We start from the raw sequence: 469082 nt of genomic DNA on the forward strand, positions 1-469082 counted from the left end.
AAGAGCCTCGAGGCCCAGAAAGATAATTGCCCCAGGGGTGAGGCCACTGTAGAGAGTCCCTGCTAGGGCAATGTCTAGTGGAGTCATGGCAGCAGGGTCACCCTAGACCTCAGACTGGTGGAGCCACAGGCATGTGACTGCAACCCAGGACAGTTGCTGCACTGGCTTCTCCCAGCAAAGCCATGGGGGCAGGGCCATCAGAGTTTCAGGAGCCCAAACCCTACCCCAGTGTGTCTTGAAAGTGGGACATGGGGTCCAAGAAGATTATTTTGAGGCCTAAGAATTTAATGTTTGCCCAGTTGCGTTTTGGACTTACCAGGACCTGTTACTCCTTTCTTCCTTCCCATTGCTCTCTTTTAGAATAGCAATGTTTATCCTTTGGCCGATTCACCATTGTATTTTAAAAGCACATGACTTGATTTCACAGGCTCGCAGCTGGAGGGGAATTGCCTCTGAATGAATCCCACCTTGAATTTCATCAATATCTAGTTGAGATAATATCCAGAAGAGACTTAAGACTTTAAAGTTGATGCTAGAAAAGATTAAGATTTTGGAGCTATCGGCATGGAATAAATGTATTTTGCATGTGAGAAGGACATGAATTTGAGGGGGCAGGGGCAGAATGTTTGTGTCTCCCCAGAATTCATAGGTTAAAACTTAATCCCCAGTGCCGTATGTTAGGGGTGGGGAGGGCATCTGGGAATTGATTAGGTAATGAGGGCTCTATCCTCATAAATGGGATTAGTGCCCTTACTGAAAAAACAAAACAAAACAAAACAGAAAAGTTTGAGAGAGCTTGTTTGTCTTTTTTACCATGTGAGAACCCAGAAGATGCCCTCTATGAGGAATGGGTCCTCAACAGACACCAAATCTGCTAGCAGCTTGATCTTGAGCTTCCTAGCCCCCAGAACTGTGAGCCATAATTACTGCTGCTGCTGCTGTTGTTGTCATTGTTGTCTGAGACGGAGTCTCACTCTGTCGCCAGGCTGGAGTGGAGTGGTGCAATCTCAGCTCACTGCAACCTCCACCTCTGAGGTTCAAGCAATTCTCCTGCCTCAGCCTCCTGAGTAGCTGGGATTATAGGTGCCCAACACCATGACCAGCTAATTTTTGTATTTTTAGTAGAGATGGGGTTTCACCATGTTGGCCAGGCTGGTCTTGAACTCCTGACCTCAAGTGATCCGCCTGCCTCAGCCTCCCAACGTGCTGGGATTACAGGCATGAGCCACTGCACCTGGCCCGTGAGCCATAATTTTAAAATAAACTACCCAGATTAAGGTATTTTATTATAGCAGCCTGAATGAACTAAGACACTGCAAAGTAGTTGAACAAGGGACCCTGGCCAAGATGGTAGCCTGGAGGAACAAGGTGACTACAACAGAGAGGCAACTGCTAGAAGCCAAGAGCTGGCAGGGGTAGTTGTAAAGCTACTAGCCAGAGGAGGCATGACCCAAGTCAAGGAACTTGCAGCCAAAATTCCCAATGAGGGAATCAGCAAGGAACCCACAAGAGCACCCCATGGAAGAAATCTGCTAGTATTTGACGTTGGCCACATTCAGAGGCCCCAACTCCAGATGACAACTGTACCAGGCTAATAAGTCTTTTTTTCTGTTCACTTAGGTTGCCCCTCCTCCTCCAACCCCAGAGAAACCAGAGACAACTAGCAACGGGAGAGCAAGGAGCAGCAATAATGAGGCATAGACCACATCTCATTCTCCACTGTGGATTCCCAACATGAAGCATATTTTTAAAGAAAGTGGGATGGAGGAGAGGATGGGGCAAGGGAGAGAGCTTTAAAGAAAGTAAGATATTGAAGTTTTAACATTAGACTAGACTGGAATTTTTGTTACCTGAAAAGAAAATGAGTCTAATTCTGTAATACTTAAGGCTGACCAGAAAGACTCTGAGACCAGAGAATTCCTCCAGAGACAGGGAAAGATAATCAAAACCACAGAGTTCTCTGGGTGATACAATTTTTTCTTCTTTTTGCTTATTTGCATTTTCTGATTTTTCTCTAATGATATTTGTTGTTTAAAAATTTTCTTTTTGTTACTGCTTTTTTAAAGAAGGTACTATATTTAGTTCAACAAACAACAGACTTCATGGTTTACATGGCATTTGGGGTGATTTTTGAAGGCTGTTGATTTTGGCAGGCAGCGGCAGCAGCATAGGGAGAAAAGTGCTTCTGTTGGTGGAGGAAGATGAGGCTCAGGACATGTTTGTATAAAAGGTTGTATTAGTCAGGGTTCTCCAGAGAGACAAAACCAACAGGATAGATAGATGATTGATTGATAGAGGATAGGTAGATAGATAGATAGGATTTGTTAAGTAAACTGGCTCACACAATTGTGGAGGCTGGAAAGTCCCAAGACAGGCTTTCTGCAAGTTGGAGACCCTGGGATGCTGATAGCGTGGCTCCAGCCAAGTCTGAAGGCCTCAGAACCTGGGAAGCCAGTGGTGTAACTCTCAGTCTGAGGCTGAAGGCCTGAAAACCCAGGAAGCCACTGGTGTAAGTCTTAGAGTCCAAAGTCCAGGGAACCTGGAATTCTTGTCCAAGTATGGGAGAGGAAGGGTGCATACCAGCTCCACCGGGTAGACTGGCATATTTGCCTTTTCTGTTTTTGTTCTTTCCAGGGCCCCAGCAGATTGGATGGTGCTTACCCACACCGAGGGTGGATCTTCCTCCACTACTCCACTCAGATGCCGTCTAAAATTAACCATCACATTTGTTTAGGCTTATTGCAAATGTAGGGAACAGTGACAGATGAAACCAGAGGTAGCACTGTAGTTAGGCACTTTTGTACACAAGTAAACAGACATGCCCAGGTTAACAGGTAATGGAAGGCTTCTGCTAAGGACGGACATGCAGAGAAACCCAGAAAAAGCTGACCAACCAAGCCTCAGAAAAAGGGGACAATGAAGAGTGGCCTTGTATCAAAGGAGGCTCTAGAAACCTAAAAGGTAGGAGTCGGGCTCCTCAATTTGGGCCTTCATCTTTAACATGATCCAGCTACTCTCTGCATGCCTGCTTTATTCTTTTTTTGAGACAGGGTCTCACTCTGTTGCCCAGATTGGAGTGCAGTGGCACGATCTTGGCTCACTGAAGCCTCTGCCTCCCGGGTTCAAGTGACTTTCATGCCTCAGCCACTCAAGCAGCTGGGATTACAGGCATGCATCACCGCGCCTGGCTACTTTTTTTTGTAGTTTTAATAGACATGCGGTTTTGCCACGTTGGCCAGGCTGGTCTCGAACTCCTGAACTCAAGCAATCTTCCTGCTTGGGCTTCGCAAAGTGTTGGGATTACAGGCGTGAGCCATTGCATCTGGCCAAGCCTGCTTTATTCTACACTATCCCAGCTGGCATCTTCTTTCCCTCTTCTCCATCTATTGGCATTCTTTCAAGGTCAGCCAGCTCGCACTGCTATCTGCCTCACTCAAGAAAGTGATTGGCCCAACTTGTTGTTTGATATCAGTCTGGCAACATCATAGAGGCTGGCTGCCCTTGGGTTCAACTAGCTGGGGCTGAAAATATCAATAGAGTCCTATGTGTACTGAGGGTGGGGAGGAGGCTTAGAACAGGAAAGTACAGCCAGGTGCAGGGGCATTTCCACCTAACAAAGGGTTGTGGGCGTATTTAGCCTTAGCTGTTGCTATGGTCTGAAGATGTCCTCCAAAATTCATGTGTTGGAAACTTAATCCCCCATGCAACAGTGTTGGACGATGGAGCTTTATGGGAAAAACCTTCATGACCGGACTGATGCCGCCACAGAAAGGACTTTCAAGAGGGGGTTCACCCCTTTCTTGTGAGGATGCACCAAGAAAGCCCTTGCCAGATGCCAGTAGCTTGATCTTAGACTTTCCAGCCTCCAGAACTATGAGAAATAAACTTCTGTTCTTTATACATTACCCAGTGTCAGGTGTTGTTACAGCAGCACAAAACGGACTAAGACAACCGTGCAGTGCATGTAAGAAATGGGCCGAAATGTGAAGAGCCTTAAATTCCAGAGTAAGAGAATCTATACTTAGTAACAGTGACTTTGGAAGTCACACTCTCTCCTCCTGCTTTGTCTGATTTGCATGGTGGCATTTGGATATGCAACCAAGGCGTTCTTTCCTTCCTATAATTAAAAGAGGGCAGCAACCTCAGCAGGGAGCTTTCACACAGCCTAGGGGTAGATCTCAAGTAGAAGATAAGAGGATTATCTGTGAAAACTCCCTAGTGCTCAGCAGTAACATCTTTAATTGGCTCCCCAACAGTTAAAACTACACTATACAAGGATACAATATCCACTCAGGGTGTACCCTCATGCAAATGAGTGTAAAACTGCCTTGGCAAAAATTCTAACAATGAGAAAATTAGGACAGTGAGAGTCCTGATCTAATCGACTCCATCTTGCTTCTGACCTCCAAGCTGTCCTGGTTTATTCCCGGGCATAGGCCGAACTAACTTTGGGAAGAATTTAGTTTATAGTTTAACTTTGAAAGAAAGATGATAACAGCCCTTTCCTGAAACAAGCCTCCCTTCTTGCCTAGGGACCAGTCTGCCTTTGTAGGGACTAATAAATTAGCTACAAGATTAGAAATTATAGTTTAGGAGTCACCGCAGCCAAGGCTGCATGATTCTGGAACCTCCCCAAATTGTTCCTGGGGATAAAATCACTGTTGTAAAACATAAGATCAGTGCTTGAGATATTCTGCAGACCCTGTGTTCTGAAGCACCACAGGGTCGAGCCTGTGATGAGCTGGTAATCTGGCTCAACCAGTTCTGTGATCCCACCTAGGAACAGAAGACACCAAGAAAAACCCACTTGACCCCCTACAATTTCATCTCTGATCCAACCAATCAGCACTCCTCACTTCCCAACCCCCTACCCACCAAATTATCCTTAAAAACTTCAATCCCAGAATTTTGGGGGATACTGATTTGGGTAATAAAACTCAGGTCTTCCATATAGCCAGCTCTGTGTGAATTAAAAATTCTTTTTTTTTGAGACGGAGTCTCGCTGGAGTGCAGTGGCACTATCTTGGCTCACTGCAAGCTCTGCCTCCCGGGTTCACGCCATTCTCCTGCCTCAGCCTCCCGAGTAGCTTGGATTACAGGTGCCTGCCACCATGCCCGGCTAATTTTTTGTATTTTTAATAGAGACGGGGTTTCACTGTGTTAGCCAAGATGGTCTCGATCTCCTGACCTCATGATCCACCCGCCTCAGCCTCCCAAAGTGCTAGGATTACAGGCGTGAGCCACCGCGCCAGGCCTAAAAATTCTTTATTGCAGTTCTCCTATCTTAATAAATTGGCTCTGTCTGGGCAGCAGGCAAGGAGAACCCATTGGGTGGTTACAAGAGTGCGCCCAGGTTCAGAGGCTAAGTGCTTACAAATGCTTCTTGCTGCTGAAAAGTGAAAAGGACAAAAAGACAATAGGTATTATTTAGTGAAGGTGAAAAAATTTAAGAGCTGGCTGTTTGAGTAGGTTAAGTGGCCAAATTTGATAAATAAGGAAGATATAAATGTTCCCATGCTTGGGCCAATTTTCCTTGTGAAATTCTTAAAGACAGGAAGGCATAAACTACTCCTTTCACCATCATAACAAATTGTGACTATTACAACATACACAATCACAAGTACATGGCAAACTCTAAAAACTATGTTATTAGTGATTTGTATTCATTCAGTAGATACCTATTGAACATATACCATATAGTACAGTTGGTAATAAAGGTAGGACGGGTTGTCAATGGGTGTTTAATACATAGTGATAAGCTATATTCAATTAAAAAAACCTTCAATTTGATTTCTTACGAAGTATACAGCTCTCCTAACTTCGAATTCTCCCTTTGAAAGCAAGCGTTCATTGTTTGAAATAGCTCTGTCTGTCCCTACTACTGTTTACTGACATTTTCTACATTTTAGCATCAGACCAAGTTTTAGAAATTTTTATAACTTGATTATCTTCTCCTTCCACCAAGCTGCCAAATGACTTGTTTATTTTGCCTCTCAGTTTGTCCAGATAAAGTTTATGGCTCACACAAATCTAGCCAGGTACATACCAGTAACTCCAAAGGGGGAAAGAGGTGAGTAAAAAAAGAAAAGCTGGAAGTCTTTTAATGTTAACATTTTATTTAAACCAGTACAAGCACCATGCTTAACAAAAGACTGTCCAAAATAAACATGCAATATGAACTAGCAGAGACTGAAACCACAGCTTAAGGAGTTGTGTCAGTTGTTGGTTTTGTTAAACGATGACAGAGAACTGTTAAAATTCACAAGACTAAACCATTAATGTTTCAAGCCTCCTGAATGAGATTATCTTGGACCATCTAAATCAGTGGGAACTGCCCTGGCATGTTAATGATCTCAAACAATATTCAAGTAATTATATTTATATGAATTATAATCCAAAAAGCAATAAAATACAATTTCTATCACAAGTTTACTGTATATGAGCACTGATTTGAAATGTCAAATGGCATAATAAAAACAAATTTCTCAAGAATATTCAGCTTGGGAGCATTGGTTTTAAGCGGTCTAGAAGATTACTACATTCTTCCAGAAATACAAAATAAGATTTGTCCAGAAATGTTTGAAACACATCCTCACAAAAGTTGTAATGGCTCAAACTCTATAAATTCCAGTATTATCAGTCTATTGAACAAATAGGGAAAGCAACCATAGTAAGAATACTTGAATTGATAGAATATGAGTTACTCTCTACTTCCACCAAATATCAGCATTTAAACTCTTATGAAAATATCTATTCATCACTAGTCCACATATGGATTAATGACATTGCTCAGGTTTTAAAAGCAGTCCAAACATTTTTTAAGTACACCTTCCTTAATATCTATATGGGTTGGGGGGAACAGCCAAATTTAATTTGGCAATAAACTCCCCTAACTGGAAATTTTTAGCTAAAGTGTCAGACAAGGATACAGTTTATGGCTACATTTGACTCCTGAAAATAGGAGATAAAAAAGGAGGGAAAAGTGCTGACACACATTTTGCCACACAGATTATTTAGTAATGACAGTAAAAAATTTAGCAACACACACTTAAACAAGAGTATGTTTAACTGCACTAGGCATTTAGTAAACTTTTAGAACTAGACAATTTGAACATTTTAGAAGTCAATTAAACAAAAACAGTCAACCAACTTTTTTCCTAATATAATTGCGTCAATACCAGAACAAAGTGATCACTATTCAAAACTCAGACATTTTGGAATTTCAGCATAGTAACCTGAGAAGTTTTCTTCGTATGTATTTTTGTTGTCATGGAAACCACACTAAATAATACTGTGATTACCAGTTGGTTCTATTTTGACATTAGATGCTATGCAGAACTTATGCAGGGCCAAAAATTTCAAAACTAACACTGACTTAGAAGACCACGAAGGAGGATCCCAGGAAAAAAGTTGCTGCTAAAAAGGACTCAGATTTAAGGCTGAATGGGAATGGTTGTACCAGAAAGATAACGGAATGTAAAAACTGGAATTATGAAATCTGGAGTTATTATTTGGGAAATGGCAGAAAAAAAGACAGTAAATACGAAACATACTTGAAAAGAACAATGCAAAATTTAGTAAGATGAAAGGGAAATCTATATAAATGTTTGAGAACATTTTAGAGCACGGGATTTGTAAATTTCCCCATAGGACAGATGGAATAAAAATGTCCTACTGATCCTCTAACCTCAATCTGTTGTCTTGCCAAAAACATGTTATTAATTAGGAGTCAGACAAGCTCAAAAAAGCATGGTTTATCACAGCTCTTTGCTCCTGTTAAAGACAGTAGCGGAACTAAGAGTGCTAACGTATGGCAGGTCAATATTATCTGACATTATGGAGGACCTCCAAATTTAAAAATAAGCAAAACTAAAACATGCAAGACAAAATAAGGAACTTCATTAAAAAATACATTCTTGCAGCACTAGTTTCTCTTACTGCTGCAAAACAGGTGAAACAAAACCTCATTTCCTTCATTCAAAAACATTAAAAACACTCTCCACTCACTTGGATTACATGTGCATTCCTACAGAATTATATGCATGTTATTCTCCAATATCAAAATACCTGTTTAAAGAATTTTTAAACTTCCTGGGTGAGTTTTCTCTTCTCTCTGGAAATTGGAATAAAGAATCTTTTCCCTCCAAGAACCAAAACAAACACCTACTCTAGCACTTCCTCATCTCCAACTTTCTATTGCTTCCTGACTTCTAAATTAGTGAAGCCAAACAGTGTTGGGAACAGAAGATGTTCTATTCAATATCGCAAAAATTCCAACTATCTTTACTTCTCACAGAAACCTCAAAAATAAAATGCAAAGAACATATGAATGGAAAACATGCCAAAATTTAAATTTTGCTAGTTTTGAGATGACTAAGATATTCTTAATATAAGAATACACTCACCAAGTTTGGTTAGTTTTTAGAGTCTCTAGACCTATTATCAAATTAATGTTCAATGGTTACTTATGTATTTGTTTTTACAAGTATGCCAAATATCAGAATCCTCGCTTTATGCCAAGAGTACCATCATCTAACAAGACTGGTTTAGTTAACTATTCAGGCATCCAGTTCAGAATATCTTCTGACATTTAGGATATAAGATGTGATTGCTATTGAAGTGTTAATGTTATTAACTATGGCCAAAGTTTTAAGATAATTTTTTCCTATGGCACAAAACTAACCACAAGTATACCCAAAATTATAACTCTCGACTGCCATATATTCACCAATGCAAGCAGATAGTTGGAATTTTTAAAATATGAAGTTGATTTTATTACAAATTTCAGATATACACATTAGAAAATTATTTTATTTGGACCCTTTAAAAAAGTATTAATTTCACCAAATGTGGAATACTGGCAGTGTAAAAGTCTTAAACTAACTTTAAAGCTAACAAATCAAAGGCACAGTATTAACACATTTAAAATAATTAGTGTTCACAGGACATTGAGGTGCTTTATAAATAAAGTGTTATTAACCTAGATTCAAAACTGTCTAGAAATGACATAAAAGGAATGAAGCCCTTGATTATTACAACCCACCAATTTCTAAGACTAAGATGCTATAAGGAGAAAAGCTAACAGTCATAATTCTATCATAAAATCTAACTCCCGACCTTAAAAATGAGTGACTGATGAACATAGTTTCTAGACTTGATTAAAAAGATACAGGAAACCAAAGAAGATACAGAATTCATCAATGTACTTGTAATACAGGTTACACTAAATTATTCATGGCTCAATACTGGGTCACTCAAGTCTTTGACCCCAAATGAATTTCAATGATTTGACAAGTGATAATACGCTATTTTCATAAATAAACTGCTAATATCCAGTATTTGTCAAAAGGAGGCAACTGTTGTCTCTCACAATCTAATATATCCACTTTCCAATGGTGTCTGTAAATAGTAACAAATTCCGAACCATAAGTTATAGAAATTAGTCACAAGAGTGCAAAAAGTCCCTGGAGAAAAGTAGTCCACCTAACAATTACCAATATAAGGAAACACTTTACAAAGTTTCATTACTATGAAGATGATTTCCTCTTTGTTCAAATTTTGCACAAATGAAGAATTTTTCTTTACTGCAGGAAACAAACTGTAAGTAACAGTGCATTTTTAGGCATAAATAAGTATTTATGTCTGATTCCAGTATGGTCAGGTTAATACATAAATACTTTAGAAACACAGAAGTTCACATTAGTGAAAAAATCCAAGTTTCTCACGTAACCATTCTTCAGTTAGGTCTTCGGTATTTCTTATTTCAAATACCTTTAAAAAAAAAAAAAACTTGGGTCATACTTTGACACTCCAAAAAAAAAGTCAAATATTTGAATTTTTTAAAATATATTTGAGTATTATACACCAAACTATTTTTGGTTATATATTTGAGTATTAAATACCAAATTCTGCTTCCTTTCATATTGTTCATGACTTAACCTGTGTAAATGAGATATACCTTTTAGGTAGAACTTCACTTCTTTTAAATGCTAAGTACTCAGTTACCAAAGTACAGCAATCAAGACAACATGAAACCAAAACTCTCCCAAAAGCACAAATCTACAAATAGTCTAAAAGAGCAGTTCTGTAAATCTTATCTCCTAGAAGACATCCCAAGTAAACACAACTAAAATCAATCTAGTTAGGAACTGAGGAACATACGCTGGTCTTCCAGAGTCTGAATGTCAAATGGAAATATCAGAGGGAGATGGAGATCAGCCACAAATCTCCAGCAAGAATCTGAATCAGGCCCAGAAAGCATAACGGCTATAGAAAAGCAATGTATTACAGCAGAAAGGATAGGATTTGGAGCCAGATGTGAATCCTAAGTCCTAGACAGAGCTAAATCCTAGCTCTGTCTAAATTTACTGTTATGCAACCCTGAGCAAGTCATTCATCCACTGGGTCTGTTTTCCTATCTACAGAATATCTCACAGGGCTGTTGTAAGGATTCAATGAGATTATCTGTAAAAGTAACTGGTAAACTGTAATGTCTCAACTTCAGCACTGTAGGGCATCCCCAGGATTAGAACAGACTTGAGGCCGTTAACAGCTCCTTCTTAACCACCCAAACCGTTAGAGCAACTCCAGTGTCCCTGTGTTACAAATCAGGAAAAAGTAATGTCTATAAAGCAGTGGTAACAATCACATGGGCTAAGGGGAAACAGCAGAGGGCACTTAAAGGCATTCCAGAGTTGATTATTAAGCACCCAAGGGGAAAATACTGATGCTGTTCTTAAAATAAAACTTGAAAGGAAATACTGTCTAACACAGTTTTGGCAATATAATATCCTATTTCAAAACCTTAAGTGCATATACTTTTTCAATTCAAACTAATATGTGGAAGTTAAATAAAGTTTGAGAGCCAAGTACCTCTTACCTTTAACTTTCAAAAATACCATAAAATAGGGACATGTTAAATCTTAAAGCAAGTTCTCATATAAAACAGAATGTTCTAACTTTATTAATATTCTTAACAATTTTATATTTGGAAACAATACAATTAACTGCATAATACTGAATTCCAGCACAGAACTCGGTTCATTTTAGACTATGGTAAAGGGTTCAGAGAAACTTCAATGCTGACCCTTATCTATTAGAAATTACCTTATGGCAGATAAACTAACTCTCAATAGATTTAATAGTTACAGTGGCTTTCTAACACTGCCTATATTTTGAATGTGATTTCTTCCAATCAACTTATTCAAAAAATACACTTTGGTTCAAACGCTTCTATCTCATTCTATTTCCAGTTAACAAAAAGCTTTGGCTAACTTACTAATCTGGTCTAAATAACCTTCACCTGCATAAAAAATACTCCTTTAGACTATTTTAGCTATTGCTTTATAGTCTAAAGGAAAATATTGTCTCAACAAGTCAGTCAAATATAAATACCACCTTGGTTAGTTCAGCTGTCTGGACTAGCTTATTCTTACTTCCAGCATACATCATCTGTTGTTCAGGCTTACATCCTGGAAAAGAGAGATTAGTGTAGAAATGAGACACAGATTTTGAGAAAGGTATGGGTTATCATTATTTTTATTTTTTAAAATGACACATTTAGGATTTCCTTTGCTATTGAGTTTACAGAATATATATGGGTTGTATTTTGAGTCTTACATTGCACACTGCCTACAGAAAGAGACAGTTAAGTTATAAATAAACAAGAACAAGTCTACAGGTTGGCAAAAATAAAGATTCTAGACATTTGTAGATCCTGACTTTTAGAGCCTTGCAAACAATTAAAAACTTTCTGCACTATCTTAACTTTGACACTAAATATCAAGATCAATTTTATGGATGACTAAAATACACAAGGTTTTGGGATGGTAGTGGACCAGTAGGGCAGGGAGATCTGCTCTGATAAAAGTTTCACTCTGCCGATATATTAAGTTAAAAATATACTGCAGTATATTTTGAGTGGGAAGTAAATTATACAAATTATGAAGTTTGGAGAATAGCTCAGTGAATGCAGTTTTTATTGCAGGCCTGAACAGTGGTGATAGAAGTTCTGGTGATAATGAATTCCTTAAATACCAGTAACCCATTTTAATACCCAATGTAAATTACTCTAGGACCATTCTCAAGATTATAAGCATATCACTGTTAACTACTATTTAAAAGAAACACAAATATATGCAATTATATGTGAAGTTCACATTTTTATATGATTAAAATATAAAAAGAAAATACTTCTGCTATATTAGAATGTCATCACGTTTCAAAATCCTTAAAATACATGTATGATTTGAGTCAACAATTACACGTCTAGAAATTTATCCTAAGAAAATAAGTTCTAAGAGATGATGCTTCATTCTTTCTAGGGATGCATGCACACAGGCACATGGACACACATAGACACAGACCCTCCTCAATTTAGGTTATTCAACAATGTTCATCTTTAAAAACAGCAGAAAATTTGTCTAGTATAAAATGGCTTAATTGGATCTAAGCCAAATATGTGTTATTTAAAGAAATTCACTTACCAACAGGACTGGAGAAAATAAAGCACAGAGGATATGAAACTCTTCCATCATCATGTTGATATTTATAACTATACACAATGAAGGTTTTTCTCAAGTTAAAGAAACTAAAGTTACTGCTCTCAGACAGGTATTTACCAACACCTGGGGAGCTACTGAGCTGCAAGTTTCTGTCCTATTCTTTTAGGCCACACCTTCATTATTATCTTTCCACAAAATTAAATGGGTTCCAAGGATAAGTTATAAAATCACATAATCTCTCAAAAAATTTAACTTTTTAAAGTACAAGTTTAATACAGATTATTTTCTCAATTTTTATTGTACACGTTATAATAAAGGAAATAGTTTTAAAAAGAAAATTATTCATCCCACGAATAAACCAACTTTTCATTTTTCTTAGTCTAGTATATGCACACATATTTTAATTTGGCTGTCATCATGACACAGAAGGATACTTTTAGATGTTTAACAAATGAGCTCACAAACAGGTCTGACCACTAAAGAAAATAAATCTTTTAAAGCACTAAGAAAAGGATATCGAGGTTGTCGTTCAGGTAGTTCATCTTTAAGTTCATCTGGTGAAATGCCCTGGCACCACAGAGAAAAGCAACTTTTAAACATTTTCTTACCCATAAGTCCTTAAGAGATACACCAAGCACCCATTCTACTAACAGTTATAAATTTATTACCACATGCTACAAAATAAAATTTTATCTTACTAAATTATACATAAACTCAGGTTACTAAATTCTCAATCCAATCAAAGCCTCCTTCTGCCCACTTGGTTTCATTCCATTTATTAAGTAAATATGGGGCTGGGAGGCACAGATTCTATGCTTATGTCCCAGCTGTCAGGAAATACTGAATGACATAAGCCAGTATCTTAGCGGAAAGAAACAATGTCTGATTTCAGAAAAAAGAATTGAATTCTTTTTACTCTAGTTACTTAATTTGACAAACCAGATATTTAAATTGTAGGGTTTCAGGTTTTAAGTACTAGTCAAGCAACTTAGAAGCAAGTTACAAAGTTGACTCACTTCTTACTCAGTATATGACCCCAACTTATACCACTTATTACACTGGACTTCACTAATGCTTTTAAACAAGGTAGTTAAATTAGCAATATCACAAACTACACAATTAGCACATGCTTTTATGCATAATGAGCATGTATTTAAAGGAGGTTCAAGATTCGTTTTAGAAGCATATGTAACTAATATAGCATCTTTTGAGAAATAATAATTACTTAACTATAAAATTGTATTTAGTTCATTGAACAAACCTCAAGCTCCTCATCCAGTACCACCAGGCGTTTATCCTTGTCAATCTTCACTAAAATAAAAATCAAGTATGAGTAAGCTGGGATTCTAATGTGACCCTGATCTGCCCAACCCACACAATCTCAGCCTTTTTTTTCGGACATCTAAAATTAAAACATCAAGAAACAGAAGCATATAACTAATTCACAGTTTTAGTTTACGGTTTATTAGCTAGCTTTGCTTTTCAAGCTGTCAGCTTTTAAAAGCTTTTACCCATAATTCCCAGTACCTAATTTGCTTATTTAGAACTTGCTGTTAATTTCTTACATTTCCTGTGTATATGAAAGAACTTTGTAACTCAAATCCAACTTCTAGATAATAAGAAAAAGCCTGAAAGGGTAACTGTAACTGATTGGTCTATATGCAACATGGTCAGAACTGCAAGGGAAAAAGTGCCTGATCGGGGATCAAAATAGAGAAACCTCAAAATTCCTGGCTTCTCCAAGGTCAGGATTTCATGGCACGGTATCATTATTCTAAGAAAGTGAATAACCAAATAGAAGTGATATCTACATTCAAATATATCTAATGTAATCCAAAGCTAAATCAAAATAAGTTTAGATACTCTATGCCTCTATCCTTTCCTGTTAGTCTGGCAAAGTTGACCATGTTTGGTTTTGCACCAATTTGATAGTAAATCTTGTGAGATATAATGTAATCTCAAATAGTTTCAGCTTTTGCAGTAAATGGCACTAACACACATTTTCACTTTTATTTTTTTTTCACTTTTAAGAACCATATGTCGACATTGCAGTATTTATTTATAATGAAATCAGAATTCATGACAAGTTGTCATGACCTCTGATTAAATCACATCTGCCAGATGCATCTCTGTTAAGCATGGTCTCTAGAGTTTTACATTTTCACCCCCTCATCCTTTCCTCATCTTTCTAAATCACTACCTACATATTAAATACTGCCTATGAATACAAGGGAAATCTGCATAATGTCAGATATAGCTCACAGTGGGAGGAGCAATATGCAAATCACTTTTTCCATTTTCAGAAGATAGTGCCAGTGCCACTTAAAAGTACTCTTCCTGAAACCAGAGTTCAAATCTACAACTGGAATAATGCCCAAAGTCACTATGTACACAATGCTGAACTTTGTCATTTTAGGTGTAGGCAAAGGTTTCTATTTGAGGATGAATGGCCAGGCTATTTTTAGTCCCCCAAGAAGGATGGGTTGGATGGGTCACTGCAGATGGGAATCCTCATTACCCAAGGACCAAGACGACCGCCTTCTCCAGAGCTGTACAGGCAGCTGATAAAAGGACTATGGGGGAGGTGGGACAATCCACCTCTGTTCTGTGACATTAGAATTAGCTGTTACTTATTTTTTAAAGTGATCTAAAGGTGGTGGTGGGGAAATGAAACAGAGGAAGTAACATTGCTTTCCAACGGTTCAGTTCATTCAATGTAGCTACAAGATTAAAAACAAATTAAGACCATGTAACTTTGAGGCAATCACTTTTAGCTTACTTATAATAGCAGCGTTGTTCGTTTCTTTGCGAAAACGAAACTTTCTCAGCTTTTCCACTAAATCTTCGGCAACATCACAAACAACCAAAGACTCACTCTATAAAAGAAAAAAAACACACATAAAATGCCATGACTTCAATATATGTACATGTTAAAGTTATGAAACCTAATACCTTTATAATGCATACTGACATTCACAAATGTCAATTAAGTGAAAGCATTAAATACATGAACACTTAAAAGAACTTTAAAATCAACCAACCTTTGGATCTACATTGCTTAATCCTACAAATTTGTTCATCTCATATATGTAAGGTATATTTTAACTTTCTCTTTGGCTAATGAATGTCTCAAAAACCACACACATAATAATGTGCAATGTCATCAGAACTGGAGAGGAAGGGAAGAATATGGGGAAAGTCAAGAATCACTGTCTGCTGTTAGAAAGGGAGTCAAGCATACTATTTTTACACAGTGAAGGAAGAACAAGAAAATAATCTGATTATACTTAGAATTAATAAATTATTTTTTGTCCTCACAATTACAGGGGAAAAAAAATATAAGCAACAAAAGTGTTAAAAACCCCATAAGAGTAAAGACCAATAATATTTTATATTATAATTAAATGATTATAGAGATATAAAAAGGAGCTACTAAGAATGTGCAAAAGAAATAAAAGCAGAGACAAAAAGAAACATTGCGATTGATACCACAGAAATACAAAGAATCATTAGAGACTATTATGAACACTATAACAAAATGGAAAACCTGGAAGCAATGGATAAATTCTTGGACACACACAATCTACCAAGACTCAACCATGAAGAAATAGAAAACCTGAACAAACCAATAATGAGTAATGAGACTGAAACAGTAATAAAGTCTCCCATCAAAGAAAAACTCAGGATCTGAGGGCTTCACTGCTGAATTCTACCAAAGATTTAAAACACCACTTCTACTCAAACTATTCAAAAAAATTGAAGGGGAGAACATACCTCCAAGCTCATTCTACAAGAACAGCATTACCCTGATACCACAACCAGACAAGTATACAACAACAAAAAAAAACTATAGGTCAATATGCTTGATGAACATAGATGCAAAAATCCTTAACAAAATACTAGAAAACCAGATGCAACAACACATTAAAAAGATCATTCACCGTGATCAAGTGGGATTATCCCAGGGATGTAAGAATGGTTCAACATGGGCAAATCAATAAATGTGATACATTACATTAACAGAATAACAAAAATCGTATCATTTCAAGAGATGCTGAAAAAACATTTGATAAAATTCAACATCCTTTCATGATAAAAACCCTCAACAAATTGGGTATAGAAAGAACACACCTCAAAACAATAAAGGCCATATATGACAAACCCACAGCTGACAGCATACTAAATGGGGAAAAACTGAAAGCCTTTACTCTAAGTTCTGGAGTAAAACAAGGATGCCCAATTGTACCACTTTTATTCAACATAGTACTGGGAGTCCTAGCCAGAGCAGTTAGGGAAGAGAAAGAAATAAAAGACATCCAAGTTAGAAAAAAAGAAGTCAAATTATCCTTGTTTATGACAACATGATCTTATATTTAGAAAAAGCTAAAGACTCCATTAAAAAAAAAACTATTAGAACTGATAAATGATTTCAGTAAAGTTTAGGATACAAAATCAACATACAAAAATCAGTAGCATTTATATACAACAACAGGAAACAATCTGAAAAAGAAATCAAGAAAGCAATCTCACTTACAATAGCTATAAAAAATTTAGGAATAAATTTAACCAAAGAAGTGACAGATCTCTACAATGAAAATTATAAAACACAGATGAAAGAAATTGAAGAGAACATACAAAAATGGAAAGATTCCAAGCTCATGGATTACAAGACATAATATTGTTAAAATGTCCATACTAACCCAAAGTGATCTACAGATTCAATGCAATCCCCATCAAAATACCAATGACATTCTTAAAAGCAAGAGAGAAAAGATCCTAAAATTTGTAAGGAGCCACAAAAGACTGTGAATAGCCAAAGCAACCCTCAGCAAAAAGAACAAAGCAGTACTTCAAAATATACTACAAAACAATAGTTACCAAAACAGCATGATCCTGGCATAAAACCACACACACAGGCCAATGAAACAGAATAGAGAACCCAGAAGTAAATCTACACATTTATAGCCAACTCATTTTGGACAATGATGCCAAAAACATACACTGGGGAAAGGACACTCTCTCCAATAAATGGTGCTGGGAAAACCAGATAGCTATATGCAGAATAAAACCAGACCCCGGGCCGGGCACAGTGGCTCACGCCTGTAATCCCAGCACTTTGGGAGGCCGAGGCGGGCGGATCATGAGGTCAGGAGTTCGAGACCAGCCTGGCTAACATGGTGAAACCCCGTCTCTACTAAAAATACAAAAATTAGCTGGGCGTGGTGGCAAGCGTCTGTAATCCCAGCTACTCGGGAGGCTGAGGCAGGAGAATCGCTTGAACCCGGGAGGCTGAGGTTGCAGTGAGCCGAGATTGCACCACTGCACTCTAGCCTGGCGACAGAGCGAGACTCCATCTCAAAAACAAAAACAAAAAAACAAAAACAAACAGACCCCAACTCTCAGCATATACAAAAATCAAATCAAAATGGATTAAAGACTTAAATGTAAGATCTGAAACTATACAACCACTAGAAGAAAACACTGGGCAATTGCTTCAGGACATTGGTCTGGGCAAAGATTTTTTTGAGTAAGACCTCAAAAGCACAGACAACTAAAGCAAAATAGACAAATGAGATCATATCAAGCTAAAAAGCTTCTGAGAGGAAAGAAAACAACGAGTGAAGAGACAACCTACAGAATGGGAGAAAATATCTGCAAATTCTCCACTCAACAAAGGATTAATAATCAGAATATACAAGGATCTCAAACAACTCAATAGCAAAAAATTCCCATTTAGTCCTAATAATAGTTAACATGTATCAGACCCTATGAGAGAAACACTGTTATATCCTTTACATAGATTTCCTTTTATGTTCAAAACAATCTCACGAAACAGATACTATTATTACTCCCATTTTGCAAGAAACTAAGGTTTAGAGAGGTTAAGTATCTTTCCCCAATTACATAGCTAGTGGAGCCAGGATTCAACCCAGGCAGCCTATCTTAACTCACTCTCTTAACCACTACAAAGGAGGTGGTGACAGATTGGATATTGGGGGTGGGGGTGGGGTGTGAGTAAGCAAAAAAAAGGGTTACCAGATATACTAGGCTTCTGGCTGGTATAACAGATTGTCTTGTATAACAGACAGAAGACTAGGTTTGAGGAGAAAGGGCATGAGTTCTACTTTGGACAAACTGAGGTGGCTTTGAGGAGACCAAGTGGAGGAAAAGCTTCCCAGGGGAATGGTAACTAAATATTGAAATATTAATATATAGATCTGGGGTCAGGCGCGGTAGCTCACGTCTGTAATCTCAACACTTTGGGAGGCCGGGGCAGGTGGATCACTTGAGGTCAGGAGATCGAGACCATCCTGGCTAACATGGTGAAACCCCGTCTCTACTAAAAATACAAAATTAGGGCCGGGCGCGGTGGCTCACGCCTGTAATCCCAGCACTTTGGGAGGCCGAGGCAGGTGGATCACGAGGTCAGGAGATCGAGACCATCCTGGCTAACACGGTGAAACCCCGTCTGTACTAAAAATACAAAAACAAAATTAGCCGGGTGTGGTGGCGGGAGCCTGTAGTCCCAGCTACTCGGGAGGCTGAGGCGGGAGAACGAACGGCGTGAACCAGGGAGGCGGAGCTTGCAGTGAGCGGAGATCGCGCCACTGCACTCCAACCAACGCGACAGAGCGAGACTCCATCTCAAAACAAACAAACAAAAAAACAAAATTAGCCGGGCGTGGTGGCACATGCCTGTAATCCCAGCTACTTGGGAGGCTGAGGCAGGAGAACTGCTTGAACCTGGGAGGCGGAGGTTGCAATGGGCCGAGATCCCGCCATTGCACTCCAGCCTGGGCCACAAGAGTGAAACTCCGACTCAAAGAAAAAAAAGTACATACAGATCTGGATTGGATCTCAGAAGCAAGGTCTTCTGAGCTGTAAATTCACAAGTCATCTGAATATAGATGGTAACTGAAGCCATAGTTTAGGATGAAGAATACAGAATGGAAAATGAAGGATTAGGATGAAACCTGGGACTCCTTCGAGCATTGTCCAGGGAAAGGAGAATAGTCTGAAAGGGAAACAGATGGACCAATAGGAGAAGTAGGAGGAGCTCTGTATCCCAGAAGCCAAAGGGGAAGAATGAAGGAAGAGAATGCTTCAAAAACAAGAGAGTATAACACTCTGGAATGCAGCTAAAAGGTCAGAGAAGACGAAAACTGAAAAGAATCCATTCGATTCAGTGACCATGACAAGATCTATTCGATGAAAGTGGGCTGAGAATTGAGTGGATGGTCACAGAGAGCAGTGTTTTGTTGTTTCTAATGAAATTTACCCATATTTTAAAACCTAATGGGATGGATCCAAAAGATCCTTGATGGCGATTTATTTAATTTTCCACTTTATTTTTATGCTTGGGGTCCATCCCATGTAAGAACAGAAGCCACAGCCCCCAGAACCAACAAAACTAAAGTTATTGACAATTACTTTAAGGCCCAGTGCCAAAGCTTTGGGTCGAAAGGTTTCCAACTGCCATAGGAAAGCAAAGATAAGGAGAAATCCTCTGTAGGAAGCTAGGGAAAGGAGCAGAGAGAAAGAAGCTAAGGTGAGGCCGAGAGAATTCAATCGGAATTCGAGTCCTCCCCCAAAACGCCGCCAGGTGGAAGATGCTCGGGGCCCACCAACCCCTGGAACCTGGCCACGGCCCTGGCAGGGAAAGCAGGAATTGAGGGAGCCCTCCGATGGGGCAGACCCCTTTCCCTCCAACCTACAGCTCAGAAGCTGAAGCCCTCCAACCAGAAGGACCTGGCGTGGGGCCTCCCCAACCCCCCTGCTCGTGGCCGCACCCTAGTCCCATGGCCCGCTGGGCGGGTCCACCCCGGGCCCAGCTGGAAGATGCTGCCCTGAGGCGTGGTGGCGGCGGCAGAGGCCAAGTACTCTAGCTATGGGCACTGGCCAGCTGCTGGGAGCGGAAGCGGCCGCCGAGCCCTCCTGGGCGCTGCCCGCCGCCGCCGGCTCCGGAAACCGGGAAAACCCGGCTGGCCGGCTCGCCCAGCCCTCCGGCCCCCGCCCTCCCAGCGGCAACTCACCATTTTCCTTCCGGCCGTCAGCGGCCTGTCGCCTACACTCGGGCGCCTTTAAGAATGGCACGGCGGCCGCCTCCCTTCCTGCCCCGGCGCCTGGCCCAGTCGCCCCCACCTATCAACGCGGCCTCAGCGGGCCGGCACGTGATGGCGGACGGCAAAAGGCGCGGCTCAAAATTAGACAGAATGCGATCGCCTGATTTTTTTTTTTTTTTTTTTTTTTTTTTTTTTCTTTTCCCTGCTCCCTCTAGAGGAGGACGCTCTGCCTGGCTGCAAGTGAGAAACAAACCCAAGGTGCATACTTAAAAGTCATGCCAGTTCTCCGGACCTTTTTCGCAGTCTTCAAGCTCTGAGAGCATGTTAATGGTGACATCAATGTTTTCAATGGTAAATGTGTGTACTGACCGCAGCCTACCTTCCAAATTTGATCTCCCTCAAATCTAGGCACACCTCCTTTCCTCCCACCCTCTCCAGAACCCCACTTCTGACCACGGCTGCCTTCCAGGACTTGGTTAATCAATCTCTCTCTCTCTCTCTCTCTCTTTCTCTCTCTCTCCCTCCCCCTTTCCCTCTCTCTCTTACACACATTTCTTCTCTCTCACACACACACACATTTCTTCTCTCTTCTCTCACACACACACATTTCTTCTCTCTCTCTCTCGTCTCGCTCTGTTGCCCAGGCTGGAATGCAGTAGCACGATTATAGCTCACAGCAGCCTCAAACTCCTGGGTTCAAGCAATCCTCCTACCTCAGCCTCCCCAGTAGCTGGGACTACAGCCGTGTGCCACCACACACCCGGCTAATTTTTAAATTTTTTTGTAGAGATAGAGTCTCCCTATATTGCCCAAGCTGGTCTTGAACTCCTGGCCACAAACAGTCTTCCTGTGTGCCTCCCAAAGCGCTGGGATCACAGGCGTCAGCCACCATGCCCAGCCTCTTTTCTCCATACAAGTTATTTATTGAAGTATGAATGAATGATGATTGGTGTTTCAATGAGCACTCTTATGGGCCACTGCCTAAGTAAACATCAAGAAGTCTCTGTACCAGATGCAGACTTAGTGGAACAAGTCCAGTTTTGAATGCATGAAGAAAGTGGTTTGGGAGAAGTAAAGTTTAGGCTCTAGGATTCAACAGGTACCTTCAATAAAACAAACTGCCTGGGGCAGTACCTCATTTTGTTATGACCATGGGTTCTTGGTCTCTCAATGCAAATTGACCTGAGGCCAAAAGAGTTTCTCCAGGCAAGGCTTCATTGGAGCTTATGCCGGAGCATAAGGGAGGCAGCATAAGAGAATGAGAGAATTCCCTGACTGACTCTCCTAAAAGAGCACAACAAATTAGGGGTAGTTTATGCAGGTCAGCATTATCTGTTTGCCAGGGTTGTCTTGAGTAATGGGCCACCCAATGGTCTGGTTTGCGGCAACAAGGCTGTGAATCAATTGTTCAACATTCCTCTCCAAGGTGGGACACTCTCAACCTTGGTTATCTCCTAAGGCCAGTCATTGGAATTCTTTAAATAAAAGGACTATTAGCAGTAAGGTAGTGGTGTGGGTTTGTCATGAGTGGAAATGCATGAAAAAAATGCTCTAGTGTGGGTGAGCTGAAGCCAAGCCCCATTTCTACTGTTTTTCATTTCCCCTTATAAGATTTTACCTTCCTTATTCTTAAGGAGAAAGGGCCAAAGATCTTATCTTCTAAAGCTACTTCCTGCTGAACAGGGTTGTCATCCCTGCTTAACCCCGGGGGGCATGGAAATCTCTCACCGACTGTTCTACAGACTTGAAGGGACTTGGAATAGTTGAAGCCTGGAAGACATAAACTTTAACAACTGTACCCCTATTGAATATAACAAATAATTATTTTAAAAGCCAAATAGCACCCAGTGATAACTAATAAAATGCTTAAGCTCAGTTTAATAATGATTGTAGGAAGAGATTAGATGCCATTTGGAATCTAAGTGAATAGTCTCCTGTTGTCTGAAATATAAGGCAACAGACTTTTAATAAGAGGCATTTCTATGGAAACAGAAGAAAAACAAACGTTAATGGTTGGTATAATCTATCCAGATGTTAGACTCAAAGCATCTTTAGTTACAGAGGAGGAAGGCAGTGGCAATGTGACATGTTCTTCTTGCTTGTATCACAAGAAATAAGCTTCAGCTTGCAGGGCCTCAGAAAAAAAGGTAGTAGGAATTCTATTGAGTATAAGTCAGAAAAATGGGAGAAAAATTTGAAAACATTATTTTGGAGACTTGTAGCCCAGAAAGGTTTTAAGATCAAATCCAAATTGTAGAAAATAATATTTTATTTTTATTTATTTTTTGAGACAGAGTCTCACTCTGTCGCCCAGACTGGAGTGCAGTGGCTTGATCTCAGTTCACTGCAGCCTCCACTTCCCATGTTCAAGCGACTCTCATGCCTCAGCCTCCCAAGTAGCTGGGACTACAGGTGTATGCCACCATACCTGTCTAATTTTTTTTGTATTTTTAGTAGAGAAGGGGTTTCACCATGTTGGCCAGGTTGATCTTGAACTCCTGACCTTAGTGATCTGCCCACCTCAGCCTCCCAAAGTGCTGGGATTAGACGCATGAGCCACCACACCCAGCAGAAAATAATATTTTAAAAATACTCAAACACAACAGACAAGACTAGAGTCTACCAGCAGGTGTATTATAATATTTCTCTCTCCAGTCTCTCATTTTTATCAGAGACGAATCAAGGTAGGACCAATTTGTAAAATAAGTTTTAGTTTTATTATACTTGGCCTTATTATGTGTATAAAGTGCAGCAAGAATAATTATCTTTTAAATTGGCTTTGTTGGAACTTTTTCCATAAGGAATCTCAGATGAGACTTTTTAAAGCCTTGAGCAGGCTGGGCTGCAAATACCTGTATAAACTGGGTGAATTCCTCTCCTCTGGACATCCCAGGATAACTTGGAGCTTCTGGGCCTGTTAGAAAGTGACATTCTTGGATGAGTGCAGTGGCTCACACTTGTAATCCCAGCACTTTGGGAGGCCAAGGCGGGCAGATCACTTGAGCCCAGGAATTCGAGACCAGCATGGGCAACATGGTGAAACCCTGTCTCTACAAAAATTACAAAAAAATAGTGGGGCATGGTGGTGTGCACCTGTGGTCCCAGATACTCAGGAGGCTGAAGTGGGAGAATTGCATAAGCCTGGGAGGTGGAGGTTGCAGTGACTGGGTGACAGAGTAAGACCCTGTCTCAAAATAAATAAATATAATAAAAAATAAAAAGAAAGTGACATTCTGTACATACCACAGATTGGGAACTCTGTATAGGGACTGCATAGACTATGAGGCCAGTTTTCCTAAAGGACTCTTATGGGCTCTATAAGTCAACTTTGATTCCCTAGTCTATTTATATTTGAAAGCATGTCATTTCAGTGAAAGCCTTGGTAAAATAACCAGTGTTTCCAATTGTGTTCTGTTATCAAAGAAACAGATTCTTATTGCAATTATGCAAATAATTATGCAAATAACTGTATTGCCATAAGTTAAGAATACTCAGGAATAGTTTCCAAATTCTGGAGAAGTCAGATAGAAAGAAATATGCTCGGGCGTGGTGGCAGGCACCCATAGTCCCAGCTACTGGGGAGGCTGAGGCAGGAGAATGGTGTGAACCTGGGAGGTGGGGCTTGCAGTGAGCAGAGATTGTGCCACTGCACTCCAGCCTGGGTGACAGAGCGATACTCCATCTCAAAAAAAAAAAAAAAAAAAGAAATATGCTTCAATTTTTGTTCACAGGATTATACCTTACTCAATTGTTAAAAGCCGTAAAAAGCTCAAAAGAAAAAAAAAGTTTTCTTGACTCCAAAAATCAAAAGGATCAGCAACAGTTCAAGCAAAAAGTCATAAAATGATTGTTTTAATCTTTTATTAGTTCAGTCCACGTAATTAACTTCTGCTCTTGATATTTGACACCTTAGCTCTCCAAGAGAGCCCTGGAAGTTTTTCCCTCTATTCTAATGACCCACTCTCCAAAGTGATCAGAGAACTATATTTAAGAGTATCCAGTCTTATAGCTGATTATAAACTGCCTTTTGAAAAGGATCAAAACAAAATAACAGACCAAGTGAGGTGGCTCAAGCCTGTAGTTCCAGCACTTTGGGAGGCCAAGACCAGAAGAAAGAATTCGACTGAGGGGCAGAGACAGAAGTAGAAACCGAGGCAAGTTTCAGAGCAGGAGTGAAATTTTATTAAAAAGCTTTAGAACAGTGAGGAAAGAAAAGAAAAGAAGGTAGGTACAACTTGGAAGAAGGCCAAGCAGTGTTCAACCTTGATCCTAGGGCCTTTACAGGCTGGCTCCTTTCCCACGATTCTTCCCTTAGGGTGGGCTGCCTACACCCACAGTGTCCCCCTTACCCCTGGGAAGTGCGCACACACGGTTTGCTTAGGATGTTGTGTACATGCCCATCTGAGGCTTTCTTCCCTTTTCCGGGGGAGTCCCCCCTCCTCCCAAAGTAATACTCTTAACATTTTGTCTCTTTTTTTTTTTTTTTTTTTGAGATGGAGTCTGGCTCTGTCGCCAGGCAGAAGTGCAGTGGCGCCATCTCAGGTCACTGCAACCTCCGACTGCCTGGTTCAAATGATTCTTCTGCCTCAGCCTCCCGAGTAGCTGGGATTACAGGCGTGAGCTACCGTGCCTGGCCGCCATTCTGTCTCTTAATGGGCGTGCCTAGGAAGTTGTTTCTCCCTGGCACCCGCATTCGGTTAACACTTTAGTGGAACAGGTGGGGACCATTAGGAAATAGTCTCTCCCTGGCATCAGCTCCCAATTTATCACTTTTAAGAGGCAATGTGATAATTGTCAAACCATCACTCCAAGTTCCTAGTGGGTGGGGGAGAGCCCTCTCCTGCCCCACCCATGCCTGTCTAACTACCTGTAGCGAGAGGAGTTCATGACTTTAAACATCTAGTAAAGACAGTATCATGACTTTAAAGCATCTAGTAAAGACAGTATCTGACCTGCCTAATTTAGATCAAATACCTAAATTTTGAAGATGTTTTATTAATAATTTGTAAAACTGTACCAAAGATTACTAAAATAATGTGGACTAAAATCCATTAAAGCTTTTTTTTGACCAAATATTTTATTTAAGCACTGAATTTTCTTCAAGCCAATTGATGAGAGCTCTTTTATATAAACATTACACACACTGCATATAAGCACAGACACAGACAGGCAGAAGCAGGTCTGGTAGGGTTATACATTTTTCATTTGCCAGGTAAGTTTTTCTTTCCCATTTTAGACTATCAGTGTCTTGATTACCTGTTTTCTGCCTTAAACAGTTGTCAGCTAGGCAACTCTAAATTTGCATTTTTCAAAAGACAACTCAGGTAAACAAGATACAGAATTCACATTTTACTCAAACCAAGAAAAAATGGCCTGACTAAAAGTTAAGATGGCCAGGAAAAGCAGACATTCTTACACATCAAGATTTCCTTAAAGATGTAAATTTTTAAAGTTGGATTACTGGATTTAGAGTGGAGCCTTTTAAGGAACAGGGCCCAGAAAGCATGCAGTTTCTAAGACCTAATAGGTCTTAGACCTATTAGGGCACAGATGAAAGGCAGAACAGAACCCCAGAAGCCAAGGAGCTCATTTTTATACCAAATTTTAGGTTCTCAAAAAGAAGAAACCACTACAGGATGCGACAGTGTAATGCTTTCACAATGTATTTCATTGTTTTTTGTTTTGTTTTGTTTTGTTTTGTTTGTTTGTTTGTTTTGAGACAAAATCTCCCTCTGTTGCCCAGGCTGGAGTGCAGCGGCGCAGTCTTGGCTCACTGCAACCTCCACCTCCCAGGTTCAAGTGGTTCTCCTGCCTCAGCCTCCCTAGTAACTGGGATTACAGGCTCATGCCACCATGCTCGGCTAATTTTTTTGTATTTTTAGTAGAGGCGGGGTTTCACCATGTTGGCTAGGCTGGTCAACTCCTGACCTCAAGTGATCCGCCCACCTCGGCCTCCCAAAGTGTTGGGATTACAGGCCTGAGCCACCGTGCCCGGCCCACAGTGTATTTCATTGTAAGGACATTTTCTGAAGCTGCTGGATAACCAAATGCCTATCAGCGAGCTCTGTAATCAGCCCATCTCACATTTCATACTTTCCAGGTGCACAAGAGCCTGTTTTTCTCATCTAAATGTGCAAAGAAAGGAGTATTACCTTGTAATAATAACTGTTCACTGTAAGCAACTGTCATTAGCCATCCCTAAAAGTGTATTTCCTACCTAGCTATTACATACAAAAGCTAAAAGTTTTCTCACAAAGCAAAATAATTTTTGATGTCCCCAAAAGTAAAACAGGTCAGGTAACACAATGCAAAACAGAGCAAAGCCTTCGATTTTAAAAGGAAACTGTCTGCTTACAATTCTTGGGGTTCCACGAGGACAACAAAATTTTCTCCCAAAACAGGGTCGGTGGCACCTCCCATGTTTCTCCCAAGAAGTCCCAGGCTGTCAGAAATTACCTTAGGTCATCTCTTGTGGACGTACAGGGTGGCAAGAAGACAGAAGTAAATGGAGAAATGATTCAGTCAACTGAGAAGGAAAAAAACACTTTTTTTCCCCCAAAAAACAAGACCTAAGAAGAGAAAAAAGCCTAAAAGCCTTATAAAATTAGTTGACTTTTAACCATAGAACTCTTAAAAACAAAACAAAACAAAAAACTTGGCTAGATGTGGTGGCTGATGCCTGTAATCCCAGCACTTTGGGAAGCCCAGGCGGGCAGATCACTTGAGCCCAGGAGTTGGAGACCAGCCTGGCCAACATGGTAACACCCTGTCTCTACTAAAAATACAAAAATTAGCTGGACATGGTGGCATGCACCTTTAGTCCCAGCTACTTAGGAAAATGAGGCAGAAGAATCACTTGAACCTTGGAGGCTTAGGTTGCAGTGAGCCGAGATCATGCCATTGCACTCCGGCCTGGGTGACAGAGTGAGACTCTGTCTCAAAAAAAAAAAAAAAAAAAGCCAGAGGTGTCAGCTGTTTGTCCCAGATAACAAAAGATTTTAAAATATAAGTATACTTTTTGAGAAGGAGTCTCTCACTCTGTTGCCCAGGCTGGAGTGCAGTGGCGTGATCTTGGTTCACTGCAATCTCTGCCTCCTGGGCTCAAGCGATTCTCCTGCCTCAGTTTCTGAGTAGCTGGGATTATAGGTGCACGTCACCACGCCCAGCTAAGTTTTTGTATTTTTGTAGAGATGGGGTTTCGCCATGTTGGTCAGGCTGGTCTGGAACTCCTGGCCTCAAGTGATCCACCCACCTCGGCCTCCCAAAGTGCTGGGATTACAGGCATGAGCCACCATGCCCGGTCACCTCTGTCTTTTAAACCTTTCATATATATGTATATGTCCCCCACCCCCTACTCCCCCTTCTCCAGTCCCTGCAAAGGTATTTTCCCTAGTGAAACCAATAAGCCTTAACTAAAGCTATGACTTAACCACGAGTGTATGAGGTGTCTTCAAAGAGATGTCAAGTGGTTTTTACATGATTTAGAATCTCCCCAAAGGTAGCTTAGAGAAAGGAAAATTCAAGACAGAAAGTCAGAAGTTGTTTATGGAGGGGAAAAGAATCAATAAATAGCAAAGATCACACAAATAACAAACCAGAAAAGATTAATTCCCTGGGAATATGAACCCAGGCAGCCCCTAGTGAAGGGGGAAAGCCCTAGCTACTGAGCTAACGCATGGGGTTGTTACCATGCTCTTCTCTGAAGGAGACTAGAGCAGTCATTTTCAAGCCTACACAGGATTTTAACTGCTTGACACAATTTTTTTTTTTTTTTTTTTTTTTTTTTTTGGGAGAGAGTCTTGCTCTGTCCCCCAGGCTAGAGTCCAGTGGTGCGATCTTGGCTCACTGCAAGCTCCGCCTCCTGGGTTCACGCCATTTTCGCCTCAGCCTCAGCCTCCCAAGTAGTTGGGACTACAGGCGCCCGCCACCACGCCCAGCTAATATTTTTGTATTTTTTAGTAGAGACGGGGTTTCACCGTGTTAGTCAGGATGGTCTCAATCTCCTGACCTCATGATCCGTCCCCCTCGGCCTTCCAAAGTGCTAGGATTACAGGCACAAGCCACCACGCCTGGCCACTGCTTGACATGATTTTTAAGGCTAATCATGACATTATTATACATTCTTCTTTTAATTTAAATCTTTTTGAAAAATTGTTAAGAATACGCGATCTCTAAAGTTCTTTTTCTCTTAATGGTGTACTCAGTTCTGATAGACACTCAATTCAAAAGCCTTTTAGAGCCCAGATGGTAATCTTTCAGGTTTTGTTTTTTTTTTTTTTTTAACTATATAAGCTAAAGGTATTTCTAGAGAGATGGTAAAGGAGGCATCTTCATGGTCCCCAAGAATTAACTCTCAGAAATGAGCTTAAAATAGCAAAAGATGACAAAAGCCCCATAGGGATGGGACATCTTAAGACAAAACTCACCCCAGGCCTTGACACCTTCGGACCAAGAGTGTGCTGACTCATCTCAACCTCCTGGTCCTTTCAGACTGGCCTCCTGATATGAACCTGATAATTCCTGCCCTCTGGATGGAAGAGACCACGAGAGAGTATCCCCATATGGTAACAAGGTCATGCTCCTAAGGACATAAAACAAGATGAGAGGGAAACCTCATCCACTTTTTGTTCAGGGATCCACAGCAAAGTTTGTAACTAACCAGTTTGCCAGGCTGCTGAAAGCAGCAGGCTTTTATAAGTCCTAAGCCTGCGTTCTATCCTGTGGTATGCTTCTCCTTGATAGAATTACATAGAAAGACAAATTCACAGCTCAAAGTACACCAGATTCACTACAATCTAAAACTTGTCACACAAATCCCTGTTCCCATTAATTAAAACCTTGCAGAGGAGACAAACAATGATTTTCACTATTCACTTAACTGGTTTGCACAGAGAGAGGGAGGCCAGAAGCCTGGCTAGTAAGTAATCCTTACCCTTTTACAGGCATGCCAGAGGTTTGGGTTATCTTTCTCTGAATGGCTCAGGTGACCCTGCTCTCTGTGCCATACCTGTGGGGGCCAAGATGCCTACAAAAGAAAATCATCTTTTCTGTTTTATGGAACCATAGGCGAAAGCCTCTCAAATTTAAATTTATGAAGTTAAGTTTACTTATCTCTATAGTTGCAGGTTAACCATTTGAACTCTGAACTTTTCCTGTTATGCAGAGAACCAATACTGGCAGTCGCACCCAGGCATCCCTGGTGCCTTCCTGAAGACTAGATGGGCGTCCCCAGCACTGTGTCTCAGGCAGTCTCCCCAAACCGACAGGACTATACATTTGTACAGACAGAAACTCTAAAAGATTACAGGCCTAGGGAAGTGACATAATGAGGGGTTTCAAATAGTTACAGGATCAAAGTTCAGGGTGCCAGAGAGGGAGAGAGGAAAAGAGAGAGAGAGAATTTTTTTCTTGGGATTTGAGCCAACAACAACTTAGGCCAGGGAGGGATGTGACCTGTCCCAATGCCGGCTGAGTTAATCAGACCTGGATAGTCAACTGTTTTCATCCTTCCTGCATGGGTGGCTATTCAGGTGACCCAGACCAGTAAACTAGGGAGGCTGTTTCAACCCGTCCCTCATAGATGTCTATTCAAGCAACCCAAACCAGTAAGGATTAGGAGAGGAGAGGCAAAGCGCCCTGAGTGACAGAAAAGATAGGAAGAGGAAAGGAGACAGAGGGAGGAAAGGGAAGGGAGAAAGGCATCGTCTGTGTGGGGAAGGTGAGGAGTTCCAGGAGGCTGGAGAAAGACTCACCCATTGCGGTGACACTGAATCAAAACTTCAGGCAGCTGCTTGTCAGCCATAAAGGGATCTTTTCCAGCAGTCCCGTCACCTCACAAGTCACCCTCTCAGATAGAGAAAGGCTCTCCACGTCCTGTGATCTTGGATGAGTCCCCAAAGAATATGTTACTGACCACGAGTTTTGGGGCTCTCAATGCAGTAGGAATTGACATGAGGCCAAAATAGTTTCCCCAGACAAGGCTTCATTGGAGTTTATGTCCAGGCATAATGGAGGCAGCACGAGACAGACAGAGAATTCCCTGACTCAACCTCTGAAAAGAGCTGGTGGGGCTTTTTTATTAGGCAATATTAAATACATTTATATAGCCTATCTCCAATTAATTTGCCTTTTGTCAGTTGATTTTTCAGCAAAACTTCAGAGGGCAAAGGGGAAGTTTCCTCTTGGCTCAAACACCCTTTTCCTTCTGTTTTTGTTTTTTTTTTAATGTTTTCCAGGCCAGGCACGGTGGCTCACACCTGTAATCCCAGCACTTTGGGAGGCCGAGGCAGGCGGATCACGAGGTCAGGAGATCAAGACCATCCTGGCTAACACGGTGAAACCCCATCTCTACTAAAAATACAAAAAATTAGCCAGGCGCAGTGGCAGGTGCCTGTAGTCTCCGCTACTGTGGAGACTAAGGCAGGAAAATGGCATGAACCCGGGAGGCGGAGCTTGCAGTGAGCCGAGATTGCGCCACTGCACTCCAGCCTGGGGGACAGAGCAAGACTCCGTCTCAAAAAAAAAACAGAAGTTTTCCAAACAGTATAAGCTATAAAATGGCTGGTCTCATACAGACCCAAAACAGGCTGCAGAGACTGATGTATTCACAATGAGGCCAAATTGATGAAAATGTGATTTAGTATATGAGAGGAGTGAAATGAATATAGACTATTTGCACTCAGTCTATAGAATATATTTAATCAGAAAAACATATTTTTATTTACAATGAGGTTTGGGAATGCCATTCTGGCTTGGGTTATTGTAGGGTAAGGAGCAAGTTCCAGAATGTTTTCCAGCACTTTTCTGCCATGGAAATAGCCCTAGCTCACCTCTGTAACAAACACAAGAATCCATCAGTATTAAGCCATGTCGAGTTCACCAAAATGTGCTTTATCTCACGAAAAGATTTGACGTAAGACAAGATCAGGGTAGAAAGAAAAGGAGTATTCTAATTAAAAACTGGGGAAAGATCAGAATTAGATTAATCATTTCCGGCTTGAACTTTTCTAAGTTCTTCATTCTCTGAATTAGCAGCCTTGCTGGTATGTTTGTATTGTCAACCTAAAATAATGTAAAAGATCAGGATCCAGTTAAGAGTTTATTCGAGTGCAAGGTATGAGGGTAACAGACTGTCCATGGGCACACAGACACCGAAGAATGGTGAGTAGTTCTCCTATGTGGGGAAAGTGAAGATTGTTTGCCTAGGCAAAAATTGACATGCTGAACAGAATTATAACATGTTCCATAAAAAGGGTAACATACAGACATAAGATTTGATTGGCTACTACTGATTACTCTCTAAAGGGGTTCCTTCACATTCTATTGGAAAGAGGTAAAAATCACAAAGGTGTCTATCTCCAACGTCATTTAGTCTAGGTTTGAATGAAGAATAGGGATTCTGGTCAATGTATAACAACTCAACACAAAGGTCAGGAAGCAACAGTCACGCACTAAAGAAGAAAAACAGCTGTGTTATGTGACTCAGTTTCCAGGGCTGAGCTTTTCTTTTTGGCATAATAAATTTGGAAAGTCCTGAAATTTTATTTTCTTTTCACAATTTTCTTTACATATTCCCACACATTCATTAGTTCAACAAATAGTTTTTTTGTTTTGTTTTGTTTTGCTTTGTTTTGTTTTTGTTTTGTTTTGAGACAAGGTCTGGCTTTGTTGCCCAGGCTGGAGTGCAGTGGCGTGATCTCAGCTCACTGCAACCTTCGCCTCCTAGACTCAAGTGATCCTCCCACCTCAGCCTCCTGAGTAGCTGAGATTATAGGCATATGCCACCACTCCCAGCTAATTTTTTTGTATTTTTAGTAGAGACAGGGTTTCACCATGTTGCTCAGGCTGGTCTCGAACTTGTGAGCCCAAGTGATCCACCTGCCTTGGCCTCCCAAAGTGCTGGGATTGCAGGCATGAGCCACCGTGCCCAGCCAACAAATAGTTTTTGAGGGCCTATTATGTATCCTTCCTGGATGCTAAGGTCCAAAGCCCTTTTCTCCTGGAAGTAACATTCTAGTGGAAATGAGGAAGTGACAGACAAGAGCGTAGTAAGCAATATTGTATGTTAGAAGGTGATTAGTGCTATGGGAGAAAAAATAGGAAAAGGGAGGTTGGGAGTGCAAAGAAGGAGGGATTTGCTATTTTAAATAGGATAGTTGTAGTCCTCACCAGGAAGGTCATGTCTGAGCAAATATTTGAAACTGAGAATAAAAAAGGGGGGACTGGGTGCGATGGCTCATGCCTGTAATCCCAGCACTTAGGGAGGCCAAGGCAGCAGGATCCCTTGAGTCCAGGTGTTTGAGATCAGCCTGGGCAACATTGTTAGACTCTGTCTCTACAAAAAAAACGAACAAAATTATCTCAGCATGGTGGTGTGTGGCTGTAGTTCCAGCTACTCAGAAGGCTGAGGTGGGAGGACTGCTTGACCCCAGGAGGTCGAGGCTGCTTGCAGTAAGCCAAGACTGTGCCACTGCACTCCAGCCTGAGTGACAGAGAAAGACCATGTCTCGAAAAAAAAAAAAAAAAAAAAGAGAGAGAGAGAGATTTTGAAACTGTGGGAATTAGCCATGTGGATATCTGGAGGAACATCCTATGCAGAGGGAACTGCACTGCCAAGGCCATAAGACAGAAGCGTGTATGTTGTTTTAGGGAACAAGAAGATAGTCAAATGACTGGAGCAGAATGAGCTGGGGGTGAGTTGTAGGAGGACATGAGGTCATATTGGGATTGGAGGGCTGGATCACGTAGAGCCTCCTTAAGTGATCACAAGGACTTTGTCCACCCTAGGGTTATGGGGATGGCTGAACACACCCCACCTGACACTGGACAGGTGAGATCAACAGCAGTTTATTGGTCTTATATACTTCCAGCAAAGGGGAAGAGGACACAGCATGGCCCAAGGGTGCTGCACTTGGGAACGGAATGAACAATCAGGAGCTGTGGAACCAGGCTTTGTAGTGAGTGGGATACTCAAGAGGGTGGGATACTCCAAAGGAGTTCAGGGAATGCCACCCCCAAATATGATGCTTTGGTATGCAGATTACTTTGAACTGAGGACACGTGGGGAACAAGAGTTGCAGGCAGAGGCTTTCTCGAAGCATCCTCCAATCTGCCTGAAGATGAATCCTCCAAAAGGAATTCGATTGTCAAGAATCCCCTTTCTGGGAATCTTATTAACCATATCAACCAGGGAAGATGAACTTGGATTGCAGTGGAGGAGACTAGAGGTTGACCCATGCCCAGACAGACTATCACCTATGTTTTTGAAGGCTGCTTTAAGACAACTTTTTTTACCCAAGGGACTTTTTATCTGTATAACAAGACAACATTTATTCAGCAAAATTTCCTCTCCTCGCTTTTCCATAACTTATATCATTATCACCCCTCAGAAGCCCCGAGTCACTGTTCCTTTCTGTAGCTCAGGATGCTATATAAGCTTCAATCATCTGACTCTTCTTCGAGTCTCATATTTTGTGGGATTCTCATGCGTACATCCATTATTAATTATGGCTTTTCTCTTGTTAATCTGTTGCATGTCAATTTAATTTGAGGCCAGCCAAAGAACCTAGAAGGGTAAAGGGAAGCTATTTTTCCCTCCTCTACAGCTCTTTGGTTCCTGCAGTAGGAAGTGATGGGCTTGTTTAAATAATCCTGTGGGCTGGCAGGGAACTGAAACCCACTACTCAGGGATAAGCAGACACCGTGCCTGGTACTCCTGATAAGGAGGGCTGTTTGGCTAGGGGACTTTATCCATGGGAGCGGAGTGGAGAAAGGAACTTGAGGTTAAGCCTTTCCCAATTTCACCAGATGTCAAGACAGCACATAATATTAGATCCTAACTTCAGGGCTTGCACCACAGGAAGTCAAAACTTGTAGAATGACTAGAATGACACCCAAATTTTCTAGTTCTTTTTTTTCTCCTTTACTGTCTGACTCTGACCTAAGCAGGCTGAATCAAAGAAGCTGACTCAGAAAGCAAAGTAGAGACTTTGAAAACTGAGCTGCCCTTCTGTATCTTGATTGTGATTACAGTTACATGACCTCTATACATCTGTGAAAACTCATAGATCTGTACACTAAACATGGTGAACATTACTGTATATAAATAAAAAATTAAATTAAATTTTAAATAAGTTTTTTTCTTTCTTTTTTTCTTTTTTTTTTTTTTTTTTAGACGGAGTCTTGCTCTGTCACCCAGGCTGGAGTGCAGTGATGCGATCTCAGTTCACTGCAACCTCTACCTCCCGGGTTCAAATGATTCTCCTGCCTCAGCCTGCTGAGTAGCTGGGATCACAGGCACACACCACCATTCCCGGATAATTTTTGTATTTTTAGTAGAGACGGGGTTTCACCATATTGTCCTGGCTGGTCTCGAACTCCTGACCTCGTGATCTGCCCACCTCGGCCTCCCAAAGGGCTGTGATTACAGGCATGAGCCACTATGCCCGGCCTTAAATAAGTATTTTTTAAAAAGAAAAAGACTAGACTGTGGAGAGCAGAGACAGAAGAAGGACACTATTCAGGAGGCTACTGTGGTAACCCCGGAAAAGACATGGCCTGGACCAAGGTGGAAACAGTGATTTGGTGCGAAGTGCCCAGGGCCAATAGAATTTTCTGTACCAGGGTTTCTCAACCTCAGCAATATTGACATTGGATAATTGGATACATTTTTTGTTGTGAGTAGGCTGCACTGTGCATTGTAGGATGTTTAGCAGCATTCCTGGCCTCTACCCACTAGAGGCCAGTAGCAACTTCCTAGTTGTGACAAACAAAAATGTCTCCAGACATTGCCAAATGTTGAAGTGGTAGGGAGGAACACTCCGAGTTGAGAATCACTGTTCTAGATGAATGTCCTAAGCTTTGGGCCACAGACTAAATACCACATTAATCATCAGTGTCAGCTCAGTTGGAGCAGGCTTCAGGTAGCCTCCTACCACTTAGTATGTACAGACAACAGAAGCCCAGCATCTGAAACCATGAGAGTTTCAGGAACTTGGAAGTTCAATGGGCTATAAAGAGTTAAGCTGTTAGGTTCTGCCAAACTACTATAAGATTTTTCACAATTCCTGTTATCTATGATGTCATATCAAAATTGCACATTCAGTTCCATTTGCCAGTTTCTCATGTTTGAAACTCAAATTTAGGACCCTTATTATTTATATTCCTACCTATTTATATTTCCAAATTGAGATCTGACCTTCTGACCTTCCAGGAAAGAATGTGGACTATAGAAAGACAATATGAATGAAAGGGTTGGCAGCTCCAAGGCAAATAACATAAGGGAGATTATAACTTTCAAAAACATGTTAATATTTTTGCATTTCTTGGCCAGGCTCGGTGGCTCACACCTTTAATCCCAGCACTTTGGGAGGCCAAGGCGAATGGATCACCTGAGGTCAGGAGTTTGAGACCAGCCTGGCCAACATGGTGAAACTCCACCTCAACTAAAAATACAAAAATTAGCTGAACGTGGTAGCTTGCACCTGTAGTCCCAGCTACTTGGGAGGCTGAGGAAGGAGAATCGCTTGAACCTGGGAGGCGGAGGTTGTGGTGAGCCAAGATCATACCACTGCACTCCAGCCTGGGTGACAGAGTGAGACTCCGTCTCAAAATATATATATATATTTTTTGCATTTCTCTTATGGGACCTTCTCCTTGGTCAGTCAGAAGCATCTATCAGCATCAAAGGATAAATAGAACTGTGATGTCAGAAATTAAAAAGAAAAAGCTAGGCTGGGTGCGGTGGTTCGTGACTGTAATCCCAGCACTTTGGGAGACCGGGGCGGGCAGATCACAAGGTTAGGAGATCGAGACCAGCCTGGTCAATATGGTGAAACCCCGTCTCCACTAAAAATACAAAAATTATCTGGATGTGGTGGTGGGCACCTGTAATCCCAGCTACTTGGGAGGCTGAGGGAGGAGAATCACTTGAACCCAGGAGGCAGAGGTTGCAGTGAGCTGAGATCATGCCACTGCACTCCAGCCTGGGCGACAGAGCAAGACTCTGTCTCAAAAAAAAAAAAAAAAAAAAAAGCAGCTTTTGACTTCTAAAATAAGATGTTTGAATCTCAAGAAACACAGTCATCTTGAAAAAGCCTGACACTACCAAGAAATAAAGGCTTTATAAACTTTTAAAGTTCAGTTAACATTTCAAAATCAAGACCTTGGCAACAGTAAGAGTGGTATTTAATGTATGCCATACGGCAGGGAAAGTGAGGCTATGACATAAGGAAAGTACCTGCCAAGTAGGAGGGTAGGAAAGTCTTCTGCTTGTGATCTGCTGGAGTGTGGAGAGGAGAAAGGGCTAGAGCAGGTGCAGCATCATATCCACCCGTTCTGGCTTCCGCCTTGTTCCGTGAAAAGGCCATAAAAAGCTGAAGGAGCAGAGAAACCAAAGAAGGAGGCAGACAAATCCAGTTTGTTGGTTTTATGTGATTTATTAGGGAAACTTACAGACAGAAATGTTGTCTTGGGCAGCCGCAAGACAATTAGATCTTCGCACTACAACACCCCAGACCCAGGGCTTATATCTTGGGAAAAGAGCATATGTGCTCTGGAAGGAATGTGTAGGTGGCTATGGGTGTCAGAGGAGAGCCTATGATTTCTGTAACAACAAGGGTTGTTTTGGAGGAAACTTAAAATGAATAGATGTTCCTGTTAGAGAAACCCCTGCTTTTCAGGCCTCTGGTTTAATAATGCATGAACAGAGGGACTCCATCTTGAGTGAGTAACTAAGCACTCACAAGGCTTATAAGGTTAATACTTCTGGTCGAAAATAGTCACATCTCAAGCTGACCACCACTTATAAATGCAGAGTATTTATAACCATACAGAGCATCTCCCACCAAGCCTTCAGAATGCCCAGATGTCCTAAGAGTGCAGCCCACTTTGCTTAAAGATACCATTAACTAAGAGGCTTGGGTTGAAGGATTGATTAATGGTCACCTGTAACACCAATAGCCCCTACCTTTAGTGAGCACATCTGCATGTTCCAAGTTTAATATTGCTCCTTTTAGTTTCTTATAAGTATAGAGGCACTAAAAAAGAATGGAATGTTCCTTCTCCTGCTGAAGACTCCTACTTTGTAACAGAGTAGTTTCCAATAAACTTGCTTATTTCACTGTTCTCTCTGACTCGCCTCAAAATCTTTCCTACACGAGATCCAAGAACCTGCTCTTAGGGTCTGCATCGGGACCATCTTTTCCAGCGATGTTTCTACATAAAGAGTAAGTAATCCCAGCACTTTGAGAGGCAGTGGCAGGAGAATCACTTGAGCTCAGAATGTTGAGGCTGCAGTGAGCTGTGATCATGCCACTGTATTCCAGCCTGGGTGAAAGAGCAAGACCCTGTCTCAAAAATTAAAATAAAATAAAGACAGTTTTGTCCCCACATCCCTCCAGGCTGGAATCTCAGGGAAGCAGGTGGTTGTAGCGGAAGCACCCAAATAGGTGGGGTATTGGGGCTGGGTGCAGTGGCTCACGCCTGTAATCCCAGCACTTTGGGAGGCCAAGGCGGGCAGATCACTGAGGTCAGTAGTTTAAGACTAGCCTGGTCAATGTGGTGAAACCCCGTTTCTACTAAAAATACAAAAATTAGCCAGGCATGATGGCGGGTGCCTGTAGTCCCAGCTACTCGGGAGGCTGAGGCAGGAGAATCTCTTGAACCCAGAAGGTGGAGGTTGCAGTGAGCCAAGATTGCTCCACTGCACGCCAGCCTGGGCGACAGAATGAGACTCTGTCTCCAAAAAAAAAAAAAAAAAAAAATTAAAAAACAAATAGGTGGGGTACTGGAGAAACTGAAGAGATCGGAGCTGGTAGTCCACTTTCCCTCTAGGAAAGGAGGAGAGGCCTTACATTTGGCTTGCTTCACACCACCTTCACCATGGTGCTAGAGCAATGGCATTCAGTGGCAGAGGTAGCCTGATTGGGCATCCTGAGATAACTGCTGCTTCTCAGTAGCCTGCATGTGACATATGTGAGAATCTACATGTTTACATATTGCCCCAGTAAGTAACATTGGAGATGGTAAGCAGTCTGGTGAGCTAGTGGAGCTAAGGAGCCATAGCTTATGAGGGTTTTACAACCAGAGGTAAATGGCTGGAACCCTGGATCTCCGCAGTGAGGGCTGGCCTGGTACCACAAAAAGCCAGATGAAACCCGCTTCCCCTTAGTGAGGACCTACAGGTGTCATGCAGAGCTGAGGTCTCATTTTCCTGACCTCCACCATCAGGTCATATGAACACCTTGTACAATCAGATACTGTCTTGGGAAGAATCAAGAGAAGAGAGAGGAGAGACTAAACATTTTCCTAAAGGAGACCAGCTTCCTAAAAGGTGCAATTAAACTTGAAGAGTCTAAGATACTTTTTTTTTTTTTTTTTTTTTGCCGGAATCTTATTCTGTCGCCCAGGCTGGAGTGCAGTGACACAATTTCAGCCCACTGCAACCTCCACCTCCCGGGTTCAAGCAATTCTCCTGCCTCAGCCTCCTGAGTAGCTGGGATTACAGGTGCCCGCCATCATGCTGGGCTAATTTTTGTATTTTTAGTAGAGATGGGGTTTTGCCATGTTGGCCAGGCTGGTCTCAAACTCCTGACCTCAGTTATCTGCCCACCTCAGCCTCTCAAAGTGCTGGGATTACAGACGTGAGCCACCATGCCCGGCCTAAGATACTTTTTATTGATAAATTTAAGCTCACATTGTCTTCTCTTTTTACCCCGTCTAATAGTAGGGTGGGGCTTCTTTCTTTTTCTTCTTTTTTGAGACAGGTTCTTGCTTTGCTTTTTTTTTTTTTTTTTTTGAGACAGCGTCTTGCTGTGTCACCCAGGCTGGAGTGTAGCGGCACAATCGTGGCTCACTGCAGCCTCAACCTCCCTTGCTCAAGCAATCCTTCTGCCTCGCCCAGTTAATTTTTTAATTTTTTGTAGAGACAGGGTCCCACTATGTCGCTGACGCTGGTCTCAATTCCTGGGCTCAAGCCATCTCCCTGCCTTGGTCTCCCAAAGTGCTGGCCTTGGTCTTCCAAAGTGCTGGCATTACAGGCATGAGCCACCATGCTGGGTCTAGGGTGGGGTTTCAAGCTAAACTAGATCAGTTATAGATAATAAAGAACAGTCATTCTTCCTGTTCATCTGAGAGTCAAACTTTTTTTTAAAAAACTCTAATATAGATACTTTGTGCTTCCAAGTAATCTCATGGAGAAAAGCTTATTTCATTTATTTATTAATTCAGTAATATGACTACCCGACATATACTAGGTACCGGTGGCACAAACATCAATTATGTGTCATTCCTGTGCTCAGAGAGCTGGGTTCCTAGCAGGCTAAATACACTAGTGAGCAGGTGCTCACACCAGAAATAAGAGGGCTCCCATACAGTTACATACTGGGTGCTTTGGGAGAGGCATCTCCCCAAGGGTTTGGAAGCATCCAGGAAGGCTTGCTGGAGAAGGGAGCCTTTCAGATTGGCCAATATTTTTGTTAAGTGACAATATCAAATGATGGCAAAACTGTGGATGAAAAACTGGGAATACAAATTGGTACATTTCTGGAGAGCAGTGTTTTTACAAAATCTTTAAAATGTACATTTTTTAAAACCATAGTTCCACCTCTAGTAATTTATCCTAAGGAAATACTTTAGCTGTAGGGATGTTCATTGCAGTGTTATTTATAGCAATGAAAAATTCTCCAACAGTTGAGGGCTGATTAAAGTATATATTTTCACAAATCAGATATATAGTAATTAAAAATTGTGTTGTAGAAGCAAGCTTCTCAAACAGTGCTGCTCCAGAGACTACGTGCTCATTTGCCAAGGAATATGTGAGGCCATAGGACAAACTTAGTTCATCTTTCTCAACACGAATTTTACTGGTGATTTAGGAGTGTGACAGAGGCTACTAGTTAACTATCCCAATGTCCATTCTCTTTCCTCCTCAGTAACAAAACTCTTGATTTGTACCAGGGTGTGTTGCTGCTCACGAATAATAAGACTACATATCCCCATTCTCTGATGTGGCTAGATGTGGCTTTAGGAGTAAATGCAAACCAACGAGGTGTCAATGAACTGTTATGAAAGACTTTCAGGGAGGCCACCTTGATGGAGCTGACTCACAGGGTTGAGACAAGGGAGTGACCATTTAGCTACTTTCAGTAATTTTTAAAAAGCTTCTGTGTGATTTAAAAAGTTTTTTAAAAATTATTCTTAAAGTGGAAACAAATACAGTTTCAAATGTTTGGCTAATTCTAATTTGAGGAGTACAAGAAGAGGAGAAAAGGAGGGGGATGTGGGAGGAAGCGGATGCTTTATTTCTAAGAGAATCTTGGATAAGCAATGCTGATTTTCCTCTATGATTAAGTCCAATCTGAAAAGGCTGACAAGTCTCGTATAAATTGCTTGTGGTAGAGACTCCTTTTTTTGTGTTTTCACTGTGCTTATGGTTATTTCATTTTGTAGAATCCAAGATGCCCGCCCTCCTCCTCCTCCTCCTCCACCCTCTCCCAAATTTGCCTAAGATATAATAGGCAGGGTTTCAGGATTTAGAAACGATGCACGTAGATTTCAGACTGCGCCTCTCTCTGACATCAGAAAACCTACATTGCCTAAGGCTGGCACAGAGTTGGCCCCAAAGTCTACTTAGAATTTGCCGGCGGAACAGCAATGACCACTGGGCCACAGCGCTTAAGACGCCCGCTGGGTACCAATCCTGGGAGTCGGGGGCGGTGCGAGTCGGGCCCCCCCCATCCCAGGTCTGCGTAGCCAATAGCTCGGGACGGGAGCGGGAGGGGCGTGGCGTGTCCGGCAGGGGGCGCCGTGATTGGCACGCCAGCTCCCGCTGTCCGCGAGGCTGCCCTAAAGTCTAGCTCATGAGAACCCCAGGCAAGTGCGGACCTACAAAGTTTGTCCGCTCCGGGGCACTGTAGTGGCTTTTACCCTGGCCGGGCGGGCGGGGCTCAGCCGGGCTGGGCTGGGCTCCGCGGCTGGAGCCGGGCTCTACCCAGAGCAAGACCCTGATGGCTGCGGTGTTTCTGGTAACGCTTTATGAATACTCGCCGCTTTTCTACATCGCGGTGGTCTTTACCTGCTTCATCGTGACCACCGGCCTGGTATTGGGATGGTAAGTGTCCCAGGGGTGAGAGACGAAGGGGCGGATACCGCCAGAGTGGGGTCGCGACGAGCAGCAGGGGGCACCGGAGCCGGAGGGCCGCGGGCCGGAGGACGTCGGGGATTCGGTGTCCCCGGGTGCCTAGAACTCCGACTTTCTCTGGGAGGAAAACAAGGTGGACGCTGCACCTGCGTCACTGCCCTGCATCACCGTTTGGTCCGTGTCGCTGGGGCATCTTGGGGTGGTACCGCATTGGGGTGTTTTACTCAGCTTTGTTTCTAGGCGATAAAGCAGCCAGGAAGGGCTTGGGCTTGGGCTTGGTGTTGGGAGAAAGTGCTTCTCTAGTAGGCTTCTGTCCCGGATTCGGGCCTACTGTGTGTCCTGGATGAGTTAGTCACCTGTGCTACAGTGCACAGACTGGACAGTAAGCGAGGTTAACAGTTGTGATTCTGACCTGAATGGAGCCCTTAGCCTCAGATCTTTCAGAGTAACTTGTAACTGAACTGTTACCGTTTGAGAATTTAATGGTTTCTGTATACATTCCACACCTTTTGAAGTAATATTTAGTCGATAGAATTGTAAAATCATAATTTTAGAGCTGGAAGAGACCTTAGAAATATGTAACACCGAGGGTAGGACAGTTGCCTATTGGAGACAAGGAGAATGGTCTGTTAGATAACCGCTGAGCAATTCTTCTAGCCTAGAGGTTCAATTTCTCTCTTGAGGAGATGCTATTGTATCATGTTTAGACAAGCCTTGTAAATAACGAGTTGAAACCGTGTAACTAGCCCACAACAGTTTTTCTAGGCTGCAGCCTCCAAAATCCCTTTGAGATGATAATAGTTACAAAAAGATCAAACAGCAGTTCTAAGTGGATAACAGCCATGGTCTGAAGAGGTCAGAGGGGACTCTGTTGAAGAGGGACATGAGCTGGATTTTGGAGAATGAGCATTTTGAAAAATAAATGGAGTTAAATGTATATAGTAGGGAAGAAAAAGCATCTCAGAGAAGACAGCATGAGCATAGGGGCAGAGAACATGTTAGTGAATAAAGAAGGCTACGTAAAACGAGTTTTAAAATAGCCTTTGGTCACATATATGTGATTGCCTTAAAGAACACGGGCCCTTGTCGGTTTCTGAAAATATATGCCATCTTTAGGAAGTGACAAAAGTTTTAACCTGTCCACACTGCTCCTCACCCTACCAGCAATAGAGCATAGAATTCCTTGCCTTGTATGTGGGTGAGGATTGGAAATACAAATTCCTTATTTGTGGGGGTAAGATTGGAAAACAAAGACCAATCTTACACAATTGGTTATTCTTGACCCATCAGATTTTATTGCTAATGTTCATTACACAAAAGTTTGTAATTGGAATGAGGAAGGTGTTGCCCATGTGAGAAAAGCAGTCTTAACACAAGATTTTTAAATGACTATAATGTTAGTGTTATTCTCTTAATGAAGCATAATTTTCCTCCACTAAGGAAAATAGTAACTAGTTGATAATTGCCTTATGTGCTTTAATTTTTATTTTAAATAGGCCAACTAATTAGATATCTTAGATATCAATCTTTAGTATTGGGAAGAGGGTAGTCAGGAGCCTCATGTTTGTAGTGGTTAACAGACAGACTTTGGAGTCAGTCAGACATAGGTTCAAATCCTGGCTCTGCCAGCTTTAAGACTTGGTTTGAAAATTTAATAATTGCCAAATCACCCCATTTAGGTAAGACTTTTTACAAGAGTGGAAGCCCATGTAATTATAGAACGTTTGGAAGTCTGGGCTAAGCACTGCTGAGGCCACAAGACCATGTAAATCCAGTCACTTCCATCCTAATTTAGGCCTAACCAGTCATCTTGTGCCTAACCCAACCATTCTCTCCATCCGAGTTAGTTTTGCCCACGTAGATAAACTTTTTACTATGTTTATTTGCAAACTTAAGCCAAGGCCATGTATTTATTGACTAGAAATGATGAAAACTTGGACACCATCTAAATCGCATAAAAACATCTTTCTAATAGTACCAATAGTACCCCAGTCAGAAGGGTAAACTAGTTAATACGCATGTTTTTCACCCTTGTCATTGTTTTGTTTTGTTTTAACCTCCCATAATACCATCTCTACTGTTCATGTGTTTTCTGTCATGGTTTTTCCCTTGGTACTTCTCTGAGTTTTTCACTATTTGCTTCTTTCCACTGTTTGCCATGTCTGCCTGCACTGTGTGGGAGTGGAGAAAAAACAGGAGCATATGATTATTGGAATCCCAATAGCAATAGCAAAGAAGCATGCAACTGGAAATATAGTATTTTTCTTTCACCATGTGGTGGTTTCTGTGATCTCTGATAGCTTTCTGCAGGCACTGAGCACAAAGAAGCCCAAAAGTCCATTTACATCCTTTAACAGTTTCAAATAATCAGGGACCATGACTCCAGTAGCTATTCCCGGCCTCCTCTTGACCACAGTTTATTAAGCTGTTGACCTCAACTTCATACCACCCTCTGCTTTGTGAATCTAGGGCAGAACTCTAAACTACATTTCTTCTTTGCAAGCTGACTGCCCATTGGGCTTTGCCAACAAGGGAGGGAGACTGGAAAGCTGGAAGAGGATGAAGGGACTTGCTGCTTCCTGTTGATTCCTTTTCTTGTCTGTCACTTGCCACAATAGTGCCTCACTCTGGCATTAATAGTTGGTCCCACTTGTTCCAGTTTATGCTTTCCTACTCTGCTAGAATCAGCCTTATGCACTTCCTTAAAGATACCAGTATCCTTTCCTCAGATCTGAGTCCTGAGCTCCATAGAGTCTCTCCTCCACATTTCTAAACTATAGTAAATTCTCTTTATTCTCTTTTCTCTGTTCCCTTGTCCTAGGAGTGATAGCTGCTTCCTGCTGTTACTACTTCTTATCACATAAGTAGGACTCAGTGTCCTCTTTTTGCCTTTTCAGTTCTTCAACATATGGTTAACATTTTTCATATGAAAATTTCTCTTGATGTTGATGCTGACAACTTTAAAAATCAAGTCCAATCTCTCTGTTAAAATAACGGATGCATTTTCAGACTCCTGCCTGGACCCTGACTGATAAAGAAATTGTCACTAAGAATGGGATCCTGGTGAGAAAACTTTCAAAGATAGAATTTGGGGGCATCGGTTTGGTAATTTCTTTAGCTCTTTGCCAATGGGAAATAATCTAGTAACCCACAACATGTAGTGGCATCACAATCAAATTGATACATTTGGTTGATTGTGATAAAATTATTTCTGAAGCTGTGTGCTGGAGGACCAAGTGGCTAAAGCGCTTGACTGTTAATGGCAGTAATGATGACTACAGGGACTGAGGGAGAAGTGAGAAGTGAGATAGGTGCTTCTTTGTTCACTGGAGCACTGACAGAAAGCAAATGACAAACTCAGGTCTTCAAAGCGTTAGATCGGTCAAGTCTTAGAGAATCAAAAAGTTTCCATGGTTCTAAAGCACTTCATTTTGTGTAGCCACGGAAAGACTTGCTAAAAATTGGACACAGTTTTATGTTATGTTATGTTATGTTATGTTATGTTATGTTATGTTATGTTATGTAATGTTATGTTATGTTATGTTATTTTTGAGACAGAGTCTTGCTCTGTTGTCCGAGCTGGAGTGCAGTGGCATGATTTTGGCTCACTGCCTATAATTCCAGCACTTTGGGAGGCTGAGGCAGGAAGACTGTTTGAGCCCAGAAGTTCAAGACCAACATGGGAAATATGGCAAAACTCGGTCTCTACAAAAAATAGAAAAATTAGCCAGGCATGGTGGCAGGTGCCTGAACACAGTTTTAACTGCGATAGTAATAGAATTACCTAGCCTTTGTCAGTGTCTCATTTAGAATATTGTTTGGAAAGAAGTAGAACCCTGAGACTTGGAATGGGGACATCTAGGTAGACATGGACAGAGCTGAGAATCTTGAAAAAAACTCCAGTCACTCTGAGCCTCCATTGTTGACAGAAGCTGCTTACTTTTGAAAATTAGCCTTCTCTTGCTTGAAGATCCTGTAATAACCTCACCTAGGGTAGTTTCTTTGCAAAGGGCTATCCACACTTAAGAGCTACCTCTATTATCTTGTCATGAGGCCCAGATCTCTGCATGTTGCCTAGTATAGGGACAAAATCTGATCTGACTAGAAATAGTCTGTCCTTGAAAAGAATTGCAAAATTTTGCTAATTTATATCTGTGGAATCCTGAGGAATATATGTGAGGATGGATTGTAAGCCGGAGAATAGAATGTAACACTAGATCAGATCATATTTATTCATCTGGGTATATTCTCAAGAAATTCTGCATCTAAAGCGTTAACTCATACTTGTTTGTTTGATGGAAACTTGGACTCATTGGTGGCCTGTATTTTATAACGTTGAGATTTCTGTTGTTGTTGTTTTTAAACATTTAGGTTCAGAGGTACATGTGAAGGTTTGTTACATAGGTAAACTCGTGTCATGGGTTTGTTGTACAGATTATTTCATCACCCAGGTATTAATCCCAGTACTCAATAGTTATCTTTTCTGCTCCTGTTCTTCCTCCTAACTTCCACCCTCAGGTGGATCCCAGTATCTGTTGTTCCCTTCTTTGGGCTCATGAGTTCTCATCATTTAGCTCCCACTTATAAGTGAGAACATGCTGTATTTGGTCTTCTCTTCCAGGAGATGGAACAGAAATGTTGAGTGCCTTCTAATTTCCTTGTAAGTACTGCTTTATCAGCATTCCCCCACATTTTGACACATATGTCTTCATTTTTATTCAGGTCATAATTTAAAATAATTTCCCTTTTGATTTTTTTCTTGACCTCTAAGTTATTTAGAAGTTTGTTATTGAGTTTCCAAATATTTGGAAATTTTAAAGATATCTCTGTTACTGATTTATAATTTGATTCCATTGTGGTTAGCATACTTTTTATGATTTGACATCTTGTAAATTTATTGAGACTTGTTTTATAATCCAAATATATTCTCTCTTTGGTAAATGTCCTAATGCACTTAAAAATAATATATATTCTGCTATTATTGGGTGAGTTTTTTGTTTTTTTTTTTTTTTTTGAGACAGAGTCTCGCTCTGTCACCAGGCTGGAGTGCAGTGGTATGATCTCGGCTCACTGCAACCTCCGCCTCCTGGATTCAAGCAATTCTCCTGCCTCAGCCTCCAGAGTAGCTGGGACTACAGGTGTGCACTACCATGCCCAACTAATTTTTTTTTTTAATTTTTAGTAGAGATGGGGTTTCATCATGTTGGCCAGGATGGTCTCGATCGCTTGACCTCATGATCTGCCCGCGATGACCTCCCGAAGTGCTGGGATTACAGGTGTGAGTCACCGCGCCCGGCCGGGTGAGATGTTTTATAAGTGTCAATTAAGTCAAATTGGTTGATAGTGTTATTCAAGTTTTTGATGTCCTTACTGATTTTCTATATATTGGAGCTATCAGTTATTGAAGTTGTGGGGAGTATTAGAATTTCTGACTATAATTGTGGATTTATCTATTTCTCTTGGCAGTTGTATCAGTTTTTGCTTTATATTTTGAAGTTCTATTAATAGGTACATAAACATTTAGGATTATTTTGTGTGCATGATGAATTGACCCTTATATCACTATGAAATGGACCTCTTTGATCCTGGTAATAGTCTTTGCTCTGAGATCTACTTTGTCTGGTATTAATGTAGCTACTTCAGCTTTCTTTTGATTAGTGTTAGCATATACATCTTTTTTTCATCCTTTTACTTGTAAACTCTTTTTGTCTTTTTATTTAAAGTGGGTTTCTTGTATGCACCATATAGCTAGGTCTTATGTTTTTATCCAATCTGATAATCTTTGCCTTTTAACTAGGGAGTTTAAAACATTTACATTTAATGTGATTATTGATATTGTTAGATTTAATTCCACCATCTTGCTATTCGTTTTTTGTTTGTTTTGTCTGTTCTTTGTTTCTTTTCCCCTCTTTTATTTTACTAGTCTGTTTTTTGTTTCTTTTTCCCCTTTGTTCAGCCATCATTTACATTAGTTAAATAATTTATGTGATTCCATTTTATCTCCTTTGTTGGTTTATTAGCAATAACTTTTTTTAGTGGTTGCTTGAAAGTTTATAATGTATCTCTAACTTATCACCATCTACCTTCAGGTAATATTTTAAAGAGATATAAGAAAAGCATTATAATTCCTCACGTAGTTACCATTTCACTGCTATTTATTTCTTTGTATCAATCCAGATTTTTATTTGGTATCATTTTTCTTCTTCCCAAGGCATACTTTAATTTTTCTTGTTGTGCAAGTCTGTTGGTGATGAATTCTTTTAGCTTTTGTTATGTTTGAAAAAGTCTTTATTTTGCTTTGGAAAAATATAGGTATAGAATTCTAGATTGACAAGATTTTTTTCCTGTTAGTTCTTTAAAGATATTCTGCCTTCCATTGCTTCTTATTAATATTAAAAAGCTACTGACATTCTTATCTTTGTTCCTCTATGTGTAGTATATCTTTTTTTCCTTTTCTTTGGCTACCGTAGCATATCTTCTTTCTTTTTCTTAGGATTTTCTCTATATTACTGGTTTTAAGCAATTTGATTATTATGTGCCTTAGGTAATTTTCCTTGTTTCTTGTGCTTGGAGCTCATTGAGATTCTTGGGTCTGTAGGTTTTTATAGTTTTCAACATGTTGGGGAAGGTTTTCGCCATTATGTGTTCAAATACTTTATCTGTCCTCTGCAAACTTCAGTGATATGTTAAGACTTCAGTTACATGGCTGACTAAAAGTTGGCTTACTGATGCTTTTTGTTGTTGTTGTTGTTCAGTCTTTTTCCTTTCTGTGTTTCAATTTCAGTACTTTCTGTTATGTTGTCTTCAAGATTACTAATCTTTTATTGTGCAATACCTAATCTGCTGTTAATCTCATCCACTATATTTTTTATCTAAAACATTATCTTTTTCATCTCTAAATATTGATTTGGGCCTTTTAAATATCTTCCATGCCTCTATATCATATGTGCAGTCATTACTTTTCTTCTGAAACATATGGAATATAGTCCTAGGAGCTATTTTTATATCCTTGTCTACTAATTCAAGTATCTGTATGATTTCTGGATCTATTTCTATAGAGTTTTGCTCCTCATTGTGGGTACTGTTTTCCTGCTCTTTGCATGCCTGTTAATGTTTTTTTATCAGATGCTATACTTTGTGAATTTTACCTTACTAGGTGCTGGATATTTTTGTATTCCTCTAAATATTCTTGAGCTTTATTCTGGGTCACTGTTAAGTTACTCAGAAATAGTTTAGTCTGTTAGAGGCTTGCTTTTCAGCTTTGTTAGGCAGGACCAGAGCAGTCTTACCCAACTCTTTTATAAAATCAGAGTCATCAAAAGTGAATTTTTATTTCATTTGTTAATTTTATTGGTTATCTTTCAGTGTTAGACTTGTGTGTTTTGAAACTTTAGTTTTCAACCTAAATTTTAGTGGAAGATTCGTTTTGTTTTGTTACTTTTCTCCCTTTGTTATCACCCTCACTGTTTATCCACTTTGCAATTATTATTATTATTATTATTTTTAGTTGAGTATTTTATTTTATTTTTTCCTTCAACTTTTAAGTTCTGGGGTACATGTGCAGGATGTGCAGGTTTGTTACATAGGTAAATGTGTGCCATGGTGGTTAGCTGCACAGATCAACCATTCACCTTGATATTAAGCCCAGCATCCATTAGCTATTCTTGATGCTCTCCCTCCCCCAGCTCCCACCCTGATGGGCCCCAGTCTGTGTTGTTTCCCCTCCATGTGTCCATGTGTTCTCACTGTCTGCTCCCACTTACAAGTGAGAATATGCAATGTTTGATTTTCTGTTCTTGCATTAGTTTGCTGAGGATAATGGCTTCCAGCTTGACGCATTTTCCTGCAAAGGACATGACCTTGTTCCTTTTTATGGCTGCATAGTATTCTGTGGTGCATATGTACCACATTTTCTTCATCCAGTCTATCACTAATGGGCATTTGGGTTGATTCCATGTCTTTGCTATTGTGACTAGTGCTGAAATTAATATATGCATGCATGTATCTTTATAATAGAATGATTTATATTCCTTTGGGTATATACTCAGTAATAGGATTGCTGGGTCAAATGGTATTTCTGCCTCTAGATTTTTGAGGAATTGCCATACTGTCTTCCACAATAGTTGAACTAATTTATATTCCCACCAACAGTGCAAAAGTGTTTCTTTTAGGCCAGGCGCAGTGGCTCATGCCTGTAATCCTAGCACTTTGGGAGGCCGAGGTGGGCAGATCACCTGAGGTCGGGAGCTTGAGACCAGCCTGACCAACATGGAGAAATCCCGTCTCTACTAAAAATACAAAAAAAAATTAGCCAGGCGTGGTGGTGCATGCCTGGAATCCCAGCTACTTGGGAGGCTGAGGCAGGAGAATCACTTGAACCCAGGAGGTGGAGGTTGCGGTGAGCTGAGATCATGCCATTGCAGTCCAGCCTGGGCAACAAGAGCGAAACTCCATCTCAAAAAAAAAAAAGAAAAAAAAAAGTGTTTCTTTTTCTCCACAACTTTGCCAAGATCTGTTGTTTCTGGATTTTTTTAATAATTGCCATTATGACTGGCGTGAAATGGTATCTCATTGTGGTTTTGATTTGCATTTCTCTAATGATCAGTGATGTTGAGCTGTTTTTCACATGTTTGTTGGCTGCATGAATGTCTTTTAAGAAGTGTCTGTTCATGTGGTTTGCCTACTTTTTAATGGGGTTGTTTTTTTCTTGTAAATTTGTTTAAGTTCCTTGTAGACTCTGGATATTAGACCTTTGTCAGATGGATAGATTGCAAAAACATTTTATATTCATTTATACCCAGATTCCTAGACCTCCAGACCAGGACTAGGTTTTTGTTGTTTTGTTTTGTTTTGTTTTGTTTTGTTTGGGACGGAGTTTCACTCTTGTTGCCCAGGCTGGAGTACAATGGCATGATCTCGGCTCTCTGCAACCTCTGCCTCCTGGGTTCAAGCAATTCTCCTGCCTCAGCCTCCCAAGTAGCTGGGATTACAGGCATGCACCACCATGCCCAGCTAATTTTTTTTGTATTTTTAGTAGAGACGGGGTTTCTCCATGTTGTTCAAGCTGGTCTTGAACTCCCGACCTCGGGTGATCTGCCCACCTTGGCCTCCCAAAATGTTGGGATCACAGGCGTGAGCTACTGTGCCTGGCCTTTTTTTTTTGAGACAGAATCTCTCTGTGTTGCCCAGGCTGGAGTGCAGTGGCACAATCTCTGCTTACTGCAGTCTTGACCTCCCAGGCTCAAGCGATCCTTCCACCTCAGCCTCTTAAGTAGCTGGGACCACAGGTGTACACCACCATGCCCAACTAATTTTCCATTTTTTTTTTTTTTTTTTTGTAGAGATGGGGTCTCGCTATTGTTGCCCAGACTGGTGTCGAACTCCTGGGCTCAAGCATTCCTCCCTCCTCAGCCTCCCAAAGTTCTGGGATTATGGGCAGGAGCCAGTGCACCCAGCCTAGGACCAAGTCTTATAACGACAGTTCTGCGTATTTTTGTATTGACCTAATCCAGCTCCTGGTTCCAAGTTATAAACCTGGCTCTGGCCCTTGTCTGGAGAAGACAGCCTATGCTGGTCTCCTTAGTACATGAAGGCTTGGTTGCCACTGTCTGCTGCCAGACTGAGAACCATGAAACCATGGCATAGCCTTACTCATTACTTTGTTTCTTTGCTTTTTTTGGATCCATAAAGGTATTTGTTCCCAGCATTTTATTATAAAAATTTTCAAACATACAGAATACTAGAAAGAATTACACAGTGAACACACATCTGCCCATCACTTAGATTCTACAATCAGCATTTTACTGTAATTTCTCTATTACATATCTGTCCACATTAATCCACTCTTTTATCCATACATTGGTCTATCTTATTTCACGATGCCCTTCAAAGTGAGTTGTACTCTTCACCTGTAAGTTCTAAAACATTACATATTACTGATTAGAGTTCAGTGTTTGTTTTCGTTTATAGTTTTTTGAAGTAACATTTACATATAAGATACACAAATCTTATTTTTTATTTATTTATTTTTTTTGAGATGGAGTCTTGCTCTGTCGCTCAGGCTGGAGTGCAATGGCGCGATCTTGGCTCACTGCAAGCTCAGACTCCCAGGTTCACGCCATTCTCCTGCTTCAGCCTCCCGAGTAGCTGGGACTGCAGGCGCCCACCACCACGCCTGGCTAATTTGTGTGTGTGTGTGTATGTGTGTGTGTGTGTATTTTTAGTAGAGACGGGATTTCACTGTGTTAATCAGGACGGTCTCGATCTCCTGGCCTCATGATCCATCCGCCTCGGCCTCCCAAAGTGCTGGGATTACAGGTGTGAGCCACCGCACCCGGCCAAGATGTACAAATCTTAAGTGTACCATTTACCAAGTGTTATCAAACACATCATCTATACAGCTTAAGCCTCTGTCAAGATACTGAACGTTACCGTCAATTTTCTTATGCTCTTTCCCAGTCAGTCCTACTCCTGTACTTCCGGAAGCAACCATTGTTCTCATTTTTATTTCTACCATAAATTTGTTGTGCCTGCTCTAGAATTTTATATTAGAGAAGGATACAGCATTTATTCTTTTGTGTAAGGCTTCTTTTGCATAGCACGATGTTTCTGAAATTTATCCATTTGATTGTAGTAATAAGTTGTTCCTTTTCACTGCTGAATACTTCTATTCTTTTCTTTAAATATACCACAGTTTGTTTACTCATTTCAGCGGAGTCTTTCTTTTTTCTTAAAGCATATGGGACTCAGGTATCTGTGGGGTCTTTTTAATTTTTCTTTTTCTTTTTTATCTATCACTGATATGTATTTGGAGAGAAGGGAGTGCATCAAATAGGCTCCTAACTGTGCCGTCTTTAACTAAAATTTCCTAGTTTAACTGGTGTGTATTAATTTTAGATTATTTTATGTAAATTGAGTAAAGTAGCTGTTTTTTAATTTTATTGGGAATTGAATTTAGCCCCTTTCATTTTCCTTTTAATTCTGTTCCATGGGCATTGTCAGAGTTTACATTTTTACATGAAATTTAAAAGTAGAAGATATATAAATGAAGAGCTATAGTTGGTGTTTTAAAAGTTCCATTGTCCTGGCTGGGTATGGTGGCTCACGCCTGTAATCCCAGCACTTTGGGAGGCTGAGGTGGGCGGATCACCTAAGGTCAGGAGTTCGAGACCAGCCTGGTCAATATGGTGAAACCCCGTCTCTACTAAAAATACAAAAATTACCTGGGCATGGTGGCACATGCCTGTAATCTCAGCTACTTGGGAGGCTGAGGCAGGAGAATTGCTTTAACCCGGGAGGCAGAGGTTATAGTGAGCCAAGATCACGCCATTGCACTCCAGCCTGGGCAACAAGAATGAAACTCCATCTCAAAAAAAAAAAAAGTTCCGTTGTCCCATAAATCATATTAGTCTGCCTCTTTTTTCTTTTGAGAGACGAAATCTTGCTCTGTTGCCCAGGCTGGAGTCCAGTGGCACGATCTCGGCTCACTGCAACCTCTGCCTTCCGGGTTCAAGCCAGTCTCCTGCCTCAGCTTCCCAAGTAGCTGGGTCTACAGGTCCACGCCACCATGCCCAGCTAATTTTTGTATTTTTATTAATGACAGGGTTTCACTATGTTTTGGCCAGGCTGGTCTCGAACTCCTGACCTCAAGTGATCCTCCCACCTTGGCCTCCCAAAGTGCTGGGATTACAGGCATGAGCCACCACACCCGGCCAATAGTCTGCCTCTTGAATATATATTTCTTTTTCACATTTAAAAAAATTCAATAAGTTCATCATGTGTTTGCTGTTAAATTAAGTATAATTTATCTATAATCTCCATACTCCTTTGGTGTTATCAACAGTATTAACAATAGAACTCTTTGTTTTCAAGAATGTGTTGATTCAGCCAGCTGAACAATACCTAGTCCTTCCTTGATATCTGAGGGGGATTGATTCTAGGATACCCACCCCCCATATTCTAGGATGCTTAAGTCCCTTATATAACATTACATAGTATTTGCATATAACCTACACACGTCCTTCTGTACACTTCAAATTATCTCTAGATTACTTACACCTAATGTAAATGCTGTGTAAACAGTTGTTATACTGTATTGGTTTTGAATTTGTAGTATTTTTTATTGTTATTTTTTATTCTTCCCCCTCGTCCCCAAATATTTTTGATGTGCACTTGGTTCATACAGAGGGCCAACTGTTTTGCAGTTCTGTGGGATCTCTAAAATAACGTAAATTGAGAAATTTAACCTCTTTCTGACACTTAATGCTAAAAGGAATCGCTAATGAAGCACAACAGATTTTACACATAACATAAAGTTTCAACATTTGTTAAAATAATATTTTATTTTTTACCTTTTTTTAGGTTTGGTTGGGATGTTCCAGTAATTCTGAGAAATTCAGAAGAGACCCAGTTCAGCACAAGAGTTTTCAAAAAGCAAATGAGACAAGTCAAGAATCCTTTTGGCTTAGAGATCACTAATCCATCTTCAGCTTCAATTACAAGTTGGTGGCTGTTTTCCAAAGATTTTCTCTCATTGTTTGCCCTCTTTTTTTAGCCCTTTTATTTTCTTTCTCTATTTCTTTCCCTTCATTAGACTTTTAACAAACATTTGTTGGGCAACTATGTTGTTCCAGGTGCTGTACTGTATATGACAGATACAAAGATTAAGAAGTTACAAACTTTACTCCTGAAGAATTTATCACCTAGTAAACAGAGGTAGATGTGTATACAAAGGAGTAGAATGAAGTATTACAGGTGTTAATAGTGAAGTCTCTTAGGACACTATGCCATTTTTATTGGTCTGTAGTAAAGTGAGAAATGATGTGTTATGTCTAAATACAGTTAACGTAAGGTTGCTAACCTTTTGAGGAACAATTGCCTTTTTATTTTTTTTGAGACAGATTCTTACTCTGTCATCCAGGCTGGAGTGCAATGGCACAATCTCGGCTCACTACAGCCTCCACCTCCCGGGTTCAAGCGATTCTCCTGCCTCAGCCTCCCAAGTCACTGAGATTACAGGCATGCACCACCACACCTGGCTAATTTTTGTTTTTTTAGTAGAGACAGTGTTTCACCATGTTGACCAGGCTGGTCTCAAACTCCTGACCTCAGATGATCCACCCACCTCAGCCTCCCAAAGTGCTGGGATTACAGGTGTGAGCCACTGCGCGCGGCCAGAATGATTGTCATTTAATCTGAAACTATGGTATTTTGGTATAAATTATTTTGATATAACATGTTCTTTTGTAGATGGTAGGTAATAGATGGCAGTTGTTTGCTTTTGTACTTGCTTGGAAAAATAAGTTGTCTGCAGGACCATATAGGAACCATTAGAATTGTAAAGAAAGAGATGCTTAAATTTGTTAAGGTGAAGAGGCATATTCAGGAAAGCCTTCATAAAAAAGAATATGCTGAGTCTCTCTTACTTTTTTTTTCTTTATTCCTTCCTCCTTTTTTTTTTTTGAGTAGAATCTTGGAAGATAGGTGTTTACTTCGTGGATGAGAAATGGAGTGATACATTAAAGAAACAGTAGTTATGGCTAAAGCATAGGATGGGACAGGTAACAGAGGAGTCTAAGAAGACTCAGGTTCTTCCTATGGGTCCTCCATAGCCAGATCCTGTTAGAAAAATGAGGAGTACAGAAAGAATAGCAAGTTTCCAAAGAAAGGCAATGAATTCAATTTTGAACTTTTGGACTTTGAAATTCTTTCGTGACAGTTCAATAGAAATAAAGAGTAGGCAGTCCTAGATACAGTTCTGTAGCTTTTTTTCTGGGCCGAGACCCTGTCCCTTCTATACTTGCTTACATTTCTGGTTTCTTGAAAACAAATAAGCCAGATCTTTCTCTGCTTTTCATCCTAGTCTAGCTACTGCCGTATTTCTCTTCTTCCCCTCACAGCCAGCTTCTTAGAAGCTGTTTGCATTTTCCTTCTCTTAGCCTGCTTCATTTTTACTCCTCAGTGCAGTGCAGTCTGACTTTTCCCTGTATCCCTTTACTGAAATGGCTTTCTCTGAGGTCACTAATTACGACTTCTGCCCTGCACTTTTGACCCCCAGCAGTCATCAAATCCAGTGGGAGCCTTTCAGGGCTGAGTTAATGCTCTCTCTCTAGTATTTTACAGAGTTGACCTTCATTTGCAACGTCCTGCTCCCTTGCGTCTATGGACCATTCTTGTCTATTCATCTTTCCTGCCTCTAACTCTCAGAATCTAATAACTGGTCAGAAATCAGTTTACTTAGTCAAATAGATCATCAGGCTTAAGTAAATCTTGATTTGTAAGGAAAAATATATGTTTTTTTTTTTTTTTTTCGAGACAGGCTCTTGCTCTTCCACCCAGGCTGGAATGCAGTAGTATGATCATACCTCACTGCAGCCCCAATACCCTGGGCTCAAGTGGTCCTCCTGCCTCAGCCCCCTGAGTAGCTGGGACTACAGGTGTGCATGACCGTGCCTGGCTAAATAAAAAAAAAAATGTTTTTTGTGGAGATGGGGTCTTGCTGTGTTGCCCAGGCTGGTCTCAAACTTCTGGCCTCAAGCAGTCCTTCTGCCCCAGGCTCACAAAGTGCTGGGATTACAGGCGTGACCCACTGTTCTTGGCCCCAAAAAGTACAAAATTTCTTATTCATCCTCTTTAGCTGTAAATACTATTACCCTATGAATTGATGGAAACTAGGATCTCGGCCACTCCCCTCCCCGCTCCTTCCCTATAATAGATAACAGTTCATTCTGATATTTTTTACTTGAGAAAACCAAATTTTGAGATATGACACAGATAAAACTAATTTGTTTAAAAGATAGTAGGTTGTGCATGCCTGATTAAAGTGTACACCCAGCTACCAGCTACTCGGGAGGATGAGGTGGGAGGATTGCTTGAGTCCAGGAGGTCGAGGTTGCAGTAAGCCGTGATCACACCACTTCACTTCAGCCTGGGTGACAGAGTGAGACTCTGTCTCAAAAAATAAAATAAAAAATCAAGTGTACAGCATAGTGGTGGTTCAATAACCTCCCACCTCTGTGGCCATAGGCTAGAACCTGCTACAATGTCACATCTGGCTCTTGAGCAGGACCCGCAATGAAAAACCTACCAGCTGCAAGGCCTTCCTTCCTGCAGTACAGTTCCACAGGTCTGAAAATACACTGAAAAACTAAGAAGAGCTGATACATTGTGAGCAAAACACAGGGCACTTGTGAGGCAGAAAGTGTGAGGAAATCCATCAATCTGCTTTTCAGGCAGAAATAGTCACAAATAGAACCAGCCTTGCGAATGTTTGAGGCAAATGAAAAGATAGCCAGTAAGTAGCCCTCTTAGCTATGCCTGCACACTAGTTGCTAACCAACAGTAGTATTACTGAAGTCATGAAAAATTATTTAAATGTGTGGATGTACAGCATGAATACTGAAATATTTTAATTTTTAAAATACCGATGCATATCATTTATTATCTTTCTCCTATGGGGAAATAGAAGGATTTTGATAGGAGTTATACTCAACAGAGTAAAATTCATTTGTTTAAACTGTGGAAAAGTGGGTATCATTAAAGATGTCTATACAGAACATTAAAATAATATTGTAACAATATTTGTGACATTTAAAAAAGTTATTTCATTTGATGTGTAGATAGTTTAAAAATCTTTTTTTCACCACTGTACCCAAACTGCCTGACATATAGCAGAAGAGGGTGAATAATCTAGAGACCTGATTTAACTTGAAAATAAACCAGAGGCTGCACGTGGTGGCTCATGCTTGTAATCCCAGTACTCTGGGAGGCTGAGACGGGCGGATCCTTGAGTCCAGGAGTTCAAGACCAGCCTGGCCAACATGGCGAAACCTCATCTCTACTAAAAATACAAAAATTAGCTGGGCGTGGTGGCACATGCCTGTTAGTGCCGGCTACTCAGGAGGCTTAGGCTGGAGGATTGCTTAAGTCTGGGAGGTTGAGGCTGCAGTGAGCTGAGATCATGCCACTGCACTCCAGCCTGGGCAACAGAGTGAGACCCTGTCTCAAAAAACAAAAACAAAAAAACACACATGCTTTTTATTTATATTTAAGATTTTTTTTTTTTTTTTTTTTTTTGAGACGGAGTCTCGCTCTGTCGCCCAGGCTAGAGTGCAGTGGTGCAATCTTGGCTCACTGCAACGTCTGCCTCCCAGGTTCAAGCAATTCTCCTCCCTTAGCCTCCTGAGTAGCAGGGACTACAGGTGCATGCCACCATGCCCAGCTAATTTTTTGTATTTTTAGTAGAGACAGGGTTTCACCGTGTTATCCAGGATGGTCTCAATCTCTTGACCTCATGATCTGCCCACCTCGGCCTCCCAAAGTGCTGGGATTACAAGTGTGAGCCACTGCGCCCTGGCCATATTTTAAAATTTATAATTAAAAAAAAAAGAAAACCAGAGAATCGATTTTAATCTGAGTCATTTAGTTCTGTTTACTAGGGGTGGGTTGCTGGGATTTTTTTGTTGTTGTTATTATGTAATGATATATTTGGATTTGCGTTTCCATGTCTCCAATATAGAGTCTTTAATGAAATTGAAAGTTAGATACTCAGTGTATATAAGTTGAGTTGAATTAATTTGATTCAGGAATTCTGCTTTTTGTAAATAGCTTCCTTATATTTTAGCTTATTCACTCTGGTAAGAGCTAACATTAAAGCAAAAGGGTTAGAAAAAAACACAATGTACATGGCATGTTTGGAGGCGTTTGTGAACCTCCATTCTCTACAACCTAAAACTTTCATCTCCCAATACTCTGGCTTTATTATCCTCATGAATGGTCTCCTTGTTTTATTACTGCTTCTCTCACAGGGATCCTTCCTCAAGAAGGTTTGTGGCTTTTCCGCCCCATCATTTCTCCCTTTTTAGTGGCTTAGCATATTTTCTACAGTCCTTATTTTTTTCACTTTTTTGCAAGGCTGTCTCTTACACTCCGCTTTATTTGCTTGTTATAGATAGTCTGGGTAAGGACAGTTTGAGAGATACCACACCCATGTGCTTCACTTATTTTGATTCTGAATTTTCTTACAGCTACGTCCCAATTCTGTTAATGCTATTGATCTAAAGTGATGTCATGTGTGTACTGAGTTTTAGAAGGCAAAAAAATACATAAAAATTGAAACTCTTTGCAAAAAAAAAAGTGGAAAAGGTAAAGGGAGAATAGTTTTGATGGGGGTACTGACACTGTCTTCAGATAGTGGAAATCATTACATTCTCCCCTCAGTTTATGTAATGGACAAGTTTGTAAAAGATTATAGAGATATACCTAATGCTAAATGACGAGTTAATGGGTGCAGGACACCAACATGGCACATGTATACATATGTAGCAAACCTGCACATTGTGCACATGTACCCTAAAACTTAAAGTATAATAATAATAACATTAAAAAAAGAGATTATGGAGAGTATAATTTTATAGATTCTGTAGTTTTTTTAAATTAATTTTAGAGACATTTTAAGATCTGATTAATCTCCAGTTGTCAAAGGTCTCTGACACTCTTCCCATTTTAGTTAAGTATACAAAGTCTATAAACGAGTCTCTTAAGTAGCTCTGAATCTTTGGGGCTCTGGCTTTTTTTTTCTTTTTACAAAGCAAATAAACAGGGTAGTTTTATATGTTCTGTAAGCTGTAAGTTGAGTTTTAAAAGGCTTATCCTTCCATTGTTCTTTTTTTTTTTTTCTTTTTTTGAAACAGGGTCTCACTCTGTCATCCAGGTGGAAATGTAGTGGTGTGATCATGGCTGACTGCAGCCGTGATCCTCCTACCTCAGCCTTCCAAGAAGTTAGGACCACGGGTGCGTGCCACCATGCCCAGCTAATTTTTGTGTGTTTTGTAGAGACATGGTTTTGCCACGTTGGCCCAGGCTGGTCTCAAACTCCTGGCTCAAGTGATCTGCACATCTTGGCCTCCCAAAGTGCTGGAATTACAGGCATGAAACACCACACCCAGCCTGTTCTTCTTTAATGTAAACAAACACATATATGGGTATCCATTCTTGTGAGATAAACAGTAGCATATATATTTAATTTTCTCTACCTTGCTTTTTTTTCATTTACTAATATATTCTGAAGATCATTTCATAATAGTGTGTGCAGATACTCTGATATACCTCAATTCTTTTTTTTTTTTTTTTTTTTTTAAGAGACAGAGTCTCACTGTGTCAGCCAGGTTGTAGTGCAGTGGCACGATCTCGGCTCACTGTAACCTCCGCCTTCCTATTCACTTTTAATAGCTTCTTAGTACTTTATTGTAGAGTACTATATTTATTCATTTAATCCGCATTGATGAACATTTGGGTTTATTCCAGCATTTTGCTATGATAACTAGTGCTATAATGAGTAGCCTTATACATATATCTTTTCACATTTTTGCTAGTAATACAATAATAAATAATCATTTTGTGTTTCTTGTTTTTTCTTTTTCAATGTTTTAAAATATGCATTTTCTATTTTTTCCTTTCGTATCTACCTCCAGCTTTTTTCTTCTGCCTCATGTTATGTGGTTCTACAGTGACAAAGGGAAAAATATGTGTGATTTTGTATGTGTGTGTATATGTGTGTATATGTATTTGTGTATGTATAAATAAAATGTTTTCCTTCAGCTATTTAATATCAAATGGAATTTTTCATTCTTGAGTTAATACCTGATGATTGGAATCATAAAAATTTGAAATCAAAGCCTGCTCCAATTAACCTATGCAAAGTTCCTACCAATTAAAATTTTTCCTTAAGTATGATTAGAAATGGCCATGTATCAATGCTACTCAGACTCTCAGACTGTGTGTACATACTACTAAATACTGAGAGTAAAATTGGAAAAATCAGTTTTTGGTATCCTGTGGAGCATCTGCTTGTATTTGTGTATCTTCTTCTAACATATACTCTTGATCACATTTTAAAAAATAGGTAATATATCAATCAGAATTCTTATTAGCAAGCAACAGAAACAACTTCAATAAAAGGATATTGGGTAGCTTACAGAATTGCTGGCAGGTTTGGAGAGCCAAAATCAGATGCCAAGGCTGTTGAGCCAGGAACAATGACCAAAACCAGGCCCTTTTTATCTAGTCAGTGTATCAGTGCCAAGGAGTACTACACGTTACAGTTTGCGCTGCTACAGTTTGCACCCCCAGCAGTATGAAAGGCTGGATGTTGCTACCCTTGAATGTGATATTGCTACAAATACCACTAGGAGGGGGAAATCACATAGGTGACACAAAGTAAGTCCTATACAAGTGTTAAATAAAACTGTATAATTTCACATCTACTTACAATTTGTATATCCATTTAATCAGGTCTACTCAAATTGTTATATCTTCTTAAGTTGAAAGTGAACAACTGAATTAAGATACCACTATTAAACTCTTTATGTTTTGGAATCCCCACTCTTTTCCTCAGGATATTTTGCATATTACATGGGACATTAAGTCTGTGACAAGCCTGTATGTTAATGTTGTCAATGTATACATTAATGTTAGTAAAGCTCAGTTTCTTTTTAATATTTTTCTTACAACAGCGATCATGTTGTGGAGCCTATAGGTTGTACATATCCCCTTTAGAGGACAGCTGTATTCTGCTGCACTGTTTCTTGTCGTTAGGATCATATACACTATGAGAGTGGTAGGTTATCAATAGTGAACTGTATTTTAGTTTTAAAAATCTAGATGGGAAATGTCTTAGAGTCGCCAAAAAAGAAAATTAACAGTTTCTAAGCTTTAATAGATAAATAGTAAGAAATAGTTTTTTGATAGCTCTCAAAAAATGTGTAGACATTGAGCTTTTATATCTCTTGTTACAGAGGCCAGTTCCTTCGTTTATAGGAGGCATACCCTTTAACAAGTTCTTTTAACTGCCATCATCCTGGCCAGCATCCAAAAGGAAGCTTTTGTTACTCACCCTGTATGATTGTATTAGAAGTTACATTAAATCACTTTCATTCTTTCTCCTTTGTTTTTTACAGCTGGCATAACCTTGACAACAGATTGCCTTGAAGATAGCCTCCTTACATGCTACTGGGGGTGCAGTGTTCAAAAATTATATGAAGCTCTGCAGAAGCATGTTTATTGCTTCAGAATAAGCACTCCCCAAGCATTAGAAGATGCTCTGTATAGTGAATATCTCTATCAGGAACAGTATTTGTATCCTTTCGTCTGATATACCCATTAGCACTGAAAATTAGACTTCTTATGGATAAAGTGTTGCTAACTTATTGATCATTCTTGGTATACTAGAAGCATGTTTATTGCTTCAGAATAAGCACTCCTCAAGCATTAGAAGATGCTCTGTGGAGTGAATATCTCTATCAGGAACAGTATTTGTATCCTTTCATCTGATATACCCATTAGCACTGAAAATTAGACTTCTTATGGATAAAGTGTTGCTAACTTATTGATCATTTTTGGTATACTAGAAGCATGTTTATTGCTTCAGAATAAGCACTCCCCAAGCATTAGAAGATGCTCTGTGGAGTGAATATCTCTATCAGGAACAGTATTTGTATCCTTTCATCTGATATACCCATTAGCACTGAAAATTAGACTTCTTACGGATAAAGTGTTGCTAACTTATTGATCATTTTTGGTATACTAGAAGCATGTTTATTGCTTCAGAATAAGCACTCCTCAAGCATTAGAAGATGCTCTGTGGAGTGAATGTCTCTATCAGGAACAGTATTTGTATCCTTTTATCTGATATACCCATTAGCACTGAAAATTAGACTTCTTATGGATAAAGTGTTGCTAACTTATTGATCATTTTTGGTGTATTTTTGTTCTTATGGTTATAGTGGCAATTTACCTTTACATTTTCAAAAAGTATTAAAAAGGATAGCAAAGAAGAAATATATTGCCAGTTACCAAGAGATACTAAAATTGAAGACTTTGGTACAGTACCCAGATCTCGCTATCCATTGGTAGCGCTATTGACCTTAGCTGATGAGGATGACCGGGAAATTTATGATATTGTAAGTAATTGAAAATTTTGAAAGCATTACCTTTAAGTGATTTGAATGGTGGTTCTTCATTATTTGATAAATAGAAAAAGTTTTATTTTAATTTCTGAGGATGTGCATTTGGCCTACAACAACTATATACCTATTTGGTTTTTATATGTGAAACAGTACCTTCAGATTATGACTCATTTCTTGCCTTATGGGTCACAGTAATATGACTTTATTTGGAAAATAAAAGATATATAATGGTTGAATTAAGTTAGTTTCATCATTAACACCTATTTGGTTGTATACACCTATTTAGTTTTTATATGTGTAACAGTACCTTCAGAGTATGACTCATTTTTTGCCTTATGGATCACAGTAATATGACTTTATTTGGGAAATAAAAGATATATAATGGTTGAATTAAGTTAATTTCATCATTCTGTATTCTGTCATATTTGCTGTATAGAAACAGTCTGTTGGGAAGCATGTTTATTCTGAACATGTTTAGCAGTGAATAAATAAGCACAATAATGATCGAAAGTGCTCAATTTTAAGATAGTATCCACTCTTTTTTTGCCTGCTTGCAGTCACCTTGTTTCCATCAAAGTCCCTGCTGCACCTATATCTTATATGTCTGGTCCCTGTATTTTCAGTAATTATAATAATCTCCTTTCCTCATTATGTGCTAATTATTTTTTCAGTCTGATAGTTGATTCCTATTAGGAAGTTAAAAGTATCTTAGAGATCTAAGAGGACTGAAACTTTGACAATCATCTGAGTATAATAGAAACTTAGACATGAAATAAACTTTTGATGAAATTGTATCATGGTAAAAATGTCCTTACACACAATTGACTACTTTTCTGAAGTATTTAATATAGATTATTCATTAATAAACATATGGTAACATTGTTTTGTGATATTCGTAATATGCAAAGTACGTTCACAAACATGAACTTATTTTTTTCTTCTAACAACCTGGTTTCTTAGGACAGGGCAAATATTCTCCTTTCACAGACTGAAACAGAGTCAAGAAAAATCCCAGTCATTCAGGCAGTAAGAGATGGAACAAGAGCTTGACTCTGAGCTTTTTGTGTGTGTTTGTTTGTTTTTGTTTTTTGAGTTTATTTTTTTTAGCAGGAATATCTTCCTGCAACAAGTGTACATTGAGCTTTGGAAGGTAAAGACTCTTTGGGAAATCTAGACCCTTCTTACTCATTTGCAGTTAAGCACCTAGGTTTTTGGTTTTTAATATTTTCAAACTGAAGTTCCATTGAGCTGAGGTCAGCTTATTTTTTCCAAGTCATGGGGAGCAGAGGGGAAGGAAATGGGGATATGTAGGTCACTAGAGACAAAGTTACAGATACATAAAATGAACAGGTCTAGAGATCTAATGTACAGCATAAAGACTATAGTTAATGTGGTATTGCTTTTGGGATTTTTGGTGCTCTTGCCACATGCAAAAAAAGTGGAAGTAACTGTGTAAGATGATGCGTAATTTGCATTATAATAGTAACCATTTCACTAGGTATATATATATCAAAACATCCTGTTGTACACCTTAAATATATACAATAAAAATACAAAATACAAAAGTCATACCAGCAGTAGTGTATTTCCAGAACCTAGTACAGTGCCTAGGATATAATAGGGGTTCAATAAAGATTTGATAAGTAAAAAAAAAAAAAAAAAGTCATACTAGACAATGTTAATGAGCCTCATAGAGCTTGACAGCGAAACACCTTAGCTGTACATCCCATGCACCTTAGCGTGCATGAGAGGCCTTCTGGCTTCCTCCCTCCTTTCTCTCAGTTTCAGTTAGAGATAAATAAAACCTGTTAAATTGGTGTCTCCTATTTCTAGCTTCTTTGTTCTTGACCCTGTGTACTTGGGCAAGGAAGCCCTTCTGCCCCCACTGTGTGCCCCATCTCTGCTGAGTTTCTTGGGTTCTGTTCTCCTTTTTCCTTTGGTTCAGCACAAAAGGATCAGATCGCAGTCATTTTCCCTCCCAGCTTCCCCATTGCATTCCTTTTCCCTTCACTGATAGTGCTCTCTAGGTGCTCAGGGTCTTTTTTTTTTTCTAACTTTCTTCCCCTGTCCAAACAGGGAGTGATTGTGTATCTGTGTGGTAAAATATATATATTTTATATATAAAGTTTACCATTTTAACCATTTTTGTGTGTGTGTTTTCAGTTCAGTGGCCTTTTAGGCCAGAGAAGAGTTTGCTCTCAGGTCCCTGATCACACTGGATGAAGACTGTGTGGCCCAGCTGTAGTTGTGGGAGGCTTGTTCCCATAGGGAAGCCTGAGTGTCTCCCAAGGGTTAACAGCCATCTTCTCTTGTGCTTTGTGTATGTCTCTGTGTCTGGGTCCTTTTGAATGTCTTTTATTCTCATCTGTGGGCTCCCTCCTTTTTTCCTGTTAATCCTTGCTTCTCGTCTTATTTCTTAGATTGGGGGTAATATTGGCACTCAAATATATTTATTAGTGTATTTTGTATTAATGTTCTCTGTTTATAATTTTAAAAGCAAATGGACCATTTCCTATTTCTTTTTCATATGTGTTTTTTCAGTATTGTATGTGCGTGTCAGGGACTATATTTTTTTAAAAAATTTATTAATAAAATCATTTTTATTTTAACAGCAAAGAATTATATTTAGGTAGTACAGTTAGGAACCACTTTGTTGTTTTAGATTAAAAAAAGGAAAGCAGGAATTGTTACTACAAAATTTTGACTTTAAAATTTTTTCATTTTTAGTTAATTACATTGGCTTTTTTTCAGTATTATTCAAATAATACATTTGTGGCAGGAAAAAAAATTAGAAAGTGTAGATAAGCCAAAAGGAGAGAAGTATAATAATCTGTATTCTATCATCCAAAAATAATCACTGTGAATATTTGTCTGTATCTTTCCAAATCTTTATATATGTAATTAAAAAAGGGATAAAATTATACATTTTATACTATTTTGTGACCTGCTTTCACTTAGTAGTATATTCAAACATTTTTTCCATATCAAATATTTACCCACAACTACATATATAACTAGTATGATAATAGCTTCAGAGACTTTTAATATTAAATCAAATGACAAAATTGGTTTTTTTTTTGTTTTTTGAGACAGAATCTCGCTCTGTCGCCCAGGCTGGTGTGCAGTGGCACAATCTCAGCTCACTGTAGCCTCTGCTTCCTGGGTTCAAGCAATTCTCCTGCCTCAGCCTCCCGAGTAGCTGGGACTACAGGCACGCACCACCACGCCCAGTTAATTTTTGTATTTTTAGTAGAGATGGTGTTTCACCATGTTGGCCAGGTTGGTCTTGAACTCCTGACCTCGTGATCGACCCGCCTCGGCCTCCCAAAGTGCTGGGGTTACAGGTGTGAGCCACTGCTCCCAGAGGACAAAATTGTTAGTATGAAGTGATAACTACTATTTTCTACTAACCCCATCATTTTGATTTAGTATTAAAAGCCTCTGGTGCCATTACTAAATTAATAAATCTTTATAAACTTGTAAAGAATATTGTGTTTTTGCAACTAATGTAGGGTTTTAAAACTTTTTATTTGTACATAATTTCAAAAAGTTGCAAAAATAAAAAAGTAAAAGATCACCCATATACCCTGCACCTGGATCTCCTATTGTTAGCATTTCTGTCCTTTGCATTATTGTTCTCCCATTTATGTATGTATGTGTGTATTGATTGATTGGTTGAGATAGGATCTTGCTCTATCACCAGGCTGGAATATAGTGGCACAGTCATGGCTCACTGCAGCCTCAACTTCCTGAGCTCAAGTGATCCTTCTGCCTCAGCCTCCTGAGTAACCGGGCCAACAGGAATGTACCACTGTGCCCAGCTAAGTTAAAAAAAATTTTTTTCTAAAGACAGGATCTTACTGTGTTGCCCTGGCTGGTCTCAAACTCCTGAGCTCAAGCAGTACTCCCACTGTGATCTCCCAAAGGGCTGAGATTACAGGCGTGAGCCACCACACCCAGCCTACCCATATGTTTATACATACACATATATATGATCGTATATATATTTTAAATCAATGATTTGAGAATAAGTTGCATACGTGATGATTCTTTACCCCTAAATGCTTCAGTGTGTATTTCCTAAAAATAAGGATGCTTTCTTATATAACCACAGTATAGTCATCTGCTTTATAAATTTAACATTGATACAGTATTTTATCCAATTCACAACCAATTTTCTTCTCCAGTTCAGGTTCTAGTCTAGAGCCAGATTTTGTATTTGTCATGGATCTTTAGCTTCCTTTAGCCTGGAACATTTCCATACTCTGTCTTTTATGACATGAGCATTTTTGAAGGGTATAGTCACACACACACACACACACACACACACACACACACTTTTTGTAAATTAAAACATTCTCATTTTGTTTGTCTGATTTTTCTTATGATCAGATCAAAGTTTTACATCTGCAGCCAGTGAGCTGCCCGGGTGATGTGTCCTTTTCAGAGTGCCACCTCTAGAAGCATGCAATGTTCTTTTCTCTAATTGGTCATGTTAATTTTGATCTCTTAGTCAAGGTGTTATCTAATTTCTCCACTCTTCTGTTTTTTTCTCCCCCTTGATCTGTGAGGAGGCACTGTAAGATCATGTAAATATCCTGCTTTTTATTAAAAAAAATTTTTTTGTCCTAGATTTAACATCCATTGATGATTCTTGCCAGATTTCATCTTTACTGTGATGGTTGCAAAATTATTATTTTCCAACTGCAGCCCTCCCTCCAGTCGGTTCTTGGCATTCTACAACAAGCAAGAGACTTCCTGTCTCTCCCATTTGTTTGTTTGCTTATCTGTTGTCTCTATGGCCTCATGAATTTTTCCCCCAGTGTTTTATAATTCATGGCTGAATTTAATTATTTTGACGCTCAAACTGCCATTTCCCTGCTTCCTGCCAAGACTGAGGGTTTGTAGTCAAACTGTGCCCACAGATTACTTGGATTAGTTCTCTCAAAAGTCAGAAAACCATATAAAGAAATATACTCATGTTGTTTTCTTCCGTATCCCTTCCACGCCATTCCCACACACCCCAGTCTTTAGAGATAGTTGTTGTTTTCTGATTTTTCCTCCCTGTTTTTTATTTTCTCTTTTTTCTTACACAAAAGATAGCACATACTCTATGCTACATATGCTGTTTTGTACTTTGCTCTTTTTCATTTCAGAAAATCTGGAAATCACTGCACACCAGTTTGCAGAGATTGTCTTCACTTTTTTTTTTTTTAATAGCTGCATGGCACTGCACTGTGTGTATGCTGTGCATATTCCATAGTTATTCTGCCAGTCTCCTGTGCTTGGACATTCAGGTGGTTTCCAGTATTCTGCAGTAACAAATAATCTTATGCTGAATAATTCATATATACATATCTTAATATTGTTGGAATTGTATGGTTGAAGTGTAAATGCATGTTGTTTTGTTAGATATTGCCATTGGAATTGTACCTTTTTGGAAAAAAACATTTCCACCAACAATATATGAGAGTGTATTTCCACAGAGTGTATTGACAAGCTTCTGGATTTTTGTTACTTTGATGAGTGAATAATGGTGCAGTATTAATTTTAATTAAACATCTTTTAATATGGTCAAGGCTCATGTTTATATCTTTTTATGAATTGTCCGTTCATGTCTTTTGCCCATTTTTCTATAGGATTTTGGCCATTTTTCTTCAGTTTTTAAAAGTTCTTCATAAATTAGGAATATTAACCTTTAATTTGTGACACACCTTGTGAATATTTATTCTAGTTTGTCATGTGTTTTGACTTTGTTTATGGTGCTTTTTATCATGTATATTTTTAATTCTTATATAGTCAAGTGTATTTCCTCTGGGTTTTGAGTTGTAGTTAATGTCTTTCCTTACACTGAGACTAAAATGGAATTTGTTGATTTTCTTCTAGTACTTGTACAGTTTTATTTTTTACATTTAGATCTCTTATGTTTCTGGAGTTGATTCTTATGTATGGTATGAGGAATGCATCTAATTATATATTTTTCCAATAGCTATCCAATTGTCCCAATACTGTTTATTAAAAAAACTCTTTGGTGATTTGACATCACACCTTTATTATATTTTTGTACATAATTACGTCTGTTTCTGGACTGTTTATCCTGTTTCATCCATCTGTCTATTCATGTGCCAGTACCATACTGTTTTAATTTTAAAGGCTTTGTAGTCTGTTTTATTATCTGATGGGGCTAGTCGCCCTCATAACTCTCTCTTTTCAGTATTTTTCTAGCTGTTCTTTTGTGTTCATTTTTCTATATGAGAATTTTAGAGTCAATGCATGTAGCTCTCTAAGCAAAAGTGTTTTCTCTGGTCCCTTTACATCCAAGTTTCTTAAAAGACTGTTTAATACTGATTTTAATTCCTCTCCATTTCCTTCTTTAGTCCTCTCAAAGATTCCTTTGTCCATTGTGATAGCATTAAATTTGTAAATTTGAGTACAATTAAAATAACTCTGCCAAAAATATGTCAGTAACTGATTCCTCTGCAGTGATTATGATTTAATCAGATTGACGTAAATTTTCTAATTTATCAGCCTTTTATTTTTGAGAAGCATTTTTCTTTTTTTTTGGCAGAAGACAGTGTCTAGAAGCAGTTGAAAAGCATTTTTCATATATTTGTGAAATAATATAAAGATTTTAAGTACTGACCAGTGTTCAATTTTTATTTTAGATTTCCATGGTGTCAGTGATTCATATTCCTGATAGGACTTATAAACTATCCTGCAGAATATTGTATCAATATTTACTCTTGGCTCAAGGTCAATTTCATGATCTTAAGGTAAGCCGTACTCTGTAGTCTTATCTCTGTCTCTTTTGTTTACAGAGTTTCAAAGAATGGCCATTTATGGAAAGGTGATTATATTTTTCAGTTAATAATTACAGAAGATAACTAACTGTTCTTTGCAATTGAATTTGCTAGCTCATAAATTTTAAGCCGCTTCTTATGACCCCCAATTTTAAAGAGTAATTGTTATTTATAATAATCTTTAAATTTATTTCTTTGATTTTCAGCAACTTTTCATGTCTGCAAATAATAATTTCACTCCCTCCAACAATTCCTCTTCAGAAGAAAAAAACACAGACAGAAGTTTGTTGGAAAAGGTGGGACTCTCTGAAAGTGAAGTTGAGCCATCGGAAGAGAACAGCAAGGACTGTGTTGTTTGCCAGAATGGGACTGTGAACTGGGTACTCTTACCATGCAGACACACATGCCTGTGTGATGGCTGTGTGAAGTATTTTCAGCAGTGCCCAATGTGCAGGCAGTTTGTTCAGGAATCTTTTGCACTTTGCAGTCAAAAAGAGCAAGATAAAGACAAACCGAAGACTCTTTGAAGACATCGTAACACTGAAAAGTACACTTTCTACTAAAGATGCAGAAATTGATGATCTTGGAATTCATCATAACATGGAATCTACAGTACTGACCATCAATGAAAATTATATTTTAACTTCATATTTGTATGGTACTTGGATGATAAAAATTAATTATTCCTTTCTGCTTAGTGAATGAATACTGGAATCCATCTGTGTTGATACATAAAAATTCATTCAACTCTTGAAAAGAATCTAAGAGTTTGGCCTTTTATTAGCTAGATTTCCTCTCATGTTAATTAGAAAAATCATTCTGAAAGGCAATCCATTGAAAATTTGAGGAGGTTAAATTCTTAAGATCACTAAATGTTTTACCTTTGATGTAATCGGAGTGCAATTAAGAAAAAACTTAATTCTACTTAAAGTAATTGTGTGTTCCCTAGTTTATACAAAGGAGTTGGAATGAGCTTCTTTAGATCTTTTCCTGAAATAACAGCTTTTATAAATATCCATCTGTTTGGTTTCTAATGTCCCTTATTATAGTTACGTAAATACAGGTCATAGTTTTAAATATAGGTTCTTAAATCATAAATACAAGATATAATTCTTGACTGTTCTCCGTGTATTATAAAATGATACTCATCTATAGGAGGCAGATATATAAAATTCGGATAATAAGATTTTTTGGATAATTAAATTTATTAAATTGATAGTCAAGTGTGATTAGATTAGCAGAATGTGATCTCCAGGGAAGATCTGTGAGACCTTTAATGCCTTACCTTAGATTTCTGCCTGCACAGCAAATCCATCCAGAACTGAGGTGGGAGGTGGAGGTTATAGAGCTAGAAAAATCACTAAAAGAAACAAATAACTATTTTTTTCTAGTGTATTTTTATTCCAAATAAACCCTGTATTCTTCTGAATAGTAAATTACTTTATTCATCCATTGTTCTGTCTGTAAGAATTTTGAAACTTGGTAGGCAGAAAGACCCCACCCTTTTCTCTTTCCAAGATAACTAAAAGAAAAAGGTAAATCAGAGCTTTCCATGTTTTCAGTGAGAATTATCATAACTCACCAAGAAAGCAGATCATGGCAAATAAACTGTGACCTTCAGGGAGATTTTTCAAGCCCCTTTTTGTCCTGTTTGTATTAAGAATAATGCCTTACCTTTGTATCTGCATTTTTATATAATTCCATTCCAACCAGGTATAGCACTCTGAAGAAGACATTATCTATTCTCCATTATATAAACCAAATCAAACTTTCATCTACATTCACTAGCTATGTAATAAATACCTTCTAGGAGCCAGATACTTGTTGAGAGTCTGGGCTACAAAGAATCAGGCAAGACTCCTGATGTCAGGTATTTGAGCATAAAAAGAGCATTGATGGCTAATTAGAACCCCCCGACTTGCCACTCCCCCGCCCCGCCCCGAAGTTCCTAAGACTCTGTTCCAACCCTGCCACTGGAAGCAGGGTAGTCCAAAGCTGCAGTCCCTGCTGCCCTTAAGCTGCAGTCCCTGCTGCCCTTAACTAGCAGTATAACAATCTTGAAAAATCTGTCATGTAAATTGGGGGAATATTCAGACTCCATCCTAGCTCTGCTGCCTCTCTATAGATCTCTTTGTACCTTAACTGTCCTAGACACTTAGTTGGTTTCTCATCAGAAGCAGACTCCACCAAGCCTGCATTCTTATTCCATGTTTCATAACTTCGTTTGTAGTAAAATATACATATATAAAACTTACCATTTTAACCATTTTTAAGTGTAAAATTAGTTGACATTAATTACATTCACATTGTTTTGCAACATTCACCAGTATCCATCTCCAGAATTTTTCATCATCCCAAACTGAAACCCCATGCCCATTAAACAATAACTACCCATTCTCCCTCCCGCCAGCCTCTGGCAACCACCATTCTATTTTCTGTCCCTATAAATTTGACTATTCTAGGTACTTCATGTAAGTGGAATCATACAATATCCTTTTGTGTCTGTCTAAACTTCCTATTTCTTAAACATTCATCCATGTCAGCTTACATCAGAATTTCATTCCTTTTAAGGCTGAATAATATTCCACTGGATGTGAATGCCACATTTTGTTTATCTATTTATCCATCGTTTTCATAACTTAAAGATAACTTGCCTTTAGTTCTTGTTGCAGCTGAAGTAATTGTAAATATGAAGAATTTGGTAGGTTGTCAAGTAAAAACAAGTACACTGATTCCTAGGGGCTTGTGTCAGAATTTGTCAGTAGATGTGAGTAGTGACATTTTGTGAGAACAACTATAAATTTATTTCAATGGATTATTAGATAAAATATTTGCTTTATATAGATGCTATTTTTCAAAACTAGCAGCTTTTGGAACCAGGGCAACATCTAAGCAGACTTGACAGGTGAGTAGCCACCTCCTCTTTCAGTGACCCTTTCTTCCCAACTTAATGGAGCCCATTGCAAAGCCATATAGTTTAATTGCACCAGGCTTCTCAACAATTCTTTAGTTTAATGGACTCCCTACTGAACTCCCAAATAGTTATTTCAGACCTCTCCTACTTTTTTCAAGTTCTGTATCCCACCACTATTATATCACCCTCGGTAAAGAACCTTCGAGATGTAGTATGGTGTGGAGGTTATGATGGACCCCAAAGTCAGATAACTTGATTTTAATTCCAGCTCTGTCACTTAATGGCTAGTTGCCTTGGAGAAGTTACTTAACCTCACTCTGCCTCAGTTTCCTTATCTATAAAGTAATGATAATAGAACCTGCCCACAGGCAGTTGAGAGGATTACACCCATGAATATGTGTAAAGTGCTTACACTTGTGACCTCCATAGTAAGCCCCATGTAAGATTGGTTCTACTGTCATTTCTTTGCTTAGATGTTCAAAATCGGTAGACTTTTTTTTTTCTCTTCCCGAAGAGATGTATTATATCTCCTTTTGAGGCTAACACTTTACTTATTGTGTTGATTTCATCCCTGCTTGCCCCCGAACTCATTTGATTACTCATTCAATAACTAAACAAATAATTATTGAGTGTCAAAGATATTATACATCTTTGGTCATTGGGGATACAGGAATGAATAAAGTAGGCAAAACTCCTTTCCTTCATGGAGCTTACATTCTAGTAAAGACAGAAAGAGACCAATTAGTAAAAGTTAGAGGATCAGGTGGAAGTAAGTGCTGTGGAGGAGATCAAAGCTGGGATGGGTAGGTAGGGAATGTGAGGGACACAGACTGAGTTACACTGTATTTGAAGGCCTCTTTAGGAATTTTGGTGGAGACCTGAAGGGGGCCAGGGAGTAAGCCAGTTTGCAGTGAAGAGGTCTTAATGACTGCAAGGCTGGGAGTTGGAGTTTACTGAGATGGGGATGATTGGAAAAAGAGCAAGTTTGGAGGAAAAGAACAACTGTGTTTTTGTTAAGTTTTAGATGCCAGTTAGAAGTCAAGTAGAAATGTCAAATAAGCAGGTGAATATACTAATCTAGAGTTCAGAAAAGAGGTCCAGGCTGAAGATATAAATTTGAGGGTCATTAGCATGGTATTTAAAGCCAAAAGACCACGTGAGAGCGCCAAGGGAGTGAGCATAGGAATAGAAGAGGCCCCTGGTTTGACACTTGGGATACTCCAACATTCAGGGAGATTAGGGAAGAACCCATAGACTGAGGAGTAGACAGTGAGATAGGAGGAAAACTGGTGGAAGAGTGTTCTTTACACGGATCTATTTCTTAACAGAATTGAATGGGTAAAACAACCACCATTTTATTATGCTCAGAGATTCTGTGGTCAGGTATTGGCACAGGCTGTGGCACAGATAGGCTTGCCTGGAGCCTTATTTGGGAAGACTTGAATGGCTAGTGGGGTAACCCAAAGGCCTGAAGGCTAGAATTATCCGAAGGCTTCTTTACTCAGGTATTTGGTGCCTGGGCTGTGATGATGTAAAAGCTGGGCTGAGCTAGGACAACACATGGCCTTTACATGTGGCTTGGGTTTTGTGACAGTCTGGTGGCTTTAGGGTAGTCAGACTTTTTTAACGGAGGCTCAGGGCTCTAAGATCAAGTGTTTGTGGTGAACAAAACAAAAGCTGCATGGCCGTTTTTGTCTTTTTTAAAAACAGCTTTGTGGAGATCTAATTTACATACCATACAATTCCCCCTTGCAAACTGTACCATTCCGTAGTTTTAATGTGCTCACAGAATTTTATAATCATCACCACAATCAATTTTGAACATTTTTATTACCCCCAAAAGAAACCCTATGCCTATTAGCAGTCATCCCCAATCCCTCCATCCTCCCAGCCCTAGGCAAGCACTGACTTTGTCTTTATAGATTTGTCTGTTCTGGACAGTTCATGGAATGGAATCAAATGTAGAATCATAAATTGAATCACACAATATAAGATTTTTGTGACTGGTTTCTTTTAGCGTGTTTTCAAGGTTCATCCATGTTGTAGTGTGAATCGGTATTTTATTCCTTTTTATTGCTGGATGAGACTTCATTGTGTAGCTATACCATATTGTGTTTATCCAGTCAGCATTTGATGGGCTTTTGGTGTTTTCCACTTTGGGGCCATTATGAATAATGCTATGAAGATTTAGGTACAAGTTTTGGTAGAGATATATGTTTTCATTTCTCTGGGTATATACTGTGGGGAAGGAAAAACTTTTAATCTATTTCTTAGATTCAGTCATTGGAGGCCTGCAAATTAAATTGACAAATGAAAGATTAGCAAAAGAAAAGACATTTTAATCACATACAGACAGGAGTTCACAATGGAATGTGACTCAGGGATGATTATTTGGGGCTTATATGCAGTCGTAATAGGGGAAGGCAAGAGGGAGAAAGACACTTGGGGGAAAACAATGACTTTCAGGAAAGATAAATGGGCCCTTAGGAGACTACATGGAAGAAATGATAGATAGTTTTCATAACAAACGTCTATTTAGGTGTGATATGGAGACATCTTATCTCTGGTGATAATAGTTAATCTTCCCTGGTTGTTCTTGAGATGGGGATTTATGATGTTTCGGTTATTTTGACTTCTTTTGGGAGACTCTCCTTTTAGGTAGAAAAGAGATTTCAGGAACTCAAATATCTTCTGCTTAAAATAATTTTTATGTCACAGCGGCTTATTCCAGACCTATTCAATACCTACAAGTGAAATTACTGGCTCATATGGAAACTCTTATGTTGAAGCTTTTGAGGAACTTCCCAATTGTTTTCCAAAGCAGCTGTACCATTTTACATTCTTACTGGCAATGTATGAGGGTTCCAGTTTCTCCACGTCCTCCCCAACACTTGTTATTATCTTTTAATTATAGCTTTCCTATCCTAGTGGGATAAGATACCTTTACCACCTCACTTCACACTTGAATACCCTTGAAGTGGTATAATTGTGGTGTATTTTTTTTTAATTTTATTATTATTATACTTTAAGTTTTAGGGTACATGTAAATTGTGGTTAGAAAAAACACACATAACAGAAGTTACCATCTTACTCACTTTTAAGCATACAGTTCAGTAGTGTATTCACATTCTCGTGCAATAGATCTTCAGAACTTTTTCATCTTGCCAAACTAAAATCCTGTATCGATTAACGCCCCATTTCTCCCTCCCCCAGCCCCTGACAACCACCATTTTATGGTATAACTGTGATTTTGACTTGCGTTTCCCTGATGGTTAATTATACTGAACATCTTTTCATGTTTTTATTAACCGTTTGTATATCTAGTTAGTTCTTTAACCTTTTGTTTTTCAGACAGAGTCTGGCTCTGTCACCCAGGCTGGAGTGCAGTGGCGCGATCTCGGCTCACTGCAAGCTCCGCCTCCCGGGTTCACGCCATTCTCCTGCCTCAGCCTCTCGAGTAGCTGGGACTACAGGCGCCCGCCACCACACCCAGCTAATTTTTTGTATTTTTAGTAGAGACGGAGTTTCACCGTGTTAGCCAGGATGGTCTGGATCTCCTGACCTCATGATCCGCCCACCTCGACCTCCCAAAGTGCTGGGATTACAGGCATGAGCCACCACGCCCGGCCAACCCATTTTTAAATTAGGTTGTAACAGTTCTCTATTATTGAATTGTAAGAGTTCTTTATATATACTAGACACAAGTCCCTTTTGGTACATGATCTACAAATATTTTTCTCCCATTCTGTGAGCTATCTTTTCACTTTCTTGATAGTGTCCTTTGAAGCACAAAAGTTTTCAATTTTGATGAAATCCAACTTATCTATTGTTTCTTTTGTTACTTGTGTTTTGGGTGTCATATCTAAGAAGGCTTTGCCTAACTCAAGGTCACAAAATTTACACCTATATTTTTTATAAGGGTTTTATAGTCTTAGCTTTTACATTTTGATCAATTTTGAGTTAATTTTTATATTCGGTGTGATAAAGTGAATTCCGCTTCATTCTTTAACATTTGGTTATCTAGTTATCCCAGTACTGTCTGTTGAAAAGACTACTGTTTCTTTATTGAATTGTCTTGGTACCCTTGTTGAATCGACTATAAATTTGAAGGTTTATTTCTGGACTCTGAATTCTATTCTATTGATCTATATGGCTATGTTTATGCTAGTACTGTAGTTTCTCACTTATAGAAGCTTTGTGGTAAGTTTCAAAATTGGTAAGCAAAAGTCCTCCAACTTTGTTCTTTTTAAAGATTGTTTTGGCTATGCTGGGTCCCTTGAATTTTAGTATGAATTTTAGGATCAGCTTGTCAACATCCGCAAAAAAAAAAAAAAAGCCTACTGGGATTTTGATAGCAATTACACTGAACCTTTAGATCAATTTGGGGAATATTGCCATATTAACAATATTAAGTCTTCCAATCTATGAATATGGGATTTTTTTTGTTTATTTAGGTCTTTAATTTTTTAAAATAATATTTTAAAGTTTTCAGAGTGTAAGTTGTACTCGTTTTATTAAATTTATTTCAAAGCATTTTATTCTTTTTGATGCTATTGTAAATAGAATTGTTTTAATTTCATTTTCAAATTATTCATTACTGGCATATAGAAATAACTTGATTTTTGATTATTGATTTTTGGATATTGATATTGTACTCTTCAAATTTTAGAACTTGTTTATTAGTTTTAATAGTTTTTTAGTAGATTCCTTAGACTTACATACAAGATCATGTCATATGCAAGCAGAAGTAATTTTACTTTTTCCTTTCCAGTTTGAATGCCTTTTATTTGTTTTTCTTGCCTAATTTGCCTGGATAGAACTTCCTGTCTAACCCTTTCCTCCTAGTCTCCATTACCCTTATATGTCATTTACACATGTCAATGTTGAATTGACATGGGCAGAGTGGACATCCTTGCCTTGTGCCTGATCTTAGGGGGCATGTCCTTTAATGAGCCACCCTGGGAAGTCACATAGTATCATTTCTATTGTACCCTGTTAGTCAAGCAGTCACAAGCCCATGCAGATTCAAGGAAAGCAGACACAGACTCCACCTCTTGATCGAAGAAGTACAAATGAATTTTCACCCATATTTTAAAGCCACTACTATTTAGTTTCTTAGACACCAAGTGAATAATGTATTTCAGAGAGGAGAGAGTGATCTATGTCAAATGATACCATTAGATTATGTGAGATATGAGAATTGGCCATTGGATTCAGCAATGCAGAGGTCACGTGTGGCCTGGATAAGCCCAATTTTGGTTATGTCTGTGGTGAAAACCCATTTGGAATGAAGTCAAGTGAGTATGGGCAGAGAGGAATGGGAAGCAGCAAATAGAATCAACTCTTTTGGGAATTTTGTTATAAGGAGAAACACAGAAATAGTGTGGTAACTGTCAATATGGGTTTACCAGTGTTTAGTTTTAAGATGAGAGAAAACAGCATGTTTGAATGCCCATGAAAACAAATCAGTGGAGGGGAAAAAATGATAATGCTGAGATACTAGGAGTAATTGCAGGAGTGATGTCTTTGAGAGAACAAAAGAACACTAGCATATCTCCTATCTCTTGTATCTTCAGTCTAACTTATTTCCTTCTGCCTCATATTATGCTAGATATTACCAGTACTAAAGAACTCCCCCACCCCAGCCCTGTTTCTCATTCCACCCTATTACTCCTATTTAGCTTCCATCCTGTTACTATTTCTCTTAGTTCCAGACATCTTGAGAAAGTCTACAACAATGATTCCCCAGTGCTGCTACTTAGCAGAATCACAACTCAGATCTTAGACATATTGAGTCAGAAGTTCCCCAGATAATGCTAATACTACTAAGTCTGGGACCCTCTGAACCCTACACTATGGTCATTTTTGTTTTCTTGTTTCTTATTCACGATTAATTATGCCTCCTCTTTTATATTCTGATTATTGACTTAAACTGATTTCCCAAGGGTGCCCATTAAGCTCCTGTTTACCCCATGCCATGACCTTTCCTTGCTCCTCATTCTTCATGGCCCCGCTTTGAAGGATTCTACACATAACTAGTTTTCTCCTCCTAGAAAGTTACTTGTCCTGGCTTCTGAGTCACCATGTTCCATTGCATTTCAATGGTGCTTAAGAACTGCTTTTAGGGGAGAGGTAAAAATGCAGACCCCCAGATCTATCTCTCTTAAAATACTGATTTAATAGGTCTAGGATCTGGCCCAGGAATCACCTCTCTAACAAGCCTTCAGACGATTCTTTTTTTTTTTTTTTTTTAGATGGAGTTTCACTCTTGTTGCCCAGGCTGGAGTGCAATGGCGCGATCTCGGCTCACCGCAACCACCACCTCCCAGGTTCAAGCGATTCTCCTGCCTCAGCCTCCCGAGTAGAGTAGCTGGGATTACAGGCATGCACCACCATGCCAGCTAATTTTTTATTTTTAGTAAAGATGGGGTTTGTCCATGTTGGTCAGGCTGATCTCGAACTCCCGACCTCAGGTGATCTACCCACCTCAGCCTCCCAAAGTGCTGGGATTACAGGTGTGAGCCACTGCCTGAAGCAGGTGGTCCACAGATATCACTGCCATGAACTGCATCTTTCCCTAGGTCTCTACAGGCCCTATGCATCATTCATGGGACCAATGTCTTGTTAAGCACCATTTCCGCGGTGTATCTGGCAGTGCATGGAATAGACACTGAGGAGTCAAGCATAGACCTGCTATTATCAAAGAGTGCACCATCTATGCTCTCTCTTATTTATTGCAATCAGCCCTTACTTCTAGACTGATTCTTCTCAAATCAATTTTTCTATTTTTGGTCTTTCTGCTGAGTTTGAAACTTTCATTGCTAAGTGGCTAATGGATGTTTCCACTCATGTTTCCCACAGGCCCCTCCACCATGTCCAAGTAGAACACATCTTCCTACAAAAACTGTTTCTCTCTCACTTTCCCCTCCTGAGTTAGCGACATTGCTATCTTCCCAGAATCCCACATTCCCCTTCTTCTGGCCCCTCGTCTCTCCCCCAATATTCGATCAGTCAGCAAATCTTGATTCCACTCCTGTATTATTAGTTTCTGTGTCTGTCCCCTTTCCCTGCCTGCTAAACCTGACTTACTCCACACTCCTAGTCTCCATTACACCTTCCTCAGCCTGGTTCTTTAAAGGTAGGTGTACCTCAATGCTCAGTCCTGAGCAATCTCTTCTTACCACCCATCCTTTGGCTGATTCCATCCATTCCCATGTTGGCAATTCCTAAACTCTCTATCTTCAGGCTAGAACTTTCTTTTGAACCCTAGACCCATGTATCTCCACTCTGTCTCATAGGTTCATCAACCTCAACATGTCCAAAGCTCAACTCAGCATGTTCCCCATAACTCTGTTTTGCTTCCTGAGTTCCTCATCTTGATGAATGATACCATCCCCAACCTTGTTGGCCAAACCAGAAACATGGCCATCATTTCTTATCACTCCTGTTTTGTACCCTCTTCTAAATATCTTTCAAATCTTGTCTTTACCCCTGCCTCTCTTCCCACCTCCATGCTAGGCTTCTCACTACCACCATTAGATGACTTTGTAGCCATCTCCTAACAGTCTCTTTGCCTCCTGTTTGAGTCCTCCCATCATACCCATTCATTCTCCACATCCAACCAGGTAGCTCTTTATAAAAAACTAATCAAGTTACTTCTGATTAAAACCCTTCAATGACTCCCATTTACTGTCAGGAGAAAAGTTTAAATCTTATCAAGCCCCTTCCTGATTTTGCCTCTGTTTATGTTTGCAGCCTTGTTACCTCTGTTTTCCCCTTTCACACTCCCCACTCCAGCTAGCCTGTACCATTTCCATGTCCCATAACATACCACGGTTTTTATTTGTTTTTTTCTTTTTTTTAGAGACAGGGTCTAGCTCTGTCACCCAGGCTGGAGTGCAGTGTCGTGGTCATGGCTCACTGCAGCCTCGAATTCCTGGGCTCAAGTGATCATTCTGCCTCAGCCTCTTGAGTAGCTAGGACTACAGGCATATGCTACCATGCCTGGCTTTTTTTTTTTTTTTTTTTTTTGAGACAGATCTCACTTTATTGCCTAGGCTGGAGTGCAATGGCGCAATCTTGGTTCACTGCAAGCTCTGCCTCCCGGGTTCAAGCAATTTTGCTGCCTTGGCCTCCCGAGTAGCTGGAATTACAGGCACATACTACCATGCCCGGCTAATTTTTGTATTTTTAGTAGAGACGGGGTTTCACCATGTTAGCCAGGTTGGTCTTGAACTCCTGACCTCAGGTGATCCACATGCCTTGGCCTCCCAAAGTTCTGGGATTACACACGTGAGCTACCACACCCGGCCACCTGGCTTTTTTAATTTTTTTTTTTTTTCAGTAGAGAGAGAGTCTCGCTATGCTGCCCAGGATGGTCTTAGACTCCTGGCCTCAAGTGATCCTCCTGCCTTGGCCTCCCTAAGTGCTGGGATTATAGGCTTGAGCCACTGTGCCTGGCCAACATAACATGCTTAAGCCCATCTTAGCATTTATCACATTGTGTGTTATTTGCTTGTTTACTTCTCTCTGTCTCTCAGTAGACTAGAAACTACTTAGGACAGGAGCTGACTTGTTTCTCCAAGTATTCCCATTGCTTTGTACAGAGTTTACCATTTAACAAATACTTGTGAAATGAATAAATGTATCTTAAAAGTATTGAGGAATCACTGCAGTAATTTTAAATATAGCAATATAATCAGATTTGTATTTTTAAAATATCAGTATGGGAAGTGGTTTGAAGTGTAACAGTCTACAAAGTGATGTGTGGGAAAAGTATTAGAACTCATATTTATTTTTAGCTACATAGAAAATTAAATTTTACTAATATTCGATTAGCATTAGGACATGTCAATCGCTTATCAATAAATGTACAAATTTGGAGGATAGTTTAGTGTTTGAATTGGGGGGATACTTAGAAATAAATATACAAATTTGGAGGATAATTTAGTGTTTGAATTGGGGGATAGTAGAGGTAGGAAAATTAGGATCAAGATGCCACTATAGTAATACAGTTGAGGAACAGTAAGGGCCGAAGGACTTGATTTTTGATAATGGACAGGAGTGGCTTAGGGTAATTCTTACGCTTCTGACTTGGGTAAGGTGAATGATAACAGTCAGTGAATCTCGGAGCACATGTACACTTTTTCTGTTGGAGTGTTGCTCCCTGGAGGCAAGACTGTCTTAGTCATGTTTGTGCCTCTCTCCTGAGAACACCATTTATTCATTCAAGCACTTATTAGTTCATTCAGAAAATACTTAGAAGGTCTACTTTGAATGAGCTGCTGTCCTTGGTGCTAGAGAGAGGATGAACAAGATACTAGAGGTCCTGGCCCTCGAGCAACTCACATGGATGGGTAAGGGTGAGGGGAGACTAACAATAAACAGTAAGCAAAAAATATCATGAAGGCGCCATGAAGGAAACAGACAAGTTAGGGAGTAGTTGTAGATAGGAGAGTGTCAGGGAAGGTATCTCTGAAAAGCCTTCAGTTGAGCTCAGCCCTCAGGGTTAACAGAAACCCAGCTTTGTCAAGAGGCTGTCTGTAGCATTTTGGGTGGAAGGAACATGAAGTACAGTGGCCCAAAGTGGGAAAGAACTTGAGGTGTTAGAGGAACAGAAAAGAGGCCTGTGTGACTGGAACTGAATAAACAAGGAGGAGCAACACGGATGGAGTTGGAGAGAGTACAGGCCTTACTGGCTGTGGGTAGGAGTCGACATTGTCTTCTATGCAGTGGGAAGACATCAGAGTTGAAGCTGGGAAGTGAACTTTTCTGAGTTGCACTTTTAAAAGACTGAGGAAGAAACGTATTTGGAGGAATCAAGTATTCAGTTTCAGACATTTTAAATGTGAGATGCAATGTTAAGCCTACCTTGTTTATTTAACTAGTTGAACCTCCAGGCATTTAATTTCTTCTGTGTTTATCATAGCTAGGTCCTCTAGAATTCTGCAGATATGTACCAGGCATAAGACTGAGTTAATGAGTCAGATTAGGAGGAGGAGGGGGAACAGCCATCATATGTTTTCTCTGCTCTGAGCACTTTGTATTTGTGCCAGTAGTGCAGCTCCAAACCCACCTGTCAGCCCCAAACCCACCCTTCTATACTTTGCTTAGTAATGCTGGGACTAGGCCTCTGCAAACCACATGTATGCTTTCCCAGGTGCTCCCATGAGGCTTTGCAAATCAGAGCAATGGAGGGAGACTGGAAGACAGATAGGAGGAAGAAGGGATTTGCTCTTTCCTGTTTGTTTCCCATGAGCTTCCTGTTTGCTTCTCATTCCTGTGAGCATCACCCCAGCCTCACTTCTGTACCTTGACAGTAGTGGTTGATTCCAGGAGCAGCAGTTGAATCCAGGTTGCAGTTTTTCCAACATTTTCCAAACCTGCCTCCTCACCCCCACCCAGGACCCAGCTCCAGGCCCAGCAGCACCCCCTTCTCAGAGATTTCAGTGTTTCAGATCTGTCGGGCTCCTCTAAACTTCTACATTTTTGTAATTCCAACTTCACTTTGTTTCCCCAGCTCTGTGGATGGTAGCCGTTTCCTGCAATTGCTACTAGTGTTATACCTTAGTGTTTTCCTGTTGATTTTTCAGTTAACAACTCTTTGTGTTAATCTCTGATAAAATAATTGGTGTGTTTTTTGTCTCCTGGCTGGATTTCAATCAATATAATTAGATATTATCTCCTATAATTCTGGCACAATTTCCTAAAGTAGACAGAAAATTGAAACCAAATAAGGTTAAATAATTATCTCATATTACAAAGCTACAAAGTGGCAGAGTTGGGATTTGAATCCAGTTTTGTTTTGCCTGAAGCTTGTGCTCTAAAAACTAGTCACCTTCCTACACTGCCTGAAAAATACATGGTTTTTAAACATCAAACTGTAGGTACAATTTCCAAATTATTTCATCATTTTTATTGCTTTTCTATAACCTATTATCAGCCTCAGCATTTCCCAAAATATATCCCAAGTGACAACAGTACTACAAGAAGACCTGTGAAATGTAGATTCTGTACTCAAGTCAGCTTAAGAACGGTCACACAGTGTACTCTTCGGAAGACTCACGACAAACATTAGCATAAGAAAGGCTCCGAGAAATCTTGGAATAAAATTTAAATTTGCATTCAGTCAGTTTCTTATAAATGTCCTGACTGGGAACATCCCAAGGATGTGGAAATGGGGAGTTAAACAATATCAAATCTCATGTGTCTCTTGCAACAGTAGTGCCTGGTTAGGAGAAACCTGATGGTGCCAGCTATTGTGGGATGCTCTCATCATACAGAAGTTGCTTTTAAAAAAATCTCGGGGAAGGGGATTCTGGTCTTTGTTTAGGTTATAAAAACATGATCTCAGATTGGTACTTGTTTGCATTTAAACTATTTCAACCTGTGGATACATTTCTATTTCACCTTCAGTTGAAAAAGATGTAAGCAATTCTTGGATCAATAACCAAGGTAAGAATAGGTATTTGATGACTTCCAGTATAAGCAACTTTTATTTTGTTTCTCTCCTGTCAGCCTGGGAGCAGGTTATCTCTGCACAAGATCTGAAGTCCCACTTTTGTAATCCTGACCTGTATAAATCCTCTAAATAGGAGTGGTTTTGCAATGCTTATATTTAACTTTCTGAATGTATTTACTTGAAAATTTATCTATGATACTTTATAAGACTTTCTACTGTAAAAAAAAAAAACCTATAATTAATACTTCACACATTTGCTTATTTTTAAAAAGTGAGAACCCATCTGCATTTCTGTTTGAAATTGTGGTTGATTTTATATTTACATTGTATTTGAATAACTGTATCAGTTAATTGGTTTGAGTTATTTTGATTATTTAAATTTTGATTTAAAAATCAGTAAAAAATACAGGGTCCCTGACTAAAGTAAGTCCAAAAAGTTAGTTAACCCCTGTCATCTGACTCCATTCCAGAGAAAGCTGCCTCAAAAGTTTTCTTCATGGAATATTACTCTACCTTAAAAAGGACTGAAGTACTCCCTGCAGCCAGACACTGGTTATTACTGCATGGAGGTGAACATGTCTTCATTTACTTAATTGAGTTTATTGAGTGTCTTCTATGTGCCACTCACTGGGCCAAGTGCTAGAGACAACAACAGTAACAACAACGAAAGGAGCCAGGTGTGGTGGCTCACACCTATAATCCCAGCTACTTAGGATGCTGAGGTGGGAGAATTACTTGAGTCCAGGAGTTGATTCCAGCCTGGGCAACACAGTGAGAATCCATCTCTTTAAAAAAGGAAAAAAAAAAAAAAAAAAAGATGGCCAGGCACAGTGGCTCACACCTGTCATCCCAGAACTTCGGGAGGCTAAGGTGGGAGGATTTCTTGAGGCCAGGAGTTTGAGACAGCCTGGGCAACATAGTGAGACCCCGTCTCTACAAAAAATAAAAATAAAAAAATTAGCCGAGTGTAGTAGTATGCACCTGTAGTCCCAGTTACTTGGGAGGCTGAGGTGGGAGGATCGCTTGAGCCAGGGAGGTCGAGGCTGCAGTGAACCATGATTGTACCACTGCACTCCTGTCTGGGTGACAGAGCAAGACCTTGTCTCAAAAAATAAGAAAAAGAAATGAGGTACTGATACATGTTATGACATAGATGAACCTTGAAGACTTTATGAGAAGTGAAATAAGAAGCCAGTCGCAAAATAACAAGTATTATATTTCACTTACATGAGGTACCTAGAGCATTCAAATTAATAGAGACAGAAAGTAGAATGATGGTTGTCAGGGGCTGGGAGGAGGGAGAATGGGGAGTTACTGCTTAACAGATATAGAGTTTCAGTTTGGGATGATGAAAAAGTTCTGGAAGTGAATTGTAGTGATGATTGTACAACATTGTGAATGTACTTAATGCCACTGGAATGTATATTTAAGAATGGCAAAAAGGGTAAGTTTCATGTTATGTGTATTTGAGCACAATGAAACATGTATTTTTCTTCATGGATTCAGCATGCTTGTCCAATTCACATTCCAATGTGACTCCTAAAGAATAAGAATCACAGTTGCTCGGGGCTGGGCAGGGTAGCTCATGCTTGTAATCCCAGCACTTTGGGAGGCCAAGGCAGATGGATCACCTGAGGTCAGGAGTTCAAGACCAGACTGACCAACACAGTGAAACCCTGTCTCTACTAAAAATACAAAATTAGTTGGGCCTGGGGGCGCACATCTGTAATCCCAGCTACACGGGAGGCTGAGGCAGGAGAATCACTTGAATCCGGGAGGCGGAGGGTGCAGTGAGCTGAGATCATGCCATTGCACTCCAGCCTGGGCAAAAAGAGTGAAACTCCATCTAAAAAAAAATAAAAAAAAAATCACAATTGTTCATGGCCTTTGGGTACTGGCATTCTATTTACTTAAAATCGGGTTCAAGGAGTCTTTTTTTCTGGAAAAATTCTCTAAATTGAGAAAGTGAAGACAATTTGAAAACTATCCTCAAAATAGTAAGAACTTTAGTGAAACATGAAAACGGATTCTCCAAGGGTCCCAAAGTTTCCCCTGAGGCTCACTCTGGCCTGGCTTCTCCTGTGCCGGCCAGCAGCTATGGTTTGGGTTTGGATTATCAGGCCATGGCCCCACTAGTGTAAAAAGGTGCTAGAGAATCAGAAAATTGGTGCAGGCAATTACTACTCTGCCCCGGGCTAACAGAATGCTGACTTTCTGTTTGAATGTGTGCCCCTGCCAAAGCCAAGATATTTCTGAGCTCCTTATGATGAGATCTGAACTCAAGTTTAGTCTCCCTAAGCCACAGTTCCTAGGCCTTCCCAGCTTGCCTTTCACTGTTGCTATCTTAGCAGACCTGACTCCTGATTTAGCCTTCCCACATGCCATCTGTCACCAGTTCTGCAGTTCCTTCCTCCTCTCTCTCTCTTCATCCCCTTGAATCCTGATTCTAGCCCTGGCAATCCTCTCATAGGCCTTATGACATGGCTTTGAGAGACCATGTCTTCGAAGAGTGAATAAAGCATCTCTCTGTGTGAGGCAGAGCCACACTGCACATTAGCCAAATCAACACACTCAAATTTGTGTCAAACAAAAAGGAAAATTAATGCTTATTAAGTACCTACTATGTCCCAAGTAATGTGCCAGTTATTTTCAAACCTCTTAACAAGCTTAAGAGGGCAGGCATTACAATTATTTATTTATTTATTTATTTTTTAGACGGAGTCTCACTTTGTTGCCCAGGCTGGGGTGCAGTGGCGTGATCTCAGCTCACTGCAAGCTCCGCCTCCCAGGTTCACGCCATTCTCCTGCCTCAGCCTCCCTAGTAGCTGGGACAACAGGAGCCCGCCACCATGCCAGGCTAATTTTTGTTGTATTTTTAGTACAGACGGGGTTTCACCGTGTTAGCCAGGATGGTCTCGATTTCCTGACCTCGTGATCCGCCTGCCTCAGCCTCCCAAAGTGCTGGGATTACAGGCGTGAGCCACTGTGACCGGCCAATTATTTAATATTTTTAATATAGACACCACTTTCCCACAGCTGGGCCCACTTTTCAGGAAACATGCTAGATCTTAGTGGCAAATATAGAGGCAGAGATCTAGCTGATGATGCCACCTGGGCCTGCTTCCAATTGGTCTTCTTATTTCCTTAATTCTGGGCACTTCTGTTCAGTCACCCACACTTTTACTAGTCAATTCCTTCTCCACATCCAGATCCGAATAACCTGTGCTCACTTGCAAACTCTCACTTGTCAACGGTTCTGTACCTGTCCTGAATCGAGTCCAGAGAATCACCTGTGCTGGTCTCCTTCTAAGAAAGAAATGGTCTCCCTGCCTGCTGGCCATGTTTCTAGTTCCCCTGAATTCCATTCCTCCCAGATTACTGCCTAGTCATCTGCCCTTTGGAAGGTAGACTTTGCATTAAAATTCATTTTACATTAGACTGTCTGATATCACACCTGGTAACCCTAAGAATCCTCCAGATCCTTTAAAATATGCAATTAAGAGTGAAATCTACACTTTTGGTCACTTTTTATTTGAACATATAAAATGCACTTTTGTCGCTCAGAACAGCCTTTAAACAGTGCAGTTTTCTCATAATGGCAGCCAGCAGGGGACAGGCCTTTACCATTTAAAGAGCACCAGGCACTGTTAGGCACTTCACATGTTCTTCCCTTCAAGTATCCCAGCAACCCTATAGGTGAGTAGTAATATCCCCATCTTACAGATGGTGAAATAGATTAAGTAACTGTCCGCAGTTGCACAGCTGCTCAGATCACATTTGAAATACCTTGTCTAGTTCCTAGAGTCACTGTAAGCCAAGGGATAAGTTAGTTCAGGAAGGTTTTCAAACTAGCAGATGCCAAGAAGAGATAGACATGCAAGCCATTTATTGGGGGAAATACCTGTGAACGTTGAATGAGAGAGCAAAAACAGGTTGGGAGAGCCATCAGACAAGGACGCAGGTATGGTATATGTAAAAGGAGAGAGGGGGAGAATGATTGGGTAGCACTACAGCACCATTCTGAGAAAGTCTCTGCTAAGTGGATGGGGTGTTCCTCCTTTGATGCTCTTGGAGGAATCTCACATCGGTCAGGGATGGCCCAGCCCTAGTACGCATGCTGTGCTCCGTCACTGGCTAAAGGCAGCCCAAAGGAGGCATGGCCTTGACATGAAAACTATGGTTAACCCAAAGGGCAGCAGCTGGAGCTGGCTACCACCCAGTGGCAGACTCTCTGGGAGGAGAGCTGAGCAGTGCACCTCCATGCCACAGAGAGAACAAAAATTTAAAGAAAGCATAGGCTGGGCACAGTGGCTCATGCCCGTAATCCCAGCACTTTGGGAGGCCGAGGTGGGCGGATCGCTTGAGCTCAGCAGTTTGAGACCAGCTGGACAACATGGCAAAACCCTTCTCTACAAAAAAAGAAAAAAAAAAAAAAAGTTAGGCAGGCATGGTGGTGTATGTGCCCGTGGTTCCAGCTACTCTGGCGGCTGAGGTGGGAAGACAGCATTGAGCCTGGGAGGTTGACGCAACAGTGAGCTGTGATTGCACCACTGCATTCCAACCTGAGTGACAGCGAGACTCTGTCTTCTCAAAAAAGCAATGGCCAATTCAGCATCATCTAAATAGTCACACGGAGGATGTGAGACCAGTGGCTTCAGCATCATCTAAATAGTCAATACAGATGGATGTGAGACCAGTGGCTTTCAGTATTCTGAATGTCACAAGTCAGAAAGACCAGAAGACCAGTTAAAGTCACCAAGGTTTTATTTTTATTTTTCCAAGTAAGGACATTAAACAGTTAAATACCACTTATCATCACCACAATGTAATAGAAGATACTTTAATACTTCCCAAAACAGGAAGAGCAGAATCTTAGCATAAAGTCCTTTAAGTTGAATAGATTTAGAACAATGAAAAAGCATTGTTCTTACTAGTCTTGTTTTGCTGCAGTTTAGGTAAAAACACCCTCATGAGCTGGGTACCAGTCCATGGACTGGGTCTCAAAACTGTTCAAGGGCATTTAATTATAGGATGGGGATAGACCTGGGCTCTTCTAAGATATTTTCCAGCCCTGAGACTCATTCATTCAATTCATAAGTATATACTGTGCACTTCTACATGACAGGTCCTATGAACATATTGAGGATCCTAGGAATAAATAAGGTGCTTGTAATAAGGGTGTAAAATCTGGTAAGGGGAGAAAGATAATAAGGAGATAAGCGAATGAATAAGCAACATCATTTCTGTTTGTGGTAAGTGCTCCCATAAGGAAGGGGCCACCACTTTAGATAGTGTGGTCTAAAAAGCCTTCTTTAAGCAGGTGGCATTTGAGCTAAAACCTGAGGGAGTCAGCTTTTTGAGGCTCTGGGTGAGGAGTAGGAGAGACACAATTCTCCAGGAATATCAGTGGAAAGGCCTGGAGAAGGGAATGAGCTGGATGCGCCTGAGGAACTGAATGCAGGCCAGGGTGGGGGCCGGGGGCCCTGTAGCCGGCTAGGGAGGCAAGGCGTGTTCCTAGTGTCCAGCTCAGAACCCACTCTACTGCTCCAAAAACCTGACTTCGCCAACAGACACTTCTCTTCGTCTAAATATGCCGTAGAAGTCCAAAGGACAGTAGAGTGTGAAATTGCTTGGAAAGAAAGGGATGTCTGGGTATTTTCCCAGAAATCCCCAAAGGGACACATTTACCTTAGCAAATTCGCCAGGGTCCTCCTTTGTGCAGAGGGAAAAAAAAAGGATCAGGCCAATTAGGACATCTTTCAGGAGCTGACATACATTCAGCAAGCTTATGAGATTGTTGCATGCATCCAACATGAAAGAGAATTAATTTACAGCGAGAATTCTACTGAGGGCACCCAAATCTTGCACACGCCTGCCAGCACATTTTCTTCCTGTAAGTACTCCATATGGGATGACATCTTCTAATCAGGCTTTTGGGATTGGAATATGGGGACTAGGATGCCTTAAAGATGGGCCCAACGTGGTGGCTGGCGCCTGTAATCCCAGCCACTCTGGAGGCTGAGGCAGAGAATTGCTTGAACCCGAGAGGCGGAGGTTGTAGTGAGCTAAGATCGCGCCACCACACTCTAGGCTGGGCGACAAAGTGAGACTCCATCTCAAAAAAAAAAAAAAAAGATGGGCCTGAGTGGCACCGAGATGACTGGGATGCTGTCTTTCATCTAGAGAGGGCTTGTGTGGACACTGAATGGGCATTCCCTTTTCACTCCATCTGTTTGTAGCTGCCCCTGTTGCTTCTCTGGGCCATTCTTTCAGATGGCTTTGCATAATTGTGCTCTGATGTTTCCCAAGTTGTCTGATGTCAAGAATCACCAGGGTCTCTTGATAAAAATACAGACCTCCATGCCCACTCCCAGAAGATTCTGTTTAGGAGGATTTTGTGAGGTCTGCAAATATGAGTGACTTCCATGAGCAGTCCAGGTGATTCTTATCAAGTGTATTTAGGAAACTCTGCATTCACTTTTCATTTTTTAATTTCATTTATTTATTTATTTTATTTTTTGAGACAGAGTCTGGCTCTGTCACCCAGGCTGGAGTGCAATGGTGCAATCTCAGCTCACTGCAACCTCTGCCCCAAGGGTTCACGTGATCCTCCCACCTAAGCCTCCCAAGTAGCTGGGATTACAGGCGTGTGCCACCATGCCCAGCTAATTTTTGTATTTTTAATAGAGACAAGGTTTTGCTATGTTGGCCAGGCTGGTCTCGGACTCCTGACCTCAAGTGATCTGCCCATTTTGGCCTCCCAAAGTGTTGGGATTACAGGCGTGAGCCACCGCACTCGGCCTGCATTCAGTTTTTAAACAGTGTTTTCTAAACTTGCTGAATCATACAATTGCCTAGAACATTTGCTGCATATTGCAGATGCTCAGCCCCAGCCCAAGTGAATCAAAATCACCAAGCCAGGGGCCTGGGAATCTGTATGTTTAGTGAATGCTCAAGGTGCATCTTGTAACAAAGAGGTTTGGTAAACACTGTAATTGAGACTCACCTGGAACCTTTAGAAATATCCATTCACTGTAACTGCAGAGTAACTCAGGGATCTGATTTTTTTTTTTTTTTTTTTGAGTCAGAGTCTCGCTCTACCACCCAGGCTGGAGTGCAGTGGTATGCTCAGGGCTCACTGCAGCCTTGACTTCCCAGGCTCAAGCCAGTCTTCTGCCTCAGCCCCCAAAGTAGCTGGGACTACAGGCATGCACCACCATGCCCAGCTAAAATTTTTTTTTGAATTTTAATAGAGATGAGAGCTCACTATTGCCCAGGCTGGTCTTGAACTCCTGAGCTCAAGCAATCCTCCCTCCTCCGCCTCCCAAAGTGTTGGGATTGCAGGTGTGAGCCACCATGCCCAGCAGGGATCTGCATTTTTAATAAGAGCCCAGGTGATTGTGATGCTCAAGTTTCGTGAACCCCTTTGAGAAACACTGCATTAAACTCTGATGTTGCTACAATTCATGTCTTTGTTCTTAATGCCAAAGCACTGACAGTATTTACTAAGAACGTGCACATCCCCTTGTGTTTGCAAATGTTGTTCACAACCCTCTGTGTCTGTGTTTTAAAACTTTCTACTTAACTCTGTTTTTTAACTTTCTATTAAGAAAAATCTCAAACACACAGAAAATTTAAAATAATAGTTCAGGGCAGGTGTGGTGGCTCATGCCTGTAATCCCAGTACTTTGGGAGGCTGAGGTGGGATGATCACTGGAGGTGAGGAGTTCGAGACCAGCCTGGCCAACTTGGTGAAACCCTGTCTCTACTAAAAATACAAAAATGAGCCAAGCATGGTGGCAGGCACCTGTAATCCCAGCTACTTGGGAAGCTGAGGCAGGAGAATCGCTTGAACCCAGGAGGTGGAAGTTGCAGTGAGCCAAGATCACACCATTGCACTCTAGCCTGGGTGACAGAGTGAGACTCTGTCTCAAAAAACCAAAACAAAACAAAAAAATAATAATAGTTCAATGTAGACCTATTATACTCACCACCTGATGCAACATTTGCCACATTTATCTATGTGTTTATGTATGTGTTTTTTGCTGAATTATTTATAAGTAAGTTGCAAACATCTTGACCACTTACCCAGACACCTCAGCATGATCATCTTTTTAAAAATGAAATGAAACGGTACTCTGCTTCATAACCACAATACCATGGTCACACCTAACAAAACTAATAATCATTCCCCAATATCAGCTAATTTCCAGCTTATGTTCAATATTTCCCCAATTATCCCCCAAATGTCTTTTATAGCTATTTTTTCAAACCTCAATGGATGAAGGGTCATACATTGCTTATGACCGTCGTGTGCCCTATGTCTCTTTTAATCTGGAGCAGTCCTGCCATTTTTTTCCAGGCCAGTTATCTTGGAGAATGTCTCTCTTTCTGGATTTGTCTGATTGTTTCATTATGGGGTTGCATTACCCTTAAACAAAAAAACATAATGCTGTGTGTGTGTGTGTGTCCTCCTCCCATTCCATACAAATATATATATGTGTGTGTGTATGTATATATATATATATATATATATATATATATAAAACATATATACAAAGTTTATATATATATACACAGAGAGAGAGAGAGACAGGTTTTCTCCTTCCCACCCAACATGCTCTCTTTTTTCCTCTCAATCACAGCTAATAATACTATATATTGAATACTTGCTACATGCCTGGTACTGTTTTAAGAAATCAAGTGTATTATTTGTTTACTCCTCATAATAACAACGAGGTAGGTTTGTTATCAGTAACACTAAACCATAGAGTGGGAGTGGCGTGAGAAAGGTCACAGGGCTGGTAAATGATGGAGCACTAGGCTTGAAGACTCAGGACTCTTGCTCTAGAGCCAGCCTTCTTAAACCACAAAAATACAATTATACTAAAGACACTTTTAAAACGTATCTTTCTAGGCCAATACATGTAAACTCGAATCATTCCTTTTTATCTCCAATAATTTATTATAAACATTTTCAAACATACAGAAAATTTGGAAGAATTAAACAGTGAGCACCTATATCCTCACCACCTATATACTACAATTAACATTTTGCTGTATTTGTTTTTTATCACGTTATCTATTTCTCTATCCATCAGTCTATTATATTTTGATGCATTTTACTCAAGTATAACTTTTTTTTTTTTTTTTGACACGGAGTCTTGCTCTGTCGCCCAGGCTGGAGTGCAGTGATGCAATCTCGCAATCTCGGCTCACTGCAACCTCTGCCTCCTGGGTTCAAGCGATTCTCCTGCCTCAGCCTCCCGAGTAGCTGGGATTACAGGTGCTCGCCACCACGCCCGGCTAATTTTTGTATTTTTAGTAGAGACAGGGTTTCACCATGTTGGCCAGGCTGGTCTCAAACTCCTGACCTCATGATCCACCCACCTTGACCTCCCAAAGTGCTGGGATTACAGGTGAAGTAGAACTTATTTTAAAAAATAAGTGCATAAGGCTGGGTGAGGTGGCTCACGCTTATAATCTCAGCACTTTGAGAGGATCGCTTGAGCCCAGGAGTTTTGAGACCAGCCTGAGCAACATAGTGAACCCTGTCTCTAAAATATATATATATTTTTTAAAAAGGGCATAAAGTTCGCAGTATGGCAGTTTAATACTTTATTTGCTCATTGCCCTGCAGATAGATATTCTAGCATTTTGCTATTACAAACTGCTAAAATTAACATTTTTGTATTTATACTTATATTTTAGTATACTTTATCTTATAGCAATGGTGCTTTTACTTCAGTGGGGTAGAGTCCTAAAAATTGCATTCTCAGGTAATCTGAAAAAGGATACATAATAGCTCATTCAGTAGATGCGGTTACTGGAGGATCACTTTCCACTAGCGTACAGCAAAGTCTGGGAAGACCTGCATTTCCTTCCCTTGTTTTACTTATAACTGCTAGAAGAAATATGAACTTAAGATACACGAACACGGAGTCCTCAGGATGCTTTCTTGATACAAACAATATCTAGATATCCTGGTCCCCATAGGGTGTCCTAAATGTTTAAAATTTTGCCTATCTGTGTTGAAACTATTTATCCAATGAACACCAGCTCAAAAGGCAACAGAGCCACAGTGTCTTCCTTAATTTTCTAGCAGAATTGCTACCTCTTCTTATCTCTCTCAACACTGTGTTGCCTCCCCTCAGACCCACTTCACATTGTACGTTTTTGTGAAGTGTGGGTGTGTGCACGCACGTGCCAAGAACATAATTTATGCTACACACTGGAGGTTGAAGAGAGCATGGTTCTTCTTCTACCTTTGTCTCTTCTAATTGCCTAGCACAGTGATTTATACTCAACAAATACTTTCTGTGAATGAATCAGTGAATGAAATGTAGAAGAGACGTGCAGAAGGGCAGACAGTGGCCGAATCCTGGAGTCTTTGTATGCCAGCCCAAATAGTCTGGAATGTATTCAGTGTCTATTCAGAAACCACAGAAAATGTCTGAGCTAGAGAGTGGAGAGATCAGAAGTGAGGAAGGGAGACCCACTACTGAGTCTAGGATAAGACCTAGGTAGGAAGTGATACAGGCTCAAACAATTCTTGGGAGTTATAGACCTAAATTTTATAGTAGAGTTTCTTTAGTTTCTTTTAAAATTAAGTTTTAGACAGTAGGCCTGAACTCACGTAGTGTTTTGGTTTTAGTTTTCTTACTCACAGTAGAAAAGTTAGAAAATATGGAGAAACAAGACAACAATACTCAGAAATCCTATCATGCAGAGAAGATCACCATTAGTTACCATTTTGGTGTAAATCTTTTCACACATTTTCCTATGGCATATATATGCATTTAAAATGTGTAATGAATATATGAAATTTTATTTATATATTTTCTTGCTATATAATATAATCATATATATGTTTGCTATATGGGCTTTTGTGTTAGATAAAAAATACCAAATGTCTTAATATTTTATCTTGAGGACTTGGCCCAGAACAAGTATTCAATATATATTTATCAAATGATTAAATGAATGGCAATTATCCATTGTCATTTACCTTTATGTAGAGATTTTAATACTTTTGCTCATTTATAAAGCAAATAATTAAAGCTTACAGCTCTGTTTTTATATCTAATGCATTTCTTTTGTTTTAGATTATTCTAGAAGAAATATAAATTTAAAATAAACATGAAATCTCTGGGATTTCTTATTTATGCAAATAATACCCAGGCATCCTCTTAAACAGTGATTTATAAATATGTCAATGATTTATCTAGAATTAGTAATCTTTGGAACATCTGAACATTTTAATTATTTGATCAAAAGTATTATTCACTCAGAAAACAATTTCTTCCCTTCCCAGATTCTAAGGAGGAGAAAAGCAAAATAATGTTGGGAATGTTAATTCATGATAATCTGATCTGTGTTTTATTCATATAAAGTATCTCTTGGTTAGTACCCCATCGTGTATTCAGTGCCTGTACTTGGTACTCAGAATACTCAGGGTACTTATTGCCTAACCCAGTGCCTGGCACAAGGTGACACAATAAGTATTTTTCAAATGAATAAATAGGAATACAGTGAACATAGACATAGTAATATCTCTTCTAATGAAAGGATATTTTCATTCATTTTTCAAGTGATGTGACTATATAGTAAGTGTTAGGCACTTCTTATTTATCAATAATACTGGGTCCAGGTTGACATAGGAAAAATCCACACTTAATACAATACCTTATATTTAATGAATGTATTTTTTTTTTCCTTTAGAGTGATGACTTCACTCTGGGGAAGAGTGAGGCCACATCCCTGGGTTTTATTTATACTCCCTTTCCTTTGCCCAGAGGAAAGGAATTGTTAACACACAAATACAAGAGTACTGACAGCTCATGTCATGCTCAACTTTATATGTCTTAGAGTGTCCTGAACAGTAAGAATTCAAAAATGAGATAAATCAATGTCTTTTCCTAGGTCAAAGGCTGGTGTAAGAACTACACTTTTCCAGTAGATGGCAGTATTTTCATTCACCAGCTTAAGTTTTGTTTTTTTTTTTTGTTGTTTTGTTTTTAGTTTTACTATACCTTTAGTAAGCTGCAGGTGAAAATACATGTTAATGAAATTTCTGGTTTTTTCACTTTCTTTTAAAAAAAATTCACTCTTGGGAGCTTCCAAAAGCCCTAGAACGACATCTGCTTTGCCTACAATTTATAGCAAGGTATATACCGAAGTAGACCATACTCTCTAATCCTCCCTATTTCCTGATATAAGTTATTACTAAGAATTAGCTAATTCATAGTAATCTCTTGGAGAAAATCTATCAAGCCTTTCTGCCTCTACAGTAACAAAACAAAACAAAAATAAAACACTGACTTCAGGTTTCCTGTTTTCTAAATAGGGCAAAATATTCATTAAATTAAGCGGATACCTCACCTGTCTGGTTAATAATTAACTTTTAAAAAATCCACATTTTTGCAGCTCGACCTCGACAAGACCTTTCAAAAACCCTAACAGATGGTTAGGTGCTATCACGTGTCTGAAACGAACTATACGCTGCAGAAACTAAATTTGAGGAGGAAGGGAAGAAAGCATTTAAATTCCAGGGACATATGCCGGAGTTGGAAAACAAAAGTGTTAATTAGTGGAATAATATCTCAGATACTTTCTCTTCAAAACAGTGGATTAGCAGGAGTAGGAAAGGCTGGGTCTGAAACACGCGTTTCACTGCCTTCTCAGAATTACTCCCGTATAAACAAAGCCTCAAGTTGCTGGAGGGAGCAGTGTTTCCTCTGAAATCACGGAGATAGCCCAGATTTAGTCATCCAGTCCTTCTTGCGAATATTCAACCCATATCAGGAGGTACAGAGGTTTTTAGGGTTTAGGGTATTTTTAACCAAACCTTTACTTTCAAGACTAGCAGAGGCACTTTCGCAGCCCACCCTGCGCCACTCAGCCTCTGCGCTGCGCCCTCCTCGCCTCTCGCGCGGCAAGGACCTGAAGCCCCGGTGTGGCCGCGGCCCTGCGCACTCTCCAGATCCAGGTGAAGGTTGCGAGGCCTGGCGACGCCTAAGCGCTGACAGGTGGCCTCGCCCCGCCTCTTTGTCGCCCAGGGCGGCGCTCGCCTCCGCTCCAGGCCAGAAGCCGCAGCCCGCGCGCCAGGCACAGCTCCCCCGACCGGTCTCAGGAGTTCGGCCACCTCCCCGGGGAAGAGTGGGACTCAGCCAGGCGCCGGGCCGGCCTCTAGGAGCCTGCGCCAGAGCAAAGGGCATCCGGCACCCGACCCGGGCCAGGCCCTTGGACTAGGGCGGCACGGAACCTAGCGCCTGGGCAGGTCCAACCCTGCGCACTGCCCCTCAGCCTCGTGAACCCTTCGCCTCCACGACCCCCGGAACCCATCCCAGCAAGTGCGGCAGTGACCTCGGGTCTCACCGCCCGGGGGCCAAACACCTCGGCCACCCCGGGGCCCCAGAAGGGCCGAGGGTCAGCCGAGCGGACGAACCACATTCCCAAGGACAAGCAGCGGGTGGCAGCACCGCCCCCGCCCGAGCGCCCTCGGGTCCCTTTCTGCCGGGGCTCCAGTGGCTTGAGTGTCCCGACCCCTCCAGAACACGCAGGCGGCCGCAGGAAGAAATTCACCCGGACCCGTCCTCTTCCCCGAACTTCTTCGTTCCTCTCGGAGGTTCCTTCTACCCGACCCCTCTGCGCCACCAGCTCCTCCCACTCCGCTCCCCTCCCCTTTTTCTGGTCCCCACTTAGGAATCCGTCCCCCCGCCCTGCGCCGGGTCCGGGGTTCCTCCCCCCGGCTCCCCCCGCGTGCCGTCGCCGCCGCCCGGGTTCCTCTCCCCCCGCTCGGGCGCTCCCTGCCAAGCCCATGATGTAATGGTGTATGTTAATCAGTAGCATGTGGGGAGCTCCGGCTCGGGCGGCTCAGTCCTCCGCGAGCCGACACTGGAGGCAGCAGCAGCGGCGGCTGCAGCGGCCCCGACTCGAAGCACCGCACTCTCCCCGCGCCGCCCGCCCCGACGGCATGGCCCGCGGCCGGCGCTCCGGGCGCCCCCAACCCCGCTGAGAGCCGCCGCGGCCCCGGACCCGCGCAAGGGCCCCCGAGCCGCCGGGATGAGCCGCGCCGAGGTGAGCGCTCCCTCCCTACGGCCCTCGGCGGGGGACCCGCGGGTCACTGGGGGTCCCCTCCCCGGGGGCTTCCCCCTCCGCCCGAGAAGTTCTGGGAGCCGGAAGCAGCGTGTTGTTGGAAGCTAGCGGCTCCTTGAAGGCTGAGTCGCTGGGTTCTCCTCCCCGCCGGCGGCGGCCACGAGAACCGGGATGGGACTGGGGGAACCCCCGCAGCCGAACTTTCTTTGCTGTCGTTGGGGGGCGTGTGCCTGCGGCGCCGATCCGCATTCCCCGCGGGGCCGCCCCGCTGGCCGAAGGGAGCAGCGCTGCGGACCCCGGCCGTCCCCTCGCGGGGCGTGTGCCCAGCGCTGTGCCGCCCTCGGCCTGCGACGCGCGGGCGAGGCTCCGGGCCGGACAGACCAGCCCGTAGGCGGCGGCGGCAGGATGCCTGCCACACACGCGCGCACACACACACGCACACGCGCGCGCACAGTGACCGCTCCGGCCGGAGCAGGCCCAGGGAGACCTCCCGGGTGGGCTGGTGCGGCGCGGCGCGGGGGAGCCGGGGCTCTGGGTTGCGCCGCCGCCCGCTGGGCGCGGAGCTTTGGGTGGAGAGAGTTTATTTTTGTCTCGAGCTGCTGCCGCGGCTGCTCACGGCCTAAATCCAGAGGGGCGCCTGGCGGTGGAGATGCTGGCTGTTGCTGTAGATGGAGCTGCAGCCGCTCGGCTGCTTCTCTGGGAGGAGGAGGAGGAGTAAGAGGAGGAGGAAGGAACTCGGGCTGCCGCTGCCTCCGCCTCTGCTTTGCATTAGCTCCCACCCCCACCCCCGCGCCCCTTCGCAGCCGCATTGCAAGTTTTCTGCGCGGGGAAGATCTGTTGCTGGTGCTGGCGTTCTTAAGCACGGCGCCCGAGGCCACCCCAGGCGGGCCGTGAGGGGAGCACCAGCCGTTGGCAGCGGCAGCAACAGGAAGCCGCGGGGTCTCCTCCCGCACCTGGGAAGCAGGCTTCTCGCTGTTACCCGGTGGGGAATAGCCCATCTCCCACATCGGGTGCGGAGGGGGCGGAGGGGGCGGCTGGATTTCGGCGAACCCAACCTTCCGCGGGACGCCCCCTCCCCTGGCCCCAGCACCCTCTGATGCCCTCGTCCCCCCAGGGCGCGCTCCTCCGCTAGCCGAGGTCTCACTGCAGCTCTTTCTCTCCTTCCAGTGGTGATCGCCGCTCGGGAATGCGGGCGTGAAGGGTCCGAGTTGCCGCCCAGCGGGGAGGAGACCCCAGGACGCCGGAAATCACCATCCCAAAGCTGCAAGAAGGGGGGAGAAAGCATTCTTCATTCAGTTGTGTGCCTTGTGGGGGATTTTTAAAAAGTCGTTTTTTTTTTTAAAGAAACATTTCCGTGCTACTGTCTGTCATCGTCTCTGGGGAAATCAGCCAGAACCACCGGAACGTAACTGAAACCAGACAAGAGAGGCAGGAGCCCAGGCAGTACCTGCAGCGTCCGGGCACCAGAGCCACCTTGGAACAGGAACGCGTCTCCGGCCGCGGGGCTGCGGCTCCGCCAAACTTTGGGGCGGGCGGGGCGGGCTGGGGCGCCCAGGGGGCTCTGTAGACCGAGGGCGGCCCCCTAACCATGATGTTTCGCGACCAGGTCGGGGTGCTGGCGGGCTGGTTTAAGGGCTGGAACGAGTGCGAGCAGACTGTTGCGCTGCTGTCGCTGCTCAAGCGCGTGAGCCAGACCCAGGCCCGCTTCCTCCAGCTCTGCCTGGAGCACTCGCTGGCCGACTGCGCCGAGCTGCACGTCCTCGAACGCGAGGCCAACAGCCCCGGTAAGTGTGCGGCGGCCGCCGCCGCCGTCCCGCCTGCCCAACCCCCGCTCCTCCCTCCGCTTCTCTGCCTCGGGCCAGGCCGAGGCCAGTCCCTGCCAGCCGCGCCGGGACCTGGACGGCGTGGCCCCGAGGCCCTCGGAATCCACCCCCTCCGGGTGTCCCCCCACTACCGCCCCCCACCTACTTACCTCCGCCGGCCGCTTTGGGATTTTGCCCACTGTGAACTCCGTCAGCCCTTTCCGTGTGGTAGCTACGGTAGCATGAATGATTGATTTTTCTCTCATGCAGTTTCCTGGGAAATAAGTAAGTCAGGTCACGTAGAGTCTGGATTTTCTGGGTGTGTGTGTTTTTTCCTTCCTCCTCCTTCTTTTGGGCAACGTGGCTCGCTGGATTTCAGCAACACATGATAGATGCCCGGGACTGCCCTTCAGAAGCCAAGCTTGGATAAGGCTGTGTGAGGAGTACATGAAAATCCAATTTTATTATTCATTTTTCCCCACAGATATTCTGGTTTTAGAGCTTCGTCTTCAGAATAATATGCAGGTGACGCTAGAGACTAGTAAAATGACATTTGCAGCATATATATATATATATATATATATATATATATATATATATATATATATATAATGCGGTTAAGCTTACTGCTCGTGACATTATCCATATTGATACGGATCTTGTAGAAAAAAAGGGTCTTGGAGAAAGGACAGGCATGAAGTGGGTTACTTAATGCTTTTCGTTAGGAAACTTTACTGAATAGAACAGAATCGTTTCATATTACCCTGCTAGTATTTACAGACACCTCAACTAGTATGGAAAGTGAATATAGTCGAAAGGTCCAGCAGTTTCCTATTTGCTAGCGTGGGTGGTGACAGACTGAAATTATATCCTGGAGGGTAGGAGGAGGCTGGGGGATGGGGGGAAAGTCTGATGGTTGTGATTTTGGATAGGGGGAAATTCTTTAGTTCATGCTGCTGCAGGAGGGTGAACAGAGTCCCCAGTGTTTATGCAGAGAAAAGAATGCAGGGTCCTCTTCCAGCTGTTCCATGTTGGAGCTGCGAGCCTGCAAAGCTCAGCAGAGGTCTGGGCTGCCATTTGATGACAAGGTCCAGTCCAGGGCAGTGGGGCCTGGGAGACACTAAAGTGAGTGTGCCTTCAGAGCAGCAAGAAGCGAGCCGGCCTACTCATTCCTCCTCCCTAGTATGGTGTGCACGATGGTGAAAACACTAGAATGGGATGCTTCCATATATAGAATCATAGGGTGGAAGTGACCGCTGGAAATCTTCACAGTTCTTTTCCTGACCAGACAGGACTGCACCCGAAAGATCCTGCATGGCCAAGTATGGAGGGCCACATTGAGGGAGATTCCATTGAGCCCGAGCCTCCCAGCTCACACCAGGACTCACTGGGGTGGCGATGACAGGGCCCCCTTTGGTTGAGCTCCACGTTTATAAATAGCTGGAGGGCCAGCCTCCTTCACTGGGGTGTGGAAGCATAATTGGGTAACTGATGATCCACCCTCTTTGCTTCCTTCCTTAATTTCAGCGGGAAGCCTGGTTTACCTGCTCGGTTTTACTTTCTCAGGTTTGACAAACAAGGTTATATAAACTTTTGCATTTTATAGATTGCAGAGGATTTACGCAGAGTCATTTAGGTTGAATGCTTGATTTCAGTGCTGGTAGGGACTGTTCAAACTCATCTTTAGGTTATTCAAATGTTGGAGCAGCACTTTTTCCCTTTGAGTAATGGAGATGACTTTTCCCAATAGAGCAGCCACCAGGTTAGTAAGTAAAACAGTTAAATGTTAAAATAAGGTGGCCTAATTTTAAAAATCTCATAATTTAAAAAATTGAACTGTGAATTTTTTGAAGTCACTTGGCATTTTTTTTCCCTTAAGACATGTTTGGCCATACTTATTTGTATAAGATACCCACCTGTTCATGCTGCTAAATGATGTAGATATACAAAATATAGAACCATTGTGTAAGATAGGAACTGGTCTCCAGTTTCTGGATTAATCCTTCGCCTAGACGTTTTGCCTGCATGGAAATCTTTGCAGTTGTTTTGTTGTGTGGCCAGGACAGAAATTTCTTAGGAGGTCATGTGATGATTTGGTTTACTTTCGGAGTGTGGGGATCATAAAGAGCATCAGGAGTTGTCATAGCATACCTGAGTCTGTAGTGTGGCTCTCTGCATATCCGGAAACTAGCCAAGAACCAGGAAGGGGGCAAAAAGTCCACTTCGCAACCAGAGTAGATAGCATGAAAGTCCAAGAGAATATTTCAGGCCCTCTCTCAGAATGTACTTGCTCTTATTCTAGACACAATCCTAACATTTAAAAAATTTGACAAATAATCCGTAGTGTATTGGGGGTAACACATTTAGAATGGGGTGAGGGACTGCTGTAATCAGTAGTAAAAAGTGACCCCTGACAGCCTGACAACTTGGAAAGAGACAGAAAAACTGTAACTTTAGACAAGAATTGGGGCAGAAACTTTGAAGGCTTGGGAATATTAGGGTGGGAACCCTCAATTGACCTTGTAGGCACCACTCTATAATAACATAAACAAATAATTGCTATTTACTGTTGTTAACGGTGAACTATGGAAATAATACATTTTTAGATACACTCTTTAAGAAGAGAAGGAAATGTTCAATATACTTTGGAAATGTTTACACCCAGAATAATTAACCTCTGAGCTGTTTTGATGTGTAAGGCTCTTACCAATTCAGAAAACTAGGCTGTGCAGAATGACTCATTCATTGGATTGCTGAGATTTCCTGTACCGAAGTCATCTTGTATCACTTTATTTTGTAATCATCAATTTAAAAAACCCTCACATTTTGTCTAGTGTTTAGAGATTTTAAAACTTGGTAAATGGGAACCAAATTCATATATGGGACTCGATCTCAGTATAATAAAAAAAAATTACTAGTAATAGTATGAATATATCTCTCGTTTTATGCAGGACTGATTTTAAATAGTGAGATATCCTGCGCATTAAACATGATTTATTTGAGATTTGTGGGATGTAATTTGGTGCTTTCATTCTCTTAAATTTATTGAGAATCTAGTGATTCACTGGTTCATCCTTTGCCTCAGGCTCATGGTCATTGGAGATTCCAAGAAATGATTGAATCAGTCCCTATGGATTTATTTGTATGTGTTTTTCTTTTAACAGATATGGTCATGATCAGTTCTCTAGTACAGTCTTGTTCCCAGGATCCTTATAACCTTAGATAAGTCTCTTCAGCTACTGCTCCAGTTGAACATTGAGACTTCTGGCCAGTCTCAGTTCCAGGACTAGCAGGTCATTTGATACCTACAAGTAGCAAAAATGCAACCCACTGACTTTACCTGAAGTTTCCAAAAGAAAAATAGACTTTGTGGCATTGTTTATTTATGGCTTTTGTCACTTGGACTTGAAATATATTTTTCATAGAGATTTATAAGTTAATCCACAAAAACGTAACCCACAAAATATACACTATTTGTGTATGTTTGTGGTAAGTAAATGACAATAAATTCCTATACTTATAGTTAAATACAAGAGAAAAGGGTATCCAAAATGGTGATGTTTGAGACAAAAAAATAATTGTGGAGCTTGAAGACTCTCTCTCAGAATGTAATTACTCTTATTCTAGACACAATTCTAACTTTTTTAAAAAAATTGATAATCCATAGTGTATTGGAGGTAACATATTTAGAATGGGATGAGGGGCTGTCACCCTCACCCCATATTTGTGTAAACTTGCTGTCATTAGAGGGTGGGTATGTTGGTTCCATGATTTTTATGGTTTTGGTTTCTGTAGTACAAGTATGCCATCCTCCACCCTGCGTTACTTTTTAAGGTTACAAATGGCATAAAAAGAAAGCAGCAGAAGAGGTTTTCCTGATGATATGGATAAGATCTTGTTTGTAGTTTTTTCATTCATTTATTCATTCCACAAACATTTTCTGACTGCCTGCTATTTTCCTGACCCAGTGTTATGCAATGGAAATGTAAAGGTAACTTAACTCTAGTCCAGTGCCTAGTACAGATAGATACTCTTAGTGTGGGGTAAATGACTAATATAATATCATAGGTGTTGAAGCATAGATATGGGGATAAAAAGTATGAGGAGAGGCCTACTGGGAGCATTGTGAACCTAGCCACTTATTGCCTGGGGAATCAGGGAAGACTTCCCTGAGGAGGAGATACATTTGAGCTGAGTCCTGAGGGGCGAATAGGAGTTGGTTCAATATTTTAATATAAAAAGATTGTAAAGAGGGGTCAAGAAGGTATCTCCCATGCAGAAGATAGTGTTATCCCCTTTAATGTATGGGCCTACATGCATGATCCTCTGAGAGGCATGAGTGGAAGAGCCAGTTTAGTTCAGACAGTTTCCATTTTGGCCACATGGTGGCATTATCTTCTAAGGGCAGCTTGGTTGCTGTCCGCATTGGCATATGCAGGAGAAGGAAGGATGGAAATAGAGAAAAAAGTATTCTCCAGGTGCCCATCTATTTATAGTCATAGGAGGGCATAAGTTGTAGAAGATTTTTAGAGTACAGATTTTTAAATCAGCCTGGGCTAGTTAAATAATTTCTAAGCCTCAGTTTTCTTATCTGAGAAATGATGATTATAAAACCTTGTTATTGTCCGGAAGTTACTTGTTAATGATCCAGCAAGGATCTATTCTATCCCTCAGGTTTAAATTTGCCTTTAATTAATATAGAATTGATATGAATAATATTTTTCTAAATGATCAGAAATCTTTTCATTTAAAGGATTATGAAGAAGAGATTGAGGATGACTTGGAACCCTAAAAAGATATAAGTCTACTGGGACCCACCTTCTATGTTTTAGCTTTGTTTTTTCACTCTGTCTCCTAAAAATATGCAGCCCTGACCCAGTTTTCCCAAATAACTTATCAACACTTTTTCCTTCAGTTGGTGAATGTGAAAAGAAGAAATCATTTTGCTGAATGAAATATTTAGGGGCTTTATATATGAAGCACTTTTCACTTAGGGTTTTGTAATTTTCTTTGGGTCAGTCTGGGATGACCCTGCAGTTTACTGCTGCTTGTAAGTTGTAGCAGGTCACATATATTTGTACTCTTTGTTGTGAATAATTTGGGTTTGGTTGTATCGCCTGGGCACTCACGGCCTTCAACAATTGAGTATATGCTATAAACAGGCCCCATCAAAGCAAGTAAAAGGCAGAGAAACTTCACAACAGTCAAATTGACTTGTTTTTGTTTAAATAAACAAACGAGGACACAAGATGAGGGTTGAAGGGCTGAAAGTAACTGAAAACTTCCCAGACAGTCCTACAGAAGTCTAATTCTAGAGAGAATTGACAACACCAGAGAAGAGGGAAAATATTGCTTCTCCTTGACCCAAGGAGAAATTTGGAGGTTTTCATCTGTGGGTGAAGTGCTTTGTGTAACTCATTTGCTAGGAAAGGTATGGTGCTCGTAGAAATCTTTTCTTTTCCTTTTTAAAATATACAATCACTACTTTGAGATTTTAGTATGTTCCTTCCTTTTCATCTCTCCTGATCATTCCTTCCAAGGCCTCACTGAGCTCATCCAATTCACATAGATTAAGATGCAGAAGCAGACATCTCTTCTGAGCTATTTTTGCTTCCATTGAAGCTGCCTGAGGCAGGATTTTCCCAAAGAAAGCAGAACTTTTAGAACAGGGGCCTAGAGTCGAGGCTTGGGCCTTGCTCTGCTGCCTACATCCCAAGAGCCAGCTTGGAATTCAGAGTACCTGCCTGCTTTTATGTAGGAACATGGGATTCCCTGGAACCCGGAAGCTCATTCTATTGTTTTGTTCCCATTCCACATATCAACATTTTAAAACAGCTTTCTTGTCTTAGTTTACTAGGAAAAAGCAATCAAATGATTCAGTGGTTTCTTTTACACAGTAGATAATACAGTGCCATTGTAATGGTACCTGACAAAGTGTATTTGGTAAGAAAGTGGGACTGAGTTCCTTGGCACATATAAATTTACCAAATACCCCAGCAGAGAGCCCAGGGCCCTGTCAAAAGCTGAAATACACATTACTCCTCTCAAGTAGCTTACACTCGAGTTGCAGAGCTGAAACAAACATAAGAAAATATGTCATAATTCGATCATACACAGTTGCTAAGTGCTGTGGTTCTGATTAGAGAACAAAACTGAAATTGAGTGAAAGGAGAGAACAGCGTGGATTGGGCAGTCTGAGAAGCTGAATGGAAGAAGTAAACTTGACTGTGTCACATGAAATAAGTGCTTTTAGGGCTTATGAGATTCTTGCTGTTGTAGTACCTCAAATGCCAGTTTCATCAAGAAAACCACACATGCAGGGAACTCTGTGCATGTGCCATGGAAGGGGCAGGCTTCCTGGGCCTTTGAAGGATGAATGTGAATAGGGTAGAGAGAGGAGAGCATGAGGGATATTCACCGTCATAAGTGATTGCTTGGTGAGTGGAGAATCAATCCCAACACTCTATGATTTCCAGTATATTTAAAGATACGAAAATGGAACATCTGGTCACCTAGTATTTTCATCCCGCTTAAGTATGCATAACATTGTAAGACTTAGTAATAGTTCTCTTGGCTCCTCCTAGTAGGATATTTTTGTAGGATGCTTTGACTCTAACTAGCGTTGAGCAATAACATCTGAAACAGTTAGAGGAAAAGATAAAGTGTCGTAGACCAGTTCTCAAAATTTAGTTGCACGCAGATCACTTTGGAATCTTGTACTGAAAACCTGAAAACTCTGATTGAAGAGGCCTGGGGAGGTGGAGCTGAACTCCTGGGATTGTAGTAGGCTCCCAGGTGATGTTGATGCTGCGTATCTGCGGACCATACTTTGAGGGTAGACTGTTAGAAATGAAAGGTGCAGAAATGAAAGAGACTGTTAGAAAGGAAAGAGGCAATTTGGTGCAGTAGCTTTCAAGTTTTACGGCTATGTGTCAGAAGATTTTTGTTTGCAAGTGAGAACTTAGATGAAGGTTTATGGGAAGTGAATGTCCCCCCAACCCCCTACTCCCCAAACCTAAGTGTCCTAGGAGAGCAGTTTGGAAATCTGTGACCAAGGGCAGTGGTCTTTCTCAGGCTCTGAGAAAAGACATTGGTCGACAAAGCTATGGCCAGCAGATCTGGGATCAGAATCTGACTCTCCTCAGTCCGATGCTCTTTCTCCTGTCTCAACCCCTATCAAATGGCAGTAACCTGTTAGAGCCCTTGCTTAGGGCTGGGTTTTAAACTGGCCCAGGTGGTTTCCTATAATAAGATGGGGACCACTTATCTTTTGCCCACTGAACTTGCTGATATGAGGAAGGTCATTTTCTGAGTCTCTCTACAGTTTTCTGTTGGCTTCACATGCAGAGCAAAGCAAATCTTTCTTAGCTCTGGCGGTGGGACCTCTTTGGAAGGCAGGGGGAGGAGACAGACAGGACAAGGTGGACACTGTAGTCAGTCTTAAGTAGTAATGTACAAAAGTGCATGCTAAGTGTCTACAGGCACTTTGAGGTCACTTTGCCCTGGAAAATCCCCATGGATTGCTTTAGTCAGAGAGTATGCTAGTAGTGCAGGTGTGTTTCATATGATGGAATTATTGACTTAAAAATCTTTTCAAGTTTTACTTACGCATGTAAGCACTGAAATACTGACGCTTTTTAGTTTGGTAGTGTGGTCACTCATTAAATTATTTGAGCATTTTATATACTGCTCTCAGCAATAATTCTCTCACCGGCTCTTTGAACTACCTCTCACAGCCTGCACTGAGTTTGGGTTTGAAGAAGGCCGGAGAATTTCCCCGAGCTTTTTGAATATGCTGAAATTTCCAGGCACTCTAGCGATCAGTGTCTTATGGAAAATGAGGCTCCAGGAAAGATTTCTTTCTTTCTTTCTTTTTTTTTTTTTTTTTTTTTTTTTTTTTTTTTTTTTGCTGATGCTATGGGCTGTAAAGTTGAGCTGGAAAGAGCAGGAATGTTCATTCCAGAGACTGGATGGGAGAGTTCTCTTCCCCCTACTTCCCCAGAGCACTCCCATAAAGTGCAGTCACTGGAATTTCTGAAGCAGTTTATCCTGATCTGTCATAGAATCCAAGCGTCTGTGTGTGCAGCATAAATACATACACAACATTGACTTTCATTGTATACATTTCTATCTGTGTATGTGCACCAAACATGTGATTTAAACACAGTTAAAATGCATGAGTAAAATGTCAATGCTGAACCAGTTTTGAAATTTTGAAGAGTGGTAAATGAATGGGAGAAACAAACTGTCTGACTTCAGAACCACTCCATGTGCCTCAAGATAAATAAACTTGTCTCCGTTTGAAAAAGGAAAAAGGAGGGAGAAACCAGGTTTTGCACATTGTAGGCATCTGAGAGGTTAATATTGGGCCTGTGCAAGATACCAGAAGAATATTTAAAACATGATCTATGAGCGTATGGATGAAGAAATAGGAACCAGCATGGTTTTGCTGTGAGTGGGAGGATGGACCGTGGAGAACTAATGCCATTTCCTATCTGATGGGGCAGTGGGAAAGGGGGGAGATAGCATTTGCTGAGAGACTTCTGTGTTCCAGGCAGATCACAGGGAATCCCATATCTAAGTTTCAGCATAGCCTTTGACAAAACCTCTTATTTCCTGATGAATTAATGGAGAAATAGCAGCAGGTGAGAATCTAGTTGTGTGGCTTTAGCGTGGTTTCAGTGACTGTTACAGGCCTGTCTCCAGCCACTGTCTGCCTAAAGGGAGATCTCTGGTGCTGTACATTGAAGCTCACATGTTGGACATTATCACTAGTGTCGATGGAATGTGACTTAGCCTGGGGTCCCCAAGAAGGCAGAGCCTGAGGCAAGGGCTGGTGTGCGGGTGGCTTATTTTGGGCACTGATCCCAGGCAACAGGAGAAGGGGCTACAAAGAGAGAAACAAGGAAGGAGGAAGAGCCAACACAAGCCTGCATTATCAAGCTGGTCACTGCTGTGGGCAGTGGGGGCTTAATCCCACAGGGATCCTCTGAGGAGCCACATAGAATGTGCTTGGGAAGTGGCTGAAGGACAGATGAGGTAGGCATGTATCCATTATTCCCCTCTCCCTTGGCCAAGTGTTGCCCCAGGGTACTGAGTCCCTGTACTTTCAGGTTTGTACGTGTTTCTGCAGGTGTCTCAAAGACGCCCCAAGGCAGAATGCTAGAAAGACATGGTACAGCCAAGGCAGGGTGCTGTCAGGTTATACCTGTGTGAAGCTGGGGGCCACAGCAAGGGCTGCAGTGTTATCCAAGCTAAGAAGGTGTTTGTAAAGTCTATGGATGAACCTAGAAGGATAGCTCATGGCTTGATGACAGAATCATGATCAAAATATTTGAATGTAACCAGATGACATATAAAGCATTAAAGTGTAGCCCCTACATTGGCATCCCCTAAACCTAAGCTAGAGAAGGCATAGTGCTTCAATAGCATGCATAAAAAGGGACTCTGGCTTTTAGCACACTTACAACTTCATATGAATAATGTCACAATGTGGTTGCGCCCAAAGCCACTAAACTCTGTAATACAGTCATTGTACTCAGAACAAGTCTGTGCTACCAGTCGCACTCTCCCTGGAGTCCAGGAGGCAGTTCTGGGTACACACTCGGAGGGAGATGGACAAATCAGGATGTGGCCAGAGAAGACAGAATGGCGGGGGGGCACTCGAAAGCCAGGGTGAACTGAGAAGAAGATGAGCAGAGAGCTGTCACTGCTTACTCAGAAAGCTGGCTTGGAGTTGAAGGGTTAAATTCTCCGTCCATGTAGAGGGCAGTGAGTGGAAGCTGCTGTTCATTTAGCTCAGAGTAGAGAAAAACTTTATGATGATTAGGGCTGCCCAAACAATGCAGTGGCCTGGGCTTCATCAGATTTGGACGAGCCTTTAGCATCAAGCAGAATAATCCTTTCGAGTAAGACTGGCTCCTGTTTATTGAGCACCTGCTCTGTGCCAGTTGTTTGCATAACATGACCTCATTTATTCTTCTCAATAACCCTATGAGATGAGGTAGGAACTGCCATTATTCCATTTGTCAGGGAGGAAACAAGCACTCTGGCTTCGGAACCACCCCACATGCCTCTCCACTGTAGGAATTTAGTGTCTATTTGCTTAGGAAAGAAGCTCTGATTTCTTGGATGACTTCCAAAGTCCCTTCTGACCTTAAGATTCTATGATTTCTATGAATCAGGAATGAAGATAGGAACACAAAACTATTGAGAGCAGAGGAGAAAGAGAGAGAGAGAGACAAGATGAGTAAATGAATGAATGAGTGAATAAATAAGGGTGGTTTTAAAAGTTTTCTTGGTGGGCGCACTGGCTCATGCCTGTAATCCCAGCACTTTGGTAGGCTGAAGCGGGCGGATCACTTGAGGTCAGGAGTTCAAGACCAGCTTGGCCAACGTGGCGAAACCCCATCTCTAACAAAAATACAAAAAATTAGCTGGGCGTGGTTGTGTGTGCCTGTAGTCCCAACTACTCGGGAGGCTGAGGCAGGAGAATTGCTTGAACCGAGGAGGCGGAGGTTGCAGTAAGCCGAGATCGCACCACTGCACTCCAGCCTGGGTGACAGAGCGAGACTCCATCTTAAAAAAATAAAAAATAAAAATAAAAGTCTTCTTGATTTCCAGTGTATTCCTCCTGCACTTTTTGGCCTGTTTGGACCACAGATTTGTGGCTTTTTATGAAATACACCTGTAGATTAATTTTCAGTTTTTTTATGGTAGTAGACAGTCAAAGGCTAGATCACTGTGATGAGTAGGGCTTCCACATTTAAGAAAAAGCTGTAATGAAGTGAATTGAATCTTGCTTCTTTTGGGTCACCCAAAAGCAGTGATAAGTGCTGAGTGTGTTAGGCACTTATTAACAAAAGTAACTCAGAATTGCTGTCTAAACCTCCATATCTTTTTTCTTCTCTCCGTGTAGTTCTAAAAATGACCATATGATATTCCTTGAATGGTAAGAGCGTCTATTCTTCTTAGCATGTTCTGTGTGTCACACACTGTGCAGACAGCAACATACACACACAAACACTATCTCCTGTTATTGAATGGATGAATGATACAAAGAAGCAGAACGAGTGGTTGTGAAAATTAAATGCCGTATATTTCAATAATTAGATAATGGGCTGACCTCTCAGAGTCAAGCACACTGTAAGTGCTTAATCCCTGGTTTCTAAGTTATATGAATCCCACAAAGTAGATACTATCTCCATTTTCCAGATGAGGAAACTTAGGTTTAGAGTGGTTGGAAATGTGCCTAAGGTCACCAGCATCTTTCTGATCCCAAAACCTATGTTGAATCCTTGCTATTGCATGAATGCTGAAGATAGATTCCAGTTCTTAGGTAAATGAAAATGTTGGCAATTGAACAAAAAACATGTATTTTTAATGGTAGTTTTAATAATTCACAGTAACATTGTATATGTTTCATCTTGGAAAAATTCTTTTCAGCTTGTCCATTTAAATATTCCTCTTACTTATGACATTTTAACTCTCCATAGCTTGGTATGGCTTAGCTTTGTTTTTCCACTGGCTTTAAAAAAATGAAGTGAAAGGCATTGATTTAAACATCTCTCTTCCTTTAAGGAAGACTCATGGAATGGATGCTTCTGTGGCCTCTGCATGAATGGGCTGGGCTTGAGGAGGGAAACAGGCCCTGCACACTGCAGAAAGGAAAGCCTAAGGAATGTGTTACATAATTGCTCATGACGTCCTTGACTTTGACAAACTAGGAAGTGATGTGCTGGGTCAGGATCTCCATAGGATCTGCAGTTGGTCAAAGTACCAGTCTGAGGGCTGTAAATTAAAATGAGCTCTCCTGTTGTTTGTAAGTGGTGGAAATTTTCAGAACATTAGTTTAGGAAAATATGTTACAGTTGGTATAAGAGTGAGTTGTATTTATTTCATTTACTAGCAACATGCAATTAAGGAAGTAGAAGAGACCTTACATACTGCAGCCCCTTTGTTGAAGACCTGAGAAGACTGAGGTGTACTGGGGTCCACTAAGGGCACCTGTTAGTAGGGGAAGAGCTGGTGTTAGATCCAGTCGCTTCCCGACTTTGACCTAGACTTTGGTATCACAACTTTCTCATGGCCGACTTGGCTGCCACAGTGAATGACTTCTTGTGCTGGAAATGAGAGAGGCTCTATTTACCTGAATTTCAAAGACTACATTCATTAAAATGGTCCCCTCAAAGTCATTTCCAGACTCCCCCACCCCTTTCTGTTTCTTTACTCACAATAAAGCACAGTTTGTTTGGATTGGAAAGTGATTAGCCCTCGTATTTTGAAATTGCAGAGTGTTATAGTGTAGGAAGCATGTTATAATCACTGTTCCAGCAATGTCTTCTTGGTTTATGCAGAATCTGACTTGGCTACTCTGGAGTTGCCCTAAACCCTAGTGGAGCACTGGGTGTCCTTCATGACTGCCCACTACCTGTGGGGAGAAATTTCATTCATTCGTTGGTTAAACAGTTCCTTACTGGGTGTTAATGTGTATGGTGGTGTGGACCAACCAGGAGTCTCCTTGTCTACGACAGCTCTTCCTGAGGGTCTTCCCCAGTCTCTTAGGGCTTGCTGGTGCCCTGCTGATACCTTTGTATAGCACTAGTCTCAAGGTACTGGTGTTGTTCACTATCTGATTACCCTGTGCCTTAGTCACTTTTATCCTCCAGTGCCTAATAGTGTGTCTAGCACATAGGTGATCTCAGAACGTTTTCGTTGAAAGAGCGGATGAATGAATTTAAAGAAATTTAACTGACATCCGTAATCCACAAGGGGTTTACCATCTAGGTTGTGAGATAAATCTAAGTGCATACAGATTGATTAACAAAACAGGTCAAGATGAGAATCCTCACGCTGTTACCAAGATACATGTGATAAAGGCCAGAGGAAATAGATGCTGGTTTCCCCTCAGACCCTTACAGAAGACCTGGGTTAGGGTCTTGGTGTCATCACATAAAGTATGTTACCTTGTAAAAATTATTTAAGCTCTCTGAGCCTCAGTTTCCTCATCTGTGAAATGGAGTTACCACTACAGAAATCACAAGGCTATTACCAGGATTGTGGATGTGTAAAAGTACTTTGTAAACTGTATCGTATTATACAAAAGCAGAGCGACATTATTCTCAAAGTACCAGTTGAAACAATGGGATACAAATTCAGGAATGTGGGTTTTAAAAGGTTCAGGAAAAGATGACCATGGTTTCTTTTTCAGAGCTTTTGCACTGTTAGCAAGAGCTGAAATAAACACATGGTTCTCTTGGTGAACACCAGGCCCCTCTGGGCCTGAACTAAGGCTTGGATCCGATGATCCAATTCAATTGGGACTTTAAGCCTTGTGGCCCTGATTTCCACAGGCTGGACTGTCTATAACGTCAAAGTTAAGTTTGTATTCACTTTCATCCTTTTCATTGATTAGATCATTAAATGTACTCTCTTCAAGTATGAAGGACTCAGGTGTCCATGCTAAAGAATTTCTTTTGGAGAAAGCCACATAAAGTGTTGTATTGTGACCTCTGTATCCCTGCCTGTAAAGATTCCAGTATGAGTGGTCATGCAGCCATTCAAAGCATGCCACAGGGATTCTATACCTATTTTGATAGTATGGATTATTTAAAAATTTCTGATAATTTTTTAAAATTCTGTTTTTAAAGAGGTAAACCTAGATAAAAATTACTAAACTTAAACCCATTCAGTGCAAAACCTTTGAGTATTTTTGGTATACCTCAGCTAAACAAGAAAATAATTATGCTTTGCTTTTTGTTCTATAATATTATTTCCACTTTTACCTTTCACTGAACAAGCGTTCGTTGGAAAAAGAGAAGGCTTTCTTGTCATTGTTCTTTGTTGTTATTATTTTAACAAAGCCTCCCTATTTTCACATTTTCTTTTTGTGGCAGAATGAGCTGTGTTAGCACATTTTGCAGATTATTGTGGTATTTGCAGATGATCTGAGCACAGTTAAAATATTGAAATTCTGAGCTATAATGTCAAACTTGAGCCTCATGTGTGATTCTGATATTAAGCTGCTGGTGGGTTATATGGGAATAATTGTGGCATATGTATGTTTAGTTCACAACATTTTAGATAGGAATAATTTGGACAAGAATTGCTGCTGCTGTTTTTTTTTTAATTTTATTTTTTATTTTTAAAGACTTTCCTACCTTCTCATTGAGAGAGAGAAAGATGCCCAGAGTTAAAATAGGAGGTGCTTGGGTATTTTGTTGAACTTCACAAGTTAAACTGGCGAATGGCGTCCATCAGCTGTTATTCAGTCCTTGAACAGAGCAGATATGTTTGTGCGAGGACAAAGAAGATGCCTCAAAGACAAAGAAGAAGATGCCTCGTCGTCCCCTGAGCTCCCACACGGCATCTGCACATCACCAGCTCAGCATTTAGCACACTGGATTGACACTGCCATGTTAGGTGAGGTGACGGCATGCCCTAGAGTGAAGGAATCTACAGCAATATGATAGCTAAATGCCACATGAAGTTCTGGATTGGATCCTGGATTGGGAAAAAACATGGCTCTAAAGGGCAGTATTGGGACAATTGGTGAAATTTAAATGTAGTCTATGTATTAGGGGATAATGCTGTTATCAATTATACATTTCCTTCTGTTATAATTGTACCTTGGTCACACCAGGAAATGTCCTTATTAGGAGACGCATGCAGAAGTCTTTTAGGGATGAGGACTTACTGCAGCTTATTCTCAAATGTTTATATATAAGGTGACAAAAATTAAGAATTGGTCAATCTTGGTGAAAAGTTTATGAGAGTAAAGTGTGCTGCTAATTTAACTTTTGTATAGCTTAAAAGATGTTTTTTTTCTTTTTTGAGACAGAGTCTCTCTTTGTCACCAGGCTGGAGTGCAGTGGCGCAATCTCGGCCCACTGCAACCTCCGCCTCCTGGGTTCAAGTGATTCCCCTGCCTCAGCCTCCCGAGTAGCTGGGGCTACAGGCGTGTGCTACCATGCCTGGCTAATTTTTTGTATTTTAGTAGAGACGGGATAAAAAGATAAATTTTTTACCTTTTAAGAAATCCTGCACTGGAACATTGGCTCCAGGAGGAAGGGGCTGTGCTTTATCTCCCTCACGTAGGGTTGCCAAAGAAATTACAGGAACCCCAGCTAAATTTGAACTGCGAATGGGGCATACTTATACCACATATACTAGAAAGTTATTCATGGTGTATTTGCAATTCAAATGTAACTAGGGGTCCTATAGTTGTATTTGCTGAGTCTGGCAACCTTGTCCTGAATTAGCAGTGCCCCGAGAAGCAGCAGGGTGGCCTGTAGGAGGTGTTCATCTGTTATGTGGAATGAATGGTGCCTCTTCAGAATTCTGTTGTGCAGTCTTCTATTAGAGAAAACCCTTTTTATCTGAGCATGGAGTTGGGACATTACCTGTAGTTGGATATGATCTCCTTATCCTTCTCCCTTTGATTGATCTTTTTCTTTGAGCTGATTTGAGCTTTCTTCTTTTCTCTGTAGTTGGCGGAATCAGCTCAGTTACATTTTTTACTAAGTTACCCACATTCTGACACTCCTTGACAGTTTTAAGATCTTCTTCTAACACACTTGAATAGAATGGATACTGGAATCTATTTTGACAGCTGTTGAAAATCTATTCTGTTGTTACAGGAGGTTAAGGAGGTTATTTGTAACACTGGGATTATTTAATGAACCTTTTGAAAAGGTGTGCAGACTGTTCAGGCAAATAGTATTTTTTAGAATTTAAATGATTTTGGTTTTCACAGTTAAATTATCAAATGTAATGCTTTTAAGAATTATACACCTAGTAATATTTTTCATTAATTTTCTCCACCAGTGTAGTAATAGTACATTACAATGTTCTCAATTACCGGTGCCTTCTAAAATGCAGGTGTAGAGTCTTTAAATACAGCTAGTCTATTGCCAGCTGTCCCATAGATAACCTTCTCTTTAAAAGTGACCTTTGAGCAATTTCATAAAGAATAAATATTTCTAGTTTTTTGTTGCTGAACTGCTAAAAGATGGTTCTATACATGTAACAGGTGGCTTTAGTTGGGTTGCTTTCACTGAAATTTGATTCAAATAAAGCATTGCATTATTTTACCTTTGGAATTATAATTATGTGCCAGACTGACTTCATTTTTGGCACACTGCATTTCAGTGTTGAGGTTTGGGTTGAGGATGGAGTGTCTTGCATGTGCAGGAGTAGGAGAGCTTTGCAGATAAGACATAGCAGCTGAGGCATAAAACATCAGCGTCTTTTTTATGCATCAGAGGAATTTCTATCAGAGGAGTTGCTGTTCTACTAGGCTTTAGATTTAGGGACAACTGTTCAGATTAACCCCTTAGACTTGAATTTTCTTTGATCTCAAATCCAAAGCATTAAAGAAGACTCTGTCAAGTTAACCATCAGTACAGTGCTTAACACACAGTAGGCACACAAAATAAAATTTGTTCAATGGAATAAACTAGACAATTATGTTTGGGTTATTATTTAATATTAAATGTGATTTAATTACTTGAAATAGACGATCTTTCAGTTCCTGCCCTTTACCGCATTGCTTGGCAACACAATTGTTAACATGTTTTCTGATTAAAATAAATGTTCTTACCTAAGTTTATGCTAGATTATAGCATAAAGATTTAGAAGCATTAAATGGATGAAATAGAATTTGACACGTAGGCTATTTCTGAGAAATCTATTTTATTAAGTATACTTTCTCTTGTGCCTGAAAAAATTTATCAAATTGTCCAAATCAGGTTCTAGCAAAGCAGGTAGAAGAGTTTTTAAAAAGACAATGTTCTTAGAAGAATTATATTTCTATTGTAGAAAGATTTAAAAAAGAAAAAGTTACATAAATAACACCTATAATCCTATTTTTCATTTTGTTGGCTATATTTAGTGTCTTCTACCATACACAAATTTTTCTTACACAAATATACAAAATTAGGTCCATTTGACATACTGTACAGTGGTATGTATCTCTACATATATGCCATTTGGTGAAAAAAATATCTAAACTGCCTTTTAAACTTAAACTGTCATTAATATTTTAATGCACCATCATAAACTCTTTTATGACAGTATTTTAAATGACCGTGTAGCATTCTATAGTATGGCTGTGCCATAATTTATTAAACCAAACCCTTACACTTGGACATTTAGGTTATTTCCAGTTTCTTACAATGCTGTGGTAAACATCCTTTAAAGCACAGATTTGACCTCAGGTTATATGCCTGTAAGTGTAGTTTCTGGATCACGCTTCTTTAAAAATTAGCATATGTAATATGTTAACCATGACATCATTCTTTTTAAAAATTTTTTAAATTTTTTTATTTCAGTAGGTTTTTGGGGAACAAATGGTATTTGGTCACATGAATAAGTTCTTTAGTGGTGATTTCTGAGATTTTGGTGTACCCATCACCTGAGCAGTGCACACTTCACCCAGTGAGTACTCTTTTATCCCTCACCATCCCCACTCCTTCCCCCGAGTCCCCAAAGTCCATTATATCATTCTTATGTCTTTGCATTCACATAGCGTAACTCCCACATATGAGTGAGAACATAGGATGTTTGGTTTTCCATTCCTGCATTACTTCACGTAGAATAATAGTCTCCAGTTCCATCCAGGTTGCTACAAATGCCATTATTTAGTTCATTTTCATGGCTGAGTAGTATTTCATGACGTATATATCACATTTTCTTTATTCACTCATTGATAGATGAGCATTTGGGCTCGTTCCATATTTTTGCCATTGCAAATTGTGCTGCTACAAACATGCGTGTGCAAGTATCTTTTTCCTATAATGACTTCTTTTTCTCTGGGTAGATACCTACCCAGAGATTGCCAGATCAAATGGTAGATCTACTTTTCGTTCTTTAAGGCACCTGAACACTGTTTTTCATAGTGATTGTACTAGTTTACATTCCCACCGACAGTGTAAAAGTGTTCCCTTTTCACCACATCCCCGCCAATATCTGTTTTTATTTTTTTATTATGGCCATTCTTGCAGGAGTGAGATGGTATCGCATTGTGGTTTTGCTTTGCACTTCCCTGGTAATTAGTGATGTTGAGCATTTTTCCATATGCTTGTTGGCCATTTGTATATCTTCTTTTGAGAATTCATGTCCTTAGCCCACTTTTTGATGGGATTGTTTGTTTTCTTCTTGCTGAGTTGTTTGAATTCTTTATAGATTCTGCAAATTAGTCCTTTGTTGGATGTATAGATTGTGAAAATTTTCTCCCACTCTGTGGGTTATCTGTTTACTCTGCTGATTATTTCTTTTGCTGTGCAGAAGCTTTTTAGTTTAATTAAGTCCCATCTATTTATCTTTGTTTTTGCTGCATTTGCTTTTGGGTTCTTGATCATGACGTCTTTACCTAAGCCAATATCTAGAAGGGTTTTTCCAATGTTATCTTCTAGAATTTTTATGGTTTCACGTCTTATATTTGTCTTTGATCCATCTTGAGTTGATTTTTGTATAAGGTGAGAGATGAGGATCCAGTTTCGTTTTTCTACATGTGGCTTGCCAATTATCCCAGCACCATTTGTTGAATAGGGTGTCCTTTTCCCACTTTTTGTTTTTGTTTGCTTTGTCGAAGATCAGTTGGCTGTAAGTATTTGGCTTTATTTCTGGGTTCTCTATTTTGTTCCATTGGTCTAGTGCCTATTTTTATACCAGTACCATGCTGTTTTTGTGACTATGGCCTTGTAGTATAGTTTGAAGTCAGGTAATGTGATTCCTCCAGATTTGTGATTCTTTTTGCTTAGTTTTGCTTTGGCTATGTGGGCTCTTTTTTGGTTCCATATGAATTTTTGGATTTTTTTTCTGATTCTGTGAAGAACGATGGTGGTATTTTGATGGGAATTGCATTGAATTTATAGATTGCTTTTGGCAGTATGGTCATTTTCATAATATTGATTCTACCTATCCATGAGAATGGGATGTGTTTCCATTTGTTTGCATCATCTATGATTTCTTTCAGCAGTGTTTTGTAGTTTTCCTTATAGGGATCTTTCATGTCCTTGGTTAGGTATATTCCTAAGCATTTTATTTTGTTTGCAGCTATTGTGAAAGGGGTTGAGTTCTCGATTTGATTCTCAGCTTGATTGCTGTTGGTGTATAGCAGAACTACTGATCTGTGTACATTAATTTTGTATCTTGAAACTTTGCTGAATTCATTTACTAGTTCTAGGAGCTTTTTGGATGAGTCTTTAGGGTTTTCTAGGTATACAATCATATCATCAGCAAACAGTGACAGTTTGACTTCCTCTTTACTGATTTTGATGCCCTGATGTCTTTCTCTTGTTTGATTGCTCCAGCTGGGACTTCCAGTACTATGTTGAATAGAAGTGGTGAAAGTGGGTATCCTCGTCATGTTCCAGTTCTCAAGGGGAATGCTTCAGCTTTTCTCCATTCAGTATAATGTTGGCTGTGGCTTCTATGCCAATTTTGCTGAGGGTTTTAATCATAAAGGGATGCTGGATTTTGTCAAATGCTGTTTCTGCATCTATTGAGATGATCATGTGATTTTTGTTTTTAATTCTGCTTATGTGGTATATCACATTTATGGACTTACATATGTTAAATCATCCCTGCATCCCTGATATGAAACCCGCTTGATTATGGTAGATTATCTTTTTGATATGCTGTTGGATTTGGTTCGCTAGTATTTTGTTGAGGATTTTTGCGTCTATGTTCATCAGGGATATTGGTCTGTAGTTTTCTTTTTTTGTTATGCCTTTCCCTGGTTTTAGTATTAGGGTGATACTGGCTTCATAGAATGATTAGGGAGGATTCCCTCTTTCTCTATCTTTTGGAATAGTGTCAATAGGATTGGTACCAATTCTTTGAATGCCTGATAGAATTCAGCTGTGAACCTGTCTCGTCCTGGACTTTTTTTTTGTTGGCAATTTTTAAAATTACCATTTCAATCTCGCTGCTTGTTATTGGTCTGTTCAGAGATTCTGTGTCTTCCTGGTTTAATCTAGGAGGGTTGTATGTTTCCAGGAATTTATCTGTCTCCTCTAGGTTTTCTAGTTTAAGCCTGTAAAGGTGTTCATAACCTTGAATAGTCTTTTATTATTTCTGTGGTATCAGTTGTATTATCTCCTGTTTCATTTCTAATTGAGCTTATTTGGATCCTCTCTCTTCTTGGTTAATCTCGCTAATGGTCTATCAATTTTATTTATCTTTTCAAAGAACCAGCTTTTTGTTTCATTTATCTTTTGTATTTTTTTTTTGTTGTTGTTTTAATTTTATTTAGTTCTGCTCTGATATTTGTTATTTCTTTTTTTCTGCTGGGTTTGGGTTTGGATTGTTCTTGTTTCTCCAGTTCCATGAGGTGTGCCCTTAGATTGTCCATTTGTGCTCTTTCAGACTTTTTGATGTAGGCATTTAATGCTAACCATGACATCCTTCTGAAAGATTGGGCCAATGAGTGCTCCTGTGAACATTTAAGTATTTTTTTTGTACACTCTTTTCTACAATGGATATTGTTAAAAACAAACAAAAGAAACCCTTGTTGATTGAAGAGGCTGTCATTATTTTCAGATACATTTCTTTGGTGATACTTTTTCATATATTTATGGTCTAGTAGTTTTTATTTTTTCTTCTGTCTCCTTTTCCATGAGAACATTTGTTTTTTCTTATTAATTTATTAGCACTCTTTGTCATATATATGGATTTCCCCCCATTTTGTATATTTGATGTTTGGAAGTTTACATTTTTATGCAGTCTATTGACAGGAAAAGGATTTTTAAGAGCAAATGATGTTTCTATTAGAAGTGTATTTTCTTCCCTTGGATGGTATTGTTAAGTTTAACAGAAGGAAGGAAGAGGAACTGCTCAATTTTAGTTTAATCCTCTCAGAAGAGTTTTAAGTTATTAAAATGTATACAACGTATATATTAAGAATTATAACATTTTCGTACTTGCATTGTCTGTTTAAACAGTATATCAAAGAGCTCAAATTAGCACCCTTATCTTAGAAAGTTTTACATTTGGATTTTGGTCTATTTTATTTCAACTTAAGACACATTAGAGGTGGGACAAGAGTTACAATGGATAAACGATTCATTGTGGGTGAAATTTTCTGAAGATGGAGTAATTTACACGCTCATCTATCAGGAATGACTGGAGATGAGGATGGAAACAGTGACTGCCATGGGTTATTCAAAGATGATAGTTCTCTGATTCACAGACACCTACTGGGTCAAAAAGCCTCATGTTTTTACTCCCATGAGTCTAAATTTTATGGCCATGTGTGGTATAGATATTTTGGTTGGATTTTCCATGTTGATTTTTTTTGGACCATTCTGCCTCAAGTTTATGTTAGCAATATAAGTAGCAAGACTCAACTATGAGCAAAATTATGTAATAAGCCTATTGATATTAACATCCACTAGAGCCAGTGATTCTCTGTGTGGGAAGCACGTATGTCTTTTGGGGAGGGAAAAAGGTGGCTTGTGTTATTCACTCATTCATTCATTCACTAATTTTTATTTTGTGCCTATTCGGAACATGTTTTTCAAAAGAACATATACTGTGTTAGAGGTTGAGAGTCCAGCTGTATACAAGACACAGTCCCTTCCCTAGTTTGAAAGCAAAGTCCATTGCCCTGATTTATCTTGCATGATTTGTTAATCATGATATCTTTACTTTAATTTTCATATAAGGCAGGAGTTCCCTCTGATCGACTGCCTCAATGTCTGCATGGTTTACTTCACATCCTTCAGGTCTCTGCTTATATGTCTCCTTCTCAGAAAAGCCTTCCCAACCATCTCTCTAAACCTCTTGCCCTGAATTATTTTATTCATGCTGTTTATTACCACATGGCATATTACATTACATATCTGTTTATCATCCAAACCGTATGCTAGAACGTAAGGTCCATGAGATGAGGGTGCTGTCGATTTTGTTGACTGCTTTTTCTCTAGCATAAAAAAATAGTTTGTGGGATATAGCAGGCACACAATAAATATTTGTTGAATGAGTTAATTCACTGAATATTTGCATGCTTGTGATGTGTCTGGCACTGTCAATGGTGAAAAGTGCTATAAGAAAAATAAAGCAGGGGAAAGGACAGAAAGTTCTCATGGTTCACGCCTGTAACCCCAGCATTTTGGGAGGCCAACATAGGAGGATTGCTTGAGCCCAGGAGTTCAAGACCAGCCTGGGCAAAATCGTGAGACTTCATCTCTACGGAAAACAAAACAAAATTTGCTGGGCATGGTGGTGTGTGCCTGTAGCCGCAGCTACTTGAGAGGCTGAGGTGGGAGGATCGCCTGAGCCCAGGAGGTCGAGGCTGCAGTGAGCCAAGATTGTGCCACTGAACTCCAGCCTGAGTGACAGAGTGAGGCCCTGTCTCAAAAAATAAATGGAATATTTAAGAAGAGCCTAGGTTATAAAAGGTGGGAAGATGCTGTGTAGGCAGCTTTATCTTCCCTTTTCTCTTTCCTGAGTGTCTTTGAATCCCTCCCTCTCCTCTCCTCTCTTCTCCTCTCCTAGCTGGTGGTAGTCTCTCTGTCAGCTGTGCTGAGTCCTTCTAGGGAGTGACATTGCATTCTTTTCATGACCTTCCCATGAGTGGCATAAAAACCCAGATGTGCTCCACACATGAGCTGTGTATTCCCCAGACTACCAGGTAGCATGCTTTCCAGCACCTAGCTTTTTTCAGAAGTAGCCAAAGGCCACCTTAGGGTTTGAGAAATAGTCAAATGTTAGTAAATGTTCAAGGGTGCTTTTATTATAGTTTTCTTTTTCTGCTTTAATAATCACATAATACTGAAGCTTAGTTTTCTGAGAGCTGCATCATAGAGGAATTTAAAAGTTTTTAAAATCAGAGTTTCTTATCTCAGACTTTTCCCCTCAATTGCTGAAGCAGCTTGTCACTCAAGCCTTCCAAGATCTTGGTCATCGTCTCTCAGAGGTAGCATGCAAAGAGGATGAATGAGGGGCTATTTTTCTGGCTGTCACCGTGATTGGCTTTTAGCACAGAATGATAGGGGTACGTCGTGCGATACATGAGATAGTTGTCCACAAGAGAAGCTGTCCTGCCCAGAATGATGGTGGTGCCCCTAGTGAGAAATGCTGACTCTAGCTCTATCCCTGGGGTTCTCAGCAAGGGTATTCCTAGCCTCTAGGGGTACTTTAGAAATTTGTGGATGTATTCGTGGTTTTCACAGTATTAGGGGGTGGTTTGCCATTGGCATTTAGTGGGTGGTGCCAAGGGTGCTAGAAATCAGGCAATGTACAGGGCAATTGCTCCACATCCCATTTGACTTTCAAATGCCTGCCAGGCAACAGAGAAATAAAAAATTTATTGGTAGTCATCAGAGCCTAAATGATCTCTATAAGCAAAAGGTATTTTTTGCACAATTTAAATGGAGGGAATCCTGTATTTTGTTTTTTTTTTTTTGTTTTGTTTTTTTTGAGACTTTACCAGGAGTTGTTTCCCATGTTGGCATCATTACTTGTGGTTTTGAAATTGGCGTATCAGTCAGCATGTGTAGCTGCCCCATTCATGGTGATTGTAGCCTAGGGGCAAGAAGCTGACTACCTCATTGTGTTTTCTACAGCTCCTGTGCCTGGACATTTACATAGTGTAGTGTATATTGTATCATTATAAGTTCTTTCCCTTTTATTTCTCCTTTATATTGCAACTAGGTCATAGCATTGATTTATTAAAATTATATGCAGATTAGGTTATATTGTCTGTGATTTCTCATTTCAGGATTGCAGAGGGGGCCTGGAGTCTGATGGGGTTGAAAGCCTTCTCTCTAACCTAGTTTTGCAGCCATATGTCTCACCACTCTTCTCCATGAGCCCTGTTTCAGTCAAAGTGACTTGCTTTGTGTGCCTTTTTCCCTTTTCCTCCATGTGTGCGTGCCTTAAGCTTAAACTGCCCTTCCTCCTCAAAGCTCCCCCCTCTTCCCCCTCCCCATGTGCATCCCACCCATCCGTCAGAGCCCTGTTCCCTGGCAGCTGAGCGAGGTCATCGTTTATTCTTCCTTGACCACCATAGCTCTGTGACTTTCTATTTTTTTGAACTACCCTAGCAATTGTAAGAACTCCTTCAACACTTATCTACATTCTGGTAGCATTGAGTACCTTATGTTTAAGTTGTCTCCTCAAATGGTTTGTAAGCTCCTTTCCTGTGGTAAACTTGTCTTAGTCTTCTTTTCATCCCATGCAGTGTCTACAAACACTTTGCATCTGGCAAGCTCACACACATGCTACACTTTCTTCTCCTCTTTCCTTCCCCAAATATGTATCCTTTCCTGTCTATCATTTTGCTTATTACCGAAGTGAAACATTTGCATTGTTAACACATTTTTTTTCTTTTTTTGTTTTTTGATACCAAGTCTCGCTCTGTCGCCCAGGCTGGAGTGCAGTGGTGCGATCTCGGCTCACTGCAAGCTCTGCCTCCCGGGTTCACGCCATTCTCCTGCCTCAGCCTCCCAAGTAGCTGGGACTACAGGTGGCCGCTACCACGCCTGGCTAATTTTTTGTATTTTTAGTAGAGATGGGGTTTCACCATGTTAGCCAGGATGGTCTCGATCTCCTGACCTCGTGATCCCCCTGTCTTGGCCTCCCAAAGTGCTGGGATTACAGGCGTGAGCCACCGCACCCGGCCATTGTTAACACATTTTTAAATACAGAGAAGTAAAAGAAGAAAATCATCATCATTGATCCTGCCACCCAGAGCCACGCATTGCCTCTTATTTTAGAACATTTCCTTCTAGGCCGTCATCTTTATGTTTATGCGTGTTTTTAACAATGTAGGAATCAAGTACTTTATACAGTTTGTATTTTGCTTTTCCTTCACATTTCATTTAATGTTATATTATGAGCATTTTCCAATGTCACTAAATAGTCTTAGAAAACATGTTTTATGGAAAATTTTAGACATAGAAAAAATAGAATGATATAATAAACCCCTAAATACCCAACATTCAGCTTCAGTAATTATCAGCATTCTGCCATTCTGAATGTGCTATTTGTAATGGATGCATGCCATTCATTGTTTGGATAATATATATGTTATTTAACCATTTCTCTGTTACTGAAAATTTAGATGATTTCTAGTTTTCTATAATTATAGATGCTTATGTTTTTGTTCTTCTGGTCACAATTACTATTCTTCCTTCCTGGAGAACCTAATTAATTTCTTCATCATTAAGTAATTCTTGATTACTATTAGTTTCGTATTCTGGGGTTTTTATTGTATTTCATATCTGTGGCTGGTTTATTTGTCATTTTCTTTTCTCCATCCATCAACTATTTCTTGTGTTAGCCAGAATGGGTCTCAGTGAATTACAACAACAGGTTTTTCTATTCATTTTTTAGATAAAACTGAAAACTGGCAATGTAAGAAGATGATATTTACTTTCTAGGTGATTTAGGGGCAAATACAAGAAGGAAAGAGGAGATGATTTCAGGAGAAATGAAATCCTGTAAATTATCATCTTTACCCTATGGAAAATGATTTTACAAATGCTTAGTTTCGCTTAATTTTGATTGAAAAATGGCCCCCCTCTAAAGGCTGGAATAGTCACTAAGCTAAAAGTGCACTTGAAACCAATATGTATGAGTGTTTTCCTCAAGCTGATTTAAATGTATATTTTGATAAGTATATTTGGTATTAAAAACACCCAGCAGCTCCTCTTTTAAGGAGGTGCATTCTCAGGCAGTGGGGAGAGATGGTCTTCTTAGGTCTGGCCAGGAGAGAGGCATGGGAGGATGAGCCAAGTGGGGGAGAATCAGAGCGGTGGTATTACTGGTGCCTTGTGAAAAGGAAGGAAGGAGTGCTGTTGTCCTAGTTCTGATGGGATTTCTTCTGTAGTATTTGTTGAAATTTTCAGACCAGATCATATACAGGAAGATGACTCATGTGCCTACCTACCTACTCTAAGAAAATGTCTTTGTTTCTTCTGTTGCAGAAGTAAAACATGATTGCTATTAAAAAAAAAGTACATTTTCATAAATTTATAATAGAGGTAGATAACATAGAAAGTAAAAGTCTTCCATAACCACAGACCTCCCCACTAAATGAACACTGTTAACAGCTCTGTTTATGCTCTTCTTGGTTTTCTTTCTGCCTATTAAGTGTATATTATCTGCATAAGGTACAGAACGAAAATGCCACTCTTTGGCTGAGTGTGATAGCTTATGCCTGTAATTGCAGCACTTTGGGAGGTCAAGGTAGGAGGATTGCTTGAGCCCAGGAGATCAAGGCTGCAGTGAGCCATGATCATGCCACTACACTCCAGTCTGGGTGACAGCATGAGACTGTCTCAAAAAAAAAAAGCTACTTTTAAAATTGCAAGTGTTAATTAGATAATCAGAGCATGTTCAGACCTTTGAAGTATACAGACCACATGCAGTTTCTCCTGGCTAGAAGTAAGATGATAAGTACAAACAGCAGGACAGAACTTGTTGGATATGGAAATTGTAGTGGAAGGGAAAGCTTAAGAAAAGGGAGGTGTAAAAGCCCAAATTTTTATTAGTATTCAGAGGTTAAATTTTTATCACTGAATCAGATTTAATTGGTGGTTGTACTTTTTCCCTTGGGAACACATTAAAACAGTCACTACTACAAGATGACTAAATCATGAATGAATTTAAAATATTAAACTAGTCTCAGACATACTAACATATCAGCAACTTATTGGTGCATAATTTTTGCATTGGAATTTAAGTGACGGAAATATGCATGGCTGACATTAACACTTTTTTCTTTTGATTTTGGAGCCACTTCAAATAATACATCTTACAAGGTCTATTTCCAGTTTAGGGCCAACCATGAATGATTAATTATATTGCTACCCTAACAGGACTTTAAATAATGAAGACAATGACATTTTTGCAATGTGAAATCCCATTTTATTCATTCATTGAAAAAATACCTACTCTGTGCCATGAATATTAAGAGTACAAACTTATAAAACTTGCCCCTGTCGTTCTTTGGTGTGTCGCAAATGCTTTTCCATTCATCTGGAATACCTTCCTCTCTTCCATCTGACGACATCTCTCTCAGCTTTCATTTCCCAACACAAAGGTCACTTCTCAGGTATAGCCATTTTAGTTCACTCTACAGACTGTCTTAGCAAATCTCAGTGATTTTCTTCTCACATTTGAGCACATCTTCACTAGAGTTTTATCTTACTATCTTATAAGTATACAATCACATACATGTTGAATTCCTTGAGGTCAGAGTCCTCTTATCTTCATAGCGGCAGAGTCAAAATGGGTACAGGGCTGGTGCCATATATATATATGTATACATGTGTTTATTTATATATATATTATTATAATATATAAAAAATATATACTGTATGTATATATATGTTGAATAAATGATTAAACGAACTAAAAAAATCTAGTAAGGCAGACTAATGTCCTTACACTCCTAACTACAATACAAGGAACCAAGGAACAGCCTTCGGAGGGGAGGAGGTTCACTCTAGTGTCCCTCTTAATGCAGATTTTTAGTTTACGATACTTAGATATTTAGATACTTGGATTAAGCAGGGTACTAAAAGTGTTGAATGGGGTTAACTGAGAGGAAAAGCTTCAATATAACATATTTAAGTGACAGTTCTCATTCAAAAATTGTGAAAAATTATTAACATTCTTATGTGGGCATTTTAGGAAAGTGTAAGAAAAAGATCTTTGTCCCATGGAGCATACATGATTTCCAAATTGTATTTTTAATGGGATGATACTAGTTTTTTGCTTTTCATTTTAACTGTTCCAGAGTGGGACTGATAGTCTAAGGATCTTAGTAATTCAGAACTGTGATTTGGAAATTAGAGTTCATGAAAGATTCAAGAAATAGTATCTTTTCAACCTAGAAAAAATAGAATTGAAGTGGCCTCACTAGTGGATCTCTTCCTCTGTGGAATTAGACTCCCAGGTCTGGTAGAGAAGGATCTTGGTCTTGTCAATTTAGTGTGGTAACTAGATAATGGTATGTGGCGTGGGAAGAGTACCCGTCAGGTCCTGGCAGGAAAGAGGTGGTATTCTCAAAGGAGGTAATTGAGGAGACCTAAATAATGGAGCTACTAACAAAGATGTAGGCAGGATTCAGGGAAATCAACACGAGTTGGCAAAGCATACCAGAAATAACAACAGAAGAACGCCATCACCACTCCTAGTCCTAAAGAAACAAGGAAAGGGGCCGGGCGCAGTGGCTCATGCCTGTAATCCCAGCACTTTGAGAGGCCGAGGCAGGTGGATCACCTGAGGTCAGGAGTTCGAGACCAGCCTGCCCAACATGGTGAAACCCTGTCTCTACTAAAAATACAAAAATTAGCCAGGCATGGTGGTGCGTGCCTGTAATCCCAGCTACTCGGGAAGCTGAGGCAGGGGAATCGCTTGAACCTGGGAGGCACAGGTTACAGTGAGCCGAGATCATGCCACTGCACTCTAGCCTGGGTGATATAGTGAGACTGCGTCTCAAAAAAAAGAAAACAAGGAAAGAACTATAGGAAGGGCCTTCTCTCCTAGGAGCTGACGCCTTAGGCAGAAGATCACAGCCACTGACAAAGCACTCTGCCAGGGAGGGAGCCGACGGGGAGATGCCCCAGCCTTTCTCTCCTCAGGGTCCTGCTGGCAATCCCATTGGAGGACCCAAATGAACCCCAGGGAACCACGAGATGTAGTCTGAAGGGGCAGCCTCCCAGGGCACACATCAGGGTGAGAAGGGTGGAGAGTGGTTCTTGGTGGGGGAGGGGGTAAATGCAGAATATCCAGCCGGGAGAGAAAAGCTTCAGGTTCTGAAAGGTAGCCTTCTCTGTTCATAGCCTTCCTGAGGATTCTGTTGCTTGTAGCCAGACCTCTAAATCAGATCTTATGAAAGGGAGCCCCATGCAGAAGTGTTTTGTTTCATGCCCATTGCATTTTATTGAAAAAGAAAACAAACAAAACACCATATATCTGTATTAGCTTTGGGGAGTGACACCTCAAAATCTGAGTTTCTTTTTTTTTTTTTTTGAAAAATGGAAGATTTGGCAGCACCAAATATGCATTCCTATGTGGGTACAATCTGCTTAGCGTGTAGGAGCTGTCCTGTTAGGTAGGCATGCTTCAGTTTGCCTCAATCCCCACATCTCTCTATCTCTCTGTTGTGGTCTTTTTCTTTTTCTTTTCTTTTTTCTTTTTTTTTGAGATGGAGTTTTGCTCTTATTGCCTAGGCTGGAGTGCAATGGCATGATCTCGGCTCACCACAACCTCTGCCTCCCGGGTTCAAGTGATTCTCTTGCCTCAGCCTCCTGAGTAGCTGGGATTACAGGCATGCGCCACCACACTTGGCTAATTTTGTATTTTTTGGTAGAGACAGGGTTTCTCCATGTTGGTCAGGCTGGTCTTGAACTCCTGATCTCAGGTGATCGCCCACCTTGGCCTTCCAAAGTGCTGGGATTACAGTGTGAGCCACCGCACCCGGCCTTTCCTTCTATCTTTTTTTTTTTTTTTTTTTTTTTGAGACAGAGTTTCACCCTGTTGCCCAGGCTGGAGTGCAGTGGCATGATCATGGCTCACTGCAGCCTCGACCTCCCAGGTTCAAGCGATCCTCCCATTTCAGCCTCCAGAGTAGCTGGGACTATAGGCATATGCCACCATGCCTGGCTAATTTTTGTATTTTTTTAATAGAGACAGGATTTTGCCATATTGCCCAGGTCTCGAACTCCTGGGCTCAAGCAAACTGCCCGCCTCAGTCTTCCAAAATGCTGGGATTACAGGCATGAGCCATCACACTGGCCCCCTGTTGTGGTCTTAAGCACACATTGCTTCTGCCTGGTCCTGATAGACATCTGAGTTTATAATCCTTGGTCTCCATAAAGCAGTTTAGAGAAGGAAGGACAGATGAGTCATGCTAATTTAGAAAGAGAGTGAGTTCTGTCTTGGAAGATGCACTTCTCTACAAAGGGAAGAAAGAGACAGGGAGACTAATCTTGTTGGGGACACAGTCTGAGCATTTGTTAGACTAACTAGAAGGTTTTACATAGATAAATAATGTGAAAACTGAGACACAAACACGGTTAACATGGTTCTGATTAAATATCTAGAAAATGACACAGTCAGCGTTCAAACTTAGGCAGTGTGTTTGTGGGTCCTTGCGTAACATAGCTGTTATGTTATACTGTCCACCAAGCTAATCCCATATTGCCCTGGCCTTCTAAATCTTTTTCCTCTACAAATATATACATGTAGTTACATGCAAATACACAATGAGGTAATACTGTATGCATCCTATTTTATAATTGGCTGCCTTTATCTTAATAATAAAAGCAAGCATCACATTTTTAATAACTGTGTAATAGCTAATCCTATGAACACATCATACTTGGTAGATATTATTATGATTAAAGAATTTAGTTTTGTCCCAACTTTTCACTATTATAACATATTGTAATGCACTTCTTTTGTACACATATTTTAAAACACTCATTGGACTCTTCCTTAGGAAAAAGTAGATTTGCTGTGTCAAAAGTTACTATTCCTCTCTCTCACCCCTTTTAAAAATTGCTGTATTTTTCTGGTTTTAAAGGAAACATAAGCTCACAGCAAAAAACAAAAGTCAGAAAATAAAGACAAAGAAAACAAAATAGACAATCTGTTATTTAGTGGTATAAACACCACTATCGGGAACGTGTGTTATTTACATTTCTGTTCCCTCTCCCCTCCCCTCCCCTCCCCTTCCATCCACTCTCTTGTACAGGGTCTCACTCTGTCGCCCAGGCTGGAGTACAGTGGTGTGATTTCAGCTCACTGCAGCCTCAGTCTACCAGGTTCAAGTGATCCTCCTACCTCAGCCTCCTAAGTAGCTGGGATTACAGGCATGTACCACCACACCCAACTAATTTTTGTATTTTTGTAGAGACATGGTGTCACCATGTTGCCCAGGCTGGTCTTGAACTCCTGGGCTCAAGCGATCCTCCCACCTCGGCCTCCCAAAGTGCTAGGATTACAGGCATGAGCCAGTGCACCTGGCCCTGTCCTTATTTCTTTAGCAAAAATTTCCCAAGAGAAGAATTGCTGGGATAATGCACATTTAAATTTTTGATAGACATTCCCAAATATTATACCTGTTTTTGAGACCTTTAATTCCTGTTGTCAAATTGCCCTATATATGGAGTAATAAACACGATTTAAAGAAATGAGGACTAAAAAAAGATTATATATAACCCAACATAAAGGCAACCTCTTAGGCGTTGACAGAAACTGACAACTTTTTATCTGTGGGTGCGATCCATTATAAGTAACCTGAGCACCTTATTTTTTCTTTTTAAACTCTAGGTAGGATACCCGAGGTCCACAAATTTTTCATAAGAAATATTTTTTCTCTGCCCTATGAGATTTTAAAAAATATTATACTGCTTCAATTGCATCAAAAGAAATGGACCCTAATATCTATGATGAAGGATTTGGAGTTAGAAGACCTGAGTTTCAATTTTGGCATGGCTGTTTGTCTAGCTCTGTGATCTTGGACAGGTCAATTGACTTGTCTTAATCTTCTCATCCATTTAGTGGAGACAGCACCACTATTCACAGGACTATTGTCAGAATTACGAGACAATAGCATAGGTGAAAATATAAAGTACTTTGTAAACTAAAATGTTACACGGATAAGCTGATATCATTGGTAGCAAGAGCAACACTATTCCGAAGTTTTTGTGGTGTAGTTCCCTCTGATTATTCTTCATATTACAGGTCAATCAATTGGGTAGACATCCTCTTAAACCTCTGTTCCTCTTTTCTTCTTAAAACACTGAGATCTCTTCATCTGAAATAAAAATTTCGAGAGAGTTTATAGATTTGTAGTCTTGGATCCTGGAGAGAAGAGACATGTATTCCTGTATACACCCAGATCATTAATCCTACTTTTAATTCTACTCCAAACCTTGTACCACATCATTTCCTACTGCCAGGCTGGAGTGAGTAATGACAACCTTTTGGCAGATCAAATTTCAGTTTTAGAATTCAGGAAGCAAAGCTGTGTCCTGGCCTTTCTTTCTTCTTTTTAAATTATAGCTAAATGTCCTTTTCTGTTTGGGGGCAAGTTACATGCCTGGTTCTGCCAGAGCAAACGAAAACCAGGCACCTTCTCCTGAGCATGTCACTGTCATAAACCCAGGCAGTCTGGTGAGGCAGCTGCTTAAGAAATAATATTCCACCATTAACTGCCCCACCCCTGAAATTAGCATCTTTGGAAGGCATTATCCAAGGTTTTGTTGTTGTTACTGTTTTTGTTTTTCTATTTATTCCTAAAACAAATCTTCATTAAGTTCATCCAGTGCTTCCATTGACCCAGCTGCTTGGAATTCAGTGAACTGTCAACAGAATATAATTTCTTTCAGAATTTGTTATTCTACTGGAACTACACTGCAGTGTCTTTGTGATTGAGTTAGCCACCAGATAACCTTTGCCCTCAATTTTCTAGACTAAAATTGTTTTCTTTGTTGTCCAGAACTTTGAGTTGCCATCTCCCAAGTAACTGTTTAGGATGGAAAACATATTGAGAGCTTGCTATTGAAAAATAATATGAGTCTTGTTGGTAGGATCCATTGTTGAAGGTGAAAGCCCCTTTACTAGGAGGCTGGATCCTTTGATTTTCTGACAGAACATTGGCCAACAGTACTGACACAGTACATTGAAATGTTCACCAACAACCTTAATCCTTTCTTGGGGAAGATAATCTGCAGGGCGGGTTAGTCATGAATTACTCCAGGTTCTCCAAGAGCTAGCATTTTATCGTATTAGCACCAGCAAACAGCATGCTTAGACTACATCAGCTCAGCTATGCATAGCTATGCCTTTAGTGAGCTGCATTTCAGTATCTGGGTTTTGGCTTCTACCAACAATTAGAGGGAGAAATGGCCATCTGGCTTCAGCTGAAATTGCCATTCCTTGTTTCTTAGAGTATTTCATGGAGGGGACTATGCCATAAATTCCTCTTCGAGCTCAGCAGTAGAAAATGGATGGTCCCTCCTGACGAATCCATCTGCTTCCACATTTCAATTTCATTTATGAAATTGAGAATTCATAACCTATCCTGTTTCCTTTTTAGCTTTGGTTTCCTAAAGCTTGAAGCCAAAATTAGTGCTTCATTACAATAACTCTCATCTCTGTTTCCTGGTAGTTGCCTCCCCTTTCTTCCATGTGGATTAGCTCTTTTTTTCTTTATTTCAACTATCCTGCTCTTGTGATTATTTTGAGCCATTTTAAATCCATTATGGAAGTAGGTAGAGTCCAGATTATAAATAAAATGGTATCACTTATATTATTGTCACAGTCACATTATTGGTTCATCTTTGGTGTTAGTCTCCTGCTTCCTTCTGAACTTCTCCTTTGTCCTTTTTGATTCATTCATATTGGGTGGGGATGAAAAACAAGAATGAGTCTCAACAGAAACCCAGCGACATTTTAAAGCCTAAAGTTTTGATGCCTATTGTACAAATATTTTTATCTTCATGTAAATCAAAGGGCCATCACCTGGCTTAGGAATGGCAGGATTAGAGTAATTAGTGGAATTTGTTGCGGTTAAACAGTGGACTCCATAGCCAGGGCCTCCCGTGGAGGCTCCAATGTTGGAATTTATAAAGTGTGTTTTATTTGAATCTTGTGTCTGTGTGTAAAGAATTGCTGTTTTAGGCAGAAACCAAGGCTGATGACTTGGAGAGAATACTCTAACCCCTCAGACACTCTTACATCACTATCCTAAGAACTAATAATGGGTATTAGAGTTGTAAAACTACAGTCTGGCTAGACTGACTTAAAGACTTTGGGGTGAGTTGATGGTGCTAAGTCCTTAGAGAAAGAAGAAAACTCCGAAGGCATCTGGCAACCATGTTGGAGAGAAAATTGAGGGAAGCAATGTAGAAACAAAGGAGAAAGCAGGACAGAAACAGCAGGGTCCTGGGATCCGCCTGGTACCAGAGACTTCTTTTTTTCTCTCACTTGGGCTAGACCCAGAGACAGGCTTCTGGTTTAGAAGAGGAATGTGGGACTGGCTGGCCATGGATTAGATAACTGTGGAATCAATGCCCTTTTACTTGGGACATCTTTCCAAGTCTGGATTATTTCCTTAGGATTAACTGGGAAATCACTGTACAAAGAAGAAGCATATCAATAGACTGCTTCCTTATTTTCAACCCAGAATAATGCATTTTTCCATTGCTAGAGGACTGCTTTAAAATACACACACACACACACACACACACACACACACACACACACACACACACACACGAAACACCAGGATAGCACAGACAGTGGCTTTCAGGGATGAAGATACTTCCTTTCCTGTCTGTTCTAGTCTCTTCTGGTTGCGTGGAACAGAAACTAGTACAAGCTAGCTTAAGGAGATGAAGCTTTATTGCAAGAATATAAAATGTTCTTGTGGGAATGACATGAGTAGCCCCATGGACAGAAACCTTCTCAGCCCTGTTGGGGCTAGAATTGGGAAGCTTTGGAGACTTAAGACATTCACCTTCGGGACATCACACACCGGGGCCTGTTGTGGGGTGGGGGGAGTGGGGAGGGATAGCATTAGGAGATATACCTAATGTAAATGATGAGTTAATGGGTGCAGCACACCAACACGGCACATGTATACATATGTAACAAACCTGCACGTTGTGCACATGTACCCTAGAACTTAAAGTATAATTAAAAAAAAAAAAGACATTCGCCTTCTTACATTCTCTCTCAGTTCATGCCTGTCAGGCTAAATGTCTGGATCCTTGTTACTTCAAGTGCACACTGGGGACCAGTATCAAGGACATCACCTGAGATCTTCTTGGAAATGCAGCTTCTCAGGTCACACTGCAGACCTACTGAATCCCAGCCTACCTTTTAACAGAACCCCCTGGTGATTTGTTTGCACATTAGAGTTTGAGGAACACTGGTGTAGGTTTCTGGTTACTCATAGAGTTGTTCCCCTTACTCAGGTGCCCACCCCAGTGGTGGATGGGGGAGCGAGGCGGACCATGTGACTTGGCATGAACACACTGGGGCCACAAGATGCACATCTGATACATAATCTAAGACTGTTGGGTTTTCCTTTAGCTCATAGCATTTCCATCAAGGGTATTGGTAGTCTCCAGTTGCTGAGACAAAGTGAATAGAGAATCTCATGATTTATTTAAAAACAAAACTATTTTAATATGTCCCCATTTTATTTATATCTTACTTTTTATTAGCCCAAAGATAATTAAACCCGAAAATACTGTAGACTCTGTATAATTTAGGCAGTTTTATGAATATGGATTTTAACTCTGACCTAAATGAGCTGTCTAGTGACTCAACAATAGCTACCTCTTGCTTCAAGATAGTAGGAACTGATCAGCTTATAAAGCTGATGCTGCCCAGTTCTGTTCTGAGTCCAGTGTGCATAGCTCTGGCTCCCACCATGCCCGTTAGCCTGTGAAATTGATTTTTTTAAATGGTTGTACAGGCATTTGGCCTATAGCCAAAGAAATGATTGAGCAAGTGAGTCCTGTTTCTGTATTGCTCTATGAATAAGTAGTTAGACCATTCAAGACTGCTGTACATGAGTCATTCATTCCCAGGGACACTTATAGTTCTTTTACATTTGGTGCATTCAGCATCCTAGAAGGCCTTTTCTTTAAAAAAAAAAAAAAGAACTTTTGTATTTCCATTATTTTATTTGTTTGTTTGTTTGTTTATTTGTTTATTTGTTTATTTATTTATTTTGAGATGGAGTCCTCGCTCTGTCTCCAGGCTGGAGTGCAGTGGCACGATCTTGGCTGACTGCAACCTCTGCCTCCCGGGTTCAAGCGATTTTCCTGCCTCAGCCTCCCGAGTAGCTGGGACTACAGGTGTGTGCCACCATGCCCGGCTAATTTTTGTATTTTTAGTAGAGACGGGGTTTCTCCACGTTGGCCAGGATGGTCTTGAGCTCTTGACCTCATGATCCACCCACCTCGGCCTCCCAAAGTGCTGGGATTACAGGCGTGAGCCACCATGCTTGGCCCCATTATTTTATTGTATCCTTAATTCCCTTAGCTCACCCTTGCTGAGCATAGTTGTCTGTGGTAGAATTAGCCATTGGCTCCTTGCTTGCTCTTCCAGTTTGTGGTGTTTCAAGGTGCTGGAATCCACCACCAAGAATGGTGGCTTCCCACAATGCCTTTTAACAAGAATGTGTCTCTTCAATGCACGTTGTAACTTTCTCTTTGAATTTATTGAAGAACCACAAATTAAGTCTGTGTCTTTATTGAAGCAATTCAGGTGATGGGAAGAGGCTCTTGAATCAAGAAAGAAAGGAAGAACCAGGAGTGGTGATATTAGGTAAGGGGAGATTTAGGATCACTCTTCCGCAATACAAAATGAACTTCCTGTGCTAAGAAAACTTACAGCCCTGAATAAGGAGTTGATGGCATGTCTATGCAACGTACAATTTTATTCCTGGGACGTCGTTGGAAAACCATTATATTAGATGATCTTCAATCTTTTGTAGTTCTGAAAATTTATGAACGCTTATACATGTTGCTTATAAATCCTAAATGAAAAAAGGGCTCCCTGTCTTAAATTTATGTTCTATCTAATATGCACTTTTAAAGTTTGAGTTTTTATTGCACTTCTGATCTTTTTAAAATTATAAAACCTATCATACATACAAAAGAGTATATAACACTTATTAATATGTATAGTTAAAGATTAATAAGATGAATGCCCCTGTGCCTACCACCCAGCCTAAAAAACAGAACATTACCAGTGTCTTTGAAGCTGTCTCTGTTAATGTGCATTTCTAGACTGCTTTAACTTATTGGATTTGTGCATTGCAGTGTTTTATTTGTGAGCAGTTATATCAGTGAATACCAAGTGAGAGTGGCTCAGCCATTTTTACCTTATGCTCAAACTCCTTTCAGATTTCCAATCTGTCTGATATTGGATTTAAGAACAGTTAAATCTTACTGCTTGGAAACTGATCTTTAACAAGCTAGTTTTCCTGCTTTAAAATAATAGTGTTGTTCGTGATGTTAATTTCCCTGTTTCACTTGACAATTACAGCGGGGGTAGCTTCCCTGAGCACAGGATGAGGATCAGTCAGCTTGAGTATCTGGTACAGAAGGCAAGCTCCCTGTGCACCAAAAATCTACTCAGGCCCTGGAGAAAGCAAAAAAAAAACCCAGCAGAGCATAATTAATGGAAACTATCTTTAAGTCATCAACATTAAATGTGATTGAGGTAGCAGTATTTCCTGGGTGCATGATTGGGGCATTGAAGTACTACACTTTGATTTCTGATGTGAATTATTTGTTGCCATCTGAAGTTCCAAAGAGCCAAGATTGGATGTACATATTTTTAAAAATATGTGCTTTGGTGAAAAGCAAAGTTTTGGAAGGGTAGAAAACTTTCAGTAGCCACCAAATTGTGTTATTTTAAAATGAGCAGGGAAACCTCACAGGGATGAGAATACCTAAACTGACAATTCTCAGGAGGCCCTGTCAAAATGCCCATCCTGCTAAAGGTTTGAGTTCATGGCCAAAGGCATTGTTTTTTTATAAATATAATTTTAATGGCTATAATAATTTCTGTATTGCTCCATTGTTTGGTATGTAACTATTGTAATTAATGTTGTCATAAACATATTTGTGTGTAAAACTGTATTTTCTTAAAACATTGGGGCATTAAACATGCCTATATATATATATATGTATATATATAAACATGCCCATATATATGTATGACTTAAAAAATTATTTTACGGAATGATCACTTTCCATTACAGACATTTTGAGGAACTCATATATTTACAACATGCTTGCTAAATAGTCAACATTTATCCTTATTCCTCTGACTGCCCTGGTAGAGACAGACTGGAGCCTAACTTAGAATAAAACAATAATCAACCTATTTCAACAGGTGTTTATTAGGTGCCCATTTTTACCTTCAGGTTGTTCTAAGTACTAGGAAAGTGAGGAAGTTGCAAAAAGAAGCTTAATGTGCAGCCCCGCCTTTTAGAAAATATGAAGCATGTCATTTCTGTTACAAGGAAAAGAGCTCATTCCTCTATGTCTTACTTCTGGGCTGTGTGTGTGTGTGTGTGTGTGTGTGTGTGCGTGCACGTGCACGTGCACGTGTGCGCTCATTTCTGCAATGCTACTTCCTTGCCATGGGCCTGCCTCATCTGGTTTCCAATAAGAAGAGTTCCAGATTGGGGAGCACCCTGCCATCCTGATTGGCCATCACAGATTCGTATGGCATTGATGTTTACAAGCTGTTTGCAAAGTGTTGCTTGGTGCTGCCTAATCTGTGGCATGTGCCTGCTTCCGACACGTCCTTTGTGGGAGGCAGAGCTGAGATTGGGTGGCGGGGGGAGGAGTTTGCCCCTGCACTGTCAGGCTGCACTTGAGGCTGCAGGCCACTTGTCTGAGGCAGGCACAGTAACCTCGGGAAGATGAAGGGCACAGGGGCCCTGTTTGGTCTCCATGTTCTAGAAATCATCACCAGGTCTCACCATGTTCATTCAGCACCTTTCTTTGGGGTTTTCTAGGAAATAACTCTATATACTGTCCATTTCAAAGATTTAGTTTTCAAAGTCCAATGAGATTTAGTGACTCAGAGAATTCTTAATTTAGCAAGCTACATGGTATGTGGCAGTTAAAAGTATTTTATACCCCCCTCCTTTAGTTTGGTGGCTGAAAAGAATCTACAGATTGCCTGTCTTATTCACTGTGGAAATTTTGTGGTCAACACATATTCACTTATTTGCCAACATGGTCTTCAGTGCTCCCTTTGGAGGGAAGATCTTCACTGGGCTGTGTCCTGGCTCTTGGTTGGTGAGGAGGTGGAGTTTGGAGAGCAGGGTGCAGCCTGCCAGTGGAGATTCTCAGGGAGTGGACTCACCAGAGCTGGGATTACCACTGGACTCGGAACATGAGGCCTTGGCCGAACGTGGCATAAAGGAGAGACAGGAGTTCAGTGCTTTCAAGGTTATCAGGTTGGAAAGCAGTGGCAGGGAGGGAAATAGGGAATACAGCTGAGGTCAGAGAATGGAGCAGAAGAGCATGGGCTGTGTCATTCCCATGGAGGGAGGGCGTTCCTGATGCGTTGCTGGGGAGAGATGGGAACGTAGCCCTCTGAGGAATGAAGTTCCTCATGTGAGATCGTGGCAGGTAGATTTGGTTTTCATTTTAAAATGGGAATTAAGGCTGTGAGGAGACAGGAATGTATTGGAAAATGCCTCTAGTCAGGAGATAGTAAGAAGTATACAGGATGGAAAGGGAGTCAAAAATTAGGAAAAGTGGCACTTTGAGAGGCTGAAGAAGGTGGATCACTTGAGGTCAGGAGTTCAAGGTCTCATTTTTTTTTTTTTTTTTAGACGGAGTCTTGCTCTGTCGCCCAGGCTGGAGTGCAGTGGCACGATCTCTGCTCACTGCAAGCTCCGCCTCCTGGGTTCATGCCATTCTCCTGCCTCAGCCTCCTGAGTAGTTGGGACTACAGGCGCCCGCCACCATGCCCGGCTAATTTTTCTATTTTTAGTAGAGACAGGGTTTCACCGTGTTAGCCAGGATGGTCTCGATCTCCTGACCTTGTGATCCGCCCGCCTCGGCCTCCCAAAGTGCTGGGATTACAGGCGTGAGCCACCGCGCCCGGCCTCAAGGTCTTATTTTAATGGCTATAATAATTTCTGTATTGCTTCATTGTTTGGTATTTGACTATTATATATGGGCAACATGGTGAAACCCCATCTCTACTAAAAATAGAAAAATTAGCCAGGCATGGTGGTGCAAACCTCTAATCCCCGCTACTCGGGAGGCTGAGGCAGGAGAATCACTTGAACCCGGGAGGCAGAGGTTGCAATGAGCCCAGGTCACACCAGTACACTCCAGCTTGGGTGACAGAGCAAGACTCCGTCTCAAAAAAAAAAAAAAAAAAAAATTGGAAAAGTAACATGCCATGCCAGGAAAGGAGGACCCTCAGCCACTAGTGTCGAGAGGACAGAAGCGAAGAGAGCAAACCATTTGGACTAAGAAGGCCTGAATTTGAGTCCTGGGCTTTGCCACCTACTTTATGGCCTTAGCTGAGTTACTGAAGCTTTTTGGACTTGAATTTCCTACCTTCATGTTGGGGATGATCATAATATTTTCCATACCTGGCCCAGTTGTAAGTGGATCAGGGAGATGGTGTACTGGAAAGCACTTGGTGCTCTGTGGTGTCCTGTACAAAACATAGAAAATCTGCCTCCAGTCTCTGTCTCAGTCCAGGTCCTCACCTGTCATAATAACAATTACTTTTTGTTATATACTGCCTAATTGGAAAGATTCCTGTTGCATATATGTTCTTAATCGTATGCTCTCACATATGTATTGAAAGGAAATGGGGCATAAATAACAGAAAATAGCTTGCCTCTGTATCGCCCCGGGAAATATTGGAAAATGCCATGCTAAGCCCAATAACAGCAGGGAGTATGCCACTTTTGTCTAATACTGGACATGCTGTGCTGGCACATAGTAGGTTATTGAGTTTGATATTTCGGTGAATGAAGGTCTTGCCAAATTCTTTGAGCAATGGATTTTGCATTTACACTAGCTGGAGAAAGGGAGTTACATTCAGAGCAGCCCAACTGTGTATTTTTAGTGGAAGAAGAAGGCTCTTTCTTAGGTAAGAATATAAAAAGAATCGTAGATATAGAGGTGGAAGGGACAAAAGAAGAAGCAATAGCATGGTCTCCATACTAATCCCACTTTAAAGGTGAGGGCGTGGAGAAACCATAGCTGGACAGTTAGCAACGGAAGACAGCTATGAGTCCAGACCTTTTGAGATGATGTTAAAGTCACTTAACAAGAATAAGTAAAAGGCGCTTTTCACATGTCAGAATGTTTTTTCTTGAAAATTAATGAAGGCAAATGTTCATTTTATTCCTGGTAACTAACAGCCTCTCAGAGATGTGTATGTCCTAATCTCCAGAACCTGTGAAAATGTTATGTTACATGGAGTAGGGGGATTTAGGTTGCAGATGAAATTCGTTCTTGGTTGAGTTTAAAATAGGAAGATTATCCCAGATTATTGTAGTGGGCTCAATGTAATCACAGCGCCTTTATAAGTGGAAGTTGGAGGAGGAAGAGTCAATGAGAGAGACGTGATGTGAGAAATACTCAGCCAGCCACTGCTGACTTCAAAGATGGAGAAAGGGGCTATGAGCCAAGGAATGCAGGCAGCCTGAAGAGGTTGGAAGAGGCAAGGAAAGAGATTCTCCCCTAGAGCCTCCCGAAGATGTGAAGCCCTGCTGACACTTTGATCTTAGTCCAGTGAGACCCATTTCAGACTTCTGACCTTCAGAACTGTAAGATAATAAAAGTGTGTTATTTTAAGCCACTAAATTTGTGGTAATCTGTTACAGCAGCCAATTGGAAAAGAATACAATTCCAGCATAGCCTGCTCCTGATGGTCACCTTGTGAAGAATAATGTACTGTTTGGCATTCAGATGCTTTAATGGAGGGCTAATTTATGACGTCTGGAAAGGAAGGTAAATTTAACAAGACAAGTTTGAAAGAAATAGCTGTAATTGACGAGTGCATCATTACAGGTTCCTCTTGGCCACGCTGCCCTTTTTTCTCTGCCACACAATTTCTCTGAGTGGACCCTTCTTGACTGTCGAAAAAAGTAATTAAGTCCTTTATGAGTCAGACTGACAGCAAAAGTTAGCAATCTTGTTACAGTATTAAAACTTGCTTACAGGACCAAAGACTTTATTTGGTCTTTGAAATAAAAGTAAAATCACCATCTCTTTGTGGGTTTCTTTTCACAATGAGGCATTGATTTGCTTTTGGAGAGATGGGAGCCCATTATGATTTTACTTTTTTTGTTGGCGCTGCTGATATTAAATCAGCGTACCTCAGGTGATGAGGTTATATATGCCGTGTTTTTAACTTTCATCTGCTTAGTGAATTCCTTTTGTCTTTTGATCTCTCTCAGCAACCTAGTTTTTGTTTTTAATTTTAGATATGACCCTGCTTTTCCAGAACTAGATCACTTTCATTCTGTTTTGAATACTTAATAAAAGTTCCCAAAATGAACACGAGTTTTCGTAGCCTTTTGTTTTCCAAACAAGCGAGGGCTCATTTCTTCCAATTAGAATGAAACTAAAATGCGACCAAGTCAGCATTTTCATTGGAAATGTCAAGAATGTATTTCTACAAAAATATAAACTGAACTTTACCATGTAAAGAAGGAACAAAGTCATCTGTCGAAAAGCAACTCCAGGCCCCGGAGCTCACAGAGTGCCCATTATAGTCGTCCCAGAAAAGCGTTTTCTTTACCAGAGACCTTACCAGCTAGCTCAGCCTGGCACCGCAATGGGCTGACACCAGCTCTTACTATTCTCTTTGCTCGGGGTCTGAAAAGTATTTTTTGGCACATATCTCTGATCTTTGGTTCTCTGCCTCTACAACTGGGGGTTGCTTATGACTAAATGTTTTCTGTGATAAAGTTAATTTCTGAAGCTTTTAATTTTTTATGAGCCAAGTCACCTGTAACACTAACTCACTGTTGATAAAGTCTCGCTACTATAAAGTCCGTGCTGAGTTTTTTAAAAAGTCAGACAGTTCAGTTCTCCTGTGAAATAGCAGATAGTCAATGATATAATCATTTGAATCTGACACATTCTTACAATAGCTCAGCTCCAGTGCATTTTTTAGGGGTGAGTGTGGAAAAAATAAGCTATGAAAAGCACTCATAGCCAGATGGAAAAAGAGAAGGTTTTGGTTTTCTCTCTCTCAACAGCCAATATGCCCAAATCTGTAGAATTAAAATAAAAAGCTGTTAGGACCCATGATAGGCTTACATTTTTTTCTGAGGTTTCACCTAATGATGATAGTGATCAAAATCCTGCATGATCATCATTAGAGTTTATAGCATGTTTAATTTGTGCATTAAAAATCACATTAATTGTGATTACTCAAGGCTATATATAATAATGACACAGAAATATTGTACTTTAGTTTATAAAAGGAAGCCTTTGAATCTTGGCTGGGCTTATGTGTCCTAAAGAGAAAAAAAAACCTAAAAAATTCAAAGATTAGTTAATGAAGAAGAATTAATGTTAATAATGTCATAGCTCTCTCCCCTTTTAATCCATAAAGCCCTGTTTATTAATAGCAACAGCAATAACAAGAATGAGCATATTCCCTCTTTCCCCCACCAGTGGCCTTCACAGCTTGACAGAGCGCTTCATTCTGCTGAATGAGCAACACTCAGGACACCAGTGGCCTTCCGAGTGGGCAGAAATTCCTTGGGCAGCTCCAGATCCCAGCAAACCACTTAATCAGCCTTTACATAAAAATCGTAGCCTAGAGAAGGCATTTGAGGAAACTCTTCCTTATGCTAGCCTTTTCCCCTCCATTGTGGCCTCTGGAATCAGTAAGGTTAAAAAGAGAACCTGACATACTAGACTGTTTCTATCAAACACTGAGTTTGACAGAAAATAAGCCAGTTGGGGCCAGGCGCAGTGGCTCATGCCTGTAATCCCAGCACTTTGGGAGGCCGAGGTGGGCAGATGACTTGAGGTCAAGAGTTCGAGACCAGCCTGGATAACATGGTGAAACCCCATCTCTACTAAAAATACAAAAATAAGCTGGGCTTGGTGGCAAATGCCTGTAATCCCAGCTACTCAGGAGGCTGAGGCATGAGAATCACTTGAACCCGGGAGGTGGAGGTTGCAGTCAGATGAGATTGCGCCACTGCATTTCAGCCTGGGTGACAGAGTGAGACTCTGTCTAAAAAAAAAAAAAAAGAAAAAAGAAAAGAAGCCAGTAATAACTGTTGTCATTGCTAATGATTACCAGAGATAGATCTACTCAAACTGCAGATAGAAATCCTCTGATCATGCCGTCACCCTGATTGACACCAGAGCCGCACAGTTATTTACTGAAGGGAGCCAGATGGGCAGTGATGGGGGCCTTGCACCACTGGAATGGAGCTTCTGTTTGTTTCTGAATTGCATTTATTTACTGCAGTGGATTTGAGTTGCTACTTTAAAAGCTGGTTGTTGATGTTTGGAAAATAACAACTAAAAATTTACATGGAGAAAAAGTTTTTTTTCAAAGAAAAGCCTTTCCATTTTGGTTTAAGTTGTATATAGTTAGCCAGTTTCTTCTACTTTTTTGCTTTCCTTCAGTCTGTCCCTTAATGTTCTTATTTTTATGATAAGATACCATCATTTTTATATTCACTTGAATATGATAGACTAATCTACATATGTCTCCAAGTCTTCTTTGAGTCATTAGAAGCTCTTTCCTGCTTGATAGAGTTTGGGCTATTATTAATTTGATTTCTTATTTTAAAATCTCATCTTTTTTTGAATGTGAATGTCTTCATTTCCCCTAATGCCTGTTCAGTCAACTCTAATTTCTGTTTCTTGAATCTAGGGTCATCTTCATTAGTTTAATTACTGTAGAAGCCTGTTTCCTAAATGTGCTAATAGCATGAAAATGACTTATTTCCATGTTCTCTGTTGTGCTATGCTAAGAAACAGGCAAAAAGAAAAATTTGTACAAGAAGACTGAAAAACATCTGTTTTTTTCAAATGACCCATTCAAAGCAGTTGCACCCACCCTCATCCATCTGCGTGCTAGGATTTGGGTATAAGGGGCTAAAATTGGCATAGAAGATGGGGTGGGAAGACTACCCGAGGCAGTCAGTAGCAGAAAGAGCTGCATTCCTCAGAGAAAGTGAAAGCCGGCCGGGCATGGTGGCTCACGCCTGTAATCCCAGCACTTTGGGAGGCTGAGGCAGATGGATTACGAGGTCAAGAGATCAAGACCATCCTGGCCAACATGGTGAAACCCTGTCTCTACTAAAAATACAAAAATTAGCTGGGCATGGTGGCATGCACCTGTAGTCCCAGCTACTCGGGAGGCTGAGGCAGGAGAATGGCTTGAACCTGGGAGGCGGAGGTTGCAGTGAGTTGAGATCACGCCACTGCACTCCAGCCTGGTGACAGAGCGAGACTCCATCAAGAAAGAAAAAGAGAGAGAGAGAAAGGAAGGAAGGAAGGAAGGAAGAGGGAAAGGGAAAAGGAAGGAAGAGAAGGAAGGAAAGGGAAGGAAAGGAAAGAAAAGAAAGTGAAGCCAAGGAGAGCAGAGATGCTCACTGATTCTGACAACAATAGAAATGCATGCAGGATCAGAAGGCTTGGTGCAGGGGCCGGGTGGAGACCAGAGGGAGGTGGGAGCAGGTTAGGGTGAAATGAAGCAGGTAGCAGGTATCACCTCTACTGGTAAGTAGGTTCATTGTGTGTGATATGCCAGGCTGGTTTAAAGGGCTAGGGCTGGTTATGAACAGTCCTGATGTAATAAAAATATCTTTACAATTCACCCAAGGGTTCTCACCTATTGTTGAAAAAGTTACCTTCTCTGAGATGTTTGAGCCATTATGGTGCAACCTCTATTCCAAAACTCCAGCTAAGGCCATTTCTCTGCACTCCTGACTTATAGTGTCTGTCTTCCAGTTCCCAGGACGTGAAGTTAGAAGATGGGATGAATGATATGTTTGCATTTGATCTTTCTTCTATCCCTTCTTTGCAAGATTATTTCACCTTGTTCCTTAAGTTTCACATGGTATTGCTTTTACTCCATCGATTACACATCATAAGACAATTTGTATCTTTAAAGTGAAGTTCTCAAAGTGTGGTAGGGACTCAAAGGTCCCTAAGGTCCTTTCAGAGGATCTGCAAGGTCAAACCCGTTTTCACAATAACGCTAAGACATTGTTTGCTCTTTTTTGCTCGTGTTACCTCACGAGTGTACAGAGTACAAATTCACCCGTAAGATTTTAGATTCCATGTCGCAAGTAACCTTTAAGAAACGACCAGTTGTCAAGTTTTAGTGTCCGTCAAAGAACATCAACAATTGTCTAAGAAGGCTATTGAAATACTGCTTCCTTTTCCATCTACATTTCTGTGAGCCTGGATTTTCTTTATATACTTTAAAGAGCATATCCTAACAGATTGAATGCAGAAGGAGATATGAGAATCTAGCTGACTGCAATTAACAGATACATGAAAGAGTTTTGTAAAAATTTAAAAACTGTGGCTCTTCTCACAAAGTTTTTTTCTGGAAAAGATAATTTTTTTCATAAAACATGTAATTTATGTTAACATATAATGGGGTTATTGTTATTTTAAAATAAATTAATGAATACATATTTTTTAAGTTTCTTGGTTTTGTAATATGGTTCATCTCAGTTATAATCCACATAAACAAAACTCTTTGGTGTTATCAGTAATTTTTAAGAGTGTAAATGGGTCTAAAGACTAAAAAGTTTGAGGACCATGGCTTTAAAGTAAGCATTTGTTTGGATACTGGAAAAATTCTGTTTGTTTAATGACACGAATGCATACCATAAACTTGGGTATTAATAACAAAAGGGACTTTTAAGAGCACTTATCTGGGCCTCTTCTTTCTTCTGTGCCAGTGGTCGGCACCTTTCCCTCCTCTTTCTATAAACGTGAGAAACATTTAAATACTATCTATTTTGTTTTCATAAAGTGTTTCAGGTTGCCTATAATAGTTTAATAAAAGCAAGTGGTTTTGCCCTTTTTTGCCTCAGGAATGCAAAGCCTTACAACAAAAATTTCATTGATTCTCAGTTATTTATAAAATAAAGGCCAAAGTACCCACTTCCTGAGAGGAAGACTGGAGAAACCCACTGTTTTCTCCCGATTTAGAGAGAGACCTGTGACATGGGAAGTGGCTCTGTGATTGTCTAATGAAGTCCTCAAGTCAGAGGGGAGACCAGGATGGGACCTGGTTCTTTTGAGTTCAGCTCAATCATCTCAAAATGTGCCATTCTTACTGCACCATCTTTCTTTGGTAGTATGCCCAGTGTGTGTTTAATTAAGATTAACTAACAAAAGGGTGGTCAGATGCCATGTATCTAGTGAAGAGGAGATGGCTGAGAAGTTGAGTCCTGGCACCTTCTCTTGGCTTCTGACAAGTTCACCTGGAACCTTGGAAAGTTGCCCAGCCTCCCTGGCACTCTTGGTCATCTGTCAATGAAGACTGACCCACCTGGAGAGGTGGGATGCAGCTTTATAATTTACATGGCAATTTTTGGCTGCTTTACCTCATTTAATTCTCACACAGCAAACCTCTTAAAGTAAGTAGGGCAGATGTCATTACTTCCATTTTGCAGTTGAGGAAATACCTGAGATTATGTGATCAGTAAGTGATGACACTTAATTCTATTCCTTTTCCTAACAATACAAAACCTCTGCCAATGTTTACATGAACCACGTCTCTTGGTCCATGAAAAATACATGTTCAGAGCACAGGAGATGTATTTGACTCCTCAAGTTGCAACTCTGAATTATTTCACACGGAAATACCTGTGGTCCTTTAGAATTGATGGCACTGTAAGTACTATGTTTCAGGAACATCCTGGGCTAAGCAGATGTTTGTGGATTGACATAGGTCCCTGATCACCTCTTATAGCATGATTTCTTAAAAGGGTGTTCCAGGTTCCACACAACCTATTTATAAATGAACTTTTAGAACACAAGTCATTCTGTTGTTGTGTTTATTCTTTTTATTTTGTTAAATGAACCGCATTTACTCAATGTTCTCTATTTTAATGTTTACCATTTTTATTTAGTGACTTTCTTGAAATAGATGGTATTACTAATATTTTAAGCATTAAAATATTACTTAAAGTGAGAGCACGGGCTCTAAAAATATAATATTTAAAAATGCTTTACTCCATTATTTTAATACGTATAGGGACCCTCCCCTCCCCCCCGATAGAAGACAGATTTAATTATAAAATAGAAGTGAGTGGGAAAAATTCTCTTATCAGAAATTTCCTATGTAAAAATAAAAGTTTGCTGTATTCCATCCCCTTTCAGGTAAAATTTACTTGTATTTATAAGTAGCTATCTAATATATGGTGTATCCCATGTGACTCTATAAAATCACACACTATTTCTAGAGAAGATAACTGCAGGCAAATAGCTTCCTCTATTTAAGTTTCATCTCAAGAATGGAAACATAAACCTTCCCATAGGAAAGATTATAAATTGCCTTGCTCCCTCTGCTCATGCACATTTTATACCTGTCTTTATTGTTCTCTTTAAAACTATTCAGCGTTAACCCCACACTTTCTTATATTCTAGGGGGAAATACCTTTCTATAACTATTGAATTATGGGACAATGCCTATTTTTTTTCTTTTTGATTCTTTAGAAGTTCTTAAAACTTTCAAAAACAGACACATCTGCAGAAAAGATCACATACTAATACACTACTCTTATTTGCCTTTTTCATTGCATTAGAAGCCTATTCTGCCAGTGAGGACTTCGTATCATTGTATGTAGCTGTGTGTGTCTTGATGGTTGTGTCCATCAGTGCTCTTTAAAGCATGGGAACGTGGGAAGGCTCCCTCCTGGTTGAGGCCCCAAGCTGGCAAGGTGATATCCCACATAATCCCAAACAAATTGTTCTATCTTTAGATAAGCAGATATAGTCATAATTACCATTATTGGCTCACTCCATTACTTAATAATATGGAACCCAATAGTTGTGAATTCCTTTGGTTAAGCTATGTTTCCATAGAATTAAACTTATTGATTTATTAATAATTATTTTGTTTGGACAATTTAAAGTCTTTTAATGCCTATCTGGTCACCAACCTTGTAGTTTTTATTTTCACTCCAATTTTCTGAAGTAGCAATGTACGTAACAGGAATTCTGAATTTAAAGACATGGAAAATTCCATTTAATGAGGTACTAATGAAGAAATACTGTCCTTTAATTACAAAATAAGAATTTTGAATATGACCTAGTGAAAGCTGAAGAAGCCTGGACCTCAAATTATTTCCAGCCAATTTACCTTTGAGGGTAAAATTTATTCTTGTTTTACTTATGTATCAAACAATTTATTCAAACCCTGATGAATTACAAATATACAAATATATATTTAAAAACCATGGGATTTTTAAAGGCTTCAAAATTAAATATTTAATTGTGTGGTGATGTTTAAATATAGTAATATTCTTTACAATTCTATGAGAATAAAGGAGGGAAGATGGAAGGCTCATTCATTTCCTTGAAATAATGTATTCGTAGGATAAAATATGGTATTTCTTTCTTAACTGTATATGGAAGGATTGTGATTCCCCAAATACACTGGACTCTTTCAACAAAAGTAAATATAACTGTGCATTAAAACATACAAATGATCAACAAACTATATTACAAGAACATGCATATGTGAATTCCTATTAATATTGAAAGCACTGAACCATTTTCTTCACTCAAAGTTCAGGGTAGGTTTGCTAGAATTCTGTAAGAAAGAATCTGTAAGGAGAGAATCTTTCCCTTTTTTTTTCAGAGAAAAGTGGGGGAGCAAGGAAGACATTTTAAGTTGGCCAGGTCCCTAGTGGCTTCACATTTTTGTCTTCTTTGAAATTGAGAAAATGAACAAATGTCTTGTATTCCGTGTACTGATATTGCATGCAGTCAGTTTGATGAGTCATTAGATTTCATGATTAATTTTAAGAAATCTTTCGACCTCTTCCTCCATTGGAGTTCTCACTGCCACTACTCACACTACAGAATTAGTACTCAGGCCCTACTGATGACAACTTTAAAGTGCACCTGGATCACCATTTAACAGGTGTTCCCACAACAATTCATTTCTCTGCACTCATAACCATGCCTAGCTTGTGAATTTCTTGAAAGTTGGGTGCCTTATTTTAGCCGTGATATAAATTGTTTTCACAACTTTATTGATAACTACACTGGTTGGAAAAAAACTCAAAGCCTTCCTGACATCGAAATAGATGATGCCTTTTAGGCCTGGCCCTGAGTTATTGGAGAAGATTAGTATGATATAATTTGATCTTTAAGAAGCCATTCTATTTATTACCATGTTTTTTCCCGAAGGAGTTTGCAATTGATTGTGCCCAAAATTATCAATATTTTGGTGACAAACTTTGTAAGAATAAAATATTAAATACTCTCAACTTGAGTAAGATGGCTTCTGGTGCAACTCAGATTAAAATTGGCATGGAGCTATATGGTATTGCTGATGTACTTTATTTCCAGTGGTGTGCTGGAGCCGCCTCCCACCAGCTCCCGTGAGCTGATCATGCACAGCTTTTTCCAACTATGCTTTCACCTTGGTAGTCTGAAATCAGCCATGTTAGGAGTATTTACACCAAGGAAATTGGCATATGCTACAAATCCATCCCTCTGCCCCATGAGAACCAGTTGTTAAAATATTTACTACTGCTTAAAAACCAAGAGATAATAAATTTACAGTTCTTAGATTTTTCAGCAGTATCTACTGAGAAGCAATCACAAAGGAAATATCAGGTAAGGTCTTTGACTTTGAGAAATCACAGGTTTAGCCAAACCATCTCCATCTAAGCATTTATCAAATTTCTCTTTAAACTTGAAAATCAACTGAAGAATTTAAGTCAAGTTTAGAATAGATAAATATGTCTTTGAGTATATTTTACAATGTCTGTTTGATTTAGTAGATCCTTCTGGGGACAGGTCTTTCTAGAGTTTGGAGAGTTACCAAGTTACTAAGGTGTATTTCCTCAGGGCTGCTTCTTGCTTGTTCTCAGAGAAGTTGGCCAATCACTGACAAAATGCATTTCTTTTCCCCCTTTTCCTGTCGTTTGTTTTATTTTTAAGCTAGCACTTGTATTTTGGAAAAATTATTTACTCAAAGATATCTTGGGCAGGAAAGAAAAATGTTTTACTTCAGTTATTTATTGGATCTCTATAAAGCAATATGATTTCTCCTAAGGCTAACTATATAGTAGGACTAGCATCATAAAAAAGTCATGTCTTTAAAAATGCCAAAAATTTGATTTTTTGTATAGAAAGAAAAAAAGAGCCCCTTTATTAATCAAATATATGTCCCTTTAAAAATGTTTTGAGGGTAAATTTATAGAATCATTTCCAATGTGTAGACAACTGCCATCAAATGCATTCTTAACAATGATTTAAAATAGAATGAACTGTAAGTGGGAAAATTGCTAAGGATGATAATCTCCTGATACAACTAATAGGTAATTATTTTAAGTCAAAATGTTAATTCATCAAAATCAGTTTCTTAATTCAGATATGGTTGTTATCAAGACTTTGAAAATGATAACTTTCTTTTCATCCTATCCAAAATTCTATTTAAAATTCTTTAATCCCTCGGGGTAGGAGGAGTAATCTTGAGCTCTTGCCTTCTCATCTACATTTTTCTTTTCTGACTGTGTCTATATGCTGTAACTTAGTGCTCAGCCCATTTCACATAGCAGGTGTTTTTTCCCTATGTAACATATTCTTAGAGGGAATGACTATAACAAGTTTAACCAAGGGCATGTTAAGAAATTGGGGAGGGGACTGTGCCTTGGCTAGGGATAACCTTTTTTGTTTTAATCATTTTTTTTAATTTAATTTTTTAAACTTTTAAGTTCAGGGGTACATGTGCAGGTTTTGTTATATAGGCCTTGTGCCCACTAGTTATTTTTCCTGATCCTCCCACCCTCTCCACTCTGATAGGTCCCAGTGTCTGTTGTTCCCCTCTATGTGTCCAAGTGTTCTCATCATGTAGCTCCCACTGGTAAGTGAGAACATGCGGTATTTGGTTTCTGTTCCTGCTTTCGTTTGCTAAGGATGATGGCCTCCAGCTCCATCCATGTTCCTGCGAAGGACATGATCTTGTTCTTTTTTATGGCTGCATAGTATTTCATGGTGTATATGTACTCAGCCTATTTTGTTTTAACTGAAAGACAAAAACAGGGTCAGGTAAGTCAGTTAATTTTTTAAAGTATTGTTTATTTTCCTTTGGACTTGAAAGACTTTTTTTTTCTTTTTTTTAATTGATCTCAGGGGAACTTCTATCATCTAGATGACCTTAAATTTAGCATTTCTTCTACCAGTCATCCAACTAAAACTGATGGCTACTCTTGGGTGGGTGTTACGTACATTCTAGGCCTGTGTGAGCCTTATATACATTATTTCATGAGGTTGGCATTATTATAACCCTTACTTTTTAGATGTTGAAACAGAAGGCTTGGGAATTTAACTACCTTGCCCCAGGTCTCACAGTTAGCAGCCGCTGAGCCAAAACCCATCTGCAAAGGGGGCCTAGTGTCAGTAACCCCCTCATAGGGTTGTTTTGAGGATTAAAAGAAAAAGCAAACAGAAAACTGTCCATAACAGTGCCTCCAACAAAAATAAGCACCATGTTGGAGCATCATCATCATCATCATCATCATCATTATCAAAACTAGGTCAGTAGGATCCCCACAGCAATGCTGGTAAGGCCTGCATAAAATGCCAAGTGAACAGAATAGTTGTGGCATTCCTTCCCGCTCACATGGCTGTAGACCCAGAAGATCTCCAAATGAGGCAAATGATAATAAATGCCACAGATTTATATGGCTCTGGCTCTGCCTTGTCAGGTTAAGAACAGCTTCTCGTGGTATAGGGCAGAGTGTTTTAGGCTGTTTTTAGGTCTGAGATCTTTATTTTAAAATTGAAATTAAACCAGGCAGGAAAGAAGTCGTAAGGGACATGTGTTTGAAACTGTGGTGTTTTCTGAGCAAACTTGTCTGTAATTTAAAATTGAACCTAGAAAAAAATCATTGCTCCATTCATTTATTTATTTATTTTAGAGACAGAGTCTCACTTTGTCTGCCAGGTTGGAGTGCAGTAGCACAATCATAGCTCACTGTAAACTTGAACTCCTGGGTTCAAGCCATCCTCCTGCCTCAGCCTCCCAAATAGCTGGGACTGCAGGTACACACCACCATGCTGGCTGATTTTAAAATTCTTTTGTAGAGATGAAACATTTTTTTGTCTTGCTGTGTTGCTTGGGCTGGTCTCTCAAACTCCTGGCCTCAAGTGAGCCTCCATCCTTGGCCTCCTAAAGTTCTGGGATTATAGGCATGAGAGCCACTGACATTTGCTTTTGAGCAGGTGGAGAAAGGAGACAGGAAGGGCTGACATCTTAGGGCTGTTTGGTAGGCACGACCTTTAAGGCGAAGGTTTTGTGCATTTCAACTCCCTGATTTCCTTTCCAACTTTTCAAATAGCAACTCTTGAATTCAAACATGACAATCAGAGAGTAGTCTTCCCTCACTGGCACTCACCACAGACAGCCCAGATGTCACAAAGCAAGACCCTCCTGGTTAAAAATGCCTGAAGACCACTCTCTATGTGTTTGTTCTCAGAACATATTTTGTTTGTTTTGTTTTGTGTTTTGAGACAGGGTCTCGCTGTGTCCCCCAGGCTGGAGTGCAGTGGCATGATCTCAGCTCACTGCGACCTCCATCCGCTAGGCTGAAGTGATTCTCCCACCTCAGCTTCCTGCGTAGCTGGGACTATAGGCGGGCACCACCATGCCCAAATAATTTTTTTTTTTTTTTTGGTATTTTTAGTAGAGACAGGGTCTCACCATGTTGCCCAGGCTAGTCTCGAACTTCTGGGCTCAAGCTATCCACCCGCCTCAGCTTCCCACAGTGCTGGGATTATAGCCGTGAGCCACTGTGCCCAGCTCAAAACGCATTTTTGATGTACATAAGCATTCCCATATTCTAGACCAGATTCTTTCTTTACTGGTCTCCTTTACCCAAAGAAAATAAATCTATCCCCTAATATTTACAGGACATTGATGCTTTCTTATGCATTATCTGAGAGATAAAAGGCAAAATCTTCTGGTTTTGTAAGTGTGTCCAAGTTCAACTAGACTCATATCTGTTAATGCCAGCAAAGCAGGAGGGGGGAGTGTTTTGGGGAGAAACAACTCATCTTTTAAAAATATCCTTACTCATTGTGTATTGTATTTTGTGTTACTCATATTATATGAAATTTAGGACTAGAATAATAAACATTTTTCTCTAGAGCAAATGAAGTATTTTGCTGATTTTTCATGTATAAAAATGTCCTACCTACACACAGTCTTGATGATTTTCACTCAAGAAATGAATTTTCTTGAATGGGAATATTTTGTGGTAGGGACACCAGGATAAGTCTTGTTAATGGGGAGAAAAGCATTTTTCTTTATATTAATGTTATATTTTGTATAAATTAGAAATTAATCATTTAGAGTTTGTTACATCAACTTTGATGTTTTACTGGAAAGCAGTGGTTATAAATGTCTGTCTTCCATTTGTGTTCTTAATACGTGGTCATTCTTAGAGAAAACTCTTCTCAGATAACCAGGCAACGAATGGAGGGACTGTTCAGGGCCTATCTAGGGAAGCAGGATGTAGGATTATGATGGGCCTCAGAGGCAGGCGTGTGATGTTATCTTCAAATGAGCTTATACATAAAGTTGTGCTTTGTGTTAAAGGCACTGACTTGATAAATGTGAACATTTAAAATATGTCACATTTGGGTAATTCTGCTTTGGCACTGAAGAACTTTGAAAAAATAGAAATAGCCCAGGCCTCCGTAGAAAGAGCTTTGTTGATTTGTTCCTGAGTGTGAAGAGCAGTGATTTGGGCTGAGAGAGGACTCCTGCCCCTGGATAAGCATCTGGGCCTGTGGGTCACAACTGTGGCTCCCCTAGGAATCCTCCTGGAGCTTTGACATCACTAATTTCTGGTTTCAGCCCTCATGGTTCTGATTTGACTGGTCTGTCGTGCAGCGTAGGCGTGGGGAGTTTTGCTCCTCAAAGGGTGTCTGTGCATCAGCAGCACTGGTGGCATCACCTGGGAGGTGTTAGATACACAGATTCTCAGGCCCCACCCTAGCCCTGCTGAATCAGAACCTGCATTTCAACAAGAACCCCAGGTATACATGTTAAAGTCTGAGAAGCACTTTTTACAGCCATCTTAGGCCGATCGGTCTGAATGTCACCTGAAAATGAAAGTGTTCTAGGATTGGTTGTTTTCCGTCACCTCCACTAGACTGTCAGCCCTGTGAGGGCAGGACCTGTTTGGTTTAACACTCTTCTCCCAGCTCCCATGAGTGCACCAGCCCTGCCGGGGCTTGTGTGGGTTCTGCCAGTGTATCCCCCAGGGACTCTCCTTGCCCTGTTCCCACATCAGGCCAGCCCTCTTTCTTCTGAGACCCTGATGGCCTTGCTGCTTTGTGGTCCCATGAGGCATCTCTGCTGGTCTGCCCATCTATACCTGGTATTGCTCCTATGTTTTTGCTCTCAGAGGGCCATCTTATTGCTCCCACTTCCAGCTTCTCAATAGGGCCTCAGTGTAATCTTCATGAACTTTCCAAATTGTTTTTAGTCTCACAAAGCCCACTTCCATTCATTAAAGACCCTGAGCAGGTTGGAGAGCATTTATAGTCACAGCTGAGTCTGTGAATATAACCAACAACTGTGATGACCCCTCTGTTAATAAATAACTTGGACATCAGCAAAAAAAAAAAAAAAAAAAAAAAAAAAAAAGCAGGGGGAGGAAAGGTATAAAAGATTATTCCAAAGTATTAATTGTTGGCCACTGGAAAAATAATGGCTAATTCTGTTGGTAGAAATAAAGAAGCCAAGGTAGGGATCAGTTGGGGAGGGTGGGGACAAGGATATGCCTAATTTGCACTTGCTGAATTCGAGGGAAGGATAGGTATCCATGTAGAAATGTTCTGAACATAGCTGGGGGATAACAACATGGGAGGTCCCAGTTATTACTGCAAAACCTCTTTTAGAGTCTCTTGACCTAGAATGTTATCATTCTTTCCATTCTTCCTGAAACATTAGAAGGAAATGGACTATGGCTGCCCAGGGCCCCTTCTCCTCTAACTTAACCAGGAAGAAAAGAGAAGAATGGTTCTGTTTTCATAAGTTAGTGTGAGGGGACAATCTAACAGACAGTATCTGAGAGGAACTGGTTTGATTTCATCCACTCTTATTTAATTCCTTTTTTTTTTCTTTTTGAGATGGAGTCTCACTCTTGCTCAGGCTGGAGTGCGGTGGCGCGATCTTGGCTCACTGCAAACTCCGCCTCCCGGGTTCTAGCGATTCACTTGTCTCAGCCTCCCGAGTAGCTGGAGCACAGGCGCCTGCCACCGCGCCCGTCTAATTTTTGTATTTTTAGTAGAGACAGGGTTTCACCATGTTGGCCAGGCTGGTCTCGAATTCCTGACCTTGTGATCCACCCACCTTGGCCTCCCAAAGTGCTGGGATTACAGGCGCAAGCCACCGCGCCCGGCCCACTCTTATTTAATTTCTATTATGCCCTCTCCGGTCACGTGATAACTTACATGCCAGTGTGCGATGTGGGAAAGAAAAAGAAGGCATCAGACATCACGGAAGGGCTCTGTATATTTCTCTTTCGGAACCACCTCCATTGACCCTTATTACACAAACCCTGACTGAGCCAAGGAGCCCAAACAGTGCAGATCTAAGAACTTTCGAAGACTACCTGCCCTGACAGCTATTTCAATGCTAGCGGGGAATTTCAGCAACAACCAATTTAACTGAGCACAAATGATGTGCTGACTGAAGTTTGGTAAAAAGCATGTAGTTGAGATTCAAAAGTAAATGCTGTCTCCTCTCTGAGTTGCTTGTGATTGTTAATAGACTGAAAACTGACCAAATTGGCAAGAAAGCAAATAGTTTTACTTATATGGCTATACAATTATCCTCAATTACTAAATTCAGTTGGTGAGCACCATAATTACTTTGTAATATAAAGGGCAACCTGGGGAGAAGAGATTTTTTTTTTTGTTGTTTGGAGGTAAGTGGCCATAAATAACTAAATCAGAAAGGATACAGCACGGATATACAGTTTTTGTTGTTGTTGTTGTTTTTAAGTATCAGAAAAATAAATACAACCTTTCAGGATGCTTTGCAAATGTAGGGATTTTGTCACTAATAGAAGTCTTTGAAATACATATCTGGAATGACAGCAATAGTCAGTCAGTGTGTGCTTCAGGATGAATTTATGACCTGAATTTGGTTTCCCATGCTTTCTTTAACACTGTGCTACTATGGCAAAGTTATCATTTCTTTTTTTTAACACCTAACCATTTTTCTGGTGGATGGCTTCCTATGTCCCCCTCCCCCCAGCTCTTTCCCCACAGCCCATAAAAGGTTTTCAGGAGATTAGGCAATCCCCAAAACTGCCAATGATAGTATTTTGCTAATTCTATAAATATTTCTGTAGACTTCACTCCAGTGAGACATAATTTCAGCAGTTGGAGTAATGGGCTTTCCTGCTGTTGCGTGCATTCAGATCGAAAGCTCTCTGACTTGCTGCGCAATTACTCCTATGTTTCTGCATTTCTGCTTCGTGACATTCTGTCATTAGTCTTCCCTGCACCAGGGTGTGAGGTTGTAGGGAATGGAATGTAAACATTGTCATTCTGAGATGAGCTGCCCGAAAGTTCAGCAGTGAAAATAGCAAGAATAAGTTTCCTTCCAGAACCTGGCAAAGCCATTTTGATTTGTTTGTGAACCCAGGTGGGGCTTGTTTATTGACAAACTGTGATTCTTCAGATCACCAGGTGATGTTTACAAAATGTAATGTTAAATCCCTCCATACCTCTTTAAAAATGTGTCCCCATATTTGCAAGTTTCTCAGAGAAAGGGCCACATAGTTAAGCAGCTGCTGGTTTGAAATGTAAAGTACTTAGAAAGTACCTAAGGAAAAGAGCTTTATAATAAATTTTTTAATCAAAATTTTGAACTCACCTTGTGCAGCTTTGCTCACGGGGCATGTTCAGCTCATGACTAATGGTCACTCTTACTTGACTTTGCCTATTTTCTTCCCTACTTCATTTCCCCCATGCATTGTACCTTTAAATTGTCCCGCTCTAATTTGGTATCTCTTGACTTCTGCTTCAAACTTTTAGTTGTTTCCGAAGCATGCTAAGCAAAGTCTGTGTTTAGCTCCTGACCGAGGCTTGGTGTTGACTGTGGGACATACTTACAGAATAGCAGCTCTACTGCTAGGTGTGTGTGTGTGTGTGTGTGTGTGTGTGTGTGTGTGTGTGTGTGCGCGCGCGCGCGCGCGAGTGCGCACATGTGCATGCATGAGGGACAGAAAGAGACATCTTGTTTTTTTTTAGACTCTAGCTTCCAGGAGGTCAGGAAAAATAGTGGCTCTAGTTTAATTAACATCCTGTTTTAGCACCAGTTACAGGGTCATTACCACAGTAAATGTTAGATGTTAGACTTTATCTCTTCTCCATCAGAATTTCACTTTCCACAGGATACTGTATTTCTTTCAGGCTAATCTATATTTTAATGGCTTCTAAATTGTCAATTGAGATGGTAATTAGTTCTAATTTAGTGATAATGCTGTGAACATGGAGTAAGAAGCTAATTGACATGGCATGCTACCAACTAGAATTTTATGAACTAAAACTTCTTATCTCTTGCACAACAGTGAGTGTTCTCATTATAAAGGTGCCATTCAGGAAGGGAGAGTGGCTTTGCCCACAGGTGTTCGGTACCTTGTGGATACGTTGCTGATTGCTAGGTGATGGCCAACTTTGACTTTCCAAGTCGAACGGGTCTCCCTTAAACCTGCTTTTGGAAACTTGTACTAAAAACCCCTCCTATATGCATATTTAGTTAGGACATGTTTGTTTCCAGTTGCGTTTGTTTTTCCTACTAGATATAAGGAATTCCTATGGAGGCTGAGGGATATACAAGCAGGAGAACAGCAATTCTCTGTTCAACACATCTGGATTCTGGTAGAATAGCAATACATTCACTGAAAAGTTCTTAATAGTTTACAGAAGACTTGCACATATGTGACTTCATTTGATCTCATAATTGAAGTCAGGGCAGGCATTATTATACCCATTTTAGAGCTGAAGAAACAGAAGTTCAGGGAAGTTAAATAGTTTGTCCGTGATTATTTGACTGGGTAAGTGGGAGAGCCAAGCCAAGGACTGGAGTCTTCTGACTCTTGCTTCAGGGTTTTTCTCCCAATTACATCTTATTTCTCTGACCTGTTCATCCATATAATCTTATTCTGTAATTCTAAGCAATTGCTATTTCCTTAAAAATTCGGAAAAATTACATAACTATAACTCAACTAACTCATTACCTTTTTACATCCAACCCCCAGACTCTGGAATTAAATTTTCCTTCAGTACTTACCCTACCCTAGCTCAAGCTCAGAAAAACTGTCTTGGAAAAAGAGGTAAAAAGGACAGAAAGTAAAGAGAATCAGATTGAGGGGTGCTTCTGACTTTTTTTTTAAAGAAATTTTGTCATACAACTCCCCTAAGATGTGAGTCCTAAGGTTAACCAGAGTAGTTTTTCAAAGACGCAGCTTGTCCGTTACATTTGCTGCTCCGTGGCTGATCCTGTCCTGGACTAGCCTACCAGAACGTTCTTTAGCCCATTCATTAGATGATCTAGCTCCTGAATATCTAGCACACAGACAGTCTTAATCCCTGATTTGTGTTTGTGTATGTGTTTGACTCTGATTTGCCTTTCAGATAGATTCCTTAGAAGCTCTACCAGAATGTGGACAGGAAAACAGTGGTGTGAGACCCTAACAAGTCAGCTCAGCTTTTTGTCAGCGGCTGTTACTGCCTGGGCAGGGTAGAAGTCATTGTTGAAGATGAGGTCTTTCGGTTACCAGGCAGTTTTTTACATCCTTCCTTGCCCTCCTCCTGCTCCTTTAAACCAGTGGGAGATGAGAAAGCCGAAGCTTTATCTGTGTCTCTCTGTTAGTTTATTTGTAAACTGCAGGTCAAAAAGTAATATTATGTATAAAATCCAGACTAGACAATTGCTCGTTTCATGCAGAGAGGGTTTTAAAGGAAATCAGCTGACTTCCTGACTTGCTGAATGAAGTGTGAGTTTTAGTTTCTGTCCTGTTAGGAAATGACATGTGAATAGAGTTCTTGTATAAGCAGGCTTTTATTTTTGTCAATGGTTGGAAATTTGGGAAAAAGAGAAGAGAGGTCTGTTTATTTTAGCATATCAAGATTCATTTCTGTGGCACACACGCAGAAATGGGTATTTCTGAGTCTTGGTGGTCTCGGGCCTTGAAATTCCATTTCCTCTCCTCTCCTTCTCCCAGAGTTGTTGGATTGCCATAGCAACATGACTCCTCCCCCACAACCCTGTAAGAGTAACTGGTTACAGATTTAGCAGCAAGTCAGGCCGAGATCAAAATCCAAATATAGGGCCCTGATCACAGAAGGTGGGAGGACTGAGGCCGAAGACTGCTCTGTGTCCCTTCCTGGGGCTGCATGTGAAGTGACAGGCGCTTTGCCCGGACGGTCTAGGTGGTGCTGCTTGGAGACTCCGCCGGCCTTCATGAGCATCACTGCCATGTCACAGAGGGGTCTGCACCAAGGAAGGGAATTGAATAATGGCATGGATGAAGAATATTTACTGCAGCAGTATAACTCTGCATCAGATGAAATTGCTGATGCTCTGAAAGTCAAGCATGAGACTATTGGGGAAGCAGCTATGGAAATAGGCCTTCAGTAGGTGCTATAAAAATAAAGCATGCTCTGTCCCCAAGAATGCTTCCTAGGGGAGTCTTTGGGATGCTGAAAATGGTGATAATCATATCAACAATTGCTCATGTTGATTGAGTACTTAGTGTGTACCAGGCATTGTACTAAGTACTTGATAACTCATTTAATCCTCCTAACAACCGTTTGACCTATGTGCTGCTATTTTACAGATAAGGAAACTGAGGCACTGGGAAGTTAATGAACTGCCTCAAAGTTATGTAGCTTGTAAGTGGCTGAGCTGGGATTTGAACCTCTACAGTGTGGCTCCTTAATCCAGGTTCTTCATTCTCATAGTATTGTCTCTAATGGATCTGTATGGGCTCATAAATAGGGTGTTCAAGGAACCTTAACTGTAGTTTTGGTTTTTTTTTAAACACAAATATTGTTACAGGTTGAATTGTGTCCTGCCTCCCCCAGAATGTCAAAGTTCTAACCTCCAGTAGTTATGAATGTGACCTTCTTTGGAAATAGGGTCTTTGCAGATGTAGACAAGTTAAAATGAAGTTATGACGTGATGGTGGGCCCTAATCCAATGTGACTGGGTATCCCTATAAGAAGCCGACAATGCCATATGAAGAGAGACACACAGGAAGAGCACCAGGTATTAATAATCACAGAGGCAGAGATTAGAGTGAGGCAGCTGCAAGCCAAGCAATGCCCAGGATTGACGGCCACCACCAGAAGCTTGGAAGAGGCAACGACAGATTCTACTTAGTGTCTCAGGGAGAGCATGGCCCTGCTGACACATCTTGATTTCAGACAACCTGATTTGTTTTCAGAACTGTGAGAATAAATTTCTGTTGTTTTAAGTTACCCAGTTTGTGGTATTTTACAGTCATCCTAGGAAGCTAATACAAATATGTTTTTATTGTACCAGATTCAATCAGTAAGCCCCAGTATGGCATACAGAGTGATACATGAATATTTCGTTTTATCTGTCCCTTCCCATCTTATTGGTAACTGCTAATGACAGTTTATCTCCTTTCTATGCATGTATATTTATGTTAGTTTTTATATAATGAACCTATATTATATTCATTTTCTGCTATTCTTTTTTTTCTTTAAAGCTTACTGGTATATTCTGGAGATCTCTAAGTATTTGGCTTAAAAATTTTTTTTTCAATTGCGGTAAAATACAGTTTATCAACTTGGCCATTTTTAAGTGTACAGTTCAGTGGTATGAAGTGCATTCACATTGTTATGCAGCCATTACCACCATCCATCTTTAGAACTCTTTTAATCTTGCAAAAATGAAACTGTGTGTGTATATTAAACAATCACGCCCCATTACTTCCTTCCCCTGGCACCCACTGTTCTATTTTCTGTCTGTATGAATTTGACTCTTCTAGATACCTCATATAAGTGGAATCATACAGGACTTATCCCTTTGTGTCTGGTTTATTTCATTAGCATAATGTCCTCAAGCATCATCATGTTGTAGCATGTGTCAGAATCTTCTTCCTTTTGGAGGTTGAATAATATTCCATTGTATGTATATATGTCATTTTGTTTACCCACTCATCTATCAGTGGACACTTGGGTTGCTTCCACCCTTTGGCTATTGTGAATAATGCTGCTATGAACAGGGGTTTACAAAGATCTCTTTGAAATCCTACTTTCAATTATTTTGGGTATATATCGAGAAGTGGAATTGCTGGATCATATGGTGATTCTATTTTTAATATTTTGAGGAACTGCCATACTGTTTTCCATAGCAGCTGCATCATTTTACATTCCCACTAGCAATGCACAAGGGTTCCAATTTCTCCATATCCTTGCCAACCCTTGTTATTTTCTGTCTTGTTTTTTAATAGTAGCCATCCCAATGAATATGAGATGATATTGCATTGTGGTTTTAATTTGCATTTCCCGAATGATGGGTGATGTTGGCCATCGTCCCATGTGCTTATTAGCCATTTGTATATCTTCTTTGGAGAAATGTTCATTCAGGTCCTTTCCCAATTTTTAAAATCAGATTGTATTTTGTTGTTGCATTGTAGGAGTTCTTTATATATTCTGAGTATTAACCCCTTATCAGATATACGTATGAGTCTTTAGCTTTTAAGCTGTTGTTTCTCTCTGCACCAGCTGAGAATGCTTTGGTGGTGGTGGTCATGGGGATATTGTATTCTCATTATCAGGCTTCTAGTGATAGGTTGTATCAAGGGGTATTTCACTATGGTGAGTTTTCTAACAGAGGAAGCAACATGTATTAGTCAGGGTTCTCCAGAGAAAAAGAGCCAATAGGATGTGTGTATGCATATATGTGTATATTTTATAATAAATATAATGTAACTACATATTTATAATTACATAGCTATATTTATTACACATATAATAAATCTTGTATTTTATATGTGTGTGTGTGTGTGTGTGTGTGTGTGTGTGTGTGTGTGTGTGTGTGATGAGAAATCGGCTCACATGTGTATGAAGGCTGACAAGAGCTGCAGGCAGAGCCAGCAGGCTGGAGGTCCAGGAGAGCTGATGGTGTAGTTCCAGTCCAAGGGCTGATGGGCTCAAAACATGGGAAAAGCTGATGTTTCCATTTGAGTCCAAAGCAGGAAAAGGCTAATGTCCCAGTTCAAGGGCAGCCAAGCAGGAGGAATTCTCCCTTACTCAAGGGAGGATCAGCCTTTCTGTTCTGTTCAGGCCTTCAGCTGATTGGGTAAGGCCCACCCACATTATGGATGGCACCCTGCTTTACTCAGGCCACTGATATAAATGTTAATCTCATCCCAAAACACCCATATAAAAACGTTCAGAATAACATATGGCCAAATATCTGGGCACCTCATAGCTCAGTAAAGTTGACACATAAAACTAACAATCACACAGCACTAACAAATGATGCTGTCCTCCTCTGCCTCTGCTAATTAGTTTGAAGATGAAGAACATTCTCAGGGTCTTCATTTTCCTATAGGTTTTGTGGCTCAAGTCTGTTATTGAGCTCATTCCTTTTCATGTGAAGGTATAACAAGACAAAGCAACTTTGGAGGGCTCCAGGTGGTCATTTCTAGGGCAGATGTTTCCCTTAGAATGATGTGGCCTCAAAGAAGGAGTTTTCCTTTTACTGAATCAATAATAATTTTTATAATCCCAAATTACTTAAATAATAACTGAAACTTTGTACATGTCCATGTAGCTTCTCTAAATCTCTCCTGCTTTTTAAGGCTTGAGCTGTTTTCTTTTTCTTTCATAACCTCACTGCTTCTTGCCCACTATCAGCATTTTTCTGACCCTGTATAAGCCTAAGTGAAATCCCTTGGGACATACATAGCTTCTTTATACTAAGAAACTTAAGTGTTGGTCTAAAGTATTAACAATTTTTGTGCATTTTTGGTAAAGAAAGTTCCTACAGTTTTACTCTCTGTCTCACCCCTAGATTTTTGGGCACTACCGTTCATTCATTCAGAGTTACTATACACCAGGTAGGGTGCTAAATGCTGGGGGTATGGCACTGAACTGTACACACAGAGTCCCTGCCCTCCTGGAGCTTACATTCTAGTGGGGTCTAGTGAGCTTACAAAGCTAGTACAATAAACATGCATTGCCTTCCCCACACTACCACAGCCCCACTACAAAGAAAAACCAAAGCATTTTAGAGGATGACTATAGTAGAGTCAAGATGAACATGCACTAATAAACAAACCACTTACTATTAGATATACAAAAAAAATGCAAACGATTATACGGTAATGATTTGGCTGTACCCTTTTTCCTTTTGGAAATCTCAATCTGGTAATCTGTTTGTTTTTCATTATTAATTTGAATAGTCAGTATGTGCATGTTTGTGCATACATGACAAAAACCAAAAGGCACAAAAGAATACACAGTAAAATGTAAATCTCCTACCCCTGCCCTGGCCACCTATAGTTTCCCTTTCCAGAGTAGCCACTGTTTTTACATAATTTCCCACTGTTCCTTATAGGTCTTTGCATAGAAGTATGCAAACATACACATTTGTGTTCTTAAAAACACCCCAAAACTCCAACAGGTTAAGCTCTACCCATTTGTTCTACACTTCACTTTTTTTTTCACTTAACAGCATGTCTTGATGATCAGCCCATACCAGTATGTATATAATGCATCATTCCTTTTGCTGGCTGCATGGTATTCCACCACAGGAATGTGTACTGGCAGGCAGTATTGCATAGAGACCAAGAACCTGTGGTCTGAATCCTCAATTTACCACTTATTAGCTATGCATCTTGGGTAAGTTACTTAAGCTCACTCTGTTTTAACTTTCTTATCTAAAATAGGACGTATAACAGTACTTAACTCATAAGGTTGTTGTTAGGCACGTAGAAAGTACCTAATGTATTTTATCTGTCACTATGTATAGTAATTTATTTAAGGAGACCCTATTGAAGGATAGTGAAGTTTTTGTCAACATTTTGCTTTTAGAAGCATCACAGCAATGAATAGTCCTGTAATATATATCATTTCACACATGTACAAGTTTATATTTAGAATAAATTCTTAGAAGTAGAATAGCTGGATCAAACAGCTAGGTATGTGATTTAGGTTCTGATGGAAACTGCCAGCTGGCTGTCTGAAGAGGTTATACCAACCTACAGTCCTAACCATAATGTATAAGGGTGGGCATGAGGAGTGGAGGCAGGGGAGCTATTTTAGTTTGGGTGGTCAAGGATGTGACGTTGGGATTAAATCCTAGATGATGAAACCGAGCCAGCCACGTAAGATCTGGGATCACAACAGCTGGGGCTATGCTCCACAGCAGAAATGGCCCTGCTGTGTTCAAGGACTGGAAAGCAGGCCAGTTTGGCTGGAGACTGGTGAGTGAGGAGGAGACTGCAGGGCTGTGAGTAGACAGGAAGGCAGGATTCATATAGACCCGATTTAGGATTGTGTTCTAGGTGCAATGGAAGCCATTAGGGGGTCTGAACATTGTAAGATCACTCTGGATGTGGGGTCGTGAGTAGTTGGGGACAAGTAGAGGGAGACAGGGAGATTAGTTAGGAGCTAATGCCATGCCAGTCAGCCATGTCAGAGAGTGGGGTGCCTGGTGCCTAGGGGGTAGTGGGGATGGAGGAGGTGGAGCCTGCTGGTTTTGCTGACAGATACAAAGGATGGGGAGGGGGCAGGAGGAGTCAGGGAGAGATAGGACTCAAGGACTATGTGCCCTCCTGGCTCTGTCATTTACTAGAGGTATGACCTTGGGCAATAATCTCTTCTCTCTCTGCTTTACTATCCTTTATAAAATGAGGAGAGTAATTTCACATTTTCATATGGTGGTTATGAATATATCACTTAACATATGTAAAATGCTTGGTACCTGCTAAACAAATATCAGCTTTTATTAGGTATTGAGATGGGGAAGATTGGAAGTGTTGGAGGGGGGATCTTCTTGTCTGTCTTATTACTGTGTCCTCAGCATTTGGAACAGTATTTGGCACATAATAGATAGTCACTAAATATTGTTGAATAAAATTATGTATATTCAGCTGGGTGCGGTGGCTCACGCCTGTAATTCCAGCACAGGTGGGCAGATCATCTGAGGTCAGGAGTTCGAGACCAGCCTGGCCAAGATGGTGAAACCCTGTCTGTACTAAAAATACAAAAATCAGCCAGGGATGGTGGTGTATGCCTGTAATCCCAGCTACTCGGGAGGCTGAGGCAGGAAAATTGCTTGAACCTGGGAGGCAGAGGTTGCAGTGAGCCCAGATCATGCCGCTGCACTCCAGCCCGGGCGACAGAGCAAGACTCCATCTCGGGGGGGTGGGGGGAGGGGGGAAGTACTGTTGAATAAAATGAATGAATGAATAGAAATAGGACCCATTGGAAGGGGAATGGGATTGGGTGATTGATAAGGAAAGCTTTACATTATCTGTATCAGCGGTCCCCCACCTTTTTGGCACCAGGGACTGGTTTCATGGAAGACAAAGTTTCCACGGGCCAGGGTAGTGGGGACAGGGATGGGGGTTGGTCATAAGGAGTGTGCAACCTAGATCCCTTGCATGCACAGTTCACAATAGGGTCTGCGCTTCTATGAGAATCTAATACCATGCTGCTTTGACAGGAGGCAGAGCTCAGGTGGTAATGGTCGCCCGCCGCTCACCTCATGCTGTGTGGCCTGGTTCCTAACAGGCTGTGGACCAGTACCGGTCTGTGTCCCAGGGGTTGGGGACCCTCTATCTATCTATCTATCTGTCTGTCTGTCTGTCTGTCTGTCTGTCTGTCTGTCTGTCTATCTATCTATCTATCTATCCATCCACCTGTGAAATAGTGTGAATATACTGACACGTTATTTATATAGTTAAAAATAAATTCTAAAAATATACTAACATAGTAATAAACTTAGCAGTGTCAGCAAGACTTTTAAGTTAAAATGTGTCTTTGGGTCTGATTCCCAGAACCATGAGCCAAGAACTAAAGTTTGGGGATCTGCAGATCTTGGTCACTGTATCCTGCTATGCATTCAGGGCTCATCAGTTACATCATTTTGAACCCAGGAACTTGTTTTTCAAGAACATTTGTAGATAAAAGTGAGTCTCATTTCTTAATAGTTCACAAATCACTTTTATAATTAAGAGCAGTGCCTTTAAGACATAATCTCAAAACTTATCCAGCTGGGCGCTGTGGCTCACACTTGTAATCCCACCACTTTGGGAGGCTGAGGCGGGTGGATCACTTGAGGACAGGAGTTCAAGACCAGCCTGGCCAACATGGTGAAACACCGTCTCTACTAAAAATACAAAAAAATTAGCTGGGCATGGTGGCAGGCACCTGTAATCTCAGCTACTCAGGAGGCTGAGGCAGGAGAATCACTCAAACCCAGGAGGCGGAGGTTGCAGTGAGCTGAGATCACGCCATTGCAATCCAGCCTGGACAACAAGAATGAAACTCCATCTCAAATAATAATAATAATAAAATAAAATAAAAAATTATCCAACAGGCCAGGTGCAATCGCTCACGTCCGTAATCCCAACACTTTGGGAGGCCGAGGTGGGCAGATCATCTGTGGTCAGGCGTTCGAGACCAGCCTGGCCAACATGACAAAACCATCTCTACTAAAAATACAAAAATTAGCTGGGTGTGGTGGCTCATACCTGTAATCCCAGCTACTTGGGAGGCTGAGGCAAGAGAATCACTTGAACCCAGGAGGTGGAGTTTGCAGTGAGCCGAGATTGCACCACTGCACTCCAGCGACAGAGCAAGACTCCATCTCAAAAAAAAAAAAGAAAAGAAAAAATTAGCCAATGAATGAGAAAAATAACATCAGCACTGCAAATTAAACCACCAGGACTTGAAATTTCAGTGATCCTATTTTTGCATACCACAGCCCAGCATTCATTTATTCAATCCAGAAATAGTTATCAAGCAACTGCTATGTGCCAGACACAGGTCTAGACACTTGGGATACGTTGAATAACAAAACAAAGATCCTTTCCCTCGTGGAGCTTACATTCTAATGGGAGGATGTGGGGAGACAGACAATGAGAAGCAATACGTAGCGTAAGGTAAGTAAATCACAGAGTATGTTAGATAAGTCTTGTGGAAAAAATGAAAAGTCAGGCAAGCTATGGTTGCTTGGAGTTTTGCCAAGAGTTGTGATTTTATATAGTGTGGTGTGAGCCTCAGCTAGAAGGTGGCATTTGAACAGAGATGTTAGGGAGGGAAGGCAGTTTGCATTTGCATTTGAGGGGAAGGTTGTTTCATGCACTGGGAACGGCCATTACAAAAGCCCTTAGGTTGGGATGTACGAGGAGGCTGGTGTGACTGGAGAGGAGTGATCAAGAGGAAGGGTGGTGGGAGGCGAAACCCCAAGAGGTAAGTGGTGGTGGGGGAGTCGTGCACTGGGAATCATGCAGGGCCTTGTAGGCTAAGTGTAAGCCCTTTGGCTTCCACACTCAGAATGAATTTTGGAGACATCGCAGGTTTTGAGCAGAAAAGTGGCATGCTCTGACTTATACTTTAAAAAGAGAACTCTGGCTTCTATGTTGAGAATAAACTTTAGGAGGGCAGATGTGGAAAGCAGGAAGACCTGTTGGAAGGCTGGTAGAGTAAGAGATGATGGCGGCTCACACTTGGCTGACAGCAGTGTAACTGGTGAAAGTGGTCGTGCTCTGAATATATTTTGGGTACATCTTGAAGGTGGATTTCCTGACAACAGAATTTCCTGGCAGATTGGATATAGGGTGAGAGAGAAAGAGAGGAGTCAGGAATTATCCTAAGCTTTTTGACCTGGGCAACTGAAAAGATGGAGATGCCATCACAGAGATGGGGAGGGCATTGGGCTTGGCAGGAAAGCTCAGGAATTTGGTTAAGAACATGCTGAAATTGAGATATTGATTATACCTCCAAGTCCCATTGTTGAATAGGCGGTTGGATATATAAGTCTGGAATTTAAAAGAGACCGATCAAGGGGGCGAGATATACATTTGGGAGTTTACTTTAAATACCAACTATATGGCATGGAACTGCATGAGCTCACCAGGGGAGTGACGGTAAATAAAGAGGAGACCACAGACTAAGAACTGAGTCATTTCAACATTAAGAGGCAAGAAGAGGCCAGGCCTGGTAGCTCACGCCTGTAATCCCAGCACTTTGGGAAGCAGAGGTGGGTGGATCACCTGAGGTCAGGAGTTCGAGACCAGCCTGGCCAACATGATGAAACCTCGTCTCTACTAAAAATACAAAAGTTAGTTGGGCATGGTGGCGGACACCTGTAATCCCAGCTACTTGGGTGGCTGTCGCAGGAGGATTGCTTGAACCCGGGAGGTGGAGGTTTCAGTGAGCTGAGACTGCGTCATTGCACTCCAGCCTGGGCAACAAGAGCGAAACTCCATCTCAAAAAAAAAAAAAAAAAAAAAAGAGGCAAGAAGAAGAGTAGGAATTAGCAGAAGAGATGAGAAGGAGATGCCAGTGAGGTTGGCAGAAAGCCAGGAGAGGGTGGAGCTCTAGAAGCCAGGTGAAGAAGGAGTGTTAAGAAGGAGAAAGTGTCCAAAGCATCTGAGAGGCCAAGCAAGAAGAGTCCGACCTCTTTCCACCTGGAGAAGAGACCTGGGAGTCCGCACCATGTGTCAGCACAGGGAATAGTGAGAAAGAGCCTCGTGGACACAGAGCTTGCCAACAGCAGCCCCAGAAGAAAAGGAAAGCATCTTCTTCCATCAGTTCTGGCCTCACAAGACAGAGAGGAATGAGCAGGGGTGGAAGGTAGCTTTGTAAGTGACACAGTGATGTACCTCTGACCCTATTTTGATACTAGTTACATTAAATCAGTCCTAAATGGCCTTTTGGAATCCCCAGTTGATGAAATTTATTTCTCCTTTGTTTCATGTGCCACTCAGGATCTCTTGAATTCGTGAAATTTTTATTAAGAAAGCCTCATACACCAATAAACAACGTGTGCACAGACTCCATAGCCTCTCTGCTAACACATTGCTCTTGTATATCAGGAAGGTCTCCAGCATCAAAGTGAGTCAGTTATTGCACAGAGTCCCAACCTTGCCAGCTTTTTGCCAAATGGTCACCATCCTGTACATCCTTCCTTCCTGGAAGTGATAGAAATCTCTATGGCTATTTTTGCTACAAGGAGATTATGGCACAGCATATGGAGTCCTTACTCTCCAGGGGCAAAAGAAAAGTCTTGTCTTTGCTTAAGCAAGTCACACAGTAGATGCCACAGGCTTAGGGCAACTGTGTGTCTGCATGATTCATGGGGGACTGCACGGGGGAGCCGCAGCACACGGAGCAGCTGGTCTTAGCAGCATACTAACCTGATGTTTCCCATAAACGTTGCGCATGGAATTTCCCCCATTTGTCATGCTGAGTTGGCTCTGTCAATCCTATACAAATCCCTGCGTGCATTAATATTTCCTTGAGCCAGAGCAAAGGAATTCTAGAATATTGGCATTCTGAGGGTGAATAGTGATGGATATAGTAAACTTTTAGCATTATGGATATTGTCATCTTAAACAAAATAAACATGAAAGAAAAAGAGAAGTTATGATAAATTATCAGAGGCTGTTTGTTAAATTCCCTGATTTAAAAGCATCTTCCTCTATAAGTCCTCGGTTTAAAAACAAGAATCAACAAGGAACAAGATTTGTCTATAAGTAAAACCGTTTCTGTTGCTATTTTTTGAACAACAAGAGACATTTCTCTAGGAGATTAAGCCAGTCGTTTATCATGTTGTTTCAGGGAAGAGTATACTCTGAGTTATAATGTAATACCCAGACTAATTTATCTCATCATGGAAACTATTTACAATAATTTCTGGCCTAGCTAGAAATTGAAAAGTTCATTTTATTACCTGAATTCAATGTATACCGATGTTCTAAGAGAGTGGACATTCGGCAGTTAGTGCTATTTTAAATGGTGTTGTTGAAGAGAGTTTACTGCCTAAATTAAACAGGTTGGTTTTGCTTCTTGGCATTTATTATTTTTTTGAAATCTGACCAAGTTTAGGTTTATTAACCTTAGGGCACAGAAACTCATTTGTCTCACTAGATGCCTGAGCAAGGTTGGCATGCTAGAGAGAAAGGACATGGTTTAGCAGATCCATGGACCATGCCATTTGGTACTTATTGACCCCAGCAAATTACTTTAATCCCTCCAAGCTTCTATTTCTTCATCTCTATTGTGGGGAAAATAACCTGCATCACAGAGTTATGTCAGAATCCATAAAATATTATATGTAAAGTTCTGAGCACAGTGCCTGTTGCGTGGGGGCACGAAATAACCGGCAGCTGTTATTGTTGCTGCTGCTGCTGTTGTTACAATCTCCTCTAGCCTGCAGTCATGGAGATGTAAGAAACATGGTGGCTGAGCCTGGTGAAGTTTCTCAGCGTCTCTGTTTCTTGCATGTGTCTCACACCCTTGTCTAAAATGCCTTGCTCTCATCTAACCCAGAGTTCTCTCTCAACTAAGGCAGCAGGGTTGGCGTGAGGGGGGCAAAGGAGGGAGGAGGAAGGCAACCAGCCTCACAAGTGGGGGCCACTCCTCACAGCCACGAGCAGCTGGGCCACATGCAGCACTGGCAGCCCAGGTGGCCTGTTACGGCGGGCAGTACTTCCCTTTGCCTCCCTTCGGAATCTGTCAGCACTTTTATGTGGAGTCTTCATCCCATGTTCAGCCCTGGGGTTTTAAGGTGTTTCTCCTTTGCTTTGGGATTTCAAACATGGCAGCTCATAGCACTGTACTGTCATTTCTCCTGGATGCTAGGGATGCCTGCTACTTGCCTACCTCGAGCAGATGTTCTGAATGTCAAGTCAGCATTGCTTGAAACACACACACACACACACACACACACGTACACACCACTGTTACTAGTTCTGCTATGTCTGGCTCATAGACAAGGATGTAAAGAAGCAGTCTAACATTCTGCCATTGACAAACTACTCCTTTTTAAAATGCCAAATTCTTGTAATTCTGCTTATTTTCAATAGGCTATGTCTGGCCAAAATGTCTGCTTGAATTGGCTAATTAAACCAAAATATCTATGTTTGATAAAAAAAAAAATAGCCTTGGGATTTTGTTTGCAGTGTACCCTCAAATCACCATCTGCAAGTCTGTTACTCCAAGCAAGTCAGGGAAGAGTAGCTTCTGTTGGCCCTCCCCCGAAGAAACAAAACCAAACCTACAACCAGGCCTTTACTCTTTCCCCAGAAATGGTTTTCCCTCTTCCTTCATCTCCCAGCGCCCTCGTGTCTCTCTCTCAACAGTACCTGGAAGTTTCGTGCTATGAGATTTTTATGTTTTACTCTGGGTTTGTAAATCCGTTTCATAACTGTAAAGATCTGTAGCTTATCTCTAAAATCTCTTATCTGTGTTTGGGATATAAGAGGTCCCTATTGACACAGAATCAATTATTTATTGATTTAGAAGAAGAAAAATGCAGAGTCGCAGAGACATTGTCAGGATTTATAGATCTCATTTTGGTTGATGGGACTCACTGCGGGGGAAACCTGTGCTGAGTGGAAAGGGCTCCTTTTCCAAATTTATGCTATTCTGGTTCGATTCTGGAGAAGCCGGCAGTTTTGTTTGCAGACTTTCTGGTTTTCATTAGCAGTCTGGTGGTAACAGCTAGCTTTAGCTGCTTCTTCCTGTCACTGCTCACGGGAATGGCGCTGAATGCTCGGAGGTGGCACGAGGCTTTGGGGATGGCAGCAGCTTCATCAGCATGCCCTCACCCCAGCCCTCAATTGTCACAGCAGCAGGTCCTGCCTCCGAGAATGAGAACATTGCTGATTAGTGTGCCTGGTGCACTGGGCAGGCCGTGGGGAGAGAGAATGCTATGGTATATCTCCACTGATTTCCCAACAATTACATTCTCCCTGCTTCCTACTGGCCTTCCCCTTACACACAGGCTGCATCTTGTCTTCCATTATCAAGAGTTTCCTTTTGGTCTTTCACACTAGGAGTTCACAGGTTTCTTCTCAGTGTCTGTAACTTCATTCCACCTCCTGCTCTTGAGCTTCACCTCTCTCCAATTCACCCTTTCAGTCCTGCTCAATAAAAGCTCGGCTGTTCCTCCTTAATGCCTTTATCCTCTCATTCAGCAGTCTGTTGAAAACTGTGCACTCAGAGGGAATTCCACTTAATGATGACTTGAACTCTCTAGGCTTTAACTTGTTTTCTCATCTGTAAAATGGGGATAATGGTATTACACACCTCTCAGGGCTATTGTCAGGTAAAACAAGATAATACATATAAAGTGCTCAGATTAATGCCAGATACATAGTTATCAGTAAAGGCATTATCATCAGTTTCTTCTTCATCACCAACATCTCTAGGCATACTCTGGGTCTATAAGCAGGGACCACCTGTACTTTTGGTGCTATGAGTATATGTTTAGCCCTACAGATCACAACCTAGTCTTATTTGAAACTCATTTAATGTGATGCCAATTTCCTGTCCTATCTTAATTCTAGATTCTCAAAGAATAGTCTCTTTGTCTCTTTTTTTCTTTACTGCTTCACTACACTCGTGCGTTCACTACATTAAAGTTTACAAAGCAGTATTAAAAATCTTGTTGCATTTAGTCCACATAGTGGCATATGAGACATGGAGCATTTTACATATGATAGCATTGCAGACCCAGAGAGTACATATTTTGCTTAAGACAACCCACCATTAAGAGGCAAACCCAATATTCACACTCAAGTCTTCTGACTCCAAGTCCAGTATAGTTTTTTTCTATGTGGAACAATTTTTCTGTGGAGAATCAGTGACCTTTAATTTTCTACACAGGCTTTTATCAAGAAGTCAGTAAGTTTATTGTTGTTGTTGTTGTTTTTTGAGATAGAGTCTCGCTCTGTCACCCAGGCTTGAGTACAGTGGTGCAATCTTGGGTCACTGCAACCTCCTCCTCCTGGGTTCAAGCAATTCTCCTACCTTAGCCTCCTGAGTAGTTGGGATTACAGGTGCACACCACCACGCCCAGCTAATTTTTGTATTTTTAGTAGAGAAAGGGTTTCACCATGTTGGCCAGGCTGGTCTTGAACTCCTGACCTCAAGTGATCCACCCGTCTCGGCCTCCCAAAGTGCTGGGATTACAGGCGTGAGCCACTACACCTGGCCAGAAGTCAGTAAGTTTTAAGTTCTTGGAAGGTAGATATTAGTTCTAAGTCTCTCACTAAGATGCTTATGTCTAGTCATGTATCAGCATGATGGCTTGAACTGATTTACTGGATTTCTTTCCTGGCATCTCACTAAGGGCAGGGGACTAAGGTCATGATAATGTGGAGGAGGCTTTCTCTAGGCTGGGAAAGTAGTCCTAGGGGAGCACAGACTACTTTGTTGACTGAAGGGGACTTTGTTCAATGAAGAGTTACAGTGTATACTCTGGGAATTGGTGGTGGGTAGAGGAGACACAAAAGTGGAAGCTGGTGTTACAAACCCGACATAAACTGCTGCTCTCAAGTTGGTCTGGCATCGGCTCTCCATAGAATTCTTTTGAATTCATCCTTCCCTGTAACTTCTTGTCCCTGACTCTGCCCTCAAATCTCCAGGCAAATCCTTGCCTTTCAATGTGGTTTGGATAGCAATGGGCACTGAGTTCATCTATCCATTCATGTACTGATTTGTGGAGATTCATTCAGTACCAGCTATGTGCCTGGTACTGTGTTCATCACTGAGATAACAGGAATGAAAGATCCCGTTGAGTGGATGATCCAGCTTCCTGGTATCAGGTTGAGGGGACTGGGAGAAGCAGAAGGGATGGAGAGTCGGACGAAGAGAAAAGCGTTCTTAGTCAAGAGGAAGCGAGTCTGCTGTAACCCAACCTGCAGACCCTGCATGCGTGAACATGGTGTGATCAGCCTGTGAACATTCATAAACACTGAGAGCTGCGTTACACAGTGTCACTGGTTCACCAGAACCTCTGGATGACAGAGAGCTCAGCAGTGAGCCCAATATGTGGGGTAATGGTGCTTGGAAAGCCCTGGACTGTGAGGGAAACAACCTCCCTTTCCCCAAAGGTCTCAAGGCAACTTGCTGATTCAGCTCCGTCTTTGCTTCCTCTAATATTTGGATAGAAAAGCAGATACTCAATAAGAATAAAGAGTTGAATCAACAAGGCAGGAGGGGGAAAGTCTTTAAGACAACAGGCAAGGGCCAGGGAGTTAGAACCTGGCTTCAAGCACGCCATCTGCTGTTTACTCAATTCACTTCTCTTTAAAACATCTAGGTTTGAAAAAGAACTCTAAGGGGGACAGAAAAGCATACACCTTTCCAAATGGTCTTCCCCGATATGGAGCTCACTGAGTAGCCTCATGATGAGCCTAACTCAATACAAACAAACTGCCTGTGAAGCTTCTCCTCCACCCAGTTGTTGGTGAAAGCAAATGCATACCTCCCATCTTTGATGCTTAGGTTTCAAAAATCCAAAGCTGTTCTTTTGACTTTGTCACTAAACCAGACATTGGCAAATGTCAGTCCTTTTATGGAAGTACCAGCCTTGAGCTAGGAGGTCTCCTAGGCCCGGAGATCCTCAGCAGCCCACTGTCAATAGGTGGTTGTTATCAGTTCCAGTAAACATTTTTAAATATCCTGGAAATGCCTCAACAGTGGACCTAGATATTTCCCTTTCAGCCGGTAGGCAAGAGTCGGTATGCTCTTTGAAGTTTTGCGGTGTTATAAGACACTCAAGAAAAATGTGTGGTAAAGTATTCTAGGTATGTTTAAATTGTCAGTTATTGCTTATTCTGTTTGTGCCTTCAAAGAATGTTTTTGTTAAGGAAGTCACAGGGATTTGACTTACTTCTCCCTGACTGAAGAGAATAGTGGAAGACTGCCTCCAGATTTGAAAAGAAATTAGTCACAGGTTTTTTTTGTGTGCTTTCAGCCTGGAGAACAGACGCCTTTCCACCAAAGAAAGAAGAAAAGAGGGGCTCTAATGTAGGGCAGGTGGGAGAGAAGGGCTTCACACTGGGCGGGGAAGACTGTAGGTCCAGGAGGGACTCGGTAGAACAAATGCTTATTGCGGACAGCTGGGAGAAGCAGTCAAAGGTCATTTGGGTGATCTGGAAGTTTCAGGGCAAACCACTGGGAAGGCCTCTCTTGACTACCGGCTGTGATTCAGGGTAAGCTAAAAACAAAGTCTACCTTTTGTTTAGGAAACTTTGCCATTTTCCAGCATTTTCACACACATTTCTTGAATCTGAGCATCTCAGCCCTTACTGCTAAGGAGAATGGGACAGAGAGGTGTATCTTGTCTAAGGTTACTAACTTGTGGTAAATGCAAATCTTCTCAAAGATGGGCACTTCTAATCAAATTTGGGGGTTAAATACCATACTTCTAATAGATTTAAAATAGAAATTAGGTTCTAAATTGCACCTAGTTTATTAATTTAAATGTTGACGGGTAATAGCTAACTATTATTGGGCACTTGTTACGTACCAGGCACCTGGCTATGTACTTGACAGAAATTCGTTCATTTCACCTTCACAACACTAGTAAGTAGGTAGATGTTTTTAATCGCCACAGTGCAGGTGAGAAAAGAAGACATAAAGAGGCTACATGCAATTAGTCACACAGTAATTAGAGGAGTCAGATTCAGGTAGAAAGTCCCAAGTCCAAGACCCTTCCATCACTGCCTCTGTGTGGAACCTCTGCATGGCCCTCGGTAAGGGAAGGGTTTAATTCTAGTGTTCAGCTTTAATTCTAATGGAGTTATGTTTTTGTAAAACCTGTAGTAAGTTAGTATGATTCAGATCTTAAACACATGAGTGGTGTTGCAGGACATGTGACAGGCAACATGATATGATTTTTTTAAAAAGCATAAATTGAGAAGTCAAAGGACTGAGGGCAAGTCTTGCCTTCAGTATCAGTAAATTGGATGGTGTGGGAAAATCTCTTAATCTCTCTGGGCCTCCGTTTCTTCATTTGCAATGTGGCTAACTTCTACCACTACCAGATGAGAATCTACTGGTATCTGGTGATAGTGTACTCAAACTGTTAAAAAAATAGTTATCTGAAATGGCGACCTGAAGTTCTTAAGTGACATTCAGTGTGATGTGTACCAAAGGTTGATGGTGTAATAATATGGATTTATTATTTTTAAGTTAATTTATTTCTAACTGGTGTAGTTTTAAAAATTATACAAAATATGTATGAAAATAAATTTGAATAGGACCCAAGGACTTAAAGTGAAAAAGGTAAAGTTTGGACAGTCACAGTGGCTCACACCTACAATCCCAGGACTTTGGGAGGTTGAGGCAGGAGGACTGCTTGAGCCGAGGAGTTTGAAACCAGCCTGGCAATATGGTAAGATCCTATCGCTACAGAAAACTACTTTTTAAAAGTAGTCTTACTTCTCTGCCATGCCTATCCCTATCCCACTGTTCAGACATAACTACTGTTAAGGTTTCTTCTTTCAGAAATTGGAGCCATATATAACTATGCAATATCTTTTACATTAATTTACGAAAGACTCTGCTCGTTTCTCTAAATTATCTTAATTACAAAAATATGTGACTCTAAGTCTTGCTTAAAAAATACTTCAAAGCCTGTTTTTTTAAAAAGCATAAGACCTTAAATTTATGCATATTGAATTTTATTTCCTTCCACTAAAATATGAATAAGGCACTCTGCTGGAGAATATATTTGAATTGTGAAAATATAACTGTCAACATTATGGAAGCATCAAAGTATTAAAATAAGCTTTCATTTTGTTTTGGATCTTTTAAAACATGACAACAAAAGTCATTTAAGGCATTGTTGCTTATAAGTCATTTTGTGTGATTATTCATGCGATCCAGAATACTTCTCTGTTTCCCTCTGAGTTTTGACTGTTAAGAAATGTTATGTCTTGAAAAACATCTGAAGAGGGTTGCCTGTATCTTTCCTTGCCGTTTTTTATATAGTCAGTGGGAATTTGTTACATAATTCTGTGATTCTTTTGCTTCGCAAAATTATTCTTTTTTCAAATAAGGAAGTGTTAGAGGCTTTCCTAAACTAACTGCAATACTCCATCTTTTATGTGGTTATTTCATCTCTCATTGTAGATCAATAACTCTTCCTATGGAGGCCAAGTAAATTAAACCATATGGTTTTGGGCCAGGAGTTTTCTTTGTGATCGACAAAATGAATAATTAGGGTTCGCTTTCTCCACATGGCCCAGGTTTGTCACAGAGGCCCTACTTCCTAGGCGCTGCTGAACATTATGTGATTCCATTAATTGTCATATCAGAGAATTGAGTTATAGTGAGGAAGGCTGAGTCCATATTATGTGTCAGTGCAAATGAGAGCCAGTTGAAGCTTTCTCAGTACTACCTAAGAAGAGGCCTAATGGCTTCTCTGTGGAAGCTGCCCCCAAACAGAGGGCATAAATGCAGCCCAGGTGTACTTCCCGTGCTCTGGCACCAGAACATCTGTAGGAATTGTTCAAACACATTGGTGGGCCCCGCCCTCAGAGTTTGTGATGCAGTAGATTGGGAGACCCAAGCATTTGCAAGTTCCCACGTGATACTGCTGCCATTGATCCAGGGTGCACACGTTAAGAACCACTGGCCTAGCACATTTAGAAGCCGTAGCAAGAGAAGAATGGATGGCCAGTTAGGCAGAATTAATGTACTGGCTTTGGCTTTTGAGTCCATATAGCCACCTCTGAATTTCAGCTACTGGAGGTAGGGAGAAAGAGCTCATGCTCCAAATGTGTGGACTGTTTGTGCCTATTTCATCAGTTCACTGGGAGAATGGGCCTGTAAGCACTTAATGCAAAATAATGCCTACATGTGCTTTGAATTAGAACTCTTCTTCTTGTTTTGTTTTTCAAATTTTTAAAAAGACTAGTATGATTAGTTGTATCCTGCCCGTTTAACCACTTTCACATTTCACTTTTAAAATGAAATCACCCTGCTTGCATTTAACTAATGGAAACTTATTCAACCTGCCAAACAAGGTTCCACTATCCCTGAGACAAATTTTCCAAAGGGCTGGAAACTCAATGCAGCTTTTATACAAGAAACAGAATGGAAATGTTCGAATTTATGTTACTTTGACACATATTTTCCAAGGTTTGATATTTAAGTAATATCTATTACATTGTATCTGAAGGCATTCATTTGACTCTATAAGACAAGTACTTAACATTTGGGATACCTTTTCATCTTGCTTTTAACTTCCACAAGTATTATTTAAGTTTATCTTGTTTATAATAATTTTAAATGTTTGATACGTTATTATCATCATCAACTAATATTAATGAGTGGTCATTATGAACCAACCATTGCTAATTGATTTGCAGGTGTCATCACGTTTAATCATCACTTCTCTGTAAGGAGGATAGTTACCATTTTCTCTCTTTTACCAATACTTAAACTGAGGATGATAAGGGATTAAATAATTGTCCCAGGTCCCCGGCTAGTAAGTGGCAGAACAGTTCTAGGCCTGGGTAACTCCAAAGCCTAACTGCTTCCCCACTATGTTATCACCCTTATGAAAACACACTTTTTAAAGAGCTTTCTGTGCTTGGCACCATTCAATATTGGTTCTGCCCCTAAAACCATTCAATCTAAAATAGTCAACATGTTAAGTACATTGACTATATGCTCATGCATAACAGCTGAGCAGAATAAATATTTACTCTGCGTAGAAGAGAAGTTTTATGAAAGGGAAGTCATGTTTATGTGGGATAGGGAGACGGGTGTGTAATATACCTTTTCCTTAAAATTAGGGTGGATCTCAGGGAGGAATATTTTAGGACCTCCTTAAAATTGAAACATGAGGTCTTAGTAAAAAATCAGGTTCAAAGGGCTGATTGGGTATGGAATTTACTCTCATAGATTTTGTTGTGGGAATTGAATAGGTTTGCCAGAGGGGATAGGTTCTGTACTATCCAGTAGAACTTCCTGAGCCCTACAGCTGCGCTGTTGATAAAAGTGTTGGGTTGTATAAAATGTTGAGTTGATAAATGTATGGGGGATAAATGCATAAAAGTGGAATGCCCTACAGCTGCACTGTTCAGTAGGGTGGCCACCAGCCACATGTGGCCCTTGAGCACTTAAAATGTGCTTAGTGCAGCTGAAGAACTGGATTTTTAATTAATTGCAATAGCCACATGTGGACAGTGGAAGACAATAGGAGGATTAAGTGGGAGGGGAATGGAGGCTGACTCCCTGGCACCTGTACATGGATATAGACAGAAACTTTTGTGAGACTTCTGGAAGGATACTTGTTATAGCAATAGGAGGAAACTAAGGGCAGCTGGAAGAGGTGTGGGGTTTCAGTGAGGAGATGACCAGGACAGGCACAGGACTCTGAATAGAGGCAGGAGGAGGAAAGGGCAGATTGAGACTTCAGTGCTGGGGAACACGGGAGGATTTGGCAGCCAACTTATTGTGGGTTGAAGTACAGTGAAGGTTGGCAGCTACTTCAAGGCTTCCAGCCTAGTGATGGGGGAACAGCTCCTTTTTGCATTGTCTAATTTGTGCTGGCATAGGAATATCTAGCTTGAGACACCTTGTAGACAGAATGTGTATCCTGAGGCTGTATCAGAGAAGCAGGTTGGTAGATGGATCAATTTAATGTTTGCAGAGTGGTAGTATTTAATTCATGTGCACAGATGATATTCAGAGTTGTGTGTTTGAAAAATAGTAGAGTCAGTGTGACTGGAATGGATTGAACAAGGCAGAGTGTGGTAGGAAATGAAGTTGGAGAGGTAACCTTGTAGGCTCTGGGGCTACCAGGAGCTGTGTGGGTCGTGTAAAACTTTGGGTTATGTTCTAGATGTGATGGGAAGTCTCTGGAAGAGTTGAGAAGGAGAATGAAGGCGCTTCATTGACCCTTGAAAATGACCACTCTGAATGCGGCACAGAGAGTAATGAAAGAGTAAGTGAGGAGGTGGGGGTTCATTTAGGTTGTTTCAGTACACCAGGTGGGAGAGGCGGTGGCTCAGACAGGATAGCAGTGGCAGCTGTGGAGACAAGTGGTTGGATTCTGGATAAATTGTGAAGGCAGAGTCGCCTGGATTTGTTGTTGAATGAGATGTGTGGTGTGAGAGAAAGAGGGGAGTTGAGGATGATTCCAAAGTTTTGTCCTGAGCAACTGAGTGGTATCATTGACTGAGATGGGAACACTGAATGAGTACCAGGTTTCCAAACAAGATAAAGTTTTGGACATAAGCTAGACATGCCCGTTAGATGTCCTAGTGAGGCTGTCGAGTAGGATTTGAACATGTGATCCTGGAGCTGTCTCATGATTTGGTGAGTTGTGACTTATTTTTAAAGGAAGATTTTTAAAGGAAGGAAGGAGCCAGAAGAGGAAGAGAAGCTAAATGACAAAAGTATTCAAGAGTGAGACAGAGGTTTTAGGGAGTGGGAAGTTGCAAGATCCTGTTGTGGAATGGAGGAGTTGACCCAGGAGAGAAACACGCCATTCTGCTTATACTGTCGTTGAAGCTGCAAAGCTATCTTTCGAAGGGATGTGCATCGTGTGGGGTGGTGATCACTGGAAAGAATCCCACACTTAGAGGCTTTGGGAACAAGAAGGAGAGAAGGAGTGGGCCACAGAGTATTTGAGGTTTAGTACCTGACGACATAGCAACTGGGTAGAAGTCAAGCTATAGGATGACTTTGTCGTGTCGCAAGTCAATTGGTGCCTGCTCCTTGTGCATGAATGTATTTTGGGGCCATTTAATAAAAATTGCATGCCTTGGGGTTGAATAACACAGTGGGAAGTGTTGACTGAAATTGTTTTTGCAAGCAGGCATAAGTGTCAGAATTTAAGAGAATTGTATGCTGTAAAAAGATTATTTTAGAAGGAGGAACTTTTTCTAATTTTTCTCATTTGCCTGTAAGTATTTGTCACACAATCATTTGCCTGCTTTTATAAATGTGGGATTTCTATTTACATGTCATATTTCATATTTTCCCATTAAAATGGCACATCTTGGGTTTATTTGGCATTTGTTCTTAGTCTACTTAGACTTTTAGGCATTGGAATGTTTACTTTTAAAAAAACAAGATTTTCTGTTATTGTTACTGACTTATGATATACCACTAGGGCAAGATAAGGGCTTTTGAAGAACCGTAAGGGAATACATATTCCAGAGCGTATTTTCTTGAATTCCACTTACCTCCTCTAATTCACTGATCCTTACCTGCCAAAGTCAACAGAAAGAAAGTGAATGAAAAGAAATTAAATTGATCAGACTCACAACTTGTTGGCAATTCTGATAAAAGACTTGAGATAGAGGATTTACATATTGTTGATAAACCTTTACATCATTTATTGACTCATAGTCCCCTCTGTTTCTGAACCTGCATGAGTAACCAATAGTTGCTTAAATAGATAAAATTAGAATTCTTTCCATGGGATTCCTTTCTGTTTATAGGATAGGATCCCCATGTTATTGGCTAGTGATTTTTCCTTTCTTGCATTTGTTGGAATGGCCCATTGTTGAAGATCAACAGGCATTAATCAGTAGTGAATCAGTCTTGCCTCCTTGTCATCTTGTTATAGCAGCTCCTGCGACTGGACTGTGGTCATGCCTCGTGGGTTGGCAGTAGGGAACAGGACTTCCTTCAGACACTCGTGCTTAAGCAGCTGTTTCTCTTTCTCCAGAAAACACTGGTTTCCCCAGCCCCCAACTGGTTCTTCCCTGCTGAGAAGCCAAAATATGCCAAAGTCACTGCTAGACCAGTTCCATCCCGTGATAGTGCAAATGACTCCAGTGCCTTTCCCTCCCACCCAGATTTTCCCAACATAAGCTTTTCTCCTCTTTGTCAAGAGCTTATTCTGTCATCTTGTTTCCCTTTCCCTATAAATAATCTATTTTTTCCCACCAGACTCACGGAACAGAGGCGTGCCCCACGTTGTATGCTTGCACTGAGCATTCTTTCAGCGTTCTTTACTTGCTTGACCTTTTAGTTATTTTCTTTCATCCCTACCGAGGTCTCCAAACTGAGGTCGTGAAAGGTCAGAGTTTTAAAAATATATATCAACTGAATGCTTTTCTTCAGAAAACTGAGCACCTCACTTTCTGGATATTCGCAGAGGTTCCCTGGTCTGCAGTGACCCTTGCCACACATTTCTTCACTATTTTCACTTCATGGTTTAGATGCCCTGGTGATAGTGAGGAACTGTAAATAAGCACGGTCTGAAAGTGTCAGGAGGAGCTCAGATGATCCTGAGCTCTTTGGTCTTTCTCTTGGTTTAGAATTCCTCAAGACCTATTGTAGTGACTTCTTTTACTCGACTCAGAATTCCAGGGCTTTGGTGCTCCTTAAGTCTCAGAAGAAACGCATGGTTATGGTGTCTGTCAACTTGCTGTTTATTGAAATACCTTTTATTGTAATGCACCAAGTAAAGACGAGGTGATGTGGGCACTAACTTAATGATATTACACAAACACACTTAATTGCACTTAGGGAGTTCAGCATGACATTAGTGATTTCATACAGTGAATAAGTCTCTTCTCTTTTGTTTGACAAGTTTTGTTGTCATTTAACAGATTTGCTTCATGGGAGGTAAACTTATACTTTCTAAGGATGAATGAGTGCTTTGCAACTAATGGGTCATATGTTGGAATTTAAACATATTAAAGAGTTAATTCATTTCAAGAACTTACTAGTAAATATGCACTACCCACAAGAGATTTTTAGAATAACCTCTTTTGAATGATTAATATTTATATGTAATCATGTGCATATTTTATTTGAGATTTTCAGGGTATAAATGTCGATGCAATTTCCTTTAATAAAGGAATGATATATATGAGCCAAAGTAGTGATGTATTCATCATAGATAACGTCTCACTGATTTCCATTTGCCCCCGAAGGCATCCCAAATTTGGAAGGGCCATTGTTGTTTCATCATAGACTCCTTGGCCATGACTCTTATATAGACATCTGAGGAAATGCTGTGGCAAGTTTCTTGTACCTACTTTGGTAATTGTAAACCATCCAGGACCGTATCCTTTAGGTTTAATTTATCTTGCTCCTCTTTGCCCCTCTTTTCCAAGGGAGGGTTTAGAAGATGAATTATACTCAAGAGTTAGTGTTTCTCCAGAAGATCAGACCACAAGTTGTAGAAAGCACACCAGAACTTTGCACTTCTGCCCTTTATCTTAATTCCTAGCCCATGCTTAAGCCTTTTAGGATCTATCTACATCCACCTCACATAACCATCTAGAATTCTCCCAAAATCTTGTTTCAGTAGCCTGGGAATCATGGCAGTTATATCTGCATTTGTGTGTTTCCTGGCCATATAGTAAAAATGGCAAAAGAGATTTATATGGTCAAATCCCTAGCCTTTCCATTCCTTTGCTTTATAAATGAATAACAGTGATCTAAAAGCGAAAGAATGTAGCTAACCAGTGTCATTTGGGATCTTCTGAAGTAGTACGGAAACTCCACATTCTTCAGACCAACTTGCGGCATGCCAGCACATTCCTCTCCGATGAGGTGGAGGAATACTGGTGGCTGGCCTGGGACTTGTAGGACTGGGGCGGGGAGCTGCTGTTTAAAAATACATTTAATTATATTCCTTCTCTGCAGTAACATTGATACCATTTTTAGCCCATTACAAATACTGTGATTTTCATTTAAATCACGTCCATTATCTTATTGACCTAGTTTTTATTTTGTAATCAAAATGTTCTATTTCTGGATAGCCTCACCCAGAATCTTTTTTTTTTTAAAGGTTACAGACCCTTTGTGCAGTTTTTTCCTTTCGTATCTGCGTACAGATGGGCTGCATCTGTGTTCACACAGCAGAAAATGGTACTATATTGTTCCCTTTAAGAGTGTGGGTTTTCTCTACTTAATCTCGGACTCTTCATGGAGACACAGCTGGCAAGATGCCACGAGACCTCGCATTTGGTAACTGTTTTGGTGAATGGATATTGGGAGAGTTAAGTAATCCTATTTCTATTCGAAATGAGAATCCTGATTCTCTTCTTCCATTTTTGCTCTTTCTCTGTTCGTCTGCTAGTTCCCTCTGTGAGCCTTCTCTTTCCTCCCCGCCTCTCCAGCCGTCCACTATGAACCTCACGTAGCCCTGTCTTCATTCATGCCCTCTCGGGTGCTCCCTGCTGCTTGTAAGATCCCACTTATTTCTGGCCTTTGCTTTTTCTACATTTCTTTCTCTCCTGTTTCCTTCTTTCCCTCTTACCTTCTCTTCCTTGCTGTCAGCCATGTATTTCTGCACTCTGGTTGGAAGCTCACCCTGCAAAGAACACCCCGGAGGTGTTTCCAGGGCTCAGCTGTTTTTCACTCATGTCTAGGCAGGGCCTTGAGGCCCCTGAGGAACTTTCAACTTTGCCCTCAAGACTTCCTCTTAATATTATTATTATTATTATTATTATTATTATTATTATTATTATTATTATTATTTGAGGCAGAGTCTCGCCCTGTCACCCAGGGTGGAGTGCAGTGGCGTGATGATCTCTGCTCACTGCAACCTCCATCTCCCGGGTTCAAGCAATTCTTCTGCCTCAGCCTCCTGAGTAGCTGGGATTACAGGTGTGCGCCCTGACGCCCAGATAATTTTTGTATTTTTAGTAGAGACAGGATTTCACGATGTTGGCCAGGCTGGTCTTGAACTCCTGACCTCAAGTGATCCACCCACCTTGACCTCCCAAAGTGCTGGGACTACACACATGAGCCACCGTGCCTAGCCTCTCAATATTGTTTTTCACTGTCCTTCTTGACACATGAAAATAGGCTGTGCTTCTCTTGAGGCAATAATTGGATCAGAATTTTAGGATTTTTGCATGACCAGCCATTTTATTTTGTAGGCGAGGAAGCAGAAGACCTGAGAATGACTTCCCCTAAGATTCTGAGGCAATGGAGTGGCAGGACCAAGTCAGCCACCCCATCTTCCCCTTCCCACTATGTGGTTCTCCTCTTACTGCCCTCTGTCTTAGCCGGGGAATCTTACAGATGTTGCATCTGGTGCTTCCTGGTGTTCATTTCTTCCAACCACCATTTGCCCTTGCAAATACCATTCGGTATGAAAGTATTTTAGAGCAACTGAGTCTTCAGTGTGTCACTTTATTGCCAAAAGAAGACACAAACGATGGAGTACAATGGTAGGAGTCTCCGGCTGGGTTCTCAGGGATTTTCTCAGGAATTATGTTTTGCTCCAAGTCGTTTCAGTTGACGTATTCATTCCTCAGAACCGGTAGATGACTATGACATATAATACCCAAGCTTGAGCTCTTTCCTGTCTAACTGGAGTCTCCCTTTTAATCAGGAAACCACATTTAAAGCTGTGTCCTGAACTCTGCCCAGCATGTCAGCTTGGCCAGGAAGGACAGGGAATTCCTACTGGTAGTAGCCACTGGGGACTGAGGGAGTCACGGGAGGTCAGATGGGAGCTTAGCAAGAAAGACAGCAGCAGCACAGGGTACATTCAGGCTGCTAGGATTGTCTTTTTGTTTGCGAAACTCCCTCCCTGGTTGAGGTCAGGAAAAACCTAGGATAGCAACCCCCTGGGCCGGTGACCCCACACTAGGATTTTGTGATCTAACCATTTAAAAAAAATTGTTTTTAATTGAGGAGGTTTAACATAGTGTTTAGCTTTGATCTTGAGAAGTAAGGATATTAAAAACAGCAATGTTGAGATTGTCATGTAATGTTACAGTCCTTTCATGAAAGAACAGGCACTTCAGAATCAGAAGTAGGAAGAATAAAATCTCAGAATGAAGGCTAGTCCTCTATTCTGTACACACGTAGCTTCAGGAAAAACTTGTACTGTGTTATCCAGATATTTCCTATTTAGCCACAGGTCAGCAAAAATTCTATCACAGAAGCAGTGTTGGTCTGTGATACTTGGGAACCACCAGCCTTCACTCCATGGTTGGTGCATCCCTGCCCCTGTTTCCAGGAGCAGTGTGCATGAGGAAGATGGCGTAATGACAGCACATCAGTGCCTGGCTCATATGTCATCAGTGCTCAGGAAATTGAGTTGATTTTTATTCTCTTAGATAGTCCATATAGCAGAGACATAAATTAGGCTGGATGACCATTTCAGGTTGGATTTCAAGGGACACCGCTCTTCCTTGGCTTTTTTCATCGGAGACTAGGATCTTAGCCTCAGCTTTGCAGATCTGAAGCTGGATTTTTATCATGTATTTTATGGATGACCTGGAAATACTTACACGTCCAAGCTCACAGGAGGCTACCCCATAAACAAAAATATCAGCTCATTATTTTGCGGATGAAAGATAGGCTTTTTCAGAGACCACATTGATGGATCAGTCTGCCTCCCAGTCATATGTCCTTCCCACAGCTGGAGGTAGGGAGTGGATGCTAGGGTGGCAATTACGGCACACACTTTCCTTGAGGAACACAGAATCAGTGCAATGGCAGTTGGTTGACTGAGTTTATTCCAGTCAAGTTAAGGAAGAGCCCATTCTACTTCATTGACATTGTTTTCTCTTTGTTGAGAGACATTAAAACATAGTGGTTAAGAATATAGATCCAGGAGCCGGGCGCAGTGGCTCACGCCTGTAATCCCAGCACTTTGGGAGGCTGAGGCAGGCGGATCACCTGAGGTCGGGAGTTCGAGACCAGCCCGACCAACATGGAAAAACCCCGTCTCTACTAAAAATACAAAAAAAAAAATTAGCCGGGCATGGTGGCGCATACCTGTAATCTCAGCTACTCGGGAGGCTGAGGCAGGAGAATCCCTTGAATCTGGGAGGTGGAGGTTGTGATGAGCCAAGATCATGCCATTGCACTCCAGCCTGGGCAATAAGAGCGAAATTCAGTCTCAAAAAACAAAAACAAACAAACAAACAAAAAGAATATAGATCGGGAGTCAGAATGCTTGTGTACAAATTCAAGCCTTGCTTCTTACTACTTTTGTGGTATTGGGCAACTTATTTCACCACCATTTTATCATCTGTAAATGGGGATAATAATATTTGCCTCATAGGTTTGTTTTGGTGAGGAACAACTTAAGTTTTGGTGAGGAACAAACATAGGTTTGTTTTGGTGAGGAAAGGAGTTAATACATGGAAAGTGCTTAAAATAGTGTTTGGCATATAATAAATGGCAATAAATATTAAATATTAACATGTAATGTTAAATAATACTTAATATTATTACTAATATTACCAAGGAAGCTAGTTTTGTGGTGGACGTGGAAAAACGAACACAAATCAGACAGGCAGAATTGGTTAGAGTCTTACCCTTTAACTTTCCTTACTGTAGAATTCACTCTCCACTAACCTATGGTTTCCATTTGTTATTCTTCATTGTTTCAGTGGATTTTCCAACTGTGTCACTCTGTCTAGATTGTTCTTTAATGATTACATTTAGAGTTGACTATTCCTTGTTGACATATGGAGAGACGCTTTGATCTGAAACCATCAAAGGCTTCTCTCTCCATGTCACATCTTTGGAGAGGCTTCTGGTCATGGTATGTGGACCCATGTCAGCTTCTCTTTCTAGGTCACCACCTTTTTTGGCCTTTACCCCTTGAGTTTGAACTTTGACTTATTTAGTAGTGGCAAGAGAAGCCCCATGGCTCTTGATATACCAAGTACCAACCTGTCTGCCAGATACTGAAAGATGCCGAGATACTTACACAGTTGTTCTTTAAAATAATAAGCTGCACAAATAATAGTAAAGCTGATTCTGAAACTAGTTTTTTTGTTTGTTTGATTGTATGTTTTTTGAGATGGAGTCTCACTGTGTTGCCCAGGCTGGAGGGCAGTGGCGCGATCTCGGCTCACTGCAAGCTCCATCTCCTGGGTTTACGCCATTCTCCTGCCTCAGCCTCCCAAGTAGCTGGGACTACAGGTGCCCGCCACCATGCCCAGCTAATTTTTTGTATTTTTAGTGGAGACAGGATGGTCTCGATCTCCTGACCTTGTGATCCACCCGCTTTGGCCTCTCAAAGTGCTGGGATTACAGGCGTGAGCCATGAAACAAGCTTTTTATGTGATTTCTCATATTTTGCCAAACCAATAGGGCAAAGAAACCACTGACATGATTTTTTTTTTTTAATTTCTCCTCTCCCACCCCGCCGGAGAAACTAAACAACTATTTTACAGTGGAAGCCAATAGCAAATTGACTGGTATTCAGGATGCCTTTTGTAGAAGGCATGCATTCCATCTTATCTGTAGATATGTCTAACACCTGTAATATGATCATTTTTCAATTTCCTCACTAAACTCACAGTGATAAATTACAGTTAATATTGGCCATTAAAATATTCTACTGTAAAATATTCCAGGTACCTTGGCCACTGAAGCAAATTAATCCATCTACCACCTATCTGTGACATAATGAGAAATTTAAAATGATAATCAGCTGAAACTTTCCTTCTGTAAGTAACACTGTCAATTCCTACATCGAAGAATTTTTTCTTAAAGCTCTATTGCCTTCCCATCTCTTCAAGGACAGGTGTTTATTCCTTGACTCCTATATCACTTTCCACTCCAGCTAGAATTAACGATGTAATTGGGCTGTTTACTTATTTTTTTTGTTCATCGCCAGATGAGAAGTCAGAGGGTTCTCCCACCAGATGCTAAGTTTCTGAGAAGAGAAGAGGTAGTAGGCTAGAAGCACTGACTGTTTCCAGCTTTGCAGTCAAGGTTTTCTACTAAAGAGTATTGCATCCTGTTGTCAAGACTGTGTTGGGTTTTCTGCTTAAGGCATGGACATCTCTCTGGTCTTCTGCAGTGATGTGGTCCATGTAAAATGACCAGCAGTCTCCTTTCTAGGGGTCAGCTGTGCTGTGTAAGTGGAAATTAAGATTTTCATATAGGGACCGTCCACATCAGCCAATGAAGAGCCACTCACCCTTCCACTAATCCTCTGGAGGTGAGACTGTCCTATTTGGGGTCTACTTTGCATTTGTTGGGCCTGGATAGTCTAAAGACTACTTGTTTGTGAGATCCCATCTATCCCAGGATCTGAGGCTCTGTAGGTGTGAAAATATCTTTAACAGCCACAGAGCAGCTCAACTTTAGGTTCTAGGACCTTGTAGTCAAGAATGTTCATGAATTGAACTCCACGAAGTAGATGTTAGAGAAGTTTTAAAAGAGAATGTGGCCGGCCGTGGTGGCTGACGCCTGTAATTCCAGCACTTTGGGAAAGTCGAGGCAGGCAGATCACTTGAGGTCAGGACTTTGAGACCAGCCTGGCCAACATGGCGAAACCCCGTCACCACAAAAAAATATAAAAATTAGCCAGGTGTGGTGTCAGGTGCCCATAATCCCAGCTACTCGGGAGGCTGAGACATGAGAATTGCTTGAACCCAGGAGGTGGAGGTTGCATTGAGCCAAGATCGTGCCAGCACACTCCAGCCTGGGTGACAGAGCACAACTGTGTCTCAAAAAATAAAAAGAGCATGTAACTATTTGGCTTTCCAAATAATTGTGTAAGGCCAAGGTATCAGACCACCCAGACCTCCTCACACTGGCTCAGTGACCCCCTTGTAAGACAGGTGCTGTGCTATATTCTCCTGCAGGGCCTCAGCCAGCCTCAAAATTTTGACCTTCTTTTCTGAACAAATGACCACTGAGTCCCACCTCTAGCTAGGCCCCCATCCTAAGCATGGGACCCGTATGTCCAAAAGCTTGTCTGACATCCTGCTCCAAGTAGCCAGCTGGCCTCATCACAGTCAACTTGTGCAACAGGAGCCTCTTCCTTACCCAGCCACTGTCATTGACTTCTCTGTGCCACTGGGATATTCCCACAGTCACTCTGGCTGAGCACCTTGGAACTTCTCCGAATACCGTGTCCACTGAGTCTCCAAATGAGGGTCATTCCATCTCCCCAGTGTTCCTCCAAGCCTCTCTACTCATTTCCCATCCTAACGTCCTTACTCTTCACCCTCTTGCATAGCCTCGTATTACTATTGTCACTCATTAGAAGTCAGGCTGAGGATTCGAGCATGCCCGTGGCTGGGCACCTTTTCCACGCTTTGTGGGGGGCAGAAGAATCAGGGCCAGGCTTGTGCTTAGGCAGGATAACCTGGCCAAGTAACCTGGCCTCTCTGAGATTCAGTTTGCACACCTGTAAATCAAGAATGCCTGGCTCACAGGGCCCTTGAGGGCTTGATGTCATAAGGAAGAAATCAGGCAAGGAAGGAAATAGACAAAACCTGGAATCCAGTACTATATCCTGTTTCTGACTGCTAGTAATATTAAAAGGATATGTGTTTTCTTGGTCCCTTACAGAGGTTTCCCCAGCCTTTTTTTATGCCCAGACACAGGCTAACATTTGTTGAAGACACTAGGGTTACCCAGCTATCCTGGGTCTTGCTCGGCTGCTTGAGGACTGATGAGATCAAAATCTCTATGGGTGTGGAATGCATTTGAAATACATCATAGTTGGGGACTCAGTCTCACAGTTCCTGAGCAATATGCCATCTTCCCTTGGTGGTATCCATTCATTCTTATCAGAGCTCTGTGTGTGTGTGTGCGTGCGCACGCACACACATGTCCGTCTGTCTCTCTTTTTGGTTTGTTTGGTTTCGCAGTGTGGGTTTTTTGTTTTTGGTTTCTGAGGGATTTTGATTATTTGTTGCTCTTACATAACCTTCTTTTACCTGGACAATGAATAATCAGTCATCAAATGACTCCTCATCCTGTGTCTCATTCTTCAGCAAATATTTACTGTGGTTATTCTACGTGATGCTTTGGGGGAACAAAGGTAGATGAATATGTCTCCTCCCCAACCTCAGGTGCTGATAGTCATGAGGTATAATGTGAAACCTAAAAATGAGGGGGAAGAGCCAAGGAGCCCAGCTGTTGGAGTGTGGGGTAACCCTGAACTCTGGAAATTTAGTTTGGAAACTACTTGTGCTGCAACATTACCTGGCCAACCTCAGAACCCTGTACAATAGCACACCCAGAGACAGAGTTTTGGTGGCCTATGGCCTGATGTCCTCACTGTGGGTCATGGGGGCTTGGTGCTGGGTGGCGAGGGAGAAGTCAAACAGGCCTTTTGATTAGCCGAGCATGGTGGCGCATGCCTGTAATCCCAGCTACTCAGGAGGCTGAGGCAGGAAAATTGCGTGAACCCGGGAGGCGGAGGTTGCAGTGAGCCGAGATCGCCCCACTGCACTCTAGCTTGGCAACAGAGCGAGACTCCGTCTCAGAAAAAAAAAAAAAAGGGCCTTTTGTCAATCATCATTCTCTTGTTTCAGGGGTTTGGTGTATCTAATCTCCCAGACATCAATGATACCTAAAGTCTTCTTTCTACGGTGCTGTGTTGTTCACAACTTGCCTTATTTCCTTTCATCCTCATAGGAACATGGGAAGTAGGCATTATTTTTATTTTCTCCATATTTTAATTGAGGAAACCAAGAATCCTCTGAGAAGCTAGGTAGGGTAGCTTGTCCCAGAGAGTAATGGGCCAGGGACATAAGCCAGCCCAGGCAGTTGTCACTCAACCATCCGCTTCTCTGGAGGTCCATTTGCCCCAGCATAAAGTTTTGTCACAAAGTCACTTCAGTGTGCAAAGAGAAAGTTTCCCCTAATACTGATGGGACACTTATCCCCTTGTGGGGAGCAGGAGTCCAAGGAGCTTTGAGTTTCCAGAAGAGGAGGATGACAGGTCAGGAAAGACTGGAGACAGACTTTCTTGATGCTACCAGTGGTGAAGAATCCAGTCATCACAACTCATTTGCCAGCTTGGCTGACTTTGACATTTGCTGTGCTCTGGATGGAAGGACTGGAGAAGACATCAACTTGAAAGTTTAAAAAAAAAGAGAGAGACTGTCTAGAATCTGATTATGTGTTTTAACAGCAGCCCCCTTGAACCACATTTACACAGCTATTTTACAAAGTGAGATCCGTGCATAATTTTCCACCAACAACTTTGGATGGCTTCCATTAGACTTGGTATCCAAGCATATCCCTCCAGTCCTGTCAGCCACAGAATTGTTTGCCTGTTAACATCTGAATTTCTGTGTGTAATCATTGCATTGAGAGCTCAGGGAAGCCAGTTAATCATACACTATTCAGGCATCTTTTTAGTTCTCTGGAGGGTTTTTCCACCTATGGACTTGATCAGTGAAGTCCTGTTTCATGAATGGTGTGAACATAATAGAGTGAAAGGCACTGCGGACTTTAAGTCAGAACACCGAAGTTCTTGACCTCGGGCAAATCACTTGTTTTTTCCAAGCCTCAATTTCCTTATCTGTCAAGCAAGATCATAAAGTAGCTTTAAGAATTTTAGAAGTGCTTTATAAATAGAAAAGTGTGATTCAAATCTCATCTTTTGGTCCACATGCATTTTTATATCTAGGACAATGATATAACTTTACTTACCTTGACTTATTAGATTAACATAATACAGAACAAAAATTCTTTTTCATACCTATATTTTAGATACATAATGTGGATTCTATAGATTTCTTTGATGCCTTTTTATTCCCAAAGAGTTCGAAGCTGTGCCCCTGGTATGCCTGCTGTATTTATAAGTCTGTGATTGGTTAGTCAGTTGGTTAGAACAGAGGGCTAATTAGCAGATTAAAGCAAGCCCCTAAAGTAGACCCTTGAGGAATCTGCTATTCCAGAGTCTCCTATTCTGTGAAGATAGTTCCCGTCCTAGTTAATGCCAGCATTTGGATCTGTGGTCTGTGCATTAACCTCAATCCTTATCGAACCTTCTAGTGTGGGTCATGGATTCCTTCTTTGTGCATGCAAGTTGGCTTTGTGACTATTCCACAGTCACAGATCACACCCAGAGATTCAGCCGACTATTCCCGGATATCTGATGTTTGTTGCAAAAAGGTTAGTGGGAGCGTGTGGATGACTTGCCCCAAACCCATCCCCACTACTGGAGAAACACCTCTACATGGCCTGAAGCATCTCTGTTCTGAGGACAGCCCTTTACATTAACAATTGTTTACCAGGTGCCGAATGCTTATCATCTGAGAGAGCAGAACTCACAGGTGTGCAGGCTAGGTAACAGGAATATATGCTTGAAAGCAGTGCTTTATCCACTATCTGGAAAAAAAAAAATATGTTGAGCAGGTATTGAGATTGGCAGCCGCCATTCACACAAAGAAGAGCCAAGAGCAAGGGGCTGGGAGCCAGAGAAGGTGATCAGATTTGGCAGGTAGAGGTGACTCTCAGACACAGGGACACTCAGGGCCTTTTTACTGCAGCTACATGTGGGAGCTCTCACCTGAAGTTCTTCAAACATGTCTCTCTCTGGAAGGGGTTTTGATCGCTTAGTTACAGATGGAAAACTCCAGCATAGTTAAGGTAGATGACCTAGTCAGCCCAGAGATCAATGGCAGATTGAAATAACACCTGTGGATATTTTGCTCCATTTAGATGAGACTTGAAGGGATAGAGGTCCACAGGGAGCTGAGATTGAGGCTGTGCCTTTCTCTTGTTTCACATTAAAGAGTGTATGATTATTGTACTTATTGGCAGAGAGACTCCTACTGGATGGGACACTTATTTTTTTTTTTTTTCATTTTTTTTTTCCTGAGACGGAGTCTTGCTTTGTTGCCCAGGCTGGAGTGCAGTGGCACTATCTCAGCTCACTGCAACCTCCACCTCCCAGGTTCAAGCGATTCTCATGCCTCAGCCTCCCAAGTAACTGGGACTACAGGTGCATGCCCCCACACCTGGGTAACTTTTGTATTTTTTTTTTAGTAGAGACAGGGTTTCACCATGTTGACCAAGCTGTTCTTGAACTCCTGACCTCAAGTGATCTACTTGCCTCCGCCTCCCAAAGTGCTGGGATTACTTCCTGAGCCACTGCACCCAGCCTGAGTGGGACACTTATTGATGTCTTACATCCGTCACAAGGGAGGGTCCTTGTGGCCACCTTTGGCTCCCTCAGCACAGGGTGTGGGGCTGCTATGGCCCTGCGATTCCTACACGGTCTGCACACCCCACGTTGACCCCCAGAGAGGTCTTGGACACCAAAGGGGATGCCCTGGGAAGTTCTGCCAGGGTTTCCTGTGCTGCTGGGCTGCTCCCTGCACTGGGCAGTAAACCAAAGGTCACAGACTCTGCAGACGTACAGCCTTTGTTGCACAGTGGAAGTCCCAGACCACAGGGGTCCAAGTTAATTAATCACACTGGGGAAACTACTCCATTGAAGTTGGACATAACAGGATGAGAGAGAAGTGACTGAAACTGATTAAGAATGGGCTTAACTGAAGAGCTAAGCTGCCTCAAATCCTTCATGGAAGTTGACAGGATGTAAATAATAAATTATAAATAAACAAAATGTAAGAGCTAAATAAAGTTCCATTAAATATACCATCCCTCACAGATGCAAATGTTTCAAGGTGGAATTAGCTAACTTGTGCTTGACATTGAGAGCGGATCCAACCTCAGATACTTTTCATCCAAGTATTTTTATCCAAGCCCTATAGAGTAGCAATAATGAGTAAAATGATAGACCGCGGTCTAAAGTACTGAACCAAGGCAACTAAGCTGATTTTTCAACCCAGCCTGAACTTGAGGGATTAAAGTTTTTTAGTCAAAAGATCTTAAGACACAACGTGAACCTTCGCACCACATGAAGCATGAGTTCCGTCAGGTAAGTATACATTCTTCCTTATAATTTTTCTCTACTTAGCTTGACTACTTTTTTTTCTGTCCTATTTGTAGCATTGTACTGCACCTTAGGAGGGGATTTATCCAATAGTCAGTGAGACAAAAACTGAGCAAACAAAATTACTCTTCCAATCCCTAGAAAGGCAGCAGGTTAGAGACTGTTAGGTCTCACGTGGTCATTTTTTCCCCTACATTATTGGAATAGATAATTAGCTCTTTCTTTGGTTGAACCTAGGGGAGGTACTGTGGGAGCTCACTTAATCCATCTGCCAGTTAACATGTTCTCTCTCTTCCCTGTGAATGAGCGCACCAACCTCTATCTATGGCAGTCAGTTAATGGGCTGCTCTCCAGTGAGCCATCCCACCCATCCCATCAGCTCAGTTGGGGGCCTGTTGAGAGTATGTGCTCCCAAACCTAAGTATGCCAGTTGTACTTATTCTAAGACATGTAGCTAAGTAACGTTTAAACAAATGAAATATGAGTGGGAGAAGGAGAGCTGTCTCGAAAATTATATTGTTGCCTTGAAAAGACTTGTTAATGATGAATTTGCTAAAAAATAAATTGAGGCCAAATTAAATACAAACAAGATAACTCTAAAAGATTGAGGAGAAAGTCAAAAATCTAGGCAGATTCTGTGGTCAGATGGCTTTTCAGTTGCCTTTGGGTTTTTTTTCTCTTCTTTAAAGAAAGAGAACCTGAAAATCATAGCAAATTTCCTGGTTTATACAGGAAAGATAATTAGGAATTCCAGACAGTGGACCCATCTTCAAAGATAAGGCATGGCCCCTGTACTTCTACCAAGTTTGAGATGAGTATACACTTATAGTTTGGATTAAGGATGTCTTTTGTAGGGGCGGCAGCCGGCTGCGTTGTATAAAGTATACCTGTCTAATGAGCATATAAAGATGCTGTCACTCAACAGGTTACCAGAGAACTGAGCCAGGCTGAGGAGCGCGCAGACACACATCGCCCTTGACATGCTCATCGGGACACAGACCAATTGAGGGAAACTGGGCAGAACCATCTTTACACTTTCTCACAAATGCACTTCCTCCCTCTCTCCCCACTTCCTTCTCTTCCTCCTGTCCCCCACCCCCTCTCTTCTTCTCTCTCCTTCTTACTCCCTAAGCAATGTAGTTGAGTTCAAAGAACTTAATGCTCCTATGATGTGACTCTGAAATAAACAGGGAGAAACCATTTGGAGTTGACCAACAGAGTATATTTCAAAGTACTTGTTCCATGGAAGATCTGATCTTTGGCTTTAAAAAGTTTTAAATATGTTTAATTATGTGAATCCAACACACACACACACACACACACACACACACACACACACACTTCCTTAAAATAATAAGCTTTAATTTTTTAAAGTGTGACTTAACATTAGATAGTTCAGGAAAACACTTATTTCTCCTAAAGTGAGATCAGGTTGTAGTGAAACAAATCTTATTTGAAGTGTCCTAAAATACAGTGTGTTTTAAGTTGTTTTCTGTTCTCTTTGGTCCAAAAACATTTTGCAAAGACCTTCCTCTGTCTCTGTGTCGTGTCTAGATTCTATAGTGGAGCACAAACAACTGCAGGAAAAAATGTGAGAGTGCCTGTAGATACTGGAACATGTTAACAGAGGTATTTGAGAACCCTCAGGAAGAATAACATTTTACAGTGAGGTGATTGTTATCTTTAACAATAAAAGCCATATGAATGTGCTATAATTAAGGCTAATGTGGAATGCTTAAAATCATAAAACAGGTATGATCATTGGATTCCTATTCACCCAGGGAATGCAGATCCCAAAGATAAGTATGCCGGAACATGAACTTTGTGAGAAAACAGGAATCCACCCACCTCCAATAAACAAGAGACTGTCCTTCATTTCAGTTATAGCTCTTCAGGGTTTAATTTGGATAGATGTGAGGTGTTTTATTCTAGAGCATAAACTAGATGCTTCTTTCAAGTTAATGGGGAGCAACTGATGGCTACTGGATTAACTAGAAAAGAAATGTTCCTCTCTGCAGTTCTGGACAATACCACAATTTAATGACATTTTACCTGAGTGGACTTTTAAGAAGGATAGATTTGTCTTTTGCCTGTCAGGGCATAGATCCAAATTCAGAGCAGATGGTGGGAAAGATGAATGGCCACAGAGATCTCCAGGTAGAATTGGTTGGATTTCCTCAATCCTCATTAATTCCTGATTGATAGTCATCCATCTCCATCTTCTCTAACCATCCCTAATGAACCCTGATTTCTGAGGATTTTCTGGGTCTAGAATAACTAAAATGTGCTGACTTAAACCCAGAACAGATAAGATAACTACCTGCCTGATGTTTCAGGCTTTTGAAAGAAAGGGGCTTGTCTCAACCTGAAACCCCATTTTCCTTACGTTTAGCAATAATACAGTCATGGATTTTCTGTTCTGATAATAAAGAGACACAAATGGGCAGGATGTGAACCCCAAAGCTCAGGGAGAGTGTTTAAGAGACAAATTGCTTCTATGTTGTTCAGGTAAAACCTAGTAAAAGAGAGACTTTTTGGTTCTTAGATTGTCTGGCAAGAGACTCTAAGCCATCCTTGACCAAGCAGGACTGACAGGGTGTCACCCCAGCTATGGGAATGAGGCATAAGAAGAAGCACATGATTGTGGGGAAATCCCAGAAGTGTTCTGGGCCACTGAGGTGAAGAGAGGGCCCCAAGATCAGTGGAAGGAGGGACCCAGAGGAAGTACTGGATATAGCAAAGCTACATGGATTTAAAACAATGCCTGTGTGGGCGTCTTGATTAGTGGCCTGATATTCCTCATTACTTCCATATTAGGGCAGGCTTAGTGACATACAGTTGTCCCTCCATATACACCAGGGTATTGGCTCTGGGACCCCCTGGATACCCATATCCATACATACTGAAGTGCTTCAGTTGGCCCTGCAGAACCCACCTATAGGAAAAGTCGGCCCTCCATATGTGTGGATTTCATGTCCTGCAAACACGGTATTTTCAATCTGTGTTTGGTTGAATAAATCCGAGTATAAGTGGCCCTGCGCATTTCAAACCCTTGTTCAAGAGTCAACTGTAATTGTTTTTGCTTATCCTGGCCATTCTCCTGCTAACCAATTTATATTATTATTTTGATTATAATTGTATTAGCTCCCATTCTGAGCCAGATGCCATCAGCTTATAAATAGCATGTATTGTCAGAGACACTTAACTGAGAAGACAAATGATTCCCATTTAGGATGGGAATTTTTGTGCAATTGACAGGGAGCATTAACCCTTTGATTACCATAAGCCTATAGACACATAGGTACCCCCAAATGTTGGAGGAATGGCACAAGCTAGCAAACCAAACACTGTCAAATCATGGGAGCTTAAGACCCTGGAAGAAAGTGCCCAGGAGATGGACTCTTAGTTTTAAGAAAAGTTAAATAAGTGTAACATTTTTGGTGGTCCTTTTCTTCACTTGAGCAGAATGACAATATTTTACTAGTCCACCAAGAAAGAAATCGAGATTTAAACCAACTTCTCACCTTTTGTGCAAGGCCTAACCTCAGTAGCTATTAAAAATAAATGGGATTTAAATAGATGCAGAAGCACCTATTTAATTTTTAATTTCACGCTCTTGTATTTTGCAGAGCAATTTTAGGTCAGCTTGTGAGGGCTGGTTGAGGGGAAAACAGCCCTAAGAGACAGCTGGGAGAGAAACAGGTTTTCAAGTGCAAGACAAAGTCGTTAGCTCAGGGTTCAGCTGTTACCAACTCTGCAAGTGACCTCAGCTCAATATCCTTATCTTGAAAATGGAAATGATAATGCTTACTGTGTCTTTATGAGATGTGATGGTATCCATGATTGGTGGCTTTGAGCTGAAAGTTTGAGGGTGGAACTTCTCTTTTCTTCCCTAGGGGTCTCCATGTTTGTAGGTCAAAGTTCCAGGTACAGGGAAGGCATTGGCTTTGCTCTGTCCTGTGTCTGTGCCTTTGTTACACATGGTGACCAGGACAGTCAGCCACAGTGTCCAGTTACCCTGGGTCATCTCATTGAAGAGCCAAGGAGAGGCAAATGTCATTCTTCCACATCCTGCTATTCACCTGGGATCACCAGCCTCTCTGTTGCCTTCTCCCTGTCACCCAGGGCGAGTGACTTGTGGGGACGGCTCTGTGGAACCCTTCTCTCTCTTGCTGTCATGTGCAATTTGTTTCACCAGTAACTCAGGTGGATAGTAATTTTTCAATCACAGCTTATCTCACACCCTTTACTTTATTTTCTGGGTCCTGCTTACTGAGTCTTTACCACACACCATGCATTCATGCTTAGCCTTTGCTTATGTTGTCTTCTTTTTAAATGGAGAGAACTGTGGACAAGAGAGGTTACGTGAGCGCCCCAGACTGGACAGCTGTTCAGTGGTGGGCCTGCCTGCCTCGGGAGCCCTGAGGGCCTCACCCTCTGTTTCTCATGCCTTCCTGGCACAGTTGTCTTCCAGCTGTTCTCTCCACCCCGGCCCTCCCGCAGGCTGCCACCAGATGCATCTCCACACACTGCCGTTCTGATCGGATTTCCGCCTCAAAAACTGCCCATTGTTTTATAACACACCAGCCCTCTACAAGTTGACCTTGTGAGTTTTTGTCCCTCCTGCTTTCCCAAAACCAGTTCTCAGATACAGCCCCATGTTCTGTGGCCTAGTTCCTACATACAACTTGTGCCTTTGCACAGTACCTTTCCTCTACTTGAAACAGCCTCTCTTCACCTCCATCTCCCAATCTCCAAGCCATCCTCGAGGGCCGAGCACAAATTCTGGGTCTCTGATGCCTTCTAGGACTGGCCCAACTCGAAGCCATTTCTCTCCCCTTGGAGTTTAGGGGGTACTTATCATAGAATCGCTCAGATGGCATGATATGTGAGGCCTGGCAGTGAACTTATTTTCTATTTGTCAAGATCCCCTAAAAGGATCTTGGAGTTTACAGGTGAGAAAGCCACAGAGGGGTTAATGACAGTATTGGGACCAGCGTCCAGTTTCCCCAAATGCCAGACTGGTGATTTTTTCTACTGTAGCTTTCTATCTCTGTCCTTACTTGGGCAAAGACTACATCCTGTCTGTATTTATTTGTATTAGCTAGTGGATATTCAATAAACATTTGTAGAAACCAAGGAAAAGAAAGAAGATAGGAAGGAAAAAAAATGCTAGTTAACACCTATGTGGCACTTACTGTTTTAATTTAATCCCCCTTCTGGTTTTCTTCCTATAACATCCTTATGACATAGATACTATTCTCATCATCTCTATTTTACAGGTGAGGAGACCGAGGCAAGAGAGGTTAAGTAACTTGCCTAAAGTCACAAAGCTGGTGAGTGACACAGTTGGGTGTGAAGCCAGGGAGTCTGACTCCTGAGTCCATGTTCTTCTCTCTCCACCATATCACTCTGCAGGGTCAAGAAGGAATGACAGACAGGGAACTCTGAAATGTTCACAAAGAAGGCTGAACCTCCAATCAGTGCCCGAGGCCATAGAGCAGAGGACATTTAGGTTAGGCTACCATGCTTTATCTTCCTTTAATTTAAATTGAGGAGAAATACCACCATTAAGCCATTCGTGGGAGAAGGAGGCGCAGCCACAGGGCTGTGGAGTCAGTAGCTACAGCTTGGATCATCATGAAGCTCTCTGAACCCTTGACCCACATTTTCTCCCTTACATCCTACTCATTAGAGGAGACACAGCTAAGGTACTGTTCAGTGGTTCACATGCCCCAGCCTGGAGCCCGTTAGAGAAGGGGAAGCTGCTGCTGTCCTCCTTGGAGGCTCTCCCTGAGCACCTGCTTTCCACGGAATGCTCAGGAAAGAAAAAAGTCACAGGGTTGAAATGTGTACCGAATGTGTCAAGTTTGGCTGAAACAAGCTGATAAAGAATATTTAAGGAGAGCTTTATTTTTAGAAGCAACGCTTCTTTCTTTTTTTTTTTTTTTTTTTTTTAGAGAGAGACAGGATCGCACTCTGTTGCCCAGGCTGGCTGGAGTGCAGTGGTGCGATCATCGCTCACTGCAGCCCTGAACTCCTAGGCTCAAGCAGTCCTCCTGCCTCAGCCTCCCAAGTAGCTAGGACCACAGGCGTGCACCACTACGCCCGGCTAGCACTCCTTTCTTTAGTCCACTGTTGGTGTTGGTTTTTAACTAGGCCCCCACTAGGTATTGCTGTTCCTGCCTATAATTAGCACCTCTTTTCTCTCACACACAGAAAAGTCTGTCTTAAACATATTGTGAGCTTCAGAGCATGTTAAAGAAAGTTGTCTGTCGCTTAGTAGCATGGAAAGATGACGTTGCCAGCATGCAGGGAACGCTTTGCACCAAGAATCCCGGAGTGAATCGAATAATATTCCAGATTCTATGAATCAGAGCTGAATCATGTTTAAGTGTATGCTGCGTTTTGAGGGATTCCCTTCTGCCCCCCCAGCCCCCTGGGGTGAAAAGCACTGCTTTTCCTGTGTAAAGAAAAAACGTTCACACCCAGACCAGTGAAATGTTTTTGTGGCCACGTTGTGAACGCACTGAGTGTTTGTTGTGGCCCAACTAAGACAACTTTATAGATTAATGAAGAGTGATGTATCCTTTCTTCCGAACAGAACATTTAGTTCTCGCTCTGCCTGTCTGACCCCAAGCAAGTCTGTCTGGCCCCATCCCTCATTCCCCGCCCCCATCTGCACCACCCTCTTGTAAATCTCTTAGTACATTTTTGTGATCGCCGTCCAGTCTGTTCCTAGGCATTAAGGACTCTCTGAGCTTTGTGAAAGTAGGTTACCGTTCATCTGGTTTCTTGGAAGAAATGTGCATGTGTAAGGGTAGCTTTTCACATAAAAGACCAAAACCACGAAATCCAGGAAGCCAAGAATGAATGGGCCCAGGTGACTTGCCTTTCTTAACTCTTACAGAAAGCGAAGCTCCTTCAGGGCTAAGAAAGGCATTGCTGTGTAGAGGACGGAGCCAGACGAAGCCTGGGGGAGGCAGAACTGGGTTCAAGCCTCAGCATTATGTTTTACCAGCTTTTGACCTCGGCCAAATGACTTAACTTTTCTGAATCACAATTCCCATCTGTAAAATAAGGATAATAAAGCCTGGCTTGTAGGCTTATTGAAAGAATTACAAATATAGGATATAAAGTGCCTAGCACGTGGTATGTGATTGATGGTAGCTGTTGTTATTGCTGCAATTGTTGTCTTCATATCATTGTTACCACCTCTACAAGTAGCTCTTGTATGTGGAGGGAACAGAGGAGAACTTAACTGCTGTTGCCTCCCATGCTCATAAGACATAGCTTTGACCTTCAAGACTACCTGCATTCCTTACCAATAGCAGCTAAAATTGCTCCTAAAACAACAAAAGTAAATATAAACATTGCAGCCACATAGAGATGAACACAAAGAAGGAAGTGTTCCTCATTCCAGCAGGAGATCCCTTAGCTGAGTGAATTCTTTTTCCCCTCCTTCCACCGATAAATATTGACAGGCACCCACCGAGGATGTGCAGAGCTCAGGCGTGGCTGAGGGGACCCAAGTTGAATCAGACATGGATTCTGTCTTCAAGAAGCTTACCATCTGCCAGGAAAGATGAAAAATGAAAGATAAGTGTGGCGAAAGTGAGGCAGAAAATGGTTAGATCGTAAGAGAAAGATCACTGAAGGGCTCTGGAACTTGGAAGGAAAAAGTAATTTTAGCTGGAGTTGGGACATGGGAGTTTTATGGAAGAGGCAGCCCAGCCCAGCAGCATCACTGTTAGGGACACAGATTCTGGGGTTTGAACCTTGGCTTTACTACTTATTTGTTGTGGCTTCTTGTGCAAGCTAGGTCCCATCTCCATGCTTCTGCTTCCTCATCTTTGAAATCTGGATAATAATAGTACCTAGGGGTGTTGTAAGGATTAAGTGAGATATGGAAAGTGCTTAGAACAGCACCTAGTGAGTGCAATGGGAGTGATTGTTAAATGAGTTTGTCAAAGGACAGGTATAGATTTGGCCTTCAAGGAGAGGTGGGCAGTGTTTGTCCAGGAGGAAGCACAGCCAAGGCAGAGGCTGGGCTGAGTGAGGCACAGGGTTAGAGAAGGTGAGAGGTGCAGAGGGCAGCTTGGGACAAGTGTCAGGCCTAGAATCTTGGACTTTACTGAACACGTGGAACGAACTCAGTCTTCCAGAATTCTGTAGTGGGTGTGTGTGAAGCCTGAATCTGAACCTGTCTCAGAGTAGGTTTCTACATCTCAGTGCCAGTGAATGTGGCAATGAACCAGCTGCCAGCAGGCATGAAATCAAAGCTTGGATTATCAGGGCTCAACGCATAGGCCTGAATTGACACCTCAGGGAAGAGGTGCGACAGGGCCCTAGCAGGAAGCTGAACTTTGGGGCAAGAGAAGGGGTGGTGCTGCAGAGGCATTGGGGTGGGGGCAGGAATGGAGAGTAGTGTTAGGGGGAGATTGGGAGATGGGGAGAAGGAAAATGTCACACCATTACCCCCATCTACTGCTTCCTTTTCTGTTTATAGTGTTTTTTTTTTTTTTTTTTTCTTCAGGGTATAGTCAGCCATTCTGCTTTGGAATTTGTTTTTGTTTTTAATTTAAATTTATTTTTTTTTGAGATGGGGTCTTGCCTTGTTGCCCAGGCTGGACTGGAACCCCTGGGTTCAAGCGATTCTCCCACTTCAGCTTTTGGAGTAGCTGGGAGTACGGGCATATGCCACCACATCCAGCTGTTTTTTTTGTGTTTTTTTCCCTCTTTTAAATTTTTTCGAGCCTTGGGATGCCTGTCAGCCACTTAAATGCAGTCATCTTTACTCTTCCTAAGCGCAGAAGGGTGTACGAGGGTGGAGGGAAGGTGGGAAGATTAAAACCAACCGTGGGAGACTATTTTCAGTCATCTGCAGACGTCTCACTTTGTCATGATGTGGAATCTGTCACTCTCTGCCTCCTCTTCTACCTATCTATAGCTGGAATTCCGTAAGACTTCAGAAAAGGCTGACTAAGGTTCACAGGGCCCCTGAGAGGGTGCCCTGTCATCCTGGGATTTGTTTTCCAAATTAAAAATTGGAGGATTTGAACACTAGGTTTGATCTGCTTTTAACTTTAGCTGCATAAAGGTTATCATGAATTTTTTTTAAATCTAACTTATTAGACAAGAATAGTATTATTTTTTAAGGGTTATAAGGATGTAGGGCAATTTCTAAGACCACATGTAAGTCATTTAAAATTCTTTTTGGTACAAGGTAGCATGTAAATAAGTCTATGTATGTACTAAATCAAGATCAATTACCATAAAATGTCTGTCTGTAACATGGGAACAATGAAATGATGAAGTGCAACTGTAAAGTAATTTGTTGCTCTGAAACCAGCTATGCATCTTCCCACGAAGTGACTAAGAGTGAAATATCACCGTGTTAACAGTTAGGAGAGTGATTTTCTGGCCCAAGATACATTTTGCCGGCATTAGAGACTCACCGGAAGAGATCTTGAATGATCTCCAGAGAGGTACCTGGGACCCTTTCTCGAAGGTTACCTTGCAGGCTTGGAAGGTAGACAAGCATATTTGTAAATGATGGGAAGTATTTGCTGATTTGGGCTTTAAAGGAATTTACTTTCATATTCCTCCAGTGGCTCTTTTCCAGAGCACTATAATCCATGCTTGGAAACTATTCTTTATCCATCATATCCTTGCTGAAGAGTAAAGTTTGCCCCACAGCTGTCTGACAGCCAAGTCACCCCAATTTCAATGGGAGCAGCACATGTTTGTCCAGAGCTAGAATTTGGCTCTTTCACGCTCAGGCCTAAAGGGCCTGTTTAATATATTATGTAAGAAAGAATGAGATCATATAAATAGTCCTGGCTCCTACCTTGCACCAAAAGTCATCCTTATTTGGTGCTTCCAAAGTTAGAAAACAATACAGGCAATAAAAACATTCTCAGGATCATGAATAAATAATGGCTACCTTGTACTCAACCATGGGTTTTGTGACGGCAGCGTCAGCATAGCGGGCTGCCTGCTGCTTTTAGCACTGGAAATTTGGACTGGTTTCATTTAACCTCTCAGCTGCTTAGAAGGAACACTCTGGAAGTCCACTGAATTCTCACCTGCTTTCGGGATGCCCAGGCATCACTGGGACAAAGCTGTCTACCGAAGCCCTGGGTCCTGTGGGCAGGGGTGGGAGGGCTCTGCAGCCCTTAGGAGGGAGCAGCAGCCCAGCCCCAGCAGGCCATCTACAGGGCCTTAGGCAGCTGAGTCTAAGAAGAGAGAGCCTAGCACTTCTTCCGGTCATCTTATTGACTGAGCTGAAGGGAGATCAAATTTCGGTCTTCTGTCTGTGTAAATAGTAATGGCTATCGCTCTTAAACTTCAGACCTCAGCTCATGGATCTGGATTGGTTTATTTTTGAGAGCTGAACTCTGGAGGCCACTCTTCCCTACTTTCTGAAGCGTTTGATGCCTCTATCTGAGCATGGAACCTACTCTGAGTCATCAGACGCCACGCTTAGGGCACATAGAATTAAGTCGGGGGAGTGATGAAAATTCATTCACTTCTCTCCTCTGGGACCTAAATCCATTTTAGCATTCCACTTGAATCCAACAAGGAATGCCAAAATATTAAAGTGTGGCATTCTCATTCTTTTCTCTGGAAAGAAGTGTTTATGCAAAGGAGGCCTAGGTCCCTGCAGAGTCGGCAAGAAGCCTGGCAAGAGGTTTGTCTCATTTAAGCAGTAAATATATTCAGTGGCAGCAGAGATACTGCCAAGTAAGTTTATTCCATTTTTAGGGAGGGAAGGGCAGGAGTTTTGCTGCTCCTTTAAGTTGCTTTTTGCTTTTAAATTTTTTGCATGAGGTTCTCTAAAAAAGTAAGACTGTAAAAGCAGCTTGTTCAAAACTTGACCTCTTCGGCATGCCCAAGAATTTGTGAAACAAAAGAGAAGGCAATGGATAATTGATTCTGTTCTCTAAAGGCCCTTCTGACACTGGTCAGGTACTGGTGTGGTTTCTACTGGTGTAGAAACTGGTGTAGATACTGGTGTAGATACTGGTGTGGTTTCTACTGGTGTGGTTTCTACCATGCAGGCGTTTAGTCTCTGCCAGCAGGAGGACACAGATGGTGTCTACCTTTCTACAGATGTCTTTAAATGTCAAAGACATGAGAAGAGAATCTATTGACATTCTTATCATTGTGACAATGTGGTAGATCCCTTAGCATTACCTATGCCCTAAATGATACTCAAATAAGTGGGCTAGGGAAAGATTTTATTTTATTTTTGAGACAGGGTCTCACTCTGTCACCCAGGCTGTAGTGCAGTGGCATGATCACGGCTCACAGCAGCCTCAACCTCCTGGAAATCAAGTGATCCTCCCACCTCAGCCTCTTGAGTACTGGGAATATTAGGCCCGTGCCATGATGCCCAGCGAATTTTGAAATTTATTTTTTGTAGAGATGAGGTCTCACTGTGTTGCCCAGGCTGCTCTCGAGCTCCCAGGTTCAAACGATCGTCCCACCTCAGTCTTCCAAAGTGCTGGGATTACAGGTGTGAGCCACTGTGGTTGGCTCAGTAGGGAGAGATTTTAAAAGAAAGCAGAAGGCCAGGCATGGTGGCTCGCGCCTGTAATCCAAGCACTTTGGGAGGCTGAGGCGGGTGGATCACCTGAGGTCAGGAGTTCGAGACCAGCTTGGCCAACCTGGTGAAACCCCGTCTCTACTAAAAATATAAAAATTAGCCGGGCGTGGTGGCGGGCGCCTGTAATCCCAGTTACTCAGGAGGCTGAGGCAGGAGAATCACTTGAACCTAGGAGGTGGAGGTTGCAGTGAGCCGAGATTGTGCCATTGCACTCTAGCCTGGGCAACAAGAGTGAAACTCCGTCTCCAAAAAAAAAAAAAAAAAAAAGGCAGAGAATCCCCTACCATGGAGAGCAGCTTATTTTATGACCAACAAGTCACAGAACCTTTGAAATTTTTGCTTGAGAGTCAAACTTTAAACTTATTCCTTAGCTATGCTTTAGGTCTGACTAAGCAATAGTGTAAGGACATGAGAAACAATGTTGCAGCAGGGGAGAGCTTCAAAGTCTTTACTTTGTTACTAAATGTGAGATTTAGGAACTGTGTGATTTAATTGAAGTGATTGCTTCTGGTAGAATTCAATAGAGTTGTCATATCAAATTAAGTTTTATCGAGTTTCACCAGATAGGGATATTCACTAGCCTGAATACCAACACAGTATGTGCTCACCACATTTTTGAAAGTGAGGCGAGAGTCACCCTGCAGTACAAATGAGCTTGCCATAATTGGCCTGTTTTAATACTCTGTGGTTATGGGGACATCAGAGCTCCCATGAACAAGTGAGAGGTTTGTTAGGAAGATCTCACGGTAGAGAGTCCTTGCTCGTGAGGTTTGGAAAACTCAGTTCTTCAGTCAGTGTCTTGCACAGGCACAAACCTTAGCCTAAATATAGAAGGCTAAAAAAGAATCCTTCCACGGGAGGGCTCCCTTAAATTAGCTCAGTTAATCTATTCATCTGTGTGTGCTGACTCGTGCCTAAACATTAGAGGCCAAATCCAAAAAAAGAAAAAGCAAGGCCGCGACTCAATACTAAGAAAGATGGAGAACAACTGAGTATGATCCTGTACAAAGGAGCCCCTGAATACCACAGCAGCTCCATGTTCGATCTGAGATGTACTGGCTCCTGACAGTCACCCTAACTACTTCACCTCTCATTTTGGTATTAAAAGTGCCTTTGGCGTATTCAGATATCTCCATTTTTCATGGTTGTACTCAGTTTTCAAATCATCCTATGGTATTGGTTTCAAACAAGATCAGAAGTTCTAAAAAGATGTTAACCATTTTATGCTTTTAGTACTTTCCTTTCTTTTCTTTTTTCTTTTCTTTTCTTTGAGACAGAGTCTTGCTCTATCACCCAGGCTGGAGTGCAGTGGCACAATCTTGCTTGGCTCACTGTAACCTCCGCCTCCCAAGTTCAAGCGATTCTCCTGCCTCAGTCTCCTGAGTAGCTGGGGCTACAGGCACGAGCCACCACACCCAGCTAATTTTTTTTTTTTTATTTCTAGTAAAGACAGGGTTTCACCATGTTGGCAAGGCTGGTCTCAAACTCCTGACCTCAGGTGTTCCACCCGCCTCAGCCTCCCAGAGTGCTGGGATTACAGGCGTGAACCACTGTGCCTATTCTGCTTTTAGTTCTTTCAGTATATTTCCACCTTGCCAGGAAATTGCTAGCCTTCTAATATTGCTGATTTCTTTATTTAGTAGGTGGTCCAGGATGACAATGCTTTAGGCCTTCATCTCATAAACACAGTAAGCAATTCTCAAGAACGTGTAGGGTTAAAGAGATTTGGACTCCAATTTCCAAAACCGAAATGGCAGCAGGGAACATGACAGGATGCAGAAGAGATCCTCGCAGTCTAGAGCCTTGCATTATGCATTTTGCTTCCCACTGAAGCCAGAGATCCATTTTTATAGTCAGGTTTGTTGTTCCTGCTGAAACACGGCACATGCTCTGCCTGAATTCTGGCCATGTGTTTCCGTCGTTTAGTTATCTAACTTGTTATCTCCTGACTTCCCATTTCTCTGTGAAAGTCAGGTGGTGTAAGACACCCAAAGAAGAAAATCAGGAAAGGAGAAGGTGTTTGGAAGTGGTTCAGAGGTAGTGTTCTCTGTGTTAAGGGGGCTGTGGGACTGTCCTTGAAAAGCTATTTTTGATCCTAGCAGTTTTACTACACTTTGTAATGTTTGGGCAACCAAATTGGTCATGGTGTTAGAATCCTTATAATTGGGTGGATCTATGTTATTTTGCTATCTTCAGAGAAATGAATTTTATGAATATTTCTGTTTTAAAAGAACAAAACAGCAGCAAAAACCAATCCCTATTACCCTAACTCCTCCACGCACATAGTATTCTAATGTGGTTTATTCCTGAAACTGACTCATTCAGCTTTCTCCTGGAAGTTGTCAGAATGTACGCCTGGTTAATGGAGAAAATCAGTGCACTGCCCAGGCTGCACAATGCCATGACTCATTCCTGGCATTTCAGAGGCTTTGTAATGGAAATCGTAGTTCCAAGCTACGGTTCTTACCAAGTGGATATGTGAATGTTAATGAAACAAAGCAAAAGTCTCCGAGGATCCTGCATAACTCTCACCATAGATGTGGTGTTTGCTTGATGAAATGAAGATTTTTGTGGGGCAGATTGTTCCTCTCCATAACCCACACATTCTCGAATACCACAATATTGTTTTAATTAGTCTTATAAAACATAGTAAAATATTTGGCTTTGAAGAAAGAGGAACATTCTCTCCTATGTTGGAATTGTTTGGTTAAAAGGGCATTTTTTTCTATTGAATTAGTCTTTTGGGGTTTACACTAGTATCTGAATCCTTTCTAAATAGCTTCTAATGTTCTTCAGCAATTTGCATTCATTCATTCTGTCTGTCTGTCTATCAATCGTAAAGGAAAAGAAATATCTTTCTTTCCCAACACTAGGTTCGTGGCTGAGGCTCCTACAACAAAAGACAGATTTTAACAAGAGAAAAGCATACAAATTAATTCAAATATAAGTTTTGCATGACATGGGAGGCTTCAGAAAAGAAGACCCAAAGAAACAGAGAAATCTGCATATTTTATGCTTAGGTTTGATAAAGAATGCACAGTTGTGCAGAAGTATGATTGGGGGACAAAAGGATGTGATCTAATGGTAATAAACTTAAGGGAGTTTAGCAAGGCCTGTTTGTTCAGATTCTTCTTGGCATCTCTGTGTCGTTAAAAATAAGGATGTTCCTTTCCTCCAGGTACAGGGAGGGTACCTCTAGAATGAAGGTTTTATGACCTGCCTCAGGGGAGAAGGGAGGAGAATTTAAAAGTGACCTTCCTAATTCTGCTGTTTTCTCTAATACCAATGTGTCGTATTTTGGGCAGTCACCATTTGTGTGTGTGTGTGTGTGTGTGTGTGTGTGTGTGTGTGTGTGTGTGTGTGTGTGTGTGTGTGTGTGTGTGTGTGTGTGTGTGTAGGTCAGGTGGGGAGGGGTATGGAATATATGATCTTTTTTTTTTTTTTTTGAGACGGAGTCTCGCTCTTTCGCCCAGGCCGGAGTGCAGCGGCGCGATCACGGCTCACTGCAAGCTCCGCCTCCCGGGTTCACGCCATTCTCCTGCCTCAGCCTCCTGAGTAGCTGGGACTACAGGCGCCCGCCATCGCTTCCGGCTAATTTTTTGCATTTTTAGTAGAGACGGGGTTTCACCGTGTTAGCCAGGATGGTCTCGATCTCCTGACCTCGTGATCCGCCCGCCTCGGCCTCCCAAAGTGCTGGGATTACAGGCGTGAGCCACCGCGCCCGGCCTGATCTTTAGGGAAAGCATGGATAATTGAAACCCTGCATAATCCCAGCCTTTTATGCTACCTTCTTGTGGACTCGATCTTGTCTCCAAACTTCATTCAAATGCCATTCCTCTTTCTCTGTGCTATGTAAGGTTTAAAAATAGTAAATAGCCAAGAGATAGCAGGGAGAAGTGGGGGAAACAAGGAAGACAGACAGTTTGAACACTTATGTTTTATTGACTCGGATTTGGATTTTGTTTATGACAGACTAGTAGGACTTTGGGGAAACTCGCAGATAAGCTGGGTTTTTTTCTATCATTTTTGGAGATTATAGCAGGAGGTCAAATATTTAAAGTTGTTTTGGGTGATTCTAATGTGTCTACAATGCATTGGACCAGGAATATTCTGGAGCTGCTAGAAAGCAGACATTTAGAAGCAAGAGAAGAGCATGAGCAGTATCCCTTATCACTTAGCCACTTGATTCTGATCCTGGCTTCTCTAACAATAGCTCCTTGCTATGTGCTCTTAAAACACAAGTGCTAATATTATGAGAAATGAATTATATGAAAAACAGTCTAGTCTTTTCTAAAAATGCCAAAAATACCAATCTGCAACCAAGAACGTGTAAGCATGTTCTCCCCTTTCCAGATGATGCGGGATGCCAGGCAAAGACCAAGTTTCCATGGCTACCCTGAGGCCTGCATGGAAGTGGAGGCCTTAGTTTATAGGAGTGAAGGTCTTTAAATGAGGGCATCCAAAGTGAATGCCTATCATTATCCCAGTACTAAGTCTTTAGATGCACAAACCATTGTTTTCCATGTCATCCTTTGGAAGTGGCGGGTGATGGAAGACCATTTTGTGTATTTTTAATAGGAGGAAACTGAGGCACAAGAGATTACATTCCCAGAGCTAGAACCAAGTGCTGTGTCCCTGAGGTCCTGTCTGCAATTGGGAGACAACTCTGAACTGACCCCTTTTGCATTCCTGGTCTCTGCACAGTAACTCTTCCCTCTGCTCATCAAATCCATTTCAGAATGTGTATACAGTAATACTTCTGTTTGAAAGTCTTCAAGATTTGACAAGAGGATTCTGTCTGGGCCTAAGATAGGACATGATGGGATAGTGACCTCGAGGATTTGGAAGCCAAATGATCGTGGACAGGTGTGTGCATCAAGAAAAGATGGAGCATGTGTGCTCACAGTCCTACCGGGGCCACACTCCCTTATCTTCAGATCATGGGTGGCTCATGCCCAATTCCCCCCACCATTTATTCCCTTGTTGTGTCTGTTGGAAAAATCTCACAGGCTTGCCTGAGGTCACTACATTTTTCTTTATACAGAAATCTTTTCTTAGGCTTCATGTAGTTGTAGACTAAGAACTATATAAGTGAAAATTAACAGTATTGGTTTTAATACAATTGCCAGATTTTCTATTTGAAAAAAGTCACTGCTCAGAAAATAAAAATTATTAAAACAACCCATGGTGAATTGGGCCTGAATTGCCACTCATTTTTTAACACATCTGCAGTGGAGTTGCTTCTTACCAATGTGGTGTAATTTTCAGGTCTGTTACTGAAAGACAGATTGAGTATGTTTCTGGACTGTGAGTAGATGATGTTTAGGGTTGCAATATGGGTATTGGGGCTATTCTTTTCCTGTGTCATTACTTTTTGATAGGTTTGTTTTAAGAGAAAATTAATGAAATTGAAGTTACTTAAGTTTGGCCGTATTTGTTAAATATCCTTTTCTGAGAAATTGAAAAGTGACTATTAGTTGAAACAAGATCAAGAAACTTCCAGCATATTTCAGCACATTCCTCAGTTTATAATGTTAAGGTTTTAAGAAAGCTTAAAGAAACCAGCATCACTGGTAGTTAAGCGGTTTATATTTTTACTGTATTTTCTTCAGAAGCTTGTTGCCATGTAGAGTAAAAGAAACCTCATGTTAATCTTTTCAGAGGACACTGCCAGTAAGAGTGTTGTTATTGTTAGATAATCATAATGGTATGTTCTGGAGTCTCTTCTCCCCTCACTCGACACACCCGATTCACTCCCACCCTGCCAGCGGAGCCAGAGAGAGAAGAATAAAGCAGGATCTTATTTGCTTTCAGAATTTGATTCTGTATTGCTTTGGAGACATGCTGGGATTTGTTCTTAAACTATTATTAAATTTCTAATGTCCGTCAAGGTTTAGATTCCTTTGTAAGAGAACCAAGAACGTAAGTGAAACTGTAAGGCTTCGCTGTGCAGACCTTTCTTCCAGCAAGCATCAGCTTAACCTCAGCAGTGAACCGATGGGGGACCAGCTGTTGGGCTGGGAACCAGGAGTAAGGCTGCAGAAAGACCCCCCCTCCAGCCCCCCAGCCCCCCAACCCCCCAACCGTGTGTCACTTCACCACGATGAGCCTCAGTTTCCTCACCACAGTCCCACTTGTCTTGCATTTGAGATGTGATAATGTTTAGAAAGAGATCTTGCCCACTTTTGAAAAAAGTACTCCACAGATGATAGATACTAATCAGACATGAAAGCAGAGATTAAATAGGTAAATGTGATTGTGTGTGTGTGTATTGATCATTATGCTCATGAGACACTGATTATTTTACTTTATTTATTTTTCTTTTTGGAGATGCGGACTCGCTCTGTTACCCAGGCTGGAGTATAGTGGCATGATCATGGCTCATAGCAGCCTTGAACTCCCTGACTCAAGCAATTCTACCACCTTGGCCTCCTGAGTAACTGGGACTACAGGCATGCACTACTATGCCCAGCTAATTTTTAAAAATCTTCTATAGAGATGGTATCTCCCTATGTTACCCAGGCTGGTCTCAAACTCCTGGGTTTAAGTGATCCTCCCACTTTGGCCTCCTAAAGTACTGGGATTACAGGTGTGAGCCACCACGCCCTGCCTTTTAGAAAACTTTTTTATTTTAATTAGTTTTTTGATGGAGCCCCAAATGAAAAATATGCAGGGAGATGAGTTTAGCAGGGCTTAAGTTCAAACAAAGTAAGAATTGGAACTCTCCCAAAAGATAAGCGGTTTAAGTAAGCTGTGACAGACCACTGCTCTGGAGGATGGAAAGATTTATGACTGCCGCAATATCCCACTTTAGGAGGAAATGCAGAGCCATTGAAGACAGACCACAAAATAATTATGCTGTCATAACATGCAGTACCTGGGTCTAGGACTGGCCTTACAGAGTGTTAAGGATGAATATTATGAACATGTGCCTGAGGTAGGTATTTCATTAGTGTGTGACTCAGGAATCTCCGGATCCCTGTTCTTATCCCACAATGTTTGGGGTTGTGGCCTTTAATGTTTGGGATTGTGGGGAGTCTGCTGTGTGCACAGAAGAATCTTGAGGTATGAGTTTATAGGGGAAGAGTCCATACGTCACATTCCCCTGACTCAAAAAGCAACAGAAGTAGCCAGAACTTGCTCAGTTCCATGTCGGCCTCCTGTCTCTTCTGTTTGATTCCATTTTCACTCCTCTGAGGCCTTTCTATCTTCCCTGAGCCATGCCTGTGTAGGAGGCAGCCACAGAATAATAAGCAGGTTTCCCTGTGGCTGTTGAACACTGGTACCAATGGTAGCCACGTGACAAACACACCACCCCATCTGGGTCCCAAACTCTCAACCAGTGCCCCTCTTTGCACACATCCCATTGAAGGCTCATTTTGTGAATCTGACATTTCCCAGTTCCTGATAACCCTGTTGATAATAATGGTTGCTAATCCTTGTCCATACTGTATTTGAAGCATTTACTTATGCATACCTCAGCTTGTTCCAAAAAGTATTCAAGAGGGGAGTTTCTGAGCACATAATCAAGTCTCCAAGGTGTTCGCTCTGGATCTGCACTCTGACTATGGCTGTGTCCTCAAAACAGTAAAAAGATAATGCAGTGGAAGATGAACATGTACCAAATTAAAGCGTAAAAGGAAATAGAGGCCAAATTCCTACACTATCAACATAGGCCAGCCCTGTTTTTCAGACATTCAGTGACTTATGCAATGCTGTATGTAATAGGCCTGCTGAAAGAAAGGAAATGAATGAACAAGGATAAACATGGGTTTTGGTATTGCTGGTACCTGAATAACCAACCCTGTGTTCCCTGCAGCCAGCATATTGTCCTCTCCCATTGCTGGCTGCCGTGCAGTGCTTCCGTCATGTGCTGCTGGAGGGGGCCCTCCCTGGGAAGCTGAGTGCCCCAAGGGTACCCTGCCTGGGTCTTGAGGGACAGAGTGTGTACTGACACTCTGGGCTTCATGGGCTTGGACTCCATTATATACACGTCTGCAAGATACCAAAGGAGGGCCACCATCTCTCAGTCATCTCCTTTCCAGGTACCCCTGAAGGGGATGAAATAGGGAGTGGCATTGGATCTCAGGACGATCCTTATAGGGATGGCTGAAAATACAGGTGCGAGCCTTTGTGAGGCAGGATAGAGTCTGAGGCACAGGACCATGCCAGGTTAGTGAGAGTCTCCCAGAAGACCCAAGTGGATGGCAGTGATGTCTGGAGCCCAAGGCAGTCACATAGGATTTCTAAGATCATGACTAAAAGGGATAGTTCCAAGAAAGATTGAGGAAAAATGCTGGTCATGAGATCAGGAATCCAGAATGACTTTTTTTCTATCAGATCTATAACCATCCACGATACTTCATGGAGAATCACTCCTGAGCTTGATGTATTCCTGCATCACAACCTGTACCACACAAACTCATCCCCTTCCTGGCAGAGCTCTGAGTATACTCCTCTGTCTCCATAGTTTGGATCAGAAAATGTAGATTCCTTCCTGAGGACCGCCTGTCTCATGAAGGAGGAGGAGAAGGTGGCACAGGAGTCTTTTTAAAAGGATTTTAAGGTGATCATTTGAGCCATAAAGAAACCAAGTTTTTATTCTTCAAGGCAAAAGGCTTTTTCAAGCCAGGTGATGAAAGTCTAAATTGCTCTACACAGAAGAACAGGAGGCACGTCTCCAGATAGATCCAGGTGGGCACAGTCTTAGTGAGGGGTAGATATATGAGATCATCCGTATGGGATCCCAGAAGCCAAAAGACTCACAGGAAAGGGAGTTTTCAAACCCCATCATTTCAAACTCCCAGCAAAATATTGCCATAGAAAAGAGTTTTCCAAAGTCAATCCATTACTGGCTCAGATATTAATAGAAAATCAGGAGTCAAGAAAAGGAAGAAGGTAGAGATTTTAAAGTCAGGCCTGGTTTTAATTTATTTGTGGTTATTCTAACTAGTAAGTGAAACACACTGCCTGTCTGGTGCCCTGTCCCAGGCATAAATTGCTCACCCATCAGAAAGGAATTAATTTTTTTCAAGGGTGCTACCTTAAAGCCATTAGTTTAGCAAATTAACTGATATTCCTAGAAAAGCTCCTTGCTTGTGCCAATAAATATTTACCGAGTTAGTGACACCTCTAACAGCACCCCCAAATCGCTGGGCCACTTCCAAAGGGGGAGCAGCTTACTTTCAGGAAATGGATTACTCACTTGTGGAATGAGACCAACACCCAGGCTACTCAGTTTCAACACACTTTAAAATGCAAAAGGGAACTTTCCTGCCTCAAGCTTTCAAACCTTTTCCAGATGGACCGAGGCGGGTGAGCCCATTGTGGTGCCCAACAGGCCTGGCTTAGGCTGGGGCTGCACACATCTAGCTGTGCCTCCCATCCCTGCCCTGCACACCGTACCATGAAGGGGGTTACAGACTTCCAGTGGGTTGCTGATAAGAGGCATCCCTGAGGGCCTGCCCTGTTTCCATTGGCCAGACACCCCCGCCCCCCCCCCCAACCAGAAACGGGAAACCTATGGAAAGGGCTCAGCTGGGTGCCGCCCCCTCCCCCAGATGCTGTTGTTAGTTTCACTTCTCAGCTGCAGCTGCCCACAGCTGTCTGGGGATGGAGCAGCAGCAAGGTAGTAGGGTGGTGGCATCTTTTTATTCTTCCAGACCTGGGCCTTTGGCCTGGTAGCCAGAGTGGGCAGGCAGCAGGCCTGCTCTGTGCAGCGTTTGACTTGGGGGTTAAGCCGGGTGCCTCAGGGCGGGACCTGGAAGGAGAAGCTGAGCGCAGTCCACCATTCAGTTCTGGGTACCAGGTTTTCAAAGAGGCATTAAGTGTAGCCAGAGGAGGGTGGCCAGGAAGCTGCAGGGGCCTGGAAATCATACCACCTAAAGATTGTTAGAAAAAACTGGAGACTGTTAGCCTGAAAAAGATTTAGGTGAATGGCTGTCTTCCCCTGAAGGGAGAGTAGATTTATCTTTTTGTATTTTTTTATCATAACATAAAATCTGCCATTTTAATCATTTTTAAATATACAGTCCTGTGGCATTAATTATATTCACAATGTTGTGTGACCATCACAGCTATCAATTTCTAGAACTTTATCATCATCCCAAACAGAAACTCTGTTCCCATTAAACAATAACTCCCCATTCTTCCTGCCCCCCCCCCCAGCTCCTGGCAGCCACCATTCTGCTTTCTGACTACTCAAGAGACCTCATACAAGTGGAGTCATACAGCATTTGTCCTTTTGTGTCTAGCTTAATTAACTTAGCACAGTGTCCTTGAGGTCCATCTATGTTATAGCATGCACTGGAATTTCCTTCCTTGTTGAGGCTGAAGAGGATTCCATTGGATGTATATTCCGCATGTTGTTTACCTATTCATCTGTTGATGGACATTTGGGTTGCTTCCACCTTATGACTTGTGAATAATGCTACTGTGAACATTGGTACGCTAGTACTTGTTCGTAGATTTTTTTTCTTTGTGGTTTCAGAAAAACTGATCTTAGCCAAATGGTTAGAAGTTGCAGAGAAGCTGATTGTGGCTTTAGTAACCCCAGCTCTCTTCAGTGGTGGAAAGGCTCCCCATGGTTGGGAGTGGTGTGTGGTAAGAACACTTACAACCAGAACAGAGAGAACCAGAAAATCTCTGAGGTCCCTTCCATCTCCAGAATTCCATGATTTTCAGGCAGATTGAGGTATGCATCCGAAGGGTAACATCTGGAGAAAAAGGAAGTGGTGTCAGATCAGCTTCAGTTTCCTGAGGAAGAAAAGAGGGAATTGGGATGTTAAATTATCTACCAGTCAGGAGAGGTTACTTGCTAAACTATCTCTGGCCTGGACTTGACAACAGAAAGTGATGCTCCTGTGAAGCTCATACAAAGGTCCTATGTAGTCTCAGGGAGATCTTTCTAAGCTCCAGCGAAAGCTTTCTTGTACTCTAGCTTCCTGGGGGATAGGGTGGTGAGTCCAGCTTTCTCAGCACAAATCCCTCATGTCTGCCTAGAAAGAAGGGATGCCTTTAGAGGACCTGAGCCCTGTCTCCATGCAGGTTATTCTGAATGTGGGTGAGGGAGTGGGTGAGGATGGGGAGTGCTGGGTTGGGAAGTTTCAGGAGTGAATATCAGCTGAGGTGGGGATGCCCTGGCTCCCAACACAATTAGCTTCATTCTGCTACAGTTGGGGGTTTTCTTATCATTAGTCGGGAAGGCCTAGCCAGAGAATTCCAGTATTCCAGAGCAAGTTTAATTGTGGGTGATTTCATTCTGCCCTTTTTATGTCGCAGCCAGGGGCTTGCGTCATATAACAGTGAATTCAGGGAGATTTTTATTTGCATGTGAATCATAGCTTTTCCAGCTGAATGTCACTTACTTGGAATTTTTGTCTGATTTTGTTTTTGTTTTTGTCTCTTGGTGTTTTTCCATCGGGCTCTTTGGCTAACCAGAAAAAAAAAAAATAGAGGAAGGGCTCAATCTGACTGAAACAGGGTTTGAGTTGGCAACTCAAAAGGAGAGTATTATGAATGTGAAAAAAAGAAAACGGATGCTTTATTTTGCTTTGAGGGAGGGACCGAAGCCAAGTCAAATTGAGAGCTCTAATTTGGGAATAGTGTTATTACAGGTCATTGGGAGTTGGTTACGCGCTAAATTGGGAGGCCAGTCACATGAGGAGGCAGCAGAGGCAGATCACATGGGGGACAGTTGGGGCCCTTTTATAATGAAATTTTGTTTTATTTACTACACAGTTGAAATGTACTTATGTCATTTTGAGAAACCAAGTCACCTTATTGGCTGGGAGTTGCTCCCTGCCCTGGCCCATCAGTTGTTTGATAAATAAGCCAGTTCTTCCAATCTTTGTGCTTTCCGGGGCTTGATTTTGGCAGTGGGATCTGTGCAGTGATTCATGGAGCTGACCCTGTGATAGGGGTTATACATCTGCCCTTCCCCTGACTGACTCCAAGGGGCTTGATCTCTTCTCCTCCAAAGGCTCTACCCATTTTAGACCTCAAGGTCAAGACATACAGAAAACTTCTAACATTATATAAAGAAGTGATGACCTTTGTTTTTTAGATTATCTTCCATTTTCTCAGCACTGTTCCTCTTAATGTCATCTTGCAAAATAAGAAAGAGAAAAGATGGATCCTGCCCCTCCATGGGCAGTTATGAACCAAGTATTTCTTCTTACCTCAAAACTGCAGACTTTGGATGTTCTTGGCATCTCGGGGAGGACCAGGAAGGGTGGTGTGTGGTCAGCTGCTGATTTTCCTTGAAGAATCAAAGTTGGCATTCTTGGTGTCCACAGCCCTGATTAGTTAGCTGTGTTTGAAATAAAAACAAACAAAAAAAGGCAGCCAAAAAACAATATCTAGAATTCAGTTAATTCATTCCCACTGCAAACAAGTTGTGCTCATGCTCCTAAATGGGGTATGTTACTAAGCCGGTGACACAGAGCATCTGGGCCGGCGATGCTTGTGATCGAGGTTAGGAATAGAAGGTGTGTGGAAACTTTCTATAAAAGGCAGCCAGGTCCCCTGGACAAGGGGTCAGGAAGCTTCAGCACTGTTCACGGTGGCACCAGGGCATTACTGCATGATTTGGGGCAAGTGTCTCTGCGCCTTGGTGTCCCCTAAGTGCCGTATTGATTTGGGGGAATGGGAGGGTAAGGGCCTCAAGAAATGTTTGAGATGTAAAATGTTAAATGTTTGAGATGTGACATGTAAGATAAGTGGAGGGAGCGTGATGTCACAGGAGCTCAAATCAGGGCCACGTGTCCCTGAATGGGGCTGGGCTGCTGTCCCTTCTCAGGCATCACCCTCTGTGGCTGATGCCTCTGACATCATAATACCCAGCCAGACACTCAATAATGATGAGCTGTGCCCAGTGGACACCTGAGGAGGGAAGAAAAGGAGAAGGACAAAGTGGAGAGGGAGGAGATGGAGCAATCTCTTATGTGATCATTCCATCAACTCACAAATTTTTCACCTAACACCTGGTTCAACTGTAATGTGCTCAGCTCCGTATAACCTGGACAGCAGCTGTGCCCTCACCCCTAAACTCAGCAAAATATTATGGTCCTCTAATCAAGAGAATTTTGCTCCTGTTACTGCATGTCTTGTGGGTTCATCGTCAGACCAGTGAGTTGATACCAAACTTCACCAAACGGTTCTCCGGAGCAACCGTTTAGAGGTAACGTACTGGCTCTCACGCCCAGGCTTCTCTGGGCTTCTGCAGACTCATCTCAACTCTCCTCCTTGGAGCAGCACATAACTGGGGATTGTGTGGGGGTGGTTTGTGAGGGTGTGAGCCTGTGGTAAAGATGCTTTAAAACTGAAATTCTCACCTTCGTTTGATTCATGAGCCAGCACAGGCTTGGCCAGACTTTGTTTATTCTTATGGCACTCTTCAAACCCAAACGGGCCAAATCGTGGCTTCCCTGTCTATCCTTAGATGCAGCGATTGCTGCTTTTAACTGGGTAGGTTGCTATGAATAGAAAACTTGAGAGATCAGCCCTGTCTTAGAAATATTATGACATTTTGCTTATTTATTGTTGACTTAAAAAAAAATCCAACAACTTCCTCTAAAAATAGGTCCTTGCCACTCTTTCAACTGCTTCCTCCTAGCCTTTCTCCTGGTAAGAAATCATGGTTCCCACCTGGTTTCACATCAGCCTTACTCGATCCTCCAAATGCTATCAATTGGAGGCCATGATTTTCTTGGGTTCTCAAATGTGAACCTGGATCAAAATCATCAGGGGGCTGGTTAAACACAGTTTTTGATTCAGTAGATCTATAGAGAGGGTCCCAGAAGTCGTAATTCTTTTTTTTTTTTTTTTTGAGGCGGAGTTTTGCTCCTGTTTTCCAGGTTAGAGTCCAATGGCACAATCTTGGCTCACTGCAAACTCCTTCTCCCGAGTTCAAGCGATTCTTCTGCCTCAACTTCCCGAGTAGCTGGGATTAAAGGCGCCCGCCACCATGCCTGGCTAATTTTTGTATTTTTAGTAGAGACAGGATTTCACCACGTTGGCCAGGCTGGTCTCAAACTCCTGACCTACAGGTGATCCACCCACCTCAGCCTCCCAAAGTGCTGGGATTACAGGCATGAGCCACCGCGCCCGGCCCAGAGGTTGTATTTCTAACAATTTTCCAGGCATGCCCCTCCTCCATACTTTGTGAACCAGTGCCTTAGGGCTTTGGGTCTCCTCCTGTCCCCATCCTGTAGGAGAGAGCCCCATGGAGCATGATCCTGGTCCCTTAGATTGGTGGTGAGCAGCTAACAACCACATAGTACTCACCATGGGCCAGATGATGGTCCCATGCTTTACAAAGATTAAGTAACTCAAACATCACCAATCTTAGGAGGTAGCCCATTTTCCAGATGGAGGAACTGAAGCACAGAGTGGTTAAGTGAATTGCCCAAGTTCACACAGCTCATTCAATGGAAGCTCAGACAACATGGCTAGCATCTGTGCTCTCATTCCCCACGCCATATTATCATTCTGTTTTCCCCAAGTCACTTAGAGCACCTGATACTCCTACAGTTCTTAAGAGTGAATACCTTAGAAAGGAGCCGCCAAGACAACTGAACCCATCTTAGGCGCTAACAACCAGCATCTTGGGCTCCGATTGTCCAGGTGACTTGACTACCCTACCTGTGTCTGTGACTGAGTAGAGGCAAGAGGAGGGGGCTCTTAGCAGAAATACATTGGACATGTGACCTGGTGAAGGCCAAGGGAGGGGTGTTGATGTGAAGACGCTGGGGACATCATCTGTGAAGACAGGCCAGCCCTCCCCTTCTGCTGGAGCCTCAGTGTCCCCTCACCATTCTGCGCTGGTCCAGAGATTTCCTGCTATTGATACTTATCAGAGACACAAAGCTGAGGAGGAACAGATGTGCCATGTCATCAGCCATAATAGAAAAAGTGCATGAATCTTTTTTGGACCAGGTTGGTCTAGCAAGGCTGTGTGATCAGCACTAACCTGGGTGAGGGAGTAGGAGACACAGAAGTGGATGGACTGTCCCCACCCACAAGGAGGGGTGAAGTGGGGGGGGTGTTATACAGATATGCAAGTCACTGAGCTCAATTGTGGTAGAGAAAAGGCAATGAGGGCCCAAATGGGTAAATGGCATTTGGGGAGAGAGGTGGATTCTTAAACTACATCACAGATGATGATAGGAGCAGGAGGGGGAGGGTTCAGATGTGTCCAAGACATATCTACAGCAGAGAGTATGTAATGATAAATAATAGTGATCTCTTTTGAGATTCAAACAGCCAGAGGTTAAGTCTCCACTGGTATAGTGATAATAGACTAAGCTCTTTTTTTTTTTCTGCCAAATAATGTGTTGAGTCCTGGCTGGAGGGCCTAGGAGTACTTTAGAAGATGGATTCTACTCCTTACAGTGTTGCCTGTTGGTTCTAGAAATGGAGCCCTTCTCCAAGTATTTCTCTACCCCATTGGTCTGATTCTCCCCAAGTTATTTGTGTTACAGACACTTCTATGGGTACAAAACTTTCCCTTTGGCTATCTCTGATACCACAAATGTCATTGAAAAGGACAGATCCTAGCACTAGGCCATATACATTGATAGGAACCAAAGACAGATATCTGATAGATTAATAAATACAACCACTTCCAAAGGTGATGGTATGAAGCTAGATTCAAACAACACAGTAGGCCAGTGCTGTCACTCCCAGCTCAGAACCATTGTGGCTAGAAGTTAGCTTTGTCTTTCTCCTCACTGAGCCATGTGTCTCAGACCCTGGGGTAGAGTTGAGGGAGGGCAGACAATGGTTAGTTTCCAAACTCCCTGGACATAGGGGCCCCTTGCTGCCTTCTGCCTTCCTCCATAGAGTTTAGAAGGTTTGTTTCCAGGAAGGAGCTCCTTCCTGCCAGGTTTGTCCTCTCTCCAGCTTCTCAGCAGTGCAGGGTGCTTACAACACAGCCCACAGGCCTGCCTGCACTGGGCTGTGTGGGTCTGTAGACAAGGTTCTCAACTCTGCCTCTGCGTCTGCTCCTCTCCGTCCTACTGGGCCTTTCTGCTCCCCCTTACCTTTCCCTGCCTGAGCCCTCTCACTGTTTTTGTGCCTGCCTTTGTTGTAGAATTCTAGATGGCAGCATGCTTGCAACTTGGGAAGGATGAGGCCCTTGTCTGGAGACATTATCCCTATGAGCTCTGAGGTCTTGTCTCCTTCTGTAGCATCCCCACCAATGTGGCCAAAGCCAAGGGCCCTCATCTGATCAGTCCTCCTGATTCTGGTCCAGCCACTGAGCCCTAGGTCTACTCAATTTCATGGCAGGATACCCAGAAGGAGGGAAATGGCCTCAGCCATTCTCATTCCTATTTAGAGAAGTGCATTCTTCACCATCATCCTTCCTACCTTTTCTTCTTACCCACTGCCCAAGGACTTCAGCAATGAAAAAGTAGCTTCCCTTCTCAAAAAAAAAAAAAAAAAAAAAAAAAATCTGAAAAATCTTATTCTGATTGCATCAATAGACCTACTAACCTGAAAATGAGTTTGGTGCACAAGTAACAGGTGAAAATCAGCAGCCTTTTACTGCTTACTGTTGCAGAAATTCCCAGCATTGGCTGGCGGCTGGAGGGGAAGCAGGAAGGGAGGTGTGCCTCTAGCTCCCTCTACAGGGCTGTGCCCCAGGAGGACAGGAGAGCCAGGCTGAATATGTTCCAGGGTCACCCAACTCTGTCCTTGTACAGTTAGCCAGGCCTTTCTTTCCAAAAAGAGTATCAGTTAATTTGTGACTATGGACTCGAATATCCTGCCTCCACAAAATTGTTCATTCTGTCCCCCATTGGATGACTTGTACGTGTATTTCATATTTCATACCTAAATGAGTGATACATACATTTTACTATCAACATTGCTAACATGCATATTTTGGGAATATCTACATGCTGTTCCTTGGTGACAATATTTACATGGTTACACACCACACCACAGGGCTCTTACATTCACACTTACACTTTGGATCCCATCTCTTGAGTTGGGAAATTTTGTCTATAAGTTGTTGAGCAACTTCCTCGTTATTTTAGAAAGCGTGGGACCCAGTGACTTCACAGTTCACAGTCATGTAAAGATATAGAATGGCTCCCTGGTGTCAGGGGTGGGATGTGTGCACTCCAGCCCTTCCCAGACTTCCTGAGGTGTATAAACCTGTTGTGTGGCATGGCTGTTGTTCCGTTTGCTCCACTGAATTAAGCATGAACTATTCTTTTGTGATTCAGTCTGTTTATACTCCTCCCAAGATACTCCTCTGTTGACTGTCTGGACATTGCCAAGGATGCTGGCCTTGGAGTTCTTTGTAAAATATTATTGCAGTTAGGTTACGTGGACAATGCCGTGCTCCTTTTGGGACTCTCATGTCTAGAGCCTCTTGTGCAACAGGGGCTAAATCTAAGTGTAGAAGCAGAAAGCACACTTTTCTCCTTTGCAAGGTCAGCATGAGGATTGCTAATTCATTATTTTAAGGTACTATTGGAGTGTCACTCTGTGGTGTGTGGGGTTTTGGCAGTGGTGGTCTGGAGTGTGAGGGCGGCGCTGAAGATTAGAGAGTGGGAAAGCTTCCTGTGTTTAGAACACTTCCAGCCTCTCCTCTGAGGGGTTTTTGGTGTAAAAAACTAGTCGAGTGTGGTTTACAAGAATGTGTCTTGTGTTTGTCGAGTGAGGTAACATTTTTTTCATCTCTAATTTATATAACTCTTAGGAGACCCATTCCTATGAGGCCTTATTGAAACAATCACTTAGTGCCCCCCCCCGCAAAAAAATCAGACATATAACAGTCTTAACCCTGTTGACATTGTTTTTCTTTCCTTCTTCAACAGATGTTTGCAAGAGTTGTATTAAATATATTTCATTCTGCTGTCTCAGCCTCTCAAATCCTTTTCACGAAGATTACTTTAATGGGTGTCAGTTACAATCACAAAAAGCACCCATTTTGCTTTTGTTTTCTAGCAAAAAACAATGGGGAAACTTTCCATCTTAAACAGAATATTGAAAAGGGGGGGGTAGTAAAGACTTTGAAAATTGAGCTAATCATTTTATTTTCCTCTTTTCCATGTTCCTGTTTTTATTTGATGTTAAAGCTAAAAATAATCAGAATACAACAAAGTTGAATGAGAAAGGGGCAACTGAACAGTTTGTGTGTGACAGTTGGTACCTACTATTGTTTATAGGTCGTCTATTCTATCTTAAGCCTTCCATTTAAAGGAAACTTCTAGGAAATACCTAACATTTTGAAGAAATCCAAACGACTATTAAAACACTATCAAACAAAAGGCCATAATTAGCTGGGCGCAGTGCCTCATGCCTGTAATCCTAGTACTTTGGGAGGCTGAGGCAGGAGGATCATTTGAAACTAACCTGAGCAACAAAGCAAGACTCCATCTCTACAAAAAATACAAAAATTAGCCAGATGTGGTAGTAGATGGCTGTAGTCCGAGCTGCTTAGGATGTTGAGGTGGGAGGAAGGCTTGAGGCTAAGAGGTTGAGGTTGCAGTGAGCTGTGATTGTGCCACTGCTCTCTAGCCTGGGCAACAGAGCAAGACCCTGTCTCAAAAAAAAACTGTAATTAAGAAGGAACTATTAATGCATGAAAAAATGGAGACACCCTCATTACCCTCATGGAGCTTGCATTCTAATGGAGAGGGGCCAGAAATAAGCATACTGTACAGCAGGTCACATGGTGGTAAGCGCTATGGAAAAAACAAAGCATGACCTGGGAATAAGGGAGTGTAAGGTGAGAGAGTGGGGTGGGCAATTTAAAATAGTGTAGACAGATAAGATCTCATTAGGAAGGTGACATTTGAGCAAAGACAGAGCTGAGAGAGGCTAAACATGGGTGTGGGGGAAACGTGTTCCAGGCAGAGGAAGCAGCAAGTGTGAAGGTTCTGAGGCAGGCACGCGGCTGATATGTTGAAGGAACATCACAGCAGCCAGGATGGACTGAAACAGGAGAGGGTCAGTAGTAAGGGTGGAGGCTAGATCATAGAGGGACTAACAGGCCATCATAAGGACTTTGGCTTTTACTCTGAGATGGGAAGCCATTGACATGTTTGATCAGGGGAGTGACATGACTTACCTTCTAGTTTTAAAAGATCCTTCTTTTAGAAATGATTGTTATGGTTGATAAGAGACTACTGGAGAGGGTGGGGATATGCAGAAACATGGTGAGGGGTAGTCACATTCCAGATGTATTTTGAAGATTCAGCCCATAGGATTTATGGAGAGGTTAGATGCAGGATATGAGAGAAAGGAGTCAAGGATACTCCAAGGTTTTGACCTGAGCAATTGGAAAGATGGAAAGCCATCTGCTGAGATAGGAAAGAGGAGCAAAGAAGCAGATGTGGTGAGAGTGAGAGCAAGAGTTGGGTTGTGGACATGTTGACTTTGAGATCATCTGAGTGAGCATGGAGAGGGTGCAGTTGGAGTGTGAATCTGGGGCTCAGGGGAGAAACCTGGGCTGGAAATACAAACGTGGAGTTGTCTGCATACTCATGGGCCAGAGGTCAGAACCGAGGCAGGTGGCTGGGGGAGCTGGCCTGGTTTTTGTGCCCTCTGGGAATGGCCAGCCTCAGACCTCCTGACTGGTCATGGCCAGGAGGTCAGAAATCTGAAGGTGAATCCTAACCCTAACTTGAGTCCTTGGCTGAGATCTCAGGACTACTTCCCAGCTGGCCTGGGTCCTCAAGGAGTAAAGGAGCAGTCCTGGAGCACCCAGCTGTGCCGGTACCTGGGGAAAAAGTAACTACAGATGGAAAGTCTCCATGGAAGAAATGACCAGATCTCTACTCTGGAAAGGTAAAGGGCTCATTGGAAGTATCTGCTAGGGCAAGAGGTACCTGGTTCTTGCCTTTTGAGGATGGTCAGATGCCTTTGAATGACCAGCACCTGATGACCTTCTGCTGTCAGAAAAGACTGGAATGGTCATAATGGTCTATACAGTCCACTACATAGATGCCTGCCTTTTCTAGTGAATCCAAGGGACAGTAGCATTTTGAAGTGATCTTTACCAAGTAACCAAAAGCTCTCTGTATTCATTAACTATTGCTGTGTAACAAACTACCCTAAAACTTAATGACTTAACATAACAACAAGTTATCTCAGTTTTCTGAGGGTCAGCAATTTAGAACAGCCTGGCTGGGAAGCTCTGCCTTAAGGTCTCCAACAAAGCTGTAGTCAAGAAATAAACTAGACCTGGAGGAGCCACTTCCAAGCTCACTCACATGGCTGGCAAGTTGATTCTGGCTGTTGGCAGGAGGCCTGAACTCCTCCCCATACAGGTCTCTCCCTGGGATGCCTGAGCATCTTCATAATTGGTGTGACTGGCTTCCCCCAGAACAAGTGAACCAAGACAGCAAGGTAGAAGCTGCAATGCTTTTTATGACCTAAGGTCAGAACGCCTCCACTGCACACTCTTGGTCACATAGACCAGCTCTCATTCAGTGTGGGAGAAAAGCACATAGGTGAATACCAGTAGTCTAGGATCAATGGAGGCCACCCTGGAAGCCCGCAATCACCTTCCTTGAAAATAGGGGGAGGGTTAGGGCCGGGCACGGTGGCTCACGCCTGTAATCCCAGCACTTTGGGAGGCCAAGGCAGGTGGATCATGAGGTCAGGAGTTCAAGACCAGCCTAGCCAACATGGTGAAACCCCATCTCTACTAAAAATACAAAAATTAGCCAGGCGTGGTGGCGCATGCCTGTAATCCCAGCTACTTGGGAGGCTGAATCAGGAGAATCGCTTGAACCCAGGAGGCGGAGGTTACAGTGAGCCAAGACCATGCCACTGTGCTCCAGCCTGGTGACGGAGTGAGACTCCATCTCAGAAAAAAAAAAAAAAAAAAAAGAAAAAGAAAATAGGGGGAGGGTTTATATCTTTTCAATCCTTTGTACCTTTTCAAAACACTACTTGCAGCTGTAAGGGCTCATAACTCCAGACTGGGTTCCCCATCACAACTGGTCTAATCCATACCACTAGCAGGGCTCCCACCAAATTATGGGGATTCTTCTCTGGTCACCTCTAGCTCAAGAGGGTACCTTGGGAGACAAACTCAAGTGCAGGTGCCAACACAAGAATCCCACCATTTGCCATGTTGGTATTTTTGCCCTGATTTTTCAGGTGCCCTGGGCTGAAAAATATCTCTACAAATAAATACATGGTGTGTGTGGTTATCCACTTTTGAGTTGTGCAGAGTTGCACTATATTTAGAAGCTTTTAGTACATGATGTGTCTAGGATTGACTTTGTAACATTCTTCCAAGGAGTCTTTGACCATGTAAAACCCACCAATATTCCTGCCTTTTAGCACATTTATTTCACCAGTACTTCTTCTGTGTGTGCATTTAATTCCTAGCCATTTCTTGCATGAGCAAATTGCCTAAATGCGCTTGTGAGAAACCCTTTTATGGCAAACGTTATTAAACTGAAAACAAGGGTATAATAAAATAGCAATTTAAGAGTAATTTACTAACAACTAGAGCCCTTAAGCATTGACATACCATTGTGTAGCAATAATACCAGACTTGGTATTTAAACACACTCTTTGTCACTCCAAAAATCATTGGGACAGTTTCCTAATCCTCATGGTCTTTAATTATAGCTCTTCTAATTTTTTTTACTACTCCTATGTCACTGGTTTACAAATTATAAATCATTAACTTTTATCCACATTAAACATCCATGTAATAGAACTGTTACATCTCTGCTCCTTATACAGAGAAATAACAAAGAAAATATTCAGAAAACATAGTAGAGGTGAGCTGACATCATCAAACCTTGAAGTTCTTGCACTTAAGTTTTCCACTGTGTCCTGAATCAGGTGATATTGGGGTGAGTAATGGTAGAGACTGGATCTCAGAAGTGATCAATTAATTGAAAATTCTGAGGATTCCTGCATCTTCCCCAGGGAGGAGAATTTGTCAAATGCAAATCTCAGCAAAGATTCTTTGCTCTCTGGAAGATAGTGTGGATGCCACAGAGGCCAGTGGGCAGTTGGACAGGACCTAGCCAGTGTGACCAAGTCCCTGCATGTAGGGTCTGGCTTCCGTTTGAAGGTAGAGATGTTCACGCTTGTCAGCACCCTGGGGATACTCTCCTGAAAGACTGACTCATGCTAACTAGAAAGCAGGGAGGTAGACACTGCAATGCTGGCTGGTTAATTTGCCACGAGGAGCCATCATCAGAGAGACCAGACGTACTCCAAGTCCATATAATCAGCACACATTGTCCTTGTCGGCAGGCCTCCACAGGAAGCCAAATCATAATCAGAAATTATGTATTAAGTTGCCCTGACAAATCATTATCACAGATTTTGGAAATACCTCAAGTCTCTATGATCAGTTCATTCTCTCCTTGAGGGTAGCTGGGGAGCTAAATCATGGTCCAAAGGTTGTTTTGTGAGTGGATAATCAGGACGGGGGCGCTGAGGAAGGGAAATGTTTAGTGGCAACGGGAACTTCATGGGTCCATGCCAGAATGGGAATGGCTTTGCCAGAAAGACTGATGTATTCAAAACCAAGTGGCTAAAACTTCCTTTTACCTAGAGGGACAGTTGGATAGTGTATTAATTAACTTAGCAGCTTAAAACAATAAACATGTTACACAGTTTCTGTGGGTCAGAAATATGAGAGATTCTGGCTTAGGATTCCTCAAAATGGTATGTGGGCTGCAGTTGTCCAAAGGCTTATCTGGGCTAGGAGATCTGCTTCCAAGATGGTTCCCTCATATGGCTGGCAACTTGGTGCTAGGTATTGGCACGAGGCCTCGGTTCCTCACTACAAGGACCTCCCCATTGGGTTGCTTGCATGATGTCACAACATGGCAGCTGGCTTTCCCCAGAGTGAGTACTCGGAGACAGCAAGGGGAGGCCATAATGCCTTTTATAACCTAATCCATAAAGTCACATACCGCCATTTCCCCTACATTCTATTTACTGAAAGTGACTCACTGAATCCAACCTGCACTCAGAAGGAAGGGAATTAGGCTCCACCTTTCAAAGAGGTGTGTCAAATAAATAGTTAACATATTTTAAACCACAATAGGTATAACTTACATTGTCTCTGTAACTCCTTTTTATTATACTTCTGTTGCTCACCAACTGTGATTATCCATGTACTCTATTAATACATTTATATAATGTTTATAACTATTACATATTTGTATGCATTTATATGTAATTCTGTATCATATAACTATAGAACATCTAATTATGTTATAAATATCAATATATTTGGCTTATGGCCACGCTGTTGTAGCAGGACAGCCATTATGTATCTAATATCAAATTTGCCTACCTCCATTCTGCCACTTCACTAGCAGGGGGCTGGGGGCAAGTAACTTGGCCCATTTGTGCCCCTGTGCCTTCATCTGTAAAAGAAGGCTAGTAATAGGACCTACCTCATAAGCTTCTTGGGAGGATTAAGTGAGTAATTAAATGCACAGGGCTTAGAAGAGTGCCTGGCACTTCGAAAACATTCAATACTGTTGGCTCTCAGCAGTGGCAGCTGGAGTAGTAGCAGAAATAGTTTGATCCAGTAGGTGTAGTTAGCCCTCAGAGAGCAATCTGATTTCTGTGTTCCCAGTGGTAGTAAACAAAAGCAATACTTGTCTTCCTGGTCCCACCATCCAAGCCCTGTCCTGAGGATAAAGGGACCGGGGCCAGCGGCCTCTCGTTTTCCTTCCTCTTTGCTATGCTTGTTCCTCCTCTGAATCCCAGGTTAATCCACAGCAGAGAGCGGTTACATGGAGATAACATGTTTCGTTTGTACTATGACTCCTATTTATGTTTTGTTTTTGTTGCTGATTTTTTTTTTTTTTAGGTTGACCTTTTGTGGAAGGGTAGAATGTCCAATCAGGGAAATGACCTAGCAGAAAGCTAGGGAGTTCCTCAGCCTCATGAATTTTTTATTAGAAGTCATTCCTAATTTTTATCTTTAAATGTACATTTTCAAGGATGTACACTAGCCACCTCTGATTACAGTAGGCTTACAGCATAACCCCTTTTGCTTCTTGGCCCCTTTTGCTTCTTTTCAGTGCCTCTTGGGCTTAATGAATAGATTTTATCTTCATGCTAAGCACATTCATCATTTAAAACATGCCTGGTATTTGCTGAAGATGAATTGAGGAGAAAGTTAGAATTGGAATTTTCTTTGCCTCTCAGCGCTACTTTAAAAGGGAGGCTATACCTAGTGGAATGTGTGAGAGTTGTCTTGTGTCAGGTGGCAATTAGCTAAATATAGAGTCAGGGAGCTGGGAGGGACTTGCTGAGGTCATCTGTGCCCTCCTGCCAGCCTTCCCCATCTGAATGTCTCCAGCCCTGTGCTCAGCAGCTCAGTAGTCACCAGCCACATAAGGCTTCTAAGCTCTTCAGCTGTGGCTGATCCAAGTTGAGATGTACTGTCCATGATAAAAAATACATTGGCATTTTAAGACTTTTAAAAGATTTTTAAGACTTAATTCAAAAAAAGGAAAAATGGCTCATTAATGATAATGGATAATGAAGTGATAATTTGATTATTTAAATAAAATATATCATTAAAATGTACATTACCTGTTTATTCTGTCTCTTCTTTAATATGGCTACTAGAAAGTTTAGAATACCATATATGGCTTATATTTTATTACTGTTGGACAGTGCTCCTCAAGATCGTCTCACTCTGTTACTGAATAACATTCAGACCCCAGGGCAGAGATTCTAAAGCCTTCCTTGGTGATTCTGAGTCTTTCATTATTCTGGCAATTCTGTTCTTCTCCACGTCCTATCTTAATCTCTCCTGCTTCGGTTTGGAGACTTCTACAAGTAGTTGACTCTTTGGCATCTCCTTATGAAATCCCACTTGAAGTGAGTCAAGCATCTCTTCATATTGTTGTAAGCACAGTAAACCCATTTTCTTTTCACCTTTTGACTTTCTACCTCCTTGATCATTTTTAGTGACTTCTCTTGGGTCATCTCTGGTTTCTCTATATTTTGTTTTTTAAAACTTGGCATCCCAAACCACCCACATTGCTCTAACATGATTCCAGCTATGCAGAGACAAGCTGAAGGAATTACCTCCATCATCAAGTACTTGACCAGCCCTTTTGCTACTTTACGTTATTTAATCCCACAGCACATGGAGGGGCAGATGCTATTTGGGGCTCAGAGAAGGTATTTGGGGCTCAGAGAAGTTAAGTAACTTACCAAGGTTCTACCACAAATTAAATGGCATGTCTGGGATTTGTGTCCAGCTTTGCCTGACTCCAAAGCTCATGCTCTTTCATTATATACCATGCCTCTTTTTTTGCTGGTATTTTTCTTGAAATATTCTTTCCCATAGTCTTGAGAAGCATTGCAGCACAGGCTGATGCATTTGTAGCTTATGGTCAACAGTGATAACTGGGCTTGTTTTGTTATGTTTGCACCTAGCTGGAATTGCTAAGCCCTTCTGCTAAATTCCAGAAACCCCTTCCAACCTTCTAGATATGGCATAAAAACCAGCAGGACTGTCCAGCCCTAGCCCTTGTAGGGTCATCAGTGGGCCAGTGTTGAGATCTCCAGGTGTCAGGAATGACTTCCCTGAAAATGAGCTTTCTTTCCTCTGGCCCAGAGCCTGTGAATAACTGTCAATCCCAAGACAGGCTATTTCTCAAAGGCTAATCAGTGAGAGGGGATGGAAAGGATCCTTCTGAGTGTGTTAAAAACAGATCTTCCCAGAGCTTGAAACTTGAGGACATTATGCTCAGTGAAGTAAGGCAGTCACAAAAGGACAAACACTGTATGATTCTACTTCTCTGTGGTACCTAGAGTAGTTAGAGTTTCAGTTTGAGAAGATGAAAGGGTTCTAGAGATGGATGGTAGTGATAGTTGCACACCACTGTGAAACGGTGAATTTTTTTTTTTTTTTTTTTTTTGAGACCAGGTCTCCTCTGTCACCCAAGCCCCAGGGTACAGTGGTGCAATCACAGCTCACTGCAGCCTCGACCTCTGAAGCTCAAGCAATCCTCCCACCTCAGCGTCTGGAGTAGCTGGATCTACAGGCATATACCATCACACATGGCTATTTCTTTTTTAATTATCTGTAGAGATGAGGTCTCATTATGTTGCCTAAGTTGGTCTCTAACTCCTGGGCTCAAGCCATCCTCCTGGCTCAGCCTCCCAAAGTGCTGGGATTATAGGCATAAGCCACCACCCCCAGCCTGTGAATGTTCCTAATGCCACTGAACATCCACTTAAATATGATTAAAATGATCAATGTTATGTGTATTTTACCACAATAAAAACAAGCTGATCTCTACATAAAGCAAAACAGCAATTAGAGGTGTCTCAGGAGCCAAGTCTTCGGTCCATTGCATATTCTAGCTTTGAGCCCATAGTCACTCTGAGTTAGCTTCTCATGAGAAAGGTGCAGTCTTACTGCACAGAGATGAGGGGAGCTCTTTTTTTCCCTGACAAATTTCTCCATCTAGGAAGTTTTTCCAATTTCACACAAATGCCTTTACCAGGATTTAAATCACTTTCAACAGATGTCTGGGGGAGGTGAAGCAGCCTCACCCCCAGGACTCTGGAATGGGACCTTTGTTCATACTCACTTTTCTATGGAGAGCTTCTTAGTCTTAGCCCCCTGTCTATCAGGGGGTAGGCTAGACCTTTCTCAGAAAGAAAACAGAGCTGCACATTGTATTTGATTGTACCAAAGTAGTTGTAGCTTTTTTGGAAACACGAATGAGAATTTGATTGAGTACTCAATATCTAAGAATGTTTGATCTGTGTTTCATTGGAGCCTCTGGCCCTTGAAAACCTGGGGTCAGTTAACCAATCTGATTCACAGGCTCTTTTGAGAAAATATAGCCAGACTATGTAGATTGGGACCCTAATCCATAAAAATTCTCTTTAGAGTATCTGTTTAGAGTCACTGTGGGTGTATTTGCTTATTTGCCGTGTATATTTCCCTTTTCAGGAATCATTAACCAATGGCAACAGGAATCCAAGGATAAAGTGATTTCCCTCCTGTTAACTCATCTGCCTTTGCTGAAGCCAGGAAACCTCGACGCGAAAGTAGAATATATGAAACTGCTGCCCAAAATCCTGGCTCACTCTATTGAACACAACCAGCACATTGAGGAGAGCAGGCAGCTGCTGTCCTATGCTTTGATACATCCAGCCACTTCGTTAGAAGACCGTAGTGCTTTAGCCATGTGGCTGAATCACTTGGAGGACCGCACGTCGACCAGCTTTGGTGGCCAGAACCGAGGCCGCTCAGACTCTGTGGATTATGGACAGACACACTACTATCACCAAAGACAGAACTCTGATGACAAGCTCAATGGGTGGCAGAACTCTCGGGATTCTGGGATTTGCATCAATGCCTCCAACTGGCAGGACAAAAGCATGGGGTGTGAGAATGGCCATGTGCCCCTCTACTCCTCCTCATCTGTCCCCACCACAATCAATACGATTGGAACCAGCACAAGTACAAGTAAGTTCCCCGGAATCCCTTTAACGTAGTCTGGTTTGGCGATTTGCTGTGTATGTGGCATGTCCTGCTGACAGTGTCTGCTCCATGCACCCTGTGACCCTGGGAGAGAAGGACTGATTGGAATTGGCTGTGGGAAAGGTCCTTTGGACCCCATATTTGTTGCTCTTTGACTCTGCAAAGATGAAAATACTTGGGAAGGTAAAAGTGACTGATGGTCCAAATTTGGGTTATAAACAGACCAAAAATAAATAGACAATAAATGAAAGAAGGAAACTTGCCGTTTCCACAATCAGAAATGCATTTCACCCATGTCTTTCACCCTGGGGTTTTGGATTTGCTGAGACACTGAGTTACTGTGTGATTCTCTAAACCTAATTCTAACCCATGGTTAACCAGGCAGCCTCATGGGCTTTGTGCTTTCTCTTTATTTTTTTTTTCCTCTTTCTTTCTCTTTATTTATTTATTTTTTCTTAAATTTCACCCTGGAATGTTTCCTCCCTTTGCATTTTCTGGTTTTAATCCCCAATTGTTGGGGCACTTTTTTCCTGACCAGTGGGAGCAGGTTTGCTAACTGAGAATGCTGCTGTGTGCTGTGGCCTGGTGAGAATGCCATGGACTTCTCTCGCTCAGTCCAACACCTTAGGAGAGGTGGGTCAGGAACTGCTTTGTGCGTGGGGAGAGCGGAGGACAGCCCTCTGCTCTTTTGACCACTAAAGCAAAGTATTGCACCCTCAGCTGGGCACTGGGGCTGGGAGTCCTCTCTGTGTCTCCCCACTGAGGCTGAGCAAAGTGACAAACACACCATTGGTGTCTGTATAAAGTAGCGGTGTGGAAGTGCACCCTGTCTTCAAACAGCGTTCCTTAATGCTAGTTTGCACCTGTCCATGAATGCAGTGGCAGTGCCAAGATAACTTTCTTGAAGGAATGCTTTTGCAATTAGACCTCGTGTGCCTGTCTTCATGCAGGAACCCCCAGTTAAAAGATATGAGAGGATTAATAATTGGGGTGCCGGCACAGAGACTCAGGCCTGTGATCCCACCACTTTGGGAGGCCTAGGCGGGCAGATCACTTGAGGTCAGGAATTCAAGACCAGCCTGGCCAACATGGTGAAACTCTATCTCTACCAAAAAATACAAAAATTAGCCGGACATGGTGGTGTATGCCTGTAATCCCAGCTACTCGGGAGGCTGAGGTTAAGGAATCACTTGAACCCAAGAGGCAGAGGTTGCAGTGAGATGAGATTGTGCCATTGCACTTCAGCCTGGGCAATAGCATGAGTCTCAGAAGAGAAAAAAAAAAGAAAAAGAATTGGCAGTGATGCCTTCTTGGCATCTGTTCCTACTTGGATCTTTGGTTACCAGGACTCTTTAAATGGCTTTCTCAAATAGGTAGGATTGTTGAGTTACAGCTACATGAACTGAAACAGTACCTCAGTGGAATAACCAAGCAAACACTGAAGATACTGCATTGATATTGCTACAACATGGGATTTTTTTAAATTCTTTTTTCTGCTTTTCCATTTAGATATGGTTAACTTGCACATTATGGGAATTAGGTGATTACTGCATCTTAATTTATTATATAAGAGGTTCTGATGACACTGTCTTTCACAGACTATAATCCAGCAGGAACAGTTTACTCGTCTCTGTATGATAAGGAGTGATGACATGCAGGCAGATGACAGTCTCTTGGTCTAAGTTTCCTGCATCAGCAACAGAATCTAGTAATTGTTACAAAACTCTTGAATAGCTGGGAGAGATGCAAACTCTAAGCTGCCTGCCCTCTTAAAACTTGGTCTTTTGTATTTTAAACAGTTGAGTTTTATGTCATTTGTCTCAAAATTAGTCTTGGGTCATTATATATTTCTATCTACTGATTTATACATTCAGGATCAGGTCTTGACATTTAGTACATTTAAGATGGTTATCAGGTTGTAGTCATCAAGCACCTATTTCTGGCTGTGGCCACCCAGCCAGACCCATAGAGGGTAGAAAATTTGTAGATGACTGTCATGGCCTTACTGACCTCTGAACCCCTATGTAATACTTGAGTGAAAAGGACTTGGAGGCTTAACCAGATGACTAGCTGACATACCTCTGGAAGAAGGCAGGCATCGGAGCCCTCTTCCAGAGCATCAGAGAAGATCAAAGAGCTCAGATCTCCCCTCCAGAAAGTTTCATTCAAACACTCATGACCATATCAACACTTATATGTCAATAATATCTCTTTAAGAAAATGCGAATGTCATTGCTGTACTCCTCTGTGTTGCCTATGGTGGTTCAATTGTGTGAGTCAAAACTCCAAGCCTTTGGGTCACTTGTTCACTCATGCCTCTATCAATAAACCCTGAGCACCTGGGAGGCAGCCTGACAGAGGGAAGAACAAGGACTTTGGCATCAACGCCTCCTAGGTCCAAATCCCAGACAGGCAATTTGCTAACTACAGCTTGGCCAAGTAATTTAACCTCTCTGATCAAGGTGCCCACTTGTAAAACTGGAACATTCACAATATCTACCTTTGAGGGCTGTAGTGAAGGTAAATAAGATTATGTAAATGCCCAGCCTGGTTGCAGCAGCAACAGTAAGCACTCCAGGGGTACCTGTTAGATGAATAAATGAAAGAAACTGGGAAAGACGGTGAGGAGCTAAGTGTTAACACTGATATGCAGAGTCTTTGCCCTCATTTTCAGTTCTGATGGGCGCCTGACATAAGCACCTTACCCTGAGCCCAGAGCCATGCGCAGTATTCTAAGGGGCCTTGAATATGCTGTGATTTTTGGCCATTCCACTGCAATAGAAATTGGGTTGGACTTAAGGCTTCTTCTACTGCACTGAAGAGCTACACTTCTTACCTCTTTCAAAGTGGAAAAACAATCTGCGTAAGACAATATGATGTTAAAAACAAATCAATTAGTACTACACATTTTCAAATTATCAGCCACGTTAATGATGTTGAATAAAAGGTAACCAGAAGGCCAGCCACCTCCTTAGTTTTTGTTTTTGTTTTTGTTTTTGTTTTTAACCTTGGTTTATTCCACTGCTATTTTATTGCTCAGTCATTGTGCCTTCAACAGAATGCCTTAGCATTCGTGGCTTCCTCCCTGTATGGATTCCCAATCATTCAACTACCCCGCAAATGCTTCCTGTCCATCTTCTGTGTGCCTAGCACTGCGTGTAAGTCCATGGGAAATACCAGGAAGCTGAAGACCCTGTTAACACTTCCAGGGAGCCTGTAATTGGAGAGATATGATATATGAATCAGTATCACAATTAAAAATTAAATATTCCTTTTTGCTGGACTTATCATCCATAGAAATTTCATATAACAATTCATGAGTTATATAAAAGTGCAGTAAAATAATACTCTAAGAGCTGCCACAAGGCATATAGGATGAAGTGCCAGTTGAATGTAGGCCTATCCTGTAAGTGCTGTGAATGTACAGAATGGAGAGATCCTTGTGAACTGGAGGGTCAAGAAAGCCTTTGGGCCAGGTACAGTGGCTCATGCCTGTAATCCCAACACTTTGGGAGGCCAACGTGGGAGGATTGCTTGAGGCCAGAAATTCAAGAACAGTCTGAACAACATAGCTAGACCCCATCTCTTCAAAAAAAGAAAAAAAATTAGTCTGATGAGGTGGCTGAAGTGAGCTGTGATCGTGTCACTGCACTCCAGCCTGGGTGACAGAGCAAGACTTAGTCTCAAAAAAAAAAAAAAAAGAAGAAGAAGAAGAAAGAAAAAAAAGACCGGGCATTGGTGGCTCACACCTGTAATCCCAGCACTTTGGGAGGCCAAGGTGGGCAGATCACTTGAGGTCAGGAGTTCAAGACCAGCCTGGCCAACATGGTGAAACCCTATCTCTACTAAACATACAAAAACTAGCTGGGCATGGTGGTGCATGCCTGTAATCCCAGCTACGCAGAAGGTTGAGGCAGGAGAATTGCTTGAACCTGGGAGACAGAGGTTGTAGTGAGCCGAGGTGGTGCCACTGTACTCCAGCCTGGGTGACAGAGCAAGACTCTGTCTCAAAAAAAAAAAAGAAAGAAAGAAAGAAAAAAACCAGGAAAGAAAAAGCAAGCTTTTGCAGGGGAAATGGAAAGTGAGCTAAGATGGAAAGAGGAAGGAGAGTCTGGAGGGGAGGGGGCCCCTGGGTAGGAATACGCACTGAGAGCAAAGGGACGGGGGTCACAGTGTGCAGGCAAGATGGAGGACAGTGAAGAGGAAGAACAGGCTCATGAAGGGAGAGGTAGTGAAGGCAGGTGGTAAAAGTAGGCTGAGGGAACTGCCCCGAAGAGGCCAAGCATTGACACCCTAGGCATAGGAGTGACATGCTGTATTGGGGAAATGGATTATGAGCAAACCAGATGAGTGGCATCTGACAAGTGCAGAGTCAGCAAGTTTCAAAGTTTTGAAGTAATAAAAGTATCATTAGGATAGGAGCACGTATGGAGCAGAAGGAATGGATACTAGAAATGTTCCTAGGTGGAATTATTAGGATTGGGATTCAGTATTGATATGGACATACTTTTTTTTTTTTTTTTTTTGAGACAGGCTCTTGCTATGTTGCCCAGGCTGGAGTACAGTAGTGTGATCATGGCTCACAGCAGCATCAACCTCCTGGACTCAAGCAATCCTCCCACCTCAGCCTCTTGAGTATCTGGGACCACAGGCATGCACCACCACACCCAGATAATTTTTGTATTTTTTGTGGAGACAGGGTCTCCCTGTGTTGCCCAGGCTGGTCTCAAACTCCTGGGCTCAAATAATCCTCCTGCGTAAGCCTCCCAAAGTGCTGGGATTATAGATATGAGCCACCACACCCAGCCTGACATACATTATTGATTTACTCATTTTTTCATTCACCTAGAAAATGTTTATTGAGTGCCTACTGTTGTGTCTTCCCTGCTCAAGGCACTTGAGATGTATCAGTGGATAAGACAAAGCTGCCTTCCCTTGGGGCACTGGCAGTCTAGTGTGTACAAATTGTAGTATATAAATAAAGTATATGTGTGGTAGAAGATGATAGGTGATGTGGAAATAAGAACAAGGGTAGGATCAGGCCTATGTAATGAGGTGACTAGACCATGAAACAGGGTGGTCAGGGTAGACCCCTTTGAGAAAGTGGGGTGTGAGCAGAGAGTTGAAGGAGTGGAAGTTAGCCAAGTGGGCATCTGGAGCAAAGAGTATTCCAAGCAGAGATAAAGCTGGAGCAAAGATCCCAAGACAAAACAGTGCCTGACTTGCTAGGGGGAAAAACAGGAAGGCAGACTTGCTAGGGGAAAAAGCAAGAAGGCTGGTGTCTGAAAGGGATTGAACGAGGTAGACAGTGGTCGGAGAGGCTGGAGACAGAATGGGCATTGTAGGTCATTGCAAGGACTTGGACTTTTGCTGTCAATAAACCAGAAAGCTATTGGAGGATTTCCAACAGAAAAGTGACATGATCCAACTCACATTTTAAAAGGTTCTCTTTGGCTGCTGTCTTAAGAATAGATAGGGCAAGGACAGAAACAGGAAAACCAGTTAAGAGTCTGTTGCAGTAATCAGGCAAGAGAAGATGGCTCAAACCAGGATGGCTACAGTAGAAGGGTGAGAAGAAGTCAGGCTCTAGATATATTTTGAAAATAGAACCAACAGGATTTCCTGACAGAATAAATGAAGGGTTTGAAGGAGAGGATTGAAGGAGGACTCCAGTGCTTTTTGCCTAGGCAACTGGGTGTTGCTATCAGTTGAGACAGGGAAAGTCTTTATCAGGTAGAGTAGGATTTGGAGTAAGCTCGGGAGTTCAGTGTCATATACGATGAGTTTGGCATGTCTGTTGGAGATACTGAGTAGGTAGTGGGATATATGAGTGTGCAGTTTGGGAGAGAGAAGTGGTCTAAAATAGACATTTGGGAGTTAGCAGCACATGGGTGGTATTTAATGCTAGGACTAAATGAAATTGCCAGAGACTGGCAGAGAGAAAAGGCAGAGACTGTAGATAAAGAAGGCCAAGGCCCCCAGGCCTGGGCACCTCAACCTGAAAGCTGGAGAAAAGCAGGGGAAGTAGTAAAAGAAACTAAGGAGAAACCCTTGAGGTTGGAGAAAACTCAAGTGTGTGTGCCTTACAAAGCACATGAAGAAAATGTTTCCAGGAGAGAAGAGTGATCAACTGAGTAAAATGTTACAGATAGGTTAATGAGATGAAGACCAAGGATTGACCACTGGATTTATCAAAGAGGGATAACAGAGGTAAAACTGAGAGCACTTAGCACATGGTAGGTAATTAAGGGATGAAAAAAGTTAATGACTCCAAAGAGATTGGAGGTAAGAGGGAGACAAACTGGCCACATGCTAGATTTTGGATGTATGTTTATGTTGAGATGTTGGAGCACTGAGATGGAGAAAAGTGATGTTTAGAAGGCATTAAAAATAGGTGATAGAGGCCGGATGCAGTGGCTCACTGTAATCCCAGCACTTTGGGAGACCCAGGCAGGCAGATCGCATAAGCTCAGGAGTTCCAGACCAGCCTGGGCAACGTGGTGAAACCACATCTCTATAAAAAATACAAAAATTAGCCGGGTGTGGTGGTGTGTGTCTATAGTCCCATCTACTCAGGAAGCTGAGGAGGGAGGATCACTTGAGCCTGGGAGGTAGAGGTTGCAGTGACCCGAGATCACACCACTGCACTTCAGTCTGGGTGACAGAATAAGCCTCTGTCTCAAAAACAAACAAACAAACAAACAAAAAACAGAAGAAAAGAAAAAAATAGGTGCTATAGTTACACAGAGTTTTGAAGGACAGGATTAGAATAAGGATGAGTAGGAGCCAAAACCTAAGTCCTAATCTAATGAGAATCTACGTATTTTCATTCATCGAGAGGCAAGAGTATCTTTTATTGGTTGCAGAGGTTAAGTCAAGTGACATCTCAAGGACCTTTTCTACCATGAGATAAGGGAAGAGTGGGTTGGGATAGGTTGAAAAATCTGTTATGCAGCCTTTTGGATGACATCAGAGCACTTCAAAAGAAAGAGAAGAATGTATTTTTTTAGCACCTTGTTCTAGTAAGGCCACTCAAGGGTATGCTGACTAAGAACAAGAATGTGTGTGTTCTTCACCACGAGCCTGTAGGACCAGACAGGATCAAGGTATTGGCTGTGACAAACCTTACACAAGGCTTGGTCAACTTTGTTTCACCCATCAAGAGCAATTAATTCCAAATATAGGCAGATAGAACCCGGATTAGCATCTCTAGGTTTGCTTCCTGTCTAAGGTCTGTTATAGAAGAAAAGTAAACCATTCAGGCAAAGAATAAGTATTTCCTGGCTTTCTTAAGAGCCTACAGAATTCCCCTGTGTGGTTGTCAGTGCTACCTCAGTTGCCCCAAACTGCCTTTCTGACCCTTGTCTGTTCTTCCCTGGTGGACCTGGACCTGGAAGAAATCTCTGTGCTACAGCTACAAATGAAACTTGTTTTTATTCAAATAATTGCAACACTTGACTTTTCTTTGCATTATTGACATTTGGATTTGAAAGCATGCTGGCCTTTGTTAGCCCAACATGAGGTAAGAACTCAGAAACTTTGGATACCTAAATTATGCCAAAATGCTCCATTTAATCTGTCCACTTCTACAGATTCATGGCACATTGTGGAATCTTAGTATTTATTTTATTAATCTTGATTTTTTTCTGATGATAAAAATGATGTGTTTGGTACCATAGAAGATAAAAAGTAAATTAACAATGATAGCACACACCTACATAGTGTTTACTATATATTGGGTACTGTTTAAAACCCTTTACATAAATATTAACTCATTGAATCCTCATAACCTCATGATGGTGGGTATTATTGTTATCCCCATTTAACAGCTAAGGGAACTGGAGCACAGAAAGGTTAGGTAATGTGACCAACATCACAGACCTACTAAGTAGTTCAGCTGGGATGTGAACCTAGGCAGTGAGGCCCCTGGAAATCGATGTTATTACTTGCCTCTCCCTCCTAATCCTATCCTCAGAATTTGAATGAGTAGCTAGTAGACTCTTGCTTTTCTCTGACCCTGGATTTGGCCCCATACAGACCCTCCAGCTTCCGTGGTCTCCACAGCCCACAGGTATGAGACCCTGCCTGAATTGCCCCATCTCTGTGACTCTCTGAAGCAGGGAGCAGTCTTTGCACCGATCCACACAACTCGGTGTCAGCTCTTAGCATTTTGTGTCAGTTTTTGGTCGCCATGTTCACCTATCCTTCCCGACTGTGAGCTCCTTGGGGATAGGGGTTGTATCTTCTTTATCCGTATTTCCCAGCACCTGGGATAATGTGTGGCTCAAAAAGTCACAGAAATTTTGGAAATGTCAAATTCCTGGCACAGATTCAGCTGCAGTGGCAGAGCACCTTGTTGGACGATGGCCGTCTCTTGCTAAGCCCAGATGTGGCCTCTGAATCATCCTCAATATGCCCCTCTAGGCAACCACTATAATTCAATAAGAGATGGCATGTGAGCTGAAGCTTGTCTGCCCACCCTGCCATAAATGTTTGCTGAACAGTAGGGACTTAATAAATTCCTGAGCTCACTAGGCACATGTTCATGAAAATAATGAATTTCCAAAATAAACAAGAAAATGTCCCTAGGAATTCACTAAATATTTGGTGATAATATTGATCATTTAGCCTTCTGTCATAATCACCTTAGTGACATTTATTGTTACTCTTGCTCCTTTTTGACTTATTTGACCAAATCAGTTTCAATACTAACAGACTTTTAAAAACATACCTTGATTATAGAGATAGTTACATGAATTTATACATGTGATGAACTGCCATAGTTACAAATGTATACCCAAAAAAACTAGTGATCGTAAAAACAGCTGAGATCTGAATAAGGCCTGTAGTCTAGTTAGTTGTATTGCATTAATGTCAAGCTTCTGATTTTGATAATGCACTATTGATACGTAAGATGTCACCTTGGGGGAAGCTGGGTGATGGGTACATGAGACGTCTCTGGGTAGTATTTCTGCAATTTCTTGTAAATCTATAATTACGTCAAAATTAAAAGTTAAAAAACAAAAATTACTTGGGATATTCAGTGCCTGGATTTTGGAGGGGTTCGGGGGAGGACATTGGTTTGGTCCTTGTTCTTGGTCTTCCTGAGGGGTAGAGGAAGTCCTTGCATTTATGGAAAGGATGGCTGCTAGGCCTCATAGAGCCAACATCTGAAACTAAACAACTTCTGCAAGCAAAGTGGAGGACGAGTAGGAGTGAATCTCAGGGAAAGTGGCTCCCTTAGGAGCCCCTGATCTGCTACGGGAAAAAAACCTCCATTTCTCTCAGCCCCTAATGCGGCAAGAGTCAGCGATTTCAAAGGTACTTGTTTTGCTCATGAAGTCCTTCCTCTTCCTTTTGCCCTTCACCTTTTTTCACAAGGCCACAAACCGCTTCAAGTGCATTTCAGTCAGCCTGTGAGAACCATCAGAACACAGATATTCAAGAGAGGGAGAGACACCAGGCAGCTCAGCTCTAGATGGGTCTGGCAAGGAAAGAGGCCTTTGCAAATGGCCTCTTGGAACCTAAAAAGGAAGGGTGAAGCCTGGGGACCCTGATTCTATCTTGCAGGCTGCAGGTCATCCCCACCCAAAGCCTTTGGAGCCACTGTTGTAGTCTGGAGTTCCTTTGAAATCTTTCATGGAATTATTTTGCCTTTTACCAGCAGACTTTCTTTCTCGGTGGAAAATTTCTTCCTCCCAAAAATCTAGCCAACCTGGCATGTAACTGAAAAATTCCATTATTTCCTTAACCCCTCATTTGCTCTTCAAAGAGGTAACTAATGAAAGAGTTGGTTTGCTTTCTTTGAGAAGCATTTATAACAGCTGGCATGGTATATTTTTAGCTTTAGCTTCCTTCCCCTTTGGGGGAAACTTTTTTTAGTATGGCACTGGCCTTCCTAATACATACTACATTGTAAACATGACTCAGTGATATCTCAGAGGACTCGATGTTGCCACCGGCTGATCCTTCTCCTGTTTCCAAGAGTCCAGGGTTTTTACCGGACTGTGTTTTTCCTCATCATGCCTAGTGTCTGTTTTCCAAGGCTTGGGGAGGAATGATCAGAAAAATGCTGTAGTGGGCGAGAAGCCTGCTAGTTGATCATGTGTTGGAGATCCCTCTGCCTGGAAAAAGCCAGAGACCTCCATGGGCTGCATGCACCTTGGGTCATGAGGCTGTGCTCTCCATCCCCCATCCAGGAAGATTTTTTTAGACTTCAGTGACAGTGAGGGTTATTAAACACTAGATGAGCTACAGAGGAAGACAGTTGTGTTCTCATTCCCCACCAGACTTTAAAAATAGGATGGATTCTGGCTGGAATAAATGGCTTAAGTTGGACTAGCCTGGAAGAGGGGAGGAGGAAAGGGGAGATGAACAGGATGGCTTCTGTAAGACCCTTTTTGAGCCCTGTAGTCTTATGATTTCTGTTATTTCACAAGATTTAGAGTCATAGACTAACTATAGCTGTTCTACAAACAGACAGGAAAACTTTTAAATTTGCATTTACTGATTTTTTTTTCTTTTAAGATTTCCCGAGTAAACTCAGGCTACACTAAAGAAAGATGTCTCATGACTGTAGCTTACACATATCTTTGATATCTTTAATTTCAAAAAATTAAACCTTTGAATTTCACGGTCTTAGGTACCGAGGTGAGGGTAAATGTTAGTGCCATCAACTATTGTCAATCTAGGGTATATTTTCTAACTGTTAAACACTAAATCTCATTCCGGCCATCTCCCATCCCCACCCCAGCTCTCAACATTCTATTAGGTAAAATACATTCTCAGGAAATCTCAGGTATCAGTCAGTTAAGAGCAGGGTGTGGAGATGAGGAAGCCAGGTGAGCAGGGGGCTCCAAAATCTGGAAAATGCTATAAAGGATTTTTGTGGGTTGGAGGAAGGCTAAAACTCCCAACATACTCCAGGGTAGTCATTCCTTGCTAAAACTTTGGACCATTTCCACAGACAAATTCCATGGCTAGAGCTAGACAGTGAAGCCAATGGGAGCACAGGGTTTGCTTTAGAGATTTGTTTCACAGCCAGCCTTTCTGAGATGCATCCTTTTGGAAAAGCCCAGCAAAACCCATATGGAGCTAAAAGATTTATAATGGATTACTTTATGCTTTAGTCTTCTGCTTTGCACAGTAAGACATTGCTATATAAAGGGAATTAATTATAAGGCTGTGAATAGTGTTTGAGAGATTCAAGTTGGTACATAAACAATGAGGCAGTCTTGATTAAGAACAACTTTGAAGTCAGACAAGTTGGTTTTAAAGTCCAGTTTTTCCAATAACTAGAGGTATAGTTATGGACAAGTTACTTGACCTCTAAGCCTCCTTTCCTCATCTATAAAATGAGAATAAATTTCAGTAGAAGGCTTCTTCATTGACTTGATCCAGATAGGTAGTTGATGCATTCATTGTACTAGCTGTTTAAAGAAGGGAATCATAACAAATAAGACTTTAAATGTATAATTTTATCTTAAAACATAAATATCTATATCCATTTTCAGCCTTTCGTATAGCATGATAGCCTTTTCTCTAAGAAGAGGGTACCTGACAGGTTGCTCTATGTCTTTCCTGCATAAATCATACCCTTAATACGTTACTGTCTTTGATTTCTTTAAAATGGAGCAGGAATTTAAAGGCATTTGCAAAAACATCAGAGCATAGACTCTCTAGATTCTAGTTTTTCTTTTTACAATTTAGCTTATAGTTTTCTCACTCACACTGAATTCAACAGTAGATTTTTAAGCAAAAATAATGAATATTTCTAAAGCATTTAAGTTTTTTTGCAGTTAACTTTATAACTTGTGTGTCATTGTTTCTGTGATGTGTTTTAAAATTACATATTTACAGTAAGTACAACTGGCATAAACAGGCTTGGGAACAACCTGTTTGACCCTTGGTACACCTACAAGTCAGCTGGTGGGAGCAGAAGGGCACAAGTAAATTACAGTGCTAGGGGAGTCAGTAAGCCATGAGCATCAGTAAGTAGTTTAAAGGGAATGGAGAGTAGTGGTTGGTCCAGAAAGTTGGTTAAGTGAAGATGAGTTAAGAGAGCATTTAAGGGTGGTTGTGAGGATTAAATGAGAAATGTGTGTAAAGCACTTGCCAGTAGGATAGCCCTTATTGTTGTCGTTATTACTGCTGGTAATAGTAAGGGTGCTTCTTCCACAAGCCCAGCCTCTGCAGTAAACTATGATGGAATAGGATCTCTGGGGAAGCCCTATGACAAAGCTATCCCATTATGCTAAATTGAAATCAAGATACTTTGAATCAGTTCTACAAAGAGCCAGCCTTCCACAAATACCATTATTCCCTTAAGGATTGTTCTAGTGATATATATTACTAAATACTTTAAAGTGGACCAGATTTTAAAATAATAAAGAGTAAGGTAAAATTGTGTTGATGTTGCTTCTTTGGGATCCATTATGAATAGGAATAGTTTTTTAAATTAGTAATAATTATAAGAATATTATTCACACTTTTAAAAATTATCCTTAAGTAACAGAATAGGATTTAATAGGAACAAATGAGGCTCTGTACACACATTCAGGCCAGGGAAGTGTGACCAGTCCCAAGAGGGCAGAGTATTTGAAAGAAAAAAAAAATTGCCATAGTGAATTCACTTCCAACTCAGAGTGTGATCTTAAACTCACGGGGATTCTCACTTCTTTATGAAAGTTTGGGGTTGGATGACCCCTAAGGCTCCTTCTTAGCACTTTTATTCTTTGCTTCCAAAGTAGAATCTTCAACTCAGAGAGTGCTGCTGATGAGTCGATAGTACTCATTTTGGGCTGGGTGGGGGAGGAGAGTGAAATGTCTAGGAGAAGTGGGATGTGACAAAGCCAGGAAGAGAGCCTCCTGCTGTATTCAGCATTAACTACATACTACGTGAAAAATCTAATACGGTTTTGGTCCCCCTAATTTTAAAAAAGAATGTGAAAAAATCAGTAACTGCTACCTGGAGTGTGAAGGGAAGTCTGGTGGACAGGGTGGGGGAATTATTTATCATCCTGCTCTTTGAAGTAAGCACCATATTAATGTCATGTATTACCTATTAAAAATATATAAAATGAGAAATACATGAGGATATTAGTGAAGAAAGAGGGGAAAAAGAAGATAGCCTAAAATAAAAAGCAAAATGATTCAGCCTGGAATAATAATGCTAAATAAGGGGTGATCTGATAATTTAGAAACGTATTAGAGTTTATTAATAGGAAACACAGTATCATGAGTTCCTTAGTCTCTGCCATATAGAAAGAAAAGAAAATTGGCAAAAATAATACTGGTTTAAGGTCATGGTGATGATGAAACTTCAGGAGCATGCTACAGTTATAAATGTGGATTCTAAAGAAAAAAAAATCAGAGGATCACCAAGTTCTGTTGCTTGGCACCTGAATCACAGGCCACTTGAAAGCCATTCTTGCTTGATGATTGTGGTTTCATCAAGACAGATTCTTTTGGAAGAAAAGTGGACTATTCGAAGGCTCTTTGTTTTAAGAGATCTGATAAATATTTAGCATGTTACTGGTCTTATTCAAGTACCAATAAGTCAAATATTTTCACAGTGGAAGCAGGGACACTCAGCTTTTGCCCTGTCTCAAAAACTACCCATTTTCGGTTAAAAAACAAACAACTTTTGCTATACCCAAGTCAAAACAAAGTCAGACATGTATTCCTCAGCTCCAGGTTCTTGAGAGGCCTCGATCGATAGGTAGAGCACCCAACACTGTCCTACAGAGCCTAGAAATTAAACTTTCTCAGAAGACAAGGGCTGACGAGAGGGTACATAGTATTAAGAAATTGAATATACTCTCTGTATCTCTTGTTAGTACCCAGGTGAAACATAGGAGACAAAACACATATTACAGAGGTGTCTCATTTTACACAGTGGGTATATTTCCAAAAAGTTGTTGAAGCAACCTTTTTTTAAATCAAATTATTTTCCCATTGAGTAAAACTATGATTCAGGATATGAATTTTCTTAGTTGCTCGTTAGTCTTCATTTGCCGGAACTCTTAAATGGGGGTAAGGTCCTCAGTTCCTGAGGGTCTCTAACAAAGTGAATATAAAGTATTGAAAACAAATACTGAAAAGATTTCTGTAGATGATTTTTTTGGCAATGTGTCTAACAGTCTTCTCTGATTGTATGTTGGGATTATTTAAGTATTAAGTATTCATGTTTTTTTCTTCTTCTCTGATTGTATGTTTGGATTATTTAAGTGGCTTGTGTTGTTTTTAACAAGTCACATTTATATGAAGTTGCGGGGCAGGGCAGGTGGCAGCTACAATGCCCCTCTCAGTGGTGCTTCTAAATGCAGAGGATGTAGGCTTCCCAGATACATCAGGAGTTAGAGAACTTGCTGAGGAGAGACATTGACATGATGATTTGGCCAGAATATTGCCCTGGGTCTGCATCCAATGCATGTGTTGGGAGAATGCTCAAGACTGCAGCATGCTTGCAAAGTTGGGAGAATTTGGGTGTAGTCATGAGGCCTTAGGGAGCTACATTGTGAGAAAGGGTGTTGTTCACATATGTTCATCATTATTCAAGAAATTATTTTGGCAATGGCCCACACCTGTCATCCCAACATTTTGGGAGGCCGAGCGGGGAGGATTGCCTGAGTGCAGGAGTTCAAGACCAGCCTGGGCAACATAGCTAGACCCCTATCTCTACAAAAAAATAAAAAATTAGCCAGGTGTGATGGCTTACACCTGTGGTCCCAGCTCCTTGGGAGGCTGAGGCAGAAGGATCGCTTGAGCCCAGGAATTTGAGCTGCAGTGAGCTATGATTGCACCACTGCACTCCAGCCTGGACTACAGAGCAAGACCCTGTCTCAAAAAAAAAAAAAAAAGAAAGAAATTTTTTTCATGCCTATGATGTTGTTATTCATTCTGCTAGATTTAGCAGCATAATGTTAATACCCCAACACAATGTTACATCCAAGTATTAATCTAAAAGTCCATAATGACATCTCTGGGTAAAAATGACCACATTTATAGATTTGTTTACTTTTGGCAATGTAGCTCTAAATTCACCTGGAATCTCAAAATATTGTGGCTAAAGTTCAAAGTCTGAGAGTCCTTGATGCCCAAGAGTGTCTCTACTTTGGGTATGAGACTGACAACGTGATTGAGGCTAGGCAGTCCCTGAAAGTGGATCTGAACTACAGATCCTAAATTCAAGGTAAGCATCTTTGCAGACCTCGCTGTTGTTCAGGAATGAGTATTGTCAATACTCAGAAAAAGGAGATGTCTTGCAAGCAAATATGTTGCTTGAAGGTTTTTTTTTTTTTTTTTGCTCAATCTATGAGATTTGTGAAAGAGAATTTAAAGCTGTGTATGGTCACAGTTCTTTCCCAATTTTCTGTTGGTGATTCTCTCTTTTTCTTGCTAGAGACAGCTGCATAATTTTTATTTGCTTCTAGAGCTATTCTCTTGCTCCTCTTCCCCCAGCCACTCAATCTATATGCAATTCAGAGACCAGGCTAATTATGGGGTGCTAGAGAAGCAGTTGCCCAGAGAAAAGCTCTTTAAGCACTCAACTGGGATAGAGCTGGGGTCACACTCGTGACCATCTCTCCATTCACGTCTGCATGTCTGCGTGTGAGCTGCCTTCCACTCTTTTGCAGTTGCATAAACAAACTTTTTAGAAAGGTCAACACAAGGAATGAATGCTTTTTCTTAAAGAACAGAGCAAGGAAAGATTTCATGTTTACTTCTTGAGGCTTCACTACTGGAAGAATAGCCACAAAGTGGCCAAGAAAGAAAGGATATGTTCCTCTCCTTAACCAGGGCTTTGTGTTTTTGGCTGCCCCAGCAATGGCTTAGGAGCAAGAAGCTTTATACACTCAAGAGCTGTACTCTCAAAATAGTGTGACTCTTAGTAAAAGGCCTGCTGAAACTCTTTGACCCAGATTGCTTTTGCCTGCAGGCTAGTTTTTTTGGGTTTTTTGTTGTTGTTGTTGTTGTTGTTTTTTCTAACTCCACTACATCATATTGGGTAAATGGTTTACTTCCAGAGATGTTAACCCTGTGAGACCATTCTGCCACCCTAAATGACACAGACTGAGAGAAACGAAGCATGTCCTGGAGAGTTCCCTTAAGAATCCTGACTTTGGGCCAGGCACAGTAGCTTACGCCTGTAATCCCAGCACTTTGGGAGGCCAAGGCAGGCAGATCACCTGAGTTCAGGGGTTTGAGACCAGCCTGGCCAACATGGTGAAACCCCATCTGTACTAAAACTACAAAAATCAGCTGGGCGTGTGGCGGGCACCTGTAATCCCAGCTACTTGGAAGGCTGAAGCAGGAGAATCGCTTGAACCCAGGAGGCAGAGGTTGCAGTAAGCTGAGATCATACCATTGCACTCTAGCCTGGGTGACAGAGCGAAACTCCATCTCAAAAAAAAAAAAAGAAAAAAAAGAATCCTGACTTTGGGAAAGAAGGGTTCAAAGGAACGCCTTTCCCCATTCCCCTTCCTTCTTGTAGAACAGCCAGCTTAGACTCAGCCTTTTGGAATCCTCCAGACTGACAAGGATTTGAATGGGGCTTTGGCTGGGCTATCAGAACTCTAGAGGAAAGGCAACCTGCTTGACACCCAGATTTATCTTCAACTTAAAGAACCCCACTGCCAAGTCTACACAATTGTGTAGACCCCACTGCCAAGTCTAAAATGGGTCCATGACGGTCATGAGGGTCCCATTGGGAATCACAGCCCTAAGCCCGTGACAGAGTAGACTTGAAGGCTTCCTTTGGTGCTGGAGAAGTTTGCTTTTCTTCAAGTCCTATCATTCAAAGTTGAGTCTGACTTTCCCAAATTGTTCCAGCTCTGATCCACAACTCCCAAATCTAGCAATGGAGGCGGCCTGGTTTCTAGGATTGAAGGGAGAATTAGGACAAATGACCCCTTATTTCTCAACATTCCCTTCTTTGTGACACACTGTTTCATTCCAGAACATGTGTTCATGGCACAGATCTGGCAGGGTTGCTAGTATACTGAATGGCAGAATCAAAGTCCAGAACGGTCTTGGGCAATATCAAGCTGTGGTTCAGAGCACACATGGTGGCGTGAGACTGACCTGGGTTTGAGTCCCAGTTCCACTGATTACTACCTGTGTGACCTTGGAGAAATAGCTTAACCTCTCTTGGCCTTGATTTCATCAACTTAAAAAGGAGTACTAAGTGCCACCCATAAGCGGTTGTGAAAGTCCTCTCTGGGTTTACATACAGTCTTTTTCTTGAAGACATCCTTCTATTCTCCTACTCCCATCTGTGTTAGTTACCCTCAGTCTAGCTTTCCTAGTCTAAAATATTTGCTTCTGCAGCTCTAGAAAATTTTCTTGAATTTTCAAAATAATTTCCTCTCATTAATTTTCTTCCTCGCTCTTTAAAGAATTTCAGATTAGATAATAGCTCCTCTCTATTGATCTTCTAATCTCCTTAATGTTTCTTCTCCTATTTTGTTTTACTTTTAATCTTTCTGTTCTACTCACCAGGTGATTCATATAACTTGATCTTTCAAACATACTATGTAATTTTAGATCTCTGCTATCATATTTTCAAATTCCGAGAGTTCTTTTTTGTCTTTTTAAGGTTCCTTTTTGTATTGCATTCTGTTCTTGTTTCATAGCTGCCAAATCTTTTCTAATGTCTCTGAAGATATCACATTTGATTTTTGGAGTTCTCTTCTGCTCCCAATATTGCCTGTGTTTCTTGGAGTTTTTTCTCTTCTGTTTGTGTTGGACTCTGTCTCAAATAAGAAGCATTCCTCAGTTATCTGTTGATTCTTACTTTCCTTTTATTTAAGAGGAAGGGACCTAGAACCTTATGTGTGTAGATTTCACCACAGAGAGATCAGATAGGAACCTAACCTGGCTGTTTTTGTGGGACTCACATATATCACCATCTGCAATTCTTTTCTCATGGACTAGCCCATTACCATTAAAGAAACCCATTACCAGCCTCCTCCTGAGGGATATAAGCCTTACTGCGAGGGTCCTAGGGCCTGTTAGGAGTAAGGTGCTAAGATGACAGTTGCCTTGCTGAGCAGGGTAGAAGGGAGAATCTGAGGATCTCTCTGTACCTTAAACATAAATTCTAACAAACCTATTTTTTTTTCTGCACGTGAAACCCAATGCAAAAACAGGTTGTCTATGAATGGCTTAGCACCAGGTTCCCCAAACCACCAATTTCCAGCCCCTCCCTGCACCCCTGCCTTCAGAGGTACCTGCTCTCCAAGTCCTGAGCTTCATGGAAGTTCTACCACATAAATTGCCATGTTTTCCCTTGCTATGGGCACACACACCACCTTTCTCAGGTCTTCTGAGCCAGTTCCCTCATGTCCTTCTGTCTTCCAGCTTACAACAGTTTGTTGACTTCAAGTGGTCTGCTGATAACCTTTTCATTTCCTGTCATCTTCTCTCCTGCATTCTTTGTCCTCGTGAGTTTGTGCCTTTGCTGTCATTTTTGTGAGTTTTCAGAAGGAACAGAGATAACATTCGCATAAATTGGCAGTCTATTTTAATTGTCTACTTGTTTATTATCTATCTCCCCCACTAGAATATAAATTCTAAGAGGTCAGGAACCTGGTCTTGTTCACCATAGCATTCCATTGTCTAAAACTCTGGCTGGCATATTGTAGATGTTCAATAAATGCTTGTTGAATGAATAAATGAGTGAATGTGCACATCAATGAATGGCATGTATTTAGATCTCTTTGTGTAGTCCCTACGCCCCAATAAATAGTAACTATCTTATCCACAATTATTTCAATTTTGAGGGTTAGATAATGAAACCAAACTTTATGCTACTTAGAGCCATTGATTTTAAGTGGGGATAAATCTGTCTCTCTTAAATAGAAATCTTTAATGGGGAGTGTCTGAAATGCTTTTACCTCTCAAGAGCTTCCTCTTCAAGCTCTTACTTTTCTTGATAGTAATCTTCCCACCATAACTCTCATTATCAATAGGATGTTGCCTATTTCTAATAGTTAAAATGAGGGCTGCATTTGGAAGGTAAGGGGCTGCCTGAAGATCACGTTGCCACATGGAAGAAGACTAGAACTAGAGCTCAGTTCTTCTCATTGGCAATGGTACCTTTAGCCTGTCACTTTCCTTCTCTCGGTTTCCATTGTCTTATCCAGAAACTAGGCTGGAGAGAATGGAAAGATTAATTAAATGATCCCTGAAGTTTTTTTGAGGCTCTAAAATAAGAGATTCTGCTGTTCTGCTTAGTTCTAAAGTGCCAGCAAATAATAAATAACTATCTCTAGGGCCTAGGTCTTAGAAATAGTGACATCCTTGTGAAAATGCCCAGTCTTTTTAAATGACAAATTGGACACTGTATTATAGCATTTTGTAGATAAATGATGGCTTCTAGCAGTCTACATATAAATATCCCATTTGTAAACCTCTGCATAAATATATTTTCATAATAAAAATCACAGAAATAAATACAACCTAAACTGATTAAAAAGATTAAGTATTAATGGTGAAATAAGTCTTTCATGGCGACTTCAGCTTTGGCTGAAGAAGATGTTGCTTTTTCCAGTCCATAAACAATACTTCACATCAATGGTGGCAGTCCCTCTGACCAGTTAGGCAAAAATGAGAAGGTCCCATAATATGTCTCAGGTGGTGGACAGCTAATATGAGAAGGATAGGTATTCAGAGTGCCCAGACCTGGAAAATCCCAGCCCAGAGTGAAGATGTGACAGCTTTGGTTCTGGAACAACCCCACTGGCATACAGTTGTTTATTTGATGTCCTACTTCCTGCTGTGTTTATGCTGTTCAAGCTGTTGTACAAATCTATAGGCCTCAACATTTGGGTCCTGCAATGCATAGCTCTGGTGTTAAATGAGGAATTATCTACTTTAGATCACAGACTTTATTTTTTTACCCTTCTTTGTCAAAAAGATACTGATACGAAAACTAATGACCATTGATATGCTGTGACGGATGAAGACCAAAAACATTAGGGTTCTAAGTCTTAGCGTCAACATCAACTTTGTTAAGTGACCTTGGGCAATTGCCAGATCTCTCTAGGTCTTTGATTCCTTAACTGATAAAATAGCAAGGGGAGTGGATTAGATGATATTCATCTAATCATGTATTTAATGTTTCTTCCTGTTTTAAAGTTCTGGGATTTTGAGTTAACTCGGGGGTAAATACATGAGGGAGACAAATTGCAGTGTTACCTATACCTTCCAGTCTTCTGAAAGTAATGTTCTTGGAGGAAGAGATCAAGAAATGTAGCACCATCATTTAAATTCCCTCAGGACGAACTCTATTGGACACATAAACAATAGCAACAACTTCTACTTTCAATAAAATGTCGGCATTGCTCTCTGCCAATTACCTTGACAGCCTGACTCAAGAATGAAAAGCTCTATACCAACCCCATCTGGTACCTTGTGAGTCAGTGTTCATTTCTGGGAGAACCATTCTTGAAGCACAGCTTTTCGTTCAGAGAGACATTATGGTTATCTTATATTTTTAAATAGAAAAAAAAAAAACCCATCTAGGTGTTTCTCTTAGGTCTGCTGCTCCTCCAGCATTTAATTTGAATTTGAAAGATTCTGGTTTGATTTTTTGTGTAGATGCTTGCCTACCCTGCCCTCAGAACACCCACAGAACAGCAGAACCGTAAGCTTTGTGCACCATTTGGGGAAAGCCCAAATGAAAAAGAGATGCTTTCCATGTGGTTGGGCAGGTGATTTCTAATTTAGTTATAGGGAATCTTTATGCTACTCAGAGCCATGAATTGTAAATGATTGCATGGAATAGCCAACTTGCAGACAGGGAAACAATATGTTTACCACAGAAGCAAGAATAGTTTTTTTGACTTTCATATAGATCCCCTGATACTGTCCCTCTAAAATGGAGGATTCAGAGAGGCATCTTGGTCCTGGTGCATTACCACCTCCTCAAAAACTTTCATTAGTCCTAGAAATACTGTGGCAAATTAATTGAAATTGAAATGACCTAAAATTTTTACATCCTTCAGCAATTCTTCACCTTCATGGAAAGTGTTACTTAGAATATTAACACTGCCTTGCGGCTTCTAGCTTCTGCGTGTTTCTGAATGATAGAAGGTGATGGCTTAATAAATGATAGAAAATACTGTTTGCATCTGTGCAGCCTTGTTTTTTATGAATGCTCTTTTTGGCATCAGTATCCCTAGCGACTAATACAGTACCTATGCAGAGAGATGCTCACTGTTCATTACATGAGTGAATAAATGAGGTTAGCTTAACTCTCTGGGAAGTTAACAATTAGCATTTTTTCATTTCATAAAGCATCTTCCCATACATCATTTTAGTTGGCCTTCATTGTCATCCTTCCTAGTGCTTAGCATATGCCCAACACCAGGCAGATGCTCAGCAAATATTGGATGGATGGATGGATGGAAGGAAGGAAGGAAGGAAGGAAGGAAGGAAGGAAGGAAGGAATAATGCAGGACGCATCTATTCATAGGACCCCCACAGCAACCCCGGTAGGTAGGTGGAATAAGGTATTACCATTATTGTAACTATTTTCCAGATGAGCATACTGAGGCCCTGAAAAGCTAGTGGACTTGTTCAGGATTTTGAATATCGATTGTTCAGAGTCAGGGTCAGTAGCTAAGCCCAGAGTTCTTTCTGCCATGAGAAGCAACACGGTGTCAGGCTAAGAACACAGGCTTGCAAGTGAGAGAACCTTGGATTTTGAACTCTGGCTCTTTCCACTGCTCAGCTGTCTGAGCTTTGACAAGTCAGCTATCCTCTGCACCTCAGCTTGCTATCTGTGAAATGGGGGTGGGAAGAGGGTAATGGTAGAATCTGCTTCAGAGAGCATTAAATGAGGATTAAATGGAACAACATGTTTACACATTTAGCCAAGAAGCCGACACATAGTCGGCACTGTCAAATGGTAGCTGATGATATTGTGTGCACTCTCCTGCGGCCTCTTTGGAGGCCAAAGGACTGGGAACAGTGGGCCTCACAGGTGGGTCTTTGGGTTGCATTTGGGAAAACAGCAGTACAATATCCCCAGCTCAGGGCAGGTAAGGAGGAAACAGCAAAAACAGAGTTCATTCATTCAGTTACCCTTCCATGAGATCCTAAATATGCAGGAAAAACCAGACATTAGGAGACCTGGGAACAGGGAAGAACGGTATAATTTGGTGCATTCCTTTCTCCAGAATCCAGCCCTTGTGAACAGCTGGCTTCTTTACCCTGACACCCTAACTGGCTGTTCTACTGGTATCATAAGGCAGACTTTAAAATATGGAGAAATAACGTGGGGACAATAATATCTCATCCAAATGAGCTGGGGTGTGAGAGAGAACCGCACTGCATAAATAGGCTAACAGCATCACAGGCAATTGGCTCTAGGAGGGGCTGAGAGACCATCCACTGGGCTGTAATGTCTTTTTCAACATTGTGACCTCAAGCTTTTAGGGCATGTCACATGGTGGGCACTCCACAAATATCCGATGAATGAATGAATTCATCTGCTCCAACCTCTTGCTTTGCATATGAGGAACCCAATGTTACCCAGACACGTAATAGGTTCTCAGCCTGAATTTCTTAAAATAATGGAGGTACTTAGAATCTTTAATAAGGATTTCAGTCAATCTGTATTGCTTACAAATGTCAGGACAAAGACAAGCTCTCATGAAGAGTTCTGGGCACTGAAATTTAGTGGAAAAGGAGGTGATTCACATCTCCTGACCCTCCATAAAATACACATGAAATGTGGACACTTAAAATGTGTGAGAGGAAAGGAAAAACCAAGTTGAATCTGAATCAAAGAAAAAAGATTCTTACCAGGAAAAGCAGAAGTTTGTCAGTATAGGTGAAGATTTTGAAAGAGCAAGGTGAAGTTTCTCTTCAGTATGACAGACCATGATGGAAAATTTACCTCTTGTAAATCTGTGAAACACTATCAAGTAATCAAGATATATTTTTCATGCCACATGTAATAGGCTGAAAATGCTGCATGAATGTCATTAGATTAGCTAGTACTTTTGAGATGATTTTTCCATTAGCAGTGTTGGTTTATACCAAGTTATTCTTACTCTAACAGCTAACAACTAATATTTCTAGAGCACTTTACAATATGCAAAACATTTTAATGTGCATTAAATGATTAGATTTTTTCCAATAATCACATAACGTAGCCTTTGTTATCTACTAATGGGGAAAACTTTAGGTACGGAAGTACAGAAGGGCCACATGACTTCCAACTCAAATCCCAAATTCTTCTCCCTTCAGCAGTCCGTTTTTGTTTTGGTTGATGCCTACCCCAACGTCAACAGAACAAGTATCAGCCAGCAAGAGCTGCGTATGTAGTTAGAGCATCTTAACCTTGAATGTACATACAAATCTCCTAGGGTCTTGTTAAAATGCAGTTCCTGGTTCAGGAGGTCTGGGGTGAAGCCCAAGAGTCAACCCTTCTAACAAGATCCCAGTTGATGCCAATGCTACCTGTCCATGGATCTAGAATGCAATTTTTTACCATTTGTGAGTTGGTTATGCTCTCACCAGCTGAATTTCCAGACTAAAAGAAAATGTGCCTGGAGCTTTCTGCAGCTGATTCACATTCAAATGGGGCCTGAGGCTGACCCCTGACCCTCTCTTTCCTACTTACAAGGGTGAAAATGACCACAACAAGAGGCAAGCACTATTGCCCAGGAGTCAAAATATTTTTCTGGGGAGTCTTTAGGAATTCCTGCCCAGGTATCATTTGGATTGGAACCCTGGTTCAAAATATCATTTACTTTATCTAGAGAGCAGTGCAAGAGTGATCAACCCTGAGCTAAAGAACCTGAACAGAATTTTGCATGGGAATCCAAAGCAAATAAGATAATCATTGATGGGAAAAGTGAGGGTATGAATTTTGTCTTTTAAAAGCCCCATGAAAACAAAACAAGATGCTCATTCTTTTGAGGCATCTTATTAAGACCAGCAGAAGCAACAGCCAATCTAGGGAGGTTTGGACTGTCCAAGATGTGGGACAAAGTTTGGGGGAAAGTACTGAGGCAGGAAGGCAGCCCAGTGCAGTGGTTCTTGACCCTGGCTATCGATTAAAGCCACCAAGGTGCATCTAAAAGTACAAATGCTCTGACCCTGCTGCAGGGATTCTCAGTGACTTATTCTGGAATGGGACCTGGGCATCGGGGTTTTTTTTTTAAAAGGCTCAAAGGAAGTTAAGTGTACAGCCAAGGTTGAGAACCACCGGTCTAGGAGAAAACTGTGGTAGGTCACAAGATGGAAGGTGGAGTGAAGAGTTTGTATTTACGTGTACAGATAGTCTATTACTCATTCAGGGTAACTGCATTCTATAAAGTTGTTGTGAACACTGAATTATTGAATATTGAATGATTGCTTCTAGAGAAAATACAGGGCTAGGTTCGGTCACATTTTTGTCAACTTATCAATACATAATGTTGTTTTATGTGTGTTTCTGTTTAAAGATAGTTTATTTAATGTATATTATTGATTAATTAATGTTGAACTCACAACAAAGAACACTGTAATTCATACCTGAATGAAGCTTATCACAACAGCCTTCTTTTTTTCCTTTTTTTTTTTTTTTTTTTTTTTTTTTTTTTTTTTTTTTTTGAGGTGGAGTCTCACTCTGTTGCACAGCCTGGAGTGCAGTGGCACGATCTCGGCTTACTGCAACCTCTGTCTCCTGGGCTCAAGCAATTCTCCTGCCTCAGCCCCCCGAGTAGCTAGGATTACAGGCATGCAACACCATGCCTGGCTAATTTTTGTATTTTTAGTAGAGACAGGGTTTCACCATGTTAGCCAGTCTGTGTCCAACTCCTGACCTCAGGTGATCCACCCGCCTCGGCCTCCCAAAGTGCTGGGATTACAGGGGTGAGCCACCACACCCAGCCTTGGGGGCCATTTTAAATGGTGAAATTGTCAACAGAAAGCACAACAATGTGAAAAATATGGCACTAAATAGACCACAAAAAGGACACTTGTTTATAGTAGAGAGCTGAAACAAGAAAGCAGCGCTTCACTTTGCTCCACCTTAGCTGGGAGCAAGTGCATGGGGAGACTTGAATTTTTGGCTACTGTATTTGTGTCTGTGTATGACCATGAAAAGGCCACGAGTATTGACTCAGGTTCCAAATGAATTTTAGCAATATGTGAGTTTACAAATATAGAATCCATGAATAATGAGGGTCAATGGTATATAGACATGTAGATGAACACGCACGCGCACACACACACAGACACACACGCACTACCTAGTTTGTATAACAGGTGAGGGGGAACCAGCAGTAAACAGGAGCAAAGGGAGCCCAGCCTCTGGATCTGAGCTGGCATCTGGGCTCAGCCCAGCCCTCCTGATCACCCTCACAGCCTGTTCTTTTTGCTGCTGGGGTCTGTAGCTCCAGACAGCCCTCTCCATTTCATATCCAATAAGAAATGAATGCTGTTCAATTCCTGTCCTTAAGCTGGAACGGTCCTGGGCGCTGAATTATGCCAGGAACCTCGAGCTTGCTGTGTCTCTGGAAGTCTTTTATTGCACAACTGATTTATAATACCCAAGTAGATGAGTTGAGAGCAATTACGTAAATGCTGTTTCTCTGGGGCAGAGAAGAACGGTACGGTTTAAATGAAAAATGCAGTGCCAAGTCAAAAATTCAAATCGTTATGTATAATTACAGACCACAGTAAATCAATTTTACAAACACAGTACCAATCTCACCATGTTCCAACACCCACAGGGTAAGGTTGTGATGGTTTAGAATTTGGTAAGAGGCTGAAGGTGAAGTGAAAGTGGGAATTGGGGTGTTGTGGAGCCTCCAGAGCTTGTCTGAATCACATGGCGATTCAATCAAATATAATTAAGGAGCCAGGAGAGCCTAAACCATCCAATTTCTCCTAATTAACAACAAAAAAATCATCTAATTAGTAGTGTAAACTCAAATTCTGGTTTTTTTTTTGAATGGTCATTTATGTGTATTGTTGCATTTGACATGTAGATTGAATGCTTTAATGAAAACAAGAACCAATTCCCTAATCAGTAAATTGCCCTCCTCACTGCCATGCTGAGAATCTGCTGTTCTCCTCCTTTTATCAAGGAGCTAAGTTAAGAATTAGTCAGGGCTACATAATACATTTCTAATTATTTACAGCCCTTCTCCTGAAACTAGAAAGAAAAGAAAAAAATACTGTTTGATCAAGGCAGAGTTTAGGGTTTCATACTCAGAGAAATCCTAGTCATGCATGTGGCTGCAAGGCTCTGCTGGCCGTAGGATTTAGGCATCCTCTGATGATGCCTGTCCTTACCTGATCAGTGAGAGCCACTGTTCCATGTTATCTGGGAGCCTTTAAGCTTCAGTGGCAGTGAAGGAAGACCTGGCCTGCGGTTCAGCTCAAGACAGGAGTTAGTAGACACAGTTTTAAAATATCCTTTGGTACCTCCATTCAAGCAATTGACTCACTGCTCTTCTTGACAAGTGCTGGTAGCAACAAGGTGTAAAAGGACACCCTGATGATTTGTTCAGCGACTCTGGCCATCTCCTTGGGACTGATGCTCTGAGAGGGTCTTGGTGGCTCAGTCATGAAATCCTGGCTATTTGAAGTTCCAAACTTGGATGGTCTTGCTGGTTCCCACACTCAGTAGCAGTCTAGGTGGTGCCGTTAAGCGCGGGATGGATGCTGTATTGCATAAACCTCAGAAGCACTTTCTGCATAGGCATGTGAGCTGATGAAACAGCACTTACAATTTGAGAGTTATCTTTTAAGAAAAGGGTAGGAGGCAAGTTTTTGTCATCTAGCTTCCTGAGTTTCTCTACTATCTCGCTTCTCTACACACAGTGACTGGAGCATTTTTACAGATACGTGGGAACATTAAAAAAGAAATATCGGCTTAAATTCACTCCTGGCCACTTGCTTAACTCCATTATTTTCCCTACTTGGTGAAATAATAAAATTCTACAGTTCTGTCTAAACTCATTTCTAGAAATATCTTCATTTTATGTGGATAGAAATTCATGGACAAACTTAAGGGTTTAGTATAATGGTAGATACAAAAAGAAACAGTACAGGAAAGTAGAAGTTAACCCAGTATGAAGGAGACTTCAAAATAGCCAGGTTGATCCCATCGTTTCTTGAATTAGCCTACACATTTGCTTCAAAGGTGGAAAATTGCTTTCATAGTTGATGGAAGTTGTCATTGGTTTTGATAGGATGGAATGAGAGGATTGAGGTAGTGTCCTTTTAGGATTTCTTGATTTGAAGCTAAGTGTGGATGAAATTTACTGATTTCTATTTAAAGTATATACATATTGGCTTCTTGTCTAGGTATTTCATAAATAATGACAATGTAAAGTCAAACAGCCGTTATCTAAAATAGATTTTCTACTGGATGACACCCAGTTTTGCCATTATAGAGGCTGACAAAAGAGGACAGATGAAATATACCAAAGATTAGTGCAATAATAAAAGTCTGCCAGAAGCATTCTAATTTATTTCTTAAAAGCTCAAATGTTTAAGTGATAATGTGAAGGCAGAAACATACATCTTTGCTCTGCCCAAAAACTGAGCCATCTGTAGAGTAGTAAGAGCTGACACCAGTGACAAGGACTCACGGTACTAGGAAAGCCTCCCCATGTGCTTTTCCCTGCATCAGAATGCTTTCATTTCAGTGCTGAATAAAAACGAGATGTCATGGGGGAAAGAGGAAGTTAGCTGTGTGTATTTGTCATCCCTGTTGTGATGTTCTTTGCAGCTTTTTCTTCTTCTAGAGTCTCCCTTTGGTCTGATTTGCATAGGCAAGTATACACTTTCTTTTCACCGAAAGTGTGTGGCTTCCTCCTTGGGCTTGTCAGGAACATCCCGTCCACCAACCACATCTTTGCTTTGTAGCATGTTCTCTCTTCTTCCCCCGGAATGAGGTGGAGTCCAAAGTCTGTTTAGGGGAATCGTCTTCTGGTGTCCAGATGTTCTAAGCACTGGTTTTTCAAGCCTTTGGTCAAGAAGCAGAGAGCAAGCATGCAGAGTTGAGGCTTTTAACCTTTCAGATTGGCTTTTAATCTATTCCCTGAAGCAGTGATGACAGAGCATGTTATTTTTAACCTTAGTGATTAATATTCCCCTCTCTTCCTCTCCCTTCTACCCCACTTACACAAATCTGGTGTTATTTTTTTTGTTGTTTGTTTGCATGATGTCACTGATCAAATACTCTGGTTTTGTATGTTTCAAAATGTATTCTTGAAGTACTATTAATCTTTTCTTCTCCAAAGATTCCCACCACAGGGCTTCAGATTACTGGTTGTGACACCACAAAACCAACTAAAGAAGAGGAATCCAGGGTGTAATATCATTTCACCACTGAGCCTTGCTTAAAATGTTGACTTTTTTAAAGCAAATGCCTGGAATTATTTATACAAGTGGTGTTAGCAGAACATTCTTTGAAAATTGAAAGCCTTTAGTGGTTCTTAGATGCTCTGAAACTGGTGTTATCGAAAAAATTTGTGGGATAGAAACTGGAATATCCCTGAGAAGCAGGCCGAAACCTAACAAAATGAACAGAAACACCCAACCCTTCCCAATTCCTTTGAAACAATCACCTTTTTGTAGCTAGCAGTGGGCTGAGCTTTTTCTTCTTTAGACTTGATAAGTATCAAACTATCTCCTGCAGCAAAACTTAAGAATTATATGCTGTGAAGCCTCAAATTTTTGTTTTCAGCAAAGGTTCTAGTGATACTTCTGAATTTCTTTGGGGAATGAGCCTAGAAAATATTGTTAAAGTAACAGATGAGTAAAATTAGCAACATAGAAGTAAAATTCTGCCCTGCTTTGTCCTAAGTATGTGGACACACAGCATACATCACCTGAGTCACAGGGAATTGGCCAGGACCTCTTAATTCAAGAAGAATATTGTAAGATATTTTAAAATAATGTGCAAACACTTGGCATCCTCATTCTACCTTTTAAAACCCCTAAATTGCTATGACTTATTTTTATAAGGTTTAGTTGTGCTAGCTATTTGGATTGAATTATATCATGTGAGCATCTTGAAATTTGAAAATTTAATGAAGCGTATGTTTTTCTATGAGAAAGGCAGCTTCTTGAATTAAAAATGAAGAGAGACTAGCTTAGAAGGAAAAAAGATTAAAGTTGCAAATCATCTCTATGTGGCTGGACTCATAGGGCATGATGAGAGCACAGAACCCAACCTTGGGTTGAGAACCCAGGGAATTTGGTTTGGTATAGAGAATGATATTAGGAGTGTAGGAATATTTAATGCCCTTATTCAAAAGGAAGTCAAATTTCTGACAGTTTCAGCAGCTTCAGCTTCTAGACTCTAAAACAAAATGCTAAGCCTGGAAATAGTTCAAAACACATAGTGACAGCAAAAAGAAATAATGGTTGGCTTGAATTTGAGGAGATAGTTGAACAATTGAAGGTATACAGCACACAGGTTCCTGAGGCTACCCAGACTGCCCATTGAAGGCTCACTCAACAAAGACGGCATAAAGCAACAAATCATCTCTGTCAAATGAGTGTGCTAGACCAAGAGTACACATGAACGGTGTAAGTTAATAGCTAATATTTAAAAATCGGGGTCCCCATTAAAACCACAATTGTATTTCAAATCTGCTGATTTTTTTAAAAAAGACGAAAGGTCTATGTACTCAGCATAGGTTTAATTTACATTATATTAATTTGTTGTATTAATTCCAATACCCTCTCTATATGTAGAAAAGTCATCCATGACATAGTATTTCATCCACTAACAAGGCTTGGTGTACGTAGGGATTTTGGGGTCTTTCTACTACCCAGAGACCCACAGCTCCCAGATTAGGCATTACTAAATTATATTCTTTCAGAAGGCTTCCAGTTCTAAAATGTTAGGAATATATGTTCATAACATTTTTAAAGCATGCTTTAAATAATTTTTAAATCATTTAATTTATTATAAATTATTAAAAATTATGCTTTAAATAATTTTTAAAGCATAAACTGCATTCAGCGTGTAAATTTAAAGATAGCAGAGAAATACGCAATGTATCTTTGACAAATCTTTGTTAAAGTTTGTTGGGATAAAGTTTTGGTGTAAGACTCAAGCTTCAGTTATCTGGACTATTTGCTTATGTGGATCACTTTTCTCCTTGACAGTGAGGTATGTATTTAACCTAACAATGAACCAAGGAGATAGTTGGGCCAGTATCCCAGACTTTCTTCCATCCATAAACCCCCTTATTTCTCATATTAGAAGGCAGAAAAAAGGTAGTTATAGTTAATTTTCCTTAAAGAGTACTAAATATTCTGAAACATCTTTTCCTGACTCTTATTTCAATAAATAAAATCGAGATGGAGTCAAAGTTGGTCAAAGGAAATGGGAAAGAAATCTGAATCCCAGGGTTTAAAGAAAATACTTAAATGAACAGAATGCAGAGCCAGGTGTCATATTTTCCCCGTAAAAGGTGCTGAAAGAGTTCTCATTAAAGATGCTAGGAGATGAAAAAATCATTAGGTTAGATGAGGTCAGAAGAGTTGACTGGTCCTGATAGTATGACCAAGTTTAAAACAAGATTATAAGAACCTCTGAACTCCCATCACACTGCCCGACTGCTGTAGCAAGATTACTTTTAACTGCTGTTTCCATATTTCAACTAGACTTACCTAATACTTATTATTTACTTCGGATTCATTTGAATTTAAAAAGTTCCAAAAATTAGTGTCCTAATGATATATGCATGCGTGCATACTGGCATATATATGTGTATATACGGATCTAAAATTTTTATAGAGGTTTTTAAAAATACAAGCAATTTTGGATTCATACTGTATACAATTATTAAATGTTGGTTTCCATGTTTTAAGAGGAAAAAGGCACAATTTTGTTCCCCTGAGTAATTTTCAGTATGCTTTTCAATATAATGAATCCATCCTGAAATATGCTGTCCCTCTACCCACACTATTATGAAAGTCACAAATGCAGTATAAATTGAGGACCTCAGTTCTGCTGGACTTGCCAATTTCTAATCTAGGTTGAGATTTTTTTTTAAAGGTATACTTAATTTGGCAGCATTTGAATAGGACTTCTGGGTAGCTGAGGTCTGAATGAACCGTTAGCCATTGTCTGCTGCACATCAGTCTACAAGCAAGAACATCTAGAAGCCTCTGGCTAGAGACATGCTGGGGCAGCTAGCACCACACTGCTAAGCTTCTCAGAAGTCTGTATTTACTACTCTTCCTGCCTACTCATAGGAAAAAAAAAAAACTTCTGCCCGAATGTCCATATGACCCTCTGTTTGTCATCACTTCAAATGAGATCTCTTAGTTTAAAAAGGGGAGGGGCTGGGGATGAAACAACCACTGCTACTCTGCCACTGGCCCCCTCGTCAATTCCACAACTGCATGGCCTATTTTCTTGTAGCCTCTTTCTGCCCATGACAGTATTTCCTCTGTCACTTTATGCCAAACAAAGTGCTCCAGCACAAGAGGTAACACCAAAATCAGCTTTGTGGTCACCATTGCCTAAACCTGAAGATCTGTCTTCACCCCAAATTGGCACTGTCGCCAAGGCACCTGTCACCTGTTTTAATCTCCTTCCCACAAGAATACAAGCCTGTACTGCCTCCAGGCCTTGGTTCCTTTGGAGAACAGAGGCATTTACCTAGCACGACTTTTGATTGAGGTGTGGCATTCAGCCTGGCTCTAAACCCACGGCCCTGTCTGCAAATCAGAAGCTTGGTGTGAGGCACTGTGCTTGGTTGCCACAGCACGTTGGCTCCTACGGAGATATTCCTGAATTTGGTGGCAGCAGTGGGAACCAAGAAGTGTTCATTATGATATAGAGTGTATGAGCCCTTTATAGAAAGTCATCAGGAAAAGACCCTGGCACCTCAGGTATAATTGATGTTTCCTTAGAGGCAGAGGCCAAGTTCATGTCATATCCCTTATGACTTCAGTTAAGCTCAGAAAAGTATGAAGAAATGGGTGTGGGTTTCTATGTACAAATCCCTGTAAGTCCATTAAGTTAGGTAAACATTTAGCTCCAATCTCAATAGCCAGTGAAGTCCTTGGATAACTGACAGCTTCCCCAAGGATGCCTCTCAGTGGAGGAGATAGCATGGATTAAAAAATCAGATGGAAAGAAGCATATTGGCTCCATGAAATAATGGAATTCAAGTACAGTGTACGTATTGTATTGTTCTCAGCATCCATGTGAAGATGAGGACTATCCTAGCAGTAACCTCCCGTGGTTAGCGATTAGTTACCTATTCAGTTATGGCCTCTAACCAGCCCAGGTACTAAGAGTCCCACTGTCTCTGAGCTGTGTGTCCCTCTTTGACAAGCCCTGTTTCTGTGATTTCAGACTGACTCTAATCCTGGCTATACAGAGGAACCCCCACTTCCACTTGGGGTACACCTGGCAGGCACCAGTCAAAGCATCCACCAGATAGTCTGAAACGGTTGCAGAAGTACCAGAAAGCAAAGATGTCTAAGCTGGAATGTCCCAGCACTCAGGGCAGCCGTAAACAGTCTGCCCAATTTTATATAAATACTTAGACAGGCATGAAATGGATTTTCTGGATGTCTGGCTTTTCTTCCTATTGGCTTCTCTTTTCATTTTTGCTGCCGCTTCGTTTTTTTTTTTTTCTTTCTCTGCTTTCCCCCCACTTTTCCTCTTGCTAATTCTGGTCCAACCAGGTAGCAATGCATTTTCCAGGGAGCCTTTTTAAATAGTTTCTTCCCGAGTCTATTTAGTAGCAATGCAAGCCATTTAAGCCTGTTAGTGTCGATATTTTTTAAACAATGTTCCCTTTGCATATTTTTAATTTAGATGACATTTCCTTGCCTTTGATAGAATCTACCCAAATTGGAAATTTCTCAGGTTACTAATACTAAACTCGGTAGCTCTCTTTTGTCCTCCCTTTTCATTCATAAAGAAGTTTCTAGCCCTTCCGATTGTCCCCACTTCACATACAAGGCTGCCCTTCTGGCCACACAAGGCCAAATGGAAACACTGACCACAGAGGCCTGAGCTCCGTGGCTCTCAGGCTTGGTGACTGCCAGCTGCCTGGCAGCAGCTTACCCAGCCCACTACTGCCCCAGACACACTTTCTGGAAACATCCAGCCTTTTGACTCTGCTCTTTATCTTTTGAAGTAGGGAACACAGTAATCTGCCCAGGCCTTTATGTTGGGACTGCTCTACCAGAAATATGGTTTAACCAAAAGCAGGACCTCTCACCATTGAGATGCCTGGTCTGCTTACTGAAAAACACAGATTAACACCCACAAAGAAGTGCTCATCTAAATTTGGGAGAGCAAATGCCTCATGGATGGGGATACAGCCTGAGATGGAATTTAATGGCTTCCCTGAAAAATGTTTAAAAATGCATGTGGCTCAATTCCGTGTTAGTACAGCAGCAGTCAAAATAAACTGGACCTGTCAGGAACTGGTGCTGAGAGAATGTTATGAATAGACTTATTTTGTAAAGTTGTCACTTTACACACCAGAAAAACCAACCAAGGGTAACATCGGCTCCTTCAGTGTTGGTTTTTGTTAAATCCCTCCCTCGAATGACTTCAATTTAATTTGGCTAGTTATATGAGTTATGTTGCTTTTTCCTAGTTTTCTGGAAAAGAAATTAAAGATGGGGGCTGCGCAGATGTTGCCCACTGTGTAGAAGGGCTGAACATGCTGGTAAAAACCATTCATTCCCAGCTTCCTGAATGAAAGCCTTGTTACCTGGAAGTGTTTGCAATACAAAGTTTGGCATTAACCTGTGAGGCTAAGGGAAAGAATCGGCCCTAGAAGAAGCAGCCCTTTCACCGACAGGTAGCTGCAGTGCCCCATACCCTGAGGTCATGTTAGTACTGGGGCCCTTGCTGAGCCATACCACCCTGCAGAGGCCATAGTTCCCTGAATCCTGGTTGGAAAGATTAGTCCACCTTCTTCTGGTTCAGCCCTGCAAAGATCCCAAACAATGGCCAGCCCGGCTGCCCTTCAAGATGTCCTCCTGAACAACATGGGTAATGTCAGAATTTCTGTTTAAAAAACAACAGCAACAAACTTGTCCAGTACATGTTCTTTTTGCTTTTGGCAGATATGGCTGTCAAGCCTTGCCTGATTTACGGACCCCGTCCTATGAATCCTGATTTCTAGAGTTAGAACCAAAACCAGATCCAGACCCACAAAGGCTAAGGACCAATGTGTGGGCACTATAGGTTTGGCCTCCTTGGAGAAACCTAACCCACTGAGAGGGACAGACTGCATCCTTTTAAACCACCTGAAGAAAACGACCATGCCAGGCCTGTATTCAACCTGCTGTGACCATGGATGGAGTTGTAAGACAGTTAGTGGTATCTCTCAGGGTTAAGAGGTATTGTGGGTTCTTCGGTGTCCCAGGATAAAGGGGGGGGAATAACCTATTTCATTTTATTTTTTTTTCCAGTTCTCTCAGGCCAGGCACACCACAGCCCTTTGAAACGATCTGTGTCCCTTACCCCACCCATGAATGTGCCAAACCAGCCTCTAGGACATGGATGGATGTCTCATGAGGACTTACGAGCTAGAGGACCCCAGTGCCTCCCATCCGATCATGCCCCCCTGTCTCCACAAAGCAGTGTAGCCTCTTCAGGAAGTGGTGGGAGTGAACACTTAGAAGATCAGACCACTGCTCGTAACACATTCCAAGAAGAAGGTAGTGGGATGAAAGGTGAGTGACTAAATGAGAAACCACTGGGGAAAGAGCCCCTCCCTTTATTGGAGACCAGAGGGTAAAAAAAGAGAGGTAGTCAGCAAGAGAGAAGGAGCCCACCCCTTCCCCAGGCTTACGCATTTGATCTGTCCCTTCCAGAACTCCAGGTTGACCATGGCAGAAAGGGCTCAGATTCCCCTTCCAGTGCTTCTTGCCAAAATCTGGGAAATAGGAACCAGAGTAAGAGAGGTCAACCCACTCTCTCTCTCTCTCTTTTTTTTTTTTTTTTTTTGCATTGCAGTGACTTGTAGACCATTAAATGAGTCACAGCTAATGGTGATAGGATCTTCTGTTTGTAAAGCTACTGAGCTGCTCCAACCTTGTACCTCATTGCTGTGGCCAGGGACCTGTCAGTAATTCAGAAAAACAAACCACGGGATTTTTTTTTTTCCTTTATAAGTCTATGTTAATGCAGAATTGCAGTAGTGCTTCCTTTCTCTCTCCTCTTCTCTTTGATATCCAAAGAAACCTTTAAACCCTTTCCTCTGCATCTATTTAAGGGACATGAAAATACCACTGAGAATCTCTAACAGTGTTTTAATCCTGATAACAGATTTGCATACAGGTGATAAAGGCCTTTTGTGTAGCATAAATAAATTCCTCCATTGCCTTGTGAATCTACCCTCTTCTAAAAGATATTCATCAGGAGATAGATTTCCAAATTACTTATGATAGGTACAAAGAGGATACGTGCATGCTATATTTTTAGACTCCACTTGTACAAGGGCTGGGAAGCCCTTAGGCAAAGATGCACATTCAGAGACACACTAGTAACAATTTTAGATGGTGAAACAGTAACCACTCATGCTTTGGGGACTAGCATGCTGAAGGGAGGCTCTGAGAACATCCTGTTTGCTGGCATTAATAGTCCTGAGGTTTGCTGTTTCCGATCTTCCCCTTGTGAATGATCAGTGTTGACATAGGAAGCTCTGTACTGATTCCCCTCCCTTCACGGAAGCCTGGCACAGAAAGCATGCCCATGACTGCCCAACCACTGGTTATAAGGGAGCACCGGACTGAAAAAATGGAGCTTGTCAACTCTGGGAATGAGGCTGACAAGAAGCTGCTCCCCTGGCACATTCCTTGAATCTTCCTCCTGCTTAGGCCTGTGTCCTCTCCATCCCACCCCCATTTCATTGATGGTTCCAGGGCTGAGTGCCCAGAGTGAGGGGATGTGTCTTAATGCTGATACAAATGGGTCTTTAAAGGTATATAACAGGCAGCAAAAGCCATGTGTCACTTGGGTACGAAGGGGATGTATGTCCTCTTTCTACTTCAGAGTTTTCAGGGGACTGTATCACAATTTTGGAGCACTAGCAAAACCCACTTCTGACTTTATGCTACATGGTTATGTGTTTAAGCAGCTGAGCCCCAGGTGATGCGTAGCAGGTGAGGCTCAACCCTGCTGTAGGTAGACTGGCTTGGCATCTGTCAATCGGCATCAAAATAGCTGAAAGACCAAGGGAGGCTGAGACAGCCGTTGCTTTTAACTAGCTTCTTTCCAGGTGAAGTTCAGTGTCTGTTTCCAAGAAAGCCTGTGTTGCGGTTCTAGTTGGTAACTGTGGGGAGGAAGCATTGGCCTTTGTGTTTGAAGGGTAAGGAGGATCCTATAGAAGGGCCATTCACCAGGAGAAAGATCTTGTCCAAAGAAGAATGCTGATTCCACTGTCTGGTTTTTGGACACTTATTCTTCTTCCTTTTACTTTGTTTTCTTTCTTTCCTTTTCTTTTTTTTTTTTTTTTTTTGAGGCCCTTATGCACACTTTCAACATTCTCCCAAAGTAGGTCAAGGTATGCTCATTGAGTGCTGCCATTTTGAGGTGAGAAATAAAGATAACAGGTTTTTTAAGAGAAATGAGAGAAAAGTTGAATAAATGCCCTATCCCCATTTTGGGACAAAAGCCAAAATATTGCAAAGGTTAAGGAATATACCATATCTAAGCCTCTGTGATTCCTTTCATTAGAATTGGTGAGAACTGTCTCCTCAGAGCCTATTCAGTCAGAAAAAAATGGCACAGACAAGATCTCATATCCAGGATTTTCTTTATAGGCCCAAGGGGTGCAGCCAGAAAACAGGTTATTTGATGGCCTGCTGTATTTCCACCTTCTCTGACCTATTGAACTTCCCTTCTTCCAAGAACTTCCTTGGATTGGGATTCCAAGTATAAAGTCAATAGCAAGTTAAATGGCAAAAAAAAAAAAAAAAGTTTGAAGGAAGAAACATTATAGATGATGAAGGATTCTATTTGTGGGAAAAGTATATTTGCAGTTTAGCTGACAGGTCAGACAGAAAAAATGTCCACACCCAAAAACACTAGCATTCCGAAGTGTCACGGGCCAGTATTTGTTCAATAGAAATGTCCCTCCCCAGCCTTGCTGCAAGATGCCATTGCTGAGGACTCTTCCGCCACCAGATGTTATTCAAAACGACTTCCTATGAGTGCACCCAAGGAGCAGCCCTGCTCCTAACCCAAGGGTTTGTCATTTGATCTCCGTGTCTAAGAGCAGGTGCTGGTTTAAATTTTCAAAATAATTCACACTTTTAAAGAAATGAGATATGGCTGGGTGCGGTGGCTCACGCCTGTAATCCCAACACTTTGGAAGGCTGAGGCAGGCAGATTGCTTGAGGTCAGGAATTCGAGACCAGCCTGGCCAACATGGCAGAACCCTTTCTCCACTAAAAATACAAAAATTAGTCAGGTGTGGTGGCACGCAGCTGTAATCTCAGCTACTCTGGAGGCTGAAACTGGAGAATCACTTGAACCCAGGAGATAGAGGTTGCAGTGAGCCAAGATCGCGCCACTGCACTCCAGCCTGGGCAACAGAGTGAGTGAGACTCCATCTCAAATAAAAACATAAAAAATAAAAATAAATAAATGAGATATAAAACCAAGTGAGGTGCTTTGAAAAAGAGCTGACTCTTCCTCTTGGCTCTACAATCTTTCTTTTCTATGACCCAGGCCCTTTGGCAGGAGTGTCAGCTGTTTTAAAGTACTTGCTGGTCCACTTTGGGGTGCCATCATCTAATGCTATTATTCTAATCGTTAAACGTCCAGTTTAGAAGAACAATAAGAAAGCTTAGTAGAATTTGGAAGAGTTCTCAAATCCATATGGAATGTGTCTTGCTCTCATCGTGCACCTTGGGAAAAGAATGAAAAGTTACTATAGTTGAACTTTATTTAGTGTGAATTCCTCTTTATGGCCAACAGCTGTGAATATCTCTCTGAAACACTGTGGTAATCATCCATTCCTTCCTTTCATCTAGCTAGACTGGCCAGGTCTGGCTACACATCCTCCGTTAGGAGTGTGCCTCTTGGGTCAAGGGTATGGAATAAATCTCATGGTCCAGCATTCTTGCTCTTTGCGTTTTTCCCATGCATGGATCAAGCCCCCTTCTTGTCTTGGTGTTAGCGTTCCCTGCCAGGGACTGTCACTAAGTTCTCTCCCAAGCAGACCAGCTCCTACTCTCAAAGGATTAATGACATCTGCCCACAGTGCTTTGGTTTTCCTTCTTTAGTAAATGTCCATCCTTATGGTTTAAGTAGACTTCAAAGTACAGATTAAATGTCTCTTGAGGTAAAGATCTCACGCTAATATCTCAAGCTAAAGAAAAAATGAGATCCACAATTTAGCTTGAAACTAACCCAAGAGAAGTGGGAAACAACTGAAATAGGAACTTTCTTCCCTTTACCCTTCCCTGTGGAGGCTACTGGTTATACATGTTTGGACTAAGGAGGCTGGTTTGGTTTCTACATCCAGTTGTGTTTGTTCATTTCAAAAACTTCACTGTGACTTATCTCAGAGGAAAGATTCTCAATTGTGAGTTGGTACTCAACAGTAATACCATTCTTTCCCTGGGCAACTCATGAGTGGAATGTGCTCTGTTGCCTCTTGTCTCATACAAGACTTTCAGGTGGCCAAGAAAAAGAGAGAGAGAAAAGACGTTCTCTTAATTTCCTGGAGAGAAAGTATAGAAGTCATTTGGCAGAAGATGCACATTTCCCACTTACATTAGCACCATGTTCTCAAAGATGGTACATAAACCCAACACGCTAAGACTTAACAAAATGCCACAGCTATGATGAATGATGTGGCTGCATTATATGGGAGGAAAGAGCAGGGGAAAAGACTCATTCACAGGTTACTTTTGTCCTCATTCAAGTCAGTTGACTTTTTTGAGCACCTGCTGAGAGAAACTTTGGACTAACTAGTTTCTGGGCAGACAGGGCTGAGAGCTACTGTTCCTGCCTGAAGCGAATCACTATCAGATGAGCAAAAAACAGGCACTTAATGCAAGTGCCCTGCTATGAAAATATGCTGTCTTAAAGACTTGCCCTGGGTCAGGGCAGGCACCATGAATGACCCTCATTCAAAGTGGAGATAAGTCAAGGAAAGTTCCTAGAGGAGGAGAGGCCTAGAGCTGAGTCTCAGAGCATGACTACAGGTCAGCCAAATAGTAAGTGAAGGAAGGGCATTCTATGTAGAGGGAACAGCATTCACGAAATCACAATGACAAGGGTGCTTGACCAAGTGGATCCCATGGCTTGAGTGTTAAGGGCACATGGGAAAAAGAGGTCTGGAGAGGGAGAAACCAGACCCTGGGCCTTGCAAAGGACATTCTCTTTTATCCCAAAGCTATTGAAGGAACTTCTGCAGCAGAATGACCTGCTTAGGTCTACATATTAGAAATATGACCTTCAAAGCAGAGTGGAATATACATCAAAGTGCGGAAGGGACAGAGGATTCCAGATTTGAAGGCCAGCAGAGAGGTGGAGGACGTTTCAGTAATTGAGGGGGAAAAGGAAGTGGGACCGATGCAAGCAGCAGTGAGAATAGAGACAAAGGAGTATTCGGGGTTCTTCATGAGATAGAGCTGAGAGGGCTTGGTAACCAATTGAATAGACAGTGATGGAGCAGGAGAAATTTAGGATGATGCCCAGGTGTCTGCCTGGGACATATGGATAAGCCATGGTGTCATCTAAGGCAAAGGACATAGAGGAGGAGAAATAGAATGGGGGGGGCAGCATGGGGCCTGGTGAGTGTGGGAACTGTAGAACATCCCAGTGGAGGTGTGCAACCCCCTCAGTGGGCCCCACAGTGCACCATGCTCTTGGCTGACCCAGCCTCACTAACAGCCCCGACTTCCTCTCCTCGCCTGCAGTTTCAGCATAATATTACACTTACCTGAAGCCAAGTTCATCTGAGGGACTTCATTCCAGATAGCTGGGTAGAAAAAGCCATAGATTTGGGCTCCTAGGAAGCAAGGAGCTCTATGACTTTCTTGTTGTACTTGCCTGTGTGAAGAGGGGTAGAGATTGGCACTCTGTTTCTCTTGCTGCGAGCTTCAGCCTCACTGTTACGAATCAACACCAACTGAGTATGCTTATGATGTTTGGCATTATGTTAGCACACAAATGTAGAAGTCATTGAAACTGATGTATTATTTGTGTATAGACATGATAAAAGTAGAAAAAGAAACAACTGGCCCCAGGAACCTTGATGGAAATATAGCAATTAAGAGTGGAGGGGCCATTGACTGTGAAAATATGTTGTTTGCCTTTTCTAAGGAGACTTTCGTTAGATGAAACTTAGAAAAACTTTTTCTCTCTGTAGTAAAGGAAATATGTGGTCTACTCTGAAATAGCGGGTTTGGGGTTTTCAGTTCTTTTTGAAATGTAGACCTTTGAACCTCTGCTTCTCCAGAATGAGAATGGAAAAATTATGGAGAGGTGAGATCCTCTTTAAGAAAAAGGAACCTGTCAGAAACCTTTGTAAGAAAGGTTGCAGATACAGCAGTTCTGAGGGTCACAGAGGTCTGAGTGATGGAGTGGGAGTGGCAAAGCTCCATGAGTGGCTGGGACATGTTTCAGCATGGCTGTCATTGAAACTGGTCATTATTTTCTTGATGCTGACTTTCTAGCTGCCTGCTCGAATTCACTTAAAGGAAGGCCAGTATTGAATAAATGTGCTTTATTTTTGTTTTTAATTTCCAAATGCCAAGATATGACCCACAGGGATGAGTGCCCCTGGGCCAGGAGTTGTGCTAACTCTTCTCTGATAGGCTGAGAGCCCTGAGGTCTTTGAAAAGCAAGTCCTCAGGATTCCCCCAAATTCGAAAAGTCCTGAGACTTTTAACCTCCACTCTTTACCAAGCATGTATTTTCCTCTGAAGCTTTAAGGACTGTGCAGGCACACAAGGCGCAGCCTTTGATGTGGACACAGCCACTGTTTAATGACACAAAGCAGGCTGCTTTAAAACAGCACTTTCGCCTGTCATCTCTAACGGAAACTGCGGGGAGAAGGTTAGGCCCTCTTTGTGTCTAACATGTCAAAGTGGGTATTTTACTCCAAAATAGGCCACCTCTCACCTTCCAGGACCCATATATGCTTCCTACAAGCCTGGAGCCTCCCCAGAGGCCTCCATGGACACTTCCCAGTATCAAGGAGCACACTGAGGAGGATCCAGCTCCAACGAGGCCCAAGACCAATCCTGCTCTCTTTTGCACAAAGGCTGGAACAGAGTTGGGCTGCTTGTTCTGCTCTGGCCAGAAATAAAGACAAGCTTCTGTAACCTTGACAGTGCTGCTAAACTTCTCTTCATTTTTGAAAGGAACATCTTCCATCCCACTTCAGTAGTGAAGAGTGGGTACCTTCTTACCCCTCAGTTGGCTTTCCTCTTCTCCCCCTCAGAGATCAAGGGTGCAGTCATATCTTGGAGGGAGAGAGCTTTTGAGAGCAGTCTGGCTTGCTGTGGTGAATGGGAGTTGATCTTCCATCTGCAGTTACCAGGACCACCCCTACGTGAGCCCTTGTGTGGGAACAAGGCTGTTCATGTTTCTGTCTGCCAGAGATGCCTTTCTCCCTGCCCTTCATGCTGCATTCGATATTGGGCTCTTCAGCAATATCGATCCCATCTTTCTGTCTTCTGGGGTTTCCTTGTTTGTGGGTCGGGTGCTGCATGGTCTGTTGATCTGACTCAAATTTGCAGCCATTTCTGCAGCATGCATTAGAGACAAGCACTCCCAGTTCTAACTGGAGCCCTGCTTCTGTGTGAACTGTTGTACACACCGCACAGCCTCCCTGTGGCTGGTTTATCTAAATTCTAAAAAGGAAATAGAAATCAGCATGATTTAAAACTGAATCCCACTGGTAAAGACCAGCAGGCAAATATAGAACATATACAAGATGAGTGTAGCACTATTATCAAGAATGACCATGAGAAGATAAATCAGTGTGGACTTGCAGCAAGGTCTAGGAGCTTTCTGAAGGATGAAGACTGTGGGATGAGACCCACTGATGTGCACATGCATGGTGGTGCTTTGTCCCAGAAACCTCCTACCTGTTGGCATTCTCTCCTTGCACTTCCCCCTGAAAGTCTGCTACTCCCAGAGCTCTAGCATGGCTCTCACCCCATGCTCTTTGCCAGAGAGATTCACCCACTTCTGTGGCTAAAACAACCACCATGAACTACTGACAAGGAACCTCGTTCTCCAGCTCAGACTTTTCTTCCAAGACCTTGACTGGTTGACTTCTCCCCTTGTATGACCCAAAGGCATTGACAGCCAGCTGATCTCAAATGGAGTTTACCCTCTCTCTCTTCTCACCCCAAACCTGCTGCTCCCCTGTTTTCTCTGTCTCACCAAACCTGAATCAAAGGAGTCATCTCCAGCTACTTTGTCTCTGTCACTCCCTGCTCTTCCCTGATCTTCAAGTACTGTCAATTTCCATCCTTTCTTTCTCCCCTGCCACGCATCCCAAGCCATCATCAGGATCTTCCTTAAGTTCAGGTCCTGGCCTTCACTGTCACCATCCGCCAGGCCAGCCTTTACATTGATAGCCATTGCCTTTCTAGCACACTCATCTGATTGTGTTCTGCTACTCAGGTTTCAGCAGTTTCTCACCACCCACAAGATGAAGTCGACTCTCTTTGTTCAGCATTGCATATCTCAGCCATTTGACCCCCTGCCTATTTGACCCACCTTGTCTCTAGCCATTCCCCCATCCACCCATGTGTCTGCTCTACCCTGAATGCCCTCTTGACTCTGTGTTTCCTTCCTGCTTCCTGAAATGGCTTCCTCACTGTGGCCATCCTAGTGGAGACACCAAGTTATTGTACTTTGAAGCTGCCCCTCGCTCCCCATGGCAAACCAAAAGGCTCATCGTTCTGTGCTCCCCTAGAACCCTATGTATACTCAGCGCTTGTCCTATTGCTGTTATAATTTTTGTATAAGTCAGCCATTCTCTCTAGATTAAAAGTTCCTTAATGGAAGGGTCATGTCTTCACAGAGCTTGGCCCCCATAATAGGCATGCAATAAATGTTGAATGAGCAAATATCAGGATTCCCACACTTGGCAAAGAAGTCAGCCCAGCATATAGCAAAAGCATCTTTATCTTTCTCACACTGCATAAGAGAGTGACTTTCTAGTTTGAGACCCCCAGTCTCAAACTGACCCCAAGGAAGCCAAACAGGTGTGTGCCAACCAGAGGCATGCATGCCTTCAATCACATATCAGCTTCTGCAGGAAACAGTTCTGCTTCTCCCTGTTTGCCTGCATTTTCCAACCATAGCCACAGCCCACAGCTTCACAGAATGTAAAAGGTAGATGGGAAGTTACAGTAGGTGGTTCTTAGCATTGCATCCAACAATGTGGCATTTGGACCATGGGAAAGGACCTGAGCTTTTAGTTTGAGTCTATCCCTGGCCAACAGCTTACAGAATCCAGCATCCAAGTCATTAGAATTCCTGACTTTGGGGGAATGAAATGGTCAAGGCTCTTGCTTCTCTGGTTTGTTTCTCTTTTAACAGTTTTGTTCTAATCCTTGGCAAGGGAAGGTACCTCACCACAATCCAGAGGGTGAAAGGTTAGTAGGCTATGTTCTTAAGAACTGGGATTTCCTCTTCTTTGTTTTTCCGTTCTCCTTACAGGAGGGAGTGCTCTTTGAGCACATGGCACTGAGATAGGACAATGCTTGCTCTAAAAACAGTGTCCGTGCGTACCTGCCTCAAGAAACACAGGGCCAAAAGGAGCTTACATTGCCCAGGAATGCATCTAGAAGTAACTCTTCAGGAAGGCCTAACTCATCATGTTTTGAAGTTGGATAGGAGCCTTTTTTAGGAAAACTACTCCCAGTGTTTTGACTAAATGAATGAGGCCAGCTCTTCCACTCCTCTAACCAGGGCAATTCTAACTTGTCAAAATAGTTTTATAGAAAAGGATCTAGCACTGATTGAGCTGGGATTTGCACTCCAACCCACACTTTCTGACTCTTAAAACACCACGTTATCACCTTGGTTTATAAAGCACCATGTTTATAACACGATTCAATAGCTCAGGATTCTGTTCATCATCAATGGATTTTGCATGGTTCAGCTGTAGGGCACCCAGTGAAAATTTGGTCCAAGAGCCTGCTACCTTCTCTTTTGTGATGAATTGTGCCCAAGAGCAGCACTGGGTTACCCAGGCTTCTCTGAATCATGATCATTGAGTTTTCTGAGCAGTGACTTGGGACTTTCAAGATGTAAATAGCAAACGTGAAACCTGGTGACAGAGTGGTAACATGCCGTTGGCCTGAAAGCCAAAGCTGTAGTTAAAATCAGTGCCGCTCACTCTGCAGAAGCATTAGCATTATTTCAGCAGAAATAAAAGCATGGTGGAAAATGAAGCCTGGTGAAATAGCTCCAGGATGTTGCAGGATAGAAGGTTCCAGACTCCTGAGCTGCCATGTCCTGGACTCTTGATCCAACTGCAATTTGAGTGAGGATGATGTAAGGGGTTAGTATGATGTGTTGGGGAAGCCTTGTCTGTTTGTGGTTAATAATGGTCACAGAGGGACTCTTGCTTGTCATAGTAGAGTGAAGGGCTTTCAAGCACAGAATGGAGTGATTTCTAGCCTGAGATAACTGAGTCTGTTCTTAAGATGCCATTGACTGTCCAATTTCAATTCTCCAGAAATTCCCCTTCATTGGCCTTTGCATTACTGCAAATCAACAAGTAATCTCACCAGGCCCATCATCCCCACCTAAGTCTTTTGAGTTCAGGAGATTATCCCATACCCGCATTCCCTAAACCTAGAGTTGGTTCACTCAGGAAGCAGGGCCTGATTTCAGAATAGTCCAGGCCTCTTTCATCAATCTCAACATTTATCTACTCTAAACATTGAAAAATTGGAAGGTGCTCGCTTGTTTTGGAATGTGTGTGGTCAGTGCCTCAGAATAAAGCATTTAGCAATTGATAGAATCCTGTAATCGACATGATTGGTAATAGATAATACTTCATAAAAAACAGGAATAACATTTACCCAATGCTTTAGCATTTCAAAGTAGTTTACAGCCACTGTTTTTCAGCCACTGATAGGCTGTTTGGTCCTCATTTTATAAGAATTGGTACATTGTAGGAATGAGCTAGGAATCAGGAGATCTGGGTTCTGGTTGCCATTTCACCACACACTTGCTCTGTGATCTAGGATTAATGACTTCATTTCGCCATCTTTAGAATGATCTAGGGATGAGGGAAGATGATTCTGGAAACTTTCCAAAGATCCTATCAGCTCACAAACTCTGACTGAAAGAATATGGGCAAATACTTTGTTTTGGTTTTATTTAACAAGGTAATAGTTCTCCTGTGGATTTTCAATGCAGTTACCCTTTACTTTTCTTAACTTTAGAATCTCAGACTTGGGGGTTATTTCAGATGCACTTTAGAACTTCCATTATCCTATGGCCTAGCCAATCTTTGGGCCTTTCAAGTCCTGATATATTTTTGGTTGACAATCAAGTAAAAAGTCAAAGATGCATCCGGATACATTCCATAGCTTGGAGAAATGGTCAGCGGACACACCCCCACGACAGAAAGAGTTTTGGGGATCAGGATGCCCTTTTTCCCATTCAGGTATATATAGGGAGGCATTTTTCATGGGGAAAGATCAGGCTAGGAATGAGTGACTCCACCATTTTCCTATCACTGTAGGAGTGGCTGAAACAGTGTGTGAAAATCTGCATTGAATGTACAAAAATTATCTTGAGGTCATAGTCTGCTCATGTAGCTCTAACATTCGAAGCCAGCTCTTTCCAACTCGATGAAGCGGTCCAGCTAATGCAGTTGTTCCCTGCCATCTTTTTGGTCATGAACCCCTTTGGGAATCTTATAGAAGCTATGGATGGCCCTCTGCCCAGAAAACTCCCCATCTACTCACAAATTGGGATATAATTTTAGGGGATTTCTGAATGCCCTGAAGCTCATGGACCCCAACTTAGTACTCCTGGTCTAAGTAGAATAAAGGAGCCCACCAGTAGGAATGTCAGGGCTAGCCTGAGACTTCTGCATCTCAGCTAAAATTAAATACATAGTAACATAAAGGTGTTACTTTTTCTTTTTTTTTCCTTTGACCATCACCCTCTTTTCCTTTCTCTGTTCCTACATCTCTCGTCATCTCTTCTCATTCCCTCTCATTTCTCTCCCCATCTCTTGCACATCTTGCACCACAGATGTTCCAGCCTGGCTGAAAAGCCTCCGCCTGCACAAATATGCCGCGCTTTTCTCCCAGATGACCTATGAGGAGATGATGGCCCTCACCGAGTGCCAGCTGGAGGCGCAGGTATGTGCTTGAGGTGACTGTTCCCTGAGAGGGTGCCCCAGGCAGGACCTGAAGTTCAAGGCCTGGACAACCTTGTTTGGACCCATACCTATGCCCACACAGTAGCTTGCCCTGTGCTGGAAACTGTGGGGTGCTGGCCAGCATTCCATGGTGAGCAAAACTGGGTGGATTCTTGCCTTCAGGGTCCAATAGGAGATGGAAGACAAGCAGATAACTGCAGGGTCGTGAGGGTGAGATCAAGTGGTGTGAAAAGGCATAATCTCGGCACACTTGAAAGTTCCAGGTGCCAGGGAGGAATCGGTGGATTTTCCTAGGAGAAGTAACATTTGACCATGCCACAAAGAATCTACATCCCTGCCTTTGCTTTTCTTGCTCTCTCCCTCCCTCTGCTCGAGCAGGGCTTGGCTTGTTTGGGAAGTGACAGATCCATTGTCTGTTGTCTAGTCCAGTTACAAATCAGCCTGCTTCTAACTGGACTGCTGAGTAGATGCACCAGGTCATGCCTCAGACCCGCCCCAACATTTTTAAAAAGTCATGTTCAGGCCAGTCTTTGTTGAGATTGGAGTAAATTATACAAAATATTTTTTTCTTCTAACATGAGACAATCATTGAGAATGAGATTTCCATAGGTCTCAGATTTCATTTCCCTTCTGCATGCCATAAAAATACAAAGGTTCCCCTTCCTTCTAAGGCATCTTTCCCCGATGTGGATGCCAAAGGCCAGTCAACAGAACCCCTGAAACTAAGCATGTTTCCTACCACGCTGTGCTCGGGTAAATGGATCTGACCAATGTCTTTGTTTCCCTTGTTTAAAATGCTATTTGCATGTTTCACATTGGCCTCAGTTTCCTTTCAGCAATGATTTAAAAGAATCGATGGTCTGAATAGGCTAAGAATATTTCCTTTGCAGGAAAAGGAGATTGTACCATTTGGGCATGGCTGGTCTGGACGCATACCTCCCCGCAGATCACCAGTTCCCCAGTACTTATTCGGTACCCTCATTTAACCCTGCAGGCCTGGCGGACTCCCAATATGGAGACACAACACAAAGCCCAAAGTCACTGCACATTCTCAGAGAATGAAAGGCACTCATTTCAACTTCCTAACATTTCTCCCACCTCTTTTTGGATCTTGATTGCTCCTTGAAATCCCAGGGGTTGATGAGAGCTTTTCTAAGAGCATTTTTGTGTTTGGGTCAGAGTTGAGGAAAAAAATCTAAGTCATCAGTTGTTCGACTTGAGGAAAAAAAACAAGAAATAATTGAGGGCAAAGCCAGAGGCCAGCACAACCTTTTCAGAGTAATTTAATTCACTAGAACCCAAAGTTAAGGGTAAACAGAAATATACCCCCAGTGTTTCATCTTAGAGACTGGGTTCACGTGTCATTTGAGTCTTAATTTTTCTAGTAAAGATGTTGTTGATATTCCTATCTTTTCCTTCTTTAAGAAGAATTCTATGGAATAGTTGCAAGATGTTTGAGTTAGAGACCTTATTTGAGAGACGGCTGTCTATCAGGAAATTTGCAGTATCTATTATCAACAACTATTTAAGTAAATCCTTAGGCTCACCATTGCTACCCAGTTAAGAAGATAAAATCCACAACTCTTACTGTGAATCCTAATCATTTACCTGAAGAGATGACTGAATTATGAATTTAAGTAATTTTCTATTCTAGTTTTCCTTAGAGAAACAAAAGACAAGCTGCAAACTAACAAATTCCCCATGTTTTATGACACTCCATGTGGACTCTACTGGGCTGCTCATCTTTTCAAGATGGGTAAAAACACAGGGAGGGTTTGAGAAAGCCATGAATATCTATATGGGGTTGGGACCTTTAGGGAAACTGAGAGGGGCTGAAATTATAAAGCCTGGAGAAAAGGAAGAGTGCATGACTTAAAAATTATCTTCTAAGGCTGTGAAGAAATTTCATGCTGGGTATAATAATTGGCTGTTCCACATCTCTCTCTAAGATACAGGAAGATACGAATACAGATAAAAAGCACAGTCAAAAGACACGGGCAAATATGTAGCCAGACGGAGTTAGAATTAAGAAGATGGCTGGGTGCGGTGGCTCACGCCTAGAATTCCAGCACTTTGGGAGGCTGAGGTGGGAAGATTGCTTGAGCCCAGGAGTTTGAGACCAGCCTGGGCAACATGGCAAAACCCCATCTCTACTAAAAATACAAAAATTAGCCAGGTTTGGTGGCCTGTAGTCCCAGCTACTTGGGAGACTGAGGTGAGAGAATCACGTGAGCCCAGGAGGTCAAGGCTGCAGTGAGCTAAGATGGCGCCACTGTACTCTAGCCTGAGCAACTACAGTGAGACCCTGTCTCAAAAAATAATAATAATATTTAGTAAGAAGAGGTTTATGATGATGGGTACTAATGCAAGAGATAAGTGGATATTGATCAGCCCGTGAACATATAGGAGCAAAGAAGACAGTAAAAGCCTCCAAGAATCTGTAAGCTGATTCTTAAAAATATGTTTTTAAATATACATTTAAATGTAACTTGTTATTTAATTACAGAATGTTACCAAAGGTGCAAGACACAAAATTGTCATCAGTATTCAGAAGCTCAAAGAAAGACAAAATCTCCTGAAGTCTTTGGAAAGGGTAAGTTATCGGATGAGGGAACATTTCCACTTTCATTATGGGAAAATGGACCAAGGAAAATTCTCCACTGGAAGTGTCATCGACAGACCTTCTAGAGCGTACCATGTGGTTTCCTTACCAAAGTCAGAGAAAACGGAATGATTTTGAAGTGAAACTTCCTGGTTGCACGTGCTTCTTTGAAAGCTGATGCCTCAGTGTGCTTATTCCCTGGGCCCAGGCTGCCTTGCCTGGCCGTCCTAGAGCCCTGATGAAGTGCTGTCAAATGCACCCTTTTTGTATACGTTTGTGTCTCTGCCTCGTATACATTTGTAGAGATCAGTGAGGTGTCCAGTTCACAATCAGAGGCTGAAATCTTGGCAAAACAGGGCAGGGAATATGCAGTGTGCTTTGGTCTCACTGTCCTCCCAGGGGAGGGTCTGTTTTGAGAAAAGCTGCCCCCAGAGTGGTAAATACCAACAGGTACACTGCAGATAGTGGGGTTCAAAAGCATTTGGCAGGCAGACATATTTGGCTCTCAAGAGAATAATTCCAGGCTTTAACTTAACAACAGAATGGGTCCCTGTGACTCTGATAGGAACCATCTCAAAAATGCTAAATGCTGAAAAAAGTTTATTCCAACGTTAAAAGCAGTGATCAGCTGCCTACTGTCCCATTTTATTTGCTGCCTAGACAGGTCCTCTTCTTACCTTTGTGTCTGGATGCTGCCCTGGTAACAATGTCATTTTTAGGACTTAATGATGACATGATTTCATCTAAGATCCAAAGGAGGGCAGGCCTCATGCCTCACACAAGTGTGAACCAGCATTGCTTCTGCCTCAGGGTTGGGATTCTTATGCATGGGTACTGGGAGGCAAGAGTGGTGAGTGGGAAGTTCTGTGGGTATTTGCAGCCTGCAGAGCTTTAGAGGTAACCTCTTCTAGTAATCCCAGGGAGCTTTTGGATTTTGGAAGGGAACAGAGTATTGAGGGAGGTAGCGCTAAAGCAAGTTTTGTGAGCACATCAACATTTAATGGAGTGGTAATTTTTCAGCAGGTGCACAAAGATGTGTGTGTGTATAATTTCGTATATGAAGGGGTGGCCTGCCCCTCCACACCTGTGGGTATTTCTAATCGGGCAGGACGAGAGACTGAGAAAAGAAATAAGACACAGAGACAAAGTATAGAGAAACAACAGTGGGCCCAGGGGACCGGCACTCAGCATACGAAGGACCTGCACCGGCACCGGTCTCTGAGTTCCCTGTTTTTATTGGTTACTATCTTCGTTATTTCAGCAAAAAGGAATGTAGTAGGAGGGCAGGGTGATGATAAGGAGAAAAACATGTGAGCAATAGAATCTACATCATAATTAAGTTCAAGGGAAGGTACTATGACTGGACGTACACGTAAGCCAGATTTATGTTTCTCTCCACCCAAACATCTCAGTGGAGTAAAGAATAACAAGGCAGCATTGCTGCAAACCTGTCTTGCCTCCCATCACAGGGCGGTTTTTCTCCTATATCAGAATTGAACAAATGTACAATCGGGTTTTATAACGAGACATTCAGTTCCCAGGGGCAGGCAGGAGACAGTGGCCTTCCTCTATCTCAACTGCAAGAGGCTTTCCTCTTTTACTAATGCACCTCAGCACAGACCCTTTACGGGTGTTGGGCTGGGGGACGGTCAGGTCTTTCTCATCCCATGAGGCCATATTTCAGACTATCACCTGGGAAGAAACCTTGGACAATACCCCGCTTTCAAGGACAGAGGTCCCTGCGGCTTTCCGCAGTGCATTGTGCCCCTGGTTTATTGAGACTAGAGAATGGCGATGACTTTTACCAAGTATACTGCTTGTAAACATTTTGTTAACAAGGCACGTCCTGCACAGCCCTAGATCCCTTAAACCTTGATTTCATACAACACATGTTTTTGTGAGCTCCAGGTTGGGTCAAAGTGGCTGGGGAAAAGTGGCTGCAGCAAAACTACAAATTAACAACATCTCAGCAAAGCAATTGTTTCAAGTACAGGTCTTTTTCAAAATGGAGTCTCTTATGTCTTTCCTTTCTACATAGACACAGTAACAGTCTGATCTCTCTTTCTTTTCCCTACACATATAGACTATATAAAGTTATTTTTAATGCATATATGTTATATATATATTTATAGAATATACATATATAACTTTGTAAGAAACGTTTCTTTTTAAACCTCTGGCCAGATAGACAGAGGCTTCTCACGTGCACATCCGTGATTAAAGACCTCTTCTTACTTAAAGTGAATTACAAATTACAAGTGAGCTATCCAGTTGAACCTGAGGTTTATTTGTTGTTGTTTTTAATTTTATACTACTTTAGAAAGCAGCTTGTCTAAGTGACTATTGCCATTTTTAAATTGAGAAACCATTCTCTTTGGGGGAACATTCAAAAGGCCAATTTACTCTTTCTTTGTTAGAAAGTACGGAAAACATTTTGCATAAGGATTTCATTGCTAAGTGTTATGGTAAAAGAGTGATTTCTTCCCTTCTTTCTGGAGCAGCCTTGAGGATTCATTCATATCCTCCATCACTGAGGAAGCGCACCCACCTGGGAGACAAATTACCGTTAGCTTTATTCCCTGCAGCCTGGCAGAAGTCAGCATGGGGAACACTCTGGCAACCAGGTAGCAAGGGTGACCCTGACATGCCATCGACTTTCCATCTAGCCTTTGATAAGTCAGTGATGTTTTCCGTGTCCCAGATTTTGCACCTAGAATAATAGTGACTCCCCTGTTCACTGGAATGGGAAAGTTAAAAAGATGCCACATGCAGAGCAAAGTGTGATGGCAGCCAGTGGTCAAGTGGAAAGAAATTGTGAGTTTATCGAGTCTGACTTCTTTGAGAGAGAAGAGAGCTTATGTGTGTCAGATGACTGGTTGAGCTTGCATCAGAATACCCCAATGTTTGGACATCCTGTATATTGTCCCTGCGTGAGCTGATGAGATGGGGTGGGAGGCAGTCTCTCTCAGGCATCCACTGAGGACGCATCCCCTGGCCCTCCTCTGTCTTCTCTGGAACCCCTACCTCTCCTGCTTTGCAAGGGAGTGAGTTGTTTGTAACCTGTTACCACTGACGGCACCGGTGGCAGACTCAAATCAGCCATTTCTCAGGCATTCACAGACACCGCTGGGCTGATGATGCTGTTGGAAAAAAAGTCATCTGCCCTTGCCTGCCTCCCATATTCTTACCTCACATAGATTTCTAAGGAGATAGCTGGGGCCCCGCCCATAGTTAGTTCATAATCAGTGGTGGCTGTCTGAGTTCTGTGTGCAGAGCTCTTTTGTTCAGTTACTGAACCCTTATCAAGCAGCTGCCTGGGACTCAATTTGCCCCATCCATTGGAGATTAACCGTGAGTCATACATGGTTCCTGCAATGGGGAGCTGGGGACGTGCATTGGGACAGTTAGATATGGCACCATATGATCTCACAACCCAGTCTGATCGATGTCATCACCATAGCAGGTGGGGGAAGCTTCCTGAGGTGAAATAGACCGCTGTGCAGTGATGAGGTGGGAAGCCTTCAGAAGAGCTGGATGTTGGCCGGGAAACTCATTAGGAAACTATAGCAAGTCTTGATGGGACCTTGAACCAAAATAGAGGCAGTGAGGATGGAGGAGGAGGATAGAGATCATTTAGAGGGAGTCTGGTGATTGTGACGAGGCTTGGGTTTGAGTGTCATAGTATTTGGGGACAGAAAAGATAGGAGAAGTGGGGGCGGGAAATGTAGGTCCATGAGAAGGGTTGAGTCTGAGGTGCCTGTGAGACACCCAAGTGGAAATGGCAAGTCAGTGGCCGGAAGAGCAGGTCTAGAGTCCAGGAGCCCCACAAGGTTTGAAAGGACCAGTTGTGCATCATGTGAGTGTAACTGATAATAGGTACTCCCCAGAAGTGTGTGCCAAGGGTCAAGAGCGTGGACAGGCCCTGAGGAGCACCGTAAGATATGGAGGGGCTGAACAATAACACAGGCTATGCTCGCCCAGAAGGTCGGGAGGGTTTGAAGGAAGGAATCCCACCAGGTGCCATGGAAGTGTCACGTACAATGGAGACGGAACACTGTCCTCTGAAATTGGCCCTCAGCAGGTCACTATGCCATGATGATAGGAGTTTTAGGGGAATGGGAGGAAACAGAAGCAGAAGCCTGTAAACCAGTTGGTGTGAATGGGTGAGGGGCCATGGGGTACAGAATTGAAGACTTCTCAAGATACGTGGTGGAAAAGGAAAATTAGAATGGTCACTGGAGCAGAATTTTCAACATTTATCTTGAGTAATGAAAATGTTTCCATGTGCTTTTATTCACCATCCTGCCTTTTCAGTTCACTCTCAAACTGTGAAACTAAGCCATGTTCTGAGCCTGGGTCCTTGGCATGGAGGAAGGAAATATACACACACACTCATGCATTCACCTCACTTCCATTTATTGCTGCTTACAGAAGGAGAAAATGCTTCTCTGTAAGCCTGCGCCTTTTCTTCAAACACATCCAGATCTTGTCCTCTTGGGTTCAGATCTGAGACCCCCAATTCCATCAAGTGCTGCAGAGAAACCGCAGATAAACTTAATATTAAATGCTAAATATTTCTGGAGTAATAATGCCTTATACCAGTAAGGTGCATTGTATACTTTTTAAAAATGTTTCACCCCTATCGGTGGATTTGGCCCTTACAGCAAACTTCCTAAGGTAATCAGGAGAGCTGCTGGTATCCTGATTTTAAGAAAAAGAAACTCGAGTGAGTCCAAACTCCTTAGAAAGTTGGTTGCTAAGGACTTGGAAAAGCTCTTCAGCTTCATCTCTGGCCACCCTGAGCCCTGCTCGGCCACGTATAGCGTCCTGTCATCCTTTGTTCCTTTCATGCTGTTTATCCTTTCCTGAAACATGCAGTGGTGGTCAGGGATCCCTCTTATATGTTCCCACAGCTCCCTGCCCTGATGCCCATCATACCGTGTGGGTCCCAGAAACTGCAAGCACCTTAGAGCAAAGATTATGACTTAATTTGTTTTCATATCCCCAGTGTGTAACAGTGCCTGGTTGATGACAGGGCTCAGCAGCTGATGGGTGCATGAGAGGAGGAAAGAATGGATGCGCTAGATACAGGAGTCCTGTCTATTATGTGAGAATCCCAATTCTTACACAAAGGGAAGGATGGAGCTAGAGATATCACATGAGTGCTGAGGACACTTCGGCTGCTCAAGACTCTCTTTTCCAGATGGTTTGCAGCTTGTTGTCATATGCCCAGGAAAGGCACTGAACCAGCCTTCCTCCAAGACCCAAGTTAGCCACATCAGGGCTGGTATAAGTCAGGAAGTAATTTCCTTCCTGCTTGTCTCCTGAGTGATGGCTGTGGTCAGTGGTGGACCAGACTTCCCACTGTCTGCTCTCAAAGGAGCTCCTCAGCTTTGTAACAGCACGTTAGTTAATGAACAGCTTCACTGTGCCTCTTTGTGTTTATCATGTGGGATTATATTTTTGGTATGAAGGATCAGTAAAGACTTGGGTGGATTCCCAATTTTTTGTCAACAAGGAGAATTAATTCTTACAGTCAAGGGTGCTAGATTGATTTCCATTCTGGCCATTTCTCCCTGTTTCCTTCTCAATTTGGGCACTCTGTTTTGAGTTCAGGAATTCATTTTTAAGTGTCAGGAACATGACCTGATGATCACAGTGCCATGCTACTGATGCCAGCTTGAGCACAGGATGAGCTAACTGATTGTAAGCCAAGTGTTATCTTTGAGACAATGGCTTGATGTCTATGAGGGGAAAAAAATTCTACATGATTCCTGGGAAGTTATATTTTATAGAAAGTGTCCAACATTATTCGTTATGTATTTGGTTTCTTTATTTGTGTGTGTGTGTGTGTGTGTGTGTGTGTGTGTGTGTGTGTGTGTTTTGTTTTGTTTTGTTTGGTGTGGTTGCCTCCAATAGAAGAATCAGATAAGATTTGAATGGGGCATGCATATGTTTCCTGTTTGAATGCTCTTCACATAACCAAAATCTCCTCTCACCACTAGCTGGAGAAACCTTCTTGCCATGTGACAAGAGCAGGCAGGGGTTTGGTGCAGTTGACAGAGTGTCCCAAGCATGCATTTGCTCATCCCATTGACAGCAGCTGCATGGGATGGCATGGCAGGGATACATGTGATCACCCCAGCGTGGCTTTCCTAGCCCCTCTTCATGGGGAAGCTTCATCCCTCTCTTTTCCCTTCCCCTCCTTAGTCAGGGGCTGGACAAGGAGGTCAGTGTCCCCCACAACCCAGGGGCTGGTTGGGCCGTTGGCAGGACCTCAAGGTAGGATCCAGGGGTCCCCTAGTTAGCACGCAGTCTGATCAGAAAAGGTGGTAGGTGCTCTCCTGGCATGGGTCAGCTAGCTCACCTCCCTGTGCCTGCACTGGTCACATCATCAGGTCAAGTCAAGGAAGCCAATCACATGATGGTGTCTAGATGCTGGGAAAGGGCCGGGTCTACCGTGGGCAGCAGGGAAGGAGTGATCAGGATCACGCCTGACTCCTGCAGAGACATCTGTCATGTGTAGAAGGAAGGTGGCAGACGCGAAACTCTCCTAAGAGAAAAAGGGACTTTCTCCCCTAAAATAGGCTGAACAGTGGCCCTGGCCAGGTTTGAGAGACAATTCTGGTGGCTAATTAAAATTTCACTTCCTTCATAAACCCTTCGTGCCAACTAGGCTAAGGCATAATCCAGGCTCCACTTCCCACCCCTCCCCGCCAAAAAAAAGCAGGTTCCTGCCAATGACAGGGTGTGGCTGTTGGTGTTCTTCGCTGCCCACAGTTGAAACAGGCACGTCCAAGCCTGCCGTCCTCAGCTTTCCTTTTTCTGATCGATTGATTGGAAATGTTTGGGTGCAGAAATGATCACATTTCATATGTTTGCATTCCCTGACGCCATCAAGCAAGTGTAAGAGATGACCCCAGGAATGGATTGGATACTCATGCATCAGGCTTTTTAAAATGTCCTTGCTATTCTGAGCTCTCAGGAAATTAAATACTTTGGGCTGGGTGTGGTGGCTCACGCCTGTAATCCCAGCACTTTGGGAGGCTGAGGCGGACGGACCACCTGGGGTCAGAAGTTCAAGACCGGCCTGGCCAACATGGTGAAACCCCATCTCTGCTAAAAATACAAAAATTAGTTGGGTGTGGTGGCACATGCCCATAATCCCAGCTATTCGGGAGGCTGAGGCAGGAGAATTGCTTGAACCTAGGAGGCGGAGGTTGCAGTGGGCTGAGATCATGCCACTGCACTCTGGCCTGGGCAACAGAGTAAGACTCTGTCTCCAAAAAAAAAAAAATTAAATACTTCATCAGTGATTGGGACCCTGATTATCAATGTCCTTTCCAGGTCCTAGGAAGACCTTGATGTGCAGAAACACAGGGAGAGCAGCTTTGTTGCAGAGGGCCCACCCCAGCCGCCATGCCAGGCAGGGCCCCAGGCTCCCAAGCCCCAGCCACAAGTGTTTGGGCCTCTGTGAGCATCTGGCATAGAGAAAAATATCTATCAGAATCAACTTTTATTTCTTTTTTTAATAAGTAGTGCCCAGTATATCAAACTATATGTGCAGAATGATCCAATTTTATTATACAACACATAAAGACATATATATTATATTACAGTTCTATACATATTCCTCTCCAGAATGATCCTTGTAAAACTTGTCACTCCCTTGCTCAAAACCTTCCCTGGTTTCCCATCTTAGACTAGATTTCAGCATCCCTGCCCTGGCCCAAGGCCTCCAGGCTCAGGCCTAGGTGTCTGACGGGACACCATTGCCCACCTGCTCCATCGCAGGCCTCCTTGCTGTTCCTCAGACTCCCCCCTCAGAGCCTTTGCCCTTGCTGTGCCCTCCACCTGGAGCGTTTCTCCCCAGGATCCTCATGCCCACGCTCATTTGGGTCCCTGCCCCATGTCACCCTCTCCAGGAGCTTCCCCTCATAGCAGCCCCGACCCGTACCACAGCCCCTGGCATGATATAGTTATCTCATGGCTGGATGTCAACTCCTTGGGGAACCCTAAAGGCAATGAGGCAGCCACGATATGCTCATTTTGTACACAGAGAAACTGAGGCACAAATTGGTTAAGCCATTTGCCCAGGTTCACATGGGAGTGCAAGAATCCAAACCCCAGCCTCTGACCCAGAGTCTCTGCTCTTAATCGCTACCCTGTGCTGCGTGTGCCATGGACTGAGTGATGGTGTGAACAAGCTATTTCATCCAGAACATACACAGGACACAAAGCCATCATGTCACCCAACTTTGTTGTACAGCTCCTAAAGCATGTGACTGTAATATGTATAACTGCATTTTACAGAAATGCACAGAGGAAGGCAGAAAAGGAAATATACCAAATTGTTTTCGTGGTCATCTCTAGATAGTGGGATTTTCCGGTGGTGTGTATTTTCCTCGCTATACCTGTCTGTATTTTCCAAGTGTTCTTCCTGGGCCAATATTAGAATGATGAAACGAAAGTGGTCCCTTTTCCCAAAAACGTCCTGATGAGGGTACCAGCAGCCACGAATCCTGTAAGAGCTCAGGGCAGGGGAGGGCAGGTACGGGGGTGGATGACCCTTATTCCTGAGCCTAACAGAGGTCTTCCTGCTCTCACCGTCCAGGACATCATCGAGGGGGGCAGCCTGCGCATCCCGCTCCAGGAACTGCACCAGATGATCCTGACTCCGATCAAGGCCTACAGCTCCCCGAGCACCACCCCCGAGGCTCGCCGCCGGGAGCCCCAGGCCCCGCGTCAGCCCTCACTGATGGGCCCCGAGAGCCAGAGCCCCGACTGCAAAGATGGGGCCGCAGCCACTGGCGCCACGGCCACCCCCTCGGCCGGGGCCAGCGGGGGGCTCCAGCCGCACCAGCTGAGCAGCTGCGATGGGGAGCTGGCCGTCGCCCCCCTGCCAGAGGGGGACCTCCCCGGGCAGTTCACACGCGTCATGGGGAAAGGTAGAGCCTCATTCGCCCATTTCTTTTTTCTTCTGGATACCACTAACCAGAGCGACAGGCTCCTGGGGGCTTCCCCTGGGTGCTGGATAAATTCCCTGTCCAAGTAGACATCATTAGCTTCATCTTACAGATAGGGAAAGTGCAGTTCAGAGAGGTTAAGCCTTTTGGGTTTGAACTGCAATCACTGTGACCCCAGGAGACCTACTCCTTAATCCTGGCTCCTTTCTCTCCCAACTCCCTCAGACTAGGGGATGCCAGCCCTTTTATTACAGTGCTCATTGGGCCAGTGGACCCTTGCAGGAGGAAGGTGGGAAGGACTTCGAAAAAGATGATTTTGGGAACAAACCGTTCACTCAGCATCTCACCCTCTCTCCAAAGCAAAAGCGGCAGAAAATGAGTGACAAACTGAAGGGGCACAGACGCCTTTAGCCAGAGCCCAAAGATCTCCCTGTGCAGAAAAATGCCAGCCTTGGCAGTGGCCTCTCTCCTCACCACTGAAAGTGTTCTCAGATGTGGCCATGGTTTGGAGAATTCCCAGCATGGAACTGTTTTGTTCTCATTCTCCCGTGTCTGCGTTTATATTCTCTCTTCACGGCTGGCCTGCCATGTGAAATGCTCTAGTACGAATAGCTTGTGCTTATTTAGCTTTTCCTCTATAGCAGACACAGTTCTCCGTGCTTTACCTATAGAGCTTACTTAATTCCCAAGTTATCCCATTTTACAGAGGAGGAAACTGAGGCACACAGGCTAATTAGCCCACCTGAGCTTACACAGCTGATGGCAGGGCTGGAATTTGAACCCTGCAGTCTCTCCATCATGCACGTGGTTACCACTGTGCCTTCTTATCAGCTCAAGATAGAACAAGGTTAAGTTTCATGTGATGGTTCTCTCCGCTGTGAGGTGACAAAATCCAAACCTAAAGAGTCACGTGTCATCTGGCGCCTCCTTGTTACCTCTACAGCCCTTACCACCTCCATTCTACACTCCAGACTTTGTATCTTTGAGTTCTCAAAAGTTTGCATATTTTCCTGGCTTCTGAGCCTTTGTGCACACCTCCCCCTCTGCCTAGAACCTAGGCCCCTACTAGTTTATACAAAGCCTTCATGTGAATTACAAGATGGTGCCCTGTCTGGGTGGACACAGCACTGCTAGCACTCACCTTGGCATGCACTTGTGCAGTGCACAGCCTGCACATCCACATGGGACAGCCTTGCCTATAACACTCTTTTCCTCACCCCATTCCCTTCACCTGGGTCATGCCTCCTTCTCCAGGTCTTAGCCAAGTCCTCACATGCTCCAGGAAGCCTGCTGATCCACTGGGCTGGGTGAGGTACCCCCTTTCACCTGCCCCACGTCCCCCTTTACTTTCCTTGTCTTAGCCCAGTTCACACTAGATTGTGATTGCCTGTTTGCTTGACTGTATCTTCATTAGTCTGCAGCACAGACCACTTTTAATAGCTACTCAATACCCTGCTTTTGTAGCACAGTGCTTACAGTAGATGCCTCATAAGTAGGCGGTGCAAAAATTGAGGGATGACACCAGTATCTAAAGTTAGGCCTTCCCACAGACCATCCAAGCATACATGCTGGGTGCACGCCTGTCGGGGAGGGTAGACTCCACAGCGTGGTCCTTTGGGTAAGAGCGCCCCTTTCTACCTGGGCTACCCTCTGCCTTTTCTGGGGCAGACCCTTATTTCCATATCCTTGAAAATGTCCACCAGTAGAATAATTTATGCTTAATTGGGTGTCTTACAAGACATCTTGATTATTTTTTAACATGTGGCAATGCCAGCACTTTTCCTTTGGAAGGGGAAAACAATTTTTTCTCTGTTATTGTCCAATATTTCAGACCATTTTAAAAAACCAAGTTTGCAGTAAGAACAACCCCCACCCTTCCACCACCCACCTTAAGGCATGTCCTAAAAAAAGACTTAAATTCATAGTAATCTGGTGGAGGAGATGACTCACAGCTTCCCTTGGAGCTTGATGGCCAGGGTGGGCCCTCGCTCTCCCCCACCCACCCCTTAGCTGTGTTGGATTAGAACAGATTTCCCCATGGGTGAAGACACAGCTCTGCCAAGCCCAAGTGGAGCAGCTACTGAACACGCGGCACATCGCCCTACTTCCTGAGAGACCCACAGTGCTATGGCCCTGCTTCTTTACATTTTACCTACGTTAAAGGAAGCTGTAACCCCAGTTAACACTCAGCATACACAATTCAAATTAACAACATGGTGGAAAGTGGAAAACCACCCTCCCCCAACCCCAAACCCTGCCATCCTCATTCCCAGGGATAGTCACTATTAAGTTTTGGGATATCCTTTCAGAAACTTCATCATCATACATAAGCACATGAATATTCACTTTTTTTTTTTTTTGAGATGGAGTCTCGCTCTGTCACGCAGGCTGGAGTGCAGTGGCGCGATCTAGGCTTACTGCAAGCTCCACCTCCCAGGTTCATGCCATTCTCCTGCCTCAGCCTCCCGAGTAATTGGGACTACAGGCGCCCGCCACCACGCCTGGCTAATTTTTTGTATTTTTTAGTAGAGACGGGGTTTCACCGTGTTAGCTAGGATGGTCTCGATCTCCTGACCTCGTGATCTGCCCGCCTCAGCCTCCCAAAGTGCTGAGATTACAGGCATGAGCCACCGCGCCCAGCCGAATATTCACTTTTATACACACGCAGGCCTTATTTACATTCTTTTCTACAGGCTGGTGGGTTTAAAAAAAAATACTATAGCCGGACACGGTGGCTCATGCCTGTAATCCCGGCACTTTGGGAGGCCAAAGTGAATCACTTGAGCCCAGGAGTTCAAGACCAGCCTCGGCAACATAGTGAGACCCTGTCTCTCAAAAACAAAATAATAAAATTTAAAAAGTATATATACTTACAATATTTCTATCAGTACAAATAGCGCCATCTCAAAGTTTTTTTTAAAGATGGCATACTATTCCACTGTATGCATAAACCGTAATGTATTTAACAAAGTCCCAATTAATAGGCAGTGAGGTAGTTTACAAGGTTTTGTTATGACAAACAATGTTATACTGAAAGTGTATGTGCAAAGGCAAGAAATAAATGGGATTGTGTGACCAATCAGCCATGCAGGGTTAGGGACAGGGAGGAATCAAGTATGATGCCAGGTTTCAAGCTTGGTCTCCTTGAGTGTCAGACATTTTTACTCTCTGGCTGACTCCTTTTGTCCACCCATCTCCACTGTGGCCCTGTACACATGACTAAGAAAGTCGGGGAATCGTCACCTCTACAATGAGACCAGAATGGGCCACAGTAACATGGCCGTGAGAAACCTAGTGCGTGTGTATACTCTACCCGCAGACTAACTCTGTTCCATCCTATTTAGCACTGACTTGAGTGTGTAGGTGAGCCTGCGCCTGTGTGTGCATAAATGTGCATATCACTCTGAGAAAGCAACCCTCTGAGGAGTGAGTAGCAGGCCTCCTGCACATGTGCACACCCACACACCTCCCCGTCTCCAGGAGGTGCCAGCTCGTTCCTCCAAACACAAACGCCGCTGTCTCTGCACCTGGCGAGGGGTGTGCGCTCATTCATAAAATCACGGAGGCTGCTCTCTGACAGTGTCAGGGTCTTGGATACTTCTGAAGCCCCTCACACAGAGCCACTTTCAAAGACCAAGCTCAGGACGCCACTATTCACTGCTGTGTTCTTCCTCTTATTGCAGTGTCTTATTGCAGAAGGCTTCATATAGAATGGCATGACTGGAATTAACCCAAGGGGCTTCTCGAGACAAGGGCTCCCACGGTGACCCAGCCTTTGACTTCTGTGGAATGAGGAGCCTCTTGGCCTTTTTTGTGAGCCTTACATAAAGCCACAGACACACATACCTCTCAGAGTGTTGGACCTGAAGGGAAATGAGAGTCAGGTCCCAGAGATTAGAAAGGGGTGCATTTTTCTAATTCATCTTTTCTTTTTAATTACAGTGTGCACACAGCTCTTGGTCTCCAGACCTGATGAGGAAAATATAAGTTCCTATTTACAGCTCATAGACAAGTGTCTAATTCATGAGGTGAGTAGTGACAGGTTTTACAAAACCATTTTTTTTTTATTGCTTAGAAATGGTTCTCAGAGTTTCTGTGATGTGATCATTTTAGCCTCCAACAACTTGTTTTTGAGTGGTGGACAGTTATTAATAATAGGTTGGGCAGAACTAGGCTATGACAGCCTCAAACCCAAACACAGCTTGAACATTACTTTGGTGTCCAAAGATTTGCCCAGACTGAGTGTTCTGATGTGCAGTGAACGCCTGCAACGACTTCTGGCTGGGGAAGCAGCCCCGGGTGGCCAAGCCTCAGAGGGTAACACATGAGCCCTGCTGCTTAGCCCTGGGCATTGTCAGGTCTTTTAAAAATCTTGTGTTGAACTCTTGCCTTTTAGCTCAGGGAACTGGAGAGAGGAAGGGAGAAAGAGAGCCCATAAAGAAATAATGAATGTGTATATGTGTGTGTGTGTTTGGGCTTGCGATTGTTGTAGGAATCGTATTTGCCACATATCCTTTTGGAGGAGGCCTGAGGCAGGCTGCAGGTGTGCCTACTGGACCCTCAGGCACAGTCTTCATATACAGAGTGAGATAGACCCTTTGGCATGGCGGGGCTAGGCAGCCGTCAGCACTGGTGGCTGTCCCTAAGGGACATGTAGGGAGAGGGAGTTGCACCTCAGACCTAAAACTCCAGTGGCTCCTTGGGCACCCCTCCCTCCCCACAAAGAGCTACAGCAGCAAGGCCTAGACTAGAGAAAACTTGGGACCAGATAAACCTAGGATGGTGAAGTCTTTTTGTAGGATTTCGATGTGAGAATAAGATAGTAAGGGGGCCGGGGTGGTGGGTCACACCTGTAATCCCCACACTTTGGGAGGCCGAGGTGGGAGGATCACTCGAGGCCAGGAGCTTGAGACCTGCCTGGGAAACATATCAAGACCCTGTCACTACGAAAAAAAAAAAAAAAAGCCAGGTGTGGTGGCGCACACCTGTAATCCCAGCTACTCGGGAGGCCAAGGTGGGAGGATGGATGGCTTGAGCCCAGGTGGCCAAGGCTACAGTGAGCTATGATCCTATCACTGCACTCCAGCAAGAGCAACACAGTGAGACTTGTCTCGGGGAAAAAAAAAAATAGTAAAGGCCCCAGGCCTCCTCACCTTTGCTGCATGGGCAGCCAGTACTCCAGGAGTCCAGTAGGGTCCGGTGAAGGGAGACGCCCAGCACAGCGGCCAGGCCCCTTCTCCACTTCCCTCTCATGTTCTCACCCTTCCAGCTGTCACATGGGCCCTGTGCTATCGAAGTTCTCACGGCCCTCACCCACTACCCACACTTCACATACAAGGGTACAGTCCCCCTCTGGGATTCCATCCCAGCTCCCCCTTCCCCACTTCCCCAAACCCTCATTTTTGCAGTTTCTCCTCTTGGCCGTATGGATTCTTATGTGCCCAAGCGGCTCTGGCCAAAGTTGTCAGTGTGACTACAGTGACCAGCCGCCTAGGTTGGGGGCTCAGACACGCCATCCTCTGAAATGTTTAACTATACCAAAGTACTAGACTTTTCACTGAAAAAAAAATGGTTTTTTCCCTCTTTAATGGCTTCCCTAGAGCACCCAGGCATTGTCAAAAGCCCGTACTGAAGGCTTATTTGTGACTTTGTTTCAGGGACAAGGCCTTCTCCCCACAAGCCTTGACTAATCCTTTTCTATTTCGAATCCTGACACTGGACTCGTTTTGGCCAGGAAAAAGCGACAAAGGAAGAGAAAGCAAGAACACAGTGAAGAATGTTACAACTCGTCCATTCCCTAGATACTTACTGAGCACCTAGGCAGGTTACAGTAGTGAGAGAATTAGGCAGGTTACAGTAGTGAGAGAAGGGGTGAGACAGAAAGAAACAGGCCATCACAGCCATGATGAGAAAGCCTCTGATAAGGTCATCCCTGAGTGCCCTGGAGCACAGAGGAGCAGCAGCAGCGGGCACCAAACCTGGAGCCAGAACAGGGCATTTCCGTGGAGGAACCCTCTCCACCCTGAGACCTGAAAGGCAAGCGAGAGTCCTGGTGGTACAGACTCGGTTCGTAAGGAGGCAGAAGAGAGTGATGTCTGCAGGGCTCCGTGTTTTGTTGAGAAGTAGGACATTTGTGGGTGGCTTGGGGCAGACGGAATGGGGAGGATTTCAGCCTCTGATAAAAGCACACCGGAACTCTGCTTCCTCTCCCACGCCTGCTCTCAGCATTGATATTGGAGGACAAGGTACTGTCCACCTTGCCTCAAGACAGCTGAGCCCATGAGACAGAAATCGTGAGTCCTCCAGCTACCTGTGCCAAACAATCCACAGGCTTCCTAATTGTCCCTCGGCAGCCCCGAAACTCTGGCCTGACGCTTCCTGCTTGCCTGCCATCCTGCATGTCCTCCCTTGGTACCCTGGCTCTGGTTTTGTTTTTTCCCCTTGACCTCCGTGCAGCCCCAGGTGATCTCCTCTGGTTGCCCAGAGGGGCCTCTCGTGGCTGGGGGCCCCGGTCAGGAAGGAGCTGGTGAGGTGTCTGCTTGCTAAGTTCATGTCAGGATGGAGGGGCCTGCGTGCTGCTTTGGAAGGGAAAATGTTGTTCAGGGCTTTTTATGATTTTACTTTGAGAGAGAGGAAAAGCTGTCTGAATAATTTTCCACAGCCTCCGGTTATTCTGTGTGGGTAGAACACGCCCTGCCTGTGAGGCCCCGTGAAGGCGCACAGCCTCCATCCTGGAAGAAGTTTCACCCGGGCACAGAGAGACAGGACGCCCCTTCATAGCCCGGACACGCTGTTCCTTAGCTGGCTGGGAGCAGGGAAGGTATTGAGTGGGCCAGGACACCTCCCTTCCTTCCCGGGATGGAGGGACCGAGTCCCCAGAGTCATGAATGGAAGGAGAGGAAAGTTCTGAATTTTACTTCTGAGACCAGTCACTTTGACTCCTGAATTATAATCCCAGGCCTCTGGGCACTTCCCTGTGTCTTGAGGTGGCTCTGAGAAGATGAGCTCTTGCCGCTTTATGAACCTTTTCATCCAGCCACATATGCTGGGACACCATAGCCATCTTCCTCCAGACAGATGCATTGGTCTAGGCCTGAGAGGGCCAGAACTCTGGAGTGGTGACTAGGGGTGCCTGGGCAGTTGCTGGGCATGAAGCCTTCCCTTCCCCTCCAGGCCCCTTGGGAAGCTGCTCCCCAGCCCAACCTGGGGCTGCCAGCGGAGGGGGCTGCAGTGAGATTTTGGGCATCATAGCCAATGCAGATCCCCCATAACTGAGCACTCCCCTGTAGGCCAGGAACCAGTGTTCAGAAACTCCTGAAGCCAGCCACAACCGAGCACCACATCCCCAGCTGAGAACCGGCCCCCACTCTCACTCAGCACTGCTAATGGGCTGGCTCCCATCTGCAGCCCTGAAGGAAAGGAGCCCGCTGCCCATTGAGGTGCTCAGGGAATGCGCCGACCTCCCCAGGAAGGCGCCAACATTCCCACCTTCTTGGATGCTGTTTGCCACCAGGGAAGATGTCATGTCTGTAATGATGTCTTAGGAAGCACATCCATGAAATGAGCCCTTTACTCCGTTGTCACTTGGAAACTCAGGCCAGTTGTCCTTCAGGCTGGCACCAGACCAGCTCAGTATTATAGTTTAGAGACCTTGAAGTCATTTGCTGTGTGCTATTGGAGCTCAAGGTCATGTTGAATACTTAACGCGATGAACAGCCGTATACCACCACCAAACGGCCGGTCTGTGCAGTCCAAAACAAAACCCCAGTGTGACACCTGTGAGTGGCATCTATTTGAACCGTTATTAAGAGCGAGGCACGTTCCAGGTATTCTAAGTGTTGTTCATGTGTTATTTCATTCTCACAACATCCTTTTGAGGGAGATATTATTATCCTCAGTTTCTAGGAGGCACTGAGTCTTGGGTAGAGGGGCATGCGTAAAGGCGTGCAGGGATTCGAGCCCTGCCCATCTGCATCCAGAGCCTTCCTCTGGCCCACAACTCTCCTCCCCAGGTCACCCTGACCAGCATGCCCACATGTGTCCTCACACAACATGTGGCTGAATAAGCCAGTCAAAAGCAGAAATGATCCCCTCTCGCTGTTAGTCCAGCAGAAACGCTTGCCTTTTGCCCAGTTTCAGAGGTACTCGTGTGTAGCTGGACATGCAGGGAGCATCACCAACCAATGAGAGGGACTGTGGAGGAGAGCCACGCCCTCGCCTCCTAGCCCACCTTGATGCATATTCTTAATGGCATCTGGCTAAGGTCACCCGGGAAGAAGGGGTTTGTAAGTCCTCAATGACGTTTCTGCCACATGATTAACATCCTTCTGCTTTTGTCCACAGAGTTCTCCTGGTATTTAGGTCCTTAAAGATTCAGCATCACTGGGAGACAACTAAGCTGTCATTTTTTTTCTCCATTTAAGGAATCTGTTTCCTTTATGGGAACTAGTCATTTAGTCTGTTACTGAGTAATATTTTATGACTACTTAAAGGAATTCATGCCCTATTGACAAAACTGCTTCGGAAACTTCTCTCCCTCCTTGTTACTGTGAATCAATCAAATCACATGGATTTCCCACAGCACGTGTTCTAAGTTACAGTTCTAGTCACTTGGCAGGGGATTCATATGTGACGTGGGGTCCTCACCATCTAGAACACCTCATGTTCATGCTCTACCTGCAGCAGAATTACCAGGGCACTTGGTACAAACACAAACTCTCTAGACATCCCCTTCAGATCTACTAAATCAGGCTCTGGGCATGTGGAAGGGAGCCCAGGTATCTGAATTTTGACTGTCTCCTTGGGTGATTCTAATATATCATGAATCTGAGAGTTCCTGCCTTGGAGACTCCTAACCCACATAAAGTCCTTTCCTAGTCTGTGGCAAGTACAAAGGCTAAACGCAAAAGGAAATATAACATAGGTAAGAGTTTGTTACAAGGCAGCAGGCAAAACACACACACCAGTTTTGCTAGAAAAGAGTTCTGCAGGCATCAGACCTACATACTTCCCTAAACTTTAGAGAAGGTTTAAGTCAGGACTGGTACACTGGAATTTTTGTAAGGCAAGAGACCCATTAACTGGAGATGTCTCAGCAAAGCCCTGAAACACAGAGAATATAGTCCATTCTCTGACACCCTGTAGACCACTCTAGGGTGCCCACACACCATCAAGCAGATTGATTTTTGGAGTGGTTGAGAATTTTCATTGATTATGAAAATGCAGGGGGCCTGCAAAAGCCAGAGTATTCAACAATCAATTTTGCAATTCATTCTTGGTTAATAAATAGAGTCTGGAGTGGAGTCAGGAGGGAGGGGGAATGTGGATATGGATCTGCCAGAAATGTCACCAAAAATGAGGGTTGTCAACAGTTTGATGCGTGTACCTTATCACGCACCTCCAATGTCAGATAACTTAAATTTTCAAAATAGGGCAGCTCCCAAATTAAACTGACTACGTTTGGACCAGGTTAGAAACAGGTGAAGAAAAGGCAACTGCAGAGACTCCAATGTTTTCCCCTTATTAATTGCATGTTTCTCCCTCTAATGCCAGGCTGCGTCACCCATTTAAAAGTCCTGTTTGTTTTTGCAGGCATTTACAGAGACACAGAAAAAAAGATTGTTGTCATGGAAACAGCAGGTGCAGAAGCTCTTTCGGTCTTTCCCTCGGAAAACCCTTCTAGACATATCAGGATATCGACAGCAAAGAAAGTATGTTGGGATTTCATTCTTTGTAATGCGTAGTGGTTCCCCTGGCGCCTTGTTGCCTACCTCGGTTCCTGGGGCAGGAATATGGCAGGGCACCATTCCTTGTTCACGAAGATGCCCTGTGGCGAGTTCCAAATTGCATTGCTTAAACAGGTGGGGCTGGGAAAAGGCTGTGAGAGTGAGCATTCCCAGGCGAAGAGCTGAATGTGAGCTTTTGTAACACAGTTTGCATTGTCAAAATGATGGTAATAGTCCGGATGGGTATCAGAGGGGAGAGTGGGTATGATTTAACAAATGCAGGCAAAACACAGGATGGCTTACCCACAAAAGGGGGATCTGAAAGGATAAAAATGGGTTGTTCTATCAATCAGCACCTTAAGTGGTAGTGTGATTTTTTTCCCCCTTCGTGCTGTAGACAAGCTAATTATAGTTGGTGGCAGGGTGAAGAGCCCAGTGCTAGTCTATTTTGGTCTGCAGTCTCATAGTGGAGCAGTACAATTCTTGATTTTTCCATAGTACTTCAGCTTCTTGCACGCAGTTAAAAATAAGCCTGGTTGTACTTTAGAACCCATTACCTTAATATAGTTTTAAATTGAGGAATCCAATTACATATTAAAGATGAACTGCAGTGACAATTTGTGGGAGAAATTAAGGGTAGAGGAAGGGTTAAGCCTTAAACAATGATAGGGAATTGTTGGGACATAAGGGAATGAGAATGTAAACATCCTGAAAAATTAACATTCTATTTTACACTTTTAAAACATGAGCAGATAATTTCTTCACTTGCACCTGAAAGGGTCTGAATTCATTTCATTTCTCGGTGCATGTATAGAAGCTCTCTGCCCGTGGTGTTAAAATTTTGGGCATTTATTTGCGTAAGCGTGCCTTAAAACATCACTATTTTGGATTTAAGGGAGATAAGGCCAGTTGAAGTTTGTGAAAAGACTTCATGAAAGATTAATTTTAACACTGAAGTGTGATCACATTCCAGCATATATAACGGTTATTTATTAAACAAACATTTATTTAGCACTTACATATGCCAAGTGGTATCCAAGCACTTTAAGAATATTAATACATTTAATCCTCATGACAACCATGTGAGGTAGAGCTGCTGTTGTTAACCCCATTTACAGACAAGTTCATAGGCAGCAGCATTGGGGATTTGAACCAGGCAGGCTGGCACCAGCTCCAGCTCCATGCTTTTAACCCTATGGAAGCCAGGCAACTCTCATGGTCTCAGGATGATGAGCAGAAAAGATTGTTCAGGCAAAGCGACACTCTTCAGGACCAGTTCCCTGGCCCCAAGCCCTCTGGGGTTGCCAACCCTTGTGGGTTGGACTAGACTACCTCTTTGCCCTGAGGATTCCCGATGGCCCAGATGAAAGGCAAGGTCTGCTTCCTTGGCCTCCTGCCCTGGGGCCTACCCCCATCCCAAGTGGCTTTTCTCTGAGAGCAGCAATACTTTTCCCAGGTGAATAGAAAAGGTTCCAGACTCCTCTTGCAACACCAGGCCCTTGGGAGACAAGTTCCAAGAGGAAGAAGGCATTCGGAGGTTGGAGATGAAGATGGGGCGGCTCTTTGCTGCTCCTCCCAAAGTCCCACCCTGGCCTCTGTCAGCCCTGTGTTGTCATTGGTCCACATCCGAGAGCCTTCTGGAGGTGGAGCAGGGGACATGAACCTTGACCTCTCCAGGGTGTTTGTTAGTAACACTTGGATTGGGCTAACCCAAGGTTTGCCAGGTTGGAGTCCTAATGGACCCCTTTTAATTGATTAGATAAGAATGAATCGCTTGTGGATGTTCAACTGGATGTTACTATAAGGCTGGAAAATGTTTTATACTCATAAGTATTTCCTCTGGGATCTTTTTGTGCTATTAATTTGCTTTGAAGACCTGTTTCTCCAATAATACAAAGGTAACTGCAACCCAACCCCTGCTTGAATTATCACAAATCCCAAATTAATTGGTTCTTATTAATGTTACTTTATCAAAGACTTTTCATGCATTTCAACATTTCAGTGTAATGAAATCAGATTTAGAAAGGTAAGGCAAGAGAATGAGAAAGGAAAACTTGCTTTTGTCACTTTGTTCTCTCCCCAGAAAGCATTGATGATTTCATTAAGCCTAGCGATCTTAAGTAACCCAAGCATTCACTCTGGTTGCCAGCAGTGGCAACCCTCTGCAAAGCTGGCTTTGTAATAACCCTCGAAGGGTCCCATCAGGAGAGAGAAAGATGGCCTAGCCAAATTCTCCCCTCATCACGTCCTACTCCCCTCCCCTATACAGCTGAGTCCTAAGAGTCCCTGGATCCCTCCTTTCTCCAGTGACTATAAGTATCCCATAACAGAGTCCTCTTCCCACATTATATTGCTTAAGAATTCAGTCTTGCCTTCCTGGAAACACAAATCATTTTAGCATCACTCATTGACTCTGTATTTTGCATATGAAATAACTTTTTAAAAATCCAACCAAAAAGGAAAGTGAGAAAACGCTATCCACGCTAAATAAGGAAAAATCATAGCAGAATACTGAATCATCTACCAGGTGGCCAAAATTCCGACTTCAGAACTCAAAGGACTAGTTTTCGTCATTAAAAACAAACAAACAAAAAAAAAAAACACTCGGCCCTTGTCTCTACCTCACGTAGTCAGATTGTCCTTCCTCCAAAGGAGGTCTCATCATGTGAAACTTATTCTACCCCTCCTGGCCCTGAGTTCTTCCTTCAAACCAAAAAATCTGAAGCCTTCGTAAAAATGAAAACGAAATTTTTAAAAGGGAAAATGGGAGAAAAAAGGAAGAAAGGCCAAGACAAAGATACCAAGAACCTGTGAGTGTCCTCCTCACCACATTCAGATGAGCTTCTGACCAGAATCTAGAACTCCTTCCTTGGCCACCAAAGCCTGGAAGTAGAAAGGCACAAGCCCAGAATTCTCCTTCCTGCCACTTCTCCCCTTAGGAAATTTAAGAATTCTGGGGAGAAGAGAAACATTTTCTGAGATCTGCACTGCTGGCTCAGATGCCCCTCCCCCTACATACAGGCACAGCTCTCTTTCTCAGGAAATGACTGTTCTGCAGGCCCCTATCACCCTCAACTGGTTAAACTACGTCAGCCCTGCTTCCCGGAGTCTCCCCACAGGCTTGGTACAAACCTCCCCTGTGTCGCTGGAAAAGCAGATCTCTTCCATCTTGTGGCCACTGGAGGTAAAACATTTTGACTTCAACATCCGTGAATGACTACAGCTGACTCTTCTTGGAAAGAATGTGCTGGTTCCTGAAACCCTGCCGGCTGCTGTATAACCTCCCGGACCTGAGGCGTGTCAGAGAGGATGCGTTCTTCAGTGCTGAGGTCACCCAACCCAACGGCAGCGCCGGCATCTGCACGTGATGCTAAGGGCTCTGGCAGCCTCCCTGCCCGGACCCAGGAGAAGCATGGACCTGCCCTGGCCCTTATGCAGCCGACTTTGCAGGGAGGGCCTGTGAAGTGAAGGCAGTCTGTGTCCTAGGTCCAGAACACTTGCAAACATCATCTCCGACCTTATATCCCTCGCCCCACAGGTGGCATCAGCTCTCCCATTTGAGGATGCGTCATGATGGCAGAGACTCATTGGTTCATTCATTCAACTGCATTCACTGTGCAGAAACTGATTCAGGCACCGGACATGCAGGATGGATGAGGACAGACATGGAGCTTACATCCTGGTGGGCCTCACAGGCTTCTCCAAGTCCGCCACACAGACAGGCTGAGCAGAAACAATGATAGGATTAAAGAAGGGAGCCCTGGGACAGGAGTCAGACCAGTTGTGACCCTGACTCTGCTGTTTTCTTGCTATGTGGCCTCTCAAAAGCATGTGAGTGTTCAAGACCTGTGTCCTCATCTGCAGCAGCATGGGTTGGAGAAGATGCGGTAGGGAGGCGCAAGGCGGCAGGCAGAGTGCTGGTGAACCTGCTGAGCCTGCGTGCCAGCGCTGCCCCCTGCTGGCTGTGTGACCTGTGCACAAGGATTACGCGCTGTTTTACTTCTCCAGCTACAAAGGAGAGAGCACCTACTTCATAGGGTTGTTGCAAGGATCGAAAAATAATGTCGAAGTCCCAGGAAGTTCCATGTGATACCGCCTCTCAGATGTTAGCTGCTGTTTTAATTATAGTTATTTGCTGGCACACAGCTCCCTGTAGGCTTCATAACTGTCAAAATGTGAGCAGAGGCGGGGTGCAGTGGCTCACGCCTGTAATCCCAGCACTTTGAGAGGCCGAGGCAGGAGGATCACTTGAGCTCAGGAGTTCCAGACCAGCCTGGGCAACATGGTAGACCCTGTCTCCACCAAAAATATAAAAATCTGTAGTCCCAACTACTCAAGAGGCTGAGTTGGGAAGATCGCTTGAGCCTGAAAAGTTGAGACCAGCCTGGGCGACATAGTGAGACTCCATCTCTACCAAAAAAAAAAAGTTAGCTGGGCATGGTGGCACATGCCTGTAGTCCCAGCTACTCCAGAGGCTGAGATAGGAGGATCACCTGAGCCCAGGAGGTCAAGGCTGCAGTGAGCCTAGATCTCACTACTGCACTCCAACCTGGGTAACAGAGTGAGACCCTGACTCAAAAAAAAAAAAAAAAAAAAAATGAGGAGACCTCCAAGGCGACATCCCTTGGGAAGCCTGTGGCTTAAAAAGGGCTGAATAACGACTGATATTCTCTTCCTTCTCTCTTGGCTCTCACAGTCGAGGCTTTGGGCAATCCAACTCCCTCCCGACGGCTGGCTCTGTGGGCGGTGGCATGGGCAGACGGAACCCGCGCCAGTACCAGATCCCCTCTCGGAACGTCCCTTCCGCCCGCCTGGGCCTCTTGGGCACCAGTGGATTCGTCAGCTCCAACCAGCGCAACACCACAGCTACCCCCACCATCATGAAACAAGGAAGACAGGTTTGTTCTGCCCCAAGGAAGGAGGAGGATGGCCAAGCTCAAGGCCCAAGGCTGCAGATGTCCCCCCAGGTGACCCCAGGGTGGGGAGAGAGGCCAAAGGGGACTATGCTGGGGGCAGTTGCCACCATTCCTCAGAGGTAACAGCATTGTTCGCGTTGTTCTCTAGCAGACAGAGCAACCCCATAGCTGTGTTTAGGATGCCCAGAGGACCACTTTAACCTTGGGGACCCTGCACAAGAGGACCTTTAGAAAGAAATGCAAGACCTATTTCTTCTTTGCCCCATGCTTGACCTTCTGCCACCCAAATCTGGGTTCCAGGAGAGCCTGGCATTTAGAGAAGTTTCTTGCCCTTTTTATCCATGGCAAAAAGCTCCTTTGTCTCAGTCCCAGCTCTGGTGGAGCATCCACAGGACAAAGTCTGAGAGAGTGTGCCAGGGGGAGAGTTAACACATTCTCAGCCTGCCCAGAGGTTCTTGCTGTGCAGTTTAGAGCTGACTTCTCTGGCCCGTCGCTCATACCCCTCTAGCCCCAGGCCCCACCCCTGCCCAGTGCCTTCCGCCTGTGTGCCCAGAGCTTCTCGAAGCTCTGTGGGTAGGGATTAGGATCAGAGGGACACAAGTAGGTCTGAGGTTCTGGGGTCTCAGGAGAAACTAAGGGATGACAGATCAGCTTAAAAACAGGAAAAGGGCTTCAGGCAAGACGGGCAGGATTCACTACCCAGGGTACCAGAAAGCCCCATCTTCTGACCATTGTCCCCAGCCCCCAGATCAGTTCAAGAAGACGTCACTGCTGGGACACACAGGCTGAGTTGTGCCAGCTCATTGCCAGCTGAGAGTTTCTTTTCTCTCCCCCTCGCTTTGGAGTACATTGTAAGAATCTTAAAAAAAAAAAAAAAAAAAAAAAAAAATCAGAGCCCTGAAATAGTTTGTGCTCTTCGTTGCATACATTTATAGAACTCCCCCATTTCCTAGAAAAGTGGCAGGGAAAAAGCAAAAGCAACAAATGCGATAAAAAGAGTTCTGCAGATAGGGAAAGAGGTGTCCAGATGAAGCTGAGGCTTACAGCAAGGCCACCACTGAGGAGGTGAAGAGAAATTACAGTGAATGGAATCTAAACCCTCTCTCTATAAATAAGCAGATGCTAGCACTGGCCTGCAAGCCCCTTTTCTAGAAGTTAGAGTTCTCCTGGGATCTTTGCCTCCCAAATTCTTGCTGGCGGCTCTGCTCTCCACCCCAGTGGGGCTGAACTAACAAGTTCCCCTTTTGCTTTTCTCACCAGAACCTGTGGTTTGCCAACCCCGGGGGCAGCAATAGCATGCCAAGCCGCACCCACAGCTCAGTCCAGAGGACCCGCTCGCTGCCCGTGCACACTTCCCCACAGAACATGCTGATGTTCCAGCAGCCAGGTAGGGCCCGGCGCTTCATGTCCCCTTGACACAGAGGGGAGGCCAAAATAGATGCCCTAGCAAACCCAGCCAGAAAGTGCTTAGCCTCGACTGTCACCGTGCATTCTTTGGAGCTTATAGAAGCCTTTCCTTTTTTAAACTGTGCCTTGCCAGCATGAATAGCGGCGGCTTGGCTGAGAGCCAGCATGTGGAGCCCCAGAGTTGGTTGCAATCGGATGGGGATATTTTTGATACTAGTCATATTTCTAGATTGATTAAACCAGAGATAGCACAAGAGGGCTTTGGTGGTGGGGAGGTGGGAGGGCTCCATGTGTAGTGTGTGTGTGTGTGTGTGTGTGTGTGGAAAGAGAAAGTGAGAGTGAGACAGAGAAAGAGAAAACTGTTGATGCTGAGACCTTCCCCCTGGTTTGGGCTTTTCTTGCAAAGTGATGACTGTTGTACCAGCCATCTTTCCTTTACTTGGTTAAAGAGCAACTTAGCACACTTCAGATCAATTTCAGCTTTCACTATGCTTCCTAAAACAGAGTGGTTGGAATTATGCACAGCTAATGAATACTTGAACCCTTTCTCTATGCAGGCAGTGATCTTGTAGACTTTGTAGACTCCATGAGTAATAACAAGCCACACAGGCAATTACACTGCACCTATCTGGATGGACCCCCCCCCACCCCCACTGCCCCAAGGCAGGCAAACTGGAGATGTGTTGTACCTGTAGGAAAATGCCCTGGACAGTAGAAACGCTCTGTCCAGTAAGTCCTATCTGTAGGAGTTTAAAGAAGAGAAGTGTTACTGTGGCCTGGAATAGGCAAGGAAGCTTCCTGGAGTTGGAGCTGAGCTTCAGGGCACAGCAGAGGGTGGAGAGAGGGAAGGCAGAGTTACAGGCAGAAGGAACCCAGGAGCAAGACTGCAAAGGTCCAGAATACCACAGCATGGCCCGGAAGCCGTGGCTGGGCCAAAGGGTCTGGCTGAGGTAGCAGAAAGTGGACCCAGGGAGCTGTAAAGGTCGTGGCCGATGGTGGGGGACTTTGAATCCAAAGCTGAGGAGCTTGGACTCTGGCCACTCTCCCTGGGGGGATTCCTCCACATGGGGGATTCCGAGTAGAAGTCAGGCAGGAGGGTGCAGGATGATGGGGTGGGGGGGTAGGCTGGAATTGGGAGGTCAGGGAGGAGGAGGACGCTGGAGGACACACTGCTGGGAACGGCATGTCAGGGAGGGGAGCGACAGCTACCCAGTGCAGAGGCCTGCTCACATTGCTTCTTGACTTCCAAAACTCTGCTCACTTTTGTTTTAAAGCTCCTTTTCTCTATATTTATGCACCAAAATATAACAATATAATTACACATATTTCTATATGCTTAGCTATTTTTCTTCCTGGGAAGAAACATGATAAAATTTGGGGGTTCTGAAGGCTTTATCCCAGGGTCCTTTCATCCCATCCTCTGTTTTCACGCAGAATTATGTATAATCCATTCCCAATAAAAAAGAATCTGGACAAGATTTGAAGAGGTCCTGCGCACAAGGAGATCTGTCACCTTGAATGGGTCTTTCACCCTGGCCTCAGTCTCACCAGCAGAGTGACCACTGTCTTCAATTCTGTATACCTTCTCAAGGCCTTCTTGATTTTTTCCCTTCCTGCCACTCTTTTGCCAGTTCTCAGCCTTCCTCTTTGTTCATACTGAATCTTCCCTGAGCTTTCTCCATCTTAACTGGGAAGACTAGGTCCAGACAGTCCCCTTTCTAAAAGCTGGGTTGTCCCGGAGCGCTTCGGGTTTGTTGATAGAATCTTCCACCTATACCTTTGTTTCCCCTCCACTATCTCACAGCAATGCCAAGTGGCTGGCTTGTGCTCAGGGCAACTATGAACCTAATATCATTTTCACTCTTCATGCAAACCCTCTTGTTCCTGTGGTTAAAGAATCAAATAATACAGAAGTGCTGTGAGCAAAAAGTGACTGTCTCTCTCCCCTCCCCTTCCTAGCCCACAGGCACAACCCCTTTTAGCAGTCTGTAGTTACCTGCAAGTCTCTAAATAATATGCTTCGCACACTGGACTTAAAACTCTGGAACGCTTTGAGTGTTTTTTTTAAAATCTCTCAAGTATTACAAACCCACTTCCAGCAAGGTCTTAAAGATCCTCACATGGCATTTTTAATAACAGCCAAAGCACAGGAAAAAGCCCGCTCTAAATTTCCTGATTGCAAATAAACCATTGAACGCTGGACAGGAGCCACTCCTAAGTCCTGCCCAGCACGCTCAGCACCATGCTGGGTGGCTCTTCCAGGACATGCATAAAGGGCATGATAGGGCAGGGCCTGGCCAGGACCCAGGATCCCTCACTGAAGGGGAAGGAGGCTGCAGAAGGCCCCTGCTTAAGGGCACAGGGTTGAGGTTCCTCAGCCCTTGCCAATCATTGTCAAGGCCACAGGTCACTGTAGTGACTTTTCCTTCCTCCCAAGGAGGCAGCCTCCTACCCAGGGACGACACCTCTGACCTCCAAGCAGGTCCAGACGAAGGCTCATCCTAGAGTCATAGAGTCAGGGTCCTCATCCTGGATTCAGAGCCGCTTCTGCTCTTCCTGGATTCAGAGCCTCTTCTGCAGATGGGCCTTTCCACACAAAGCAGTGCAATCTGGTTCGCTATGGAGACTTCCCGGGGCTTGTGGCCAGGCGTTAAAACTAGACTACAAATATCATGTCAGGACAGCAAAAATCAGGAAGTCAGAAAGTGGCTTTCATCTGTACATGAACAGGAGTAATAGTGAACACAAAATGAAATTGAGATGTGTAACTAACCCAAAAGTAGATACTCGGAAAACTGTTATCATACAATGCAGTGTTTTCCTCCTGGCTGTTAGATGTCTTCAGAGAATCCATTGTAAACTGGGCAAATCTTGAAGACTACAATGCATTTGAAGGATGCTTTCATTCTGTAAACCTAAAATAACTCTACTGATGGGAGACTTTAAACGTCTCATACAGAGAAGACAGAGGGCTAGAACCCACCAAGTTGCGGATCAATTCATCAGTCACCTTGCTCGGGTTTACAGGACTCATCCCTCGTTCCTGGTTCTACACAATTCACGGGCACTTGGAGGCCCCTCAGGAGTGGTGTTTCATGTTATTCCCACATGGACAAGCTTTTTTTTTTTTTTTTTTTCGAGACGGAGTCTCACTCTGTCACCCAGGCTGGAGTACAGTGGCGCAATCTCAGCTCACTGCAACCTCCACCTTCACATGGACAAGTTTTAGCTGTTTCCTGGGACCAGCCAGGAGACCCTTCAGGTGGCTATTGCCAGTGATGAGTAAGAAACACTACGAGGTGTAATACGCTCACCAGAAAACAAGTGTGGCGCCTGTGCGAATGGTCACGTTCCTCATGGAGGCAGGGCGTTTTCTCAACTAGATAACTGGTTTGGAAATTGCTTGGAGAGGGATCCTTTATTTTGGAAGCAACTAATTTCTACTGACCCAGGCTTAGTTGTCCTTGGGATCCAGTCAGAGAGGATCTTGGAGTGGCCCTGGCTCAACAGTAGGAGATCATGGAGGTTCTTTACCCCCTGGAGGGCCTAACAGAAAAGGGCAGGGAACCCCATAGCAGGCTTCAAAGGAAAACCTTCAGAAGGGTAGGCTGCACAGCCTTCTGAAAATCTCATTCTTCCCTTGCCCAAAGCCACATGCAAACTACCCTTGGTTGTGAACCAGCTGGATGTGAGCTGGGTCCAGTGGCACCTCACATGGCAGCATTTCATGGTGTGACTTACCTGATCACCACAGCAAACCTCCTCTAAGTACCAGCTCACAATTGGGATTCTTCTGCCATAAGCACGCTGCATATATCTGGGAGCACAGGGCTCCAGGCTGTTATTTTTCATTTCCTTCCGGAGAACTGCCTTTAGAAAGAATAGAGAGTTATTGGTGCACTGGGTCCAGTGGGGTGTGGAAGGGGCTGCCATGCAGAGGCAGAAACCAGAACAGGGACCCAAGTACAGTACTGGATAAATATTTCCTCCATGTCTTCTAATAAATCAAGGCAGACATCCCTGTTCAGGACTGGCAGACAATGGGTAGGGAGATTGATAAATAAATCAATTCTGTCATAGCCAAGAACCCAGCTGGGCCCACAGCCTCCTGCCTCTGAGCATCAACTTGGGGCAAGATGGTACAATATCATCTTATACCATGTTGTACCCATCACTTTTTGTGAAAGCGTTGGTCCCAGAGGACCTCCACAGGCACTGACCTTCTGCAGGCTTAGGAATGTTAGGAGGCCACCAGAGAAAAGGTGCGTTCCCATGGTCAACTCAGGGATGCTATTCATTACTCCTGCCACCCTCCATGGCCATCTCTGCCATCCTCAGCTTGCCTGCTGCCCCACCCCTCTGTTTCCCTGCCTGTGCCGTTTCTTTCCCTTTTGTTACCATCCTCCCCCTTTCTTCTTAGTTCTCTTGTCTTCCTTTCTTCTTTACTCATCTCATCACAGCAGACCAGGTCCCACTGCTCTGTCCCTTTTTGTCTTCCCTGCTTTCTCTCCTCCTAGCAACCCTGCTGCTCAGTGAACCAGACTCCACACCTTTCTAGTTATCCAACAGAGTTGCCTCCGCTGTCATTGGCAAAACGGGATTCTATAGATTTTTCCTGGAATGCCCCAGCCTGTTTCTTATTCTAAAGTCCTAAAGAAATTGGCTCCTTACCCTCAGTGCCTTGGAGAAAAAGCACTGCAGAATTGCACCGTGGGTGCCACACATGTGAGACCCAGCAGGGATGGACGGTTACTGCCAAGGACAAGCCCTTTGGGCTCCTCAGGTGGATGCTGCAGCAGCACCTCATTAGGGATGGGTAGCATTCTCTTCCGGAATCTTCTTGACCCTGGGCCTGAGCACAGGACTACTCCATACGTGTGGGACTTCTGAAAAGATACAATTAATGTCTCAAGTCAGCCTAGACCTTGGGGATTCCAAAACTAGCGATCCTTACTGAATACTGGAATACTGGTCCTCAGAGATGCCATCTGAGCTGAAGAAACATGCCTCCTTTGGGAAAGAGCAGAGGAGGCTCAGTTAAAGAGGGGTCTTTCCTTTTGCCTTCCTGAAGACTCACATCTCCATCTGCCTGGTCTGTGGCCACGAGGGGCAGGGGCCTGGGATAAATGAGATGGGCCCTCAGGGTTAACAGGAGCCACAGCAAGGGTTGGCCTGGTGGTTTATGTTGGTCTGTGGGGCAAGAGCTGCCCGAATGCCCCTCTGGGGCACCTAGCCCCATACAGCTGAGGGTTCCTAGCCTGAGATGGAAGCTGTTTTCCACCCAACTGGTCTTTCTGTCTTATACGTGCGGCGAGATGGCATGGATCTGTTTTTATCAAATACACAATTAAAAAGTCACACTATTAGGAAACTCTGCAGTGTGAACATATGGGCTTCTCCCAAGACTTAGAATTTTTCAGAGCCACTCGGAGTGTTGGGGGTCACGGCTCCCCAGTGCATGGAAGCAAAGAGCTGGGGAGAAGAAGCGAACACCCCCACTTCCCACCTAAAAGAGCAGCCACGAAGGTTTGGGGATTCTGGAGCGGAGAGCCCTGCGTTTCTCAGCCCCCTTTTTGGAACACGCAATCCCAGGCTTGGAAAATGGCATTTTGCTGCGTGTTGGCAAGAAATCCTGCAGCTGAAACACTTCTCTCCAAATGTCGAGCATCTTTATTTATCCAAATCTCTCCACAGTGTTTGTTTAAAGGGGAGCGCTGGAGAGTAAACTAAATCTTACAATGAGCATATGGATGGCTATAATTGCTGAGGTTTGTTTTTTTTTTTCATATTTGCTAACTCGCTATATATAAAATTGTGTTTCTATTTTATAGATTTCACACCCTGAAGACTGCTAATTTTTGCATGCATATGATTTTCACATGAATGGATGAAAATACTAAAATCTCTTCCCCCTGGAATTGTCTAATTGCCCCGACCCTACTCTAACAGCAACTAGTGGGTGGGGGCGGTGGAGACTCCTGCCATTCTCTGTGGCACCCCACTTCCCTGGAAGCTCAGTCGGCCTCCGTCTGCTCACGTATTGGCACGGTTGTCTTCCAAACCCATCGATGCCGGAACATGGGTCAGGAAGAACACAGTCAGCTCTCTGGTGCTTTCCATAGCGTTCCTTTTTGCCAGGCTTCTGAGATTTTTAAATAACGGAAGCAACATCTGCCTCTGAATTAGCTGACAATGGGAAACACACATTGCAGAGATTATCTTAATGTATAGCAAATCAAGGAAAACAAAACTTTGACTTAACCATTGGTTTCAGCTTCCTATCCCACCAAGCCACCAACTTCGTTTCACTTCTCTTTCTTCTCTCTCTGGCCCCATGTGCTCCCTTGGTGGAGACATGAAGGAGCAGGCAAGTGGCCTGCAGGGGGACCCCGGGATGCTTTGCCCACTTGACAGGTAGAGGAGCTAAGGCCCTCAGCATGGAACAGGTTCCCAGGCTCACAGAGGAAGGTGGTGGCAACACGGAGACTTCTCGGTCACCTGGAACACACCCCGCTGTGGACACCCCCTCTGGGACTTTTTTTCTGCCTCTCCCCTTAGGATTTTGCAATTCTTTTCAAACCAGTGTCACAAAACTTTAAAAAAAAAAAAAAAAACAAAAAGGATTTCACAACTCTTAGCTGTCAGAGTTTCCTTCTACTTCTTCTACTTTCTCTTTTTCTTCGCTCAGTAGACATGTATGAGGCAGAAGGCCAGGGCTGGGCGCTGTGGGAGATTCAGAGAGATAGGGAAGCATCATCACTGTCTACAAGGCACTTCCAGGTAGTTGAGGACATTTAAAGTCGCCACTGGATGAGGCCTGCGGAGGTGCTGACAGTGAGGGCTCCAGCAGGTGAGAGGAGGTGGCTCCCAGACACTGCCTCCTGCTCACAAGAGGCGACATTGGAACCTGGGGAGATAGAGGGGTTCCAGGTGGTAGAGGGGAGATTGTGGTGAGAATGTGCACAGCACTGTCGGTCAGTGGGAGCCGAGCCCCTACTGCCTGCAGAGTGGGTGTCTCAGCCCTTGATTCTAGAGGCCCTCGAGGCTGAGTGTGTTGACAGTTACCTGCAGTTGCTGTGGCAGGTGGCTGAGCCCCGGCTCTGGAGTCAGAGAGGGTCTTGTCCCAGCTTTGTGTTAGTTGGCTAACTTTGATGAGTGACTTCACCTCTCTGAACCCCACTTGGGCTTGTTGGGCAGATTAAGGAGCCCGCACACCTAAAGCCCCCCACGTGGTCTCACACTAAGAGGTGCGTGCTGGGCCCTGGCTTTCCTCTCCCACTCTAGATGCATGCCAGGCCCTGCTCTAGGCACAGGGGGCAGAGCCATGTTCTGCTCCAATGAGGTGAGCACTCAGCGGGGTCAGGGGAGGGGGACAGTAGAAAGTGAATACAAATATCAAATATGACAGCTGTGGGCGAAGGCTATGAAGAAAAATAAAGCAGGGGAAAGGGATAGTGTGGGGGCATGGCTCATACAAGGAACAAAGTCCTTTCCAAGGAGATGATAGAGCCAGAAATGTGAAGGCAGGGAGAGCCATGGAAACCACCCCAGGGAACAGCGGTGCAAAGGCCGTGAGGTAGGAGGGGGCCTGGGGCAGAGCAGAGGAAGGAGAGAGCTGTATGAGGGTACAGAGATAACAAGGGCCTGGATCATGCGGGGCCTTATGGGCCAGGGCAGGAGGTTGGCTGTTACTTTGATGGGAGGCCGCTGGAGGGTTCTGAGCAGAGGAGGCACAGACTGTGACATGACCAGCTATTTTTAGTCTCCGTTTTGTTCCAGGTTCCCAAGTTCACAGTGGACTGTGTTTAACAGACCTTAGAGGTTGGTTGAGCCTGAGTGGAGCCCCTTCCATGCCAGCGCTGACAGTCCCCAAGTCCTCCCAGGGAGGTACACCAGACCTTTCTCCTGAAGGTGGAACCAGGTGGCACCCTGCTTATCTCCTCCTTGTCACCAACATAACCCTTTATCGCCTGCAGAATTCCAGCTTCCCGTGACCGAACCTGACATCAACAACAGGCTGGAGTCGTTGTGCCTCAGTATGACCGAACACGCCCTGGGAGGTGAGTGTGTTCTTCCTGCATGTCCCCATGTCCCTGTTACCGTGTGCCTGGGAGAACTGGCCATCTGCTGTCTATACCGTGGCAGGAGCTCAGGAGAATTGGGGGAGGACAAGGAGGGGTAGGCAGGGGACAGGGAGAAAGAGTGGCCTTAGGGTACTGTTGGACCATTTTCCAGCGGCACCATGCCAAGTGGCCAGTGCCCTGTTTCTCCTCCTTTTCTGGGAGGTGAGTCAGGGACCTGGCAATCAAAGCTGTCCCTCTGTCCCCAGAAGCTCCACCTCCCAGTGCACATGGGAATCACACCACAGCAGTTGTCCCAGCCAAGTGCCAGGCCTGGAGGAGTCAGGGACATGAGACATGGCTTTTAGTAGGAATATCCCGCACAACACTGGATGCTTCCCTTCTCTGCACTAGATCCCCCAGCCTGGTCCAAGCATAGCCCAGCTTGCCTTAGAAATATAATTTTTGAAAAACAGAAAACCCAGCTTGTTTGTGTATCTCCCAGTTGCAAACAACTTTCTTGACACCTGGAGCCCAAAGCAGGCTGAGGTGTCCTTTCCTGTGTGACAGGGACAGGTTGAGTTAGAGGCGCCTGCACGTCCACTGCCCAAGCCCAGAATGGGGGCTGTGCTGTGCAGGGCTGTGGCCCCACAAGCAGCTCACAGAAGCATCTGTGCTCCCCCGTGTGTTTGGCTGGAAGCCATGCTTGGTCACAGCAGCCCTGGGAGGCCTTCAGCTCCCTCCTGGTACTAAGCGGGCACCTTTCTCTGGGCCTGGATATTTATGATGCTTGGCAGGCAGAGGAGAGAAGAGATGTCTGCCATTTCCTGCCAGCTTCCTGGGAGGCTCTGTGCCACAGAGACACAGAGAGGCCTCCTGTGAGCCTTTCCAATAGCCCTATCCAGTCTACACTTGCTCTTAGCCAAAAGGCCGAGAAGCGATAGCCCTATCCAGTCTAGACACACTTACCCACCCAGAGAAGGGCTGTCTGCACACCTAGAGCCAAGACGTGCGCCACCTGGCAGTGGTGGGGAAAAGACTGCCATCCTCTGCTGCTTCAGAGAGCCTTGTCCTCCAGACCTAAGGTTGTTAGATTTTTAGTCTCTGCAAACACAATCTTATCCTGAAACCAAATATGAAATAGATCAGTGCTCTGCATGGAGCAGAGTGGTGGGCCCGGGACCACACCCACCTGACCTTAGCATCAGGGGGAGCTGAAAGCCTTCCAAGGGCATCACAGAGCTTCACCAAACAGATGGTGGGAAGACACAGCCCCTTCTGTGACTTCCCCCAGAGCTCTATAAAGAGCCTCATTTGCGAGCCACTGCTCTCTGCCTTGGCCATTCAGATCTCAGGAACATCACTGGGCCATCCCTGGTACCTCTGGCAGGAGGTGCTGCCAGCTCATCTTTACCTCATAGAGGAGACTGGGTCAGCAGCCCCCTAATGAGAAATGGGAGACAACTCAAATGTCCACCAAAGGATGAACATGGCTCAAAAAAATGTGGTGTATCCAAACAGTGAAAGAGCATTCAGCCTTTAAAAAGCAAAGAAGTACCAACCTATGCGATGCAGTGGATGAATCTTAACATTATGCTGAGTGAAACAAGCCAGGCATAAAGGACCACAGAGCGTATGATTCCATTTATGTGAAATGTCCAGGATAGACTAATCTACTGGGACAGAAAGTAGATGAGTGGTTGCCAGTGGCTGAAGGGAGGAGGATGCAAATATTCTGGAATTAGATAGTGGTGAGGGTTGCACAGCTTTGCAAATATACTAAAAACCACTGAATTGTATACTTTCAAAGGGTGCAATTTATGATATGCAAATATTTCAATTAAAAGTAGTAATGACAGTCTCCCTGGGGCCAGAGTTAGGATAGCAGCTGGTGAGTGAGTCCCCTGAGCTGGCACCTGCCAGAGCTCTGACATGGGGAGGGAAGCCCCTGTGCTCCCCTGCTCGACAGTGGCCAGCTGGGTGGGGGACTGACTCAGTCTTTCACTGCTTTTGACCAAAGAAAAAGGAGAACTGACCTTTTCCCCCAGGGCTTGATACATCTCAGACAATTGGCATTTTGGAGGCTCATATCAAACTGCTAAGTACCAACATTATCATCATTAGCAGCAAGAATACCAAATGCTCTTTATTAAAGGAAGGTTTTCATTGAAAAGACTTCGTTTTTTTCAGTCTGTTCTGTTTTTACAGAAAACCTCTCTGAACCGATGGGTTTTTTGCTAATGTTTTCATCTTGTTAATCTCCTAAGCTTTTTTAGTGCTGTGTTTTTTCCCAATGATCTCCTCTGGTGGGAAGCCTCGTAAGCAGTTTCCTGAGCAGAGAATGCAAATTAAGTTCAGGGTGGCCTAGTTGGGCACAGTGGCAGTGTGCCCTCCCAATATGACAGAGCTTCTCTGCTGGCCAACCCCTTCCAGGTGCCAGGAAAGATGGCCTTGCTGGAGACAGTATGCTAATGAGTCAAGTCCTTTTATGGGAAGAGGAACGGGCAGGGAGAGGAAAGCACAGTGAAAGAGGTTCCAATGCTTGCAACTCAGGAATGGAGAAAGAGAGGCTCACATCTGTTGGCCTCTAGGATTGGTGATCTGACACCACTGACACACTCAGGGACCATTGCTTCCTTTCTTTAAAATCTCCCCTAAAATCATACAGAACTTATATACAAGTGCACTGGGTCTGTTTGGACTATTACTTACAACAGCATGTGAACCTACAGTTATCTCAAAAGTTTCAACTGAGGAAGTGCTTCTCCTCCAAGGCCCCACTGGCAAGAGTTGCCAGCCTGGCTCCACCCACAAGGAAGCCAGGAACCAACCCCCTGTGGTGGCCTCAGCACGCCTGTCACTTGGGTCCTCCAGCTTTCCCTGGAACACACTGCCACTCCCTTCTCACACCCAAGTTCTGCCAAGCAAATAGAGATGCTGCATCTGGTGGACCAGTTCTGTAATATTGGGGCTTGGACTGGGACATCAGCAAAGCCAGGGAGGCACCCCACAGCCCTGTCTCACCCACATTTAGTGGTCACTGAACGCAGTTATTCCTACCGCCTGTGATGGCTAATCCATGCCTCTCTCTGCTCACTGGAAAAAATCCTTGTCAGTTCTGGCACAGACTGTTATAGGGGCCTCTTAACTGGTCCACCTGCCACCAGCCTTATCCTTCCTCAGGTTATCTGATGCAGCTGCCAGAGAAACCATTCTAAAATTAAATCTCATTACTCTACTGCTTATAATTCCCCAACTACCTACCTCTAAGCTCTTGTTCATGGTATGCAAGACCCTATGGTCTGCTCCTGGGGACCGTTCTAGAACCCACGTGTAAGCAGACAGCCAAAAAGGGGCCGGGCAGGCCTCACACCTCTGATGGTCATATCCCCTGCCTTCTCTGTAGCCTGGGTCATCCACTTCTCCAAAACGTAGATGTGGCAGATTCTGGGCGGCCTCAGCACTCTCCCACCTCCCCAAGACTGTTCAGTTCTAAGTGCCCACAACACCTACCTCAGACATCTCTGCCTTTGATCAGATTCTCGAGACAGAGAATCTGGATTTGTTTGGGTCAGATGTGTCCATCCCTCTGGTCTGCTCAGCTGTGGACAGGGTCACAGCCACCTTGTCCCCAGTGTCTCATCAGGGACGTGGGTTGAGAAGGAGAGGCTGCCAAAGAAAGGGATGTGAGCTAGACAGGTCCACCTGCGTGTCCGTTGCAGCCCCTGCCTGGCTCTTCCACCCCATCTCCTCTACTGCATTCCCCATCCTTCATCCTAAACCTCCAACGCACCCTCAGCTCCACCACCGGATGACCTATCATCCCACCTATGCATGCACCGCACACCATCCCCACCCTCCTCCTCCTGCCAGCACCAGCTACAAAAGTCACTTTGTATCTCTCTGAAACTGTCCTTGACTTCCCAGGCCAACCGGGCAGCCATCATTCCTTCCTCCACGATCCTGCTCTCTTGGTACCTACTCCATTACAGCAGTGATCACATATAGCATTATTGTCTGTCTACATGTCTGTGTCTACCCTCAAATATAAGTACTTGGGAGGTGAGGATTAGATATTTTCATCTTGGTTCTCAGGTTCAATATGGCTCCTGGCAAAAATAGCTGTTCCCCAGATATCATGTGGGTGGGTATGTAAATGCGTGAACACATGAACGTAGGTGCCCTTCTCTGCCCTCAGAGGCTGGGAGGCCCACCGTGCATGGCGTTGGCATAGGTGGGCACGAACTGGATTGTTTTGCTCACCTGTGCCCATCGTTTGCTGCTTTCTCTCCCAGACGGGGTTGACCGGACCTCCACCATCTAGAAGCTGAAGACGAGAGTGACCGCGCTGGCCGTGAAATCGACTGCTGCGGGTCCAGTGTCCGCCATCTTCAGGGTTGCACAGAATCCTCCAAGATACTTTGCAGCCTTTTTTCCCCCTGGTCCCTCTCCCGTTTTGATTTTGTGAGAGCGTAGGTCATCCTCGTAAACATATCAGTAGACCTGGGGTTGGTTATTTTGTCATTTGTTTCTGTCATGGGATGGTTTGGTGTGTGGGGTGGGGAGGGGTCTCTAGGGAATTATGAGACTGGGAGGGGGGTGGAGGGAATGCAGGTAGCTCTCTGGATGGAACGGGGACAGGGGAAAGAGTACTGCCATGAAAGAGATAGGAGACACATAAGAGGACAGCAGAAGCCCTGGCCCTGGGGAGGCTTCTCGGAAGGCCTGGCTTCACAGGCAGGCCACAGAAGGATATCGCGGGCACGTGCACCCAAAGCAAGATAGTGGCTTCCCTTTTATATCCAATCTAATCCTGATTGGATGTCCCTGAGGCCCCTGCTGGAAACAGCCATAGGAGAGGGCCCATGGCAGTAGGGGAAAGAAGGAAGAAATTCCCTGCAACAAAACTTCAGCTAAACTTTGATTTGTGTATTGTTTACATAATAATTTTAAAGGGTACATAATGTGTAAAGAGTTTGGATAGAACCTCTCTTCATACTATGGTTTTCGTAAAGGATCTGTTGTTGTTACGGATTCATTTTTTCCCTCTATTTTTATAAGAGCAGCAGAGTTGTCTTCTCAAAACGGCTGCCAAGCTCTGCTTCTTGGGAAGATGGATGCAGTCATGTAGGCCTGAGCTGTCCGTCTTTCACCGTTAGGTGGGAGGAGCGTATGGGTGGACTTGAAGGACATGGACGTGGCTGGAATGAGCACAGCATTGGGTGAGCGCACAAGGATGAGGACATCATGTGATCAGTTATGGGTTTGCTCGCAGGGCACCCAGAGATTCTCAAAGAATCCTGCAGCCTCTTTCTGTGCTGGATTTGCTTGTCACGGAGAGGCCTCCCTCCCTTTCCACCCCACCCATGGGGCATTATCCTGTCACTCCCAGCCTTGCTCCACACACACACAGGTGGGTACAAGTTCCACTGGAGGAGAAAAGGCAAGGATGGACTTTTTCCCCTTGTGAGAGGTTTGATACCCAGAAAATGAGCTCAAAACCTTTACATTAGGGTTGCTTGTAGGAACTGGAGCCTGGAGGCTGCATCTACTTCACCTGTCACTGCTGAGGGAGAGGAGGGGAGAAAGGCCCAGCAACAGCGTACAGAGGGGTCAGTCAGCAAGTCCAGAGAGCACATGCAGGGAGATGTTTGGCCCACACCGCACAGCCCCGCCATCTCCAGTGGGCGATGAAAGATGTAGGAAAGGTTGATTTCAAGATGGAAATGACAGCGCTATCCGCACAGTATGAATTAGGGATTTGCTGTGTTAGTTGATTTATCCATCCACACAGAGGGGAGGAAAAAGACACTCGTTACTTGGTGGGAGATTGAGAAACTGTGGTACCTACCACAAAGTAATAGCTCTGTTTATGAAGGGCAAGAAAGGCTACATTTCAGAATTTGACACAGTGGAGGGTATTAGAGGAAATCAAAGAGGAGTTGTGTGGAAAATCAGGTTGTGTAAATGAAGGTATGAATGCTCAGCCAGAGGCAAGATCAGGGAGATGGTACAAGGCCTGTTTGTTACATGGATGAGTCGGGTGCCTGGTTGTGTGTGTGTGTGTGTGTGTGTGTGTGTGTGTGTGAAGTCAGAGTTGAAATTCAGAAGATCAGACTATGGAAATCACTGCCCTTTTTTTTTTAAAAGCTAATGAACTACATACAGACCTAAAAGGCCTTAATGAAATCCGAACAATTTTCTTTTACTTTCAAGATCAAAAACATGCACCCAACCCAGCCTTGGATGCCACCACCAGGTTTTTGAAGCCCTTTTGAGTCTAAGAAGGTGAGAACAATGTAACCATAGAAAGCCTTTCGTGAGCAGAGAAGGCTTGAATCCACAATTTCATTCGCTGAATTAAAAAAAAAAGGTTCAGACCTCTCCTTGGGTGACTAAGTTCTAAAGATGCAAATCCATGTGCAGAAAGAGATGGCATTTTTTAGTTGATTATTTTTAACCAAGTGCCATTAACATTCATCCCCCACATCCCTTTTCTAAACAAGCTTAGTGTTACTTGGGGAATGTGTTGGGATGGACGATCACATGTAAGGCAGGAAGAATAGGTCAAAGGTTGAAGGCCAAAGGTAAGACCAGAGGGTTTGCGAATGTGGGTTTGTAGGATACTGAGAAAGTGAATAAAGAGGAGAAAAAACCATGGTATTACACATCTTGCTGAGAAAGGAAAGCATTCGGATCTGCTGCAAAAACACATATATCCATAAAGACTCATGTTATTCAGAAAACAGATTGTGAACACAATCACATTCGCATGAATCCTTTAAAAGGAAGAAGACCTTAAAGTATCTGCAAATCTGAATTTCTATTTATTCCTTCACTGAATATAGAAACAATGGTTATCTGATTATTAGAGATATTATTTTGGATATGTTACTTATTAACTTGCTATGGCTGGTAACCATGATAAAGTCTGTTATTAATAACAACATAATTCTTTTTTTAAAGAAGAAAAGCTTATTTTTCATTGACAGTGTATAGATTTATCTACTTAGTTGTGTTTTGCTATTAGTGTTTTAATTTTTTTTTTAAGTTGAGTGTTTGATAAATTTTAAGACCCTGTCCCCACCTTGTTTTGAGTCCTGTGTTGACTACAGGTATATAGCTCAATTTAAAAATCCTAAAGCAAAAGAATTTTATTTATAAAAGAATCAAACAGTTGCATGCATGAGGCTGTGAAGTCAGATATTTAGTAATAAAAGCAGCAGTGCCTTTTTTTGTATTTACCCATTGACCCCCACCAAATGCAACTGTTTTATATTAAGAAAATAGTAACAATTTTAAAATCTCAGAGTAAAATCTATTTCACTACATGCTTTTCCCCCCTTGTTCTGATTTAAGCAGTGTGTACTTGGCATCTCTACATTGTCCTAGGGACAGTGGTGTTCTACAATATTATCATGTATGATGTTTTATTGGTGCTTTTTATTCATAGTGGCTTCTTACCAGAAACAGTAGGAAGAAACACATGAACTGTGTACAAGACATGAAACATTGCTGCTGATATGTTGTTTTTTCACATGCTTTTGAGTTTTCACTTTTTAAACGAGAGCCAGCAAGCAAAATAGATGTGGCTGGGTCTGCCTGTCCGGGCGGCTCTTTGCACCGAGCTCTCAAATCCTGTGTATTGAGGGTTCCTTTTTGGTACTCAGGATTGGAGCTACAGCTGGGCCCCCCTCTCTCCCATTCGTTTGAAGAGACACTGAGGGAAACAAGGGTTTCTTTTGAGGTGTCCTTGGCTGCCTTTTACGGGATGGGAGCCTTCTCCGGATCTTTTGTTCTTCTGCACCTCTTGTAGCTACTGCCGGTGCAAGGTTGTAGATGTTATTCCCCAGGAGCCTGGGCTTGGGGGCTGAGCTGGGCTGAATGCAAAAGCATGCAACCAGAAGGCGGGCAAGGGGAGGAAAAGCAGGCCTGGCCTCATTGGTCCCCTGGAGATGTCTGTAGCAGTCAGCTCCAGCTTGGGCCTGGGGAAGCAGCCTGACCAAGGCGCTCAGGTGTGCCTGTTACAAGAAGAACCTGCAGAAGGATAATTTGCACATGGAGCTGTGATAACACTAATGTTGATTTTTTTTTTTTTTACAAGTCATCAGAGATGTTTGCAAAGTGAGTTTTATTTTTTTGTAATTCCTTTATCTTTACTTAAAGGTGAATGTGTATTCCTCTGGGAGGAATAGGAAGAAAACAGGAATGTTAATAATGTCGAACAGAAAACTTCCTCCCTTATTAATATATAATCCTCATGTATTTATGCCTAATGTAAGCTGACTTTTAAAAAGCTTTCTTTTGTTGCATGCCCTGTGCAGGCATCTGTATTGTACATGCATGCCTTTCGTCCTGTTTTCCTGTATAAAGTTAGTGAACAAAGAAATATTTTTGCCTAGTTCATGTTGCCAAGCAATGCATATTTTTTAAATTTGTCATATATGGAAAGAGCATGTTTGTTACATGTAAAAGCTTTACTGATATACAGATATACTAATGTTTGAAGATGCTGTTCTTTGCAAGTGTACAGTTTTCAAATGTTGTTACCAGTGAAACACCCTTGTGGTTTAAACTTGCTACAATGTATTTATTATTCATTTCCTCCCATGTAACTAAGAATCATGGCTATATTTCATATCAACGTTATATTGAAAGTGAAGGGAAATGATTAATACAAGGTTTTGTAACACTGGTGTGTCTTTTTCTTTTTTTCAACATACATGATTGAATAGAAAATAAGAACTGAGGCCTGGCGTGGTGGCTTATACCTGTAATCCCAACATTTTGGGAGGCTGAGGCAGGTTGGTCACTTGAGGTCTAGAGTTCGAGACCAGCTTGGCCAACATGGTGAAACCCTGTCTCTACTAAAATACAAAAAAAAAAAAAAAAAATAAGCCAGGCATGGTGGTGCATGCCTGTAATCTCAGCTGCTTGGGAGGCTGAGGCAGGAGAATCACTTGAACCTAGAAGGCAGAGGTTGCAGTGAGCCAAGATCGCACCACTGTACTCCAGCCTGGGCAACAGAGGGAAATTCTGTCTCAAAAAAAAAAAAAAAAAGACGACAAGAAGAAGAAAAGAAGAACTGAGTCAAATAGCCCCCTCAAGGAAAAACCAGAATGGGATCTCTGTTAACTATTCCCACCTGGCCATTCTGCACATGCCACATCTTTAGCTATGAGCTGCTTTTTAACAAAAATATGGAGAGAGGGTTTTAGAAATGTTTGCAGTTTGATCTGTGCCCAAAACAGCCAATAAATTTGTCACCAGACTTAGGGGCATGTTTCTAAATACAAACTCTAACTTTACAGACATTGTTGTTTATAGCTTGTTCCCCTCATTGTCTTTGAAATATTTCACACCTTAATCATGGCATCAAGAAACAGCCTCTTTGGAGCTTACCTATCCATGGCTTGAATCTCATTCTAATATTTCTAATTCCTGTACGATATACATTCTAAATATTGTGTCAGTTAAGCATATGAGTGGAGAGATGCACCTGGTTTTGAATTCTGGCTCAAGCATTCTCTAGCTGTGTGATCTTAGACAAGTTACTTATGTCTCTAAGCCTTGGGTTTGTTTTTTGGCTTATGATATTCAAAGTTTATATAATTAAACCTCTAATAAAAGGTGAAAACAAAAGAAAACATATGATAGAGAGGTTCCTGCCACCATAGCCTAGCAACCCCAGAGTTCTGAGAGGCAGCCACAGCTTGACATTATGACAGTGACCACACAGTGACTCCCTTTTGATCAGGCTCAGCTGCTCAACTGACATGTAAAACCGAAATTGGTCCCTGGAAGCAAAATTTCTCACAGGCTGAGATGTAAAATGTAATTCCTCATAAAGTTGAATCCTTGTAACCCAGATGAGCTATATCTAGTATGACTGCAGTATTATAAAGGAAGGAGAGAGGAGTGTGCAAGAGAAAATTTGAGCCTCACTTTGAAATGCGTGGAATGAGGGTAAATGTAAGAGTTGTGAGCTTAAAGGAGAGGGACCATGAAGAGCTCAGCATGGTGTCTGAAGAGGGGTTGCTTAGTGATTTTTATCAGCAAAGCTGTAGCTCTTTGCCAGTGATCTTTGTTATAGAATGTTCATTCCTGGAGAAAACATTACCCATAGAGGAAAGCAGCTAGGACGCCCCTCAACAGCCTCCCTTCCAAAATGAGATTTAATGCCACTTGTTAGAGGGGAATGAACATGTATATAGCACAATGGTTTGGAAGAGGCTGCAGGGGATTTGAGCCGGGAGTCCAGAAGTGGGTCTTATCTGCACATACTCTATGTGCTAACGCAGACAGGAGCTAAAGAGGCAGCACAAGCCAGGAATTCAAACTCTGATGGAAGTTTCTTGTTCCCTTGGACAGTCACTACATCTATCACTGGACCTGACTCACAATCAGCCCAAGACCTACTGTCCCCAGTGGTTGTAGGGAAGGTTGGGGGACAGCGCCTTCATCAGTGAAAATGTCATCCACAACCAGTGCTTAATCCTTCTCTAGGAAAACATGGAGCCTTTAGGGTGGCTCTGGCCCACCCAAGAGCACCATTGTGGCAGCCCACACTTTGCCATTTTCCCCCATAGTGCACCCCAGCACCAGTCTCACAGATGTCATTCCACAGGCTTCTGTAAGCACTTCCACGTTTGCTATTTTCCATCCATACCTCTTAACACTTGAAAGCCACCCCTTCACTGGGCCCTTCAGCCTCTGGACCCTTAGCAGTAGCTCTAGGTCCTCCTAGCTTATCCAGTGAGTCTCAAACCATCTGTGAATTCCAGTTGTGATACTGGTTGGTTTTTTTCCAATTTACATAGTCCAATTATTTTGTAAAATACAATAAAAATAAACTCACAACTTCCCTCCCCCAATATCTTATTTAACAGACAAAAGTATTTCATCCAACTGCTATAAAGTATTTCTATTCTGGCTCCCTAAGTTCTGAGGGCAACCTGCAAAATTCAGTATGGGAGACTGCTCTCAGGATGAGATGATGGAAATCCTGATACCAACATACCCCTAACCAGGCCAAGAATGCCCTCAATACAATAGAGAGGGACGCATCAGGTCAGAGGGGTGCCTCAAAGTTGGCCCAAGAATGGCGACTGATTTGTTCACTCATCATTTCTAAAAGCTGAAAGCAAAATAGTTGGGAAAGGGGACATGGGGAAAGAAGAGGAAGGTCCAGGAGGTAACGGGACTGGTGGTGGGAGGTTAGAGCCTGAACTGGAAGTCTTTGGAAGTGGGTCAATTTTTAGAGCGCTGTTTCCAGAGCAACCCTTAGACCATGGCCTTTAGACTTCCCACTGTCGGTTTCTGGCCTCTAGAGATTAAGAACAAAGAATGATGTGTGTGTGTGTGTGTGTGTGTGTGTGTGTGTGTGTGTGTGTGTGTGTGTGTTTCTGTCTATACATTTGGGAGACATGATTGGGAAATTGGGACACTTTGGCAAAACTTAAGCCTTATAACTCAGTCATCACTGAGGAGCCTGGAGCCCCATTGGAGCAAATGATTATTCACAGTGCACACTGTCCTCCCAAACTTCAACCCAGCCCACTGGCTTCCCACAACCTGCCTTGCCCATGGGGCTCTTGTCCACAGACATTGACTTCTCTGTGACGTAAACCTGGGAATTCAATGTCCAAGAATTTCCTCCATGGAATATTTTTCACTCTTAAGTGGTTTCTACTTCAATTTTTGAAACCAACAGAGAAATGTTCTGGCAACCTTATAAAGCTTGTGCTTTATAAAATATCCCTTTGTGTTTACGTTTGACTTGGAGTGCATGTTTTTAAATAGTGTGTTGCACAGTTTTTTGAGGTTTTGTTTTTTAAGTCTAATCCAGGAGAAACAAAATCGGAGCTTTGGTGAGTGAAATGGTCCTACCAGAGCTGTTGTTACTTGGGACTGCCAAAAAGCTCCAGTTAAATCTTCCTGTGGGAACCACAGCCAGGCCTGGGTGTCCCTCGGCTTTCTCCAGTGTTGGGACATATTTCTGGTTGTCCATGTCAGAAAAAATTTTTGAGAGGGTCTCTGTCACCCAGGCTGGAGTGCAGTGGCACAATCACAGCTCACAGTAGCCTCAATCTCCCCAGGCTCAGGTGATCCTTCCGCCTCAACCTCCTGAGTAGCTTGGACTGCAAGCAAGCACTATTACACCTGGGTAAATTTTATTTTCTGTAGAGACAAGGTTTTGCCATGTTGCCCAGGTTGGTCTCCAACTCTTGAGCTCAAGAAAGCCCCCCACCTCAGCTTTTCAAAGTGCTGGGATTACAGGTATAAGTCACCACACCAAGCCCCATAAAACAGCCTCAGTTAAGTGAGGTCAGGAGAACCTACAAACCCAAATCAAATCTGTCCAACTGGACCTCAGCAATTTGCTTTGTTATATTTATCCCAGATCTCTTCACTGAGAAGAGGCTAAACATTGATTTCCTATGATTGTTACTCATCCAAGATGGATGAGTATAAAGACAGCAAGTTGTGGATGAGAGAAAATGCATATATGATGAATCATTCTCCTCCATCCATTGTCAGTTGTGCCAATCCAATTCCAGGGCAGTGAGCACATTCTACACACTTTCTCTTGTTCCTGTGCTCTGGGGTCTGGACTACTTCATCTTTTAGCCAACTCCATTTTGCTCTTGTAAGACACAGAATCCAAGCCCTCATTCACCTGAAGTTCACTGAGTTTACCCAGTGTGTGCCTTTTTAAGAGAAAAAAAGAGATGAGGGTCTGCATTCCCAGGCTGGTCTTGAACTCCCAGCCTCAAGCAATCCTCCTGGCTTAGCCTCCTGAGTAGCTGGGATTACAGGAGTGAGCCACCACACCTGGCCAGATGTGCATCTTAAGTGTTTATATTCAACCCATCCTCCAAACCACAAAGATTTAAGGGGACAGGCTGTCTTCCTTGTACACAGGCTTGATGAGGACAGGGTGCTAACCAACTGGATGTCTGGAAATAGGAGATACCTTGCAGGACACAAGCACCAATTTCCTTCTGCAAATGGGAGGTGAAGTCCAGAGTTACAGTGAGGCGACTTCCCTATGGCCACTTGGGAAAGCACGAGATGCCTCTGCAGGCCCCTGGGGCTCTTTCAGTCTCTTAGCCTGAATGATATGAGCCCAGGAGTAAGCATGCCTAGAAGAGGGCAGGAGGGAGAATAAAGCCTGCTATGCTGCTCCCCAGGCAGGAGACGGACACCCCCCAGAGGGGGCAGAGCTCTGCCCTGGTCCTCGGGTTCCCTGGGGAAGCCTCCTCACCCATGGCCCACTGCCCGGAAGGTAGACACCACCCAAGCCACCCAGGTCCTTCGGAAGAAAGGAAGCAACACCAGAAGGACTAAAAGCAGGAATTCCTGGAGAGGGCCTCAGGGACAGTCCAGATTTAGGGGCAAGAGAGAACATGTGAATTTGAAGAACTGAAATAAGTAAATACCCAGCCGGAATTCTGAATGCAGGGAATGTAGAGTTGGAGGTGTGGGGTGGGTAGGAGTGGGGACTGGGGATGGAGGCAGGGCCGGTCCTAAAGGGCCATGGCAAAAAGCGTAGGCTCTCCCTGAAGGGCAGTAGCTGTGCTGCCGGCAAGTGGCATCATCAGCTGGAAGGGTTTTTGTGGTCTTGTGGAAGAGAGGGGCATAAGTGAACAGTCTCCCTTCTGTCCCATGTCCCAGTCACTCAGTTCCCCTCACTGCAGGCCCCCAGTGTAGGCTTCCTGTGTACCTGCCAAGAGATATTCTCTCCATGTGCAAACATGGATCTATATTTTGTTCCCCCTTTGTACACACACAAAAGCATACCATGCACGCTGTTCATCATGGTGTGGCATTTTTCTTTTCTCACTAAATCAGTTTTGGAGACCATTCTATATTGACAGCGACACAGTGTTCCACGCTGTGGATGAACAGAACTCCTTTAACCAGCTCTTTACTGATGGACACTCAGGTTTCCTTTACCCTATTACAGACAAGGCTCTGATGAATAAATTACGTGTGTGTCATGCAAGGGTTCCCACTGTGAGAAGGCGGGATTGCTGGATTAAAGGAGATTGTATCAGCCAGGATTCTCTGCAGGAACAGAACCAGTCTCAGGGAGGTGTGGAAGGGAGAGGGAGGAGGGAGGGGGAGAGATACTCATTTTAAGGAAAGACTCAATCGTGAGGGCTGGCGAGTTTGAAATTTGTGCAATAGGCTGGAAACTCAGCCAGGATTTGATGTTTCAGCCTTGAGGTAGAACTTCTTTCAGAAACGTCAGTTCTTGGTCTTAAGGCCTTTAACTGATTGGATGAGGCCCACCTAGGTTATCAAGGGTAATCTCCTTAATGCCAAATGGTTGTGGATGTTAATCAGATCTACAAAATACCTTTACAGCAACACCAATTAGTGTGTGATTAAATAACGGTATTATAGCCTAGCCAAGTTGACGCATGTAACTAACCATCACAAGTATCATTGCTCATCCTGCTAGTTATTGCCAAGTCATCTTCTATAGATTTATACTTCCAGCAGCAATGGATGAGAGTGCTTTATTTCCTATACTCTCAGCAATTCATAAACCAAACTTTTGTATATTCTCCTATCTAATATGTGAAAAAAATGCTATCAGCACCCTTTTTATTTATTTCTCGAGTGAGACTGAGTTTGAGCATTTTTATATGCTTAATAGTCTTTTATATTTTCCTTTGAACTGGGTGTTCATATATTTGCCCATTTTATCATTGAGTTGTGGGTCCTTTTCTTATTTTTGTAGCCGCTCTTTGTATATTGTAGAAATTGGCCTTTGGTCTGTGATATAAGTTACAAATATTTTTCCCAGTTGGTCTTTTGTCATAAAGAACTTATTTTTATTTTTATGTGGTTGAATTTCTTCATCTTTTATGGCTTCTGGATTTCAAATCATATTTTAAAAGGCCTTTTCCACTTTGAGATAGCTATATTTTCCACTAGTACTTTCATGGATTCATTTTATATTTATATATATTTGAACCATTTTTAGTATAAAATACGAGGTTTGGAACCAATTGTATTTCTATGCAAAGGTGGGTACCCAGTTGTGTCTACACTATTAATATATTTTTCCTCCACTGATCTGATATGCCACCCCTTTAACAAAGCAACTTCCTCTATGTATTTAGATCTCTCTCTGCACTTCCTATTTTTCTTTTCATCAATACATTTGTCTATTCATGTACTAGCACTCCCACTATTTTAATTATTAATTTTAAATTTTGGGATAATGTCTAACAGGGAAATTTATATTTTGGAAAAGTCACTCCGACTGCATTTTGGGAAATGGATTAGAGGAGAGCGCAAGTGCAGGAGTGAGGATGCCCCAGGGGACAGATGATCCAGACAGTTCACAAGCTCAAGGGTATGGCAGCAGGGACAGAGAGAACTGGACAGATCTGTGAGATTCATAAGATGTAGCCTCTCCTATTCAACATAGTATTGGAGGTTCTGGCCAGGACAATCAGGAAAGAGAAACAAATAAAGGGCATTTAAATAGGAAGAGAGGAAATCAAACTATCCCTGTTTGTAGATGATATGATCCTGTATCTACAAAACCTCATTGTCTCAGCCCAAAAGCTTCTTAAGCTGATAAGCAACTTTAGCAAAGTCTTGGGATATAAAAGTCAATGTGCAAAAACCACTAGCATTCCTATGTACCAACAACAGTCAAGATGAGAGCCAAATCACAGATGAACTCCCATTCACAACTGCCAGAAAAAGAACACCTAGGAATACAGATAACTAGGGCGGTGAAAGATCTCTACAAGGAGAACTATAAACCACTGCTCAAAGAAATCAGAGATGACACAAACAAAAGCATTCCATACTCATAGATAGGAAGAATCAATACTGGTAAAATGGCCATACTGCCCAAAGCAATTTATAGATTCAATGTTATTCCCATTAAACTACCATTGACGTTCTTCACAGAACTATAGAAAACTATTTTAAAACATATGGAACCAAAATAGCCAAGACAATCCTAAGCAAAAGAACAAAGCTGAAGACATCACATTACCCAACTTCAAACTATACTACAGGGATACAGTAACCAAAACAGCATGGTACTGGTACAAGAACTGACACATAGACCAATGGAACAGAACAGAGAACCCAGAAATAAGACCACACACCTACAACAAGCAATGGAGAAAGGATTCCCTATTCAATAAATGGTGCTAGGATAACTGGCTAGCCATATGCAGATTGAAACTGGACGCTTTCCTTATACCACATATAAAATTAACTCTGGATGGATAAAAGACTTAAATATAAAACCCAAAACTATAAAAACCCTGGAAGACAACATAGGCAATGCCATTCAGGACATAGGCACAGGCAAAGATTTCATGGTGAAGATGCCAAAAGCAACTGCAACAAAAGCAAAAATTGCCAAATGGGATCTAATTAAAGAACTTCTGCACAGCAAAAGAAACTATCAGAGTAAACAGACAACCTACAGAATGGGAGAAAATTTCTGCAAATTCTGCATCTGACAAAGGTCTAACATCCAGCATCTGTAAGGAACTTAAACAAATTTACAAGAAAAAAAAAACATTAAAAAGTGGGCAAAGGACATGAACAGACACTTCTCAAAAGCAGACATACTATGTGACCAACAAACATATGAAAAAAAGCTCAACATCACGGATCATTACAGAAATGCCAATCAAAACCACAATGAGATACCGTCTCACACCAGTCAGAATGGTTATTATCAAAAAGTCAAAAAAAAACAAATGCTGGTGAGGTTGTGGAGAAAAAGGAGTGCTTATACACTGTTAATGGAGTGTAAATTAGTTCAACCATTGTGGAACACAGTGTGGCAATTCCTCAAAGACCTAAAGAAGAAATACCATTCAACCCAGCAATCCCATTACTGGGTATATCCTCAAAGAAATATAAATTGTTCTATCATAAAGACACATTCACGTGAAAGTTCATTGCAACACTATTCACAATAGTAAAGACATGGAATCAACCTAAATGCCCATTAATGATAGACTGGAAAAAGAAAAAATAGTACATATACACCATGGAATACTATGCAGCCATAAAAAAGAACAAGATCATGTCTTTTGCAGGAACATGGAGCTGGAGGATATTAACCTTAGCAAACTAACACAGGAACAGAAAACCAAATACCACATGTTCTCACTTATAAGTGGAAGCTAAATCATGAGAACACATGGACACATAGAAGGGAACAACACACACTGGGGCCTATCGGAGGGTGGAGGGTAGGAGGAGGGAGAGGATCGGGAAAAATAACTAATGGGTACTTGGCTTAATAACTTGATAATGAAATAATCTGTTCAACAAACCCCCATGACACACATTTACCTATGTAACAAACCTGCACCATGTACCCCTAAACTTAAAAGTTAAAAAATACAACGGACTTTGGGGACTCAGGGGAAAGGGTGGGAGGGAGGTGAGGGATAAAAGACTGCAAGTTAAATTCAGTGTGCACTGCTCGGATGATGGGTGCACCAAAATCTCACAAATCACCACTAAAGAACTTACTCATGTAACCAAACACCATCTGTTCCCCAAAAACCCAGGAAATAAAACATTTTAAAAATAAGAAAGCCAGATATCAACGAGAGAAAAAAAAGACGTAGCCTCATTGTGCTTGATGATGGATCAGACATGGGCTGTAGAGGAGAAACTAATGAGTCCAGGATGCCTCCCAAAGCGTCTTGCTTGGCCAGCTGAGGTGCTGGGGAAGAATTGGGCTAGGGGTAGGGACATGAAATTTGTTATGTTACATAACCCACCTCCTCATCCAGACAAAATACTGTTTTGCTAAGCTGATACATTTGTTGTTAGATTATCCCCCACTTTGCAGATGGAAAAACTGAGACTCAGAGATGTTAAGCAACTTGTCCAACATCACAGAATTGTTATGGAATGAGGCTCCACGATAAGACTCAAATCCAGGTCTGTCTACCCTAAATATTGCTAGGAGATGGCAATGGCTGGTTGTCTTAGGCTCTGGAGACCCCATATGAGCACACACAGTAAGGAGACTGTGATGAACCTCCAGGCCTTCCCTTTCCAACATCTGTTGCAGCCTGAGACACGAGGTTACTGGTAGGCAGCAGAATTCTGCAAAATGACCATCCTATTTGTTTAAATATAGCCCCTAATTGAAAGAGAAGAGCCGACATGGCTGTGGTTCTCAATCTGACTCCATATGGGAGTCACCTGGGGAGCTTTACCAACTACTGATGCCTGGAGTCCATCCTGAGAGACTCTGACTTAGTTGTTCTAGGGCATGGCCTGGGCGTGAGGTTATTAAGCTCCCAGGTGATTCTAATGGGCAGCCAAATGGGAAAACTGCACATCAAATGAAACTGCTTCTCCTAGCTTACTGGTCTATGAGGTTAAGTGCATCTGCAGCCTTGGTAGATGAGGGTAAAAGGCAGCTGCTTCCACGGACTCATTACAGAACTAAGAGCAAGCACCTGATCCACCCTGTTCCTTGGGTGCCCTACCTATGGGAATCATCTAAGCCAGGCAGCATTAGCAGTGGGGTTTCAGCACACTCCCAGTCACTTCTCAAATTTCTTCCCCATTGGCTTCAATGGTGCTTGCAATGCCTACCGCAAAGACTCAATTTTGTAAGCTATGTGTACTTTAATTAGGTTGATGAATTGTTCCCTGGGATACTGTCATGCCAGACACCTATCACCTCCAATCGGGATGGCACCAGGCTCGAGAGGCTAAAGAAGAGACCCAGAGCCAGCAAACGAGACACGGGGCTTATTGAGGGGAACTTACGGAGCAGCCCAGTGGTGGGGACTGGACAGGAGAACCACCACTTATAAGAGCATGCAGTTTATACAGCGTTCTCACTTAACACCCTCCCCCTAGCAACCATCACCTGGCAACCTTCGTTTAACCCAAAACAAAGGGCCTCAATACTCTGTATGACCCACATTTTATGGGACAGGGCAGGATGGGGGCTCAGATATGCCTCACAGATAAGGAATGAGTCCCCAGGTTGGCCACGCTGGAACTCTAAACACACATTCAGGTGCGTCTGCCATACAGGGTGATTCTCAGAAAATGCTTAAGTTATCGCTGTCAGGTGTGTCTGCCGTGCACAGGTGCATCTACCATACAGTTGCATAGCATTAACAGCTGAGTGATCTATTAACCAGAATTCATCAGCCTGATTATCCAGGTATCTGCCAGTATAGTTTCGGGTTGTCTGTTAATGCAGATTAGGTTACACTCCATTAACAGATACTCCCCAAAACCTCAATGCCTTAAAACCACAAAGACTGGCCTGCATGTCCATCACAGGTCATCAGGGACATCTGCTCTATATGGCTTCCTCTGGAATCCAGCTTCTGGCACAGTTGCCACCTACTGGAGTACTGATATTTGCCACAGCAGAGGGAAAAAAAGGACATGCCTTCCACTAGAAGTGAAATGTGTCACTTCCGCTCACACTTCGTCAGCCGAAGCCAGTCACATGGCCACATCTAACTTCAGTGGAGCTGGGAAGCACAATCCTACCCTGCCATGAAGGACTCACAGACAGGGCTGGACCACAGCACTAATATCTCCCACCCGGTCACCGCATGCTGCCTCCCAGCAGAGCACAAACGAATGTTCAAGACGGCTAAGGTCTTGGGGTCCCCATCCGGCCAATGTCCCTCCCCACTTTTGAGGAATGTGAGCCTGTTACAAAGACAAACCCTGGTCACTTTACCTGGGTTTGCTGCTTCTCTTCAGGACCTCAAAGTCTGGAGGAGCTTAAAGTGGCGTCATCAGACGAGGTCATGTCCTGGGTGGCTGGGTGACCTCCTGTTACGCTCCCAGTGTGCTGCAGGATCACTAGGGTCCCAGGGCCAGGCCCAGCCGCGCATTCATCAAACTCTCCTTCTCTGTTAGCTCCCACCCGACTCTGAGCGGGCCAATTTCTTTCATCATCCACCTCCAGCTGGGCTGCAACCTGTGGATCACTCCTGGTTCAAAGACTCAGAAGCAGGGAAATGTAATGCTCTGAAAGGTGCTTTCACGCACAGCGGCTCTCGCCTTCAGGGGATGTTTGAGGCTGCTCTGACTCAGTCTCCCATTCAAAGGCTGGGTTCAGTGGAGAGCCCGCAGGAAGCTAACAAACCGGACTGTCTGAGGGACTGACTCAAAAAAATAAAAAGAAATAGATGATAGAGTAGCAGAAGTGCCTGCAGCGGCCTCCCGCCCGCGATGTGCCAGGAGTGAGGCAGCTTCTGCTCCACCCTCCCTGCTGCCAGCGTAGCCGAATGGGCTGAGGACGCCCCTCTCCTGGCCCTGCCTCCGCGGTCTCACTGCACCTGTATGGAAAGGTGTTGGGCCCTGGCTCCTCAACAGAAAAGACCCTCCCCCACATCCTGCTTTGCCACTCCTGCAGCCTTCGTTTTTAATATTTATACTGAACGGAGCATTCCTTGCCCAGGAGGCTGGGGAAGAACCTCAAAACTGGAAGCAAGGGCTCGTTTTGAAATCTGTCTTCCTTCACGTTTAAAACAGGCAGCTCTCCCATCTGGGTATCTTGAAAATGTGTTGCAAGCCTGAATGCTCCGGCTTCAAATCCCTGGGGCTCTGAAGCCCAAGCCTGCCTTTCCTCCACTCACTTCCCAGCTCTGCCACTTACCAGCTCAGCTATGTGTCCTTGGGTGCATTACTTTGCCTCTCCGTGCCTCCATTTCTCCATCTGTGCAATAGGGGTGCTACCCAGTGGCGCGTTGTGGAGGGTTAAGTGAGTTGATGTATGCACAGCACCTGGAACAGAGCCTGATACATAGGCTGTGCTCTTGAGTGTTAGCCGCGAGTATTGTCATGGTGATTACAATCCTCAAGCACTGTCCATTCCCTACCTCGTCAGCCGATGACAGGAGTTATTAGCTACAAAGTCTTCACTCAGGCCATTCCCAGCACTCTCCCCAGCCTGGAAGCACCCACAAAATCAGGTATCCTGTAGACAGACTGTTCTCCATTCCCCTTGGGACCCACAGCCCTTGCTGTAGCACCCAGTATGAAGGCTGGATCCAAGACTCGGGAGCCATGAGCAACACAGGGGCTGCTGAGAGAAGATGTCCTCTAGCCACACCACACACCCTGATATGTACACGTGCACACCACACACTCATCCCCAGGGTGGTTATGCCAGTTGTGCAGCACTTTTGGTGACTACAAATCCCTCTAGCCCTAAGAGGAACCAATTAAGCAATGTATTTAGTGGCCTTAGCAAGGAGGGAAAGAGTCACCTTAAACATTTTTCCCCGGCGAATCTGACACATTTTGGCAGCCCAGGAGGTTCCAGAAGGGAAAGGGGAAGCCATGCGCAGCTGGCGCCCTCTGGTGGTCAGTGTCTTCCCACTCAGCGCTTGTTCTGGGGAGGCGGCACCAGAACAGCCCTATTCAAATCAACATAAGTCCCTATGCCCCGGGTCACATGCGGTGGAAGGAACCAGGATGAGAAGGATGCCATCCTGGCCCTCGAGGTGCTCATAGTCTCTCAAATCACTGTGTCTTCTAGCCTGGGATTGTTCTCCCGCCCTGGTATCATGACGTTAGTAAGTCGCGCTCATGGAGCTCCGACTGCTGAATCCCCGCTAAGTCCACGTCCTGCGCAAGGCACTTAGTATCCACTAGCTGTCACCTTTACAGCAACACTGTGCCTTCATCTTATCTGGTTTTATAGATGAGGCTCCAGCAACTAGGTGACTTGCCCAAAGTCGCACAGCCCATTTGATGCCAGAGATTTTATTTAAATTTAGTTTATTTTAAACACATACAAATGACACAAAACTCAAATTTTCTGAAGGATTCTATAATGAAAACATCTCCCTCCAACCACTGTTCTGCCAAGTTGCCACACTGTTTGCAACCTTCGTTTTTAGTTTCTCGTGAACTTGTTCAACAATATCCCATGGGTATAAAGGGAGTTTTTTTTTTAACGCACAGAGGCTGCATACCATACACTGTTCCCAGCCTTGCATCCCCGCACCTTCCCTGCGCCCCTTAGGTTAAAACGCAAAGTTGATTTTAAAAATAAATATGGCCTGGGCGGTGGCTCATGCCTTGTAATCTCAGCACTTTAGGAGGCCGAGGAGGGGTGGATCACTTGAGGTCAGGAGTTCAAGATCAGCCTGGCCAACATGGTGAAACTACATCTCTACTGAGAATACAAAAATCAGCTGGGCGTGGTGGCGGGCACTTGTAATCTCAGCTACTTGGGAGGCTGAGGCAGGAGAATCACTTGAACCTGGGAGGTGGATATTGCAGTGAGCCGATATTACAACACTGCACTCCAGCCTAGGCAACAGAGGGAGACTCCGTCACAAAATACATACATACATACATACATAAAAAGGCCTGGACGACAAGATTCTAGATAATGGCCCTACTTAGGACCCAAGCCCCCTTTTGCACCACAAGTGGTCAGGCCAACTTAGTGCTGTTTTTCTCTTATGAGCATGGATTTCCAGAAGTAGAACTGCACTCTAATATCACTGACAATCGTTTTGTAGCAATGAATGCATGGAAATGCCTCATTCTTTTTAAGAGGTATTGTATGAAATAACCACAGGTTATTAAACTTGCCCACTACAGATGGGCATTGAGATGTTGCCAGTCTTCTGTGGTTACAAATATACTGCAATGAACCTCCTTGTCCACCTGCCCTTTTGCACAGGTGAAATTGCTAGGTCAAAGGATACACAGGTGTGTTTGTGATTGTAAAAGATGCCATCAAACTTCCCCCTATTATGGTTGTACCAACTGACCCCCCATTGCAGGGAGTAGAACCCAGGACCTCCTAACTCTGAAGCTAAGGCTGTCTTCCCCTGTCAGTTTCATGACTATGACAAATGTCATGTTGAGGTCCAAAGGGAGTGGGTGGATGAGCAGAAAGAATGCTCAGGGGGCCGTAGGCAGGTAAAATATGATTTTACTCAGCAGCCGCTCTCATCAACAGCTTTCTTACACTGTCTGCCCTGTCTCGGCTGCTTAGTCTGGCTCCCACGCACAGCTGCACGGCCAGCTCTCCCTTGCCTTTAGGGTCAGCAGCTTAACTCTTTCTCTCTCTCTCTCTGGGCATGAGTGAGCCAAGCTGTGTCCATCCAGCCAGTAGGCAGCAGCTCCCGGACAGACTGGGCCCTTGTGGAACACTCCTCAGCCCCCCAACCCCCAGCAGCTAAAGGAGGCATAGTAGCTTTGACTCCTAGGCCTTCAAAGATACAACCCATCCTTTGTCCACTGTCCAGCAATCTGCACACGCTCTGGCCTCCACTAGAGGAAGAGGTCCCATTATGGAGGAGCCTTTAAGACTTTGGCCCCACTGCACTGGGTGCAGCCCCGATGAGCCCACCTTCCTGGCTGCTTCTTACTGAGCACCCTTCAGCCCTGAGGATGGACAGCAATAGGAGAGCTTGGCATCCCACTGCTCCCTGCGCAGCCTCCTCCACCAGCAAAGCTCCTTTTCCTATGTCCCTGCTCCTCCCCGGAATCAAGGGACACCTGGTCAGCCAAGGACACAGCCATCTCAATTCCGAGGGGCCTGGGATGTGTGGGAAATGGTGCCCTCAGGAGCAAGGGCTGGAAGACAATCAGCCCAGGAGCGCCTCGCTGCACACTGCAGAGGATTCTCCAAGGCAGGCAGCTGGAGCAAGAGCTCCAGCAGGGCCTGCTCTGCCCACCAGCCTTGGGGGCTCTGAGTGCTGGGAAGCCCAGCTGGTTCCTGTTTGGCACCTGCAAAAAACCATGAATCCAGCTCTTGGGATGAAAGTAGGGCCTGAAAAACCATCTGGATGGGCCCCTGGGTAGGCAGTGGGCACACAGGGGATGATGGGTGACCTGTGTCACCACACACTCCCAGCATCCAGCCTGTTTATCAGCATGTCATCTACTGTCATTATCTCAAAATACTCCCCTGCCAGCCGATTACAGCAAGTGTCAGCTTCCTAATGCACAGTGCATAAACTGCAGAGCCACACATCAAACCCAGGGGGTCTGACTGGATATTCAAAGTCTGCCCAGAGTGACATCATACTGGTAAGCCCCCAAGAACTACTCCATAGGGAACTCGACTGTGGCTTCCCTGCACCCCTTAGGTTAAAATGCAAAGTTGGCTTTAAAAATAAATAGAAGGTGTGGACAGCAAGATTCTAGATAATGGTCCTGCCTAGGACCCAAGGCCCCCCTTTGCAATACAGGTGGTCAGCCCAACTTGGTGCTGTTTTTCTCTTATGAACTTGGATTTCCAGAAGTAGAGCTCCTGCCGGATTCCTTTCAAAATGCACACCCTCTTGCAACACGTGTCAGGCACGCAGGCGCGGCTCCCACTACAGGAGGAAGTGACCTCCCCATTGGCTGAGAGAGCTTAGGACCATGGTCCTCACGCTCAACTATGCACCAGAAAGAAATTAGTGCTCATTTTTAGGTGGGATAATAATATTGTGGTTATGTCTTTAAAAAGATCCCCTTATGTTTTAGACAGGGGGACCTGTCTACAGATGAAATAATTTAATGTCTGGGATTTGATTCAAAATCATACTAGGGACAGTGAGTAGGAGTAGAGATGCAACAAGATTGGCCATCTATGGGTAACTGTTGAAGCCGGGCTGTGGGTGCATAGGGTTCATTATACTATCCTGTCTACTTTTGTGTATGTTTAAAGTTTTCTATAATAAAAAGCAGAATGAAGAGGAGAAAGAAACACAGAGAGCATGGTAAAAACGCAGCTCTTCAGGGTCCTGGCCCAGGAGTGCAAATGAAGGTTGAGGGCCCAGGAATCTGCTTTTCTCAGGCTCCCTGCTGGCCGGTGAGAAACCTCAGCTTCAGGGTCCCAGAGCCCACAGAGGCCAAGAGGCTGAGGCCAGAGGTCCCCCGGAGCAGCCCCTGTAAATGGTCCCTGTCTATAGTCAGCCATCATTTAGGCTGCAGTGGGCTCGTCAGTGCCAGGAATATGAACGGCCTCACGGTCTATTCATTCTCGCCCGGCATCACTGTCAAGATCACAATAAGCAGCATGGCAGGATCTATGCACGGAGCTGGCTGAATCTTTATTAAAATCTTTTTTTTGTGCATGATGTTCCCAATTTGTTTCTTTGTTCCTGGTATCTGGAGTCACGCAGTTTCTGATATTTGTCTTGGAGATGGAGGAAGTTTGACTGACATGCCACGGTGGTGGAAAGGTAGTATTGATATCCTGAAAAACCTATTCTATCCAGCGAGAAATATCACCCCATAGCCCATGCTGCTGTGTCCGGGCCGCCTCCAAGGCTCGTCAGTTTGGAGGCCCCAGCGAGGTTCTCAGCATGGCTGGCAGGTGCTGCGGCCCAGAACTTAAGTGAAAGTCAAATCTGACTCATGCTTGTCACCTAGAGTGGGTGTTCTACATGTATGTGTTCCTGGGGCCCCAGAGCTGGAAGAGGTGGCCCAGGGCCTCAGGTGCCACACGCCTCCTACAACCCTTCAGCCAAAGCATCTATCTCCTTATGCACTTTACTCATGAGGGGTCTAGGTATGGCCTTTATTTTTTAAGGTTTCTGCTTCTAAAACAAACAAACAAAAAATCAAAACAGGCTAGGCAAGGTGGCTCGTGCCTGTAATCCCAGGACATTGGGAGGCCAAGGTAGACAAATCCCTTGAGGCCAGGAGTTCGAGACCAGCCTGGGAAACATGACAAAACCCCATCTCTACTAAAAATACAAAAATTAGCCAGGCATGATGGTGCACGCACCTGTAGTCCCAGCTACTCGGGAGACTGAGGTGGGAATATCACTTGAGCCTGGAAGGTGGAGCCTGCAGTGAGCTGAGATCATACCACTGCACTCCAGCCTGGATGACAGAGCAAGACCCTGTCTCAAAAACAAAAACAAACCCAAATTTTTTAAAGTTTGAAAAGCACTAACTTTGATATATGGGGAAGAAATGAAAATATGGCCAGGGAGTATGTACAACTAGAATCAGTGGGAATGTAAAATGGTACAGCCACATAAAAGAGTTTAAAAATTCAATATATTCCTACCCTTTGATCCAGCCATTCCACTCCTAGATATTTGTCAGGATGAATGAAAGCATATGTTCGTATAATGACTTATACACAAATGTTCATAGCAACTTTATTTGTAAAATCCCCAAACTTGACCCAAACAACCCAAATGTCCACAGATGAACTGATACATAGTGGTATATTCATGCAAGAGAACACTATTCAGCAGTGAAACAGAACAAACTGTTGATATACACAACAACAGACGAATCTCAGAGTAATTCTACTGAGTGAAAGAAGTAGGACAAAAAAATACAAACCATACGATTCCAGTAACAGAGGATTTTAGAAAATGCACATTCAACTGTTGTGACAGGAAGCAGATCTGTTTTGGAGTCTGTTTTGGGGGAAAAGGGAGGTAGAGATTACAAAGGGGTGTGGGTACTGCTCAGGGGTAAAGAACATGTCTACTATCTCGATTGTGGGGACGGTTTTGCAGGTATATACATATTTCAAAATTCTTCCAATTGCACACCTTAAATACTTGCAGTTTACATCAATGATACCTCAACAAATTTGTGGGGAAAAAAAAATTTAATAGGAAAAATAGCTTTAACAAAATGTGATCAGGAAAAGAAAATCCCTCTCCAGGGTCTGAGACAGAAATTCATCCCAAACCAGGTTTTTTCCAGTGATCTATGTCTCCTGAGCCCCACAACATGAATGGCACCCTGCTAGGTGCTGGAAGAGGCACAAAGCTAATGGTTTAACTGGGGAGATAAGAGACACACCAACTGCCACAGGGCGACGAGACAGGTGTCTCATGAATATCAGCGAGAGCTGCAGGGGTTAGGACTTGAGATGATCAAAGAAGGCTCCTTGGAAGAAGCAACATTTTAGTTGTGTCTTGAGTATATAGAGTTTTGAAAGATGAAGATGGAGCCAGCCGTGTTCCAGGCGGAGAGGCCAGCATGAAGAGATGTACAGATGGAGAACGACCACTGTTAAAACAAGGGGAGTAATGGAGGACACTATGGAGGCCGGATGACAGAAGTCCTTGAGTGCTAGATGACAGAGCCTGGATTTACGAGGCAGGCATGGAGAGCAGAAGAGAAACATGGCTCATTCATTAATTAAGACTTTACTGCGAACCTGCTATGTGTCACATCCAGTGTTGGGGGCCTTGGGATTCAAAGATGACCCCTGCCAGCAGAGTGTGCATCTGGTGAGAGATCTTGATATGTAAACACATAAACAAAACCAAATGGTATTGGTGCCTCAAGCAGAGCCTCCAAGGGCACGTATTATCCAAGATTCTTTTACTTGAAGTGATAGACACCAAACACCAACTGGCTTAAGTAAAAAGGAAAATGTACTGGCTCACAGACATGAAAGTTCATGGGATCATCAGGTACAGCTGGATCCAGGAATTCCATCCATGTCATCAGCACTGCTCCCTGTCTCTCAACCCTGCTTTCCTCTGGGTTGGGACCATCTCAGGTCAGCTTTCTTTAAGGGGTAGCCTAAGGATCTCAGCAGTTTATGCCATACTTAAATCCAAATGAAAGATTTTCTCTTTCCCAACAGTTTCAACTGAAGTCCTGAAATTGAGTCTCATCATCTCTAATTTTCCTAGCTTAGTCACATGCCCTTTCATGAAACAATCCCTGTGGCCAGAGTGATGCCATGCTCTGACTGGTCATCAGTGACACGCCTGGAGTGGGGGTCAACTCCACCACATGCGCGGAGACTGGGGAGAAGTTTTGACAGCGCTGGCTGCATAACCCCACACCCCCAAGCTCTTTCTCTCTTTTTCTCCATTTTGGAGGCTAGAAAAATGAAATGCTAGCCTTCCCCATCTCCTTTGCAGCTAGAGAGAATCTTAACACAGCTCTGGCTGATGAAATATAAGTGGAAGTATGGTGGAGACAACTGGAAAAACTTTGGCTTTTCTGATTAAAAAAAAAAGAAGAAGAAGAACAACTTCAAATTATTCTTCCTCCTTCCCTTCCTTCATCCTGCCTTGAGTGCAGATGTGATGCTTAGAGCTGCAAGCATGAGGAGAGAAACGCTGAATCAAAGCAGGCAACCACCTACCTTCAGAATTAGTGCTATGTGAATGAAATAAATCTTTACGTTGCAGCCACTCTGCATCAGCTTTCTTATCATTTACAGCTGAACGCATTCCTAATGTATCCATCCCCATAGGAAAGTCTGGTGCTGTCATCCGAGGAATGGGGAGCCGGGGCTGGAGAGGCAAAAACAATTCCAGGGAGGGTACAGAAGAGGGCAAAGCCAGAGGAGTCTGTAGGCAGGGAGTGAGAGGCAACTGAGGCCATGGAAAAGAGGGACACGTTCAAGAGAAGCTGAGAAAGAAGAATTGTTAGGTAGAGGGAAAAACCTATTAAGGAGGTAATGACAAGGAAGGTTTGAGTCTGGACACCTCAAATATCCTCAAAATCCCTGATCATGCAATAGGAGCCAGGAGCTATTCCCCATTCCTAGGGCTGTAGATACACACAGAGACCGGATGACTTAGACCCAGCCCTTGTGCAACCAGGAGGGCATCACCTTCTCCCAATCTTCACATGGGCAACCACCAAGGCCAGAAGATAGGTCCAGCCAAGGTGGGGGAATCCCGATGAGTGCTGTTGACATCTTTCATGGTGAGGAAGAGAACTATCACAGGACAAGTCCTGTCATGAAATAACCTGTTTCCTCAGTTGTAAATCATAAGCTGTAAGGTAGCTTGTAATAAGAGCATTTGTAATAAACATAATAATGAGCATAATGATTGGCTTTTACTGAGCCTTCACCTGGCTCCAAGAATTTAACAACTTGCTAGGCATTCTACAGATATCACCTGATTTAGTAACTGCAACAACCCTATAAAATAGTATCATTCCCATTGACAGATGAGGAAACTAAGGTGCAGAGAGATTAAGTAACTGGCCCTGGTTATACAGCTGGTAAGTGCCAGGGCCAAGAGTTAGAGGGCAGCACACACTCTTTCAGTTCTTAGCATCCCACGAGAGAAGTTGCTTCTCTGCTGCCTTTGATGTAGTTGAAGAGGTTAATCAAATTCTCTAGGTCAAGTTCCCCATTTTGGCTTGCTATTTCATAAAAGCACAGTACTGGTTATCCTTCCATCAGCACCTTCCTGAAGAACCATAGCTCCTCCCCTTTATGCTTGTCACCACGTCCCTGGCAAGGCCACCCAGGTAGAGAATGGGGATTTGTTAGATTTGTTAAAACCTTGCTGGGAGACAGGCAAGCTCTCCAACCAGCCTGGGCTTCCTCCATCTATGAAGTCCAATATGAGTGGTCATTAATACTCTTGTCGTCATAATAGTTAATACCCATTGAGTGTTCTCTCTTTTTAAAAATGTATTAACTCAATTAACCTTCACACAATTCCCTGAGATCGATGCTATTATTATCTCATCTCACAAATGAGAACTAAGGACTGGAGAGCTTAAATAACCTACCAAAGATCACACAGCAAAGACAACAGTTCTCAAGTAAAAGGGTCTCCTGCTCTAATTACACATAGATCCTGGAACAAAAAACAAGGCCTTGACACCTCCAAGGTGGAGTGGGAGCTAAGCTTCCACAATGGCATCTACTGTGGTCTCACGTGGGACTATGACTGGGCCACATTCAGCCCACCATTGCCCCACAGCGCCCCCGTCAGGACTGGAGGAGTCCATGCCTGACTCTTAAATGTGCTACCACGGCTTGTAAACACACTTAGCTTCCTCCACAAGCTTATAAAACCATCCCTCCCATGAGGCTGAGCAGTTGTTCAAACACTGGCAAACACTGCCAAAATTAAAATTCAATAAAGTCGTGGAAAATATTTTATATTATGAAAATCAAGTCAGATCTACAAGAATGCACTGTGAAAAACACAAAGCAGAGTCACCATGATTAATAATAAATGCAGGCACACCACTAAATCCAACCAAATGCCTCCAGATGCTTCCAAAGGCAGTTCTCCTCTCCATGGCAGTCAACTGTGTGTGCCGCTGCCCCCACCACATCCTCTCCTCTGACTCCACTGTGCACTCAACGCCAAAAGGCCCAAGTTCCTTCACAGCAAGGAGGGCTGACATAAACCCCATTCTCAGATTTTCTTAGCCTCCAGCTCTCAAAGAGCTGTGGAGAGTCCAGGTTTACCACCTCAGAAGAATTCACAGCTCACCGGTGCCAAACCTGATTTTTCCATTGTGAGAAATCTTTGTGGCATTACATTACCTTCCAGGGCCTTTCATCAACTGACCTCAGGTGGCTTTGGCCAAGTGACTTCAGAGTGAATACCCAAAGTGAAAGATGTTGGCAACTGAACTTCTTCTCAGTCTCCAGTGCCTCAGTCTCGATGAGCATTCATGTTTAATTCTCCCGCCTATAGCCTCTCTGGGCTTATTCATGCCCATAATGGATTCTAAGGACTGCAAATTACACATTAAACCTCCACTCTCTTCCCCACATTCCAGGGAATGAAGCGGTTTCTCTCACAGCCTGACCGCTCTTCCGGGAGCACCTGCCAATTTGGATGACGAAGGGGCCGTCCAGGGAGGAGCACACACTGCCAGCTGCCTTCCTGACTTCCGACGTCACCACTTCCCAGACCGTCCTCACGCCGTTTTCTCCTCATAAATCCAGTTATTGAAACTGGCAGAACACTTTGTGATATTGTCCTCCTGGTATCAGATCCATCCCTGGACCTCTCACTGGAAGGTCCCAGCTCTGACTTCTCTCCCCACCTAGAAACGAGAGCCTGGCAGCACTGACAGTCCTAAACCATCCACTCAACAGATTCACCACACACCTCACACTCAAAATCTCCCACCCGCACCAACTGCTCTAGCTGCGCTTTCATGGAAGGTAGCAGAAGCCACAGAACCCAGTGAAAGCTGCTCATACCTGATTATCTTCACGACGGAGGGGAAAGCAAAGGGGAAAGCCTGGAGGTGTAGAAAATCAATCTAGGAGGTAGCCAGGCCCATCCTGCTTCCTGATGCCACCCCAAGCCTCCTGGGTCCCGCCGCCTACTCCTCCCAGGTCTGGGCTGCTGCAGGCCTGCACAAGCCAGATACCTCCAGATTAGGAGGCCCACTCAAGGAGATTGAAAACTGACGCCCAGGAAGATTGGCTTCAGGTTCTGAAGACTAATAGCCACTACTTGAACTGCCCTCAGCTTCCCAGCAGCATGCTTCAATTTCATCTTCCTAAGTGATCACTAACAACACTTAACCTCCCCCATCTGGAAGCAGGAGAGCGCAAAATATCCCTTCTAGCAATTACCCCCAAGGAGAATGTTTAACCTCCCATGATCCAAGATATTAAAATTAACATCGAGATGCCCATTCTTCACATATTGAACTGACAAATATATTTTAAATTGCAATAAGAAGAATCCATACACAGCTGGTTAGAAATATGCACAGCCTTTCAGAAGGAATGTAGCAATATCAATTAAAGACTTAAAAATGCGCTTCAAAAAATGTTGCTGCAAAGAGGAACCTCAAGGATGTTCATTACAGCAATGACTATAATGGCAAAAAAGAAAATTGGAATTAACCTAATTGTCACGTAACAGAGGATTGGTTAAATAAATTAGAATGCATCCATATTATGAATTATAAGCAATGAAAGTGATGATGTAGAATAATTTAATGACATGGGAAAATGTTTATAATATGATGTTAAATGGAAAAAGCAGGGTACAAAATTGTATGATCCCATAAAAAAAAAAAAGCTTATGTTCCCAGTTGTATAAAAGTACAGCATGTACAGTACAGAATTCTTGACAATAAATGACTATGTTGCTAGCTTATATATATATATACACACTATACTATCATTTTTATCATTATATTAGAGTGTACTTCTACTTAAAAAAAAAGTTAACTGTAAAACAGCCTCAGACTGGTCCATCAGGGTCCATTCCAGTATTATTGTCACAGGAGATAACAGCTCCATGCACTTTATTGCCCGTGAAGACCTTCCAGCAGAACAAGATATGGTGATGGAAGACAGTGATATGGATGATCCCAACCCTATGTAGGCCTGGGCTAGTGTGTGTGTTTATGCCTCTGTTTTTAATAAAAAATTTTAAGCCAGGCATGGTGGTTCACAACTGTAATCCCAATGCTTTGGGAAGCCAAGGCAAAAGGACTACTTATGCCCAGGAGTTGGAGACCAGCCTGGGCAACATAGTGAGAGACTTTGTCTCTACAAAAAATTTTAAAAATTAGCCAGGCTTGGTGGTGCGTGACTGCAGTCCCAGCTACTTGGGAGGGTGAGGCAGGAAGATTGCTACAAAAATAAAAATTAAAAAAAAAATTTTTGAAAAGAACCAACCAAGGAAAAGCACATATGCAACCAAGCAAATGATGGCCCTCCAAGGAAATGAAATCGGCACTCTCTAAATCTGGCCAGCATTTCCTTCCTTGAATGGAAACAGTGGTAGAGGGGATAGAAGTCATACAGCTTTTGATTGAATTTAGGAGCGAAAACACTTGGTAAAAATAATGATATGAAAAGTAACCACTAGGAGCCACGCACCACAATACACTTACATGAAATAAATCATAGCTCACAACTACACAAGATTTGCAAGGCACTACAAAATGGGATGTGTTGGTGGCTTTGACCCATGCTTGGTCAAGTGTTTCATGGCATGACATGTGTCATCCTCCCTGTGAGGATGGTGTGTGGGGATGTAGGAAATACAGTCAGACCAGTGGCCAGCCTGTGAGTCCCCACACGTCCGTCCAGTTCCAGCAGAGCACAACCCTTCCTTAGGGAGAGAGGTCCAAGCCTGCAGCAAGCTCACAAAATGCAAAGAATGCACTCGATTATGTAGAGTTTGATTTAGAAACATCCCCAATCTAAAAGTACTTGTCCCCTTTGGGGACAGCCATGTCTCCCATCACAAAATGAATGCCAGAAAGCAGCTCTGGAATTCTCCTCCACATTCTTCTTTTCATGAAGACTGGGACTGGCTAGGCCAGATTATCAAAAGCTCCCAGCGGATGAAGCTCAGGGCTCGCTCAGACCTGGACAGGACAAACACACCCACTGTACCACAGGCACTGTTCTCCAGGTGGCCGGTAAGCCCCATACGCGGGTCACCATGCAGAAGTGATGTGAGACCCAACCCACCTGAATGAGTCTTGAAAAATAATCATCAGCATTGTAGAGAAGATGCAATGAAAGATACTAATTAAAGGGGAGGTAATTCACTCTCCCAACCCATCTCAGGAGCCCAGAGCAGAGAAGGTAGAGGGCATCCTTTCAGAGGGGAGCTGGGGCAGACCCCAACTCCCTGACCACGCAGCCGCAGTGTGTTGACTTACTAAACAGCTAACTGCCAGCACAGCTGTGGAGCTTCAGAAGAGCCACACTGGGCTAGTGACACACATGCTCAGTCACTATGTTAGTGAACTCAGGGGGCCACATACAGCCACTGCCTTACTCGCTGGGGCTGTGCCCCAGGCTCTAATCTTTGTGGGTCCATGAGGAACCAAACTCTGAAATGGACACGGATGGCCTGACTGGAAAGAAATGGGAAAATGAAGTCCACTTCCAGGTCTAGCTCAGCTGCCCAAGCATCCTGGGGGCCAGGAGCCCCATTCATGGCTCTAGGACTTTGTTGTAGAAACAGAAAAGCCCCCTAAAGAAAAAAACTGTCCCAAGGAAGAAAATGCCAGGAATGCCGTCATCCCCTGCTGCCCCATATTCCTAAGAAGCTTCCCAGATTGAAGCCAGTAGGCACTCAGCTAAAACCGCCTGAGTGCCATTGGCCAGGCCCCTCCTGGCCCAGGGTCAAGGGGTCCAGGGAGGGCAGGATGGCTGTCTCTGATCTCCCCCCAACCCCCGCCACTTAGCCATGAGACCACAGAGCTCCAATATGTACCCATAAACACACACACCCCTAGCATCTAGGAAGGGAAATTCTATCTCTTGCTTATAACCGAGTTACCCCACTTTCTGACCTTAAAAAAGAACAGCAGGTTTCCTTTGAAGGATTCAAACCTCATTAGCCACAGCGGGAAATGATGCTTTAATGGGCCCGTGATGGTCTCAGCTTCGGGTGTCTGTGTACGCAGCCATATTACTTAGCAACACCATAGCCATTTAGGTTTAATTTCCTAGCTTGCCTGATAAGGAGGCTGCAAGTGTAATTTGTGATGCCGCAAGCTGGGCAAACTCACAGGGCTATTAGATGAGTCACTGTGTGATCCAGGCCACTGTGCCGAGCTCTGCAGAAGAAGAGAAATTAACTCTGATTTGTGGGGCTGATACCGCTCAGGCGGACGCAATTTTCTGTGTCTGGGAGCTGTGCTTCCGTCTCTCCTGCTTTCTGGTTTGGTGCCATCATTGATTAAGGGAAGCTTCACTCACCTCTCAATCCCTGTTATGATCATCTTCCAGCTTTCTGAAATCCTCACACAAACTCAAAGCCTGGCAAGGTAATAATAATAACAATATCAATAATAACAGCAATAACAGTAATAGCTCACATTTCTGAATGCTATTCGAGTGCTACTCATAAGTTATCTCTGTTAATTCTCCTTACAACCCCAGGAGGTAGGAACTACTATTACTCCTATTTTCAAATGAGGAAATCAGGGCACAGACAGGATAGCAGTTGGCTGTAAGACAATGAGAAAGTAGGGGACTGGACGGCCCACTGAGCACGGCACACTTTACCGAAGAGCCGGACTGTTATTCATCACAACCCAGCATTGCCATATCTTTCACTTTTCCAAAAGATGCCACAAATCCAGATTTTGATATAAAATCCCATGAGTTTTAAACATCAACAACTAATTTAATTGTTTAGTAAATATCGTGAGAACCAAACCAAAGAGATCGGCCAGCCAGATTCGGCCCCTGAGCCACCAGTTTGCAATCTCCACCTCATTCAAACAAGTAAGCATGTTCATCAATAAATACACTCCAATTTTATAGCTTGGCTTCTGTGAGTTGCTGGTGACCCAGCTCTTTGTTCATCCCTCCCTCCAGCTGCATTCCTCCCAGAGCCTCAGTGAGAGTTCTAGTCTTCCAGTTGCTCTAGCTACAAATCTTAGGGTCATCTATGGCTCCTTTCCATCTCTCACACTTCACATAATCTGTCAACAGATCCTGTCTGCTCTACCTTTAAAATTTATTCACAATCCCTCCACTTTTCACACCCCTATGCCACCCTGGTTCAAGACACCAGCATCTCTTGCCTGGATATCATGAGCCGCCAGCTGACATCACTTTCTCCCTTACCCTGTTCTCACCAGAGGAACTGGGGTACCCCTGTAAAACCTAAGTCAGATCCTGCGCTTCTCTGCTCAGCCCCTCCAATGGCTCCCATCTCACTCAGTGAAAGTCAGTGTCCTAAATGACCCACAAGACCCTTCATGACCTGGCCCCTTCCCACCTCTCTCTGCTTCCCTCCCTGCACTAGAGACACTCGACTTCCTCCTTGCTGCTACTCAGATACATCAAATGTGCTCCAACCTCAGGCCTTGGGCACTCACAGCTCCCTCAGAAACTCCCCTCCGCTGTCTTCTTGACTTCTGCCCTCTTTTGCTCTGTTCAGTCTCCACCGAAGTAGAAACATCTTCCTGGACAACTTATCCAAACTAGTAATCTCCCAATCACTCCCCCTCCCCTTTCCCTTACCAAGCATCTCTGCCGCACAGCATACATTTACCTATTTGTGGTCTCTCTCCTCCAACTAGAATGTATGCTCCATAAAAGTAGGGAATTTGTTTTCTTCTCTGCTCTATCCCCGGTATCTAGAACTGTGCCTGGTACATAGCCAAAATTCATTAAATATTTGTTAAATAAAGAATGGTCCACACAATCGTGCCTTATGATAGCTCAATTCTCCGAATGTTGCACACGCCTTGCCCTCACTATTTCCTCTTTACTCCATCTGCACCTGAGAGAGAAGAGCACTCCCCACTAGCTATTATCACCTGCACTATGGCCATAGCTTAACAATGCGAGTGCAGTATCATGCTGTATTGATCACTGGCTGAAAAATGACAAGGAGACAGTCATTTCTCTCACCCACCTGCTGTGTCAAATAGTAGCTTATGATTTTTGGGTGTCTTGCCCTTGATGGATACAGCAACAGCTCATTCATGAGGCTGATGACTTTTATAATTAGTCTTGATAGGAGGTGGCAGATTTTGTGTGAGGGTGAACCATTTTAATCCTTAATTATAAGGCTGGATGTAGCTGGATGTGGTGGCATGCGCCTGTAATCCCAGCTACTCAGGAGGTTGAGGCAGGAGAACTGCTTGAACTTGGAAGGCGGAGGTTGCAGTGAGCTGAGATCATGCCCAGGCTGGGCAACATAGTGAGACTCTGTCTCTAAATAAATGAATAAATAAATAAATACAACTGGATAAAAGTGCTTTACTCGGCTGGGCGTGGTGGCTCACGCCTGTAATCCCTGCACTTTGGGAGGCTGAGACGGGCAGATCACAAGGTCAGGAGTTCAAGACGCGCCTGGCCAACATGGTGAAACCCCGTCTCTACTAAAAATACAAAAATTAGCCGAGTGTGGTGGCACACACCTGTAATCTCAGCTACTCAGGAGGCTGAGGCAGGAGAATGGCTTGAACCCGGGAGGCAGAGGTTGCAGTGAGCCAAGATCGCGCCACTGCACTCCAGCCTGGGTGACAAAGCGAGACTCTGTCTCAAAAAAAAAAAAAAAAAAAAGAAGCCTTACTCATTTATCTGCAGATTTTGTATATTTACTCTTTGGCCTTATTTATTTACTTATTTTTGAGATAGGGTTTTCTTCTGTCACACAGGCTGGAGTGCAGTGGCACAATCACAGCTCACTGCAGCCTCACCTCCTGGGCTCACACAATGCCCGTTTCAGCTTCCCATGAAGCTGGGACTACAGGCACGCACCATCACGTGTGCCTAATTTTTGAATTTTTTTGTAGAGACAGGGCCCCACTATGTTGCCTGGGCTGGTCTTGAACTCGTGGGCTCAAGCGATGCCCCCGCTTCAGCTTCCCAAAGTACTGAGATTACAGGCATGGGCCACCATACCAGGCAATTTTTATTTCTGTATTTATTTGAAAGCACATATATCCTAGGAAGGTAGATATGGTTCAGTTCCTCGTGTTTTTTTCATGTAGACAGAAACAGAGAAATATTGGCTATATGATCTCAACCCCATCCAGATCCTGCACAAAATCTGGACACAGCTGCAATGATTGAGTGCAAGTTCCCTCCATGGATACCATGGGTCTCTCCCACCCAGCACAGTATGATCAGCTCCCAGCAGGATCCAGACACACCTTGCTCTAGGGCAGGGCCTGCCTGATTAGCCACAGGTAATTCCCTGGATGCTTGTCCTTTCTTAGCCACCAAATACTCCAGCTCAACAAAGAGGGTAAGCTAGGATGCCAGGATGGCCCATTCCAAAGCTGAATACCCAGGAAGGGAGGACAGCCACATGCAAGGGAGGGAAAAGCATCCAACTAGAAGTTCCAACAAACACTAAGGTTGATAGAAGAGGCTCTAGGAGTGTATTCAGAGGTGTAGTCCGGTTCTATGCAAGGGGCGGGGAATGCAGCTGGGCCATTTGTCATTTGCTGAGGGATCTAGCACAAAAAAAAAGGCATCTCCATTTGACTACCTTCTCTGTATGCCACCGAGTCTTGTTCTCTCAACATCTTTTCATTATTGTCACATAACTCTCAAGTTGATATATTTCCATGAGTGCTTGTTGGAAAAGGTATTACTTTTGACACGCCTTTCACTGCTACTGTCTCACCGTCAGCTATCCTTCTGAGGATGTGACACATCATTATTATGGGGGTGTCCATGGCCTTGCCTCCTTGGCCAGCCTGCCAAAATGAAGCCTGTAATTGCCAGTCTAATTTCCCTTTCTTCTTCCTCTTCCCAAAGAGGGAGGATCCTTTCTTCTGAAGAAAGACAGGTCAAGTGACATAATAGAGAAATGGAGTTGAGGGGAGTGAGAGACAGGCAGCAGAAAGTGGGTATTTGGGGAGAGCTGGGATTATGAAGAGGTACATTCTGGGGCAGCTGGAGGTAAAATAGAAGTGGGAGACAAAGGCAATAGGTTTTATCATTATTTCTGTAATTTATGGAAGAGGATACTCTTTATATTTTTAAAGAAGTCTAAGCAAAAGTGACACCAGCAAGATGGCAGAGTAAGATGCCCTGGACCCTCCTTCCCCTCATAAACATACTGATTCAGCAAAAACTCACAGATAAATTCCATCTGTAAGAAATCCAGAAACTAACTGAAATGATCCTGGGCCCCAGGTAAACATGAAACCAAACTCACTGAAGCCAGCAGGGAGATTTGAGACACCTTCTTGCCAGAACTCTTATCACTGGCACAGTGCCATATGATCAGGGAAAGACTCCCTTCCTGCTCCCAGATTCTCCCAGGGGAAGGAAAGTGTTGGTTCACATGTCCATCACCCCAACTTTTTTGAGGGGGCTCCCCAGAGGTCTGGCTTTTATCTTGCCAGTCTCGGAGTTCTGACAGGTCTGGCACAGTCTAGCCCCCTAGAGAAGAATGAAGATGGCTGTTTTGACTGGTAGATGCTCAGCACAGAGTGAATGGACTAAAAATCCCAGCTTTCAGCTTCCCCCTGGGGAGGGAAACAGCGGATCCATGCATTCTATGCCCCAATTTCTCTAGGGCTTCTCAAAGAATTGGCATTTGTCCTGCCAGTCCAGGGGCTCTGATGGGGTCTGGCACAGTCTTGCTGCCTGGGGAAAAATAGAGATGGCAGTTTGGCCTGGTAGATGCTATAACTGCCTTCTCTCCCCCACTGGCTCAGCACAGAGTTAGCAGACAAAAACCACAGATACCTGCTTCTCCATAGAGAAGGAAAGAGTTGGTAAAGGTCCCCAGAATCTATGACTGGGCTAATTGGTATATGTACCTCTGATCAGGCTGTTTCTCCTGTACAAAGTCAGTCTGTGAAGACTGAGAGAGGTGCCTGCTTTGTCTAATGCCAAGACACTGACACAGAGTGTTAAGGAAAAATGAAGAGTCAGGCAAAGATGTTTCAAAGTATAATAACAAGGTAAATCTCCAGAAACCAACCCTAAGGAAATGGAGTTATATGATTTACCTGACAGATAATTCAAAATGACTGTCATAAGGATGCTCAGTTAGGTCAAGAGAACAATGCATGAACAAACTGAGAATTTCAACAGAGATAGAAAATATTTAAAAGTACCAAACATAAATAATGGAGCTGAAGAACATAACACTTGAACTGAAAAATTCACTGGAGGGATTCAGCAGCAGACTAGATAAAGCAGAGGAAAGGATCAGCTAACTCAAAGACAGGTCACTGGAAATAATTCAGTCAGGAGTAAGAAGAAAAAAAAGAATGAAAAAGAGTAAAGAAAGTTTACTGAACTTATGGGACACTATCAAGCAGACTAGTGGATGCATTATGGAAGCCCCAGAAGAAGAGAGAGAAAGGACCAGAAATATTACTCAAAAAATAATGGCTGAAAACTTTCCAAACTTGGGGGAAGAAAATGGACATGCAGGTCCAAGAAGCCTAAAGGACACCAAGCAAGATGAATCCAAAGCAATTCACACTGAGGTATGTTATTATTGAATTGCCAAAAGCCAAAGACAAGGAGAATTTTGAAAGCAGCAAGAAAACAGTGACTTGTCACATATAAGGGAACCTCTATAAGATTATCAGTGGAATTTTTAACAGAAACATTGCAGGCCAGAAGGGAGTGAGATGATATATTCAAGGGGCTAAAAGAAAATACTGACAATCAAGAATACCCAGCAAAATTGTTCTTCAGAAATGAAGGAGAGATAGAGACTTTCCCAGACAAACAAAAGCTGATGGAGTTCATCACCGCTAGACCCGCCTTAAAAGAAATGCTAAAGGGAATTCTTCAAGTTAAAGCAAAAGAATGCTAAACAGCAACACAGTGTTATATTAAAGTTTAAAACTCATTAGTAAAAGTAAATATACAGACAAATACAGAATACTTTATTACTGTAATGGTGGGGAGTATATCACTTTTAATTCTAGCATAAAAGTTAAAAGATAAAAATATTTAAAATAACTATAACTAAAAATATGTTAAAGGAGTCATGATATGAATAGATGTAAACTGTAACAGCAATAACATGAAATGTGGGAGAGGAATTAAAAGTGTAGGATTTTTGTATGCAATTGAGTTTAAGTTGTTATCAGCTTAAGATATTCTAGATAAGCCCCCAGGAAATACCTATAGAAGTTACAAAAGAGAGAAAAGAATCAAATCATATTGTTTTAGTACCAGTTCTCCAGAGAAACAGGATGACATATGCATGCACACACACTCATATACATGTAATACACATTCATGTGTGTGTGTGTGTGTGTGTGTGTGTGTGTAGAGAGTGAGAGACTGAGATTGATTATGAGGAATTGCTTATGCAATAATGGAGGTTGAGAAGTCCCATAATCTGCCATATGGAAAATAGAAACCCTAGAGAGCCAGTGATATAATTCAGTCTGAGTCTGAAGACCTGAACACTGAAGATGTAAATCCCAGTTGAGGGATAAGGGATAAGCACACATTCAGGAAGCAAAAGAGGCAATTCCTCCTTTCATCTTTGTTATATTCAGGCCCTCAATGAGTTGGATGGTGCCCAACCACATTAGGGAGGAAAATCTACTTTACTAAATCAATTTTTGTTTGAGTGGGTCATGGGGTACCCAGGAAGGTGTAGGACTTCTTAAGCATTTCTTGTAGCCAGTCTTCTTCAAGGAAAAGTCTAAACTTGTGGTTTCGAGAGGAAGTAGAAATATTACTCAAAAAATGGAATGGGAACATTCATTCCTCCAGTAGCTTTGGCACTATCAGGTTAATGATTTCCTAAATCCAATGGCATTTCTATGGTATTTTCCTACCTACTTAGATGGGTTTTCTTACCAATATAATGCAAGCTCATTGTATAGAATTTGAAAAAGAGAGAAGGCAAATAAGAAAACTTACATGACTACTAAATAAATATTAAATAATAAATTTTCTTTTGTTTTCTTTTCTTTTCTTTTTCTTTTTTTTTTTTTTTTTTTTTTTTGAGATGGAGTCTAGCTCTGTCACCCAGGCTGGAATGCAGTGGCGCAATCTTGACTCACTGCAACCTCCACCTCTCGAGTTCAAGTGATTCTCCTGCCTCAGCCTCCCAAGTAGCTGGGATTACAGGCGCCCACCACCATGCCCAGCTAATTTTCGTATTTTTAGTAGAAAAGGGGTTTCACTGTATTAGCCAGGCTGGTCTCGAACTCCTGACCTCATGATCCCCCGACCTCAGCCTCCCAAAGTTCTGGGATTACAAGTGTGAGCCACCACACCTAGCCTAAAATAGTATTTTCTATTGCTCATGCATTTTGATGTTATTTGCTGCCATTGATCTTTGTTTGTTTGAGACAGAGGCTTGCTCTGTCGCCCAGGCTGGAGTGCAGTAGCACAATCTTGGCTCACTGCAACTTCCACCTCTTGGGTTCAAGTGATCCTCCTGCCTCAGCCTCCCGAGTAGCTGGGATTACAGGCACCCGCCACCACGCCCAGCTAATTTTTTGTATTTTTAGTAGAGATGGGGTTTCACCATGTTAGCCAGGCTGGTTTTGAACTCCTGACCTCAAGTGATTTGGCCTCCCAAAGTGCTAGGATTACAGGTATGAGCCACCATGCCCAGCCTGTTGCCATTGATATATATATATAATTTTATTATATACATACATAGTTTTATTATGTATATATAAATTATTTTTTATATATAATTATTTTATATATATATATAAAACAATGTATACACACACACACACACACACACACACAATTTTGTAATAAGCACCACCTAACATGGTGCCTGACAAAAGTAGTGGCTAAATAAATATTTTCTAAATAATAAGTGTTTTCACTAATAAATCATGAGTATTTTTTTGCATTTTAATGGCTGCGTAGTATTCATTCCTTCACATGGACATACCATGATTTATTCCAGTTGTTAGGTAAGTTATTTCAACTGTTAAATATTATGAACAATGCTAGAATAAACATTCTCATAGGTACATATGTGCACACACATCCACTTTGATTTACCCACATTCTCTTTCTGGAAACAACACTCTTGACATTGGGCACACCCATCTCTCATGGCTCCCCAAATTCTGATTGTGGGTGGTCTTTGGAGAGTTATCTTTTCTCCAATCTTCTCACTCTTCACTCTCTCCTTAGCTGACCTCAGCTCCAAGCACCATGTGTGTACTAACTGGTCTGCAGCTGACTTTCAGATCCCTGCCTCCAGCCCAGACCTCTCTCCTATGCACTGGCTAATTACTGGATGTCTCCACTTAGGTGTCCCACAGGGACCTCAAACAACATGTCTGAAACCGAAGGCTCCCCTGCTTACCTTACTCCCTCCAAGACCTCCCACATGACCATTTATCTCATTAACATTATCTCAGTGGTCAATGCTGCTGTGATTCCCAGACACCCAAGCTCCCAAACTGGGGACTGTCCTGGACCAATCTTCACCCAGTTGTAGACAAACCCTTCAGCTTCTCCCTCTTAAATCTCTCTGCTGTTCCCTTGTCTCAGCCTCCACTGCCACTGACCTAGTTTCAGCCTCATTATCCCCCCTGAATTAATACAATAGCCTCCTAAGCTGTCCATCCTCCAACTCTGATTACAACCCACAATCCCCTGCTTGACATCTTTCCACCAGCTTTTCGCAACTTCAATATCAGTTCTTGGGCAGGGCATGTCTGTGGTATGTCCTCTGCCTATCTCTTCGGTCTCTATCGCCACTACTCCCCTCTCCAACATGGGATCAACCTATAATAGAGCTTTTATTCAGTGTGCTTCAAATATTTGTTTACATTACATATATCTCTCCCTAGACTTGAGGACGGGGAAGTCTCACTCATATTTATACTCCAGCATGCAACACAGTTAAACCTAAGGAAACAAAGCCTTAACAAAGGCACTTGGAAGATCTGCGTTCTCCCCATCAATGGCAACTACTGGTGACAAGGAAGGAAGCTATGGGTGCTGTCTTCTAGGGAGTCTTCTCAGGGCAGGCAGGACCTCACTTCCAGGACTCACCTGGCCTGGTCACCTGTGGGTGGAGACAGGGCCTGACATTCATGAAATCTCCTTTATGTCCAACCCTTCAGAAGCTTCTTTTGATGCCAAGGGGCCCAACTCAGAGCCCACATCTCTATGTCTATGACCTCCTACATTATTTTTGTCTTGGTAATGAAATTTCCAACAATGTAATACTCACCGAAATAGAGCTTCATAGGGATGTTCCTATACTTAGACAGTAAAAACAAATGAGAATAGGGTAGAGGAAAAGGAGAAGCATGAAGTTTAACTCCTTAGAGCCCATCAAGACCTTGAAGCCCTTTAAGACAAAATTTCCATAGTTGCAAATGCTGGGGGAACTGATGCTTACCTGCTCCATGTAAATTCCTCTTTGCAGCCCAGATGGCTGGAGCTCTTTGCTATGCATGGGAGGGAACCACACAAATGTGTTAGATCTGAAGCAGGGGTTTGCAAATTATGGCTTGCTGGCCAAATCCTACCCACCATCTGTTTTTGTATGGTCCATGAGCTAAGAATGCTTTTTACATTGTTAATGAATGAAAAAAAAAAAAAGAATATTTCACGGCCACAAAAATGGCATGAAATTCAAATTTTGGTGTCCATGAATAAAGTTATATTGGAACACAGTCACATTCATTTACATATGGTTTATGGTGGATTCCACACGAGAATGGCAGAGTTGAGTAGTTATAACAGAAACCATGTGACCTGCAAAGTCTAAAAGTTTTACCATCACGCATTTTCCAGAAAAAGGTTGCCAACCCCTGATCTGAAGTACCAAACACCTGTGAATAACAGAAAACTAAAGATGCAAAATGCAGGCCAAATAAAGTTAGTGAGAGCAGTGATTCCTTTATTTCATCTAAGAATTCATTCATAGTCATGTGCCACATAAGGACGTTTTGGTCAATGATGGACCGTATATACGATGGCGGTCTCATAGGGTCCCACACCCTATTTTTAGTGTACCTTTTCTACGTTTTAGTAAGTTTAGATACACAAATACTTACCAGTGTATCACAACTGCCTACAGTATTCAGTGCAGGTTTGTAGCCTAGGAAAAATAGGCCATACTATACAGTTTAGGTGGGTAGTGAGCTATACCATCTAGGTTTGTGGAAGTAAAATCTATGATGTTCACAAAATGATGAAATCGACTAACGATGCATTTCTCAGAAGGAATCCGTGTCGTTAAGCAACACATAACTGTACTTCACTTGTATCCTTTTCTCCCAAAACATCACTTTAGTTGTAACACTCAAGGATATTTCAAATAATCATTACAGACATCCTGCTTACCCATATTCTCTTGGCTCCATATGTGTAGATATAGATATATTTTTTCACTTTTAACATAGTAAATACAGGCACCTAATTTTAAAAAATCAAATAGTGACAAACAGAAGTTTTATAATCTAAGCAAGAGTTCTTTGTCTTTCTCCCTCCCACCTCCTCTCTTAAAGAGACAATCACTTATGTCTTTTTGCTATTTCTTTGGTAGTTACTTGATAAAAAATTGTGCTTAAATTGTTCCTTCTTGATAGATGAATTTTGATGTTATCTAATCTTTGTTATGACAGATGAAGATTTAACTCATACTTCTCCTTCCTCCCAAGATAAAGGTTATCTCACAACAATTTTTAGTTAACTGAGTAATCAGTACTTACATTATGATTATGCAAATAACTTCTCACCACAGGGGCAAGTGGTAGCTCACGGTGACCTTTTTTTTTTTTTTTTTTTTTGAGAGAGGGTTTCACTCCTGGTCAAGCGATCCTCCTGCCTCGGCCTCCACATAGCTGGGACTACAGGCACATGCCACCACACCTAGCTAATTTTTAAAATTTTTTTGTGAAGATGAAATCTCATTACGTTGCCCAGGCTGGTCTGGAACTCCTGGCCTCAAGCAATCCTGCATTCTCAGCCTCCCAAAGTGCCACGGTTATCTTTCTAATTTATACTCCTTTTTGTTTTGTTCCATGTATCTGAAAGCTTTAGAAGGGGGAATGCTGTCCTGGTACCATCAGAAGTTCTAGGTCTCCAAATAATGATCTTCCCCAAATTCAGTACATTATCAGAGCAATTACATATTTAGAAAAGAGATTATGCAGCACAGATATTGCTTTAAAAATAAAAGGTCTGTTCAGAATTATAGGAATGTGAGTCTGAACTTTCCTTCCAAGTCGTAATGCCTCACTGTGGCTTTTACAGAAGGCAGAGTCTGGAATTTTTGCTTCCACTCCTAAGGGAAAGAGTAAAAAGAAAAGGGTGAGGCAGGCAGTTCTGCATCCCTCATTTCGTTGGCTTACACAACACTTTATCAAGAACAAATTCCCCCAAATGTCCATTCTCCAGTCTCTAAAAGTAAGAGAGTAATGAACGCTGTGACTCCCAGTCCACATGTATCCCTAGATGTGATGCTAACTAATGCTTTGAAGGATTCTCAGCCAGAACCAACCAACTGCTCCTGCCTAACCTCAGAACTTTGATCAGCATGAGCCCAAGAGATAAAAGTGGACAGTGGATCAGAATCTGATCTACCTAAGTTGGGTGCAGTGGTGCATGCCTGTGGTCCCAGCTACTTGGGAGGCTGAGGTGGGAGGATTACTTGAGCTCAGGAGTTCAAGACCAGCCTGGTCAACATAGCAAGACCCCATCTCTAAAAAAAAAAAAAATGAATCCAATGTACTCTTGGTGGAAAGACTCTACAAATTTATTTATTTATTAGTTTGTTTATTTTTATAATTTCAACTTCTATTTTAGATTCAGGGTGTACACATGCAGGTTTGTTACATGGGTATATTATGTGATGCTGAGGTTTGGGGTATGATTGATCCTGTCACCCAGGCACTGAGCATAGTACCCATCATTAGTTTTTCAACCTTTGCCCCCCTTAGTTGTCCCCAGTATCTATTGTTGCCATCTTTATATCCCGAGTATCCAATGTTTAGCTCCCACTTATAAGTGAGAACGCAGAGTATTTGGTTTTCTGTTCCTGTGTTAATTTCTTAAGAGAATGGCCTCCAGCTGCACTCATGTTGTTTCAAAGGACATGATTTCATTCTTTTTTATGGCTGTGTAGTATTCCACGGTGTATATGTGCCACGTTTTCTTTATCTAATCCACCAGTGATGGGCATCTAGGTTGATTCCATGTCTTTGCTATCATGAATAGTACTGTGGTGATCATATGAGTGCATGTGTCTTTTTGGTAGAATGATTTATTTTCTTTTGGATATATGCCAGTAATGGGATAGCTGGATTGAATTAGTTCTGTTTTAAGTTCTTTGAGAAATCTCCAAACTGCTTTCCACAGTGGCTGAACTAATTTACATTCCCACCAGCAGAGTATAAGCGTTCCTTTTCTACACAGCCTAGCCAGCATCTGTTGTTTTTTGACTTTTTAATAATAGCCATTCTGACTGGTGTTAGATGATATTTCATTGTGGTTTTGATTTGTATTTTTCTGTTGATTAGTGATGTGGAGTGTTTTTTCATATGTTGTTGGCTGCTTGTATGTCATCTTTTGAGCAGTGTCTGTTCATGTCCTTCACGCATTTTTAATTGGGTTATTTGTTTTTTGCTTGTTCAATTGTTGAAGTTCCTTATAAAATCTGGATATTAGAGCTTTGCTTAGTGCAGTTTGCAAATATTTTCTTCCATCCTGTAGGTTGTTAGTTTACTCTGTTGATAGTTTTTTTTTTTTTTTTTTTTTTTTTTTTGCTGTGCAGAAGCTCTTTAATTAGCTCCTACTTGTCCATTTTTGTTTTTGTTGCAATTGCTTTTGAGAATTTAGTCATAAATTCTTTTCCAAGGCTGATGTCCAGAATGGGGTTTCCTAGGTTTTCTTCTAGGATTCTTATAGTTTGAGGTCTTACATCTAAATCGTTAATACATCTTGAGCTAATTTTTTTTTTTTTTTTTTTGAGATGGAGTTTTGCTCTTGTTGCCCAGGCTGGAGTGCAATGGCGTGATCTCTGCTCACTGCAACGTCTGCCTCCCAGGTTCAAGCAATTCTCCTGCCTCAGACTCCCAAGTAGCTGGGATTACAGGCATACACCACCACGCCCAGCTAATTTTGTATTTTCAGTAGAGACGGGGTTTCTCCCTGTTGGTCAGGCTGGTCTCGAACTCCCGACCTCAGGTTATCTGCCCGCCTCAGCCTCCCAAAGTGCTGGGATTACAGGCGTGAGCCACGGCGCCCGACCAGTGGAGCTAATTTTTATATGTGGTAAAAGATAGGGGTCGAGTTTCATTCTATTTATGGCTATACAGCTATCCCAGCACAATTTATTGTACAGAGATTCTGTTCCTCGTTGCTTATTTTGGTTGACTTTGTTAAAGATCAGATGGCTGTAGGTGTGCAGCTTTATTTCCGGGTTCTCTATTCGGTTTCATTGGTCTATGTGCTTGTTTTTTGTTTGTTTGTTTGTTTCATTTTGTTTTTTTGAGAGAGGGTCTCACTCCCATTGCCTAGGCTGGAGTGCAGTGGTGTGATCACAGCTCACTGCAGGCTTGACTTCACAGTCTCAGGTGATTCTCCCACCTCAGCCTCCTGAGTAGCTGGGATCACAGGCGTGCACCACCACAGCCAGCTACTTTTTTGTATTTTTCATAGTGACGGGTTTCACCATGTTGCCCAGGCTGGAATCATGTGATCTCCCCACCTCAACCTCCCAAAGTGCTGGGATTACAGGCAGGAGCCACCGTGCCTGGCTATGTGTCTGTTTTTGTACCATACCATACAGTTTTAGCTACTGTAATCTTATAACATAGTTTGAAGTCAAGTAATGCCTCTGGTCTTGTTCTTTTTGCTTAGGATTGCTTTGGCTATTTGGACTCTTTTTTGGTTCCATAGAAATTTTGGCATAGTTTTTTCTAGTTCTGTGAAAAATGGCATTGGTAGCTTGATAAGAATAGTGTTGACTCCATAGATTGCTTTGGGCAGTATGGCCATTTTAACAATATTGATTCTTCTGAACCATGGGCATGGGATGTTTTTCCACTTGTTTGTGTCATCTATGATTTGTTTCATCAGTGTTTTGCAGCTCTCCTTATAGAGGTCTTTCATCTCCTTAGTTAGATGTATTCCTAGGTATTTTATTTTTTGTGGCTGTTGTAAATACAATTGCATTCTTGATTTGGCTCTCAGCTTGAACATTATTGGTGTACAGAAATGCTACCAATTTGTTTTCACTGATTTTGTATCCTGAAACTTTACTGAAGTCGTTTATCAGTTCCAGGAGCCTTTTAGTGGAGTCTTTATGGTTTTCTAGGTATAGAGTAATATTGTCAGTGAAGAGATAAATTGACTTCTTCTTTTCCTACTTGCCTGTCTTTTCTTTCTCTTGCTTGATTGCTCTAGCTAGGACTTCCAGGACCCTAAAAATTGCAACCAAAACTTCATGTGATCATTTTGCATACTTTGGGTTTAGAGCTAATAAACAAGAGCTTTCTTATGACAAACAATGCTGCAATGAATAATCTTGTATACAAATGTCACCTTCACACACACACATATATATATAAATACATCTAGAGGATAAATTCCCCAAAGAATTACTGGGGCAAATGATATAGGCATTTATTGTTGTTTTAAATAGCAAATATATATATACAGGGTCTTTTATAATCTGATCTTCTGTGTTTATACTCTCTGTGACTTCTAGATCTAAAATGTGCACAACTACATGGCTAAAATTCAATTGCGTCCTCCATGTATCATGTGTGTTAACTTTTCCAGGCTAAATGAGAATTGATTTATTATAAACTGTATTTCTGACTGAAGTACCTCCCATGCTATGTTTGCCTGAGGACAGAGCCTTCTAATTCTACCTGTCGTCTACCACTCTACCCCCACACTGTTTCTATCCGCTGTATTCCAGGTTCATCCTCCATACTGCTGTTTATAATCGCCTCAACTCCAACTTTAGTAATGCTCTACCTTTAGCAAAAATGATGGCTTATAATGAAAAGCAGGTCCACAGTGACTTCACTTTAGACCAGGAAGAATTCTGACCCCACAAAGGGAGCCAGCCTAAATGCCAGGGTGTCGTGGGTTACCCGGACCACTGCCAAGCAGAAGGAATATACTCATTTCTCAGAGAGAGATATTGAGAGGGCTCCTTCTCTCAGAGATCACCTCTACCTAAAGAAAATAAAATTATTTTTCATTGAACTGTACTTAGAAAAGGTAAGTATCCTTTGACTTAGATAAAATCCCTTTTAGAAATAACTTTAGCAAAACCTTCCAGTCTGCTCTTAGCCAGAAAACCCTATTAAGCAAAATACAATTGTCTCAACCCCACAAGTAGTGTTCCTGAAAGTTAGTACCAGCTTTGTTAAAGATAGAAGGCTGCATGCTTCTTGCATTTGGCAGGGTTCATGATTTGATTTTCACTGAAAACAATGTTTTGAAGTATTGGACAAGCAGAGAAATGAAAGAAACATCTGCCTCATTTCTTCTAGGAGAATATTTGCAATACACTTTGAGGCCAAATTTGACAATACATGTATTAAAAGACTTTAACAGAAAGCTAGACAGTGAAAACATTGGCCACCTAGTAATATATTTTTTAAATGATACTCAATGCTGGCAGGGTAGTATGAATTAGTTATATCTTGCTAGACAGAAATTTGGAATATGTATTGAGAGTCTTTTTGGCTGGGTGCAGTGGCTCATGCTTGTAATCCCAGCACTTTGGGAGGCCGGAGGCAGGCAGATCACTTGAGGCCAGGAGTTTGAGACCAGCCTGGCCAACATGGTGAAACCCCATCTCTACTAAAAATACAAAAATTAGCCAGCTGTGGTGGTGCATGCATGTAATCCCAGCTACTCCGGGAGGCTGAGGCACAAAAATTGCTTGGCCTTGGGAGGTGGAGGTTGCAGTAAGCTGAGATCGCGCCACTGCACTCCAGCCTGGGTGACAGAGGGAGACTCCATCTCAAAAAAAAAAAAGAGTCTTTTTAAAATGTGAAGGGGCTGAGGGTGAGTGGTGTGGTTATAGTAAGGCAACGCGATAGATCCTGTGGTATTGGAACTGTCAGCATCTTGACTATGGTGGGGGATACATAGACCTGTACGTTGCAAAGAAATTAATCACACATGCAAGTGAGTACAAGCAAAACTGGACAAATCAGAATGAGATTGGTGTATTATATCAATGTCAATATCCTGGCTGTGATATTGCACCATCGTTTGGCTAAATGTTCGCACTGGGAAAAACCCAGCAAAGTACAGAAGTGAACTCTGTGTAGTATTTCTTCTAACTGTAGTATTTCTTCATACAGTTATCTCAATAAAAGTTTCCGTGTAAAACTGTGAATCTGCCAAGATAAGTGAGGTGCAAAGTTACCCCTGGGTGAGAGAAAAAATTAATTTGTGTGCTACAAAATTTTAGGTGTAAGACAGTTACAATATGAGGACAGTTGCACAGCACAGGGCCAGGGTGGGGGTTGTAAATAGCCCACCTGAGTCTGTCCTTTGTTACTTAGGGAGGGGAAGACAGAAAGACGGGTGACTTTTTTGTCCCAATAAATCTATACCTAAAAGCCTATCCTTTGGAAATAGAGATGTCCACTGCAGTGTTATTTATAATAAGAAAAAACTGGAAACAACATGACAGCCCATCATTATGAAAATAATCAATACATGTGACATTTATACCATGGAACATCATGTAGCCATTTAAACAAAGATACAAGATAAGGGAGGGAATGACTGTGAGGACTTTAGAGTATCCAAAGTATTACACATAGTTACACAGAATAAGGAGGGACAAATGGAAGAAAACACATCAAAGTGAACTCTAGGAAGAAATGTAAGGCAATCTGGGAAAAGGTAAATGCAGAATATGATATGATATCAAGTAATGGTTGTAACTTTGGGGGGGATGTGATAATGTGCGGGGATTTTATTTAAGTCCTTACCCCTTATCCATTAGTGATACATAGTGAAATAAATACCGATGAAATGATAGACTGTCTGGATGGATTTGCTTTAAATATTCCAGAAGCATCCAGATATTATTTGCACAATTTTAAAAGCAAGTAAAATAAAACAAATGTCAACAGCAGTTATTTTCTGAACTATGCAATTGGGTAACTGGTCTTTTTATTTATACTTCACTGTTTTCTAAGGTTTTTTCCTTTTTTTTTTCGAGATAGAGTCTTTCTCTGTAGCCCAGGCTAGAGTTCAGTGGCACAATTTTGGCTCACTGCAAACTCCACCTCCCGGGTTCAAGCGATTCTCCTGCCTCGGCCTCCTGAGTAGGTGGGACTACAGGTGCCTGCCACCACGCCCAGATAATTTTTGTATTTTTAATAGAGATGGGGTTTCACCATGTTGGCCAGGCTGGTGACTCCTGACCTCACGTGATCTGACCTCAGGTGATCTGCCCACCTCAGCCTCCCAAAGTGCTGGGATTGCAAGTGTAACCCACTGTGCCTGCCCATTTTCTAAGTTTTCTATGATTAACAAGTATAAAAAAATGAGATGGAGGAGGAAAAAAGTAGGATATGTTTAGAGGTATCAGACCAGAGAAATAAGTTATTTATACACAGGCAATTGCAGCAGTGATTATATTAATCTGGAGACAGTCCCTTTTAAGGGACAATTTACCTTTAGACTTATCAGCTGAGTGGTTGCAGATGCCCTTAACCAGGGACGATAGAAACGATTGTTCACAGAGTGATCCACACAGCTGTTCTCCTGCCCAAATTGCCTGGGAAGGAGCTACTGGCTTCCTGTTGGGTTCTGTGGGTCTGAATTTTTGTATCTTAGGCTAGTCATTCTTAACTGAGGGAGCCCACCAGAATAACCAAGGGCAATTTTCTTTTTCAAACTATAATTACAAATACTGAATAGTTCCTCACAGGGTACAGAAACATTGTCTAAAAGTTCCCTAGGTGATTTGGATAGGCACACATGGCCAATAGTCCCTCATTTAAATAAACGTGTGTGCGTGTGTGTGTGTGTGTGTGTGTGTGTGTGTGTGTAAATATGCCTTAAATATTTGGGGAAGTATATGTAAGAAAGTGGTAAAGTGGGCCAGGCGCAGTGGCTCACGCCTGTAATCCCAGCACTTTGGGAGGCCGAGGCAGGCGGATCACCTGAGGTTGGAAGTTCGAGACCAGCCTGGCCAACATGGTAAAACCCAGTCTCTACTGAAAATACAAAGTTAGCCGGGTGTGGTGGCGCATGCCTGTAATCCCAGCTACTTGGGAGGCTGAGGCGGGAGAACCGCTTGAACCTGGGAGGCAGAGGTTGTGGTGAGCCAAGATCACGCCATTGCACTCCAGCCTGAGCAACAAGAGCAAAAACTGTGTCTCAAAACAAACAAACAAAAAAGTGGTAAAGTGGTGGCTTTGGGGAAAAGAACTGGGCAGCTGGGGATGGAAAGGGAGAGAGACTTTTCAAGGCATATCCTTTTGTGCTTTTCACATTATATGCAAGTGCATATATTACCTATTCAAATAACGTGAAAAGTGAAAGAAAAAAACAAATTTTAAAAGAGCCCCTGCTTGAAACACTCAGTTTGCCAGAATCTGCTTTTCTTTTGCTAAGGTGGTCAAAGTTCTGTAAGGAGGACACATTTTTCTTTTGCAGATGATTTTGCTAAAAAAAAAAAAAATTCAGAGAAAGCATCTAATGACTTTGAAAGAACACCAGAATAAACATAATGGATTTTACATTCTGATAGTTACACAAACTCCTCACCAGTTTAGAGTTACACCTTCTACCATTAGGAAGTACATAAAGTCAGCCTACATGCAGGAGACAAAGATTTTCATTCTGCCATGAAAGTAAAGAATTTCATTAAATATCTCTGATGATAGCAGCTGCCTGGCTTACTTGGGAGCAGAGGTGAAGGTAAATGTTTCCTTAATTATTTTGTGATGTTTGAATTTTGTGCTAACCACAGAATTACCAGTTTTTATTTATTTTTTTTAATTTGAGCATTTAAGACAGTGTGATTACATGGAACTACAAGGTGACCATCTCACACTCCTATAATCACTCCCAGCAGCACCTTTGAGTTCAAAGGGCAAAGGTGATAGTATACATCTTCAAATATGTGGGGGCACAGAGTGACAGAGGGCACCTGGAAAAGATTAACCAGCTACAATGGGAGCCAGAGGTAACCTAAGGGGCTGGGCCCACTGGTTAACAGAAAGGTCAACAGAAGCAGAGTCCAGGGAGCAACATCACCTCTTTAACCCAGTGTGGGTGACGCACATCATTTGACCCTCCCTGACACCCAACTCACTTATAAAATGGAAATACTCAATTAGCTGGGCACTGTAGCATGTGTCTATAGTCCCAGCTACTTGGGGGGCTGAGGCAGGAGGATCGCTTGAGCCAGGGAGGTAGAGGTTGCAGTGAGCTGTGTTCATGCCACTGCACTCCAGGCTGAGCAACAACAGAGCAAGATACTGCCTCAAAAAAAAAAAAAAAAAAAAAAAAAAAAAAAGAAAGAAAGAAAAAATATATATTCTTCCTTATAACAAGTCTTCCAGATTCGGTGTTGGGTACACACACACACATACATACACACACACACAGAAAATCTGGAAGATTTGTTTTCCATCCCCCAAACACTAAAATGCAGGAAACAAATTATGAGTTCTCAGAGCTCAGGGTTTCATGTTGATTTTAATGTCCTGTTTTGTGTGTGTTCTAGTTAAAAAGACAATGAGAATTCATTGTTGGCTTGTCTATACTTCAAGTGCACGTGATACTTTTTATTCATAATTATTTTTTAAATATATTAAATTTATATGGAAATTCTGTTAGAGTCAAGTGCTGACTCCACCAACCCCTTCATTAAGAGGTGATTCTGACAACTGTTAAGCAAGAGAAGGTCAGCTAAGATTTGGATAAGACTTCAAATACTCCTTGATCACATGCAAATCAACTTTCAGAAATGAGACTTCAGGCAAGAAATTTTGCTCTGAGATTAGTTGTCTTGGGCCGGGCACAGTGGCTCAGCACTTTGAGCTGAGTGTAGTCTTAGCACTTTGGGAGGCCAAGGCGGGTGGATCACTTGAGGTCAGGAGTTCGAGACCAGCCTGACCAACAGGGTGAAACCCTGTCTCTACTAAAAATACAAAAATTAGCTGGGCGTGGTGGAGGGCATCTTTAATCCACTACTCGGGAGGCTGAGGCAGGAGAATTGCTTGAACCAGGAGGTGAAGGTTGCAGTGAGCCAAGATCATGCCACCGTACTCCAGCCTGGGCGACAGAGCGAGACTCTGTCTCCAAAAAAAAAAAAAGAGAGAGCAAAAGAAAGATTAGTTGTCTCTAATTGGTTAAAGGTACTTGAAAGTTCAAAGGTACAAACTGAAACAGTCAGGTTGCTTCCTCTCTCTGGTTAGACTTGTTCAATCTGCAAATGGAAATTCCTTTAAAATTTCCCAAATTGAGAGGAGCGGAAGCCACTGTGTGGGCCCACAAGAGACTGTCATCTGTCCAGATACAGACGTCAAAGGCCGTTCTTCCCAAGCAATCAGGAACGCAGTTGAGGCTGGCAGCAGTGAAGCCAAAGAGAGACAGAGACCAAAACCCACCTCCAGCCAAAACTGGTTGAGCAGCTGCTAGGAGACCAATGACCAGATGACCAATACGGACCAATAATTCTGAGGTCCCTGATAGAACCAGAATGGTTTTAAGCTGATTTTTATTTACTAGCTTTTTTTTTTAATTCGGTTTATCCCCCTTGGTTTTAGAAGTAAAATGTCCTTGCAAAGAGAAAAGTTTCCATAAAGAATTTTGTCAGTCTAGATAGAATGACTGTAAAAATTATCACTACACATATAATGGGAAACTCCACAAAAAAACAAATTAGAAAAAAAGAAATCTCATTTATTTGTTCAGTACATTTTTGAATGTGAAAGGATCCAGGAAAAGGAGGAAGAATAAAAAATGCATTCTAAAATCAGGGAAAATCAATAGCCTGAGAGGAAGTTGTACATACACACACCCAGGCATTTCATCACAGGACTCCCTCCACACAACCTTCCCAATGCTCACCGGCAGCCAAACCACATTTCTCTGGGCAGCACAGTCAGTTCCAGATTGAAAGGATTTCTCAAAAGGTCAGAGTTGTGGACATATTGCTCAAAACAAACAGGAGAATGTAGAAATAAGAGGAAAAGTGGATAGGTGCATTAGGGCTGTGTAATGCAGGTGCCAGGAGTTATCCTACCAGGACCCACAAGCAAGTCATAGCTGCACTGCTAGGGAGGGAATAAAGGGAGCTGCTTAAATGCAAGACGCAGTGTGTCTTCCTTCACCACCCTTTGTCGGCCAGAGCCTGATATTCATACTCAGGATGTCATGAAAATGTAATTGATGAGGTCGAGGAGCCGGGGGGAAGAAACCCAAGTACTCCTACTGTCCAACCCAATGGAATTCCCCATGGGTAGGCCCTCAAAGTGATGCCAATTACTGTGAGATTCATTGTTTTCACTTCTGTAATAACCTTTCCACCTTAACCAAAATCTTGGCAGCCAAGGAATCCACCAAGCTGAAGCCAAAGGCAGCATGTTTTAAAATGGAAGCCTTGCCCAAAAAGGACACACTCAGAAAAAAGCAATGAATTCTATTCTGTACCTGGGGAATGGCTCTAAGTTACAAAGCCAAGGAGAGCTATGTTCCAGTTAAAAGCCAGACAGAACCAGACCAAGCTAGGCTGCCCAGGAGTAGGGGTTTAGGGACGTGGAGAAGTGTTGTGGCAAAGAACCCTTCTTTTCCCTGTTTAGCTGGAGTTTGACCTCATTTGGACAGCCACAGACATTCCAGCAACCAGACAGTTCCTGGAATAAACACGGGGCTTCTCCAAAACAAGTGACCAGATAAATTTTAAGGAAAACAGAGGAGGGAGTGGAAAGAGAACATATAAGATTCTTAAGAGACTTAAATCAACCTGTTGCAATGTGTGGATCTCGTTTGTACCTTGATTCAAATAAACTACTAAAAACTACACAACAGTAGGGGAAAATCTAGATATTTGAATTGACACTAATTTTTAGTGTGATAATGGATGTATTTGATCATATATTTCTTTACCTGATTCCACTTTATTTAGATAATCTGAAATATTTATGGATGAAATAATGCCTGGGATTTGCTTTGCAATAATCTGGTCAGATGGGTATAGAGGAAAACAAGATGGCGCCATTGAGTTGAGACTTCTTGAAGCTGGGTGATTAGTACACAGGGGTTCATGTGCTCATCTCTCTACTGATGTGCATGTTTCATTTTCTGTAACAAAAATTAAAAGAAGGCAAGGGCCTCTGGGAGGGTGAGGAGTCAGGTACTCACACTTCCCCTTGATCTCTTGAGACTTCTTCTTCTCTCCATCAGCAGGAGGACCCATGCCTGTGATGATGAATCCAGGTGCTCTGTTTTGACAGAAAGGCTTCTTGAAAACCTTTCATGTCTGCAACTGCTCTTCCACTAAGTGAAAAGGAACTTGGCCAATCAATCTTCGGTGACAAAACTCAGAAGCAGCAACTCGGGCTTAGCTGAGCAGCTCATCGTTTTATTGACACCTATGAGTGGTGGTTCTAGGAATGTTTTATGCCAGTAAGCATTCCTACTTTGATAAGATTTGCTACCCAACGGTCCACAGGGTCCCACAAGGAGCAGCAGGCCCCAGTACTTGGACATGCTGGCCACCAGTGAGGGCAGGGGCGGCCTCTGCCTGTGGGCAGCACGGAATGGGGAGGAGACCATTAGCAAGAGGGAAAGGAGGTTGTTGGGCATGGGACAGAAGAGCAGCACAAAACCCCTTGCACTAACTGGAAGTTTTGCCCTGGGCAGGCTCTTCCTAGAAGAGGGAAGGAAACCCTTTTCCACTCCCTGCCCCAGCCTACTCTTCCTTCCCCAACAGCTCCCACGTAGGAAACAGTGCCAGTTCCCAGGGGGCTGAAGTTACCTACTAAGCATTAAGACAACAGGGACATGAGGGCCACTCAGATTCCTGACTCTTATCCCAGACCTCCTCCTCCCATTACCTCAAGACAGTGAGGACGGTAAGACTCCAACCAAATACCAAGGAGAAACTGTCAGAACCTGGGGTTACTTCGTACTATAATGGAGATTAGTATTCAAATAGCTTTGATGGCTGGGAGAAGCCCTTATGATGTCTTTGCTGAAACAGAATACAGCCAAAATAATCAAGTTATTTAAATATTTATAGTGGTGGTTGAAAAAGAAACAACTTTCACAAGAACAAAGTTACAATAGTTTAATAATTTAAATAGGACCACCTTCAGGAACATACATACTCATACATAAAATTAAACAATTTAATTTTGAACAGTGTATTGAAATACATCAAATTCTTAAAAATCCCCCAAATGGACTCAAGATCATGGATATGAAAAGGTAATTTTGAAGTACTAAAGACTAGAGTAAAACAGACAAAGTCATTACTTTGCATTTACTAATAAGACAACAGCCTGTGGATACATTAGACCTTTATAAGAACACTTCTAGGAAATGTTAGAACAACGAGTCATTAAAAAGGAATATAAATGAGTTCATAAAGATAAATGTATAGCTGACAATTTCTTTGGTCCTCGAAGTCACACTTGTTTTTACTTTAAAATGCCAAACATGAGTTGAGTGCTCAGAATTCTACCTATAAATGTCTAAATATTAAGCAGGCTAATGTTTATACTGGGCTAGATTTAAAAAGGTACTCAAGCCAACCATCACTGTACTTAAACTCCAGAAAGAAAAAGCTAGGAAACAGAAGTAGAGAGGAATGGAAAAAAACAAAAAAACCCAATACCTCTGCCATCTTGCCCCATCATAACCCAAATAGCATCAAAGTGGCAGAGATGGGACTAAAGTTAAAGCAAGCATCAAAGTTATTACTTTTAGGGTAATGGGATGAATTTGAAGAGCACTATGTCAACCAAATACTAAACTTCATGGAATAACTGTGTTTGTGTTTCTGTGGAGGAGTTGCGGTTTTGTTTGTTTTAATTTGGCCCACGCTGCCCCAATGGAGGAAATTTTAAGATAATCATTAATAAGGCAACAGCTTCCAGGATTAAAATACCTATACCATCTATACGGAGTTACAATGAGGACAAGACCCACATAGACCACAAAGGAAACCGGGACCAGAAGCTTCCAGTGCATTTTCACAGATCGTTGGTACGATACGCTTTGGTTAAAACGTTGGACACAGCTCATAATGTCTTCCACCGTCAGTTCATTCTGTGCTCGTTCAGGTGCGTGGAAGCTATGGTTCTGCAGACCTGAAAATGATGGGCACTCTCAAATGTTTCTGGAAATACTTAGAAAAATATCTTATAAGATTAAAAAAAAGAAGAAGAAGAAACATTTTGAGGCATCTACATGGATCACACAAAGGAAACTCAATAAACCTATAAAGTTAAAACTGAGCTGACTAGTTATTTGCAGTGTGAGTACTAAGTCTCATAAAATAATGGCTTTTTTAAAAAGGCAAAAGTATCTACACTCTAAATGATATTCTTATCAAGGCACAGAGAGTTAAATGTCTAAATCCCTGTATGTTGACACGAGAATACACTCGTAAACAACACCAGGAACTAATTCCCTATTCTTGAATTTAAAAACAATAGAAGGTAGAAATGTGCCTTTTTAACTCACAGTAAAATCAAAAACATAGACATTCCACCACCTTCCCTTGGTGACTAACATTACGACTGCTAAAAATATATTTTTAAATGTCACTGGTGGTTTAATAAACATGACCAAAGTGAAGTCTGTTGAACTTGAATTCACAGAGCAATACCGCACTAAATATTTTAGCACTTTCGGCACTACACCACTTTTATTGGAGGAAGAAAAAAAACAGTATACTGGGCACAGTTCCCTCTCATTCCCAATGCTCCTATGCTTATGAGGCAAATTACTGTACTATTTGAAAAAAATACACTAATTCTTCTCCCTTCCCAGGCCCCTCTGGTTATCTGGCAGTGGTTTTGTGCACGTACTTACACTATTAGCAGTTCACTTTAATATTGCCACAAAAAGGTGGCAAGAAGAAAGTAGAGGGCTCAACCCTTTATTATATTTATTTGACTTCCTAGAAATAATTTTAAATATAATTAGTGACAAGGAATAAAGTTCACATCTGTAACAATTGAAAATGGAATGTACAAACAAGACCGGACAGACAGACAATGCTACTGGCAGTACGATCGGCAACCAACGCACACACACTGAATGAAGCTCAGCTCCTAATGAGAGTCAGGAACTCTTCCCGAGTCTTTGGATCCTCCCGGAACACACCCAACATTGTGCTGGTCACAGTTTTGCTGTTCATTTTCTGTACACCTCGCATTACCATACACATGTGTCTACAAAATAAGGCAACACAGGTTGTTTAAAGGAGTAGACAGCTGCTGGTTTGGTTTTTAAAAGCAGGCCTAAAGATTAAATCTCAGCTCACAGTTACCAAGTATATCGAAATATCCCTTCTTACACAAATGTTATCTATTAGGTTCATGCAAAAGTAACTGCGGTTCTTGCTATTGAACATAATGGCAAAAACTGCAATTATCTTTGCAGCAACCTAAACTTTTTGTTCTTGAAGTTGTCTTGCAACTTTTATTTTTATCAGTAGTTGATCCTTAAAGCATCCAAAAAGGGGAAAAATGGAATTTTCTTCTGGGGTGAAAGTAATATAAAAGGTCTACAGAGTTACTTAACTTCTAGATCAAAAGAAAGTCAGAATTCTCACTTGCTCTGCCTTCAGGACCAAGACAGCACTATGCTAGCCTAGGTGTTCAGATAAATGCTCAAGTATACTGATGTCACCAGGCAGAATTCAGATAATGGTGACCAGAGATCCTGTCTGAGCAACCTGGTGACATTAGATACCAGACATAGAACAGAGTTCACACCACGTCACAGAACACATATGAACTTTGTCCACACAACAGCTGCAATTCTCTTAACTCATCCTAACTTAAAGAAATGTACCAATTCTTGGCTTTATTTTTTAAATGTGTGACAAAATATTAGAAAAACTCGGCTTGGAGCAACAGAGAGCTAAAGAAGAAATCAAGAGAAGACATAAAATCAAGAGAAGACATAAAAATGGCTATTGGCGTGGTGGCTCACGCCAGTAATCTCAGTATTTTGGGAGGCTGAGGTGGGCAGATCACTTGAGGTCAGGAGTTTGAGATCCCCAGCCTGGCCAACATGGTGAAATCCCATCTCTACTAAATACGAAAATTAGCTGGGTGTGGTGGCGGGCACCTGTAATCCCAGCTATTTGGGAGGCTGAGGCAGGAGAATCGCTTGAACCTGGGAGGCAGAGGTTGCAGTGAGCCAAGATCACACCATTGCACTCCAGCCTGGGTGAGAGAGCAAGACCCTGTCTTGAGCATTTTTAAAAAATGGCGATTGAGCTGGGCGCAGGGGCTCACGCCTGTAATCCTAGCACTTTGGGAGGCCGTGACGGGTGGATCATGAGGTCAGGAGTTCGAGACCAGCCTGGCCGACATGATGAAACCCCATCTCTATTAAATATACAAAAATTAGCCGGGCATGGTGACACACACCTGTGGTCCCAGCTACTCGGGAGGCTGAGGCAGGAGAATCGCTTGAACCCGGGAGGTGGAGGTTGCAGTGAGCCGAGATTGCACCACTGCACTCCAGCCTGGGCGACAGAGTGAGGCTCCATCTCAAAAAAAAAAAAGGCTATTGATTATGCAAATCTCTACACCTGTGCTTTTAACTCCCTATGCCTCCACAAGCCCCATCCTACCCTCAAAAAATACTTCTCCCATATTCTGTTCCTATATCAGTAACAGTAAATGAAAGTGGTAAAAGAGCTTTAGGCTCAGGGATGGAAATCTACAGTTATCATATCAGTTGTGTGGCATCACCTGGTGCTACAAAATATGAGAAGCACTAAATAGCAAGATCACTTCTAGTGCACCATTATGACGTTACTAAAGGCAGATGCAGACTTACGTTGCTTCAACCACTACCCCGACTCCAGCAGGCCGCAAGGCTTCCGTGATTGCTACAGCAATTTGTTTTGTAAGGCGCTCCTGAACTGTGGATGTGATAAGGAGCTCAGTTTGAGAGTCTGACACAAACAGCTGGAAGCTTTTTCTGTCTCTAGAACATTTGAAATCTTAAAAATCAGACTTCTGTGAGATTTAAGAGCCAAGACACACCAGCTTTTACCAGACTGCTTTGTCTGCTGACTGGGCCACAGAGAGGCCCGGATTCAACTCCCTCACCTGAAGTACAGGGCTAAAGAGATCTCAGAACACCCTGAAGCCCTCCAGCATCACTGCGGGAAGGAATTAGAATAGCAATTATCTCATACCTGTGCAGTTAGAACAACACAGTACTGGTTACCAAGCACCTCCATGGAGGTAAAGTAGTGCAGCAAATAAATAGCCTGCAACAGGGTTAACAAAGGGGCTGCAGTCCAATTATTGAATTGTGCTTAGAGCAATGTTGAAAACCAACAATTTAACCTAAATAATATAGTTCCTGTCCTGAATAAAATGACTTGTCTTTTAATTCATACAGGAATATTCATTGCAGCACTGCATCTATTTGAAAACTGATGAAACCCCCCAGTATCTATCAGAGCTGGTATAGGTTACGCCAAGCCATGGCATATACGGTAGGATTCTAGACAGCCACCAGAATGAATGAGATAGTTACATGGATGTGGCAAAAATGTTTAAGATTTGTTAAATGAAAAAAAGCAGGGAAAAAAGCAAGGCTGATTATGTATAAAATGAGCCCATTTTTGTTTAAACATAATCCAAATAAATTGATTTGAAAATGCAGGTATATGCATGAAAATGTGAAGGAATGTGCAAATACAACAGTGATTTCTTCTGGAAGCTTGAAACAGTAGACTTTTTATAGTCCTAAGAGGTTTTACATTTTTATAAGTCATACTTATCGCACTAGTAATAAAACAAAAAATACTTTTTGTGTAGGAAAAATGTTTTCTGTAGCCAGGCACAGTGGCTCATGCCTGTAATCCCAGCACTTTGGGAGGCCAAGGTGGGCAGATCACCTGAGGTCGGAAGTTCGAGACCAGCCTGATCAATATGGTGAAACCCCGTCTCTACTAGAAATACAAAAATTAGCCAAGGCATGGTGATGCACTCTTATAATCTCAGCTACTTGGAAGGCTGAGGCTGCAGTGAGCCGAGATTGCACCACTGCACTCCAGCCTGGGTGACAGAGCAAGACTCTGTCTCAAAAATAAAAATTTAAAAAAAGAAAAAAAAGAAAAATGTTTTCTGTTAATACAGATTTTTAAAGCTTACCTTGTAGTCTTCTACTATAGATTTCTACAATCCTAGAAAAGAAAGAATTGTTTTAGTTAATCACAAATCATTTGAAGTAAAATTGATAAGCCTTCCTCATAAAACAAAAAGGACATTGTTGAAGCAAGTGGGCTGCAAGAGGAAATAAAGCTTATGGCAAGATGACAGAAAGATACAAGTACCACAGGGAGATGTAGTCTAAAGTCAACTTGATTGGATTGAAGGATGCAAAGTATTGTTCCTGGGTATGCCTGTGAGGGTGTTGCCAAAGGAGATTAACATTTGAGTCAGTGGGCTGGGAAAGGCAGACCCACACTTAATCTGGGTGGGCACAATCTCATCAGCTGCCAGCGAATACAAAGCAGGCAGAAATATATGAAAAGGCAAGAGTGGCCTTGACTCCCAGCCTACATCTTTCTCCAATGCTGGCTGCTTCCTGCCCTCAAACATCGAACTCCAAGTTCTTCAGTTTTGAGACTCAGACTGGCTCTCCTTGCTCCTCAAGCTTGCAGACAGCCTATTGTGGGACCCTGCGATCATGTAAGTCAATACTTAATAAACTCCCCTTTATATATATATATATATCTCCTATTAGTTCTGTCCCTCTAGGGAACCCTTACTAATACAGAAGACCACCAACCACTGCAGAGTGGTGCTTCCTGATGTCCCCAGAAAGAGAATTAATGAGTCTCCAACTGTGACGTTCACTTAGGAAAAACAGAGATGAGTAACAAAATTTTAAAGTTCCAAATCATCAATTTTAGATCATGTCTCAAGTGCTCTGATTAATCATATTGTTTTATCAGAGCTTAAAATTCAAGTTAAAAATAAAAAGACTTTGTTAATTAATAGCACACCACGGTCAACTACTATACCAACTAAACCTATTAGGAGAATCAGATTGGAACTGATTAGACTTCTTCAGACACCTCTTCATAAGATAGGTTTATGTAAGCACTTAGTAAGATTAACCCCCAAGAAATAAAAGCCTCCTGATCTTAACTTATAGCACAATCTGTCAAGTGATAAATTTTCCTCTTTTTTTTTTTTTTTTTGAGATGGAGTCTTGTTCTTGCCATCCAGGCTGGAGTGCAATGGCATGATCTCAGCTCACTGCAACCTCTGCCTCCTGGGTTCAAGCGATTCTCCTGCCTCAGCTTCCTGAGTAGCTGGGACTATAGGCACCCGTCACCATGCTCGGCTAATTTTTGTATTTTTAGTAGAGACAGGGTTTCACCATGTTGGCCAGGCTGGTCTCGAACTTCTGACCTCGTGATCTGCCCACCACAGTCTCCCAAAATGCTAGGATTACAGGCGTGAGCCCCTGTGCCCAGCCAGAATTTTCCCCTTTCAACATCTTTCATTCTATTTATGAAATATAAAGATGACCACGTGACTTATCCATTTGAAGATGACTATTCACACTGAGGACCTTTTCTTTAAATTCATGGCCTTTTGATCATGAATTCAGATTCAATTTATGGTTCACCTCCCTATGAGGCATTTCCTGGCTCTTCCCCCAACTACACGTCTCAGAACCAACAACTTGCTCCTTTATACCCATTACAGCCAACAAAGTCAGTAACAGGTCCGCCACCCCGTTTACCACTCAGCCCAGAGCTCCCTGAGGGCAGAAGCCATCCTAGCTCTCCTTTATCCCAGCAGTAGTTACTAGGATATTGAAGAAATATATTAATAGCTATATTCTATTGGTATTTTGAACAAAACCTTAGAAAGGAATGGTTTTTAAGCTCCTAGATAGGAGGTATGTCATATTTCTTACTAGGTCAAATTTCTGTATATATTACTTCTGATAGTTTTTCAGGTGATTAGTTTGTTATATATGTAGGAGATGCCATTGATTTTAAAGTTAGTAATGTTTTCCTTCTCGTATTCACCATTCTTTTTCTGGAGTAGAACTTCAGGTGCCACATTGGACAATAGTGGTAACACTGGGCAACCATGTTTTGCTCCACACTTCAATAGGAATGCCTCTAGGATTTCACTACCACCCACAGTGCCTGCCTGCTTCTGGCAGACAGCTGCTCTCATGGCAGGAGGAACATTCCCATAGATTTTTACTGAGTGCCTGCTATGTATGTGATTATATGGTGAACATGCTCTCTGTGCTCTGAGAGCTTATTATTTCTAAACCCTAGTTTATTAGTTTTCTTTTACAAGTGAGGAGTAAATATGAAACCTAACACATCTTTTCAGCATGTCATGTAGCTTCCCTAGATTAAAAAAAAAAATCTTTATTTTGCTGTCATTCTGGAAAGATAATTTGTTGAGAGGTATTTGCTGGGAACCGAATTCTAGTTTGACACTGATATCTATCTTGCCCTTCAGTATTGCTGTTGGCAAACCAATTCAGTGTAACTGCTGTTGCCTTTTAGATAATCGATATTTCTTTCTTTGGCTGCTTTTATATTAACTATATTTTATAAGTATATACTGCAATTTACTATGTTTTAATCCAAGTAGGGATTTAATTTGACTTATTTGGAATTTATTAGGCTTTCTGAAGACCGATATTTTGCATGTGTTCTAGAAACTTTTTTAGCCATTATCTTCTCTAACGTTGCATCTAGCACATTGCCTCTGTTATCTCCAGGAATTTCAATTAAGGGCATATTATACCCTCCCAGTCTTCCATGTTTCTTAAATTCTCATTCATATTTTCTACCTGTCTTTGCGCTGCATTCAGCACAATTTCTTTAGACCTTTCTTCCCAATCACCGTATTTAATCTATGTCTAATCTATTTAATGAGTATACTGGACTTCAGTTTCATTTTTTTAATTTCTAAAAGTTATATTTCCTCCTCTTCCCAATCTGCCTGGCTAATTCTGCAAGTTTCTTATCCCTTTGTCAATTTTTTTTTGTTTGTTTTTTGGCACGGAGTCTTGCTCTGTTGCCCAGGCTGGAGTGCAGCAGCACAATCTTAGCTCATTGGAACCTCCACCTCCCGCATTCAAGCAATTCTCTACCTCAGGTTCCCAAGTAGCTGCGATTACAGGTGCCTGCCACCACACCCAGCTAATTTTTGTATTTTTAGTAGAGACAGGGTTTCACCATGTTGGCCAGGCCGGTCTTGAACTCCTGACCTCATGATCCGCCTGCCTTGGCCTCCCAAAGTGCTGGGATTAAAGGTGTGAGCCACCACGCCCGATCTCCTTTGTCAATTTTTTTATATATAAGTAGGTTCTTTTTTTTTTTTTTTTTTTCCCCCGAGACAGAGTCTCCCTCTTGTCACCCAGGCTGGAGTGCAATGGCACAATCTCAGCTCACTGCAACCTCTGCCTCCCAGGTTCAAGCATTTCTCCTGCCTCAGCCTCCCAAGTAGCTGGGATTAGCGGCACCCGCCACCACATCCAGCTAATTTGTTTTTTTTTTTAATTATTATTATACTTTAAGTTCTAGGGTACATGTGCACAACGTGCAGGTTTGTTACATATGTATGTAAGTGCCACGTTGGTGTGCTGCACTCGTTAACTCATCATTTACATTAGGTATATCTCCTAATGCTATCCCTCCCTGCTCCCCACGACAGGCCCCGGTGTGTGTTTCCTACCCTGTGTCCAAGTGTTCTCATTGTTCAATTGTCACCTATGAGTGAGAACATGCAGGGTTTGGTTTTCTGTCCTTGCGATAGTTTGCTCAGAATGATGGTTTCCAGCTTCATCCATGTCCCTACAAAGGACATGAACTCATCTTTTGTTATGGCTGCATAGTATTCCATGGTGTATAAGTGCCACATTTTCTTAATCCAGTCTATCACTGATGGACATTTGGGTTGGTTCCAAGTCTTTGCTATTGTGAATAGTGCCACAATAAACATACGTGTGCATGTGCTGGAGGCATCACGCTACCTGACTTCAAACTATACTACAAGGCTACAGTAACCAAAACAGCATGGTGCTGGTACCAAAACAGAGATATAGACCAATGGAACAGAACAGAGCCCTCAGAAATAATACCACACATCTACAGCCATCTGATCTTTGACAAACATGACAAAAACAAGAAATGGGGAAAACATAAATGGTGCTGGGAAAACTGCCTAGCCATATGTAGAAAGCTGAAACTGGATCCCTTCCTTACACCTTATACAAAAATTAATTCCAGATGGATTAAACACTTAAATGTTAGACCTAAAACCATAAAAACCCTAGAAGAAAACCTAGACAATACCATTCAGGACATAGGCATGGGCAAGGACTTCATGACTAAAACACCAAAAGCAATGGCAACAAAAGCCAAAATTGACAAATGGGATCTAATTAAACTAAAGAGCTTCTGCACAGCAAAAGAAACTACCATCACAGTGAACAGGCAACCTACAGAATGGGAGAAAATTTTTATGATCTACCCATCTGACAAAGGGCTAATATCCAGAATCTACAAAGAACTTTAACAAATTTACAAGAAAATATCAAACAACCCCATCAAAAAGTGGGTGAAGGATATGAACAGACACTTCTCAAAAGAAGACATTTATGCAGCCAACAGACACACGAAAAAATGCTCCTCATCACTGGCCATCAGAGAAATGCAAATCAAAACCACAATGAGATACCATCTCACACCAGTTAGAATGGCAATCATTAAAAAGTCAGGAAACAACAGGTGCTGGAGAGGATGTGGAGAAATAGGAACACTTTTACACTGTTGGTGGGACTGTAAACTAGTTCAACCATTGTGGAAGACGGTGTGGCGATTCCTCAGGGATCTAGAACTAGAAATACCATTTGACCCAGCCATCCCATTACTGGGTATATAACCAAAGGATTATAAATCATGCTGCTATAAAGACACATGCACACATATGTTTATTGCAGCACTACTCACAATAGTAATTTTTGTATTTTTAGTAGAGATGGTGTTTCACCATGTTGGCCAGGCTGGTCTCGAACTACTGACCTCAGGTGATCTGCCCGCCTTGGCCTCCCAAAGTGCTGAGATTACAGGCGTGAGCCACTGCACCCAGCCTATTTTTTAATATATAGTAAGTCCTTGCTCAAGGTCGACAGGTTCTCGGAATCTATGACTTTACTAAAACACTGAGAACAAAACAAATTTTACCCTAGGCTAATTGATATAATAAGAATTAAGCTCCCATAGCATATTTCTGGTCACAAAAACGTCAACAAACTTCCAAATAAACACAAAAACACTTCTAATATTAAACACTAAAATAAATGTGAGTGATACATACATTTAAGAAAGATTAATGGAAAGATATTGATTTCCCCAATTATTCCAGTTCAAGGTCTCAAGTGGCTGGAGCTTTTCCCAGCAGTTCAGGGTACAAGGCAGGAACTGACCCTGGACAGGACACTATCCCATCACAGGGCACACACATCCACCTACTCTCACTCAGACTGGGACCACTCAGATCAGATACGCCAAATCACCTAACGTGTGCATCTTTGGGATGTGGGAGGAAACAGAAGCACCTGGAGGAAACTCACAGATGTGGGAGAAAACATGCAAACTCCACACAGACAGTGGGTCCCAGCAAGGAATTTTTTTTTCTCAATCATACTGAAATGACATTGAATGAAACAACATTATTCCAGGACTGTTATATGCCACTTTGCCTGAAGTCATTTCGCTTCAAGTTGCAGTCTCCAAGAACCCATCGACAACGTAAAGTGAGGACTTACTGTACTTGTTTTATATCCTATCTCTGATAGTTCTACTATCTGCCCTCTTCCATCGTGTTTGTCTGACTCGACTCATGGTACTCCTTGGAACTTCATCTTTGGGTATCCTTCCAAGCCTGGATAAAAGTGCATCAGAGAACATGCACTAGTTTCTGCTAGCTGCCTGCAAGGATACCTCTATGGGGATGTTTTATTTATTTTTATTTATTTATTTTTGAGACAGAGTTTTTGCTCTTGCCCAGGCTGGAGTGCAATGGTGCGATCTCAGCTCACTGCAACCTCTACCTCCCGGGTTCAAGCAATTCTCCTGCCTCAGCCTCCTGAGTAGCTGGGACTACAGGCGTGTGCCACCATGCCCAGCTAATTTTTGTATTTTTAGTAGAGATGGGGTTTCACCATGCTGGTCAGGCTGGTCTCAAACTGCTGACCTCAGGTGACCCACCTGCCTTGGCCTCCCAAAGTGCTGAGATTATAGGCATGATCCACCATGCCTGGCCTTATGGGGTCGTTTGAAACTAAATTATTCCATTTGATTTTTTGAAGGCCACACAGGTAGTACTAATTCTGATCCCAAACTTTATGAATGTGTCTATGAGTTCCTTTTTCTTTTTCCTGCTCTTCCTAGAATAATGCTAATAGGTAAGTATCGTCCTTGATTTGGGATGGGAAAAGGGAGGACAGAATCCAGACTGTGGCTTTAGTGCTAATTCCAGTGGATTCTCACTAGAATTGCCTCATGCTTTCCCGAAAGTGTAAAATGTACATATGCATTATATCTTGATACGCTGTGCCAAGAGGGGCATTATTAATCTAGTTCACCACACCCAGCATCAGTAGTTGTCAGTTTTAATCTAAACCATTCTTACATTCTTGGACTAAACATCCCTGGGTCATGTTGAAAACAGTACTTCTATACTAGCCTGACATTTTAAGATTCTTACAACTACATTAATCAGTGAGATTTGCCTATCATTTTTTTTTTTTAATGCTAGGCTTATCAGGCTTTGTTATCAAGAATAGGCAGCTTCATCAAATTAATTGACACTTCACAGGTTTCTCTACGCTCTTGAATTATTTATACACATGCAAAATTTGTGGTTACTTGAAAGCTTGAAAGAACACTTATAAAACTGACTGGGTCCAGGCACTTTCCCCCAAATCATTAATTTGACCTTTTCTAATGGTTATTAATGTATGCAGGCTTTCAAACTCTTGGTCCATTCCTTTCTCTCCCCATCTTTTTAAAAAACGTATTCATCAAGATGTAAAGATTTATAAAGCATATTTTTAGTTACATATCGTCTCATTCCTAGATATCAGACTCCCCAGCAACCTATGATACAAGATTTTCAACTTGTAGATTTGTGATTTCTGTTCTTTGGCTTTTTCTAAATTATTCTAAATAAGGAGTTTGGACTTTAACTGAAAAGCTGTGGTGAGCCACCAAAGGAGCAGCATGATCCAATCCACACTTTAGAAAGAACATCCCAGCAGCTCATGAGGGCAAACTGAAGGATCCTCAGAGATGAGAGGCAGGGAGGAGGCAGGAGCTTAACATTCCCTCCAGGAGGAAGATAAGAAAGGCCCAGCAAAGACCTGCAGCAGGGAGGGCAGGAAGGCAGGAAGTGGGGGTGCTGCACCTGCCGGGCAGTGAGCACACGCAGCAGTGGATGGGTTCTGCCTCACTCCTCACCCCAAAATACACTCCAGATGGAGCAAAGATTTAAATATAATAATGTGGCCATACAAGTACCAAAAAAAAAAGAAGTTTGTGAACTACAGAAAAGTTTTAAACTTCTTTATGGAAATATAATACTATAAAGCAAAATCAAAAGACAAATGACGAGCTGGGAAGCATTGTCTGTAGCACCTGACCTGACTGCTTTAACATTCAGAGCTTGTGCAAACCAAGAATAAAAAGACAAATAACTCAGTGGAAAAATTAATACTGGAGCTAAGAACAGGAAGTGTCTGAATAGATTCAACCTCGCTCTATTAAGGAAATGCAAATTAAAATAGATACTATTTTTTACTTATCAGTTTGGCAAAGATTTAAAAGTGTGATGAAAAGTGTGTTGGCCGAAGTGTGGAGAAACATACACCACCCCTTACCTATGTATCTATTTATTAGAGTATAAACTGGCATGGTCTCTTTGGAGAGCAATTTCATAATATCAAAAATTCGGCTACCCTTTACCCATCAAGTTCCATACTAGTAATTTAAACTTCAGATAGATTCAAAGCACACAAAGATAATAAAATTTGTTCACCAGGGTACTTTTTTACTTTTTGGCAAGTCTCAAACTGCAAACTGTACTTATCTATAGCAAATACTGGTTAAATGAATTGTATTAATCAAAGAAATATTAGGTAGCTATGAAAAGAAACTTGGACTTTTTGGACTAAAAGATGTCCAAAGAACTTCAAGGTATTTTAAATTTTTAAAAAGCTGGCCAGGGCCAGGCGCGGTGGCTCACTCCCGTAATCCCAGCACTTTGGGAGGCTGGGGTGAGCAGATCACCTGAGGTTAGGAGTTCAAGACCAGTCTTGCCAACATGTTGAAACCCCATCTCTACTAAAAATACAAAAATTAGCTATGCGTGGTGGTACACGCCTGTAATCCCAGCTACTCAGGAGGCTGAGGCAGGAGAATCGCTTGAACCCAGGAGGTGGAGGCTGCAGTGAGCCCAGATAGTGCCACTGCACTCCAGCCTGGGCGACAGAGAAAGACCCTGTCTCAAAAAAAAAAAAAAAAAAAAAAAAGCTGGCCGGGTGCAGTGACTCATGCCTGTAATCCCAGCATTTGGGAGGCCAAGGCAGGCTGATCACTTGAGGCCAGGAGTTCGAGGCCAGCTTGGCCAACATGGAGAAACCCTGTCTTTACTGAAAATACAAAAATTAGCCAGGCATGGTGGTGCACATCAGTAATCCCAGCTACTGGGGAGGCTGAGGCAGGAGAATCACTTGAACCCAGGAGGCAGAGGTTGCAGTGAGCCAAAATCGCACCACTGCACTCCAGCCTGGCCGACAAAGCAAGACTCCATCTCAAAAAAACACCAAATAAAATAAAATTTTAAAAAGCAAGTTGTAGTACAGAATATAAGATATGATCTTATGTTTGTGCTTGCATAAATATTTTCCAGAAGGATAGTGAAAGAAATCTCTAGTTCTAACTCTGGGGAATGAAAATAGGTAAGAAAAGTTTTCACTTTATTCACTCATTTGTATTTAAATGGTATGTTGCTTTTATAGTCAAAAAAGAAAAAAAAATACTGCTCCCTCTGTAATCTAATACTCACCTCACTTACTCTTACTTCCATCAGTCAATCTGGTTCCCATCCACTGGAATAGGCCTTGCTCCTACCCTCTGACTGGTCTTTGCTCATGCATTAACTATACCTAGAGAAACTTCTCCCCCATTTAGAATTCTGCTCATCCCTCCACCTCCAGGTCTATTCACCTGCCAGGCCACAGCCATCATGGCTCCTCTGAACTTGGAGCTACAGCAGGCATTTCCATGGCACTTGCAGTCTTGCCCTGTGCACTCTCCTTGAGGGTGGCTGCCATGTCCTGCTTCTTTAGCCTCCACAGTAGCTGGCACAGTGCCCACCCAACAGGTCAGCCATGGCTACCTGAGATACTACAACTCTAAATTCAAGATTTCGTACATTCACTCAATTATTTATTTATTTATTTATTTTTAGTGACACAGAGTCTTGCTCTGTCACGAGACTGGAGTGCAGTGGTGAAATCTCGGCTCACTGCAACCTCCGCCTCCCAGGTTCAAGCGATTCTTCCATCTCAGCCTCCGAAGTAGCTGGGATTACAGGCGCATGCTACCATGCCCTGCTAATTTTGGTATTTTTAGTAGAGATGGGGTTTCACCATGTTGGCCAGGCTGGTCTGGAACTCCTGACCTCAAGTGATCTGCCCACCTCGGCCTCCCAAAGTGCTGAGATTACAGGCATGAGCCACCTCACCCAGCCGAGGCTCAGTTATTTCTAAGGGAAGAAAATGAATACATGTTCAATGGCTTTTCAGCAACAAAAGAAAGTTCTATTCAAACTAAGTTTATTCTAGAATTCTACTAGAGTTGAGCCAGATCAACTCACTTCTGGCATTTTCTTGTTACTTAAGGCTTTACTGCTTGATATTTGACTTCACTGGCACTGAAAGGTCATTCATTTAAAGGCAAGCATATAACAAACTTCATATATAAGATTAAAATGAGCAGTGAAGTTTTGCTAAGACATTCAGCTTTTATTCCTCTTCATTCTCTAAATATTCTTACTTCTTATAAGGAATAAGTAGTTGGATAAAATCTTAGTCTTCTTTTCTATTTAATAGACTCTTTATTCAAATTTTTTGCAAAATATTTGAAAGCAACATACACTTGGTTCTTTGGCTTCATGTTCCATTTTATTCTTAAATTTTAATCCTATTAGTCTAAGGACAAATCCCCATGCTAATAATCAACTCCTTTGTATTGTTTCATAAAAGCTTAATTATTTGAGATCTTTTCCTTTCACTTGGAAAGGAAATAACTAAGATTATTTCCTTCTACCACCAGGTTGCCATTTATTGTATGATCTCACTGAATCACTCAAGAGTCCATTTCCCATAAAGTGTTAATCATGATCAACAGTTGGTTTTTCAGAGAAGGCTGTTACATTAAGACCAAGGCCTAATGTGATCTGCCAAGCTTTTTTACACTATGAAACTATCCATTACACCTTTCACATATGGACAGTCTGTTATAGGCATCAGCAGTGCTGGAATTTCTATATGGGCAAGGTATAGGGTTAGCAATCTTGCTGACAGGGAGGCCCAGGGGACTGGGCCTACAGCTATGTTTGCACAGTAAGCATGCTGATTTTACTTAGACTGTATATTATAAAACCATAAGAATAACCAATTTTAGTAAAGATACTTTTACTCACAGTTGACATGAAATTGGTTTAATACATCATTAGTTGAGGGTAAGTTACTGGGAAGGGAGTCGTTAATAAAAATTATAGTAAGATTAATTACTCCCAATCACTACCAACACACTTTTTCTCAGCAACTTTTCAGCACTGCCACCAGGGATGGATCACACGCAAGCAGCCAGAATGTTTCTGGATTTGTGCTAAGAGCCTTATTCCAGTGAAGCAATTACAGCTATGATATAATATTCTTTCATGGTGCCAAGCAGCCCTATCTAATAGCAAAATAGCTGAGCAGGAATGAGGTCAGAAACTGGGGAAGTTAAATTTGTCTCTTCTACCCACTTTCTTATTGATCCCCAGAGGAAATGAATGAGAAAGTGGAAGTGAAAACAAAGTAACAGGAACAACTTTAGAGGGCAGTTGTCAGATTGCTGGAGTAGTTTTTTTTTTACAGATTCCAACACAGAATTGAGAAATATCAGGACCACCATTTCACAACTGTGTTAAATCCCAGGGCCTGCATAAAGAAACAGGAACACATCAGAGCCACAGCACAGTCAACTGGTCACAGAGACTCATTTATTCCTCTTCTTTTATTTTTATTTTTTTGAGATAGGGTCTTACTCCATCGCCCAGGCTGGAGTGCAATGGCACAATCTCGGCTCACTGCAAGCTCTGCCTCCCGGGTTCAAGTAATTCTCCTGCCTCAGCCTCCTGATTAGCTGGGATTACAGGTGTGCGCCACCACGCCCAGCTAATCTTTGTATTTTTAGTAGAGATGGGGTTTCACCATGTTGGTGAGGCTGGTCTCAAACTCCTGACCTCAAGTGATCCGCCCGCCTCAGCCTCCCAAAGTGCTGGGATTACAAGTGTGAAAGACGGCACCCGGCCGAGACTCATTTATTTCAATTATGATATGGTCACTATAACCTCAAGTTATTCAAACTTAGCTTGATTATTTTTGAAAAAAAAAAAGAGTAGGAACACTTTACCCGACCCCTTCATCTTGTTCTTAACTTTCTCTCTCTCTCCACACACACACACACCTCCCAGTATTTCCTCCATCACTCAAAATTCACTAACTTTATACGAAGAAACAACAAGGATATTTAAGGGCAATAAAATATTGGTGGCTGGGGCCTACCAGAGATATCTGAACACAAACCCCCATGTTGACTTCCAGTTAAACACAGATGAACGTGTATGTACATCACCTCTCCTAAAACCCAAATAAAAAAGGCAGTAAGGGAATTTTTTAAGGCATGAACCCACAGGATAAACAACAGAAAAGAAGATTGTAGCAGGAAAGAGAAATGAGAGCGAGGAGCGTGAACACTGTATCAGAATAAAGCTGTGCAAAGCCAAGGCAGGCAGTCTTGTGTTTGCAGAAACAAAGAACCTAGACATGAACGGACTGGCCTGCAGGACCCCTGAGATATGCCTGGAGGCATCCAGTGCAGAGCAAGGCAGGGTTGAGGCTGGGGATCCCACAGGGAAGTTTCATTACAAGTCTGAAAGCAGTGTTGTATGAAAGCAAAGAAGGTGAGCACTCCCCTTGACAAGGATAGAAGAGTCCTCAGGCCTGACAACAAGTTCGACAGCAGAGCACTGCAGCTAGACCCCTGCCCAGCTTCTTCCCCAACCCCTCACTGTTAGCTAAACCCCCCTTAAAGGATGGGGCTGGACTGAAGGTAAGCTCAGGACCTCTCCAGTCAGAGAAGGCTCTGCAGAGAAAGAGGTGGGCTGAGACTTCCAGGATGTATGTATCTATGGAAGAAAGGGTGGGAAGTGGAAGAGGAAGCAGGCAGTAGGGGACGAGAAGGAAGGGGCATCTGTGTTTCAGACCCTCCAAGTCTTTAAGTTGCAATATGACTTCCAAGTTAGATCCATACAGGTAAAGAGAGAAAGCCTGATGAGATAGATTCTCAGCAGATGAGGGCAGGTCCTATAAACCTGTATTCTTGTTCACTGCACAGTCACACTTACCTCGCAAGTTTGCTGAGGCCAAGGACTTGCTTGTTAGGAAGATAACCAATATGGACCTTCAGAGAAGAGACGGAAATCATTAGCTGAGTGAAAATACAGTGCCTTCTTTGTGACAAAATAAGGAAATATAGAAAGAATATAGTACACTTTTATGTAATTTATCACGACAATGTATTACCTTGAAAACATCTGGAACTGTTAAGACTTAGAAAATGAAACATTTATATATGTATTTTTAAAATTACATAAATGCAGTAAAAGCAAAATATATAAGTATGAGTCTATTAATCAAATAACAAACTTGTACAGTTGTCCGTTGGTAAATGCGGGAGATTGCTTCCAGGACCCCTGTGTATACCCAAATCCTGCATACTCAAGTCCCGCAGTCGGCCCTGCAGAACCTGCATATATGAAAAGTTGCCCCTCCATCTATACAGGTTTTGTATCCTGCAAATACTGTAGAATTTTTGATCAGTGTTTGCTTGAAAAAGAGCCATGTCTAAGTGGACCCATGCAGTTCAAATTCATGTTGTTCAAGAGTCAATTGCATGGCCCTGACACTTACCTGTGAAGTTGAACTCTTGACACAAATCTGAAAGTTTCTTCTTTATGGAGGAGAAACATTCTCAAGGAAAGGCAAATGATCTCATAGCAACACTAAAATGTATACAGGAAAGCCTCCTTTAAATGGCAAAAACTGTAAGCATAAGTATTGCCATTCCACACATCACAGCAGCCTTAAGATCCCACCTCACAGCCTTAAGATCCCACCGCAAAGCCCTGCAGCACAGAAGGTCTCCACACCCTTTTGTGCTTGGCTTCCTGGTTTCTAAGCTGCTAGAGAGTGCACCATCTTCCTTTTTTTTTTTTTTTTTTTTGAGATGGAGTCTCACTCTGTCGCCCAGGCTGGAGTACAGTGGCCCAGTCTTGGCTCACTGCAAGCTCCGCCTCCAAGGTTCAAGCAATTCCCCTGCCTTAGCCTCCTGAGTAGCCGGGACTACAGGCGCCTGCCACCACACCCAGCTAATTTTTGTATTTTTAGTAGAGATGGTGTTTCACCGTGTTAGCCAGGATGGTTTCGATCTCCTGACCTTGTGATCTGCCCGCCTCGGCCTCCCAAAGAGTTGGGATTACAGGCGTGAGCCACCACGCCCGGCCCCATCTTCCTAACTGGAGAAAAAGGGCACTGCTACCACCATGGCTTGGCAAGAACCTGCACCCTAAGAACTAAGTTTTAAAGGACCCAATATACAGCCAGGCCATTTCTGTTATCTTAAATGGCACCAATTAATATCAAATATAAAAGTTACTCTTTTGGGGCCAAATACTACATACGAAAAACATTAGTTCTCTGAAAAGATTAATAGAGTAAATGGTCACTTGTAGGCAATTAATTAACCGAATATAAAATTAGAGACTCAACGGCATCATGGTTTGCTAACACTGTTTTCATTGTTCACTTACTATTTACATAATTGATCTAGTAGTACTTAGTGATTTTTTCCCCCATCCATTGGCACTATGCTTTAGGAATTTGAGAAGTCCACCTCATTGCCTTCCTGGTTGGCAGGAGGAAAAAGTAAAATAGCACCTGAACATTGAGGATTTCAAAGAAAAATTAGAGAGTTAAAACTTTCCCATGAACCAAGGTCTTCTATGCTGTCTGAAATTTTTACATTTCCATGCAGACACGGAATTTGTTCATTGTTTATACTATTTTTGGTCTTAAGATCCTAGGTAATTTAAATGTCCATTTCACAAAATCACTAGATAGGCCAGGAGTGGTGGCTCACACCTGTAATTCCAACATTTTGGGTGGATTGCCTGAGGTCAGGAGTTCAAGACCAGCCTGGCCAACATGGTGAGACCCCATCTCTACTAAAAATACAAAAATTAGCCAGGCGTGGTGGCGGGTGCCTGTAATCCCAGCTATTCGAGAGGCTGAAGCAGAAGAATTGCTTGAACCTGGGAGGCGGAGGTTGCAGTGAGCCGAGATCGCACCACTGCACTCCAGCCTAGGCAACAAGAGCGAAACTGTCTCAAAAAAAAAAAAAAAATCACTAAATAATATATTTTTAAAACAAAGGTAGCAAAAACACAAACACTGAGGAAGTAATAGCAGAAAGTAACAGGATAAAATGGTGACAGGCTGAGTACAGAATCAGTGCCTTGGATCTGGCTGCAGCCAAGCCACTAACTCTCTCTATCCTCTTGAACAAGTCACAGGCTTTCTGTGCCTAATTTGCTCACCAATAGATTCCCTTTCAAAGATTCCTTCATTATCAATTGCAGGATTTCCAGATACGATATGGCTTCTGATGTGATGTATCTGGGTTTTCTGATTGCTTTCTCTTCTTTTCTTTTTAGAGACAAGGTCTTGTTCTGTCACCCAGGTTGGGGTACAGTGGCATGATCATAGTTCACTGTAACCTGAAACTCCTGAGCTCAAGCAATCTTCCTGCCTCAGACTCCCAAAAAGTAGCTAGGACTACAGGTATGCACCCACCATGCCCAATTAATTTTAAAAAAAAATTTATTTTGTGGTAGAGACAGTCTCACTTGCTGGTCTTGAACTATTGACCTGAAGCTATCCTCCCACCTTGACTTCCCAAGTCGCTGGGATTACAGGCATGAGCCACCTCACTCGGCCCTGATGTGATATAATATGAAGTCTTCAGCACCCTTATGAAGCACTACTCTTTTTTTTTTTTTTTTTTTTTTTGGACACGGATTCACTCTCTTGCCAGGCTGGAGTGCAGTGGTGTGATCTCGGCTCACTGCAGCCTCGACCTCCTGGGTTCAAGCGATTCTCCAACCTCACCCTCCCGAGTAGCTGAGACCACAGGTGCATGCCACCATGCTAGCTAATTTTTGCCTGTTTTTTTGTTTGTCTGTTTGGTTGATTGGTTTTCGTTTTTTTTTTTTTTGGTTGGTTTTTTTTTTTTTGGTAGAGACAGGGTTTTACCATGTTGCCTAGGTTGGTCTCAAACTCCTGAGCTCAAAGCGATACATCCACCACCTGCCTTGGCCTCCCAAAGTGTTGAGATTACTGACGTAAGCCACCGTGCCCAGCCCTTACGAACTACTTTTATCAGAAATGTTTAGCCCTAGTCTTATGAAACTTTAGATCTAATCTAGTTTATAGGAAATCCAGAGGCTGAAGGAAACAAATCTGGAAGGTGGGGCACTCTGCTGAACAGCTGGCCTATTTTCTTTTCAGTAGAGAATGTTATGGGTGGGAGCACTATTTTAGAACAAAAGGGACTTAACAGGTATAACCAAATGCAATGTAAATACAAATGTGTGACTCTCCCTTGGATTCCTGTTTAAACAAACCAAGAGTAAACATTTGAGACAATTGGAGAAATTTAAATATGAATTCGTTATTAGACACTATTTAAGAATTATTGTTAATTTTGTGATAGTGCTGCTGTGGATAAGTAAGAAAATATTTTAGGGCCAGGTGCGGTGGCTCACGCCTGTAATCCCAGCACTTTGGGAGGCCAAGGCGGGCGGATCACGAGGTCAGGAGATCAAGACCATCCTGGCTAACACCGTGAAACCCCTTCTCTACTAAAAATACAACAACAAAATTAGCCAGCATGGTGGCAGGCGCCTGTAGTCCCAGCTACTCAGGAGGCTGAGGTGAGAGAATGGCGTGAACCCGGGAGGTGGAGCTTGCAGTGAGCCGAGATCACACCACTGCAATCTAGCCTGGGCGACAGAGCGAGACTCCGTCTCAAAAAAAAAAAAAAAAAAAAAAAAAAGCATGCACATGTACTCCAAAAAAGTATTGACAGCAGTATTGTTTGTAATAGCAAAAAAAAAAAAAAAAAAAAAAGAGGCAACAATACAAAGGTCCACCAAGAGCAGAATAGATAAATTGTGGTATATTTGTACAATGGAATAAGATATAACAATGAAAATAAACTACAATGACAGGCAATGACATCAATGAATCCGACTATGTAGAACAAGAGAGGCCAGACACAAAGAGTACATATCGTAGAATCTTTCCACTTACATATAGTTGAAAAACAAGAAAACGAATCCATAGGGTTATAAGTTGATAAACTGATACAAAGGATGGATTAGGGATTAAGAAGAGAAAAGAAATGAGGTGAGCTTCCAGGATGCTACACATATTGTAGTTGTGGGGGTTTCGTTGTTGTTTGTTTGTTTGTTTGTTTGACAGGGTCTGGCAGTCTGGCTCTGTTGCCCAGGCTAGGATATAGTGGCGCAATCTCGGCTCACTGCAACCCCTGCCTCTTGGACTCAAGCCATCCTCCCATCTCAGCCTCCCGAGTAGCTGGCAGTACAGGCATGCACCACCATGCCCAGGTAATTTTTATTTTTATCTTGGTAGAGATGGGGTCTCACCATGTTGCCCAGGCTGGTCTTGAACTCCTGGGTTCAAGCAATCCACCTACCTCAGCCTTCCAAAGTGCTGGGATTACAGGCATGAACCACCGTGCCAGCCTATTCTAGTTCTTGATCTCTGAAGTGGTAAGGAACACCCTTAAGTTTTATGCATTTTCTATCTATATATTATTTCCATAAAAAAGTGAAAAGATACAATACTTTAACAAAGACAAAAATGAAGCAAATGTTAACACTTTAACTTTAGTTGATGGGTATATAAGTATTCATAACACTGCTTCTTGTAAGTCTTCTGTTTAAAGATTATTAATAAAGAGTCAAAATTAAATAAAATTATGATGGGGGTAGGGAAATGGGACAACTCTTTGTTCTATACCACATGTTCTCAAAGGTATGTTAAGTAGTCATTCCTAGACAACATCTAATAACTAACTCAGATTTAAATTCCTCCAATTGTCTCAAATGTTTTACTTTTGGTTTGTTTAAACAGGAATCCAATGGAGAGTCACACATTTGTATTTACACTGCATTTGGTTATACCTCTTAAGTCCCTTTTGTCCTAAAATAGTGCTCCCACCCATAATATTCTCTATTGAAAAGAGAATAGGCCAGCTGTTCAGCAGAGTGCCCCACCTTCTGGATTTGTTCCATTCAGCCTCTGGATTTCCTGTAAACTAGATTAGATCTAAAGTTTCATAAGACTAGGACTAAACATTTCTGACAAAAGAAATTCACAGAGGTGCTGAGGAATCTAATGCATTAGATTCACTTTTCCTAATATAGAAAGGAATGGAAACAAATCCACAAATACCATAACCTCTGTCACAAGAAATTCTGCAATTATTGTTGCTCATGACATGCCATACATACATATCTATCTTGGATCAAACATTATTCAAGTTAAAATAAAGGGCATCTCTAGATTGGGATGCTAATAATAAATAAATAAAGGTTAAAGGTTTTCAGAGCCTGTAGTAGCTACAAAAAAAAAAAAAGAGAGAGAGAGATGCTACTTAAACCTCATTATTTTAACCTATGAACCTGGTATTTAACATGAAAGGCTTATCCTGAGAGCCTTCTGCTACTTTGGTTTTGTTTTTTAAGTTTCAAGTTATTAGTCAGGTTAATAAAGAATAACCATATATGTATAATTGTAAATACCTGAGATATCAGCAATTGGCAGCTAAAAATTTTAAATATAATTATTCTAATTGAAAAACTTTCACTATGTTTTAAATTGCTGGGAAACAACAAAGAGAACCTTACCTTTCCAACAAATGGAACCAAGTGATGCTCACACATGGAAAACATGTCTATGTCCTTCACAATCACCATCTCATCATGATCTTCATCAAATATAGCATCGTTTAGGACATCTGAAATCAGAGGCTTGCTTTAGTAACATGTCCAATTTTATAGAAAGGTAGAATTATGGATAAACATGAATAGACAGTCAACATAAACGAACGTTAATCCTCCCTAAAATATTAAGGGAATACAAATTAAAACTAGATATTTTTCCTTATCAAAGTAGCAAAGTCCTTTTCTGTAAGTAACATTTAAAAATCCTTGATACAGTGTTACATGAAAAATGCAGGATTATGAACATATTTGCAGTATGGAAGAGGAAGGAGAACGGAGGGAGGAAAGGAAAAATTATACCAAAATAAAACAGTGGCTATTTCTGGCAGTAGAAATGGGCCACTTTCACTTTCTTCCTTACATTTTCTTCTACTTTATATTTTGTCTATAATCAATATGTAGAAAACCATATCTGAGAAAAAGACTAATCCTTAGCCCTCTGACTTCTGAGGCCAGATCCAGACACCTGTAAACCTGACCTCTATTATCAATTCCCCAAGTAATTTTCTACATTTGTAAAGTGTTCTATATATTGTAGGCTAGCATCAGACTTATTCTAAACAGTTGCCTTCCTAAGGAAATAAATCCTACAGTTTGTGTGTATATGCCTCTCTGGGAAGGCTTTGGAAGATAAGCAGTGTCTTGTTTAAGCTGTGGACCCTGGCACTTCCAGCCAGACATACAATAGACATTAAAAAAAAAAAAAGCTTTATTTTTAAAAATTGCACTGACTTATCCTCAACTATGCTATGTGCAAAAGAAAAGATTAATCAGATGATGCCTGAGAGCACTCTGAGCTTCCTAACATTCGGTGACTGCAAGAACATCCTGTCCTGGATGCTGAAGAGGGATAGAGGGAAACAAGCCACATTCCCCACCAATCATAATATAGCCAAGCTATTGATAATAGGCAGGTACCCAAACAACATTGTAGATAAATGCCATATGACATGGAAACTTCTTCAGCTATATTGTCAAATGAGAAAAGAAGCTACAAAGAAATACAGTAGGATTTCATTTTCGGAAAATAAATATAGACATAGAAAAAAACTGTACTGATACCTAGACAGCTTGGCAGACTAGATATAATAAGACACGTAGCTGAGTAATTTCAAGGATTTGGGGGATATGCAATATACATAATAGAATTAGACAGAGAAGGGAAGGGATGTATTAGAGCTTTGCACCTGCAGCTCTTTCCCCTCAGAAAGGCAGGCGGCTGAGTGAGTCACAGGAAGATGGACAAATGTCCACCCACACTGCCTGACCTTCAGTGGCTCCACTGCTACTAGAATAGGGGGCTCACAGAGACCAAGTCATCACGTAAACCACAGTTATTACCCCAAGTCAGGCTATTCAGAGATACATTTGACTGTGTCATAGAAAAGTCATTAGTGTGGTCAAGAAAGGCGAACATGGCAGGGTTAGACACATACAGACAAACAGAGACACCCCTGGTAGAAGTGGCTGATAACATCCCAGGAGAAAAAGGCGCAGTGTCACTCACTGAGTATTTCTTCTACCACAGCACTTTTCTATGCTGAATATTCTGCCCTACCTTCAGTCTTATTTCTGAAAAGAAGACCAAAAATAGATCCTTAATGTTTCCAAAAGTTTCTTGGATTTCTCCCCAAGATTTTAATATGGTATGATTGCCACATATAGCTTACTAAAATCTTTAGTCACACAAGATATATTCCTGGAAGGAAAAACAAACCAAAAAAATGTCTTAAAGAAAAAACAAGAGAGAAGCATTAAATATAGGAAGCATTTGTTTTCTCTGGCAAAGAATGAGAGCGTCCCCATCCTAAGCTCTGACGACAACCATATGGCCCATGTTAAAGTCAGCCCTTCAACTCAGGCGAAGTGAAGAGCTGGCTCCAGGCTGGGTGCAGTGGCTCATGCCTGTAATCCCAGCACTCTGGGAGGCAGAGGTAGGTGGATCACCTGAGGTCAGGTGTTTGAGACCAGCCTGGCCAACATGGTCAAACCCTGTCTCTACTGAAAATACAAAAATAAGCCAGGCGTGGTGGTGCATGCCTGTAGTCCCAGCTACTCGGGGGGCTGAGACAGGAGAATTGCTTGAACCCGGGATGTGGAGGCTGCAGTGAGCCGAGATCATGTCACTGTACTCTAGCCTGGGCAAGAGAGAACAAGACTCCGTCTCAAAAAAAAAAAAAAAAAAAAAAAAAGATCTGGCTCCATCACTTACTAGTTATTAGGCCTTGGGCAAGGTACTCTGTACCTCAGTCTTCTCGGCTATAAAATGAGCATAAAGTGCCTGCTTCACAGGGTGTCATGAGGATTAAATGGGCACATGTGTTTAGAACTATGCAGGCGGAGCAAGTGCTAGTTATTGTTATTACTATTATTATTACAATTAAGATTGAGGGAGCTGCAAAGCTATGTATCTCCCATGCATATTGAGGTACATCAAAATTTAAAAAGCAATAATTTGCCTTAACAGAGTACAGAAAAGGAAAAATAGTAACTTGGTGGAGAAACCTGGCAGAGGCTACCTTAACCAAATGATTAAGGTTAACTTTGCCAGTAACAGGACATACTGACATCAGGTAGCTCCTGATAGGACACCATGAGAAGGGCACATCACCTCTGCGGTATTCTTCCCAAAAATCCATAACTGCAGCCTAATCATCAGACAAATCTAGGGACACAAAATATCTAAACAAGTACTCTTAGAAAGCATCAGGCCAGGCACAGTGGCTCACACCTGTAATCCCAGCACTTTGGTAGGGCAAGGTGGGAGGATCACTTGAGCCCAGCATTCTGAGACCAGCCTAGGTAACACTGCAATATCCCATCTCCACAAAAAATAAGAAAAAAATTAGCCAGGCACGGCAGCACACTCCTATAGTCATAGCTATTCAGGAGGCTAAGGCAGGAGGATCACTTAAGCCCAGCAGTTCAATGCTACAATGAGCTATGATTGCACCACTCCACTCCAAATAGAGTGACAGGGCAAGATCCTGTCTCTATTTTTTAAGTGTTTAAAAATTAAAAAAAAAAATTAAGGCATCAAAGTCATGAAAGACACAGAAAGACTAAGGAATTGTCAGATTGTAGGAGACTAGAGAAATGACAATGAAAATCTGAATAAAGTCTGTAGTTTAAATAATAGTATTGTACCAATATTACTTTTTAAAATAAAGTATATTTTTATTATTTTTTCTTTTTTTGAGACAGAGTCTTGCTCTGTCGCCCAGGCTGGAGTGCAGTGGCATGATCTCGGCTCACTGCAAGCTCTGCCTCCCAGGTTCACACCATTCTCCTGCCTCAGCCTCCTAAGTAGCTGGGACTACAGGCGTCTGCCACCACCCCAGCTAATTTTTTGTATTTTTAGTAGAGATGGGGTTTCACCATGCCAGCCAGGATGGTCTCGATCTCCTGACCTCGTGATCCACCCGCCTCAGCCTCCCAAAGTGCTGGGATTATGGGCGTGAGCCACCGTACCTGGCCTTATTATTATTATTATTATTTTAGAGATGGGATCTTGATATATTGCTCAAGCTAGTCTTAAACTCCACGGCTCAAGCCATCCTCCCACCTTGGTCTCCCAAGTAGCTGGGACTACAGGCATGCACCACCACCTGGCTCCAATATTAATTTCTTTTTTGAGATGAAGTCTCACTCTGTCACCCAGGCTGGAGTGCAATGGCGTGGTCTCGGCTCACTGCAACCTTCGCCTCCCGGGTTCAAGCGATTCTCCTGCCTCAGCCTCCCGAGTAGCTGGGACTACAGGCACGTGCCACCAAACTCAGCTAATTTTTTTGTATTTTTAGTAGAGACGGGGTTTCACTATGTTGGCCAGGCTGGTCTCGAACTCCTGACCTCGTGATCTGCCAGCCTTGGCCCCCCAAAGTGCTGAGATTACAGGCGTGAGCCACCATGCCCAGCCAGTATTAATTTCTTAAATGTTGATAATTGTACCATGGCCATGTGAGATGTTAAACATCAGGAGAAACTGGGGAAAGGGTATATGAAAACTCTCTCTACTATCTTTATAATTATTCTGTAAGTCAGTCTAAAATTGTTTCAAAATAAAAACTTTCTTTTTGAAACGAAGTTTTGCCCTTGTTGCCCAGGCTGGAGTGCAATGGCACAATCTCAGCTCACTGCAACCTCTGCCTCCCAGGTTCAAGTAATTCTCCTGCCTCAGCCTCCTGAGTAGCTGGGATTATAGACACATACCACCACGCCCAGCTAATTTTGTATTTTTAGTAGGGATCGGGTTTCTCCATGTTGGTCAGACTGGTCTGGAACTCCCGACCTCAGGTGACCCACCTGCCTCAGCCTCCCAAAGTGCTGGGATTACAGGCGTGAGCCACCGTGCCTGGCCCAATAAAAAGTTTTCTAAAAAGCAAAAGGACAATGTCCCTCAACTGGAACATATAAACAATGGAGTACACTCAGCAAGAAGATGGAATGAATTACTGATACATGTAATAACATGGTTTGAGTCTCCAAAGTACACTACAATGTGAAAGAAGACATCCATACACAGAAGAGACTACCTATGTTCTAGAAAAGGCAAAACTATAGTGATAGAAGGCAGACAGGTGGTTTACCAGGGCCAGAGAGGTAGGAGAGAGAACTTCACTGCAAAAGGAAAGAAAGAAACTTTTTTGGGTGATGGAAATAGTTCCTATCTTCACTGTATGGGTGGCTATATAACTGCATACGTTTGTTAAAATTCACATTGTACATGTAAAGTAGGTAAATTTTACATAAGATAAGTGACACCTTAATAAAGCTAACTTCAAACATAATTTTTAGGCTGGGTGCGGTGGCTCACATCTGTAATTCTAGCACTTTGGGAGGCGAAGGTGAGAACATTGCTAGAGGCCAAGAGTTCAAGACCAGACTGCCCAACCTAGCCAGACTCTGTTTTTACCAAAAAAAAAAAAAAAAAAAAAAAAAGGGTGGGGGTGGAGCCAAGATGGCCGAATAGGGACAGCTCCAGTCTACAGCTCCCAGTGTGAGCAACGCATAAGACGGGTGATTTCTGCATTTCTAACTGAGGTATCGGGTTCATCTCACTGGGGAGTGTCGGACAGTGGGTGCAGGACAGGGGGTGCAGCGCACCCAGTGAGCCAAAGCAGGGCGAGGCGTCACCTCACCCGGGAAGCACAAGGGGTCAGGGAATTCCCTTTCCTAGTCAAAGAAAGCGGTGACAGATGGCACCTGGAAAATCAGGTCACTCCCACCCTAATACTGCACTTTTCCAACGATCTTAGCAAACGGCACACCAGGAGATAATATCCTGCGCTTGGCTCGGAGGGTCCTACTCCCACAGATCCTCGCTCATTGCTAGCACAGCAGTCTGAGATCAAACTGCAAGGCGGCAGCGAGGCTGGGGGAGGGGCACCCGCCATTGCCGAGGCTTGAGTAGGTAAACAAAGCGGCTGGGAAGCTTGAACTGGGTGGAGCCCACCGCAGCTCAAGGAGCCCTGCCTGCCTCCGTAGACTCCACCTCTGGGGGCACGGCATAGCCGAACAAAAGGCAGCAGAAACTTCTGCAGACTTAAAAGTCCCTGTCTGACAGCTTGGAAGACAGCAGTGGTTCTCCCAGCATGCAGCCTGAGATCTGAGAATGGACAGACTGCCTCCTAAAGTGGGTCCCTGACCCCCGAGTAGCCTAACTGGGAGGCACCCCCAAGGAGGGGCAGACTGACACCTCACACAGCCGGGTACTCCTCTGAGACAAAACTTCCAGAGGAACGATCAGGCAGCAACATTTGCTGTTCACCAATATCCACTGTTCTGCAGCCTCCGCTGCTAATACCCAGGCAAACAGGGTCTGGAGTGGACCTCCAGCAAACTCCAACAGACCGGCAGCTGAGGGTCCTGACTGTTAGAAGGAAAACTAACAAACAAAAAAGACATCCACACCAAAATCCCATCTGTACATCACCATCATCAAAGACCAAAGGTAGATAAAACCACAAAGACAGGGAAAAAACAGAGCAGAAAAACTGGAAACTCTAAACATCAGAGTGCATCTCCTCCTCCAAAGGAACGCAGCTCCTCACCAGCAACGGAACAAAGCCAGACGGAGAATGACTTTGACGAATTGAGAGAAAAAGGCTTCAGACGAACAAACTACTCCAAGCTAAAGGAGGAATTTCGAACCCATGGCAAAGAAGTTAAAAACCTTTAAAAAAATTAGACGAATGGCTAACTAGAATAACCAATGCAGAGAAGTCCTTAAAGGACCTGATGGAGCTGAAAACCATGGCACGAGAACTACGTGATGAATGCACAAGCCTCAGTAGCTGATTCGATCAACTGGAAGAAAGGGTATCAGTGATGGAAGATCAAATGAATGAAATGAAGCAAGAAGAGAAGTTTAGAGAAAAAAGAATAAAAAGAAATGAACAAAGCCTCCAAGAAATATGGGACTATGTGAAAGGACCAAATCTATATCTGATTGGTGTACCTGAAAGTGACAGGGAGAATGGAACCAAGTTGGAAAACACTCTGCAGGATATCATCCAGGAGAACTTCCCCAATCTAGCAAGGCAGGCCAACATTCAGATTCAGGAAATACAGAGAATGCCACAAAGATACTCCTCGAGAAGAGCAACTCCAAGACACATAATTGTCAGATTCACCAAAGTTGAAATGAAGGAAAAAATGTTAAGGGCAGCCAGAGAGAAAGGTCAGGTTACCCACAAAGGGAAGCCCATCGGACTAACAGCTGATCTCTCGGCAGAAACTCTACAAGCCAGAAGAGAGTGGGGGCCAATATTCAACATTCTTAAAGAAAAGAATTTTCAACCCAGAATTTCATATCCAGCCAAACTAAGCTTCATAAGTGAAGGAGAAATAAAATCCTTTACAGACAAGCAAATGCTGAGAGATTTTGTCACCACCACGCCTGCCCTACAAGAGCTCCTGAAAGAAGCACTAAACATGGAAAGGAACAACCGGTACCAGCCACTGAAAAAACATGCCAAATTGTAAAGACCATTGAGGCTAGGAAAAAACTGCATCAACTAACGAGCAAAATAACCAGCTAACATCATAATGACAGGATCAAATTCACACATAACAATATTAACCTTAAATGTAAATGGGCTAAATGCTCCAATTAAAAGACACAGAATGGCAAATTGGATAAAAAGTCAAGACCCATCAGTGTGCTGTATTCAGGAAACCCATCTCACGTGCAGAGACACACATAGGCTCAAAATAAAGGGATGGAGGAAGATCTACCAAGCAAATGGAAAACAACAAAAGGCAGGGGTTGCAATCCTAGTCTCTGATAAAACAGACTTTAAACCAACAAAGATCAAAAGAGACAAAGAAGGCCATTACATAATGGTAAAGGGATCAATTCAATTCAACAAGAAGAGCTAACTATCCTAAATATATATGCACCCAATACAGGAGCACCCAGATTCATAAAGCAAGTCCTTAGAGACCTACAAAGAGACTTAGACTCCCACACAATAATAATGGGAGACTTTAACACCCCACTGTCAACATTAGACAGATCAAAGAGACAGAAAGTTAACAAGGATATCCAGGAATTGAACTTAGCTCTGCACCAAGCAGACCTAACAGACATCTACAGAACTCTCCACCCCAAATCAACAGAATATACATTCTTCTCAGCACCACATCACACTTATTCCAAAATTGACGGAAGTAAAACACTCCTCAGCAAATGTAAAAGAACAGAAATTATAACAAACTGTCTCTCAGACCACAGTGCAATCAAACTAGAACTCAGGATTAATAAATTCACTCAAAACTGCTCAACTACATGAAAACTGAGCAACCTGCTCCTGAATGACTACTGGGTACATAACGAAATGAAGGTAGACATAAAGATGTTCTTTGAAACTAATGAGAACAAAGACACAACATACCAGACTCTCTGGGACACATTTAAAGCAGTGTGTAGAGGGAAATTTATAGCACTAAATGCCCACAAGAGAAAGCAGGAAAGATCTAAAATTGACACCCTAACATCACAATTAAAAGAACTAGAGAAGCAAGAGCAAACATATTCAAAAGCTAGCAGAAGGCAAGAAATAACTAAGATCAGAGCAGAACTGAAGGAGATAGAGACACAAAAAAGCCTTCAAAAAATCAATGAATCCAGGAGCTGGTTTTTTGAAAAGATCAATAAAATTGATAGACCGCTAGCAAGACTAATAAAGAAGAAAAGAGAGAAGAATCAAATAGATGCAATAAAAAATGATAAAGGGGATATCACCACTGATCCCACAGAAATACAAACTACCATCAGAGAATACTATAAACACCTCTATGCAAATAAACTAGAAAATCTAGAAGACATGGATAAATTCCTGGACACACACACCCTCCCAAGACTAAACGAGGAAGAAGTTCAATCTCTGAATAGACCAATAACAGGCTCTGAAATTGAGGCAATAATTAATAGCCTACCAACCAAAAAAATCCAGGACCAGATGGATTCACAGCCGAATTCTACCAGACATATAAGGAGGAGCTGGTACCATTCCTTCTGAAACTATTCCAATCAATAGAAAAAGAGGGAATCCTCCCTAACTCATTTTATGAGGCCAGCATCATCCTGATACCAAAGTCTGGCAGAGACACAACAAAAAAAGAGAATTTTAGACCAATATCCCTGATGAACATCCATGCAAAACCCTCAAAAAAATGCTGGCTAACCGAATCCAGCAGCACATCAAAAAGCTTGTCCACCAGATCAAGTGGGCTTCATCCCTGGGATGCAAGGCTGGTTCAACATATGCAAATCAATAAATGTAATCCAGCATATAAACAGAATCAATGACAAAAACCACATGATTATCTCAATAGTTACAGAAAAGTCCTGTGACAAAATTCAACAACGCTTCATGCTAAAAACTCTCAATAAATTAGGTATTGATGGGACATATCTCAAAATAATAAGAGCTATCTATGACAAACCCACAGCCAATGTCATACTGAATGGGCAAAAACTGGAAGCATTCCCTTTGAAAACTGGCACAAGACAGGGATGTGCTCTCTCACCACTCCTATTCAACATAGTGCTGGAAGTTCTGGCCAGGGCAATCAGGCAGGAGAAAGAAATAAAGGGTATTCAATTAGGAAAAGAGGAAGTCAAATGGTCCCTGTTTGCAGATGACATGATTGTATATCTAGAAAACCCCATTGTCTCAGCTCAAAATCTCCTTAAGCTGATAAGCAACTTCAGCAAAGTCTCAGGATACAAAATCAATGTGCAAAAATCACGAGCATTTCTATACACCAATAACAGACAAACAGAGCCAAATCATGAGTGAACTCCCATTCACAATTGCTTCAAAGAGAATAAAATACCTAGGAATCCAACTTACAAGGGACATAAAGGACCTCTTCAAGGAGAACTACAAACCACTGCTCCATAAAATAAAAGAGGATACAAACAAATGGAAGAACATTCCATGCTCATGGGTGGGAAGAATCAATATCGCGAAAATGGCCATAGATTCAATGCCATCCCCATCAAGCTACCAATGACTTTCTTCACAGAATTGGAAAAAACTGCTTTAAAGTTCATATGGAACCAAAAAAGAGACCGCATTGCCAAGTCAATCCTAAGCCAAAAGAACAAAGCTGGAGGCATCACGCTACCTGACTTCAAACTATACTACAAGGCTACAGTAACCAAAACAGCATGGTACTGGTACCAAAACAGAGATATAGACCAATGGAACAGAACACAGCCCTCAGAAGTAATGCCGCATATCTACAACCATCCGATCTTTGACAAACCTGACAAAAACAAGAAATGGGGAAAGGAATCCCTGTTTAATAAATGGTGCTGGAAAAGCTGGCCAGCCATATGTAGAAAGCTGAAACTGGATCCCTTCCTTACACCTTATACAAAAATTAATTCAAGATGGATTAAACACTTAAACGTTAGACCTAAAACCATAAAAACCCTAGAAGAAAACCTAGGCAATACCATTCAGGACATAGGCATGGGCAAGGACTTCATGTCTAAAACACCAAAAGTGATGGCAACAAAAGCCAAAATTGACAAAAGGGATCTAATTAAACTAAAGAGCTTCTGCACAGCAAAGGAAACTACCATCAGGGTGAACAGGCAACCTACAGAATGGGAGAAAATTTTTGCAATCTACTCATCTGACAAAGGGCTAATATCCAGAATCTACAATGAACTCAAACAAATTTACAAGAAAAAAACAAACAACCCCATCAAAAAGTGGGTGAAGGATATGAACAGACACTTCTCAAGGATATGAACAGACACTTCTCAAAAGAAGACCTTTATGCAGCCAAAAGACACATGAAAAAATGCTCATCATCACTGGCCATCAGAGAAATGCAAATCAAAACCACAATGAGATACCATCTTACACCAGTTAGAATGGCGATCATTAAAAAGTCAAGAAACAACAGGTGCTGGAGAGAATGTGGAGAAACAGGAACACTTTTACACTGTTAGTGGGACTGTAAACTAGTTCAACCATTGTGGAAGTCAGTGTGGCGATTCCTCAGGGATCTAGAACTAGAAATACCATTTGACCCAGCCATCCCATTATTGGGTATATACCCAAAGGATTATAAAACATGCTACTATAAAGACACATGCACACGTATGTTTACCGTGGCACTATTCACAATAGCAAAGACTTGGAAGCAACCCAAATGTCCAACAATGATAGATTGGATTAAGAAAATGTGGCACATATACACCACAGAATACTATGCAGCCATAAAAAATGATGAGTTCATGTCCTTTGTAGAGACATGGATGAAGCTGGAAGCCATCATTCTCAGCAAACTATTGCAAGGACAAAAAGCACCGCATGTTCTCACTCATAGGTGGGAATTGAACAATGAGAACACTTGGACACAGGAAGGGGAACATCACACACCGGGGCCTGTTGTGGGGTGCGGGGAGAGGGGAGGGATAGCATTAGGAGATATACCTAATGTTAAATGACGAGTTAATGGGTGCAGCACACCAACATGGCACATGTATACATATGTAACAAACCTGCACATTGTGCACATGTACCCTAAAACTTAAAGTATAATAATAAAAAAAAAATTATAAAGTACTGCATGGTGATATGTGCCTATAGTCCTAGCTATTCAGGCGGCTGAAGCAGGAGGATCCCTTGAACCCAGGATAGGAGTTTGAGGCTGCAGTGAGCTATGATTACACCACTGCATTCCAGCCTGGGTGACAGAACAAGTCCCTGTCTCTAAAAATCATAATAATAATAATAATTTTTAAAATTGTAGTATAGTATGTAGCCTTTTGTGTAATGAAAGTGGAAGGAGGAGCTATGAACATATGACATATACATATGAATGTATATGCTTATCTGCAAAAAGAAACACTGGAAGGATAAATTCAGAAGCTAGTAAAAATGATTACCTGCAAAGCAGTAAGAGAAGAGACAGAAGGGATATGGATGAAAGGGAAGCATCTTTGAATATAATTTGTTACACAGTTTTGACCTTGGAATCATGTAAATGTTTTACATACTCAAAATTAAATCAAAGAGAAAAAAAATCTAGTGATCCTCATACAGCTAAATGCTTCATGTGATAATGGAACACTGATATGTTGCCTATGCCCCATTTTATTAAAATGAACCAGACTATAACCTTGACCTAGCCAAATCATTTTTCTTCAGTAATAAAGTTTCCCTGCTATATTTACTTATGTTTTGCTCCAACATATCTAAAAGCTACCATCTGTAGGTAATAAGAACAGAACACTATCACATATTGTTTTAATTTCCTGCCTGTTATCAGCAGCAAGAAGGTAACCCTGGAAACAGGGATTTATGGCATTCTGTTTCCTACGGTTGGTCACAACCACAAACAAAATGAAAGCAGCCTCCACAAGTTAAAGGTTTGTCTACAACAACACCACACAATGTCAGTTTTCAGGTATACCTTTCTCATGTCATTCATAATTAAGCAATGTCAACAAATAACACTGCTGGGTAACATCCCTCAAGTATTTAGTCTGCCAGACCCTTTTCTGAAAGTATAGTAAGACAGGCCCACAATACAAGCCCAAGTGCTTTTTTTTTTCTCTCGAGACAGGGTCTCCCTCTGTTGCCCAGGCTGGAATGCAGCGGCACAATCTCAGCTCACTGCAACCTCCACCTCCTAGGCTCAGGTGATCCTCCCACCTCAGCCTCCTGAGTAGCTGGGATTACAGGCGCAAGCCACCATGCCTGGCTAATTTTTGTATTTTTTTGTAGAGATGGGGTTTCGTCATGTTGCCCAGGCTGGTCTCAAATTCCTGAGCTCAAGGGATCTGCCTGTCTTGGCCTCCCAAAGTGCTGTGATTACAGGCATGAGCCACCATGCCTGGCCCCCAAGTGCTTATTTAAGCATACTTCGAAACAGGGGTTCCCAGACTCCCGCTGTGGGCCTGTTAAGACACAAATCTCTAGGCCCCACCCCTAGGGCTTCTGTTTCAGGTGATCTGAGCAGACCTGAGAATTTGCATTTCTAACAAGTTCCCAGAAGATCCTGAAGCTCCCGGTCTGAGAACCAGAGTGCCCCTGGTTTGAACTATTTCATGTTTTGTGCTGCTACACAGAAACTTCATCTCTTCAAAATGCTCCTACTCAAATATATAGGTAAATATTTAAGGACAAACAGACCTGTTTCTGCTGTGGAGAAAGTGAGGGAAAAAGGTAAGAAGAAACTCCAGGGAAAGATTTCCTCAAAAGGAAATTTCTGTCCAATGGAGTTCCCTCTGAACCCATAGTATAGGAATTAGTGCCGTCTGGAGTATCTGGTGATCAGCACCAACAACTCCAGCTCTCTGAGGAAGCCGGACACCTGACGCATCTCCCTGGAAGGACAGAGTTAAAAGACAGTGGAAGATGACTTGGAACATCTGAGTGAGCATCCATCCTAAAGGATAGGAAAGAGCTAATGGAGTCTGCCTACTGGTTTTAAAATTAAGAGAAGAGACAGAGAGAAGTGCCTAGGGCATCACACCTCTGCTTTTGGCTGGAATTAAATCAACTCAAGGTGCTAACAAAGATAAGCCTATCCTGATTTGGTGGAGAATGGTCCAGACCCTCATAGTTCCATCTAATATCAGAGCTACCTCCACCAGCATACAGCGCTTATCTCATCATGCCTCGTAGTACCATGGTTATTTGTGCCCACGTCCCACAGACACACTGGGCTATAAGTTTCTGAGTTAAGCATTATATCTGAAGGCTTTGGAGCTTCTACACACTTCCCTGTAACACCATGCACAAAGCTGGAGTTAAACATAGATCTTCTGTGTTTATTCAATTAATATGTCTGTCTTTACTCTATGATTCACTTTTTTTTCTTTTTGAGACAAGGTCTCGTCCTGTCACCCAGGCTGGAGTGCAGCAGTGCAATCACCACTCATTGTAGCCTCCATCTCCCAGACTCAAGCAATCCTCCCACCTTGGCCTCCCCAGTAGCTGGGACTAGAGGTATGCCACCATATCCAGTTAATTTTTTATTTTTTTGTAGAGACAGAGTCTCATTATGTTGCCCAGGCTGATCTTGAACTCCTGGGCTCAAGCTCCTCCTACCTCAGCCTCCCAAAGTGCTCGAATTACAGGTGTGAGCCACCACGCTGGACCAATTCACTTCCTTAAAATACATTTTTAAATGAAGGGACTCCAAAGAAATTCATGCAGCCAAGGGAACATAAGAATTTTCAGCTGGGCACAGTGGTTCACGCCTGTAATCCCAGCACTTTGGGAGGCCAAGGCAGGTGGATCAATTGAGGTCAGGAGTTCAAAACCAGCCTGGCCAACATAGTGAAAACCCATCTCTTCTAAAAATACAAAAATTAGCCGGATGTGGTGCCATGCACCCGTAGTCCCAGCTACTTGGGAGGCTGAGGCACGAGAATCACTTGAACCTGGGAGGCGAAGGTTGCAGTGACTTCAGATCACACCACTGCACTCCAGCCTGGGCAACAGAGCAAGTCCCTGTCTCAAAAAAAAAAAAAAAAAAAAAAAAAAAATCACTGCCATCTTGTTGGTAATAGCAAAAATAGAGAAGAGTGAATCAGAAGAACAATTACACAGTTTGGGTAAACTCACAATAAAATATGACCCAGCAATGAAAGTCAGTAAATTTGGGCTGCATTTATAAATCCTTGAAAGGATATTCAGTGTAAAAAGCGTGTAGCAGAAGGATATGTAGAGTATGAGCCATTTAAATTAAGTAAAAACAATGTTACATGTTGTTTGTAAACATATACAGAAAATGAAAGTATAAAAATAGACATGAGGCCGGTCGCAGTGGCTCACGCCTGTAATCCCAGCACGTTCGGAGGCCGATGAGGGCAGGAGTACAAGACCAGCCTGGCTAACATGGTGAAACCCCATCTCTACTAAAAATACAAAAATTAGCTGGGTGTGGTGGCACATGCCTGTAATCCCAGGTACTCAGGAGGCTGAGGCAGGAGAATCGTTTGATTCTGGGAGGCGGAGGTTGCCGTGAGCCAACATTGCACCACAGCACTCCAGCCTGGGTGACAGAGTAAGGCTCTGTCTCAAAAAAAAAAAAAAAAAAAAAAAAAGACATGAAAGCAATCCCAGCTACTCAGGAGTCTGAGACAGAAGAACTGCTTGAACCCGGAGGCGGAGGTTGCAGTGAGCCAAGATCATGCCACTGCACTCCAGTCTGGGCAACAGAGCAAGACTCCATCTCAAAAAAAAAAAGAAAGTTAGGGACCAAATTCAGTATAGTGGTTACCTCTGTAGTGAGATGATAACTGGATCAGGAAGTGATAACTAGGAAGTTTAAACTATCTGTATTTTTTAAAAGCAATTATAGCAAAATACTAAGATTTGTCAAAACCCAATGTATTTTGATTAAACTTGTTCATACAGTCTTGTATATGTGAGAAATTTCATTAATAATATATTATAAAATATATATTTTATATATAATATAATATATATTATATAATACATAATATATAAAATATATATATACTCCATATATATATATACTCCATATAAATATATACTCCATATATATATATACACTCCATATATATATATACTCCATATATATATATACTCCATATATATATATATACTCCATATATATATATACTCCATATATATATACTCCATATATATATACTCCATATATATATACTCCATATATATATATACTCCATATATATATACTCCATATATATATACTCCATATATATATACTCCATATATATATATACTCCATATATATATACTCATATATATATACTCCATATATATATACTCATATATATATATATACTCCATATATATATACTCCATATATATATATATACTCCATATATATATATACTCCATATATATATATATACTCCATATATATATATATATACTCCATATATATATATACTCCATATATATATACTCCATAATATATGGAGTGTAATGCTGCAATCTCGGCTTACCGCAACCTCCACCTCCCAGCTTCAAGCGATTCTCCTGCCTCAGCCTCCCGAGTAGCTGGGATTACAGGTATGTGCCACCATGCCTGGCTAATTTTTGTATTTTTAGTAGAGACAGGGTTTCTCCATGTTGGTCAGGCTGGTCTTGAACTCCCAGCCTCAGGTGATCCGCCCTCCTCAGCCTCTCAAAGTGCTGGGATTACAGGTGTGAACCACCGCGCCAGGCCAATAAAAATATTTTTTTAAATTAAGGTCTTCATACACATGCTGGCATTTGTTTTTTCTATAAAAATAAAAAAATTTTAAAAAGAAACAAACATTAAAAAAACAGGTTACCTTTGCATGGAGGGGCTATAGGAGGAGGGCAAGGAGGAGTACACAGGAAGACCCAGCCAGCTTCACGCAGTGCTGCAAACTCTTTCAAAATCCTCCCTAAATCACATCCTGCAACTCAAAGTCTTCTGCCCTGAAGATGGCATTAAGATGTTTTGCTTTCTACCACCTGTTTGAAAAATTTGTCCTACAAGTAAGAGCATGTTAAAACAAATTCAAAGAGGAAAAAAAAATCGCTCTCTCTGCTTTCACTTTCATCATGAGTACACCTCTTGTTAGAGCTTCCGACACTCACAGCTTTTTGTACTTACCAAGACAGAATTTGGAAAACTTGGCCAAAATAAGCATGAACCCAAACATTCCACAGACTGACACAATGGCGGAAACTAAGACGACTACAGACAACCAGTCACACCATCTGCTGGAGTGCACAGAGCTGCCGCACAGCTTTGATATGCTCCACAAACTTATTTCATAAACTGTAGGTTTGTCAGCAGGAAAGACCTAATGTATTGCAAAAAAAGTAAAAGTTTGGTTATTTTGGAAATTTTCACTCCATCTTTGGCAGAGACAAATTCATATGTTGCTCTTAGCTATTAAAATATAGCCAAAGCTATTGAAATAGATGTTCTCAGCTGCCCTCAAAATAGTACTGACATGCATGTTTCCTTCAGCCAACCCAGTACTGATGAGCTATTCTCATCCTCTCAGCCAGCCTTGTCACAAACACTACGTTTCTTGGTAAGAGTTCAAGTTTTCACGTATAAAGTTATCTTTACTAACATTTTGCTCCTCATTACAACAGTAATATTCATGGAAGTTTATCGGTAAGATGTAGAAATAATCAAATGAGAAAGTGAAAGCACATAAAATCCCTCCACCCTGATGCAATTACTTTACTGCCTCTTAGGGGAACCGCACGCACAGTGGTTCAAGATGTAGAATGGTAAAGTAGAAGGAATGAATAAAAGAGTCCAGAGCTCAAGGGTGTTGGACATTGATGCCAAATTACAAGTTATCCTTCTGCCCCACTGCTCAGCTTCTGAGATGTGCATGGCAGTGGCCAGGGCCTCTCTGTACTGAGGTAAGGGGAAAGTACTTATTTTAAACTGTTTAGATTTATTGCTGGATAAAACTGAAGGCTGCCAATCATGTATACTATTAACTCTCAAAGTTATCCAAGCCAAAGAACTCGCCTTTCTGGTCTCAGTTTACTACTCTGAATATTTCTGGTAGACCAAAATTAGAGCCTTAGAAACTGTCTAAGGAATCAAAACAGTGTATTCAAGGAGTCATTTTTAAAAACACACACACACTTGCCAAATTTAGTTTTTTAACTGGATAATTTTGTATATCTTTCACAATCCAGCTGTTAAACCGAAAATGGAATTTACGAAACAGATGGTGATAACAAGGTCTAGTTCACAGCAGTTCTACAGAAAAAAAAAACACACCAATCTGATTAAACTATCCATTTGCTTCAAAAGCCTCTAATAGGCTCGTCCCTTATCATCCTACATTCACTTATACCACGAGATTTCATACAGATGGGTGTGATGGAACCATCTGTAATCCCATCCAAGTAAGTACCATCAGAGTGCGCAAGCCACCATCATTAGTGACAGATGAAGAGATAAGGGATCTTCCTTCGCAACAGGGGTTCCCAAATACAGCCAATCAACAGGGAGTTTTGGAAAATATAGCGTCCCAAGCTACCCAGCAAAAATCTCATTTACTATGTGTAGGGATGGACCCAGGATAAGTCGTTTTAAAATCTATGTGATTCTGGTGACTGGCTGGGGTGGGAGCACACAGGCTTGAGAGCTGAGGGTACATGAGGGTTGAAAACAGACCCACTGCTGGCCGGGCGCGGTGGTTCACGCCTGTAATCTCAGCACTTTGGGAGGATGAGGCAGGTGGATCACGAGGTCAGGAATTCGAGACCAGCCTGGCCAACATGGTGAAACCCCATCTCTACTAAAAGTCCAAAAATTAGCCGGGCACGGTGGCGCGTGCCTGTAATCCCAGCTATTCGGTAGGCTGAGGCAGATGAATTGCTTGAACCCGAGAAGCGGAGTTTGCAATGAGCAGAGATTGCGCCGCTGCGCTCTAGCCTGGGCGACAGAGTGAGACTCCGACTCAAAAAAAAAAAAAAAAAAAAAAAAAAAGCCCGGTGCGGTGGCTCACGCCTGTAATCCCAGCACTTTGGGAGGCCGAGGCAGGTGGATCACGAGGTCAGGAAATCGTGACCATCCTGGCTAAGACGGACAAAGTCCGTCTCTACTAAAAATACAAAAAATTAGCTGGGCGTGGTGGCAGGCGCCTGTAGTCCCAGCTACTCGGGAGGCTGAGGCAGGAGAATGGAGTGAACCCAGGAGGTGGAGCTTGCAGTGAGCCGAGATCACGCCACTGCACTCCAGCCTGGGAGACAGAGCAAGATTCTGTCTCAAAAAAATAAATAAATAAAAAGAAAAGAGAGAAAACAGACCCACTGCTGGCCCAAATTTGCTGTTCAGCAAGGCCAAACAGTGGGCAATTCTTCACTGTAACCCTCACTACAGTCACCACGTCATTCCTGTGGAACACTATGAGGCCTGGGGCAGGGGTGGGGTGGAGGCAGAGACAAGGAGGAAACTGGAGCCAACTCCACCTAAAGAAGGTGAGGCAGGAAGGACCCAGGTAGAGAACCTCTACGTGGTTCTTTTTGCTGGAGCAAAGTTTAAAAATTTGTGAGGACCTCACATCAGAAAGTTGTACCCACATTCTAGAAAAATATCCCCCACTTAAGAAACCAGTTGCATCCTACAACCAACTCATTAGAAATCAATGTCTAGGGTAATACAATAAAGTTTTCATAGTTCTGAGCTGAAAACAAATCTATCAAACCATGACCTCAAGCAACTTGAGATCTGCAGAAATAAGAGGCCTAGGTGTAAAAATATTTGGAGAATGACTAGAGGTTAAATTGTAAAACTGATAGTTCACATAAATGAAAACTTGTGGGCTGAGACAAAACAATATGATTGTATTGAAGATTAAAATTTTACCCAGGCCTAAAGGTCGAGTAGGAGGAAAGGTGGAGGGAGGGTTTCCTAGAAAGGGAAAGGAAGAAAAGTACCATATAAAATAAGATATGGAAGTGGGAAACAGCAAAAGGAAAAAAGCCTGTGTAGGTCTATGCATGGAACAGAAACAAAATTCCCTTCTCTTTTAGAGCATTGTTTTCTTTTTTTCTTTTTTTGTAAGATTACACAGTAGGCCGGGCGCAGTGGCTCACGCCTATAATCCCAGCACTTTGGGAGGCCAAGGCAGGCGTATCATTTGAGGTCAGGAGTTCGAGACCAGCCTGGCCAACATGGTGAAACCCCATCTCTACTAAAAATACAAAAATTAGCCGGGCGTAGTGGCGGGTGCCTGAAATCCCAGCTACTTGGGAGGCTGAGGCAGGAGAATCGCTTGAACCCAGAAGACAGAGGTTGCAGTGAGCCAAGACCACACCATTGCACTCCAGCCTGGGCAACAAGAGTGAAACTCTGTCTCAAAACAACAACAACAACAACAACAACAACAAAAAAAAAGATTACACAGTAATTTATTGAGAGCCTCCTCTCCCTGCCTTGCAGTTGCTTGGAGATTTTGTACGCTAGCCCCAGGAAGGTGGCTGGGGGCAGTGGTGCAACACACTGCTCAATGAGACCCATAAGGTGGCTGTAACCATCTTCCACATACCAAGAACATGGTCAGCAGATCCAGCTCCTCATATAGTGCCTCCTCCCTGTAATTCTTCTGCATGATCTGGTGCTGTTCCGGTGTGGCCCATTGCAGACACTGAACCACCAGTCAGCTGCATTTGTTGTCATCTGTTGTCCTGGATGTCAGTACAAACTCTGCCAGTGGTGACAGTAGGGTCCCCAAAGAGGTCAAGGTAATCATCCTGAATCTGAAAGAACTCCTAACTCCAGCAGGATCTTCCTGTCATTGGCCCATTCCTTCCCCACACTGACGCCTGCCATAGACATGGCTGCAGCTTCAGGATGGTAGAAGAAGTAGAAAGCTGTCTTATACTTGACAGTGATTTGTACCTCTTTTCAGTGAACCAGTCAAGATCCACATTGCTCTGGGGGGCTGTGATGGGGTCCAGGGTCTGCCTGATCTCTGTCTAATAGGAACTCCACAGGAAGTGCTTTTTCAGGTTCAGGTAATGGGGTTGCTCTCAGCAACAGAGCTTCAACAGGTGATAGATAGATGCTTCTAGAAGCATAGCATCATTGATGGCATCCAAACCTACACCTGGCTTCTGATACAAGCAGATCTGCCCCCAGCAAGGTGAGGGATGAATCCCTGATGTCATCTGCCACCAGGAAGAAAGCTTGCAGCACAAGGTGCAGTGGCTCACACCTGTAATCCCAGCACTTTGGGAGGCCAAGGCAGGGGGATTACCTGAGGTCAGGAGTTCGAGGCCAGCCTGGCCAACATGGCGAAACCCCGTCTCCACCAAAAATACAAAACTTAGCTGGGTGCGGTGGAATGCGCCTGTAGTCCTGGCTACTCAGGGGGCTGAGGCACAAGAATTACTTGAACCCAGGAGGTGGAAGTTGCAATGAGCTGAGATTGTGCCACTGCACTCCATCCTGGGCGGCAGAGCTAGGCTCCATCTCAAAAAACAAACAACAACAACAACAAAAAAAAACGGGCAAGCTTACAGCAGTTCACACAACAGCCCAGACAGGACCTGCTGGAGACTATCAGCATCCTGTTTCCTGGGCTCTGCCAGCTCCTGGAATGCTACCAGCATCATCAAACCCTAGTGGTACTTGTCTCCAGTGGCAGTGTACTCCAGGACCTCTTTGAGCCAGGTAATAGACTCTCCTGTCTCTGGGTGCCCCATCTCATCCTCAGTCAGCATCCTGACAACCTGGGAGAAGTCCTGGATAAAATTCTGCTTTTCTTGGGCATACATATCTGGATTTCTGGTCTCCATTCATTTTGTTCCTGGATGTGAGTTCCTGCTTGGACAGCATTTTTCAAATTAAATTTTACATTTAGTTTGTGATTTCTTTCAAGCCCTACCACAACTCGCATTAGTCAAAACCAGTTATAGGCCGGGCGCGGTGGCTCATGCCTGTAATCCCCGCACTTTGGGAGGCCGAGGCCGGTGGATCACGAGGTCAGGAGATTGAGACCATCCTGGCTAACACAGTGAAACCCCGTCTCTACTAAAAATACAAAAAATTAGCCGGGCGCGGTGGTGGGTGCCTGTAGTCCCAGCTGCTCGGGGGGCTGAGGCAGGAGAATGGCGTGAACCCGGGAAGCGGAGCTTGCAGTGAGCCGAGATCGCGCCACTGCACTCTAGCCTGGGTGACAGAGTGAAACTGTCTCAAAAAACAAAACAAAACAAAAAAAACACCAGTTATTGTCCCGACTTTACAGATGAGGACACAGATACTGTCATTTGGAAACACTAGCTGACTGCTGAAGAAGAGCCAACCAGCCGGTGGGAGAGCTAGATTTTGACCCATCTTCTGACTCCAGACCAGAGCCTTAATCTTGGGCTGAACTCAACCTACTAGAAGTGTGGACTGAAGGGGAGAGGTCCCCTTCAGGAAACACGCATCAGGGGTTATTGTAGGTTGAAGTCTGCCATGTGGTGACAAGGCCCAGAGCTGATGACAGCAAAAGACAGCAAATCTGATTTTTTAAAAGAAAAGTAAAATCCATTATAAACTGTCAGCCAGGAGAGCAGAGCAGAAAGAGTGGCCTAATGCCCAGAGACTGCCAGAACCAAAGTGGTGCGCATCAGTCACAAAATACTGTTTCACCAACTATTTATTTGGCTTATTTGAGGGAAAATTCAGAAATGTAATGCTATGTTGACCTTTTCTTTTTGAAATCAAACTGGAAGAATTTCAGGGGAAAGGAAAATCCCATTAAATCTTCAAACTAATAAAACATTTTTTAAAAAGGAACTTCTCTAGAGAAGCTTATCCTAGAAAACCAGTGAAACAGGGCTTTTAAAAACCAATTAGAAGTCTTTAAATCTTCAAGATCCAAATACTTAGTGTCTCCCAGTTGTGACAGTGCATGAAGTACAGAGCATTCCTGCTAAAAATGTTTTCCAGGAATTTAGTGAGGTCTTTAGACCTGACTTGCAGTTACCAGGAATATGAGAAATATAGAAGTTAAATGAAAACAAACAAACAAAAATCATACAAATCATAAAGGTAGAGTATCTTACAGGACAACTGACCTCTCTGATAAAGCAGTGGCAGGGGTTGGGGGCGGTAGGCGCTATTCCAGATTAAAACGTAATAATCAAATGCAAATGTATGGACCTTGAGTGGATCCTTGTTGGAAAAAATCATTAGTAAAAGACATTTGAGACACCTGAGGAAATGTGAATATATATTAGGTATTAGATGATATGAAGGAATGAATAGCTAATTTTACTAAGGGTGGTGTAAATCATTAAGAAAAACGCTTTTTAGGGTGACATTTCACCTCTAAATACATGTCTCTGATTTACTATCAGTAAACGAATAAACTACGCCAATATGGCAGAATGTTAGTTTTCAATCTAGGTGGTAAGTATATAGGTGTCTATTATATAATTTTGACTACTTTTATGTTTGAAGGTTTTACATAATAAAAAATTAAAGTTTACAAATACATGAGACTAACAGTGAATATTAGTTTTTTCGGTATTACTATTCTACCCAACCACTCCTTTTCTAGTTTATATGAAGCTTTATTAATAAACTAAAACTTCAAGCACTAGTAAAACTAACAACTGGTTATTATTTTGGTAGAAGCAACAACAACATTCTTGGGGGGAAAAGTCTTTAAATAAAGGCTCTGTCTAATCAAAGGAGCTACAGGTAGGAAGACCATAGATCCCAAGAACATTTAGATAAGAAACCTTTTCAAAAATCTGCATCATAAGAAAAAAGACAGAGACCTGTTACTATAGAAACGATTTGCAGGGCTTGAACATTTCCAGGGAAAACAGCACCTCTAGCAAGGAAAGGAGGCTGAAGAGCTTCCTAGGGCCTTGCCTGTCAGCTGCTGGAAGTCAACAGAGTGAGCGATGACAATTCTGACAGGCCCACCCATGCTCAGAGACCTCGGCATGACAATTTAACTCCTAGTCCTACTGCCTCTCCCTTCAGAACAGACCCAGAATAGTCAAGTGACTCACCTACCTAAGTTCATAAACCAGTTAGCATATTACTAGCCCAGGCTAGCTGTTCTTCCCATTACAGCAGCACAAAGCTTTGTTGACATACTAGTTTTTTTTTTTTTTGAGATGGAGTCTCACTCTGTCGCCCAGGCTGGAGTGCAGTGGCATGATCTCCGCTCACTGCAAGCTCTGCCTCCCGGGTTCACACCATTCACCTGCCTCAGCCTCCCGAGTAGCTGGGACTACAGGCGCCCACAACCACGCCCGGCTAATTTTTTTTTTTTTTTTTGTATTTTTAGTAGAGACAGGGTTTCAGCGTGTTAGCCAAGATGGTCTCGATCTCCTGACCTGGTGATCTGCCCACCTCAGCCTCCCAAAGTGCTGGGATTACAGGCATGAGCCACTGCACCCAGCCTATACAACTAGTTTAAGAAATACCAAGGAGATTTCAGAATTAGATCAGTGAACAGAATTTCCAACATGCTAAATATGAAGCTGAAAGATGTGCATCTACTTTTTATAAACTACTTCACTTATAAACAGCCCCAGCCCTCAAAAAGCTGTTTACTGTGGTGGAGGAGGGGTAGAAGGGGAGAAAGAGATGACACCAAAATGAAAGGACACGCAGCATGGGATAAGTATGGCCTCCGTGGAGGCAAAGCCTGACAGCACTAACAGCTGGAGGCTGTCAGCAAACTGTTCCTTGAAGCTGAAGGGCAGATTCTTTTTGATAGGCCATCAGAGAGGCATACCTCCAGGGCTGCCCATGTGATAAACGATAAATGGTGGGGTCAATTAGAGGGGTATGATCTACAGCAGCTATGCCTTAAAGTCAACTAGTCAGCGACCTCACTGAGTTAAGGCCTCTCATCTGATCTCCAGGCACGCATAGCCCTTCCTCACTGCTAACGAACACTGTACCACAAATGCCTAGACCACACAGGTAAAATTATATTTTAAGCTATTTTAGTGAGAGATTCCTTGTTTGGGATGTTTGCCAATGGCCTCTATTGAACTGAGTTCTGATTCCTGCTTAGGACAAATAAAAACTAATGTGTGATACATAAAACACATCACACTTCACAGGAAGAGCCATGGCCTCTTAGGACTGCACATCACAAACATTTGGACCAACTGGACCTCGAAAAATTCACCCAGAATTCAGTCACGGCCAATTTCCTCACCTAAACCTGGCTGCTTGTTCACAGAAGTCTCCATAAGCAACAGTTGTTGATAAGCAAGAGGCAGCAGCCACCTCCCCATGGTTGCCAACCAAAAACAAAAAGGACAGTAAAATAAATTACAGGAGGAGGGCAGATAATAAAGGCCAAACATTGCAAAAGAACAAACCTCAGGATCTTCACCTGGGTCTCCAGCTCCAGCAAGGAAATGAGACAGAGTGGTTTCTCAGATTAACTGTGCACTAAACTATGCACTAAACTAAAATACTAAATTGCCCTATATGAGGAAATGCGATGGAAGATAAGAAAAAAATGCCAAAAAATGTAGCAAGAGGCTACAACAGAACAAAACCTCACAGCAATGGTGAGGAAAGACAACAGAAAATCAATCAAGTGTTTTTTGCAAGGAAAAAACTTATTCAATTTTAGAAAAATCACTTTGGCATGAATGGATCAGAGCAGGACAAGCTAGGAGGCAAGAAGGCCAGTTAAGAGGTTATTGTAATTTAAGTGAAAGATGACTCAGATTCTAGAAATATTCAGGTGGTATATGTGTCAGAACTTTGTGAGCATGATTAGCCAAGGGGATTCACGAGAAAGAATAATTGCAGATAAAACAAATAACCAGGCCGGGAGCGGTGGCTTACGCCTGTAATCCCAGCACTTTGGGAGGCCGAGGTGGGCGGATCACCTGAGGTCAGGAGTTCGAGACCAGCCTGACCCACACGGAGAAACCCCATCTCTATTAAAAACACAAAATTAGCCAGGCTTGGTGGCGCATGCCTATAATCCCAGCTACTTGGGAAGGCTGAGGCAGGAGAATCGCTTGAACCTGGGAGGTGGAGGTTGCGGTGAGACGAGATCGCGCCATTGCACTCCAGCCTGGGCAACAAGAGCAAAACTCCATCTCAAAAAATAAATAAATAACCAGGTTACAAAGACTAGATGAAGTAGCAACATGTGTCAGGTTAAAATTCATTACAAGGGTTGACTATGGCCAGAATGAACTTTAAAGACATCAGATAAAGGAGCTGGCCCTAATGCCATTAATATTGATCTTTTAAAAGTTTAAAATAAATCTAATTGCCTTGAAAACTCCATTTAATTTTAACTCTGGTACAGGTAACTATGAATGTTAGTGTATGCCTTTTATTGAAAAACACTTAGACCATAATCTCTAAACCAGCATGGACACGTTCTGCAAAAAACAAACAACCCAAAAAAACTCAAAATGAATTTCCTTCTAGGTTCAACTCAAAAGCTACTTTCTCCATAACATCTGGACTTTCCTGTCTCTCCACCAGAAGCACCCAGCTTCCCTCTGACTACACAGAACCCCTTTACTCCTTGAAGGCCAAGATCAGGCCAACAATCATCTTTGTTTCCCCTTTAACAGTGACTACTCATAGAGACCATCTACAGTTCCACTTTTCACAGTTTCAGTTACCCTTGGTCAAACATGGTCTGAAAATACTAAATGAAAAACTCCAGAAATAGACAATTCATAAGGTTTTTTTGTTTGTTTTCTTTTTGAGACAGAGTCCCACTCTGTCATCCAGGTTGGAGTGTAGTGGCACAATCTCGGCTCACTGCAACCTTCGGCTCCCAAGTTCAAGCAATTCTCCTGCCTCAGCCTCCCTAGCAGCTGGGATTACAGGTGTGCACCACCATGCCCAGCAAATTTTTTTGTATTTTTAGTAGAGATGGGGGTTTCACCATGTTGGCCAGCCTGGTCTCGAACTCCTGACCTCAAATGATACGCCCTCCTTGGCCTCCCAAGGTGCTGGGATTACAGGCATGAGCCATCATGCCTGGCATTTTTTTTTTTTTTTTTTTTTTTAAACAGAGTCTCCCTCTGTCACCCAGGCTGGAATGCAGTGGTGCAATCCCAGTTCACTGCAACCTCCGCCTCCCGGGTTCAAGTGATTCTCGTGCCTCAGCCTCCCGAGTACCTGGGATTACAGGCACATGCCACTATGCCTGCTTAATTTTTGTACATTTTGTAGAAATGAGGTTTGGCCATGTTGGTCAGGCTGGTCTCTAACTCCTGAGCTCAAGTCAGTGACCTGCCTCGGCCACCCAAAGTGCTGGAACTGCAGGCATGAGCCATCGCATCCAGCCAACAATTCATAAGTTTTAAAATGCACGCTATTCTGAGTATTGCGATGAAATCTCCAGCCCTTCTGCCCAGAATATGAATCAATCCTTTGTCCAGAGCATCCACATTGTCTATGCTTCCTACCTAATAGTCACTTAGTATCCATCTCAGTGATCAAATCAACCTTCAGTTTTGCAGTGTTTGTTTTCAAGTAACCCTTATTTTACTTAACAATGGCCCTAAACCACAAGAGTAGTGACGTTGGCAATTCAGTTATGCCAAAGAGAAGCTGTGTTTCCTTCAAGTGAAAAAGATTAAAGTTCTCAGTTTATTAATGAACAAAATCATTACGCTGAGGTTGCTAAAACTATATTAAGAACAAATCTTCTATCTGTGAAACTGTGAAGGAGGAAAAAAAAATTCATGCTAGTATTGTTATTGTACTTCAGACTGCAAAAGCTATGGCCACAGCACATGGTAAGTGCTTAGTTAAGATGGAAAAGGCATGAAATTTGTGGGTAGAAGACACAAACAGAAATTTATTCTGAATGATGGCAATCCAGTTTGGTACTACCCTCAGTTTCAGGCACCCACTGGGGGTCTTGGAACAGATCCCCAAGGATAAGGGGAACTACTGTATCTTCAATTCTAAGGTTTTCTTGAAATAAGGAAATTAAAATATAATATGTGTTGAGAATATACAACATTGTACAGAATGAATTACTGATGTGGTGGCTCACGCCTGTAATCCCAACACTTTGGGAGGCAGAAACGGGCGGATCATCTGAGGTCAGGAGTTCAAGAACAGCCTGGCCAACACGGTGAAACCCAGTCTCTACTAAAAATACAAAAATTAGCCAGGCATGGTGGTGGGCACCTGTAATCCCAGCTACTCAGGAGGCTGAGGCAGGAGAATTGCTTGAACCCAGGGGACAGAGGTTGCAGTGAGCCAAGATCACACCACTTCACTCCAGCCTGGGCGGAAGAGCAAGACTCTATCTCAAAAAATAAAAATAAAAATAAAATAGATGTTTTTAATGTGGATGAACCTTGAAGACATTTTGCAAAGTAAAATAAGCCAGACATGAAGGACAAACATTGTATGTTTCCGGCCGGGTGCGGTGGCTCATGCCTGTAATCCCAGCACTCTAGGAGGTTGAGACAGGCCAATCACTTGAGGTTAGGACTTGGAGACCAACCTGGCTAACATGGTGAAACCCTGTCTCTGCTAAAAATACAAAAATTAGCCGAGCATGGTGGTGGGCACCTGTAATCCCAGCTACTCGGGAGGCCGAGGCAGGGTAATTGCTTGAACCTGGGCGGCAGAGGTTTCAGTGAGCTGAGATCATGCCACCGCACTCCAGCCTGGGTGACAGAGCAAGACTCTGCCTCCAAATAAATAAATATTTCTACTAATGGGCTCCAATAGAATAAAATTCTAGTAAATGAATGTCCTCTTGGCCTTGAGTATAACAGATTTAACTTGGTTCAGATACTCTTTGCATAACCCAACACAAATTATATCCCAATCTAATTACTATAGACTCTAGCAAATTTATAACCATGGGAAACATATTTGTTTGCATAACCTGGAACTGAGAATTGTTCACATAATCCAGGATTCATAATCTGGGATCCAATGATTAGACAGTTGCCCTCTCCTGGTGAGTTTTAACACTGCAGTCTACTCAACCAAATACTAGACTCAAATTACAGTCCTCATATAGAAATCACTGGCAAATGAGTCAGGTGGGGAATGCCCAGGCATGGAAGGGTTTCTAGAGGTGGACAAAGCAAATAGCAGAGAAAATACAAAAGCGGGGATAGGTGAGGAAGAAGGGAGAAATCATTCAAATAAATCAGTAAAATATTATTATTAAAATTAAATCACCTACCAGAGATTACAATGATTCTCTTTCTATATCATCCTCTCAGCTCCGCCACTTTCAAGATACAGTCTTGGGAAAGTTCTCTCTGTGCCCCAATTTCCTTATGTATAAAATGGGAATAATATTGCCTACCCCATCGTGCTACTGTGAGGATCAAATGAGGTAACACATGTAAAAACTCACTGTTTAGCACAAAGTAAGCCATCAGCAGTATTTGTTACTCAGAACATCAGTCGGCTTAAGCATCGCTTCACCCATTCATGCTCCCATCTCCTGGCATTGGTCAAGTTCCTATGCCAAGTGCTCTCACTGAGCTGTGTTTTTGTTTATCATCACATTTCTCAATCTCACAACACATTTCTATTTCATGTGATTCTATCTGCTAGGCTGTAAGTTCCATGAAGGCAGGAACTATACCTGGTTTTGCTCATCCTGCATTCCCAGCGTTCAGTGAAGTGCGTAGTACTTGATGATCAATGAAATTGTAGTAAAATTCCTACTAATTTTTTTAATAATAGTATTTAGTACTAATACAAGTTGAATTGTGCCATTCGCCAAAAAAGATATGTTGAAGTCCTAAACCCCAGGTATCTTTAGCATGTGACTTTATTTGGAAGTAGGGTTGTTGCAGATGTAATTAGCTAAACTAACACAGGCATACTGGAGTAAAGTGGACCCTGCCTCATATGACTGACATTCTTATAAGACAAAACAAAAACATGGACACTGACAGAGGCAGCGACTGGAGTGACGCAGCTCAAACCAAGGAACACCATCAACTGACGGCCACCACCAGAAGCTGGGAAGAGGCAAGGACAGCCTCCCCCACTACAGGTTCTGGAGTGAGTATGGTTCTGCTGACCCCTTGATTTTGGAACTTTAGTCTCTAGAACTGTGAGACTGTTTATTTCTGTCATTTAAACCACCTAGTTTGCGGTACTGTGTGATAGCAGCCCTGGGAATCTAGTACGAGTACCAACCTGAAGGCTTTGCTTGCTATAGTGAAGTTATGTATATTGATTTTTCTTCCCATGTCAGAAAAATTGTTTATAGATAATCCATTTTTAAAAGAAACTATTAGGATTGGCTTTTCTCCCCCTTTCTCAGTAACTTCTTAACTGTTTTATTCCACTTAGACATGTCCAAAATTCCAATCATATAATATGTCAAAAGTGCCTTGTTATTTTTTCTTCTTTATTCACAGTGCTCTTTCTGGCAATGAACACAACTAAGTCCTATATAAGTGTTCATTAACAAACCAAGCACAAAAATTATTAATGGATCAAAATTTGAGTGAGCTACACATCTAAAATAGTACCTTTTAATGATGAGAAGAGCATTTCTATAATATACTTTAAAACTTGGGATATAAACTCACCTTTCACCCATGATATAGGAGAGAATAGTAAATAGTTTATGTTTTTGTTCCTCTTCACATCTTAGAAGTTGTTAAAATTCTTAGTTCACCACAGCAGTCTAATTTAATAAATCCGAGAGGTTTGTGATTCAAAAAGAAAAACCTTTTGTGATTGCTACATTTCAGTATGAAGTGTCTAAGATGCATTTTTGTATAAACAAAGTATCTAATTGCCTCCCATTATCTTTAGCGAATAGACATAATCTTCCAGTGAAAATGGCTGAGGTGGGGATATGACTCACTGCCAGTGTCTGTGCTTCCTCAGCCCTCACAGGGAAGCAGTCAGCCATCTCCAATGCCATCTCCTCACGCTGGATTATATGCATGCTTCCCAAAATTTTGAACTGTTAACATGATTTATAAAAACTGTCTTGGCAGACAAGCTAAAACCTACTTTAACTGGAAATGTGACAGAGTCAAGACTCTTGCATATTCCCAAAAACTCATAAAAAACAACTGATGGAACAAGTTATACCCATTTAATCCTTGGTAGATAATGCTGTCTGAAAGGCTGTTCCCATGTATACCTGGAAGGGTCAGTTACAGGGGCATGAAGATCAAGGCCCTCAGAGAATAGCAGACTCTCCAATTTAACTAAGTGTAGGTTCTGAATAAAAGAATAGTGGAAATACAGGAAAGGTACCTTATATAGAAAGGAGAACTCACCAAGATAAAACCTTGAATATTTAAGAGAACTAGGATACAGCTAAACTGAAATGGCACAGAAATAGATCAAGACGAGCTGGTCTGAGCTGGTCCAAGGATCAGCTTGTGATGTAGATTCAAAGGACAGCCAGTTCCTGGGAGAGATGATAGCGTCTCCTCCAGCCCTCCCTCCTAGCCCATGAGCTACAGTCCAGTAGGGAATAGTACTAGGAAACCTATACAACCCTGACACCACCCTGGTCACAGATGACCACAGATGCTCCCATGGAAGGTACACACTGGAAAGTAGGGAAAAGGTGCACAAGGAGACAGTCATGGAGAGACGCTGCAACGTAGGGAAAACTGAACAAATTCCCCAGAATGCCAGGAATTTGGATCAATCCACACAAGAGGCACTGGGAGGAAAAATGGATTTTGAAGAATGTAAAATACCAACTTATTTTAAATTTTACAACACTTAAGTCAACATTACTAACCAGGAGTTAATATATAGAATACAGATATATAAAAGATATAAAGTCCTGTATCCTGTTTACAAGCACAGAAAAGTGACCTTCAGAGAAGTATGTTCTTATCCAAAAACAATATATAGTGGCCACTTGACTCATGCTCTCTAAAGAAATAAAAGGGATTGTGCAGAAGCGTTTATGGACCTAAAGATGTGGGTTCCCACTCACTCCTATCTCCCACCAGTATCCTTCCTTCTCCCTGCCATCCAGGTTGGTCCAAGACCCCACCACATTTCAGGTTCATTCCTTTAAGTTCAGCATCATCCTTGTTCTCACTACTCTGTCTTCTCTTTAATTATATATCTCTTTAAAAAAAAAAAAGAAATATTAAATCCTTAAACAGATCCCCTAGATACAGGCTTTCAAACTTTTGACTACAACCTACAGTAAGAAATGCATTTTACATCTGGAGCCAGTGCACACACACACAATTATGCCTATAAAACCTACATAGAAGTTTCTCGGCCGGGAGCGGTGGCTCACGCCTGTAATCCCAGCACTTTGGGAGGCCGAGGCGGGCGGATCACAAAGTCAGGAGATCAAGACCATCCTGGCTAACACGGTGAAACCCCATCTCTACTAAAAAAATACAAAAAAAAAAAATTAGCCGGGTGTGGTAGCGGGCGCCTGTAATCCCAGCTACTCAGGAGGCTGAGGCAGGAGAATGGTGTGAACCGGGAGACCGAGCTTGCAGTGAGCCCAGATCGCGCCACTGCACTCCAGCCTGGGCTACAGAGTGAGACTTCATCTCAAAAAAAAAAAAAACAAAAGAAGAAGTTTCTCAAAACACTTGTCCTTACTATATGTGATAGACTGATCTTATCCATTCTACTCCACTTTTTGTTTTTTTTTTTTTTTTTTGAGATGGAGTCTTGCTCTGTCGCCAGGCTGGAGTGCAGTGGCACAATCTCGGCTCACTGCAACCTCCGCCTCCCGGGTTCAAGTGATTCTCCTGCCTCAGCCTCCCAAGTAGCTGGGACTACAGGCACGCACCACCACACCCAGCTAATTTTTGTATTTTTAGTAGAGACGGGGTTCTTGATCTCTTGACCTCGTTATTTGCCCACCTCAGCCTCCCAAAGTGCTGGGATTACAGACTTGAGCCCCCGTGCCCAACCTCTACTCACTTTTTTTTTCTGAGACTGAGTTTCGCTCTTGTTGCCCAGGCTGGAGTGCAATGGTGCAATCTTGGCTCACTGCAATTTCCGCCTCCTGGGTTCAAGCAATTCTCCTGCTTCAGCCTCCCAAGTAGCTGGGATTACAGGCATGCACCACCACACCTGGCTAATTTTTGTATTTTTAGTAGAGAAGGGGTTTCTCCATGTTAGTCAGGTTGGTCTCGAACTCCCAACCTCAGGTGATCCACCCGCCTCGGCCTCCCAAAGTGCTGGGATTACAGGCGTGAGCCACCGCGCCCGGCTACTCCACTTTTTTTTTTAATGCTGTTGACCCAATTCACAGTTTGAAATATACAGATAGGGTACACTGATTCAGTTCTCTCTGTAGCAGTATAAGGAAGTGGCTAAGAATTCTGCAGTCAGACTCTCTGGATTCAAATACCAGCTCTACTACTTGTGTCAACCTCTCTGCCTCAGTTGCCTTGTCATGGGGATAAGAGAAATGTTTACTTGAAAACTGGAAGATGAACCAAGACCATCCAACGTAAAGCTTTTAACCCATTAAAAAGTACGGTCATGCATTGCTTAACAATGGGGATACATTCTGAGAAACACCTGAGAAATGCAGTTTCATATCGCAAACACTGAAGGAAGAGAGTGCTAACACAAACCTAGATGAGATAGCCTATTACACACCTAGGCTACACGGTAGAGCCTATTATTCCTAGGCTACAAACCTGTATGGCATGTTACTGTAATGAATGCTGCAGGCAACTGTAACACAATGGTATTTGTGTATTTAAAGATATGTAGGCCAGGTGGGATAGCTCATGCCTGTAATCCCAGCACTTTGGGAGACCAAGAGGAGAGGATCACTTGAGCCCAGGAGTTCGAGACCAGCCTGGGCAAAACAGTGAGACCCTGCCTCTATATTTAAAATACAAATAATAATAATTTTAGAAAGACATCTAAACATAGAAAAGGTACAGTAAAAATATAGTAGAAAAGACTTAAGATGGTATGTCTGTGTAGGGCACTTACCATGAAAGGAGCTTGCAGGATTGGAAGTTGCTCTGGGTGAGTCAGTGAATGCATGGTAAGTGAATGTGAAGGCCTAGGACATTACTGTACACTACTGTAAACTTTATAAACACTGTACACTTGGGCTACACTAAACATATTTTTTCTTCAATAATTTCAGCTTAATGTATTTAAAACTTTGACTCTTTTGTAATAACACAGCTTAAAACAAAAACACATTGTACAGCTGTGCAAAAATATTTTATATCCTTGTTCTATACCTTTTTCTATTTTTAATTTTAATTTTTATTTTTATTTATTTATTTACTGTTGAGACGGAGTCTCACTCTGTCAACCAGGCTGCAGTGCATTGGTGCAATCTCGGCTCACTGCAACCTCCACCTTCTGGGTTCAAGTGATTCTCCTGCCTCAGCCTTCCAAGTAGCTGTGACTACAGGTATGCGCCACCACATCTGGCTAATTTTTACATGTTTAGTAGAGATGGGGTTTCAACATGTTGGCCAGGCTGGTCTCTTTCTAACTCCTAACCTCAAGTAATCCGCCCACCTTGGCCTCCCAAAGTGCTGGGATTACAGGTGTGAGCCACCATGCCTGGCCCAATTTTCTTAATTTTTAAATTTTGTTAAAAACTAAGACATGGGGGAGACGAGAGGAAAAAACTAAGACACAAACAAACACATTACTCTAGGCCTACACAGGTCAGGATCACCAAGACATCACCAGACAATGTGAATTTTTCAGCTCCATTGTAATCTTATAAACCACCTTCATACATGTGGTCCATCATTGAAGGAAACATCATAATGTAATGCATGATTATATTCAATTAATGGCTTATAATAATCTTAAATGGGCTGGGTATGGTGGCTCACACCTGTAATCCTAGCACTCTGGGAAGCCAAGGCAGGCAGATCCCTTGAGCTCAGGAGTTCAAGACCAGCCCGGGCAACATGGCAAAAACCCGTCTCTATCAAAAATACAAAAATTAGCAGGGCATGGTGGCACAAGCCTGTAGTTCCAGCTATTCAGGAGGCTGAGGTGGGATCACTTGAGTCCAGCAGAGTGAGACTGCAGTGAGCCGAGATTGCGCCACTGCACTCCAGCCTAGGCAGCAGAGCCAAACCCTGTCTCAAAAACATGAAAATAAACATAATAATAATAATCTTAAATGGTCCGCTCCATGGACTTTTCTTTTCTGAAACAGGGTCTCCCCACGTTGCCCAGGCTGTTCTCCTGAGCAACAACTATCCTCCTGCCTCAGCCTCCCTAGTAGCTGGGACTGCAGGCACGCCACAAAACCTGTCTTTATATTGTGGTAAAATATATATAAAATTGGTCATTTTTAGCCATCTTGAAGTTACAATCCAGTGGCATTCACAATATTGTGCAACTATCACCACTCTCTAGTTCCAGAACATTTTCATGACTCCAAAAGGAAGCTCCAAAGGAAGCTCCATACTCATTAAACAATCACTACCCATCCCCCTCTTCTCGCCAGTCCCTGACAACTACTAATCTTGCAGTGTCTCTACATCCATGGACTTTTTTTTTTTTTGAAATGGAGTTTAGTTCTTGTTGCCCAGGCTGGAGTGTAATGGTGCGATCTCGGCTCACTGCAACCTCCGCCTCCAGGGTTCAAATGATTCTCCTACCTCAGCTTCCTGAGTAGCTGGGATTACAGGCACCTGACACCATGCCCGGCTAATTTTTGTATTTTTGGTAGAGAATGGGTTTTCCCATGTTGGCCAGGCTGGTCTCGAACTCCTGACCTCAGGTGATCCGCCCGCCTCGGCCTCCCAAAGTGCTGGGATTACAGGTGTGAGCCACCGCGCCCGGCCCATGGACTTTTTAAATAGTAAAACTTGACCAGAACAGTTTTTTTGTTTTTTTTGTTTTTTCTGGAGACAGAGTCTCCCTCTGTCGTCCAGGCTGGAGTGCAGTGGTGCAATCTCGGCTCACTGCAACCTCCTCCTCCTGGGTTCAAGTGATTCTCCTGCCTCAGCCTCCCGAGTAGCTGGGACTACAGGCGCCCGCCATCACACCCGGCTAATTTTTTTGTATCTTTAGTAGAGACGGGGTTTCGCCATGTTGACCGGGCTGGTCTTGAACTCCTGACCTCAGGTGATCCGCCCACCTCGGCCTCCCAAAGTGCTGGGATTACAGGCGTGAGCACCGAGCTCGGCCAACCAGAACAGTTTTCTAATGTGGAATGATGTGTTCTTTGCAGTTATTAATCCTCTTTAAATGAATCTTCGCTCATGAGATATTTCAGCTAACCATTTCTCAAGTAAATCTGTGAGTCACTTTAGATAATTCTGTGACCTGTCTCAGGGTCAGAAATTCCTCTCTCTTTGGGTAATTAGATCCATGCTAGATTACAGAACACTGTCCTATGAATTCTCTTTAAGGGAGGATTCCCAAAGCCTGGCCGATGCTGTGAAGTAAACCACTTTCTGTGTCTGCAAGGGGCAAAATGAGTAAGGCCTTAAGAAGACATTTCATTACATTGTGAAATATCTCACACACACACACACACACACACACACACACACACACACACACAAATTTAAAGCCCTAGACCTCCAAAGAGCTGATCCCACAGAAAACTGAAAGTTTATTTTTCAGTCTTTGTATTTTGAAATCTCTTCTGAGATTCCAAACTTTTGCAATTGAGGGGTAAAAAAAAGTGAATTTGGAAACAGAACTAGAAGTCACTGCCGGTTTTAGAGTGTAGCATCATTTCCTTTTGGGGCCCCGTCTCTTTCACATTCTGATTTCCCACCCTTCCTTTGGGGTGTGGAAGACTGGGCAAAAAATAACTTTCTTTTTCCCAGGGTCTATTTGGTGGAATCGCTCTACACTCCTTCAGAGAAATAACTGGGGCAGGGAGATTGCCTTTCCAGCGCACTGTTTTTCTTTCAAAAAACAGTGAACGGTAGAATGCTTCTTAGGGCAAATAAATAAATGTCACCAAGACACACGGAAGGTGTAGACTGGAAAATAATGTCTTTGGTCCCAGCTGTAGAAGCCAGAAGCTTTATTTTTTTAAACACAGACCAATACTGCTTCTCTGGCCAACAGGCAGCAAAGTCCCCATTTTCCACTCTCCATCACCCCATCTTGCATCCTACCCACACTGATTGCATCCCCACCCTCTGGGTGAAAAGCCGACACGCCTCAGACGCTAACAGCACCGGGTCAACCCGGCTTTATTTTAGGGTGGGAGGGTGCGGGGATGAGACTGAGTCCTGGAACCCACGGAGCCCTCCGAATCCCGGAGTAGCTTTACTGCTTTTTGCGGGGTTGGGGGTGGGGGGAGGAAACAGATTTCAGCAGCAAACTCACCCAATCAACCTCACACCTCAAACTCCGGGGAAGCCCGTGCCCAAAATTGTGCCGAATTTTGTAAATGTCCTGAACTGGAGTAAACTTGAGGTGGACAAAAAAAAAAGCACAACTCTAAGACTCCGATCCCCTGGCAAATCAGTGGGAATGCAGGTCCCCGAGGTTTCGGGGAAGGATCGCGCCGAGGCTTCAATCCAGATACACACCCTGACAATGGGATCTCAATAAGGAACTACCCAGGAAGCCGTCGCCGCAGCAAGTGCCCAGGTGATCCTTATCGTGGGCAAGTTTGGAACCGCAGGTACCCCGAGAATCCCGCGCTGGGCGCTCAGGCGAGAGGGCTCCGGGCTCCCGTCCACGCCCACCCGGGGCGTTCTAGGAGGGCTGCGCGCTGGGAGCGGGAAGGGCCCCTGGAAGGCGGCTGCAGCGAGTTCCGGGGCTGAGAGGTCGCTGCCACCCAGGAAGCCCCGACTGTGCCCCACGCAGGGCCTCGGCAGGGCGGCAGGCTAGGGCGGGTTCGGAGGTGACAGCGCCCGGCTTCCTGCGCCAAAAGTGAGGCAACTCCGGAAACTTCCTGGAGCCGGCGCGCGTTTCCTGCAAGCACCGCCCCCGCCGCCCGCACGCTCTAGCAGCCCGCGGGCGCACTGACCTGAGATGGTCTCCTGGTAGCCCTTGGTGAAGAACTGCATGGCCGAGGCCGCCCTCCAGGGCGTCTTGAGCAGCCCTTGCCGCTGGGGGTTCTCGCCCAGCGAGCTCAGGATGGACGAGTAGGCGGCTGCCAGGTTAGGGAGGTTCAGCTCGTTATCCTCCTCGCTGCGGGGCCGCTCGCCCTTCCAGCCGTCCGCGGGCTGCGCGCTCTTGGCCTCGGGCCGCGGGGGCTTCTCCGCCGGCCTGCTGGGCCCGGGCCGCGGCGGATCCCGCTCGGGGAACCCATTGCTGCACCTGGCGCCCCGCGGCTTCTCCGCCGGTGCCCGCACAGGGCCCTTCTCCATGGACCCGCCGCAGCCGCTGCCGTTCGGGAAGGACCCCGGGGCGCTTCGAGGTCTGCGGCTAAACTCCGCCGGTGGCCGCGGACAATGGGCTGTGGCCGGAGTCACCTGAGGAAGGTACGCAACCTGCTTAGATCACACTCCGAGCCGGGAGCGGCCACAGGCTGGAAAGCCCGGCCGCGCCTCCTTTTTATGGCCCGGCGGCTCAGCCTGCGCCGCGGAGCGCTCCCATTGGCCGGCCCCGCCTCGCGTCACGGCCCTCGCCGCGCCCCTCGGCCTCCCGCCCCCGGGGTCCCCAGCAGGGGTCGCGGCTCCGGAGACGCCCGGAGGGGTTCGCAAGCGCAGGGAGGGAAGGAAAAGGGCGCCGGCCCCTAGGATCAGGCGGGACCCCTCCACTTATTGCGGAATGAGCCGAACCCGAAAAGAGGCAGTCGTCCAGGAGCTGGGATCTCAGTGAGAAAGACGCGGTCTGGGCGCCCAGTCGCCCCCTCTTCAGGCCAAGAGGGCGCTGCATTGAAGGGCTCCGGTCCCCTCGCCCTGTGAAAGATCAGCAAACAGGTGGCCTTGCCTGGAGAGAGACCGAGTTAAGCCACCGATTAGGAACCAACTCTTAAGCTTTCAAGGCAAGAGAATAATGTGACTTCAGACTCTTGGGTTTAGTTAAAAACGCACCTGCCACCTAGGGGCCAGGTGGCACCGCTGTCGGGGCAAGTGTCACATCAAGTGGCCCTTATGTGGGTCCCTATGTCTAGAAGGATAGGATTTATGGTTGCTAGAACTTTGATCCTGGAAAAATTGATTTGCAAACGAAGATAGGACTTTCACTTAAAATCCATTTCCGTCGGTGGCTCACGCCTGTACTCCCGGCGCTTGGGGAGACCGAGGCGGGAGGATCGCTTGAGGCCAAGAGTTCGAGACCAGCCTGGAAAACATAGCAAGACCTCATCTCTATAAAACCCATCGCATTTTCTAGAAACGCAGTTGTGCAGATTTGGTGCTCAATTGTTTTACAGTTCCATGCAAAGCGTCTTTCCCCAGATGTTGGTACAAATTGTGAAATGCTATTCACCAACTGAACTCTTAACCAGTGACATCTGCTGTAACTGTTTTCTTTGAGATTAATAAATGGACCTTTTTCCTCACTTGAGGGATTATCTCATAATGCCGAAGGTGAGCTTTAAAACATGTATCAAAATAATATTTTTTTTCTTTTTTTTTTTTTGAGGCTCACTTCATCCTCCGCCTCCTGGGTTCAAACGATTCTCCTGCCTCAGCCTCCTGAGTAGCTGGGATTACAGGCACCTGCCACCATGCCCGGCTAAATTTTTGTATTTTTAGGAGAGGTGGGGTTTTGCCATGTTGGCCAGGCTGGTCTCGAACTCCTGACCTCAGGTGATCCACCTGCCTCGGCCTCCCAAAGTGCTGGGATTACAGGTGTGAGCCACCATGCCTGGCCTAATGTAGATTTTCTGACATAGAAGCAGGTATTAATAGGCTTAGGATCAAACAAACCAATAGGGAAGCCTGTGGAATTATTCTATGCTAACAATGTAGCTTGGTCATTATAATAAGTAATTAGTATTTATGATACATCTGCTCTAGGCGCAGCCCCGTTGGAAACATTCAGGAAAGAAATATGGACATTGCCTAGCCTTGTAGGCACCTTTACTCCAAAATGGAAGAAATGTTCATATCAGTGGGGTTATTTATTTATTTATTTATTTATTTATTTATTTATTTTTAAATTTTAATCTATTTATTTAAGAGCGGGTTATGAGACTGGCTAATTTTTGTATTTTTGGTAGAGATAAGGTTTCACCATGTTGCCAAAGCTGGTCTCGAACTCCAGGGCTCAGGATTATAGGCCTGAGCCACCGTACCCGGCCCAGTGGGGTTTTTAAATAGAGAATATGAACATCCTTTGGAAAACCTCTTTGTCATTTTCCTCTTTATTAAAATTTTTAAATTTTTTATTGTAGGTTTTTATTGGGAGTGGGGCCCTGCAACATTTTTTTCCTCTAACTGTGCTGCCCACTGTCTGCTGATACCTCCTGGTCAGAATTATCTGCTGGGTCTCAAGCTATTTCAAGCATAGTTGAAGACAACATTCAAAGGATGACCTTGCATTTAACAAATGAAAACAAAGATACTAAGTGAGGTACTTTAAAAATGGAGAGAGTAGATAGAGATGCTTTCAGTACGAATTTATTTTTAGTGGCAATCTTTCGTCTTCCTTTAAAAACATGTGTAAAGATTAACTAATATTGTATTCCACAAAGACAGTTTCTAATGAAATTTTTACCCTAAAAATTAACATTTTCTTACACGTATTGCCACTGAGGCACCTGCACCTTTGTTGCAGGACAGGGCCTCTGGATACATGCTAACTTGTAAAATGGAGGCAGTGCCTTTCGGCCAAATGCCCAAAAATAATACAAGAAAACTTTGAAATCACCAACATTATATGAATAATTTAATAGTAAAATGTAGATAGTTGACAAGGATGGTTATAAGTAGCAACAGGAGAAAAAAAGAGGAATAAACCAAAAGGGAAGTAGGTCCCAGATAATTTATTAGCATAAAATGGTTCAACAGTAATATTATGAGCATTTACAGCCAGGAATTGTTACCGCATCCATGTTTTTCACCCAGTAAGGGATTCATTTTCAGCTTGGACCCAGTCTGGGAGTTTCTTTCTACCAAAAAGCCAAGGAATTTTTTAAAGTCTCTAATTTCTAGGACAGCAGCAGAACAAAGAGGCAGATGAGAAAGACACACCAAGTCAGAGACTGAACACTGCAGTGCTACAGAAATGTACAAAGAGTTGTTTGCCAAGTGTGATATGATGATACATGTATATGTAGGTTTTCAGCCATAGTACCTGGTTCATAACTCACAGTCTTTTGTTACAATGTTGGGGCACTTTAGGCCTCAGAAAATAGAATCAATCTCTCTCTCTCTCTCTCTCTCTCTCTCTCTCACCTTCTGCTCCCCTTCCACTCACTAAAGGCAGGACTCTAATCATCTCCCGCCTTTCTGATTACGGATCATAAACCCTCATTGCAAACAGGGTCCTGCCTCATACCCTGGAGGAAGCATGGCTGCACAGAGAGGTCAATCACACCTTGACACGGCTGTCCATGCTTCAATCATGCCTATACAACGAACATAAAAGGCCCAGACGGCAGGGCTCAGGGAGGTTTTGGACAGCTGAATATGTGGAGGTTCCTGGAGGGTGGTGTGCCCAGGGAGGGCATGGAAACTCCATACCTCTTACCCCATACCTCACCCTATGCATCTTTTCATCTGTATCTTTTGTAATATCCTTCATAATAAACTGGTAAACGTAAGTGTTTCCCTGAGTTCTTTGAGTCACTCTAGCAAATTAATTGAACCCAAAGAGGGGGTTGTGGAAACCCCAACTTGAAGCCAGTCAATCAAAAGTTCCAGAGGCCCAGACTTGTGAGTGGTGGAAAGGAGGGGCCAGTGTTGGGGACTGAGCCTTCAACTTGTGGGATCTACAGCTATCTCCAGGTAGGCAGAATCAGAATTGAATTAAATAAGAGGGAGGACACCTAGCTGATGTCCCCTGCTTGGTGTGTGGGAGAAAACCCCCACCCATTTGGTCACAGAGTCTTCTGTGTTGACTGTTGTTGTGGTATAACAGCAGAAGAAAACCACAGTTTCAATTTGTCCAAACACCAAGGGTAATAGACAAACTAACATTGGGTATTTGGCAACAGTAATTGGAAAAAAGCAAATTTAAGTGAACTTGATGGAGGCTCTATACTTGAAATTCAAACTCTGGAGGAGATTTTGGATCAAGGTAGAAAGGTACAAAGAAAAGGTGGCCGGGCATGGTGACCCAAGCCCGTAATCCCAGCACTTTGGAAGGCCAAGGCAGGTGAATCATTTGAGGTCAGTAGTTCAAGAATAGCCTGGCCAACGTGATGGAACCCCGTCTCTAATAAAAAATACAAAAATTAGCCGGGCATGATGGTAGGCACCTGTAGTCCCAGCTACTCAGGAGGCTGAGGCAGAAGAATCATTTGAATCTGGGAGGCAGAGGTTCCAGTGAGCCAAGATCACGCCACTGCACCCCAGCCTGGATGACACAGCGAGACTCCATCTCAAAAAAAAAAAAGGCCCAAGAGCCTCATATTGAGTATAATAAGCCATCCAAAGCCTAAATGTACCCATAAAGGATACCCTAACAGACATGTGTCCCTGGTAGAGAATCTGCAATACCATCTCAGAAGAACAGGCAGATGCTAAGAGGGATGCTAATAGAAAGTGCACCTCAGCGCTGCTGAACTCTGTCCCTGCCTCCACATTACCCCAGAAGAAGGGATGCAACACAGCTCCTCAAGCTCCAGACTGCAGCAGAGTCAGGAAAACAAAAGGGCTTCTGTTATCATGGAAAAACCTGAAGATGTCTCAACAATATCAGAGATACGCAGTGTCAGGAAACAGCCTCCCAAGCATGGGCAGGGGGCAGAGAAACAGCATGGCAACCGTGCAAACACACACCAGCCAAACAAAACAAAAGAAAACCAAGGGGGAACATCATATGGCATGCAGGAGACATAAAGGCAAATAATGCAACTAAGAAGAAAGCAAATCTCATGGAACAGAAGAAAATTCCTCACGAATGTTTGATGCCAGAGACTAACTCAATAAAAGTATAAATTCAGGCTGGGTGCAGTGGCTCATGCCTGTAATCCCAGCACTTTGGGAGGTTGAGGCAGGAAGATCACCTGAGGTCAGGAGTTCGAGACCAGCCTGGCAAACATGGTGAAACGCTGTCTGTATTAAAAATACAAAAATTAGCCAGCGTGGTGGGCACCTGTAATCTCAGCTACTTGGGAGGCTGAGGCAGGAGAATGGCTTGAACTTGGGAGGCAGAGGTTGCAGTAAGCTGAGATCACGCCACTGCACTCCAGCCTGGGCAACAGAGCGAGACTCAGTCTAAAAAAAACAGACAAACAAACAAAAATCATGAATTTAATAAGACAAAAGCCAAAATAATAGAATTGAAAGGGGAGCTATGGATCAACAAAATAAATTGAGGACCATCATTATTATAGAATCAATTAGAAAGAACCATGTACAAAGTAGATACTGCTGAAACTGTAATTGCTGACATAAGGAAAGACGTGAGAGTGAATACAGAACAAAAGACAAACATGAAAGCTATTAGAGAAGACAAAGATGATCCAGTGTAAGGATAATTAGGGTTCCTGAGGTAAAGAACTCAATGAATGTGAGGGAATGTAATCAAATATATCACACAAGTGTATTAATCCTTACATTTATGTTTGATTGATTTTTGACAAGGATGCCAAGACAATTTAATGGGGAAAGAAGACTCTTTTCAACAAATGATACTAGGACGACTGGATATCTACATACAAAAGGAAGAAGTTGAACCTCTATCTCACAACATATACAAAAATAAACTCATCGGGTAGGTGCAGTAACAGCCACCTGTGGTCCCAGCTATGCTGGAGGCTGAGGCTGGAGAAGTCTTGAGCCCAGGAGTTTGAGGCCAGCCGGGGCAACATAGCGAGATCTTATCTCTAAAAAATAAAACAAAAGAAAATCAGAATGTAAGAGGTAAAATTATTAAACTCTTGGAAGAAAATATAGGCATAAATCTTCAAGACCTTGAGTTAGGCAATTGGATTTCTTAGAAATGAAACCAAAAGTAGCGCAACAAAAGGAAAAATGTAGAAAAAACCTAACAGCCATGTCATGCGGTGGTAAAGAAACAACCTTCAGTTTCACTGTCTGGGTTCATGGCCTGGCTCCATCAATTATCTTTGTTGTCAATGGGCAAGTTTCTTAATTTCTTTAAGCCTGGTTCCTCCTCTGTAAAATGAGTATTATATATAGAGTCTTTGTCATAGGCTTATTGTGAGAGTTTGAGAGAGCAACAGTATTAGACATATACAATTTGAAAAATAAGTATTGGCCATTATTAATGACAAAAATGTCTTTATACAAAAGCAATATTTTAATTCTAGCAAGTTCCCCTAGATTTTATTGTTGCTACAACCAGTGAAAAAAGAAAAAATTTAAAAATTTTTAAAAAGGCAGATCCCTTGGGGAAAAAAAAATAATATTTGGTGCTGCTTTACTTAAGAGAGTCTAAGTATAGACAGAAAACTTGAAGTGTTCTTTTTTTTTTTTTGAGATGGAGTCTCACTGTTGCAAAGGCTGGCCTTGAACTCCTGGGCTCAAGAAGTGATCCTCGGCCAGGCGTGGTGGCTCACACCTGCAGTCCTAGCACTTTGGGAGGCTGAGGTGGGCAGATCACCTGAGATCAGGAGTTCAAGACCAGCCTGGCCAACATGGTGAAACCCCTAAAAATAAAAAAATTAGCTGGGCATAGTGGCGCATGCCTGTAATCCCAGCTACTGGGGAGGCTAAGGCAGGAGACTCCCTTGAGCCTGGGAGGCGGAGTTTGCAGTGAGCTGAGACTGTGCCACTGCACTCCAGCCTGGGAGAAGAGCAAGACTCTGTCTCAAAAAAAAAAAAAAAGAAGTGATCCTTCCGCCTCAGCCTGCTGAGTAGCTGGGATCACAGGCTCGTGCTACCACACCCAGTTTAAAGTGCTGTTTCTTATCATTAACTGAAAATTAATCAAAAGTTGAAATAAAACATTTCTGTTCCTTGGTTAATGAAAATAGAAAAAAAATTTTTTTTAATTATAATGTAAGTCAATAGGGTATAGTTTGTTTCAAGATTTTCAGCAACAGAGTGATTTAACTGAGGTAAAACTGTATTGTAAATACTACAAGTTTGGTGTTTATTTATTTATTTTAAAGAAGGGGTCTTGCTCTGTTGCCCAGGCTGGAGTGCAGTGGCATGATCATGGCTCACTGCAGCCTTGAATGCCTGGGCTAAACAATCTTCCTAGCTCAGCCTCCCCAGTAGCTGGGACTACAGGAGTGAGCCACCATTTAATATTGTTGCTCTCTCAAACTCTCACACCTAAACTCCACCACCCAACTAGAGTTTGGTTTTTTTGTTGTTGTTTTTTAGAGATGGGGGTCTCACTTTGTTGCCCAGGCTGGTCTCAAACTCCAGGCCTCAACAGATTCTTCTGCCTTGGCCTCCCAAAATACTGGGATTACAGGAGTGAGCCACCGTGCTGGGCTAATATATTTTTTAATGTACTTAGTGCAACACCTGATGACAGAACTATGAAATGATACCTCAAAAGATGCATTTCACTGAATGCAATTTACTATTAAAAGCCCATATGCTGAGTTCCCAACTAGGCATTGCGAAATGACACCATTCATCAAGAAGGCTTTCAAACTTATGTATGATGAGAACACTGGGTCAGGGCTCTATCATCTGAGGAAGGGACAATCTAGACATGGATCAATATCTATCTGCAGAGCATTATCTCCAACACAACAGTGTCCGATGGCAGGGCTGTATGTCTCATCTGCACATTTCCACTGCTCCCCACTTCTCCCGAGCTCCTCTATCGGTAGTAGTTATTTTGGGAGGAGGCCTAGTTTATCCAGAGCAGAGGATTTGTTTTCTAGTCAGCAGATGCTTTCAAGTTGTAATTTAACTGTCAATGAAAAATAAATAAAAGGTGTTGCAAATTCTGTAAGATCTTAGCAATTCATGGAAGCTCTGTTGTTATTGAATGTATCTCCCTCTCAGTTGCCTGGGGAACTGCATTTTAATGTCACACATCAAGCAGCTCTTTCCTGAATGTAATTGTAGTTTTTCTGATGTCATGGTTAAAGCTGTTCAAATGTTTGGCTTCTGGCAAATATTTTCTAACATCATTCATGACAGTGATGGATCTGAAGCAATTTTAATACATTTTTAAATCTCACTAACTTATTAAATAACCAGAGAAAGAATCGTATATAAATTGAAAATATATTCATTACCAGAAGAAGTGTCTAGGAAGATACATGTGAGTCTGTAATGATATGAGGTTTTCATGACTATGATTGGTTCATTGCAGGATAGCATATTAGAGGCCAGGCACGATGTCTCATCAGGGTATGCCATATACCAAGATGAAGCCCTATACCAGATGGACCATTGGTTTCTACAAGTCACTGCTAGATGCCTACCCCAATATCATTTCTCCCCTTCTTTTACTAAAGGATCTCCAACTCAGTTCAGAGAGGCCTGGACTTAGTTCAATACACTTGGACTTGACTTTAAAAAAACACACACGCATTTTCAAGTTCCCTGCAGTTACAATGGCCACATGACATAGTTCTGTCCAATGAGTTATCAGTAGAAATTGCTGGATGGCACTTCTGGGAAAGGCCCTTAAAAGGGGGCAGATTGGTTGCTTTTCTATGTCTAAGGAATATGATAATTAATATTGATATAATATCTGTTTATACCCATCTTGTCCCATGAGAAAATTCTGAGTTAATGTGCAGTTCTGCTCAGGTATTAGATTAACATTTTCATAAGGAACCCTAGTGACAAAAACTGTTGAATTTTAGGCCGGTAGGGAGGTGTTTTTGAGCAGGAAAGCCTGAGTGCCCCTCAGTTTCCAACATACAAGAAGTCCTAGGCCAGGCGTGGTGGCTCATGCCTGTAATCCCAGCACTTTGGAAGGCTGAGGTGGGCAGGCCACTTGAGCTCAGAAGTTCGAGACCAGCCTGGGCAAGATGGTGAAACCCAGTCTTTACAAAAAATACAAAAAAATTAGCCAGGCATGGTGGCCCATGCCTGTAGTCGCAGCTACTGTTTAGCCAGTGAATGGAGCTGGCTTTGGCTTTCATGAACAATAAGGTGTGGGGAGGATGAGATTTGGAATGAGAGGATGAGATTTGGAGGATGAGATTTGTCTAATTTTATGCAATTAGACAAAGGGGTACATTCCAGCACAGCAGTGAGTAAGTCCTAGGTCTTGGGAAATAGCACCCTGTAGGTCTGTATATTTGCAAAGTTGTGGAGAATCTAAAAGGAAAATTGTATAAACTTTCCTCTCCAAGGCTAACTCATTTTCTTTAACTCACTGGTTTAATTTGACCAGTTTCATTCCTTTTGGCTTTCACACCTGTCCAAATCTGCTTGTCTCACTTTTATTATATATATAATATTATTATTTTAAAAAATAAAACATACTTCCCAACTGGTGAGCTTTTATACATATGCATATATAAATATGCAAAATGTTCTTATTGATCTACATAGGCAGTTGTAAATTTTATTTTATTTATTTATTTTTTTGAGATGGAGTCTCGCTCTGTCACCCAGGCTGAAGTGCAGTGACGTGATCTTGGCTCATAGCAACCTCTGCCTCCCAGGTTCAAGCCATTCTCCTGCCTCAGCCTCCCGAGTAGCTGGGATTACAGGTGCATGCCACGATGCCTAGCTAATTTTTTGTATTTTTAGTAGAGATGGGGTTTCACCATGTTAGCCAGGCTGGTCTGGAACTCCTGACCTCAAGTGATCTGCCCGCCTCAGCCTCCCAAAGTGCAGGGATTACGGGGTGAGCTACCACACCTGGCTGTAAATTTTAATAAATGGGTTTGGAAGATACAGTTTAATTAGAAGATTAATGAGACCTTCCAGAATGTTAACACAATAGGAGCGTGTGTTTGAACAGTACACGCCAAACTTCAGTCATTCAAGTACCATCTGGTTCTCTGATTGTGCCTATTTCTGAGGATATTTTAAAAGCTCCAGGATGTACCCCATACAACCAAAAACTTGGAGGGAAGAACAGCAATGTTCCCAGCCTTGTATGTTGTAATCACCAACCTTAAATACATTCCAACTATGAAAGAGAACAGGCCTTTTTGTGGCCAGGCTGGGGAATGGCATCCAACTGATCATAGATCAGATGGAAATCAAGAAATGATCAGAAAGCAAAGAAACTCAACCCTCACCCCATTGTCCCCTCATCACACTTCCTCAAGCCAAGTGAGAAAGACACAGCTAAGTGTTGGGCTAATCCTGTCCTTACATGGAAATCTGAGCAGTGGCAGAGAGTGAGAGGAAACGGAGCCTTTGTAAAGAGACTCGGAAAGTCACTGGTTCTGATTTTGGCAAAGGTGCAGAAGTAAAACAATTTGGCATTTATACAGGCCTGCGTGGAACCCTAGTTTAGTCACTTATTAGAAGCTATGTAACCTTGGACAGATCCCTTAACTACTCTGTACATCATTTTTGTCCTCTAGAAAATAAGCTATCTGCTGAGTGCAGTGGCTCATGCCTGTAATCCCAGCACTTTGGGAGGCTGAGGCGGGAGGATCACTTGAACTCAGGAGTTCAAGACCAGCCTGGGCAACATAGCGAGACCCCTGTCTCTGCTAAAAATAAAATTAAAAAAAATTTAGCCAGGCATGGTGGCAGCTGCCATGAGCTGTGATCGTGCCACTGCACTCCAGCCTGGGCAACATAGCGAGACCCCTGTCTCTGCTAAAAATAAAATTAAAAAAAATTTAGCCAGGCATGGTGGCAGCTGCCATGAGCTGTGATCCTGCCACTGCACTCCAGCCTGGGTGACAGAGTGAGACCCTGTCTCAAAAAGGAAGGAAGCAAGGAAGGAAGGGAGGGAGGGAGGCAGGCCGCCAGGCACTGTGGCTCACACCTGTAATCCCAGCACTTTGGGAGGCCAAGGTGGGAGGATCACTTGAGGTCAGGAGTTCAAGACCAGCCTGGCCAACATGGTGAAACCTTGTCTCTATTCTCCACTAAAAATACAACAATTAGCTGGGTGTGGTGGCACACACCTGTTAATCCCAGCTACACAGGAGACTGAGGCAGGAGAATTGCTTGAACCTGGGAGGCAGAGGTTGCAGTGAGCCAAGATCGCGCCACTGCACTCCAGTCCGAGTGACAGAGTGAGACTCCACCTTGAAAAAGAAAAAGAAAAATGGGACTAATAATACAATAATACCATCCTTGCAAAGTTGTTAAAGTGATTTCTAAAAATACAATGTATATTACATGATTCCATTTATATAAATTTCACAGACACTTTGGGAAGCCAAGGCAAGAGGATTGCTTGAGTCCAGAAGTTCAAGACCAGCCTGGGCAATATAGTGAGACCCCATCTCTATAAAAAATTTAAAAATAAATAAATAAATAGTCAAAAACAGGGAAATCAGTCTGTGATATTGCAAGTTAGGATAGTACCTATCTTTGAGGGGAGGGGAGGGTCTTGCTTGGGAGAGGCACCTTGTGAACTTCTGAGGTATGGGCAGGGACTTGGAAGAAAGGGATACGGGGCTTCACTTTGTGATAGTTCGCTGAGATTTACATTTATGTTGTGGGCACTTTTCTGTATATAAATATACTTGAATTTTGTTGAAGTTGAAAGAAATAACACATATAATGGCTTAGCACTGTGCCCAACATATTCTAGGTGCTTGGTGAATGACACTTGTTATTTGTCATTCATTCTAGATGCCAAAGCCTGTTGGAAGATGTGTAATTGAGAAATCAGTAAGAATGAAATCCAATTTTAAAATTTCCAATAGTTTGTGTTTCTATAACATGTCATTGACATCCCATGTGGAAATTTGAGAAGTATTATTAGAGAGGGGTGTAACTGGAAGCTGTGAAAATTCACATCTGAGGGCACAGAGAACAGGCTCCATTTTGCTGTTATGTAGACTTCCTAGTTCCTGTGTCCCATTGGAGATGCTCTGAAACCTTTTTCTCTAGTCTGTGATCCACCCACCATTTAGGTCTGCATGTGTCCATTTTAAATTAAAATTGAGTTCCCACTATGTAATTTTCCCACTGAAAAGCTGGGGCACGCAAAACCCTGTTGATCTCATCAAATCCTGATTAGTGGCCCTGTTTCTTGAAAATCATGGAAGAAGGCATTTACAATGAAATCCTCATTTTCATTTTTTTTTATTGTCTCAGCTTTTTTTTTTTTTTTTTTTTTTTTTTTTGAGATGGAGTCTTGCTCTGTTGCCAAGGCTGGAGTGCAGTGGTGTATCTCGGCTCACTGCAACCTCCGCCTCCCAGGTTCAAGCGATTCTCCTGCCTCAGCCTCCCAAGCACCTGGGACTACAGACATGCGCCACCACGCCCAGCTAGTTTTTGTATTTTTAGCAGAGACAGGGTTTCACCATATTGGCCAGGCTGGTCTCGAACTCCTTACTTCGTGATCCACCCGCCTCCGCCTCCCAAAGTGCTGGAATTACAGGTGTGAGCCACCATGCCTGGCCATTTGAATGTTAGTAATTGGAAGATTCCACAAAATAGGGTAGAGAATACCCAGAAACATACTTACCTTTGACTCTTAACTGTCCTTACCCTCTCATCCAAGCTTCTCAGACTGACTCCTTGTAATGTGTCTAGACTAAACTGAAACTTTACCTGTTGAAAATAGACAGTTATCAAGGAGCAAAAACAGATCTTTAAACAAGCTTTGAAGATTATCTTAATGGGGCTTAGTTTACACCCCAGGGTAAAAGTGGATCTGATCTTTGTTATCAGCTGAAAGGAACAGATCAGCATAAGCTGTCCAACTTAATTTTTTTTTTTTTAGATGGAATTTCACTCTTTTTGCCCAGGCTGGAGTGTGATGGTGCGCGATCATGGCTCACTGCAACCTCTGCCTCCCAGGTTCAAATGATTCTCATGCCTCAGCCTCCCAAGTAGCTGGGATTACAGGCACCCGCCACAACGCCCGCTAATTTTTTGTATTTTTAGTAGAGATGGGGTTTCACCACGTTGGCCAGGGTAGTCTGGAACTCCTGACCTCAGGTAATCCACCCCCTTGGCCTCCCAACGTGCTGGGATTACAGCATGATTACACCAACGTGCTGAGATTACAGGCATGCGCCACCCACTAAGCCCGGCCCCAACAGAAAGAAAAGAAAAGAAAAGAAAAGAAAAGAGAAGAGAAGAGAAGAGAAGAGAAGAGAAGAGAAGAGAAGAGAAGAGAAGAGAAGAGAAAAGAAAAGAGAAAAGAAAAGAAGAAAAGAAAAGAAAAGAAAAGGAAAAGGAAGATGATTCGTGGGGAGAGTGACAAGAAAAATTAGAAGGAGACTAGTGGGAAATTGCATTTATAATCATGGCGTCTGGGAAGTTTCCGAAACCCCTTGGGAGGAAGTGTTGTTATTTCCATTTTGAAGAGGAAGAAACTGGTTTTTACTTGCAAAATATCAGTAATTTGTTCAGTAAAAGGCTGCCCTCCAAAGCCCCAGCTGGACCAACCCACCATCCTAGCCCCCAGGGGAAAAAAGGAGAGTCAAATGAACAGCAATGTCTCTTTCCAGAGCTCCCTTCTGAAGATCCAGGATTGACAACCAGGAGCCCAGTTGCTCACCTGGAGCTTTCTTTCACACAGTCAGCCTACTCCCTATTGCCTTGTTCCAAGACCCCAGCATCAAGCCAAATTCTAGCCGGTGCCCACCCATTTCCATATCATCAATATCCACTTACACTTTTGTCCAGAGAGATCGACTTGTGGCAAATCTCCTCTTCCATCTTCCCTTTTTTTCTTTTTTTTTTTTTCTTTTATTTTATTATACTTTAAGTTCTAGGGTACATGTGCACAATTGGCCTGCTCTGTCTTTACCAAAAGAAAGTCATCAGCCTCAGGCATCCCATATCTTTCTATGATACACTGCCCCAGGCACCCTGTGAAAGTAGCAGTTCAGAATGTTGCTATCTGCATGGGGAGTAACAATAACAACTGAGTAATGTATTCATTTGCAAGTTAAGCTACTCTCAATTCTTTGCTTTCACCAAAACTGAAAGAGCGTCTAATCATATTGTCAGCTAATAGATCATGTAAGATTATTTTTAATACATTATGTAATTTTTACAGATATATACAATTTTTCATAGAAGCAAGGTAAATAATAACTCCTGCTATTCCCATCTATTCAGTACTTTTGTCTTTAAAAACAAAAATTGGAATAGAATTGATTATGAATATTTTCTCATTCTAGCAATAAACAATATTTATCCATGGCTTCATGAATGAAGTGGGAGGCGAGACCAGTTCTTTTTGTTAAGAAATGGGTTTCCAAAAGAATTGTACTGTTTAGTAAATATAAAATTTTGTGACATGTTTATTTTGTTGTGATACAATATATACTACTAAAAATGAAAAGATAATCCAGAATAACTTCAATAATACTTTAGAGCCTTATGGTCTCAGAAACTAATTCTTAAATTTAAGTTTATACATAAATTCTTTTTGTAGAGAGGCTCATCTGAGACAATCAATAAGAGAAATTTAGATAAAGTTAGGTAAAGGAAAGAGAAATACAAACAAGAAGAAAAATGAAAAAAAGGAAGAGCTTACTCAATGATTTGTATAACTGGATGATGGTAGGGAACAAAGTGCTATAGTATTTACATTCCATTGACTATTCTAAAAATGTGTTATAGTTTTGTTTTAAAGTCAATATTTAGAAGACACTGCAAATTATACCTTTAACAATTATTTAATCTTATAGAACTTTTAGTTATCAATCTATCAATGAGTGTGTGAGGCAGAGGAGGGTAGAAAGAGGACACATAGATTTCTATAATTCTTTTTTTTTTTTTTTTTTTTTTTGAGACGGAGTCTCGCTCTGTCGCCCAGGCTGGAGTGCAGTGGCGCAATCTTGGCTCACTGCAAGCTCCGCCTCCCGGGTTCACGCCGTTCTCCTGCCTCAGCCTCCCGAGCAGCTGGGACTACAGGCGCCCGCCACCACGCCCGGCTAATTTTTTGTATTTTTACTAGAGACGGGGTTTCACCATGTTAGCCAGGATGGTCTCAATCTCCTGACCTCGTGATCCGCCCGCCTCTGCCTCCCAGAGTGCTGGGATTACAGGCGTGAGCCACCACGCCCGGCCATGGTTTCTATAATTCTTTTGGAGGTACCTGAGCAAAAAAATGTTTGGCGACAGCCATTGTGGGATTTGGAGACTCAAGTGGCAGAATCTATCCTCACTTCCCTAGACTTGCATGCTGCAGTACAGTAGCCACTAGCCATGTGTGCCTGCTGAGTGCCTGGGACACGGTTAGCCTGAATGAGATGTGCAGTACCTATAAAACCTATACCAGGTTTCAAAGACTTTGTATTAAGGAAAAAAGAACCTAAAATATCTCAGATAATTTTTATACTGATTACATATTAAATGATAATATTTTGGATATATTGGGTTAAATAAAATGTATTATCAAAATTAATGTCACCTATTTCTTTTTTATGTGACAAACAGACAATTTTAAATTACATACCCATAGGTGGTTTCCATTTGTGGTTCATATGATATTTCTTTTTTTTTTTTTTTGAGACGGAGACTTGCTGTGTCATCCAGGTTGGAGTGCAGAGGCGCGATCTCCACTCACTGCTGCAACCTCCGCCTCCTGGGTTCAAGCAATTCTCCTGCATCATCCTCCCAAGTTAGCTGGGACTACAGGCGTGCACCACCACACCCGGCTAATTTTTTGTATTTTTAGTAGAGACAGAGTTTCACCATGTTGACCAAGCTGTTCTTGAACTCCCAACCTCAAGTGATCTGCCTGCCTTGGCCTCCCAAAGTGCTGGAATTACAGGCGTAAGCCACTGTGCCCGGCCTCATGTGATATTTCTGTTGGACAGCGCTGTGTCTAGACAAATGTTTCTCAGACCTCAGAAATTCCTGTAGCTCTTCAAGATTTTTGCAATATCTGCTTTACTGATGGTAATATTATGGAATTATGAAATTATTATTTTTCACTTTATATTGACTGACATTTTAAAGTTATTTTAAAAGGAAGCTATAGATCATGGACTTAATATATTAGCTCAAGTTGTTAATACACATTAAATATATAACTCTTGAAGTTTTAAAAAAGTCTGTCTCTCAATATATCTCTGAAACCATGACATGCTGCGGTAGTAACAAGCCAACTATACATTGGGAAACCTTGCCCTGGACAGGGGAAGAGGGATTTAGAGGGAATTTCTAAATTGGGTGGTGGAAGCTGTTGGCCCACTCGTAAGCAGTGCTATTCCTGGCCACCCACAGCTATGACCTTGGGAGCAGCTGTGAGACAGCAGAATCTGAGCTTCAAAGGAGGAATGGAATTGCATGCCTTAGGGAGACCCTAAGACAACTCTAAGAAACATTTAGACCACGAGCATCTCGGTGGCCATCAGATGGACTGAATAATAAAGATCTTTGTCTGTTTTCCATACGTCCCAAAAGCAGCCTCCCAACTCCTCATTCTGGTGTTGTCCTCAAAGGAAAGATCGCCCTACCCCGACACATAGGCTTTGAAGTCAGGTTAAATTTGATTTAGAAAACTAATATGAGTCTTACCCCAAGATTGTGGAATAAAATTCAGACCCCTTAAACATATCTGCAACATGGGTGCCATGATCCCCATATATATATAAAATGAAGCTCAGATGGCTTAAGTGACTTCCCAGCGTCACTACAGTTAACAAGCGACAGCCTGCTGGCTCCAAATCTGGAAGCCTTGTTATACCCATTTGCTCCTGCTTTTTTACAACAGGCATCACGGATACAACAGAGACATGACTCTGCCCTCCACACACTTGAAATCTAATTGGGACCCCAAATATTTTTCCCTATTATATATTAGGAAAACACCAGAAAATGTTTTCACTGGCAAACATAAATCCAGTTCCCACAAATGGAATCTAAGGCCATGTTCAGCATCCTTCTGTTCCTACAAACTCCTTGTTGTTATTTATTTTAATTTAACATTTAATAGAGACAGGGTCTCATCATGTGTCCCAGGCTGGTCTCAAACTCCTGGCCTCAAGGGATCCTCCCAACCCAGCCTCCCAAAGGGCTGGGACTACAGGCAAAAGTGACCATGCCCAGCCATTTATTTTATTTTAATGCTTTCCTCTGACCACAAGGAAATGATCATTTGGCAGCTGTGTTAACAAGAGCCCAGGCCAAAGTCTGACAGACCTGGCTTCCAAATCCTAGCTCTGCCCTTTACTGTGTGACTTTGAAGAAATCCTTAATCTCTCTAGGCTGCAATTTCCTCACTTGCAAGAAGGAAAAAGTTGTTTTAAAAAATTAGAAATAATGTATGCAGGCCAGGCACTGTGGCTACACCTGTAATCCCAGCACTTTGGGCGGCCGAGGCGGGCAGATCACTCGAGGTCAGGAGTTTGAGACCAGCCTGGCCATCGTGGCAAAACCCCGTATCTACTAAAAATACAAAAATTGGCCAGGTGTGGTGGTGCACCCTTGTAGTCCCAGTTACTCAGGAGGCTGAGGCACGAGAATTACTTGAACCCAGGAATCGGAGGCTGTAGTGAGCCAAGATGCACTCTAGCCTGGGTGACAGCAAGACTCTGTCTCAAAAAAAAAAAGAAAAAGAAATAAAAGAAATAATGTATGCATGTATGCAAAAGGCCTTGGTAAATATACGTAAGTGATAATATTATGATGATCATAGCAAATAATCATCCCTTATTCTTTTTTCTCAAAATCTTCCATCAGCTTTAATACAAAACAGGAGCAAGCCTTTCATCTAAGGAAGAATAAAAAAGGCTAAATGGCATTTGTGTGGCTGCACCTGTCTGTTCACTTACTTAGTGTCACCGTTTTCCTAGAATCAATAAGACTATTTGCCCCTAGACATAGTTTCCCAGCAACACACATCTTGAACCAATTCAGGTGAATTTCCTCTGTCATTTATAGTCACCTGGCTTCTGCATCAAGTGGCTCTTTGCAGACCTCCATAAATATTAGTATTATGCCTGCTTAAGGGAAATGAGAAAATGTTAGGTTTATACACTGCCTTTCTCTTGGGATTTTATAATACTAAGCAAAGAGCCATCAGCTGAGCCTGCCACATTCTCTTTGAAGGCTGTTGGATAGGTTTTTTTGTGCCTTGAAAACAGAGCAGAAGAAGAGATTTATCTCCAGGGTTTTCTGATCCTATGGGAAAGGAGTAGTCCTTACTCAACAATCATTGTTGATAATCAAGAGAGAGACCTGGGAAATAATCCGATTTTCCCACACAAGGGTCTAACCTGACATTTTCTTTCTTCCCACTGAGAGCAGGCTGGCAAGCACCTTTAAGGCAAAACAACAGTCAAGTTATTGCCAAACCTTTTAGCAAATAGTGTATGAATTTTTCGTTTTAAGTGTAAATATTATTTATTTTAAATTCCCTTTTTCCTTCCAAGACTGATTTTTAAAAAAATTTATGTTGTTTGAATCTCCACAGGCGGGACATTCACTTTGATATTCAATTAAGTGGGTTTTTGTGATTGCTAAGCAAGCTTATCATATGTTTAACAATAATATACTGTTTTTAATTAGAAAAATAAAGACAATTATTTTAAACTGGATTAAAATGTTATAATCATTTTGCTGTATTTTTAAAAATCAGTTTTCCTATGTACAGTTATATTTTATTTTACTTTTTTTTTTTTTTTTTTTTTAGAGACGGAGTCTCGCTCTGTCGCCCAGGCTAGAGTGCGGTGGCAAAATCTCGGCTCACTGCAAGCTCCGCCTCCCAGGTTCACACCATTCTCCTGCCTCAGCCTCCTGAGTAGCTGGGACAACAGGCGCCCGCCATCACGCCTGGCTAATTTTTGTATTTTTAGTAGAGGCGGGGTTTCACTGTGTTAGCCAGGATGGTCTCGATCTCCTGACCTCGTGATCTGCCCACCTCGGCCTCCCAAAGTGCTGGGATTACAGGTGTGAGTCACCGCGCCCGGGCTTTTTTTCTTTTTGAGACAGGGTCTCTTTTAGTCACCCAGGCTGGAGTGCAGTGGCACAATGATGGCTCACTGAAGCCTTGACCTCCCAGGCTCAAGCAATCCTCCTGCCTCAGCCTCCTGGGTAGCTGGGACCACAGGCGCATGCCACCACCCCCAGCTAATTTTTTTTAACTATTTTTAGAAACGGGGTCTCACTATATTGCCCAGGCTTGTCTCAAACTCCTGGGCTCAAGGGATCTGCCCACCTCAGCTTCCCAAAGCGGTGGGATTACAGGCACAAGCCGCCATGCCTGGCCTTATTTTACATCTTTACATTTCACTGGTAACCTCCTTTTTTCTTTTATTGTTATTATTAGCACTATATGAATTTTTCCATGTTACAACAAAATTTTCATAGTTTACAAAAAGAGCTTCTTATTAAAATCTCTTATTAACAACAGAAGTCTTCATCATTGGCTATCACTCAAGGACAATAAGATGACCTTTGTCAGGGTCTTAAATCTGTACCCGTTATAGATAAACAAATTATTCTGTTTTTAAGATATTTTTTAAGATACTATTCTGTACTTAGATAAAAATCTGAAGCATGTGACCTTAGGTAAATTATTTAACCTCTCTTAACTCAGCCTCTTTATCTGTAAAGTGGGGATAATAATGAAACCCAGTTCAAACAGAACTAAGCTCAGGACCTCTCACATGCTGAGCAATCAATAAAGGAACATAGGAAATGTATGTTTTTTTGTTGTTTTTGTTTTTTTCAGACAAAGTTTCACTCTTGTTGCCCAGGCTGGAGTACAGATGCACGATCTTGGCTCACTGCAACCTCCACCGCCCGGGGTTCAAGCGATTCTCCTGCCTCAGCCTCCCGAGTAGCTGGGATTACAGGCATGCACCACCACACCTGGCTAATTTTGTGTTTTTAGTAGAGACAGGGTTTCTCCATGTTGGTCAGGCTGGTTTCGAACTCCCAACCTCAGGTGATCCGCCTGCCTCGGCCTCCCAAAGTGCTAGGATTACAGGTGTGAGCCACTGAGCCCGGCCAGGAAATGTATGTTTTAAACAAGAATCATTTCCTGTCAAAACAAATGAAAAAGAAAGCGTTGGACTTTTACTGCCAGTTATCAAATTAGAGGCCATGTGTAGGGGTAGCCTAAAGAAATATAAGTTGACTGGGTGCAGTGGCCCATGCCTATAATCCCAGCACTTTGGGTGGATCACTTGAGCTCTGGAGTTCAAGATCAGCCTGGGCAACATGGTGAAACCCTTTCTCTATATTAAAAAAAGAAAAGAAAAGAAAAGAAATATAAGCCATGTACAATCCATGGAAAATGTTATCTCTTGATTCAGCAGTGCCAAGCTTGCCTTTGTCAGGAACTGCCAGCCTCCCTCTCTGGCAGAGCCACGGTCAGACAACACAGCGGCTCTCTTCCCCACCTCAGTCAGCTCTGCCTCCAGGCAAGCTTGGCTGGCCTGCACCTCTCAATCGCCCAGCACATCTTGAAAACTCTATCAGACAACACACAGCTGGTTTTCTACAAAGAGCAGGACATGTTATTTTCCTTTAGCCCTCAAATGTCTAAATATTATTCCAAACAAAATTTTGTAATGAATCCCACATTTCTAATTCACTGTAAGCTGCTTTTCAAACATGCTGAAATGCCTAGTGCAAAAGGGAAGAAATACTACTAGATTTTCCAGGGCTTAAAAAAAAATTCTATTTTACAATTTCAGATTTAAAGAAAATTTGCAAAAATAGTCAAAGAATTCCCATACGCCCTTCAACCAGACCCCCTAGATATTAATTCCTGCTTCATCATTTGGCTCTCTCATTGCCTTGAGCCAACCAATACTGTGTACAAGTTCAACATGTTTTCTTTACAGCCACTTCTTCCTGTGAAATGGGGTGCTCTCTACTGTCCTTGTTTCCTATAAATTACAACCCCACATAGGCTTTAAAATATATATGTATATAAATGTTTGTAGACGCACTCATTTTTTTTTTGAGACAGGGTCTTGCCCTGTCACCCAGATTGAAGTGCAGTGGCACAATCTCAGCTCACTGCAGCCTAGACCACCCAGGCTCAAGTGATTCTCTCTCCTCAGCCTCCTGAGCAGCTGGGACTACAGGTGCATGCCACCAGATCCGGCTAATTTTTAAATTATTTGTAGAGATGAGGTCTCACTATGTTGCCCACTCTGGTTAATTATAAATGTGTCACGTACTGCTCAAGTATCAACCAAAGTGATACACACATATGGTTTAAAAAATCAAATAGAAAAACATGAGCTAGGGTGGGTGCAGTGGCTCACACCTGTAATCCCAGCACTCTGGGAGGCCAAGGCAGGCGAGTTGCCTGAGGTCAGTAGTTCAAGACCAGCCTGGGTAACATGGCAAAACCCCATCTCTGCAAAAAAAAAAAAAAAAAAAAAAAAAGGCATGGTGGCACACGCCTGTGGTCCCAGCTACTAGGGAGGCGGAGGTAGAAGGATCGCTTGAGCCCAGGAGGTTCAGGCTGCAGTGAGCTGTGATCACACCACTGCACTCCATCCTGGGCAACAGAGCAAGGCCCTGTCGGAGAAAAAAAAAAAAAGCTTATAAAACGGAAAGCCATAATTCCACCCTCAGCTCTGCTCCTGAGAGGCAATATTGTTTAACCAATGCTTTCTGCTTTGATTCTTCCAGTGGTGACCACCACCACGTCTTTTTTTTTTTTTTTTTTTAAAGACAGAATCTTGCTCTGTCACCCAGGCTGCAGTGCAATGGCATGATCTCGGCTCACTGCAACCTCTGCCTCCTGGGTTCAAGCGATTCTTCCTGCCTCAGCCTCCCCAGTAACTGGAATTACAGGTGCGCACCACCACGCCTAGATAATTCTTGTATTTTTAGTAGAGACGGGGTTTCACCATGTTGGCCAGGCTGGTCTCGAACTCCTGACCTCATGATCCGCCCGCCTCGGCCTCCCAAAGTGTTGGGATTATAGGCGTGAGCCACTGCACCTGGCACATCTTTAAATAATGTGTTTCAGCTGCTATTTTATTTTATTTTTCGAGGCAGAGTCTCCCTCTGTCACCCAGGCTGGAGCACAGTGGAGCAGTCTCGGTTCACTGCAATCTCTACCTTCCAGGTAGAAGCGATTCTCGCACCTCAGCCTCCCAAGTAGCTGGGACCACAGGCACGTGCCACCACACCCAGCTAATTTTTTGTATTTTTTGGTAGAGACGGGTTTCACCATGATGGCCAGGTTAGTCTCAACTCCTGAACTCAGGTGATCCACCTGCCTCAGCCTCCCAAAGTGCTGGGATTACAGGCATGAGCCACCGTGCCCTCAACTGCTATTTCTTACTAATCAGCTTTGGACATTTACTTTTAACCTACTGCTATGAAAGACAAGAATTTAGCTCATCTACCCCTCTCCCCCATAGTGACATCACTATTCTTAGTTCTTCTACTGGTCACCTCTGTATCTTTAATCAACATGCTTAAGTCTCATATTTTGTCCCAGCCACCCTAGAAAGCCAACTGACTTCCCACTTTGTAAGCAGAGAACATTAGCACACTAATTCCTTACCCTTGTCCCTTCTAAAGACTTCCCCTCATAGGCTGGGCGTGATGGCTCACGCCTGTAATCCCAGCACTTTAGGAGGCCGAGGCAGACAGATCACGAGGTTTAGAGATCGAGCCCATCCTGGCTAACAGGTGAAACCCCGTCTCTACTAAAAATAGAAAAATTAGCTGGGTGTGATGGTGCACGCCTATAGTCCCAACTATTTGGAAGGCTGAGGCAGGAGAATTTCTTGAACCCAGGAGGTGGAGGTTGCAGTGAGCCGAGATTGCGCCATTGCACTCCAGCCTGGCTACAGAGTGAGACTCTGTCAAAACAACAACAACAACAAAAAACTAGACTGCTCCTCTTTCTTCACATTGTCAAAAATTTTTAGTATTTTCTTTCTGTTCTGTAACCACCATTGAAATGTCCATAATCTGTTCACTCTGCAAGGTGGAAAACTAATAGGGAGAATTTACCTTTCTGTGACTATGTGCCCTGAGGACACTGCAGAGCAAGTGGCATGCTAGGATCCCTTCTCCCCTTGGCCAGGATCATGTTCACGTGTCACTCAGTGGAGAATGTTCCTGGAGTGAAATTGAAATGGGGATTCTACCTCCACTAGACCCTTGATCATCCCTCATGTTTTCTGAGTTCTTAGTACTACCTGGTCATTCATTATCCTGGCACCTGTGTTTCATCTTGGCTTGCACCCTCCTTATTGGGCTTTGTAAGTGTGCAGGACCCTGAAATGCCAGAATATGCTGCTCTGGTTCTCCTTAGAAAATGTGCTCGTGTTCTTTAGCACAGAAGCTTTGCATTTTAGTTAGTTGCCAACAATGAAACAAAATTGAGATATTTCACACAAATTCTAGATTTCTGTCTTTTTAAAAATTATGATTGGTGGCCAGGTGCAGTGGCTGACGCCTGTAATCCCAGCACTTTGGGAGGCCGAGGTGGGCGGATCACCTGAGGTTGGGAGTTCGAGACCAGCCTGACCAACATGGTGAAATCCCGTCACTACTAAAAATACAAATTTAGCTGGGTGTGGTGGCGCATGCCTGTAATCCCAGCTACTTGGGAGGCTGAGGCAGGAGAATCGCTTGAACCTGGGAGGCAGAGATTGTAGTGAGCTAAGATTGTGCCACTGCACTGTAGCCTGGGCAACACAGCGAGACTCTGTCTCAAAAAAAAAAAAAAATATGATTGGGTAACTGTGGACTCGAATTCCGTGGCGATACGCTGAGGTACAATAGTACCAGCTCTCTTCCTTCTGCCTATGTGGACTCTGTTGGTGCTGGGTCTTCAACCCCTGAAATGATTCTTGGCTCCAGCCCCAAGTCTCACTCCTGCCCTCAGTCTACAGCCCTTCTCAGGGGCCGCAGGGCACACCCTGCTTTTCCTGGGCCATAGCCCCACCCTATGTATTCTTCCTTGCTACTTCTTCAACATGTGGTTCACAGACCAGAACAGCCTCAGTGGCATCCCCTGAGAACTTGTTAGAAATGCAGAATTTTGTCCAGGCGCGGTGGCTCACGCCTATAATCCCAGCACTTTGGGAGGCCAAGGTGGGAGGATCACCTGAGGTTACTACTCTGGCCAACATGGTGAAATCCTGTGCCTACTAAAAGAAATACAAAATTAGCTGGACATGGTGGCAGGCACCTGTAATCCCAGCTACTTGGGAGGCTGAGGCAGGAGAATCGATTGAACCCAGGACGTGGAGGTTGCAGTGAGCTGAGACCGCGCCATTGCACTCCAGCCTGGGCAACAAGAGTGAAACTCTGTCTCAAAAAGAAAAAAAAAAAAAAAGAAATACAGAATTTCATGCCCTTTCCTAGAACTGGTATTGAATTGTAATCTGCATTGTAACAAAATCCCAGGTGACTCATGTGCCCATTAACATTTTTCTCTTCTTCTTGTTTTTTGAGAAAGGGTTTGGCTTTGTTGCCCAGGCTGGAGTGCAGTGTGGCCATCTCTGCTCCCTACAACCTCTGCCTCCAGGGCTCAAACGATCCTCCCACCTCAGCCTCCTGAGTAGCTGGAACTACAGACACATGCCACCACACCCAGCTAATTTTTTAACTTTGTAGAGGCAAGGTCTTGTGATCCATCTTTCCTTCTTCCTTCCCTCCCTCCCTCCCTTCCTTCCTTCCTTCCTCTCTTCCTTCTTTCCTTCCTTTTCTTTTTCTTTTTTTCTTCTTTCTTTCTCTCCTTCCTTCCTTTCTTTTTCTTTCCTTTTTTTTTCTTTCTGTTTTCCTAAATTTGTTCTCATGCATGGATATCCCCATCCCTTTCACTTCATCACTGATCATTGATTTTGTGGATTTATTTCCTTCTTATTTTCATTTCATTTATATTATTTAATGGCATCTCTAGAAAGGCAAAGCAAAAATTTTGTGTGATCAGGATTCAGCAGTGATTTGCCAGTTTTCAGAGACAGGTCTTAAAACACTGGAGAAACAGACGATTTTACCAAGCTCTGTTTTGGTTTTGTTTTGTTTGCTTCCTTGTTTGTATTTTGCAGTTCTCCTCTCAATAAGAACACAGATGTGAGAGGGGAGGACAGATGCTTATGATCTTAATGGAACAATTCCTCATGTGGATGCAGGAGTCTCCTAATGCTCTTTAGTTGATTATGTTACACCTAGAAAACTCAGAAATGCTGCTGCCTATAAGACCAGACCAGTGGCCACCATTTTGCTAGAAATACCAGCATTAAAAAAGCAAACTGGAAATTACAATAAAGACAAAGGGAATGGAAGAGCTCAGCAGAGAGGTGCAAAACCATGTTTCTTTGTTGTTCTAGCTATATTTTTATTTTTAGCACCACAACTGCTACTGTACATTTGTCCCAGCCAGTCATCCAAGTATTTGTAGAAATTAACTGCAATGTTATGAATGTTTCACAGGTGGATGAGCCAAAGCTGATGAGAAAACAAACGGGTTCTGATCTTGTCACCATTTGGGGGCTCTGAGTTTTATCTGGCTGAAAATAAATATGTTTTCAATCAGAAACTACTGTGGAGACATAAGATATATATATATATCTTATTTGTTTTAAGACCTGTCTCTGAAAACTGGCAAATCACTTGTTGAATCCTGATCACACAAAATTTTTCTTTTGCCTTTCTAGAGATGCCATTAAATAATATAAATAGTATATACATATTATATAATATATAGTATATAATAAATATAGTATATATACATATAATATATATTAATATATATTATAATAGGTATAAATATATTTATGTAAAAATATATTTATATATTAATATATATAATATATATTTTTCTTCTAGAAACGTAATGCCCAACTAAAATTGGCTTAAACCAGTGGTTCTTAAAATTGACTGCATGTCATAATCACCCAGGAGGCCTGGCTCCCACCTGGTGAGACCTGATTTCATTGGCATGGGTATTGTCCTGGGCATTAAGAGTGATTCTCTTGTGCAGCCAAGGCTGAGAATCACTGGCTTAAACACTACATTTATTGTTTCACTTCACCAGAAGTCTGGAGGCAGTATTATGGGCATGGACTCAAGCACTTACCAACTTTCTCCTTAGTCATTCTCAGCCTGTTGTCAATGTCTCCACATTGGCACAGATGACTTCTAGAGCTCTGAACATAAAGGGTTCAAATACAGCAGGGAAAGTGAGGTCAAAAGCACTTCCTCTGCTGGGTGTAGTGGCTCACACCTTTAATCCCAGAACTTTGGGAGGCTGAGGCAGGAGAATTACTTGAAGCCAGGAGTTTGAGGCTGCAGTGAGCTAGGACCATGCCACCACACTCCAGCAGCCTGGGCAACAGAGTGAGACCCTGACAAAAAAAAAGAAAGAAAGAGAGACAGAGAGAGAAAGGGATGGAGGGAGGGAGGGAAGGAAAAAATGGTACTTATTTTTCATACTTGTCTTCCTAGGTCAGCAAGCAAGAAAAACCTTCTTAGAAGCCCCAATTTCTCCTTATTCCATTGGCTAGAACATTGTCATCCATAGACCAATCACTGGCAAAAAGGAATGGGATTGCCATAATTGGCTTATGTCAATTACTTTGTTGCTGTTAGGAAACAAAAGGAGGGTTCCATTAAACTAAGAACAGAGGAATAGCTATTAGGTGGACAACCAAAAATGTATCTCTGTTACCTTGTTATCTGAAACAAATCAGCAAAAACTCATCATTAACCATCAGTCTCCACTGAAACCACTCTTTCTCTTTATTTCTCAGACCTGCCAACACTTAGGGAAAATAGAAAGAACCCACGTTGAAATATTGGGAGCAGGTTCCCCCAATACTAGTATTTTATGGCTCTTTCTTGGAGTTCTTCCAAAGAACAAGAGAAATTTACTTAAACAAATAGAAAAAAAAATTCTATCTTGAGATTGCCTTATGGATTCATTGATGCTTTTATAAATCCAAGATACATTATGGGATCTTACTGATCTTGTTTTCACATTTTGCTATTTCATGATTTAAGGAATTCTTTTATCATACTTTTCAATCTTTTCCATATATATATATATATATATATATGTATTTTTTTTTTGAGACAGAGTCTTGCTCTGTCGCCCAGGCTGGAGTGCAATGGGGTGATCTTGGCTCACTGCAACCTCCGCCTCCCAGGTTCAAGCATGTAATCTTTTAAAATGTTTGTGCACCAGCATTTACTTGAAACAAAGGTGTACTGTTCAAATTCTTGCTAACATTTCTATTAAATTTTTTTACTATCCTTTTATTCTTCTGAAAATTAAGCATAAAATGACTACAAAACAGTGATGACTATTTTTTTTGATATACTGACAAAGATTACTCAGATTACCCAGTTGTGGGCTCAGAATCCTTTATCAGTGTCCACAGGAGAAATATATTGTTGACCTTGTTTAGGATAGGCACTGTGCCAGGCTCTGAAGGTACAAAAAAAACACATCTGTTCCTGAAGAGCTTTTGCCATGCTGGGGAGCCAGGAATACAAATTCTCTCCCAATAGCTACAAATGCCACATTAGGGTTTTTCTTTTTCATTTCATTTCACTTCATTTCTTATATTTATTTTATTTTATGTTATTTTATTTTATTTTAGAGAGTGTCTCTGTCCAAGGTAGGTGGATCCCTTGAGGTCAGGAGTTCAAGACCAGCCTGGCCAACATGATGAAACCTCATCTCTACTAAAAATACAAAAATTAGCCAGGTGTGGTGTCACACGCTTGTAATCCCAGCTACTCAGGAGGCTGAGGTAGGAGAATCGCTTGAACCTGGGAGGTGGAGTTTGCAGGGAGCGGAGATCATACCACTGCACTCCAGCCCAGGCAACAGGGCGAGACTCTATGTCAAGAGAAAAAGAAAAAAAAAAATTTAAATAGAGACACTCTGTTGTCCAGGCTGGAATGTGGTAGCACGATTAGGGCTCACTGCAGCCTCAACTTCCCGAACTCAAGCAATCCTCTCACCTCAGCCTCCCAAGAAGCTGGGACTACAGATATGTGCCACCACACCTGGTTAATTTTTCAATTTTTGGTAGAGATGGGGTCTCATATGTTGTCCAGGTTGGTCTCAAACTCCTGGGCTCACATCACCCTCCCAAAGTGCTGGGATTACAGGTGTGAGCCACTATGTCTGGCCTTCATCTTTAACTTTGATAACTAGTAATCTGTTCTTTATCTCTACAATTATTTCATGAATGTTATATGAATTACATTCTGTAGTTTATATTCCTTTGAGATTGGCTTTTTTTACTCAGCATAATGTCTTTGAGGTTAATCCAAGTTGTGGAGTGTATCAATAGTTTATTCCTTTTCATTGCTGAGTAGTATACCATGATATGAATGTACCATAGTTTGTTTAACCATTAACACATTGAGGGACATTTGGGTAGTTTTCAGTTTGGTACGATTACAAATAAAGCTGATATGAACAGTCATGTACAAGTCCCTGTGTAAAAATAAGTTTTCATTTCTCTGGGATAAATGCCCAAGAGGGCAATTGCTGGGTTGTATGTTAAATGCATTCTAGTTTTGAAAGAAACTGACAGACTATTTCCTAGAGAGGCTGTACAGTTTTACATTCCTACCAGCCATATATAAGCGATCCAGTTTCTCTGCATCCTCACTCATATCAACAGCATTTGGTATCACGATTTTTCATTTTGGCTTTTCTGAAAGGCCTGTAGTAATATCTCACTGTAGATTTAATTTGCATTTCTGTAATGGCTAGTGATCATTGAACAACTTTTCATGTGTTTATCTGCCAGCTGTATAACCTTTTACTGAATGTCTGTGCATGTCTTTTCCTTAGTTTCTAATTGGATTATGTTTCGGTTTTGGTTTTTAATGTTGAGTTTAAGAGTTCTTCATATATTTTAGATACACCCAGCTACTATTTTTAATCAGCTGCTATAACATTTCATATGTGGGGGAAATGATGTCATATAGAGTCTCTATCTCACCAAACCACATTAATACTCCTCCCTCTTTGGAAACACCATCTATATCAATTCCAATCCAGTCTTCAGAGAGGAACACTCTTTTTGAGGGGCCTTTTCCAATCTTGGGCAAAATGTTTCATTTGCCATTAATCTGCTCCAAGAATTAGAATGCCAACTCTTCATCCTTCTTTCTCTAGGTTTTTTGTTAGCAGAGCCACAAAAGCAGATGCGACAATATTGAGGTGATAATTTTTCAGTTTGTTTTTAATTTTTTTTCCCGCTTTTCCAACTTTCACTAGATTGGTTTTCTCTGCTCAGTGATGCTCTCTCTCCTTCCCCACTTTAGCTTTCCTCTGCTGTGGCTGTGGCATCATCTCTACATGACCATGCAGTTTAGTTCTGCAGATGAACTAATTTGGCTTCTGTGTCCAAATTCCAGACAAATGGGAGAGATATTAGATCCCCCAATATTGGGGTCAATTGCACTTCTACTAGCACAGCTGTGGCCAGACGAAGTGATGGCAAGAGATATGTGGGCTATCCTTCTGGAGATGTGTACTGTGCAGATTGTCTAAGAAGGAGGTCTGAGCAGGAAATTATTGTCCCTTTTATTACAAGGATCATAAATAATAAGTCTGAGAGGTTAAGTGGTCCCCCAAGGCCTCATATCCCCAGTGGTAGAGCCAAATATAAACCCTAAGCCTATCAAACTCCAAAGCTTATACTGGATTGACTGTGCCAATCACCTCACCAGCATGGTTTTTTTGCTCTCAAAAACCTGGGTCTCTTGGTGAGATAAACAAGTATCCACAATTACAAAAGAGACACGTAAATTCTGACAGAAACATGCAAGGAGAAAGCAGAAGATAGAGATCTACTAAATTAATTTACAGGGCTGGAAAATTTTTTAAAAGGAAAAATATAAGATAGAGATCTACTAAATTAATTTATAGGGCTGGAAATTTTTTAAAAAGGAAAAATAATAAATAAATACAATTTACGGCCAGACATGGTGGCTCACACCTGTAATTCCAACACTTTGGGAGGCCGAGGTGGGAGGACTGATTGAGCCCAGGAGTTCGAGACCAGCCTGGACAAGATGGCGAGACTCTGTCTCTACAAAAAAATTAAAAATCAAGAGATTAAAAAAATCAGCTGTGGCTGGCTGCAGTGGCTCACGCCTGTAATCCCAGCACTTTGGGAGGCTGAGGTGGGTGGATCACGAGGTCAGGAGATCGAGACCATCCTGGCTAACACAGTGAAACCCTGTCTCTACTAAAAAATACAAAAAAAAAAAAAAAAAAAAATTAGCCGGGCATGGTGGCGGGCACCTGTAGTCCCAGCTACTCAGGAGGCTGAGGCAGGAGAATGGCAAGAACCCAGGAGGCAGAGCTTGCAGTGAGCTGAGATTGTGCCACTGCACTCCGGACTGGGCGACAGAGAGAGACTCCATCTCAAAAAAGAAAAAAAAAAAAAAAACCAGCTGAGCACGGTGGCAAATTCCTACAGTCCCAGCTCCTTGGGAAGCTGAGGTGAGAGTGTCCCTTGAGCCTAAGAATTCGAGGCTACAGTGAGCTATGATTGCACCACTGCACTCCAGCCTGGGTGACAGAGTGACACCCCATATCTAAAATAAACAAACATATAGATAAATAAAATACAACTTACAAGTAAAGAAACAATAGCATTATTCCCTTTTTAACAAGTCTTGGAGTATTTTAAATTTATGCTTATATTACTAGCCTCGTTATCAAAATACTTGAGTGTGTTTACAAGCCCTTGGGTGATATGGTCTAGTGACATACAAAATTAATTCCATAAAGTGACAGAAATAAACCAGATGGCACAAATCTCTTTGAACAAGATATATGCTTTTGTGAAAGAACACTTTAATTTTGTGCTTTAATCAGCATTAACTGACTTTCTACTGTTAAACCAATCTTGTGTTTTTAGGATTAAGCCAATGGGGTAGCTGAATAGTATTTTTTAATACATTGTTGGATCTGGCCTACTAAAACTTTCACTTAAGATTTTTCATCTTATGTTCATGAATGAGATTGGTTTATAATTTTTCTTTCTTGAACTAACCTTGTCAAATTTTATATCAAGATTATGACAGTCATTATACTCCATAATTATATAAGACTGTAAATTTTACTTCATTGTGATATAATTTTAAATCCATCTAGCCTGATGGTTTTCTTTTTGAAAAGAATTCTAAATATAGACTAATTTTTAAAATTGGTTATAGACTATTCAGATTATCTATTTTTTCTTGAGTTAGTTTTACAATAACAACTTTACTGAGCCATATTCATATACCATACTTTCACCCATTTAAAGTATACAATTCATTTTTTTTCTGTTTTGTTTTGTTTTTTTGTTTGTTTTTTTGAGATGGAGTCTCGCTCTGTCGCCAGGCTGGAGTGCAATGGCGTGATCTCAGCTCACTGCAAGCTCCACCTCCTGGGTTCACACCATTCTCCTGCTTCAGCCTCCTGAGTAGCTGGGACTACAGGTGCGCACCACTACGCCCAGCTAATTTTTGTATTTCTAGTAGAGATGGGGTTTCACCACGTTGGCCAGGATGGTCTCTATCTGTTGACCTCGTGATCCGCCCACCTCAGCCTCCCAAAGTGCTGGGATTACAGGCGTGAGCCACCATGCCTGGCCCATTGTTTTTTTGTTATTGTTCTTGTTTTTGAGACAGTTTCGCTCCTCAGTCAGGCTGGAGTGCAGTGGTGCGATCTCCGCTCACTGCAACCTCTGCCTCCCGGGTTCAAGTGATTCTCCTGCCTCAGCCTCCAGAGTAGCTGGGATTACAGGCATGCGCCACCACGACCAGCTAATTTTTGTATTATTAGTAGAGACGGGGTTTCACCATGTTGTCCAGGCTGGTCTCAAACTCCTGACCTCAGGTGATCCACCCATCTTGGCTTCCCAAAGTGCTGGGATTACAAGTGTGAGTCACCGCAGCTGGCCAATTCATTGATTTTTAGTAAATTCATATAATTATGCAACAACTACCACTATCTAAAACCAGATTCTAGGAAATTTTCATCACTCCAAAAAGAAACCCTGTATTCATTATCAGTCACTCCCACTTTCCCCCTAACTCCCAGTCCTAGGCAACCACCAATCTACTTTCTGTCTCTATAGATTTGCCCATTCTGGACATTTCATAAAAGTGGAATCAAAATATGTGGTCCTCTGTTTGAAGGTATCCTCACTAGCCATCCTGCCTCAAGACAGCCTGCCAGCCCACCCTGCTGATTTCACTCTACAACGTCAACTCTGACCTCGATTTCCTGGTTTCTACCCTGCTGGTCAGCCCTATAAAAACTTCCAGGCTGCCAGCCCCCATGAGCTTAAATTGATATTTCAAAAATCAGACTAGTATATTCTGGACTGAAGTGGGCAGGATCCTGGGCCTCAAGATGAACAAGCCCTGGTCTGCCCACGCCTGAGCAGGACAGGAAGGGCTTCGTGGATAAGGAGAATCTTGTTGTCTTTAAAGGGAATTATTTTGAGGCTCTTCCCCTGAACTGGCAGACTAACATCTATATAAGGCCGACTTGGGCTTGGAGTATGGCCTGGAGTGCTTCCATTCTGCTATAGGGACAATGACATATTCTCAAAATATTCCTTTTTTCTTTTGAGACAGAGTCTTGCTCTGTCGCCCAGGCTAGAGTGCAGTGGCACGATCTCCACTCACTGCAACCTCCGCCTCCCAGGTTCAAGCAATTCTCGTGCCTCATCCTCCTGAGTAGATGGAACCACAGGTGCGTGCCACCATGCCCATCTAACTTTTTGTATTTTAGCAAAGAAGGGGTTTCACCATGTTGCCCAGGGTGGTCTCAAACTTCTAAGCTTGGGCAATCTGCCCATCTCAGCCTCCCAAAGGGCTAGGATTACAGGCATGAGCCACCTTGCCCAGCTTCCTAACTCTTAAATAGCTTACCAGGTTGTTTTCATGTCCTGGTCTGGCACTCAGTATTTACTCAAGCTTTGAACATGAACACCCTCTGTTGGAAAATTACTAGCAGTCCTAACCCAAATGCTACGAAGGGAATTCCTGGTTTCTGACAAGTTTCAGTGCTCACCTAAGTTATTGAAAAATCACTTCTCTGGACCAGAAGTTTATATTCCACTAGGAACACCGCTCTATAAATTGCCCCAATTACTTGCTTACTAGTATTTTGTGTTTCTTTTTTCCTCCACCCCTGTTAATACAATATCCCTCTTAATAAGTTCATTTTTCTTTTTGGAAAAATAAGATAAAACATGTGGTTCTTTGTGAGGCTTCTTTCACTTATCATAGTGTTTTTATGGTTTATTTATGTTATAACATGTATCAGTACTTCACTTCTTTTTGTTATCAAATAACATTTATCCATTCATCAGTTGATGGACATTTGGGTTGTTTCTACTTTTCAGCTATCAGGGAAAATGGTGTATGAATATTCATGTATGTTTTCATGTGGATACACAGTTTCATTGATTTTGGGCTTATAGCTAGCTATGGAATTGCTGGTTAACCTTTTGAGGAACTGGTAATGGCACCATTTTACATTCCTACCAGCAACTTATAAGGGTTCCTATTTATCCAGATCCTCACTAACATTTGTTATTGTCCATCTTTCTGATTATGGCCTTATAGCCATCCTAGTGGTAGCAGGTGTGAAGTGTTATCTTTTTTTTTTCCTTAGAGACAGTCTCACCATGTTGCCCAGGCTAGAACACGACTATTCACAGGCGCAATCATAGTACACTGAGGCCTTGAACTCCGCACTTCCAGTAATCTTCCCACCTCAGTGGCCTGAGTAGCTGGGACTACAGGCATGTACTTGTGTGCCCATTTTCTTTGTGGTTTTTGCTTTGCATTTTCCTGATGACTAAACATATTGCGCATCTTTTCATGTGCTTATTGGCCACTGGAATGCAATGGTGCAATCATAGCTTACTGCTGCCTCGAATTCCTGGGCTTTAGGCATCCTCCTGCCTCAGTCTCCTGAGTAGCTGAGACTACAGGCATGCACCACCATGCCCAGATAATTTTTACAATTTTTTTGTAGAGATGAAGTCTCACCATCTTGCCTAGGCTGCTCTCGAATTTCTGGGCTCAAGCAATCTCTACCTCAGAGTTCTCAAAGTGCTGGGATTATAGGTGTGAGCCACTGTACTTGGCTATCACTTTCTTGATGGTGTTCCCTGAAACATGGAAATTTTAAATTTTGATGTCGACTTCATCTTTTCTCTTGTTGATTGTACCTCTGGTGTCATATTTAAAGTCACAAAGATTTACATCTGTTTTCTTCTAAGGATCTTATAGTTTTAGCTCTTACATTTAGGTCTTGATTCACTATATGGTATGAGGTAGGGCTCCAACTTCTTTGGGATGTGTCTAGATGTCCAGCACCATTTGTGGAAAACACTATCCTTTTTCCATTAAATTTTCCTGGCACTCTTGTTAAAAATCAATTAATTGTAAATGAGAGGGTCTATTTCTGGATTCTCCATTCTATTCCATTAATCTTTATGTCTATTCTTATGCCATATAAAGACAGTACCACACTGTATAGTAAGTTTTGAAAGTGGAAAGTGTGAATCCTCCAACTTACTCTTCTTTTTCAAGAGTGCTTTGGCTATTCTGGGTCCCTTGAATTTCCATATCAATTTTAGAACCAGCTTGTCAATTTCTGCAAAGAAGCCAGCTGTGGTTTTGATAGGGATTGCATTGAATCTGTAGATAAGTTTAGGGAGTATTATCATGTTAACAGTATTGTCTTCTGGTCCATAACCGTGAGATGGCTTTCAATTTATTTAGTTCTTCCTTTATGTCTTTCAACAATGTTTTATAGTTTTCAAAGTGTAAGTTTTGCACTTATTTTGTTAAATTTATTCCTAAATGTTTTATTCTTTGTTACCATAAATGTCTCAAGTCAATTTTAATAAGCTCTGCTTTTGTAGGTGCCTGTTCATTTCATCAAAGTTTTCCAATTTGTTGTCATAAAATTGTAATACCTTGAATCAGTGTTCAACCAAAAAAATAGAACTGGTAGGAAATATATATAAGATTTCTTGCAATGAATTGGATCACATAATTATGGGGGCTGGCACGGCAAGTCTAAAACCCTAAATCCCATGCCAGACCTTCAGGATTGGCAGGC

At 42.4% G+C, this 469082-nt stretch overlaps 4 protein-coding genes, 2 long non-coding RNA genes, 1 other non-coding gene and 2 pseudogenes across 30 annotated transcripts, besides 37 other annotated features; 4 read left to right on the top strand and 5 right to left on the bottom strand.

The window, feature by feature from the left end:
• Positions 1 to 6096: 6096 nt before the first annotated feature.
• Positions 6097 to 20592, bottom strand: GMFB (glia maturation factor beta). Its single transcript, NM_004124.3, has 7 exons — positions 20537 to 20592; positions 15283 to 15379; positions 13765 to 13814; positions 13021 to 13070; positions 12486 to 12568; positions 11398 to 11471; positions 6097 to 9771 (listed from the first exon to the last, which is right to left on the bottom strand). The coding sequence occupies exons 1-7, from the start codon at positions 20537 to 20539 to the stop codon at positions 9700 to 9702; spliced, it is 429 nt and encodes a 142-aa protein (NP_004115.1). The 5' UTR covers positions 20540 to 20592; the 3' UTR covers positions 6097 to 9699.
• Positions 15258 to 15337: an enhancer, noted in NCBI's record as "active region_8411". NCBI's record gives its function as "activates an Ori minimal core promoter by ATAC-STARR-seq in GM12878 lymphoblastoid cells {active_cell/tissue: GM12878}" and the evidence as "EXISTENCE:reporter gene assay evidence [ECO:0000049][PMID:35858748]".
• Positions 20275 to 20674: a silencer, noted in NCBI's record as "silent region_5764". NCBI's record gives its function as "represses an Ori minimal core promoter by ATAC-STARR-seq in GM12878 lymphoblastoid cells {active_cell/tissue: GM12878}" and the evidence as "EXISTENCE:reporter gene assay evidence [ECO:0000049][PMID:35858748]".
• Positions 41179 to 41608: a silencer, noted in NCBI's record as "silent region_5765". NCBI's record gives its function as "represses an Ori minimal core promoter by ATAC-STARR-seq in GM12878 lymphoblastoid cells {active_cell/tissue: GM12878}" and the evidence as "EXISTENCE:reporter gene assay evidence [ECO:0000049][PMID:35858748]".
• Positions 41408 to 41593: a silencer, noted in NCBI's record as "fragment chr14:54976514-54976699 (GRCh37/hg19 assembly coordinates)". NCBI's record gives its function as "represses an EF-1alpha promoter that drives an FKBP-Casp9 reporter gene in an ReSE screen in K562 erythroleukemia cells {active_cell/tissue: K562}" and the evidence as "EXISTENCE:reporter gene assay evidence [ECO:0000049][PMID:32094911]".
• On the top strand, positions 41518 to 70904 carry CGRRF1 (cell growth regulator with ring finger domain 1). Its single transcript, NM_006568.3, has 6 exons — positions 41518 to 41675; positions 54066 to 54205; positions 61661 to 61838; positions 62515 to 62662; positions 69334 to 69441; positions 69675 to 70904. Exons 1-6 carry the CDS (start codon positions 41572 to 41574, stop codon positions 69993 to 69995), a joined length of 999 nt encoding a protein of 332 aa, NP_006559.1. The 5' UTR covers positions 41518 to 41571; the 3' UTR covers positions 69996 to 70904.
• Positions 41769 to 41998: an enhancer, noted in NCBI's record as "active region_8412". NCBI's record gives its function as "activates an Ori minimal core promoter by ATAC-STARR-seq in GM12878 lymphoblastoid cells {active_cell/tissue: GM12878}" and the evidence as "EXISTENCE:reporter gene assay evidence [ECO:0000049][PMID:35858748]".
• Positions 96762 to 96811: a silencer, noted in NCBI's record as "silent region_5766". NCBI's record gives its function as "represses an Ori minimal core promoter by ATAC-STARR-seq in GM12878 lymphoblastoid cells {active_cell/tissue: GM12878}" and the evidence as "EXISTENCE:reporter gene assay evidence [ECO:0000049][PMID:35858748]".
• Positions 96822 to 96891: a silencer, noted in NCBI's record as "silent region_5767". NCBI's record gives its function as "represses an Ori minimal core promoter by ATAC-STARR-seq in GM12878 lymphoblastoid cells {active_cell/tissue: GM12878}" and the evidence as "EXISTENCE:reporter gene assay evidence [ECO:0000049][PMID:35858748]".
• SAMD4A (sterile alpha motif domain containing 4A) lies at positions 96928 to 324927 on the top strand. Of its 17 annotated transcripts, none has more exons than XM_047431137.1 (14): positions 96928 to 97470; positions 99108 to 99724; positions 233674 to 234192; positions 268636 to 268899; positions 280427 to 280536; positions 283063 to 283149; positions 291773 to 292106; positions 296067 to 296152; positions 301716 to 301834; positions 306546 to 306747; positions 308026 to 308152; positions 315952 to 316059; positions 316149 to 316232; positions 320528 to 324927. In XM_047431137.1, exons 2-14 carry the CDS (start codon positions 99529 to 99531, stop codon positions 320554 to 320556), a joined length of 2265 nt encoding a protein of 754 aa, XP_047287093.1. In that variant the 5' UTR covers positions 96928 to 97470; positions 99108 to 99528; the 3' UTR covers positions 320557 to 324927. The 17 variants fall into 17 exon arrangements, with proteins under 17 accessions (XP_047287093.1, XP_047287092.1, XP_024305284.1 ...); XM_047431136.1 differs by lacking the exon at positions 96928 to 97470 and adding an exon at positions 97721 to 97922; XM_024449516.2 differs by lacking the exon at positions 96928 to 97470 and adding an exon at positions 97721 to 97922 and having other exon boundaries at positions 315952 to 315993.
• Positions 97522 to 97651: a silencer, noted in NCBI's record as "silent region_5768". NCBI's record gives its function as "represses an Ori minimal core promoter by ATAC-STARR-seq in GM12878 lymphoblastoid cells {active_cell/tissue: GM12878}" and the evidence as "EXISTENCE:reporter gene assay evidence [ECO:0000049][PMID:35858748]".
• Positions 98212 to 98261: a silencer, noted in NCBI's record as "silent region_5769". NCBI's record gives its function as "represses an Ori minimal core promoter by ATAC-STARR-seq in GM12878 lymphoblastoid cells {active_cell/tissue: GM12878}" and the evidence as "EXISTENCE:reporter gene assay evidence [ECO:0000049][PMID:35858748]".
• Positions 98382 to 98571: a silencer, noted in NCBI's record as "silent region_5770". NCBI's record gives its function as "represses an Ori minimal core promoter by ATAC-STARR-seq in GM12878 lymphoblastoid cells {active_cell/tissue: GM12878}" and the evidence as "EXISTENCE:reporter gene assay evidence [ECO:0000049][PMID:35858748]".
• Positions 99412 to 99471: a silencer, noted in NCBI's record as "silent region_5771". NCBI's record gives its function as "represses an Ori minimal core promoter by ATAC-STARR-seq in GM12878 lymphoblastoid cells {active_cell/tissue: GM12878}" and the evidence as "EXISTENCE:reporter gene assay evidence [ECO:0000049][PMID:35858748]".
• Positions 99712 to 99771: a silencer, noted in NCBI's record as "silent region_5772". NCBI's record gives its function as "represses an Ori minimal core promoter by ATAC-STARR-seq in GM12878 lymphoblastoid cells {active_cell/tissue: GM12878}" and the evidence as "EXISTENCE:reporter gene assay evidence [ECO:0000049][PMID:35858748]".
• Positions 135659 to 200266, top strand: LOC112268133 (uncharacterized). The gene is made up of 2 exons (XR_002957606.2): positions 135659 to 136051; positions 141111 to 200266. It is a non-coding gene; the product is annotated as an uncharacterized LOC112268133 (long non-coding RNA).
• Positions 154230 to 154289: an enhancer, noted in NCBI's record as "active region_8413". NCBI's record gives its function as "activates an Ori minimal core promoter by ATAC-STARR-seq in GM12878 lymphoblastoid cells {active_cell/tissue: GM12878}" and the evidence as "EXISTENCE:reporter gene assay evidence [ECO:0000049][PMID:35858748]".
• Positions 181778 to 182385: an enhancer, noted in NCBI's record as "NANOG-H3K27ac hESC enhancer chr14:55116884-55117491 (GRCh37/hg19 assembly coordinates)". NCBI's record gives its function as "activates a minimal SCP1, AML or CMV promoter by ChIP-STARR-seq in primed H9 embryonic stem cells {active_cell/tissue: H9 hESC(primed)}" and the evidence as "EXISTENCE:reporter gene assay evidence [ECO:0000049][PMID:30033119]".
• Positions 182386 to 182992: an enhancer, noted in NCBI's record as "H3K27ac hESC enhancer chr14:55117492-55118098 (GRCh37/hg19 assembly coordinates)". NCBI's record gives its function as "activates a minimal SCP1, AML or CMV promoter by ChIP-STARR-seq in primed H9 embryonic stem cells {active_cell/tissue: H9 hESC(primed)}" and the evidence as "EXISTENCE:reporter gene assay evidence [ECO:0000049][PMID:30033119]".
• Positions 184572 to 185308: an enhancer, noted in NCBI's record as "H3K27ac hESC enhancer chr14:55119678-55120414 (GRCh37/hg19 assembly coordinates)". NCBI's record gives its function as "activates a minimal SCP1, AML or CMV promoter by ChIP-STARR-seq in naive H9 embryonic stem cells {active_cell/tissue: H9 hESC(naive)}" and the evidence as "EXISTENCE:reporter gene assay evidence [ECO:0000049][PMID:30033119]".
• Positions 197809 to 197858: an enhancer, noted in NCBI's record as "active region_8414". NCBI's record gives its function as "activates an Ori minimal core promoter by ATAC-STARR-seq in GM12878 lymphoblastoid cells {active_cell/tissue: GM12878}" and the evidence as "EXISTENCE:reporter gene assay evidence [ECO:0000049][PMID:35858748]".
• Positions 215306 to 219522, bottom strand: SAMD4A-AS1 (SAMD4A antisense RNA 1). Of its 2 annotated transcripts, none has more exons than NR_187162.1 (3): positions 218912 to 219522; positions 217349 to 217487; positions 215306 to 216597 (listed from the first exon to the last, which is right to left on the bottom strand). It is a non-coding gene; the product is annotated as an SAMD4A antisense RNA 1 (long non-coding RNA). The 2 variants fall into 2 exon arrangements; NR_187163.1 differs by having other exon boundaries at positions 215306 to 216613.
• Positions 241200 to 241249: a silencer, noted in NCBI's record as "silent region_5773". NCBI's record gives its function as "represses an Ori minimal core promoter by ATAC-STARR-seq in GM12878 lymphoblastoid cells {active_cell/tissue: GM12878}" and the evidence as "EXISTENCE:reporter gene assay evidence [ECO:0000049][PMID:35858748]".
• Positions 261983 to 262277: a silencer, noted in NCBI's record as "tiled region #12509; HepG2 Repressive non-DNase unmatched - State 15:Elon". NCBI's record gives its function as "represses a minimal TATA promoter and a strong SV40 promoter by Sharpr-MPRA in HepG2 cells {active_cell/tissue: HepG2}" and the evidence as "EXISTENCE:reporter gene assay evidence [ECO:0000049][PMID:27701403]".
• Positions 262064 to 262183: an enhancer, noted in NCBI's record as "active region_8415". NCBI's record gives its function as "activates an Ori minimal core promoter by ATAC-STARR-seq in GM12878 lymphoblastoid cells {active_cell/tissue: GM12878}" and the evidence as "EXISTENCE:reporter gene assay evidence [ECO:0000049][PMID:35858748]".
• Positions 262284 to 262363: an enhancer, noted in NCBI's record as "active region_8416". NCBI's record gives its function as "activates an Ori minimal core promoter by ATAC-STARR-seq in GM12878 lymphoblastoid cells {active_cell/tissue: GM12878}" and the evidence as "EXISTENCE:reporter gene assay evidence [ECO:0000049][PMID:35858748]".
• Positions 304604 to 305803: an enhancer, noted in NCBI's record as "P300/CBP strongly-dependent group 1 enhancer chr14:55239710-55240909 (GRCh37/hg19 assembly coordinates)". NCBI's record gives its function as "activates an origin of replication core promoter dependent on BRD2, BRD4, P300/CBP, MED14 and CDK7 cofactors, with strong dependence on P300/CBP, by STARR-seq in HCT116 cells {active_cell/tissue: HCT116}" and the evidence as "EXISTENCE:reporter gene assay evidence [ECO:0000049][PMID:35650434]".
• Positions 304604 to 306015: a biological region, named in NCBI's record as "P300/CBP strongly-dependent group 1 enhancer GRCh37_chr14:55239710-55240909".
• Positions 305087 to 306015: an enhancer, noted in NCBI's record as "NANOG-H3K27ac-H3K4me1 hESC enhancer chr14:55240193-55241121 (GRCh37/hg19 assembly coordinates)". NCBI's record gives its function as "activates a minimal SCP1, AML or CMV promoter by ChIP-STARR-seq in primed H9 embryonic stem cells {active_cell/tissue: H9 hESC(primed)}" and the evidence as "EXISTENCE:reporter gene assay evidence [ECO:0000049][PMID:30033119]".
• Positions 305889 to 305938: an enhancer, noted in NCBI's record as "active region_8417". NCBI's record gives its function as "activates an Ori minimal core promoter by ATAC-STARR-seq in GM12878 lymphoblastoid cells {active_cell/tissue: GM12878}" and the evidence as "EXISTENCE:reporter gene assay evidence [ECO:0000049][PMID:35858748]".
• Positions 336332 to 337133: an enhancer, noted in NCBI's record as "H3K27ac-H3K4me1 hESC enhancer chr14:55271438-55272239 (GRCh37/hg19 assembly coordinates)". NCBI's record gives its function as "activates a minimal SCP1, AML or CMV promoter by ChIP-STARR-seq in primed H9 embryonic stem cells {active_cell/tissue: H9 hESC(primed)}" and the evidence as "EXISTENCE:reporter gene assay evidence [ECO:0000049][PMID:30033119]".
• Positions 339927 to 340427: an enhancer, noted in NCBI's record as "H3K4me1 hESC enhancer chr14:55275033-55275533 (GRCh37/hg19 assembly coordinates)". NCBI's record gives its function as "activates a minimal SCP1, AML or CMV promoter by ChIP-STARR-seq in primed H9 embryonic stem cells {active_cell/tissue: H9 hESC(primed)}" and the evidence as "EXISTENCE:reporter gene assay evidence [ECO:0000049][PMID:30033119]".
• Positions 340963 to 341257: a silencer, noted in NCBI's record as "tiled region #1906; K562 Repressive non-DNase unmatched - State 23:Low". NCBI's record gives its function as "represses a minimal TATA promoter and a strong SV40 promoter by Sharpr-MPRA in K562 cells {active_cell/tissue: K562}" and the evidence as "EXISTENCE:reporter gene assay evidence [ECO:0000049][PMID:27701403]".
• GCH1 (GTP cyclohydrolase 1) lies at positions 373629 to 434438 on the bottom strand. 7 transcript variants are annotated; one of them, NM_001024070.2, is made up of 7 exons: positions 433933 to 434438; positions 396939 to 397048; positions 391293 to 391348; positions 378711 to 378742; positions 377380 to 377464; positions 375394 to 375481; positions 373629 to 374666 (listed from the first exon to the last, which is right to left on the bottom strand). In NM_001024070.2, the coding sequence occupies exons 1-6, from the start codon at positions 434273 to 434275 to the stop codon at positions 375406 to 375408; spliced, it is 702 nt and encodes a 233-aa protein (NP_001019241.1). In that variant the 5' UTR covers positions 434276 to 434438; the 3' UTR covers positions 373629 to 374666; positions 375394 to 375405. The 7 variants fall into 7 exon arrangements, with proteins under 7 accessions (NP_001019241.1, NP_001019195.1, NP_001019242.1 ...); NM_001024024.2 differs by lacking the exon at positions 375394 to 375481 and adding an exon at positions 375613 to 375755; NM_001024071.2 differs by lacking the exon at positions 375394 to 375481.
• On the top strand, positions 390827 to 390942 carry RNU6ATAC9P (RNA, U6atac small nuclear 9, pseudogene; annotated as a pseudogene).
• Positions 402318 to 402923: an enhancer, noted in NCBI's record as "NANOG-H3K27ac hESC enhancer chr14:55337424-55338029 (GRCh37/hg19 assembly coordinates)". NCBI's record gives its function as "activates a minimal SCP1, AML or CMV promoter by ChIP-STARR-seq in primed H9 embryonic stem cells {active_cell/tissue: H9 hESC(primed)}" and the evidence as "EXISTENCE:reporter gene assay evidence [ECO:0000049][PMID:30033119]".
• MIR4308 (microRNA 4308) lies at positions 409725 to 409805 on the bottom strand. Its single transcript, NR_036194.1, has one exon. It is a non-coding gene; the product is annotated as a microRNA 4308 (primary transcript).
• Positions 412819 to 412868: an enhancer, noted in NCBI's record as "active region_8418". NCBI's record gives its function as "activates an Ori minimal core promoter by ATAC-STARR-seq in GM12878 lymphoblastoid cells {active_cell/tissue: GM12878}" and the evidence as "EXISTENCE:reporter gene assay evidence [ECO:0000049][PMID:35858748]".
• Positions 412989 to 413238: an enhancer, noted in NCBI's record as "active region_8419". NCBI's record gives its function as "activates an Ori minimal core promoter by ATAC-STARR-seq in GM12878 lymphoblastoid cells {active_cell/tissue: GM12878}" and the evidence as "EXISTENCE:reporter gene assay evidence [ECO:0000049][PMID:35858748]".
• Positions 413679 to 413768: an enhancer, noted in NCBI's record as "active region_8420". NCBI's record gives its function as "activates an Ori minimal core promoter by ATAC-STARR-seq in GM12878 lymphoblastoid cells {active_cell/tissue: GM12878}" and the evidence as "EXISTENCE:reporter gene assay evidence [ECO:0000049][PMID:35858748]".
• Positions 416419 to 417856, bottom strand: FDPSP3 (farnesyl diphosphate synthase pseudogene 3; annotated as a pseudogene).
• Positions 422326 to 422575: an enhancer, noted in NCBI's record as "active region_8421". NCBI's record gives its function as "activates an Ori minimal core promoter by ATAC-STARR-seq in GM12878 lymphoblastoid cells {active_cell/tissue: GM12878}" and the evidence as "EXISTENCE:reporter gene assay evidence [ECO:0000049][PMID:35858748]".
• Positions 429023 to 429523: an enhancer, noted in NCBI's record as "H3K4me1 hESC enhancer chr14:55364129-55364629 (GRCh37/hg19 assembly coordinates)". NCBI's record gives its function as "activates a minimal SCP1, AML or CMV promoter by ChIP-STARR-seq in primed H9 embryonic stem cells {active_cell/tissue: H9 hESC(primed)}" and the evidence as "EXISTENCE:reporter gene assay evidence [ECO:0000049][PMID:30033119]".
• Positions 433623 to 433682: a silencer, noted in NCBI's record as "silent region_5774". NCBI's record gives its function as "represses an Ori minimal core promoter by ATAC-STARR-seq in GM12878 lymphoblastoid cells {active_cell/tissue: GM12878}" and the evidence as "EXISTENCE:reporter gene assay evidence [ECO:0000049][PMID:35858748]".
• Positions 433693 to 433742: a silencer, noted in NCBI's record as "silent region_5775". NCBI's record gives its function as "represses an Ori minimal core promoter by ATAC-STARR-seq in GM12878 lymphoblastoid cells {active_cell/tissue: GM12878}" and the evidence as "EXISTENCE:reporter gene assay evidence [ECO:0000049][PMID:35858748]".
• Positions 434153 to 434792: a silencer, noted in NCBI's record as "silent region_5776". NCBI's record gives its function as "represses an Ori minimal core promoter by ATAC-STARR-seq in GM12878 lymphoblastoid cells {active_cell/tissue: GM12878}" and the evidence as "EXISTENCE:reporter gene assay evidence [ECO:0000049][PMID:35858748]".

Source organism: Homo sapiens, chromosome 14, assembly GCF_000001405.40.
Source record: "Homo sapiens chromosome 14, GRCh38.p14 Primary Assembly".
In the NCBI taxonomy this organism is placed as follows: domain Eukaryota; kingdom Metazoa; phylum Chordata; class Mammalia; order Primates; family Hominidae; genus Homo; species Homo sapiens.

Coding starts and splice junctions, on each gene's coding strand:
- GMFB (NM_004124.3), bottom strand. Junction 13,815..15,282: donor GAACAACGCTGCTATTATAA/GTAAGCTAAAAG, acceptor TTTTTATTTTAG/TGAAGATTGACAAGGATAAA. Junction 12,569..13,020: donor CTACCTGAACGACAACCTCG/ATATCCTTTTCT, acceptor CTTGAGAAAAAC/CTTCATTGTGTATAGTTATA.
- CGRRF1 (NM_006568.3), top strand. CDS start 41,572: ATGGCTGCGGTGTTTCTGGTAACGCTTTATGAATACTCGCCGCTTTTC. Junction 54,206..61,660: donor ATCTTCAGCTTCAATTACAA/GTTGGTGGCTGT, acceptor TGTTTTTTACAG/CTGGCATAACCTTGACAACA. Junction 61,839..62,514: donor CTCTATCAGGAACAGTATTT/GTATCCTTTCGT, acceptor ATTTTCAAAAAG/TATTAAAAAGGATAGCAAAG.
- SAMD4A (XM_047431137.1), top strand. CDS start 99,529: ATGATGTTTCGCGACCAGGTCGGGGTGCTGGCGGGCTGGTTTAAGGGC. Junction 283,150..291,772: donor TCCTGAAGTCTTTGGAAAGG/GTAAGTTATCGG, acceptor CTCACCGTCCAG/GACATCATCGAGGGGGGCAG. Junction 292,107..296,066: donor CACACGCGTCATGGGGAAAG/GTAGAGCCTCAT, acceptor TTTTAATTACAG/TGTGCACACAGCTCTTGGTC.
- GCH1 (NM_001024024.2), bottom strand. CDS start 434,275: ATGGAGAAGGGCCCTGTGCGGGCACCGGCGGAGAAGCCGCGGGGCGCC. Junction 397,049..433,932: donor CTACCAGGAGACCATCTCAG/GTCAGTGCGCCC, acceptor CTCTGATTTCAG/ATGTCCTAAACGATGCTATA. Junction 377,465..378,710: donor CTATAGTAGAAGACTACAAG/GTAAGCTTTAAA, acceptor TCACATCCACAG/TTCAGGAGCGCCTTACAAAA.